Below are 472406 nucleotides of genomic sequence, written 5' to 3' on the forward strand. Positions count from 1 at the left end.
CCAACCTGTTGTTCACTCCTCTGCGGTGAAAATGACAAAAGGCTCAATCTGTGCTGCATTCAAGTACTGCTGCGCAGCTCAGGTATTTTGGGATTCCATGACGACTGGTAGTGAGAAAATACCAATTTTGCTGTTGTTGTTGTTGTTACGATGAAACTGCATAAGGAATATTTGGTTATTGATTCAAGTATAGGCTAAAAAAGGAGAAATCTCTTTATGTGGTTCATTTGGTAAATTACATCTTTTGATGGAATTAAACGTTTCTAGAGGTCAGAGAGTAAAAAAATGATTGAACTCTCAAGGTGTCTTGCTTTGCTCAAGGGTAACCGAATTAGTTTTGTGGGTCTATGCAGGATTTCTGTTTACACTTTAAGTTCAGGATTTATCATAAATGCTAAAGGGGGTATCCCCTTTTTTGACAAGACCATGTGCAGGGCTTATTAAAGGGCTTGTTATTTTGCTGATTGTGGTAGGAGTGCTGTTGGGGTTACCTAAGGAATTCTAAGTTATCAAGGGTTTTTGATTTTCTAAGATATCTGAGGACAACCATCCACTCGGTAACCTTGCAGTTTAACAAGACTAGTGGGTCATTTTATATCACAGTAGATCTATGGATGTGAACGATGGAAAATGCTCAGCAACCTCATTTCTGACAAATATACCTTTCTTATTCACCAGCTACAGTAAACGTTTGCCATTCAGTAACTGGCTTCCTCAAACTACCCTGAGCAATGTCAATGTTGCTGGTTCTGAGTCCATTTCACTTTGGTAACACTGCCATCTAGTGGACTTTACAGTGAACAGATTTCCCTTGAACAGCTGGCCGCCACCGATCAACCTTTATGGGTCGTTATGGACTTCTGTCCATTCTGTTCTCGGGTAGGTTATAGGTCAGCAACTATATTAGATATTATTAGATTATTAGATGTCTTTACTGTCGCTGAACAAGTTCAGTGAAATTGACATTGCAGCTCTCATTTTCAAAGAAAACGAGAAAAAAGAAAAAAAACAGCAACAATACAATACAATAAATACAATAAAATACCTTAAAATACAATAATACATATATGTATTTATATATTTATATATTCATATTTATATAACAGGTTTGTCAGTGCAAGGTGACACCTGAAGGGAATTCCCGTCGTCAGCTGATTCGTGGGTTTCTCCCCACGCCGTCATACCTGCGCTGATCTATAAATCATCCAAACGGACCAGAAGACGGAAGTCGCTGTTCACGCGCAGCTGCGGGCTGTTGTCAGATCTGCGTTACTGACAATGACGTCACTGCAAGGAAACGGAAACCTCATTGAAGTCCTACCAAGTCACTAATGCATCAAGTTTATTATAATTAGTATAGTTAAGACAGGAAGTGATACACATGGGCTTCCAAATTACAAAGTGTACGTTATAAAAAAAAATACATAAAAAAAACTTGAAAACGTTTTCAGCAAAAAATGAAACATAAGAAAAATGTATGCAAGTATTTATCATCTATTTTGAATTTGAAAGCAAGCATGGAGTTTAATTAGATGTACTGAGTAAGTCCCGATGTCTTTGGATGGTTTAGTTCAAATTATCAACAACAGAAGTGTTGCCAAATGGCGAGTAAATTAAAAATAAACCTTATTTTAAAAGTATGTTGTTTTTTTAAGTTTTGTTGCTTTGTTGCATCGCGCATTACTTTGTGTCGTTACGAGATTAAATTTTTTAAATAAAACAAAATATGAATGAATGAATGAATGAATGAATGAATGAATGAATGAATGAATGAATGAATGAATGAATGAATGAATGAATGAATGAATGACTGAATTTATTTCGAACATGTATATAAAAATAAAAATAAAAAATAAACAGCAACATCTTCATATGCACATAGGTTCGAAAAAGGAGTCGGAAGAAGTATACACTTTTTCCTAGTTCCTACCCCTTTATAACTCTATGAATTTACATTATTGCTATTATTATATCTACACAATATCTAGATAAATATAGTCTATATACAGTAAATACTACATAAATATGCCTATTATTACATAATTATCCATATACGTATATAGAAAATATAAATATTACATACATATTATATCAATATATAGAAAATACAAATATTAATTAATATTAATATTATACATCTATATAAATATACACTATATATACTACATACATATCCCTATAAATATGCTACATACATATATTACATACCCTCTCAACATATAATATATACTACATAAATATCCACATAAATATCTAAACTTATCTTAAGCAAGTATAATATACAATTTTTCCCTATTTTATTTGTTTATCACACACCTCGTTAACCCATTTCCTCTTCCATCCAAATAAAGTTACAGTAGTGTGCTTTTATTTTGAAAATACCGCCCGGAAGTCTCCCTTCCGTCCTCCTGCGTGAGTTTTATTTATTATTCTCCTGAAACTAAACCCTGAACATTCAGGCTGGTCGACACATCTACCTGTCTCCTCCGCTCTTTCTGCGTGTTTTCAGAGTCGTGTTTCCTTCCTCCGCTGACAGGTGAGTAGAAAACATCTGAACTTGTTCATTACTTTACTGTGACGCAGTTTGGCGTTTGCCCAAGTTATGATAAGTTAGTGTTTGGAGCCGCTCAGGTCAGCTGAGCGCAGAGAGAACACACCAAACAGTCCCAATGTCGCAGATAAACTAGTGTAAAGGTTAGCCGGGTTATCCCCGGGTGAACGTCTGAAAGTGATATTAAGGTGCTGTCATTTATGTCAAGTCATCCACGGAGTGCGGAAGCAGTCGGTACTTCACTTTCTGTTTTCTCTCATTACAGTGTAATTATGATTATTGATGAGGTCATGTGTTTCCTCTCAGATGCGTCACAAGTCCAAGTTACGTCCGGTATTTGTTTACATGTTTTACTGACCAAAGACCAATTAGAACGAGATTATATGCTATTAACAGTATATATCTGTATATTTGTACTCATTGTTGACGTCCACTTTGCTTCAGAATGTCAAATTCTACTTTAAACTGCGATGAAACCATCAAACTGGGATTTTTTTTCATTCTCTAGTTTTTGCTTATTCTCACAACAAGAAAAGGTGTTATGTTTTGTTCAAATTTGAATTAAACGTAATATTTATCTCTCAGCCCCTTAATGTGGGTAATCATTATAAACTGTCAGAGTTTATGTAGAGTTTATGTAGAGTACGGTTGTAAGAAAAACTGAACCACAGAAACCGAAAGTCTGAACTAAATGTAATTAAAGTGGAGAAGTTTAAATTGGAGCTTCAGCGCCCCCTAGCGGCAGCGCGGGGAATCACAGTCACTACTGTATATACTGTACATGCTTAACACTGACAAGTTCCCAGTTAATATATATATATATATTTATATATACATACATACGTACATACGTACATACGTACATACATACATACATACATACAGAGTATGACATCTTTGCATACATACATATATTTATTCAACATTTAATTGGTTATATCAGATGTACCCAATATAGTGGCCAGTGAGCATATATTGCCTTAGTAGAGCAACGTTTTTATTGGCACAAGTAAATTACTGGATTGTCTTTGTGCATCATTGTGAGTGCTTTTGAAAATTTTAAGGGCAAATCAGCAATATACATAAAATTTGTATAGTCTTAGAAGTTTCTTTAGATTAAAGTGTATTATTAAATTAAGAAGTAGGGCTGCATGATATAAAAAAGACCAAATACATTATTGACATTTAGTGTTAACGCACAGTTCTTGGAAAATAATTGTTTTATTTATTTATATATATATATATATATATATATAAATTATTATAATTTTTTTAAATACTGTGCAGCCCTAATGTCTTACTCTTAATACAAAAATAGTTTGTAATGTTGATAATAGATACTGTGTACAGATGTTAAATAAAATGTGTTGCTGTCACTTTAAAGCCCACCGTCTGAAAGGCCCATTGTCCTCTGATTGGTCAAACATGCCCAAGGACTGTGACAGGTACTCACCCTTTGTCCAGCATGTCCAACGAGCTTACTGGGATGGAGACTAGTGAAAGTAGACAAGCGGTTCAAGAGCAGTGTCTTTGTGGGGGTAGAATTACTCCTTTTAGGCTTAGTGAATTTGCGGACTTTTCCAGGCTGAAATAGCTACGTTACACACGAAAGAAAACTTTAAAATCACAACAAGGTATACAGTACTTCAATAAAAAATAGTTTCAGAACATCGTTCTAAGGCCGATCTGTTTCTTCTCAGCATCATGGCGTCCGGTGGCCCCATGATGAACGGAGACATCTCCCGCACTGCCAATCAGTCGGGCACGCTGGAGGAAACCCTGCAGCAGATGAACATCCTCATCCAGGAGAACAGAGAGCTGAAAGGTGAGAGGACTGTATGGAAGTTTCTTAACCCTGCAAGGCATCTCGTTTGGTTTTAGCCTGAAGACGATTTCATTTACGTTTATTATACTGTGTCCCAGAGGCCCTGCGTCAGACCAACATGACGATGAAGGACCGTTTCGAGGGTCTGTCTGCATGGAGGGAGAAGCAGCAGCAAGAGCGGAACTTCCTGCAGAGCCGGCTTGAAGAAGCTCGGGACGGCATGGAGACGCTGACCCTCCAAAACCAGGATCTCAGTAAGAGGCTGGAGGAGTCTGAGAAGACCGGAGGAACTCCTGGAGGAGGCCAGGTGAGGCGGGCTACCCGTTAGTCATGTCCACCTGCTGTACTAGATGATGCTTCTATCAAACTGTTCTGCAGCTAAATCAACTCTGTATTTCTCCAATCAGAATGAGTTGGATATCCTGCGAGCCCAGATACTCCGTCTCCAGGCAGAGAAGAACGACCTGGTGGCTCTGAACTCTGAGCTGCAGCTGAAGGCGGAGCAGGATTCCCAAGACGACTCGTTCATCGAGATCATCAAGGTGTCGGTGAGGAGAGAGACGACCAGAGCAGCAGATTCCTAGTAAAGGCTTCATCCTCAGATGAGACCCGTTTGATATTTTTCCTTTCAGGATGGAGGCGTCAACGGTGTGAACGAGGCATGCGCTGCTGAACGCAGCAGACGTCAAGATCTGAGCATGACGGCGTCCCGGCTGGAGTGCGAGGAGGCAACGGTCAGCCAGCTGCTGCAGTCCCTGAGGAACGAGACGCAGCGCTGCGAACAGATGCAGGCCGAGCTGCAAGAGCGCGCTGCCAGGTAGAGAGCAGCCTCGTCAGGGAAAACCTCCCTCTTTTAACGAGCTAATTACGATCTAGTTATAAGTTGCTGCTTCCAGGACTCCCCTTAATGTCATTGCTGAATAATGTTTTAGATTATAGCCATGACAAAAGTTATATGTTGTATAAAAGTTACTTTTTGTGAACATATTGGTTGAGATTTGTCATTTTACCAAACAGAATCACAGAGTTGGAGAGAAGGAACTCCGTTGAGGATGAATCAACGCAGACGGCTCAGATGGAGACTAAAGACGATTCTGCAAAGGAAGACAAGGTTCTAACCGAGGAGAAAAAATGTTTTGTTTTGTTTTGTTTTTCTTCCGTTTCTCTCGTTCCTCCTGTGACGTTTGTGTGGGGTTGTGGAACCATTTCAGGCAGCGTCTGAGGTGGAGAATCTGAAATCTCAGATGAGGGCGCTCTTCAAAGAGTTGCAGCAGGCCCAGAGCAAACTGGATGAAGCAGAAGGCATGAAGAAGAACCTGCAGGACAGGTCGGCTCCACAGATGCTGTCAGACTTTTACTAGCAAATCACCCCTCAAAGAAGGTTATGAAAATGATTCCCATGTAATATAATAAACATATATCAACTGACGACTTTTCCGTGCAGATGTCGGGAGATGGAGCAGGATGTGGCGACCCTGAACGCCCAGCTGGTGGAGAAACAAGCCGTCCAGGCAGAGAACGACCGGCTGAAGCTGCAGCTGAGCAGCGCGGAGAACCAGAACCAGATGGAGCAGAAGAAGGCCGACGAGGAAAGGTCAGATAATACAGAGAAATGAAAATGCCAACAGAACCAGGTTGTACCTGTAAAGAGCACTTGGCATTAGCATTGACACAGTCGCTTATCTTTCACAGGAAAACCCTGTCGCAGCTGAAGGACGCCTACACCAAACTATTTGAAGACTACAACGAGCTGAAGGAGGAGAAGAAGAAGAAAGAGGTGTGTTTTTGCAGCAGTAAGAGAACATGTATCGTTGGGTTAGAAGCGTTTAACAGACGTCAGAAACATTTGACCCTGCAGTCTCAGCTGGTACAGAGAGAGCTGGTGGACGAGATGCAGCAGCGCCTGACGGCTGCTGAGGAGGCGCTGGCGGCAAAGCAGAACAAGATCGACGACATGAAGCAGGACATCTTCCAGAAAGAGAAGGAGCTGGAGACCATCTCTGTCTTCCAGGCTCAGGTGAGGAGCGATGCACACCAGGGGCCTCATGTACTAAGAGTGCGTGGATTTCAACTTGAATCCGTGCGTGGAATTAACAAGAACGCAAAAATTCATATGTACAAAACTGTGCGTACGCCCAAATCCACGCAGGTTTCTCTGTACATCCCAATCAGCGTGGATTTTAGCGCGCATGCGCGGGAGCACAACACTCCGCCCCGTCTCCTCCCTCAAATATATGTTTGAATATGATAATGAAGATAATTGTCCATTAAAAAACGCTCATCCTAACAAGAAATGTGCAAAAACAGGTAAAACTATATAAAAAAAAAAAATCGGCTCTGAGCTGGAATAAATAATTCATTTTGGAGCATTTCTTCCGATTTCAGCTGGTGTCGGACTCCAGTCCTCGAGGGCCGGTGTCCCTGCAGGTTTTAGATGTTTCCCTGCTTCATTGCACCATGATACAAGTGACTGTGTCATCAACAGAACTATCCAGACTTTGATGACAAGTTGGTGACGATGATTAATTAGAATCAGGTGTGTTAAAGCAGGGAAACAACTAAAACATGCAGGACACCGGTCCTTCTGGGATTCAGTTTGACACCTACATTATGGTGTTCTTTGCGTTGCGTTGCGTTCCGTGAAGAGTTGTGGTTTTTTTCATGATCGTACGGGGTTGTTAATGTTTATGGGCAGCGTTAGTGCATCATTACACTCTGCTTTTCTTGTTTGTAATTTAAGAACCGACACCAGAATTTTTGGTGGATGAAAAACGGCTCCTCGTTCCGCTTTATTGTCATGCTGACGCATTAAGACCAATGTACACGTTTATTGTCCGCGATCACCTCTCTCATAAGTATAATGTGAACAACATGGATTTATATTTGAAACATGAAGCTTCACGATCTGATTCCTCCGCTGCAGAAATAAAGACAATTTGTGCCGACAGGATTATCGAGGTGCAAACGTGAGAAATAAAGAGACCGGTCTGGGTCCCGGTCCATCCGCAGGAGGAGAGACCGGTCTAGATCCGTGTCGTGCCAAAAAGTGATTGCCTGCCAGAAACTGATTTCTCCCCTGAAAATGGGTCTTTTTACCTGCCAAATATTGATTGAAGGCCAAATACAGTTAATGAAAGGTTGAACCGGTTTTTGCTGCAAAATTAATTTTAATGTATTTCTGTCCAGACACAGTTATGGGATGTTTAAGATCTGGCTTTTATCTCGATGTATTCGTCCCATACGGTCGTCATGGTGACAGGGGTCCGACCTGTCAGGAGCTCCAGCTGAAAGATCATGTTGGTCTGAACCGGAGCAGCTGGTCCAGTTCAGGGCAGAGATCCAGAAGATCCTCTTGGTACCTGAACCAGCTGATGGTCCAGTTTTAGTCCTGGACCAGCAGATCGGTGTGGGGCCTGAGGACTCGCTCCTGATCCTGCCATCAGCAGGTTCCTCTAACGGAGCCAAAGCTCCATCGGGATTTGCAGGTTCCATCGTTGAGCTCCTTTAGTTGTTTGTTCAGATCATGTGGTTGATTGTGAGATTGTTGCAGCTCCACTCATGTGTAACTTATCTGGTGATGTCGGGACTGTCATGTCCTTCACGTGGTCGTGAATTTATTGTTGACGTTACGTTTCCTCATATTCTGCACTTCACTGCATCACCAGTGAGTGTCGCCAACGGACAAAACCTCAGAAAAGTGCGTACAACAGCCTTGATGTGTGAGTGAAGGACCGCAGCTTTCTAGGTTCACGTCATTCTTTGTACATCCGACCGTGAGCGTTGAAAGTGGCGTACGCACGTTTTTTGTGCGCCGCACTCTTAGTACATAAGGCCCCAGGTCCCATTGATCTGAGAGAGAGTTCATACAAGCAGGTTTAAAATTATGTTTCAGGAATGTATATTTATGTCCTGATGGCAGTTACAGAGGAAATGACAAAAACACGAGTTAGAAAGACAATTCCAGTCTGGTTGTAAAGTTTTACAACAGTTAAGTTGTTTCACACACTCACATCTCATGTCCTTGTAGTTTGCTTTCAATGAAAGAAACAGAATCAGTGAAAGCTTTGCTAAAAGTCTCTCAAGCATTTCAGGTATGCAGTTATACTGTTGTACTCGAGCGCGGTGGTTATGGCGGTGCTCTGGTTCTCTGCAGGCGGAGGTTTATTCCTCAGACTTCTACGCGGAGCGAGCTGCGAGGGAGAAGCTGCACGAGGAGAGGGAGCGTCTGGCTGCTCAGCTGGAGTACGTGAAGAAGATGAACACCCAGCTGCAGGACGACATGGACTCGCTGGGCCGGTATGACGTCACACAGGACACGGCGAGCAGTCATGGAGCTGCATACGAGGCACCGCTTAAACAACGTAGTATAAACCGTTGACTGGTCCAGCAGCTGTGGTTGGAGCGTAATACGCCTCCGTGACACGGCTACACTACGGCACAAATGGGAGTTGGTCATGTGACCTCCTGCTACAATATTACATCATGGTGCTTAAGACTGTTGTCCACTTACTGCACACATGTATACTACTTTTTACCAAAATCAGTTTGTATTTTTTAGTTTTGTATCCATTTAGAGAAAAAGACCAGGTTTGCTTTTCCCATGCTTTTATTTGTGTTCATGTTGCCATTGAGACCACATAAAAATTGCTCCGGTCTCACTAATAAAAGCAGATTATTAGTGGATTTTGTAAAGCATTCACAAATTATTTTTTTTTTCCCCCTAAAGAATCTTTGGTTGGTATCTTTATATTTTAAAAACCTGTTAGTTCTGTCAGGGTGTGTGGACTTCTTATGTCTTTACCTTCAGAGGGTTTTGAAGATCAATGTTCTGCTCTTCTTCTCCAGGAAGGAGACACCACTTGATTGTGAATTGAAACATTCATAAAATTTACGACATTAACTTCCCAATGATGTTTCTGAAACAATCTGGCAAATATTATGGGAATCCTTTGCGAATGCCTTGTTATATTCAATAAGAAACATGCTGGGAAATTTTAAAAAGTCATAATTCACCTGAAGTGAGGCATAAATGGTCCTGATTTTGCTGATCAGACACCTTTTATCCGTCTCTCTCCTCAGGCGCTCACTGAATGAAATGCAGAAGAGACACCTGGCACCTGGAGGAAACCCACACGGAGCAGGAGCATCTCTAGTTGGCCGAGGTAAAAACGAATACATAAACAGCAGTGCGGAGATCTGTCTATAAGCAGGTTCAAGTGGTGACCAACGTCTCCCCCGCAGGTGCCGACTGGCAGCGTCAGGGCAGCATTCCCGAGCACGCCTGCCCCAAGTGCAACGAGATCATGCCCGACCTGGACTCCCTGCAGATCCACATCATGGACTGCATCAACTAGACCTCCGTCACTACACTGCAAAAACTTAACAAGAATATTTGTCTTATTTCTAGTTAAAATGTCTAATTTTTAGTCAAGAAAATCTCAAGACTCATTACTGGAAAAAACAACAATTTTCACCTGTTTCAAGTAGATTTTCACTTAAAATAAGTTGAAAAATCTGCCAGTGGAACAAGATTTTTTTGCTTGTAATGAGAAAATAAATCTTGTCCCACTGGCAGATTTTTCTACTTATTTCAAGTGAAAATTTACTTGAAACAGGTGAAAATTGTCAAATAACAAGATATGTATCTGGTGATGACTCTTGTTTTAAGTGTAATGAGATTTTTTGACTAAAAATTTGACATTTTAACTAGAAATAAGGCAAATATTCCTGGTAAGATTTTGAGTTTTTGCAGTGTAAGCTTTCACAACTACTGCTGCATTAGCACCTTAACACCAGTCTTCCTCTGCTTTGACCTGACACCTCTCCTCACATCCCAGACGAGCTCGGTAACGTTAATGGTAGGATGGGAATGTTTTGCTTGGGGGAGGATTTACACCGAGGGACATGGAAGTCTGGCTATCCATATGTCAGTTCTAGTTTGATGAATGTTTGAATTTAGCTGTAAACCAAGAGGAGCCACTAACATAAAGAAGGATTATCATAGATAAGCTTCCTCCTATGGGGTTTTCCTCCGTGCCGTCTGGAGTATCATCTATCTATTGCTGTGATGTGAAGGATTGAAACATCCCAGGGTGGATTGAGGAGAATAAAAAAAAGAATACATTAAAGGGGACCTATTATGGCATCTAATACCTATTTTAAACAGGCCTTGAATGTCTTAAAAACAAGCTTTTGATTGAATGGGTCCCCTTTAAATGGAGAAGTCAGAAAACAAATTACTATTTCTTTTAAAATTTTACATAATTTATATGATTTTATCTCCCTGTATTATCCTCCTCTGTGTTATTTCTCTTCTGGGTGTATTTTTATTGAAAACCAAAGTGTAGTTTTTTGCTCTTGATACTGTCATTTCCGAGTCTGTCAGTCTAGCGATTAGACGGTGCCAAACATTCTGACCTGGGATCTCATGGATCAGTTACACAGAAGCACTCAAAACAATCATGATATTTTAACAGCCGTCTGCCTGTCATACACATTTATTAACTAACCAAAGTTGAGCCTTTTCAAGTTAAATGTATTTACAAAGTATTTAGTTGTTGATTTTCTCAGTGGCTTCCTTTTTCAAATGAAAATTGAATTCCTCTTAGACAGATTTTTCTCTGTATGTTTTATCTGAAGTCAGTGCGAAGAGGAGCCTGTACCATGTCGACTCTTTATTATAAAGATATACAATATATTCTATTTTCCTTCTGCTGATAATATGTGGTGATTCAGATATATTTAACTTGTTGACTAACCTGAAAGAGGCCTGTTGCCGATGCTGTGATTTATGGATTTTAAAGAAATTATGTTGTTGTTACTCTGTAGAGCAAATAAAATTTGTGAATTTCAGTCTGCTGTTTCTCCAGCGCGATGCGACGCACCACCTCCGACGGTGTTTAACAAATATTTCAATCAGTAACAAAAATCAAGGACTTTGATGCAGAAAGTGGTTCAAACCTATTTGAGCATTTTTTTTTCCTCGTTTCATTCTTGACACAAACCACCTTCATGGAAAAAAACACTAAAAATGTTATGTTCTGATGCATTCACATCATTTTAAGACATAAGACAATTTTAAGACTGATATAGACCAAATCATCAATAAATCAATCTTTATTTGTATGGCTCTTTTAAAACAAGCCGGCTTGAACAAAGTGCTTCACAATTTAAAAAAAAAAAAAAAGAAAAGTGGACTACAAAAAATGATAATTAAAAAAAAAACCCTGAGGGGTAATACTAAGTACTTCTTCATTCTTCCATGGGATTTATGAGGTTACGTTGCAGCCAAGAGAAATCTATAAGACCTCTATAAAAAATAATTTGGGAGTATGCAGGTCTGGAGCCATGATGTGTATGTCAACACAATGCCATAAGGGAAAGACACAGGCAATGACTTAAGAGTAGCAATTGCTGCTGCGTATCAGATAATGGTTAGAAAACATTTTCTGAATAATTTGGAGGTCCTGAGCATTTCAGGCATCTTTCCCCCAAAGTGAGAGCCTGGCCTGCATTGCTCAGAAATACAAATGAACTCAAAAGCCACATCTTTTTTTAAATTCAAGGAGAAAACGACCCCCAATCAATTATTACATAAACAATGAAATGTTAACACACACCTAGGTGTGGAGAAACCCATACCTGGCCACACATAACAAATTCAGTCTGGCATCCAAATACCTTTCATAGCTTTTCACGAAGGATGTTCTGCCGAGATGTCCTACCTCGGCGAGATGTCCTACCTTGCCGAGGTGTCCTACCTCGGCAGAAAATACTACCATACGATCCCCGATTCTTTTATCTCAGTTTCCTATTTTTCAAAACCTTTTTCATGCAAATAGACGATTTAACAACAGGAAGTCAGAATGTGCGTCCACATAGATCTATGTGTAAGACGCTTAGGCGGAAGAAAAAAACCCGACAAATCACGCTTCCGCATAGATATTGGCAGGTAGGATGATTTGACAGATGAAAATACCCCGTCAGATCACGCTTCTACATAGACATCAACATTTATCTATGTGGAAGCGTGATCTCACAGGGTATTTTTATCTGTCAAATCATCCTACCTGCATGTATCTATGTGGAAGCGTGATCTCACAGGTTATTTTCATCTGTCAAATCATCCTACCTGCATTTATCTATGTGGAAGCGTGATCTCACAGGTTATTTTCATCTGTCAAATCATCCTACCTGCATTTATCTATGTGGAAGCGTGATCTCACAGGGTATTTTTATCTGTCAAATCATCCTACCTGCATTTATCTATGTGGAAGCGTGATCTCACAGGTTATTTTCATCTGTCAAATCATCCTACCTGCATTTATCTATGTGGAAGCGTGATCTCACAGGTTATTTTCATCTGTCAAATCATCCTACCTGCATTTATTTATGTGGAAGCGTGATCTCACAGGGTATTTTTATCTGTCAAATCATCCTACCTGCATGTATCTATGTGGAAGCGTGATCTCACAGGGTATTTTCATCTGTCAAATAGTCCTACATGCATTTATCTATGTAGAAGCACATAGATATCATGTAGCACGATTTGGCAGATGAAAATACCCCGTCAAATCATGCTGTCACATACACGCATGCGGATAGAACTGCCTGTATCTCACCTTGTTGTGTTTCAATACATTTTCAAACTACATATATCTATTTTTTATCACTAATTTCTTTTTGAAAAGAAGTAAATGCACATTCCCAGGAATTATCATAAAGAAAAGGTTTATACAAAGTTTCATATTCATCAGATTTTCAGATCCATCTGAATGCAGCAGTAGTCTCGATGTGAGAAATCAACCTGTGCAAAAAAAGTGAATATCAGTGGATATGAGGGGTGGGGTAGTAGTTGGGGGTAAAATGAAGATGCAGTAGAAAATCAGCAACCTTGGTAAAGGAAGCTGGAATTGTGATTGGGGCAGCCACAGACCCACAAAGACACTGCTGGCCATTAAACATTCCTTTTTTATTCTGCATTTATTCAATGCCAAGCATTTTGGACAGGTGTAATTTTCTTCGTCGGTGTACTTGGCCCATTCCAAATGGGCCCACCGATGACAAGTCCCACACTGCACCTAGTGAGAAAACATAACACAAACAATACAATTTAAAAAACTTTACATTCATAAAGTCATTTCACATAAAACAATTATAATTCTTTTATAAAAATGTTTACCATTCCAATCATTCAGCAGTCAATCAGCAGTGTAGGCATCTCTGTTGTTCTTACATTTCTACATTTTGTAGCATGCGCACCTACCAAGCACCTACCAAGCCACCTATCAAGCATCCATTATGAAATGTGTATTTAAAAGTACACTTTATTATGTGTACAGAAAAAAACAGTAGTTGTAGTAGTCATTGTAATTACCACATTGTGGCAACAGATTATCCAAGCATTTTTACACAGACCCGGATTTTGTAGTAGCTACAGGCAATCTGCTTCCTGTATTCATGCAAAGCCTCCGCTGTGGTGACGACCTCTGTGGATTCCTCAGTGATGAAGTTTTCTGCAAACTGAAACGCAGTGTTTTTATCCACATTCACATAGTCACCAAGTTGGAAGAAGAGGACATTCATTTGGTAATAATCTATCTAGTCATATATATAGTCAGATATTCAGGTAACGTAACTAATCATTTGTAAAGCACTCTTCTCAGCACTGGTAAATAGAGCGCTTCATAGAATATATAAACCAAAATAAAAAATCATCCCAAAAAATAACAGTAAACCTATAATATTTAGGATATGCAAAAATAGGATTAATAAATAATAATAGGTCGAGGAACTACCTGGTTGACGATGGTTCAGGAGCTAGAAGAGAATAGGTTTCTGACAAAGACTGACAGACAGACTTATTATATTATTTATTATATTATAGCATATTATATATCATGCACATATTATATATAACATATGACAGCAATACATGCATTATTATTATCATTATTATTATTAGTAGTAGTAGTAGTAGTAGTATTATTATTACCATTGTTATTACTATTATTATTTTTGCACTACCCTACTATTTACTCATATTTACATCTCTTATAGGGCGTTGCAACACGGTAGTTTATATTCAATTAACAAAAGTCATGCAAAGGCTGGCCGACACGCACGCAAACATGAAAAACTACAAGAAAGTTGGAATTTGGTTGTAGGAAACACTAAATTCGCACGCAAACATGAAAAACTACAATTTGGTTGCAGGAAACAATAAATTCTTACCGTTTTCACAGTTTTCTTCTTAAACAGCTGATCGGTAGGACGATTCCGTGTTGTTTTAGTCAAGTTGACGCTGTTGACTCGTGCGCATGCGCGCGCATGCGCAGTGACGCAAAGTAGGACATCTCGCCGGGTAGGATAATTTGACAGAACAAGGACATATTTAGTCAGAAATGGCTGTAAGACGTCTCAAACTGAAGCTGTGAGTTTGAGAATGGTGTAACGCGCGATAGGCCTTGTGCCATTCAAACGTACATTTGTAAATAAATTACACTCAAAAACCCTTCGATGACATTACCATAGAAGTGGGCATGCAATATCTAGACTGAGAGCTCAAAGTTGAATGCACATCATAACGAGCAGTGTTATTCTAAAATACTTATATGTTAGGACTCAGAACCTATGGGCCCTATGGTGTGTTCCCGGGTCTCCTGGTACTGGTCCCGGGTTTCCTGGTCCGCTCCTGGGTCCGTGGGTCCGGGTCCCGGTCCCTCCTGAGCTCCCCGAGACCCTTCTTCTCTGTTTCATTGTTCCAAGTTTTGTTCCAATTCTGTTCCAATTTCCACCAGCCAATCACAGGCCCGTGTTGTTCCAAGTTTGAGAATCAAGCTTGAGCCGACCAATCAGAGCCCGAATTTGTTTCAAGTTTGTCGACCAATCAGAGCCGAATTTCCGGGTTCACTTTTTGTAGGGGTTTCCCATGGATCTATTATAAATCGGGGTTTCCCCGTCTCGACATTCTCAGTCTAGCCTTCGGTAAGTAAGGACATATACAATATTTTCCCATGTGTTACACTTTAAACTAGTTGGTGAAACATGACCTCAGTAACCGTGGTGTTTTTGCAACTTTATATTGTAAAATGACCGAGTTTGGGCCGGCTAAATCGACGCAGAGCCTACGGCGTAGCTTAAAGGCTGATTTATGGTCCTGCGTTAAATGGACGCAGACCCTACGGTCAGCACCTGCACAGGTGTTGTACTGTAGGTTGGTGATTGTCAGCAGTCGGGGCAGAGTGGTGGAGGGAGCACACGCTTTGACCGTCGCGTATGCCAACCGTTGTGTTCAACATTTTATGGTAATATAACCGTTTTCTAAATTATTATTTTTTTGCAATAAATGGGAACGTCACCCAAAGGAGAACTGCTCTGGAAAGTGGATTTGTTGGACTAAAGAAGGCTATGAGTTAAGACCATTCCTAACCACCGCAAGTGTGACTAATTAAGTTATTCTTTTGTTTGTGAGATAGTCACCACATATAGTTGACATAACATTTTATATCATACTTGTAAAAACAAAATATACAAATGAGCAGTTAGAAATCTATGAATGATAGAAATTAAAGGGAAATTACAAAGAATGTACACAAAAGAAAAATGATCGGATATATGAAAAACGAGAGTACAATTTAATAATTAAGAAACAAACAAAAAATAAACGACTAAATAACAAACCAAATGAACAAAAACAAAAAAATAATTTCAAGGAGATGACACAAAACGATAACATTTTTCAGCACATCCATTACTTATGCCGGAGCAGTTCCATTTACAAAACAAAAATGAAGTGGTGTTTCAGACATCCTTTAAAACCTTGTACAGAGAAGCGTTTTTTTGCTAAATGGGAATATGTATTCCACAGTTTGACACCCCTGTACCGTAGTGCATTTTATTAGCTTTGAGTGTTAATATTATTATTAAATGCATGCCTTGTCACAAGTTTTTAATTGCTCAATACAACTTTGTGTTACTGCTGTAGATGACAATCTTGAACATGTTTGTAAACTGCATCCTGAATAACTAACCTTTTCTTAAATCCCCTCTTCCTTGTCACAGCTGAGGAAAAACATCCAAACTAGATCTTAGTGTACCCATTCATTTTGATTAAAACCTATGAACTGGATTCCTCTCCCTTTCAGGCGCCGGGCTCCGCCGGCAGGCTGCAGGAGAGCGGTCAGGTGGCGCCATCAAGTGGCAGGCAAGTGACATTACATCAACAACAAAAAACGTCTTCCTTTTTATTTCAGTTTAAAACAAAAGATTATCAAAGCAGAAAAACATTTCTTCAGCAACGCTATCACTCACGTGCACTTAATTTAAATACAGAGGCTCAGGGCAGAACTAGAGAACCCCATGTTCAATCCAGATCCAGATGTGTTCTGCAGTGCAACAAACAGCCAGGTTTGTGATCCGAGCAGGACACGAGTATCTCCAGGCCCGGGGGAATCCAGATTAGCCTTCTGGTTTATGTTGCAGTGGAGTTCTCAGTCCCTGAGCAGGTTTTATTCATGGTTTACTGGTACCCGCCGTCCTCGGGTCACTGTGGAGGGGGAGGGACGCCATATCAGCCCGCCTTTGTCTCTGCAGCCCCCCACTCACGACTGAGGGCCTGCTCTCTCTCCCGTCAGCCCACTGCATGCTTTAAAGAGAAAACTGAGGCTAAATGTGATGGCTCAGAACCAGATCTTGTCACATTGGGAAATGGATGAGTTGTTTAATGTGTATATATCTGTGCAATGAAGTTGCAATACTTGTTTTTGAGTTGTTTTTGAGTTGTTTTTCTCCCATTAGAGCCCATTTCTGCCCCTCCGGTGAGGCAGCCATGTGACTCCAAGGTGGGACCCCCGGGGTAGCTAAATACGGCTCACAGAGACCTCTCTGTTGTGTTACTACGGTATCACATATACTAAAATTGGAACGATACAGAGAAGATTAGCATGGCCCCTGCGCAAGGATGACACGCAAATTCGTGGAGCGTTCCTCATTTTTACCTTTTGATGTGTCCACCAACTCAAATTAAAGTTGGTGGACCGTGTGAGACTATCTGACCTGAGTTTAATGGCAGATTTTAGCTAGAATGTTCCCTCAGTTGCAAGAATCCATAATCTTTCTCCAAAGAAAAGAAAATCTTCATCACAGAGCCTTTTTCAGAATAATTTAATATAAACCATGTTATTACAATTTAATATAAACCATGTCATGGTTTTATCTATCTTTATCCTGTCCTGCATGTTTTAGTTAGAATCACACCCGATTCTAATGAATGGTCCTAATTAGCTTGCCATCAAGGTTTGCACAATTCTGTTGATGACAAAGCCTGTACATGTATTGGGAATTTTTATTGGGATTTTATCCATTTGTCCTTTTTTTGTTGTTGTTGTGCATTTTTTCGTCCAGCAGATGGCGACATTTCCCCGAATCGGGCGCGTCTCCCCGCTGGCCCTCGCCGGTGACTGTGACATCACTGTCGTCTGCTCCTTTCCAGTCTAAACTGTATCATGGCAGCAAGAATGATCATAAGTTGTGTTTTATTGCAGTCATCATTCTCTCTCTCCTTCATTCTTATGTGATTTAAAGGCACCCAGGTCTGAGCACTCGGGTCCAGCTGCCCCTGACTCTCCCAGAGCCTCTGGAAACCTCTCTCCTGCTCCGCAGCATCCTCACATTCTGAGGTAACCACCACACTCGCAGCTGACTTTAACAGACAAAAACATTGTACTGTATTGCAGAAGATCTACACGATTGAGGCAAGGCAAGTTTATTTGTATAGCACAACACAATGTAATTCAAAGTGCTTTACATCAACATTAAAAGCGGCAAGACACAATTAAACAGTAAATAATAAAATGAAATAACATAAGAAAAGAGGTAAAATAATAGAAAGCACAAGTTGTTAAAAAGTAAGGGCAGTAGAATACAGAAGGTACATCTCATTCTCACAATGGCAAGAATTACCTTTCTATATGGTCAAAAGGTACAAAGACCAGGTCAAATAAAGTATTACGAGAAGCAAACGGCATTCTTAATATCGTGTGGTTTGTGGCTGCTTCCGGTTTTATTTTTTCACAACCGTCTTTTTCTTGTTCATTTCCTCCTCAGGAGGAGGTCCATCGTCCTGATGTCCAGCCGGGATTTCAGCATGTCCTGGTGGAGGCCGTTTGCAGCAGCTCTGCCGTCTCGCTGGTCCCTCATCCACGGCGACTACGTGTCCGTCAGGGAGACGGTGCTGGCAGCCCGAGGTTGATGGCTCAGACAGAGGACTCTGTGGTGAGAGCTGCCGTTGGTGGCGAGTCTGGCAGACTGGAAGGACATGAAAAGACAAAAATAACATGAATTTTTGTATATAAATGTATAGTTTTTTATAATTTGTATATAATTTGTTTTTATTTGGTATATAAATGTATATATTTGTTTATCATGTGTGTATTGGTTTTCTTTTTGTAATATATATATATATATATATATATATATATATATATATATATATATATATATATATATATATATATATATACAATTGTTTAAACACATTTATTGGAACATCAGACACAATGTGCACAACCTGAAACTCATGTTTCAGGTGGCTGAACCAATCTTGCTGAACTCCAAGCACATTTACTGCTCTAGACTCAAATTCCCATTCCATACCACACATTTCTCACAATACTACACACAATTCCCAATATCCTGCACACTCTTCCTGAATTACCTCTCTTGCTGTTCACACAGAACACACAGTCAATCACATTTCTAAACTCCAGAGGCTGTTGTGCAATATGCAATCAGTAATTTGCCATAAAAGGCTCACAGGTAAAGCTCCTGGTTTGTTTGGAGAACAATGGATGGTGGCAATATTGAGAGAGGTTAGCAGCTTGCTGTGATGTCCAGTGGACTGCACATTTTGAGTCCAAATACTGTAAAATATTACTGTATTTGTTGTTACAGTAAATAATTGTGTCTTGTTTTCTATTCGAGTAGCCTATACATAAGAATACTATATGGTGATATATTACATCCAACAGCTGAAGGTGAAACACTGAACATACAAAAGCATGATTCTACTGAGACATTCATATAATGTTTTCCATTCATACTATAGTGTCTTCCATTCTGCACATCAGTGTTCAGTGGGTGCTTAGAAATGTCTACTCAAATGATGTATGTGTTTGGCATTTGAGAAGGAAATACCATTTACTGTAGTGAAGAGTTAACACTGTTTTGAGGGTAGAGTGTGCTTTTGCAAGAGAAGTGTAGGATTTAGCATTTTGTCTGTGAGTTTTGTAATCTGTGTTTAGAGTTTTGAGAAAGTGAGGTAGTTTATCAGGAAATGTGTTTAAACAATTGTGAAAAACTGTAATAAATGTGCCTTGTTTCACTTTCAACCTTGAATCTTTGTCTCATTCCTTGTTAAATTATACATAAATATAGTTTGATTATCCACTTGAAATGATTGTTAATTACATGACTGGAACAGGTGAGATCCCATTGAGAAAAAAAAAAAAAAAACCTCAGGGAAAACCTTTAATTGTTCTTGTTATAAATAACATAAATAACAAGAAGAACTGTAAGTAGCCAAAACAGGATCTGGTTTTATATATATTTATTTTTGCAGCTTTACTATCCAGAGGGGACAGATTCTCGGCAGGTATGTCGTCTGGTTGTTCTCCGGGCCCACGTATCTGAAAGAGAAACACATTTAAACCATGTTATGGTTTTATCTTTATCGGGGCATGCAGGGCACACTGTACTGCATGTTTTAGTTATTCCCCTTCATCATCACACCTGATTCTAATTAATGGTCCTAATTAAATGCTCCTAATCTGTTTCATCTATTATCGTTTTATCCATCCATTTCTTGTTGTGGTGCATTTTTTCATCCAGAGAAGAGAAGATTGGGCAGGGTCCCCCTGAGCTCCCCGAGACCCTTCTTCTCTGTTTCATTGTTCCAAGTTTTGTTCCAATTCTGTTCCAATTTCCACCAGCCAATCACAGGCCCGTGTTGTTCCAAGTTTGAGAATCAAGCTTGAGCCGACCAATCAGAGCCCGAATTTGTTTCAAGTTTGTCGACCAATCAGAGCCGAATTTCCGGGTTCACTTTTTGTAGGGGTTTCCCATGGATCTATTATAAATCGGGGTTTCCCCGTCTCGACATTCTCAGTCTAGCCTTCGGTAAGTAAGGACATATACAATATTTTCCCATGTGTTACACTTTAAACTAGTTGGTGAAACATGACCTCAGTAACCGTGGTGTTTTTGCAACTTTATATTGTAAAATGACCGAGTTTGGGCCGGCTAAATCGACGCAGAGCCTACGGCGTAGCTTAAAGGCTGATTTATGGTCCTGCGTTAAATGGACGCAGACCCTACGGTCAGCACCTGCACAGGTGTTGTACTGTAGGTTGGTGATTGTCAGCAGTCGGGGCAGAGTGGTGGAGGGAGCACACGCTTTGACCGTCGCGTATGCCAACCGTTGTGTTCAACATTTTATGGTAATATAACCGTTTTCTAAATTATTATTTTTTTGCAATAAATGGGAACGTCACCCAAAGGAGAACTGCTCTGGAAAGTGGATTTGTTGGACTAAAGAAGGCTATGAGTTAAAGACATTCCTAACCACCGCAAGTGTGACTAATTAAGTTATTCTTTTGTTTGTGAGATAGTCACCACATATAGTTGACATAACATTTTATATCATACTTGTAAAAACAAAATATACAAATGAGCAGTTAGAAATCTATGAATGATAGAAATTAAAGGGAAATTACAAAGAATGTACACAAAAGAAAAATGATCGGATATATGAAAAACGAGAGTACAATTTAATAATTAAGAAACAAACAAAAAATAAACGACTAAATAACAAACCAAATGAACAAAAACAAAAAAATAATTTCAAGGAGATGACACAAAACGATAACATTTTTCAGCACATCCATTACTTATGCCGGAGCAGTTCCATTTACAAAACAAAAATGAAGTGGTGTTTCAGACATCCTTTAAAACCTTGTACAGAGAAGCGTTTTTTTGCTAAATGGGAATATGTATTCCACAGTTTGACACCCCTGTACCGTAGTGCATTTTATTAGCTTTGAGTGTTAATATTATTATTAAATGCATGCCTTGTCACAAGTTTTTAATTGCTCAATACAACTTTGTGTTACTGCTGTAGATGACAATCTTGAACATGTTTGTAAACTGCATCCTGAATAACTAACCTTTTCTTAAATCCCCTCTTCCTTGTCACAGCTGAGGAAAAACATCCAAACTAGATCTTAGTGTACCCATTCATTTTGATTAAAACCTATGAACTGGATTCCTCTCCCTTTCAGGCGCCGGGCTCCGCCGGCAGGCTGCAGGAGAGCGGTCAGGTGGCGCCATCAAGTGGCAGGCAAGTGACATTACATCAACAACAAAAAACGTCTTCCTTTTTATTTCAGTTTAAAACAAAAGATTATCAAAGCAGAAAAACATTTCTTCAGCAACGCTATCACTCACGTGCACTTAATTTAAATACAGAGGCTCAGGGCAGAACTAGAGAACCCCATGTTCAATCCAGATCCAGATGTGTTCTGCAGTGCAACAAACAGCCAGGTTTGTGATCCGAGCAGGACACGAGTATCTCCAGGCCCGGGGGAATCCAGATTAGCCTTCTGGTTTATGTTGCAGTGGAGTTCTCAGTCCCTGAGCAGGTTTTATTCATGGTTTACTGGTACCCGCCGTCCTCGGGTCACTGTGGAGGGGGAGGGACGCCATATCAGCCCGCCTTTGTCTCTGCAGCCCCCCACTCACGACTGAGGGCCTGCTCTCTCTCCCGTCAGCCCACTGCATGCTTTAAAGAGAAAACTGAGGCTAAATGTGATGGCTCAGAACCAGATCTTGTCACATTGGGAAATGGATGAGTTGTTTAATGTGTATATATCTGTGCAATGAAGTTGCAATACTTGTTTTTGAGTTGTTTTTGAGTTGTTTTTCTCCCATTAGAGCCCATTTCTGCCCCTCCGGTGAGGCAGCCATGTGACTCCAAGGTGGGACCCCCGGGGTAGCTAAATACGGCTCACAGAGACCTCTCTGTTGTGTTACTACGGTATCACATATACTAAAATTGGAACGATACAGAGAAGATTAGCATGGCCCCTGCGCAAGGATGACACGCAAATTCGTGGAGCGTTCCTCATTTTTACCTTTTGATGTGTCCACCAACTCAAATTAAAGTTGGTGGACCGTGTGAGACTATCTGACCTGAGTTTAATGGCAGATTTTAGCTAGAATGTTCCCTCAGTTGCAAGAATCCATAATCTTTCTCCAAAGAAAAGAAAATCTTCATCACAGAGCCTTTTTCAGAATAATTTAATATAAACCATGTTATTACAATTTAATATAAACCATGTCATGGTTTTATCTATCTTTATCCTGTCCTGCATGTTTTAGTTAGAATCACACCCGATTCTAATGAATGGTCCTAATTAGCTTGCCATCAAGGTTTGCACAATTCTGTTGATGACAAAGCCTGTACATGTATTGGGAATTTTTATTGGGATTTTATCCATTTGTCCTTTTTTTGTTGTTGTTGTGCATTTTTTCGTCCAGCAGATGGCGACATTTCCCCGAATCGGGCGCGTCTCCCCGCTGGCCCTCGCCGGTGACTGTGACATCACTGTCGTCTGCTCCTTTCCAGTCTAAACTGTATCATGGCAGCAAGAATGATCATAAGTTGTGTTTTATTGCAGTCATCATTCTCTCTCTCCTTCATTCTTATGTGATTTAAAGGCACCCAGGTCTGAGCACTCGGGTCCAGCTGCCCCTGACTCTCCCAGAGCCTCTGGAAACCTCTCTCCTGCTCCGCAGCATCCTCACATTCTGAGGTAACCACCACACTCGCAGCTGACTTTAACAGACAAAAACATTGTACTGTATTGCAGAAGATCTACACGATTGAGGCAAGGCAAGTTTATTTGTATAGCACAACACAATGTAATTCAAAGTGCTTTACATCAACATTAAAAGCGGCAAGACACAATTAAACAGTAAATAATAAAATGAAATAACATAAGAAAAGAGGTAAAATAATAGAAAGCACAAGTTGTTAAAAAGTAAGGGCAGTAGAATACAGAAGGTACATCTCATTCTCACAATGGCAAGAATTACCTTTCTATATGGTCAAAAGGTACAAAGACCAGGTCAAATAAAGTATTACGAGAAGCAAACGGCATTCTTAATATCGTGTGGTTTGTGGCTGCTTCCGGTTTTATTTTTTCACAACCGTCTTTTTCTTGTTCATTTCCTCCTCAGGAGGAGGTCCATCGTCCTGATGTCCAGCCGGGATTTCAGCATGTCCTGGTGGAGGCCGTTTGCAGCAGCTCTGCCGTCTCGCTGGTCCCTCATCCACGGCGACTACGTGTCCGTCAGGGAGACGGTGCTGGCAGCCCGAGGTTGATGGCTCAGACAGAGGACTCTGTGGTGAGAGCTGCCGTTGGTGGCGAGTCTGGCAGACTGGAAGGACATGAAAAGACAAAAATAACATGAATTTTTGTATATAAATGTATAGTTTTTTATAATTTGTATATAATTTGTTTTTATTTGGTATATAAATGTATATATTTGTTTATCATGTGTGTATTGGTTTTCTTTTTGTAATATATATATATATATATATATATATATATATATATATATATATATATATATATATATATATATATATATACAATTGTTTAAACACATTTATTGGAACATCAGACACAATGTGCACAACCTGAAACTCATGTTTCAGGTGGCTGAACCAATCTTGCTGAACTCCAAGCACATTTACTGCTCTAGACTCAAATTCCCATTCCATACCACACATTTCTCACAATACTACACACAATTCCCAATATCCTGCACACTCTTCCTGAATTACCTCTCTTGCTGTTCACACAGAACACACAGTCAATCACATTTCTAAACTCCAGAGGCTGTTGTGCAATATGCAATCAGTAATTTGCCATAAAAGGCTCACAGGTAAAGCTCCTGGTTTGTTTGGAGAACAATGGATGGTGGCAATATTGAGAGAGGTTAGCAGCTTGCTGTGATGTCCAGTGGACTGCACATTTTGAGTCCAAATACTGTAAAATATTACTGTATTTGTTGTTACAGTAAATAATTGTGTCTTGTTTTCTATTCGAGTAGCCTATACATAAGAATACTATATGGTGATATATTACATCCAACAGCTGAAGGTGAAACACTGAACATACAAAAGCATGATTCTACTGAGACATTCATATAATGTTTTCCATTCATACTATAGTGTCTTCCATTCTGCACATCAGTGTTCAGTGGGTGCTTAGAAATGTCTACTCAAATGATGTATGTGTTTGGCATTTGAGAAGGAAATACCATTTACTGTAGTGAAGAGTTAACACTGTTTTGAGGGTAGAGTGTGCTTTTGCAAGAGAAGTGTAGGATTTAGCATTTTGTCTGTGAGTTTTGTAATCTGTGTTTAGAGTTTTGAGAAAGTGAGGTAGTTTATCAGGAAATGTGTTTAAACAATTGTGAAAAACTGTAATAAATGTGCCTTGTTTCACTTTCAACCTTGAATCTTTGTCTCATTCCTTGTTAAATTATACATAAATATAGTTTGATTATCCACTTGAAATGATTGTTAATTACATGACTGGAACAGGTGAGATCCCATTGAGAAAAAAAAAAAAAAAACCTCAGGGAAAACCTTTAATTGTTCTTGTTATAAATAACATAAATAACAAGAAGAACTGTAAGTAGCCAAAACAGGATCTGGTTTTATATATATTTATTTTTGCAGCTTTACTATCCAGAGGGGACAGATTCTCGGCAGGTATGTCGTCTGGTTGTTCTCCGGGCCCACGTATCTGAAAGAGAAACACATTTAAACCATGTTATGGTTTTATCTTTATCGGGGCATGCAGGGCACACTGTACTGCATGTTTTAGTTATTCCCCTTCATCATCACACCTGATTCTAATTAATGGTCCTAATTAAATGCTCCTAATCTGTTTCATCTATTATCGTTTTATCCATCCATTTCTTGTTGTGGTGCATTTTTTCATCCAGAGAAGAGAAGATTGGGCAGGGTCCCCCTGAGCTCCCCGAGACCCTTCTTCTCTGTTTCATTGTTCCAAGTTTTGTTCCAATTCTGTTCCAATTTCCACCAGCCAATCACAGGCCCGTGTTGTTCCAAGTTTGAGAATCAAGCTTGAGCCGACCAATCAGAGCCCGAATTTGTTTCAAGTTTGTCGACCAATCAGAGCCGAATTTCCGGGTTCACTTTTTGTAGGGGTTTCCCATGGATCTATTATAAATCGGGGTTTCCCCGTCTCGACATTCTCAGTCTAGCCTTCGGTAAGTAAGGACATATACAATATTTTCCCATGTGTTACACTTTAAACTAGTTGGTGAAACATGACCTCAGTAACCGTGGTGTTTTTGCAACTTTATATTGTAAAATGACCGAGTTTGGGCCGGCTAAATCGACGCAGAGCCTACGGCGTAGCTTAAAGGCTGATTTATGGTCCTGCGTTAAATGGACGCAGACCCTACGGTCAGCACCTGCACAGGTGTTGTACTGTAGGTTGGTGATTGTCAGCAGTCGGGGCAGAGTGGTGGAGGGAGCACACGCTTTGACCGTCGCGTATGCCAACCGTTGTGTTCAACATTTTATGGTAATATAACCGTTTTCTAAATTATTATTTTTTTGCAATAAATGGGAACGTCACCCAAAGGAGAACTGCTCTGGAAAGTGGATTTGTTGGACTAAAGAAGGCTATGAGTTAAAGACATTCCTAACCACCGCAAGTGTGACTAATTAAGTTATTCTTTTGTTTGTGAGATAGTCACCACATATAGTTGACATAACATTTTATATCATACTTGTAAAAACAAAATATACAAATGAGCAGTTAGAAATCTATGAATGATAGAAATTAAAGGGAAATTACAAAGAATGTACACAAAAGAAAAATGATCGGATATATGAAAAACGAGAGTACAATTTAATAATTAAGAAACAAACAAAAAATAAACGACTAAATAACAAACCAAATGAACAAAAACAAAAAAATAATTTCAAGGAGATGACACAAAACGATAACATTTTTCAGCACATCCATTACTTATGCCGGAGCAGTTCCATTTACAAAACAAAAATGAAGTGGTGTTTCAGACATCCTTTAAAACCTTGTACAGAGAAGCGTTTTTTTGCTAAATGGGAATATGTATTCCACAGTTTGACACCCCTGTACCGTAGTGCATTTTATTAGCTTTGAGTGTTAATATTATTATTAAATGCATGCCTTGTCACAAGTTTTTAATTGCTCAATACAACTTTGTGTTACTGCTGTAGATGACAATCTTGAACATGTTTGTAAACTGCATCCTGAATAACTAACCTTTTCTTAAATCCCCTCTTCCTTGTCACAGCTGAGGAAAAACATCCAAACTAGATCTTAGTGTACCCATTCATTTTGATTAAAACCTATGAACTGGATTCCTCTCCCTTTCAGGCGCCGGGCTCCGCCGGCAGGCTGCAGGAGAGCGGTCAGGTGGCGCCATCAAGTGGCAGGCAAGTGACATTACATCAACAACAAAAAACGTCTTCCTTTTTATTTCAGTTTAAAACAAAAGATTATCAAAGCAGAAAAACATTTCTTCAGCAACGCTATCACTCACGTGCACTTAATTTAAATACAGAGGCTCAGGGCAGAACTAGAGAACCCCATGTTCAATCCAGATCCAGATGTGTTCTGCAGTGCAACAAACAGCCAGGTTTGTGATCCGAGCAGGACACGAGTATCTCCAGGCCCGGGGGAATCCAGATTAGCCTTCTGGTTTATGTTGCAGTGGAGTTCTCAGTCCCTGAGCAGGTTTTATTCATGGTTTACTGGTACCCGCCGTCCTCGGGTCACTGTGGAGGGGGAGGGACGCCATATCAGCCCGCCTTTGTCTCTGCAGCCCCCCACTCACGACTGAGGGCCTGCTCTCTCTCCCGTCAGCCCACTGCATGCTTTAAAGAGAAAACTGAGGCTAAATGTGATGGCTCAGAACCAGATCTTGTCACATTGGGAAATGGATGAGTTGTTTAATGTGTATATATCTGTGCAATGAAGTTGCAATACTTGTTTTTGAGTTGTTTTTGAGTTGTTTTTCTCCCATTAGAGCCCATTTCTGCCCCTCCGGTGAGGCAGCCATGTGACTCCAAGGTGGGACCCCCGGGGTAGCTAAATACGGCTCACAGAGACCTCTCTGTTGTGTTACTACGGTATCACATATACTAAAATTGGAACGATACAGAGAAGATTAGCATGGCCCCTGCGCAAGGATGACACGCAAATTCGTGGAGCGTTCCTCATTTTTACCTTTTGATGTGTCCACCAACTCAAATTAAAGTTGGTGGACCGTGTGAGACTATCTGACCTGAGTTTAATGGCAGATTTTAGCTAGAATGTTCCCTCAGTTGCAAGAATCCATAATCTTTCTCCAAAGAAAAGAAAATCTTCATCACAGAGCCTTTTTCAGAATAATTTAATATAAACCATGTTATTACAATTTAATATAAACCATGTCATGGTTTTATCTATCTTTATCCTGTCCTGCATGTTTTAGTTAGAATCACACCCGATTCTAATGAATGGTCCTAATTAGCTTGCCATCAAGGTTTGCACAATTCTGTTGATGACAAAGCCTGTACATGTATTGGGAATTTTTATTGGGATTTTATCCATTTGTCCTTTTTTTGTTGTTGTTGTGCATTTTTTCGTCCAGCAGATGGCGACATTTCCCCGAATCGGGCGCGTCTCCCCGCTGGCCCTCGCCGGTGACTGTGACATCACTGTCGTCTGCTCCTTTCCAGTCTAAACTGTATCATGGCAGCAAGAATGATCATAAGTTGTGTTTTATTGCAGTCATCATTCTCTCTCTCCTTCATTCTTATGTGATTTAAAGGCACCCAGGTCTGAGCACTCGGGTCCAGCTGCCCCTGACTCTCCCAGAGCCTCTGGAAACCTCTCTCCTGCTCCGCAGCATCCTCACATTCTGAGGTAACCACCACACTCGCAGCTGACTTTAACAGACAAAAACATTGTACTGTATTGCAGAAGATCTACACGATTGAGGCAAGGCAAGTTTATTTGTATAGCACAACACAATGTAATTCAAAGTGCTTTACATCAACATTAAAAGCGGCAAGACACAATTAAACAGTAAATAATAAAATGAAATAACATAAGAAAAGAGGTAAAATAATAGAAAGCACAAGTTGTTAAAAAGTAAGGGCAGTAGAATACAGAAGGTACATCTCATTCTCACAATGGCAAGAATTACCTTTCTATATGGTCAAAAGGTACAAAGACCAGGTCAAATAAAGTATTACGAGAAGCAAACGGCATTCTTAATATCGTGTGGTTTGTGGCTGCTTCCGGTTTTATTTTTTCACAACCGTCTTTTTCTTGTTCATTTCCTCCTCAGGAGGAGGTCCATCGTCCTGATGTCCAGCCGGGATTTCAGCATGTCCTGGTGGAGGCCGTTTGCAGCAGCTCTGCCGTCTCGCTGGTCCCTCATCCACGGCGACTACGTGTCCGTCAGGGAGACGGTGCTGGCAGCCCGAGGTTGATGGCTCAGACAGAGGACTCTGTGGTGAGAGCTGCCGTTGGTGGCGAGTCTGGCAGACTGGAAGGACATGAAAAGACAAAAATAACATGAATTTTTGTATATAAATGTATAGTTTTTTATAATTTGTATATAATTTGTTTTTATTTGGTATATAAATGTATATATTTGTTTATCATGTGTGTATTGGTTTTCTTTTTGTAATATATATATATATATATATATATATATATATATATATATATATATATATATATATATATATATATATATACAATTGTTTAAACACATTTATTGGAACATCAGACACAATGTGCACAACCTGAAACTCATGTTTCAGGTGGCTGAACCAATCTTGCTGAACTCCAAGCACATTTACTGCTCTAGACTCAAATTCCCATTCCATACCACACATTTCTCACAATACTACACACAATTCCCAATATCCTGCACACTCTTCCTGAATTACCTCTCTTGCTGTTCACACAGAACACACAGTCAATCACATTTCTAAACTCCAGAGGCTGTTGTGCAATATGCAATCAGTAATTTGCCATAAAAGGCTCACAGGTAAAGCTCCTGGTTTGTTTGGAGAACAATGGATGGTGGCAATATTGAGAGAGGTTAGCAGCTTGCTGTGATGTCCAGTGGACTGCACATTTTGAGTCCAAATACTGTAAAATATTACTGTATTTGTTGTTACAGTAAATAATTGTGTCTTGTTTTCTATTCGAGTAGCCTATACATAAGAATACTATATGGTGATATATTACATCCAACAGCTGAAGGTGAAACACTGAACATACAAAAGCATGATTCTACTGAGACATTCATATAATGTTTTCCATTCATACTATAGTGTCTTCCATTCTGCACATCAGTGTTCAGTGGGTGCTTAGAAATGTCTACTCAAATGATGTATGTGTTTGGCATTTGAGAAGGAAATACCATTTACTGTAGTGAAGAGTTAACACTGTTTTGAGGGTAGAGTGTGCTTTTGCAAGAGAAGTGTAGGATTTAGCATTTTGTCTGTGAGTTTTGTAATCTGTGTTTAGAGTTTTGAGAAAGTGAGGTAGTTTATCAGGAAATGTGTTTAAACAATTGTGAAAAACTGTAATAAATGTGCCTTGTTTCACTTTCAACCTTGAATCTTTGTCTCATTCCTTGTTAAATTATACATAAATATAGTTTGATTATCCACTTGAAATGATTGTTAATTACATGACTGGAACAGGTGAGATCCCATTGAGAAAAAAAAAAAAAAAACCTCAGGGAAAACCTTTAATTGTTCTTGTTATAAATAACATAAATAACAAGAAGAACTGTAAGTAGCCAAAACAGGATCTGGTTTTATATATATTTATTTTTGCAGCTTTACTATCCAGAGGGGACAGATTCTCGGCAGGTATGTCGTCTGGTTGTTCTCCGGGCCCACGTATCTGAAAGAGAAACACATTTAAACCATGTTATGGTTTTATCTTTATCGGGGCATGCAGGGCACACTGTACTGCATGTTTTAGTTATTCCCCTTCATCATCACACCTGATTCTAATTAATGGTCCTAATTAAATGCTCCTAATCTGTTTCATCTATTATCGTTTTATCCATCCATTTCTTGTTGTGGTGCATTTTTTCATCCAGAGAAGAGAAGATTGGGCAGGGTCCCCCTGAGCTCCCCGAGACCCTTCTTCTCTGTTTCATTGTTCCAAGTTTTGTTCCAATTCTGTTCCAATTTCCACCAGCCAATCACAGGCCCGTGTTGTTCCAAGTTTGAGAATCAAGCTTGAGCCGACCAATCAGAGCCCGAATTTGTTTCAAGTTTGTCGACCAATCAGAGCCGAATTTCCGGGTTCACTTTTTGTAGGGGTTTCCCATGGATCTATTATAAATCGGGGTTTCCCCGTCTCGACATTCTCAGTCTAGCCTTCGGTAAGTAAGGACATATACAATATTTTCCCATGTGTTACACTTTAAACTAGTTGGTGAAACATGACCTCAGTAACCGTGGTGTTTTTGCAACTTTATATTGTAAAATGACCGAGTTTGGGCCGGCTAAATCGACGCAGAGCCTACGGCGTAGCTTAAAGGCTGATTTATGGTCCTGCGTTAAATGGACGCAGACCCTACGGTCAGCACCTGCACAGGTGTTGTACTGTAGGTTGGTGATTGTCAGCAGTCGGGGCAGAGTGGTGGAGGGAGCACACGCTTTGACCGTCGCGTATGCCAACCGTTGTGTTCAACATTTTATGGTAATATAACCGTTTTCTAAATTATTATTTTTTTGCAATAAATGGGAACGTCACCCAAAGGAGAACTGCTCTGGAAAGTGGATTTGTTGGACTAAAGAAGGCTATGAGTTAAAGACATTCCTAACCACCGCAAGTGTGACTAATTAAGTTATTCTTTTGTTTGTGAGATAGTCACCACATATAGTTGACATAACATTTTATATCATACTTGTAAAAACAAAATATACAAATGAGCAGTTAGAAATCTATGAATGATAGAAATTAAAGGGAAATTACAAAGAATGTACACAAAAGAAAAATGATCGGATATATGAAAAACGAGAGTACAATTTAATAATTAAGAAACAAACAAAAAATAAACGACTAAATAACAAACCAAATGAACAAAAACAAAAAAATAATTTCAAGGAGATGACACAAAACGATAACATTTTTCAGCACATCCATTACTTATGCCGGAGCAGTTCCATTTACAAAACAAAAATGAAGTGGTGTTTCAGACATCCTTTAAAACCTTGTACAGAGAAGCGTTTTTTTGCTAAATGGGAATATGTATTCCACAGTTTGACACCCCTGTACCGTAGTGCATTTTATTAGCTTTGAGTGTTAATATTATTATTAAATGCATGCCTTGTCACAAGTTTTTAATTGCTCAATACAACTTTGTGTTACTGCTGTAGATGACAATCTTGAACATGTTTGTAAACTGCATCCTGAATAACTAACCTTTTCTTAAATCCCCTCTTCCTTGTCACAGCTGAGGAAAAACATCCAAACTAGATCTTAGTGTACCCATTCATTTTGATTAAAACCTATGAACTGGATTCCTCTCCCTTTCAGGCGCCGGGCTCCGCCGGCAGGCTGCAGGAGAGCGGTCAGGTGGCGCCATCAAGTGGCAGGCAAGTGACATTACATCAACAACAAAAAACGTCTTCCTTTTTATTTCAGTTTAAAACAAAAGATTATCAAAGCAGAAAAACATTTCTTCAGCAACGCTATCACTCACGTGCACTTAATTTAAATACAGAGGCTCAGGGCAGAACTAGAGAACCCCATGTTCAATCCAGATCCAGATGTGTTCTGCAGTGCAACAAACAGCCAGGTTTGTGATCCGAGCAGGACACGAGTATCTCCAGGCCCGGGGGAATCCAGATTAGCCTTCTGGTTTATGTTGCAGTGGAGTTCTCAGTCCCTGAGCAGGTTTTATTCATGGTTTACTGGTACCCGCCGTCCTCGGGTCACTGTGGAGGGGGAGGGACGCCATATCAGCCCGCCTTTGTCTCTGCAGCCCCCCACTCACGACTGAGGGCCTGCTCTCTCTCCCGTCAGCCCACTGCATGCTTTAAAGAGAAAACTGAGGCTAAATGTGATGGCTCAGAACCAGATCTTGTCACATTGGGAAATGGATGAGTTGTTTAATGTGTATATATCTGTGCAATGAAGTTGCAATACTTGTTTTTGAGTTGTTTTTGAGTTGTTTTTCTCCCATTAGAGCCCATTTCTGCCCCTCCGGTGAGGCAGCCATGTGACTCCAAGGTGGGACCCCCGGGGTAGCTAAATACGGCTCACAGAGACCTCTCTGTTGTGTTACTACGGTATCACATATACTAAAATTGGAACGATACAGAGAAGATTAGCATGGCCCCTGCGCAAGGATGACACGCAAATTCGTGGAGCGTTCCTCATTTTTACCTTTTGATGTGTCCACCAACTCAAATTAAAGTTGGTGGACCGTGTGAGACTATCTGACCTGAGTTTAATGGCAGATTTTAGCTAGAATGTTCCCTCAGTTGCAAGAATCCATAATCTTTCTCCAAAGAAAAGAAAATCTTCATCACAGAGCCTTTTTCAGAATAATTTAATATAAACCATGTTATTACAATTTAATATAAACCATGTCATGGTTTTATCTATCTTTATCCTGTCCTGCATGTTTTAGTTAGAATCACACCCGATTCTAATGAATGGTCCTAATTAGCTTGCCATCAAGGTTTGCACAATTCTGTTGATGACAAAGCCTGTACATGTATTGGGAATTTTTATTGGGATTTTATCCATTTGTCCTTTTTTTGTTGTTGTTGTGCATTTTTTCGTCCAGCAGATGGCGACATTTCCCCGAATCGGGCGCGTCTCCCCGCTGGCCCTCGCCGGTGACTGTGACATCACTGTCGTCTGCTCCTTTCCAGTCTAAACTGTATCATGGCAGCAAGAATGATCATAAGTTGTGTTTTATTGCAGTCATCATTCTCTCTCTCCTTCATTCTTATGTGATTTAAAGGCACCCAGGTCTGAGCACTCGGGTCCAGCTGCCCCTGACTCTCCCAGAGCCTCTGGAAACCTCTCTCCTGCTCCGCAGCATCCTCACATTCTGAGGTAACCACCACACTCGCAGCTGACTTTAACAGACAAAAACATTGTACTGTATTGCAGAAGATCTACACGATTGAGGCAAGGCAAGTTTATTTGTATAGCACAACACAATGTAATTCAAAGTGCTTTACATCAACATTAAAAGCGGCAAGACACAATTAAACAGTAAATAATAAAATGAAATAACATAAGAAAAGAGGTAAAATAATAGAAAGCACAAGTTGTTAAAAAGTAAGGGCAGTAGAATACAGAAGGTACATCTCATTCTCACAATGGCAAGAATTACCTTTCTATATGGTCAAAAGGTACAAAGACCAGGTCAAATAAAGTATTACGAGAAGCAAACGGCATTCTTAATATCGTGTGGTTTGTGGCTGCTTCCGGTTTTATTTTTTCACAACCGTCTTTTTCTTGTTCATTTCCTCCTCAGGAGGAGGTCCATCGTCCTGATGTCCAGCCGGGATTTCAGCATGTCCTGGTGGAGGCCGTTTGCAGCAGCTCTGCCGTCTCGCTGGTCCCTCATCCACGGCGACTACGTGTCCGTCAGGGAGACGGTGCTGGCAGCCCGAGGTTGATGGCTCAGACAGAGGACTCTGTGGTGAGAGCTGCCGTTGGTGGCGAGTCTGGCAGACTGGAAGGACATGAAAAGACAAAAATAACATGAATTTTTGTATATAAATGTATAGTTTTTTATAATTTGTATATAATTTGTTTTTATTTGGTATATAAATGTATATATTTGTTTATCATGTGTGTATTGGTTTTCTTTTTGTAATATATATATATATATATATATATATATATATATATATATATATATATATATATATATATATATATATATACAATTGTTTAAACACATTTATTGGAACATCAGACACAATGTGCACAACCTGAAACTCATGTTTCAGGTGGCTGAACCAATCTTGCTGAACTCCAAGCACATTTACTGCTCTAGACTCAAATTCCCATTCCATACCACACATTTCTCACAATACTACACACAATTCCCAATATCCTGCACACTCTTCCTGAATTACCTCTCTTGCTGTTCACACAGAACACACAGTCAATCACATTTCTAAACTCCAGAGGCTGTTGTGCAATATGCAATCAGTAATTTGCCATAAAAGGCTCACAGGTAAAGCTCCTGGTTTGTTTGGAGAACAATGGATGGTGGCAATATTGAGAGAGGTTAGCAGCTTGCTGTGATGTCCAGTGGACTGCACATTTTGAGTCCAAATACTGTAAAATATTACTGTATTTGTTGTTACAGTAAATAATTGTGTCTTGTTTTCTATTCGAGTAGCCTATACATAAGAATACTATATGGTGATATATTACATCCAACAGCTGAAGGTGAAACACTGAACATACAAAAGCATGATTCTACTGAGACATTCATATAATGTTTTCCATTCATACTATAGTGTCTTCCATTCTGCACATCAGTGTTCAGTGGGTGCTTAGAAATGTCTACTCAAATGATGTATGTGTTTGGCATTTGAGAAGGAAATACCATTTACTGTAGTGAAGAGTTAACACTGTTTTGAGGGTAGAGTGTGCTTTTGCAAGAGAAGTGTAGGATTTAGCATTTTGTCTGTGAGTTTTGTAATCTGTGTTTAGAGTTTTGAGAAAGTGAGGTAGTTTATCAGGAAATGTGTTTAAACAATTGTGAAAAACTGTAATAAATGTGCCTTGTTTCACTTTCAACCTTGAATCTTTGTCTCATTCCTTGTTAAATTATACATAAATATAGTTTGATTATCCACTTGAAATGATTGTTAATTACATGACTGGAACAGGTGAGATCCCATTGAGAAAAAAAAAAAAAAAACCTCAGGGAAAACCTTTAATTGTTCTTGTTATAAATAACATAAATAACAAGAAGAACTGTAAGTAGCCAAAACAGGATCTGGTTTTATATATATTTATTTTTGCAGCTTTACTATCCAGAGGGGACAGATTCTCGGCAGGTATGTCGTCTGGTTGTTCTCCGGGCCCACGTATCTGAAAGAGAAACACATTTAAACCATGTTATGGTTTTATCTTTATCGGGGCATGCAGGGCACACTGTACTGCATGTTTTAGTTATTCCCCTTCATCATCACACCTGATTCTAATTAATGGTCCTAATTAAATGCTCCTAATCTGTTTCATCTATTATCGTTTTATCCATCCATTTCTTGTTGTGGTGCATTTTTTCATCCAGAGAAGAGAAGATTGGGCAGGGTCCCCCTGAGCTCCCCGAGACCCTTCTTCTCTGTTTCATTGTTCCAAGTTTTGTTCCAATTCTGTTCCAATTTCCACCAGCCAATCACAGGCCCGTGTTGTTCCAAGTTTGAGAATCAAGCTTGAGCCGACCAATCAGAGCCCGAATTTGTTTCAAGTTTGTCGACCAATCAGAGCCGAATTTCCGGGTTCACTTTTTGTAGGGGTTTCCCATGGATCTATTATAAATCGGGGTTTCCCCGTCTCGACATTCTCAGTCTAGCCTTCGGTAAGTAAGGACATATACAATATTTTCCCATGTGTTACACTTTAAACTAGTTGGTGAAACATGACCTCAGTAACCGTGGTGTTTTTGCAACTTTATATTGTAAAATGACCGAGTTTGGGCCGGCTAAATCGACGCAGAGCCTACGGCGTAGCTTAAAGGCTGATTTATGGTCCTGCGTTAAATGGACGCAGACCCTACGGTCAGCACCTGCACAGGTGTTGTACTGTAGGTTGGTGATTGTCAGCAGTCGGGGCAGAGTGGTGGAGGGAGCACACGCTTTGACCGTCGCGTATGCCAACCGTTGTGTTCAACATTTTATGGTAATATAACCGTTTTCTAAATTATTATTTTTTTGCAATAAATGGGAACGTCACCCAAAGGAGAACTGCTCTGGAAAGTGGATTTGTTGGACTAAAGAAGGCTATGAGTTAAAGACATTCCTAACCACCGCAAGTGTGACTAATTAAGTTATTCTTTTGTTTGTGAGATAGTCACCACATATAGTTGACATAACATTTTATATCATACTTGTAAAAACAAAATATACAAATGAGCAGTTAGAAATCTATGAATGATAGAAATTAAAGGGAAATTACAAAGAATGTACACAAAAGAAAAATGATCGGATATATGAAAAACGAGAGTACAATTTAATAATTAAGAAACAAACAAAAAATAAACGACTAAATAACAAACCAAATGAACAAAAACAAAAAAATAATTTCAAGGAGATGACACAAAACGATAACATTTTTCAGCACATCCATTACTTATGCCGGAGCAGTTCCATTTACAAAACAAAAATGAAGTGGTGTTTCAGACATCCTTTAAAACCTTGTACAGAGAAGCGTTTTTTTGCTAAATGGGAATATGTATTCCACAGTTTGACACCCCTGTACCGTAGTGCATTTTATTAGCTTTGAGTGTTAATATTATTATTAAATGCATGCCTTGTCACAAGTTTTTAATTGCTCAATACAACTTTGTGTTACTGCTGTAGATGACAATCTTGAACATGTTTGTAAACTGCATCCTGAATAACTAACCTTTTCTTAAATCCCCTCTTCCTTGTCACAGCTGAGGAAAAACATCCAAACTAGATCTTAGTGTACCCATTCATTTTGATTAAAACCTATGAACTGGATTCCTCTCCCTTTCAGGCGCCGGGCTCCGCCGGCAGGCTGCAGGAGAGCGGTCAGGTGGCGCCATCAAGTGGCAGGCAAGTGACATTACATCAACAACAAAAAACGTCTTCCTTTTTATTTCAGTTTAAAACAAAAGATTATCAAAGCAGAAAAACATTTCTTCAGCAACGCTATCACTCACGTGCACTTAATTTAAATACAGAGGCTCAGGGCAGAACTAGAGAACCCCATGTTCAATCCAGATCCAGATGTGTTCTGCAGTGCAACAAACAGCCAGGTTTGTGATCCGAGCAGGACACGAGTATCTCCAGGCCCGGGGGAATCCAGATTAGCCTTCTGGTTTATGTTGCAGTGGAGTTCTCAGTCCCTGAGCAGGTTTTATTCATGGTTTACTGGTACCCGCCGTCCTCGGGTCACTGTGGAGGGGGAGGGACGCCATATCAGCCCGCCTTTGTCTCTGCAGCCCCCCACTCACGACTGAGGGCCTGCTCTCTCTCCCGTCAGCCCACTGCATGCTTTAAAGAGAAAACTGAGGCTAAATGTGATGGCTCAGAACCAGATCTTGTCACATTGGGAAATGGATGAGTTGTTTAATGTGTATATATCTGTGCAATGAAGTTGCAATACTTGTTTTTGAGTTGTTTTTGAGTTGTTTTTCTCCCATTAGAGCCCATTTCTGCCCCTCCGGTGAGGCAGCCATGTGACTCCAAGGTGGGACCCCCGGGGTAGCTAAATACGGCTCACAGAGACCTCTCTGTTGTGTTACTACGGTATCACATATACTAAAATTGGAACGATACAGAGAAGATTAGCATGGCCCCTGCGCAAGGATGACACGCAAATTCGTGGAGCGTTCCTCATTTTTACCTTTTGATGTGTCCACCAACTCAAATTAAAGTTGGTGGACCGTGTGAGACTATCTGACCTGAGTTTAATGGCAGATTTTAGCTAGAATGTTCCCTCAGTTGCAAGAATCCATAATCTTTCTCCAAAGAAAAGAAAATCTTCATCACAGAGCCTTTTTCAGAATAATTTAATATAAACCATGTTATTACAATTTAATATAAACCATGTCATGGTTTTATCTATCTTTATCCTGTCCTGCATGTTTTAGTTAGAATCACACCCGATTCTAATGAATGGTCCTAATTAGCTTGCCATCAAGGTTTGCACAATTCTGTTGATGACAAAGCCTGTACATGTATTGGGAATTTTTATTGGGATTTTATCCATTTGTCCTTTTTTTGTTGTTGTTGTGCATTTTTTCGTCCAGCAGATGGCGACATTTCCCCGAATCGGGCGCGTCTCCCCGCTGGCCCTCGCCGGTGACTGTGACATCACTGTCGTCTGCTCCTTTCCAGTCTAAACTGTATCATGGCAGCAAGAATGATCATAAGTTGTGTTTTATTGCAGTCATCATTCTCTCTCTCCTTCATTCTTATGTGATTTAAAGGCACCCAGGTCTGAGCACTCGGGTCCAGCTGCCCCTGACTCTCCCAGAGCCTCTGGAAACCTCTCTCCTGCTCCGCAGCATCCTCACATTCTGAGGTAACCACCACACTCGCAGCTGACTTTAACAGACAAAAACATTGTACTGTATTGCAGAAGATCTACACGATTGAGGCAAGGCAAGTTTATTTGTATAGCACAACACAATGTAATTCAAAGTGCTTTACATCAACATTAAAAGCGGCAAGACACAATTAAACAGTAAATAATAAAATGAAATAACATAAGAAAAGAGGTAAAATAATAGAAAGCACAAGTTGTTAAAAAGTAAGGGCAGTAGAATACAGAAGGTACATCTCATTCTCACAATGGCAAGAATTACCTTTCTATATGGTCAAAAGGTACAAAGACCAGGTCAAATAAAGTATTACGAGAAGCAAACGGCATTCTTAATATCGTGTGGTTTGTGGCTGCTTCCGGTTTTATTTTTTCACAACCGTCTTTTTCTTGTTCATTTCCTCCTCAGGAGGAGGTCCATCGTCCTGATGTCCAGCCGGGATTTCAGCATGTCCTGGTGGAGGCCGTTTGCAGCAGCTCTGCCGTCTCGCTGGTCCCTCATCCACGGCGACTACGTGTCCGTCAGGGAGACGGTGCTGGCAGCCCGAGGTTGATGGCTCAGACAGAGGACTCTGTGGTGAGAGCTGCCGTTGGTGGCGAGTCTGGCAGACTGGAAGGACATGAAAAGACAAAAATAACATGAATTTTTGTATATAAATGTATAGTTTTTTATAATTTGTATATAATTTGTTTTTATTTGGTATATAAATGTATATATTTGTTTATCATGTGTGTATTGGTTTTCTTTTTGTAATATATATATATATATATATATATATATATATATATATATATATATATATATATATATATATATATATATACAATTGTTTAAACACATTTATTGGAACATCAGACACAATGTGCACAACCTGAAACTCATGTTTCAGGTGGCTGAACCAATCTTGCTGAACTCCAAGCACATTTACTGCTCTAGACTCAAATTCCCATTCCATACCACACATTTCTCACAATACTACACACAATTCCCAATATCCTGCACACTCTTCCTGAATTACCTCTCTTGCTGTTCACACAGAACACACAGTCAATCACATTTCTAAACTCCAGAGGCTGTTGTGCAATATGCAATCAGTAATTTGCCATAAAAGGCTCACAGGTAAAGCTCCTGGTTTGTTTGGAGAACAATGGATGGTGGCAATATTGAGAGAGGTTAGCAGCTTGCTGTGATGTCCAGTGGACTGCACATTTTGAGTCCAAATACTGTAAAATATTACTGTATTTGTTGTTACAGTAAATAATTGTGTCTTGTTTTCTATTCGAGTAGCCTATACATAAGAATACTATATGGTGATATATTACATCCAACAGCTGAAGGTGAAACACTGAACATACAAAAGCATGATTCTACTGAGACATTCATATAATGTTTTCCATTCATACTATAGTGTCTTCCATTCTGCACATCAGTGTTCAGTGGGTGCTTAGAAATGTCTACTCAAATGATGTATGTGTTTGGCATTTGAGAAGGAAATACCATTTACTGTAGTGAAGAGTTAACACTGTTTTGAGGGTAGAGTGTGCTTTTGCAAGAGAAGTGTAGGATTTAGCATTTTGTCTGTGAGTTTTGTAATCTGTGTTTAGAGTTTTGAGAAAGTGAGGTAGTTTATCAGGAAATGTGTTTAAACAATTGTGAAAAACTGTAATAAATGTGCCTTGTTTCACTTTCAACCTTGAATCTTTGTCTCATTCCTTGTTAAATTATACATAAATATAGTTTGATTATCCACTTGAAATGATTGTTAATTACATGACTGGAACAGGTGAGATCCCATTGAGAAAAAAAAAAAAAAAACCTCAGGGAAAACCTTTAATTGTTCTTGTTATAAATAACATAAATAACAAGAAGAACTGTAAGTAGCCAAAACAGGATCTGGTTTTATATATATTTATTTTTGCAGCTTTACTATCCAGAGGGGACAGATTCTCGGCAGGTATGTCGTCTGGTTGTTCTCCGGGCCCACGTATCTGAAAGAGAAACACATTTAAACCATGTTATGGTTTTATCTTTATCGGGGCATGCAGGGCACACTGTACTGCATGTTTTAGTTATTCCCCTTCATCATCACACCTGATTCTAATTAATGGTCCTAATTAAATGCTCCTAATCTGTTTCATCTATTATCGTTTTATCCATCCATTTCTTGTTGTGGTGCATTTTTTCATCCAGAGAAGAGAAGATTGGGCAGGGTCCCTGGCGCAGGGGCCATGCTAATCTTCTGATTAATTATTTAAGGTTCTGCGTCACACCAACGCAGAGCACACGCCGTCACCGTGACGCCGTCGTGAACCCTTCGGACTTCTCCGTCACTCCATTTCGTCGCGGTGCAGTACCCCCCGCGGCCGCTAGTTAGCGATTTTTTTCTGAATGGTTTACTCGACTTTTTACGGTCACAGTAAATCAAAGAGATAAGGACAATTATTGTGCAAAAAACCAAAACAAAAAAAAATCACATATAAACGAAGAAAAGAGCCCTGAAAGTTCACGACTGCTTCAAACCGGAAACCGGAAATGCGTTGCTTCCAAGCGAACCAATCACAGTCCTCTCCGTCTGCGTGTGGTCTGCGTCGCCTCGACGCATAGTCACAATTTTCGGGAGGTGCACGTCAGTTACGGCGCAGGTGATGGCGTGTGGTCTGCGTCGACCCAAACCACACGCTGTAGGCACGGCGTCGTTTTGACGCAGAACCATATTTCAACCTTGAACTTGAACTTGAGCTTCAGCGGGCACGCCGATTTTTCCCAGTGGCCAGCCGCGGTACTGCAACAAAAAATCCCATATAATTATATTATATTAATACATTAACAATATATGTAATACTATATATGTAATAATATACATTAATTACAGGAGCCGTCTGTAAGAAATGGCCAAAACTGGTACTGCAGTCACTTTCAAAATATTGTTGAGCGGCGTGTACCCTCCCCCTCCTCCCCCCGACCAGAGGTTGCCAGGTAGGCTGCAGAATGCAGCAGGAACGTAGGCTGCCATGGCTGCGATAATTAGAGCCGAGCTGGCAACCCGGATGCCGAAACAATACTGACTTGGTGATTGGGAGATGGGTGGAGGGTGGAGCTTCAGAAACAATACTGACTTGGTGATTGGGAGATGGGTGGAGGGTGGAGCTTCAGAAACAATACTGACTTGGTGATTGGGAGATGGGTGGAGGGTGGAGCTTCAGAAACAATACTGACTTGGTGATTGGGAGATAGGTGGAGGGTGGAGCTTCAGAAACAATACTGACTTGGTGATTGGGAGATAGGTGGAGGGTGGAGCTTCAGAAACAATACTGACTTGGTGATTGGGAGATAGGTGGAGGGTGGAGCTTCAGGCCAAAACAAAAAATGACAACATAAACATCAGTTGAGGGCTGCAACTCCTCTTTTTAAACTGGAAAATCCTGGCTTGAGTGCTGTTGTCAGTGACATAAGTATTTGAAATGAACATGATTTTTAAATGTCTGTTGACATATCGGGGTCATTTTATGATTCGTTTTATTATTGCTCTTACATACAGCTCCTTTAATATATTATATTAATACATATTATATTAATACTCGTGTCATTGCCCCGGGGCATGATGTGAGGCCCCAGAGCATCATGGGAGGTGACTCAACTGCACATGCTCTATGGGCCGCATAACACAGAAGTAAACCCGGAAGTCAGGAACTCATTTCGGCGTATGCGCCAGGCAAGCAACTTACATTGAAATGAATGGCGGCCATTTTCCTATCTCCTATCCAGTAATATAATAGATCCATGGCGCGCACTCGTCACGTGTCAAGGCTGATTTATGGTTCTGCGTTACACCTCCGCAGAGCCTACGGCGTAGGGTACGTGGTGATACGCACCGTACGGCGCGTGTCGCCGCGTAGGCTACGCCGTACCCTACGGTGTAGGTTCTGTGTCGATTTAACGCAGAACCATAATTCAGGCTTCACCCGTTGCCGCAAATCTTCACACACTCCTCAGCAGAACTTTTTCTACAAAACGGCAAGATATAAATCTACACTTTTTACACAGAATGGAGAAAACACAATAGGTTTCGAAATATCTAGCTCCCATTGGTCTTTTATATCGTTGAAAGAAAATAGAGGTTATAGTAGGCTACGTGAAAAGGAGTTCTTTGTATCTGCACTCGATTGGTCTTCCTCCGGAAGACCCGGATTGAACTGAATTTGAATTGTGAGAACTGAATGTAGATTCAGTTTTTCAATGCAATGATTCAAATTAAACAATACAAATTCAAATGATGTGATTCAGATTCAGTTTTTTAATGCAATTATTCAAGTTGAGCAATTCAAATTCAAATATAAATTATTCAAATTCAGTTTCTAGTGGCACATATTTCTGCCCATATCATTCACTCATTTTCATAGTGTATATATATTTATGTTTCCTGTTCTCATTTTGTTGTTTACACAGTCTTTGTTTACATAGTCTTTGCATGTGTGCACTTTTACGGAGCTGCTGCCTAATCTCATTGTACCAGTATAATGATAATAAAGACTTTCTATTCTATTCTATTCTATTCTATTCTATTCTATTCTATTCTATTCTATTCTATTCTATTAATTGCTTGATAAAAATTCACCTAACATGGCAGGCAAAACTTCCCAATGTTCAGAGTTGCCATATACATGAAATAAATGACTGAGACCAAAATTAAGTTTCAGTTTCATGATCTATATCCAATGTAATCTCTCTCTCTCTCTCTCTCTCTCTCTCTCTCTCTCTCTCTCGCTCTCTCTCTCTCTCTCTCTCTCTCTCTCTCTCTCTCTCTCTCTCTCTCTCTCTCTCTCTCTCTCTCTCTCTCTCTCTCTCTCTCTCTCTCTCTCTCTCTCTCTCTCTCTCTCTCTCTATATATATATATATATATATATAAATATATATATATGGGGATGAGGGGGATGGCATCCCCCCTGAAATAAAAACGGTCAAAATCATCCCCCCTGTAAAACTGCCATCCCCCCCTTTCCATCCCTTATGTCATTTCATCAATGAATGTGGTTTTACTGCTATTTCAACATTTAGAGTCATCACCAGAAAAATAACCCCAGAAAAATACACTTATTTGACAATTTTCACCTGTTTCAAGTACGTTTTCACTTGAAATAAGTAAGAAAATCAGCCAGTGGGACAAGATTTATCTTCTCATTACAGGCAAAAAAATCTTGTTCCACTGGCAGATTTTTCTACTTATTTCAAGTGAAAATCTACTTGAAACAGGTGAAAATTGTTGTTTTTTCCAGTGATGAGTCTTGTTTTAAGTGTAATGAGATTTTTTTTTACTAAAATGAGACATTTTAACTAGAAATAAGACAAATATTCTTGTTAAGTTATTGAGTTTTTGCAGTGATACATTTTACTTATCCTGTGAAGGACAGAGTCATATTGATAAGTTCAGAAAACTGTTTTTTATTGTTGTGTTTTGATGTATTTGATGTAAGCCCAGTGGATATTTAAAGCTTACAGAAGGCTGCATTTAACTGCTGCTATGTCATTCCTGCAGTATTTCTGCAGCTGTTTTGGTCACTGCTATTATTTGTAATATATTATATTATTTGTAATCAGCACAAATTATCTGTCCCCATATGATAAAATCCACCATCCCCCCTGATTTTTTTTTTTTTTACAACTCGAGTACTGATATAATAATATAAACCAAATTAACGACACGGAATCACAGTCAGGCAGCTGTTCGGACACCTAGTAGCCCAATGACAACACGCCGGGGTCCTTCATTCCGCGCCAAATGTAAAACTACACCCACTAAAGTGAGCTGAAGTGAGCAGCTCGTCAAACTAAGTGATTATCGGAAAATAAAAAAAGTGCTTATGGTTTGAAGTTATACATGTAGTTAAAACAGCGTCAGTGCTTACGAAGGACCAACAATCGAGCTGTTTCAACACGACGTAAGTAGCTGTCTATTTAAAAAAGACAAACTGTCTGCGTTTTGTCTCGACGAAGGACATTTGTTTATGTTTTTATTTCTGATTTACCCTTTAAATGGAGCTGCGTTGTATCAGCATTTTACTCATGTCTCAGGTTGACATTGTTTCATGTCAGTTTTATTTCTTAGGTTAAAGGGACCTGCTCTCAGAGCACATTTTTCGTGAAAATCAATTAAACCATTACATTTAAAGTAAGAGATCCTTAAATTTAGAGATCCTGATTCATATCAACATTGAATGGTAAAGCTATATACAAGTTAATTAATGCACAATCTTAAAAACAACCTCAAAAACACCATGAAGGATAACAAAACAGTTTGATGGCACTTAGACATGTGACAAAGGTACATTATCAACCGTCATTGTCTTGTGCCATCTATTCATTTTTCTATACCTTTGTTCATTTCCTATAAAGCCCACGCAGGCTCTGGGAGAACATGCAAACTCCACACAGAAAGACCCTGCTGGTCCAGGAGTCAAACCAGGAACCTTCCTGCTGTGAAGCACAAGGCATGTGGATGTATATTTGAATTAAAACCTGCTCCACATTATTTTGAAACCCTGAAACTACTCCATATACATCAGGACAACTGACTTTAATGCTACAAAGCTGCTCATATTTAATTGATTATTTTCATATTTGGTTATAGAAATAGTCAGCGTCAGACAAACAGCAACATGTAACTTTTTCACTTTCAAAAAACATGTAGCCTTAAAGAAGAGACAAAAAACTCACATGGGCAGTAGTACCCCCAAAAGTACCCCCTTACTTCTTCAGTAGGATTTAAGCAGCCAGGTGATGCTGATTATGATGTTCATTCACATATAAACTATACTTGTGTACATTTTTACTGTTTGTTTATTTTTAATATTACATTGAGTCATTTCCTGCATATTTTTGTGGGTTATGTCCCTTTTATTCACCAACAGCATATGATTACATTCAACTCAATAATCTCCTGAGCCACATTTGATCACTTATCATTTGAATAACTGTATAAATATGATATATAATTAATTATACACTATTAATGTGTCCTTTCTTTGAATGTTCTTAGTCAAGATCACAAGCTGTCTTCACCCCCCCCCCCAAAACTTTTTTCAGTGGGGGCGATATCAACTTTCCTTTGTATGATGGGGGCCGAGGTTAGTCTATAACAGGAAATGATATGGACCAGGGTGACCACCAGTGTTATTGTGGAGATTATGATAATTTGTTGCAGCTGCCCTTCGTTTGAGTTTGCACCACCTGTTGATATGCAAAAAAGGTAATAAAATGTCTTCACATGTGTTTATTTGAAGTACCACAGATACTCCATTTATTTTATAGAACATAACATCAGAAACTGATGGTAATATTCAGGTAAGAATCAGGTGATGTGATTTTGTAACAGATACAGATACAGAATAATAGTATAACAAACAAAAAAACAACCAAAAAAGAACAGGTAAAGTAGTCTAATCTAGGTGAGCTGGCTTTTATATGCACAGATTAGAAATGAGTTATCAAGAGGTAACTAAATAATAATAATAATAATAATACAGAATAGTTTGCTCACAGATATATGTGCTCTCAAAAACTGTGGACATCTTCGTTGCGTGCTTTCTTATGTTGGGGTAGGTGTCGCTTGGGAGGGCAGCGTAGTAACTCCATGAGACTGTTGGGCCTGAATTCGTCTCAGTACATCACATGTCTGCAACTCCGCCAGTTCAAGCTGAAGAGAACGCAGGGTGTCGCTAACGTCGGCAGCAAAAGGGTTCCGGAATATGCAGATTTCTTTAGCGTGGACATGAAGCTCATGGAACCGAACTCCGCCCTCAGTGTTTCCAGTGCGTCCTTGCACTTCTCGGACTGCACTTCCCTGCAGGAACGGGACCGCTGGTTTCTCAGCTGAGAGGCTTTGAGTGGCAGGGAGATGGAGGGTAAAGTCGTGTTTTTGCACCTGTCCAATAAGCACCGCCAGTTTAAGCTCATGAGCCTTTCGACTCAGCTCCCTCTTCACCACGACGGTCCGGTACATTGACCGCATAACTGCGGACGCTGCACCGATCCGTCTGTCAATCTCACGCTCCATCGTTCCCTCACTCGTGAACAAGATCCCGAGATACTTGAACTCCTCCACCTGAGGCAGGACTTCTCCACCCACCAGGAGAAGGCATGCCACCCTTTCCCGATGGAGAACCATGGCCTCGGATTTGGAGGTGCTGATTCTCATCCCTGCCGCGTCGCACTCGGCTGCAAACCGCCCCAGCACATGCTGAAGGTCCCGGTCTGATGAAGCCAACAGGACAATATCATCTGCAAAAAGCAGAGATGAAATCCTGAGGTCCCCAAACCGGATCCCCTCCGGTCCCTGGCTGCGCCTAGAAATCCTGTCCATAAAAATTATGAACAGGACCGGTGACAAAGGGCAGCCCTGCCGGAGTCCAACATGCACCGGGAACAAGTCTGACTTACTGCCGGCAATGCGAACCAGACTCCTGCTCCGATCATACAGAGACCGGACAGCCCTTAGTAGAGGGCCCCGGACTCCATACTCACTCAGCACCCCCCACAGAATGGCACGAGCGACACGGTCAAATGCCTTCTCCAGATCCACAAAGCACATGTAGACTGGTTGGGCAAATTCCCATGAACCCTCGAGCACCCTGCGGAGGGTGTAGAGCTGGTCCAGTGTTCCACGACCGGGACGAAAACCGCATTGTTCCTCCTGAATCCGAGGTTCGACTATCGGCCGTAATCTCCTCTCCAGTACCCTGGCATAGACTTTCCCCGGGAGGCTGAGAAGTGTGATCCCCCTGTAGTTGGAACACACTCTCCGGTCCCCCTTTTTAAACAGAGGGACCACCACCCCGGTCTGCCACCCCAGCGGTACTGTCCCCTTCCTCCATGCAATGTCGCACAGGCGTGTCAGCCAAGACAGCCCTACGACATCCAGAGACTTGAGGTACTCAGGGCGAATCTCATCCACCCCCGGTGCCCGGCCACTGAGGAGCTTACGAACCACCTCGGTGACCTCGGCTTGGGTGATGGATGAGCACGTCCCCGAGCCCCAACCCTCTGCTTCCTCAGTGGAAGGCATGTCAGTCGGGTTAAGGAGATCCTCAAAGTATTCCTTCCACCGTCCGACAATGTCCCCAGTCGAGGTCAACAGCTCCCCACCAGCACCATAAATGGTGCCGGCAGAGTACTGCTTCCCCCTTCTGAGGCGCCGAACGGTCCTCCAGAATTTCCTCGAGGCCGACCGAAAGTCCTCCTCCATGGCCTCCCCGAACTCCTCCCAGACCCGAATTTTTGCCTCCAAGACTGCCCGAGCCGCGGCCCGCTTGGCCTGCCGGTACCTGTCTACTGCGTCAGGAGTCCCACCAGCCAACATAGCCCGGTAGGACTCCTTCTTGAGTCTGACGGCATCCTGTACTTCCGGTGTCCACCACCGGGTTCTAGGATTGCCGCCACGACAGGCACCGGAGACCTTGCGTCCGCAGCTTCGAGCCGCCGCGTTGACAATGGAGGCAGAGAACATGGTCCACTCAGACTCGATGTCCCCCGCCTCCCCCGGGATCCGAGAGAAGCTCTCCCGGAGGTGGGAGTTGAAGATGTCCCTGACAGAGGGCTCGGCCAGACGTTCCCAACAGACCCTCACAATCCGTTTGGGTCTGCCCGGTCTGTCCAACCTCCTCCTCCGCCAGCGCACCCAACTCACCACCAGGTGGTGATCAGTTGACAGCTCAGCCCCTCTCTGTAATAAATGTATCATTTTATATTTCTATATATATGGGTTTATGGATGAAGTCATGGAGTTTTAGTATTTGACGCTTGATTGTAGAATATGTTTGTAAATTTACATTAATGCTCAATTCATTCATTTTTTCTGTGTTTTCCCGTCAGTTTTTCACGGTGCCACCGGCAAGAAATAAAAATTGAGCACCTGTATGAATCTCTCCGCCTGGGTCCGCTACACTCACACTTTTAACAATTTGATAAATTCATAGCAAAATCTATCATCTGCTGCAGCAAATTTGTCTTCTCTGTCTCAATTTCTTGAAGACCTTCCGCCAATTTAATCTTTGTCTCACTGATTTCAGTTTTCTGCAGCTGCAGTTCCTCCCTGTCTTCTTTCAATTGTTTCCTGTCATCCTCCAAATTTCTAATCAGCTGCTGCAGATGATCATCTTTTAATTTTAATTCACGCTTGGTGTAGTACATTTCTACCTTGGATTGATCTGTTATGGATTTATTCTTCTCAAAGGTTTTTTTCTCTTCTTCCAATTGTTTCCTGTCATCCTCCAATTTTTTCTCCTTTTGTTGCAGACCTTTGTTTTTTAATTTTAATTTTTTATCAAATTTCTTCATTTTAACCTTGGATTTATCTGTTTCCAAGGTTTTCTTCTGTTCTTCAAATTGTTTATTTTCCTTTTCAAAATGTAACATCTGCTGAAGCATCTTTGTCTTCTCTGTCTGGATTTTTTGAAGACCTTCCTCCAATTTAATCTTTGTTTCACTGATTTCAGTTTTCTGCAGCTGCAGTTCCTCCCTCTCTTCTTCCAACTGTTTCCTGCCATTCTCCAATTTTCTTACCTGCTGCTGCAGATGAGCCTTTTCTAATTTTAATTCATGCCTGGTTTCCTCCACTTTTAACTTGGATTGATCTGTTATGGATTTATCCATCTCCAAGGTTTTTATACGTTCTTCAAATTGTTTAATTTCCTTCTCAAAATCTAGCGTCTGCTGCAGCATCTTTGTCTTCTGTTTCTCCAGCTCTTGAAGGTTTTTCTCTATTTTAATCTTTGTTTCACTGATTTCAGTTTTCTGCAGCTGCATTTCCTCCCTCTCTTCTTTCAATTGTTTCATGTCATCCTCCAATTTTTTCTCCTTTTGTTGCAGACCTTTCTTTTTTAATTGTAATTCTTTACCAATTTTCATTTTAACCTTGGATTGATCTGTTACAGATTTCTCTTTTTCGAAGGTTTTCTTCTGTTCTTCAAATTGTTTTCTTTTCTTTTCTAAATCTAACATCTGCTGCAGCATCTTTGTCTTGTCTGTCTGGATTTCTTGAAGACCATCCTCCAATTTAATCTTTGTCTCACTGATTTCAGTTTTCTGCAGCTGCAGTTCCTTCCTCTCTTCTTCCAACTGTTTCCTGTCATCCTCCAATTTTCTTACCTGCTGCTGCAGATGATCCTTTTCTAATTTTAATTCATGCCTGGTTTCCTCCACTTCTAACTTGGATTGATCTGTTATGGATTTATCCATCTCCAAGGTTTTCTTTTGTTCTTCAAATTGTTTAATTTCCTTTTCTAAATTTAACATCTGCTGCAGCATCTTTGTCTTCTCTGTCTGGATTTCTTGAAGACCTTCCTCCAATTTAATATTTATCTCAATGAGTTTCTGTTCTGTTTGCATTTCTATTTCTCTCTGATTTTTCTTTGCTTTGACAAGTTCTTCTTTCTCAATGACCAATCTTTTTTTCTGTTCTACCAAATCAGTTTTCTCCTGCTCATTCTCCCATTTAATTTGTTCAATATTTCTTTTTGTTTCATCAAGTAACTTGTTCTTTTCTTCCAAATCAATGGACTGCTGCTGCAGCTTCTTTATCTTTCCTTCAAGCTCTTCACGCTCTTCTTCCGGTTTGATTTTAATGTCACAGGCATTTCTTTGTTCAATTTCCAAGCCCTCTTTTATTTTATTTTCTTCCTCTATGTTCTTTACCTCCTGCTGAAACCTCTTTTTCTTTGTCTTCTTTTTATCATGCTTTCCCTCCATTTCCATCTTATTTTGTGCCATCTCAGTCTTTTCTAGTTCCATATTTTGCCGATTGGATTGCAAGTATTTTCTTTTGTCGTCCATGTCCATTTTTTCTGCTTTCAGCAAATCAGTTTTCTTTCTCTCACTTTGAGAGAGATCATCGGTGTTGAGAGTGCTCTTAAGTCCCTGTTTTGATCTTAGTCTTCTGTGAGGCATTTCTGTAATGATTAATGAATTAATTAATGAATAATGATTAATGAATATTTGTTAGTGCAATCTAATATTCAGACTAGTTTTCTCAGTCGCAGATCGTCGTTTTCACCCGAAATAATTGCGTTTAACACTGTTTCTCGCAGAGATAATCCTGTGTCAAGGTGTTTCTCAAGAGAATGAGATTCTAATCAGACAACCACAGTATTTAAAGCCTGCGATGACGTCATCCTGCGTCATCATTCTTTGACGTTAATGATCGCAATGGGAGCGGTGGTTAAGCCACGCCCATAAAAAATTTAAACAAACTGTGCGTCCAAAATGCCATACTAAAAAGTATATACTAAAAACTATACTGAAGTTCGGCACACTTTTGAGTAAATATCAGAAGTGTGCATTAATTCGGACGCACTATTCAGAGCGCACACGTCACTTCCTGCCGTTGGGAGGAAGTGACGTGTCACAGCAGCAGTAGCAGCACCGCTCCCCTATTTCCCGTTTATCCTGGCCCAAACAGGATGACATTATATCATATTATTATATACGAATATTATAATATTAATATATAATAATATTATTATATTTATGACATATACGTATCCATAAACATATATACGTAGACGCCCCATGGAGCTGCTGCGACACGTCAACGTCGCCGCCATATTGGATGTGGCAAGACTGCGCTGTAAAATAATACAAGTGAATGGACTTATTTTCATAAAGCGCCTTTCTACAAAGAAATGTACGTTTTACGTCTCATTTATTCATTCACACACGCACTAATATACTTGGGAAACAGTTAGGCACCAAATATAATATATTTAAATTTCTCAGATGGCAAAAATAAGAACTTTATTGATCCCACATTGGAGTAATTCATGTTATATCAGCTATAGAGAACAAGGTAGTGCCGAAAAACAATATATATCCCCCCCTCACAAAAATAAGAAAAATAGAGAAACATATTTTCTCATCAACAAAACATATTTAACATTTTTCAAGTAAAAAATAACATATTTGAACCATTTTTCAGACAATAAAATAACATTTGAACCCTTTTTCAGACAATAAAATAACATTTGAACCCTTTTTCAGACAATATACAGGACTGTCAGAAAATTAGAATATTGTGATAAAGTTCTTTATTTTCTGTAATGCAATTTAAAAAAAAAAAAAAAAGTCATACATTCTGGATTTATTACAAATCAACTGAAATATTGCAAGCCTTTTATTATTTTAAAATTGCTGATTATGGCTTACAGTTTAAGATTAAGATTCCCAGAATATTCTAATTTTTTGAGATAGGATATTTGAGTTTTCTTAAGCTGTAAGCCATGATCAGCAATATTCAAATAATAAAAGGCTTGCAATATTTCAGTTGATTTGTAATGAATCCAGAATGTATGACATTTTTGTTTTTGTAATTGCATTACAGAAAATCACAATATTCTAATTTTCTGAGACAGTCCTGTAAGTTGTTACTGCTGCTCTGTAGACACGTCATCGTTTACTCCATCCCGCAAAAGGGACCATGTGATACGGTCGCGTTTTCTTCGCTAACAGTATCAAATCAAGTCAAATGGTTCAAATGTTATTCTGTTGTTTTTTGTTGTTATTTGCCCTCAGTCCCTGTATTCATCCATTGGTAAAAGCAGACATTTTACGCATAAAATGTCTGCTTTTACCACTTTGGTTGTAAACCAGAGTGGTACAGATTAGTCTCACGACTTCACAAAATACTTCAGAATAACAAAGTATCTCCTTTATGCAGGTCATCTGCAGAGGACACGGCTGCTATTTCTAAAATGGACAGTAAGTTACATGAAACCCAAACACGTGTATTTTTCTGGTAAGTCAAGACACAGTTAGCTGTATATATCTTTGTCACTCAGGTGACGATGACCTGGATGTCTTGACGGCGCTGCTGGCCGAGAGTGAAAGTGTGGGTAAAGACGTGGGCGGCGAGGAGCAGGAGGACGACTTAGACGGCCTGTTTGATGAAGACGATGCCGAGGGGGTCGAGTACAACGAGGGCAGCGACGGGGAGGAAGGACACGCTGCCCCAGAGGCTGCAGCGTCAGACCTTTTTGGAGATGTTGACGATATTGAAAGTGAGGAGAGGGACACGGAAGTAAAAGGGGAAGAGGGAGGAGCCTGCGAGAACCTGAACAAGTCCAAGGAGGAGTTACAAGGTGTGTCCTCGAGCTCCTTGAACTTTGAATCACGGTGGGATTTATTTCAGTTTAACTCTTGATTGTTGAGTTTACTTCTGGGTCTCCACATCTTCTCAGAGGAGCTGAGGCGGATGCAGGAGCAGATGGAGAGGCTGCATCAGCAGTTGGAGGCCAGTCAGAAGGTTTCATCGCCGCCAGGGGGGAAAATCAAAAGTGCAGCAAGCTCAGCAAGACCCAAACCGGCTCCGGAGGCCAGTCAGAAGATTTCATCACCGCCAGGAGGCAAAATCAAAGGTGCAGCAAACTCAGCAAGACCCAAACTGGCTCCGGAGGCCAGCCAGAAGGTTTCATTGCCGCCAGGGGGGAAAATCAACGGTGCAGCAAGCTCAGCGAGACCCAAACCGGCTCCGGTCCGACAGCTGACGTCCAAACCTGCTGCTGCGCAGAAGACCAGCGTACCGGCAGGTAGCAGTGTCGTTTTTCTTCAACTGAAACTATCACAATTTCTGTTCACACTTTTATTTTTTGAAAACATTTTACAAGATGCTTAGGTTCACTTTGCTGCTGTTTTTCATGTTTTCCACCAGGACCGACATCTTCATCCACTCCAGCCAGAGGAGGAACCGCGACGGCCCAGGAGTCCTCAGACTTTTGCTCTCAGCTCACCAGCGCAGACTCTTTCAAGCGTAAACCTCGAACGGCCCACCAAGCCAAAGCTGGCACGTCACCAGGTAGAACCTATCCCTCCGTCTGCCCACATTTATCCAAGTCTTCTTATTATTACGCCACTGAAACAGCATTTAGAAAGACGTGAACATTTTGTGTTCTTGTGTACGTGTTCTTCACTGGTCCTCAGAGGACAGAGGACCTCTGGTGGAGATAAAGATCGGCAGCTCCTTCCAGCCGGTGGAGAGCACCAGCAAGGCTTTGGATCCTCTGCAGTCGCCTCGGGCCTCCCAGAGCAGACCTGCACCAGCCGGACCGTCCAGACCTGCTACTCATCCTCCTCCTCCTACTCCTACAGACGTGGCCACAGAGAAATACTCAGGACTGCGGCTCAGGTCAGAACTCTAAATTAGTTTAAAGGGGACCTATTATGGCATCTAATACCTATTTTAAACAGGCCTTGAATGTCTTAAAAACAAGCTTTTGATTGTTTTTGCTAAATAGATTAGAAATTCAGCCTCTGAGCCATGTCTTTATCTTCCCAGTATCTAACCTCATTATCTATGCAGGATTCTGAGTGGGCGGGGCTATGATAATGATGCTCTGTGCTGATTGGCTGCCTGAATGATGTGATACACCGCTACGGAAAAATGGAGGAAGCTCCGGCTGGCGAAATTAGTTGTGGGCGTGGTTTCACGCATCGGAGGCCAACCTATGTAAATCACTCCCGTCGTTACATTACGACGGGAGCAGAATCTGAACGGCTCGTAGATCCACATCACACTGGACGGCTCATCCGGGCGGCTGTACAGACACTGCAGAATTTGGTTGCTTTCCTCCTCCTCTGAGATGGCAGGCTGAGGGGAGACCACTTTATACATGTTAAAGCAAGAGAAAATGTGTTTTTCATAATAGGTCCCCTTTAAGGTCCTCCTAACTGACGTCCACGTTTTCTTTTGTTTTTAAAAGTGTCCGTCTGAATCTTTGCTCCTTTCTGTTTCAGAAGGCCGCGGGTTTCCTCCAGCGAGATGGACCGCAAGATGGCCGACCGGCGCCTGATCCGCCTGTCCCAGGTCCCGGAGCGTCTGACGCGGGAGAAGCTGGAGGACAGTGACTGGGTGACGTTTGCCGTGCTGGTTAACAAGGCCACGCCACAGAGCAACAGCAGTGTAAGTCGGGGCTCAGCGCTGTCACGCATCATTTTTACAGCTGGTGTTGAGGTGTTCACACGCTTGAAGAGCTTTTTAATCTTATTTCCAGGAAAACTGTACCTCATTGGCATCAATTGCTTTTATATAGAGCTGTTTTATGAAGGGTTGTTGCTACAATGTTCACACATTCCTGCCTTTTTGGTATTTGTGTTGATACTGACATGATCAACCAGATGATGTCAGTATCAACATGTATTGGAGTAAAAAATGGATTGTTGTGAGTCGGTGGAAGAAATACTCTGAAGACGTCCTCAATCCCACAGAGGAACATTCCTTAAAAACATTCTGCTCTGCAAGGCCTCAAAGTGAGTGCCGACCTGTTTTTAACACATTTTTGTTCTGCTGCCACACCGGAACCTGGAATTACCAATGTTTTTGGAGTAGGTGAACATTTCTTCCTGGGAACTGATCAGATGTTTTCAGCAGTCTGCGGGAGAGTTATTTTCGGATTTACAAATCCTCCAGCACGTTTCCTCTGCACTGAGGATGCTGCTGCATCCCTATGGACTGAAGTTCTGCAAACTACTTTCAGCATCCTGATAACTGGATAAATAAAACCTCTTGAAGACCCAAAACAACAAAAATGTTCACCTGTCCAACGTTTGGAGGGCATCTAATGTCTTTATGGGCTCCGTACAGGTTGTTACTGGCTGCTGCAGGATGCTTGTCACATTTCTGTACCGTTTTTCTCTTTTTGCAGGGTAAAACCTTCAGCATCTGGAAACTCAACGACCTCCACAACCTGGAAGTGTATGTATCGCTGCTCCTGTTCGGTGAGGTCCACAAAGAGCACTGGAAGACGGCGCCGGGGACCGTCATTGGACTGCTCAACCCCAACCCCATGAAGCAGAAAGACGGATATGACGGGGTGAGTGACGTCTGAGATGGTTATGATGCACAATCTTGCAGTCTTTTTCCTTTTCTGTCTTTATTGTCATCAAACTCTGGAACAGTTTATGTAAAAACACCTTATTTATATCAATAATGACTGAACAACCTCTGCTTTTTGTTTGACATAATGTAAAAGTCAGTAAATGATAGAAAATAAAAGCTGTGGACAAACATAACATTTTTAGGCTCTGATTGTGGTTTCTGCCAACTATGCAGCTAAAGTGACTTTGATAAAAGTTTGTTAAATGATCTGCTGAGAAATGATTTTGGTGTTGCTGATATTCATCAAAGTGTCCACGACTCCTGTAAACGTGGGCTTTCAGAGTCGGCGCGTATCCTTTAACTCTTCTCAAAATGAATCCACGGCGTGTTCCTCTCTAGCGGTTGGTGTTGTTATGACTGACATCTTGTGTTGAACCAATTACCTACGTAAATTAGACTTAATAGACATAACAGTGTTCCTCTACATGCAAATAAAAACCTGTAATCGACACGTTTGAACCCGCTGGGCATCAGTCTGAGCTGGTGTGTCCCCCTCTTCCACCCTCCTACAAATCCTGAAAAGAAAAAGCATTGATTCAAGCAACAAAAGACCTTTGGATGTTGCAACTGAGTTAAAACGACAGAAGTTCCTCTTTTAACAGTCTCAGTCTTGTAACATGTTTTAATAAACTGCTGTGCAACTCGTGTATCACATCCATAAAAACGACTTTCTTGTTCAAGTATCTTCAAAACAAATTTAATTAAATAAGGTTGTAGCTAAGGATTTATACCTTTTTATTTTTTCTGTTTTCTTCATTAATCATTTCATTTATAAAAACTAATCTAAAAAACAGTGACATTGTTTTTTTTAGTTTTTAACACATACTCAGAGACCGTTCAAGAGCCTCGAAACTCAATATAGTTGACATAGTTTATATAGTACTGAGGAAAAACTAAAACATTACTTTTAAGGTTCAGTTTTAACGTTTTTTTTTTTTTTATTATTAATTGACAAAACATTGAGGACGAACAAAGACGAGGAAAAAGAGACTATTTGTTTTTTGTTTTTTTGTCATATCTAAGATTTGTCTCCTGCTTGTTCTCTCAGTGAATTTATTGTCCTTTTCATAGTAAATCAACCCGTATGTTGCAGGTGAGCCTGACCGTGGACCACCCACAGAAAGTGCTGGTGCTGGGAGAAGCTCAGGACTACGGCACCTGCCAGGGCATGAAGAGGAACGGAGACCCGTGTTCGCAGATCGTTAACATGGTTGGTTTCACCTCTCGCATGCAGCTCTTTGAGATCTTAGATCGTAGTCAGACTTCTGAAGTCACTTTCCTCCTCTCATGGGATGAAACTTGTCTCCAGCATGAATGCCAGTACTGCCAGTATCACGTCAAGGCCCAGTATAAGAAGATGAGCTCCAAGAGGGCCGAGCTGCAGTCGGCTTTTTCTGGAAAAGCCCCCAACAGGCTGAAGGGGAAGGGGGGCGGCCTGAGGGAGCGTCTGTGCCAGGACGGCTTCTACTACGGGGGCGTTTCCTCGCCCGCCTGCGCCGCCTCGCTGTGAGTGGAGAGACCCATCATCTGTTTGTTTCTTCTTCTTTTTTTCTGCAAACTGAGCCTAAAAATCTTTAAAAACAAACTGATTTAAAAAGAAATGCAAATTAAGTTGAATTGTTGCCTGAATATTCCTCCATCACATGCACAGATCATTTCACCTGAACTACTGAAGCCACACATTTATGAGCTCTAATACGACATCTAGTTGGGTTAAGTTTGGTGATATTGTTTGTCATTTATATAACTATAAATCATTGATGGTTTTCAGTCAGGTTAAACAGTTCTTACCCCCTACATTTTTAGAAATAGTCTTGTTTCAGTACCTTGCATGTACAAAAACAGTATAATGTAGTTTTTTAATTTAATTTAGCCTCATTTATTGATTTATCTGTTTCTACTTGTTGGAAATTATTTGAATTATTTCAGAATATTTCAGTTATTGAGCTAAAGATGTATCTGCATTTAACTGCTTTTTTCCTACCCTAATGTTGCTCTACGCTACAAACAGTAAGGAATGATGAAAATGCACCATTCGGTTCCTAACTTGAATATTTCCTAACTTCTCCAACTCAACGTTTTATTGAAAGTTTCAAAAGAACACACAAAAGAACTTAATTTTCTGCTTCTTGGAAGCAGACAGACCTCTGAAAACACATAATTTCAGTCAGTTGCAGCACTGATGTGTGATTTTTAGATTCTGGCTGCTCTTGGACGAGCAGCTTCTCAGTAAACAAGTCTGTGTATTTCAGTGTTGCGTCCAAACCAAACAAACCCACCCAGAAAACTCTGGATACGCTGTTCGTGAGAGGCTCGGCTCAGCTCATCGACCAGGCCAAGAGGATCGGTGAGAACCGTTCAGCTTCCTTTTACTCACGTCTTTGTTGGCCACGTCTTCGTTTTATTACGTTCTCAACTTTTTTCATGTTTGCAATAAATCTGTAAGAGGAGACGGTGTAATGTTTCTCTTCTTCGTCCTCAAAGCCTTGCAGTCGGGTGAGGTTTCAGGTTGCACTGATGAATTCAAGAGTCTGCTGTCGGCTCCAACACCAGGAGCTCTGCAGCTGAAGAAGCACCTGACACAGAACAGCCAAAAAGGTACACCAGCTGAAAATCACAAGCTTGAAACTGAGAAATGCTCTGCATTAGGGGTGTAACAATATATCGTGCCACGACATTTCGCGATACAAAAACGGCACGATACGTGTCGTGGAGGTGACAAACTGTATTGCGATATTGGATTATTAATATTAATCTATTGTGTTGACTAGAAACGCACAGTGTATTGGTGCCGACCGCGCCTCGACCCGCGGACGAAAATCTGACTCCGCTCAGAAGAAACTAGTACCGTTTTGGTCCCGATCACGGGACTCTTGCAGGGTTTTGAGCTCTTAACTTTTACTTATGTAAGGTGTAGAGTTAAGCCATACCTTATTAAATTAAACCTTTTTGGGGTCGTGAGTAGGATAAACACGGGGACAACTTCTGCGTGAGTTCGAGAGTACTTTAATGTCCGCTCAACAGTGTAGGATTTTAGAACATCAACACAGCACCTAGTGCTGTATCACTCCGCCCAATCTAAAACAGACTAATCACTACAGATAAACTGACTAGTGTCATTATAGTCCCTGATTTACATCAGAATATAAAGAATATATTTATAAAATAATGAACCCTGAATTACCAAAATAACCTTCTTAACAAAAATAAATCTCCTCTTACACTTATAAGGTGAGCATGAATCAATCTTTTTTATGATGTAAAATTCTATGTATTTATTTACTTTTATTTATTTATTTAATTTTAGTTGTTAAATTTCTGGAAAAGAAAAAAGTCAAATCATACATGAGAGAAACTATTCAGTTTGTGGCAAAATATTTGTACTTGTATCAAACTGAAGATGCATAATGCAAACCTGACATTTACTTTTAGTTCAGTTTCTTTAAAACTTAAACAGTTATAAAGCATTACAAACTGTAACAATAGGGCAAATGCACAGCATTGTTTTGTATTTTGTGTCTTTCAAATAAAAGACAATTTTTTCCAGTCATATGTTCCCCATACAAGTTTGTTAAAAAAATACTGCTGTAATATCGTATCGTTATCGTGACCTCAATATCGTGTATCGTACGGTATCGTGAGATTAGTGTATCGTTACACCCCTACTCTGCATTAACCTGCTGCTCTCCTCCAGTCCCCAAAACCACAGCGGGAGCTCCACTTCAGTCCATCACGGCGTCTGATCTCCTGAAGCAGCAGAAGCAGATGCAGCGCGACTTCCTCCAGTCCCGTCGTCAGAGGTCGCAGAGCTCCAGCGGGGCCGGACCGGCACCGGTACCGGGTCGGGGTGGTCTGATGTCCCCGAAGGCTGCGTCGGAGGTTCCCAAGGCCACCCAGAGTCCCGCGGTTCCCCGCACCCCGACGCTGGGCCGAGGTTTCTCGGAGGGCGATGACATCCTCTTCTTCGATAACAGCCCTCCTCCGGCGGCGTGTTCCAACCTGTCGGCCGCTAAGGCGGCTGCGCTGAAGAAGCTGAGGGCCAAGGGGGCCGGGCTCCAGAAGGAGGACCCAAACGGTGTGAAGAGGAAGAGGAGCGACGGCAGTGGCATCAGCGCCCGCGTGGAGAAGAATCTGGCGTCACCAAATGGTACATTAACACTTCAAACATCATCGTCAGAGTACTCGAGCATGTAACTCCTCGTTCTGCGTATAACACTTGAACGCAATGAAAAAAAAAAAAAAACTTTTCTTATGATTGAGAACATGCTAGTCTGAAGTGATTTCAAATTCAAAACCTTTTAGAAAACTCTACTGTCATTACGTTTACATCCAGTCAATATTCGGGTTATTGCTAATATTCCGGCTACTGAAACATTCAGAATAATCTGTTTCTATGCGTGAGCAAACAAGGTTATCCCTGTATACATGGAAATTAATCATTCGGGTTATCTGGATCAAACCAGCGACGCACGGAGAACGTGATGACGCAATTCCCGTCATTTCCGCTTCTTCTTCCTGTATCCAAATTAAAAACAAATGCTGCTTCGCACAACTTTTCACTCACCTTCTTTTAAATCTCGCTATCCCGGTACTTTCTACCGTCTACAAATGCAGACATTTTCATATCCTTCATTACATTTATGAAGTGATTAGTCTCCTCCTCACTCCAAAAATGTGGCGTGGTCTTGTGTTTCTCCGTGTTTATAAGAACTTCCTGGACTCAAAAGACCAGGATTCCTTGTGAACAGAGCATGCGCAGAAAACAAATTCCTGTTCCGTTTGATGGGGATATTCTGTTTGGCGTTTACATGACCAGAAAAGGAGTAACCCAGGGCTCATATTCGGGTTTTTAAAAACCGGAATATGAGCAAATTCGGGTTATTCAAAGGGGTTATTGGTGTTTACATGGCCGTGCAAAACCAGGTTATTGCTAATATTGGAGGCAGAGTGGAGCCGCTGACTCCACCCCTGAAACCATCTGCTATGAACAAAGCTGTTAAGATGCAGTTAAAAAATAGTTTTTCTTTTTTTATCACTCTGGTATTTTGACTACAACATGTCACAGTCATTTCATTTAGAACTTTAAGAGATGTGTCAACTCTTGGGAAGGAAAGAAAAATATCAAAATACTCAATGATGTAAACGACGCCAACACTGGATTGTGGAGCAGTGAGAATGTTTTCTTTGGAGAGACAAATCACGCTTCTCAGTTTGGCTGGTCGGATGGACGAGTCTGGGTTTGGAGGATGCTGGGCGAAACATTACCTGCCAACTGTGACATCTGGGGGAGGAGGGATAATGTTTGGGGTCAGAGTTTGTTCCTCCTGATGGACAACATAAACATAATTGAGCTGACAAATTCTTCATGGGTCAGAAAAATCTTGAGAGAAAAATCATTCAATTAAAAGAAGGTTTACTAACAATGAACTTGGAGAAGTTTAGGTCTTCCAGAAGAAGGTTTTCCTCCATTATAATTATGTTGGTGACAAGTGGAAGACATAAAGTCATTATTAGATTCCCAAAAGATAAAAGCTTCATTCAGCCATGTCAGGTCATCTCGGCACATATCCTGCATGACTTCATCTCTTTGTTGCTTGTTTTAACCTGTTGTTTTGACCTACCTGTTCAGGTGAATCCCCCAGCAACGAGGATGAAGAGCCGGCTCAGAAAAAAAAGAAAGAACAGCTGCGCTACATTCAGTCCGAGGAGTTTCAGAAGATCCTCAATGCCAAATCCCGTCACGGGGTTGTCCTTCAAGCGGTACATCTGCTGTTTTTCATTCACACCTGTCACCGTAGATACGAATCTCTTTAATACTCCTTTTACTACTGATTTTGATGAAATGTCTGTGGATCTGCTCTCAGGCTGAATACCAGCTGCAGGAACGCTACTTTGACGTTCTGGTGAAGAAGGAGCAGATGGAGGAGAAGATGAAGGGCGTCAGGGAGATGAAGTGTCGAGCTGTCACCTGCAGAAAGGTACGGAGAGTCGGGATCATGATGGTCACTCGTGTTCCTGTTGCGGCAGTTAGGGATGTGCTGATCCGGTACCGGTACCAGATTTAAGGCTCCATGTTGTCTAAACGGCTGATAGGGCCTGGATGATGGGGGAGCTTAAAGAGACACAAAACAATGTTTCTGATATGGTCAAAAGTTCTTACCATCAGCTTCTAAAAACTTAAAGGTGACAGAGTAGAGAATAACGGCTTTCCTCTTTTTCCGGTTCCTCCAGTGCAGCTACACCTACTTCAAGCCGGCAGATCGGTGCGTGAATGAGAACCACGAGCTGCGGTGGCACGAGGCTATGAAACGTTTCTTCAAATGTCAGTGCGGACAGAGAGCCATCGCTCTGGACCGGCTGCCCCACCAGCACTGCAGGTGAGCCTGGGACTCCTGGTGAGGGTTGAACCCCGTCATCTTCACCGCGTTAACGCTGCTGCTGTTTTCATCCTTTTCAGCAACTGTGGTCTGTTTAAATGGGAACGTGACGGCATGCTGAGGGTAAGTCACAGATTACTAATCAGGATTTGATAATAAAACCTTGTGCCACGTGTCGGCGGTAGACCTGATGTTGAGCTTCATGTTTCTGCAGGAGAAAGCGGGGCCAAAGATCGGAGGAGAGCTGCTGCTGCCTCGAGGAGAGGAGCACGGCAAGTTCCTCAACAGCATGAAGTGACCGCTGGTGGCTCAAGTCCTCTCCCAGCATGCTTTATGTTTTAGTGTCTGTAACTTTATTGGTTTGTAATATTTTTAAAAGTTGAATTATGTCTTTAAAATGTGATTTATTTTGTTTTTTAATTGTCTTTTTTTTCAATTGATCTGTGATTTTAGATGATGTTTTAAAGTTTTGGAAACATGATGATTAAAGCCATCATTTTCAAAGAATGGACTCCAATACAAATGTTTTACGGTTAAACGTGTTAGAAGAAAAGCCCTCTGGTCCTACCAGATCTTAATTGTAGGTGAACACAACGTCACGAAAACAACTGACCAACAGAGATGATTTACTTTAATTAAATTAAACATCAAACCCAAATATGAAAAACCGGAGTTCATCGCCCCTGCTTCCACACAAATTAAGAGGATTTGTTAGGTGCTGATAATCAAATACGCTTGATGGATCGTCATCAAATATTTCAACTCTGAATCATCCATGTCTCTTGTAATGCAGTGCCAGTGAGGAAAGACACCAGCAATGATCTTGAAGAAGCCACTGCTGCCACACACCCATCTGGAGATGGTTATAAACCCACTTTCAAACTTCCTTTTTTCATTTTATGTCTTTCTTTTTTTTTTTTAAACAGTGGAAGATATTTAAGACAGTCTCAGACGTTAACATTCCAAACAAGATCACACAAGCTGCAGCAAATGGCATAAAACCAAAAAAACTCTCAGGCCCCAGTTAATGTGTTCCCATTGCAAGTATGGCTCACTTGGAGGAAGTGTCTGGTCTCTAAAGCGAACATGGCAGCATGGGTTTGGTTTATAAAGTTGCAAGATTGAGGGTATGCTTACGTCATACAGAAGATGATCGCTTCAAGTTATTGCTTCTAAACGTGGTTCCACAAGGCGTTAATAAATTAGGAGTTATGTTTTCTTATATTTCTTTTTTGTGCATTTAAGACTTGATTACAAAAACAGTAATTAGTCTTAAAAAGTGCTGCAGATAAAGTTCCTCAAATTGTTCATTGGCAGTTCGTTCTTTTCATAAGGCCTAGTTTGATCAAATATATAAATAAATATGAATATAACAAAAATAAATAAGGGTTGAAAAAAATACTTCTTATAGGGTTAGAATGAAATGGAACAATGGAGATCCAAAGAAACGGATGCTAAAATTTAACATTTCATTGAGCTGAATTGCAAATGTTTTTATATTGTGGATAATTACACTTTTTTTTAAACTAAAGTACAAATTTGATGCAGCTACTTTCTCTTGATAGCTTTAGTTTTTCCCACATAAATGTAACGATTTGTAAGTTATAAATATCCCACATTTTAAGTTTGTAAATCAATTTGTCAATTGGCAGAAAATTGGATGTAATATGGACATAGTGGCACAATTTCCTGTTGATTCCAGGATTTTAGCAAACTAAACTAACTTAATCAATTAATTTGTGGAAGGAAAGCTCAGTAGATTAATGTATTTTGAAAAAAATAGTTGCAGGTGCCAGGTGGATACAAAGCAGCCCAAAGGGAGCTGCGCTTCAACCAGCTATTAAATCACGTGCATTCTAGCCTAATGTCACACTATTCAAGGTGCACTCACCATCCATTTTTCCCAGCATTCCATACATTTTTCCACCTGAAGTTTTAAAACAAAAGTCAGTCACTCCATACAGTAAATTTCTTGAATGATCCCACACCACTGGACCAATGTTGGAGGGTCTAGTTGCTCTATCTATAGAGATCAAATCAGCCACTTGCTGCTTTGAGAACCTTTCTAGTATGTGTGTGTGTATGTATATGTGTATATATATATATATATATATATATATATATAATATATATATATATATATATATGTATATGTATATGTATATATATATATATATATATATATATATATATATATGGATATATATATGGTCACCTCACATACCTTTACAAAAAATGTTCTTACTGTTTCACTTTAACAGCGTTACTATAGTAAAGGACGAGGACTCCCACCACTGCAAGTTCTTTTAGAAACTGAGCAGATAGCCAGATTTTTGGTCTTTTTTTTTTGTCCCCTCTTTTTCCATGTGTGTGTGCGGTGGCTGCAGGAGCCAGATCGCACAGATCTCAGAGACCCGGTCCATGTGATATCTGAAGCAAAAGGCCAGCAGCAGCATCACATAAAATAAAGCTGCTGGTGTGAAGCTGTATGTTTAACAAGTGCAAAGTTCCCAACAGCCTTCTGAAGCTTTTTTGCTCATTTTCCTGTTTCTGTTATTCTTTTCCAGTCCTTTTTTCCCTCTTCCCTCCATCTCTCTGCCCAGTTTGGGTCTAAAATTTCCACTCTGGAATGCAAGATGCATCGCAACTTGATGACTTCTGCAGCTCACTTCATCTTCCACATCACCCTCCTCCGCTTAAACATCCCAAATACCAGACATGACGAGGGAGTTAAAATATTGAAAACTTGCCTTTATTTTTCATTCCACTTAAAAATGCCATATTTTTAATTAAAAACAAAGATGAAAGCTACAACCTTCTGCTGGAAAAACCAGTTAATAGTTATATAAAAGGTTGCTTTATTTTCTGATAATACACATCAGGAAAACATCAGTTGGACTTAATACTTTCTATGTACATATGAAAAGAAGTAAAAACATGCATGCAAAACTTAAAATACAGAAACTGCACATTGAATGCACTTTAACAGTTTGAACCAGACACATATTGCACAGTTAATGTATGAAAAACAGTTTTAAAAGAAACACTTGTTGTAGTTTAAAGTGGATCAAATGCACAGATACTTCAAGCACGTGCTCTCATGCAAACATGGTTGTTGCAGGATAAAGGTTTACGGGAGCATCTGTGCTGCGATGAAAAGTGCTGTAACCTGGCTCTCCACGCGTCCGAGCACGCTCAGTGAAACCAGTGGTAACGAGGGTAGAGACCGTCGTAGTGATACTCGCGCATCTGCTCAGATGTCTCCCTTGATCTCTCGTTGAGCTCTGCAGATTAGGAGAAACACATATTATTAATCCTAATCGGCTACTTTAGATTAGTTTTTGCTTTTAAGGCTAAGTAAACTACATAGAGTACCGGTTATGGGTTATTGGAAAATCACAATTGTACTGTAGACTATAAATTAATGAAAGAATGAAATGACTTTATTTGTTGAACAGGGACCGTACATATTAATGAACACGTGTAAATATGCATGGTTGTAGCCAGAGGCTAATTTCCACCAGTCGTCCCCGCTGCAAATTAATGCCAGACACAACTGGACACCAGCAGACATACGAGACATCAAGACCGTCCATATCAACAAAACACAACATTAAAAAACACAACTGAGCTAGATAAAAAACATTAAGCAATAAAACATGTTACCATTGATAAACCAGCAATTAATTACCATATAAGTTAAAGTGCTAGGTGCTTTAGTGCTCAAAGTTGTAAAGTGATGCATATTGCACATTGCCCTATTGCACTTTTCTGGCACACACTGACATGTGTGTGCTGATGTTATTGCACAAGTTGGCATTATAGCGTACATAGTTGTAAACTAAACAATTGATTTTACAAAATAAATCATGGAATCTGGAATTTCAAAACCAAAATGTATTATAAACGTTTGACTCATCAAAGTAGTGGCAGAGACAAGAGCTGAACACACTCTGTCTTTGGCCTTTGTTCTACGATGGAAATCAAATATTCTTCAGAAAGTTCTTCCCAACTTTGCTGCAGACACTTATATGTTGCTTTTATTTCACTCTTCTCTCCAGTTCATCCCAAAACTGAGTTGGCCAGTTCATGTTTTGATGGTTAGACCCTTTACGCCCCGCCTGGTCTCAGGCTTATGTTCTTGTATGGCATTTGGCACGGCTATGGCACGGCTCCAGGGACCTGCCATAGCATAGTAGTGGTAGTATACATATGTTCATGACAGACCATAATAATGAGTGGTAGATAGTTGTAATGTAGTTCTGAGCTATATATTGATCACTTACATGCGTCGCTCAGTAAAATAGCAGTTAAAACTATATAAACAGGCTACATTTAGGTCCGAAGTTGTCATAATCGTCATTGTTGTTTAAATAAAATAAGTTTTATGTCACAAACAAGTTTTTGTTTTGGTTGGAAAGTATGTGGGGAAATACTGTAGGTAAGGTGATTTTTAAGAGAATTTTACCTTTTATTTGAAAAGTCCAACATTTTTACATGACCGTTTCCTCTAGTTTATATTTACCACAAAGCTAACTGCTAATAAACCTTTTTGCATGCCTCCATTGGGATTCTGGACTTCCTGATCTTCGGGTCTGAGGTGAGAGGACTCCTGGGTGGGATTCTGGTCTCTTAACCTTTTCTAGATGACCTTATATGTTTTGGATCATTTCTTGTTGTTGCCTGTCGTGTTTTTGCAGACAGCATGATGTCTTGAAGTGATCCTCGTGGGATCTTGTCGGGGTTGGTTGCTCTGTCTGACCTTCACCAAACTAAAGGCTCTTATTTGCGTCCAAACTGCATCATTTCCCGATGATATCACCACAGAGTCGATGACTGACGCTCAGTGCTTCTTGGATGGCATTCATTGAGACCAGCCTCAAGTTCACATGAGGGTCCACTTTCATGTGTGGGCATTGATCTTTGACGTTTGATCTTTGGTAACTTCTTTGCTTCTCACGTTGCTATTGCCAGCGTGAGGGTTCGTTTTGGTCGTCTACCACACCATTTAGTTCAAACTCTTTGTATTTGGTGATTATGCATTGCATTGTGGGCATGTGTACTTTTCCTTTCTTTGTGAGCTCTCTGGTTCTCACCAGAACTTGACAAGTGACTGAGTAATTGCTCTGTTTACGACTGATTACAGAGTTCTTGGCAGTAGATATTACTAAGATCATCTGAAATGGCATCAAAGTGAAGAAATGAGAAAAATAATGCAACAAAGGGTTCCAAAATTGTGAACCTGACATGTTTGTGTAAGAAATGATATACATATTTAAAAAACCTCCGGAGTTGTTCTGCTCTAAAAACCCGTCTGGACCATAAATCTTGGTCATGTCTTTATGGTTAGTAGATCGTAGGGTAGAACTGCAGCCATATCACGGCTTTGCGGACACCGCAGGGAAGATTGTCACCTCATGGTGGACCACAAATGGACACTTTGAAGTGGAGTGGAGTCTTCGGCTCCCTGCTGTGGTCCGGTGTCTCGTCCACTTTAGATCCAAACCAGAACTCTGTCCCCTACTGTGTTCTCTGTTAAGCCCTGTCATCATGACTGATGATCCAGCTGTCATGGTGATTGATGCTCCAGTAAATGTCAGGTTTTCACTCAAAATCTGCGCTCCAACAGAACGACTATTGAATTCCGTGTCTGCAAGCAGTGAAATGTTTCAACATTTTTGCAGTTTCGTGTTTTTAAGGTGAAATGCTTTCCCCTCCCTTCCCTTTTGATTTTAAAGATGGCACCCTAAAGAGGGGGGTGGTAGTCTAGTGGCTACAGAGGAGGTTCAAGCTCTGGAATGGCAACCAAGATGAACCACCTTGGGCCCCTGAGCAAGGCCTTAACCCTAATGGCTCCATGGTGTGTGTCTCAGATGTAAGTCGCTTTGGATAAAAGCGTCTGCTAAATGACAGTAGTAGTAGTAGTAGTAGTAGTAGTAGTAGTAAAGAAGATCAATAATCAATATCTCACCATCACGGTCCTCCTCAACATAGTTCTCGTACTCCGTTCTTTGCTCCTCATTGTACTCCCTCCTTTGCTCGGTGGCCGTCAGCTTCACTTTCGTCTCAGCTATTGATAAATGAGACACACAGGAGAAATTAAAGCCAAAATGAAACTCCCGCATCATAAACCACGCGCTGACAGAAGCAGCCACAGCCTGAGCTGCGTACGTGATGACTTCTTTACAAATGCACCTTTTTTGCAGCAACTAGAAAAGGACAAAAGCAAAAACAGAGCAGATGCCAACTTGGCATGTGTTTTCTTACACCATCAACACACAAATTAAATAACATTATCATTGTTTAAACCTGGTTATTATCTGGTTGCTTCCGTTTTTCGAAATTATTTTTGCTCTTAAAGCATTTAACAAAAATCCCCATTATGATCACATATCCAAAACAAACTTGGGATAAACAACATTTGGAAGCACAACAACAATTTCTCCATTGGTCAAATAACCCTACAAAGAACCATGTGATTACCTACAAACATTGCTCTTCGTAGGGTTGTTTACCTGCACATCTGGTCAAGCATGTTAAGTGAATTGGGTTTGGCTTCGTTTATTCAACACTTCTCTCTTATTCCCTCTGTATGAGGCCAAACTGTACTTCCAGCGCAGATACAGGGCAACGTCAGTACAGCCCCTCATCATTTATCATAACATTTCGTGCAAACACACAGGCCTACATTAACTCTCCAAGCTTATTTTCTCCTCCAATGAGGCAAATAAATTAAAGCTTGGCTGATGGAAACATCTCAGACCCAGCCTCATGCAAGGTTTATATGTGAAAGTGTTGACCGGTTGTGCTTCTTTTCTGTTTCTGACACCCAAATATAGTGGCTTGAGACGTAACTACTCAACCAGCCACTTACCGGTATTTCTTTTTTATTATTTTTATTTAACCTTCATTTTACCAGGAAGTCCCTAGAAATAAAGTGTCTTCTTCGAGTCCCACCGATACATTTAAAAAAGAAATAAAAAGCTTGCTAACGATTAAGAGGTCATGAAATGCACTAGTAAACAAAGCAAAACCAGATAAAACCGTACAAAAACAGAGCATGCAATTAAGACATCATAAAATAATTTAAGGCCGGTTGAGAATAGCAGTCCCACTCTTCAGTTATAGCGTTTCTAAGTAAAGCGTTAAATCTGTTCATGGACATAAAGTGTCAGGAAGGGAATTCTATATAAAACTATTCTTAATCAGTATGCAGAAATAAATGTGGTTTAAAGTGAAGGAAAAGATAGAAGTAGTCGGTTGCTGCGTATGTTAGAAGCACAGAAGCAGTCACTGGTCCGCCGCTGTGACAAGTTCTTGTTGGTTTTACTACGTTTTCCAAATGTTTAGGTTTTCTCCACCACAAAAATATTATCTATAGTGACTAAAGGGGGGTCTAGATTACATTTTTGATATTATAGTTATCTTCCTGGCTCTTAAAGCTACAAATACACCTGCTTTTTAATCATGTGCTCAGGTGATGGCAGCAAATATATATTTTTTTTTTTTTAGACCTTTTAGAAGAAGCAAGAGCACCGGTTTCATACTGAGTATGTGAAGGTACCGTTTCATCAAGTTGACACAGCTGGTCATATTTCCCAAAACGGGTCCTTTAAACCACATCTTCAAAATGTGTTAATTTCTGAGGACGTGCAACACCAAACTCTTCATAGTCCAATGATGTGAAGCACAAACATGCTGTAATTCCTTGTTTCCACACATCTTCACTGCAGCTGGCTAATTTTAGTGGTTTATCACTATCAGAAATAAATTAAATAACCAACTAAGCAAATAAATAACACTGATTAAATATCAAAGGCCACATTTTAATAGTTTTAGGTCTAGGAAGTAGAAAAGTGCATGCTAGACAAGCATTTATTTACACTTTTCACTAATAAATATGTTAATTGGCTTTGCTGTTTATAACTAAGCAACCTATTAGCCTTTAAGTTTCAAACTTCACTGCAAATAAAAAATGTGAAGGAAAATGAGAGGTGTTTTTTAATTGCTTTGCCAATAATGGGAATACTGTACTCCTCAAGGAAGCATACAGTTTCTTTATAAAAAAGAAACCCAGAAACGTTCTGGTAATTATTACTAGCTTTACATTTGATATTACGTAGAATATCTTAGCATGCTAAAACACAGTGGGCTTGACATGATCACAAAAGCATCACTACTTTCAGATCAGAGGACTGCTGCACATGAGAGCGTGCAAATGCAGAGGAAGATATTGCAGTTCCTCGACTGACCACTGGGGACTCAGAGCCAGTCTCCACTGACCATGTTAAAATCATCCTGCAGAAATAAACTTTTTTACAGCCTAGTTAAAAAACACGGTGTGGATTTCCATAAATGGATTTCACATGGATGACAAGAGCATGGGGGGGTGAGTTTGTATCTGATACGTCAGGTTTTTTCCAACAGGCGTATTTTAAAAACTGATCAGCGGTATGTAAAGTTCTTGTCACAAAGTCTAAGAAATAAATCCGTGCTATCATGAGCTGGAAGGAAAATGAATAAATGTCTGAAAAGACAGCAGCGCTGCATTTAAATCAGGTTATGCAATCATCTAACATCTGTTGGAAATATTGCACCTGATTCGTCTGCCTTTCATGGACTGGTGGGCACAAAGACTCTTTTCAGTTTCCTGTAGTACTTTTAAAAAGTCTTTTACAGCTAATCCATTACTCCACCGTAGCCTGACATACTTATACCCTCATTTATGAGATACAATGTGTGGAGTGATGTTTTGGGTTACACATAGTGGTTAACCAGAAGAGAATAAATAAATGAACAGATGGGCTTCAGTGAAAAAATTGAGATGATTTTCCCAGGCCTTTTTGGGAAGCTTCATCATTTTCTATCAGTTTTTGTTATTTTTTTTTACTTTTCAAGTAAGTTTAATTTTATTTTTTTTAAGCATTGCTTAGGTTTTATACTATCCCTTCCCTACTGCACCTTTGCTGGACTCCTGACGCTGTCACATACCAACAATGGAGACAGCTGACTTCCTGCCGGGCACGACTGAAGGCTCCTTATATGATTCTACAGTCGTATAGGATTATTAATGTCACGAGGTAGAAATAGTACCTCATTAATTTGGACATGATGTTGAGAATAGTACTTGTAGACTATGAGATAATGCAACCTCCTGAATAACAGGCTGGGATGGATGGATGAGAACATCAACAGCAAATGCTGTCAGTAAATATCATTCAATACAAGAATTTTGACTATATACTTTAGCAGTAAATTTTATGGGTACTGAAAAAGGATCTTGAGCATGGAAAGGGAAAAGAGTCGTAGGATTTGAGGCAAGGCAAGTTAATGTGTGAAGCACATTTCAGCAACAAAACAATTAAAGGTTTCACATACGGTAATAAAAATATGGAAAGTGAAGAAAAAAAAGCTACAGTGCAGTGGCAGAATAAAGAGAAGTTGGACTTAAATTGGAGTTATAGATTAGTACTAAAACTAAAATTGTTTAAAGTTAAATTCAGAATGGTTTAAATAATTCAGTCAAAGCTGTAAACAAATGAGTTTCAACCTTGATTTAAAGGAACAGGGTTTCAGCTTCCTGCAGTTTTCTGGAATTTTATCCAGATCTGCGGAGCATAGAAGCTGAATGCTGCTTCTCCATGTTTGGTTCTGATTCTGGGGACACAGAGCAGACCTGAACCAGAAGACCTGAAAGGTCTGGATGGTTGCTATAGCAACACGTCTCTGATGTGTTTTGGTCCTAAAACATTCAGTTATTTATAAACTAACAGAAGTATTTTAAAGTCTGTCCTCTGAGGTACAGGGAGCCAGAACTGGAGTGATGTGGTCCACTTTCTTAGTTCTGGTGAGAACCCGGCAGCAGCGTTCTGGATCAGCTGTAGCTGTCCGGGTGACTTTTAGGCAGAACCGTGAAGACACTGTAGGAGTAATCAAATCCACTGAAGATAAACGCATGGATGAGTTTTTCAAGGTCCTGCTGAGACATCAGTCCTTTGATCCTGGAGATGTTCTTCAGGTGAGAGAAGCTCGACTTTGTAATTGTTTTAATGTCTCTGAGGGTTCAGGTCTGAGTCCATGACTACAGCCAGATTTCGGGCCTTATCAGTGGTTCGTAGCTGTCCCACCTGAAGCTGTTTGCCGACTCCGTCTTCTTGTTGTTCCAAAAACAACTACTTCATTATGTTCATCTGAAGAAAATGATGGCACATCCAATCATTGATTTATTCTGTGCATCTACTCAACGCTTGTATGGGCTCATTGTCTCCTGGTGACATTGTAATGTAATGCTGTGTGTCATCTGTGTAGTTATGGTAACTTATCTTGTCTATTATTATCTGAGCTGGCAGAAGCATGTATATGTTAAATAGGAGGGGTCCTAAGATAGAACCTTGGGGAACCCCACTCTTCATTTTTGTTGATTCTGATGTAAAGTTGCCTATTGTCACAACGTAGTCTCTGTCCTTTTAAGTAAGACTCAAACCAGTCAAGTATCTTGCCAGAGAGTCCGACCCAATTCTCCAATCGCTCTTGTTACATTCTATGATCAACGGTATCAAATGCTGCGTTGAGGTCCAATAGTACTGGCACTGTGGTTCTTCCACAGTCTGTATTTATGTGGATGTCACTGAACACCTTGACAAGGGCAAGTCTTAGTGCATGGAAACCTGAGAGGAAGACATCAGAGGTATTTAACTGTTGAAACAGCTTTTTCAATAATCTTTTCATTAGGAACTTGTCCAGATTGTTCTTTTTCAACAGATGTTTGATGACTATTGTCTCTAATGTCTGGGGGAAAACACCTGACAAAAGGGATGAATTATTGAGACAACAGGAGGATGAGTTTAGCTGATCCATAATATCCTCCAGATTTTTGTAGTTGATTTGCAAATGTCCTGTAACATTTCGGTTGTTTCTAAGGTGTGTTGTGTTTGGCGTTGGCCGTGGAAGAATGAGCTTTTTGTACTGAAGGAGGGAAAGTCGGCTCCAGAGTACCCTGTGACTCCTTCTGCAGCCTCCAGCTCATCTGTGTGCGTGCGTGCGTGAGTGTGTGCGTGAGTGCGTGTGTGTGCATGCGTGCATGCTTGCGTGCGTATAAAACTACACACCTGCTTGTGCTTCTGCCGCTCGCCTTATTTTCACAGCTCGCAGTCAAAACAAACTATGACATTGTCCGAGTAAAACCACAAACCAGTAAGTCAACAACTCCACAGACACGCACACATGCACAGACACACATGCACACACACATGCACAGACATTACTACAAGCTCTTTCAGGAAGTCAAACATGTCATATCTAAGCCACATTAACCACTTCTGTAACGGATGTCAATGGTACTTAGCACAAAAAATAAATCATGACCCCTTTGACTTTCCGCCAGCTCGCTAGAGAAGTGAAGCTTCAGCATGAACTCCGTTTAAATCAAACCGGTTCTGATGAACAGATGTCCCTGTACTGGAGACAGGGCTGAGCAGACAGCTTACCTTGGAACTCATCGTAGGAACTGACTGACCGGCGACTGCGTCGCTTGAAGAAGTTGGAGGCGTCCGACTCGGGCATAAACACCTGCCTGGCAGCCCCTGGAGGTCAAAAGGTCACGAGGTTAACGCCTCACTAGGACGGGAAGAGGATCAGAGCTGAGCTGACACTACTGTACCTCTGGGCTGAGCTGGTTTGGGGTCGTCCCGTACCGCCGCGCTCTTCACCACACTGGACACTGCAGGTGACAGGAGAAGAATTCTTTAACTCCTCCTGGCTTGTTGTTACCGTTATTCACTTTGAAAGAGAAGCTGTGTCCCACAGAACACCCTTCACACCCCTCCCGTCCACCATATGATGGAAATTCAATCAATCATCTGCTGTCGTTATAGTCGTAAATATGTTTCCATTACACTTTCAAGCAAAAGAAAATTGAATCTCTGAATTTGCAACAAAAGTAGTGCTGTAGGGGGTCAGTGTTTCCTTTGAACTGTGTTTCTTGACCGGCTACGCCATAACGCTGCCAGAGACGTGGAAATACGCAAATAGCGTTGGCATTACACTTTTTTTTCCGAGTTTTTTTCCCGAATTAGAGCCGTTCCCATTTCAGAAATTCTTTTTTGATATTCAAGTTTTGCGTAAATCTGCGGGTAACGGAAACACGATTCATAGTTGCTTTCCTCTTTCCTTTCCTCTCAACCCCAAAACCCGTCAAGGCAGATGGCCGCCCTTCCTGCGTCCGGTTCTCCTAGAGGTTTCTTCCTGTTAAAGGGGGGATTTTCCTTTTTGATGCAATCTGCTGGTTTCCTTAGCAAAGCAATAATTATTGTTATTTTATTGGCTTTGTATTAATTGGGCTAATTTGGAACCATCTGAATTGTATTCTTAAAGTACTTTCAGATGATATTTGCCATGATTTGGCACTAAATAAATAAAGCTGAATTTAATTGAATTATGAAAAGAATTGCACCTTATGTACTGAATTTGCTCTCCGATAGTGAACCATCTGTGTCTTTCAGCAGAAACAAAGAAAGGAATTCAAATCCTCTCCAATATTTAATAACCTTTCCTTTTTCCTTTTTTCCTTTTTTCCTTTTTTCCTTTTTTCCTTTTTTCCTTTTTTCCTTTTTTCCTTTTTTCCATGGCCTGCCTCTTCTCCAGCTGTCAGGAAATTTCTGAGTACTTCTGGACGGACAGACCTGCCAAACAGCAATAATCACACACTTCCTGCTTTTGGCCGAGGCTTCGGTAAAGTGTCGGAAAAAGCCAGATTAAATTAGTCACATCAATTGTAAATCTTTCATAGAAAATCAAAGCAAGCATCAAATTCAGGTCCTCGAAGAAATAAATATCTATTCTTAATCACTGTCATATTCATTATTACATGAGACAAATAGGAACCGTTGCATAAGAGTGATTCTGTGTGAACAAAAAACTTGGATCTGGAAGTGGATCTCATTCCAGCTCTGTTCTGGTTATTTTCCTAATTTTCTGTTCAGCAGTTGTTCTGAATATCTCAAAGTGAAATTTCCACTTTCACATCTCATATGCTTTTGAAATTAAGACTTACTTGATTTCTTCAGTTGAAATTAAAGTTTGTGTCTTTAAATCCAGAAAACATGCTTTTCCCTGGCTGGTGTGGACCAACAAATATTTTCTTCTCCCTGAGCTGACTCACCTTTAGTAAAACTAAACTTATACTCATGAAGTATAATCACACACTGAACCAAACTGAAATTTGGAAACATCCCTAATTCATATTTATGTACAGGCTGATGAAGGTTTCCTGTGATTGTGGGGTCCACCACACATACCAGCGATTTATACCCCCAAAGGTATTCTCTAAATCTGAAAACCGCCCGTCTAAAACCATCTTCTCTTTTCCACCTGCCTTGGTGAGAAGACTTACCGGTGAGGATGAGGAGGATGGCAGGCAAACACAGCACCAACACACGGGTCCAAGACATTTTAAGGAAGAATAGAAAACTCTCTTCAGGACTGAGCGGCACACCTATCAGAGTGTGACTGAGCGAGACGATGGGGAGATGGAAGGGAAGAAGATGGAAGAGGCAGGGAGGGGGGAAGAAAGAGGGAGGAGAAAGAGGATCATTGGACGGGAGGGAAGCTGATGGAATTTCAATTGTCCTGGGGGAGGAGGTGAAGAAGGAGGAGGGAGGCGAGGACGGATTTACTTTGGGAACCTGTGTTTTAGGTGTTATGTCACGATAGAAAAACCAGGCCCGTGGTGGAAAAAGCTCTAAAAAGCTCTAAAAATAAGGTCGTAATTGGTGTTTTAATCATCAAACTTTGTGCAACATAAAGGAAAAAAACACAAGCATCTGGTTTTTCAAAGTTCAGTTAGACCTGTGGGAGCATCTCGGCGCTGTGGCCTTCTCTCAGCAGATTTAAAAAAGTTCCACTTTTATCGCCATGTTGTCCCAGACTGAGACGTCCTGTTCCACCAATGTTCTTTTTTCCAGCGATGGCAGCTCTCTGTGACCCCTGACGGTGGTTCTGGTCCTGCTGCCCAATAGATCTGAGACTAGTCTCAAAATGCTCTAACTTGAGTGTTTACGCAGTACAATGTATATAATTAACATCAATTTTCTACACCCTCTTTATTGGTAAGAGTTCAGGGTTTAGGGCGTGGTTAGAGCCCACCTGAGGTAAAAAGCAGCACACACCTTTGGCATACGACCAATCCGTGACGAGTCTGATTTTTTTATTATCTTTTTAATGATGGCACTATAAGTATTGTGAGAAAACAATGTGCCCTTAACTGTAACACCACAGTGTTCAAAAAGTAGTCCCGCTCCTGCTGTTTGGTGCCAGTATCTTTGGTGATAGGTGGTTCATTTTTAGGAGTTTTAATATTGACTAACAGCTGCCAGTTGTTGCTAGTTGTTGCTAGTTGGGATATAGACAAAGCTTCTCTATCGGAATTAAAAAAAACTCCTTAGACCTGCATTCTTTGCAAAGAAAACCTGAATCGTATAAAAGTCTACAAGCAAAGCAGTGTTGTGGGGTCTTGTTCGTGAGTGGGAGTTTGACAGGAAGAGTGGTGTAAAATCCACAGTAATCAGTTGTGCTAAAGAGAGAACCGAGCCAAAAGCCAAAACTTACTTTTTGGAAGGATGGATGGATGGATGGATGGATGGATGGATGGATGGATGGATGGATGGATGGATGGATGGATGGATGGATGGATGGATGGATGGATAGATGGATGGATGGATGGATGGATGGATGGATGGACTAATTACATCAGTAAACTTTTTCCAAATAGGTGTATACATGTATATGGTCCCATCAAGTGTAAAACAGGCAGGAATTAGTTGTACTCCCAGGTGGCTCTATCTTTAGACTATCAAGTGGTTGGAAAATATCGTCATATTTTTGCCCTTGAATGTCAAACTTGGTTATACAGGAAACAAATACGAAACACAAGATGTATGCCAAAGAGATTAATAGCTTTCAAACAGTCTTTGTGGTTTTCGTCATCTTTTGTGCTCTACTGCACCTTTCCATGTGTCAGACCAGGGGTCTGCAACCCAAAATATTGAAAGAGCCATATTGGACCAAAAACACAAAAAACTAATATGTCTGGAGCCGCAAAAAATTAAAAATCTTGTATAAGCCTTAGAATGAAGACAACACATGCTGCATGTATCTATATTAGTTATAGCTGGGGGAAGATTTTTTTTTCATTATGCACTTCGAGAAAAAAGTCTAAATGTCGAGAAAAAATTCAAAATGTCAAGATTAATGTTGAAGTACAATCTTGAGACAAAAGTCGAAATGTCGAGAAAAAAGTCAAAATGTTGAGAAAAAAGTCGAAATGTTAAGAAAAAAATCGAAATGTTCAACTAACCAGGTATCTGGTTAGTTGGATCAAATCATGTTTCCTTTCAAGTTGTCAAATTTATTTCATGTTAAAATATGAGTTTCAATTTAATTTCAATGAGTATTTGATTCAAATAAACAAAGAAACACACAAAAAAATGAAAGAAGATTCCTGTATTCTGACCAGAAGCTGCTTTTTTGTGAAATGAAGAATAATCTTAATTATTTGTGAGAGTTGAGAGTTGTGAAATCTTATTCAGTTACAAAGAACAACGTTAATTTTCTTGTGGAAACTTTTACAGTTAGAGATCGGAAAGTCAGAATTTTCACTTGCTGCCAAACACAGGATATAATTGCTGTTCAGCTGCCGGCCTGATATTCAACACTATAGGTTTGTCCTTGAAGCAATTACAGCTGAGCACAACTGTAAGTTAATATAAAATCAAGATTAAAGCAGAAGTTTGAGTGACTTACACCCACCTTGTAGCTAGTGATTGGTATTAAAAGAAGATTCCCTCAGAGCTCCTTTGGCTCTGATTCTGACAGTAAGAAGGAAGTGAGATGAAATGTAACCTGAGGAAACATCGTCTGGTTTGCTGCTTTTCAGGCTGCTGCAAGACTAAGTAATCCCACCAGGAGACAGAACCACAGACCATGTTTTATTGCACGTGAACACAAACCCAGTTTTCATTATCCAGATTTATGCTTTGAGCCGTAACTGTAACCATACTGAGGCAAGATGAAAGTTTTATTGCAGCTACTGATCATTTAGTCTTAAAATTGAAGGATCAGCTCACATTAATGATAGTTTTTATCTCAGAAACAGCATGTCATATCAGCTATACGTTTTTTCCAATTTAACTTTTCTTTGGTTTACCTTTAAATCTTCGTGTAATGTTACCTTTATATGCACAAAGAAAGATATGGAGTCCGTATGTTTGCCTTCAGGCAGAGTTTGTACAGGTGGTGACATCTCGTCGCTGAGCTGAACCCGTTCATTATCATTCCAGCTATGAATGATAAAGGTTTGCCTCATCGTATTCCCCTAAGCTTATTTAATGTTGTAACACGCTACAAACTGAACTTTATGAGAAGATACTTCGAGGCAAGTTTATTTGTGCAGCACATTTCATGTACAAGACAATTCAAAGTACTTCACATAAAAACATTTTTAAAAAGATGCTGTAAAAAGTTAGAGTTTAAAAGTAGAAATGAAAGACAGACAGACATAAATTCAAAAGGATAAAACGAATGAGATGCAAGAAATAAAGGTTGCAGCGCATTGTGGGACATTACTGAAATGCAGCAGTAAATAATCTTACTGAGGACTCGTGTCTCTTGGTACTAGTGAGGACTCGGCAGCAGCGTTCTGGACTAACTGCAGCTGGTTGATGGAGGTTTTAGTGAGACCAGTGAGAACAGCATTACAGTGGTTCAGTCTACTGAAGATAGAAGCTGGACAAGTCTTTCTAAGTGCTGCTGAGACATCAGTGCTTTAGTCCTCGATATGTTCTTTAGGTGATAATAGACTGACTTCCCTACTGTTTTAATGTGGCTGTTAAAGTTCAGGTCTGAGTCCAGAACCTCTCCCAGATTTCTGGCTTGGCTATTGGTTTTTAGTTTCGCTGCTTGAATTTAATCTTTCATCCTCGGCTCCAAACACTATTTCTGTTTTGTCTTCATTTAACTGAAGAAAATCCATCAACTCTTTATTTTTATCAATGCATTTGATGAATGTTTGAATTACATTTTAGTATCCTGGTGAGATGGTTTATAGATTTGTATGTAGGCCCAAAACAGGACCTTGAGGAACTCCACATGTTATTTTTGTTAGCTCTGATTTGTAGTTACTTAAAGACACAAAATAGTCCCTGTCTTTTAGATAGGACTGCAAACGTGTCAAATGCAGCACTGAGGTCCAGTAAGACCAAGACTGAATTGTTGCCAATAACCGTAGTCGAGCGAATGTCATTAAAGACTTTCACTGGAGTTGTCTCAGTGCTGTGAAAGTTGCTGGAAACCAGACTGAAAGACATAAAAACAGTCATGTGGTGTCAGGTTATACAGCTGTTGAAAAACAACTTTTTCTTTGATTTTACTAAGAAAGGGGAGGTTTGATACGGACCTACAGCTGTTCATGAGTGACCTGAAGACTTCTTCTTCGCCCTAGATCAGGGGTCGGCAACCCGCGGCTCTAGAGCCGCATGCGGTTCTTTAGCGCCGCCCTAGTGGCTCCTTGAGCTTTTTCAAAAATGTTTCACCTTTTTTTTCCCTTTTTTTCTTATTTTTTTTCCTTTTTTCTTCTTTTTTTTCTTTTTTTCTTCTTTTTTCTTTTTTTTCTCTTTTTTTCTTCCTTTTTCCTTTCCATTTCAACTTTTTTTGCAAAATTTTGACTTTTTTCTTGACATTTCAACTTTTTTCTCAACATTTCGACTTTTTTCTCGAAGTGCATAATGAAAAAAAAATCTTCCCCCAGTTATAACTAATATAGATACATGCAACATGTGTTGCCTTCATTCTAAGGCTTATACAAGACTTTTCATTTTTTGTGGCTCCAGACATATTTGTTTTTTGTGTTTTTGGTACAATATGACTCTTTCAACATTTTGGATTGCCGACCCCTGCCCTAGAGGATCTGAGGCCATACAGTGTGCAACAATTTTAAAAAACCCTGTTGGCAGAGTATCAAAGCAACAAGTGGTGAACTTCAGGTGGTGTATGATGTCATCCAGGTTGTTATGAGCGACTGGACCAAATGTTATTCTGGTTTCTCTTAGTGGACACAAAGGTGGCACATATCCTGCATCCAGCATAGGAGCACTGACCGACAGTGATAGAAGTTCAGGGGAGTTGTTAGCCTGTCACCAGTAGTGAACAAAGTGCATTATTGTTGTTTTTGGCAATGATATCAGAAAATGTGATTGGCTTGTATTCCTCAGCTCCGTATTATATATGCTCAGTCTCTCTTCATAAATGTCATGACAAACCTGTAATCTAGTAGTTTGGGGCTTTTTCTTGTCTTTAGATACATTCGTATGATTATTATTCATCCCCTATTTTTTATTTTTTATTAAATAGCCGCTGTATCCTGTTCAGGGTCATGCGGAGGCCGGAGCTTATCCCAGCTGTTATCAGGCGAGAGGCGGGGTGAATCCTCGACTGGTCCATCACAGCTGCAGAACTATTATTCTGGAAAATTCCTCCTCTCAAAAGCCTCAACTGGTATTCATCTTGTCAGAAGAGGAATTTTAGTAATATTTACTGCCATTTATAGGCACTTTTATACAAAGAAAAGTTACATTTAGGGGAGACGATAAAAATCATCTGCTGCCTACAGTGTTTAAAAATCTCCACACATTCTTCCTTTGTTCCACAAGAATTTTGAGCATAAGTTACAGCCAGTAATCAAATACACTTGATTAATTGATCACCAGCCGGTGTGAGCATTTTAATAAAAGTATGACTTGTTTGTTCGTCTGAAGCATGGTTTCAGTTCATCCTGGTTTAATCTTTGAAGTCTCTGTTTTGTTTCTGTTACTCTGATTTTTTTCTGCAGTGTTTGATCTGACTTTTCCTTTCTGCATCCATTCATTGATCTCTCCTGATTGTGGCCACTTGTGTCCTGTTAGGCCTTGATTATGAGCACGGCGGATGTTCAGTCCCTCTGCGGTGATGTCTTGGTTGCTTCTCTGTTTTTTTTTTTTTTTTTAGATTTATTTATTTGCACAGTTAAACATTACACAAATAAAATGACCAACTTTACAAATTAAAGTGCAGGAAGAGGCGAAAACTCAAAAGAGCTTATCAGGTGCCTCCACCTATAGTTAACATAAAATTTAATATCATACTTATAAAAACAAAATATACAAATGAGCAGTTAGAAATCTATAGATGATAGAAATGAAAGGAAAGTTACAAAGAATTTACACAAAAGAAAAATGATCAGATATATGTTATGTTGCTCATGGTCCAGGTTTGGTTGGCTGTTCTATGTTCTCAGATATTTAGGTCTTGTTGGGAGTTTTCAGATGTTCCTGCCCAAGCGTGACTTGTTTGGACAGATTACCAGAACTCTCTTCTTAAAACAGCTCAGCTTTGGAAAGTTGCATCCGAGCAAACCACAAGACACCAGAAACAATGTCCTTTGCAGAGACAAAACCAAAGTGGAGTTGTTTGACCATAAAGGACCAGACCATGTTTTGTAAAATCCAAACACCTTGTCCGTCTATCAAGCACGGTGGTGGAAGAGTGATGATCGGGGCTCGTTTTTCAGCCACAGGAAGTGAGCACCTTGCAGTCAGCTCTTCTGCAGCTACATGTGAGGTCATGCTGCAGGAAGCTTGTCGTTATACTATTTGGAAAGGTTTGATTTTCCTTTAATGACCAGGTTTTTTTTTTTACAGAATGTATCGAGATGACAAATAAAAACACTTCTGTTGCTCTGAGTTTATACTTCAAGGACTTTCCATTTCCTACACTTTTAAGAGGTGATGTTTTGATTCACGTGACATTTAATTGTAAAAATAGGTGTGAGATCAGTTCTGGTCTTTAAGCACGATGAGGGAAGTAAAGAAGTAAAGACTGAGCATGTGATGCAGTGTTATTCTAAAGACACATTTAGAGCAGCATCTTTTTTCTAACGTGAAGAATGGAGTTGATATTGTAACTAAATGTTTTAAGCAGCATTATAAAAACTGAACCAAAACACTTTCAACTCCTACACGTTTGGTTAAAATGTGACTCTCATGAAGCTCTGCCATGATTTTGTTTTTGGCTTCCTAAGCTTGATGAGACCTCGACCCATAATCCCTCTTTTTGATGCTTTTAACATAGTTTTACACGTTCACAACTAATATAAAAAGAAAATCCAGTGTTTCAGGATCTACTGAGCATAATCAACACCTAAAACTTTTGGGATCCATCAAATAACGTGACAGTTGAGTTCCTGGAATGACAGAGCTGTGGTAAATAATGACGCTTCTTGGTTTATCTTTGTTGTCTCGTAGCATCCTCTAGCCTCTTAAGGTCATGGACCGCTGTTCTGACCTTCTCCTGTAAATAACATTTCACCCCTATATCATTTCTTATAGCGAGCAAGTCTCGTACTATAATACTCTCTCTGCCATGCTTTGCAGTTTTGGAAGATCCAAGCGGTTTTACATAAAACTAAAGCTCATTGTGTTGTTTTATCATTTTATCTTGGATAAAGACTATATTTTCTTGTTAAATATCACTGAACTAACAGTTATTGTCAACATTTATTAGTGCTGTTAATATACCTAATTTATATATTTTTTATGACATAACTAACGCTTCCTTAGCATTGACAGGAAAGTTGAAACAGGAAGGTTTGTGTTTGAAGAAAAAGGCCAAAAAGTCATCGTTTTCTGAGTTTATTAGTCCATATAAATTGTTACATTTCTTTTAAAAAGGATTAGAAAAAAATAAGCAAAATTAATTCACTAGTGTTAAATTACATAAAAATTTAAAGTTAATAAATACAACTTTACGAGGTACAATGCTGCAAAATCAAGGCATCTGTTGGTATGAACTTTAAGTGCTTTATTTAAACCAGAACATTTTTTTCTTAAATCACAGCTTTCATTAATCTTCACTCTAAACCTCCTCTGCTCCCTTGCACACATCCACACTCATTTTTCTTCACATAATACAAAACATTTCATGTTTATTTCTGCATTATTATCCCTTGATTTCCCCTTTTCATTGGAAAACTTGATAGCATGCATTTATTTTACTTTCAAATTAGATTTTTACTTCAGTTTTTTGCTGAAGTTTTGGTTCATCTGAGTATCTTCACAGTGAAGTCCTCTCTCCTTGCACCAGGCGACCTCGGAAAGCCCAGGTGTCCTGCGCAGTTAGCACAAGTAAACCGTAAGCTCCACAGAAACAACATTTACAGATTTAATTGTATGCAAATCAATACGTCTGCTGTTTATTTCCAGAGAAATGGTTAAGATCGGGTTGCATGGCGAAGGTTCCTGGTGGGGTCTTTCTGTGGGGAGGTTTAAGTTTGTTACATGAACTTCTTTAAGACAGTTATAATCTTGCACATAAGGAATGATGATTTTTTTTTTGGTCTCTTGTGCCACCAAACACTGAAAGCGCTTGATGAGGCAGCTGATGAGCAGCGTTAGTGCGCAGCAACAGCAGTGAGGGTTCTTTCAGGGTTCATACACACTTTAACCAACAAATTTCCATGACTTTTTCATGACTTGGCAGCAAGTTTCCATGACTATACATGACCCTCTAAAACATCAATATATGAATGAAAAATAGGAATAAAACTATGTAAAAAGTCACTACAGTGGAGAATTAATGACAATTATGGTTTTATACAAACTAAACATTTGTTTAAACTAATACTGATTTACCAGCACTATGTTTATGTTTATGAATGTATATGTTGTATAGTAATCTAATATAATTGTAATAACTGTAATAACTGTTGGAGAATGTGGTCACTCGATCCGATCTGCATGATGCGCAAGATCCTAGGCGTGAAAACGCGTGAAATTTTTCGATACGAAATATTTATTGATCAATTGTAAATCTACCTTATAGGCTGTTATTACTAAATGTTATCATTAAGTGAGAAAAATAAATTCCATGACTTTTCCAAAACTTTTGGGGTGAACTTATTTTTCCAAAACTTTTCCAGGCCTTGAAAATGACATTTTCAAATTCCATGACTTTTCCAGATTTTTTCAAAACGTACGAAGCCTGCTCTTTAACTCCGACACCGGCTGGTTGGATGAGAGCGGCCAACAATGACAACCAGCTGCACAAAACTCTGAATTTCCAAGTGTGAAACTGTTATCTAGAGCATCATTGGTTAGTAATCAATTACAATGATTAAATATTGCGTAGACACCTCATATAAAAACCACAAAGAAGTGCCAGACAGTCTCAGGTCTCCACGGCTCAGTGTTGATATTGCTGAGCTGAATTCAGCCCACGGTCCTCTGTTTTAAATGTCAATAATCGCCTGATACTAAAAGCCTGGTTCCCACTCCCATATTCAATGAGCGGATGCAAACAGTTCGCTATTTACTCATTTGAAATATGTAAACATCGCCTGCATCACAACTGAATTAAAGGAAATAAATTCAGAGACCAAAAACACACATGATGTGCACAAAAGGACCACGGTGAGATGACTGTTAACTCCTATTCAAAGCACACTGAGGTCAAATCTCTGCGTTTGTGGACTCTTACCTGACTCAGGGAGACCTTTTCCCCGGGGTACCGATGCTAACACGTCATAAGTATTGTTTGTAAATGGGAATAAACTCATTTCACCAGGACATTTCTAATGTTAGCGCGGGGCTTCTATTTTCCTGTTTGCTGTAATTACAGCGACACTTAACTGCATCTTCAAGATGCATCATTAGAGTTCTTGCTGAGCTCAGATTAGGTTTTATGTATACTGTAATAACATGTAATGAGAAAGCATTTTGCTTTATTTGGTTACGAGCTTCCAAACACAGAAGCTTGTGACCTCAAGGTAAATGTAGCTCATGACATGTTGGACTGTGTTGCCCTCTTCCTGCTTGTAAACACTAAGACGACACACGTTAATCACGCCATCATCGCTGCCACATTTGAAATCTAACCATTACCTAATCATAAATAGGTAATGATAAGGATTATTTTAAGATATCACAGATTAGATGTTTAAACACATCTCAGGTGATCGTCACCTGCACACTGGAAGAACTAGAAGCCTCAAAATGCCCCCCCTGCCCCGTATTAAATGCAAGATTTCCAGTCTTGCAAAAAGTTTGTAATCACCTCGGCCCTCTCATTGTGCTAAGCTTTTAAGTGTACGCCCGCGCAAATAAGACAAATTTAGAAGCTACAAACTACATATCAATAATATACAAGTGTTCTATTATAAATTAGCTCAGATATTTTGTCACAGTAATATAAGAGTCATGTGCAAAAGTTAATCTTATGTTTATGTTTAATCATGTGTTGTCATCTGATCATAGCTGGTCTGAGAATTATGCAAACATAAGCTCAAACAACATCTGGCTTTTTTCACTGCCATTTTTTATCTAATAATAGTAAGAAAAATAAAGCATTACTAAGTACCCCCTTAGTGCTTCTGTAGGATTTAAGAAGGTCAGCTGCTGATGATCATCCACACATGATGAACTGATCATCAGCAGATGTGCAGACCTTGTATAAAAAAGACATAAGCAATGGTACTAGAGGAGCAACTGTTGCTGCACATAGATCTGGAGAGGATTCGAGACACCTGTCAATCTTGCAGGAATGTGGTTTTCATGACTTCATTGGGCTTTAAAGCCCAATGCGGCCTTTGACTGACAACAAAATTAACGAAAAATAAATGAAGTCAAACTGAACTGAATGCTCCACATAGATAAATGCTTAAATAATTGCAATGAACCAAAGAAACATAAAGAAGGAGTGGCCACACTTATTTTACAACCTCGTGATAGACTAACGTGAGAGTAAGCGTCTGCATGAAAAGCTGCATTATTGCTGCTAAAGGTGGATCTAAAATCACGGGGGTACTTAGTGTTGCCCTTTTCCTTTTTAGCTTCATCTTTGTTAAATAAATAGCAGCGCAGTGGCAGGAAGTTACATGTTGAGGTTGCATAAACCTTAGACCCACTATGGTCATACAATTTTTATTATGTACTTACACACACACTTAAAAATAAACTAACACATGTAGAGTTAAAGGATGTAATATTAACTTTTGAACAAGACTGTAAAGGAAGCTTTAATCAAATTGTGTCAAACTTGTCAATGTGGGGTAATAAAGTGTTCCGTGAGCGGGAATGCCTCACCGTGAAGGAAACTTCCCCCAGGTTGTACTTGTGCTCCGCGATCTTCTGCACCTCCTTCTCAATGTTCTCCTGGGTGGTTCCCTTCACGTCAATGTAGTAACAGTCACTGCTGGCATAGTGGCAGGAGATGGCCTGAACACACACACACACACACACACACACACACACACACACACACACACACACACACACACACACACACACACACACACACACACACACACACACACACACACACACACACACACACACACACACACACACACACACACACACACACACACACACACACACACACACACACACACACACACACACACACACACACACACACACAGGAAATGATAAGACAGAAAAAATAATGACACAAGTTATTAACTAACATAACATATAATCATAATCACAAATGCTTTATTGTCAATGTCCCATTAACAATAACTTTATTTGTTTTGGAAACACCAGCGCCTGCACCGCCACCTCTATTTATGTAAAGAGCTTCAGTCCCACTGGATCAAGTATCGCCCCGGCGGTTTGTCCCAGACAGTATTCAGAGCTCAGTTCCTCCACGACTGTACATGTTAACTGTCATGTTGTTTTTCTTTCACAAATACGGTAACAAAAGTAAAAAAATATCATTAAAATGTATAATTGTATGTAAAATAGGATCAAAAAATGTTGCTGCCGTGTTGGAGGCCCTGTAAAGATTCTTTTAATGGGGCCCAAAATCCCTAGCGGCGCCCCTGGATTAGTGTTGGGATCCAGCGAGGTGAGGGTGGTGGACAGGGACATGTTTTACTGCTTCACAATAAAATGAAGATCACTTCTCTTCACAGTTCTGATTCAGCTCAGACACGTCTGTAGGATGTCTGGTCTAACGACCTTCTGGAGATCAGTCCACAACATTTCCACAGCATTTAAGGTCTGGGCTCTGACTGCAACGCCCCAAAAGCTGATCTTTCTATTTCTGAAGCCCTTATGTGGCGGTTTACTTCACAATTTAGAGGTTATTGCCCTGCTGCGTCGCCCAGCTTCTGATAAAAGCTGCAGACGGTCAACAACCAACCTGACATCATCCTGTAGGACGTTTTGGCAATGACGAAAATAATCAAGGTTCCTCAGTTCAATTATCTGGTGATGATTTTGAGTTACTGAGAGTTATGAGGAGAACGTTAACCAGCTCTTATTGGAGAAGAAGACATTAATTAATAAATAAACTAAACGGTTTGTTCCCCCCCAATAAAGGTTGTAAATAGTCTAAAATCTATGGTTCATCATTTAAAAAGGGGCAAATTGGCAAAATATTATTGAATAAGGAAAAACAGAGCAGACTTGATGATATTGGGCGTCTTGTAGTTTTGGTGTCTTTAGGAACAGACACGTGTCTAGGAGAGCGTTCCAGTCTTGATCGAGGCGACTGTTTCCCATTTTAAACGTTGTTTAATGTTTGTATAATTACGTCTCTGACCATTACAGTTTTTGCCCATTGCTTGAACACTATAGACCCATGCTTAAACTAAAGTAACACAACTTGAAACATTTGTTACCATACCTCAAACACATGTACCCATACCTTAAACCAAAGCGCTGCTTTGCACTCTAGTTGCAATTCTGCAACACACTTAGTCCTTTATGCAACACACTTGGTCCTGCATACTAGACTCTATTTCATACATAAGACACTTCGTTCAAAAATGAAATCTCAGGGTGCCATTTGGAAAACACATGTTTCCAAAATACAAAACACATCGGTTAATTGCAACCATTCAAATACACACCTGAAGACACTTGCTTGCTAAACGTAACACCAATCAGCCAGCTACAAAAAGGCCTCAGTTTAGCCATTTCAAGAACTTTGCAAGCATGGATGGAGGGAGAGCAAGAGGACGAGGAAGAGGACGACAAGGAGGGCAAAGACAAGGTCGAAGAGGCAATGCACGGACCTCCATATCTGACGATATAAGGGCAACTTTGGTGGATCAATTCAATTCAATTCAATTTCATTTTATTATCCCGCGGAGGGGAAATTTGCTTCACTAATGTTATAGATCATGGCCTGACAATGAGGGAAGCTGGGCAGAGAGTCCACCCGCACCTCAGCCGCTTCACAGTGGCATCTATAATACAGTAAGAACATTCAGACTGGAAAACAGGTATGTTTTCCCCTCTCTACCTTCTACTTAGATGGTATTTACAGCACTCTACAGTATATCACATTACCACATCACATGTACAGGGTATTGCAGGGTTCAGTACAGTGGATGATACAATATATACAGTGAAGTACTGTAAGAAAAAGAATCAAACTGATGACAATTTGTGGTTGTATTTCTCTAGAATGACTAGAAAACCTTCTGGGGGAGGACGCCAACGCCTGTTCACACAACCATGAGCCCACGTGCAGTATGCACAATTATGTGTTTACAATATAGTGTTTTTTCTATTATTTTTTTTTTAGTTCACGTTACTATGTACAACATTGAGTAGGCCTATTTGGTTTGGTTTTTTTGGTTGCTTGAAAATGTGCCTGCTGAATAAACAAAAATAAAAACAAAATCAAAGACTGCAGTGTTTTATATAAAGTAGACTAGTGTGTTCTCCCTGATCTGAAAGTGTATGCATATGATACAAGTGTGTGTCATTTTGTCATCAGAGTTACATTTTGACCAAGTATTTTTAGGTTTTGATAGCAGAGTTTAGGCAGTGATAGTAAAGTTTCAATTTGACACAGATGTGAATGGTATATTTCCCCGTGTTGTGTCATGCTTACTTGTGTGTAGAGTTTTGGCACAATGAGCGAAATTTTGCAAAATGTGTTCAAGCAACGGGCAAAAACTGTAATACTTTTTCGGTCGTGGGTCCGAGTGCTGATTTAGGGGCCGAGACGAGCTTAGAACTTAGCTTGAGTTCATAAAAACAGATGGATGCTGGGGAACGCAGTACCTTGCGGAAGCCCTGCGTCTGGTTGGTGCCGGAGCCGTGGACGAGCAGCGGGTGGAAGAAAACCGTGTCCCCCTTCTCCATCTCCACGTAGAGCTTGGGATGGTCGGGGTTGTAGTCTCGCACCCCGTGGTACATCTTATTGACTCCGCCCTGAGGAAACACAGAGGCCTCTGTCACTGCTACTGGACCCGCCCGGCGTGGGTGCTGACCTGGGGGCTACCTACCTCCCAGGCCGGGTAGTCGTGCTCCATCAGCGTGCCCTTGTGCGTCCCTGGCAGCACCACCAGGCAGCCGTTCTGCCGGTGAACTTTCTCCATCGCCGTCCAAGCACAGACGATCCTGTCGGTGGGTCTGAAGGGGAAGTAATGCAGGTCCTGGTGCATCGGGTGGCGGGACGTCTTCTTACCTGGAACGAAAAAGGACCGGGTAGACATCCCATAATACTCAAATATGCTACATACAACCACTTAGGATGAAGTTCATGTTTGTACATCAATACAGTAGTAAATGATAAATACTGCCGTGAAGAGATAAAACGTGTCACTTGTTGTTAATGATTGGATGATAAGCCCCTTTCACACAGAGATTCCGCAATATTGGTGTAAAGAAGTCCTGCCAATACGCCGCCTTTGTTGGTTCACACAGAACCATACAACGCCGGCATAACGCCGCTCCCGTCTGTAAATTCACACAGCATGCCGGCGTTCCGCAATCAGAGGCGTGACGACAGCGTCAGCGTCTAGTGGCATGCCGGCAGTGTCATTCACACAGACCCCGTTTCGGCTCTGTGACTACCTCCGCTGCCGGCTTATTGGTGGGGCCACTTGGCCCCCCCATTCCGCCTCCGTGACTTTCACACAGAACAGCGAGGCGGCTTAAAGGCGCAACGTTCCCGCCTCGAACTGGCTGTGTGAAAGGGGCTATTGATTCACAATAACCCCTTTTTGTGTGAGCTGAATTTGAAGGGTAGTTTGCTCCTATTAATGTGTTAAATAAAAATACTGTGCTGCTTTGGAGGTATTTTGGTGCCCAATTCATTTCTTTTGAGAACTGAAAGTTGTGATTTAATGGTCAAGTGATGCCATCATGTGCTCAGGATTCCCACGTCCACATCTCTGACTCCTGTCCTCTCAATGAAGCAACACATCTGACTTTTAACATCAGAAATCCTCATTTGCACATTAAATTGCACCTCAATAACAAAAGCTACTTCTGTACAGTATATTTCCTTTGCATTTTATCTCTAGTATTCATATTTTACACGTTTTCATTTTTAATTTGTGAACTTTTTTATGTTTTTAGTCAGGTATAAAACACATTTCAAGGTACGTTGTTCTATGCATAACGGTGCACGTGTCAAATGAATCATATCTACTTTATTTACTTCCCTGTGATGAAGAGATTCATAAACGTATAGAAATGCTAGAAACAGCAGGCCCTGCCCCTTAGTTTCCTAATTACAGCCCTGCGTTTTGGTAACCATGACAACTTGTTTCTTCCGCTCCGACTCCGCTGGCTCACCTGCATCAGGAGGCTTGTTGATCAGCATGGTGTGCATGGCCATGATGTTGGGCCCAGTGAAAACCTTCACATAATTCAGGATCTGACGCAGAGAGACACAAGATTTATTGATGAGGGTTCAAGTTGACATGATTTAAAACTCAAGATAAAACAAATAAAAGAGTGGATATACTGCAGAGCCGAGGAAGAACTGGGACAGTTCAACCCAACATCAGTAGGTTAGTGACCTCCGGCGGCCAGTAAAGTGTATTTAACCAGGGGTCAACACTGCTTCTTTCATTATTAAGGACACAAGCGATAATGTAAATGCGGTATGAACGTGTCTGTTGTACCTGAGGTAAAGCGCAATAGCGGAACAGCTCCGGACTTTCCTGGAAGTCCTGGAGTTTGGAGACCGCTTTCTGATCCTGAACGAACTCTGACTTGGCGATGGCCACGTCCCTCATCACCACCAGGCCGGGAACGTCCACCTCCCGCCGGCAGATCCGTTCAAACTCCCCCCTGAAGGAGACACCAGCAGCTCACACTCATTCCCTCTGAATTTACACCAGACCGGGAAGCAAAACGCGCCCCAGAAACGTCATTAAGACATTAAAAACACGTCTCCTTTATTGCGTCTCTGGTTCTCAATGAGTTACGGATCTGTAAAAACATAATTTTCTTTTTCTGAGTTTGTGGTGGTTACCTGAACCTGTCGATGTCCTCCTCAGACACCAGGTTCTTGACAACAATGAAACCATTTTCCTCGTAGAAGAGCCGCTGCTCTGGGGTCAGCACACCTGTATCAAAAGAGTATCTAAACACAGAGGAAAAAGATCAAACTAAACAATAGTAACAAGTTAGATGCTGGAACATCAGCTGGAATAAAAAGCTACTTTGAGCAGGTATCATCTGGCACATTGTGCATGTAAATATTACATTCGTAAATGTCCTTGAGTTCAGATCTGATAACAAGCGATACTTTTCTAGAAATAGGGCATGAACTGCACCGAGCTCCAGGCTTACAATGTCAACTCAGTACTTTATATTGAACTGTTTCACCTGCTGTTGCATAAGGACAGCAGGAAAGTGGGACACTAGTAGGTCAAAGGCAGCAATACACTGACTAATTCAGAGCTGAAATAACAGATTTTCTCATAAAAAGTGGAGGGAATAAAAAAAAACCCAGCCAAACTATAAGTATTTACCTCAGTCTCTGTGGGTGACTGTAGGTCGCGACTGCAACAGAAGTTGGCACAGCTTTCTTTCAGAAGGTGATTAAAGACAAACCCAAGAAGAGGAAGAGTGAGTGAAATGTACAATCTCTACATCTTTGAGACAGTTTCAATCCCATATTTTTCTCTGAAGCCCAGTAAGTGTGCCGAGATGGGTTCTCAAGTAGTTTAAACACACACAGATGACCTCTCTGTGGTATTTACACTGTTGTCTTGGAGTTGCAAAATACATTGAACTTGGGTTTGGTTTCAAAGCAAGGAATTTGGGGGCCAAAAACATATAAGTTTAGAATAGAAACATAAAATAACATGATTATTTCTCTATTCCCAAGAATGCAAGTGCGCACATGGACGCATGTTGAAAAATAGCCTAAGAGAATGGGTCATGCAAAGAAAACACAACAAACAAAAACTCCCAAAATTTGAGTAACTGTTCATATTCATTCTTCTTAAATGACCAGACTTTATATTCGTACTATAGTACGGCAATTTAATTTCCTCCGTACACTGAAAAAAAAAAAATCTAAGGGCATGTAAATATAACATATTTAAATCTGTGATATTAACAATTAAAAATGAAGTTTGTTGCTTTACATGAATACATCTAGTTTTGAACTTACTCTGCATTTGTTCAAAAAACAAGACATTGTGCATTTTTTCCATTTATCTTTTCATTCACACACAAACAAGCAATGATCTTGTTGTATTTACCTTTCCTAATTCCTAATCTATTGGGCAGATTGACCAACGTTTAGATGAAACATGCTTTATTTGTTTAAGTAGAACACCACAGTAAAATATATCTTGCTTGATCTACTTACAACTTAATTTTTCCAAGTAAAGTCAACTTAATTTTGATAAATAAAGTAAACTTAACACAATTAAGTTGACTGTACTTGCAAAATGTATTATTTACATACATAAAATTAAGTAGTTTATACAAAGACTAGTCTTTCTTGATCTGCATAATAATCTCATGCTAAAAGTTAGAGCACAATATTTGTATCAGTAGCGCTAAATGCTGCCGTTAACCACATGCAGGCAATAACAGCGACCGCTTTTCCTAAAAAATAAACCCGGTAAAATAGTAACTAAATCTGCGTTTACGACACGAAAACGTGCAGCAGACACATGCATTAAGACGTTTTAACGGAGAGCCGAGCAGGCCGGGTGTTTCTGCCCGTCCACCGGAGCCCCACCGGAGCTCCAGCGGAGCCCCGGCTCGGCCGCCGCAGCCTCCCCGCCGCAGAGCCGCCGCCGGCGGCCAAGAGTCCCGCGGAGCTCCGCCCGCAGGCGCCGCAACAACCGGGGGAAGGATACGATGGCCGGCGGGGGTCGATGCAGGTGACCGACGGTCAGCCGGAGTCTCTCCGCAGCCCGGGACATCCTGCAGGATCACGGAGCAGCTGATCCGTCTGCTCTGTTTTTATTGGGACAAAGGTCAAAATGATGACTGCAGACGCACGACCTGACGTAACGGCGTCAGATACAGTTAGATACAGATACAGGAATAAAAACACTGATCCACTGAAGAGATATATATCTGAGATGAATATAAGTAAAGGCGACAAAACTGAAAGTTCTGAATTTGTTCCTTATTTTTATGCAAATTAGGTTCTCTTGCTGTAAACACTATCGCAATGTAAATTTGATAAAAGTCCGTCCAAAAAGGATTAATATATTTCCGTCTGTTTCTGCGAGGTGTTAGGAATGGGATTTTTAAACATCCTTCTCTATTGTTTCTTTTTTCCAATATAAAAAAAAAGAAAAAAAAGTATATAGGCCTAGATATATGAATCTGTGTCAAAATGTATCTCAGTCAGACAGTACGATTTTTATTTCATATATATACATCAAACAACCTTTAAGGATGTGAACTACAACAACCCTGTAAAAGTTTTGTCTTCTTTCAACGTAATAATCAAATAAGGAGGCAAAATAGTTCAAACTTCAGAGCTGTGAAGATCCAGCGTGCTGCTGTTTTTATCCAGCAGGGGGCGACACACAACCACAAATTCAACACTGCACTGTTTAAATGCATTTTTTCAGAGGTCTGATATTTAATCACCGTTTCAGAATAAGTGACATTTTGAGAATGAGAAACAACATTTTTAAATCTTGCAGGTGACATAGATAACTTTTTTCAGCAATAAGTCAGCAAACAGACAGACTTATACTGTAAGTGTAGACATAAAATGATCTAAAGTATAGCAAATGGTCTTAAAAACAATATGGATCACTTTGGATTCATTTAAAAAAGATATAGACATATTATGAAAATGTTTGATGTCTGATGACCATCCATATTTATTTATTGTTGGTCTCTTTATTAAGATACAAAATAATAATTAGAGATAAACAGATTATTCAATTGGATGATTGTTTGGTGTCTTTGACCACTGACGAAGCCAGATTGGTTATATAATAAATAAACCACACAATCTTTAGAACAAAGTGACTCTACAATCAAACGGCAGTAATTAGTTTGACCTCCCTCTAAACCGATCACAGATTGAACCCTTTTACAGGAAACTGCCCCATAATAGCAATGATATTGATTTAGGTTTCCATTCTGTTGAGGTTTCAGAGCACTTAGTACCTGTACTTTCTGTTTGTATCCTAAAGAGGCTAGAAAATCAATATAGATCTCATTAAAACTGGGATAAAACAACAATACTTTACATTTCAGTTAAACTAAGGTACCATGTTTTCTATCGTTCTGTGTGTTTTCTAATGTGTACCCTGGTTTGATTATTTCTATTCAGTCATTCCTTTTTTTCATACAGTCATCCTTTTATCATTAACAATCCAACCTGGCCGTCTGACCCGGTGGCTACAACAGAGCAGTGACCTGGCCATTATTTTATTATTATTAAATATACTGTATGTGTTTAAGGACTGGCAGGAACCAAAGAGAAAGGCATAGATTTTTAAATTAATGTAATTTATGAGTACATAGAACTCTTAGCTCTCCAGCTGAAGGCTAATGCCCACTAATGTACTTTGTCTTGTGTAATATTCACAATGTATTTGTGCCTCTCCTCTCCTCTCTCTGTTCTTCATTCTCTCTGTCCTATCTCCTTCCTCTTTTCTTCCTTACATCCTTACCAGTCTGGTCTCTGACAGGAGGGTCACCCCTGCTCAAGGTTTATTCCCTCCTAAAGGGGAGTTATTTCTTGCCACTGTTTGGATTAAAGGTTTTTACTTACCATTGTTTCTTTATTATTAGCCCCAGAGTCATGTTCTGGGTCTCTGGAAAGCTCTGAGAGACCATTTGTATTGTAATATACACTATATAGATCAAATGAATTTGAATTAAATGTGTGAATCACAAGACACACAGAAAGGAAAGCTAATAAGATGAAGATACCTCCCAACACCTCCCAAGTTTTTCCACACAATGATCTGCTGGGAAACGATGGCAGAGAACTTTTATACATCGGTACATATAGAATATGTGCATAACCTGAGTTTTCTATGAGAATATTAAATAGGACACGTTATGGTTTATCTATTTTATTCATTTTAAGTCAGATACTGTCTCAAAAACTTAACACAACAGAACCTGGTCACTCTGTTTTAGGGCGTCCCAGTCTGAAATTTTTCATCCATTTTTCAAGCCATTACCAAAATGAATGAAGTTATTTGATTAAAAAAAGGTCATTTTTCGAAAGAAATATAGGGTTTAGGAATGCCTTTTGCATCATGGGGCGTGACAGCCATGTTGGTAGCTACAGAAATGGATAGCAGTCGAGAGGATATGAAACCAGTTTACTGTAATGAGTAATCAGCTAAAGCAGAATCACGTTATTTGGAGAATATTAAGCTTTTGAATTGTTTATTTTCATATGAGATCCAGAAAAAAAGAGCAGACTCCTGAACCTGATTGAGACACTCAAAAAGCATTTTTTTTATCTAGTTTGTGGTGCAAATGCATACACAGATGAGCAGTTAAGGAGTTACAAATATCTTCAATCACATGCCAAATTTATAAATGAATGGTCGCTTTTGCTTGAGACCAAAAGCAAACAAGGTAAGCAGCCCTGGTGGAAGAACTGTTTGTTACTTTGCATGTTCATGTGTACATGTCTTTGGCAGGAAAGTATGGTTAGTTATGGCCACATCCAGCACTGCCACACAACAGTGTCTAACCATAATCTGACCGCCCCTTAGATGTTGTTAAGAGAGTACGGTATTTGGGTCACATCATAAATGAGGATCTATGTGATGATGATGACGTCAGTGTCAGTGCAGTTAGCTCTATGCTCAGGCCAATATGCTTGCCCGTAGATTCCATATGTGCACAGCTGATGTTAAAGTAAATCTATTCAGAGCCTATTGTACACCTCTTTACACAGCTCACCTTTGGTGTAATTATACCACCGCTAAGCTAAAGAAGTTGCAGGCAGCATAATGATGCGTTCAGGATCCTCCTTAACTGCAAGCACTTTATTTGTTAATTGTTATGCCCCCACCTTCCATGCTCTGCTGAGGAATCTTATGTTTAAATTTATGTGTCGACTCCATGAGTCAGAAAATTGTCTATAACTGCACTCACTAACATCAAACGGAGTGATACAAGGTACACATCTGGACTATGGAAACATTGGAACAGATGTTTGCATGTATTTTAATGTGTGACCTGTAATTTTTAGGTATTTTTTATGTATTTTATATGGAACCTTTTGAGTCTGTAATAAAGTATTCATTCAATAATCTCTCTATAGCTACATCAAACACACGTAGGTGGTGATGTACAACACCAGAAGCATAGCTGACAATATGGTGAATTTTCCAAAGAGAGACATAACCTGTGGAATAAAGGGGGTGGTGCTCAGCTGAATTACTGTCTACACCCCCTAAAACCAGCAGCTATGTAAAGAACTGTAAAGACAGGGTTGGTTGAAACAAGAGCTGGTACTTTGTGGTACTTTGGCAAAAGTATCTTACACTCATGTTATTACAACCTGTTTAAACTTCTGTTTAAACTCTAAAGGGATGACATTTTATTTTGAACAATTTTACCAAAAAAAGTTAACTTTATTGCGACGCTTATTTTGAAACTTTCGGAGTGAATTATTTTGAAAGGCTGGCGGAAGTGGTCCTCCCACCATACAGCGCAGGGCCGCGCGGCTCTTATTTTGAAGCTTTGCCGGAAGTGGTGCTCCCATCATAAACGCAGGGCCGCGCGGCTCTTATTTTGAAGCTCTGCCGGAAGTGGTCCTCCCATCATAAGCGCAGGGCCGCGCGGCTGCAGCTGAACCTTCCCCAGTGTGTCGACGTCCAGCTCCTCCTGCCTCTTTAAACTGCCTTCGCCGCCCAACTAACGACATTTTCGGGGTGCAGTCTCCAGCAGCCCGCCCGTACGCCCCCTCCACCCCCCTGTCTTTTCTTTCCTTCTCTTTCTCCGGAGGATATTTGAGTCTCACTCGGGTCTTTCAGGACCGAAAGCGGAGCCAGACGGAGCGACTTGTGGGGCGGATAAAGCGGAGCAGGGCAGCAGGGCAGCCGGGCCCCGCGGCTCCACCAAACCAGCCTGAAACTACGGAATTCAACATTTTCAGGTAAATTAGTTCAAGTGTCTGTCCTGGGTGCGCCGAGCCTGTCCGATAATGGACGCCGAGGCTTTGCGTGTGTTTCTGTGGGGACGGACGAGGTCCGGGCAGCGGAGCGGGGATGACAACGGAGGAGGAAATCAGCGGAGAAATACATCTTAGTTCACAGTTTTGCAGTAACCCTCCTTTTAGATTAATGCAATTATGGGCTTTGTGTTCGCAGTTTGCTCAGGCTTTTATTTTTAATGATAATTCACTTAGTTTATCTGTGGTGCAGTTGGTTTGTTTACATAACAAAGGCATCAGCAGCCCATCTCCCACCTGGGAGAGCTGCCATAATAACGTTGAGAATAATGTCATGCAGGAATGTAAAAGAAATGCATTTTAATGGTATGCAGAATTTATGCAAAGTCGAAATTGAGCGTTACAAAAAAACCTTTAAATGTTTTTCTCTGCGTCACATTCACCTGCGACCACAATACATCCTGTTCACAAAACACTGAGATCATTCTTCTACATTCAATGCAAAAGGCGTGTCTCTGTTGAAAAGTTTTAGTCTTCACATGACAAATAACAAGTGTATATAAAGCAGCATGTTGGCGAATTGAGGAACCTTTAGTTTAAGTAAAAAAAAAAGAAAAAAAAAAGGCTTGCTTTTTATTTTTATTTTTAAATCAGCAGCAGCAGATGATGCTGTGGAGACATGGCACCAACTGTGTAGAAATAACAAGTGTGTCCTTCATGAGCCTGACCAGCCGACTACTGTTTCCTTGAAACATTCGTGCATGTGTTTTTGCTCGGATGCTTACAAATCTTACAGATCAGGATGGTCTGTTGTCATCGTGGTGACACTGATATCCCTGAAAATCCCCCACGCTTCATACCGTCAATCAAAAACCTGACACTGAAATTATGATTAAAGGCACATTATGTAACCGTATTATTCCAGACCAAATGGGGGCTGAATATCATGACTTCATGTGTCAACCCTGGTGTGAGACAACAAAGTGCACAGTAACACCCCCCCTAGTTATATATGAGGATTTTAATTGTAGAAATATAGTACGGCGATGCTGCTGGGCAACAATTAGCATAATAACTAAAGTTTAGATGTTTGTTTATGTTAGCAGCAGCAGTAGTTTAGCCTACTTACCTGTCTACAATAAATCTTGGCAGTTCAGTATCATATTTCATACTTCTGACTGCTGAGAGTTATCGCCTTCAGTGAAAGTTTGCCAGTGTTGACTCTTCGTCAGCCTATTTGTTTGTTTTTTGTATCTATTTGATTAGACATGGTTGATGGTTGCTTCTGTTTGCAGTCAGCGCTGGTCACTTATCCATCTTGCAGCCTGACTCAGGCTTAATGTTTACACACAATTTAGTCGAGCTATAGCTGTAGCTTGACTACGCTGTTTGATTAGATTCTTTTCTTGGTCACAGCGTACGTGCAAGTGAGGGGAATCGATTTATTGATGAAAGTATGTCGGGCTACAACATGATAAGTGACAGTATATCTGCTTTTGGGTTTCGACTTCACACACAAAAACACCTAAATCTTTGGTTTAGCTGGTGGCAGCAAATCTGAACAACAGTAAAGAGACAGACTTACAATTAATTTAAAAATGTGTTTGATTTTATCCTTAATTTAGTTTTCTTGTATCACTCTTTTTATGCTTCATCCAGTAGAAGATTGTCCGTGCTTCAGAGATTGGGGGGTGAGTTAAAAACCATCTGTAATAAAAATATAGTTACCTGCATGAATTGTGGTTTGGCATGCTGTATTTGTGTTGAAAGGTTACAGTGTTTCCTCTTTGCTTTGCGGGTTTTCCTTTCACGCGGGGATGTCGACCCATTCCTTACTTTTTCATTGACTGTAGCCAGAGATTCTCCAGATGGCTGCAGATATTTGGCACGTTAAGGCATCTTTTGGTTGCCTGGGATCATTTTTCAATCTTTGATGTGTGTTGTTCACACATAAAGACTGAGTGCCGACGGGCGACCGCTGACTATTCACCGGTTTAGTCTGCGAGCTCAGCTTAAATGATGTTTTTCGGGCAGTGCCCTCATGGGAGTAGAAGACACTCTCAGCCGACGTAAATATACAAAGGTGGATCGAACGTTACAAGGATTTTTATGACCATTAGAGGTTTTACAGGGTTGCTGGTCCATCACTCATCAGCACAGTGTTTTCATGGGCTCTTTTTAGCATGACATCAAAACTATTTTCTTTTTTGTTAATTTTTTTGAATATTGTTGCATTGAATTGGCTGATTAAAAAAAAATATATATATATATATTTTGATGTGTTCATCTTGCATATAGCACCATGATATTGTCATATAATCACAGCCTAAATAAACGAATAACAATGCATGTGCATCATTGAACATTTACCATCAATCTATGGAAAGATCCATCCGCCATGCATTTAAGCCTGCTTTTATATCCCGTTTGACCTGGATTTACTCCTCATCTGGAACAACTGGCCACTCGATTTTGTGTCTGTGTATCTGCATGTGTGTGTATTGACCCACATTTAGATCTAGGCTGTTTGCTGAGGGACTAATACACCCCCAGAGGACAAAATAATTGCCCCGACAGCCCCCTCCCCTTGCCTATGGGCTATATAGCAGCTCCTATATTGATCTGTCTCTGCATTATGTCGCATTCAGCAGGATCATAAGAGCTGAGAGTGTGCGCTGTGCGGTATATAAGCACACTTACACTCTGCCCCCCGGGACTGAGAGATCAGTATATGATGAACATTATAATGAGTTATCTCTTGTGATATCCGGAGATGGGTGAAGTATTTTATCTATCTACAGGAGTAAAGATTTGAACTGTGGCGAGATTTCAGCTCAACGTATAAAAATTGTGTCTGATGGAGCCGATGTTGGTGATTAGCTGGAAAAATCCTGCTAGAACAAAAAGAAGAGACCAGGAATAATAATAATTAGGATAATGATTTTTATATGTGCTCCCTTTTACAAAGGATGTTTGATTTTTCAACTCGGGGCCAAACAGTGCTGCTTTTTGAGTTGGAAGAAAGCTTTGTCTTTAAGTGATGTGCTCAGATTTTACATGTTGGAATCATAAGATGAGACTGAATTAGTAAACCTGGTGAATTCTTTGGCTGGGAAAAAAAAAGTGCTTGAAATGTCCTGGAAACTGCTGTTTCAAAGCCATCTAATAAATGGATGGACTAGTATAGTCAACATTGACGCTTCATTAGAAAGACATGTCAAGTATTACCTCGTCATGTAAGGGATGTTTTGTAAATTGGTCTTTTTGTCGTCAACGCTACAGTTTGATAAGAGGATAAATATTAGGGCTGTCAAAGTTAATGCAAATTGTGTTTAATGCCATGATTTTATTTTTTATGTGGGATTATTGTACGCACGTTTCAGGAAATATGACCCTCAGTCAAACCTGGAGTTTGGAGAAGCGATAGACTGTAAAATACAGGGCACAAAGCGTCGGTCATGTGACGCATGGATGTTCTGAAGAGCTGTTGTTTTGAAGCCTCTTTTTTTTCATAGACTGTAAAATACAAAACGATACAAGATGTAATATTTACCTTTTCCTCCTACGGCACGGCGACATGTTGGTCTGGAAGCCGATGGGAAACACACCCACTGTATGTCAATCAAAGGTTGCTGTAGCTACAAGCTCCAGCTGATCCGCAGCAGAGAATCAGAACATCCTGCTCCGGATGTGTCAGTGGAAAAATCAGACGGGGTTACTAACTTACTACGAACTGCTGATTATTTCCTTAACTTTGCATAATGACGATGACTAATGAGGACATGGTAATGACTCAAAATGCATGGATGGATGCAAAATCAAACAATACAAATCAAAGCGTTTTTGGTTTTTAACCAGGCTGAAAATATATTGATTAAAAACTGGCTAAAAACAGGAGATCTTTACTTGGACATTATTTTGTGTTGGAAATACTCGGATCAACATCAGTTGTTGCTTGTTGTGCAAAAGTTTTCCCTAGGTTATGTTTTTGATAATACAAAAAACATTTCTTTACTGCCATAAGGAGTTTAAAACATTTTTTAAAATGTAAACAGAACATAAAAATTGTATTTGTGCAGTCAATCTCAAGTTTATGAAAATATTTCGATTAATTGCGATTAAGATGAACATGATTATTTCGGGATTAACGATCCAGATCCGTTTCCTTGGAGCCGGGATGCACCGAGGAGGATGTGGAGGCTTGGGAAGTTGATGGTGAACTCTGCGTCGGCTCGCTGACAGACTCCGCTTGCTTCTCAGTCTGTTTCCCCAGCAACAGTGCTGCTGCATTCACAGCACCCACGTAGCCCTGCTTCAACAAAATATAGTTTCTTATATTATCTGCTCATGAGACTGTTGCATCTTATTTTCATTTCAACAGAGAACTAGTGCTTTGTTTTTTTTTTAAACATAAAAAGCAAGTGTCAGAAATTCATTACCTGGTGTCTGGATTCGACACCTCTGGTCACCTCCTGGGATTGTTCGTTCACTTTGAGCGAGACATAGTGAAAGATTTTCTCTATAGTGCTGGTGATACTGTTGTCTTGGTTGAGCCACAGCTTTTTTTACCAGCAGCCTAATTGAATGGGGAGATTTCAGCCCAACAGAGGGGGGGGGGGGGGGGTGACATCCCACTGAGGAAAACTACCCAGAGGTGTTGTTCTCATCTGGAGTAATAATTAATAAAATCTTCGGTAGTCTGTTTGTGAAGCTGGCTCCAGTTACTGCCAGTCAGCCTCCAAAACATTGTTGCCACGGACAACCAGCCCAGCAGCTTGATGTCTCTTTGTATTTTCTATGACTCTTGTATGTTTTATTGATCAGAGAAGTATGTTTGTGTGTGTCTGTAAGTGTGCACGTCCTTTTTAGACAGTGTGCTGTTTTTGAGCCCACTGGTCTCGTCGTCTGTCTGTGTGTGTGCGTGTGCGTGTGCGTGTGTGTGTGTGTGTGTGTGTGTGTGTGTGTGTCTGTGTGTCTGTGTGTCTGTGTGTGTGTGTGTAGGGCTGTAGACTGATATGGATTCTTTGGCGGATGCTGGTTTTTATAAACCAGGGCAGGGTAGCTCATGGTGGATTTTATCATTTTGATTTTTGGGTGATGTGTTGTGCAGATTTTTTTTTTTTAATATATAACATATTTAATATTAAGAGAGCTTGAAAGTTAAGACATTCTTCCTTTTTTTCCCAAAAGTTATAGCAGACAGACCTGTGTCTGATGTTTTGCAATACAGGGATGCCCTCAGTTGTTACTGCTTGTTATGGTCAATAAACTCCCACACCCCTTTACTTCCAGTGTATAACATATTTTCTACTGCAGTTTTACAAAAACCCATACAGTATTTCAGTTATCTTAGATATAGATATATATATATATATATATATATATATATATATATATATATATATATATATATATATATATATGCCAAATGCAAGGGTAGGATGATTTAAACCTACTTTGTGTTCTTCAAGAGGTTTTAATGAAAAGGCAGATTGTGCAGAGGTGGAGCTTTTTGTGTTTCAGCAAAGGCAGCAATTAAAGCATGAATCTGTGTATTTTTAAGGGTGTGTTTTTGTGCATCTATTTGTGATTGCGTGTTCTTGTGCTGTTGTGTCAGAAGCAACAGTGAGCATCTGTTTTGACTGCAGTGCAAGTAAAGGAAATGCATTGCATTCCCCGTTGCATTGTTTCACCTGTGTCGGTGCAGAAAACGCAACATTTAAAACGAACAAACAGGGAGTGAAGCTAAGTCTAAAGCTAGTTTCTACCCCCAAGGGTTGATGGGAAGTGTTTTCTGCTGTTGCTCTGCTACAAGGTGGCCATTATGTTAGATGACGTCATAATTACTAGGTTTTTTGGTGGATCTGGCTAATTCTAGGGCTTTTAAAGCGAGTACAGTTAGTGTGTATTTACGCTGCATTCAGCACATACTGACAGCCAGGAGCAGCCGTGTGCAGACACACACACACACACAAACACACACACACACACACACACACACACACACACACACACAGATAGACAGACACTCTCACTCACATACCAATACCAAAGAGAGAGTTATGCGAGTCATTTGAAGAATGTGAATTGTTGGAACTTCATTGTCTCTTTTGCTGCTTCTATCTCACAGATAAAAACACACAGGAGCTTCTTTCTAGCTTTAAACAGTAAAAAATGTAGGAAATTTCGTGATCAGAAGTCTTTTGATCTATCATTTCAAGTCAGTTTTGTGACACTTGAATATTTTTTCTAGATCAAACATGTCTTTGATACTTGGTTATATTACAAAAGTGGGATGAACATATCAGAGGTAGAACATTCAGATCGTTGACTAACCTGTCGAGTATTTTTTACTGATTAGTTGATTATTTAACAAATATTTCTGTCATGCCCTGCACGTGCCTCGCTGTAGTACTGCTGAGAAATGATAGTTGCGTATCGTAGCTCACGAGACACGGACAGAAGATAGCTATTCGGGACCCGTAAGTCCTCTGTGGGTTAACGAGAGCCGTGGAAAAGCTACAAAACATCTTCTGCCTGGTGAACCTGCTTGTTGGCTCCCTAAAGCTTGAGTTATGGTTCTGCGTCAAAACGACGCTGTGCCTACGGTGTGTGCTACGCGTCGACGCGTACCACACACCGTCACTGACGCCGTCACTGACGCGCACCTCCCGAAAATTGTAACTACGCGTCGAGGCGACGCAGACCACACGCAGACGAGAGGGCTGTGATTGGTTCGCTTGGTAGCAACGCATTTCCAGTTTCCGGTTTGAAGCAGTCGTGAACTTTCAGCACTCTTTTCTTCGTGTATGTGTGATTTTTTTTTTTTTTTTTTGTCTTTTGGTTTGGTTTTTTGCACAATAGTTGTCCTTATCTCTTTGATTTACTGTGACCGGAAAAAGTCGGATAAACCATTCAGGAAAAGATCGTGAATTAGCGGTCACGGGGGGTACTGCACCGCGACGAAATGGAGTGATGGAGAAGTCCGAAGGATTCACGACGGCGTCACGGTGACGGCGTGTGCTCTGCGTTGGTTTGACGCAGAACCATAATCCAGGCTTTAGTCGTCACCATTTAAATGCTCCTTTTCTTTATTAAGCAGACAGAACATACAAGCTGTACTGCCCCCTGCACTTCCTGAAGTGCTTTGCAATAATGAAGGATCAGTTCTGAGCAGTAACAAACTGCTTCCCTGATTTTAATGAGGTTTTAAACAAGGCGTCAATACTTAAAGTTCTGCCTCAGCAAAAGTTTAGCTTTAATTGATTATATCGGCTAATTCATGCAGCCGTCATCAGAATCCATGTGTTTTGTGTTTTTTTTGTTTTTTTTGCCTGTACGCATTCGCTGAGTGTTGCCATTATCAAGCTTCACTCACGGTGCACCAGAAATCAATATTCTCCTCCTTAATCTGTTCACTTCTACACGGATAAGTCTTAGCAGTCCTGTTAGGGCTGAATACCATCAATAATAACGCAGCTGCGATCATTTCCATCCCCAACTGTTCTTGCCTCAGTCAAATCTCCTGCCTGTCTGCTGCACATGCGTACCGTTCACATGGCTGTTGCAGTCACAGGAAGTTTTATGCAATACGCTTGCAGATATGAATGTGAACTATTATAAAAAGTTGTTTACCACATCAGAGGTGTGTGAGAAATGTGGTTTTTTTTTTTATGTCTATGTATGTGTTTCATTCAGCAAGGCACAAGCGGTGACTGTTTTAGTCACTTTTACCAGGCACGCAGCTTCTGATTAGCTTATCAGAGGAATACAGCGGATCATGTTGGGAATTGAATAAATAGATAAATGTTCTTGCTGTCCAAACATTCCTCCTCCGTGTTATTTGCAGTGATTAGCTGTAGCACCCAGTTGTTTTCCTTCCGTGTCTGACTCAAGTGAAGAGAAATGAGTGTTGCAAAGCCTGAGCTGTAGCTTCTGCTTTCTATCAGCCTGTATATTGTTGATGACAGCTATGTTTTTTTATTATTGTTCATTTTTTAAATGTATTTGGACTTGATATAAATTGACTGATTTAAACTTAAGTGATATTTTTGGTTGCTTCGATCCCCCGCTGCCGTTTGAGAAGGAGCGAACATGCTGCATTTCTTTGTTCTGTCATACTCTTAATATAATATTCATTTCTTGTCTCTACATATCGTCTATACACATGTTTTTCTTCCATATGCTCTCATGCTTTGGTCACCTGCCTGTGTGTATAATGTTGGCGCGCTTTACTGTGTGTGTATTTGGGTGTCGAGGATTGAGTTGGGGGAGATTGGCCCATAATCTGGAGATTAGGCAGTGGCATTGTTAGAGCAGCAGACACACACACACGTTACACATGAATATAAAACGGTATCTGCTCATTCATGAAGTCACTTTCCCTCAAGCGGCTCTCTCTCTCTGAAAACTCGAGTGTTGTCATTTAACGGTGAAAATGCTGAAATATGAATCACTCAGAGACACAAAGACTGCAAGCACTATAGATTCTCTTGGTTGTGTTTTTGTTGAATGGGAGGAAAGATATTTTTGCACTTGGTTTTGAAAGTGTACTCAGGAATAGAGGTGCAACAACTGACCGTTAGACCAGCAGGTCAGCCTCACTTGTACACCAATCCCACCCTGGTCTGTTTTTGTGCACGTGCCGTATGTACGGCGGCACATTGAACTCGTAGCCGCTGCACGCACACTCAGCAGGAGTAACATGGTAAATATTATTGGACTGATGATTCCCAACATCACAGGTTTGTTTGAGGAGCAGTTTTCAAGCCTCTCATTTTTCTCGTAATGCGGTGGGGCGCCATGTTGTAAATAAGCAGGTTGGGAGGCCGACAACACGCCCGCCTTATCTCAATCAATGTCAGCCGTGGCTACCAGCTGCTTCTGCACGCAGGAGACGCTGGTGGCGAACGTTTACGGTGGAGTATCGGGTTTTGGTGGTGACTGCTGAGTTAAAGCAGTGCTGGGTTAGCACCAGTGAGTACAAACTGATTATTGCTTCACTAAGCTCCGTAGCATGACGATGACTGATGAGGAAGTGACGATGGCCAGCCACTGGCTAAGCTGGCTGCCAATCAAAAAGCTACTCCCCTATATTAGGAATACTTGTATTGCCGTTTTTTGAACCAGTATGTAATTATGATTTTTTTTTTTTTTTCTTTTCTGATGTAAGGACCAAAATCCACATGGATTTTTATGATCCACAAACTGACACTGGCTCATTCTTGGCTGCGTTTCCGGGGAGTCGGTGCATTGATTGGATTGCAAGTCCGGCTTTAGACCTCGCCAACTCGCCAGAGTCATGTGACCGAGTGAAACAACAGAGTCTCAACCACCTTTAACCTTATGCAACTTAGCCTATTCCTTTCTCAGGTTGATTGAACTACTTAGCTGTTGATGGATTTGCTGGTTATATCGAGGTTGAAACAAGACCAAGGGGGTTTTGACTCCCCAGCTTAGTGATGCACTGAATGCCGCGTGGTTTGAAGTCTCTGATGGAGATGTAGATATGCAGGCCTGATAATTTCCTCTGACATTTCCAGACCAAGGAGGCCCCAAACGAGGTTAACGTGTTGTTCTTTCATAGATTTTCAGTTGGTGATCACATCCAAAACCCAAACATGTGTTCTTCTCAGGCACACAAAACATTGTAATTTTTTCTTCATTTGTTCCCTTTATTTAACTTCACAGTCAAATTTAGCTACCGTAATTTATATTTAAGTGTTTTTTATTTTTATTTTTTGAAGCACAAGGACACGTTATGTAACAACACTGTCATTGTCTTCTCTTCCTCTGCCGTCGAGTTTCTTTTTTTAATCACGAAAAAGAGATCTGTAATTACCCTGCTCTCCTCCCGACGGCTTAATCATCCCCTCCCAGACAGGCGGTATCTACAATCAGTGCCAATAAGGTACATTGAAAGTTCACAGGAAACAGCCTTGAAAATTGGACTGCTGACACTTGTGACGCCCAGAGAGAAAATAGTTGGTCTTTGTTACCGTTTTTAATACGGCCGCGTCTAATTAATTCTCTCTGAAATGCGACTGTGCACGACTGGAGTTTCCTGGCACTCCTGTTGTTGTTTCTCAGGATCTGCTCTGTCTCAGCGTTAGTTGAGCCTCATTCATCATTATCTGAAAGGTCAGATCGATTCCAATGCCAGCATTGCCAGGAACGCTCACAAACACGCTGATAGTTGCTGTGTCGTAATTAAAACAACAACGTAACATGAGTAGCGGTAGCCGAACTGTACATCCAACCACAGGAATTCTGAATTCCAGATATTTTGAGTGACAGCAGCTCTTAGGAAGGCACCAGAGGTATCAGATAAAACATTTGTACAATCCTCCTGCATGAATAATGTGGAGTAGCAGTGAGGCAAGAAATATAATATGTGTCCCATCATGTTTCTTGATTACTTGCAGACAGGGAAAAGGACAGCGGTTGGTCCCTCGTGTTCAAGATAATGTGCAGTGAAGCCATGTTGCGTCAACAGACCAGTGGCACCTGAACTTTGGGTTAAATACGCTGCATCTGAACTCGCTGAACCGTAGAGTCACCTTTTTAAGGATGAGCCAGTGGCACGATAAAAACATCAACACACTTACTCCTTGGATGAGTTCTGCAGGTTTAGTTGAACATTACAAAGTGGTTGCCAGGATAGAGTCTGCACAATGTCCAGTCCGACTGATTTGGCCTTTGGTGCCAACACAACTCCTCCAGGAAATGCCTACGGAGTTACATAAAATGCATGAAAACGGCTGTAATGTTCACAAACAGGTGCATTTCTCAGTCGAATCAGATGTGGACTTTTATTTTAAACAGTCTTGCTAACTTGTGGCTTGTTGGTTTTAATTCAGTCTGCAGGGATGAGAGACAAACAGAAGCGGAGACAGACATCTAAACGACTGGTCTGTCTTAATGTACACACGGATTATCGTTGTACTGAACTAGAGAAAGCTTTGTGAGTCACAGCTGAAGAGGCAGGTACAGAGACATCATGTGCTCTGACAGCATCTGATGTAATGATTTCATGGGAAATGTCACGTCTCCGTTTCAGGCTGGGACATCCCACCTGGCCTGGCACAAAGATAGGAAAGAGTGCGTTGGTAGATTATGTGAGCAACACAAAAACCGACGTAACCGCAGCCCTCGGGCCAACAACACCTGCTCCCCAAGGCCTCGGGGTGAAAGGGGCTGGATCCAGAGGAACTGTCTCTGGGAAGTTTAGGGTGTGAGAAAGAAGGTGGTACTCCTGTTGCTCGGTTGTGTAAATTACCTGTCATCTCTTTGTATCATGGCATGGGTTTGGTGGGCGTGTTGCTGGGCGTGGACAATTCTCGCTGTGGTTTTCCTCTAGTTGGCCGTACCTGTCTTGTTTCCGTGTAGCTTTCCAAATTAAAAGCACAAAGTATCAATATTTGTGTGGATATGCAGGTCTGCATGCCTTTAACTAAGAGGTTGATGGATTATTTTGTTGGAATTACTCAGATCAACGTCAGTCGTTGCTTGATGAGCCAAACTTGACCGTCTCTGTACTTTCAGGTTATGTTTTTAACAGAAAATTTAAAGAAATTTTATACAAATATGGCTGTTTCGCATCACAAAGCAACTTTGAGATTAAAATCATTCAGAGCTCAAACCAATTGTAGCTAAAATATAAGCACTTATGACATATATGTTGCAATGTGTGGTTCTAATATCATGCATTCAGGACATTCAGTACTTCAGGGGAACTTTCAGGGCATTTAGGACACGACTCACCACTGATGTCTGCTACATGTGTGACTGCTTTGATTGGTGCTCACGGCACGATCCGGAACTAAACGCAATGATTTGGAAATTTGATAATAATTAATTAATAATAATAATTGTATAAAAACGCACACAGTGAATTGAGTTGCCATCATTTTTTATGTTTTATGTTCTCCATTATGTTGGGTCACTGAGATTGTGCATGTGGCGTCCTAAGCAGCTATCTTGCTCAAGGATGATTGAAGTGAACATCCATCCATCCATCCATCCATCCATCCATCCATCCATCCATCCATCCATCCATCCATCCATCCATCCATCCATCCATCCATCCATCCATCCATCCATCCATCCATCCATCCATCCATCCATCCATCCATCCATCCATCCATCCATCCATCCATCCATCCATCCATCCATCCATCCATCCATCCATCCATCCCCACAGGGGTTCATCCTGGACAGGTCACCTGACAATCACAGGGAAACCTTTTTTTGGATATTTTCTTTTGAAACTTGACAATGTTACAATCAAATTAGTTTGTTTTTTATTATGGACTCACATTTATTTAACTGCTTTTCTGTTTCAACGCAACATAATTTGCTTAAAACACTGCGATCAGATCTTGGCCGTGCGTGTGCTTCATTTTCGGTTGCAGTTTTCCAACTCTCCACACTGGAATGTGCCATCTCCAGCTGTGTGATTGAATTACCCAGCAAACATCTAGACAGGAAGACACACATTCTTGGATGTTGAGTTGGTCCAGCTGTGTGTACGTGTGTGACAAAACGGGCCGGAAGCTTCTCGTTAACCCCCCGTTAATCTGATGTGCGTTGGGACAGACGTTATGTAACAGACGGGCCAGTGAAGATGGAGGCTGTGTACGTGAGAGCGTCTGACAGCCGCTGGTCACCACCAAGACGAGTTCACAACAGGTGTAGAGTCCAGTCACGGGCAGCACAAGCCCATCTGAAAGCTGGATTTCCCTCTCATTGTGCAACTGAGAGCGAAGTACAGAATAGCCTGGCACTTGTTTACACACAGACAGGGATGTAAACAGCAAAACGCAGACGTCTGTCACGAGAAACAAAACTGCCTGTCATCTGTGGTGAACCGTCGTCGGTAACAGCTGCTCTCACCACGCAAACAAGACAAAATCTCAGAAAAGAGAACAGCAAATAAAGCAGTAGATGAACTGATAAATATTACGTCAAGAAAAAGTTCCGTTTTGGATTTTCCTGGTTTCCTGCATTAATTTACCACGAAATATGATCAGATCCTAATCTCATCACAATAACAGACAAACACAAGGCGCTCAAGATGAAAACACACAAACAGTCGAACACACCCATTAAACAGTAACGATCCTTGGAGTCCCTAATGAAATGCATTTGGAGCTGTGGTTTAGAGCTATTTTGATAAGACATTTGAACATTTTATAACCGTCATCTGTTCAAGAATAATTTATGTTCTGTAGACGGGAGAGGGATAAACATGACGGTTTTAGACAAAGTGTCTGCAAACGACAATTTGCTCCCTTTAATTTTCCTTGACGTGGGCTCTCAGCCAAGATGACTCCACAGATAGAGAAGAACCCACGAAACACAGCTGAAGGGTTGGAGACGTCGGTGGAACTGACAAACCAACAGGCAGACTCCTGGACAAAAACAAAAACAAGAGAATGCTTTGCATCTACATTTTGCCAAAGAACACCTCGGTGATACACGACTCTGCTGGGAAAATAGGTCGTGAACTGATGAAACAAAACAAAACATGAATTGTTCAAGACGTGTACTCAGCGGTGCGAGAGAAAAAGAGGAGCGCTCACTAAGATCAAGACATCGTCTTAGGGGGATGGTAGCGGCGTCATGATTCAGGCCTGCTTCATCGCCGTAGTTGAGGGAAGAAGAAAATCAGTCTGTTGGAGCGGTTAGTGATGGAGATGCTGTGGAGTGACCTCAGGAGACCTTTTCACTCCAGGCATCCTACAATTGGGTCTGAGCCAAAGCTGCTCTGGAGAAGAAAGAGGTCAGGACTTTCTCTGATCATTGAGCAGGTTTGATCCACCTGAGAACAGAACGATACCTGGGCTCTGTTCTTTTAATATTATTGATGATTAAAATCCAGGAGTTTAATTTGGTCTGCAAGTCCCTGAACCTCTTCTAGAGGGAAATTAACATGATTTATCTTGGAGATACTTTCTCATTTGGTGTTTTGTGGAAGTTTTTTCTTTAACTTATCACTTAAACATAATGTTGTTATTTCTTCTTTTTTTTAAATTCATTTATTTTTTACATATTTCCCTACATTGGCTACCGTTTAGTTGTTAACAGTCTCCGTCTGTTGTATAAGGCTGTTCGTTAGGGGCTTTTCTGTGCTGGAAAACAGCTGCAGAGTGACGAGACGGATGAGAGTCGACCGCAGTAAAACCGTGGGCCATAAAATCAGAGCAGCGAGCTGAACGATGCTAACTTCCTGTGCAGCGCTGCCATGAACCTGCAGAGCTGATCGGCAAGTCCCTTCAGGTGGTTGATGGCGACGTGACGCATTTTCGCTTCTAGCCGTGATTTGAACATGTTGATTGATGCAACTGTGAAAAGAAACCGATCGAGATAGAAATGGTGTCAATCTCGACCGTCTTTTGTTCCTCCTGATTGTTTGCTCCCAGTCGGTGACACACAAACACGTACCGTTAACCTGGATTGCACCAGAACAGCCTACTGGCCTCGGAGAGCTCTTCCACCCACCAGGTGTGTGTGACATGTGTGTGTGACGCACGTGTTTGTTCACTGATTATAGCCGGTGTGAAGAGCTGATAAGAGGATCAACTGCATGCGATCTGTGCTTTGTAAATGAAGGATGAATAAAGTGTGCTGCCATTGGCGTGACCTCAAGCTTCCTCTTCTCTCCCACACACACACACAGACACACACAGACACACGCACACACAAACATAAACATATGTCCAATGTGATTTTCTTTCCTTCTCCTCCGAGCATCACCTCACATTACTCTTGGAACGACCGGATGACACGGGAGCGTCTGGCCTGCAGTCTAATCATGTGTGTGTGCACATGTGTCATCTGCGCTTCCTTTGTTTCGTGGCTTTTAGGTTTTGTGTTTTGTCATGAGACAGCGGAGTGACAGCTGCATGTGCAGTGTTTACTGTTATTGTTTTGCCTGTATGAAACTGGAAATATGCTGCAGCCTTTTCACCTATAAATAAGGCTTTTCCTCCGGCTGTCTTCTCCATCTTTATCTTCATTCTTCCCATCAGCTTCATTTAACCCAAGGCTCTGTTTTCTTCCTCCTGTCCTTTTCTTTTTGTATCATGCTTTTAATTGCCTTTGGTTGGTAGAATATTTGTTTGTAATGCTCCATGGTAACAGTTCAGCATGTGTTGTTTTCATGCTTGGACTTAAGCGCCGGCAGCGTTCACCAAACTGGGATATCACTTGTCAGGAAAACAGTTGTTTCCATGCACTTTATGCGTAATGTTTTAAAAATATCATTTGACCTAAGTGTGTATTAATTGGACCCAGAACCTCAGAAAGGGTTTTTGTTTTTCCTACTTCTGTGTCATAACTTCTTTCTGTTTATCGGGATCTTGGTCAAGGTTGCAGTTGACCGTTGGGTGAGCAAGGTAAACACTCCTCTGACCGGGGCTGAGGTGCCAGCCAATCACATCGACCCCACGAACTTGCATCCATGCAAAGCACATGAAATGAAATGAAACAAGAAGGCGAAGATCAGCAAGGGCGATTGTTATGAGTTGACTTTCCAAAAGATTGCATGATATTCACACATCCACACACTATACAGGTGACGATTACTGGGAATCTTTAGCACAAATGACCCAAAAGGTTCTATGAACTGAACCACACACCCTCGACAGAGACCCAGTGGGTTAATGCACACTTGCAAATAAGATATGTTTGAGATTAAGGTTTTGAACACTTGCAAACACGTCTTGGTGTGTTGCAAAGTCATGTGAACATGGTCTGGTGTTCGTGCGACTCGTTTGTCCTTCTGCTTGTGTTGGTGTTGTGATGTCGGCCCTTTGGCTTTGCTCTGCTGACGGACCTCATAGTGGACGGGATCTGTGTAGTCATCAGGTGTATGGAAACGAGAGGCCAGTTTTTCTGCATCTAGAGGTTATTACTTTATCAAATATGTTTAATATATTGCAGATGTTTACTCCGGTTGGAGTGTTACTGCGTAAATAGTTACCCTGCAGGATCCCCAACCTTCAGTCTGCAACTTAAGTCTCTCTAGTCATTTAGATGTGAGTGAGGGTCATATTTTTCTTTAAGTCTTTCTAGAGTTTTGCAGTGTATGGTTGTGATAAGTGTTAAAAAATTAATGTTGTCTAGTCTAGCTACAGTCATTTTGGCGTTGAAAGCTTTTTAGCCAGCTTTCACTTTCAGCATTCGGCTTGCTCCTTGCATCATCTCTAAGGGCCAAGCAGTGTTGGCTCTTTGCAGGTCTGCACACAGTCCTGACTGCATTAGGTGGAAACCTAAAATCCTTCACTCTTCGTGGGATGGGAGCAAAGTGGTTTTGCAGACACATTGAGCTGGAGGTTGTTTTTTTTCTGCTTTCTATCAATACAGTTACTCAGCATGCAGGAAGTTGCAGGGTGGACCATCATGTCAGCCATGGAAACCAATACGTGTGGGATTCTGGTGTTTCGTTATTGAGTAAAACTTTTGAACACTAGTTTCCACTTCTTCCCAAATCACTCTGAAGACTCCTCTGGCCTCTCGTCTGTTACTCTTCCCCTCCTGCATCTCTTTATCACCCAAAGACAGGCTAAACTGTTGGTATCAGTGGTCCTTGCAGACTTTTGTAAGCTTCCAAATGTACATATCCAGGGTTATTTCAGATCGCCCCTCTGGGTCAGTCATGCTGAAGCTCCTTGTTTGGTTTTCTCTCAAACAAAACAAAGGGTCTTTCAGTGGAAAGCGCCCACTGCGCTGGGCAGCAGCACTCAATGTCTGTTTGTGCATGTTCTTACCAGCGCACAAACACATACTTGTGACTGTACTCAGCAGAGTTCAGCTGAGATGAGTGCTGATGACAGTGCTAATAGGTTTGCAGTGATGCTAGACGTACTGATCAAAATTCCTGAGTTTCAACTTTTGCATCTCAAAAGTAAAGACTCTGAAAGTACAGTACATGCCTTGGACACTTGCATAATCTGAGAAAAGTCAATTTAGGACTTTGCGGTTTCTTTTTTACCAGTATTTCAGGAAGGTTTTGTTCATTTAGCGAAGTCAGGGCACCAGAAGAAACTTAATTTTGGTCTTAAACTGTCAAGAAATGATTTATTTAAGAGGGTTTCACAGGGAATCAGAGATATCAGATGATCTGAGTTCATCCACCCGCAAGGGCAGAGTAAGATGACACCCTTTCTAGTGTTCTTTGAAGCCTTTATGTTGGTGTGCATCATGCAGGACAGACAGTGTCGTTTTGATTGTAATGAATACCATCCATATCGGCGAAGCTCCAGGGTGTGATCCGTAGATGATGGAGTGATGTCAGTGAACCTGAGGCAGTGGCGAAGCCCTTCCCGAAGCCAGACAGTTCGTAAACGAGGAAAGACTTTAATTGAGCACCTGTGTGAGGTCAGATTTCACTTTAAAGCTTTTTCACTGAGCTCTGTTTTTAAGGATAAACTCCTTTTGATTACAGCGTTAGTCACAAAGATTACCATTCATTCAGCTTAAGCATGAGCAGGCTGTAATAGTGGGCGGAATCGGTCACTGAGCCAGTAGTTTCAGATGGGGATTACATGGCTATTTAGTTAATACTCAATTTTCAGATGAACCGAGTGTTGTGAAACCAGATTTGGCTCAATTGTTTTTGAACGGTCAAATTCCCAGAAGCTTATGGATGGGCAGAACAAATAGTTTACGAATGTGCACAACTCCAGTTGCAAGTCAGTGTTCAGCGTAACATTTTGCCACCGCTAAGTCCCACCGGGCACAGAAGTGCAGTGAAACAGCTGCCAGCTGCTGAGAGTTTCAACCACTGTAGTCAATGAGTGGCCCGACCAGAGGCATCCTGGAGGCAATCATCCTTCTGCTCCACAAAATATAAGCATCCAATCTATTCTGGCGCTTGACCGCATTTAAACCGGGTCAATTTATACAGTGCAGAGCCGACTGGCAGGAAATCTGACCCGGACATCTACATTACAGTAACCTGCAGGGATTGTGGTAAACAATTCAGGGGGATTTAAAAGAGATTTGAACCACATGTAAGGAGAGGTTCAGTTTGATATAATACTCATCCTTAAATGTATAATTTTAGAAAGAACAAGATATGGCAAATTCTAATCTAGTGAGCTCTATTGAGCAGATTACTGCACTTTCAAAGATCTATAGAGGGAATGGGCATGACGTTGCAGATGCAACTTCGCAGCGGGTTACGCCCACTGAGTGGCAGCGTAAACTTTCAGTTTGAGAACTCGAAAACATCTAAAATGGGAAAGAGCTGTTGTGCCATCGACTGTACTCATATATTTAGCAAGAAATCAGAGTTATCGTTTTACAGACTGCCGAAAAATAAGCATAAGAGAGACAAATGGATCGCTGCAATTCGCAGAAACAACTGGATTCCAGGCACCGAAACGTGGATTTGCGGTTCCCATTTTGTTTCAAGTGTCAAGACTTTTGTATGCCTTCAAGCTTTGCTTCGTGTATTTCCCCGGTGTAGAAATTAAGTACATATAAATATCAGGAAACTGGATTCGTGGCCAAATATTAATGTCCATGGACCACTGGTTCTTGGTAACTGTACGGGTCACTGTCAAGTCCAACAGCCTTTAATTTAAGCCCATAATCGGCTGTTACCCGTCTTCTCCACAGTTTCCCCTACTAGCTGCAGCCGTTTTTGCCACTCAGTGTGAGTAAGGGGGCTGGTCCAGTGGGAAAGTGATGTCAATGCAGACCCTCTATACCTAGCCATATCTTTGGAGATGTCTAGGAAAAAATGGTTTGCACAAATGTCAACAGATTCACTGCGATGGAAAACACACTTGACCTTCCCTGCAGATTTATAAACTTCCAGAGTCCAAAAAAAGCTTTGATGAACATGGTCACGTAGATATGCTGTATCTGGAGGATATGACACTTCAAGACATTCTGCCCTCGATCACATCATAGAGGGAAGGACCTTTCTCAGGGTCCTTAAGACTACAACAAAACCACAACATACGTTTCCCCGAAGTTTTGAACCTCCAGTCACATCAGAGACGAGTATTTTGTCCCCTGAAAGAAATGGGAACGGTACTCCTGACATTTCATGTTCATCTCAGATCAGTCTTAAGGCCGGGACACACCCTTCAACATGAAGCCTCTATGATCAACCTGATTGATGGAGAGCTAGCCCGTGACTAGCGAATCAGAGTTAACCGGACATGACGATGGTAAACATACTAGATACCAAGTATGTTTACCATACGTACACAGACGCTACGATACACTCTTTCATGGCATCGGTTTGGATTTGGATTGTGTTTGATTGTTTATTGTGGATTATTTTCATTATTAGCATTGTATTTTCAATCCTTCTTGACTTCTATCAGGAGTGACAACACTAGGCCCTTTAACACAGCCAGTTCGAGGCGGGAACGTTGCGCCTTTAAGCCGCCTCGCTGTTCTGTGTGAAAGTCACGGAGGCGGAATGGGGGGGCCAAGTGGCCCCACCAATAAGCCGGCAGCGGAGGTAGTCACAGAGCCGTCACAGAGACGAAACGGGGTCTGTGTGAATGACACAGCCGGCATGCCGCTGACATGACGGTCGGACTGACGCTGTCGTCACGCCTCTGATTGCGGAACGCCGGCATGCTGTGTGAATTTACAGACGGGAGCGGCGTTATGCCGGCGTTGTATGGTTCTGTGTGAACCAACAAAGGCGGCGTATTGGCAGGACTTCTTTACACCAATATTGCGGAATCTCTGTGTGAAAGGGGCTACTGACTGATGATAGCGGCTCCGTTCAGAACTCTAGACAAGAGCGATCCATCATTTCCGGTTGTTCCTGTTTTCTTTTTGGGCGACATCACTGATCAGTGCTGCCTGCGTACGCATTACGCCTTGCACACGTGCAGAACGTGGGCTCTAGTCGGCATTGGGTTGGTGTATTCGGGTGTAGTTGTTTTTTACCAACTCGGACAGACGGGAGCCGACTTTCAATCCGGCTTTTCTGCCATTGGGTTGGTGTGTCCCGGCCCTTATCAATAGTACCAATCAGTAGCACGAGGTGACGATGGGTGCCATTGCTCACATTCAGTCCAAACCAGGATAGAAAACACTCGGCACAGTAACTCAGCTGCACCTCCTTTGCATAATCATTGAACTGTATGTTTTTGGTTAAATTAACATTTTGCAGATGCAGCAATGCAGCTCGCTGATGTGCTTTTAAATGTTTTAAATGTGTAAGGATGCACCGATTCACAATTATGTTGTCAAAAAGATGAAAAACTGGATCCACGTTAAAATGGATGACATTACTGTAATTACTTGAAAGTACTAAATGACTCAAAACCTGGAAAGGAAGCGTCCCAAAATAGATCAAATTAATCTCTCTGATTTGCAATCCTTTTTTGCCATATACAGGTTTTTTTGTGTTCTGGCGGCCTCCTATCTGCTCTTCAGAAAGATGGAGATGATTCCATCTATTTTAAACTGGTTGTGATTCTCATATGAGTGTCTATTTTCAGCAGCTGTTGAAACAGTGGTAACTGTTGTTCCTTGAGACGCTGGTGTTGCTCATGGTGGGTCGACCTTCCCTTCAGGTCTTGTTTTGTTCATTGTTCCTGACCTGTTTCTGCCAGCTCTACGTTTTTATACAGAGGTTTTTTACACTCCAACAGTCATTGTGTAGTTTCTGACAGGATGGTAACTGTTTTGAAAGGGGTTTTTTGTTTCTGCTTCAGCTCTGGCTTTGGAGCAAATTTTCAGATATTCCAAAAGTATTACTCCGTCTATTAATATCTTATTAGTAGTACATTAATCTTAAAATGATTTAAATACCTTTCAGTAGGCCTGTAGCGATGCATCGACTTCAAAATATCGTCAACGTCATATTTCGTTGTTGATGCATCGCCACGCACACGTGGGTCATTCAAAACAAACAGTTCACACTTTGCAGAATGGAGGCCGAAACTGTGACGAGGTCACAGCAGCCCAACAAAGTCCTGCAAAAAGCCCCCAAAAGCATCCCTAAGTCATCAAAAGTATGGGAATACTTTAGATTTAGTCCCAAATGCATTTTGGAATTTGCACAGCAGACCAGCAGAACAGCGATGTTGGAGCATCTAAATAGGAGGCAACTCCCTGTCTCTTGTGGACGGGGGAGTAATAACTGCAAAATATAATAAGAAACATAATTGCAAAAACAAATGTCACATGATCAAATTATGGTATAAATCAGCTCCTACATTTGATGTTTTCTTGTTATAACTCTGTTTACAGGCATAAAAAAAATCAATTTTTTAATCTGTTAGCAGAAACTAAAGTGCCACTGGAAAATGATTCCTACAGAAAACAACTCTTTCATTTTTTAAATCTTTTCTAATTTTGTACAGGAGAGACTTTTGTTGGACTGTAACAGGTTGGCCTTTTTATCTTGTATAATTTTATTCTATATTTTTCATTTTGCTGTGCAAAACTGTGTTGTTTAATAAACTATATTAATGATTTTTTATATTTATTTGATACTTTATGGTTTTTATTAGTCAAAAAACAGAAAAATAATCAATAATCGCCCGATTGATCGTTTTAAAAATAATCGTTTACGCCCAGCACTACCTTTCAGCTGTGACATTAAAGTCAGTTGAAAAACTGGAATACGAACTCTTTGGCCAAAATTGTTTTCATCTGTAAGTAATGCAGACGATAAGGATGTTTTCCAGCCTGCTGTGGGTCTTTCTGTCTACTTGTAATGGTGTGTGACCCAAAACAACCACTTCAAGATGCCCAAATAGAGGAAGTCTCGATGAATACTCTGGAGAACGTTGGGATGGTCTTTCGGGTATGAAAGCTCACATTTTCTCTCGCCTGTTGTGTTGAAAACTTGGTAAATAAATGGGTTTTCTGTCTGTCAGTCATGTAAGTCTGTTAGACCAACCTGTCCTAGGGTTTACTAGGGGAAACCAAGCTTCCTACAGGATTGCAGGCTGGCAGGACATCTTAGCTCCTTTGTTGGGAACATGGGATGGATGTGACAATAGGTGACGGTCGGATGACTCAAAGAAACGTTATAAAAAGGCTCATAAATCTCTTGTTTCCCTGTTGGTCCATTGCTCTATGTTTTCTGGCCTTCTTTTTTTCCTCATTGTGGTTCCCCGTGTGCTTGAAGAGGAGAGATTCTGATGTGAGAACTAAGAACTACCCTACAAAACTCTTTGGTGAGACACAAGATAAGACCAAGGTGTTCTTGCTGCCTCCGGACTCTGATGCACTTCAGCCACCTTCACAGAGCGCTGGTGCCTAAAGATGTGCTGGAGATCCCCTCTTCAGCCCACCTCCTCTCTTTCCATGTGCATTCACGTTGATTGTGGAAAGTTCAATACTCCCACTGCTGCGAGTGGTTTCTCAAAGCAATATGGCCTTCAGCAATCTAAAAATCCCCTTCCTTCTCTCTTCAGTCCACCGTCAGCAACAAGTCCCTAATGTCTCTGATTAAAAGATTCTACTGAAAAGAAAGGACAATATAAAGTCAAGTTTCTACCTCGTGGTTCCTGTCACTGATGGATTTTGTGATGTTAATACAGCTGCAGGAAGGAGCTTCAGCAAGAAGGAGATGCTGGCCAGGAGAATGAGAAAGAAGCTCCCTAACCAGATTGGAGCCAGCAGACCTTTAATCTCTCGGCATCCCAGACACCCCAGTTGGAGAAACATATGTGCAGTAAAACAACCCGGTCTTTGTTAAACACTGTCATTGTGTGGGCTAAATTAAATTTGGGGACCACAGCAGGATGAGGTTGGATTTCTGGATCACTTCAGGGTAAATTAAATTTCAGCAATTACTTGGAGAATACCACCTTAATGACGGTCAGGGTTTTGGAAACAGTCACACTTCGTCGGTCACCTCCAAACTTTAAATTCCCGGAGCTGTAATAACCAACATGTTAGCTACTGAAAGCTGCAGGAGTTGGCGCTCCGCATGCTCGCTGAGGCTCAGCAGCACTGTACATGCTTGCAGTCACTCTGGTGATTTCATGGCGCTCAACCAAACACAAAGACACCATTATACTTCCCCTCCTCTGAAATAAACTCACATTTTCTCGCGTATTCCTTCCTTTTCTCGATGCTCTTCTTCTTCTCTCTCCTCCCACTCTTCCTCCTCCTCCTCACATTCACACTTTCACCCACATCCAGATCAGATGCAAAGCCTCATTTTCTGTGCCACTGCCTTTTGTCAGGTTTTTTGTAGTCGGGGAAAGCACCAAGGTGGACGCCACAGAGGTTGGGAGAGTGCAGAGTGTGCGTAATAATTAGCCCAGTAATTAGGTCTCGTCCCCAGCCCCCCACCCCTCTCGGCTCCGATTCCCACCTTCTTGTCCTTTGAAGTCCCATCCTCCAGACTACCCTGGATGCAGTTGGGAGGCATCCAGAGGAAGGGGGGGTGGGGGGGTGGGGAATGTGGGTCAGAATGTGTGTGTGTTGGTGAATATCTGGAGATGCTGATGATGAAGAGGAGAGAGTGTGAGCTGGGGGAGCTCAGCGCTCCCTCAACGTCTCTGTCGCTGGCAGATTGCTTATGGTGCTTTTTATGTGGGACCCCAACACACACACACACACACACACACACACACACACACACACACACACACACACACACACACACACACACACACACACACACACACACTATTCATATGTGTCAAGATGCTGTACTTTCAGTACACACACACACACACACGTCACACGGGTTTCTTTGTTTTGGCTTGCCGTGGAGATAAAACCCAGCTCTGTTACATTTCTCTGTTTGGGAGACAAAGAGCGCTTATCTCATGGACCGAGTGTGTGTCTGTGTGGACGATGGAGCGAATGCGTCTGCGCGAGACTTTTTAGTTATGCGTCTTTATTTTTACCAACTAGTTTTTGGCCTTGTGAGGTGGAGTTTTGTTGTGTTGTATTTATTTTTCCTGCATCAATTAGACTAGTTTTTCGTGAGTGTGGCGTTATCAGATCTGCATAGTGACCGGGCCACCAACGCATGCACGACATGCCTCCTCTTGTGAAGTGTGCTAATCACGCACGGGTTAAAAGATGTCCCAACACACTCTGAGTTGAGTTGCTTTTTTTTCACTGATTGTAAATTCAAACATCACCTTTTGTAAAATAAGCTTGTTGGTTGTTTCTACCTTTTACGCCTTCAACATAACAGCAAACCCCGGCCACATGACCTTTCCTAAAGGGAAATGTGAGCTCTGTCCCGTATCAGATTAAACTGCAGCTCAGTGCTACTTTTCAAACATGGATTTGAAAGAGAAAAAAAGAAGCCTAATAACCCCTGAAGCAACAGTCCCATTTCTCTCATTAACAGATCAGCAGCAGACTGTTGGTGCTGATCCCTCATTTAAGGCATTATTGTCCTCAGGTCATCTCAGGAGTTAGCCAAGGATGCTAATACCGTCCTGACAAAAGAGCCTGGCACACGCCACCGGTTTCAGTCTGTCCGCCGAGTCTTATATCCAAATGAGGATAATAGTTGGTGCTGCTCGGTACAAAGCTTTCTTTATGTGTTTAGTCTATTGGTCTTGCTTTAATAACAAATGGGAACTTCCAACTGGGAAAAAAAATGAAGTGGAGCAGCTGAAGAGTCCAGTTTTCTGATCTGCAGCCCATGTAAGACGTATCAGTGCCGTTATCTGCGTGTTACGTAGCTGCTCAGAAAGGCAACTTATCAGGCAGAAGTGAACTCTTTACTTGGTTATTCTTCAGTTCTGTATCAAGAATACATCAAAAACTTTGAGGTCAAAAATGATATGATTCAGAGTTTCTGCTTCCCATTTCCAAGATACAACAAATGCAGGAATGATTTCAAGCTGTTGGAAGAGATAACGATGGGGAGGCTGGACGGTTAGACCCGCCGCTCAAACACAGATGAGCCAATGGCTGTTGAACATCAGTTTCACAGGGAGTGGAGCTCAATCTCTGCCTTTTTGTAGTTAAAGTTATTTAATTTGCAGTCATTGATGTAGCAACGCAGCCTTTAAAACGGACAAGTTGGCTACCTTGCGCTCAAAAACACTAACATTAATAGCTGCTAGCGTTACAGATAACAGAGCTAATGAGTTGGGCTATAACTTCAGATCTACTACTGGCTGTGTAGCACAGATGTGAAGCTCTGTAGTGGAGTAAACCTGAAGTTATGTCTTCATCCACCCATTCATCATCTTCACCCACTTATTCAGGGTGACGGTAATCTGCAGGAGGTTATGCAGGCTCTCTGCAGGTTCAGGGGAGGAGAGGACCCTGGGCAGGTCTCGGGTGCATAGCAATAAAGTTGTGCCTTTCCAAGTTAGACCAGCGTTGCATAAGCAGCACTGACTCTGGTTGTTGTCCTCTGCAATCATGAAGACTGTAAAATGAGGCTTCACCTACCTGCACTGACCTGCAAGCCCTCACCTCCAATTTACCCTTATTGCCAGCTGGATCTACTTTTAGATTTTGTACATACCTCTCACGGCACATTTGAAGTCACATTTGAATGCTCTTCGACAAAAAGTGGTCCTTTCTGTGTCCAAAGTTTTTCCAAAACATCTTGAGATGAGGGTTTCAGTTGTCTTTCTTAAAACCAGAGGTGTATAATCCAGGTGCCATAAAGTAAAAATCCAGTCCAGCAGTTGTTCCAACCAATCACTAAAACAGCTCCTCTGCAGGTAGATGGTTGTTAGTGAAAACCCCTGTTCTAAATGTACAGGCTGATCCAGAAACATGGCAGCGTTTTTACTTTATGGCACCTGGATTATACTCCTCTGCTTAAAACTGGAAACAAGACCGAGAGATTGTCCAAGTTAGCAACAGTAACTAAGGGGGCGGGACTTAACGATGGGTCAATTTGATCCACGCAAAACGTGAAAGAACAAATGGCGGGTTTTCCTGCCTAGTGCAATTTCAAATTCAAGCTTAATGTAATTATACATTTGTATATGGCACCTCCATCTTTTCCATGAGTTCAGAAGGATCTTACTCATCAAGACATTAAAATTATCTCTATGCTGTGTGGCAGGATTTACCATTTATTATCCCTCATCACCTGTCTGGAAGCCTGAATTTCACTTTCTGCAACTTGACATTCACCAGTATTTCATTGCATTGTGCCGGTTCTTTTCTCCCAGTAACTGGTTCGGCTTTATTTTAATCAACGAAGAAGAGATACGAGTCACACACACATAAATAACCCTATAAATGTTTGTACTTTCCTTTAAAATGTTTGTTACGGTATTCAGCACCTGACAGAAAGGTTGTGTCCTTGTGTTGCTGTGAGCTTGTGACACTGATTGATGAAATGATTCACAAATGGTCACAAATGACAAATTGTTGAGGGTGTATGTGTGTGTGTGTGTGTGTACACCGGCAGATGGTGTCTCAGGAGTAGGGGAGCAGCTCACAACCTTGTGGTGGGCTGGAAGAGAGAGGGATGGTGACAGCAGAGGTCGACTTGTTTTGCGTGGAGGGTCAGGCTAGATGGGCGGGGCATTTCTTCTTCTGCTTCCTCACTGCATTTCCTTTCTCATACCCTTGCACACAAACTGTTTACACCCAGAAACACAGCCACACGCGCGTGTAGCAACACAATGAGAAAGGACGGGGTTGAGGTGGACAGGGCAAGGTGTTTCCTGTGACCTGGACGACGGCTACATCAACACAACTCCACTCTTCTGGAGCAGCACGGCCATGCACTTGTGGACGTGTTTGTACGCGCGTGTGTGTAAAAACTGATTTGACTCTCCCCCTTCAATTAGAGGTCGTTAATTTCCCCATGCTTTAATGTGCGAATGTTTGCCCAAGTGAAAAACAGCTGTGTTCAAGTGTGTGATACTCATCCTTTATTCATGCTCCCTTCATGCTTTATTCATGTACTGTTCAGGCATTTGGAGAGCAAATGAATATTGGATTAAAAGGAGCATTGCGTTATTTATGAGCTAAGATATTTTAGGATGCTTATAGGCTGCAACGCTGCATCACGGCACACGCCGCCGCAGCGGCTGAACTGTCCTTGAACGTTACATATGTATATATATGTGCAGCATCACTCAGTGGAAGGTGATTGTGTGTCCCTCAGGCCGTTCACTGCCCTGCTATGGAGAAGATGAAGAGGATAAAGAAGCGACTGTCGCTAACGCTCCGCCCCAGTCAGACCATCGACGAGTCCCTGTCTGAACTGGCTGAACAGATGACCATCGAGGATGGTGGCACCAAGGACAACGGTGAGAGATTGACACACTTACTTACTATTGCAGTCACAGTTTTAATCAAACTTAACTTTTTATATCTCCAATGGCAGTGGATAGGAAATAATATTGTCAGCTAATTAAAAAACTGATACGAAAATGAAGAGTAACAGTAAATAGAAATCTAGGTGTGAGTATCACAATACAGTATGTGTCCAGATACAGTATGATTCAGGGAAGGTGTTAGACTCGTCCAAACCCCCCTTTTTTACTATTCTTTTTCTTGGAAGACCAGTAGCTCACTACAAAGACACAAGAAAGTGATGCCACTTGCGAAGTGCACCCAGTGGGAGAGCAAGTCGTGGCTCAAAGTCACTGTGGCCCGTTTACACCTGGTGTTAAGATCTGATCACAGCTGGACAATTGTGAGCATGTCTGTTCACACTTGGCACTAACATGCGTCTCCCAATGCGTCTCAAGTGGCGGCGTGTGATCGAATCTTACCCTGCCCTAAGTGCAAATAAACAGGTGCAAGATTTCCACCTGTAATGACTAAATACGTTGTTTTTTTTTTCTTTTTATTTCCGGTATCTGCATAAAGCCACACCTGCTCACCAGGACAAAAAACAACATCTCTACTATATCTCAGATTATTTTCCAGCTTTGTTAATAAATGAAATGTTCAAATACAACAATAATGGTGATGAGAAAACATCCAGCAATAAGGGAAGGTGTCAAAATACTTAGTTGTAGTTGAGTTTTGTTGTTGGTTGTATGTCCTTCACTCATTTATGTAGGCAGCCCTTCATCGTGGCCCAGGATGCATTGCATTTACACGGCTAAAACAAATTGGTGGCATGTGGCTCAGACCACATCCAAATGTGATTTGAGTGGTCAGATCTCAATCCACCCTGGGAAATGCCTTTACATCTGTACTTAGGTTTGTCCGTATTTTAATACCAGGTGTATGTCGGGTCTCTGAGGAGCCGAACTTTTATCATTTCCCATCTCATTTCTGGCAAATGTTTTTGCTGTGGAAAGGTAATTTGGAGTCCAAGTTGTCACATGCTGTAGTATTTGAGCCCCTTATTAAAAGAAATTGATTTAAAAAAACAAAACAGAACTGATAAATCTTTGAAAACTGAAAGAAAAGCTTTATAAATATTTTATAAAGAAAAAAAAGATGTTATGTAATAGCAGTTATTCTCTGTTTTGTGGTTCTGGAAAGTTACTTTCCAGAATTTATGTGTGGGTAGTTTTGAAGATGCGTTTAAGGCAGTTTATTGAAAGTTACAGTAAACTAAATGATTTTCTGGCTTCAGCAAAACAGGAAGGTTCTTTATTACATCTGGTCTTTCATTCAGCTGCTGCAAAACACGCAAGAAGAATCAGTGACACTAAGCAGATTTATGGTTATACTAATGTTAGAGATGATGCAGAGAATACAAATAATAAAATAGTGTTTTGAAATTTGTTCATGTGGAACGATTCAAATTTTATTAACTTCCAATCCAGGTAAGATTCACGTGGTGTGTAAAATCTGTCTTGTAAAAATGACATAAATGTTTTTTTCTTAAAAAGCAGCGAGGAAAAAGAAATGGGATATTCCACTAATCTGGGGCAGTTTTTTCCTGAAGTATCAATTATTTAGTGATCTGGGTTTCTCCAGCTGTTTAAGACTCGAGGCAGCTGTACAGGTTTCCAGCAAAGCTTCGCTTTTCAGAACCGGCTAAATCCAAACTGAAACCCAGATATGTGCCGTTAGTTTGTGATTTCATTTTACTAGACAATGACATTCATTTTTAGATGCACCCGATAATAAATAGGTAAATAATGGAAACACTTTGTAAGGCCTGTAAATGTAAACAACTTAAACTTGTATGTTTTTTATGTTTAGAGCAAATTGTACTCAAGTAGAGACATAAATATTCCGTTCATTATGTGAAGGACCTGAAACATTTGTCCTGCAATAAGTTAATTGACTTTTAACTGTGAAATAAGGGCGTCAACCAGTAAATCAATAAGGGACTTGACTTGATTAATATTACCATAAACTTTACACCCCTTACAGAAATAGTTTTGTTTACGTTTTGTCAGACTGGTTAAAATGTCTCAAAATAACTTGTCACATGGTGTAGTAAGTACAGTCAGTTAAAGCGGCACTATGTAACTTTTCCACCTTAATATCATATTTCCAGAGTCATTGTGATGGAACATCAACTTCCAACAGGTTTAATGAACCTCTGTCATGGTCTGAGGGGTCTGTATCGCCTTCACTGGCACTATGTAACTTTGAGGAGCATGGTAGGAACCCTGCCACACTAAAAACTACACATTTTTACGGCTTTCACTGCTTTACGGCATACGTCACTTCCCCCTCCTTCCCGATTCGTAGTCGAGACGAAAATGGGCGGGGCTTGGAGCGCAGAGCTCAGCAGATGCTGGTGACCCGTTGCTGTGTTGTGGCTGCAGCAGCTCCACACAACAGACGTGAGGAAAAGATCGCTAATGGTTTAACTTTTCACCGCTTTCCTGCTCGGAGGCAGAACCACGGAGGCCGACCAATTATCTGAGATAACAGAGTAAAAGAGTCGTCGGCTCGGTTGGATCGCGGCTGTAACGAGTCCGACCAAACAAACAAACACGCACACAGACGGGCGTCGGATCAAAACACGGGTTTATTAAACCACAAACAAACACTCACAGACCGGGGTCGGATCATTCAAACGGGTTTTATTCCCCACTTCTCCAGCTAAACGCAGTTGTTGGCCAGCTCTCTGCGCTGCGATTAATTTTGTTGAGGAAAAAATATTAACTATTTGATTTTTAGCTGCAGAAGAAAAAAATAATCTCACGAGGAAAACAAAAATATTGCTCACGCCTCGGAGTCTCTTCAGCATAATATAACAGTCAAAAAAAAGAAAAGAAAAGTAAGAGTAATACAAAACATGTACTGTATGTTGTACTATTATACTAATTTATTGAAACACATGGCGAGTCAAACATTTACCAAAGCAGCTGCCAAACACTCCTAAACAAGGTAGCCGGAGACGTGGGTTGTGCAGAACTGCGGCAGTAAATCCTTCTAAAGAGTGGAGCTCCGACGAGGAAGCGTCCCGTCTTCTCTCAAAACAAATGCACGCGACGGGACAGGAGTTTTCCGGCAGTACGCGCTGGTGCTCATGGGAAACGTAGCGTTCTTTCTGGTAAAACACTACCGCTTTTGTCCAAAAGATGCCGCCAAACTCAGAAAAGCTGAAAGTTACGTTGTGCTGCTTTAAAATACCAAAAGAAATAAGCAAATTTAAAGCTGAATGAGCAATAAAACGCTGAAGGAAATTCCATGACTGATATTTTTTATTTTCAAGTTCATGTGTTTAACCAGGCATTTAAAAACTCACTGAGTTTTCCATGTCTGGATAACCCTCGTGGGTATTCAAATGATGAAGCACTAGAGTTGATGCAGAGAGAAGGATAGATGTGTGTGTGTGTGTGTGTGTGTGTGTGTGTGCGTGTGTGTGTGTGCGTGTGTGTGTGTCTCAGCAGCAGCTGCAGACGGCCACTGAGTCAGTTTGCATCAAGTTATCTAATACGTTGTTAAAGCAGAAGATGTGTTTGAATGAACACACGCCGTCCTATAACGATGAGTCGAGGCAACATCACACTGATTCATGTTCTGCAGATGTACTCTAATCCTAACAGGGGCATATTATATAAGAAGAAGAAAAAGTTGAAAACAACTGAGCCTGAGAGCCTTTATTTGGCTGTTTTGTTAGTGATTAAATCAAAAACTGTCAGTGAGCATTTAATACTGTCATGGTAATGTGACATCACAGACCCAGGTCGGCGTAGAATCAGCATTATCCCCAGCCAGGTTCACATCATTCTGCTTGCTTTCGTGGGCAGCACACTCACACATGCAGAGAGAAAACCTCTCTGCAGCAACGATATATTGCTTTAACGCATTACGTAACGCATCAACGATGGTAAAACTAGCCCACAGTCGACATTACCTGGGTGTGAAATGGTTTTGTTGGGCCAGCTGGAAGAGGTCTCACCACCGGCACCATGGCGCAGTCCAGAGCTTTCCTGGAGGTCTCAGTGGCTCAGTGGCTTTGAGCTTCAAGACAAGACAAGACATGGCAACATCGACACCTTTAAACAAGGTTCAGCTGAGCAGGCGATGCTTGCAAGTTCTCTGCTTCTGAAATAATCCCGGTAGGGATGTGAGGTCACGCTGAGGACGGAGCAAAACCGCTGCAAAACCAGAGCATGATACTTCTCAGTGGGACCCTGAGGTTAGAAACTCAAGACTAAACAAACAAAGAAGTAAACTGAAAGTGGGTGAACCTCCAGGCCTGTAGGAGGATCGTTGAGCTAAAAATGGCAAATGTTCCCTGGTGCTGCCTTGAGCTGTTGGGTCCATAAACACTGGAAAAGCAGCTGACTACCGTCTGTGATTGACGGCTCTCAGAGCAAAAGGACACACATCAATCTTTTAAAGAAATGTGCTTGGACATTTTGCCGTCAATCCTCTATGGAGAATGACTCAGCATAAAAGCAGCCGTAGGATGAACTCCTGTGGATCTGGGAACGCTTGAATGGACTACAGTGAAGCTTTAATGAGTTGGTTTGAGTAAAAACTAAAATTACTCATTACTGGCATTCTTTGGACCATTTCAATGAAACGGAGTATCCACAGCAGTGTTCATGGTTTGTGTGTACGTGGGTCCTGCCTCACTCACACTGAATATTTACATCCTCACCTGACTTCTGAGATTAAAAAGCTCTCTATAATTAGATTATTATAATTTATTCATCACATTCATTTCTTGCTGAGATCTTTTTTAATTTGTCTGACAAACGTTGGTCAAAATACTGCAGAAATTCAGTAGCGGAGGTCCTTCTTCTTCCTGGTCTTAACTTTTTCCTTCATAGCGATTGGGTTTAGGGGCGGAGTCAGCCCTCTCCTCCACTCCATCCCCATTTTTGAAATGGTGTGCCTCATTTTTGGTTTTATACTAGGGCTGAACGATTTTTGAAAATAATCTAATTGCGATTTTTTTCCTCAATATTGCAATTGCGATTTAATATGTGACTACTTTTTCAAGGTCCTGTTCTCATGTATTTTTCAACTAGACAAGCAATAAATCAATCTGTTTTATAATAAACAATGTCAGATTTATTTATAGCACAGATTACAACAATAAAGAAAACAAATCTGTGGCTTTACCTCTTTAACACGTCTACACACGTCTGTGTCAGCTTCTGTAGAGCCTGAGTGTTATGGGTCGTTCTCTCTGAACCCAATCGCAGGACAACCAAATTCGGGTTAAACTTTAGCCAAAACGAGGCGTAGTTTAACAGAAAAACACAAATAAACTCCCACAGGGAACAAAAAACCTTCCTCACAGGGAACTCGGAACTTCTTCACAAGTAACTCACAGGGAGAAAAAAAACCACCAGCAAACTAACAAACAAAGCTCACAAGTTCGCAAGTTCGTTAACAAAACGAACTTGCAATAAACAACTCGCAGCCCCGCTCTTTAACCTCTCCTCCTGATGAGCTGACGAGCTGCAGGTTTGGCTCACAGCGCGACTCCACTGTCTGCCAGCGCGCGCCGGCTCATGCTCGTCGCCACGCCGACTCCGCTGGACAGACCTACTCCAGTCTGGGTCTGTGATGTCACAGTATGCTGCAAATCTGAACCATGAAGAATTATCTGTCCTAAACTGTCCCAAAGTGACAAGATTGCGTTATGTTTGAGTTGGTAGTTACATCAAACATCCAAATGATTACTCTTAAACACATTGTCTCCCCCTCTGTAAGATGCCTTTAACATATCCCATCCATCCTTGTTGTAACTTTGTGTCTCTAATACCTGCAGGTCTGTTTCACATCTGAAGAGCTGACTGTTTTTTTGTTCTTTAGTTTTTTTTACAAGAAACAACACATTTTGACATTTTCTCTGCTTTGTTTCAGAGCCCTTCATGAGGAATGGCCGCCCCCCCACCTCCCACAGCATGCATTCCTTCCTGCACCAGTACACTGGCTCCTTTAAGAAGCCGCCGCTGCGCCGGCCCCACAGTGTCATCGGCGGCACCCTCGGGTCCTTCATGGCCATGCCACGCAACGGCAGCCGCCTGGGTGAGACGCACGCGCTTTCACGAGCAAAACACATGCACGGGTGGAAGGAAGCGAGTCGTAGGAGAGCAGATGGCGTCCGGGAACAGAGAGGAAGCGTGTCATGATCCTGAGATTCCCCCTCCTCCTTCCTCACATATGCACAGAGTGACGCGGCGTCATGCCCGTGGGCCAGCCTGGGCTTGTGCTGTGGGAATCACACAAACGTGACGCAGTTTCATGCATAAGCTGACCAGCACAATCGAACCGTAGAGAGAGTCTCATCCTGGAGGATGAAGGAGAGACCAGGCAGTGATTCAGAGTAGAAGCAACAGATTTGGGGGTCGGGACAACCCAGGGGGGGACGAGATGATTCACAGGATACACAAGCTCAGTGTTATGGGTGTTAAAACTGATTAGTCATGTTTAGCCACGCAATAATTGAGTAACCGAAAAAGTAGCAGGAAATATGAACCCAGAGAGCTGTTCTAAATGCAAATTGCGTTTTATTGAATTGAAGTAATACTTTAATAAACAATTTTCTTTGCGAAGAACAGAGCTTCATTCTCACTAGTCCCCTGTTGATGTGAAGTCTACACACACTTTTGAAACTGCAGTTCTTTAAAAGTATAAATGTCAGCAGACACGTCGCATGTTCAAGGGCATGAAAAACAAGGAATGAAATATTATAAATATGAAAACTAGTGTTGTCCATTTTCAAAACATCAGTATCGGCCAAAAAAGTATCGGGACATACCTAGTTATTAATGTTTTTAATATATATATTAAATCGTTTTATATATCGTTGCATTTAATGTGGTGGCCGGAAGTGACGAAGTAAGCGAAACTAACATGGTTTACATGTTTGAATTGTGAAATGTTATATATGTTCATGTTGCATTAAGCTGCTGCTATTCATTTCATTCATTCATTCATTCATTCATTATCTTACCCGCTTTATCCCTTGCGGGGTCACGGGGGTCTGCTGGAGCCTATCCCAGCTCATTTCAGGTGAGAGGCAGGGGTTACACCCTGGACAGGTCACCAGTCCATCGCAGGGCCACAAATAGACACACAAACCATGCTCTTACACCTTACACCTACGGGCAATTTTTAGAATCATCAATTAACCTAATATGCATGTTTTTGGACTGTGGGAGGAAGCCGGAGTACCCGGAGAAAACCCACGCAAGCACGGGGAGAACATGCAAACTCCACACAGAAAGGCCCCTGCCGGGCCTGGGAGTCGAACCGGGGACCTTCTTGCTGTGAGGCTACAGTGCTAACCACTAAGCCACCGTGCTGCCCTATATATTCATATATATATTCATTTCATGCCATTCAGAATGTTGCACTAAGGTTAAGCCAAAAAGTATTTTAATTTTTTTGTGTTTGTGAGTTTGACTGGATGTCATTCAACTACCTCTTTTGAAGTTAAATTAATTAATTTTTGTTATTGCACTATAAAAAGTATCGGAAATGTATCTGGAGCCAAAAAAAGGGATTGCATCGGGAAAAATCGGGATCAGCAGATACTCAAACTCAATTGATCGGGATCGGGAGCTAAAAAATCCTGATCGGGACGACCCTAATTTTCATAAGGGTGTGTGCTAACTGCGTTTGTATCAGTCAGCACTACACTTATTTTTTACGTGCCAGTGATTTCACCTGGTTTTTAACATCCTTTCTTGCTCTCCTCTTCACTCCTGCTAAAAACCTCCTCCTCAGCTCTTCTGGGCTTCACCTGGCCTCGGTGGGCCTTTTTAAAAGCTCAATAAGCTGCTCCCATATGTAAACAACTTTCACGATTACTCAGATGTCGTAAAGTGACAGAATTACCAGGAGAAAGTCCCTTGAGCTCTTTGTAATCCAAAATGGCAAAGATGATGTCTCAAAAATCAGCTTCTTTAATAGGAAAACCCGCTCTCAAGGTGTTTCAAATTAAGACCCAACCTACATAGAGCTACTGCATGTTGTCACCGTACCGGGGCAGCTGGGGTGAATAAAGCGGAAGTAAACCCTGGACGGGGTTCAGACTTGTAATTTTGAGGCAGACACCCCCAGTCCACACCTCTACCTGAGAAACTAGGGGGAATGAAGCCTCTGCACTCAAAATGTCTCTGCTGCAGTGGACGTGCCGCCTCAGGCTCAGATGATGCCAGTGTTTGCTGGCGTGTTGATTCAAAGCTTTCCTTAAGACCCCAGTATCTCAAAACCAGCTGCAGGGATTGCCACAAAACACTGTTGATCCGTTAAGGATGAGGCCCGGTGGCGGAATATCTCAGCATCTATGTGGGGGATTGTTTCAGAATATGTTGCAGGCGTTCACACTGTGTGAGGACTTTGGTCATCAACCGGCTCTTATCTTACAGGGGACCTATTATGAAAAACAGGTTTTCTCTTGCTTTAACATATATAAAGTGGTCTCCCCTCAGCCTGCCAACTCAGAGAAGGAGGAAAGCAACCAAATTCTGCAGTATCTGTTCAGCCGCCTGGATGATCTATCATTCTATCCAGTGTGATGTGGATCTACAAGCCGTTCAGATTCTGTTCCCTTTCGTTACGTAACGAAAATGCAAACCACGCTCACAACTAACACCGTGTCCTAACTGCATGAGCGTCCGACTATCGCGTAGCACTGCGTGACATCGGACGCTATCTGTCCATCTCCCTCCAGCCAGCTGCCACTTTGAGGTTTTTGTAGTGAAATGAGGAGGAATCATAGAGATAACTTCTCATTTCAACTAACTGGATCAGCCGTTCCTCATCCGTGACCGTTTCCTACAGCGCTTTCAACCGGCTTTCAACACGAGCAACAGGAAGAGAATAGAAGCAGGGCGACAAATGTTCAGCTCAAAACGGCACGCTGTGCAGCGCTGCGTCGCTCGCTCGCTCGCATCGCATGCAGTTAGGACACGGGAACTCCGCCGGCCGGAGCTTCCGCCATATTTTCGTAGCGATGTATCACGTCATTCAGGCAGCCAATCAGCACAGAGGCTCATTATCATAGCCCCGCCCACTCAGAATCCTGCATAGATAATGAGGTTAGAGAATGGGAAGATAAAGACATGGATCAGAGGCTGAATTTCTAGACATTCAAGGCCTGTTTAAAATAGGTATTAGATGCCATAATAGGTCCACTTTAAATCTACTTGAGGTTTGTTTAAGCTACCAGACATTGATGTCTTTTAGGATGAACAGGAATAACTGATAACTTTCTGGTAGCAGCATCATCAGGTTCAGTTCTTTCATTTATGAGCATTAGTAACATTAGTAATAACCTGTTTTTGTCAGTGATGATCCTTACAAAATAAGGGCAGTGATTGTGTGGAAATACTTTTGTATATCAGGCTATTTGCGTTGTCATGCCCACACCAGACTGATGTTGCCATAAAGCTCAAACAAACAAGCTTAACAGATTTTATTTCACAGGCCAGGCTGTATCAACCAGCATCCCCGCAAACGACGGCGGTTCAACATTGCTTTTGGTGCTTCTCAAGTGTATATTTTTTGTAGACATGAGCATTCAGGGACCCATCGACCCTCAATCTGCACCCTGTCCCAGATAGAGAGAGCCGGATCTAAAACAGGACAGTTAAGTAGGGCGTTTATGTACCATGTGAAGGGAACGGAAAGATGAATCATTACAACTGTTTAGAAAACTGTAGTTGTAGAGGACTGAAAGTATAATTTAGACACATTTCGTAAAGTAATGACATGGGGATTTAGTCGTCTAGGGTTTTTGGAAATAAGGAATATATGAGGTAAGTAAAGAGAAGTCTAAAAGCTAAGAGGAAAACGATTCGGGTGGAAAATCTGAGAACAGCTTCTGAGATTTGAAGAGGGAATTGGGCCTGGGTGCTGGAAGGAGGGAAAGGAATGATGAAAGTGTAAATATTATTCAGTCAGGAAGGATTTTGGCAAGTTGAGGGAAGATGTAAGATATCTGGAGATTTTGGAAAGGTATGTAGAAGTAGGAGTTTGTTTTTAAAAAAAATAAAAGAAAGTAGGACAGATTAGATCATCCGGAGAAGCATCATATGATCTGGAGAAGTGGGTTGCAGCAGTCGAGGTGTTAAATGTGGCAGAAGAGGGAAGGAGGGGTCGTTTGGACATTTTCAAACAGAAGAGCTCTTAAAGAGGAAAAGTGGGGCGAGAAAGTTGCATACAAGGAGCCTTTCAAGGCATGAAGTAGGTTAGGAAGTGGATAGGGAGGCTGTTGTGGAAGAGAAATCCTTCTAATAATAATTATTAAATAATGAAAAACAATTGTATCTTTAAGGCTTCTACTATCTCTGTAGGTGTCTTTCTTGCAATCAGAAATGCTTTCAGCGATTCATCCTAACCCTCAGTGATAAACTGTCCGCCAGTGAGAAGATGAATCAGACAGAAATCATTCACAAACACTTATTCAGCTCCTCACTTGATTCTGACGCGTCATCTGGACATTTAACTTCCTAAGGAGCGCATACCACCAGGAAATAAATGACTCTGTTTGTGCTTGAGAGCACTTCGGGGTGTTTAAAGACGCTACCAACACAAGAACTCTGACGTTACTAATACTTTCACTTGTGTCTGTTGCTGCCCAGGTCTGAAAATACTCAGTGAGCCATTTCAACCTGCAGGGGACTGTGACATCACAGACTAGAGTAGAGTAGAAGCAGGACCCAATTTCACAAAATTTAGCATTTTTCTGGAGCTCAGGCGTGGGTAGCACAAAGCTGCAACTCTGATTTCAAAAGAGGCTTGAACGGGGAGGGACTGCACAGGACAAAATCCTGAAACTGCAGGGATTTACAAACACAGGTGCAACCTGACACACACACCGGACCAATAACACAAGCTTGATTTTTGTTATTGTAACACAAATCACAAAAACAGGAACCATATTACCTGTTCAACTAAAATGTTTAATGGCTTGTTTGCATGAGACTAGTTTTATTTGCAATAATTCAGAAATGACACCCCGTTTGTGTTTGAAACAGAACGTGTCCTCTGGATCTGTCTGTGTTTCACTATAATTTGCTGACATTTACCCTTCCCCTTCCAGGCTTCTGTTTGCACAACTGGGGAGAAACACATCACATTTTGACAAGTAACAAAACCTGAAAAGTTACCATAGAAACATTAAACAGAATTGCCATGAACCTTAACATTTAGCCAGATGACAATCAAAAGACAAATCTTTAATACTCACTGGACAGCCATGTCTTATTGCAGTTTAGTTTAAACAGCTTTTATACCAGAAGATGAGGAACTGCTGGTGCATCACTGCCTTCTTGTCATTTGGTAACATCCAATGGTCTGTTAAAACCTTAAAAAAAGAACAAAACATGATGTTCTGAAGCAATGAAAGTTGCACGACTCCAGTGACTTCTTGGTTGTGTTAGATTTCGTCCACTCACTTATGGATAACGTGAACCGGAGGTTGTAATGAGGGTCTTCCCTTTTGTTATTCAGTATAAATTTAAATGAGGAGTGTCTCTTCCTTCACACATGCTCTGCCAGTGTTACACAACACCAGCGCAACCTCCACATCGTAACAATGTCAACTGTGAAATTACTGATTCATTAAGATACTCCGCCTTTGCATTTTGTGAGGAGGAAACCCCAATAAAAGATAAATAAGTGGGCCAGACGCAAACATCACTGTGTCCACGCTTAATTGGAGCTAAATTACTAGTGTGTCTTGTTAGTAAATATCAACGCCAACGTTTTCATGCCAAAACAGACTGTGTCTGATGTAGAGCAACAATTAAACTGGCCTCAAGTCTGCCCAACTTTCACTTAAATATCTTAACATCTATTAGTCTTATTCTTTACATTTATCAAAGAGCAGCGTCTGTAGACGCAAAGAAGACGGAAGAAAGAAAAGGCTACACAGTAGGAAGAACAGAAGAACAGTCATCCATCTCCTCCTCCAGATGGAAACCTTGTGGCAGATTCCCATTTTTGGTTCTTTTGCTCGTCGTGTCTTCCTTCTCAACAAATGTTGTTCTCTCTGCTTTCCTTCTGCCGGTACCGTCTGTGTTCTGGGCGACGTCTTCTCGATCAGCACAGTCCGTCAAGGATAAACGGAAGAGTTACACGTCTTTAATGTTGTGTCTTCAAAACCGTAGATGGAGAGGCGGCCATGAAGAAAAGGTCCAACGTGGAACATCTTTAAATAACCGATCAAAACACGATCCGGTTCGTCACGAAGAAAATATGTACAAGCAGTTAATCTTATTCAAATGAAACCCTTGAGAAGCGTCTGTGTCGCTCTGCTCAGTGTCATCGCAGTTGATGACAGACTGCAGTTAACCACGGTTCCTCATCAAGAGTGTCTGAGTGGTTGTGGGTGGTGTGGGTGGTAGTTTTACAGTCTGTGAGGAAATGGCACAGGCTTGGGCCGGGGGTGGGGTCCGACACCCCCACAATGTAATATAAACCACAACAACAATAAAATAACAAACCATGCGAAGTAAAAGAACTTGAACTCCAACTTGGTTGAAGTTGGTGGTTTCTTTGTTCGGTGCACCGTCCTCGCAATAAAAAGCATGAGTGCACGCCTTCAGGTTTTTTTCTCCTCTATCAAAGTCACAATACTAGACACACAATCACAATGCATAAGGTGATAAGACAGACCGTTACAATTTCTCCTGTTTTTTATTTGCACACCTGTGAGTCATCCACACTTGGAGGTAAAAACAAACTGACGTAGTTAAAAATGGTTGAAGGACGCTCAATATTAGAAAAAAAACACTATTATTGTTGAAAATTGAAATGAAAATATGACTTGCAATATAAAAACAAATTGAGTTTATGGTGTTAAAGTCTTAATGTTCTGCTGGTTGATAAACCCCAGACAGTAAAGAACCGTTTTAGACACTGAAGAAGAAAACAAGATGTGTACTTTGTAGTGCAGCAACATGTTTTTATTGATATAAAAGAAAAGTCTCATAAAAATACAGTTTCTTTATCATTTTAGTTGAACATCTTCACCCTCTGACATTTTCAGAAAAGGTCATCAAATAGGGAGAAAATTTTTTTTAAATAAATAAAATTAAATATAAAGTAAATTATCGGCAATCAGAAGATTGCTAATTGAGGATATTTTTGTGTGATATTGATATTCTGATGATGCATTTTTGATATATTGGACAATAATCTGAATCTCATCAGCAAATCTATAACATGGCTGGAAAATAAAAGAATCAAGGTTTTAGAAGGAGGAGCTTCAAGATCCAGACCTCCACCCGTCTGCAGGCGGACCTGTTTAAAGGAACCCAGAACAACCCTTGGTCCATTATTAGATTGTGACGAATATAAACCTGTGTTGCAGATCAAAGCTGTGAATGGAGGGAACACAGGTTTGCATCAACATGGGGATTGATGGTGACGCTTGGAGCAGCTCACCTGCGTCACAATAAATCAATATTTCAAGCCTCTGACGAAACTCAAAAAGATTAGTCTCATTTGCTTCCGTTTAAACTAAAACCTCCTTCGATTCATGTTGTTTTAAACCCTAGCAGAACTTTACACACCCTGCCATCTAAAAATAGGCCTGGGGTTGTTTTAAGTCGATGGCGTTCTTTAGAGCCGCGCAAAAGCGGATGCTCCAAATAACTGTTGAAAAGAAAAATGGGCCAAATTCCTCTGTTACCATGTGATAAAGTTTTACAGGAAACATTTACTTGTTATTGCTACTTAAAGTGGATTTCTAAGCTCTTTAGGGGTACTTAGTATTGCTCTATTTGGCTTCATTTAGTTAAATAAATAGTTATTCTGTGTATTTTCCTAATGGTAAGACCCACTACGATCAGATTCATTTATGATTTTTAGATATAAAACATGGAATTTAGAAGAGGGGGAGTTGACTTTTGCACATGTTCTTCCACAAATTTCTGCATGTCCTTTAAAGAAAGAGATAAAGTCAGTCTGATTTATTTGGTTCTTCTTTGCCAGTGTTCCAGTAAAATGCATTTGTACATTTTAAGAGACATTTCTCTTGTTTCTCTTTTGCAGACATTGTTCATGAGAACCTGAAGATGGGCTCTGACGGCGAGAGCGACCAGGCATCGGGAACGTCTTCAGACGAGGTTCAGTCTCCGACCGGCGTCTGCCTGAGGAACAGAATCCACCGGCGGATCTCCATGGAGGTGAGAGCCCGGCGCACGCTGATGCAACGCTTGCAGCTCCTCTGCCTCATCCGACGGAGGAGGAAGAGGAGGAGGAGGAGGGGGGTGTTGGAGTGGATCATTGGCCCGCTAATGGTCTCTCCGTGTGCTGGTGTAATGACAGTGATAACAGCACCGCTCCCAGAGGACGACGGAAGAGGCCGGTCGAGAGAGGCGATGATTTTATTCGCATCTGCCTTCTCGGTTCTGCTGGGAAACAGCCGTCCTCAAAATCAAGTGGGCACTTGAACGAATGCTTAACACCGATCAGCGCCACTTATGAAATATTAGATTAACGCATCGGTGGTCTGAGTTTCCTGAGATATTTTATTCTGATCAAATTAAACCAAAGTATCTTTGTTATAAAAACATATCAAAAGGTTTTTTTCCCCCCATTTAACCTTAAAAATACGAGTGGAAGATGAATAGCTGGCTACTGTGACCTACGTGCTGCGCTGCATTCACTCCCTTTCACAATCTCAGCAGTTTAAAAGGAAAAGAAGGAAAGAAAGAGATGAAGAAACGCCTCATGATAGTCTGGGGAAGTTTTTCTGCTGATTTGTAATTTCACAGTGAACGCCGCTGCTCCGAGCAACAGTTAATCACTCGGCGCGCCGTGCACGCCAGTGGCGGCAAACCTCTGCCCTGCAAATGAAATGATGCTCAACTTCCTGCGAGTCCACCCTCACACACAGAGACGTGGGGGGGGTGGGGGGCCGAGGAGGACCGGGCCCAGCCTGGAGCCCTTCTGCCCCCTGCTGGCAGGAGAGCGTGCAGCAGAAAACACCCAGCCTGACACCGTTGAGAGAGCTGTCACCGCTCACACACCAACACCATGACCTAGTTTTCTCTCGCTCTGAACATGCAGCTCATTTAGATGCAGAAGAAAAGGTGATCATCCCTTGAACTGGTATAAACACCGCATGAACATGTCGGCGCTGCTCAGTTTCTCTCTCAAGGCACCTCCAAAAGTGTCAAAAGTGTGGTAGTTCTTCAAAGAATAACAGCAAAATAAAAACAAGACCCTGTTATGTGACTGAAAATGTAAAAATTGCTGTCAAAGATATAATATAAAACAGGGAACATTAACTGCAAAAACTCAAAATCTTACCAGGAATATTTGTTTTATTTCTAGTTAAAATGTCTCATTTTTAGTCAAAAGATCTCATTACATTTAAAACAAGTCATTACCAAAAGTACAAAAATCTGCCAGTGGGACAAGATTTATCATTACTCATTACAAGCAAATAAATCTTGTTCCACTGGCAGATTTTTCTACTTATTTTAAGTGAAAATCTACTTGAAACAGGTGAAAATTGTTGTTTTTTTCCAGTGAGTCTTGTTTTAAGTGTAATTAGATTTAATTGACTAAAAATGAGACATTTTAACTAGAAATAAGACAAATATTCTTGTTAAGATTTTGAGTTTTTGCAGTAAGGACTGTATTGTCTGTGTTACGCAGGTCACTTCATATACAAGTTAAAAATACACATTCCTTCCCTTCTCCTCTTATTTACAAGCTGTCACTTTATATTGATGCACAAAGTATTTCATGATTTTATGGTTGATATAGAGATAAAACTAGTTAATGGTCTGGAACGGACTGAGAGGAAGGACTGGGCTTAGTTTCTCTTGTAATGCTTTCAGGCACAAATCTCATTTATTTTCCAGCTGGCAGGAGACTCGTAGAGGGAACGTTTGTTCTGACAAACCTTTAAAGACCATAAAAATAACACAAGTGAACACTCAGACTCGTTTGTACTAAACTTGGCGCTTCACAGCCTCCACGCTCCTTCTCAGTTGCTGCTGCTGCCGCTCGTCTGTCTTTCCTGATCCAGTGTCTTCAAGTCTTGCAGGTCTCCATCACCCCGATGGGAATAAACAAGTGTAGATGACAGACGGACAGGTGTCTTGCAGGTCTGAAAGTCGGCCAGGGTTGTCAGATTGGGTGGACGCACATCCAGTTGGGCGACTTCTAGCTTTATTGTGGGCAAAATCTGGGCTGGTTTTGGATCAGTCGAGATCTAAGTCCAAAAACCGAAATGATTTGCCTGGGAATATAAAAATTCAGTTGAAGCAAGTCGATCAGGACAATAAGGATTCATTATTAAGATTTAAAGTTGTGATTTCTTGGTTTTGTTGCAAACTTATTTGTCTGAATGATAAACGACCCACGCAAAGACGGTGTAAAAAACCTGTAAAAGATGGGAGAAACATGTCAAGAAGCATCTACCGGTATACAGTTCTGAAAGCTTGTGGTCGTGTTGGTGTCGTACACTTCAACCTTGAGCACACTAGTCCTGCACAGACACGTTTTATGTGGGTACGTTAGTGTTTGAGTTGTGGGTTTGTGCTTGGAGGTGTTGTAGTTTGTACCCCAGCAACACTGCTGTAACAGGATAGGAGCAGCGTCGGGTCTGCAGCATCTGCCAGCTTTCAACCTTGTTTTGAAAATCAATTATCAAGACATATTTGAACACGGTCACGAACCGTCGCAACCACGTTACAACTTCTAAGTTGTGTTGTTCTGAGACTGACACCAGACCCAATGAGATCGGCAACTAGATGTCTAACTTTTCAACGTGGATGTGATTCTCCATTTATTTAGTCAATTTTGGCAGTTTTTGGACTGGAAAGCGTCAGCTGGATCTGACAACACTGAAGTTGGCCTGCTGGCCGCTTTAGTCCCATATGGACATCTCCCTAAAGTTTTTTTTTACAAAGTGATTGAAATTAAATAATCCGCTTCTGTAGACGTCACTTTTCACGGAGCGTTCCAACATTTTTATCATGGATAATTGCATCACGTACAGCGTTACTAATCAACTCAGAAATTCCCTCCTCGGTGGGAGCAGCTGGCAGTTCCTTGATTTTGTTGTCATTTCAATTTGCTGCCATGTCTTTCCCCAAATTTAACACGTTCCTGACTCTCTGATGGATTGCCGCGGTCTTATCTGTCAATGGTGGGTTGTTTAGCAGCTATGCCTGTTCGTGTTGCTGCACCAGATGCAGCATATTTTAAAGGCTTAGCATTGAGGGGTTCCAGGGTTGTTTGTCGTCCTCACTTTAATGTTTTGGTTGCCTTCAGGTAAACCGTAACAATTCCCCCATTAAACCTGCCCTCAGTCGTCCAAAAGTTGGTTTGAATCCAGGCTGCAGCCTCCTCACCACAACGATAATACACTGCAAAAACTCAAAATCTTAACAAGAATATTTGTCTTATTTCTAGTTAAAATGTCTAATTTTTTGTCAAAAAAATCTCATCACACTTAAGACACATCACTGGAAAAAACAACAATTTTCACCTGTTTCAAGTAGATTTTGCTGATCAAAAGAAAAAAGGGTAGGCACTATAAGCTACGGCTTCAGCCTACACCTTTTCGGCAAAAGAAGTGTTGATTTTTTTTTTTTCTCTTCCTTTTCATCTTGTTCTGTACAAGCCGAAATAAAGATTAAAATTCAAATTTCAAAATTCAAATTTTCACTTAAAATAAGAAGAAAAATCTGCCAGTGGAACAAGATTTTTTTGCTTGTAATGAGAAGATAAATCTTGTCCCACTGGCAGATTTTTCTACTTATTTCAAGTGAAAATTTACTTGAAACAGGTGAAAATTGTCAAATAAGTTATTTTTCTGGTAATGACTCTTGTTTTAAGTGTAATGAGATTTTTTTTTACTAAAAATTAGACATTCTAACTAGAAATAAGACAAATATTCCTGGTAAGATTTTGAGTTTTTGCAGTGTATTAAAATGAGGGTCTAGCAGTCAAGTCTTGATGCAGTTATGGTTAAATATCTTATGCGGGAAGTCACACTGCAATCATATAGCCATTCCCATCTTCTGCACGCAACTATGCGGAACATAATCAAGTTCTTTCATTAGAGCCCTCGCTTGTCGTAATGCTGGCATCTCTGAGCAACACGGCTGCAGACAAAGAGCTTCACTCATCACAGAATCTGTCACAGATTGTGTGGAGAGGCCCAACTTTAACAGAAACAGAAATAAAACAACTCCCTGTATTTTTAATCCACTCAAACATTTATTTTCTTCTGCATCCGTCCAGATTATGTAAATCCATCGCTGTCAGATTTGCTGTTATTTGATCCCAGAATAGATATTATCAGACAGTTAGAGCTGAGAACCTCTGATGTCGCGTGTGCGTCGTGAACGCGTACCGAGAGCGTGAACGTGTCTGTTTTTCTGGCCACGCACTGATTTGTGCTCAGAAATGTTGTGCTGTTCAGCCACAGTCACCGTTCAGCGAGCCAGGCTCGGCCCGATCCCCTCACCTCTCTGGGAGTAGGAGGAGATGAGAGGCAGTTATTCTAGACGGGGCACGTGTGTGTATGTGGGTTGTTTTGTTCTTCTTGCTGCTTAAACGCGTCCCGAATTAAATATAGACACACACAACGCTTCCTCTCACCGTGCTGTGATGCAGCAGATTGCAGATCAGCACCGGTGGCTCGCAGCCACGAGCTCGTATGCTAAAGTAAAGGTGTATTTCAAACTTTAATGACTGTAATAAACATGTCTTTTTTACTCAAAGATTGTCTTGTGCCACTATAATTATATTGAGCCTCATGTTTTCCTGACATGTGTGTTTCAGGACCTCAACAAGCGCCTGTCGCTGCCTGCTGACATCCGAATTCCCGACGGCTACCTGGAGAAGATGCAGCTCAGCAGCCCGCCCTTCGACCAGCCGCTCAGCCGGCGCTCCCGCCGGGCCTCGCTGGTCAGTGTGTGTGTGTGTGTGAATATGTGTGTCTGTGTGTGTGTGTGTTCAGGTGTTTTGCGTCCCTGTCTTCTTTGTTCTCCTTTATTGGCTCTTTGGCACTCACGGTTTTATTACCAGACTCCCTCTGTGCTGGTTTCCATGGCAACTGGCCCAGCGAGAGCCAGAGATGGATTCATGGGGAGACGCGAGCGCTCTCCTCCCACTTTAAGCCCATCAGATTAGATCATGAAGCTCTGCCGTGGCGCGACCGTGGAGCGACGTCGAGTGTCGCCGACGAGGAGATTTATGTGGAGCAGAAACTGACCGGACTCCTGACCTTCTATCATAAAATCAAGAATAAACCTAATTAACATAAGTACACGTGTGGTATCACACATCCTTTTTGATGTAGTTTTTGTGTTTTCTTACTGGCCAGTCATTTCCCCCCATCAGAGTTGGCCCTGAGGGTTTTCAGGGTCTTCATCCAGCCGTGGCTGCTGAGGGTCATATCAGATGTTTCATGGCGTGAGAAGGGATTTCACAGTGTCTCATGCTGGAAAAGCCCCTCGGAAAGTGATCACAAAGTGTATTTATTCTTTGTATCACTTCCACGGGGGAGGAAAATGTTCCCATGGAGTCGGTGGACAAGTTGGATTACAATCTTTCTCTTTTATTTGTTTTTTGGACGTTGTCATTGTGAAAAGTTCATACTCACCGATTATTTACAATTAACAAATCTCCAAGATTTAAAAGAACATTTAAAAATACATTGTTCTTTGGTGAGAACAGAAGTGATTAAATGATCTCCCTCAGTTTCAAAGCCAATTCTTAAAAAAAAATACAAATTTTATAACATATTAAATTGTACTTTTTTAAGATAAAAAGTTACATAATCTTGGTAAAATCAAAAGAAACAAACATGACAGAAACTGAGCAGTGGCTCGAAATCATTTTATGGGCACGAATCTTCCATGATTGCTGTTTAAGAAGCTCAGTTGAAAAATGTTTAATCTAAAAGTCTGACTTGTTCACTTGTTCACTCCCTAAAAATTAAGGAACTTTGAAGATAAAGTGACCAGACCACAATAAAGTGTTTTTTTTCATGTTTGAAACACATGAACTTGGTAAATATAAAGTAAAATATCAGTCAATGATGAGACTCGTTTATTGTTATTCACATAGTCTGAACCACAATCTCTTTATTTTATGTATATTAAAATTACAATAAAGTTTCCGTTTGTCTGCTCTAGGAACCTTAAACTACTTTAATCTTTGCAAGACTTAAAATATAGTGTTCCCAGGATGTATTTTTATCAAAAGTAAAAACAAAAGTATTTCATCTAAATAAGTTTTCACAACCATAGCTCAGTGACAACAGTTTCAGGTCTTTTAGGGAATGATGTTAGGAATTTGGACGGTTTCTCCCATCATTCCTCACAGATCTGCTCAGACTATCACGTTAGTTGGGGAACTGCAAAGCCCCTTCAGGTCTCCACTGATGTTTGATTGGATTCAGGTCTGAACAAACCCGTTTTCAAATAACTTTTTATTTTATCTGGATCTCTGTCCTGTTGGAAGGTGAGACTTCGCTCCAGTCTGAGGTCCAGAATGGATCTCTTAGTATTAATCTTTCTCTTCAATCCTGACAAATCCTCCAGTCCCTGCTGTTGAAAGATTCCCTCAGCATGACACTGCCACCACCATGCTTCCATGCACCATGCTTCGCTGATATTGTCCAGATGAGATCTCGTACTCGGAACCTCCAACAAAAGGCCCAGATTTTGATTTAGTAACGGCTTTTAAAACTGGCTACTTAGTGGAGATATAACTTAACAAGCGTAATCCTGACCTCTTGTGTAATTGTCTCCTCAGTCTGAGATCGGTTTCGGGAAGTTGGAGACGTACATCAAGCTGGACAAGCTGGGAGAGGTGAGGAAGAGCTTGCGCACCATCCGACTCTCCAATAACACCAAGAAGTTTTATTTCCCTGCAATTAAAACAATGTCTGGTTTAGGGGACGTACGCCACAGTGTTCAAAGGCCGCAGTAAGCTGACGGACAACCTGGTGGCGCTCAAAGAGATCCGGCTGGAGCACGAGGAAGGAGCTCCGTGCACGGCCATCAGAGAAGGTGATGCTTCATCTCACACCAGCCTTCACTCCTGCTTGATCTGGTTACAATCATCATAGAGAGGAGTTTACCTTGTATTCATCACATCTGCTTGAACTACCAGATAAAATTCCTTTTAACGGTTTGTCAAGTTTAGCTGATGGTTATTTTATTTGAAACATTGAGCTTTAAGTCTAAAGGTCTCCCTTCATCTAGTATATTTAGTGTTTCCTTCAGGCAGGGAGCATTAAAACTGTTAAACGTGTTCCTCTTTGTGTAAATGTGTTTGTCTCTGTAGTGTCGTTACTGAAGGACCTGAAACACGCCAACATAGTGACGCTACACGACATCGTCCACACGGAGAAGAGCCTCACGCTCGTCTTCGAGTACCTGGTAATTACTCGCAGTGCACGTCGACTTGAATGCCAACTAAAGATTTGTTTCCAAAAATTCTCACTTTGCTTTTAACAAACAAAGAAACAGCTATTCACATTATGTGTGTTAGAAGCTAGAGCAGAGCTAGGCTTCAGTGTTTTCTAACAGAATGGTGACGGTCTGGTATTGTCCCCTTTTTAAAGCACTACTTGCATGCGTTTACAACAAAAACAATCTGATCGTAGCAGGTCTTGGAAAAAGGCAAATACAACAGATTAGTGTGCAATAACAACTATTGGCTCTCTGGGACAATAGCTTATGTCTTTTAACACAAACTTGAATGCTTTCGAGCTGCAAACCTCTGGAACATCTGTTTTTATAGAAGAGGAAGAGAGAGACGGGAGCTGTGTGTTTCCGGTGGCGCTACACATCAGTACTCATGATGTGTCACACTTATTTGTGGAGAAAAACTCTCACTAAGTGGATAGAAGTTGTCACCTTATTGATGAAAAATACAGAAAGACGGGAAGGAAAGAAACTTCACTATTATGTGGACAAATAACACTCAGACAAATTAAAAATGTACGTTTCTGATCAAATAAAACTAGGGTTGTCCCGATCAGGATTTTTTAGCTCCCGATCCGATCCCGATCACTTGAGTTTGAGTATCTGCCGATCCCGATTTTTCCCGATCCAATCACTTTTTTTGGCTCCCGATACATTTCTGATACTTTTTCCCGATCAGATACATTTTGGCAATGAATTTAAAAAAGAAAAAGGACTAAAACTAAATGATCCCAAGTTTTTTTTATTGTCCATTGGAGAACAACATGGACATATATTTCAACAAAGCTTATCAGCTCTGGTGGCACAAAATGTAAAAACATGAAATTGTAAACTAAAACAAAAAGTGCAGAATAGTGCAATAACAAAAATAAATAAATGTAATTTCAAAAGAGGTAGTTGAATGACATCCAGTCGAACTCACAAACACAAGAAAATGAAAATACTTTTTGGCTTAACCTTAGTGCAACATTCTGAATGGCATGAAATGAATAGCAGCAGCTTAATGCAACATTAACAGATATAACATTTCACAATTCAAACATGTAAACCATGTTAGTTTCGCTTACTACTTCTCTTCCGGCCGCGGACCGGAAGTGACGCCGCCCGCCAGCCGGAAGTGACGTTAAATGCAACGATATATAAAACGATTTAATATATATTAAAAACATTAATAACTAGGTATGTCCCGATACTTTTTTGGCCGATACCGATGTTTTGAAAATGCCGTGATCAGGCCCGATCGATCGGGACAACACTGAATAAAAATCATAGTGCCCGTGATGAATAAGCCAGAATAGCAGTGATGCTAAACGGGTTCTTCACATATTGGCAGCGCTGGTAGACGAAGAAGAGCAAAGTGTGTGTGACAATAAAAAGTTTCTAGATATTGCTTCCTGTCTGACGGAGCCACCTCTTCTTGCAGGATAAAGATCTGAAGCAGTACATGGACGACTGTGGGAACATAATGAGCATGCACAATGTGAAGGTGAGTTCCTGAGATGCTGCTCGTTTCACTGCGGCGTGCTCTGGTCTCTTGCTGTGGGCTTTGTGCTGTCGAGATGAAAGTGCACTGAGCCGTAACAGAATGAAATGTTCAATCTGAATTTGCATAAGTTAATAGCTCTCCCACCAAATGGTCTCTCAGCGTTTATCTGCAGGCCTGGAGGTTTCCCTCCGTACAGTTGTGATTGCAGTTTATCAAAGCTTTTCAAGTTAACTGAGAGTTACATTAAAATGCGGACGCTTGCACTTGAGACGTTAATGGCACGAACATGCATTTCTCTCCAGGTCTTCTTGTTCCAGATTTTACGAGGGTTGTCCTACTGTCATAAGAGAAAAGTTCTCCACCGAGACCTGAAGCCACAGAACCTCCTCATCAATGACAAAGGGGAGCTCAAACTCGCCGATTTTGGTAAGAGAAACTCCAGAGAGACGGGTGTTTACGGAGCGGTGAAGCAGAAAAACCCGTGCACAGGTTTGATGCTGCTGTTACCGTCAGAATCCTCGAGTGTTTGTCTGTTCATGGCGTCTGCAGGTCTGGCGAGGGCCAAGTCTGTCCCCACAAAAACCTACTCCAACGAGGTGGTGACGCTCTGGTACCGGCCTCCCGACGTTCTCCTGGGCTCCTCAGAGTACTCAACGCAGATCGACATGTGGTAAGAAGCTGAGGAAAAACCTTTTCTTCCTCCTAAGGAGGAATTTACGTTTTTGGTCGCAACTGAAAGCCTTTTAAATCAAGGCTTAAAACCTATTTATTTAGAATGGCTTTTAATACCCAGTAGTGAGGTGACAATGACTACGTTTACATGCAGAAAAAATTTGGGTTATTGCTAATATTCCGGTTAATGAAATATTCGGAATATTCCGTTTCCATGCGTGAGCAAACAGGGTTATCCCTGTTTACATTGTGATTAATCATTTGGGATATCTGGATCAAACCAGCGACGCACGGAGAACATCATGACGCAATTCCCGTCATTTCTGCTTCTTCTTCCTGTATCCAAATTCAAAACAAATGCTGCTTTGCGCAACTTTTCGCTCACCTTCTTGTAAATCTGGCTATCCCGGTACTTTCTACCGTCTACAAATGCAGAAATGTTCATATCCTTCACTAAATTTATAAAATGATTATTCTCCTCCTCACTCCAAAAGTGTGGCGTGGTCTTGCGTTTCTCCGTGTTTATAAGAACGTCCTGGACTCAAAAGACCAGGATTCCTTGTGAACAGAGCATGCACAGAAAACAAATTAATGTTCCGTTTGATGGGGATATTCCGTTAGACGTTTACATGACCGAATATTCGGGTTTTAAAAGGAGTAACCCAGAATATGAGCAAATTCGTGTTATTCCAAGGGGTTATTGGTGTTTACATGGACGTGCAAAACCGGGTTATTGCTAATATTCGGGTTTTAAAAGGGTTATTGAGTGCATGTAAACGCAGTCATTTTTTACTCTTTATCTTTTATTCTATTTATTTCTTGCTCTGTCTTATGATTGTATGTTGTATTTCTGTATGTTTTATTCTGTAAAGCACTTTGGCTCACCTAGAGGTGGCCGTAAAGGGCTATATAAATAAAGTACATTTACATTTACAACACGACTCAAGCCGTCATCTGCATGTTTGACGTGTTGTGGTTTCCGTCTCCAGGGGCGTCGGCTGCATATTCTACGAGATGGCCGCAGGCCGGCCGTTGTTCCCGGGCTCCACCGTGGAGGACGAGCTGCACCTTATTTTCAGGCTACTGGGTGAGCGGCTCCTGCCAAACCGGTCCCCCCCCCCACTAAAGCCCGGTGAGCACACGGCGAGTCTGATCCGGCTGTTTGTGTAACTGCAGGCACTCCCACGGAGCAGAGCTGGCCGGGGATCTCCTCCATCGAGGAGTTTAAATCCTACAACTTCCCCAAATACAAGCAGCAGTTGATAATCAACCACGCCCCCAGGTACGGAGCCGTGTGGACGTGCTCGTGCTCGTGCTCGCCCCCTCTTGTTTGTTTTTACGGCTTTGTCTCTTTTTCTTTTTTTTCTTCCCCCTCTGTCGTTTCCTCTTTGCATGCGTACAGTAACGTTGTGTGTTTCGGAGTGTGTGTTTGTGTGCAGCAGGCAGGAAATCCTGCAGAACATTAGAGACGGCCGTCCGCTTCCTTCCTCCCATGAGCCCCCACATTCCCATCAGCCAGCGCTGCCTGCAGACACTGAAATGTTGCTCTTCTCGTTGTCTTTTCTGCAGGCTGGACGGCGACGGCATCGAGCTGCTGCTGTCTTTCCTCAGAGTGAGTGTTTATGTCCCGCCATGCACTTAAACCCACAAATAAAAGATTCATAGCCACGAAACAGCTCTTATAATCTACAGGACATTTATTTTTATTATCTCTTCAACCGTATCATGAAATCACAAAGCATCTCCCAGAGCTTTTGTACTGCAGAATATATGTGGGGAAACAAGTCAAACATGAATATTGTTTATGAGGAGGAGGAACATATGATTAATAGATAAACTTTATATGTTGGGTTTCTTTTATTTCTGATGTAACATCAGTAAAATGGCCTCTAATCTGTCTTTAAATGTAAATATTTAAAAGGAAAGTTTCTAAAATAGAAATCAAAAGGGATTTCTATATTGTTTCATAAATAGTGCATAATATTATCAGATAAGAGATTTGTGGAGGAACTTCAGGTAGTAAAGGAAAAGGACACAAGCTTTAACTAGAAACCCAGGACTTCTTGTTGCTCAGATGGCGAGACATCAAGATCGATCGATCATCAATAACTGTCATAACCACGTGGTCACAGGACGACTCTGGGAAACCTTAGTCAATAACTACAATATTTAGATATCTGAATAAATGTCACTTTTAAAACTGTTTTGTGTTAGAAAGAAGCAATTTCTTAGTCAACATCTGGAGGGGACCGTCCCACCGTGGAAATGTGGATGTCTAGTAATGTCTAGTCAGATGAATAGATAGCTGGGATTTTTGGGGGGATTTTTTTTTTTTTTTAAAGAAATCAACACCATGTCCTCCAGACAAAAGATGTAACGGACCGTTCAGATGAGTTAAAAAGTAAAATCCACAAGTCGGGCTCTGTGATGGTACATTGTTGCATCGGTGCCCTTGACTTAGGTCCTTCACACTTCTCTGATGGCAGCATTAATGGAGAAAAGCACACGAGGACTTTAGAGCAGCGTGTTTTTCATCATCCCAGGGATGTCCAGGGATGTCTTTTTAATAATGCAAATCCACATTCTGCTCGTATTACACACCTGAGGCGGAAGAGATGCTGACCTGTCCTCAGCACAGAGTGTGTGGAGGGGTCAGGCTAGGAACAATGACCCTGCAATGTTTTACACGCTGAGACGAAGAGTGGAACCAAATAACTGAAATGATTAATCGCTTGGTATCCTCACTGATGAGCATCTTTTAATCACAAAGTGATGAAAGCTTTACTGTTGCACCATTTTTTCATTGATTGTGTTGCCTGAAATGCACAAAAATGGATGTCTATGAACAAATGAAATGAGGAAGGAGATAAAAAATAATAAATTATCTTGGGTTTGTGCTGTGTCCAAAGAATTACAACTTAATTTAATGTAATATTCCCTTCCCATACTGTCTGTTTTCCTAGTTTCAGGTTGTATAACGAGTTCCTTCAGTGCCGCATGTCAACAGCAGGAGGCACAATTTTTTTAAGCGTTTCCCTTCCGCAGGAGTTTCAGTAAATGTATACAAGCTTCCTGTTTTCATCCCTGACACAACAAGCCACCGCTGCATTTTCTGTTTTTAAGTGACAGGATGGTTCATATTTCCTGTTTTCTCTTTTGGTTTCCACAGTACGAGTCCAAGTCGAGGATTTCAGCTGACGAGGCGATGAAACATTCCTACTTCAGGCAGCTGGGGATGAGAGTCCACACCCTGCCCGAGAGTGAGAGCAACACCAGAAAAGCTGCCGTCTGACCCGCTCAGACCTTTTATCTGTGGTCGTGTGGACTGAAGCTCGCTTGCTTGTGTTTCAGGTGTATCGATATTCACGTTAAAAGAGGTGCAGCTGCAGAGAGACCCCGGCTACAGGAACTCCTCGTACCCGGAGTCAGGTGGGTGGGGACCAAAGGAATGAGGCCTAAATGAAAACATAAGCTGTTTCCGTGACAACCCCCAACTCCCAGAAAGCCGGGACGCTGTATGAATGTAGAAGCAGATTGCAATTATTTACATATCTCATCAAATTGAATTCACAATAGAATATAGAGAACATATTTAATAATTAAAAATAGAAAGCTTTTACCATTTCGTGAAAAATATTCAGTATTTCTTTATGTGATGACAGCAACACATCTCAACCAAAACATTAAAGTGAGGACGAGTTCCTTACCCCTGCTCTGCTAGGTCTTTATTAGTCAATACAGCGCTAAGTAGTTTAACTGATGACGGATAACCTTTAATCATAGCGAGCCCTCCTTAGACCACGTCGTCAATTATGATCACATTTGATTGATTCACTGTTGGAGCCCACAGTGGTCAGGAAACTTTTCTTTACCTCATGATTGAATCGGTTTCCTGAACCTCAAAATCCACAATTAATGGAGAAAAAGAAGCGCTGTTTTCATCTGTGGTCACGTAAGTAAAAACATTCAAGAACTCAATCACTATTGGATGTCTGTGATCTTCAGCGTTAACAACAGGAATTATTCTGTGGAAGAAAAAAGTCGAGAACGCTTCTGGAGAGCACAGCTGCACCGTCTGCTAGTGCAGGTATCTCAATAATAAATAAGCTGTCTATAAACAGGAACCAGAAACGCTGCCGTCTTCTCTGAGGCAAAGTGAAATACTGTCCTTTGGTAATAAAAATGTTAATTTCTGTTTGGGTACCAATGATTCTGTGTCCTCCAGACTAAACAGGACTGTTTGGTTTGTTGTCGGCCTTCACTTAGAAAGTCTGCGTCTCTGATGATGGCGAGATGTGTGAATGTCTGTGGAAAGGAAAGACATCAACTGAACGGTGTATCTTGATTTAAAGAGCAACAAATGCACCCATTCATCCAGACATCTTTTTCATAGAAGGCCTTGCCTCTTTCAGCAAGACGATGCTTAACTGCTTCGGCTTCCGTTAGACAAAATGCCTTTGTAGTAACAGTGTGTTGGAACAAAGGGTAAAATAGGTCGCGCACATCCAATAGCTCAACAGGTGCTGGTCTCAAAGCATAGATCCAGGAAAAAACAAGAGAGGAGACCACACACTTTTGCTCCCCAGTGCAGATTTATTTAGCACATCATATGTGACGTTTCGAGCGCATTTTGCTCTTCTTCAGACTAAATGTGGATACAATAGACCCCCCATTTTAAGCCCTCCCCGGGGGGGCCAGCTGGCCAGATGTTGCCTTATCTAGTTATAAGATGTTTGGATATCTGGATACATGTACTTTGTATGTTATATTTTATTTTACACCAGGTGTTTTGAATACATTTTTTCTTTTTCTATACCATGTGACCCCCTGGGGAGGGCTTAAAATGGGGCGTCTATTGTATCCACATTTATTCTGAAGAAGAGCAAAATGCGCTTGAAAACGTCACGTATGATGAGCTAAATAAATCTGCACTGGGGAGCAAAAGTGTGCGGTCTCCTCTCTTGTTTTTTCCTAGTAACAGTATGTTGAAATGCTTTGCTTCGCGGCCCAGACATCTAACCGGCAAAAAAATATTTAATGCAATATGAAATGAAAAATATTACAAAGTGGACAAAACATTTCTCTCCCAAAAGTCCTGAGACTGGTTTCAATTCTCAGCTGTCGTTGGAAGAGGAGGAAATGCCACACAGTTGTTGACATCAGTCTGTCCCTGCTTCGTTGAGGATGTTGCTGCCATCAAATTCAGAATTACCTTATTTCTAAGTTGCATTGAAGCCTAGTTCATATTCGCTACATTTCCCATAATGCAAATGGAGCCAGATTTCAAGTGAAAGCCTTTCTGCCTCCTAAATCACCACCTTTAGTAACCTCACACCTCCATTTTTAAACGCAGATTCCTTTAAAAGCATTTTAGGACTCAAAACAGATCCCCAGATGACATCATCGATGATGTCATCACATGCTTTTATACTTTAGAGCTCCCTTCAGTATCATAGAGGATATTACAAGAAGCAGATGTACGAGCACATCAATGATCTGCAGTTAAAATGCCTCATAAGTTGAACATTTATAAGTGGATGCAGACTAATATTGTCAGTGAGGCATTATGGGTATTGAGTAACGTTTTGTCCTGTTCTTCCAGGTAACAACAAGATCAACAGAAGGCAAAGCATGCTTTTCTAATGTTCCCTGGTGAAGACGGTCCGCTTCATCACCTCCCAGCTCCCTCTCGCATGAGCCCCCCTCTCCTTCCCCTCCACACACACACGCATATATAAACACACACACACACACATGCATCTCCGAGTGAGTGACTCTAAGTCAAAACTATGTGGAGTCTGTTTATTTATTGAGGAGTGAGGTTGAATTTTTTTGCTGCTAAACTACTACTGTCTGTAACACACAGTGTGTGTGTGTGTGTGTGCGTGTGTGTGTGTGTGTGTGTGCATGTGTGTGTGTCTATATAAGTGTGTGTGTGTTCATGCACATGATGTGAACCTGAGATGCCATGCACAGTTGAGCAGTCAGTACGGTTACTGTTGTTCTTTTTCTGGCTCTGATTCTCTGGCTCCTTTTTGAATTTAATTCAACTGATGTTGATGTTGACGCTGTGATCCAAGTTGTTGTTCTCATTGTTGTACTTGGAGACGGAAAAGTTTCAGTTTTTTTTTTTTTCCAGAGTTTTTAAAAAGTATGTATACTGATATGTATATATTTGGAGATTATGTTTTGTTTTCCTTCGAGCTTCCGTGACTGAACTCCACATTTCCAGGTTTAGAAAGACTGTTTTTGCCGGGGGTTCCTCTGGATTTCCCGTCGTCACTTCGGTTCAGGCGGACTTTGTTTTCACATTTTTCCTCCGGGGGGGTTGCAACAGAAGCCAGAGCAGGTTCTGAATGGACCGACATCCTCTGGATTAAAGGAGCCAACATTGTCAACACCAGAACATCCAACTTTGGGTTTTTGTGTTGTTTTTTTGGACATTCGGGACCAGCAACGGGACCAAGCGGAGACGTGTTAGGGGAGGCGGGCGAGAGAGGAGGAATACCGGAGCCCAAAAGGAAGTCATGCAATGTCCCACAGGAAGCTAAAAAACAGCCCTCCCTAATACCCCTCCAAACTGCCAGGACTTCAGTGCTATTTAAAAAAAGAAAAGGAAAAAAAAAAAGAGCGAATTTACACTTTCTTGCTTTGTTTCTCTGCAGTAACACTTTTGTTTTCACTTGCACTCCAGTGTGTTACTTTTTTTATTTTTTTTTAATCAGGGACACGGACTTTGATACGGCCGAGTTTACCCAACAGTATTAAGATGTGATCTCTGTCTGTGACCTTTGACGTCTCCTGGTGAAACAACGATGCTGTGCGGCATGTGTTTCTGAGGGGGGACAGGAGAGAGCTGGGGGTGGGGGGTATTTAAAGAGCAACAAGGAATATTTTCCACCTGGTGTCCGACCACTGACCATTCCAGTGTTTGTACCAAAAGAAAAGAAAAGATTTCAGTTTGAAGCTGTAGATTTAACTGCCCGCCGTGCTGATTGAAACTGACAGTGACGCCTGTTGAGAAGTCGCCTCTGAAAATGTGTTTATCTCCCTCGACCGCTGCTGGGGTCCGTTTGCTTTCCTGCTTCAATTTAGCTGCGTCTTATTAACTTGGACCAATGTCTTTGCAGTCACTTCCTGCTTCCAGCAGGTATCTGACAGCAAAAACAAAAAAAAATGTGATGTTTAATATGAAACTAAAGCTAGATTACAGAACAATTTGGAAAACTCGCCTTCATTTCTGTGACTGTGGCACAGTTGAAGCTGGTTCAAGTGAATTTTTTTTTTTTTTGTATTTGGGGATGGATGAAAACAACCTTTTTGCACATCTCTATAATTGAAACAAGTGTTTTCAGTCATCTCGTACCTCTTGACACAAAAGCTATCAAGCATATGTCTCTAAATGTCAAGCCATTCCTTTTAACGCTTTAACGGTAAACACATTTCAGTGGCTGTCTCTCAGCATCAAAGAGCACAACTTTACACACACATTTGGATGCAAAATTCAACAGCCACGCAGGGAGAAATCCATTTTTCTTTTTTTAAAAAGGCAGAACTCCAGTCTCTGCATTAACGGTAGCAGAATGTGGCGCACCAGCCAGGGCCCACTGAGCATCACGGGTGAAAATGTAACTTTTAAACGGTTGTGAGGAAGGTTTTCTTGTTGCTGCAGCTCTTCTGCTCAGGAGAGCAGCATGAACATTTCAAACGTGTTGTCTGTTGGGATTTGACAGATTTGAGTTTAAACACAGCGATAATGAGCACACGCTAGAAAGTGCTGGGAGCACTACTAAAGCTTGATGAAACTAATATGAGACCATTAATGGAATAATGTTAACATTAAACACAGTTTGCAGCTAATGGTTAAATAATCCTGTGAAAAGTCCCCGTCTTTTCTGAACCTGATAGGAATATTTTCTAATTTAAGCTAACATCGATTGTGATAAACAGGTGTAAACAGGAAAATTCATTATATTAATGGTAGATGTCCTGTATTATATTGGCCCGTTGGTGCACACGTTTTCCCATTATCACCTTTTTAAAATACCAAACCCTCTTGTTAAATTTCACATTTACTCTATTTATACATTCACAAGCTCCACTGAAAATAAAAATGGGATTATTTCGCTGTAAACTTCAAGCTGTGTTTCTGCTTATAGGATTTTTTTGTACATGAACAGCAGTAACATGCACGAAAGGAGATTTCTAAAACAGCTTACTATTTATCATTGTAAAACTGTACTTTTTCAAGTGTATGAATGATGTCTAATGTTTGTGAACATGCGTGAGCGTGTGTGCAGGTATGCGTGTGTGCCTGAAGCATGGAAGGCCTGCTGTGTTGTTGTGAACTCGACCTCTGAAACACTGAGCTGCCGGTAAACAGTTAGTGTGTGACTCTTTTTACTGGAACTATTTATTTCTCATAACCATCAGAAGTAAATTTAAACTGTTTCATAAACCGTCTTGTGTTGCTGTCGTTCTTTGAATGGTTTCGAAAAAAAAAGTGTCCCAACAGAGAAGTGTTTTTTTTTTCGTTTTGTTATTCCTTCAAAAAAACAAAGAAAATCACTGAGAATATGCTTCCATAATTTTTTTTTCTAGAAAAATAACCAGAAAACATTATACTTTTTTTTTAAGAAAAAAAAAACAACCTCATTTGTGCAGTTTTGACCCAAATTGCAATTACAGCTCATAAAAAATGTACAGAAATCTTACATTATAAAAGGCACGGCTGGTAGATGGCTTAAAGGTACAGTGCATTAACAAAGAATAAGTGGAAGAAATCATGCAGGGAGTTCCATGCATGTTCTCTCTGGCTAGCAGATGCCTTGCTAGGAGTCAAAGGTCAAAGGTCACGTCCCACGTAGTCGAGAGTCCAGGAGTCCGGATTTCTTAATACAAGAAGGAACATCTATGATCCTGAGGGGAAACTTTACAGAGAACAGAATCGCCAGCATGAGCGCCTGTATTGCTATCTATCATCTCACAGATTTGACTGTAAATTCTAATTATACAGTTAAATTCCCACTGTGAATAAATGTAAGTGCACTTTAAAGATCTTAGGAAATATGTTCGTTTGCTGTGTTGCTGACAAGAAAATAACCTCTGTGCTGCATTTGATAATCATGATGGAACAGACAATGTATGTTTACTTAATAAAGATGTTCTGCTGTTATCGCTTCTCAAACGTTGATGTGCCCTCAAGACTTGAGAGCGGGCATGTTCATATCTTGAATCGAGATGGTTAAAAGCTGGTTAGAAAGAAAACCCTAGATTACATTTACAAAGAGTTCTAGCGAAGTGCGGTCTTTGTAATCTCAATTGTTCTGACAAAGGACTTCCTCAGATCTTCATCTGAGTCAGAGCCGTAGATGCTGGGAGTATAGATGGCAACGAGAGCGACACGTAAAAAAGCATTCATCAAATTTCAAGCAGTCTTTAAGATAAAACTGACCCCCAACGTGGGATGAGATGGATGATAAATGAGATGAGGTGTCGATGAAGTCTGACCTCCAGTCAGTTTGTTTGCATATAAGGAAACATTAACGCTGACGTAAGAAAACCCTGAAGTAAACATACAGAGAAGTATCTAAAGCTTTTCTTGGAGGGCGAAACTCCAGTTTCTTCTAGAAGTCTTGGATCAACGTGTGACTGGAGTCCCAGTCCTCTGTGGTTCAGCGTCAGAGTTTGGTTTGATCCTTTGGTTATCGCTGATCTGGTCTTGGCCCTCTCTGGCTCTCTTCGGCCCCGTTTGCTCCTGGAGCTCAGTCTGGCATCAGGACTTGTGGGTGGAGGAGGAGGAGAGCATCAGTGGAGAAGGAGCATCCACGGTGGGGAGAGGCACAGGGAAGGCTCCATTCAGCAACGAGGGGAACTGCAGGAGGACAAATGAGGGTTAAGGAAGAAGAACAAGCACCCACACCGAAACAGAACCGTAACGTGATGGAGCTGAGTTGAAACTAGCTTTACATCGTTCAAACCTATAGACCTCACTTGTGTAGATGTTTTCAGCTTAAAATTAAGCAAAATGTCTAAGTCCTTGGTACACTGCAAAAACTTACAATCTTACCAGTAATATTTGTCTTATTTCTAGTTAAAATGTCTCATTTTTAGTCAAAAAATCTCATTACACTTAAAACAAGAGTCATTACCAGAAAAATTACTTATTTGACAATTTTCACCTGTTTCAAGACAAGATTTATCTTCTCATTACAAGCAAAAAAATCTTGTTCCACTGGCAGATTTTTCTACTTATTTTAAGTGAAAATCTACTTGAAACAGGTGAAAATTGACTAATTGAATAAAAATGAGACATTTTAACAAAAATTAAACAAATATTCTTGTTAAGATTTTGAGTTTTTGCAGTGTATCAAGCTGACTACATTATAATAAATATGGATTAAAGGCCAGGATCCACGGAATTGCAGGTAGTCTTTAAAAAAAAGCTTTCGGATTGAGGTTGCTTTTTTAATTTTACCACCTAGATGCCAAATATATTATATTTCAGGTGAGCCTGGACAGGAATGAAGTTTAACATCCATCACTGTGTATTTTTACATATACAGACAATGTGGGTCCATAGACTGAAGTTATTTTTATTTACTGGACCAACTATCTGTGACTTCATCCAGAGGTTTTCTGGAGCTGTTCAGAAGCCTCTTCTTCCTCGTACTGGATGGAACGGACAGGCCGGGGAATCCATTCGAAACACGCCCCCCTTATGTCAATCAAATTGAGCTGCGGTTGCCGTGGTTACCGAGGTCAGTGGAGCTCCACTCCCTCGCAGTCTCCAGCACGGAGACCAACGAGGAAGAGGAGATGGCTAGCCACCGACTGCCAATCAAAAGTTAACTCTAAGAAAAAAAAAGCTAACCCTAATTATACAAAAATAGATGTGATCACCTGCAGTTTTTCTTAGTTTTGCATCAGACTCAAGACTTTAAACACTGCCTTGTTGCTAAATGCATGTTTTACTTTGGCTTTGGTTCATTAGATATTAATGCATTAGGAGGAGCAGTAAAATCAAACTGCCCCACTCGACTGAAACCACCAGTGTCAAATCAGTGAAGTGCACTGAGTTACGAGCTCATCAACGTTGAAATGATTGGATTAGATCTTTTTAATGTAGTTATAGGAGGAGTTGTGTGAAACCTGCAGGATGCTGCAGTCGCTCAGTTCGGAGAATCAGAGGGGAACTAACAGCCAATGAGAATAAGCACCACTTCACCCATCTCTAACCTCATAAATGTTACAACAAGTCTTAAATAAAACACCACCCAAGTGTTGCATCAGTTATAACTCTGTCAACTTTCTACAGAATATAAATGTAATGAGGTAAATAACTGTCTGGTGCAGAAGTGAAGCAGCGTAAATACATCTAATGCAGCTTTTGCTCAAACTGCGTGAGTTTTTTGAGATGGTGATCATTCGATCTGCTGTAGCTGTTAGTTATTAGGTAAAACTTCTCTACAAACCCACTGGAAAAAAGAGAAAAATGACCATTTAAGGCTTGTTATTGATTTCAAAGGATCACATTAGGTAAAAATGAGTGATTCACATGATTTGTTTGACGTGTGTGCAGTTGTTGTTACACTTCCACACCCGTCCAGTCTGCTGGAGACTTTACCTCAGACTTTATTACATCGGGAGGTCTTTAAATCTGGGAACGGGTCCAGTTCTCGGGGTAACAAAGCTGCACATTAGCTGTTTTTTTACAGTTTATTTGATGGTTTGTGAGTGCGTGCGTGTGTGTTTACGAGCTAGAGAACTGACACTGGTGGGAGTCGCTCCTGACCAACCAACCCTCTCTCTTCATCCCCAGCTCGCAGGAAGTTGCCCCCTTTTTCTCGTCCACAGCAGACCGGAAACATCTGCAGCTTATTTTGAAACCCTGGCACACGCAGACTCACACAAACATCTCACAGGGAGACGAGCGCGCACAACAACTGCAATGTTAAATGACCGAGGGGAGGCCGGGGTTTATCAACACTGGCTCTCTTAATTTGGTGGGGGACTTTTTAAAGGTTCTTGAGGCATATGAGTGTGATCGTTTAGTTATATCTCTGAGGTTTAGAGGTAAAACTGAGTTGAAATAGATGTTTGGCTCAATTTTAGGGCCATGCATTCGGTTGTTATAGTTAAGATCTATAATTATGCAAAGTGTTCAATTGTGTGTCAATACCGGGTCCTGATGACGGGAAATCCTTGGAGGTTGATTTTAGAGCTGATTCATACTATGAATGGGAATATTTAAGTTCTGATGCTGGTTTTAGATCAAACTGTTTCAGCAAAAAGGGACAAAAACACTTTAATCTAATCAGAATCAGAATCAGAATCAGAAAGGGGGTTAATTGCCAAGTTTGTCAGCACACACAAGGAATTTGTTGTGGTGATTGGTGCAATACAGTAAGAATAAAAATAAAGATAAAAAATAAAAATATAAAAGCAAACAAATATATATGGAGATAAACTGAGAGATAGAATAAAGTAAAATGTATAACAGGGATAAACAGAAATGTACAATATGAGGATTTAAATAGTGCCGGATATGAATCTTTACAAAAAGTGACGTAGGATGACAGATGACAGATAAAATGTATAAGCAGAAATGAACAGTATAGGCAGAGATGTACAATATGGGGTTTTTAAAGTGTCGGATGTGAGTCTCTACAAATGTTACTGGGTTGGAATATTTACGTTAATGTAACGTAGAGTGGGATGGGGGGGCATCTATCAAAAGAAATCAAAAGATGACAATATTATCTGTAAACGTGCACTTTAAATTGATTTTTCCAATCACGGTGCAATCGTTAGGGTTGAAAAAATGCTCGCCGTATGAATTGTGAAATAAAAACTATCCGAACCCTTTGCTATAATTTCTGATCCAATCTCCTTTGAAGTCACAGTAACACATGATGTATGTGAGTTTTTCAACAGAACTGATTCGTACAGGACCAGAACTCATTAACAGTTCGGGTTGGACAGCCGACTTCTGGCCCTTTCAGACTAAAGTATGTTTGGAAAAACAACTTTTGCCCTCAGCTCAGTCCGATCATTCATTAGTCTCTTTCCAGCATGTCTGGCTCGCTTGCTGTTGTGGACATGAGCTAGATTTGGGTCGAGACAGTGCTGAATTTTCTAAACCTTGTTTATAAAATGACATCTGCTGCTGGATCTCCAAACATGTGAATAAAATAAAGTGTTACCTGGAAGAGTTGGGCGTGGCTCTGCAGCTGGGCGGGGCTCAGAGGACCCACCGGGCTCAGGCTGGACCAGAAGTGAATGTTGGACAGCAGAGGGCTGGGCGTGAGCAGCAGGCCAGATGGAGTCTAGACAGACGACAGAGCAGATGAAAGGTCAGAGGATACAGTCCGTGTAACGATGCCGGTGATTTGTCCGGAGAGCTGTTCATCATCGCCGGGGAAGCTGTCAAAGCCGCTCCGTTTCTGCTCCACTTCAAAGCCAAGTGTCTCTAAGCAAATCAGCAACCTCATAGAAAATTCATGACCTCTAATTTTGGCTTTCGTCCTCCCACCCGACTCACATTTAACTGAACCCAGACTGGTTTGCATATCTGCAACAGGGAGGTAAAAAAACACCGGCGCAACAACATCAGTTCTGTATCAGCAAGACTAGATTTCAGCTTTCTTTAGGACGAATTCAGCTCGAAGGAATGGAAGTCTTTCAGATGCTCTCTGACCGTGAAACACATCCAGCCGGGGTCCAGTCGGCTCTCTGATACGGTCTGACAGAAGCAAAGATCCCCTACATCTGGCAAGGGGTTGTTCCAACTCTAGGCCTGTGTTGAAAGATTGATTCTCCGATTTTAAATCGATTCTCATATTAATTCCTAAAAATCGATTCATATGTCTAAAGATCGATTTAAAAAAAAAAAAAAAAAAAAAAAAAATGTTTTTTTTCATCATTACATTACAACCTTTGGTACTTTTTTGTTTATCCCCAAAAAAGGAATATTTTGTTGGACACGAGAATAACTGGTGCCATGTTTTTGCCTTTAAATATGTTTAAAGGTATGAAAACATTAAAGTTTTCAGTTATAATTGCATAAATTGTCTATATTTCTTTGCTTTATATACTGTCTTGGGGTTACATTTGCATAAATGTTAAAAACCAAATTCTCATAAATGGGGAAAAAATAAAAGCGATTTCATACGTCCTCTTTTTGCTGCCCTGGATCTGTTTGGTAATTCTGACCCAGATGATGTTTCTGAAAGCAGTTCTATCAGCATTCTGGGAGCTGATTGGTCCTTACAGCATCATTAGCTGCAATACTTGCTGTTTAATCTCAATATAATACTAGTATTAATATGTTGCATAACTACACAGTCATATAATTCATGCAACAGCTCAAAAAACAGTTTTATTAACACTAACCCAAATCAATATTGGATCGAATCGAATTGGATCGCATCAAAGTGTGATAATCGATTCTGAATCTTAAGAATCGGAATCGAATCGATTCTTGATATTTAAATCGATCCCCAGCCCTATCCAACTCATCCTCGTAAAAGATGCTGCTAGATTTGATCATTAATCAGATCATTCCTGTGATTTAATCGGTTTGGCCAGAGTAAGAAGAGAGGGGGGGGGGGGGGGTGAAACCCTGGAAAATACTACGTTCCTCTGATAGAAAAAGGGTCTATGGATGACTAAAACCAAGACTAAGACTAAACCCAAGTGTTAACGTGAGCACATTGGGACACGAGGGGATGGTCTAGTCCAGTTCTCTCCTGATTTACACACAGCAGCGTGTGATTACCGAGTTCTGGGTCGGAGCGTCAGCCGAATGCCTGAATGTAGTCAGACTATCCTGTTTTGGTCAGAGCGCGGCTGCCAGCGGATCAGGAGCGTCAAAAACATATGGCTTCACTTAGAAATCTCCTTCCCCTCCTCCTTTCTTTCCGCTCACCTCTCTCCATCCCCTCCCTGTCTGGCTCTCTGCATCAAAAACCTCTCCTTCCCTCCCTCCACCAATAACCCCCCCCCTCATCTCTGACCCAGGACAGTTACGGAGGGATTTGTGAGTAGTGGTGTTAACGTCTGGTACCTGTGCTGTCAGGAAGGCCGGGGTCATGGACCCGGAGGGCAGCGCCGGGCTGTTGAGGGCGATGGAGACGAGGTCACTTCCTGTCAGGAGCAGAGAGGAGGCGGAGATTTCCAAGCCTTTGGGTTTTCTACCTTTGGAAAGCGAGCCGTTGGCCAGCCCCCTCCTCAGCGGCGGGGCCGTGCTCCGTGACCTCTCCCTCTCCCTGTGACCGGACGACAGATTCAGGGGCTGAGCCTCGGGCTCCGACTCGTCAGTATCTGCGCTCTGGCTCCGCCCCCTAATGTGGGCGGGGCTCTGCGGCGAGGGGGAGGAGCAGGCCAGCCGGGGGGACGGCCGGGAGGAACCGGAGCTCTCGCTGGAGGAGAGGGGCGGCGTGGAGGGGAGGGAGGAGTGGCCGGAGTTGGTGACGAACCGGATGACGGTGGAGCTGTCGTCGCGGCGATCGGACCTGGGCTCCGTTTTGATTGGCCGGTGAGGATCGGGGGGCTGCTGCAGGGAGCCGATGGTGAAGGAGGAGTACAGGCCGGAGTGGAGGTACTGGTTGCGGTCGCGGGCCTCCTCTTCCTCGCCCTCCGGCTCCGACGCGGCCCCCCCGCTCTCCTCGCCGCTGCGGCCCGACTCCACCACCGCCGGGTCCATCTTCAGGATCTCCGGGAACGACACGAACTTGTAGACGAACTTCTGGCCAATCACCTTCTTGATGATGTTCTGCAGAAGAAACAAGACATGTCATTCCTCTCAGCACAGCGGTGGCGCGTGGCCGTGCATGCCAACTAGTGTTGTCCCAATCGATCGGCCCGATCACAGCGTTTTCAAAACATCGGTATTGGCCAAAAAAGTATCGGGACATACCTAGTTATTAATGTTTTTAATATATATTAAATCGTTTTATATATCGTTGCATTTAACATCACTTCTGGCTGGCTAACATGGTTTACATGTTTGAATTGTGAAATGTTCTATCTGTTCATGTTGCATTAAGCTGCTGCTATTCATTCATCCATTCAGAATGTTGCACTAAGGTTAAGCCAAAATGTATTTTAATTTTCTTGTGTTTGTGAGTTTGACTGGATGTCATTCAATAACCTCTTTTGAAATTACCGTAAATGTATTTATTTTTGTTATTGCACTATTCTGCACTTTTTGTTTTAGTTTACAATTTCATGTTTTTACATTTTGTGGCACCAGTGCTGATAAGCTTTGTTGAAATGTCCATGTTATTCTACAATGGACAATAAAAGAAACTTGGGATCATTTAGCTTTAGTCCTCTTTTTCTTTTTTTTAATTAATTGCCAAAATGTATCTGATCGGGAAAAAGTATCGGAAATGTATCGGGAGCCAAAAAAAGTGATCAGATCGGGAGAAATCGGGATCAGCAGATACTCAAACTCAAGTCATTTAAAATATTGGACTATTTTTTGTTGTATTATGTTTTATCCAAATGGGCCGAAATAAAACTCAAAATCAAAATCAAATCAAGTGATCGGGATTGGCTCGGGAGCTAAAATATCCTGATGGGGACAACCCTAATGCCAGCACCCACCTTGTCGTAGTAGTAGCGCAGCGCTCTGCTCAGCTTGTCGTAGTTCATGTTGGTCTTGTTCTTGCGCAGCCCCCACAGCTTGGCCACCTCCTCCGACTTGAGCAGCTTGAACTCGCCATCGTTGGACGTCCAGCAGATGAGGTGCTTGTGGCTCTGGTCCACCAGCAGCTGCAGCAGGAACTGCCAGAGGGTGATGGAGCTCTCCATGGCGCTGTCGATACAGGCGATCTGCAGCGAGAAGAAAATCTGTTTACTCAAAACAGAAAGCTTGGGGGGGGGGGTGTTGGTTTATACTTGATCTGTCAAATGATCCACTGATATTAAAAAAACGATCCTCTACTGAAGCTTTAAAGCAACAAAGAATAAGTTTGCCAAATAATTTTTTGCTCTGTCTTCTGATTGTATGTTGTATTTCTGTATGTTTTATTCTGTAAAGCACTTTGGCTCACCTAGAGGTGGCTGTAAAGGGCTATATAAATAAAGTACATTTACATTTTACAGCTGTGGAGGTCATGTCACTGTCATGACACGATGAGGTGGAATCTCGTTTGGCCTCTCACTCTCGTTTCCCTCTTCCTCAGTTCTTCCGTTGTTAGTTTCATCTGTCTCTTAGTCATCCCAGCCATAAAGTGCTTTGTGAGACCGAGAGCCAAATTCATGGATGTTTATCTGTGATACGCTTCTCTCGACTCCTACGAGGAAAAACTCCTTTGTGTCACTTTAAAAGAGATATTTTCTGACCTCCTCAACAGCTGGCACAAGTTTCTGGGCTCTCAATGAAACATCTGACTTGTTTTGGTCAAAATGACAGAGAGATGCAGTACAACAGGCCCATTTTCAATCACATCTGTACAGCCGTGTTCATGGCAGGTGGATTTAGGGGGCGGAGTCAGACACTTGATTCGAGGCCTGTGCTACAACGTTGCTCTGCCAACTTCCGAGGTTCATTAAATGCAACACATAAGATCTTGATACTTGGATAATTTTAGTCTGATCTGGGTCTGTGATGTCACAGAACCCTGCTAATCTGAAAATGTCTCTCCAAAAAATGTGAGAGGGTTGTGTTATGGAGATGTTTGAGTTGTGAGTCACTTTAAACACCTTCAAAATAGAAAAAAGTTAATATTTTACAATATGTCTTCGTTAAAATCCATTGCAGTGGTAGCTGTGATGCACCTGAACGCACCATGAAGCCTTTTTAATCGCTCCAATAAAAGAAATCTGTGCTCTGCTCATCTTTACAAACATTTTCCTCCTATTATTTGTGTTTATCTGAACTGCTATCAGTTGTAGGTGGCTTGTCTGTTCATGCAGGCCGAGTGTGTGAGTTGACTGGCATGTGGTTTGATTACTTCCTCACACGAGTACGATCAGTTCCTGAAAGTGATGCGGTGCTTTACCCCCCATCACTGCTGTCTGAAGATGTTCAAAGTGCTCGCTGTTTTCAGGGTTTTTTCTGTAAAAAATATGTGTGTCTTGAGTCTGAACATGCTCACGTGTGTGTGTGACTAAGAAACCGAGACATCTGATGGTTTTCAGATGTTTCCACGGCGATAAAGCCGAGTGACCCCGCTTGCCAAGACAAGCACGGCTCTTAACCGACGACGCGTTTATCAGCAAACCGCCGACTGTCTGTTCCTTCATCACCTGCCAACGTTAACCTCAGCGTTGCTTCAGTATCACGTTGTTGCTCAAGACGACGGTCGCAAATAGTAAACACCGTTCCCCGCTGCCATGGCAACGGTGCCCTCACGGTTTCAGAGAGGGCTCGGCCGTCCCAGAAATACAGCAGCCAGACGAGTGTGTGTGTGTGTGTGTCTTTCTGGACGGAAACCGATGAGCAGAAGCGGGGGAAAGTGTGAACAATGACCCGTGGCGATGAGCGAGTACACAACCCACCGTGTTCTCACTTCCTGTTTCCGGCATTTGTGTGTGTGTGTCTGGTGTGTGTGTGTCTGGTGTGTGTGAGACGGAGAGAGAGGTGATGGAGGAACTGTGGTGATGTCTGCCTGTCTGAAAGAGGACTTCCTGTCATTCAGAATCAGGGGCGTCATTCCCAGTGAGAGGCTCTCCAGGACTTCCTGCCCTGTGGGAAGCCCCGGGAACACACACACACACACACACACACACACACACACACACACACACACACACACACACACACACACACACACACACACACACACACACACACACACACACACACACACACTGATTATGTGTCTTTATTTATACAAAATCTGCTCTTGTGAACACCCAACAGATGTTGTTCCTCATGAGACCCACACGGCTGATGTTTGAGCTTTGACTCCAAACCAGTCTAGGACAAATAAAAGCACCAGGAAATGTTAGTTCAGAGAATTTCAGAATAAAAGCCTCCTGAATCCTGTAAGAGTTGAGGGTTTACTGTCTCTTGCAAGTCAAAACAAGCCGACATCCACTTCCCGTACAAAGAAAGCTGCGTCTGGGGACCCAAACCCCCCCAAAGTCCGCACCTCTCCGTCCATTTCCTCCTTCTACCTCTTATACCAGGGGTTCTGCTGGAACTCAAACGGCTCTTTGTTTTGCCCCAGTGACTCATTTTCAAGATGTTGTCTGCTGCCAGCTTCAATCCGGAAGCGCATGGCAATTAGTCTGCGCCGTCCAGACGAACCTGAAAGTCTACTGCAACATTTTAAAGGGGCCACGGCTCCTTCACCCCCCAATCCTCATCTTTAGTGGTAACACTAACCTGGTTTTAAGCGTTTAAGCCCCTTCATACGTGAACCCCCCAAAGCGCAGCGCCGTTTGTTCCAGAGCTGGTCCTTTTACGCAGAGCTGTGCTCCCTTTACGCGCAGCTCCAGCCCTTCTGTGGGGGTTCAGGCTGGTTTAGGCTGGGGAGAATCGCTGCTGGTTTATTTCCAGTCCTAATTACGCACGAGTTTACGCCTAGCTGGAGAGAGGTGGAGGAGCGCACCTACCCGGACGGACCGCTGCTCCGCTCCTCTCCTCGGTCCCGCTGCCGCTGCCCTTGAGCCTCACACCGGTGTTGGAGAGCCGGGTCGGGGCTCCATGCCCTGCTGCTGCTGAAGGTCCGAGGCTGAGAGGCTGAGAGGATCAGTGAGGCTCCTGGAGGCTCCAGGTCCGAGCAGGAAACCGGGACGCAGACGGAGAGAGCGCACTTCCTCTGGCGCAGGATTCCCGTCTGTGTAAACATGCGCACGCACTCACGCTGGCGCGCGCGCGCGCGCGCGCACACACACACACACACACACACACACACACACACACACACACACACACACACACACACACTGAATCTCTATTTCCCATAAACACACCCCTCACACCACACACGGAGGCCGGGGGACCAGGACACACACACACTAACACACACTCTCTAACACACTCACACACACAATAACACACACACACACTAACACACTCACACACACAATAACACACACACTCACTCACACACACACACACACACACACACACACACACACACACACACACACACACACACACACACACACACACACACACACACACACACACACACTGAATCTCTATTTCCCATAAACACACCCCTCACACCACACACGGAGGCCGGGGGACCAGGACACACACTCACACTAACACATACACAATAACACACACAATAACACACACATACACACTCACACACAAAATAACACTCACACTAACACACTCACACTAACACTCACACAATAACACACACTCACCTTAATTCAACAGAAAACAGCCAGATTGTGACCCCCCCCCCCTCCTGTTCCGTGCGCACACATCTAAAATATTGTTATTCTTACCCCACACACACACACACACACACACACACACACACACATATATATACACACACATACACACACACTCACCTTAATTCAACAGAAGTGTGTTCCATCCACACACACATGTAAAATATTGTAATTCTTACTACACACATATACACACACATTCAAACACACACATACACACACATAGAGAACCAACTGACAGCTGACGTCATCTTCTTCCTGCTCACCGGGAGGAGTTCCTGTTTCCACACACACACACACACACACACACACACACACACACACACACACACACACACACACACACACACACACACACACACACACTAGGTCAAGTTTAGGCCTTCCGGTAACTTCAAACTGTTGCCCAACATTTTCATTTTGATCAAATGCAGCTTGTTTAAAAGATCACGCATTTAACATGGACATGGAACTGTATGTTGTGAATAAAATAAACATTTTCATTCATTTTTAAAAAGTAAATACATTGTAAGCGTGTTTCAGGCTGGACACAGTAAAATATCTCTATTTATTCTGTTGACCGTCCTTTTTTTTTCTTTCGTTTGTTCCCTCCCATTGACTTTGTTGAAGATATAATCTTTGTTAAATATGTTGAAAATCTGAGATCCAACAGCAAACAATGTGAGTTTGTCTTCCAAAGATTGTATATTATTGAGAAGATGGACCAATGGCGGAGATTTAGTGTGTTCCATCTGAGCTGGGCCAGTCGGAATATCCGAGTTTCAAGTTCATGTGCACGGCAATTCTTGGGAAAATAAGACACATTCTGGATCATAAATCATAAATCATTACATACTCTATACTGTTCACTGTTCTTACCATATCTATGTTACTGCGTAGAGGTCTGGGGAAACACCTACAGAAGCTTCTACAGCCGCGCACTTCAGAAAAGAGCCATAGGGACAATAAATGCAGGATACAGAGAACACACAAACCCACTGTTTATAAAATCACAAACACTGAAATTTATGGATCTGGTAAAACAGCGCAAATAATGTTCAAAGCAAGGAATAATCTACTACCAAAAAATATCAGAGGAATGTTCATAGAGAGAGAAAGGGGTTATAATCTAAGGGGAGAACTAAATTTTAGAAAACATAAAGTACGAACAACAATGTGCAGCATGTGCATATGGAACTGTGGAGACTCTGTGGAACAGTTTGGAGCAGGAAATGAAACAAAGTACTAACATAAATCTGTTTAAAAAGAGATACATAAATAATTTATAAACAGGTATATGGAAGAGGAAATGGGTTAACGAGGATTGTGATAGACAGGTAAAATAGGGAAATATGGTATATTATACTTGCTTAAGATATATTTAGATATTCATGTGGATATTTATGTAGTATATATTATATGTTGAGAGGGATAGTTATAATTATGTAATATATGTTATAGATTTATTATGTATGTAGCATATATATATTTATAGGGATATTTATGTAGTTTATATAGTATATATTTATATATATTTATATAATATTTGTATTTTCTATATATTGATATAATATTTATGTAATATGTATATTTTCTATATACTTTTATGGATAATTATGTAGTAATAGGCATGTTTACGTAATATTTATATAGACTATATTTATATGGATAATGTGTAGATATAATAATAGCAATAATGTAAATTCATAGAGTTATAAAGGGGTAGGAACTAGGAAAAAGTGTAAACTTCTTCCTACTCCTTTTTCGAACCTATGCATATGAAGATGTTACTGTTTATTTTTATTTTAATTTTTTATATACGGTACATGTTCGAAATAAGGTGAGGCAGTGTTCAGTTATTCTGCTCCTCACCGGTGGAACAAACTTCCTGTCGACCTGAGGTCTGCTGCAACTGTAGATCCTTTAAATCAGGCCTAAAAACATTACTGTTTACTGAAGCGTAGTCTTAAATTAAATACTTACCTGCTGTACTCTACTGCCCTTATTTTTAACAACTTGTGCTTTTTATTATTTTACTTCTTTTCTTATCATCTTATTCATAATTGTATTCAATCTTATTTGTAATTTACTGTCTAATTGTGTCTTGCCGCTTTTAATGTCAATGTAAAGCACTTTGAATTACCTTGTGTTGAATTGTGCTATATAAATAAACTTGCCTTGCCTTGTGTTCAGTTTTGTCCATCTTAATACAATAAATTACAATTCTAGTGATTCAGTCCGGTAACAAATGCAACATTTACCACGTTGTGTAAAATGTAAATGAAACAGAAGGCAATGATTTGTCAGTCTCACAACCAAACTTTATTCACAAAAGAACATAAGCAATAAAACATCCATCCATCCATCCATTATCTATACCCGCTTTATCCCTTGCGGGGTCACGGGGGTCTGCTGGAGCCTATCCCAGCTCATTTCAGGTGAGAGGCAGGGGTTACACCCTGGACAGGTCGCCAGTCCATCACAGGGCCACATATAAACACACAAACCATGCTCACAACCACACTCATGCTCACACCTACGGGCAATTTAGAATCATCAATTAACCTAATATGCATGTTTTTGGACTGTGGGAGGAAGCCGGAGCCGGAGCAATAAAACAATAAACAAGAAAAAGAAAAATTCACAACAACATAAAAAAACATATCAAAAGTGAGATATTTGATATTTTCATGAAACATATTAGCTGTACTTGAATAGAATTTGGTTTTAAGAAATTTTCCAATTTCCATTTTACAAAGTCTCTTCCAACTCTTTTGGATTGGGGTTATAGTTCCGTTGCCCAGTTTGGGTTGAATAAAAAAATACTGTAATTTAGCACAGTTTTAACAGTGTAATAAACTACTTCCTCAAAACGTATACGGTTAAACTGGCTATTAAGTGTGTTTACATGAATTGATTTCACATTTAACTTGACTTTTCACTTTGAATTACCTTGTGTTGAATTGTGCTATATAAATAAACTTACCTTGCCTTGCCTAAATTCATTCATTCATTCATTCATTCATTCATTCATTCATTCATTCATTCATTCATTCATTCATTCATTCATTCATTCATTCATTCATTCATTCTTATGATATAGTACTATATATTAATATATTATACTAAATTATGTTTTAAAGCTGAAGAAAAGTCTTTTTTTATCAATATCAAATGGATCATAAACAGGGCAAGTAAAGTTATCAAATAATTCAGTTTTACCAATGATCAAACTAACTCTGTCCCTGCTGGTTCAATGTCACCACCAGCAGAGCTGCGGAGTGAGACCTCTTCACGGCCCTCTCTGGTCGTTTGAAGCTCCGCAGCGCCAAACCCCCGCCCCGCTTCACCATGATGGTTCCCGCTCCGCCATCATGATCCCCGCACCGCGCTGGACCAAAGTCCCGCACGTCAGCGGGGTCGTCCCCCGCTCCCGGCACGGGCACCGCGCCGCGGCCATCCGGGAACTGGTGGTGGTTTTCGGCGGAGGGAACGAGGGCATCGCGGAGGAGCTGCACGTTTACAACACCGGTGAGCTGATAGGCGCTCACAGCTGCTAATGTTTTTAGCTCCCAGGGAAAGTGATCACAGAGACTTCTGAGGGCATGCGTGGTTTATTTGGAAGAAAATACAAATGCATATTAGTTTACAGTCTTGTTTATGTTCAATGGGAAGCTATTTCCTCCCTTTAGCAGGATAGTGTTGCTGAACCGCTCAGTCTAAACAGACCTGCAGAAGTGGGTCAGGTGGTGCGTTCAGGGACCCTTGTTTACTTTTTATTCTCCTACTGTATCTACATTTCTTTACACAAACAAGAAAATAATAGTAAGGAAAGGGGGTGTTAGCATGTCCATTCCTATATCATACACATAAAATATAATATATATATAACAAATATAAAAGTTAGTGGAAAAAGAGAACATTAAACTTGTATTGAACACCCTGTACTAGAGAACTGCATAGGGCTCCATATGAATCATCACCTGGTGTCTCCATGATCAGGGATGAGCCTTTGTGTGCTAGAGAATCTCTAAATCTTTTACTTTTAAGTATTTTTGGAAAATATAACTAGGTGCAAAAAAAAGACACCAACCCACTAGCAGTTTCATGTAAATATTTGAATGCGTAGAATAGTTTTGTAAAATAGCAGAAGGTATCACACTTTGTAGACATTGGAAACTATTAAGGACTGATATGTTGACATGTATTAGTTGTATCCAGGTATTTATAAGCAGATGCAATGTTTTAGTAGGTTTCAAATCTCACAAGATGAGGTAAACTCCAATTTCTGCCACAGGAAAGTTAAAATCATGTTGGTATTAACTCAGAGGGGGCTGTTATTTCGACTGTGTTCAGTTTTGTCAAATTTAATACAATAAATTACAAATCTAGTGATTCAGTCCTGTAACAAATGCAAAATGTACCCCATTGTGTAAAATGTAAATGAAACAGAAGGCAATGATTTATAAGTCTCACAACCAAACTTTATTCACAAAAGAACATAAGCAATAAAACAACATAAACATGAAAAAAACATTCACAACAACATAAAAGGACATCAAAAGTGAGATATTTTAGAATTTCATGAAAAATATTTGCTGTACTTGAACTTGAATAGAATATGATTTTAAGAGATTTTCAAATTTTCCATTTTACAAAGTCTCTTCCAACTCTTTTGGATTGGGGTTGTAGTTCCGTTGCCCAGTTTGGGTTGAATAAAAAAATACTGTAATTTAGCACAGTTTAACAGCGTAATAAACTACTTCCTCCAAACGTATACAGTTAAACTGGCTATTAAGTGTGTTTACATATATTGATTTCACATTTAATGAGCAACCACTTTAAAAATAACCAGTTAATATTTAATTCAGGCTTTCAGTCAGCTGTCTTTCCTCCACTCTGCCGTATTTGTTGTGTGTGTACGTCTTAGATCCAGTTGTCTGACATCTGTCTGTGCTTCAGTCTCTAAACAGTGGTTCCTGCCGGCGGTGAGGGGTGATATCCCGCCCGGCTGCGCGGCTCATGGCTTCGTCTGCGAAGGCTCCCGAATCCTGGTCTTTGGCGGCATGATTGAGTACGGAAAATACACCAACAGCCTCTACGAGCTGCAGGTACAGCGGGTCGGTGTGTGGGAGTGTAACACCTGTGTGCTCGGCACTGTTCAAGCGTGGTGTTTGTTCTCAGGCCAGTCGCTGGCTGTGGAAGAAGCTGAAGCCGAGAGCTCCCAGGAACGGCTCGCCCCCCTGCCCTCGGATCGGACACAGCTTCTCCCTCGTGGGTAACAAGTGTTACCTGTTTGGAGGGCTGGCCAACGACAGCGAGGACCCCAACGGCAATGTGCCAAGGTACGGTGCCAGGACTGTTGGAGTTTTCAGAAATGTACTTGAAAAGAGCCTTTTCTTTTCTTTTTTTTTTACTCTTTTTTTATTCAGACAACTAAGAACCTGAGGGCATCATGGGTGTTACAAAGTCAAGGCAATACAATTTCTTCCATACATCTTTTTACGGTGTCATATCTTTATTAGTGTGCATACATAATCCATTTTTCCCAGTACCTGTCATATTTCTGCAGTTCAAGTTTCAATACAAAAGTGAGTCTCTCCATACAATAAACACCTTCTACAATCTTCAGCCACTGATCTTTTGTTGGAGGGTCAGCCTTGTAGCACCCTATAATGTAATAATAAATAAAATAATAATAAAATAAAATGTAATAAAATTTGCACTTAACTCATTCGAAAATGTAATAAAATCCAATGATGTAGTAACAATGATGTAATAAAATATCCTGACTGATATTGTAATATAATTTTTTACCGATAATGTAATACCTTATTACATTATTGGGAATTTATTACATTTTTAGGTGGGTCTTTTTTTTCAAAACTGATAGTGTAATACTTGACAGATAATGTAATATGTTTATTTTCAGTCCAGAATTCAACATTTTGTGTTTTAAGAATCTAAGAATGTTATATACATTGGATTTGAAACACCAGAATGACTATTGGGTTAAATTGCAGACTTTGAGTACCATGTAATAAATTCCCAATAATGTAATAAGGTATTATATATTATTGGTAAAAAATGTTATTACAATATCCGTCAGGATATTTTATTACATTATTGGTGAAGTTATTACATTATTGGGCTTTATTACATTTTCGAATGAGTTAAGTGCAAATTTTATTACATTTTCAGGCGTTATAACATTTTCAGGAAATTATTACATTATAGGGTGCTACAAGCCTGCAACCAACTACGAGTTATCGCTTTCTTTTCCCAGCCAAACTCTCTCAGGGCTATTGAGTTTGCAGTGGTTGCCTGTGTCTCACATATCTCCGTCCAGTCTTCCTCTGATATTTGTGCACCTAACTCTTTCTCCCATTTTTGTTTGATATATATATATATATTGTAAAGTGTTTTTTTGCCATTTGTATACCTCCATATAATCTCAACACCAATTTTTTATTTTCTCCCATTATGTATGCATTAGAGAATAGAGTAGTCAAGTTATGTTCATTTGTCGTTTTGGTTTGTATTTCCTTATTGAAATAATCCCTAGCTTGCAGGTATCTATAGAAATCCTGCTTTTCAAGTCCAAATGTTTCTGAAATTTCTTGATAGCTCTTGAGTTGACCATTCGAGGTGACAGAACAGAAAGACGTGATACCTCTTCTAGCCCATTCTTTAAATCTCCCATCCAACCTAGCAGGCTCAAATCCTGGATCATATGCTACACAACTCAAAACCCCTGCCTGTTTCTCCAATCGTAATTTTCGTAAGAAAAGAGCCTTTTCGACACCTTCTCCTTATCGTTCTTGTGATTTCTGCTTTAGTGGATTTGATTTTTCACAATTTCAGGTACCTGGATGACTTCTATGAGCTGGAGCTGCAGGCGTTGTCGGGGGCGAGAGGCTGGAACATCCCCGAGACCAAGGGAGGAGGTCCTTCCGCCCGCGAGTCCCACACCTCGGTCGGATGCACCAGCCTCGGTTCTCCAAAACTCTACATCTTTGGAGGGATGCAAGGGTGCCGCTTAAACGACTTGTGGCAGCTCGACCTTGGTGCGACTATTTTTTTTTCTTTTTCCTTCAAGAGTTTCTAAACTAAAGGCTTTGCTGCGTGCAAATCTCCTCACCTTTTTACCTCCTTTTCTCCCCGTCAGACTCGATGGTTTGGTCGAAGCCTCAGACGAGAGGTCCCACTCCTCTTCCCAGAAGTCTCCACTCCGCCAATGTCATTGGAAATAAGTAAGTGATTGTCACCTTTCAAGGCTGTGTGTCAGCATGAAGGTGTGATTTAGTCTGTAAAAGCTGTGGCTCGTCCGTGTGTCTGCAGGATGTATGTGTTCGGTGGCTGGATTCCTGTCCCGGAGTCACAGAGACAGACTGGTCTCGACTGGATCTGCACAAACTCCTTAAGTGTTCTCAGTTTAGGTTTGTACTTCTGTTGCAGGAATTAAAATGCATCATTCATAAATATACTTGCAAAGTGATGATATATATGGCTGGGGTACTTTGGATATGTTCCAGTTGGGAAACTTCACACTGGAATTGATGGAATATATTTAATGATTTATGGGAAGTAACAACATTTACAGGACTGTCTCAGAAAATTTGAATATTGTGATAAAGTTCTTTATTTTCTGTAATGCAATTTAAAAAAAACAAAAATGTCATACATTCTGGATTCATTACAAATCAACTGAAATATTGCAAGCCTTTTATTATTTTAATATTGCTGATTATGGCTTACAGTTTAAGATTAAGATTCCCAGAATATTCAAATGTTTTGAGATAGGATATTTGAGTTTTCTTAAGCTGTAAGCCATGATCAGCAATATTAAAATAATAAAAGCCTTGCTATATTTCAGTTGATTTGTAATGAATCCAGAATGTATGACATTTTTGTTTTTGTAATTGCATTACAGAAAATCACAGTATTCTAATTTTCTGAGACAGTCCTGTATTAGAAGTTCTTGATTTATCATATACAGACATGAATATAAAAAGTTTTGGGGTTGCCTCTTCTGAGCTTTGGATAAATATTTTGGGTATTTGTTTCTGCAGCTTGGTGTCATTCTTGACATCGATGTTTACACCGTCTTTGTTTTTGCATTAGTTGGAATGAAGTGAATCAGCACGTCAGATGATTTAAATGGCATTAATTTGCAGAATAGAATAAGGAAAAAAGCTTAGAAAAATCACTACTATTATTTCAGGCATATATACTTCAATGTCAGGAATATTCAAGTTTAAGTAATTCCCATTTGGTTTTGGACGGATGAATAAAAACGATAAACAGACAGTGAGACGCTGCGTTCTGCTCCCCCCCCCACAGACTCCATGAGCTGGCAGAACCTGGCTGCAGACGAGCAGGACGACCTGGAGTCCCAGCTGCAGAGCCAGGGCCCGCAGGTGGACGACCAGTACGCCTGCTGGCCCCGGCCCCGGGCCGGCCACTGCAGCGTCGCCGTCGGCTCCAGGCTGTACGTCTGGAGCGGCCGGGACGGATACCGCAAGAGCTGGAACTACCAGGTCTGCTGCAAGGACCTGTGGTACCTGGAGACGGGTGAGGATCTCGGAGCGCCGCGGAAATACCAACATTACAGTGTATTTGTACTTCTTTTTTTTTATATCTTTTTATTTAAGAAAGACAATCAGATACATTCTTAATGACGGTAGGTCCTACAATTTTCTTTTGTGCACGTGTGCCTACCCCCGCCTACCCCCCCCCCCCCCAAAAAAAAGCACAAAAACATACACAAAAAATAAATAAATAAAATAAATAAACTGGGGAAAAAAAAAAAGTAAGCGAAAGTCAGTAAATAACAATAGGGGCATCAAAACTCAAATACCTACAGATACATAAGATACAAAAAAAAATGGCCACGATTATATTTTTCCAAGGTTAGTTTTTCTAAGGGTAGAAATGCTGTGAGTTGATCTAGAGGGGAATCGTTCTTCCAAAATAAAAGTATACATTTCTTTGCAAAGTAAGTGATCAAAATTAATATCCTGCATTTTTTTGTTATCTAGTTGTAAATTACGTGTCATTTCATAAATATAAACTACTGCTTAAATCAAATGTTTTGTCCAGGACTAATTGTGTAAGGGAATGAATTGAATTCCAATAACTTTGTAAACGGTCGCATTCCCAGAACATATGCATGAATGTCCCCTCCATCTTTTTACAATCTAGGACACTTTGATGAAATATCCTTTTGATATTTTATGCATTTTTATTGGAGTATTTGTATTTGTACTTTTAACCCCCTCCCCTCCACCATCAGAGCTACCCCCGGCCCCAGAGGCCGTGCTGCTCATCAGGTCCACCATCAACATGCTCCACGTGGCGTGGCGCCCCCTGGCGGCAGCAGACTGCTACATCCTGCAGCTCCAGCCGGCCTGTCCCGCCAGAGCTGGAGTCGGAAACCCGTCTGTGAAACCAGCTGAGCTCTCTGCTGCACGAGGACCTCACGGGAGAGGTGAACAAGAGAGAAAAATACTGTTGTTTCGGTCAGCCTGTTTTAGTTTTAGTCTAGTCTTTGGGTCAAGCTATCATTTTAGTTTTTATAAGTTTTAGTCACGTTCATTCTCCTTTTAGTCGTGTCAAGTTTCAGTCGACTAAAAGTCTGAGCATTTTAGTCTTATTTTAGTCAAAGATTGTATTTAGCCAAACCCATTTTACAATTCAAACAAAGTTATCTTATTATATTATCGTTACCTCATAGGCTCAAGAATACATTCATTCCAGATACAGAAGACTCTAATTTGAGTTTACAACATTTTTATTTTTCTGCATTTCTCCCCATCTTTTTCTTTTTCCACGACACATTGGGTTTTGTTTTCCACGTCTATGTAGGGAAGTGTATCCAAAGATGGTTCTTCTTCTCCAGCCCCAGAGCAGATCCCTGTGTTTCTCTATGTAACTTTGTTTTTAATTGACGTGAACCTAGAACTCTGCGTTAACGGCATCAATGTTAAAGTTTTTATTTTGTAATCTACATTTTAGTCTCGTTTTTATTAGTCTACGATATTGCATTATATATTTAATTATCTTTATCGTCACATGACCAGCATTTTTGTAGCGTCTCGTCTCGTTTTCCTCGGGGTGATAAAGGTTCGTTGACGATATTTAGTCATAATTTTCGTTGACAAAAGCAACTTTAGTACAAACGTTCAGTTATGGAATCAATATTCAAAGGTTAAATGAAGTAAGACTTTTGATGTGATTTATATTTGTGTAAAGGAGCATAAAAGCAACAGACCAAGTGTTTTTCCTCAAAGTCAGCTGCAGCGTTCTTTCTCGCAGGCATCCATTCGCTCCAACCTCAGAATGAGAGGACTGCAAGTGGAGGAGCTCAGGTCGGTCCCCCTCAATCTGCAAATAAAACTCATCAATGATGATGATAAGCTTTCAGGACTATGAAGAAATACTCAGAATCAGGATTGTCTTTATTCTTTTTGTAACTAGTACAATGAAATTGGCAGTAGACACTCTTAAAGTGCAGAATAATTTAACTATAAAGTATACTGGGTCTACTGTATAAACCTACTGGGATCCTGCTGGTTGGATTGATTGAAAATATAATTATGGCAGAAACCAGGACTGAGCATGAGGTTTAAAAGGCTCCTTCAATTGTTCCCTTTTTAAATGTTATTTTTTTTATTTCAGGGTTCTTCACAGCAGCAGAATGTTTCCGTAAAGTCCTCTAATGTTCCAGGGGAGACCCGAGCAGAGGGAGGGAACCAGCCAAAAGACTCTGGCCGCGGTGAGTTTTGTCATCGAGCGCTCAGAGGCTGATTCACTTGGATTCACTGTGTAGCACAAAGTTGTAGAAATGTTTAAACAGATGCCCCTGAAGGGCTTGCAGTTTCTCTGACATTTCCCCATCTCTGTCTGTGTGTTTTATCATATCTGCTGGACGGGACACATCATCTTCATCATCGTCAGCAGCAGAGGATGGCTCAGCTCAGCAGCAGCCAGGTAACGACGGCTCCAATCTCCAACGTCAGAGATAAATCAGCGTCAGAAAAGCACATTTCACATGGATTGATTCCGCTCTTTACAGACAGACAAGCTGCTCCCGCTAACGTACGAGGAGATCCACAGTCCCACACGGATCAGGTCAGAACACGTCCTGGAGGGGGTTTGATCTCTTGGCTTGGTTGAATCTGAGACTCTGATCCGTTCCCCGCAGGTTCAGAAGAGTCCTGACGGCTCTCTGTGGTTCGACGTCGGCGTGTTCAAAACGCTCTTCTGCGAGGTCAGCCACTTCTTTTCCCCCGGCGAGCAGGTGACGTCGGCCGCCAGCAACAGAACCCCTATGAACAAAGAGGTAATTAAAAACACTCGCTCATCTGCTGAGTGTCACTAGTGTCTGATCAGCCAATCACATTTGAGCAGTGTTTAGGGACTTTAACAACCTGCTGAAGCTCAAACTGGAGAAGAAAGAGGATTTAAGTGACTTTTAGAAACCGCTGGTCCACTGAGACGTCCAGGGTTTGCAGAGAATAATCTGAAAGAGAAAATACCCAGAATACCTCCAGCAGAATACCACGCCGTGCTGCAGATCTCTGATTATCTCAGTCTGGTTTTTTTGTAATATGATGATGAGGTTTCTGTACTAAAGTGGCCTCGGCAGTCACCAGATCTGGCTCTGTTGGAGCAGTTTTGGTATGTGGTGGAACGAGAGATCTGCATCAACTGTGTGATGTCATCACGTAACTATGGACCGAGACCTCTGAGGAATGTTTCCAGGACCTTGTTGAATCTGTGTTGAGGCTGTTGTAAGTTTAAGAAATAAGTTTAAATCCGAGGTGTAGTTAATAAAGCAGGTTGTGCTGATGTTAAGTTACACCTTCTGAATACTGTATTTGGTGATACTATCATAACTTTATTTCCTCATAGCTTCATCTTTGCATCCTCTCCTTGCGTCCAGCTGTTCCCTCACAGGAAGCTGCCGGGGCCTCAGGACTACCAGGGCCGGGAGAAGCAGGAGCTGGTCCCGGGTCAGACCTACAGGTTCAGAGTTGCAGGGATCAACTGCTTCACTCAGGGAGACTTCAGTCCAGTCAGCGAGTTCAAGACCTGCCAGCCCGGCTTCCCCGGGGCGCCCTCTGCTGTCAAAATCACAAAGGTGACGCTCAACATTTAAACTTTTAAACACAGAGTTTGGGGGATGTTTGTATGTTTGTTTGATTTACACCGTGTCCTAACTGCATGCAAGCGTCCGACTAACACATTAGTCAGACATTAAGGTAAATGAAAAAGACACAAGCTTTCGATAATAAGTTGTGAAACTTCCATCTCCCTCCAGCAGCTGCCACTTTATTAAGGTTTTTGTAGTGAAATGAGGAGGAATCATAGAGATAACTTCTCATTTCAACTAACTGGATCAGCCGTTCCTCATCCATGACTGTTTCCTACAGCGCTTTCAACCGGCTTTCAACGCGAGCGGCAGGAAGAAAATAGAAGCAGGTCCGTCAAATGTTCAGCTCAAAACGGCGTGCCGTGTCGCGCTGCGTCACGCTGCGGCCAGTTAGGACAGTCCAATAAAAAATAAAGCAATGGAATTGATTTTGTCGCTGACGCTCGCATCACATGCAGTTATGACACGGTGTTTAGTTGTGGGCGTGGTTTGCACGATGTAACTCCGCAGGCTGGAGTTTCCACCATTTTTTCGTAGCGGTGTATCGCGTCATTCAGGCAGCCAATCAGCACAGAGCCTCATTATCATAGCCCCGCCCACTCAGAATCCTGCATAGATAATGAGGTTGGAGAATGGGAAGATAAAGACATGGCTCAGAGGCTGAATTTCTAATTTATTTAGCAAAAACAATCAAAAGATTGTTTTTAAAGGTATTGTGACATCATTTTTAACATGCTTTTAACACTATTAAAAGTCTTGGCCAACATCCCTCAAATGTGTCTAAAAGAGTGTAACAAGAAAAACTTCACTCTAGTAATCTTTTCCTGGCTTTTTATTACAGTGTTTTTTTGCGCCGTGAAAAATGCTTCCTTTCCCCCCCTTCCTGTCAATCATTGCTCCGCTCCTCCTCCCAACCTCCTCCTCCTCCAGCCATACGCGAGAGGGACAGGCGAAGCATGCACGGAAAAGCAGGAGGGCGAACCACAGCAAACAATCATAAAAATAAAGGCATGCAAGCAGCACTGTCCCCTTATCTTAAGTCCAGTCAGTGGCCGCGGGTCTTCTTAGCAGTTTTCCTCCGGTGATTAGAACAAAAGAGGCTCTAAACTGCTCCGTGTTAAGCCTCATTTATGGTTCCGCGTTAAATCGACGCAGAGCCTACGCCGTAGGGTTCAGCGTATGGTGCGCGTCGCCGCGTAACCCTACGCCGTAGGCTCTGCGTCGGTGTAACGCGGAACCATAAATCAGCCTTTATGGTGCGCTGGAGAGGAGAGGAGGCAGGGAGCTGGGTGGAGGGGGCGGTGATTTAGCGGGCCCTGACGTAACGATCTGCCACCAAACCAGGTGCGCCGTTTTTGCACAGTTATGTGGAAAATCCCAGAAAGCACACAATACACTGAATGTTAAAAGTTCGTTGTTTTTTGGGTGTAATTGATGTCAAGACACCCAACAAAACACAAAAAATCAAGAAAAATGTGTTTTTCATGTCACAATCCCTTTAAGACATTCAAGGCCTGTTTAAAATAGGTATTAGATGCCATAATAGGTCCCCTTTAAACTTTCAAACACTGAGAGGGTTTGGGGGATGTTTGTTTGATTAATGTGTTAGATGGCTTTACCAAATGTTCCTAAGTGTCTTGATTGTGCTGTTCCTGCCTAGGCCAGTGATTCGGTGCAGATCAACTGGGAGGCTCCCTCGTCTCCGTCAGGCCGGATTCTGGAGTATTCCATGTACATGGCGGTGAAGAAGAGCCGCGCGGCCAGCTCGGAGCGGCCGGGCCAGATGTCCTTCATCCGGATATACCGCGGCACCAAGACGTCCTGCTCGGTCAGCTCCTCCCACCTGGACAACGCCCACATCGACAGCTCCGCGTCCAACCGGCCCGCCATCGTCTTCCGCATCGCTGCCAAGAACGAGCAGGGCTACGGCCCCGCCACGCAGATCCGCTGGATTCAAGGTACGGGGACTCTTTTTCTTCCTTTCCTTTTCTTATTCCGAACTCTAAAATGTTTTCATGGTGGATACTGACCACATCTGTCTTTGTAGATCTGATTAAATTACGAACATCGACGTCCACAGCAGACAGCGGCGCCGAGGCCGACCCGGACGCCGCTGACAGGTAACCACACGCACGTCCCGTGTTTAACGCTCATTTAACCTTCAGACTGAGACCCATCTGACCTTGTTTCTGTCTTGCAGCTCCGGCTGAAGCGGTTTGGACCAGCGATGACCTGTCGGGGCGGAAGACGTCGTTGACTCAGGAAGTTGGCAACTCAGATGTTGTACATGTCCTAAACGGCTCTTTTAACTTATTTTTTAATCTATTTAAGTATTGACCTGTAAATAGTTTTGTGTGTTCACAGGAAGTTTTTTACCACTTAGATATTTTATTTTGGTAAATTATATGTGACATAATGGAGATTAATAACATATTTTTTAATTCTAATGCTTTAGTGCTAAAAATCACTAACCACTACTGATTTAAATGAGTAAAATGGACGAAAAGAAGAAATGTAAGAAATGTCCCATAGCCCAAGTACATTTTTAATATTCAATACATTTATGAAAAGTGTATCTACAGTATGGTAAAGTAAAAGACTTTTATGCGGATCTTTTACCAAAGTTTGTTTTAAAGGAGGTACAGTATATAAAGAAAAGGAAAAAACATCGACTGAGCTAAAGTGCATATTTTAGTGCTGTTTTAAGGGACCAGAAACCAAAACAGAGACAAAACAACCTTGTAAACTTTGTTTGGGGGCCATTTGCGTCCAAACCCACATTAGAGTAGAATTATTCATCTTTTTAAGCAAGTTTCACATGTCGGTTGGCCACGCTACCCCGGCAGGTGTAACGAGATTCAGGAGTCATGTGCTTCCTCTAACCAGCTGCTCTGAGCAGGGGGTGAAAACATGACTAAAAAGGGAGACTTTTGTTTTATATTTCATAAAGAACTCAGAAAATGTTCGACTTTTGTGTAAAAAAATTGTTTTCTTTTAGACTGTGCTGCTTTTTTATAGTTATTGACATTAATTGCATGTCTTTATTATTTCTGCTTTGATTCTCTCTTGATTTTAACTGTTTGTAAATTGAAGGAAAAAGCCATGCTTTGTTTTGTTTTTTTACTTAAATTTTTTTCCTCAGTCGGCTGTAAAATATTGACTGAGAAATGGAATGAGAACACTGACATCAGTTATGTGGCCTTTCGAGGGTATTTGTCATCTGGGACATAACATTTTGCAACTGACAGACTGAGGATGGATGAGAGGAAAGATAAATACATTTCTGCTTCACATCTTCTAGTCGCAGTGTCGTTGATTTCAGCGGTTGAGTTTCTTCTACAGGTTGGCATGTGGTTATTACAAAAATAGAATTGCTGTGATTCTAATCAGGCATGACTGATTGTTTTAGTGGTTATCAGCGGATATAGAGCAGCTCTGGGGGTTGATGTATTTCCACATGCCATACCTGGATGTTTAGCAGACTTTCCTGTAATGGGATTGATTTGATTTAGAGGAAGAGTTCTTAAAACGTACGCAGAGGATCGCTGATAAACAATCATTTCTCAGGAAAAACTTCTTTGCTCTTTGATTTTCTTCTTTGGTTTGACTGGCGATGATCATCACAGTCAATGTTCACTGTAAATAAGTCTCTTTGGTGCAGCATGATGGCTCACGAGTGACCGCAACTGGATAGTGTCAGGCAGAAAAAATAGAAATGGTCTGGCTCATATTATCTTGTAAAGGCCAAAACCAGAACCCCAACTCGCTGCGGCATCACTGTCGCAGCAGATTTGCTGTTAAATATTTTACACCCCTAAACAAAGACAAATAAAATAAAAGAAGTGTAGCTGTGTTTTAAACTAATGTATCCCTTTTACCCATCACGTGAATTCAGTAGTAAAGTTTAATGAGTGGAAGATGTTTGGCTTTTTCATAACATTTTATTCCCATAAATATATCATGCCAGTCAACTTCTTTATTAGATGATTTTGTCCCTCATATTTAATAATCTGAACTCAAAGTGCAAACTCTTAGTGATGTTGCCACCGATTCAAATCAAAGAGATGCAGCGCCTCATGTTTTAAAAACCTGCTTTCTTTTTGTGAAAGGATTCTTTAATTGTTTACTAGATTTTACCAACATAAGATGCTTTTGTTCGTCAGCTGTTTCAGTTTGTACACAATGTATATTTTATCTTTAGTATGTGTTTGCAGACTTGTCTTTTTTTTTTTTTTTTTTTTAATGGTTAAAGCACCTGCCAAACTATAAAAGTCAGTGGTACAGAGTGTAAACCTAAAAAGTGAAGAATCCTTCAGTCTTCCACATTCTCAACACTGCAAGTACAACAAGCCACAGATAAAATACCTAGATACTGGGTGTGTAAAGGGAGACATTTGTGCTTAAATTATACTGCGGTTAGTTGAAGCTCGTAAAAAAAACATAATCTGAATTCTGTTTTTTTTTTAAGCTGCAACCAAAGCAACATACATCCTTCAATAATATATTATGTTTACAAGCAGTGTTACTATATTAGAGGATATGGTGAGGCTGAATCTGTTGTCACCGTTCAACTACTACTACTGTCATTTAGCAGACGCTTTTATCCAAAGCGTCTTACATCTGATTCTAAGAAACAATAGTTTTGAGCAATGATCAAAGCTGCCTTCTGCAAACTTGGTTTCCATTCTTGGCAAATAATGTTCATCCAGGTGTGGGGAGGACTTGAGTATGAAGGACTTCCAGGTTCCTCAGAGATTGTTTGAGATTGTTTACACCAGAGCTTTAAACAAGGATGTCATATCCTCAATTAGTCTGATTTGCATTTTTCCCAGATTTTCTGATGTGTTAAAGTTGTGTTTAGTTTTATTCTGATATGATCCAACAATATATGTGAATACGCACTAATGTACACACACGAAAACATGCAATACAATACAAGTATAAAAGATTATTTTTAATACTTGCTTGGTGACGTCAGGACCTGCAGCAATGGTTGTCGGGAAATATTTCCCATGATGCATCGGTTTGTAGTTCACAGGCCGGCTAGCTAGCGTTAGCTGGCGAACAGAGCAGGAAGGACTAAAGACCCGGGATTAAAAACAGGTCAGTTCTTCGACGTGCTTGTAAATAAAGCCCTCGTGTATTTTAATACTTTCTGGGCTTGATTTTTGCTCCAAAACCCCCAAACTACGGCTCGGGTCGCACACGGAGGGTTACGAGATTGCTAATGAGCTAAAGTCAAAGTTGTAGATAAACGTTTGATTCTCTAGATTTAATCAAATAAAATGATAGTAGTTTCTCAATACTAAGATAAATAACTGTATGAGCTGTTAAAACGAATGACATTTAACGTTGTAATCTATAATTAAAGCTTATGAGAGCTTGTGTCCGATAATGGACGCAGCGCAGCTGCTAGTTAGCATGGACGGCGCGACATTCAAAACAACAATAACAACAACAAATACTCTTTTATGATCCTGTCTAGGTTTAAACGTCTCCTGACACGACCACAGTCATGCTGTTAATACATATACACTGGCGTCTCAGCTGTTGGTCTTTAAGATCCAGCAGAAACTATAAAATCCTACTCATTTAAGCTGATCAGAAACACTGGATTGTTAATTGCCATTAAACACCAGCTAGTCTTCCTGGGGTCCATGAAGATTAAAAGTACATTCATATAAAAGTACATTTACATATATACGTCATATAATACTTAATAATATAATACTTAAATATATGAATACATAAGTAAATACAATTACATCACTCCACTAACCCCACCCACATCAATACATTGATTTGATTTGATTAATTTTATTTTTGTACATGTAAAAAAACAACACTTCAAGAGAAGTTTAACAAAACAAAGAATTTCATCCTTTAACACTTGATATTTTAATTTACATGTGCACTATAGGTGGTAATTATCACAATTTGTAACTACATTGAGCTGTATATTCCATACTCTATACAGTACAACACAATGTATATGAAACATATATATTAAACATTGTTTATATCTGTACCCAAAAGGAACCTTTTTAGTTGCTTTTAAAACTGTCTCTGCTTGTTGCATTGTGATCACCTGTCCAGAATAGGGTTGGTTTCTGAGACTTAATAGCTGCATAATAATAAAGCTAAAATGCCAAGACGTGCGTTTCCACAACAGAGGCAGCTGCAGGGAGAGAGTTAACCAGTCCCTGGGGCTGATTGGGGCTGAGAGGCTGCTGTGATTGTAATGAGTGGTTTCTCTGAGACACCATGGTGACTAACTACAACAAAGCCAGGACGCAGATCTGCCCTTCAAAAAGTACTTAACTCATCTTTGAGAGCAGTTCTTTCCTTTTAGGATTAAAGATAATCACAAGTCTTTCTCTGGATACAGAGGCAGCTTGGCGTGGTTCTCTGTTCTGACCTGCTCCCGTCTCCCTCCTGTCAGGTGAGATGTCGTCCTCCGCTCTCGGCCACTCGGTCCCGCTCATCCCAAACCTGGAGCCCGGGATGGGGAAGTCTGCCGCGATGCTGGGCTTGACTGCTGGGTTGGGCGGAGCAGAGCTGGAGCTGCAGAAGATGCTTATTGATGAGAGGATCAAGTGTGAAAACCACAGGACCAACTACCAGGCGTTGAAGGCTGAACACACCAGGTACCGTCAAATCTAACCGACCACAGAGGGATTTGAGGGGTAGATTTATTGATTTGTTTCAGCTATTAATATATCATATATAATGTATTTGAGAACCATGATAGTATTTAGGAAACTGCAAGTATTGTTTTGCAGCCTGCATGATGAGTTCCTGTGCGCACAAACCGAACTGAAGCGTCTGCTGAGCGACAGACAGGCTCAGCAGGAGAAGCTGCAGCTGCTGCTGGCCGAGCTGCGAGGACAGTTACTGGACAAAACCAGGGAGCTGGAGGAGATCAGGCTGCAGGTACACCTCACTCAGAAGATGAGTTATTTTAGTTAAAAGCTTTACATTCACATTTAACTGGGCAGAGGTTGGTGTCGGCTTTTAAAAACTTCAAACATGGAGTCAGTTTGATTCTTGGTTTATGTTGTGAATTATCTTTTTCCGTGTGTCTGTGATTGGACCAGGTGATGACGCCTCAGCGGTTGGAGCTGCTCAGAGCTCAGGTGCAGCAGGAGATGGAGGCTCCCGTGAGAGAGAGGTTCAACAAGCTGGAAGAGGTACAGCAAGGAAAATAACCTGAAACTATATTTTATAATGTTGATTAGTATTGTTGTTTTACGCTGGCTATAATTCATACCTTAATAGTTAAAGCTGAAATTCTGTACGATAAAATTGTCCTTAAATATCTGGAAAAAAGAGCAATACACCACATTTAGACTTGTTCACTTCATGTTTACTAATTCAGAAAAATAATCCAAGTGCAGTCCAAGTGCAAACATTAATTATCATATTCTTGCAAACATTTATTCCTTTTTTGCTCAAAACTGCTTCGATTAAAGTGGTTTTGGTTTTTAAGGAAAGCTGAAATTCCTCACCAACTAGTAATCAACCCAAGAGTTGTTTTAACCCCAGAATGTTACTTTGAAACAGTATATGAGAGGGAGGACAAAACCCTCCAACAAAAAATAATTTTTAATTAATTGTGGACAAAAACTATTTGGCCCAATAAATACATGGATTGCTTCCTTCCTTTGAAAAATAAAGCCTGAAACAAACAAAAAAATCTCACCGTGTCACATAATAGGTTTTCAATTTACAAATTATTTTAACAAAAATGTTCCTTTACAAAAATCAACTTCAGCCTGAAATAATAAACAGCTTTGTTCTTTCACCTTTGTACCCAACCGCATCAGCAGCTTCTTTCATTAAGTCCAGAATAACAGTCGTGAGATTTGCATCAAGGGCCTTTTTAAAATCATCTGCGTCTGTGCTCCGTCTCCTTGATTGCTCCTTCTGCTCTCTTCCTCTCTGATTGGCTGTTAATGGGATCCTCACGTAGGAGGCAGAGAGGTACCGGTCTGAGTACAACAAGCTGCGCTACGACTTCACCTTCATCAGGTCCCAGTTCGAGCACCAGAGAGATGAGCATGCTCGTGTGCTGGAGGAGAGGAACATGCGCTATGAGGCAGAGGTGGGTTTGTTTGTGTGCTGCTCAAAACTAACCAGTACCGCTGGTTAATAGTTCTGACAGCTCATTAAATTTAAATTATGAGAAAACCCATCTCTGTGTCGTCAGGTGTCTCGCCTGGAGAAGGACAGAGAGGAGATGGTGGCTCAGTATCAGGGATCAGACGCCCTGCGCGATGGGAAGCGGGTGGAGTCTCTGCTGAGGGAGAAGGCCCAGCTGCACCTGCGGCTGAAGGGCCTGGAGGCCGAGGTGGCCGAGCTCCGCGCCCAGAAAGAGAACTCGGGCCAGCAGGCCGAGAACGTGCAGCGCATCCAGGTCAGACAGCTGACGGAGTCTCAGGCGGCGGTGAAGTCCCTGGAGGTGAGACGTTAGCAGACCTCACGGCACATCATCCTCATACGGTGTCAAAGGTCGGCGTGGTAACGACTGTGTATCTGTCGTGACAGGCGGAGCGCCAGTCGCTGCGTATGCAGCTGGAGCGGATGGAGAGCGAGCTCCATCTGAGCAACGAGCAGAACAGTCACCTCACCGGGCGACTGCACAAAGCTGAGAGGGAGATCAACGCCCTCACCTGTCAGGTACGCAAGCCGCGCTGCAGAGGGGTCAAAGCCCTGAGTGGTGACGCTTGAATGCCGTCCTCCACTTGGTTACGAGTGTAAATCAGAAGAGGTTTAGTTAGTTGTACAGACGCTCATCATTACTTCCTCTCAAAAGTGTGATTAAAAAGTGATCTTACTGGCAGCACTACAGCCTCATATTCACGACTGGGTGCAGAGCAGTGGACGGTTTCCAGAAACCTTCCACAAAACTGTCAAAATCTTCTTCTGTCTCCAGTTTTTCTACACCATGTTAGTTCCTGCCTAAAGCCAGAGAGCGTTGACTTTCTCGTGACATACTGTCCAGGTTCTGACCGTCCAGGTTTGTCTCCTCTGGTTCCAGATGGAGAGCCTGAAGCATTCACATAAGCTGGAGGTTGCTGGTGTCAAACTGGAGTGTACTCGCTCTAAAGGGGAGGTGGAGAGAGAGCGGGACACGCTGCAGGGACAGATTGACGGTACGGATCCCTGTCCTCATCAGAGTTCAGCTTCTGTTAGTCTTATTTCAGTTTTCTCTTGCACATTAAGAGGTTTTGTCCGTAAGTCAAAGGTGAGAATCTCCTCCAACCCCGACTCCCTCTTTCTAACAAGTCTGCAGAGACGGACCCGCTTGTGTTTTTAACTTGACTGTGACAAAGGTTTACAGATGTCTCACAGTAACTTGTGGATCTCAGGTCTGCAGACTGATGTGGAGGTACTAAAAGCAGCTGTGGAACGACAGAAGGAGGTTCTGGTGGAAAAAGAGAGGGAGACGGTCAGGAAGCTGCAGGCTGCTCAGGAGGAGGAGTACCGCAAGACGGCGGCCCTGCAGGAGGAGAAGTGAGTTCCTGAGACCAGACATCAGCTGGTGTTCTCTTAGAAAGGAGGCTGGAACCACAGAGATGATGGGAAGATGAGTTTTTAGTCACTGATGTTCATCAGTCCAGTAAAGTGTTTGAATGCTCTGTTGGTAAAACAGGAATAAGAACTACAACACGTTTCCTGTACGTCATTTTAAGGTGTCTTGTGCTCTGTTGTGTCAGGTTGGAGTTGGAGAACCGCCTGGCAGTGCTGGAGCAGCAGCGGGCGCTGCAGGACGCTTCAGATCAGGCTCTGAAGGACGAGTGGGAGGAGCGCGTCCACAGCGCTCAGCAGGGCGAGGAGGCGGCACGCCGAGAACTGCAGAGCCTCAGGTCAGCTTCCTGCCGAGCCGCTCACATCCAGCCGATGGGGTCGAGGCGTCGCTGGGGGTCACCTGAAGCCTGAGGCTCAGTCTAGGTCAGGGGTCGGCAACCCGCGGCTCTAGAGCCGCATGCGGCTCTTTAGCGCCTAGTGGCTCCTGGAGCTTTTTTAAAAATGTTTGACCTTTTTTTTTTCCTTTTTTCTTCTCGTTTTCTTTTTTCTTTTTTTTTCTATTTTTTTCTCTATTTTTCCTCTTTTTTTCTCTTTTATTTCTTCTTTTTTATCCTTTTTTTTCTCTTTTTCTCTTCTTTTTTCCTTTCCTTTTTAATCTCGATATTTTGACCTTTTTCTCAAGATTGTACTTCAACATTAATCTTGACATTTTGACTTTTTTCTCGAAATTTTGACTTTTTTCTCGACATTTCGACTTTTTTCTCGAAGTGCATAATGAAAACAAAAATCTTCCCCCAGTTATAACTAATATAGATACATGCAGCATGTATTGTCTTCATTCTAAGGCTTATACAAGACTAATACTACATTTTTTGCGGCTCCAGACATATTTGTTTTTTGTATTTTTGGTCCAATATGGCTCTTTCAACATTTTGGGTTGCTGATCCCTGGTGTGGGTGGAGACGACACCACATTTGTTTTTGACTCCATTTGAGATGGAGGCGGCGTGATCATTTTCACCCGAGCCACAGTCTATGATTTCTTCCATTTTGGTTTTCTTAGTTTGTCTTTTTTTGAATATATTTCAGAAATAAACTACAGCAGCAGAGCACACAGCTGGAGCAGCTGGACAGACAGAAGTCAGAGATGGCTGAGCTACAGCGGGTAGGTCGAAATAGATTTGATCCATTTAGTTTTCCAAGAAAAAAAGATGACAGACTGAGGGACAATCAGTATATTTACATATATATTTAAACAACAGCAGAACCAGGAGCTGGGCATCCAGCTGGGGACGCTGTCGCACTCTGAAAGTGACCTGATGGAGACAAACCAGCGGCTGAGAGAGATGCTGGACAGAGTCAGGGAGGACCTGAGGGCGACCCGGGCCCAGGCAGAGAGGAGCCAGCAGGAGGCAGAGAGGTGCAGCTGCTCACGTCTTCACAGGAGGGAAGGGTTTGTCCTAATCTGTCCTAAAACCTTCTCTCTGTGTACTCCTGCTGCAGGCTGGTGGAGGACCGGCGGGTGGAGTGGCTGGAGGACAAACACAAGCTGCAGGAGCGAGAGGCTGAGCTGCAGCAGAAATACTCTCAGGTCAAAGACAAGCTGCAGAGAGCAGCGGCTGCTCAGAAGAAGGTACGGCCCCCGTCTCGTACCTCCCACTGCACTGACACTGAGAAGGTAGTGGAGGCCTGACCTGATGTCTGTGTCATTTAGAGAAAGAATCAGACGGAGAACAAAGAGAAGAAGCTGCAGGACAAGATCCAGCTGCTGGAGGCCAAGACCGAGGAGCTGGAGCTGGAGGCTGCAGCTGCCAAAAAGTAAACACAAACTCTGTCATCGTGAAACTAAAACGCATGAAACTTAAACCTGCTATGGTACAGCTGTGTTACTGCTTTATTTCCACAGAATTAGTTTGGAAAAGTACAGGAATCCCTTGGAAATAACTGTCTTCATTAATTTAGCATCAAATGTGATCTGATTTTCTTCCAAGCAGCAAATATAGAGAAGATGTTTTAGTTTCTTCTGTCTCCATATAACACCCTCTCTGGACATGATCAGCGCTTGTGGAAAAAGTGAGTGAACCCACAGACTGATTAACCCTTGGTATGATGGAGAAAAGTCACAGCGTGGCAACGTTGAAATATCATCCCCAGGGAGAAGCAGGGTGGAGGGAGCATCATGAAACTGATCTGTTTCTTTGGCTCAAAGCCTGGAATATTTGTGATTTTTCCAGAAGTTCCTACAGTTCAACATTGGGGACTGATCATAAACTGAAACTTGGTAGAAGTTGGGTGATGCAGCAGAAGAATAACCCAAGAATCCAGGAAAATCCACGTGAGAATGGAATCAGAAAAAGTGCTCAGTCGGAGCCGAGGCCGTAACTGGAGCTGTCGTGTAGAGAGGAAGCATCACATTGCTTTTGATTGTTGTGACTTGGATAACGTTCAGATCACATTTTATAGTAAATTAAAGCAAAAGGGTTTTACACCGTTTCTTGCTGAGGTGACTTGCTTGTTAACGTTTATTGTCATGAGCGTATGAAGTCCTGGACGAGTCGGCTTCATGAAACATCTCGTTCCGTTCATCCAGGCGTCCGGCGTTCTCCGAGGAGCAAGCTCAGGTCCGCAGGCGGTTGAAGGAGATGCAGCGACGCCACAGCGAGTTTCGACGGCTCCTGCTTGGCGTCCACGGCCCTGGCCTCCTGACCCCCTCGCCCAACCCCTTCCCCCTCTTCGGGTCGGAGGGGCCGCTGTCTACCGAGCCGGTAAGCATGACCGTCCTCCGGGTGAATCTGGAGGAACTTGACCAGAATGCAGAATAAACCCACAGTTGTGAGAGGTAGTAGCATGCGTCTCTGTGGGCGGGTGCAACTACTGTTGTTTTTAGCAGCCTGTTTAAGTTTTAGTTTTAGTCTAGTCTTTGGGTCCAGCTATCATTTTAGTTTTTATTAGTTTTAGTCACGTTCATTCTCCTTTTAGTTGTGTCAAGTTTTAGTCGACTAAAAGTCTGAGCATTTTAGTATTTATCCAAACCCATTTTACAATTCAAACAGGGTTATCTTATTATTATATTATTGTTACCTTATAGACTCAAGAAAACATTAATTCCAGATACAGAAGACTCAAATTTGAGTTTACAATATTTATTTTTCCGCATTTCTCCCCGTCTTTTTCTTTTTCCACGACACATTGGGTTTTCTTTTCCACGTCTATGTAGGAAAGTGTATCCAAAGATGGTTCTTCTTCTTCTCCAGCCCCAGAGCAGATCCCCGCGTTTCTCTATGTAACTTTGTTTTTAATGGACGTGAACCTAGAGCTCTGCGTTAACGGCATCAGCCTCTAACTCTGCAGCTGCATCTTCTGGATCTGATTCCCCGCTGCAGCGACTGGGATTGAGGACTAACGTCACCCAGCAGAACTAAACCAGAGAAACTACTGAAAACATGGACATTAAGGACCTTTGTTAGAACATTTCGTCTCGTTTTGGTCAACGGAAATGAAGACACATTTTAGCAGAGTTTTTATTTTGTAATCTACATTTTAGTCTTGTTTTTATTCCTCTACGATATTGCATTATATATTTAATTAATGTTATCGTCACATGACCAGCATTTTTGTTGCGTCTCGTTTTCCACAGGTGATAAAGGTTCGTTGACGACAATATTTAGTCATAATTTTCGTTGACAAAAGTAACTTTAGGTACAAGCTACGAAGCAGCAGCTTCACAAGTTCAACTTCAACTATGATTAAATGGTTCACACCTTCAGTTCACTAACTGAAATAACGAGAAATAACACACTGACACTTCTGCACAAGAAAGGTGTTTTGTGTGAGCTGCAGGAGAGCTGGCCTGCTGCAGCTCTGGGACCTGATGCATCTGTTCTTCCCCCGGCAGGAGGGCGAGTTCTCGCTGCTGCGCCGGAGGCTGGAGAACCTGGAGAGCGCTCAGCAGCAGCAGCTGGAGGAGCTGGGATCTCTGGTGCAGAAGGACAGAGATGACTCTCCCCTGGCCGATCTCTGACCCGCGCTGCTCCCCCCGGAGAAGATCAGCACAATCACCAGACACGCTTCCACAATCAATTGCACCAGAAGTGTTTTTATGGAAATAGAAACATTATTTAAAAAAAAACAGTTTTTTCCCCGTCCAGTTTACATGTGCAAAAGATTTACAAAATATGAAATTTGACATTCTCAGGGTTTAATTTTGTATTGATTGTTTACATTTGCTCTTGAGCCATTGTAGAAAAATGATTAGGTGTTAAAGGACATGCAGGGCGGTAAATTACAGGTTCATTGTACAGACTGTAAATATATTACCACTAAAAGATTTTAATGCTCAACTTTTGTTGTGACTCATTTGGAATCCGGTCATTAACTTCATCAGTGCTGCTGCTTTTTATTGAGCAGATCCAGAACTGAAAATGGTTTCATTGGAAGTTTATGTCAAAGCTTTTAACCCAAGTCAAACACGTCCCAGGTCTCAGCTTCCAGCACAGTCGTGTGGCTTCAGGGCAGAAAGTCTTTTCTTTCCTCATCTGACATAAGAGAAATTTCGGTTGTTTCCCAACACGGTCGTCAGTTCCTCTGAGCGTGTTGAAACTCTGCTCCGTGTCCGTGGCTGCAGATGATAAATGCGACCTCATCAGTCCTGCTCCCGACAGTCGTCTCTTCTCTTACTGAGTCATAGTTCATGGAGTCGTGACTCAGCTCCAGGAGCAGCTCTTAAGGTTGTCAAATGACTCTTTGACGTGCTGTAGTTGCTCCGTCAGCTCAGCGGGGGCTCCGTTGTAGTCCAGCTTCTCTTTGATCTGTGGAACAGGCACAAGTTCTGTCAAGTTTTGAAGAGTGTTCAAGAGTGCTTTTAACGCATATCACATGATAAAACACAGCATCGCCATTTTTAAACTGCTCCAAATCACACTACGTTAAAGCTGATGTGTTATCACTTAGATTGTCTCTCCCACAAGCTGATTTCCATCGGCCATCGGTGAACCACCCTAAACAGCCTTGGTTAAAAAGAAAAATAGGGTTCCACAGAACAAAAGAACAGGAAACGATGAGCTGACAAACAAAGCCGAGGGAGCTGAGGTTGTTTCAGTCAGTCAATTTCCCATGTGACTCAATGTCACAAGTGAAGTCACTTCTGGTTGTTGCTACTAACGCCTGTTGTGACTTTAACCTGTTCACCCCTCGGTATTTTGGAGGTGAATTTAGCCAAAACAGGCCTATCCAAATTAAATCAACAATATCTCCACAATTATGAGGACAATATGCATAATCTTGGTCTCATTGGATAACTAAGACCCCACAGCATACTTTTCTAGTGTCAGAAAAGTTGTGAATGTTCACATGCCTGAGCAATTTGTGATAAACCAAAGGAAAAAAAAATATTTTTTTAGTTTACTCAATGGAAACACCATGATAGCATCTATGCATAAAGAAACCACTGCCTGGATTCAGCAACTCCTTGACTACAACTGTACCAAGTTACATGAGAATAACTTAATGTTGGAATATACTTGAGCTAGTTTGGAACCAAAATCTGTTAATCTTTGTATTTGGAAGTTTTAATATTACTTTGGTAACTTTTACACCCTCCCATTTATTTAAGTGGTTAAAAACACACCGGGGGGCGTGATGGAGCTTCTTATGTTTCTCTAATGTCCGGTGTGATGACGGGAGGTTTTTGTACAATTATTTTTGACCACTTCTTACTGGAAAGATCAGATTAAGTTAACTTTCGTTTACATTTAAGTTGTAGGATAGTTTTGGTTATTGTTTTATCCAATTTGGATAGAAATAAAGTACATATAATACATATTTTCCAACAATCAAGTCGAGGAAGTGCCTGCTACCACCGACGGCCTTTATTGGAATAATTTTGAATTATGCTGGTTTTGGAGCATAGGAAGGCCGTGACAAAACCACATGCCTTTCAGTACAAGGGCATGAGCTGTAGCCATAGTAACGAAGCAAAAATGCCCCCCCCATTCCAATCTGATGGATTCTTGTGATAACTTTTCATCCCAGAAACAGGATGCTGTTCTGAGGTTTGTCTTACTGCCTGAACATCAACAAAAAGATGAAAGAAGAAAATGAAGCACTGACCTGTGTGAAGTAGCGCAGGATGAACTTGTAGAGTTCTCTGAGGGCTGCAGCTTCATTGAACTCATTTTCGTGTTTCTGAAAATGAAAACGGATCCTTTTACTGCTGGGATTCCTGGAGCTACAGACTGATAGTCATCACGGTCGTGAATGTAACAGGAATGCTGGGCTCTCAGTGATTTCTGTCGCCGCTCTTTTACTTTCACAACATTAAAAATCAGCAGGGACGAGGGTGGGAGAAGGGTTTAGTTTGTTCTGGAGCTCCCAGAAATACAGTAAATACAAGGTCAAAACTAAACCAAACTATCTCATAACCATCATTGTTGTCCATTGTTCTTGTAGTTTGTTGTGCTGGTCCCGAACATATTAACTACTGGTAGTCAGATCTTTCTCCTCTGGCTGTATCGTGATCCGAGTGCTTTGTAAATATGTACAAATGAATAATTAAGAAGGAAGTATATTAAGTTCTTCAAGCATAAATCAAACCAGCAGCTGGAACTGGGACAAAGTGTGGTGCTGAAACAGGAGCTGAACTAGATGATCAAAGATTTAATATGAAAAAGTTGAAATTCCTATTTTAGGGTTTTGATAAAAATGGCAGATAAAAAAACTAAAATTGCAAACTAACAACTGTGTCACTTCCTGGCCACATTGGTCCGAAAACGTGTCTCCAGTGAGCTGCTCAGATTTGTGACATCACAGAACCAGATCAGAGCAAAATGATGCACCTTTACGGTCTTAACCGCCAGCCAACTTAATGTCATCAGCACCGTCTACGGTGAGGTTGAAGCGCTGGAAACCTCGACTGGGGACGTCATCAGGCAGTGGAAGGACTACTTCCAGGATCTTAGTCTCCCTAAAACATCTCCCCCAGAAGAGGAGTCTAGACTCTGGGATGGGTTCGTCCATAACAGACTGGTCGGTAAAAGGTTCTGCAGTTGCATAATTCGAGGTACTGAGTCTGTTGCTCAGGCCTTTCAGTCCAGATACAAACAGAGTGAGTTTGGTCCACATTGCTGGCAGTAAGTCCCATTCATTTAAGGGTTGTCCTTCACCATCGATTCTGTTCAAAACTTTTATGAACAGAATATCCAGGTCCAGCTTAAGGGTGGAGGAGGGTCTTCGCTTCGTTTGTATAATAGTTCTCCATGAATTAAACCTTGGTATACGTTTGTATATGTTTCCATGAAGGATGCATGTTTTAAACTCATTCTGCCTCTGAAAAAGAAGCATTAAAATAGCTCACTGACGAGCCCAGCATTGCGTATGTCCCTGATTGGTGCGTATGCAAACTTCCTACTGGAACTGGAACTTGTTTCAATTTGCGCAAGAACGGCCTTTACCTTTGACTCTCCTTGCAGGAAGTCTCTGAATTCAGCGTCTGTGATGGGCGACAGGTCTCTGATCTGTTTGTAGTAAGTCTTCACTTCCTGTTGGAATTTGGGAATGTCTCTGGCGTAGAGCAGCTTGTTGGTCGGTGTGTGCTGGAACATAGTTAGATATAATCAAGGTTTGCAGGGACAGAAAAGAAAAACGTCTCTTTCTGTGCTTGATCTTGTGACATTTGCACCGTATTTTACCTTCCCCAGCTGGATGTCACTCAGAGAGAAGGAGTCCATGAAGGCCTGAGCGATGACGGACAGGCAGCCATCCATGTGAGGACTCTTCTCCAGGTCAAAAACAAACTGGGGGTTTTTCAGGATGTTGATCCAGAAGCGCAGCGGCAAACTGGGAACAAGAGGACAGATTTTGAGAGAGCCGTTTCATTTAAAAGTCTTTCACAGAAAGATGACTCCAGTGTACCTATTGGTCTTCCAGATGTGCCGCACATCTGGGTCGGTGATCTTCATGTTGTCTGCCTGAGCATCTAAGAAGTCAAAGAAGTATTTGACAGCAGCTGGAGCTTTGCTCTGCGACAGCCCCCAGATGGACCTGAACAGCTTCTCCACAAACGAATGCACCGCCACCTTTGAGATATGAAAGAGAGATGTTGAAGTTTCAGACTTCCTCTGAGCTTTCTTCACTCAGATAAGAGTAATCTACGACCCTGCTCTCAGCAGACGTATCTGTGCTGCCACTTGTTCATTTCCTGTTTGAAAAAAAAAAGGGAAGATCAAAGTTCCAGCTGCTTTTGCAATAGTCTCTGAACTGCAAAAACTCAAAATCTTAACAAGAATATTTGTCTTATTTCTAGTTATTTTTTTTAATTACACTTAAAACAAGACTCATCACTGGAAAAAACAACAATTTTCACATGTTTCAAGTAGATTTTCACTTAAAATAAGTAGAAAAATCTGCCAGTGGAACAAGATTTTTTGCTTGTAATGAGAAGATAAATCTTGTCCCACTGGCAGATTTTCTACTTATTTCAAGTGAAAATTTACTTGAAACAGGTGAAAATTGTCAAATAACAAGTTATTTTTCTGGTAAGTGTAATGAGATTTTTTGACTTAAAACAAGACATTTTAACTAGAAATAAGACAAATATTCCTGGTAAGATTTTGAGTTTTTGCAGTGTGAAAAGGAAGAGGAACTTCCAGCAGGGTGCAGCATGCTGCCCATCCTTCTTCCTCATTAACACTGCTGCTGGTTTTAAAGATGAACATGAATGAGACAGGTTCTGGTATCAGTTCTGCTTGTTGGGGTTTAAGTTTGTCTCAACAAATAAAACTCCTGTCAGTTCCTGTTACCTTGGTGGAGAGTAACTTAGTGAGGTGCACTTCTTTCAGCTTCAACTTCTTCCCCTCAGGGTTCTTCATTTGGTCCCCGTCTTCATCCGGATCAATCTACACCAGAACACCAAGTCAAGAAATTAGTTTCCTGAAATGTAAAGTGATTAGAATGGTACTGTTCTTTGGATTTTTCCCGCTTCTACACTGCAAAAACTCAAAATCTTACCAGCAATATTTTTCTTATTTCTAGTTAATATGTCAAATTTTTAGTCAAAAAAATCTCATTACACTTAAAACAAGAGTCATTACCAGAAAGATAACTTGTTATTTGACACTTTTCACCTGTTTCAAGTAAATTTTCACTTGAAATAAGTAAATCTGCCAGTGGGACAAGATTTATCTTCTCATTACAAGCACAAAAAATCTTGTTCCACTGGCAGATCTTTCTACTTATTTTAAGTGAAAATGTACTTGAAACAGGTGAAAATTGTTGTTCTTTCCAGTGATGAGTCTTGTTTTAAGTGTAATGAGATTTTTTTGAGGAAAGAATTAGACATTTTAACTAGAAATAAGACAAATATTCATGTTAAGATTTTGAGTTTTTGCAGGGTATTTCTTAACATATGATTAGGTGTCTGAGTGACAATAAACTCCAAAACACCAACCAAGCAGGTCTTGGACTTTTTCTTGTAGGTGCTCTCACAGTAAAAATACAATACATCATTCAAGGAGCTGCTCAGATTTGCAGTTTACTACACAGTCGAACTCTCCAGCTCAGATCCTAACTCTACTCCCAAAGCAAAACTCAATGAACAGAAGAGGGAAGCTTATCAACTGTATCCCTGTGGTATTTCTACTGAAGCACATCTCAAACATTTCGTCAATAGCTTTGAAATCCGTGTTTACTTTTGAAATAGGAGGTTTAGTGCATCTGCCTCTAAAGCTCAGTTGATTATCCACTTTTAAAAACAAAAAAGACGAATGGTGACTCACCAGATGGAAGTATTTTCCGGAGAAGTCCTCGTCATCTGCAGGAATATATAATAAAACAACGTTAAACAGGAATTGTTATGACATCTTTCAGCTTATTAATATAAGGAAGGCAACAACACAGTATGGAGTCTATGAAGGGGAAGAGAAATCTTCGGGGCGCAGATGAAGCAGATCAATGATTTCTCAACAATTTTAACCTCTTGATCATTAACTAGTCAGATCATAGGAAAAGAGGGAGCTCTGATGGCTTTTATGAGGCTGTCAGGTGTGAGAGTCCTCTCCAGCAGAGCTGTACAGGTGCATGCTGGGAGGATGGAGGTCATCACCTGATCAGTGGATCATAGGGCACTAAGGTCATATTCTCAACATTGTAACTGAAAACTGAAATATGTTTTAAACCTAAAGAAAAGATGCCAAGAGGGCCTCAATTTGACCTTATTCTAGTAAAATGTGCTCCAAAGATCAAGAATCAATAACTTTGCTAAACATATCTCAGGTTTTCCGATTTATTTTGAAATTTAACTGATGTTAAAAATTGAATGAACATTTTAAGAAACTGTATATGTCATGCATTCAGTCACCTTTTACGCTCGGCTGAGGGCTCAGAGGAGGATGAGTCTTAGTTGAAAGCACTTTGATCGTCCCTCCATCATTAACCTACAGGAGAACAAGCTTCACATAAGTTTAAGTTGTCTCTTGTTTCACAATCTACGTGTACCTGCTACGATAAAAAACAGGCTCTAAACATTTAAAAATGCACTGACAAACATCACAAACTGTAATCTAGCATTTAAACTTGACGGAACTTTATGTTTCAGAGAATTATATTTGAGGCTTTATCACATATCTGTGCAGCACTTGAAACATAAAAGCTGATGTTTTGTGTGATGAAAGGACATCACTAGTCATCAGAGACGTGGTGGGCTGCTATGGATTTAACTGGAATATGACTAGACTATAATTACACATATTAGAATTACACAGAACTTGTTTACTATTTATGTAAAGTGTCTTAAAATGACTTATTTCAAAGACATTTGTGTTTCAGAGCACAGCATTGAAACAGTCAGAAAATGGTGTGTTATTCTCCCGATTCCCTACTTGGTGTTATGTTAAAAGTCCCCCACTCCATTCACTATTTAGCACACTTAACCACAGCAGCAGATTTGAAAACGGGTGCATTAATCAGTTTAATCCGAGATGATCAGAGCCAGAAATATTTATTGATTTCGTAGCTGAGGGAAAAGAATGTCTAACTTTATTTTCAGATTTTTTTCTTTCCTGAAAATTGGCATTGTTAGTGCAGGACTGGAGGAATATAAAGACAATTTACACTTACTGTGAGGAAATGCTGTTAGAAGTTTAATTTCTATCGCACGTCAAAACAGAATCAAACGTTTGAAGAAGACAGCGAGAACCTCTTAGCATATTTTGAGAAAAACCAGTTGAGTCTAAAACTGAAGTAAAGTTGACATTAATGCCATCATTTTCAGCATCTACATGCTGGATTATAATAACTTCATCTTTGTCAGCATTGACTTTAAAAAAATCATGGAATTTAGAGGGAAGGACTGTGCTGGCATTGGTAAATCTAGTACTACAAAGGTGTGTAATTCTGCACAGCAGTGATACTTGGACACTATAACAACTGTCCCAGACAACAACAACTGCATGAATAACCATACGTTATCCAGTTATGTTATTTAACTGGTGCAGTCGAGTTCACCAGGCTGTGATACAGCACAGATTAAAGAGTCTCTTTCTCTCACAGTGATGCACGATGAGCTTTGATCCCATTATAAAGCCATTAAAAACCACTCTCTCCACTAGTTTGTTTTTCCGTCATGTAAAAACGTTCTCCTACTAACAGACAGAGAGGAGCTTTCATTTCCTCTCCCTGCTGTATTTCTCACCGACTCAGTTAGCTCAAATTTAATTTGTTCATCCCAACAGCAAAGTCTGAGCTCTGCAACAGATTTCAAAGTCATGAAACGAGAAGTAAAATGTATTAATACAGAAAACCGCTTCTGCTGTTTGCTAGTCAGTCTGGCTGCATGTGAAACTAAGCAGCTTTTTACTGTAAGATCAATTTAGTCCTAATCTGAAATACTAAGGGAAGTTCATTTTTAGAGTGTGAAAAAAAATATCTGTAATTTTAAGAACGCGTTTCCTTTTTCTGCAGACAGAATCAGTCACAATCAGTGAACTGAACTCTGCAGTTACTGCGGTTTACGGTTGCAGTCCAGGTTTCTCACCTTGTAGTGTTTTAGGGTGTTGAGCATCGTCACCTGCTCAATAACCTCAGAGGTGGCATCCACTTCCTGAAGAGGAATGAACAACCCTTCCTTCTCGTACTCTGGTGGACAAAACCACAAGCTAATGGTTAAACACATGAAAAACCTTTGTTTTCTGTGCACGTGGTTCCTAAAATAAACCATAAAGACTGCTTCAGTGGCAGAAGAGCAAAAGACATGTCAGCGTACGATCATCATTTTGTATTTTTAGAGGAGCGGGGATTATTACAGCCAGTATTTTGAGCGATGAAACTGAACCCACCGACCACCGGTGTGACACTCACCAATACAAATATCTCTGAGGGAAGAATTGTAGGGGAAACCGAACTTGGACTTGAAGGCAGAAAGGATCTTCTCCTTGAGCTGCTCGACCGTGTCGCAGGTGAGGGCGTCCACCTCCAGAGGCTCGCTGACCTCCCCGTCACTGCCCACCGCAAACAGCACCTTCAGCTTCTGGAAACAGACACACAAACACCACTGACATCTCCTTCCAATTCCTGCTTAGCAGTAATAGTGATGCCATCCGTCAGAGCTTTAACTTTATTCCCCATATGTCACAGTTCATCCCAACATTTACTGTCATGTACAAAGCTGAGTGTCACCAGTCTCAATCCTATGTTTCTGATTGTAGTGGGTCTTAGTACTGGGGACATACCAAAAAAATATAATCTGTTTCCCCATGCCATTATTTATGTCAGTGTCTCCCAACCTGGGGTCCGGCCCCCCCTGGGGGGGCGCCAGAGATCTCTGGGGGGGCGCGAAACTTTATCTGCTTTCAGGATATGCAGTTGTAAAAATTATATTTACACATGTTAAATAAATAAAAAATCATAATAAAACACCTAATGGAATACAGTAATCCAAGTCTGTATAAACCCACGTAGAAATATATTTTGGTCATTTTAAAATAATAAGTCATTTATCAGGATAAAAACTTAAAAATGTATTATTATATCATTATTCAACATTTAATCATACTACTACTCCGACAGGTTGTTAAAGGAAAAATGTAAAAAAAATTTCTCTCATATTAAAAGAGACATTTTTCAGAAATATTTTTATGTCCTTGCAATAATTTTTTGTGCGTATTTTATACATTGGTGACACAAAAGGAAGGTGAGAAAAACAAAGTACAGGGTAAACCAAAGAGAAATGTATCAAAAAAACATAATTAATGTTCATTTTTTTAATTAAAAAGGTTTGTAACGAATAATTTTACTCTTTTGCTGCTAGTACGTACGGGTCGGGGGGCCCGGCTGGTCTTATACACAAGTTGGGGGGGCTCCATTGAAAAAAGGTTGGGAACCACTGGTTTATGTCATAAAATGAAACCAAAAAGGAAAAAAAAAAAAAGATGTTACCCTGCTTCAGCACACCCTGATACAAGTACGTGTGTCATCAACAGAGTTGTGCAGACCTTGATGACAAGCTAATGAGGACCTTTAATTAGAATCAGGTGTGTTGGTGCAGGGAAACATCTAAAACATGCAGGACAGGGGCCCACGAGGACCAGGGTTGAGAAACACTGCTTTAGTGGAAGATTTACAAGGGTTTGTTGCAGCCAGGTGCGGCTAATCATGATCCTGGATGAATGTATCTGCAGCAGGTGTGCCAGCCTATTTAAAAGAATACGTTTTGGTAGTTTAGTGGATGTGAGCTTTCACGTATGTGTTAACACAATGCCAAGAGGTAGAGACATAAGCAATAGTTTAAGAGAAGTGACTGTTCCATCAATCTGGGAAGAGTTAGAAAGCCATTTCCAAACAATTTGGAATTCAGTGTTTTACAGTGAGAAAGATTATCCACCTCAGACCTCAGACAAACTTCAGACAAACAAAAAAATATAGTCTGTTTCCCCATACAAACCCGAAAAATGAACAATATTTTTGCACATGTATTTATTATTCGTTTTTCAGGTTTAGTATTTCTGTTTAGTATTTCTTTTGTACATTGCTCATTTTTTATATTGCTCTTTTTTTAATTATTTAGCTATTTATTGGTTATTTTTCTTTTTTCTTTTTAGGATATACTTTTTTATATACATTTTAAATGTTGTGATGGAACCTTAAGAGAGCAAAACAACAACTTCAGTTTAATGCAGTTAAAGGTGGATTTACACGCTACATACTTAATATATCAAGTATGTTTTTTTTCTGTTTGTTTTCATTTGTACTAAATTAATAGCGAGACAATGAAAACACATTTGTTGTCATTTGTCTGAGGTTGTATTTGCCTAGTACTAAGATCCACCAAGATGATTTTATTGTATTTTTCAACAAAAAAGATGGTTCACAGTTTGTTGAGTCTGGATCAGTGTGCGACTTCACTGCAGCTGCTTGTACAGCATAGCAGGCATTCAAACAAATCTAAAACCAACAAAAACCAACATTACTAATATGGCTTCACATTTTGCAAACAGTAACTTCGTAAAAGCCTGAGGGTAACCAGTACAGTATATTCATACATTAGGAGATTGACTGCACTATCTGTCGTACATCGTTAGAAAGTTTAATGCAGCGGTAGGGACTTCTGCTGAGAAGTGTGGTAAATAAAAGCTTGTATTGATCGCTATATTATTATCTATCTCGGCACTTCTGAGGCTAATGCACACAGTATCTAATGAATGGGAACGAGTAGACATGTGAGAGAGCGGTTTGTTAGATTAGATGGAAATGATGTGCTGTGCGTTGGGTCTGTGCAGCAGTAGAGGGAAGGAAATGTATGAGAAGAGGAAGATAACTAAGTAGATAAATCACTATTGAAAGACTATTTGTATTTACGATTTAAATGAGAATCCTGAAATGTTTTTCTTTCTATGCTAAAATCTCCATAACTGCAAACTGAATCTTGTATTAAATTGTTTAAATTTTTATCTGTTAGTACTAATACCCAAAATTATCATAATATTATAACCCTTGAAAACTTGTTTTGAAACTCTAAAAGAGATGTATTACATCCTTTTTTTTCAACATTTGACTCATATTCCTGTGCTAGTGTACTTACCAGTTCGCACTGGTCAAAGTAGAACAGGGACAAAGTCCTACAGCACTGTTTTAACCTTGTCTTTAGAGATCTATTCATAGCAGCCACAAGGGGGTGGGGTCCTTTACAAATTTAGTCTTTTTATGTTGGGGTTTTGTTTTCTCCTTCTGTTTTTTTATTGATTTCCTGGTTTTGTAATCTAGTTCCTGTTTTTTCTAGTGTTTAGTAAACCTCTAGCTGGTGTAGGTAGTGTAAACTCTGGCGTCAGCAGCACTATAAAAACTAGTGTGTTAGAGTCAGTAGTCATAGTTGCAGCTATAGAACAAGACTATAATAGTTAGTCTCAAATACAGCTTCGCGGTAGATATGCTGCTATAGGCCTATGCGTGCTGGCTTGCGGTCCCCCCGCCCCCTCTGGTCATCCCGCTGCTGCTTCCACATGCCTGCTGTGTGCTGCTGAGGTCCCCGCCCCCCCCAGTCTGGCCTCCGGCAGGAAGGTCCCCCTTATGATCCAGGTCCTGCTCAAGGTTTCTTCCCTCCTAAAGGGGAGTTTTCCTTGCCACTTGTAATAGACGCTATACGAATAAAATTGAATTGAATTTTATTCAATTTTATTTTGAAAATGTTCCAGTTTAACTTCCCATTTGCACCTGTGTCTTGTCTGCTTCTTCTTTTCCTTCCTTCTGCAAGTCCATCTCCTTCATGGTCCGTTGTCATCGGTCTATGATCATCCTGATTTTCTACCAGGGAGTGCTGTCTTGGGTCTCCTTTGTATTCTATCTCAGTGATCCTCAACCTTTTTTCAGTGATGTACCCCCTGTGAAATATTTTTTCAGCCAAGTATCCCCTAACCAGCGCAAAGCACTTTTGGTTGTAAAAAAAAAGACCTAAAACAGAGCACTGTGCCATCAGTAAGTGATTTATTAAACATAAAAATATTGCTGCTATGCTTCAACCACGACTCCATCGTTGGTCCAAGTGATTGACAGGTGAAGCCAGGTGGCATTTGACAGGTTAGGTGGATTAGGTGGAGGCGGTTTTAGGATAATAAGTTGAATAGCCTACTCCTGAAGATAAAATTCATTTTATGAATTTAGACTTATATTTTCCTCAATTATTTATGAAATAATTATTTTTAAAGGATTTTTGCATGGATGCTACTTTTTAAATATATGTATATTTTAAAATCTCACGTACCCCCTGGAGTGTCTTCACGTACCCCCAGGGGTACGCGTACCCCCATTTGAGAACCACTGTTCTAGTGGATATTTTTCTCATCTTTGGATTCCTGCCCTGGCAGTACCTTCTGTTAAAAAGGACTCTTTGTTTGCAACTCCTTTTGCCCCCAGATCTGCATTTGGGTCCTCTCCACACCTCAACCACAACACTTTTCACTACCGAGTTCACCCCAGGACCTTTTTACCTGCCATTGTTTATGTAATAATTGCCCAGGGGCCATCCTCTGGGTCTCTGGAAAGGGCCTATAGACAAGTTAGATTTGAATAGTTGCTACTGGGGGAAAAAAGGAGTAAAAAAAGAAAGAGGTAGAGCAGATGTACGGATGTGAGGTTGGGTGGATATATAAACATGTATAAGCTGATTATTGAGTGAAATCTGAGTGGTATCAGTGTACCCTCAAGTCTCTGCTGACCGACTCATCTTTAGATCTAGTTGGTCTCAAATAAAGTTATTTTGGAGTTTTTGATTTGGTTGTCACATCAGACTCTAAAGTCAAGGTTTTATTCTTTCCGTAACATGTCCCCTTTATATTTTTAGTCTTTATCATTTAACCTCCCAACAGTCAAAAATTAAATCAGGGAGCTTCATCAGGGCTATGCAGGTGAGATTTCAGGAGATTTCTTTTTTTCCCCCTCTGTTTAAAATCATGTGTGACACTTTTTTTTTCTTAATCAAGACCCACCTCAGATGAAACATCACAGTTTCTGATGCACTGTCATATTTCTGTGCAAGACAGCTCAGCCAAGACCATTCACTCTTTGTTTTGCTCTCTTCCTAGTATATGAACTGATCTGCTACTAGTGTGCAGAAATACTGTGTCTTAATTCTAATAGTTAATGATAAGCATTTCTTTATTGATACAGTAGTACTATTATATTTTCTTTCACAAAACTGTTTTGTGATTTAACCATACTCTGCTAGTGACTATGGGACACAAATAGAGAACTAACTTTAAACCCTTGCTGCTGCAGAGACAGGGCGTGTCCGAAGGAAGCAGCTCGAACAGTAGTGAATCTGTGTGATCTGACATATAGTACTTCCTCGATTTAGGCTTTTAACAGCTTTTTTTTACCTGGCGTATTCAACAGAGGCTGCAGCTCTGAGTGTTTGCTAAGACTCACAGCTAATAACATAGCACATCTATGTGCCCTCTGCTTGACATCTAAATAGACCACTAACAGGAAACTGTTGATCAGGCTCAGTATTTGATCTTTCTTAGTACTTGGTAATGCGTTTCCAGGTACCAGGGTTAAAACGCCCCTAATTCGTGTCAACAAACCGCTTTAATTTGGTTCTTAATGTCTGGCTGAATGCAGATATTTCCTGTCTGGGAAGGTGATACATTGTGGCCTTTTTTCTACTGTATCTTTAAACTTCTGCGGTTAACAGCTGATTTTAGCGGTTGGAGTCAGCCAAGCCCTTCCACTCTGACCCTTAACAGGCTGCGTCTCTTGAGATTTTTCATCTTCCTCTCTGACCATAACCTATTATGGTAATTATTTTCCGTCCCCTCCTGACTGACTCACCATAGTTACCTATGTAACTTCTGTTATTTCCACAAAACCCGAGTTCTTCCCTCTCCTTCACTGCAAAAACTCAAAATCTTACCAGGAATATTTGTCTTATTTCTAGTTAAAATGTCTCATTTTTAGTCAAAAAATCTCATTACACTTAAAACAAGAGTCGTCACCAGAAAAATAACTTATTTGACAATTTTCACCTGTTTCAAGTAAATTTTCACTTGAAATAAGTAGAAAAATCTGCCAGTGGGACAAGATTTATCTTCTCATTACAAGCAAAAAAATCCTGTTCCACTGGCAGATTTTTCTACTTATTTTAAGTGAAAATCTACTTGAAACAGGTGAAAATTGTTTTTTTTCCAGTGATGAGTCTTGTTTTAAGTGTAATGAGATTTTTTTTTTACTAAAAATTAGACATTTTAACTAGAAATAAGACAAATATTCTTGTTAATATTTTGAGTTTTTGCAGTCTTCTCTTCATAAAGATGAAGCGAGTTCAGTTTCATTAAGCAATCAATCTTATAATACACATTTTGACATCTGAACATGTCCTTCTCTTGAGTGAAGACGATGCACTTGTGACAAATGTAACTGTGGAAGTGTGTTGAAAGTGTGTCAGATATCAAAATACTGCCTGGCAGAGCCTACACCCATGAATTTTGTTAGAGCGTTGCTGTTATTCTGCACAGTTGCATAACCAATATAGCTACATGCTAAATAAGAGGGCAATGGTATGCTGAGGTGTGAAAAAACTGGCCTGACTCGAAAGAAGTTTCTTCCTTTTTTTCTTTTCTCTTTATGTTATGTTGTGTATTACTCTGCAATTTTTCCCGTAGCCGCTGCAGCCATCTTACTTTTCTACAGAAATATTAAAGGATTTCTTATCTTATCTTATATGAGGTCAAATTTACCATGAGACTGCAAAAAAACTCTTATTCAATACAGAAAAGCAGGAGGATCTTTTCTGTTTACTTGCCGTTGCCATAGTGCATCACGGTAACGGAGCTGCACTGATGATTTCTTTACATGGTAATGGTGCACACTGTTACCAGAAACCCAGTTTCTTCAACTCTGACTTGGTTTTTTTTAGCTCAGAGTTTGCTGATCGTAATTCTGCAACAATCCCCGGCTCATTTCTGACCAGACCGACAGACCAAAAACGGAATCGTGATTGCAGAACTAGTGACGGCTGGTTTCACATGTGTGAGGACTGAGCCAGAGTTACAGCCTCTGCAGAGCTGATGCTCCTCTGCAGGTGAAAGAGCCTCTTGTTTGGCCTCGGTGTGTGTTGGTGTGAGTTGGTGTGTGTTGGTGTGTGTTGGTGTGTGTTGGTGTGTGTTGGTGTGTGTTGGTGTGTGTTGGTGTGTGTTGGTGTGTGTTGGTGTGTGTTGGTGTGTGTAGGTGTGTGTACCAGGGAGCTGAAGTCCTGAGCCTGCCACAGTAGCCAGTCCTCGCTGAGTGTGTACAGAGCTTTCTCCGTCACCGAGTCCACCGGGCCCTTAGCGATCTGCTGCGTGAGAGCGCTCACCAAGAGGAACAGGTGCTGGCCAACGGTTTCCTGCACACAGTCAGAAATAGGAACTTCGGTTTCTCAAAAAAAGAAACACAACAAGTAAACTCGGTGGGGAAACTTTAAGCAATAAACCTGAGGTAGCGTTAAGTTTATATTTTGTTTATGTGGTTTTGCACTTGCTTCTTCTGGGTTAAACCAGTAACAAAACAGCAGGATGGAGACAAACCCAACCCCAAGCAGTGAATTAACACAAAAGGTTGAAGTGACAGCTTAAGTTTCTGAAAAGGAGAAGCAAATGACCTGCTAGAAAATCAGAAAAAGAACCGTCACCTTGATGACTGTTTCTATCACGCCATGGTCTCTATGATGGAGACCTGTGATCCTTTTATAGCTGCACAGTTAAAGCAGCCGTTCACAAAGCAGTTCCTTCATATTTCATAAAGCACAAATGTTCACATACAGTGAAAAACAAGGCTAAGACTTCAGAGCAACACTTTAAGGTGTCATTGTCAGTAAGAGGCTGTAGTCCTCGTGCAGGCAGCGCAGGTTCAACTCCCCAGCCTGCTGCTCTTTACTGCATGTCTTCCCCCCTCTCTCCACCTGTTTCCTGATTCCTACTTTTCTTGTAAAGGCCACTAGTGCAACAAAAATCTTTAAATTAATTTTAATTTAATCATTATTTATATTTTGCTTTTCTTTAGACTTGCAGAAGTTTATAAAACAACATAAAACAATGCCTTCAAATAAATACCAGAAATACTTTGCAAAGGATGAGGAGAATCTCAAAACACATGACTGTAAACTTTGTGAAACTCGTCATGCTTTGTTTTGTGGCTTTTCTCATGATACTGTGGCTTCTGTGGCTGAAATTTCTCTGTGAACACTGTCACATGTCACTGATCTCGATGTCAGCAAAAGGAAAAAAGCCTTATGCTCACGACCATGTGTATTTATATAGTCGTATCTGTAGTACACCAACTAACCATGCACCAGTCATATGTACACAGAACTCATGTACACAGTTCTCCTGCTCACGGATAATACTGATATATCTTGTCTTTTGTACCTTTAACAATATGTCTGTGCCTTTCCTTTCTCTTTCCCCTCATTCTCTCTTCCCTATCTCCCTGTTCCTGCTCTGCCCAGCTGGCCTTTACCAGGATGTTCCCCCTTAGGATCCAGGTCCTGCTCGAGGTTTCTTCCCTCTTTAAAGGGGAGCTTCATTGCCAATGTTTTTCTCCAACTTGGGGAGTTTTTCCCTGCCATTGTTTATCTAATAATTGCTCTGGGTCATGTTCTGGGTTTCTGGAAAAGGTCTAGAGACATCTTGAATTGTAATAGACAAAATAGAACTGAATTGAACTGAATTGAACTGAATTGAACTGAAGTGAACTGGATGACCACAAAACTCCTCAAAAGGTCAACCAACAATTTCAGGAAATGTCTCCAGAAAACGTGGTCAGAATGAAACATGACAGTAACGTCACTGATGGATTTAAACTGCATGTAAGACAGTTCATTAGATTAATAGGCCATTGGATGAACGGGTCAAGTCTGAGGCAGTTGCCTTGAGTGCAAACACACACGTTCATTACAGAAGTCCAACACATTAATTCATTTTATGACATTTCTAACCAGGTGATGGCCAGTGTTAACAATAATGAATCAGTCGTTGTAGAGGCGCTTAAAATGTTCCCATGTCATGAGGAAGAATACGCTGCAGAGGCTGTTGATAAGCATTTTAGACATGATTATGACCACAAGTTTCGCCCCAACTAACACCACAGATGTGCTTCATGTTGTAACTGTTTGGATTCATGGCTGTAAGAAAAAACTTGACGGTTACAATCGTTAAGGTCTGTTCGTTTGGGGCGAATACGACCATAGGAAAATCCCCTCATCAGAACTGTAACTGTTAAGGGGTGTTTTTACGATAATAATAATTATTATTACAAATTACCTGTATTGCAAAGGTTTCTAATGTTTACTGGGCTATAATGGTGCGTTCATGGGTGGACATCCAGGTTCAGGACATGCAGTTATCCATTTTATGTGATGCAATGGAAAATAAAAAGTACTATTAAAAGTAATGAAACAAATTTCTTTTGGCAAGTGAAGTAAAAATATAACTTTCGAGGATCTAAGTTATACAAAAGGCCAACAGACCCGCAGGAAGCCGTAAAGGCAGATGGATATCCAGTTGGTCAGCAGCTTCTCCACTATGGATTCAGTGCGTCGTAGCAGCAGTTTGGGCTGTGCGTTGCTTTTCTGCTGCATCAGATCTTTGAGCAGAACTTCCATCACCTCCGTCAGGTACGGCAAGTTGCTGTGAAGCGCTACGGTGAGCAGAGATGCCACCGCACACCTGGAAGAGAGAGGAGTCAGAGGAGATGATAGGTGGTAGTTGGACATGTTGGAATACACATATCCAAGCAGAAGAAGAGAAGGAGAAGCTGATATGAGAAGGTATTTAGATAGAAAATAGGAGTCACCCTCAAAGAAAAAGCGAAACGTACTTGTCTTTGATAGTGAAACTCTTCTGCTCCTCCAGAGTGTGCACCATGGAGGTGAGGAAGAGCTGGTCCTGGATCAGCTTGGACAGACTCTGGGAACACTCATCAAGCTGAGTCTTCACCACATCCTGGAGAAAAAAGAGCAATACAAATATACAGTCTCAGAAAATTAGAATATTGTGATAAAGTCCTTTATTTTCTGTAATGCAAAAATGTCATACATTCTGGATTCATTACAAATCAACTGAAATATTGCAAGCCTTTTATTATTTTAATATTACTGATCATGGCTTACAGCTTAAGAAAACTCAAATATCCTATCTCAAAAAATTTGAATATTCTAGGAATCTTAATCTTAAACTGTAAACCATAATCAGCAATATTAAAATAATAAAATGCTTGCAATATTTCAGCTGATTTGTAATGAATCCAGAATGTATGACATTTTTTTTTTTAAATTGCATTACAGAAAATAAAGAACTTTATCACAATATTCTAATTTTCTGAGACAGTCCTGTATATATGTATGTATATACACATATAAGCTAAAATGTTGAACCACAGCAGTCGTTGCCATTCCTTACCTGACCAATGTCTTTGATACACAATGCCATCAAAGTTTCACTCTGAAAAACAAAAAGTGGATGTGTTAATCTGCCGGTGTACAAAGTCTTTTCTAAAACAATTGGGAAATTTACTTAAGTTCAACCAAAGTTTAAATATGTTGTTTGTTTGTTCATGCAAAGACACAAACAAGTACAGTCACAACTTCTGCTGTATCTTAGGAAGTAAAACATCTTTTATTGGATGACAGAAACACACATTTGAGTTGGGGTTGAAACAAAGGAAGAAATGTATAGATGATATAAGTAAGATCATTCTGGAGGATTCTACGATCAGCAGCTTCACTGATGACAGAGGTCAAGAGTATTTGAACGTTTTTCAGAGTAAAACTGCAAAATTGCAAAGAACGTAAGTCAGGCAAGACTTTCAGTGTTTGATACCGTAGGGAAATGAGTGGGGTGGTGAAATGCAGTGTGGCTCAAAGACCTGTTTCAGTTCTGATCATTTACTTTGTCATGGTTTGAATAGTAAGGCAGATGTTCTACGTTATAAAGGGGTTGTTGTGTATTTTGTTAGTTTTAGTGTCAGTACGGCTGATGAACGTTTTTATATTGTTTCAATAGTGGCAACCATGACAGAGCAATAACTCTGGCCAGGGTTGAAATGTTCCACGAAGAAAGCACTACTGCTAATAAAGGCGGCTTCCTGTTATTTTGGACTTCCTGTAGTACTGTGTTGAGTACATGAAGTGTTTCAAATGATCTGAGTTTAAATTCACGCTTCTGCACACCAAATTCTTTGGTGTCAGAAATGAAACAGATGCTCCGATCCTCAGAGATGGAGAGCAACACTGAAGGACTGGGAGTCAATGTGAACAGAACAGCTGATACTTGGAGTGCTGAACCAGCAGACAGGGAACTGGAACTTTCCAGCTTGAACTGATTAGTTCAGCTCATCGTGTCCTAAAACGAGCAGGCGAACCCGTGCTTTCGGCTGCCGGAACTTTAGTAGCGTTATGCTGGACCTAACAACAGACCTAAAAACAAAGGAACTGTTGACACAAGCTTCATCAGCAGCATCTATAACACCGTTTCCAGCCGTACTGAGGATATCACATCTACTTTACTGGTCAAAACATGGCAAAATCTGTAACCACAACATTCATCGTCCTATAATGGCAATAGCAACCAAAAAGAGCCCCCTTGGGCCCCGAGCAAGGCCTTTAACCCTAATTGCTCCCCGGGCGAAATGCCGTGTTTGTTCTCTCAGATGTAAGTTGCTTTGGACTTTGGACACTTTGGACAAAAGTGTCAACTAAATGACAGTAGTAGTATGAGTCTTTATCACCATGACTCAGTTCATGTGAGTGTCCAATGTCGTTTTCTACAATATTATAGGTTATGTTGTTGTAAAATGTGAAGCCCACCGAAGCCTAGCAGCAAACAATTGTTTTATATTTTGTGTCCTGCCTCTGTGCTGGCATGCCAGACTGTAATATGGGCAAAATGAGTTCTGGGGGAATATGTGATCCTGAACGAAGTGAACCATTAGCTGAAAACTTCAAGAGTATCTCTACAAAAAGCACGAAGCCAAAGTAACAAGCAAGCTAAAGACAAAACCCCACTAGGTTTGTGGTAATGGTTCAAATTCCAAACTTTGTCACACAATTTGGGATGCTAGCTACAGTACTTGGTGAACCTTGCTGTCATTCTTAGCAACCTGGAGGGGCCACCCTGTGCTGAGGGCAACCCAGAGTCTTGTCCCGGCATGAGCAGGAAACACCACAGACTGCTGTTTGCGTCCTGCTGGACCAGCTGGAAGGAAACTTGCCAACTGAAGAAATCACAGCGACTGACTGAGGACATTAGTGACCCGGCGCTGGCCGTGGACAACAGTGTCAAGGGAAGGGACTTGAGATCTTCAGATTGTGGAACATCATAGTGCTTTGTGAAAGTACACACAAGGGAAGAAATATCCTACCCTCGTGGGATCAGTGTGGCTTATAGAGGCTTTATAATGTGGAGACCTGGGAGAGGCCAGTATGAAGGCCAAGCATGGAAACCATTGTTGGACGTGTGACTTCCAATATTGTCACATGAGATCATTGGTACCTTGGAAAGCTATTTCAATTCATCACAGTCCACCGCAGCATAAAAAAATGGAACCTGAAGCAGTATTGCACGGTGAGGGAATCATAAATCAGCTCAGGAGGGAAAGGCCAACACAGTTCATTGACCTTTTGGTAATCTTAGACTGTGGTTAGTTCAGCAGGATGACTCCAGAACTCATTCTGCACTACTTAACAATGTGGACTCATAAATACATGTGAACATAAGTGAATCTGCTTGAGGATCCCGTCTGCTATCCAGATCTGTCTCCTGTTTAGTTTTTTAAAAATGTTTGATACAAGAGGAAAATAAAGCAATGACAACAACAGACTGATGAGCAGCTAAAAATCTCGTTTTTTTGCAAGACTGGACACAAACTGTTCTTGCAAAACCGCAACAATCAGCATCTTCAGTTCCTCAGTGATTAGGAAATGTAATCAAAAAGAAAGGTGATGTAACATAATGACAAAACGCCTCTGTAAACTTCCAGGCTACTTAATTCTACATTTGTATATATTTCCTAAAAATAATTGCTGTTTGAAATTGCTGGTTTTGTATTTGTAAGGGTTCCAATTATTTGATAAATAACACTTTCAAGTTTCCATTGTACTTGATAAAGGCCCTAACTTTCAACATATACAGCAAGATTCGTTTGCTTTTTGTTTACACTTCACCTCTGGGAAGAAGGTCCTGGAAGCAAAGTGCTTGTAGTCCAGGAAAGGAATCGCTCCGACATTTTCCATCAGATCTGCCTTTTCTATCTGCAGGTCCACGAAACCTGTGGAGGAGGGACACCCCAGTGAAGCCGCTTTACAACACAGAATACATTTGCAAAAAAGGAACCAGTTCAGGATGTTACATATCACAAAAACGGAACTGTGTCCGCAACACCCACTGAAGTGAAAACGGTTCAAAGCCAGCCTGTGAGCATGACTACGCTTTGCAAAGTTGAACTCTTTAAACACCTATTTTCAATGCCCATCCGCTTCTCTGCAGGAGTGGAACGGGTTAAAAGAGTGATTCTGTCCGTGACTGCGGAGTGGCGGCTTTTGCAAAGAAACTAGAGGCACTTTTTATGTTCAACAGATGACACATAATGTAATAAAAGGAAGAAAAGCTTTGAAATCAAGAAATGTAAAATATAAAGTTAAATACAGACAACACACAGAAGTGACGGTTGACACAGATGAAGAGTGGTGTGGTGTTGTGCAACAGTAAGGATCTGTGAATAAATTATCACATTACTTTCTTCCTTCCTGCTATTTGCACAGGTTTCCTGTGATACTGGCTACCATGACAACCGACATCAGAATATTTCTACCGCTCTTGAGTGACCAAAGACCTTTTTTGGATTTTCACACCTGTAATTAACATGTTTTTCAAACCTATGAAAGCAATAGTAGAGATGGAGATAAGATCACAGTTTCCCTTTGATGATTGCGCTCATATGTTGTAAAGCACGGCAACAGTATAATCTGTCTGCAATGCATTGCGCCATGAATTTCCTGAGTGTTTGCGAATGGGACTTTACTATAACATTAGAAACTATACAAATATGTAAATTCTCCAGCCAGGTGTTTGCAATCTCTTTACAGAACAAAAACCACCTGGTTGATGTAATCATTTGCAGGTTTGCAGAGAGCCTCTATAAAATATGACAATTTTGTCAGTTTGCTGGTCTGGACTGTTCACATTTGTGTTGCAAGGAGGGAAAGACATAAGCAGTGGTTTCAGCAACTGGTGTTGCACATAGATGTGCAAAGGGCTGGCATGGAGTTGAACGTTCTACACTGTGAAATATTATTCACAAGTGGAAAACTTGTGAATAATAAAGAAAGAAACCCCAAGAAAAAGTGGAAGACAGTTTTCTGTCTTCCAAGAGGGGAATGTCCCTGAAACGTTTCCCTGAGGTCAGAGCAGGCAATGCTCAGAGAAATACAAATAAAAAACCCAATAGCTAAATCTCAGATCGTACTGGCCAGACTAGGCATGTGAAATGTTAAAGTGTATATCAGCTCAACTAGCAGAAGACAAAAAGGAAACAAAGTATAGTTTGTTTGAAAAAACACCAGGAGAAAGTCTCTTCTATTTAAAAAAAATATTTATGAAAACACAACTAAGCAACACGATTGACTTTAAAGGAGCATGAGGCTCCTTTAAGAAATGAGACTCTCTAGCGCCACCCTTCGCCACGACGGCCGTCGGGGGTACTGCAGCCAACAGTGAAGCCGGCACGGGAGAACGGGGAGAACGTGCATGCAGCGTCATGTGACGTCACATCCGCAGGACAGCGCGGGAAATTCTGGCCCAGAATTGCAGCACATTTTGCAGCACACAGCCTGTTCAAGGGAACGGAGAGATACACTAGAGGGCTCACTGTTTTTGGTTTGGAACGCTTCATCTGACATTATTACAAGAAAACTTAAAATGTATACGAATTTTTTTCATAAATCCTGCCTCAATCCTGCCTCATGCTCCTTTAATCAAACCACCAGACATTTGGAGCAATGACCTTTGAGCAGAACAGACCTCAGTGAGGTTGTTTAGTCTTAATGCCCAGCACCATTTTTGGTGAAACCCACACACAGGACACCTTCTAGCGTGGCGGTGGAGGGGTGAAATACTGGGGTTAATTCTGCAGCCACAGGGAAGTGACACCCGTTTTTATGTGACCATGAACATTTCTGTATACCAGACTATCTAAAACTCAGCTGAAGTTGGTTGATCCAACATTACAATGATCTCAAGAACACCAGCAAATGTACCTCAAATTGTCTGAAAAATAAAAGGATCGAGGCTTCGGAAAGGCCTAGTCCAAACCCAGACCTCAACCGGACTGAAATGCTGCGAGTGCAAACACTCAAAAACCTCAATGAGGTGAAGCGACATCGTACCTAAAAGGAGGATTGGTATCTAGTTTTTTTTTGTTTTTATTCCTTCCCTACTGTTGTTCTTTGTTATGAAGCATCATTAAATGTGACACCAACCTTGTCTGATGTCATTCCTAACGTTGAGCTCCACATCTTCCATGAACCTGTTCATCCTACTAGTGAAGTTCTTCGTTTGTCTTCGGTAGAACATAATCCCCACCACTGAAGGGGGGTAGGAAAAACATATTGCACATTTACTGGGTTCATAATAGACCTCAGAACAAAATCATCTCAAATCATCAAACATTACTAAGTGCACTTACCAACAATAATGAACAGAATTGGAAGAAGAGCCAACAGCATGAAAAGGAATAATGGCTGATAATGATTGTTCAGGATTATTGTCTTATCTCCATATCGTATCTGTCAAAAACAAACATACTGAATATGAATTTTTGGGGGATTTATTATTCATTTGTTATATATTATGACATTATGATCCAGTACCATTAATCTCAAACTGTTGCAACACAAGAACCCATAACATACATCCAGGTGTATAACAGGGGCATAAAGAAGCTTTATAAAGAAGTCAGAGCCTTGTCACATTTGTGATGAACCCTAAAGAGCTTTTATCCCCGCATTATTATATCAAGTTCTCCATACTTAACAGTTTACTTCATTTTTTTTTGTGTATTACATCTGACACCATCCTCACTATCCTGCCAAGCACATTAATTCAGAGCGTTTTACACACTTAGGGCCAAATCCACAAAGAATAGATTGCGCCCGCAAATAGCGCTGTGAATTGCGCCGCATTTGCGCCCGCAATTTGCCCCGATTTAAGGTCCTATTCACAAAATATTTTGCTCCAATGATATGCCGGCGCAAACACGGCCATAAAGTTTTGCAGTAACTTCATTAACACCGGATCGGGATCAGATCAGGATCTGAAGGTAATTCATGTTCTGTGTTTTGCTACACACACCTACAGGTCAGCTGTTAAACACACACATTCTAGATTTATATGTTTATATGGTGGAATTGTTTGTAATAAAGCAGCCCCTTACTGTATGGATGAATCCTGAGCTCCGTCCTGTTATTTTTATTTTTAAATCCGAGATAAGTCCACAACCCCACTTGATCTGACTGTCTACAGTCATGTCTGACTGTAGATTTCACCCTTAATATCATTCAGTATCACACAGGCTTGAATGATAATGACGAGAGAGAGAAACAGAGACAGAGGGGGAGTGAAGCCTGAATTATGGTTCTGCGTTAAATCGACGCAGAGCCTACGCCGTAGGGTACGTGTCGCCGCGTACCCTACGCCGTAATCTCTGCGTTGGTGTAATGCGGAACCATAAATCAGCCTTGAGGAGTGAGTTTGCGCGCAGTTAATACACGCTTCGAAAAGACGGTATTTGCTCCACTATTCTTGCGTGTGGCAAATAGCGCTGGCCTTTCTGAATTAGACGGTTTTTGCGATGAGGCTTATTTGCATAGAAAGGGGGCAATTTTGCACCGAATGTATGAATATTACCTAATATACATGCATGAAAATGGCACAGGCGCACCATGACACTATTTGCTTGGCAGCGCAGTTTGTTGGAGCAATTCCCCCTTTGCGGGTGCTTTGTCTCATTTGCACCGGTTTAGCGGCCGCAAAAGCCGCGCAATCCTTTTGTGGATTTGGCCCTTACTGTGCAATGCTGCACATGTTTCCACAAAAACAAAACAAATCACATTTCACCAGAAGCATTTCGTACTCTACTTTTACCTTCAGCTGCTGAAAGTTTACTTGGGGTGTGCTCTGGATGTCACAGATGAACGTATCGGTGTCGTTACTACTTTCCTTGGTTTCCATGATGCAGGGATAATCATGCTCATTCTGCATGCCCCACACTAACAAGTCTGCTGTTGTCATTTCCAGTTTGTCTCCCTTTTTCTGAAAAAATAAAAGCAAATTCTCTAATTTTAAGAGTCTATATCACTTTATGAGGTACACCTAATAAACCGTTGAGTGAATAAATAAACATAAACAGAATAAACAGATAAACAAAAAGTCTTACTTGAATAATAATGCGGATGTCCTCGCCTGTCCTTGCAGATGTGAAGCTGGTAAACTGCGGTTCTGGGTGGTAGGTTAAAGTTATAGAGCAGGCCAAGGTTTGATTGGCAACCTTCAAACGCACAAAGCTGCTGGGAATCGTCTGACCAGCTGCAGGGGTTTCATATGTGAGACTCTGCAGAGAATTGAAACACCATCAGATCATGAATCAGTGTGGAGTAACCCTGAACCACTGCCAGAGCAGTAAACTGGTAAACTAAAGCACACATTGTGACAAGGAAGGGCAGAAGACACTTCTTCTTGAGGAGGCTTTTAAAAGTCTGTGTCAGAATGCAGTTCAATCAGCAGTTATCTGTTGGGGCAGCAGCGTCAGAACCACGAACTGCTGCATAAGTGATAAAAAACCACGGCTCCACTGATCGTCCTCTTCACAACGATAATGTTAAAAATCAACTGGAGATTCAGTGAATAGAAAATGTAGACATTCTTGCATTTACTTTGACTTACAGAATTCCTGCTGAGAGTGAGAATCGAAAACATGTTTTTTCTACTCAGTTTCATTGCATTGGTTACTATTTGCATTACAGCACTGACAAACATACCAAAACATTTTGCACACTAAAGCGTTAAAATTCTTGTTATAATGTGCATTGTCCTGTTAAAAATTGCATGGACACTGCTGAAAAAGAGTCTTGAATATCGTTACAGACGCGTGAATGAGCTTTGCCCATTCGTGACGCAGCATCACACGTTCACACAGCCTTCTGGACTATCTGGAATATCTGCTGAATGATTGTGGTATCTACCTTGGGCTTGTGCAAATGCATCCAGATATCTTGTCTGTCCTTCTTTGCCCATTTAAGATTCCGCCTTTTTTATGAATATTGCAACTATTGAACTTTTGAATTCACGTTGGATAAAATAATATGCAGCTAATTGCACATGTGAGCTGATGGATGACAGCAATATAAGATAGTAGCATTCATCTCAGGGATTTCACATATTTTAATATCTATAATCTCACAGGATGTGATAAAATGTTTCATGTAATGTGACATTTAATACAAGATAAAGCGGAGGATATGTTGTGTGTGTGCGTGGAGGTACCTGAGAGCTAATGTTTGTGGGAAGTACAACTTCATGTGGAGCATGGCTGAGTGTGAGCCCTTCCACAAGATTCAGGCGAGTTCCTATGAGTATAACCTTCCTGTTCCCACTACAAAAGAAATTAAGAAGCAGTCAGTCAGGACAGGACAGGAAAAACACAAATCAGTAGACGATACAGACACTGCAATTAAAAAAAAAGAAAGATAGTGAATGACATTAACTTTGACTTGAAAAACAATAAAAAATTAAAGCTGCAAGCAGCGATGAACGGGCCCTCGCACCCTTGTGCACGTTCAGGCTGCAGTGGAAGCTTGTATGACTTGCATGTAGATTCTTCAGGTCTGGACATTTAGCGGATGACACCACCCACGACTCTCTATATCAAACCATTCAAAAGTTATAGCAGAAAATAGGAACTCAATGTTCAAATATCAAATATCGACCAATCAGAAGAAGAGGTGGGGCTAATTCATGCCAATAAAGGTCAAGTACTCAATACCGAGTCCGTTGACACAACCCACATGTCTTTATCACAACCCATTCAAAAGTTATGGCAGAGAATAGGAACTATCAAATATGGACCAATCAGATGAAGAGGGGGGCGCGCTTTTTGGCGTCTATCGTCGCCACGGTAATGCTTTTGACTGAGAAGCAGAAGTAATGCGCATCGTCGCCGTATGGACATGCACATTTTGATGTATAACACACCTGGGTGCACGTTACGGTTCGGGCGAAGAAACAGCCGAAGAAATGGCATAAATTGCGGCAAAATTACACGATTAATTCAAAATGGCCAACTTCCTGTTGGGTTTTGGCCATGGCGCCAAGAGACTTTTCTTTAAGTTGTGACATGATACAGGTGTGTAGCGATTTCCGTGCATGTACGTCAAACCGTATTGTGGGGCTTGAGGCACAAAGTTTTTTAGGGGGTGTGGCCCATTGGGCCACGCCCATTAATGCAAACCATTAAATGGGGTAGGTGGCTCAGTTGGTAGAGCGTTCGCCCATGAGCCTGAAGGTCAGTGGTTCGAACCCTAGTTCCTCCTGTGTCCACCAAAGTGTCCTTGGGCAAGACACTGAATCTCCCGGTTGCTCCCGGTTGTCAGGCCAGCGCCGTTGTGTATGGCAGCTCCGCCGACAACTGGTGTGAATGTGTGTGCGTGTGGGTGAACGTCTACAGTGTAAAATGCTTTGGGGCTGTAGGAGTACAGCTGGAAAGCGCTATATAAGTGTAGGCCATTTACCATTTAAATATCAAATTTTTCGCCAGGCCTGGCTTGCGTGCAAAATTTGGTGACTTTTGGGGCACGTTTAGGAGGGCAAAAAGGCCCTCATTTCGTCGGAAGAAGGAAAAAAAAAAAATTGCTACAGATACAATAGGGCCTTCGCACTGTCAGTGCTCGGGCCCTAAAAATTCTCTTCAACTTGGTAATGTGCATCTATTTTTGCATACTGGCAGCAGGTCAGGACTCTAGGGAGGCTGTCCAGCACTCATGCCCTCTTCTTCCTCAGCCCTGACTGTGAATCGCGTGGTTGTGATGATAAATACACAAATGTCCCCAGTACATATGTTGTTTTAAGGGTAGCATAGTTTCTGTAAAAAAAAAAAAAAAAAAAAAAAAAAAGTACTTTTCTGCATTATGATGCCAAAACAGGTATACAAGGCTTTTGTCAAGGCCACTGATACAACGTCCTTGTTTCTGATAACAGTGTGGATGCTCATTTTCGTCTTTGCTCTAAAGCACACAAGGACTGTTTCTCCCTAAAAAGATCTGTAATACTAATTCCTGTAACATTAATGAATGACTTGTTTTTAAAGCAGTGCCAAGGGTCGGATTGGACAGCACGGATGCCCAAGTTAGACTTGTTCCCTTCACTGGCAGAGGAGCATAGCACCACCTGAACTGTACGGTTGAAGTGGATTGAGATGACATTTAACATGATTTGACATTGAATTGAATCAGAAAAAATATCACTGGTTCCTCACTCTCTCCCATCCAAGACATTGCAAAAAATGTATTGCCTGACCAGGACTGCATCCTGTATATTACTATTTTGGTATCCTTTTTTTTCTTTTCTCTTGCTGTAATGATGGAAATGTCCCCATTGTGGGACTAATAAAGGAGTCTAATCTAATAACATCAGCACAGCTGACAAATAAAAAACCACAATAATTTGAATGTGGAAATAAATCGATTCATCTTCTGACCACAACAAATACAAGTAAAGATAAAAGTGAATGAAGATAAGAGGAGACCAAAGAGTTTTATAGGCTAGAGAATAACAGATACAAGCATGTTTGGCCCTGAGATGAGCGGTGCTTCGGGTTTGGGCGTCATACATTTGTGGATCTCAGTAGAAAGAAGTGATAACTTTAAATGTCACTGACAAGCCACGAAACTGGTTCTGTAGCTGAAACCTCAAAGCAAATCACTTCTTGATGGATATAAAGGAAAGACTGACGTCAAAACGATAAAAGGTAGGTAAAATGATCAAATCCCCTTTCTTCCCACACTATTTGCAGCTAAATGTAAAGTAGCATACTTTAGAAAAATATAAAATAAGCCAGTTCCCACAATGTAGACATGACTGTAGGTTGTTTAAATAATAGAACAGCCATTTGGTTGGGGAAAACTTGAAGACAAGCTCGCATTTCCAGCAAACTATGTTGCAAACAGAACACACAAAATAGCATTTCTTTGTTTTTCTACTAGAAGTAAGGGAAGTAGTTTCACAGCTTTTGGGAAGTGATTTTTTTCCCCGACAGATGACCTCTCGCCTGCAGAAGTGGCAGTTACTCATTCCAAACTTTGGTGACAAAACAGCAAATAAAAAAGTCTTACTTCTTACCATTTTAGCCTGGAAATACTGAAAGTAAAACTGACATATCCTCATTACTCGTCCTACAAGGTGTACTTTATCTAATAGCAAATAAATCAATCAATCAGGTCATAATGTTGGATGTTTTCTGGAGCATTACATCAGCACTAAACATTACATCAGCACTAAATTCATGAAAGAATTTATTCCTTGATTGATATCTAAATGTGTAGAGCTCTGTAATGCTAAAGTTTAGACAAATACCTGATCCAGGTGCTGCTTGGTGTCATTTTGTTGCAGATTGGCAGTGACTGATAGGTGATATCAGCGTTGCCGTGGCAACTACCGTCCGGGAGGAGCATGCACACTTTGACCACGCCTTTTGTTTCTGTACTGGGAATGTGAAACGTCAGACTGGTACCAGTGTTGTTCCATACAGGAGATCTGAGGGGAGCAGAGAGGAGCAACACAACTGAAACCAGCACTCACCAACATCATAACATGCAAACCTCAAGGTCTAAATATAAAGAGATGAAATGAGGACTGTATTCAGTAAAACAGTTATAAGCGAAATAAGTACATAAAGAAATGTCTGGATAGTATGAAGCACGACTTAAATGTGAGGCCTTTGAAGTTAAATAATTAAGAAAAAGAGAAGCCCTAAACCAGGAAAACAACAAGATATCAAAGGTTAGTGTAAGCAACAATGACGAGATGAAGAAAATGTGCCATATTTATGTAGCAGGAAAACACTTCATCAGTTCCTCTCTGTTAAAAATAGAAGAGCTGACTAAGCTGCAGCTGCTACACTGAAAATAAATCCTATAGATCCACATTTAATGATCATTTCGGAGGTCTTCATGCAATTTTCAGAACAGTTTTGGTCAAAATATAACAAAGATCTATGAAAGTAGTACCGTTTCTCTGGAAACCGCATGTTAAATACTGTTATTCTACAGAAAATATAAAATTGTAAGTAAGGTTTCCTTGAAATAATCTCTATTATTTTATCTTTTCTAGTCTTGAGAACAATCTTCTGTAGAGTGACTCACTCCTGTGGAGCACAACTCAGGTCTTTCTGGATCCTCACACTGCTCACACTATGAAGGTTACGACCTGACAACAAAGCATGGTTTGTGCCGTAGAAAGACACAACACTGGGAGTGATGGAGGTGATCTCCGGCTGCTGTAAAACACATAAACAGTCAGCTTTAGTACCGGCGTAATGCCGTGAACAAGATGATTGTTGGTAACTATCTGTGAAAACGGAGGTTCAGACTCACAGAAAAGTTCATCCCTGTTGTCATATTTTGGCAAACGCTGTCCTGCAGGAGGAAGAAAATATATTAGTCCATCTGGCGTAGCATTTAACAAAGTGAAAGATGGTAATGTTAGAAAGGTTTCTATTTATTTAAAACCCGAAGAGATGCATTATTACATTCTGTATTTCTTGATTGGCCCATGAACAGCGATTGTGGCTCCAGCCACATCCAGCATTGATGCACCGCCGACACCTGAAGAGGAAACAATCGCAAATGCATCTATCACTGTAACATGTTACAATAAGTTATATAATACATCATTAAATTGAATCATTAACAAAAAAAAGAAAAATGAAGAAGAAAGAAGACAATCCAAAGCTAATTATCTCAGCAATTAAATAATAAAAATCTTCAGTCTTTTGTGAAAAAGAGGATTACTGTAACACAATCACATCAAGTTTTATGAAACAATCATATTGCTCACATTCTCAAGAATAAAGTTTTTTATATAGAGCTACAATTAATTTTAATTGATTTTAATTTTAAGACTGACCCTATTTATGCTTATTTTGTAAGAAACTATTGTAACCTTTTCACAGAGTCGGATGCAGCTCATTTCATTCTTATGTGTAATTATCGGTAATAGCTATAGATATTCTATAGATTTAAAAAAAAAATATGATCAACTTACAAACGAGGACTTGGTTGTCCATGGATATTAGAGCAGTTGATTAGTTCCAATTGTTCTGACAGATGTATTGTCCCAAGTCTCATCTTAACTGTGAGATCCAGACCTGTGAATTTAAAATAATCTGGTCATTTAAGCAAAATGCTGCACAGCTGAAAGAAAATGTTCATTGGCTCTTTGGGAATATCCGGATTTCTGTAATAAACAAACAGAATATTGTCCGTTCTTCATTAAAATCACAAGTATAGAAAAAGATCTGATAAAAGAGATCAAAAATAGTATCATTTGAAATGGGTAAACTGCTAAAATCACATTGAGGCCAAAATATGAAATCCTGACAGACATGAATTCTCAACAATGACAAGAAAATATCTGAAAACATCTCAAAGTTTCTAAAACTTCATTTGGTTAAGAGTAATATTGAAAAACATGTAGTTTAAAGCATTTATTTTGCCCCCAAAGGCCCCCCAGCTGTAAAGCATGGTGGAGGGAGCCTCATGATTTGGAGTTTTGTTTTGTTTTATTAGTGTCTCAACACAGTCACTGATTTAAAATGAACGTTACATTTGGAAAAGGTTTTAAAAAACAATGTCAACTGCTGTGCTGTTAGCTGAGGATGAATACCGGATATCAACATCGAAGAGATACCCATGAAGAAAATGGTTCAACATTTCTTCATTCTGTTGCACAAGTCTGACAAGCAGCTATTTTAAAAGTCTGATGGAGTCTGTCCTTCCAAAAAAGCTCCAACAGCTACAAGTTCACAGTGAAAAAGCTGACTGATGCAGAAATACTGGCAGTTCCAAAGGGTTCAAAGACTTTTTCTTGCAACTCTATATTTTAATACATTAAAATGACAATGGAAAACAACCCGTTTGTCACCTGGAAGGTTACATATATCACAGTCTATCTGTGTTATTGCTCTTGGGACAGTTTAACATGATTGATTACAAAGATTTAAGTCCTTGAATCGTTTATCAGAAGTCACTGACCGTCAGCAGGAAGTGTGTCATCAGAGAGAATGCAGGTGCATCGTGGAAATGCTGGTGGAGGGTTATTTTTCGTACAAGGCTCCTTAGAAGTTGTAGAGAACTGACAGGCGAAGTTAGACAGCCCTGTTGTTGCCACAGTCACATGTATCTGGATGATTAAGTTGATCTGGAAAAGGAAAGATTATGAATAAAAAAGACTGATCGTTACAAGTTAATGCAGTCATAAGTGTGTTGTGACTCACCTCTCCAGTCGGGTTCTTTATGAGTTTGTGGGAAACAATCTTCTGTTGAGATTCATCTGGGATGGACAACCAGTTTGAATCTGGACATTCATCTTCAAACATGCAGCTGGTAAATACAAAAAGATGTCACAGCCGAGTTTAACATTGTCTGACCGTATCAGCTACAGATTGAGTGTCCCGGACCTTCGTTTAGAGTCACACCAGACACAGTATGGATCCTGTGCAGACCAGCACTTCTCCCAACTTGTGTACGTGCTGCACTTGGACACAGATACACGCTTGATCTGGAACAAAACACAAACATTTAGCAACAGTTCATAGTCGGTCACAGCTATGTAACATTAAGACGATAGTAACATCACTACCTGGTTTCTAAATGGCACATACACGTGTTTATGATCCACTGGGTCCAGATGTATTTTGGGAAACACTTTGCGGTCATCACTGGCCCTGTACAGCACCTCAGGACAGGCGGGGTGATAGTTCCTGTCCACAACAAGCTGACAACAAGAACACATGTCATTACAGTATGTATCTGGGGTTGGTCAGGGATCATACTCTTATAGATGGGTAGAACTTAAACCCCCTCTTGGATCTCCATAAATGAGAGACAGAAATTGTCGGTGGGCCTACTTGTAACCTTCCCTTTAGGGTGTTCAGGAATTAGAGTTGTATTGTGTTGATAGACTGTAGATGTCGTCACTGATGAGTCCAAAGACAGTTCACAGTATTCAGTCTTTTTGAAACCTATTGGTGGGGTGCTGGAAGGTGAACTGCCTGGGTATTCTACTGCTTTAATGGGGGACTTTACCACTTTTACAGGTGATGGCAGTGAATCCTGGAGGGATGTGATTCAAGGGAAGGCACAATCTGAGGCGAACAAAAGATGTCTTTTATTGTGGTAGTTACAATTTATCAATATCAAGCACCATGAGACAGCACTTTTGGTGTTCAGCTAATACCAGGCACCCGAGGTTGCTGGTCAGTGATTGATTTTGTAATTGTATCGCCAGATCTGCGAGTATATGTGCTGGACAATGAAGTGAAAACAATAAGCTAAGCTCTCATCTGATGTCAGCTGTCTATTACTGAATCTTACAGACACTGATAGCATAAAGAAGAGTTCAAACAAACCAAAGCCCCATCGCTATTGGACATGGCTAAAATCCTGTCACCAAGCTAGCTCAAGCTGAAGTTGTTCTGGGGGGACTTGTGCTCGCTCCTTTCGCTTGACACTAGGGGTGTAACAATATATCGTGCCACGAAATTTCGCGATACAAAAACATCGCGATACGTGTCGTGGATGTGACAAACTGTAGTGTGATATTGGGTTATTAATATTAATATATTGTGTTTACTAGTAACGCGCATCCTATTGGTGCAGTAGGATCATGTGACTACCGCGCCTCGACCACGCAGACCAAAATCTTAGTACGCTCAGAAGAAACTAGTACCGTTTTGCGGTCCTGATCACTGGACTCTTGCGGGGTTTTGAGCTCCGAACTTTTACTTCTTCGGTGAGCATGAATCAATCTTTTTTATGATGTAAAGATTGTATCGTCCCCAAAGGTGTGAGGATGAAACAATAACTGGGTTCACCTTACGGCCTCAGGCTGGAGCATATGGAGCTCTTAGCTCTGGCAGAAGATAAATAACAGTCATGGTGCATTTTGAGTTTTGGACTTTTCATAGTTTATTTATTTACTTTTATTTATTTATTTATTTATTTAATTTTAGTTGTTAAATTTCTGGAAAAGAAAAAAGTCAAGTCATACATGAGAGAAACTATTCAGTTTGTGGCAAAATATCTTTACTTGTATGAAACTGAAGATGCATAATGCAAACCTGACATTTACTTTTAGTTCAGTTTGTGGAAAATGGTTGGCCTGGCTTTCTCTTTAAAACTTAAACAGTTATAAAGCATTACAAACTGTAACAATAGGGCAAACGCACAGCATTATTTTGTATTTTGTATCTTTCAAATAAAAGACAATTTTTTTCCAGTCATATGTTCCTCATTCAAGGTTGTTAAAAAAATACTGCTATAATATCGTATCGTTATAGTTACAATATCGTGTATCGTATCGTGAGATTAGTGTATCGTTACACCCCTACTTGACACACGCTCCCGATCTTGAATCTAGAATCGATTGCTCTTCCTTGGGTTAAATATTTTAACGTTGGAAAACATTCAGATACATAATTTCAATGCATAAATATGAAGTGCTAGAAATTCAAACACTTTTTTCATTCAAAATCCGATGATGATGACAGATTTACTTCCATACATGAAGTCATAAACATTTCTGGTATGTGGTGAACCCATAGTGTGTGGTGAAGGCAGATTGAACCCTTGTCATTTTGCTTATAACCTTTATAGACAACAGTGTTGGGCAAGTTACATCCAAAATATAATACATTATATATTACTAGTTACTGTCATTTGAAAGTAATTAGTTACATTACAATATTACTATATCTGAATTGTAATGCGTTACACTACTTGTGTATTACTTTTGAGTTACTATCAACAAAATAGCAAAAAAAGATAAATCTTGTCCCACTGGCAGATTTTTCTACTTATTTCAAGTGAAAATTTACTTGAAACAGGTGAAAATTGTCAAATAAGTTATTTTTCTGGTGATGACTCTAAATGTTGAAATAGCAGTAAAACCACATTCATTGATGAAATGACATAAGGGATGGAAAGGGGGGATGGCCGTTTTACAGGGGGGATGATTTGGACCGTTTTTATTTCAGGGGGGATGATTTGGACCGTTTTTATTTCAGGGATGATTTGGACCGTTTTTATTTCAGGGGGGATGATTTGGACCGTTTTTATTTCAGGGGGGATGATTTGGACCGTTTTTATTTCAGGGGGGATGATTTGGACCGTTTTTATTTCAGGGGGGGGATGATTTGGACCGTTTTTATGTCAGGGGGGATGATTTGGACTGTTTTTATTTCAGGGGGGGATGATTTGGACCGTTTTTATTTCAGGGGGGATGATTTGGACCGTTTTTATTTCAGGGATGATTTGGACCGTTTTTATTTCAGGGGGGATGATTTGGACCGTTTTTATTTCAGGATGATTTGGACCGTTTTTATTTCAGGGGGGATGATTTGGACTGTTTTTATTTCAGGGGGGATGATTTGGACCGTTTTTATTTCAGGGGGGGGGTGATTTGGACCGTTTTAATTTCAGGGGGGGTGCCATCACATCACCCCTCATCCCCCCTCAACTCGAATACTGCTCACACGGAACTCAGAACTTCTTCATAAATAACTCCCAGAGAGAAAAAAAACACCAGCAAGCTAACAAACAAACCAATAAAGCTCTCAGAGTTAACAAAACGAACCAGCAATCAACAACTCGCAGCTGTTTTAACCTCTCCTCCTGATGGGCTGCAGGTGTGGTTTAAGGCTGATTTATGGTTCCGCGTTACACCAACGCAGGCCATACGCCGTGGGTTACGCGAACTACTGCGTACCCTACGGCGAAAGCTCTGTGTCGATTTAACGCGGAACCATAAATCCGCTCTCACAGCGCGACTGACTGTGAGCCCGGCTCGTGCTCCTCGCCGCGCGCAGCTCCTCGCCGACTCATATATATTTAATAAATGTATAAAGCCCATATATTAATAAAGCCTCACTTGGCCGAGCCCTAACGCTGGGGCCATGGTAGATTTAAGTTACACGTGGACACGCCGCACTGTTGACTTTTCCCTGCCGGCTCTGCTCACTGAACAGTCCCCACACAAACAGCTACGTTCCGCCGCGCCGCGTTCCCAACGCTTTTTTCTGTTGTCGGGATGTCTCGCGGACGCGGTGTTGGTGAATTCTTTAAAAAACAACAGCTAAACGGGTTAAAATGCGTTGTAACGCGCGCTACTTAGATTGTAACGAGTAAAATATTACCGAAAATTTATTAGTAATGCGTTATATTACTGCGTTACAGCAAATAGTAATACATTACTGTAATTGCGTTACTTTTGTAACGCGTTACCCCCAACACTGATAGACAAAACCTTTGACACAGTCAGGGGGTCGAGTGCTTTCTGTTAGCTCCAGGTGAGGTGGTCCTGTTGACCTGAACGGAACCAGCCTTGATCCACAACCTTAATCCTTTAGTGTTGTGTGCTTCTAACAGAGATGCTACTTCACCTTCGACATCGGTCAGGCTTCAAACCACCACAGGAAAAAAGTCAACTTGAAACACAGCTGCCATTTCTATTTTATGACACTTCTTGTTCCTGTGTAGCACACTACATCAGTATCAGGATGTGATGCAGCTAGGTTTGTGTTGCTCATCATGTAAATGGTTTCTTCAGCTTAAAAACTCTTAATAAATGTTATTGTATAATTATTTCCACATTCAACAATTGAACCTCATTTTTTCTTCCACATCTATATCAGCTACTTGGATTGTAGCTATTTTAACAGTTTTGCCAAATTTCTGTTTCAGAGGAACTTGCTGGTCTTAAGGAGAAACACACATGAAGGTTAAATCGATCTGTTGTGTCCAACAGACTGTTTCCAGTCTTCTGTTCCACGTGATTAAATCTTTAAGAATCTGCTAGTTGTTGACCACTTTATTTTCTAAATGGTTTGAACAACATGTAAAGGGATCATGTGGTAGAGAAGTGGCTGATGAAATACTGAAAACAAATTACAATCAACTGGCCATCATCTATCAAGAATAAAGCAAGACATTTTGCTTCATTTATCACTTTCTGAAATAAATTATGTTCTAAACTGAAAAGTACATCTTCGTCTGGATTTACCAGTGGAAAAAAAATACTCTGTAAATTTTGTTTGGTACAAGAAAAAAAACAATTTAAATAGAAACAAAAAAAATCTTTCCTTACCGTGACTATGAACAATAATCTACAGATACAACTTTGTTAAAGTAAAAAAACAGCTTGATTCCTGATGTTGCTTCTTTCTACAAAGCATTAGTCTGAGTATTTTCTATACCTCTTCCGGTAACACTTTATAATAACTATCCATTATAACTAGTTAATAGATCATTAGTAAACAGTTAATTAATAAGCTATTAATGAGTTGTGAAGTATTTGTTAACAGTCTGTTAATGATTCATAATGGTGCTTATAGATAGTTAATAGGTCATTAATAAACTGATAGTTAATGAGTTCTAAATGACTTGCTAAATAACAGTTAACAGTTTGATAAGGATTTATAACTGCCTTATAGATAGTCAATAGATAACTTACAAGCTGTTAGTTAACAAGTTATGAATGACTTGTTAATTGTATGTTAATGATTTATACCTATATCTTATAAATTAGTAATAGATCATGAGTAAATCACTTACTAATGACTTGTTAGGTATCAGTTAATGACTTGTTAGGTATCAGTTAATGACTTGTTAAGAATCAGTTAATAGTTTATATACGTTATTGGGACGTTATTCTAAAGTTGCAACTATTTATTAATTGTTAGTAAATGAGGAATAGTTGCAACTTTAGAATAACGTCCCAATAACACACATAACCTAATAACTAATACTTAACTAATATATTAACTCACACTTTACAGATCAGTTCTTAATAGTTTGTTAACCATCTACCAATATCAGTGAAACTTTGTAGAACAGCAAGTGGATGGAACTATAATTTGATGTGATATTTAAAGTATCACATTTTTGTACCTTAACCTTGTTTAACCCATAGGCTTTTCTGTGTACTGTATTTTACCAAAGAAACACCACGGATGAAATGTTGAACATTGAACATCCTCTGTTATTTCCACACACGTCACTCAGCTTCCCGAGTCTCTGGACTAGCTCCGGCCAATTTACATGTTTGAATTGTATTATAGGTCGGGGGTGACGAGGGGGAAACAAGCCAATCATAATTGTCTCATGGGCTGGGGGAGGAGCCACCCGGCCTCCTCCATCATATTGGCTGGTTGTCACCTTGTCAATCACCCCGCATCACACTGTACTTTGATGAGTGACAACCGGTGACAACCTAGAGAGGACACGCCCAGACACGCCTTCACTCGCTCAGCAAGCTCACTGGATGGGCAACTAGCATTAGGCAGCTGTACCGTGAACAGGATGAATACACGGTCTAGTAAAATGTCCGACAGCAGTGTTCCCAGTAGCGATGCGCAAAATACCGAGATAAATCCAGGTACTGTCGGGAGAAAGGGAAAGAAGTCAACAGCGGGTACTTCGAGTAAAAAGAAAACTACTCTTGTGGACCCTGCTGCGCACGTGGACAGCAGTTCGGTTGTAGCTCGGGTCTGGTTCACTTAGTATAGAGGGTCCAAGTTGTGCTAAGACATGTTCATATTAGTAGATTTATTTTGTTTTTATGTTGTTTTTATGTCTTGCACAAAAAGTGTCCAAACCTTGTATACTGCTGTTCTGCCATGTGATGGCTCAGTATGTGTCAATAAATAAAACACAATGTTCAAAATTTCATCCGTGGTGTTTCTTTGGTAAAATACAGTACACAGAAAAGCCTATGGGTTAAACAAGGTTAAGGTACAAAAATTTGATACTTTAAATATCACATCAAATTATGGTTCCATCCACTTGCTGTTCTACAAAGTTTCACTGGTATTGGTAGATGGTTAACAAACTATTAAGAACTGATCTGTAAAGTGTGAGTTAATATATTAGTTAAGTATTAGTTATTAGGTTATGTGTGTTATTGGGACGTTATTCTAAAGTTGCAACTATTCCTCATTTACTAACAATTAATAAATGAGGAATAGTTGCAACTTTAGAATAACGTCCCAATAACGTATATAAACTATTAACTGATTCTTAACAAGTTATTAACTGATACCTAACAAGTCATTAGTAAGTGATTTACTCATGATCTATTACTAATTTATAAGATATAGGTATAAATCATTAACATACAGTTAACAAGTCATTCATAACTCGTTAACTAACAGCTTGTAAGTTATCTATTGACTATCTATAAGGCAGTTATAAATCCTTATCAAACTGTTAACTGTTATTTAGCAAGTCATTTAGAACTCATTAACTATCAGTTTATTAATAACCTATTAACTATCTATAAGCACCATTATGAATCATTAACAGACTGTTATACTTCACAACTCATTAATAGCTTATTAATTAACTGTTTACTAATTATCTATTAACTAGTTATAACGGATAGTTATTATAAAGTGTTACCCTTCTTCCTACTTAAGACGGTAGTTACTTTTATTTTACAAACCTTGATGAGCTGTCCATCTCCTGTTCCAATGAAGAAAACCATCCAGGCCTTCTGCCTCACTGCCGCCACAGAGGTCATAAAGGTCTGCTTGAAGAGCACCGTCTTCGGTCTCAGGGTCTTAAGTTGTGACTTAGAAATAGAAACACAATGATTATCAGGTGTGAAATATATGGATGTGACAAAGATTAAAATAATCCACCATTAATCAAGGTTACATTAATTACACAGTTGCAGTGACACAGAAGTGGATCAAGTGTATTTCAAGTCTCTAGCCTGCAATGGATAGTTTATATTTCTGGTTTCTATGTGAAGCACAGAGAAGGAAATATGATTGGTAAAGTAAGAAAGTCAAAATAAATAAGTTAAAAACTCAAAGATAAAACAGATATTTTAGTTTATTTAGTAACAAAATTAGTTAAATTCCTGTCGGTTATTCTAAACAGATATTTATTCAAAACTCTTCCTCCATTCACTTCTTAAACTGTGCACATGAAAAACTCATCAGGTTTGAGAGACAATGTGGACACCGGTCTTTGGTCTTTTAAATTAAAATTGTGGAAATATCCAATTAATACCTTACTGAAAAGTATATTTTATATCATCTAAGTAAAATCCATCCATCCATCCATCCATTTTCCGCTGCTTATCCAGAACCGGGTCGCGGGGGCAGCAGCCTCAGCAGGGATGCCCAGACTTCCTTCACCCCAGACACTTCCTCCAGCTCTTCCGAGGGGAGTCCGAGACGTTCCCAGGCCAGCCGAGAGACATAGTCTCTCCAGCGTGTCCTGAGTCTTGCCCGGGGTCTCCTCCCGGTGGGACATGCCTGGAACACCTCCCTAGGGAGGAGGGACATGCCTGGAACACCTCCCTAGGGAGGCGTCCAGGAGGATCCGGTACAGATGCCCAAGCCACCTCAGCTGACTCCTCTCAATGTGAAGGAGCAGCGGCTCGACTCCGAGCTCCTCCCGGGTGACCGAACTCCTCACCCTATCTCTAAGGGAGCGTCCAGCCACCCTGCGGAGGAAAGTCATCTCGGCCGCTTGTATCCGGGATCTTGTCCTTTCGGTCACTACCCAAAGTTCATGACCATAGGTGAGGGTAGGGGCGTAGATTGACCGGTAAATCGAGAGCTTCGCCTTTCGTCTCAGCTCCTTCTTCACCAGGACGGTCTGGTACACCTACCGCATAACCGATCCGTCTGTCAATCTCACGCTCCATCGTTCCCTCACTTGTGAACAAGACCCCGAGACATTTGAACTCCTCCACCTGAGGCAGGACTTCTCCACCCACCCGGAGAAGGCACGCCACCCTTTCCCGGTGGAGAACCATGGCCTCGGTTTTGGAGGTGCTGATTCTCTCCCCTCCGAGTTGCACTCGGCCTCAAACCGCTCCAGCACATGCTGAAGGTCCCGGTCTGATGAAGCCAACAGGACAACATCATCCGCAAAAAGCAGAGATGAAATCCTGTGGTTCCCAAACTGGATTAAATTAAATTAAATTAAATTCAATTCAATTCAATTCAATTCAATTCAATTCAATTTTATTTGTTTAGCGTCTAATACAACAGATGTTGTCTCTAGACGCTTTCCGGACGCTTACCCAGAACATGACCCCCGAGCAATTATTACATAAACAATGGCAGGTAAAAACTCCCCTAGTGGGAGAAAAGCCTTAAGCCAAACAGTGGCAAGGAAAAACTCCCCTTTAGGAGGGAAGAAACCTGGACCAGGACCTGGATCATAAGGGGGGACCCTCCTGCCGAAGGCCAGGCTGGGGGGGTCGGGGACATCAGCAGCACACAGCAGGCATGTGGAAGCAGCAGCGGGATGACCAGGGGGGGGGGCAGCCCTTAATAGAGGGTCCCGGACTGCCCTTAATAGAGGGTCCCGGACTCCATACTCACTGAGCACCCCCCACAGAATGGCACGAGGGACACGGTCAAATGCGCTCTCCAGATCCACAAAGCACATGTAGACTGGTTGGGCAAATTCCCATGAACCCTCGAGCACCCTGCGGAGGATGTACAGCTGGTCCAGTGTTCTGCGACCGGGACGAAAACCGCATTGTTCCTCCTGAATCCGAGGTTCAACTATCGGCCATATTCTCCTCTCCAGTACCCTGGCGTAGACTTTCCCAGGGAGGCTGAGAAGTGTGATCCCCCTATAGTTGCTCTCCGGTACACTCTCCGGTTTTTTAAAAGAGGGACCACCACCCCGGTTTGCCACTCCAGCGGGACTGTCCCTTCCTCCATGCAATGTCGCAGAGGCGTGTCAACCAAGACAGCCCTAAGACATCCAGAGACTTGAGGTACTCAGGACGAATCTCATCCACCCCCGGTGCCCGGCCACTGAGGAGCTTACGAACTACCTCAGTGACCTCGGCTTGGGTGATGGACGAGCACGTCCCCGAGTCCTCACCCTCTGCTTCCTCAGTGGAAGTTATTTCAGTCGGGTTGAGGAGATCCTCAAAGTATTCCTTACACCGTCCGACGATGTCCCCAGTTGAGGTCAACAGCTCCCCACCCACACCATAAACGGTGCCTGCAGAGTACTGTTTCCCCCTTCTGAGGCGCCGAACGAATGTCTTCTTCCATGGCATCACCGAACTCCTCCCAGACCCGAGTTTTTGCCTCCAGGACTGCCCGAGCTGCGGCTCGCTTGGCCTGCCGTTACCTATCTACTGCGTCAGGAGTCCCACAGGCCAACATGGCCCGCTAGGACTCCTTCTTCAGTCTGACGGCATCCTGTACTTCCGGTGTCCACCACCGGGTTCTAGGATTGCCGCCACGACAGGCACCGGAGACCTTGCGACCACAACTTCAAGCCGTCGCATCTAAGTAAAATATGATATAAATTCAACCTATTCTCTCAGTTTATGTGCAATTTAGATTAAGGTGAGGTTTCAAGCTTTTTGCATATTTATTACATTACCGAGGTGATCTATTAATGCAACTGATAATTAAAAGGTATGATTAAATTGTCTCAGGTTTTTACATTATTTTCTTTATATAATTAAAACTGAAAACTCATGAATGCTGTAATTCTAGATTTTTAACTTTATTAATTCTGTAAATTAATAGAGGACAATGTCTCACTTCCAACTTCGACCTGCATCAACAAATAAAGAAGACTCTGTTTTTAAAAACATCCTAACAAGCTTATACATGTCCATTTAGCAAGAGATACCCAGCCTCACCACTTTGTGCTCCTTGGTGGTGAAGTGTGGATTTGTGTTGGTCGCGATGCTTAGATCAGGACTGATGTCAAACACCACCAGCTCCGTGTTGGCTTGTCCTCCGTCCACACTGAACACACCGCTCCAAAGCACCGGCTGTCCATCAGAGATGACCGAGGAGGCCAGCAGTCTGCTGCCTTCACCTCCATCAGAGACACTGAGATAAACGCCCCGCAGAGACTTCAAAGTGTCCACTTTACTTGTTTGACTCACAAACCAACTGAGATGGACCTTGTTGTTCTGATCGCTTGAACGCACGTTGGAGAGCAGATACACTGTTGAGTTGATCTGAAATCCGTCCACAAACTCCACAATTCCTTCACTTTTGATCACAGCATATTCAGAGCCACCCTGTAAAGAAAATATGCCTCCATCCTGTCTGTCAATCACGTTGTGAAGGTTGATGGTCTCGATGTTGGAGCTGCACTTGATCTCCTTAGACTCATCTTTACGTTTCTCAATGGCCGTCAGAATATAAGTTTCTGTCAGACCTGAGTTTTTCTTCACATCCACCAGAAGGCTGATGGACGCGTTGCTGCGCTTCAGGGGTCCCATCTGGATGTTTTCACTGTAAACAAGGTTAGAAATATTCTTCAGGTCCAGAACCTCACAGTAACCGCAACTGTTGTTAGGGGCACCGCAGGTGACCAGCGTGTCATTCTTAACAAATGGTAATAAGAGGTTAATGCTCAAGTTTGCATTCAATGCATTCGTGTCAGAAACCCGGTGAAACTCCTTTTCGCCCTGCTGGTCTCCGTCCTTCAGAGTCCCTCTCTGGATCAGACTGCGGACCAGCCTCAGGTCGTGGCTCAGCTGGTACAGCTTCTCGTCTGTAGAGATGTAAACCGTGTTGGTGGCCACAGCCAAGTGGCGGATTTCTCCTTCAAAAGTGAAACCTTCATCTTCCTCCAGACATTGAGCCGTTTCAACCCAAAGAAAAGCCATCAGACCGAGAAGCAGGATCATCTTGTAGCTTCGAGTCTGGTGTTTCTGCAACCCATTCATCCAACCACGTTCTGCATGACACTCTGCTGCTGGGCAAAGTGTCTGTGTAAAAGTGTCTGCGTAAAAGCGCAGTGATCCGCTGAAAGGAGAAGTGCAGAAAGTGGGAGGAGAGCGGAACTGCTACATTTGTGATAATTCATGGTTGTGAGTGACATGACCAAACAAAGTGTATGAGGTCCAAGGAGAAACCTTGATACAGAAGCAGACTGGCTCATTGTATTGGTACATTAGTGGCTCACTCACAAGAGTGGCAATCCGTGCACTTTCTGTGTGGGCTGCAGAAATACATCTCTTAACTGGAACACACTGGCCACTATCAGCTGATAAATTACAGCTAATTATATAAACACAGGAATACAGTGCAGTAAATACTTCAAAAAAATATTCTATACTACTTACATTGTAAAGATTTGCAACATTTTTACCTGTACATTTGTCGTTTCTATAAAAGTGAGCCAACATTATATTACGACATTTGTCCCACATTAAAAGCCAACAATGGGTTATAGTATAACTGCTTTTAATGTGTTCACGGTGATGATATATCCTCTCGAGGATGATCATAAATCCATTGGCTTTTTCATAAACAATACAGAAGTGTCTGTGACTTAGACCAAAGGTGACATCTAGTGTAAATTGTGGAAAGTTCTTTCTTAAGATTCCACGTATTAAATGTCACTGATCATACTATTCTTGCGCTTCAAAAAAATACTGCATAATAGTATATTTTAAAGTGATTACTAAATATTATCTGGCAGGCGCTGCTGGTTTCAATTTTTATGTTTTATTTCCTTTTTTGATACAAAATAACTATATTTCTTCAATAAACATTATAATGGCACTTAAATATACCTGGGAGGGTTATATACAAAATCTTGAACCAGATAGGGTTCTTTTTTTTTTTTTTTTACTTTTGTAGGTGCACTTACACAGTGACAGGTGGATTCTTCTTTTATTGCGCTTTTACTGCTATTCTATAAAAACTGCATCTGAAAAATGTGGTCTTATTCATTTATTCATATTGAATTTGAATTTGTTCAGGGTTTATGGAGCAATAACAGAATGGACAACTTACTTGATTTTCCATTCTTTATCTTTCTAAACCTTTATAGTTATTGTTTCCGCCTGTCGCCTTTTATCTTTGTTATTACTTCCCACTGAGTAACGCACCTCTATTTCCACACAAAGAGAGAAAAAGTGACAGCTATTTTGTAACTTTATCATTTAAGTTATGGATTAAAGTTGGGTGGTGGCGCGCTGCTGAGTTGCTATGGTAACGATGGTATCATCATCATCATCATCATCATCATCATCATCATCATCATCATCATCATCATCATCATCATCATCATCATCATCATCATCACCACCATCATCATCATCATCATCATCATCATCATTATTATCATTATAATAATCAATATCGTTGTTGTCAATGTCGATGTCGTTATGGTGGTTGGTAATTTCTAAACCTGTGTTTCATTCACGAAAATCTACAATAAAGAAGAACAAATGCGTGCATTGATAGCAGATTCATGCAAAAGTATTTATGTGTAAAATTTACATAAAAACTACGTTACCATGGTTCATTGGCCAATGTCAAAAACATACTGTAATGTATACAGATAAGCCCTTACCCTGCTGAACTATTGAACCTTTTTTTAAATTGTTTGAAATGTTCATATTCATGGGTTTGAAATGACTACCTAATAAATTCAAATAACATAATTAAATATAAATAACAAAATGCTGCCTTGGCCCTTCTGCGGCCACCTAGGTCTGCAATGTTTCAAGTGTTTTAATCTTTTGTTATAGTTTAAGTTTCTCCTCTTTTGTTCTTTTTATAAATGGAGTATGATATGACTTTACCTCATAGTGCTGTCTTACCTGTTTCCCATTGCAGTGTGGATAATGACCCTGGGGAATCATTTATTTCTAGGAAGGACACTCAATCTTTTTCAAAATAATCAGTACACTCAGGATCTTTAAGAAGAGATGTGTTAAAGTGCCATCTAGTGGTATTATTATGTAAGCCTGACTCCAAATGAATGTAACTGGAGCATGGTCACTAACTATGATAGAACAAATGTTTTAATCTGAGATCTCTGACATAATTGAATTCGTCAGAAAAATAATGATTGTGATTTACTTATGGGAAAAATGTACTTTCTGACTGTTGGATGTTGTACACGCGAACAATCGGCAAGAGCAAAATCATTTCATGAGCTGTTTTATTGTATCTGTGGATCGCCAACTATGTTCAATGCTCGTATTCCTGGATCTGTACATTGATGGGTTTGAAACAACCTGATCTCAAAAAAATCTGTGAAATGCCCACGACCTCTTACCACTATTTTCCTTGGTACCAACACGGAAAGTGATATAATTCCGTGTGAACACCACGGATACCATGCAAAGTCAATGGGATCCGTTGTCGTGATATATACACGGAATAGGACATTATTATTATGTATATATTATTCTTTTTTATAGTGGCTAAATTATGAGTTTTTGTCGCGCAAGGTACTGTTTATTACTGTCAGTTTGTAAAAGCATGTTTTTAACGCTGTTTTAGCAGTGTTTTATTGAGGTTTTAATGGGAGCACTACGGATATTGTACAATGCGAATCAATGGGATCCGTGGTCGTGCGATATACACGGATTATGACATTATTATTATTTATATATTATTCTTTATTATAGTGGCTAAATTATGAGTTTTTGTCGCGCAAGGTAGTGTTTGTTACTGTCAGTTTGTAAAAGCATGTTTTTAACGTTGTTTTAACAGTGTTTAAATGGTGTTTTGATGATTTTTAACAGTATTTTGACGGCGAGTTTGACGGCGAGTATTTAACTAGTATTTAACGTAAATTTGAGTATTTAACCATGTTGTTTGCTGCCGCCATGACGACGGAGGTGGCGTAAGTGATGGGAAATTATTATTTTTAGCAAAAACCACAAGCGTTTCCTACTTCTAACCAATCATAAGTTGTGCATTAACCTAACCAAACCTTAGCCAGAGTGTCGTCCAGCCACAAAATATCATTTTTAATTGCTTTTGAACCAGGAAGTGGAGAAGCGATATTTAAATTAATTGTTTTAACCATTCTCCCATTCTGTCAAACACAGGGAATTCCCTGGGCATCCCCTCTACGTCATAGAGTTATCAGACATGCAAAGCTCATTTAGATTACTCTGATGATTACCTGTGTTCTTCTGTAGGACGTGTATTGTGCCTCTGTAAAATAGAGGTTTCCTCTTCCTTCCTTTTTCATCGTACTGCGCAGCCCCATAACACCTAAGAGACATTGCAGAATTAAATTACATATTCTGTCCCACCCATAAAATTTCCAATAATCCTTGCACAAAACACATCCATCCATCCATCCATCCATCCATCCATCCATCCATCCATCCATCCATCCATCCATCCATCCATCCATCCATCCATCCATCCATCCATCCATCCATGGCTGGAAAGCTTTCTTTTTTTTGGTCATATAACTAAGTCTGTCCTTAACAGTAACATAACACTCCAAAGCTCACATGAAAAAAGCAAACATTAGCACTGATTTGATCCATAATTAGAGAAACTCTTCATTTCTCTCAGAAGGGACAATAATGATCTCTAGTGATATCAAATGCATTTGTTTAATTTAGTTAACTTGTTTTAATAGTATTTATACATTATCCAGACTAAACTGACATTTTTTTAATTTTATTTTAACCAGAAAGTATATCAGCGTTGTGATGGCTGGACCATCAACCTGGACTCGATCACCAACATTAACATGAGCTCAGCTGTTTTTAAAGGCTTTCTATGAAATGTTATTAAACAACATTCATTTGGTCCTGAGTATTTGTCACATCTATGCTACGATCTACAATCAAAAGTAAAGTATCCATTCTATGCTGGTTCTTTCATTTCAACGCTGTCACCATTATCACTATTATTTAAATGATGACGAGCAATTTTCTAAACTCATGAGGGTTTGGTCTGTTGTTTTAATGGTTTGATTGATTGAATGCATCCAGATTCTGAGCAAAAATAGTAATAATAAAAAAATACTGATATTGGTAAAAAGAAGAGAAAAAAGTATGAAAAACATGGATCAAAAGTTGAGCACTTTAGATTTCAATCAGTGCTTAAATAAATATATGTAAATATAATATGTCTGAACTTAAGTTTAAATGTAACTTTCTTTACTTAATGGTTTATGTAATTGATAAACTTTAATTGTTGAACACTTTTTCAGGTACCTGAGTAAATGTAATAGTGTTGCACTTAAGAATAGCGCACAACTAATAAAACCTCACAGAATGTGTGTGTGTGTGTGTGTGTGTGTGTGTGTGTGTGTGTGTGTGTGTGTGTGTGTGTGTGTGTGTGTGTGTGTGTGTGTGTGTGTGTGTGTGTGTGCGCGTGTGTGTGTGAGGGAGAGAGTTCCTGTTTCCACCATTGTAGAACCACTGGAATAGAAAGGGTGGACCCCATAAATGAGCAAAAAACTGGTGGGCCCCCTGAGGGGCAAATACAAGAATATGTGTGTGCGCGCGCGCGTGTGTGTGTGTGTGTGTGTGTGTGTGTGTGTGTGTGTGTGTGTGTGTGTGAGAGAGAAAGAGTTCTGTTTCCAGAGAGGATCTTTGCTGGACAGCTCCACTGGCTCAGGCTGCTGCACACCTGGAGCTGACCATCTCGTCAAGGAGGCCGGTGTTATAAGGAGCCGAGGAACATCTACTCCTCACTGGATGATTGCCACTTTCTCCCTGAAGCTCTTGTGCGCCTCTTGATTTCTGAACTGCCAAGCACAGCCTCAGTCCTCAGCTTCGCCAGCCTGCACTGCTCTCCAGTGTCAAGCTTTCGCTGGAGGTGGACCTTTATTCTTCTCTGGACCTTCGCTCTCTCTCTGGGGCCCCAGTATTCACCATGGACCAAGGATCCATCCTGCTTCACACCAGGACCTGTTGCTGCTCCCATCCCGCTCCTGATCCTGATCACTGCAGGTAGATTCCCCAGTGACTTTGATTTTTGTTTACACTGACAATAAAAAACTTACCTTTACCTTGTCTGTGTGATTCCGCATGTGGGCCAGGAAACTGCCACCCATCAAAGGATTTGATCATTTATTGTTTTTTCTCAAATATATGACAGAAAATTATAGAGCATCAATTTTTTTTTTATCCTCAATTTGTCCTTCAATTCTGGAGTGAAATCAATTCAATTCAATACATTTGTAATGCAAAGATGATTTACAAGTTCACCTACACATTTCCTGTTTCTATAAAACTAAGCCTATATACTATATATCATAAAACAGACCCTACATTAGGAGCAAACACTAGGTTATAGTATTATGGGGATATGTTCACAGTGATGTACCGTGTCAAGGCTGATCATAAATCTGTTTACCTTTCCAGAAACGTTATGACACAAAAATGTAAAGTAGAGAAAAGATGACACCCAGTGTCCACTCTGGGAAGTTCTTTCTCAGGATAGTGGGGATCAAATGTCACTGATCAAAGTAATGTTCAAGAGAAGGCAATTATTGATCCACAATATGTTTTAAAGTGACAACCAAACATTATCTGGTAAACACAAACGTGTTTTGTGTCATAGCAGCAGATATCTGACTCTAGATCTGAAGATTTACTGCTACCTACTTCGCACTAGATGTAGTTCTTATAATTCAGCTAACATGGTAAATAATGATTACAATCTAATAATTTAAGCTACAGTTTGCAGGGTTAAAGGCATTGTTGTTGTTGTTGTTGTTGTTGTATTATGTTCATTATGTCTTCAGATAGATATCCTAAGGTTTCTTTTTTCCAGACAAAGTTCCGACTTCTTAGCTTCCGTCTGACAGTTTCGGCGGTTCTCCCGCCTTCCTCAGAGTGTCACGTGATGGGAAGTGACAACGTCCTTATCAGCTGTTTTTACTATGAGGGCGTGGCCGACCTGCCAGGTTTGACAGGTCGGCCACGCCCCCCGCTGTCCTCCCTCCAAGATGCTGGTCCATGTGAGAGAGCATGTACGCTCCCTCATCCCTGTTCATCGTTTGTTGTCCTTGTTTCCTTATTTCTATGGCCTCCAAAATCCAGCGCTGGTGTCTTTTGTCCTCAGTGCGGATGACTCTGGCTTTGTCCCAGTTCATAATATGCTTTTCCCTTTTACAATGGTCTGTTATGGCTGACTTGTGGGTCTCTTGTAATGCCTTCTCTTTTATTGCTCTTGTTTGAATTTTTTCCGTGTCCTTCTCGCATTCCTTTTTATGTTCTTTTCTCCTCGTGTTGAAGCTTCTTCCCGTTTTTCCGATGTAAGTTTTATTACATGATTGACAGGGGATTTCATATATTACGTTGCATTTTTTTGTTGTCATCTATTTTGTCCTTTGGGGGCATTAACAGCTGTCTGAGTTTTGTGTGTGGTTTGACCAGTGTATTGATGTTATATTTTCGCATGGCTCTCTGTATTTCTTCCGTGACTCCTCTGATATACGGTAGTCACCAGAGCCGGATTAACGCAAAGGCAAACTAGGCATGTGCCTAGGGCCCAATTGACAGGGGGGGGCCCAGACAGAGGGACAAAAAAAAAAAAATTTTTTTTTTTTTTTTTTTTTTTTTGTCTGCACAAATATTAATGGTTGATACCATGTCGATAAAAACCTAAGGCATATATATATGTGCATTATTACTATATTTAGTATACATACATATATATATATACGCATACATACGCACAGGGCCGCCGCAAGGGATGTGCGAACCGTGCGACCGCACGGGGCCTCGCGCCCCACGGGACGGGGCCCCAAGGGGCCTCGCGCTATGGGTGTTTTTTTTTTTCCTCAATTTTTATTTTGTTTATTTTTTTTCTTCCTTTTTTCCCTTATAAATATCAACAGTCACGTTCCATTACAGACCTAAATGTGTACTAGTCTGTGCATATCAATAAATATATGTGCAATGATGCGTGTGTCTGTCTGTCCGGACACAAGGTGCTCTGATCCAGACGGGTGGAGGTGGAACAAACTGTCACACAATGTCGAGAAAACGAGACAGATTCAGGAAATTTCCATCAGGGGATGAAAAAAGAAAAAAACGAAAGAAAATGGAAGAGTTTAATGCCTCTCTGAAAGGCTCGTTTGATAAATTTGTTACAAAAGTCACCGATCCGCCCGGGTCTCAAGCAACCGTGGGGCCCCGCGTCGAGGCAAGCCCAGATGATGATAAGGCAGGGGAAGGTATTCAGTATTTTGCTAATTGGAGAGTTAAAATTGCGCATATAGACACCCGATCCGACCCGAAAAAACTAAAAATTTTGCGCGCGTGAGCGTAGCGAGCGCGCGAGGGCCACCCCGGCCATTTCACACAGGGCCTCGGAAATCTCCCAGACGGCTCTGCATACGCATACACATACATACATATACACATACAGACATACATACTACAGCACACTTTGTCTTACTGCAAATTTTGTTGGTCTTTGTAGATTTGACTTCTTATTTAACTATTCAATTTAATCAAAACATTTAATTAAGATTTTCTGCAAAATGCTCACAATCGATAAGATAAGGATAATTTAATAGCATTTAATAGAGCGTTGTAATAACGTATAAATAATAAAAATCTAAAAATAGTCTGATAGACTGTTTAATATACAACACATGACTTATTTTGGAATACAAAGAACCAACTTTACTATGACTATGCTATGTAAATTGTGAATTAAGTTTTATTAGTAACTTTGGTAATTTTAAGATTTCAATTCATAAATAACATCGATGGAGGGGGGCCCAAAAATCACAGTCTTGCTAGTGTAGTCCATTTATTTAATCCGGCTCTGAGAGTCACCGTTCCTCTGTCCTCAGTCTTGTTGGTGGGTTTGTTCCTCTTTTTTGGTTCAGTTTCTTTCCTCCAGGAAGAAAGAAACAGAACCAAAAACGGAACCAAAAAAGGAACCAAAAAAGAAGAACAAACCCACCAACAAGACTGAGAACAGAGGATTAATATTTAAACAGACAAAGTAAAATGTTGCAGCTGATCCCGTAGCAGGGGATGGTTGCAACAGTACACAATGACAACCATGATTAAAATATGATAAAAATCAGTCTTTCACATCATTGTGCTGTTTCCTTTTATTTTTTTAACAGACTGGGTCTACGGGCTGTATAAACAGGGGTGCACACAAGCCAGGACTCGAGGGTTAGTCTACTGCATGTTTTAGATGTTTCTCCATCTTCAACACACCTGATTCTAATCACTGGTCATCATCAACATGTCATCAAGGTTTACACAACTCTGTTGGTGACACAGCCTTGTCTATCAGGGTTGTGTTGAGGCAGGGAAACATCTAAAACCTGCAGTAGACTGGCCCTCGAGTACCGGCTTGTGTGCACCCCTGTGTATAAACATGAAAAATCATAAAAAGAAGAAAACGCTGTTCAAGTAACACATGAACAAGTAGCCTAAAAACCACAAACAGCCATCAGCAATGAAATGTACATTTTAATCAAACAATGAACTGTTCTTTGAAGGCTGACTGCAAAGTGTGCCGGTAGGTTACACCAGTGTCTCCCAACCTGGGGTCCGGGGGCGCAAAACTTTGTCTGCTTTGAAATTATGCAGTTGTAAAAATTATATTTGCGAATGAGTCATTCATAAGACATTGTTAGGACTAATTTATGAATGTCTTGAATATTTTTTGTGTTTTTTATACACTGGTGACAAACCCAGGAAATTATTTCATTCCTTATTATTATATCATTACTCAACATTTAATCTACTCCGACAGGTTGTTAAAGGAAAAATGTAAAAGAATGTTTGTCTCATATTAAAAGAGACATTTTTCAGAAATATTTTTATGTCCTTTTGTGCGTATTTTATACATTGTCATATGTATACAGAGTAAACCAAAGAGAAATGTATAAAAAAAAACATAATTAATGTAAATTTTTTCAATTAAAGACTATTTTGGTGCTAGTACGTATCGGGGGGGCCTAGCTGGTCTTAGACACAAGTAGGGGGGCTCAAAGGAAAAAAGGTTGGGAACCACTGGGTTACACCAATGAGTCAGTATTTGTGTGTGTGTATACAACCATACTGTAACACTGTAACATCACCAAACATGGTTGATGTAAACAAAACTGTACAAAAATATGTAACTGTCAAATTTAAAGTATTTAAGTACAAAAATGAAATTAGCTTGACATCAGAAGATATGCAGGTTAAAAAATATCCAATAATAATTACAGGTAATCAAGCTGGAGAAGATAAACATTCAAACTCTTAACAGTGCAGGAAGTGTTTGCAAGAGGCTGTAAAAGCCTAATTTCATAGGGGGAAAAAGAGGAAACTTATTTTCAGAAAGTATCATATGTAGATGGAGACTCCGGTGATGACGTCATCTGACTGCGGCGTTTCATTTTCCTCCAACAGAGGAACAGAACTGTAACACAAACACAACAGTTTCTGACTTGAAAGACCAAATATGTCGATTTTCTTTCCAAGAAAAGGTTTTCATTCTTTCACTACTTAAATAAATTCATTCACAAACTCTGAAGTAAATACAACCATAAATGGGAAAAAGGTTTAGACAATAGAAGATAAAAACAAGATATATTTAAAAAATGTTCCCATTAACTTCACTTCATTTTTCAATAAACATTAATAGTTTTTTGAATTTCATGCCTGCAACACATTAAAAAAGAGAAGTTTTCATTTAGTGCAGTCCAGTCAAATATAACTCAGCTACAAACAGCTCAGGTCAGTGGAACTGGATTCCAATTCCAATTCAATGTATCTATATATCTTATTTTCAAGATACATTGACAAATATTTAGAAGTTCCTGAGTTTTTAGGGAAACGGGTTACAAAAATGATCAGAGAAGATGGAAATATGAGGGAAAACTGTTAGTTGTGTACTTTATACCATATGTAAGGACATGACCAAGGGTATGAAGAAAATAAGGAGTAAGCTCACGCAACTTTTGAGAGAAGCCAAAAGTCTAACATTAAAACAAAAAAACAAAAAATTAGGTAACCATTTTAGCATCTTCATGAATGTTAAACACTCCTAGTACAATGGCTATTTAAAAGTAAGAAAAAATCTGAAGGGGAACTCAAAGTCAGGACTTGGTGGATGATTCGCATCAGCAAAGAGTCCCTGTGGTTCGGGACTGTGATGAGTCTACTTGGTTGGTGCTGTTGTTTCATAGCAGGAAGGTTCCTGGTTTGATTCTCAGCAAGACTCTTTCCTGAGGTTTGCATGTTGTCCCCATGTTGGCAGGGTCGTGTCAGAGAAGGCTTCCTCCATAAAGCCAAATTCAAATTGATGCGCGAACTCTGATGCTTAGCTGTGACAACCCGTCTAAAACGATGTTAGAAAGGCCACCGGGTCTGGATCAGCACCCGGTGGGACCTGAAGTTCACTCTGAAACTTTTTTCTTTTTGATCTGTTACAGGCTTGAGATGGAAATGTGGATGTATATTCAATGAAAAGAAATTGATGAGAAGAAAAACAACATGAAATATTTTTAGAAAAAAAACAAAACTCAAAAACGTAAGTCACTGTTTGTTTGTCCTTTTTTTTCTTCTTTTTTTCTTTACATTAACTATATTATCCAAACTTTTCCTGAACTTGGATTGCATGTAATTACATTAAAGTTTAGACTTCAGCTTTGACAGCAGCTGAACCAATGCCACTTACCAAAGATGAAAAATATCGCCACGGGAATCCCGATCCGCAGGTACTTAGACAGCGGAGCTGGAGAACTTAGCCTGACTGTCTTGTCACCATAACTTATCTGGAAAACAGAAACATTACGATAAGAAAATAAATATTTATGGTGCAGAAGAGGAAAAAGTGATGAGTCAATATTTATTTACTGTGTATCTGAATGTTATTTTGAGATAGAGGTCACAGTTCGAAAGCAGGTAAAACACTCAAGATTATTTTATAGATGGAAATGTTAAGCTTGTATTTCATGGTTGCAGTGAAAGATTTACCATCAAGTGTTGAAATTGGTCAACAGTTGTGTTTTGAATCTCACAGATGAAAAAGTCAGGTGTGTATGTGGATTCTGTGTCCTTAATGATGCAGGGATATTGCTTCTCATCCTGAACGCCCCACACTGACAATTCTGCTGCCGTCACCTCCAGCTTATCTGCTCGTTTCTGGAATAACAGAAACACACTCTCAACCTTTTATAATATTGAATTTAAACTTCATATCACACGTGTGCATAGTGAGTTATCACCTGTGTGGTGATGCGGACAATGTCTCCTTTCCTCACGGACGTGAAGCTGGTAAACTCCGGGTCTGGATAGTAGGTCAGTTTTCCGGAGCAGACCAAGGTTTGATTGGCCACTCTCAAAAACACGGAGATGTCAGAAACCTCGGTTCCAGCTGCAGGACTTTCATAGGTGAGTGTCTGCAGAGAATTTAATCCGTCTGTGTTATGTATGTACATGTGTGATGTATGATGTCAGAGAATTATATTATACAATATAAAGCAGCATACTAATAGAAAGTAACATGATACAACATTTACAAGACATATTGTATCTATGAAAAACTATATTGTAGCATATTTAAGTTGCATTTCAATATACAAGTTTGTTTTGTGCTGAAGTCCCTTTACACTTTAGTACTGTACAGGGCATCTATACTGTAATTTGAAATAATATTACCACATATTAATGTGAGTTGACACGTGGTTAGACATTGTGTGTGTCTGCAGTGCCCAGAACCTGAGAGCTGCTGTTGATGGGAGGTCTGACTTGCTGAGGGGCGTGGCTGTGCGTGACGCCTTCAACAAACTCCAGGTGAGACCCCATCACTGTCATCTTCCTCTTCCCACTACAAAAAAATGAAAAACCTGTCAGGGCAGGAAAGTACCAACACAAACAACGAAAAAGTTGGGACAATATCAATACTGCAAGTTAAAAAAAAATGCGAGGGGATGTGACCCACGCACACACACACACACACACACACACACACACACACACACACACACACACACACACACACACACACACACACACACACACACACACACACACACACACACACACACACACACACACACACACACACACATCAGAGGGAAAGTGCATGTGAGATGTTTAGGCAAAAGAGCCAGGGAGCCCAACTGAGATGGTTTGGACATTTACTGAGGAGGGATAGTGAATATATCAGCAGAAGGGTGAAGAGGTTATAACTGTCAAGAGGGAGGTTAGATGAAGAACAAAGATTATGGATGTACAGTAGTGAGGACATGAAGTTAGTTGGTGTGAGAGAAGAGGATCCAGAGGATGAAGTTAGGTGGAGGCAGGCGATGGTGAAGGGAACAAGTGAGAGGAAAAGAAAAACATTACAGACAAGGCAAGGCGAGGCAAGTTTATTTCTATAGCACAATTCAACAACAAGGTGATTCAAAGCGCTTTACACGGACATTAAAACATAAATACAAAGCATGATTTAAAATTTAAACAAAAAATAAATAAATAATAGATAAATAATAGATAAATAAATAAATATCAATAGATAAAATAAGATAAACTCAGTAGTTTTGAAAAGTATCAGTGTATCAGAGTTTAGGCTGATCTGAGGCTTTCTGGTAGAGTGTTCCAGACAATGTGGGGCATGTCTGGTTCTGACTCTGGGAACTCATGAAAAACTGGATCCAGCCTCGGTTTTGTTTGTGTTTAGCTGGGGAAAGTTGTGGCACATCAAGTCATTAATCTCCTCAATGCATTTACCAAGAACCTGTACAGGGCCTTGGTCTCCTGTGCATTGTAATATATATCTGCGTGTCATCTGCATAGCTATGGTAGTTTATTTCGTTGTTCTTTATAGTATGTGGCAGTGGGAGCATGTAGATATTAAAGAGAAGAGGTCCCAGGAAGGAACCTTGGGGAACTCCACATGTGATTCTTGTCTGCTCAGATGGAAAGTTACTTATTGACACAAAACACATCCTGTTCTCTAAGTATTTTTTGAACCAGTTTAGTACAGTTCTGGAAAGACCCGCCCAGGGTTAGGGTTTTAGTGGCCCTGAAACACACCTGACATTAAGGACATGAGGATAAGGATTAGTAGCAGGTCTGACTGGGGGGCACGGTGGCACAGCTGGTAGCCGCCTCACAGCTAGAAGGATGTGGGTTCTTGCCGGGGACGCTGTGGGTGCTGAAGTGCGTGTTAAGTTTGTCCATGACATCAGCGCCCACACCCTGGGTGGGGTTGGTGAAAGGGCCTGCCTTCTGTGTGGAGTTTGCATGTTCTCCCCGTGTTCCCTTGGTAGCTAATGTGAGCTACCCTCACAAAAACATGCAGTCACTTTATACTGCAATGTCACTCCCCTCTCCCTCGCTGTTTCTTGTCTACTTACTTTCTCAATAAAGGTCACTAGTCCCACAAAAAGCGTGTTGTGTCATACCCAATGTAAAAATGGATTCACCGGTAGTTAAAAAAAAAGATGCTAAGATGAAGAATTTAAAAAAACTCTCATTGTATATTTTAAGAGTTACTTACATATGGAAATAAACTGAATCATCTTCTGACCATGAAAATACAAGTTATGATAAAGGTGATTTAAGATACAAGGAGAACAAAGAGTTTGATAGACTAGAGAATAACAGATATAAGTATGTTTGGCCCTGAGACAAACAGTACTTCTGGCATCATAATTTGGTGGATTTCAGTGGAAATATGTGTTTGCCGTGAATTTGAAAAACTGGTTCTCAATCTGATATGACATGAACACGAAATTCATGAAAGCATTTCTCCCTTGATTGATATCTAAGTGTGTGGTTCTCTGTAAAGTTAAAGTTTTACATACCTGATCCAGGTGCTGCTTGGTGTCATTTTGTTGCAGATTGGCAGCGACTGATAGGTGATGTTAGCGTTCCCATGGCAGCTACCGTCTGGGAGGAGAACGCACACTTTGACCACGCCTTTCATTTCCGTACTGGGAATGTTAAACATCAGACTGGTGCCGGTGTTGTTCGATACAGGACATCTGAGGGGAGCAGAGAGGAGCAACACAACTGAAACCTACACTCACCAACATCATAACATGCAGACTTCAGGTCTTTTGATTGATACAGACACCACCAATGGGTAACTGTCATCACTTTCCTTACGAATTAGCATGGTCATGACTTCAGAGCTGTGTATTAAAACAGAGCAGTCATTCATTTTTTAAAGATCATACTTTTGTTGTGCTGCTAGTTTTACTAATACTTCTCTGGGATAGGCTGGGGGTTGGCAGGAACAAGCTCAGCTAAGTAGTGGGATGTTTGTGTTAACTGTGCGTCAGTGAAACCTAACTTCTGATGTTGCCACTGAAATTACATTTGACACAGAAGGTCCTGCTGTGGAAAGTCACTAGCGGCTCCTCTGTCGTTGATTCGCTGAAGGAGATTATTTTAGGACCATTCCATGCAGAAGTCTGCTAGACCTGCAACTCGCAGATCCATGGGGTATGATGATGCAGCTGGTAGTGCAGCCGTCTCACAGCTAGAAGGTCCTGGGTTAAATTCTCGCCGGCTACGCTGTGGGTTCTGAGAGCCTGTTAAGTTCCCCCATGAATTCAGCACCCACACCCTGGGTGGGGTTGATGAAAGGGCCTTTCTGTGTGGAGTTTGCATGTTCTCCCCGTGTTCCCTTGGGTAGCTAATGTGAGCTACCCTCACAAAAACATGCAACAGTCCTGGGCTATACTGCCCCCTCTGGCCAGTCGGGGCGCCAGATGGGGAGGGGAGGATCTGGCCGGAATAACGTGATCCTTCCACGCGCTATGTCCGGCCGGAGAAGCCCCACACTGTCTGGTGAAAGGAAGCGGCCTGCTCACTCCTCAAGTAAGGAGGAGACCTGAGCTCAGTGTAGGGCCCTCCCAGGGCTGGTAGAGGGTGAGCAATGCCCAGGACTGACTAAGGTAGGAGCACTGGGGGATAAAATAAAAAATGGGGTAGAGATAAAGCTGAGAAGACTGGATTCTGTGATGTCACAATATCATGAAAAATCCCCAAAAAAACAAAAAAAAACAGCCCCAAACAATGGCCAACCCCAATTGCTCATGATTCTAAACTCTATAATAATGGAATAATGACTATGCTTTCATTTTTCTTTTCTGGTCTTAAGTGCAATATTCTTGTAGTGTGACTCACTGCTTTGGAGCACAACTCAGGTCTTGTTGGATCCTCACACTGGTCACATTGTGAAGGTTACGACCTGACAACATAGCATGGTCTCTGCCGTAGAAAGACACAACACTGGGAGTGATGGAGGAGATCTCCGGCTGCAGTAAAACACATAAAAAACTCTGCTTTGGTACGGATGTTACACTAAATGTGAACAAGGTATATGTGAAAACTGAGGTTCAGACTCACCAGACTCCCTGAAAGCATATTTTGGCAAATAGTGTCCTGCAGAAGGGAGAAGAGACATTACTCCATCTGGCGTAGCATTTAAAGGGGACCTATTATGGCATCTGATACCTATTTTAAACAGGCCTTGAATGTCTTAAAAACAAGCTTTTGATTGTTTTTGCTAAAGAAATGAGAAATTCAGCCTCTGAGCCATGTCTGCAGCTTCCCAGTGTCTAAGCTCATTATCTATGCGGGATTCTGAGTGGGCGGGGCTATGATAATGAGGCTCTGTGCTGATTGGCTGCCTGAATGAAGCGATACACCGCTACGAAAAAATGGTGGAAGCTCCGGCCGGCGGAGTTAGTTGTGGGCGTGGTTTCACGCATCGGAGGCCAACCTATGTAAATCGCATTTTCGTTACGTCACGACAGGAGCAGAATCTGAACAGCTCGTAGAAGCCACATCACACTGGATGGCTCATCCGGGCGGCTGTACAGACACTGCAGAATTTGGTTGCTTTCCTTCTGAGTTGGCAGGCGAGGGGAGACCACTTTATGTTAAAGCAAGAGAAAACGTGTTGTTCATGATAGGTCCCCTTTAACAAGTCCATTTAACAAAGTCCATTAATCTATTAACCTCCACTTATCCAAAGTGTGTTGCATGGGCAGTAGCCTAAGCTGAGAGGCCAAGACGCCCCTCTTGCTGACCACCTCCTCCAGCTCTTCTGGGGAAACACCAAGACATTCCCAGGCCAGTCAAGGGATATTATCTCTACAGCATGTCCTGGGTGTGCTCAGCGACTTCCATTTGGGTGGAGATGCTGGAAACAGCACAACATGTCCAGCGGGCATGCTCAACAAATGCCCAAACCACCTCAACCAGCCCCTCGCAATGAAGAGGAGCAGTGACTTTACTCCAAGCCCCTCGATGACTGAACTTTTCACGCTCTCTAATGGAAAGTCCACCCACCTGATGGAGGAAACTTGTTTCATCTACTTGTTTTTTGCAATTTTATTATTTTGGTCACTACCCACAGTTGTGACCATAGGTGAAGGTAGGAATGTAGATTGATTGGTAAACATGAAGCCGATTATTTTGGCTCAGCTCTCTCTTCACTTCAGCTTTATCTCTTCAGACCGATACAGAGTTGGCACCACTGCAGATGCCGCCCCTATTTACCCGTCAATTCATCGCCCCACTCGTCCCTCACTCATGAACAAGACTCCAAGATACTTAAACTACTCAACGAAACAGCACCTTAACCTCCACCCGGAGAGGGGATTCCACCCTTTAACAAATGGGAAGTATGGTTTCAGATTTGGAGCTGCTGATTCTTATATCCACCCCTTCACACTTGTGGCCAATAAGACTACATCATCTGAAAAAAGTATAGATCAAATTCTTTGGCCACTTAACCAGAACAGAATTGGTCACAGCCCTGATAGGGTCCAACTCCCACATGGACAAAGCTGACTCATTATCATTAATCTGGATCCAGATTCTCTCTCCATTTGTAAATAATAAATAAATAAAAGGGACTGAGAGGCACATAGCTATGGACTCAGTGCCCCATACTGTTGGAGCACTCCCCACAAAGTACCCCAAGGAAGACTGGCATATGTCCTCTCCAAAACACATGTGAACTGGAACACTGGTGGAGATCTGCCACTGTGGACTTCCTTACTATTTTGGTGGCCTCAGCTCCAGTAATGGGCGGGACCATCCTAGAGTACACAGACTTAGCTTCTTCTAGGGAGGACATGTTGGTGGTATTGAGAAGTTCCTCAAAATATTCCTTTCACTGCCCAATGACATCCCCAGTGAGGTGAACACCACCGTACCCCAACAATACACAGTGTTGTTAAGACACAGCTTTCCCCACCGGATGGTTTGCTAAAATCTTCAAGCAGCCAATCGAACATTTAACAAAGTAAAAGATGCAAATGTTAGAAATGTTCCTATTTACTAAACAAACATGAAAAGATGCATTATTACATTTTGAATTTTATGATCGGCCCAGGAACAGTGATTATGTCTCCATCCACATCCAGCGCTAATGCACCGTTGACACCTGAAGGGAAAATAATCGCATATGAGTCCATCACTGTAACACTAATATGGTAAAACAAATGTGAATCACAACAAATGCAAAAGGAAGGAAATTAAAAGACAATTCAATGCAAATTTAATCTTCCTTGTGATAACACAAACCCTCAGTCAGCCAAAATTAACATCACATCACATTTAGCAGACACTTTTGTCTAAAACATCTTACAACAGAGGAACAAAGGTGATGAAGTAGTTCAGTCAAAGAATAAAGTTACTCAGGCTTTAACATGCTTAAAATATGAATGCACTTACAAAAGAAAACTTGGTTGTCCATTGATATCGGAGCAGTTGATTAGTTCCAATTGTTCTGACAGATGTATCGTCCCTAGTCTCATTTTAACTGTGAGATCCACACCTGTGAATTTAAAATAATCTGGTAATTTAAGCAAAATGCTGCACAGCTGACCAAAAATGTTCATGGATTCTTTGGGAATATCAGAACTTCTGTATTAGTCTAACAGAATATTGTCCAATTTCGATTAAAATCACAAGTATAGACAATTTAATGACAAACATTCCAATACACACACAGATTTGTATTTCTACACTGAATAATTATCCACAGTCAGAGCTGGAAAAACGAATGTGAACCCATTTTTTTGTAATTTTTTCAATTTAAAGTGCTTATTCTATATAGAAATTAAAAACCCTCCCAATTTTGTATTTAAAAGTTTTATGATTCATATTGTTTTGAATAGTTGTAAACAAATTGCGTAATTTTATCATCATTATAATTATATAATCTTTTTTATCATTTTCATTCAACTTTTTTGTTTAAAACTTTTTTGTTGTGGGGGTGGTGCAGGGGGTCTCAGAAAGGGGTCTCAGAAATGTATGTATCAAATATTAATCTGGTATTAAGATACAGAAGTCTGATGGAGGCTGTCCTTCCAAAAAAGCGACAACTACAAGTTCACAGTGAAACAGGTGACTGATGCAGAAATCTTGGCAGTTCCAAAGGGTTCAAAGACTTTTTCTTGCAACTTTATATTTTATTAGATTAAAATAACAATAGAAAACAACCTGTTTGTCACCTGGTAAAGAAGATTACATATATCACAGTCTATCTGTGTTATTGCTCTTGGGACAGTTTAAGATTCTTGATTACAAAGATTTAAGTCCTTGAATCGTTTATCAGAAGTCACTGACCGTCAGCAGGAAGTGTGTCATTGGAGAGAATGCAGGTGCATCGTGGAAATGCTGGTGGAGGGTTATTTTTCCTACAAAGCTCCTTAGAAGTTGTAGAGAACTGACAGGCGAAGTTAGACAGCCCTGTTGTTGCCACAGTCACATGTGTCTGGATGATTAAGTTGATCTGGAAAAGGAAAGATTATAAATAAAAAAGACTGATCGTTACAAGTTAATGCAGTCATAAGTGTGTTGTGACTCACCTCTCCAGTCTGGTCCTTCACAAGTTTATGGGAAACAATCTTCTGTTGAAATTCATCTGGGATGGACAACCAGTTTGAATCTGGACATTCATCTTCAAACATGCAGCTGGTAAATACAAAAAGATGTTACAGCCAAAACCGTAACAAATCCCTATGTGTTTACACAAATGGCTAATAAAGTAATCTGAATCTGAATCTGAATCTGAATTAACATTGCTGAACGTATCAGCTACAGATTAAGTGTCCCGGACCTTCGTTTAGAGTCACACCAGACACAGTATGGATCCTGTGCAGACCAACACTTCTGCCAACTTGTGTACGTGCTGCACTTGGACACAGATAAACGCTTCATCTGGAACAAAACACAGACATTTAGAAACGGTTCATAGTCGGTCACAGCTATGTAACATTAAGACGATAGTAACATCACTACCTGGTTTCTAAATGGCACATACACGTGTTTATGATCCACTGGGTCCAGATGTATTTTGGGAAACACTTTGCGGTCATCACTGGCCCTGTACAGCACCTCAGGACAGGCGGGGTGATAGTTCCTGTCCACAACAAGCTGACAACAAGAACACATGTCATTACAGTATGTATCTGGGGTTGGTCTGGGATCAATCTCTTATAGATGGTTAGAACTTGAACCCCCTCTTGGATTTCCATGAATGAGAGACAGAAATTGTGGCAGGGCCTTCCTTTTGGGTATTAAAGAGTAAAAATGTTATCCTGTTGATATGAAGTTTTCACTCATGAGTCCAAAGGTAGGTCAGGGAATCCAGTCTTTTTTTTTTAAAGATTTATTGTTTTTATTTCAAAGGTGGCTAGACAGGCAACGGATAGTGAGAGGGGGAAGATGCAGTCAAGGGGAACAGGCCAGAATTCGAACCTGCCCTGCCTGCATGAGGCAATAACCTCTACATATGGTGCGTCTGCTCAACCCGCTGAGCTATCTGGGGCCCCCTGTGTGTCTGGACGGTGTGTCAGAAGGTGAGCTGCCTGGGCACTCTACTGCTCTAATGGGGGACTTTACCACTTTTATGGGTTATGACAGGGAATTGTGGTCAGTAGGTAGTGCCTACCTGAGGTCAACCAAAGCCGTCTTTTGTTGTAAACCTCTGTGGTAGCCAGAATTTGTCCATATCAAGCACCATGATTGAGCACTTTGGTGTTCATGGGTGTCAGCTGATACCAGTCAGAAACCTGCCTAGAGAGTAATTATACAGTAGTGGTGCATATCTTCAGTTAGTCTTGGATAACCAGCTCAGGCATGGGTCTTAGGTTGTGGACCGTAATAGGCCATCTTCCAGGCTTGCATTGCTGATGTAGCTACATGGTGGTGGGTGCTTGTTTGTGATGGAAAGCTGAGATGAAGTTCAAAAGAGCTTGATTAAACTTCTGGGAGCTCACAGAGAGCTGACAGAACGAAGTAGAAGACTACTTGAGAAGTTGTGGGAGCAAACACTTGCAAGATATTTCTTCAAATTTTGTTCAGTTTATACATGCAGCCTTTGGGAAGTATTATGCAGAATCACGCCATTCATTTTCATTGATATGCTGATGATGTTCAGCTGTGTTTGTCTATGCAGCCAAATGAAACATAATTGTTAGCCAAACTTCAGGCATGTCTTAAGGACATCAAGGACTGGATGGTCCACTATTTGTTAGAGGGAGCTAAAATCTACACTAACAATAGGCTTTACTAAACAGAAATGCTTTAAGTCTGGTTCAAAAGGTGGAGGTGGTGTCAGCCTCCTTAACCCAGATTGGAAGTTGGTTCCATAGTAATGGTGCCTGATAGCAGAAGGCCATCCTCCAAAGCTACATTTGGATACTCTAGGAAATAGAGAGCTTTGCCTTTCGACTCAGCTCCTTCTTCACCAAGACAGTCCGTGAACAAGTGAACAAGGTGCAGTGATACTTAAACTTCTTGACTTGAGGCAGGACCTTACCACCTACTGGGCAAGGGTACGTCACCCTTTTCCGGTGGAGAACCATGGCCTCAGATTTGGAGGTGCTGATTTTCATCCCAGTCGCTTCGCACTCAGCTGCAAACCGCCCCCAAATGCTGAAGGTCCTGGCCTGATGAAACCAACAGCACAACATCATCTGCAAAAAGTAAAGATGAAGATCCTATGGTTCCCAAACTGGATCCCCTCCGGCCCCTGGCCATGCCCAGAAATCCTGTTCATAAAAAATATGAACAGAACCGGTGACAAAGGGCAGCCCTGCTGAAGTCAAACATGCACCGGGAACTTACTCCCGGCAATGTGAACCAAACTCCTGCTAAGGTTATACAGAAACCGAACAGCCCTTAGCAGAGGGCCCCGGACCTCACACTCACGGAGCACGCTCCACAGAATGCCACGAGGGACACAGTTGAATGCCTTCTGCAGATCCACAAAGCACATGTGGACAGGTTGGGCAAATTTCCATGAACCATCAAGTACCCTGCGGAGGGTATACTATCGAGCTGGTCCAGTGTTCCACGACCAGGATGATAACTGCATTGTTCCTCTTGAATCCAAGGTTCGACCATCGGCCGAATTTTCCTCATCAGTACCCTGGTGTAGACTTTTCAGGGGAAGATGAGAAGTGTGATTCCCTATTGCTGGATCACATTCCCTGGCCCCAATTTTTAAAAACAGGGACCACCACCCTGGCTTTGCCACTCCAGTGGCACTGTCCCCAACCTCAATGTTGCAGAGGCGTGTCAACCAAGACAACCTTACAACATTCAGAGACTTGAGGTACTCAGGGCAGATCTAACCCCCCCCCCCCCCGGCCGGGTCACATAGGCAAAGACCTGGCCACCAGGTGCTCACCTTTGAGCCCCAACCCCAGGCCTGGCTCCAGGGAGGGGCCCCGGTGACACCAATCCGGGTGACATAACAGTAATATTTATATGATTTAATAAAGTTCTTTTTCTCCACGGCTTTATAATTTAATTCGCTGGACAAGAATATTTAGGTTTTCAAAATACCGACATGTTTCTGCGATTCCTTCCGCCTTCATCAGTCACAAGATGGTGTGTGTGACCCGCCTTTTATCAGCTGATGTTAAAAGGAGGCGTGACTCACCTGTCGGATTTGACAGGTGAGTCATGCCCTCTGCTGTTCGTTCACCCCCTCCAGGATGCTGCTCCAGAGAGAGCATTAAGGCTCCCTCGTCCCTGTTGATGGTCCTCGGGCCCCGCTTCCTGATTTCTATGTCCTCCCTGATCCAACGCTCACTAATCAGGTTTTTCCTAATTAGTGAGGGCATGGGGAGGGGTTAACTATGGGAGGAGAGTTATTGTGTTTTGTTATTGAAATTGTTTAATTTTTTTCTATTGTTTAGTTGTATATTATATTAAAACCCAATTAGCGATTTATTTAGTACTTATGTACTGGGGGAAAGTGACTCAGATACAAGATTGAATCATGGTTTAGACAATGTGCTTATCTAAAAGTGGGAGATACCAAGGGTAGCCATTTTTGCAGGGGGTTATTAAAGGCTGGCCTTTAGTCTGTGTGGGGAGATTGATGCAGCAGGATGCATGTGAGATTGCTTTAGTTTGTTTGATTTCAGTTATTTCAATTGACAAAAGTTGACTGAGTTAAATGTCATTTCTCTCCGGTTATTCTTTATCTTTATATATTTGTTATATCATACACCTTGTGAAAATAAATATCATACATTTTAAAAGACGTCTGCCAACTGCCATCTTTCCGCCGTTCTGGCCACACAACCAACAACAATGTGGTAGAGGAGTGGCTGATGAAATACCGAAAACAAATTACAATGAACTGGCCATCATCTATCAAGAATAAAGCTTCATTTATCACTTTCTGAAATAAAATTATGTTCTAAACTGAAAAGTAAATCTCCTGGTTTCATCTGCATTTAACAGGGAAAAAAAGTACTCTGTTTGAAAATTTTGTTCGGTACAAGAAAAAAAACAACCTTAATAAAAACAAAAAAAATCTTTCCTTACTGTGACTATGAACAATAATGTATAGATACAACTTTGTTAATGTAAAAAAAAAACAGCTTGATTCCTGATATAACTTCTTTTTGCATTAGTCTGAGTATTTTTTATACTTCTTCCTACTTAAGACGATAGTTACTTTTATTTTACGAACCTTGATGAGCTGTCCATCTCCTGTTCCAATGAAGAAAACCATCCAGGCCTTCTGCCTCACTGCCGCCACAGAGGTCATAAAGGTCTGCTTGGAGATCACCGTCTTAGGTCTCAGGGTCTTAAGTTGTGACTTAGAAATAGAAACACAATGATTATCCGGTGTGAAATATATGGATGTGACAGAGATTAAAATAAACCACCGTTAATCAAGGTTTCATTAACTACACAGTTACAGAGAAACAGAAATGGATCAAGTGTATTTCAAGTCTGTAGCCTTGAATGGATAGTTTATATTTCTGGTTTCTATGTGAAGCACAGAGAAGGAAGTAAAGATGGAGTGGTAGAGTAAAGTAAGAAAGTCAAATAGAACAAGTTAAAAACTCAAAGATAAAATTAATCTTTTAGTTTATGTAGTAACAAAATTAGTTTAATTCCTGTTGGTTATTCTATTCTAAACAGGTATTTATTCACAACTCCTCCTCCATTCACTTGTTGAACTGTGTACGTAAAAAAACTCATTAGGTTTGAGAGACAAGGTGGACACCGGTCTTTGGTCTTTTAAAGCGACACTACGTAACTTTTCCACCTTAATATCATATTTCCAGAGTCATTGTGATGGTACATGAACTTCCAACAGGTTTAATGACACCTCTGTCATGGTCTGAGGGGTCTGTATCGCCTTCACTGGCACTATGTAACTTTGAGGAGCATGGTAGGAACCCTTCCACACTAAAAAACGACACATTTTTACGGCTTTGACTGCTTTACGGCATACGTCACTTCCCCCTCCTTCCCGATTCGTAGTCGAGACGAAAATGGGCGGGGCTTGGAGCGCAGCTCCGCAGAAGCTGGTAACCCGTTGCTGCGTTGTGGCTGCAGCAGCTCCACACAACAGACGTGGGGAAAAGATCGCTAATGGTTTAACTTTTCACCGCTTTCCTGCTCGGAGGCAGAACCACGGAGGCCGGGCCAATTATCTGAGATAACAAATTAAAAGAGTAAAAGAGTCGTCGGCTTGGTTGGATCGCGGCTGTAACGACGGGCGTCGGATCAAAACACGGGTTTATTAAACCACAAACAAACACTCACAGACCGGGGTCGGATCATTCAAACGGGTTTTATTCCCCACTTCTCCAGCTAAACGCAGTTGTTGGCCAGCTCTCTGCGGTGCGATTAATTTTGTTGAGGAAAAAATATTAACTATTTGATTTGTAGCTGCAGAGGAAAAAAATAATCTCACGAGGAAAAAAAAATATTGCTCACGCCTCAGAGCCTCTTCAAAGCAGTCAAAAAAAAGAAAAGAAAAGTAAGAGTAGGCTAATACAAAACATGTACTGTATGTTGTACTATTATACTAATTTATTGAAACACATGGTGAGTCAAACATTTACCAAAGCAGCTGCCAAACACTCCTAAACAAGGTAGCCGGAGACGTGGGTTGTGCAGAACTGCGGCAGTAAATCCTTCTAAAGAGTGGCGCTCCGACGAGGAGCTCCATTCTTTAGTAGGGATTTCATATGGATCCAGACCGTTAATAATCATTATTTTCTCCATATACCGCTCCCTGGCTTCCTTGTTTAAGGTATCCCGGTAAATTCCAGTTCCTTTCCAGCAGTTTAACATCTTTTTTTTTGCGTTCCGTCTGTTCACTTGGTGAAACAGAAAAGCGTCCCGTCTTCTCTCAAAACAAATGCACGCGACGGGACAGGAGTTTTCCGGCAGTACGCGCTGGTGCTCATGGGAAACGTGTTCTTTCTGGTAAAACACTACCGCTTTTGTCCAAAAGATGCCGCCAAACTTAGAAAAGCTGAAAGTTACATTGTGCTGCTTTAAATTGACATTGTGGAAATATCCATTTAAAACCTACAGTACACATAAAAAGTACATTTTATATCATAAAAGTATAATATGATATACATTCAACCTATTCTCTCTGTTTATGTACAATTTAGATTAATGTGAGTTTTCAAGCTTTTTGCATATTTATTACATTATTGAGGTGATCTCTTAATGCAACTGATGAATAAAAGGTATGATTAAATTGTCTCAGGATTTTAGATTATTTCCTTTTAAGATACTTTCTTTATATTTAACTGCTTTAATGTTACTAGATTTTTAACATGGTCACTTCTGTAAATTAATAGAGGACAATGTCTCACTTTGAACTTCAACTTGCATCAACAAATAAAGAAGACTCTGTGTTTAAAAACATCCTAACAAGCTTAAACGTGTCCATTTAGCAAGAGAGACTCAGCCTCACCACTTTGTGCTCCTTGGTGTTATAGATGAAGTGTGGATTGGTGTCGACCGTGATGCTTAGATCAGGACTGATGTCAAACACCACCAGCTCCGTGTTGGCTTGTCCTCCGTCCACACTAAACACACCGCTCCAAAACACCGGCTGTCCATCAGAGATGACCGAGGAGGCCAGCAGTCTGCTGCCTTCACCTCCGTCAGAGACACCTAGATAAACCCCCCGCAGAGACCTCAGAGTGTCCAGTTTACTTGTTTGACTCACAAGCCAACTGAGATGGACCTTGTTGTTCTGATCACTTGAACGCACGTTGGAGAGCAGATACACTGTTGAGTCGATCTGAAATCCGTCCACAAACTCCACATTTCCTTCACTTTTGATCACAGCATTTTCAGAGCCACCCACTATAGAAAATATGCCTCCATTCTGTCTGTCATTCACGCTGTGAAGGTTGATGGTCTCGATGTTGGATTTGCACTTGATCTCCTTAGACTCATCTTTACGTTTCTCGATGGCCGTCAGAATATAAGTTTCTGTCCGACCTGAGTTCTTCACATCCACCAGAAAGCTGATGGACGCGTTGCTGCGCTTCAGGGGTCCCATCTGGATGTTTTCACTGTAAACAAGGTTAGAAATGTTCTTCAGGTCCAGAACCTCACAGTAACCGCAATTGTTGTTGGTGGCACCGCAGGTGACCAGCGTGTCATTCTTAACAAATGGTAATAAGAGGTTAATGCTCAAGTTTGCATTCAACGCATTCGTGTCAGAAACCCGGTGAAACTCCTTTTCACCCGGCTGGTATCCGTCCTTCAGGGTCCCTCTCTGGATCAGACTGCGGACCAGCCTCAGGTCGTGGCTCAGCTGGTACAGCTTCTCGTCTGTAGAGATGTAAACCGTGTTGGTGGCCACAGCCAAGTGGCGGATTTCTCCTTCAAAAGTGAAACCTTCATCTTCCTCCAGACATTGAGCCGTTCCAACACAAAGAAAAACCATCAGACCGAGAATCAGGATCATCTTGTAACAAAGTTGTCATCAGGCATGAAACTGCTCTCTGACAAAGTGTGGTCACCACAGATCACTTCTTTTGCAGAGATGCAGAGGAGTGATGAAACAGATAGTTCCTGTGGGCGTTTTTTCAACTAGATGGTCTCTCTGTGGTGATGTATGTGACAGGTGACAGTTTATATACAGATCAGATCTGTCAAGCAAGAAGGCATATAAATACATTAGCAAAAATTGGCATTAACAGTGTTATTCAGTTGCTCATATGCCATACACTTGTGTGCAGTCAGGTAATCTGTAGCACTATGATCACTGAACCATGTTGTATGTTTTAAACACATTAATAAAATTTGATCACAGTGTCATTTTCGCTAGAAATCATAAATATGTACAATATAATAATGGAGTGTAAACCCACAGGTTTAAATGTGTGTATTCTTTTTGCACAATTTTGCACCGGCTTTGTGGGTGAAAATAACGCTACCAGCTATCTCGTCTATACATCTGTGATGTGCAGTGAGAGTTACATCCTGTTGTTCTGAAACAGATTCTCACACTCGGCATGTCTTTTTTGTAAGAGGGACTTTGTTCTTCTACAGTTAACGGATGTAAATGTGGCCTGCGGTTTATACCTCCCTCATACATTGCTGGGCTGCATTTTTATACAACAAATCCACCATTGTAGGCCAGCTCTTGAATCGCAATAACTTCCCATCTCTGAATATGTCACACTTACAGATTCTAAATGCTTTGATATTTATCTTTACAATGTATTCGTCATTTAAGCAAACAAATCAATAGTTTTTGCTTGTTTGGGAAAGAAAAAGTCTAGTAACACTTGCTGAGTCAATTCAATAATATGAAAACAGAAAACTGTAAAGTGCCAAAAAATGACAAAGTGTAAGGTAAGATTATCTTGACCTGTAGAGAAAGTGAATGTAGAAAAGTGCAGCGAGATGTGCGTTGAGCCAGGATTTTAGAGGGGTTGGGTAATGAGGTGTTCCTGGTAAAGAAGTGTGTGCAAAAGTTTCTTGAAAGCAAAGCTGGACGTCCCTGCTCTGGTAGTAACTGTTAGCTCATTGCACCAACGTGGAACCACAAATGAGGACAGTCAGGATTGTTGGGCGTGTCGAGGGGTCAGCGCCAGATGGCGTTTCATGGAATAACATAATGGCTGGGCATGAGTATAAGCCTACAGCTAAAAGCCCCAAGTACAATTAATAGCACAACAAACATTATACTCTTTGAAATAAGAATGATGATGCAAAATTATTTTTCAGGACAGTACATGACTATGTAGAATGACAAGCAAACAGGCTGTAAATATGTTTGTTTATAAAACATAAGTTTTATGTTTATTTGTTTTATGTAAAGCACTTTGTGTTGCATTTTATGTATGAAAGGTGCTTTATAAATAAAGTTGATTTGATTTGATTTGATTTGATTTGTTTCTTCACAAAGTCAATGAGACCTGAGTCCCCTTTAGTGGCACCCTTGTGGTCAAAGTTTGTTATACGGATGTGTCTGTGGAGTAAAGTAATGGCGACATCTAGTGGCCGCTTTGGGAACTTCTTCATCAACAAAGCTTTCTTTTTACTGTTGGTTTGTAGGACCACACAATAACACACTCTCTCTCTCCACTTTTCCTTTCAGTTTGTGGTTTTACCGTATAAAAGATGTTACCAACTGTAACGTGAGGATTCGTTGTGTGGTGGTTGGATAACTCTTTAACAGAATAAACAGCAGCACGGAGAGGGATAACGTTTTCAATTAGCACTTTATTTGATTCCACACTTTTTTTTTTAACTTTATTTAACAAGAACAACGACATTTTTTACTTATTTGATTCCACATTTACTGACATTCTTTTACATCCCGGTGTTCTGTCGATCCACGCTGCCCGTGCTGTGATGTCACCGCTGTGCAATAACAAATAATGCCCATGTGTCCGTTTTGTTGAGAGAGGAACCCAAAGTTGAGGAAGCTTTGGGTGAGGCATCCTCTTTCAACAAACAACAAACTGACAAAGTAGCGAGATCTGCTACTTTGTGGTTCTGCGCATGCGCACAGTCGATTTTCAAAGTTTGATTGCCACACCCATACTTTTTTGCATCCCTTCAGTCCACGCTGCGGTTAACGGTGAGTAACATCCTCAAAATCCCTAAGAAGATATATATTTATATATATACAAGCCAGCAGAGATCATCTTAGATGCTTCCCGTGCCCGGATTTCTCCTTTTCTCTCAAAAAATCTGTTAAGCTAATAAACACGTGGAGGTGGACATGGCATATTTTCACATGATATAACTTTAAGTCATCACCCACCATTCCTGGTCATTAATCCACCTCATGCAACAATATTTTTTCTTTTCCAGATTATCATCTCTGAGAACAAGACTGCACTAGTGTTCAGACAGGCTTATTCTCCTCCCCTCCTACACGTCATTCAAGCAGTCAATCAGCACAGAGCCTCATTATCATAGCCCCCCCCCGCCCTGAAAATGAAGCACAGAAAAAGGCTTTAGAAGCGGAAAAAATAAAAACATGGCCCAGAGACTGAATTTCTGATTTATGTAGAAAAAACAAGCTTTAGATTGTTTTTAAGACATTCAAGGCCTGTTTAAAATATACATTAAATGCCATAATATGTCCCCTTTAAAAGTAGCAGAAAACATAGCCAAAAGTCAGGAAAGTCAGAGGGAGGCCTATGCAAAAAGAGTGCAGAAGAAGTACAGGAACACCTCGTTCAAAGTCGACGATGAGGTCCTGCTTTTTAATGAGGAAACGGCGTAGGAGGCAGAATGGAGCCCGATTTCACTGGACCTTACACCATAAGTCGTGTAAGTGGAAAACTAGTTTCGCTGACTGACGGGAAAGGAAAACGCTTAAAGAGTTAGTACAGTGTGAAACATCTTAAGCCCGACCGAAGGAGCCCTACGAGCCCCACAGCCCCCACGGCACCCACTGCACCCACGGGAGAATGCCAATGTGTCCATAACACAGACGGCGACACAAGCTGTTGCACAAGCACGGTTAAACGTAGCTTGTGCTTCAGTTGAAAGGTCAGTGGTATCAAATAGTAATTTAATTTGCTTTATTTGCTCTGACAAAATGTAGTTTGTACGTTCTATTTTATATCTTATGAAATCTATGATTAACAGGTAATGCAGATGATTACTGCGTGGTGTGCTCCTATCTGGAAAGCGATGGGGATACGAGCATGATAGAAATGGTAAAGTATGATTAAAATGTGTGCTTTGTAGGGCCCATTATTCCATTATATCCATTATTTTTATATTAATTGCCCAGCCATAGTGCTTTGTATTGTATTATTAATTTATATTGATGTATATAATTTATTTGTTTGTAGGTGCAGTGCGAGTCCTGCAGTAGGTGGGGACATTTTGAATGTGTCCACTATGACAAAGGGACACAATATAAGTGCATGAAATGTGGCCGAACTGTTCTGTTTGGTATTTTGTTGTTGTTCTCAAATAATTATTTGTTATTGTTATTATTATTATTGTTATGGTTATTATGTTATTAAATGTCATTTTCTGAATTTGACAGACTCTTCTTTTGAAACCAGAAATTGAGACAATTTGTTTGTTTGTGTGCCTTTACTTTTATTTCTTATTATTTTATACTTATCAATCCAAAAATAGTGATTACAAAATGGATAAATTGGGGGGTGTAAGTATGCTGACATTCATCCTGCAGTGGCAGTGAGGTTATTAGTATCTGATCTGAATGCATTAAGTGACGGGAGCATTATTTGATAGGATGTTACTGGACTATTAAATTATTATATATTTTTGGCACATGTAAATCAAGATAGTACGTTTTAAAGGATGAAATTCTTTGTTTTGTTGTTTTGTTTTCTTAAACTTCTCATGAAGTGTTGTTTTTTTTTTTACATACAAAAATGAAATAAATCAAATCAAAATGCTACCCCTGAAATATTGATTTAAAATGGATAAGATGGGATGTTGAGTATTTGATCCTTCAAAATACACTACCCATGACATGAAATGCATTACACTTTGTGAACATTATACGATAAAGAGAAAAAAAAAACACTTCTATCGCTTTACACCGGTTCACACTGAACGTGACTGAACTAACCAATCAGAAGCTAGCACTTCAATTAAAGGGGACCTATTATGGCATTTAATGTCTATTTTAAACAGGCCTTGAATGTCTTAAAAACAAGCTTTTGATTTTTTTTCTATATAAATTAGAAATTCAGCCTCTAAACCATGTCTTTATCTTCCCATTCTCTAACCTCATTATCTATGAGGGATTCTGAGTGGGCGGGGCTATGATAATGAGGCTCTGTGCTGATTGGCTGCCTGAATGACGCGATACACCGCTACGAAAAAATGGCGGAAGCTCCGGCCGGCGGAGTTAAGCCTGAAAATATGGTTCTGCGTTAAATCGACGCAGACCCTACGGCGTAGCCTACGGTGTACCCTTTACACCGTGTCATGTCATGTGATGCGAGCGAGCGTTAGCGACAATATCAATTCCATTGCTTTATTTTCTATTGGACTGTCCTAACTGGCAGCACGACGCGGCGCGCCATTTTAAGCTGAACATTTGTCGGACGTCCTGCTTCTATTTTCTTCCTGCCGCTCGTGTTGAAAGCCGGTTGAAAGCACTGTAGGAAACGGTCACTGATGAGGAACGGCTGATCCAGTTCGTTGAAATGAGAAGTTATCTCTATGATTCCTCCTCATTTCACTACAAAAACCTCCATAAAGTGGCAGCTGCTGGAGGGAGATGGACAGAGAGCGTCTGATGTCACGCAGTGCGACGCGATAGTCGGACGCTCGCATGCGGTTACACGGTTTTATAGTTGTGGCCGTGGTTTCGCGCATCGGAGGCCAAACCTCTGCTCTGCTCCCGTTGTTACGTAACGACGGGAGCAGAATCTGAACAGCTCGTAGATCCACATCACACTGGACGGCTCATCCGGGCGGCTGTACAGACACTGCAGAATTTGATTGCTTTCCTCCTTCTCTGAGTTGGCAGGCTTAGGGGAGACCACTTTATATATGTTAAAGCAAGAAAGAAATAGGTCCCCTTTAACCCTAATTGCTCCATGGTGTGTGTCAAAGATGTAAGTTGCTTTGGATAAAAGCGTCTGCTAAATGACAGTAGTAGTAGATGAAGAAATATATTCAAATACGTTTTTCCAGAGATAAATGTGCAATGTGCCTTGTTTTCAAGCTCATGAAGTTAGTTTTCTTGGCAGTAATTAGTAATTGCTGTATTTGTTTTCATTGGAAATTTTGAGTTTTGTTTAAAAACCACAAGGGCAGTTACCTTCATTTTCTGTAAGTGGTGCATCCAGTTTGCCAACTTGTTCTTTGTTAAGTTGAGGGAGCTCAATGCTCTCGGAAAATGAGTTGATGCCTTCCTGTTCCTGCGTTGATATAAAATTAATATAATTTTGCAAAGAATAATCTGAATATTTTATTGATTGCTTGAGAAGAGTTGGTCAGCTTTCCAGCTGAGTCCTTGATAGTGGGAATCGTTTGTTCTTTGTTTCATTTGATTTGATAAGCCAAATACTGTATCTACCTTATTTATTGTCATGGTGAAAATGTTCTTGTGGGAGTCTCTGGATGAGAAATGTGAGATTTTTTATTGTTTATGATCTCATTTAATTCAACTTGATGTTTCCTTAATTCCTTCTGAGTTTCTTCTGTTGTCTTGTTTGCGTCCAATGTTTCAAGTGTTTTAATCTTTTGTTCTAGTTTAAGTTTCTCCTCTTTTGTTATTTTTATAAATGGAGTATGATATGATTTTACCTCATAGTGCTGTCTTACCTGTTTCCCATTGCAGTGTGGATAATGACCCTGGGGAATCATTTATTTCTAGGAAGGACGCTCACTCTTTCAAAATTATCAGTAAACTCAGGATCTTTAAGAAGAGATGTGTTAAAGTGCCATCTAGTGGTATTATTATGTAAGCCTGACTCCAAATGAAGATAACTGGAGCATGGTCACCAACTATGATAGAACAAATGTTTTCATCTGAGATCTCTGAAATAATTGAATTCGTCAGAAAAATAATGATTGCGATGGACTTATGGGAAAAATTGACTCTCTGACTGTTGGATGTTGTGCACGCCAACAATCGGCAAGAGCAAAATCATTTAATCTATGTTGGGACCGTAAATACTGCCAACTGTCACTGTGTTGTTGTTATATGTTTAAGATAATAAAGTGTCTTTCAGGGTGAGTGATAGTTGTATTAAGAATGAAACAGATTATTTTGTTTATCAAGGCAAGGCAAATTTATTTATAAAGCACATTTCACATGATGAGCATGGACTCAATGTGCTCAAAATACATAAACAAACAAATAAACAAACAAAATTACAAGTTTACAATAACAGAAGTAGAAAACAATTATGACAAGAGAAAAACAACAATAACAACCATAATTCCATTTTAACAAGTGCGATCACCCAGCCAATCATTTAGAGTTTAGTCAAACGCCTGTGCAAAAAGTTAAGTTTTTAGTCTGCTTTTGAAAGAGGCCTGTTGGAGCAGACCTTAGTTCCTGTGAAGAGGAATTCCAGAGAGTGTAGTGACTGAAAGCACCATGAGCAGATCTAGTGTGGATTCTAGGTATGATGAGAAGACTCTTATTTGATGATCTAAGGGATCTGTCCGGTATGTATTCAGTGAGCATGTCAGCCATGTAGGAGGGAGTTAAGCCATTCATAGATATAAAGACAATAAGAAGTACTTTAAAATCTACTCTTTGTTTCACAGGGAGCCAGTGAAGAGAGGATAAAGCAGGAGTGATGTGTTCATATCTCTTGGTTTTGGTTAGAATTCTGGCTGCAGCATTTTGAATAAGCTGGAGTTTATGTAACACTTGCTTTGTCAGTCCTGCAAAAAGTGAATTGCAATAATTTAATCTACTGGAGATAAAAGCATGAAGCAGTTTTTGTGACAGAAAGCATCTTACTTTAGATATATATCTGAGATGATAGAAGGCAGTCCTGGAAACATTAGCTATGTGTCTGGAAGTTAAGATCAGCATCTACAATAACACCCAAGTTTTTGACAAGTTCACAAGGTTTTACTGACAGAGGAGTTAATAAAGGGAGAATGTGTTGCCTCAGAGCACTTGGACCAATTAAAAATCTCTGTTTTTTCTTCATTTAGCTGTAAAAAGTTTGTTGCCATCCAATACTTGATATCTGTAATGTGTTGAATGAGGTCATGGACTGGGCTCAAATGATCGGTAGTAACAGATATATATAATTGTGTGTCATCAGCATAAGAAGGATATTGAATATTATGATGCAGAAGGACCCAAGTGGTAAGATATACAAACTGAAAAGTAGGAGAGCTAGAATTGACCCTTGTGGGACTCCATATCGAATGCTGACATTATCAGATTCATAGCTGCCGACCGAAACAGAGAAAGATCTACCACTTAGATATGATGAAAACCAGTTAAGAACTGTTTCCTCTGAGGCCCAAACACTGTTTAAGGCGCTGAAGTAGAATGACATGGTCCACAGTATCAAAAGCTGCACTAAGGTGGAGAAGTAACAGAATAGAGACTTTGTGGTTGTCTGTGTTAATCTTCAGATCCTTGATAACTCTGACGAGGGCAGTTTCTGTACTGTGGATTTTTCTAAAACCAGACTGGTAGGCATCAAACAGGCTATTATATGACAGATACCTGTGTAATCAAGAGACTAACCCTTCCCTGTTTTTAGTTATAATAAACTGAGTATGAATTAATTAATTTCGATAACACTAATTTACTATGGGCTGAATCTGACTGGTGTGTTCGCTGTAGTAGACAAATATCTGCTTCTAAACTGTCCAGGTGGCTGAGAACTTTATTTTTCTTTGTCTGTGAGCCAAATCCATATATGTCCCAGGTTACAACTTTCACCCTTTTTTTATCTTCTTTTCTTTCTTCAGCTCAATCAACAGTCATTAATTAGAAGTATCTCATGAGCATAATTGTGACCATTGTTGTTGTAGTTTGTTATGCTGGTCTGCCCCCTCCATTTGTTTATCTTGTTTTCAGGCCAGAGCTGTAATCCGGTTGCCATTTTTTGGCTTAAAGTTTTTCTCCCGTGAGGGGAGTTGCTCCGGGGTCATGTTCTGGGTCTCTGGAAATTGCCTACAGATAGTGCCACTTGTATAGTAATAGGCGCTATATAAATAAAATAAAATTAGACTGAATTGAATTGATCTCTTGAATGCACGTTGGAGAGCAGATGCACTGTTGAGTTGATCTGAACTCCGTCCACAAACTCCACGTTTCCTTCACTTCTGATCACAACTGTTTCAGAGCCACCCTGTAAAGACAATACGCCTCCATCCTGTCCCTCATTCACGTTGTGAAGGTTGATCTGAAAAGTCAGTAATAAGCAAGAAGCACCATCTAGATTCTCTGCTCAGATGAGAGTAAAATAAACTTCTTTTGGCCATCGAAAAAAAAAAAACAGCACACACCCAATAACTCATCATCCCAAAAGAGATGCATGAAGGTGGAACCGTTATGGGGAGACTGGAGACGGTTGCAACCTTTTTTGCATTTCATTCAGTTTCTGAGAGACTGTTTATCCCAGAAACCCCAAAACTGAATTGATTTAACACATCTCTCAGCTGCCCACACACACTACTAAAATAGTTGTAGATCTCACAGTATAAGTATAATTAATATTTACAGTTTTTCACAATTGTTTAAACACATTTCCTGATAGACTACCTCACTTTCTCAAAACTCTAAACACAAATTACAAAATTCACACACAAAATGCAAAATCCTACACTTCTCTTGCAAAAGCACACTCTACCCTCAAAACAGTGTTAACTCTTCACTAAATGGTATTTCCTTCTCAAATGCCAAACACATACATCATTTGAGTAGACATTTCCAAGCACTCACTGAACACTGATGTGCAGAATGGAAGACTCTATAGTATGAATGGAAAACACTATATGAATGTCTCAGTAGAATCATGCACTTGTATGTTCAGTGTTTCACCTTCAGCTGTTGGATGTAATATATCACCATATAGTGTTCTTATGTATAGGCTACTCAAATAGAAAACAACACACAATTCTTTACTGTAACAACAAATACGTAATATTTTACAGTATGAGTAGGAATGCTAGAAGAAGTGCAGTGTTGTAGGGGCCAAGGGCGGCATGGTGATGGAGGACGCCGTGGTGATTGAGTCCAGTTTGCCAGTTTGAGCAACATTTATTTATTTTTCTTATTTATTTACTTTGTTTCTTTATTTCTCTCATATATATGTATGTTTTTGTCATGTAGTTATTTTGTTTTGTTTTTTCAAATCTTGCACTATAGTGGTTACATTGTGTTACTGTAAAAGGGTAGACAAAATAAGCTTTGGCTTCAGTCTACACCTTTTGGTCCTTGTCTGATGTACATGCAAAAAAAACAACTTTGTATTGACTACTGACTTCTATAACGTGACGTTGGCCAGGGACCTCCGTGATGGCATGCTGGCCAATGATATTCCTCCCTTGGCACTTTCTTTTTACAAGGTTGAACCCCGCTTCATCAATGAATATGAATTCAATGGCAAATTGCTGATTGCATGTTGCACAACAGCCTTTGGAGTTTAGAAATGTGATTGAATGTGTGTTCTGTGTGAACAGCAAGAGAGGGAATTCAGGAAGAGTGTGCAGGATATTGGGAATTGTGTGTAGTGTTGTGAGAAATGTGTGGTATGGAATGGGAATTTGAGTCTAGAGCAGTAAATGTGCTTGGAGTTCAGCAGGATTGGTTCAGCCACCGGAAAAATGAGTTTCAGGTTGTGCACATTGTGTCTGATGTTCCAATAATGTGTTTAAACAATTGTGAAAAACTGTAAACAGACAGTGTGTGTATTTTGACTTAGCTATGATTTTAAAAGTGTATTACTATTGAAAAACTTGCTATTGTGGGTTTGAAACACGCTAAAAGTTACTGAGAGAAGTTTAAAACATAATGATTAAACTTGTATGACCTTAAAATTACACAAACTGATATTAATAGTTTTCAGAGCGTCCTGTATGAAAGGTCCTGCAGATGTTTTAAAATCAGTAGTACTTATCAAATGACTGTCACTACCAGATACAACAGTCACATGTTGATAATAGTTTTTTTCACCCAATAACATTGTATACAACCATACTGTAACACTGTAACATCTCCAAACAAAGTTGACGTAAACAAAACTGTAGGAAAAATATGTAACTGTCGAATTTAAAGTATTTAAGTAAAAAATGAAATAAGCTTAAAGGAGCCGTCTGTAATAAATGTCCAAAACTGGTACTGCAGTCACTTTCAAAATATTGTTGAGCGGCGTGTACCCTCCCCCTCCTCCCCATACATATGGGGGTCATTTTATGATTCGTTTTATTATTGCTCTTACATACAGCTCCTTTAAGATCAGAAGATATGCAGTTTAAAAAATATCCATAATAATTACAGGTGATCAAGCTGGAGAAGATAAACATTCAAACTTAACAGTGCAAGAAGTGTTTGCAAGAGGCTGTAAAGTCCTAATTTCGGAAGAGAAAAAGAGGAAACGTATTTTCAGAAAGTATCTTATATAGCCGGAGACTCCTGTGATGGCGTCATGTAACCGTGGCATGGTGGTATCCCTTCCCACCAACAGAAGAACGCCACCACAACTGTAACACAAACACATTTTTTTCTTTTTTTCTTTCTTAAAAAATTCTGTAACATGGTGCAGTTTGGAAAAAAAATATGAAAGTCTTTTCGGACAGTTTGTTTAAAATAATAATAATAATTTTCAGAAAGTGTGAGGAAAATTTGCAATCGGTATATCTACTGAAAATACAAATCATCTGAATAACCTATATCATGGTAAATTAAGAGTGAAATCCATAAAGCTTAAAACATAGATGAAATAACAGTATATGTACACACTTAAAAGAAAAACATTAGTTAAGGCATCATCCATACAATCAATCAACTGGTTTCATGGATACAAATATATCCACATGAGAATTATCATCTTTCACAACCCATAGGGAGTTTGAAATCACAGCAATGTCTGAAATCAGTCTCAGCTGAAAACACATTTACTTTGAACTAAGTTGGAGTCCCCAGGCTGGAGTCTCTGAACAAGTCAAACGCTAAAATACAACATGACCTGATTTTTAATAGGCATCACTTCAAAGATTAAACATTTCTCAAATGCCTTTAACAACATTGCTGTTTCCTTTTTTTTCTTCCACATCTTGGAGTTTAAAAACTACATAAAAAGCAAAATGGCCCAATGCCTCGATTTGGCAGCTGTTGAGAGCGTTTGGCAGCCAGTTAACAGCCTTGGTCTTTACTGTATTTTCACACTGTGTTCCTTCAAATTTTTTTTTAAATTTCTTTAAGATTTCTGGACTGTCTTGCATGCACTGCTGTGCACTCCCAGAGACTGTCAAGAACTCCTGGCATCAACAGTTACTCCAAAAGTGGGCAAAATTTAGCTACAATACCCAGCTTCAACATCATACATTTACATGCTAACTTTTGAGATGTCACAACTGAAATAACACCTGAAATTAGGACTGTCAAAGCCGAAATGAAACAGGTTTCTTCACCCATGGGTGACAGTGGCTTGGCCCGGGGCACCAGGCTGATGTGTTAAAGGGTGACAAGCTATTTATCATGCTACAGGAACGATGGACAAAAATGATGGCTATGAGATACTTGAGATACTAAATAAAAATGGAAATGGAGAAGAGAGGAAGGGAATAGGAGAGGAGAAGAAGGGTGAGAGGCACCGCCCAGTGGATCATGTTGATGCCCCCCTGCAGCGTAGGCCTATAGCAGCATATCTACCACCAAGCTATATTTGAGACTAACTGTTATAGTCTTGTTCTATAGCTGCAACTATGACTACAGACTAACACACTAGAGTTTACACTACCTAGAGATTTACCAACACCAACTAGAGGTTTACTAAACACTAACTATAGGCTTTACTAAACAGAAAGGTTTTAAGTTTGGTTGTAAAGGTTGAGGTGGTGTCAGCCTCCTTAACCCAGATTGGAAGTTGGTTCCATAGTAACGGTGCCTGATAGCACAAACGCCCACCCTCCAAATCTACATTTGGATACTCCAAATAAGAACTACGAGTAAACCTGCAAACAGAGAGCTCTGTTAGGAACATAATACCTGATAGTATTATCAAGACCTGATAATACTATCAGGTCTTGCAAATATTGTGGAGCTAAGCCATTTTGGGCTTTATACGCAAGTAATAAAATTTTAAATTGGATTCTGAATGACGGGTAACCAATGGAGCGACGCTAACACTGGAGAGACGTGGTCTCTCCTGCTAATTCCTGTCAGCACTTGCGCTGCTGCATTTTGGATCAGCTGGAGCCTATTCAGCAAATTACTTGGACATCCTGCTAACAACACATTACAGTAATCCAGTCTAGAAGATACAAACGCATGAACTAGTTTTTCTGCATCACTCTGTGAGAGGATTTTCCTAATCTTTGCAATATTACGGAGATGGAAAAAGGCTATTTTACAAACCTGATTAACATATGGTTTAAACTACAAATCCTGATCGAAAACAACACCAAGGTTTCTCACAGTTGCACTGGAAGCCATCGCAACACCATCTAATCCCTTCCTAAGATGCTCTGGACCAAGAATGATAAACTCTGTTTTATCTGAATTTAGAAGCAAGAAATTTCTGGACATCCAGTCCTTGATGTCCCTAAGACATGCCTGAAGTTTAACTAACGGTTCTGTTTCATCCGGCTTCATAGACAAATAGAGCTGTGTATCATCAGCATAGCAATGAAAGTGTATGCCATTATCCTGGATTATACTTCCCAATGGCTGCATGTATAAACTGAGAAGATTGGTCCTAGCACTGAACCCTGTGGAACACCATAGCAGACCCTTGACTGTTCTGAAGAAACCTCATGTACAGGAACAAACTGGAACCTGTCAGATAGGTATGATTTAAACCAATTTAGAGCTGTCCCTTTAATCCCAACAACATGCTCTAACCTGTGCAGTAAAATGCCATGATCTATAGTGTCAAAAGCAGCACTGAGGTCCAGTAGAACCATATTGGCCACTAAACCCTTATCTGAGGTCCAGTAGAACCAGTATGGACACTAGTCCCTTATCTGAGGTCCAGTAGAACCAGTATGGACACTAAACCCTTATCTGAGGCTTATTCTAATCCCTTATCTCTTCCCAAACTCCCCTCTGCCAAGGAGACTTCTCCGCTGGTCCTGCTCCACATCTTCCGTCTCCATGGTCTTCCCGTAGATGTGGTCTCCGACCAGGGTCCGCAGTTCACCTCTATCTTCTGGCGGGAGTTCTGCGTTCAGCTTGTGGCCTCCGTTAGCCTGTCCTCTGGGTTTCACCCCCAGTCCAATGGAGCGCATGAACCAGGAAATGGAGACGGCACTACGCTGTATGGTGTCACAGAACCACTCATCTTGGTCCCAGCAACTCCTGTGGGTCGAGTACGCCCACAACTCCTTCACCAGCTCAGCCACCGGTCTCTCCCCCTTTCAATGCTGCTACGGGTACCAACCCCCACTCTTCCCTGCACTTGAGGGAGAGATCACCTGCCCCTCTGTCCAGGCCTTCATCCGTCGCTTTCGCCGCACCTGGACCCAAGCTCGAACAGCCCTTCTCCGAGCCTCGGACCGCTACTCCTTGTCGGCCAACCGGCGTCTCACTCAAGCGCCGACCTACCAGGTTGGCCAGAAGGTCTGGCTCTCCACCCGGGAGAGGAAGTTGGCTCCCAGGTTCATCAGCCCTTTCCCCATCCTGAAGGTCATTAACCCCGCCGCAGTGAGACTTCAACTCCCCCGGACCACGTGCATCCACCCCACCTTCAGTGTTGTGCAAGTTCATACCTCTCGTGAACTAGTTCAAAGTTCAGTTCACATAGTTTAAAAATGAACAGTTCAAGTTCAAAGTTCACCATTTTCATTTTGAACTAGTTCAAGTTCAGTTCATTTCAATATTTTTAGCTGAGAAGAACAAATGAAACGCCACCCTATCCTAAACTGTTCATTGTATACAATCATGTATTGTCCTAGTGGAATATCATGCTATTTAGCGTATGCATGTTCATACTCTGCAAAAGCCACAATTATAGTGTCATGTCTTGCAATCAATTATACGAGACCTTACATTCTATCACACAAAATTGATTAAGTTATTGCTTATAGCACAAAGGATGTGGACAAATGATCATTTTTGTTTTGCTTTATTCAACTGTTGCAACAATATTGTTCCTCTAGAAAAAGAATGAATTTAAGACATTCCAACAACATAAAAAAAGTTTGACTCACCAGAATGTTGTTTAGCAACTAAAACAACCCCTGTAGAACTAGAGTAGGTGTTCATCTGTAATGGGAATGTGAACACAAAACAAACATCAAATACATGTGCTCTTATTTTTCTATGTTCACCAGCAAGGAAAAAAAATGCTCTAAAGTCCTGAAATATTGTTTAGACACTTTAACAAAAACTAGTATCATACTGCATTTGAACAACAGAAAATATATTTATGGTCTCCAGGACGCTTCTTTTTAAAACTCTTAATTACCGTATTTTCGCGACCATAAGGCGCACATTTTTTTTTTTTTTTTTTTTTTAAATGTGCCGGGCGCCTTAAGAAACGGTGCGCCGTGTCTATTACCTGAATTACGGTAATGTGAGGCCGGCCACCATGAGAACGGTAAAGGGAGAAGGGGGCGGGTGAAGCCCCCGTGAGTTGCGACGTGAATGAGACTCCACTGAGCTGTTTAATGCGTAAACAGATGATAAAGACTTTTAAGGATTTGCTTGATGTGTAAAGTGAAATAAAATACAATCAAACTAAGTTTTGCTCCGCTCTATTTAAATAAGCACACGTTAAAGGTTAAAGCCTCGTGATGCGCGCTGCTGCAGCCGACTTCCTGGTTCCCAAAGCGGTCCGATCGACCTGGTTCCCGGCAGCTTTGCGAGCAGAGATTTCTGGGGTCTGTCTCAGGTCAGATCAGCTTCACACTCCGAGATTTGCAGCCAAATCTGTCGGTTACAAACCCGGTACCGGATCCCGACATGCGCGGGTGTGTATTCGCGGTGCAACACACACAGATTCTCATGTATGTGGTGCTGGACTGGCGCAGCTGATGGACAGAAACCTATGGGGATTTTTAAAAGAAAAACTTTGCATAAGACGTTTCCAGCCGGAGTCATTATAAGGACGAATGAAAAGGGGGGGCTGGATGAAGGGATGATGATCACGAAGCTGATTCCAGGTCTGGAAATTCGGACTGGCGCAGCTGAATCAGCGGAGCTCGTGTCGGATACAAACCCCGGTACCGGCTCCCCGACAGCGCGTGTGTGAGCGGGTCCAGCGCGGCGGAGCGGAGGAGGACCAGCGCGGCGGTCCCGGGACGCGGGACCCGGGACCGCCGCGGGACCAGCGCGGGGTGGGGGGGGCGGACCGGGACCGGGACCCGGTCCAGCGCGAGGAAGCAGACGGGGAGCGGACCCGGTCCAGCGCGGGGGGGGACGGAGCGGAGCGGGACCGGGGACCCGGGACCGCCGCGGTCGGGATCCGCAGCACAACGGGGTATGAAAAGTTTATTTACTCTCGTGCTTGGCTGCCACGCTGATGGACAGAAACTGCCGGCTATGGTGATTTTTAAAAGAAAAGCGTTCCCTAAAGAGACTTTTCCAGCCAGAGTGAAATGAAAAGGGCTGGATGGATGAGGAGTTGATCGGGTGGCTGAGACAGGTTTATGTGCAGAGCCCCGGTGTTTTTTTTTAATTCTTTAATGCAGAAACAGAATATGAACCTTTGAAGGGTTTGATTGATGTGAAACGTGAAATAAAATATCAAACTAAGTTTTGCTTCCGCTCTGTTTTTAGCGCGTGTGTGTTCTGCAGCGCGCGTGCGTGTGCAGCTCCGTCTACAGAGACGGCGCCTTTTGGGTCGGTGCGCCGTATGTGTGTTTTAAAACCAAAAATGACACACAAAACTGAGGGTGCGCCTTTCCACACAGTGCGCCATATGGTCGCGAAAATACGGTAAATGAATCACCCTTGTAGAACTAGGTGGTGCTCTGTGTCACTCACTCTTAACATTAGTTTCCAAAAAAAACAAATATGAAGAAAAAGGCTCCTATTTTTCTAAAATGAATGAATGCAATTAAACGTCCTGACAAAAGACACAATGTTGGATAAGCAGTCCACTCTTAAGTCCACAGACTAGGCCTACTGTTTGCAGTAAAGTCCAGTCAGACTACTTTTTTTTGTTTGCATTTAAAAGCAGTTGCTTCTCAAAGTTGGCATCTCCCAATCTGTTTCGCCTGGGCCTAAATATCTGGCCTCCAGAACTGAAGAGCCTCTCTACTGGAGCGCTTGAAGGGAGTGCTGTGTTGTATTTGATGAACAGCTGTTTCAGTTTGGGCAGGAGCATGTACTCAGTAAAATCATCAGAGGTCTGTGAATCCAGGTAGATGTCCACCTCAGATTTGTTGATGCTTGATGGGATGCGGTTGAACTTGGAAAAGGATGAAGCACTGCTTTTCCTCTGAAGATCATTAGAGGTCTGGGCTTGATCAGAGTCGTTAGGCACATCAACAGATTGCAACTCTTGTTTCAGCATCGCTCGGTATTGCAAGCGCTTAATCTCGTCCTCCACCCAGTCCATCTTGAACACTGGAAGTAGTATAGCTGCTAGTATGTGTTCTTTCTTGTCAAGCATGCCCTCCAGTCTTTTTGAGAGTGACTGCATCATGTTCTGGATGAGGGGACGACATGCAGTCAGACCTTGTGTGGCAGTAGGCTTTAAACTCTCATCCAAAAGGCCATTCAAATCACTTTTCAACTGAACAATGGTGGGAGCCAGGTACCCAAGGAAGGTGTTTTTCTCCCCCTGAAGGATGTTTAGTGCAGATGTTAAAGGCTGCATTACACTCACAAACCTGTGTATGAAGTCAATTTCTTCTGCAGTGAATCGACGAAGGCCAAATTCATCACAGACTGTGTGCAGAAGGAGTGTGCCATATGCAGGAGTAGGATCCAAGGACAGACTGCTGGCCTGGGGAGTTAAGGTGGCTATGTGAGACAGTCGCTGCATGGAGAAGAACATAGAGTTCCAACGGGTGTCGTTTGGAGTGACAAAACTAATCCCAAGTTTTTCATCAACAAAATCTGAGGCTTTCGGACTTCGTTTAACTCTGTTCCACAGTGCTGATGCTTTTGAAAACACAGGATTCACCTGCATGCTGGCTCTCTAGTTTTTGGGTTTAGGTAGCGGTAGCGATAGCTTAGCTCAGACTGCGATCAGATCTCAAGATTTAGGTCGATTGCTGTTCGTGTTTTGGATGGCTCCGTGCCGGTTTCGTGCTTTGTTTGTGGTTTTTTGTTGCAGATTTCCAGTGCTTGACGTGTGTCTCCGTGTGTTCCTGCTTCCTGGATTGGCAGTGGATGTCACCCCCCCCCACCCCTCCCCCCCCCCCCAAAAAATACCGTCATGGTATCAATCAATAATATGTGTGCAGACAAGGAGAAAGAAGAAGAAAAAGAAAACACAGGCCTCGCTAGTGCTTTGTACTGTTTATCAGTTACCTTTTCTGTGTCTTTGGCAACTAGATTTAAGGTGTGAGCCATGCATCTTCTGTGAGGGGGAAGATAAGGATCCTCTAAATCTGATAGAGGTGCAGGCTCAATCCCATCATCATCATCATCATCTTCACCCGAGCTATCACTAACAGGGGCAGGTTCTGATTAATTATCTTCAGTTGCTTCAGCAGCTGCTGCATTAGCAACAGTGATACTCTCTCCAAAACAGTTAAATGCCTTAACAAAATTTGAGGCATTGTCAGTCACTGTGCATACAATCTTGTTTTGAATTTTAAATTCCTTATACACATCTGCCAACACCTTTGCCAGCACATCATGTGTGTGTGCTCCTCTGACACGACGGCATGCAAGGGCTGCTGATCTCCTGTGTGATACATCATTTTTGTCAAGCCAATGTATGGTGATGCCCATAAATCCTTTGTTGACAGCTGACCAGCAGTCTGCTGTCGTACATACACAGTCAATATCAGCAAGTTCAGCTTTTAGGTTAGTGATAACCTCATTATATTCTTTGTTTAACAGTCCCTGCACCTGCCTTCTTGACGGCGCACGTCTGCTTGGTTGCAAACCAGTCACTAGTTTGATGAAGGAGGGCTTTTCAACCTTACTAAGAGGCTGTAAATCTCCAATAATGTAGTCCAGTATTAGTTTGTCTACCTGTTGCTGGGAAATCATCCCCCTGAAGGCTGCAGGCAGTGTGAGTTGGTTCATTTGGGGCTGTGGGCAGGGGCTCTTCTTGGCCTTTCCTGAAGACTTTTTTTGATGTTCAAGGACTTGGAGATACTTTCTAACACTGGATGGATGCTTTAACTCCACATGACGTCTCAAATTTGAACTGGATGAGGTCGACGTGCGCACTTGTTTTTTCAGCGCAGGTGGACATAATTGGCATAGAAAGCTGAGGTTTTTATCGTCGGACTCTGTGGGAGACAATTTGTAAAATTCCCGCAGATAATCATAAGTGGACGCATCATCTGACGCGCTCGCTGACGCTGCATCCGCAACGTCTGTCTCTTCGCTTTTCATTGTAAAGACTGCGCCGGGCTCGGACCACCGTTGTCATGCGAGCTGGTGCCCGCTGTATTGCTGGTGTGTGCGCTGGTGTGTGCGCTGGTGTGTGCGCACATCATGCGCTGTAATACAGCGCACACACCAGCAATACAGCGGCTGTATTGTGGGTAATGTAGTGTGAAGTCGCCGTCTCGTCGAGTATTTTAAATGTGCGCGCCGCCCACTGGTGAAACGAGAAGGATTATTCCGTAATAATTGGACCTAAACAGTGAAGCTGCAACTCACATAATCTTGCCAGTTTAAATTCCAGTTCATGATCTACAGAATGAACAAGTTCACGTTCGAGTTCTTTATTTGAAAATGTGTTGCATTCAGTTCAACGTTCTCACAGAAATGAACGTGTTCAATGAACGCGTTCATTTGAACGCGTTCATGCACAACACTGCCCACCTTCCATGTCTCTCGGGTCAAACCAGTTTTGGGGAGCCCACTGGTGCCCCCCACTCCTCCTCCACCACCTCCTCCTCGCCTCATCGATGGAGGACCAGCATACACTGTTCATCGCCTGCTGCGCTCCCGCTGTTGTGGCCGGGGGCTCCAATACCTCGTTGACTGGGAAAGCTATGGTCCGGAGGAGAGGTCATGGGTCCCTACTGGTTGCATCCTCTGCCCTCGTCTCATTGCAGATTTCCATCGGAAACACCCTGACCAACCCTCCCGGTCGACCTCCTCTGCTAGGGCTACTCGTCCTGGGCCATTGGGCCCTTCCATGCCAGTCGTCTCGGAGGTGGAGGGGGTCTCTTCCTCCTCCGAGGACTCATCCTCCGACAACGAGAGACTTGGTTGGTGCTGTTGTGTCATAGCAGGAAGGTTCCTGGTTTGATTCTCAGCAAGACTCTTTCCTGAGGTTTGCATGTTGTCCCCATGTTAGCAGAAGTCAAATTGATGCGCGAACTGCGATGCTCAGCTGTGACAACCCGTCTAAAATGTGTTAGAAAGGCCACCGGGTCTGGATCAGCACCCAGTGGGACCTGAAGTTCACTATGAAACTTTTTTTCTTTTTAATCTGTAATAGGCTTGAGATGCAAACGTGGATGTATATTCAGTGAAAAGAAGTTGATGAGAAAAAAAAATAAATCTTTTTAGGAAAAAAAAACAACTCAAAAAACACAAGTCACTGTGTTTGTTTGTCCTTTTTTCTCTTCTTTTTTCTTTACATTTTCTATATTATCCAAACTTTTCCTGAACTTGGATAGCATGTAATTACATTAAAGTTTAGACTTCAGCTTTGACAGCAGGTGAACCACCACTTACCAATAATGCAGAGTATCGGCACGAAAACCGCGATCAGCGGGACTATAAGCGGCGGAGCTGGAGAACTTAGCCTGACTGTCTTGTCACCATAACTTATCTGGAAAACAAAAACGTTACGATAAGAAAATAAATATTTATGGTGCAGAAGTGGAAAAAGTGATGAGTCAAAATATATTTACTGTGTATCTGAATGTTATTTTGAGATAGAGGTCACAGTTCGAAAGCAGGTGAAACACTCAAGATTATTTTATTGACGGAAACGTTAAGCTTGTATTTCATGGTTGTGGTGAAAGATTTACCATCAAGTGTTGAAACTGGTCAACAGTTGTGTTTTGAATCTCACAGATGAAAAAGTTAGGTGTGTATGTGGATTCTGTGTCCTTAATGATGCAGGGATATTGCTTCTCATCCTGAACGCCCCACACTGACAACTCTGCTGCCGTCACCTCCAGCTTATCTGCTCGTTTCTGGAATAACAGAAACACATTCTCAACCTTTTATCATTTTGAATTTAAACGTCATGCCACACGTTTGTGCATAGTGAGTTATCACCTGTGTGGTGATGTGGACAACTTCTCCTATCCTCACGGACGTGAAGGTGGTAAACTCCGGGTCTGGAAAGTAGGTCAGGTTTGTGGAGCAGACCAAGGTTTGATTGGCGACTCTCAAAAACACGGAGATGTCAGAAACCTCGGTTCCAGCTGCAGGACTTTCATAGGTGAGAGTCTGCAGATAATTTAATCCGTCTGTGTTATGTAAGTACATGTGTGATGTATGATGTCAGAAAATTATATTATACAATATAAAGCAGCATACTAATAGAAAGTAACATGATACAACATTTACAAGACATATTGTATCTATGAAAAACTATATTGTAGCATATTTAAGTTGCATTACAATATACAGGTTTGTTTTGTGTTGAAGTCCCTTTACAATTTAGTACTGTACAGGGCATCTATACGGTAATTTGAAATAATAGTACAACATATTAATGTAAGTTAACACATGGTTAGACATTGTGTGCGTCTGCAGAGCCTTAGAACCTGAGAGCTGCTGTTGATGGGAGGTCTGACTTGTTGAGGGGCGTGGCTGTACGTGACCCCTTCAACAGAGTCCAGGTGAGACCCCATCAGTGTCATCTTCCTCTTTCCACTACAAAAAAATGAAAAGCGCATGTGAGATGTTTAGGATGTTTAGATGTTTAGAAAACTTAAAGGAGCTTGAGGCCGGATTGTGGCAGGATTTATGAAAAAAATCCGTATACATTTTAAGTTTTCTAGTAATAATGTCAGATGAAGCGTTCCAAACCCAAAAGAATGAGCCCTCTAGTGTATCTCTCCGTTGCCTTGAACAGGCTGTGTGCTGCAAAATGTGCTGCAATTCGGTCCCGAATTTCCCGCGCTGTCCTGCGGATGTGACGTCACATGACGCTGCATGCACGTTCTCCCCGTTCTCCCGTGCCGGCTTCACTGTTGGCTGCAGTACCCCTGACGGCCGTCGTGGTGAAGGGTGGCGCTAGAGAGTCTCATTTCTTAAAAGGAGCCTCAAGCTCCTTTAAAGCGTATACGAATTTTTTTCATAAATCCTGCCTCAATCCTGCCTCATGCTCCTTTAAAAAAAGATGCTAAGATGAAGAATTAAAAAAACTCTCCTTGTATATTTTAAGAATTACCTACAAATGGAAATAAACTGGATCATCTTCTGACCATGAAAAATACAAGTTACGATAAAGGTGATTGAAGATAAAAGGAGAACAAAGAGTTTGATAGACTAGAGAATAACAGATATAAGTATGTTTGGCCCTGAGACCAACAGTACTTCAGGTTTTGGCATCATAATTTGGTGGATTTCAGTGGAAATATGTCTTTACCGTGAATTTGAAAAACTGGTTCTTGAGCTGAAACTTTCTCAATCTGATATGACATGAACACGAAATTCATGAAAGCATTTCTTCCTGATATTATATCTAATTTATATCTAAGTGGGTGGTGCTCTGTAAAGTTAAAGTTTTACATACCTGATCCAGGTGCTGTTTGGTGTCATTTTGTTGCAGAATGGCAGCTCCCGTCTGGGAGGAGAACGCACACTTTGACCACGCCTTTCATTTTCGTACTGGGAATGTTAAACATCAGACTGGTGCCGGTGTTGTTCCATACAGGAGATCTGACGGGAGCAGAGAGGAGCAACAAAACTGAAACCTACACTCACCAACATCATAACATGCAGACTTCAGGTCTTTTGATTGATACAGACACCGCCAATGGGTAACTGTCATCACTTTCCTTTCGACTTAAGCCTGGATTATGGTTCTGCGCTACACCAACGCAGAGCACACGCCGTTGCCATGACGCCGTCGTGAACCCTCCGGACTTCTCTGTCACTCCATTTCGCCGCGGTGTAGTACCCCCAGGCGAGCGCTAGGGGGGTGCGTTCTTTTCCTGAATGGTTTATCCGACTTTTCCGGTCACAGTGAATCAAAGACATAAGGACAACTATAAAATCAGACACACGAAGAAAAGAGCGCTGAAAGTTCATGACTACTTCACGAACGAACAATTTGTGGGAGGTGCGCGTCAGGCACGGCGCGGCGTGCGCCGTGGGGTGCTCATTGCGGCGCAACCTGCGGGTTAAATTCTCGCCGGGGACGCTGTGGGTGCTGAGTGCGTGCACCCACACCCTGGTTGGTGAAAGGGCCTTTCTGTGTGGAGTTTGCATGTTCTCCCTGTGTTCCCTTGGGTAGCAATGTGAGCTACCCTCACAAAAACATGCAACAGTCCTGGGCTATACATGCCCCCTCTGGCCAGTCGGGGTGCCAGATGGGGTGGGGAGGATCTGGCCGGAATAACGGGATCCTTCCACGCGCTATGTCCGGCCGGAGAAGCCCCACACTGTCTGGTGAAAGGAAGCGGCCTGCTCACTCCTCATGTAAGGAGGAGACTTGAGCTCAGTGTAGGGCCCTCCCAGGGTTGGTAGAGGGTGAGCAATGCCCAGGACTGACTTAGGTAGGAGCACTTGGGGATAAAAAAATAATTGGGTAGAGATAAAGCTGGCCAACCCCAATTGCTCATGATTCTAAACTATATAATAATGGAATAATGACTATGCCTTCTTTAACCCACACACTAAAAGTGTATGGTCACTAAAGGGTTAACGCTGCGCGAGTAATTTTTTTGATCTTCGGTAGCACCCGTTGGAACGGCAGATCCGACCCTCTGCTGGTGTGTACTGTAATTAACGGGCACGCGGGAGAAAGAAAAAAAGGAGAGTGAATCACTTAAATTGACGGAACTCCGGTGAGCGATTTAATTACTAAGTGAACACCTTGCGGCTGTTACTTAGCAAGTTGCTCATATTAGCATCATATAACATGGTAGAATGTCAACCAGTTGGAGTATTTTGGAACTTGTTAATTTCGTGATGTTAGTTAAAATACTGTAGCCTATGTTCATATAATTTCATATTGGATGTGCTTAAAGATTGAGTACATGTTAAAAGATGAATGTTCTATTCATGTCTAAAAAAAATGTTAAAAAATGATTTCATACTGTGATTATCTGTATAAGTTAAAAATGTAAACTTAAAGGAGACCTATTATGGCATTTCATGTATATTTTAAACAGGCCTTGAATGTCTTAAAAACAATCAAAAGCTTGTTTTTTCTACATAAATTAGAAATTCAGCCTCTGGGCCATGTCTCTAGTTTTACCGCTTCTAACCTCATTTTCTGTGCTGGATCCTGAGGGGAGGGGAGGCTATGATAATGAGGATCTGTGCTGATTGGCTGCCTGAATGACATGTAGCAGGGGAGGGAACAAAGCCTCGCTCTGGCAGAAGAGCAGCCGGCTCCGTACACAAAGTGTGTCCCATGCGAGCGAGTTCCGGCGAAAAAAATAAATTCCATTGCTTTATTTTTTTGTATTGAACTGTCCTAACTGGCCGTGAGTTTAACGGTTTCAGTGTGGACAGAGAGCGTCCGATGTCACGCAGCTCGACGCGATAGTCGGACGCTCGCATGCAGTTATGACACGGTGTAAACGGATCTTAAAGCCGGAATTACGGTTCTGCATTAAATCGAGGCGTACCCTACGCCCTAGGCTCTGTGTCGGTGAAACGCGGAACGATAAATCGGCCTTTAGTTACCTGAAGGGGGGACCGGTCACCTCGTCTTCACACTAATTCACACAGGAAGATTTAAGTGAATTCTAAACACCACAGTTATTTACTCCGATTCCTCATCATTTCATTTCTTATGTTACAAGACAAATGAATCATGTTAACTGTAAATAAATCACAACACTGAATATTCAAAAATGACAACTTTATTGTTAAAAAAAAATAAAATAACATAAGTTGTATATAAATAACATTTATGCACTATTGCTGGCTCAAGGAAGGACTGTGCATTTCTTCTGAAGGTGTCGTTGAACAGCTTCAGTTGCTTGGAAGATCTGAAACCATAAACAGAAGAAAAATGTATTACTAATAGAGCTCCGATGGTACCTAACACTCCGTTAGGGAACACCGGAGCACCGGAGCTACTCACTGGTCCGGTCCGGTGAGGAGCTCCGGTGCTCCGAAGCTAAATACTTAGCCCATGCAAAGATCATACTTGTAAACAAATATAAATAACGTAAAAAAATAACGTCACTTACCGCTGCCTCGTGTGCAGTTGCCGGGTCCGTTCTGTTGGTACTGATCCTTTTATGAGGGTAAATGTCGATGCAAAACCTAATTTTAACTGTCCCTCGTTGTTCAAACAGCCCCCGCTTCGGAACAATGGCGGACGCTCCGGCCGGCGGAGAGAGTTGTGGGCGTGGTTTCAGCAGCGGAGGCCAAACCTCTGCGCCTGTCGTGACGTCACGACAGGCGCATATTCTGAACGGCTTGTAAAAGTCACATGACACTGGAAGGATCCTCCGGGTGGGGTGAACAGACCCTGCAGAATTTGGTTGCTTTCTTCCTTCTCTGTGTTGGCAGGGTGAGGGGAGACCACTTTATACAGTATATGTTAAAACAAGAAAAAACCTGTTTTTCCTAATAGGTCCCCTTTAATGTAATAGTTGAACCTGACATTTAATTTTTTATGATTTGAAATGCACTTAAGTGATTTAAGTAATTTTTATGCGTTTTTTCTGCACAATATGTGCAGTCTGGTTTTTTGAGACCCCCTTCAATTGTATGAGAGAAGTCTTCGGAAGTGATGGCGAGCCAGACCCACGGACGATGCTTTGGAAGTTCCTGCCAGTAGACTGGCAAGCTGCTGCAGGGATTGACAAGATCATCTTGAACTCAGGATTTCCCAGCTAAGGAAATAACACCTACCTACCCGGGTAGTGTACATAAGAGACACGGAAAAGCACAAGAAACCCCAAAAGAACATTTACCAGTACAATAAGAACTGGAAAAGTCCTAGGAGGGAATTCTTTATTTTATTTTATTTTTTATTTTTTTAAGAAAAGAGCTCTATTTTATTTTGGGTTATTCATTTTTTGCCAATCACTGTAATTGTGATTATATTTTGTTTTGTGTTACTACAATAAAATTGTCAGTTGTTAACTATACATCATATTCTTTCTTGCTCCTCAGAACCTTTTCTTTTCTGGTCTTAAGCACAATCTTCTTGTTGTGTGACTCACTGCTTTGGAGCACAACTCAGGTCTTGTTGGATCCTCACACTGCTCACATTATGAAGGTTACGACCTGACAACAAAGCATGGTCTCTGCCGTAGAAAGACACAACACTGGGAGTGATGGAGGAGATCTCCGGCTGCAGTAAAACACATAAAAAACTCTGCTTTGGTACGGATGTTACACTAATTGTGAACAAGATATATGTGAAAACTGAGGTTCAGACTCACCAGACTCACTGAAAGCATATTTTGGCAAATGGTGTCCTGCAGAAGGGAGAAGAGACATTACTCCATCTGGCGTAGCATTTAAAGGGGACCTATTATGGCATCTAATACTGTACCTATTAAAAACAGGCCTTGAATGTCTTAAAAACAAGCTTTTGATTGCCACTTTATATATGTTAAAGCAAGAGAAAACGTGTTTTTCATAATAGGTCCCATTTGACAAGTCCATTGTGTTGAAGAATATTACAAAGTCCAGTTCAAGAGTCCGCTGTGTGATGAGAGATTTTATTCTAGCCGGCGTTCAGCAGACAGATACAGACAGTGTCTTGTTCGGTGGGCTGACCACGAAATGGTTTGTAACAAGCTTTTTTATACAAGAACAAACAACAGAATTAAACAAGTCAGTGTGACAGTCAGAGGCGTGGCCTTGCGGGGGGCTGGAAGTCCGATACTCTCCTGGTGCCTGTCCCAGCAGGGAAACAAGACGCAGGGACTGGGATGACGATGCCTAGGGACATTGAATGAGACAATGCGTTGCCGGCAAGGTGTCGTACCGGCAGGGGTCCTTAGCAACTGGAATTGCATGTCAATGAGCTGAGGGGGATATGAGTTCAGGAGCCGTCCGCAGGGCGGCGTCGTGTCCCCGCAGGGGGTCTGCAGGGGCAGGGGTCTTTAGCAACTGGAATTGCATGTCAATGAGCTGAGGGGGATATGAGTTCAGGAGCCGTCCGCAGGGCGGCGTCGTGTCCCCGCAGGGGGTCTGCAGGGGCAGGGGTCTTTAGCAACTGGAATTGCATGTCAATGAGCTGAGGGGGATATGAGTTCAGGAGCCGTCCGCAGGGCGGCGTCGTGTCCCCGCAGGGGGTCTGCAGGGGGCCTCATCAATTCACAATTTTTTTTTTTTTTTTTTTTTTTTTTTTTTTTACAGTCAAGTACAGTCAATCTCAATTTTGAACAGAAAGTCTGAATTTTCCTCCTCCACTGACGGTAGAGGTGGAATTACAGTGGAGAACATGATTTTAGTAGTAGTTTGAGCCAAACATATTTTGCAAGTGAACCTTAGACATGTAATCAGAAGCCAAATAACAATTAGGAGTACAAGCCCCAATAAAGCAAATTCAAATATCAAGTAACCAACGTGTCCTAACTGTTCTCTAAACCAACCAAACAAACTAGTCGTGACAGGTGTATGTAATGTGTTAGCAATGTTTTTCAAGTGATCTGTTATTTCTTGGATGGTGGCATTGTGGTTAGGTATAAAGGTACAGCATTCAGTTTTAATCACAGCACAAGTTCCCCTTGAGAAGCTAGTAAGTAGTCCAATGTAGCACGATTCCGCAAGGCCATCATCCCTAGAGCAGCCATCTCCCGTGAGAGCATCGGCATGCCCCCTGTTGCGGTCCTTGCCGAATCCTCAATGGAATCGGGCAGTGGTTTTTGGCTTGTTTTAGGCTTAACAAGCGGTTCTTCAGAAGGAGAGTATGTGGAGTCACATCTCGATGCTACACCATAATTGTCTCGCTTGTGGGGGTCTGCGGGGCCTGTGCTGCTCCTCTGCTCCTCCGCTCCTCCGCTCCTCCGCTCCTCCACCAGTCGTGGAGGTCCTGGGTGTTGGAGCTGGGCTTTCCCTTTACCACAGAAAGAAGAAGGAATCGGCCGGTCTCGGGTGCATGGTCGAGGAGCTATGCTCCCGCAGTGGGACGCGTGGAACCAGGCCAGCGCCCCCCACCCTTGAGTGTCGGTGGTGCAGGACGTGCTGAGCCCTGGACCACCGAGGCCCTCTCCGACACAAACCCAGTCTCCGGGTTGTGGCATGGTTAGCCACTAAGAAGAGACTGGACAGCTTTTACTTTTCTGTGGATTGACTGAACAGCAGAAGTTTAGAGTACAACAGAATGATATCATGGATTCATCCATGGCATGGAAGTCCATCTTCTTCATATATGCAGAACTGAATTGCTTTGTATGGTCATAGGTCTACCCATAATCCTTTCATGAGGCGTGAGTTTTGTGCTTCCTAATGGGTGTTAACAGGTGTCAACATTGTCCATTTAAGTCCAGTTTAAAATTCTCTGCACATACAAAAACATTTTCATACATGAACATTTTCATACAAGAATAATTTCATATCCCTCACATAATGTCTATTTGCAGAGCTTCAAAAAAAAGTCACGGTGGGAGGAAGTGTTGATAATGTTTGCAATATTTTTATAGGATGCAAATCTTGGAGCTTATCAGTCTTTCAACACTATCTGACACATTCCCCCTTTTGCTCATCTGTGATTGCTAACTGTGATCAGCTATGCGACATGCATGCTATTTACGCGTACAAGGATGTGGGTTTCACAACGCGGCCGTCGTTGCTGACCCACAAATTATTTACATTTTTACAACCATGGGAATGCTACAATCCGTTTTTTCTTCACCTCAGTAGTCTTCTTGTAGGAGAGCTACATCATTAGGAGAAACCAGGTCGTTAGCGGGTATAGAAGGGCAAAGTTTTACATAGACAGGTAAGCCAAATTTGGCAGTTTCTTTTGCTGCATGGTCAGCTGAAGCATTGCCTAGTGAAAACAGGGTTGGACTGGGTGTGGGCTTCACATTTAACAAAGCAATAGATGAAGGTAGTTGACAGGCTTGTAACAGTTCACCAATCAATTAACCACATTTATCTCCGAGGATGAAATAAATCCTTGGTTCGCCCACAATATATAAAATCTATAAAATACAATATACACAACCAAAAGCATATCTGGAATCTGTATAGATTGTAACAGTTTTACCTTTTGATCAGTATATAGTTTCATCTACTTGGGTGGAGCTGGAGGAGGAGGGCGCTTTCAACAATTAAGAATTATCACAAATTGTATAACCTGCGTATGGTATTCCATTTTTATAAACAGAGCCGTCAGTGAGGAAAACAGGAAAGGTCAGGACGAGTGTTAAAGACAGAGGTGTCAAAAGTATTCTCATTCATTACTCAGGTAGAAGTATAGATATTAGAGTTCAAAAATACTCCTGTAGAAGTTGAAGTATCAACTCAAAATTTATTTATTTTTATTTTTATTTATTTATTTATTTTTTTTCTCAAGTAAAAGTATAAAGTACTGGTTTCAAAAGTACTTAAAGTATAAAAGTAAAAGTAATATAAGCGGGGAAAAACCATTAAGGCTAAAAGCCATTGAAAATGAATGCATCTTAGTATAATGCAAATATATTAAAGAACCATATATGTGCATTATTGAGCATTAACATGTGTTTCAGAGACCAGACACGTACAAACCAAATATGTTTATACTTCTCATCCAACCACAACCAAATTCACTCTATCCGGATGGCACAATTTAACTGGATAGTTTTTTTTTAAAGGCCGAAATGAAATAGAGTAAGGCTGTTTTTAAAACGTAAGGAGTAAAAAGTAAAGATAATTGCGTGAAAATGTAAGGAGTAAAAGTAAAAACCGTCTGAAAAATAATTACTCCAGTGAAGCATACACAACCAAAAGTTCTACTTAAGTAAGGTAATGAGGTATTTGTACTTTGTTACTTGACACCTCTAGTTAGAGATTAGTTATACATGCATTCAGAGACGTTATAGTAGGCCACAGACAGATTTCCATGCACTTACATGATGAAGTTACCATAGGCAGGATAAGATTATGTAAATTGGGATGCTCTGATTTGGCTCACCCCAATGGGAGCCGATCATTGGCTGTTTCCTCTGCGCCTCCTCTCAGCGCTCAACCTGTGTAGGAAACACTTTTGAAAAAGACATTAGTATTTTCATACATTTCAGATTCTTTTTTTTTTGCGTTATCCAGGCCTACCCTTTGTGGAGGGCAATTAGCAAATATATTTTGCATGTACCCTGGAGGGAATCCATCAATCTGATCTCGTGACAGACCACAATTCTCTTTTGCTGTCAAAATTGTTTTAGCATAAAGTTCCCTGGGATTATCAATTTTCCCTTTGAACTGTTAAGGCAATAAATACTGTGAAAAAAAAGGTCTGAGCTTGCTCTGGTGTGATTTTGGCAACAGCTGTGGGATTAAAAGGGAATTCTACAAGCATCAAGTACTTTGCGCATCAAGTACTTTACTTTTCAAATCATGTGGCAAAGTTAGTTTAACCGCTGTTTCCTCTAGCCATTTTGTTTATTAATTTAAAATCTCTTACCATTATTTGGCTCCAAATTTTGTAGGCAACAGATCTTGGATTTTTGTAAAATCCAGTCGTCATCAGAAGTGTCATCGTCATTTGATTCTTTAATCAGTTTCACCGGATAAAGGTTTTGATTTTATCATTTAACTGGTTCTCTAATTTCATTTTCGTCTGCGTTGTGTTTTTAAATCCTTGTAGTAGAGCCATCAGCTTTTTATTTAGATCAGTAAGCGAAGCTATTTGGGATTCTGCATTACGGCGTCTACTTTCATCCCTCCAAAAATCTGAGGGAGTTTGAAGTGCTTTTTAGTTATTTTAACAATTTAATACTAACTAAGTAACAAACAAAACTAACAAATAAAACTATCGGTACCGTGATTACCATACATGTATTTAAAGAACTGAAAAACTTCCCAAAAACTTTCCAACTATCAGTCTACCTGAGCATATAAATCATTCCTGTTGATGCAAAGAAGAGCGAGTCGATTCTTGCAGAAATGAAATATACTCCATTTTGGGGAGAGCGTGTCATCCCCACTTATAAAATAAAAGGGCAGTTTCTCTACATACAGTATGTCTATTTCTCACAAATATATCAGTGTTCCAACACTTACGGACCCCACGTCCTGCATATGCATAAGAATAGTCCCCCTGGACTATCTTTTTATTGGTACCAGACCAACCATGGCGCCATTTCTCTCTTTAATGTTACCCGAGATATTAAACCTTTTTTTTAGAAGAGCGAGTCAGATTCTTAAGGCAGGAGAAGCAGAACATTCTCACAAGACAATCAAATTCAAGTGTTATGAAATTGCCAGCATTCCTAAAAAACATCTCTACAATAACCTTCCCAATAACACAAAATAATAAAATTAACCCTCACAACCACACAGCGGACTTACCTAAATTTCAGGATAACGTCAACTTTCTCTGGCACTCCAGTTCACAGACTTTCGACAACAGCCCAGAAACAATAATTTGGGATTTTTTAAATGGATCCCTTACCTGATTTAATTTAGATAGAAGTCGCTGGTTGTGTCGTTGGTCTGGAAAAAGGAGTTCCCATCGAAAGTCTATTGTTATCCGGGTCACGGCACCAAATTGTTGAAGAATATTACAAAGTCCAGTTCAAGAGTCCGCTGTGTGATGAGAGATTTTATTCTAGCCGGCGTTCAGCAGACAGATACAGACAGTGTCTTGTTCGGTGGGCTGACCACGAAATGGTTTGTAACAAGCTTTTTTATACAAGAACAAACAACAGAATTAAACAAGTCAGTGTGACAGTCAGAGGCGTGGCCTTGCGGGGGGCTGGAAGTCCGATACTCTCCTGGTGCCTGTCCCAGCAGGGAAACAAGACGCAGGGACTGGGATGACGATGCCTAGGGACATTGAATGAGACAATGCGTTGCCGGCAAGGTGTCGTACCGGCAGGGGTCCTTAGCAACTGGAATTGCATGTCAATGAGCTGAGGGGGATATGAGTTCAGGAGCCGTCCGCAGGGCGGCGTCGTGTCCCCGCAGGGGGTCTGCAGGGGCAGGGGTCTTTAGCAACTGGAATTGCATGTCAATGAGCTGAGGGGGATATGAGTTCAGGAGCCGTCCGCAGGGCGGCGTCGTGTCCCCGCAGGGGGTCTGCAGGGGCAGGGGTCTTTAGCAACTGGAATTGCATGTCAATGAGCTGAGGGGGATATGAGTTCAGGAGCCGTCCGCAGGGCGGCGTCGTGTCCCCGCAGGGGGTCTGCAGGGGGCCTCATCAATTGTCAAATGGACTTGTCAAAGGTGGAGATCTGGTGGAGATCTGCCACTGTGGACTTCCTTACTATTTTGGTGACCTCAGCTCCAGTAATGGGCGGGACCATACTAGAGCACACAGACTTAGGTCGTTTCCGAATTCGCATACTGTACTACAAGTATACACTGATTTGGCCAATGCTGTATGTGAACAGAAGGAAATCTGCAGTGTGCGAAAAATACCCGGATGTTGTACTGATTTGGAAAAAAATCCGCAGCATGCATCAGACCAGTCTACCTCGCTTACTATATCCCAGAATGCAATGCGGCCTTGGCCGGGCAGCGCTTTTTTCTTTTTTTTCTCAAAGCTTTATTGAGAAAACAGCTGCAATCGGACAGTGATGTGATGTGAAGGCAGAAAGGACTAGTTACACCGTGGAGAGGGAGAAGGAGGAATATAAATGTAAGTAACTTTAATATATAACCTTTTTAATTCAATTTAGTGTAAGGACAACGATTAAAAATTGTGGGTTTTTAATAGTATGTTAGGTTTTTGTTAGTTATCTTAGCGTGCTTGCTAAGTAAATAAAAGTGAACTAAGTGTTATGACAACGTTATATATCGGTAGTTCGTTGTATTTTCATGAAATAACTACTTTTCATTGCTGTGTTTTGACAGAGAATTTGTCCGGGAGCTGAAATAAATAGATGCAGAGAGAGGGTTTGGACAAGGAGGAGAAGATGGAGAGAGAGAGACTCGACAGAGAGAAGAACTTTGTTAATAATAAAATAAAATGAAATTCAATAGACTGATATGTTCATTTCAATACATTTATTAAAATCCCTTTCCATCCCTTATGTCATTTCATCAATGAATGTGTTTTTACTGCTATTTCAACATTTAAAATAAGATAATCCTTTATTAGTCCCACATCGGGGAAATTTGCAAAATATGGCCCGACTGGAATCGAACCCGCATCCGCTGTACGTTAGTCGCCTACTCAACCCGTTGAGCTATAAGCAATATAGCTTTGTTTTGTCTGTAGTTTGTAGTTTTGTCTGAATATAAAGTGAAGCTTCATGTTCATCTATCTAGTAAGAACATGAAGCTTCACTTTATATTCAGACAAACTAACATGACAGCTACGACTGTTAGATTTAATCTATTAAACCAACATTTATTTTCCTAAATGATTTATTTCAGCCGGCGAGAATTCTCCACAGAGCTGCAGGTTTCTCTCCGGGACGGCGCCGTAGTTTGACCCGGCGATCGCGTCTGTTCTCCGGCCGTGAGCTGCTGATGCGGCCGGACCGGCGGCTCTTTTGATCCCCGGAACATCGGATCAAATTTCTTAACAGGCGTTATTTGGAGAAACTTGCTACTAAACCAAACGGTTACTTTTACGCCTGAAAAGATGTTAAAACGTAATAAAGTGGCATATTAACAGCGCTACAGCTGGAATTACAACAGCTTCTAGTCTGCTTATAAATCTCATCTTTCGCTGACGTTTTGGTGCGAGATGCATTCTGGGATACACTGTAGCACACTGCTGTCTGAAGCAGCGTACTTGAATCGTTCATTTAGTAGGCAGTATACGGTGCATACTTTGCAGTATGTAGCATATAGTGCGGTAGTGTCCGAATTCGGAAACGACCTTAGCCTCCTCTAGGGAGGACATGTTGGTGGGATTGAGAAGTATGAGAAGAAAAATATTCCTTTCAATACCCAATGACATCCCCAGTGAGGTGAACACCACTGTACTCCAACAATACACAGTGTTGGTAAGATCTGCTTTCCCCACCTGATGGTTTGCTAAAATTTTCAAGCAGCCAATTGAACGTTTAACAAAGTAAAAGATGCAAATTTTAGAAATGTTCCTATTTACGAAACAAACATTAAAAGATGCATTATTACATTTTGCATTTTATGATCGGCCCAGGAACAGTGATTATGTCTCCATCCACATCCAGCGCTGATGCACCGTTGACACCTGAAGGGAAAATAATCACATACGCGTCCATCACTGTAACACTAATATGGTAAAACAAATGTGAATCACAACAAATGCAAAAGGAAGAAAATTAACAGACAATTCAATGCAAATTTAATCTTCCTTGTGATAAAAGAAACCCTCAGCCAGCCAAAATTAACTTTTAGCAGACACTTTTGTCTAAAGCATCTTACAACAGAGGAACAAAGGTGATGAAGTAGATCAGTTAAAGAATAAAGTTACTTAGGCTTTAACATGTTTAAAATATGAATACACTTACAAAAGAGAACTTGCTTGTCCTTTGATATCGGAGCAGTTGATTAGTTCCAATTGTTCTGACAGACGTATTGTCCTTAGTCTAATTTTAACTGTGAGATCCAGACCTGTGAATTTAAAATAATCTGGTAATTTAAGCAAAATGCTGCACAGTTGACCAAAAATGTTCATGGATTCTTTGGTAATATCAGAATTTCTGTATTAGTCTAACAGAATATTGTCCAATCTCAATTAAAATCACAAGTATAGACAATTTAATGACAAACATTCCAATACACACACAGATTTGTATTTCTACACTGAATAATTATTCACAGTCAGAGCTGGAAAAAACAAATGTGAACCCATGTTTTGACAAAAAAAAAATTAACAACCCAAAAACTTCAGTCAGGTGTTTCAGTTAACCCCCTTAAAGCAGCACTATGTAACTTTTCCACCTTAATATCATATTTCCAGAGTCATTGTGATGGTACATCAACTTCCAACAGGTTTAATGAACCTCTGTCATGGTCTGAGGGGTCTGTATCACCTTCACTGGCACTATGTAACTTTGAGGAGCATGGTAGGAACCCTGCCACACTAAAAAACTACACATTTTTACGGCTTTGACTGCTTTACGGCATACGTCACTTCCCCCTCCTTCCCGATTCGTAGTGGAGACGAAAGCTGGGCGGGGCGTGGAGCGCAGAGCTCAGCAGGAGCTGGTGTCATGGCCGAAGCAGCAAAAAAAAAAAAACGAAGAAAATAAAAGTTTTATCGGAGGAGGCGAAAAAAAGGAAGCGGGAGAGTAACAAGCTAAATGCCTGGACAAAAAAAGAAAAAAAATTTAAAAAAATGCCCGGACAAGAATAAACATTGGCCCGGCGTTCACTCGCTGGCGTGAGATGAAAGACAAATGTAGAGTTCTATGTTCAATAAAAATCAAAATTAGAATGTTTTCACATATAGGGGATTCGTCGTGGGTTCTAGTATTTTTCCTGAGAACTGTAAAATTGTGCAGGGCTGATCTGCAAAATATAAGGAATGGGCATTCACTTATTCACAGGTTATAGAGTATTTTTTTTATTTTGTCAGTAAGTATGTTGGACTACTAATTTATGACGAAGTCCCTCTAAAAAACGTGATGGGAAAAAGGTGCAGTAGAACAAAACCAGAGCGTGTACAGACTCCCTCCCAGTGCTCCCTCTTCATTTCGTCTTAGCCTACAGGTACTTGTAATCGTTACTTTCCGTTATTCTGTAACCATGGTAACCTGTTGCTGTGTTGTAGCTGCAGCAGCTCCACATATAACAGACGTGGGGACAAGATCGCTAATGGTTTAACTTTTCACCGCTTTCCTGCTTGGAGGCAGAACCACGGAGGCCGAGTATCTGAGATAACAGAGTAAAAGAGTGAAAGAGTCGTAGGCTCACTTGGATCGGGCATGTAAGACGACCAAACATAACCTTCCACATTAAACCACAAACAAACACTCACACAGACCGGGGTTGGATCATTCATACGGGTTTTATTCCTCACTTCTCTAGCTAAACGCAGTTGGTGGCCAGCTCTCTGCGCTGCGATTAACCCCAATATTCAGATAAAACTAGTTTGTTGAGGAAAAAATATTAACTCTATTTGTAGCTGCAGCGGAAAAAAATAATCTCACGAGGAAAACAAAAATATTGCTCACGCCTCGGAGCCTCTTCCGCATAATATAGCAGTCAAAAAAGAAAAAAGTAAGAGTAATACAAAACACGTACTGTATGTTGTACTATTATACAAATTTATTGAAACACATGGCGAGTCAAACATCTACCAAAGCAGCTGCCAAACACTCCTAAACAAGGTAGCCGGAGACGTGGGTTCTGCAAAATTGCGGCAGTAAGTCCCTACTAAAGACTGGAGCTCCGACGAGGAGCTCCACTCTTTAATAGGGATTTCATATTAATCCAGACCGTTAATAATCATTATTTTCTCCATATACCGCTCCCTGGCTTCCTTGTTTAAGGTATCCCAGTAAATTCCAGTTCCTTTCCAGCAGTTTAACATCTTTTTTTTTGCGTTCCGTCTGTTCACTTGGTGAAACAGAAAAGTAGTTTTGAAAGTCCGTCCCGTCTTCTCTCAAAACAAATGCACGCGACGGGGACAGGAGTTCTCCGGCAGTACGCGCTGGTGCTCATGGGAAATGTAATGTTCTTTCTGGTAAAGCATTACCGCTTTTGTCCAAAGGAGCCGCCAAACTCAACAAAAGCTGAAAGTTACATTGTGCTGCTTCAATGCCCAAATTATGAAAGAATACACAGAAAATCCTATATATATATATCCTATATATTTTTTGTCCTTTATCAATTTAAAGTGTTTATTCTATATAGAAATTAAAAACACTAAATTTTGTCTTTAAAAGATTTCTGATTCATATTTTTTTGAATAGTTGTAAACAAATTGGGTAATTTTATCATCATTATAATGATATGATTTTTTTTAAATCATTTTCATTTATTTTTTTGTTTAAAACGTTTTTTGTTATGGGTTTCAGAAATGTTTGGGTCTCAGAAATGTATGTATCAAATATTCATCTGGTAATAAGGGGTTAAATACGTCAAAACTGAAATGCTAAAAATGGTAAACTGCTAAAATTTGAGAAAATACCTGAAAACATCTTAAAGCTTTTAAAACTTTGTTAAGGTACAACTAGCTCTTAAAAACATCTTGTTCAGTACATTTGTTTTGGTACCAAAGCTTCCACGTTGCAAAGCACGGTGGAGGAAACATCATGATTTTTACTTTCAACACAGTTATTGATGGAAAAATAACTTACTAACTAAAGTTTTTAAAATAACAATGCCGGGGCAGCAGTGTATGACCTGAAATTTCAGAGATGATAGTTGATGCAAGAAGATACAACAATGGTTTTAATAAGTCAGAGTTCTGACCTTAACCCACTGCTGTGGTGTTACCTGAGGAGGAACATCCCAGAGATACCGATGAAGCAAATGGTTCAACATTTCTTCATTCTGTTGCACAAGTCTCATAAGCAGCTACTTTAAAAGTCTGATGGAGGCTGTTCTTCCAAAAAAGCGACAACTACAAGTTAACAGTGAAACAGGTGACTGATGCAGAAGTCCTGGCAGTTCCAAAGGGTTCAAAGACCTTTTTCTTGCAACTTTATATTTTATTAGATTAAAATAACAATGGAAAACAACCCGTTTGTCACCTGGTAAAGAAGATTACATATATCACAGTCTATCTGTGTTATTGCTTTTGGGGCAGTTTAACATTATTGATTACAAAGATTTAAGTCCTTGAATCATTTATCAGAAGTCACTGACCGTCAGCAGGAAGTGTGTCATTGGAGAGAATGCAGGTGCATCGTGGAAATGCTGGTGGAGGGTTATTTTTCCTACAAGGCTCCTTAGAAGTTGTAGAGAACTGACAGGCAAAGTAAGACGGCCCTGTTGTTGCCACAGTCACATGTATCTGGATGATTAAGTTGATCTGGAAAGGAAAAGATTATGAATAAAAAAGACTGATCGTTACAAGTTAATGCTGTCATAAGTGTGTTGTGACTCACCTGTCCAGTTGGGTCCTTTATGAGTTTGTGGGAAACAATCTTCTGTTGAATTTCCTCTGGGATGGACAACCAGTTTGAATCTGGACATTCATCTTCAAACATGCAGCTGGTAAATACAAAAAGATGTTACAGCCATGTTTTACAATTTCCTGAACGTATCAGCTGCAGATTGAGTGTCCCGGACCTTCGTTTAGAGTCACACCAGACACAGTATGGATCCATTGCAGACCAACACTTCTGGAAAGTTGTGTACGTGCTGCACTTGGACACAGATACACGCTTCATCTGGAACAAAACACCAACATTTAGCAACAGTTCATAGTCGGTCACAGCTATGTAACATTAAGACGATAGTAACACCAATACCTGGTTTCTAAATGGCAAATACACGTGTTTATGATCCACTGGGTCCAGATGTATTTTGGGAAACACTTTGCGGTCATCACTGGCCCTGTACAGCACCTCAGGACAGGCGTGGTTATAGATCTTGTCCACAACAAGCTGACAACAAGAACACATGTCATTACAGTATGTATCTGGGGTTGGTCTGAGATCAATCTCTTATAGATGGGTAGAACTTTAACTCCATCTTGGATTTCAAAAAATGAGAGACAGAAATTGTGGCAGGGCCTTTCTTTTGGGTATTAAAGAGTTACAATTTTACCCTGTTGATATGAAGTTTTCACTCATGTGTCCAAAGATAGGTCAGGGAATCCAGTAATTTTTTTAAAGATTTTTTGTGGCTCTTGCAGCCTTTATTTCAAAGGTGGCTAGACAGGCAACGGATAGTGAGAGGGGGAAGATGCGGTCAAGGGAAACGGGCCAGGATTCGAACCTGCCCTGCCTGCATGAGGCGATAACCTCTACATATGGTGCGTCTGCTCAACCCGCTGAGCTATCTGGGGCCCCCTGTGTGTCAGAAGGTGAACTGCCTGGGCACTCTACTACTCTAATGGGAGACTTTACCACTTTTATGGGTTATGGCAGGGAATTGTGGTGATTAGATGGTAGTGCCTACCTAAGGTCAACCAAAGGAGGCTTGGACATTAAAATAACTGAACAGTGGACACAGTAGTAAATCACAGGAACGGTGATCAGGATGAGTGGACTGGACACGTGTACAAACATACATGCTATCTGGACTGTGAAGGATGAAATTAGACAAATTGCTATGTGGTAAACTATGTATCTTACTGAATTCTGTTGTTGATGTGATCATGAATCTTACATAGAACGGGGCGGGACTTTGATAAGCGTCAGCTTCTCCCGTACCCTTTTCGTCATGTGCTGAGTATGCAGTGTATAATGTTCTGGAGATGAAATGTGTCTATATAAACATGCCGAAATAAACGAAAAAAAAAAAAAATTAAAAAAAAAAAATAAAAAAAAGCCGTCTTTTGTTGTAAACTTCTGTGGTAGCCAGAATTTGTCCATATCAAGCACCATGATTGAGCACTTTGGTGTTCATGGGTGTCAGCTGATACCAGTCAGAAACCTGACTAGAGAGGTAATGATACAGAAGTAGTGCAGATCTTCAGTTAGTCTTGGATAACCAGCCCAGGCATGGGTCTTATGTCATGGACCTTAATAGGCCATCTTCCAGGCTTGCATTGATGATGTAGCTACATGGTGAAGGGTGCTTGTTTGTGATGGAAAGCTGAGATTAAGTTCAACAGAGCTTGATTAAACTTCTGGGAGCTCACAGAGAGCTGACAGAACGAAGTAGAAGACTAGTTGAGAAGTTGTGGGAGCAAACACTTGCACAGCTTGATCAAGATATTTCTTCAAATTTGTTCAACATGCAGCCTTAGGGAAGTAATATGCAGAAACACTGCATTCATTTTCATTGATATGCTGATGATGTTCAGCTGTGTTTGTCTATGCAGCCAAATGAAACAGAATTGTTAGTCAAACTTCAGACATGTCTTAAGGACATTAAGACCTGGATGTCCACTAATTTTTTGCTTCTAAATTTTGATAAAACTGAGGTTAATATTTTTGGTCCCAAACACCTTAGGACAGGATTAGATAGTGTTGCAATGGCCTCCTGTACTACTGTGTGAAACCTTGGTGTTATTTCAAGTTATCAAGGTTCAATTTATTGTCATTCCAAAAGTCCAAATACAAGTGGAACGAAATGTTGTTGCCACTGGCTCAAAGCAAGCAATAAAAACAATTAAAACACTAAAACTCACTAAAAGATAAGGATACTAGGCTAAAAACTTAAACGCTGCATACTCAAAAGTGCATAAGTATGTAAAGAGATTAAAGAGCTTGGTGCAGTACTGTAGACAGTCATTGTCGAGGGCAGACAGGGAACGGGTTCTGTTTATTAAAAAGTCTTATGGAGTGGGGGAAAAAACTGTCATGGAGCCTGGCTGTTCTGCACCTGTCGCTCAAAAACCTTCTGCCTGAGGGCAGGAGGGTGAACTTTTCACGGTCAGAATAGGTGGGATCCGCCAGGATTTTGTTTGCCCTTGATAGGCAACAACTGTGTGCGATGTCCTCGATGGATGTGAGGGAAGTGCCCGTGACTTGGGCTGCAGCATCCACCACTCTCTGCAGGGCTGTTCGAGCGGCTGCCGTACAGATTTCATGCCAGATGGAGATGCAATTGGTCAGTATGCTCTTGATCGTGCCCCTATAGAAGGTGGTGAGGATGGGCGCAGCCCTGGGGGGAGCCCGTGCTCAGGCATGTGGTGTCGGAGGTGTTGTTGGGGCCTGTTGGTGAGAAAGTCCAAAATTCAATTGCACATGGAAGGGTCCATGACCCAATAAGGCTAGTCTGTTGACCAGGTGCTGTGGAATTATTGTGTTAAAAGCACTGCTTTTAAATCCACAAACAACATGCGTACACATGTATTGGGTTTTTCCAGATGTTTCAGGATCAGGTGAAGTGCATGGGAGACAACATCTTCAGTGGAGCGGTTGGAGCGGTTGTAGTGGGTCAAAGGACGGTGGCAGTGCTGCAATGATGTGGTCCTTTATCAGCCGCTCAAAACACTTCATTATAATTGGTGTAAGTGCCACAGGGCGATAGTCATTGAGGCAAGTTACAGTGGGCTTCTTTGGTACCCGTGTAATGATGGCTTTCTTATAACAGGAGGGCACAACAGCCTGGCTCAGAGACACATTGAATATGTCAGTAAACACATCTGTCAGTTGGACTGCACACTCCTTCAGTACCCGACCATGTATGTTATCTGGCCCAGCGGCTTTCCTTGAGTTGATTCTCCTCAGGGCGCGGTTTACGTCAGTGAAGTCCAGACGGAGAACCTGGTCGTCCTGATGCTGTGGGGCTCTTATGGCAGGTGTGTTGTTCAATGCGTCAAACCGTCCAAAATGGCTGTTAAGGCTGTTGAGGAAGTCTGTGTTGTAGTCACACTGAAATGGGGGGGGGGGGGGGGGGGGGGGGGCTGATTCTCCCTGCCAGATTCAGCCGGTGTCCTTAGAATCATGGAAGTGACTCTGGGTATTTGCAGTTTAAATGGCATATTAATCAGGTTTGTAAGACAGCGTTTTTCTCTGTTATATCGCAAAGATTAGGCACATCTTCTCCGAGACTGATGCGTTTGTATCTTCTAGACTAGATTACTATAATGTGTTATTAACAGGACATCCAAGTAATTCGCTGAATAGGCTCCAGCTGATCCAAAATGCAGCAGCAGGACTCAACAAGAGAGACCACATCTCTCCTGTGTTAGCCTTCCTCCAATGCCCCCCCCCCCCCAACACTCAGATCACTCAATCCAATTCAAAATTGTTTTACTTTTGTATGAAGCCCAAAACAGCTATGCTCCGTGAAATTTGCAAATCCTAATAGTACATTATTTTCCTAATAGAGCTCTCCGTTCTCAGAGTGCTCATAGTTCTCATAGTTCATAGAGTATCCAAATGTAGATCTGGAAGATGGATCTTCTGTTATCAGTCTACTATGGAACCAACTTCCAATCTGGGTTAAGGAGGCTGACACCACCTCCACCTTTAGAACCAAACTTAAAACATTTCTGTTTAGTAAAGTCTATTGTTAGTGTAAATTTTAGTGTGTTAGGGCCAGTAGTCATAGCTGCAGCTACAGGAAAAGACTAGAGCAGGCTTGTCTTAAACATAGCCTTGCTGGTAGATATGCTGGTCTCGACCTACACTGCAGGGGAACACCAACATGATCAACTGAGTGTTGCCTTTTTATCCTTTTTCTCTTCCTCTTCTCTTTCTTCATCTCAATCCACAGATATTAATGAGAAGTATCTCATTGCCATAATTGTTCTCCACTGTTCTTGTAGTTTGTTGTGCTGCCCCCTCTTTTTCTCGTCTGTAGTGTTTACAGGCCAGAGCCTCAGGGCAGAGACTGCAGGGCAGAGACTGCCCTGCAGTCCCACCCTCTGGCCATCCCACTGCTTGATTCCATGTCTGTATAGATGTCTGGTGGGTACCTACTGACATCCTGACCCTGATCCCTTTTCCTAATCTGCCCGGCTGGTCTTCGGCGGGAGGGCCCCCTTTTATGAGCCAAGTCCTGCTCAAGGTTTCTTCCCTCCTAAAGGGTAGTTTTTCCTTCTTTTTTTTGTAACTTTATTGATACCCGAAGGTAGATTCTCTACCTTTAACCCATCTCTAATTAGACTACAGCAGTGGGCTGCCATTTGGACGGCGCCCGGGGAGTGCTTGGGGTTGAGGGCCTTGCTCACGGTCCCAGGGTGGTTCACCTTAGTTGCAATCTGGGGGCGTGAACCTGGGGCCTCCAGACTCCAGCCCACTTCTGCAACCAACCTTGCCCCTGTTTGGCCTATGTTTTTTCTTCTACTAGGGGAGTTTTTACCATTTTTGCCATTGCTTATGTAATAATTGCTAGGGGGTCATGTTCTGGGTCTCTGGAAAGCACTTAAAGATAACTTGTGTTATAATAGACACTATATAAATAAAATTGAATTTGATCGATATGGAACAGGATTTTCAGTGAGCAGTGAAGAAATTCTGTGATCATATGGCTTAGCCAGGGAGAGCAGTTGTTCATCAACATTAATTGCAGTTATGATGGAGTTCTATTATCTTCAACTGAGGATATATTCTGGTAGTTTGGCAGGTTGTGATGATCTTCTTAGTCCAGCTGAATGTCTTCTGTAATGGTGACAGTTACTGAAGGTAACTGCATAAACCACTTGATCCTGATCTACAACCTTAATCCTTTAGTGTTGTTTGCTTCTAATAGAGATGCTACATCATCTTTGAAAGCAGTCAGAGTTCAAATCAACGCAGGAAAGAAGTAATCTGAAACCACTGCTGCTGTTGCTATGACACTTCTTTAGATTAGATTAGATTAGATTCAATTTTATTGTCATTGTGCAAGTACAGAGACAACGAAATGCAGTTTGTGTCTAACCAGCCTAGAGACATAGCCTCTCTAGCGTGTCCTGGGTCTTCCCCAGGGTCTCATCACAGTGGGACATGCCTGGTACACCTCTCTAGGGAGGTGTTCAGGAGGCATCAGATACAGTATCCCAAGCCACCTCAATTAACTCCTCTCAATGTGAAGGAGCAGCGACTCGACTCCCAGCTCCTCTCGCATGACTGAGCTTCTCACACTATCTCAAAGAGAGCGTCCACCCTGTGGAGGAAACTCATCTTGGCCGCTTGTATCATCTTGTCGTTTTGGTCATTACCTAAAGTTCACGACCATAGGTGAGGGTGAGAGCGTATATTGACCAGTAAATCAATTCAATTAAATTTTAATTATATAGCATCTATTACAACAGAAGTGTGCAAGCAAAGGGATGGGACTGAAGCTCTGGCCTGCAAACATGCACAAAAGAGAAAAGAAGGGGGCAGACCAGCACAACAAACTACAAGAACAATGATGATGGTTATATGAAATACTTAAAATTAATAACTGAGAAAGGAAAGAGAAGGGAGGAGTGGTGGGCACTGCTCAGTGGATCATGTTGGTGTCCCTCTGCAGCGTAGACCTATAGCAGCATATCTACAACGAAGTTTGATGTTTGAGACAAACTATTTTAGTCTTGTTCTAAAGCTGTAGCAATGACTAGTTGTCAGGGTTTGACACTTCCCCCCCAGTGTTTGTAACTTTCAGTTCTGTCTTGCCCCGCCTGTGTCCCATCGGCCCTGATTGTGTCCGCACCTGTGTCTCGTCTTGTCTCGCTATCCCTTCAGTATATCTTGTCTTGTCATTCCTTGGTTCCCTGTCGGTCCGTACTGTGTCTTCCTCCATGTCTCCTCGTACCTTTTTCTTGATCCTGGTTTTTTGTTCATCCTGCTTTGCAGCGCCTTGTTTTGCCTTTTTGGAATAAACCCCTTGTTTTTGAGAACTACTGCCTCCAGCCTCCCTCTGTCTCCTGCACTTGGGTCCTAAAACAACCTAACCTTGACAGAACGGACCGACCAGGTGGACCCAGCGGGAGAGTACCTCACCATGTTGGACTTCCTCTGCCGTGAAGCGGCTAAAGACGTGCGTGAGTGTTGGGACCCCTTTTGGGGAACACGCCTGGCTCTGGGTGGGCCCAGGAGCCTGCAGAGGCAACGGCGTCAGCGCCAGCCCCAACCTGTCCCTGTTCCTGTGGTGGTCCCGGACGCACCTCTCCACGTTCCTGTGGTGGTCCCGGACGCACCTCTCCATGTTCCTGTGGTGGTCCCGGACGCACCTCTCCACGTTCCTGTGGTGGTCCCGGACGCACCTCTCCACGTTCCTGTGGTGGTCCCGGACGCATCAGCCCCTCCTCCGGTGATGGTTCCGGACCCCCCTCAGCCAGCTCCGAGGGTTCGTGTCCCCCCCCAGCCGGCTCCGAGGACTCGTGTCCCCCCCCAGCCGGCTCCGAGGACTCGTGTCCCCCCCCAGCCGGCTCCGAGGACTCGTGTCCCCCCCCAGCCGGCTCCGAGGACTCGTGTCCCCCCACAGCCAGCTCCGAGGACCCGTGCCGCCCCCCCAGCCGGCTCCGAGGACCCGTGCCGCCCCCCAGCCGGCTCCGAGGACCCGTGCCCCCCCTCAGCCAGCTCCGAGGACCCGTGTCCCCCCTCAGCCAGCTCCGAGGACCCGTGTTCCCCCCCAGCCCGCCCTGGATGTGGACTGTGGGGACATCTGGGATCTGTCCCTTGAGGGGGGGCCAGCGCCCCGAACCCGGGTACCCCCGCAGCCGGCACCTCGGACCCGGGTACCCCCGCAGCCGGCACCTCGGACCCGGGTACCCCCGCAGCCAGCGCCACGGACCCGGGTCCCCACTCGGGCAGCTCCGGGGATCCTCTGCCCCCCGACGCCGGCCCCCCGCATCCTGTCTGCTCCTGTTCCGGCTCCCCGCATCCTGTCTGCTCCTGTTCCGGCCCCCCGCATCCTGTCTGCCCCGGTTCCGGCCCCCCGCATCCTGTCTGCCCCGGTTCCGGCCCCCCGCATCCTGTCTGCCCCGGTTCCGGCCCCCCGCATCCTGTCTGCCCCGACTCCGGCTCCTGAGGCGGTCCCGCAGCCCTCTGTTCCTGAGGCGGTCCCGCAGCCCTCTGTTCCTGAGGCGGTCCCGCAGCCCTCTGTTCCTGAGGCGGTCCCGCAGCCCTCTGTTCCTGAGGCGGTCCCGTAGCCCTCTGTTCCTGAGGCGGTTCCGCAGCCCTCTGTTCCTGAGGCGGTTCCGCAGCCCTCTGTTCCTGAGCCCCGTCAGGTTCCCGAGCCCCGTCAGGAATCCCCGTCACGCCCCCCGCCAAGACCCAGGCCTAGGCCTCGGGGACGCCCCCCGAGCTCTCTCGCTGGTCTGCTCGGTCCCGAGGGCGGCCCCCGGAGCTTTGGCCGTGTGTGGCCTGGGCCCTCCTCCAGGCCCCCTCCGCCCACCCTGGGTTAGGACTCTGGGGACATCTGGGATCTGTCCCTTGAGGGGGGGGTACTGTCAGGGTTTGACACTTCCCCCCCAGTGTTTGTAACTTTCAGTTCTGTCTTGCCCCGCCTGTGTCCCATCGGCCCTGATTGTGTCCGCACCTGTGTCTCGTCTTGTCTCGTTATCCCTTCAGTATATCTTGTCTTGTCATTCCTTGGTTCCCTGTCGGTCCGTACTGTGTCTTCCTCCATGTCTCCTCGTACCTTTTTCTTGATCCTGGTTTTTTGTTCATCCTGCTTTGCAGCGCCTTGTTTTGCCTTTTTGGAATAAACCCCTTGTTTTTGAGAACTACTGCCTCCAGCCTCCCTCTGTCTCCTGCACTTGGGTCCTAAAACAACCTAACCTTGACACTAGTGGCCCTAACACACTAAAATCTACCCTAACAATAGGATTTACTAAACAAAAAATGCTTTAAGTCTGGTTCTAAAGGTGGAGGTGGTGTCAGCCTCCTTAACCCAGATTGGAAGTTAGTTCCATAGTAATTGTGCCTGATAGCAGAAGGCCCACCCTCCAAATCTACATTTGGATACTCTAGGACAGGGGTCACCAACCCTGGTCCTCGAGGGCCGGTGTCCTGCATGTTTTAGATGTTTCCCTGCTTTAACACACCTGATTCTAATTAATCATCGTCATCAGCTTGTCATCCAGGGCTGCACAGTTCTGTTAATGACACAGTCACTTGTATCATGGTGCAATGAAGCAGGGAAACATCTAAAACCTGCAGGGACACCGGCCCTCGAGGACCAGGGTTGGTGACCCCTGCTCTAGGAAATAGCGAGCTTTGCCTTTCGACTCGGCTCAGATGAAGATCCTATGGTTCCCAAACTGGATCCTCTCCAGCCCCTGGCCATGCCCAGAAATCCTGTTCATAAAAATGATGAACAGAACTGGTGACAAAGGGCAGCCCTGCTGAAGTCCAAGATGTACTGGGAACTTACTGCCGGCAATGTGAACCAAGCTCCTGCTCCGGTTATACAGAAACCGAACAGCCCTTAGCAGAGGGCCCCAGACCTCACACTCCCGGAGCGCCCCCCACAGAATGCCACAAGAGACACGGATGAATGCCTTCTGCAGATCCACAAAACACATGTGGACAGGTTGGGCAAATTCCCATGAACCATCAAGTACCCTGCAGAGGGTATAGAGCTGGTCCAGTGTTCCATGACCAGGACAATAACTGCATTGTTCGTCTTGAATCCAAGGTTTGACTAGGCCAAAAGGTGGAAGGCCAAATTCACCTCGTCAGTACCCTGGCGTAGACTTTTCAGGGGAAGATGAGAAGTGTGATTCCCTATAGCTGGATCACATTCCCTGGCCCCAATTTTTAAAAAGAGGGACCACCACCCCGGTTTTGCCATTCCAGCGGCGCTGTCCCCAACCTCAATGTTGCAGAGGCGTGTCAACCAAGACAGCCTTACAACATTAGGAGACTTGAGGGACTCAGGGCAGATCTCACCCCCCGGCGCCTTGTCACTGAGGAGCTTACAAACTACTTCAGTGACTTCGGCTTGGGTGATGGATGACTACACCTCAGAGTCCCCAGTCTCTGTTTCTTCAAAGGAAGACATATAAGTGGGATGGAGGAGATCCTCAAAGTATTCCTTCCACCGTCCGACAATGTCCCTAGTTGAGGTCAACAGCTCCCCACCCGCACTGTAAACAATGTTGGCAGAGTGCTGTTTACCTTTTCTGAGGCGCCCAATGGTTTGCCAGAATTTCTTCAACACCAATCGATATTCTTCCTCCATGGTCTCACCGAATTCCTCTCAGACCCAAGTTTTTTCCTCAAGGGCTGCCCGAGCTGCGGGTTGTTTGGCCTGCCAGTGCCCCTCGACTGTGTCAGGAGTCCCACAAGTCAACATGGCCCGACAAGGACTTCTTCTTTAGCTTGAAAGCATTCCTTACTTTTGGTGTCCACCACTTTGCGTCCATATCTTTAAGCTGCTGGGTCGACAATAGAGGCAGAGAACATGGTCCACTCAGACTCAATGTCCCCAGCCTCCCTTGAAATCTATGAGAAGTTCTCTCTGAGATGAGAGTTGAAGATCAGCCAGACTTTCCCAAAAGACACTCACAATACGTTCCGGTCCGCCTGGTCCGTCCAACTTCCTACTCCGGCAGCGTATCCATCTCACCACCAGGTGGTGATCAACTGACAGCTCAGCCCCTCTCTTTACCCGAATGTCCAAGACATACGGTCGAAGATCAGATTAAACGACAATAATGTCCATTAACCTCCGGCCTAGGATGTCCTGGTGCCACGTGCACTGATGGACACCCTTATGCTCGAACATGGTGTTTATTATGGACAAACTGTGACTGGCACAGAGATCCAATAACAGAGCACCGCTCGTGTTCAGATAGGGGAGGCCGTCCTCCCAATCCCACCCCTCCAGGTATCACTGTTATTGCCTACGTGAGCGTTGATGTCCCTCAGTAGAACAATGAACTCCCCAGTCGGCACACTATCAAGTAATCCTCCCAGTGACTCCAAAAAGGCCGGGTACTCTGTACTGCTGTTCGGCCCGAAGGCACAAACAACAGTAAGAGTCCTTTCCCCGACCCCAGGGATTGGGTCATCAAGGCACCCTGCCATGACTGCTACCCAAATCACATTGCACCAGCTTCTCATGATCCTTCCTGCTGGTGGCAAGCCTACTTGAATGCGGGCCCACGGTGCCTTTTCGGGCTGAGCCCGGCCGGGTCACATAGGCAAAGACCTGGGCCACCAGGCGCTCGCCTTCGAGCCCCAACTCCAGGCCTGGCTCCAGGGAGGGTCCCTGCCGACACCAATCCGGGTGACATAACGGTAATATATGATTTAATAAAGTTCATGTTCTCCATGGCTTTAGAATTTAATTAGGTGATTATTTTCGTCGGACAAGAATATTTAGGTTTTAAAAATACCGACATGTTTTTGCAACTCCTTCCGCCTTCATCAGTCACAAGATTGTGTGTGTGACCCGCCATTTATCACCTGTCGGATTTGACAGGTGAGTCACGCCCTCTGCTGTTTGTTCGCCCCACCCAGTCTGCTGCTCCAAGTTGGAGAGGGCATGAAGGCTCCCTCGTCCCTGTTGATGGTCCCCGGGCCCCGCTTCCTGATTTCTATGGCGTCCATGATCCAGCGCTCACTTATTAGGTTTTTTCTAATTAGTGAGGGCATGGTGAGGGATTAACTATGGGGGGAGAGTTATTGTGTTTTGTTATAGAATGTTTAATTTTTTTCTATTGTTTAGTATATATTATATTAAAACTCAATTAGTGATTTATTTAGTACTTATTTACCGGGTGAAAGTGACTCAGTTACAAGATTGAATCATGGTGTAGACCAGGGGTCTTCAACCTTTTTTAGCCCAGGGACCCCTTGGATGAGAGAAAAACAGAGCAGGGACCCCGCTTGCATTTCTTATTTTTCCCCCTTTTTTTTTTTTAAATGTGTCAAGTTTTAAGCCTGGCTTATAATAACTTTTAAATGTGTTTTATTCTGCTTATACCACCTTATTAACCATTTGCTGACTGGGTTATTAGCCTACATGTGTTTATGGTTAATGAAACTTTAGCCTCGTCAGAGGTGGAAGGAGTAACGTTGGGCCGAGCTGTAACGTTACAATCTCGTTATTGTCACAAATTTATCCATCAGGTCTAACTAGCGTTAAATAGGAAATAGCCAAGTGAATTTCGCAACGAATTTTCTTTTCTTAAACAGTTAGCTAGCTCGTTTTTCTGCTCTAAAGTTGACATTAGTCACATGACTCACGTCATGGGAATCATTTATGTAGAGTTGTAGACTAAATAGTTATTGTCAAAAGTAGATTATTATCTCCTGTTAATGGAGTTTTCTCAATCATATAAATATATAAATATATATATATATATATATATATATATATATATATATATATATATATATATATACTGTATATATATATATATATATATATATATATATTTATTTTTAACTCAAATTATTTTGGTTAAAATAGCCTTATATCTTTTGAAGGAGGACCCCCTGCAGTACCTCCGCGGCCCCCCTAGGGGTCGCGGACCCCCGCTTGAAGACCCCTGGTGTAGACAATGTGCTTACCTAAAAGTGGGAGCTACCAAGGGTAGACATTTTTGCAGCGGGTTATTTAAGCCTGGCCTTTAGTCTGTGTGGGGAGATTGATGCAGCAAGGTGCATGTGAGATTGCTTTGGTTTGTTTGATTTCAGTTATTTCAATTGATAAAAGTTGACTGAGTTAAATGTCATTTCTTTCCGGTTATTTTTTATTCAGTAGTAAATATTTGTTATATCATGCACCTTGTGAAAATAAATATCATACATTTTAAAAGATGTCTGCCAACCAATCTTTCTGCCGTTCTGGCCACACAACCAACAACAATGTGGTAGTAGAGGAGTGGCTGATGAAATACTGAAAATAAATTACAATGAACTGGCCATCATCTATCAAGAATAAAGCTTCATTTATCACTTTCTGAAATCAAATTATGTTCTAAACTGAAAAGTAAATCTTCTGGTTTCGTCTCAAGAAAACAACCTTAATAAAAACCAAAAAAATCTTTCCTTACTGTGACTATGAACAATAATGTACAGATACACCTTTGTTAATGTAAAAAAACAGCTTGATTCCTGATGTTACTTCTTTCTACACAGCATTAGTCTGAGTATTTTCTATACTTCTTCCTACTTAAGACAATAGTTACTTTTATTTTACAAACCTTGATGAGCTGTCCATCTCCTGTTCCAATGAAGAAAACCATCCAGGCCTTCTGCCTCACTGTCGCCACAGAGGTCATGAAGGTCTGCTGGAAAAGCACCGTCTTCGGTCTCAGGGTCTTAAGTTGTGACTTAGAAATAGAAACACAATGATTATCAGGTGTGAAATATATGGGTGTAAAAAAAGGTTAAAGAAATCCACCATTAATCAAGGTTTCATTAACTAAACAGTTACAGTGACACAGAAGTGGATCAAGTGTATTTCAAGTCTCTAGCCTTGAGTGGATAGTTTATATTTCTGGTTTCTATGTGAAGCACAGAGAAGGAAGTATGATGGAGTGGTAGAGTTAAGCAAGAAAGTCAAAATGAACAAGTTAAAAACTCAAGGATAAAACGGATATTTTAGTTTATGTAGTTACAAAATGAGTTTAATTCCTGTCGGTTATTCTAAACCGTTATTTATTCACAACACCTCCTCCATTCACTTCTTAAACTATGCACATAAAAACTCATCAGGTTTGAGAGACAAGGTGGACACCGGCCTTTGGTCTTTTAAATTTAAATTGCGGAAATATCCAATTAAAACCTTAAGTACACATAAAAAGTACATTTTATATCATAAAAGTATTATATGATATAAATTAGACCTATTCTCTCTGTTTATGTGCAATTTAGATTACGGTGAGTTTTCAAGCTTTTTGCATATTTATTACATTATTGAGGTGATTTATTAATGCAACTGATAAATAAAAGGCATGATTAAATTGTCTCAGGTTTTTAGATGACTTCCTTTTAAGATACTTTCTTTATATTTAACTGCTTTAATGTTACTAGATTTTTAACTTTGTTAATTCTGTAAATGAATAGAGGACAATGTCTCACTTTGAACTTCAACTTGCATCAACAAATAAAGAAGACTCTGTGTCTAAAAACATCCTAACAAGCTTAAACGTGTCCATTTAGCAAGAGAGACTCAGCCTCACCACTTTGTGGTCCGTAGTGTTGTAGATGAAGTGTGGATTTGTATTGTTCGCGATGCTTAGATCAGGACTGATGTCAAACACCACCAGCTCCGTGTTGGCTTGTCCTCCGTCCACACTGAACACACCGCTCCAAAGCACTGGCTGTCCATCAGAGATGACCGAGGAGGCCAGCAGTCTGCTGCCTTCACCTCCATCAGAGACATTGAGATAAACCCCCCGCAGAGACCTCAGAGTGTCCCCTTTACTTGTTTGACTCACAAACCAACTGAGATGGACCTTGTTGTTCTGATCACTTGAACGCACGTTGGAGAGCAGATACACTGTTGAGTTGATCTGAAATCCGTCCACAAACTCCACAATTCCTTCACTTCTGATCACAGCATTTTCAGAGCCACCCAGTAAAGAAAATATGCCTCCATCCTGTCTGTCATTCACGTTGTGAAGGTTGATGGTCTCGATGTTGGAGGTGCACTTGATCTCCTTAGACTCATCTTCACGTTTCTCGATGGCCGTCAGAATATACGTTTCTGTAAGACCTGAGTTCTTCTTCACATCCACCAGAAAGCTGATGGACGCGTTGCTGCGTTTCAGGGGTCCCATCTGGATGTTTTCACTGTAAACAAGGTTAGAAATGTTCTTCAGGTCCAGAACCTCACAGTAACCGCAACTGTTGTTGGGGGCACCGCAGGTGACCAGCGTGTCATTCTTAACAAATGGTAATAAGAGGTTAATGCTCAGGTTTGCATTCAACGCATTCGTGTCAGAAACCCGGTGAAACCTGGAACGTAAACGGAGCCGGGAACACGGCAAAGAGATTAAAACTTCTTAACCATATACAAACTCTGCAGGCAGACATTGTCCTACTGCAAGAAACTCATTTAGTTAAAGCTTCGGTAGATGCATTGGCCACGGCACAATTTCCGCATGTTTTCTGCGCCTGTTACAACTCCAGACAAAGAGGGGTAGCAATTCTCATTAATAAAAGAGTAAATTTCACCGTAAAGGACACTCACATTGACTCAGAGGGTAGATATTTAATTTTAGTCTTGCAAATTCAAAGCTTGAATTTATGTATTTCTAATGTATATGGTCCAAATGTTGATGACTCCTCGTTTTTTCACTCTTTTTTCACCTCACTTTCTGCTCACCTAGACAACACAGTCATCATCGGAGGAGACTTCAACATGGTTCTGGACCCTGGAGTGGACAGGCTCAGTAATGCAGGCGGACACAGGAGTTGGCAGTCAGCAAGTATTGTTAAGCAATACATGAATGATCTGGGTCTTTGCAATACATGGCGCTCTCTACACCCAACCCTTAGGAACTACACTTTTTTCTCAGCCGTTCATCACTCATATTCTAGGTTAGATTATTTTTTAGTCAGTAGCTCTCTGATGAGAGATATCTCAGAATCACAAATTCACCCAATCATTATTAGCGATCACGCACCTGTTTCTTTCACTCTGGGGAAGAGGGGGAGCGTATCATCCTCCAAAGTTTGGAGATTTAATACATCATTGCTCAAAGACCCCGACTTTATTAATTTTTTTAAGAAAGAATGGGATATATTTTTACAAAATAACGACCAGCCGGAAATATCAGCGAGCGTTCTATGGGAAGCAGGAAAAGCAGTAATGCGAGGCAAAATAATTTCCTTTTCTTCAAATAAGAAAAAAAAAGACAACTTAAAAACAAAAGAATTAGAGTGTGAAATAAAGACGCTAGAGGAGGCCTTCCAGACCTCTGCAGACGAACGTATCCTTAACAGAATAAGGAAAACTAAAATAGAATTAAAGCGACACTACGTAACTTTTCCACCTTAATATCATATTTCCAGAGTCATTGTGATGGTACATCAACTTCCAACAGGTTTAATGAACCTCTGTCATCATCTGAGGGGGTCTGTATCGCTTTCACTGGCACTATGTAACTTTGAGGAGCATGGTAGGAACCCTGCCACACTAAAAAACTACAAATTTTACGGCTTTGACTGCTTTACGGCACATACGTCACTTCCCCCTCCTTCCCGATTCGTAGTCGAGACAAAAATGGGCGGGGCTTGGAGCGCAGAGGCTGAGCTCAGCAGAAGCTGGTGTTGAGCTAAACGAGGAGCTGGTATCATGGCCGAAGCAGCGAAAAAAACAAAGAAAATAAAAGTTTTAACGGAGCGGAGGAGGCGAAAAAAAGAAAGCGGGAGAGTAACAAGCTAAATGCCCGAACAAAAATAAACATTGGCCCGGCGTTCACTCACTACAAGCCCTTGTAGCCGTCGTCTTGGACAAGAGATGGTTGAAGGATGTAAAGACGTTCATCACCTCCAGGTATGCACTTTTGTCAACACCTATGTCAGTGTGTTTTACAAAAACAATTATCCTAAATGTTGGTGGTGGTCGGAGGGGCCGTTAGGCGCGATATGGCAGCCACGCTTCTGTCAGTCTGCCCCAGGGCAGCTGTGGCTACAGATGTAGTTTACCACCACCTGTGAGGATGTGTATGAATGAATGATTTCTGTAAAAAGCGCTCTGGGTGCCTAGAAGGGCGCTATATAAATCCAAGTCATCATTATTATTATTATTATTTATCCTGAAACTACTACAGCTGCTGTAAGTGTTGCTACTGTATCAAATGTCAATATCTATGTAAACCTTTTGACTCTTCAAGTCTGTATACAGATACCTATACACTGATGGTAAAAGCAACACATTTGTAGATATAGTAAAATATAGCCAGAAAAATGAAATATATAGGCAAAGTATACACTTCCAGATAAAAGGAATACAATATAAAAACCATATAAGCATATAAAATAAATCTATTTTGTTGGAATTATATTAAAATAATAACAACGGTAGTAAAAGAAACCTTATATGGTGTTTATAATGTGTCGTTTTATCTTGTGAGTGTATAAATATATACATTTCTCTAATTTTTCTATAGCTATACATTAATTGCTTTTACTGTCTGCGTAATTACAGTGACTTCAACAAAGAAAAAAATTCAAACTTGTGATCAACAAAATATGTTGAATGATTTATAGGTCAGTAATTATCAGAAAGACATAATGTTTTTGTATCTTTATTCTCACACTCTGCAGGACTACATCAGATCTGGAAAACTTCAGAATCACATCCTCATGCAGGGAAGGGTTCTCCTACACTCCAGCAGTGAATCAGGGAAGGTTCTCCTACTCCAGCAGTGAATCAGGGAAGGTTCTCCTACTCCAGCAGTGAATCAGGGAAGGTTCTCCTACTCCAGCAGTGAATCAGGGAAGGTTCTCCTACACTCCAGCAGTGAATCGCACGCGGACTCTCCCAGCACGAAACATGGATGGACACAAGATGCTACTGCTACTATAGTCATTATATTTATTCACAGTAACTTCTTACACTGTTTCATAGTTCAGTTTTTATTATCAGTTCATTATTTTTAGTTTATTTTTCTACTACTCTATTTACACTTGTTTACTTTATTCACAGTAATGTATCCTGTCATACAGTTGTTCATTACTGCTACTGTGATACAGATTACTTATTGTTTATAATAAGTATGTATGGGATAACTGCTGTCACTATGCAAATGACAAAGTTCAAGAATTTTTCTATTTTCTGAAAGGTGTGTAAATAAAAGTCTGTCTTGTTTTGCACAAATGTCTTTATTTTAAACACACACAAAAACAACTGTACAGGAAAAAATGGAACAAAAAAAAACAATATCAAAATATTTGCAGTAATCCTCATAAAGGTTCCATTCTACAGAAGACGGCGAGCCCTGAAACCAGTCAGTGTACTGTCTCATTGGGTCTGGAAAGGTGTCTCTTATTTTCCAAACATCATGCTGCCAGAGCACAAACTGGCGATATGTATATATATGCATATATATATGATATATATGCTGCGTGTTGGTTCTGTCTTTGTGGGGGTTCAAACTCTGATGAGGTAGAGGTAAAGGTGTTCTCACGAACAGCAGATTCCTGATAAAACAAGAGACATAATTGTTATGATACAAATGTAAATGTAGAGTTCTATGTTCAATAAGAATCAAAATTAGAATGTTTTCACATATTCGTCTTGGGTTTTGGTAATTCTAAAATTACTGACAATATCAACAACAGACAGAAAAATAATAGTGATCATAAAAATGTGTAATTCGCAATGAGGAAGCTTTATAAAATAATAATACAATTGAATAGAATAACAGCACTAGAGGAAATAATGCAATGCAAAGAAAATGTATAGAACATTTCTAGTATTTTTCCTGAGAACTGTAAAATTGTGCAGGGCTGATCTGCAAAATATAAGGAATGGGCATTCAGTTATTCACAGGTTATAAAGTATTTTTTCATTTTGTCAGTAAGTATGTTGGACTACTAATTTATGACGAAATCCTTCTAAAAAACGTGACAGGAAAAAGGTGCAGAGCGTATGAGTTTGTAGGGCGCATTATCTCGCTGAAAACCAAGTTGAACTTAGTGTTTTTCAACATCGTCATATTATATTGTTTAACCAAAAATAGATACATTACCTCTTCGCTATCCATCCTGCAAACGACCGCTGAAAACAAAAGTAGTTTTGAAAGTCTGTCCCGCCTTCTCTCATCAAAACAAATGCAGCGACCAGATCCATGGCAGCGACGGGGAAGGGGGTTTTCCGGCAGTACGCGCTGGTGCTCATGGGAAATGGAGTGTTCTTTCTGGTAAAGCACTACCGATTTTTGTCCAAAGGAGGCGCCAAACTCAACAAAGCTGAAAGTTCCGTTGTGCTGCTTTAAATAAAATAATTGACGCAAAAACGCAGTTTCTAGTACAAAGGCTTCGCCTGGAAAACTTTGCACATGCTAACAGATCGGGAAAATACTTAGCCAATCAATTAAAAATAAACAAAGAAAAAACAACCATAACATCCATTAAGGACCAGTCAGGGGGAGTTACACATGACCCCTGTTTAATAAATTCAGTCTTTAGAGACTTTTACTATAAATTATACTCGTCACAAATTGAACCATCTGATCAATCCATTAATGAGTTTCTTGGAGACATTAATCTGCCGAAGTTACATCAGGAACAGGTTATGAATTTAGACTCACCGCTCTCAATAGGAGAACTCCATGAAGCTCTTCAACATATGCCCAATAATAAAGCTCCGGGCCCAGATGGTTTCCCAGCTGAATTTTACAAGGAATTCTGGAGTATATTAGCACCAACATTTTATAAAATGATTCTAAATGCTAGGGAAAATAAAAGCTTACCCTTAAATATGAACTCTGCTAATATTAGTCTTTTATTAAAACCGGACAAGGATCCCTTGCTCCCATCGAGCTACCGCCCAATTTCATTGATAAATGTAGACCTTAAAATAATTAGCAAGGCCATTACTGAACGTCTGAAAAGAGTCACCCCTTCTATTATACATCCGGATCAAACAGGCTTCATTAAAGGTAGACATTCGTCTACTAATATTCGCAGATTATTAAATATTATAGACTATTCGAGTATCAATAAACAGGAGACTACTATTATATCCTTAGACGCGGAAAAAGCATTTGATAAGGTAAATTGGAAGTTTCTATTGGCAACTTTGCATAAATTTGGATTTGGCGAATCTTTCATTGACTGGATAAAAATATTATACAGCTCTCCCAAGGCACGTGTAAGGACAAATGATCAAATCTCTACAAGTTTTACCTTGCAAAGAGGCACTAGACAGGGTTGCCCTCTCTCTCCCTCATTATTTGCAATATTTATTGAACCTTTAGCAGCAGCTATTAGACAAAATCAAAATATTAAAGGTATACAATGTAAAATATTAGAGCACAAAATTAGTCTTTATGCGGATGACGTACTCCTCTTCCTCCAGAACTCACGATCTTCACTATCACAGACAATTGCACTTATAGAGGGATTTTCATCTCTGTCTGATTATTCTATTAATTGGTCTAAATCCACTGTTCTGTGTGTTAACTGCAATTTTAGGAATATAACCAATACTCAATTACAATCAGGGAACATTAGATATTTAGGCATAAACATCTCCCCTAGGCTGTCAGAGTTAATAAAATTAAATCATGTTCAGCTTATAAAGAAAATAGAAGATGATCTTTCCAGATGGAGCTCTCTCCCCATTTCGCTCATGGGTAGAATAGCCACCATTAAAATGATGGTTTTACCAAAAGTAAATTATTTTTTCTCAATGATACCATGCAAACCCCCTCTTTCCTGGTTTAAATCGTTGGACTCATATGTATCAAAATTTCTGTGGAAAAATAAAACTCCACGTATTAGTTTAAAGACATTGCAAAAATCCAAAGAATATGGAGGTTTAGAATTACCTAATTTTCAGTATTACTTCATAGCCAGTAAGTTACAGTATATTGTAAAATGGTCAAAAGATCATCCTTTAGATAGTCAATGGCTGGACTCAGAGCAAGTGTTTTGTAATGAACTAGAAATCTCAGAGTTACCATTTATTAGTCAAAGTATCAAACGTCATCAATGTTTCAAAAGCATTAATATTAGCACAACTTTATCAGCTTGGTGGGAATTTCTTAAAATAGCTAAAATTTCACTTTTTCCATGTGACCGTACACCCATATGGAACAACCCAGACATCGTGAAAAATGATAAAAAGATGGTTAACTTCGTTCAATGGAGAGATCAAGGAATACGGTACTTACAGCACGTAATTGTAGGAGGACAGTTTGTACCTTTCAATACACTTATTGTTCAATACGGAGTTAGCAGGAATACATTTTTAGAGTATCAACAACTTAAGGCAATAATAAATAAAACATACAAAATTAGCCAATTAGATTTACAACTTCCCGCTAAGATAATAGATTTATTGAATCTAAGCACTTTAAAGTTGTTATCAAAACTCTACAGGTTAGTGTCTAAACTGGACGATTCAGTCTCTCTCCCGATCTCTAAGTGGGAGGCGGATCTCTCTCTTAATACCGACCAGTTTTCTTGGTCACAAATATGCTTAAATACGTTTACTATGACTAAAAACCCAAACCTACAACTTATACAGTACAAAGTTCTTCATAGAATACATTATACTGGACAAAGGATGTTCCAGATGGGCTTTGTCACCTCTAATATCTGTTCACAGTGCACAGAGAACACCCCAGATAATTATATGCATGCTTTATGGTTCTGTACACCGGTACAGAGGTTCTGGAAGGAGATTTGTGAGGATTTATCCACATGGATCAACCACAGAATCCCAGTATGCCCCACGGTATGTATATTAGGTCACCTGGGAGACACTCAAATAGATCCTAATTGGACACACCGGGTTCTCACTGCCTTATGTATCGCAAAGAAAACCATTTTAGTAAATTGGAAACAAAAATCCAGTTTATGTATCAACCATTTTAGGAATCTTTTATCAGATCATATTAGTAGTGAGATAATGTCTGCCTCCACTGAACAACATTCGGCTGAATTGCACTCTCTGTGGTCCCCGTTTATTGGCTTCGTTACCTAGTGGGGGCGGGGGGGTGGTGATCTCGTAGCCCTTGGGGTTGGGGGTCGGCTTGGGGGGTCTGGGGCGCGGGCCTCTGGTGGCCCCTGGGGGGCGGTGGGGGGGGCCGCGGGGCCCTGTCCCTAGCCGGTGGGGGCCTTGGGGGCCTGTGGGGGGGGTTACCTCATGGCGGTGGGGGGGGGTGGCTGGGGAGGGCTCGGGCGGGGGGCTGTGGCTGGGGCGTCTCCGGGCCTCCCGGGGGGGGCGGGGCCGTGGACGTGGGGGTCCCACCCGGAGGGCCCGGCCCTGCCTGGGTGGGGGGTGGCTGTCTGCGCTGGGGGGGCATTGCTGCCTTGGTCCTCCGTCGCTGGGCGGGGGCCAAGTGCCCCTGCGGATGTGGGGACTCCGGGACCCTTGGGGTGTCCGCCGGGGTGGCCTCGGGGGGGGGGTGGGGCCGGGTCCGGGGAGCGGGCTTCCCCTGACCGGGGGGTGCACGGGCGGGCGCGACGGCGGGGTGGCACCATTCCCAGGTATCTATGTCTTATGTTGTCAGTATGAATGGGAGGATGTTGGACCGTTTCCTCCTCCGTCTGGGGGCTCCGGCGGCGCCGGGGGCGCCCTTGGAGGTACGGTGGGGCCCTTGCCCGGCTCGGGGGGCCGGCCCCCGTCTACTGGACGGCCGGTGGGGGGACGCGGGTGTCTTATCAGGGCCGGCTTTGCTGGTCCTGCTTCCTGGCTTCGGCCTCCGCTCCCCCTCTTGCCCCCCCTACACGATTCATACGCACATAGGCGAAAGGCGGGGGGTCCGGGTCGTGGGGGGCACTGTCCCGCGGGGCCTGGCACTCCCCGCCTCACGGTTTTAACAGCAAAATAGACACTGCACATTCAACACTTAATAAATACATTTGACAAGGACACGTAGTTCGGGAGGGGGGGGGGGTCTGTGTCAATCGATACTTGGCCCTCCCTCCTCCCTGTTTTTATGGCATTAATCACATGCACTCAACACAAGGGGCGGGAGGGGGTCCCACATCACCCGCGTTCCCTCACCGGCCTGGGCCTGGGACGGGTGGGTCGGGTTACCCGGGCCTGGCGGGGCCCGCCGTGCAGCCTGGGGTGCCTTCTGGCGGTGCTGGATCCCCCCGGGGAGGGGGAAACGGTGCGTGATTGTATGTCTGTGTCGGTGAGAATGCGGTATGGAAGGGTCCTGCCATGGAGGATTTGAGCCTCCATTGGCAGGACATCAAAAACTTAATAATTTATCAATATTATATTATACAAAGATGGTTATTATTATTATTATTATTATTATTAGTATTATTATTAGTATTATTATTATTATTATGTATAGTATATTATATTATTATTAGTATAGGTATCGGATAGGTGAATGGATGAATGAATGGGATGCCTGGGTCTGGGGCCCTCCGTTGTCGGGCCTGCGCGGGTGTCGCCTTGTTGGGGGGTTCCCTCTCTCCGGGCCCGTCTCCGGTCCCCCCCGCTGCCTCTACGGCGGGGCGCCCCTCTGGTCTTGGAGGGCCACTTTCTTAGGGGACGGGTGCGCCTGCCCGCGTCGGCGGCCGGGGCGGCTCTGTCTCTCCGGGCGGGCTGGCCCCCTGCCGGGTGGGGGTCGCTGGCCTGAAGGGTGAGGGCCTCCTGGCCGCGTGTCCGGCCCGGACCGGGTGGCCGGGGATTGCCTGGGTCGCGGTCCGCCGCCGCGGGATCCCTGGCTGCTTCTTTCCGCGCCGTGGGGGCCCCGCCCGCGGGCCCCCTCGGCCGCCACCGGGTGGGGGGGGGGGCCTCGCAGGCGGTGGGTTGCCTCCCTCCTACTTCTCCCCTCTGTGGGGTTGCCGGTGGCCTGGGTTCCGGGCTCTTCCTTGTCGGCCTCTGGTCTCACGGGTGGCGGGGTTGCTCCCCCCCCTCCCCCACTATAGATACACTTCAGGTGGAGCTTTGTTTGGTTTATTACACACACACACACACACACACACACACACACACACACACACACACACACACACACATATAGTAATTTAGTCACACGCATACACACACACACACACACACACACACACACACACACACACATGCATGATCATATACATACACACACACACACATAGACATACACACTGGCTTGTTCACCTGCATGCTGGCTCTCTAGTTTTTGGGTTTAGGTAGCGGTAGCGATAGCTTAGCTCAGACTGCGATCAGATCTCAAGATTTAGGTCGATTGCTGTTCGTGTTTTGGATGGCTCCGTGCCGGTTTCGTGCTTTGATTGTGGTTTTTTTTGTTGCAGATTTCCAGTGCTTGACGTGTGTCTCCGTGTGTTCCTGCTTCCTGGATTGGCAGTGGATGTCGTCACCACCCCCCCCCACCCCCTCCCCCCCCCAAAAAAAAAAAAAAAAAAAAAAAAAAAAAAAAAACTGGGTTTGTATGTGTATATTTATGTATGTGTACGCATATGTGTGCGTATATATATGTATATATTACATATAGTAATAATGCACATATATACACTTTTGGTTTCTACCGTCATGGTATCAATCAATAATATGTGTGCAGACAAGGTAAAAAAAAAAAAAAAAAAAAAAAAAAAAAAAAAAAAAAAGAAACCCGGTGAAACTCCTTTTCGCCCTGCTCCTCTCCATCCTTCAGGGTCCCTCTCTGGATCAGACTGCGGACCAGCCTCAGGTCGTGGCTCAGCTGGTACAGCTTCTCGTCTGTAGAGATGTAAACCGTGTTAGTGGCCACAGCCAAGTGGCGGATTTCTCCTTCAAAAGTGAAACCTTCATCTTCCTCCAGACATTGAGCCGTTTCCACCCAAAGAAAAACCATCAGACCGAGAAGCAGGATCATCTTGTAACAAAGTTGTCATCAGGCATGAAACTGTTCCTGTGGGACTTTTTTCAACCAACTCTCTGTGGTGATGTAGTAACAGGTGACAGTTTATATACAGGTCAGATCTGTCAAGCAAGGAGGCATATAAATGCATTAGCAAAAATCGGAAATTGGCATTAATAGTGTTATTCAGTTGCTCATATGCCATACACTTGTGTGCAGTCAGGTAATCTGTAGCACTGAACCATGTTGTATATGTTGTAAGCACATTAATAAAATGTGATCACACTGTAATCTGTAATTTTCGCTAGAAATCATACATGCATACAATAAAATGGAGTGTAAACCCACAGGTGTAAATGTGTGTATTCTTTTTGCACAATTTTGCACCGGCTTTGTGGGTGAAAATAACGCTACCAGCTCACTCGTCTATACATCTGTGATGTGTAGTCAGAGTTACATCCTGCTGTTCTGAAACAGATTCTCAAACTTGCCATGTCTTTTTTGTAAGAGGGACTTTGTTCTTCTACAGCAGTGGTTTCCGAAATGGGGGGCGTGCCCCCTAGGGGGATTGCGGCGCTATTGCAGGGGGGCGCGGCGAGGTTGGAAGGTAGATTAATTTTTTTTTTTTTTTTTTCTTTTAAGATTTTGCCTTCAATACATATGTGCAATGAGAGAGAGACAGGAAATAGGGGGAAGAGAGAAGGGGAATGACATGAAGTAATGGTCTGGCCAGCGGGAATCTAACCGGGGACCTGCTGCTTCAGTTCCCACAACTACCCGGCGCTACTGAGGAAGATGCATGTGGTAATCTCTCACCTCCAACCCCGGTTTGAGAGGATCTGTAACATGAACAAACCCACCCCACTCACTGAAAAGGTGTGGGGGTTAAAGCTGACATTTTTGCAGAGCAATTGTTGAAATTTTGAGGGGGGGCGGGGGCGGTGGCTCGAAAATTCTGTTACGTACAAAAGGGAGGCCTGGCAAAAAAAGTTTGGGAACCAACCACTGTTCTACAGTAAACGGATGTAAATGTGGCCTGTGGTATATACCTCACTCATACATTGCTGGGCTGCATTTTTATACAACAAATCCACCATTGTAGGCCAGCTCTTGAATCGCAATAACTTCCGATCACTGAATATGTCACACTTACAGATTCTAAATGCTTTAATATTTAACTTTACAATGTATTCTTTATTTAAGCAAACAAATCAATAGTTTTTGCTTGTGTGGGAAAGAAAAAGTTTAATAACACCTGCTGAGTCAATTAAATAATATGAAAACAGAAAACTGTAAATTGTCAAGAAATGACAAAGTGTAAGGTAAGATTATCTTGACCTGTAGAGAAAGTGAATGTAGAAAAGTGCAGCGAGATGTGCGTTGAGCCAGGATTTTAGAGGGGTTGGATAATGAGGTTTTCCTGGTAAAGAAGTGTGTGCAAGAGTTTCTTGAAAGCAAAGCTGGACGTCCCTGCTCTGGTAGTAACTGGTAGCTCATTGCACCAACGTGGAACCACAAATGAGGACAGTCAGGATTGTTGGGCGTGTTGAGGGCTCAGCGCCAGATGGCGTTTCATGGAATAACATAATGGCTGGGCATGAGTATAAGCCTACAGGTAAAAGCCCCAAGTATAATTAATAGCACAACAAACATTATACTCTTTTAAACAAGAATGATGATGCATAATGACTTTTCAGGACAGTACATGACTATGTAGAATGACAAGCAAACAGGCTGTAAATGTTTGTTTCTTCACAAAGTCAGTGAGACCTAGTTAATCTCACGATACGGTACGATACACGATATTGAGGTCACGACAACGATATGATATTATAGCAGTATTTTTTTAACAACCTTGAATGAGGAACATATGACTGGAAAAAATGGTCTTTTATTTGAAAGACACAAAATACAAAACAATACTGTACGTTTGCCCTATTGTTACAGTTTGTAATGCTTTATAACTGTTTTAAAGAAGTTTTAAAGAGCAAGCCAGGTCAACCATTTTCCACAAACTGAACTAAAAGTAAATGTCAGGTATGCATTATTCATCTTCAGTTTCATAAAAGTAAAAAAAAAATTGCCACAAACTGAATAGTTTCTCTCATGTATGATTTGACTTTTTTCTTTTCCAGAAATTTAACAACTAAAATTAAATAAATAAATACAAGTAAATAAATAAACTATGAAAAGTCTCAAACACAATATGCAACATGACTGATATTTAGCTTATGACAGAGCTTAGAGCTTCAGCCACATCAAAAATCAGTTTGAACATGCCCACTGTAGGCCTACCCAGATTTAAAAATAGCAACAGTAAATAAACAAATGTGGCTCTTAATAACATACAATTTTTAAAAAGTGAACGGTGCAGCAGAATGAGGTAAATATGATTATTGGAAGGTGCATTGTTACAGCATGATAGTGTTATGATAAATTTCTGTTATTATTGTTATTTTTATTGCACGGTGATTGATTTCTCTGAGAGGTTCTCTGAGAACTTAGACTGTAAGGTGAACCCCGTTATCGTTTCATCCCGTTCCCACCTTTGGGGACGACACAACCTTTACATCATAAAAAAGATTGATTCATGCTCACCTTAGAAGTACTAAAAACCCTGCAAGAGTCCCGTGATCAGGACCGCAAAACTGTACTAGTTTCTTCTGAGCGTAGTCAGATTTTGGTCCACGGGTCGAGGCGCGGTCGTCACCCCCACGACACGTATTGTGACGTTTATATCCGAAATTTCGTGGCACGATATATTGTTACAGCCCTGAGACCTGAGTCCCTTTAGTATCATCCTTGTGGTCAAAGTTGTAATACGGAAGTGTCTGTGGAGTAGAGTAATGGCGACATCTAGTGGCCGCTTTGGGAACTTCATCAACGAAGCTTTCTTTTTACTGTTGTTTTGTAGCACCAGACCACACAATAACACACACGGCGACACACGCTACTTTTACCGGTGTCATATAAGAAATTAGTTGTTTTTTTTCTTTTAAAAATTTTCCAAAAGTCTCTGGGTACCTATAATAGTGCTATAGAGCACATTTGTAATATTATTATTATTTATTTATTACCATCATATTCGATGTACAGGAACAACGAAGATAACTTACGTGCACTGAAATTCATAATCCGTAAATCACAGGTTTTTTTGGTGATTGTCTGTGCAGTATCTATCTAAGCAGTATCATCTCCACCTGCGCAGTAATAATAGCAGCTATATACTGTCCACTCACTTTTCTATGACCCTCTCTCTCTCTCTCTCTCTCTCTCTCTCTCTCTCTCTCTCTCTCTCTCTCTCTCTCTCTCTCTCTCTCTCTCTCTCTCTCTCTCTCTACTTTTCCTTTCAGTTTGTGGTTTTACCGTTGGTATAAAACATGTTACGAACTGTTACGTGAGCGTTGTGTGGTGGTTGGATAACTCTTTAACGGAATAAACAGCAGCAGGGAGAGGGATAACGTTTTCAATCAGCACTTTACTTGATTCCACACTTTTTTTTAACTTATTTAACAAGAACGACAAACTCAGATGTAAACAATTTGATTCCACACTTTTTTTATTATTATTATTTGATTCCACACTACTGACACACTACTGACAACAATGGTCATTTGTTTATACTGTTCTCTTGTAATGTTTCTGTGATTCCAGTTCTGTTCATTTGGATTGATTGATTCATGTCAGCTGTATTGCTCAGCAGGGCATTATAATGCAAGTTCACCCTTTCAAGTTCACCCTTTTCAATTAACTTTTATTTCTGTTTGTCATATCATTTTTGACATTAGATATTAATGTATTTATGTTTGTAGTCAAGTATTTTTTTTTATATTTGTCATTTCAGCTGTCCACCATTATTCTGTATGATAATGCTCATAGCCAATTTGCAGAGGCAGTTGAGAAAAAACAAAAGGCAATGGAGGTTTAAAAGTAGCGGAAAACATAGCCAAAAGTCAGGAAAGTCAGAGGGAGGCCTACGCAAAAAGAGTGCAGAAGAAGTACAGGAACACCTCGTTCAAAGTCGACGATGAGGTCCTGCTTTTTAATATGAGGAAACGGGGTAGGAAAGGAGGAATGGAGCCCGATTTCACTGGACCGTACACCATAAGGGAGCCCTACGAGCCCTACGAGCCCTACAGCCCCCACGGCACCCACGGGAGAATGGCAATGTGTCCATGAAACAGACGTCGCCACAAGCTGTTTCACAAGCACGGTTAAACGTAGCTTGTGCTTCAGTTGAAAGGTCAGTGGTATCAAACAGTAATTTAATTTGCTTTATTTGCTCTGACAAAATGTAGTTTGTACGTTCTATTTTATGTCTTATGAAATCTATGATTAACAGGTAATACAGATGATTACTGCGTGGTGTGCTCCTATCTGGAAAGCGATGGGGATACGAGCATGATAGAAATGGTAAAGTATGATTAAAATGTGTGCTTTGTATGGCCCATTATTCCATTATATCCATTATTTTTATATCAATTGCCCAGCCATAGTGCTTTGTATTGTATCATTAATTTATATTGATGTATATCTTTTATTTGTTTGTAGGTGCAGTGCGAGTCCTACAGTAGGTGGGCACATTTTGAATGTGTCCACTATGACAAAGTGTGCCTTTACTTTTATTTCTTATTATTTTATACTTATCAATCCAAAAATAGTGATTACAAAATTGATAAATTGGGGGGTATAAGTATGCTGACATTCATCCCGCAGAGGCAGTGAGGTGATTAGTATCTTATCTGAATGCATTAAGTGACGGGAGCATTATTTGATAGGATGTTACTGGACTATCAAATAATGCCACCCCTGAAATACTGATTTAAAATGGATAATGTGGGATGTTCAGTATTTGATCCTTCAAAATACACTACCCATGACATGAATCGTATTACACATTGTGAACATTATACGATAAACAGAAAAAAAACCCCAATTCTATCGCTTTACACCGGTTCGCACTTCTCACGTGACTGAACTAACCAATTAGAAGCTAGAAATTCAATTAAGGCACTTGAGGGAATCAAGAAGGTAGATTCAACAGACTATCTGAACTATCTTAAGATGCACTTGCAAATATTTAAACATAAATATATAAATACATAAATATGTAAATGATAAATGTGTAACATAAATATGTAAGTGTAACATTAATATGTGATGCAAATTATAACATTACATAATATTTTAGATCAGAATCAGAATCATGTTTATTTAGCCAAGTCAGGTCAAACAAGACGGGGAATTTGACTTGGTTATTTACGCTCACTGTACAGAAAATAGGCAAATAGGCAAATGACTGCTCTGATTAACATATATATACAATTTTTTTTTAAAGTGAAAGGTGCAGCAGTATGAGGTAGACATGATTATTGAAAGGTGCATTGGTACAGCACAGTTAAACACTTAAAAAAATGAATTTATTTCCAAAAATCCTCAGATGGAGACTGGGACATGACTGATGAGAGCTTCATCTCACAGGTCTCACAGGTTTCCTCTTCCACAAACAGATAAAGACCAAAGCTGAAAGACAGACAGTTGCTGGCTTGAAACACGGAATCTGTAGATTAGGTTTACATTCTTTGTACAGTCCACTGACATAAATTACGAAACATACTAAATGATCATGAATGCACTCAGTAAGACAAAATCTACAGTAGTGAATAAAACCGGAAATAAGAAATGGTTAGACAAATAATAGACAATGTTGTGTATAGACATGTGAACCCAAGATATTTAATGTATTTTCTCATCACCTTCATTTCATTTTTCAATTTCTATTAAGTTTTCTCTTTTTAGATTTCACATCATTTCAATTCAGCTCTGTTTCATATAGAGCTCTGATCCAGAACTAGTCATCACAAGTCACTTTACACTGAAAGAAAATGAGTTATGTGCAGTCCGTGTAAATACTTTTAAATTCAGTCTAATTGAGTACAAATTCAAAATTCACATTCAGAAGACACAGGAAGAAAGCTCCAGGTTGGAGGTCTGACAGGACTGAGACCACAGAAAGGTTAATGCAAGGATATCTGCCCATGAGACAAAAAGGAGAACAATTGTTCATTATAACGTACTATATGCACGAAGGCTAAAGATGAAAGAGCTCAGTGAATCATTGGAGGTCCCCAGCAGTCTAGGCCTTCACACAAGCCAGCTCTTACTACCAGTGTTTTAAGCCTCATCTTAAATGGTAGAGAGGGTGTTTGTGTCCTAAACACTGAGCTGGTTCCACAAGAGAGGAGCCTGATAACTGAAGGCTCTTCCCCCCACTATACTTTTACAAAAGACCTACAGTAAGTCTGGAGTCTGATAACAGAGTACTCTGGTGGCACGATATCAAACTAAAAGTTCCTTAAAATAATAGGTATATAGGCCCTTGAGGTCTTTATATGTGAAGAAACAAATGGTAAATTACTTCCTGAATTCGAGAGGAAGCCAACAAAGAGAAGCTCGGAGATCAGAGAAATATGACTTCTGGTCCTACTCCTCATCACAACACACGCTGCACCGTTTTGGATCAGCTGGAAGTTGTTTATAGTCATTTTAGGACATCCTACCATGATGAGATCACAGGTAACTTTAACCATTGCTGGTTTTGTACTATGGCGTGATCTAAAGGCTGGCAATAAAAACTTTGAACAAATCATTTCTGTGCAAATGGTCAATATCCAAAAAGTAAATATTAATTAAGTTTGAAAAAACTTCATAAACCAATCTGGTTGCTATGGGTTCTAAGATAAATGTTGATGGTTTTGATGAAGCTATTGCTACTGCTAGCTAAGAGGGTTCAACTGCACAGAAACAGTGCAAATGCAAATCAGCTTCAACACTCTCCTCCAAAACTGTTTATGTAAGATGTCTAGAAACAACAGCCTTTTCCAATGCAGGAAGGATGCCACCACTCCTAATCAGACTAGGGTTGCCACCCGTCCCGTAAAACACGGAATTGTCCTTTATTTGAGAAAAAAATGTTGCGTCCCGTATTGAACTAATACGGGACGCGATTTGTCCCGTATTTTCATTAATTTTTACACCATATTCTAGTTGAATTATTGAAATAAATTAACTTTTACACCATATTCTAGTTGAATTATTGAAATAAATTAACTTTTACACCATATTCTAGTTGAATTATTGAAATAAATTAACTTTTACTACATATTCTAGTTGAATTATTGAAATAAATTAACTTTTACTACATATTCTAGTTGAATTATTGAAATAAATTAACTTTTACACCATATTCTAGTTGAATTATTGAAATAAATTAACTTTTACACCATATTCTAGTTGAATTATTGAAATAAATTAACTTTTACACCATATTCTTCACCTGTATTATACATCTGGGCTGATGTGGACATACACATACGTAGCATAGGAGGCTATTTCAGTTGCTATATGGTTGTCTGTCTCTACAAAGAAAGTTCAATGCTATTAAAGCATTTTAAACTTTAAATCAAAGCATTTTGTTTTTCATATAAAATAAACACATTTTTATTCAGTTTAGAAGTTTTGGGGCTTTTTTTTTGGCTCCTGCGCTGCTGAAATCAGGGCGTCCCTTATTTCTATTTCTGAAAGGTGGCAACCCTAAATCAGACCCATCACCCCCCTCCACAGTTTTCCAGCCAACTATGATGGTAATACTGCTTTTTCTTTCTAGGCCGTCTCAATGGCGTCAACGAGGGACAGTGATGTTTGGGGTTGTGTCAGGACACTTGGCAAAGACCAGTCACACTTCTGTGTTGGCAGCATCAGTACAGAAAAGTACAATGAGACTTTAGAGAAATGTCTGAAATTAAGAAATTCATTAACTGAAAAGAAATTGATGAGACCCAAATATATTTGGGTAAATAAAAAAAAAACGAAAATAAAAGCTAAAGACATTCACTGTGTTCCCTTATTTTGTCTTTACTTGTTCTATATTGTCCAAACGTTTTATAAATAGGGGTTTCATTTAATTACATTAAGGTTTACTTTAGCTTTGATGTCACTCACCAGCGGTGACGAAGGGTACCAGCAGGAGACGCACGATCATAAGGACCTGATGCAGCAGAGCTGGAGGACCTAGCATGACGGTCTTGTCACCATACTTTTTCTGGAAAACAGAAACATTGCTATGACAACAGAAGAGTGATGGGTCAATATGTACTTATTGTGTATCTGAATGTTGTTTAAGTGGAAAGGAAACACTTTCAAAGGAGCTGCTGAAACACTTTGACCAATCCAGGACTGTTTTAGAGGTAGTTCCTTGTATTTCATGGTTGTGGTGAAAGATTTACCATCAAGTGTTCAAATTGGTCAACAGTTGTGTTTTGAATCTCACAGATGAAAAAGTTAGGTGTGTATGTGGATTCTGTGTCCTTAATGATGCAGGGATATTGCTTCTCATCCTGAACGCCCCACACTGACAACTCTGCTGCCGTCACCTCCAGCTTATCTGCTCGTTTCTGGAATAACAGAAACACATTCTCAACCTTTTATAATTTTGAATTTTAACTTCATATCACACATTTGTTTATAGTGAGTTATCACCTGTGTGGTGATGTAGACGACATCTCCTTCCCTCACGGACTTGAAGCTGGTAAACTCCGGGTCTGGATAGTAGGTCAGTTTTGTGGAACAGACCAAGGTTTGATTGGCGACTCTCAAAAACACGGAGATGTCAGAAACCCCGGTTCCAGCTGCAGGACTTTCATAGGTGAGAGTCTGCAGACAATTTAATCCGTCTGTGTTATGTTTTGTACATGTGTGATGTACAGTATGATGTCAGAGAATTATATTATACAATATAAAGCAGCATACTAATAGAACATAACATGATACAAAATTTACAAGACATATTGTATCTATGAAAAACATGTTACACTTTAGTTACACTTTAGTACTGTACATCTATAGTGCATCTATACTGCAATTTGAAATAATATTACCACATATTAGATCCTTGTTAATGTGACTTAACACCCGGATTAGACATTGTGTGTGTCTGCAGAGCCACCTGTGAGCTGCTGTTGATGGGAGGTCTGACTTGCTGAGGGGCGTGGCTGTGTATGACGCCTTCAACAGACTCCAGGTGAGACCCCATCAGTGTCATCTTTCTCCTCCCACTGCAGGACGCAAAACGCCAGTCAGTTAGAGAGAAAACCTCATGTACACTAAACCTTTAGTGTGTTAAGAGTATTGACTGGGATATTGACATAAACTTGGGACCACAGTAGATCAGAAGAAGACGCCAATGTTGGGCCACAGTCCTGTGTTGAACATGGAAAGACTTTCAATTTCCATTCTAAGGCCTAGTTCTGAGGCCCAACTCTGAGGCCAGCCTCCATTTCTTACAGCTGACCGCATGGTTCGAAACAAAAGAACCTCTGAAATGACTAAAGGCCTCAGCAGGCTTTGCATCTATGGCCCTTGGTGATAAGGAATAGCCTACTCATTGGGCATGAACCCCAAATCGCAGGAGGGGCCGCTGCCAATTTATGGCAGCCCAGGTCTATAAAGAGCAGGATCCCCCCTCTCTCTCCCTCTTTCTCCCAAGCTCTCTTCTATCTCAGCCCTGTCCACTGTCCCATGGAGTTCTCTGTGAGCTATGAAGAAGGCCATAGCTCCTATTTTAGCATGAAGAGCTACTAGCTATGGGCCGGCCTTCTCCATTATCGTGACTGAAGAAGCGTCTGGTTGCCTTGAAATGGCAACTATAGTCTGCAGCGCTGCAATGAGTGACCCACAAACGATCTGACCCCCAGATGAGCCGAACGACCGACCTGGAGCTTAAGGGGGCCCAGCTGCTGTGCCCACACTGCATCGTGTGATGCGCTAAATAAATCTGCACTGGGGAGCATAAGTGTGTGGTCTCCCCTCTTGTTTTTTCCCATACTGCATCCCCTCATCCACACAGAGATGAGGAAAGCGGGACAGAGAGAGCCGCTCTTAACCAGGGTCACCTGCAGAGCTTAACAAACCAGCTGTTCACCAAGGAACGCTGACCGGCCAGACCAAACGACCTTTTTCTTTAATTACAAAGATCCAAGGGGGGCTGTTTTGTGTCTGGGCAGAGAAATTGGTTAACATATTTAACTACCGTATTTTCGCGACCATTCAGCGCGCCGTGTGGAAAGGCGCACCCTCAGTTTTTTGTGTCATTTTTGGATTTAAAACACACATACGGCGCACCGACCGAAAGTCAACATGCACCGTACGTCGTACGGAGCGCGTCGCCACGTACCCTACGCCGTAGGCTCTGCGTCGGTGTAATGCGGACCATAAATCAGCCTTTACGATAATACAATGGGCACATTGCGTCATTGGGCGCGCGGCACATTTAAAAAAAAAAATAAGACGTTTATATAATAATAATAATAATAATAATAATAATTCATTTTATTTGGAGGCGCCTTTCACGACACCCAAGGTCACCTTACAGAATAAAAACACAAGAAATACAATTAAAAATACAATAAACATCCATACAAGCAACAAGACAAATAATATAACAGTAGACAAACAAACTGGTGGGAAGTAGTGCGTGATGTCTGGTTATAGTGAATGGGCAAGTTTGAACAGGTGGCCTAATGGTCGCTAAAATACGGTAGTTTAGTTTTACATTGTGAGCCGTTGTGATGCCTTCATAACTGTGTTTATTAGCTCAAGTGTGTTTGTTTATTTTATTGTTTTGTTTACTGCTGCATCCACTTTGCTGGATCTTGATGACATGTTGTAACACTTGTCTGTGTCTCTCCTTTGTTCTTCATTCTCTCTATCTGTTTTCTCTTTTCCTGCTCTGTCCAGCTGGCCTTCAGCAGGAGGTTCCCCCTTATGATCCAGGTCCTGGTCCAGGTTTCTTCCCTCCAAAAGGGGAATTTTTCTTGCCACTGTTTGGCTTAAAGCTTTTCTCCCACTAGGAGAGTTTTTTACCTGCCATTGTTTATGTAATAATTGCTCGGGGTCATGTTCTGGTCTCTGGAAAGATCCTAGAGACAACTTCTGTTGTATTAGACGCTACATAAATAAAATTGAATTGAATTGAATTTAATTGAATGTTCTTTCACAACAGAAAACAAAGCCCTTCCTCATTTCCCAGTGGAATGACCAGAGCGCACATATGAAGTTAGTTTCACGTTGCTGCATCTCTGTGTGGGAAACATCAGAAGAACTTGGTTTTCTGGTGGTGAGAAGTTATTCTAGTTTCTTGGGCTTTACTTTTTTCTGTATTTTCTCATCCTCTCCTACTAACCCCCCCACACACATTCATTTGAATGAGAGAAGTTGTCTGTGTTTATTTTATACATATTTGTCACAGCTGCTGGTTGCAAAGGTCTGTGCTTGGACTCCTTCCTTCACTATTATTATGTAACGCAGAATAACCTGGCAACAGGCTGGTACGTATGGAATAACAGTTACCTTGAGACTGATTTTGCTGTTTATTATTTTCTCAATAAAGTCAGGTGGTGCCCTGTTTTGACTGATTCCTTTTGATAATTCATTTTGATAAGTCATCTTCTTTATTAATTATTAATAACTATAGTAAAAAAAGGATTAGTAACTCTCTAATAACTGAACCAGCACCCCCTTTGTGGCACAACACAAATATATGAGAGAGAAACAACTAAATGGCACCTATAAAGCTGCTCATGTTGTTATTTATCATTTACCTAGTCTTTTTAGCTATTTATTGTGTCTACTTCTTTAGCTTTTTTATTATCTTTAAAACTTTAATCCATTTTAGTGACTTTTTATTTTATGTTATTTATTATTCATCTTAAGTTTTGTATAGATTTCTCTAAAATTTTACACTTTTTTTACTTTCTTTTAATCTTTTAGTTTTTAGCTCCAGTGTTTCCTCAGGGGGGTCATCCACACTGGGAGGTGTGCCCGCTCTGCCCATGGGGGTGTCGTCATGGGGGTCCCTCAGGCCTGGGTAGCTGGGGGGGGGCTCCACCTTCTGTGTGGGGTCTGCCCTGGTCTGTCCGGGTTGGGGGGGTCTCTGTGGCGATGCTCCTTGTGGTCATGGTCGGTGGAGCCTCTCGGTGTGGACGGCCACCCATAGATAGTGTTTTCCTCACCTGGATCGTTAGTGCTAAGCCATGTCACCAGTCCACTTATTGTGTGTGTGTGTGTGTGTGTGTGTGTGTGGGCGTGTGAGTGTGTGCACATGTGTATGAGTGTGAGTGAGTGTGTGTGTACGCGTGGGGGGTGGGGGGTGGGGTCGTATGGGATGTTTTAAATTGTGTTTTTTTATTGTTATTTTATTCTGTATGTAAAGCACCACGTGTTGCATTTATATTGTATGATTTGGTGCTATATAAATAAATAAAGTTTAAGTTTTTAAGTTATTTTGTCAAACAGTCTCTCTTTTTCCTTTTAAATTTGTAGAAAATTGAATGGGAAAAGAATAAAGTTTGTTGTTAATGTTTTTGGTAAGTATTACCAACTCTATTCAGACCTGATCCAGGTGCTCTTTGGTACCGTCTTGGTACACAATGGTGATGACCAGTAGGTGATTTCTGAGTTGCCGTGGCAGTTACCATCCGGGAGGAGGAGACACACCTTCACCACGGCTTCCAGGTCCGTACTGGGAATGTGGAAAGTCAAGTTCACACCAGTGTTGTTCCAAATGGGAGATCTGATAGGAGGCCACGGGATGACACCGGGAGGGAGAAACAGCGTCAGCAAGGTCAAGACTTCAAATCAGACTTGATGTCTGAATGCAACTTTAATAATAAATATCTAAGGTTTTATCAAAGTTGTTTATTTCATGGTGCTTCTTTTGCCAGTGAGACCAGTTTCAGTGTGTTGACTCTCTTCATCATTATTGTAGAATTATGTAAAAATAGTCATGATTCTCGTTATCTGCCAAGTGACTTACTCCTGTAGGACACAACTGGAGCTCATCTGGATCCTCACTCTGGTCACATCGTGGAGGTGACAGCCTGACAACAAGGCGTGGTTCCTGCCGTGGTAGGACACAACACTGGGAGTGATGGAGAAGATCTCTGGGCTCTGACAGGAGAAGAATGAATCAACTTTAATACAAAACTCTAACCAACTTTAATGATTGTGTACAAGGTGGGTGTCAGATGTGTGAGAACTCACAGAGACGTTCATAACATACTCTGTGTTGCTGCAAACTCTGTCCTGCAGAGATACGAGGGTCACATTCAACTAGTTTACATTTACTTACAGGTAGAATTTAAGATCATCAAAGACTTCTGGTAGATGGTAGATGACTCAATCTAGCTAAAAAAAAAAAGTAATCTCAGGTATTTAACAAAACTATAAAACTCTTATTTATCCAAGGTTATGACAAATATTTGTTACTAAATGGCAGTGTGGTTCTGACCATATTGGACAGAAGGCCATGTTTTCATGCTGGATTTGAAAGGCACTTTGTGTTTTCAGCAAAAACCTATGTTTATATAGCCCATAGAGTGTGAGATGTAGTTCTTGGTTTTATTTTACAATTTCTTTGAACATTGATTTTGGAGTAAACCTACTGGGACGGCCACTCCTGAGAAAACTGGCGATGCAATGAATGTTTTCAAGTCTAAGATTACTTGGAAACAATATTATAACCATTTCCAGACATGAGGACAGAAACAATTGTTCTAAAATCATTACTGATGCCATTCCTCTGTAGAAAGCCTTGTGGTAACACACACCTAAACGCTCCAGTCAAGCCAACTACCTAAACTTCTACCTTTTATAGATGTTGTAACACTTATTAAAACTCACAGTCGAAGGTGCTCTGCATGATGACTCGTTACAGTTAAGGTTTGAGAAAATAAAAAACAAAACGAAACAAAAACTACATATGCCGGGAACAGCCCAGGAAACCGGGGCTTGGTGTGAACATACCAAGATTTGCTGTAGCACCACCAGGGACATCAGCATTCACAGCCGTTCGCTTGTGGAGCTTGTGTGTGAGTATTTTCTGTCTCAGAACACAAGTTCAGAGACAGAGTGGTAATGAGATAACTGCATCACCTCTTTGGGTTTGGGTGTTTGTACCACAAAGACCAGGTTCAATGGCCAAGGTTCTGCAGTGACTGCAAGCTGTAAAGACTTGGGTTGAGGTGGATGTTGCGGCAACATGGCATGATGTGTGTCATAGACCTACCCAGAGAGGCAGGATGAGGCGAACTGCGTCAGTCTTTGTCAAGCACATCACTGACACAAGTGCCAGCTATCTGTCAGTCAAAGCTCCACCACCCTCAACACCTCCTATGTCTTTGCCAGTGTTTGCTGCTGTCAGAGCTACCAGGGCCTCTACACCAAGGTCCTCGTCACTTCCCCCATAGCCCATGCCAGGTCCTCACGTCTGTGCCACAATTCTCATCAATTCCTTCACTACTGCCAGTTGCCAAGCGATCCTGGTCTAGTCCTAGACCCGACTCCTTCTTGACTGTTTAGACCTTTGTCTTGTTTGGCCCTCTTCCTGTGGTTTCTCCTGCACCTTCAATCTGTCATGCTGTTCCCCCTGGCGCCCCAGTAGAGGGTGCTAGTTACGTGTAAACATTACAAATTTGGGTGAACAAAGAAATATGTTGTATTGTTTTTAAGAGAGAAACAGGTCTGTGATGGACTGGAAACATCTCCAGGGTATCCCTGGCCTGGAGCCCAGTGACGGTTGGACAGCCTCCAGCTCCCACCACACAGATCCGGACGTAGAAAATGGATGAATGGATAGTGAGAGGAATAACTTCTTTGTAAGTTCATCATTGTGTAACATTTGCTAATATCTACGCCACCTTTTTAACTTATATCTTTTTGCTTTTCCAACAGCTGTTTTGACATGTAATGAATATTTCATTTTGGAGTATCTTAAACAATCTTCAGCTGTTTCACAAGTGGATTGATGAAGTGTTTTTTTATGCAATAAAATAAAAAAAACATGAACAAAAAATGCAGGGCAGAAAAGTACGGAGCCCCTAAAGGGACATGGATTTTTATTTTTTTATATAATGAGTTTTACGTGCGCACGTGAAACCTTTAAGTGAGCACGTAAAGTTGTTTACGTGAGCACGTAAAACGTTTATGCACTCACTAAAAAGTTTCACGCGCTCTCGCAAAACTTATAAGTGAGCGCCTAAAAGTTGTTCTACGTGAGTGTGTAAAAACGTACGGTACATTGGGAGTATTGCTGGAACAGGAGACCATCCAGTTGCGCGCTGCTCTGTTTATGAATGGAAATGACATTACAGGATTTAGCTGAGCTATATTTTAACCTGGGACACCATTATAAGGACATTGCCACTTTGCTTGCAAGTAAACAACTTTACGTGCTCACTAAAGGTTTTACGTGCGCGCGTAAAACTCATTATAAAAATTCAAAAAAAATCTGTGTCCCTTTAGGGGCTCCGTACAAAAGCTAGTATCAGACGAATAATTTAAAATATGCATTATTACTGTCTGCATCCCCTGCCGGGCCCAAGAACAGGTATTATTGATCCATCCACAGCCATAACTGATGCACTGTTGACACCTGAAGAGAAAATAACCAGGAGCTCATCAATGCAACACTCATAAGACCTGACTGTTTCATCAGTGGATGATGTTATCAAGGGTTTTACTTTCTAATCTTTCCCCTTTGATTTTGTTGAACATGTTAATGAACTTACAGGCCAGAAGTGAGTGATCCAGTGATGTTAGAGCAGTCGGGTATCTTAAGCTGTTCAGACAGCTGCATTAATCCAAGTAAAATCTTTACTGTGACATTCAAACCTGTTAAAGAAAGACAAAGGAAATACAGTGAACATCAAATTGGAGGGGTTAAGTTGTTGTGCACCACATCTTATATATATATATATATCTATCTCTATATATCTATATATATATAGATATATACATAATATTTACTATCTGTAGTTAGTGATGCAGTTGAAGCCTGGAGAACAAAACATAAGCAATGTGAGGATAATGAGATTGTCTGACAGAAACAGATTTGTTAAACATCTGTAGTTTCCGTATTGCGGCACATATCGTAGCATTAAGTTGCTTTGTCCTAGTTGCCTCTGCATTTCTCCGACCATCATTCCCTAACCCCATTATGATTTTCAACAAAGCCAAGCGAACAAGTTTAGGAAAGCTAATAGAAGCGAAGTAGTTTTTAACCGTTCCATTGTCCCCGTAACTTAAAGATGCAGCTTCAGGAAGGATACGGAGCGTTATGAGGCAGCTACAAGGAGGGGATTGCTTTACAGCTGGTTGTAGTGTCCCTTTGAAACCCAAACCAGCTGCTGACCTCGATGGCTCGTTCAGACGCTAAAAAACATGGATTTAGCTGATTATCACTGGTGCAAATGGTTTCCACAATCATTTCATGCTCTTCATAGTGAGGGATTCAAAGCAACAAACTGAATTAGGAATATTTGATTATTTTTATGAAGCTTTGTCAAGGTTTCTTTGTCCTCCTCCTTACTCTTGTTAAAAAAAACAAACAGACAAAGTAACCCTTCCCAGCAGTCTCTTGCAAAATCTCTGTAATATCACAATATCATGTCATACCCCAAGAATAAGGAAGCCAGCTCACAAAGCTACGGTGGATATCATGACCGAGGTATGAATACAAGAATTAAGGAAAAGAAAACAAATGAGTGGCCTATAAAAGGGAATCTCAGACAGCGACGTCAGTACGACTTAACCTCCACATCTGTACTGAACTCCTCAAGAGCTAAAAATGGCAAAAGTTCCTCTGTGTTGCCTTAATTCTTGAAATTATCTACCAGAAGTCACTGACCGTCAGCAGGAAGTGTGTCATCAGAGAGAATGCAGGTGCATTGTGGAAATGCTGGTGGAGGGTTATTTTCCCTACAAGGCTCCTCAGAAGTTGTAGAGAACTGACAGGCGAAGTTAGACAGCCCTGTTGTTGCCACAGTCACATGTATCTGGATGATTAAGTTGATCTGGAAAAGGAAAGATTATAAATAAAAAAGACTGATCGTTACAAGTTAATGCAGTCATAAGTGTGTTGTGACTCACCTGTCCAGTCTGGTCCTTCACAAGTTTGTGGGAAACAATCTTCTGTTGAGATTCATCTGGGATGGACAACCAGTTTGAATCTGGACATTCATCTTCAAACATGCAGCTGGTAAATACAAAAAGATGTTACAGCCAAGTTTAACATTGCTGACAGTATCAGCTGCGGATTGAGTGTCCCGGACCTTCGTTTAGAGCCACACCAGACACAGTATGGATCCTGTGCAGACCAGCACTTCTGCAAAGTTGTGTACATGCTGCACTTGGACACAGATACACGCTTCATCTGGAACAAAACACAAACATTTAGCAACAGTTTACAGTCGGTTACAGCTATGTAACATTAAGACGATGGTAACATCACTACCTGGTTTCTAAATGGCACATATACGTGTTTATGATCCACTGGGTCCAGATGTATTTTGGGAAACACTTTGCGGTCATCACTGGCCCTGTACAGCACTTCAGGACAGGCGTGGTTATAGTTCCTGTCCACAACAAACTGACAACAAGAGGACACTTTCTCAAAATTACTTGAATTAAAACTATAAAATCAACATGTTTCTTGTCAAATTCGTTAACTACAAAATCCACAACCAAGAATAGTAGCTGAAATTGCTGGGATGCACATCCTGTGCTTACAAGTGAACAGGAGCTACTGTGGTGGAAAGAGGCCTAGTGAGGCCCATTGAGGTCCAGCACGGCCTCTGCTTTGGCAACATTCAGCCTGCCAGCTGTATTATAACTGGACTCCTGCATTCACCGGAACATCTCACAGGCTAAAGCTGTGAGAACCTTCAGCCTGCCAGCTGGATTATATCCGGACTCCTGCATTCGCCAGAACATCTCATATGCAGAAGTTAACTGTGGAGAAGCTCTGAAGCTACACAGAGGCCCTGTCGCCAGCTACATAGAAGATCTGAAGCCACTGCACACTACATTCTCCAAACAATCATGATGACTTGGTGGGTTCATTTATTAATTATCATCACTCTTCTTGGACCTTCTGGACTAGTTTTGTTGCATACATGCCCACTTCCTGACTTTCCAGGCTCACACTCTCCTGTTGACAGAGACAATCTTAATCTTCACAATGAAATTCACCCTAGGTTGCAACAAAAACTGTTTAATACGCAAAGGAAGCAAGGAAGCATGTTGTTATATTTGGAGTCGCTAAAAGCACTAAATGACATTTTTAATCCGTATATACACTGGTTGAACAGTATGAACAATGTCAATGTTTCCTCATCTGTCAAAATTTCATGTGCAAAGAAACTCAAGAATGTTATTTTATTGTTGCTGTTGGTTTCAGGTAATATACAGCCAAATCCTGGTCCTGCACAAAGTATTCTTACACCAGAAGATTTCAAAAGTAGATCAGGTCTAGGCTTCATGCACCTCAATGTTAGAAGTCTTTTACCTAAATTAGACATGATAAAGCTATGGACTCTTACAACTGATGTTGATATCTTGGTTCTTTCAGAAACTTGGTTAAAAAGGTCAATATCCGATGATCTAATTGCTATTGATGGCTACAATATTTATAGATCCGACCGAGTAGGTAAAGGAGGCGGGGTTGCAATCTATGTAAAATCAAAATTCTCTGGCTCTGTGTCACTTTCAATCTCCAAAGCTAGACAATTTGAGCTGCTTGCAATTAAAGTCAATTTGAATAAAAATCATCACTTGACTGTAGTTGGATGTTACAGACCCCCATCAGCCACTAAAGAAGCAGTATCCTCACTGTTTGAGGCCCTACAAAATCTCTGTGACACTGAGGTTCTTCTCATGGGCGATCTTAACTGGGACTGGCTTTCCTCTGCATCTGATGATATCAAAGATTTATGCAATTCATTGAACCTCACACAAATGATAAGTGCTCCTACTAGGCTAAACCCAAAAGATCAGAATAAAGCCACCCTACTAGATCTAATACTTACAAACATGCCCTATAAATATCCATCAACTGCAGTATTCTGCAACGATGTAAGCGATCACTGTACAATTTCCACAATAAGAGATTCCAAACTAAGTAAATCCAAACCTCGCTATATTTTTAAAAGATACTTCAAACATTTTCAAAAACAAACCTTCCTTGGTGATTTGTATGAAAGTGATATGGGCAGAGTCAGTCTAATAAATGATGTGGAGTGTGCTTGGGAACATTTTTACAAGTCATTTAAAATGATTTGTGACAAACATGCCCCTATAAAGAAATTTAGAATATCTGGAAAAGATAACCCTTGGTTTACAGAAGAACTTGCCAATCTAATCAGGGAAAGAAATTTATCCTGGACTAAAGCGCGCTCCACTAATGCACCTGCTGATTGGACAACCTTTAAGGCCTTAAGAAACAAATGCACAGCCTTGACTAAGAAAACAAAATCAGAATACTATTTAAATTCTATTTCAGAAAACCTAAACAACCCAACAAAGTTTTGGAAACAAATAAAATCCTTATCCAATACCAAAATCAAATCAAGCTTACCAGAAAAAATTAAGGTTAATGCAGTTGAAACTACTTCCAAAGAAGGCATTATAAAATGTTTTAATGAGCACTTTAAGTCAGCTGGTTCTGTCTCCAACATATGTGCAGCTGAAAAAACCCCAAGCTCAGCTGGTGAGACGCATTCATATAACACTGACAAAAGTCAAAACTGCTTCTCTTTTCAACCTATTCCATGTGTGGAAATAAGGAAAGCTCTTAAAGCTATTAATCCAAGAAAATCTCCTGGACCAGATAATTTGGACCCTTATCTCCTGAAAACTGCAGCTGATTTTATTGCTGAACCCATTTCTCATATTTTTAATCTGAGCCTCCAAATGAATATCATCCCCACAATATGGAAATCAGCTTTTGTTGTGCCACTTTTTAAAGGTGGGGACCCAACTGATCTCAACAACTATCGCCCTATCTCAAAATTGCCAATTCTAGCTAAAATATTAGAATCTCAAGTAAATTTTCAGATAAAACAGTACTTGGTAAACAATAATATTCTGTGTGAAACGCAGTCTGGTTTTAGGGCAGGACATAGCACCATAACTGCAACGATGTCTGTGCTTAATGACATCTGTAATGCTTTAGACCAGAAGAAACACTGTGCTGCACTGTTTATTGATTTAACCAAGGCTTTTGATTCTGTTAACCATGGATTACTGCTTAAAAAACTCAAAGATATTGGCTTTTCTGACCCAGCGGTTCACTGGTTCAGGAATTATCTTACAGACAGGACCCAATGTGTAGCTACAGATGGGCACCAGTCAGACTTTATCACAATTTCCAATGGGGTCCCTCAAGGTTCTGTTTTGGCTCCTGTCCTATTTACAGTTTTTATTAATGACATCGGGAGGAATCTGAACAGTGCAAAAATCCATCTTTACGCAGATGACACAGTTATTCATTCGATCGCCCCCTCTCTTTCCCAAGCCATCAATGATCTCCAGTCTGCTTTTGAACAGCTCCAGACATCACTGACTGAACTAAAGTTGGTCCTCAACGCCAAAAAGACCAAATTTATGACTTTTACCAGAACCCGTTCAACCAACACCATCCATCCTGGTATACAAACTACAGGAGGAGAAACTATTGAAAGAGTACCATCATATAAATACCTGGGTATCTGGTTGGATGACAAACTGTCATTTTCAGAACATGTGTCTCATCTGGTAAAGAAACTGAGGGTTTTGCTGGGGTTTTATTATAGAAACAAAACCTGTTTTAACATTGTTGCCAAGAAAAAGCTGGTACAGGCAACTTTTTTAAGCACTCTGGACTACGGGGACATTATTTATATGCATGCTGCCTCCTCAAAACTTCATTACCTTGATACAGTTTATCACAGTGCTTTGCGTTTCATTACCAACTCAGCGTTTAGGACACATCACTGTGTTCTCTATTCTCTGGTCTCCTGGCCCTCACTGACCCTAAGGAGACAACAACATTGGATTATTTTTATTTACAAAGCCATTTTGAATAAACTCCCCACATATCTGTCCAACTTGTTGTCTCCAGTTCACAGTGTGTACAACTCCCGCTCTTCCACACGGAAGCTGTATAAAGTCCCCAGGATTCATACAGAACTTGGCAAAGCAGCTTTCTCCTACGCTGCTCCCTGGTCCTGGAACAACATTCAGAACTGTCTTAAACTTTCTGGACTCATCTCTTTGGGTGAATTCAAGGTTCTTCTCAAACAGAAAGTAACAGAAATGTGCACCTGCTATTTTTAATGTAAGGTATTGTAATGTTGTTTGCACTGTTTGTTGTTGTTGTTGTTGTTGTTGTTGTTAAATTGATTTTATTGTTGTTGCACCAGTTAAGCCTCTTGGCCAGGTCTCCCTCGTAAAAGAGATTCAGTCTCAAGGGATTTTCCTGGTAAAATAAAGGTTAAATAAAAATAAAAAAAATTCGATGTAGTTGGAGTAACTTTGATGTAAATAAACAAAGTGTTGAAGAGCAAATGATAATAGCGCAAATGCACACATGTCAGGCTTTAAAGGTTGCAAGTATTTTCTCATCAATAAGAACTCCAATAAACGGAAAAAGGCACCAAGAATTAAGAAATATTAGACTTTGGACAAAAAATGTATACTAGCAGGAAAAACTCAATGTTTTATTTGTTTTGTTGTGAGTTCAAAGAGCTGAACTCAACGCTGTTAAAGGTGATTATGCCATTAGCGCCTGTAGTTCAACTTGCAACTGAAGGTTTGCTTGATCTCACTTTCTGTGTCCTCCAGAACAAACTCACAGCTTTAACCACTGAAAGTTTCTGTTCTCCTGCGTGTTTGTTGAACTTGCTACAGGTAATTGTGATGGGTCTAAGTGATTTCAGCATGCAGCCCCTGAAGCTCTGGCCTGCAAACATGTACAGAAGAGAAAAAGAGACGGGGGGCAGACCAGCACAACAAACTACAAAAACAATGGAGAACAATTATGGTGACCAGATAGTTCTAATTCATTGGGTTGATCTGAAGAAAGCAAAGGAAAGGAAAGAGAAAAACAGGAGAGAAGGAGGGGTGATGGGCATCGCTCAGTTGATCATGTTGGAGTGCCCCTGCAGCGTAGCTCTATAGCAGCATATCTAGGATGAAGCTGATTAAGACCAGCTGCTCTAGTCTTGTTCTATAGCTGCATCTACTACTGGCACTAACACACTAGAGTTTACACTAACTAGAGGTTTACTAAACACTAAATAGAGGTTTACTGAACACTAAGTAGAGGTTTACTGAACATTGACTAGAGGCTTTACTAAACAGAAAGGTTTTAAGTTTGGTTTTAAAGGTGGAGGTGGTGTCAACCTCCTTAACCCAGATTGGAAGTTGGTTCCATAGTAATGGTTCCTGATAGCAGAAGACCCGTCCTCCAAATCTACATTTGGATACTCTAGGAGCTACGAGTAAACCTGCACTCCAAGAACGGAGAGCTCTGCCAGGAACATAAGGCACTATCAGGTCTTGCAAATATTTTGGAGCTAGGCCGTTTTGGGCTTTATACACAAATAATACAATTTTGAATTGGATTCTGAGTTTTACGGGGAGCCAATGGAGGGAGGCGAACACTAGCTCCAATAATACATTACAGTAATCTGGCCTAGATGATACAAATACGTAATCAGACATTGTTGAACTTTCATGTGGTGCCATTGTAGTTTATAATTTACAATATTTGTTCAATTAAGTATCTGTCGGGTCAACAGCATAAGCTACTGTGTTGCTTGGAGGGAACTGTTGTACTGTCATTGTATGATACATTTATACACACCTTAATCAGCCGTCCATCTTGTGTTCCAATAAAGAAAACCGCCCAGGCCCTCTGCCTCACGGCCAGCACAGACGTCATGTGTCTCAGTCTGAGGAGCACTGATTTAGGTCCCAGAGTCTTGGGCTGAACAACAGATGCACTTTCATCACTAATTATGACATTTCAAGAAATATTGAAGTTGTGTCTGTCTACTAAAAGCCTTATTGAGTGCTGCTGATACGTCTTGGAGAATACTTGAAAAATCAGATTAACTGTTTTTGTTCATTTGAACATACATACATAGTGACTTTTTTAATGTCTAAACTCCATTTTGAGAAGTAAAATGACAAATACGTGAATCAAATAATAAATGTTTGATCTGTTCCAACGTTTGTGAGACATGTTACTGCCATCAAATTCAAGTCAGCTAGTATTTTCCATGAAATAGCAAAATGTCTCTTTCTGATATCGTCACTCTCAGTCTACCTGCATAATCTGCTTCCATTCACACTCAATTATATTATCTAATGGTATGCGATCATGCCCCTGTATTTTTAAAGGGGACCTATTATAGCATCTAATACCTATTTTAAACAGGCTTTGAATGTCTTAAAAACAAGCTTTTGATTGTTTTTGCTAAATAAATTAGAAATTCAGCCTCTGAGCCATGTGTTTATCTTCCCATTCTCTAACCTCATTATCTATGAGGGATTCTGAGTGGGCGGGGCTATGATAATGAGGCACTGTGCTGATTGGCTGCCTGAATGACGCGATACACCGCTACTAAAAAATGGCGGAAGCTCCGGCCGGCGGAGTTAGTTGTGGGCGTGGTTTCACGCATCGGAGCCCAACCTATGTAAATCGTGCCCGTCGTTACGTAACGACGGGTGCAGAATCTGAATGGCTCGTAGAAGCCACATCACACTGGATGGCTCATCCGGGCGGCTGTACAGACACTGCAGAATTTGGTTGCTTTCCTCCTTCTCTAAATTGGCAGGCTGAGGGGAGACCACTTTATATATGTTATAGCAAGAGAAAACCTGTTATAATAGGTCCCCTTTAATAAAAAACTGAGCTAGGAGAGGCCAGTTGAAGAGAGTTAGAGAGAGAGACTGGGATCTCGAAGACTGCTCTTCCCCTTTGCAAACTCACTAAAGTCCATGTCTGTCTCATTATTTATTGTATAAAACTATTTTTGTCTTAATTGTTTTGATTACGGCGTGGTGCGGAGGTGTCAAAAATGCATGTATCAAATATGTTTCATATCATATATCTGACATTATAGCATGAGTCACAAATTTAAAACAAGAGAATTGTATTGCGGCAATAAATGTATTTTTAAGCTCAAAACTTTTTCAGGTGACAGGGATTAGAGATTTTGAACACATGGCACAGCAGAGAAATATTACTGACTGTGAAGTGTGCCAACCCCCGGTCACAACGAGGGTCATCTGTAGCTCAGCCTCACCTGTGTATAACGGTCAGGATTGTAGAAATCTGGGTACATGGTGGCTGAGATGCTTGGATCCGGACTGATGTCAAACACCACCTGCTCCGTGTTGGCTTGTCCTCCGTCCACACTGAACACACCGCTCCAAAGCACCGGCTGTCCATCAGAGATGACCGAGGAGGCCAGCAGTCTGCTGCCTTCACCTCCGTCAGAGACGCTGAGATAAACGCCCCGCAGAGACTTCAGAGTGTCCACTTTACTTGTTTGACTCACAAGCCAACTGAGATGGACCTTGTTGTTCTGATCTCTTGAACGCACGTTGGAGAGCAGATACACTGTTGAGTTGATCTGAAATCCGTCAACAAACTCCACATTTCCTTCCCTTTTGATCACAACTGTTTCAGAGCCACCCACTATAGAAAATATGCCTCCATCCTGTCTGTCATTCACGTTGTGAAGGTTGATGGTCTCGATGCTGGAGGCGCACTTGATCTCCTTAGACTCATCTTTACGTTTCTCGATGGCCGTCAGAATATAAGTTTCTGTCCGACCTGAGTTCTCCTTCACATCCACCAGAAAGCTGATGGACGCGTTGCTGCGCTTCAGGGGTCCCATCTGGATGTTTTCACTGTAAACAAGGTTAGAAATGTTCCTCAGGTCCAGAACTTCACAGTAACCGCAACTGTTGTTGGTGGCACCGCAGGTGACCAGCGTGTCATTCTTAACAAATGGTAATAAGAGGTTAATGCTCAAGTTTGCATTCAATGCATTCGTGTCAGAAACCCTGTGAAACTCCTTTTCACCCGGCTGGTATCCGTCCTTCAGGGTCCCTCTCTGGATCAGACTGCGGACCAGCCTCAGGTCGTGGCTCAGCTGGTACAGCTTCTCATCTGTAGAGATGTAAACCGTGTTGGTGGCCACAGCCAAGTGGCGGATTTCTCCTTCAAAAGTGAAACCTTCATCTTCCTCTAGACATTGAGCCGTTCCAACCCAAAGAAAAACCATCAGACCGAGAAGCAGGATCATCTTGTAACAAAGTTGTCATCAGGCATGAAACTGCTATCTGACAAAGTGTTGTCACCACAGACCACTTCTTTTGCACAGATACAGAGGAGTGATGAACAGATAGTTCCTGTGGGCGTTTTTTCAACTAGATGATATCTCTGTGGTGATGTATGTGACAGGTCAAACTCATAACTATAAATCCTGCTGTTCTGAAATAGATTCTTACACTTGGCATGTCTTTTTTGTCAATACGACTATGTTCTTGTACAGTAAACGGATATACATGTGGCCTGTGGCATATACCTCACTCATACATTGCTGGGCTGCATTTCTATATAACAACTTCCCCCACTGTCTTCAGACTTCAAACCACAGGCAGTTTCGTCGGTCCGTTAGGACATATAGCTGCACAACAAAGTGCATTCTCTTTACAACAAGGACGATTATGCTCTGTTAGCTCTGCATTCACACCGCCAGAAGACATAGCGCTAAGTAACTAACGTGAAGAGAACGTGCCACCGTCTCGTCCAACCAACAGTGAACAGACTACACATCTAAGTATACCTTGATTTGTTGCTTCATATAATTTTCCCTGTTGTCTTTACCCCCTTATACAACTGTCATGGATGAGAAATCAGTTTATTTCTGCTGCAACATTGGACATTTTAACACAGTCAGGTAATTGACTCACCTTTGGCGCCCTTGTTAAACCCTCTGCATTGACATTCACGAAGATTTTGGTTGCAGATTTTGACACCTACCTTCTCCAGAGTTTTCTTAGCATCTGTTGATGTCGGGAAGACATTTTTTTTTCACCAAGGACTCCACGATCATCCACTTTAAGTACCTTCTAGGGTTTACAGGAGCTTTATTTAAATTTACAGATGAACCGAGAAGCTGTTGTTCTTGACATAGCTACGGTTTTTTATATTTTTTATTTCTCTCTTGTAGATTTATGCTATTGTTTGTGTGTTTGTCTTGTAGCCCAGTGATGTTCTTCTTCACTTGCCCTGAGATCTCTTTGGACTTCAGCAGCTTCAGTTGCCGGATGACAACTCAAGACCTGATATCAGCTCCAGAACTTTTATCTTCTTAATTTGTCTTTAAGCGACAAAAGAATAAACGCCACCTGCCTAATAAGCATCTCTTTAGTCAAATGCCCAGATACTTTTGAACCTCTGAACAATGGAGGGACATTGCTTAAAATGGCTGTAATTCCTAAATGCCATATTTTTTGTGAAACCTCCCAATTTAAAGCTGAATATCTTCAGCTTTTATCACATATATATATATATATATATATATATATATATATATATATATATATATATATATATATATATATATATATATATATATATATATATAAACTGTTTACTATATTTTAAATAATATTACAAACACAGTTAAAATTCAGAAGTAGGGTGGGAGGAAATTAGTGCATGAGGAGTTAAAAGGGTGTGTAGCACCTACAGTAACTGCTGTCAATTAAAGGCTTTTGATTATTTAAGGCTCTAAAATTTCTATTATTTCTATCAAATATTCAGGGGTGTGTTAACACAATGTCAAGCAGGAAAGAAATCAGTATTGACCTCAAAGCAATCATTCCTTTACATTAGTGTGGGAAGAGTTGTTTGAGAAGTCCTTAATTCCAATGTGTCGGTCAATGATTTGACTGCAACGTTCTCTTCTCGAGACAAACGTAGAGACGTCTGTGTGACGGCTCCAACAAAACGGAAACAGTGTGGTCGGACTTTTTTTAGAGCTACGTTTAGAGAATAGCTTCAAACTTCTTTGAAATGAAACCACGTATGTCAATCTTTTACGTACAAAGTTTCCAATTCTTTATAAATATCTGCATTACACACAAAAGGCGTGACGTGTTTCACTTTGTGGACTGTAGATGAGCCTTGCATTTCCTGAATTGTTTGTGGTCTGAAACCTGTTAGATTTCTAGTCAAACTTCTGTTTTAGCTTCAAACAGTGTAAATCTTTAGATATCTATGACTGATCTATGCTGCAAAACTTTTCTTACAACATAGAACCAGTGTTCAATCAGCAATATGCAAATGCATCTACCGGTACTATAAGTCAATACATTCAAGGGCTCTATGTATGTGTATCTGAAAGTTAATATTTCATCATGTGAAAAAGCTGAAAGCCCCAAAATGTCTTTTCTGCATTCTGCTTTCTTTTTACAACGCTAAACAGGATGCCACTTCTGCAGCCAGGCTACGCTTACATATAAAGAGAAGTGACAATGACATGGCAGAGTGGAAAAACCAGCAAGTTCTTTTTTTTCTTTTCTTTTTTTTTAATCATGCACAAACAAATCATGCATAAACTTAAAAAAAAAAGTTTGCAATCCAAATCTAACTTGTTCTAACCAAACAATAGGTGAAACTTAATAAAAACCCCTTTTAATAATGACAGAACCTTACTTAACCTCCCGTGAAACCATATCATATATATCTAAAATAACATCCCTGACCAGATCTGTCACTGTTTTTGGTAGAAATAATGATTCTCACATGGCCAATAATTCATTTGTAGTCGAGACATAAAGCAACAGACCAACCAGTCATGACGTGTTGCTGATTCAGGCCATGTTCAAATGAATAGCTTTGTGGAGTTTTATTAGAGACATATTAAACAGGCCCTTATTAAAGGAGGACAGCAGTAAGTGTAGTATATGTTGATAATAGGGTATTTTTTATGTATGAAAATCTTAGGGAAATGGGTCCTTCTGGATAGTGTTCAGAAGAACACTACTACTACTTTGATTAAAAGTTTTATTGGAAAGGGGGAAACATGTGAATAAGTGCAGAAATAACAGGCTGCTCTGCCGAAATGGTCTCAAAAGCTTTAAAATGGCAACTCGAACCAGAAAGATGTGGAAGAAAACAAAAAACTACCCGCCTTTACGGAAGTTACAGTCTGCCAAAGAACAAATTGACTGGTCTAATGAGAAATTGCAAAACATTTTTATGTACTGAGGAACGTGAGATGGGGTTTCTTAGGTCTTGGGCTGCAGACAGGTGGAGATGTTTCCTGTACTGTGGTGTCAGGCCTCATTAATGCTAACCAGGGCTCATGGATCAGATGCCGAGGAGGGAACGCCCTTGAAATGGGTGTTTCAACAAGACTTACGACCCGGAACATGCCAGTCAGTGAGCAGCATCTTGGTTCCAGACCAGCAGGGAGTGGCCAGGCCAAACCCTGGACCGTAATCCAAGAGAAAGTTTGAAGGGTGACGTCAAACATATAATTTGTGGGGAAAAACCAAGAAATGCAGAGGAATCTTCCTAGGTTGGACTACCTGTTCACACGGGGCAGATGTTGGTCGACTCCATGCAGCACTGATGTGAAACAGCTCTCAGAAAACAGCGATTACTAAATGTTATTTCACTGAATCACTGGGAATATAATTCAATTCTGTTTATGCTGTAAATGTTTGTGTTTATAAATGATTTCTGGACAAACCTCCTGTGACATTGCCCAAAGGTTTCATTCTTCGTGCATCATTTGTGTAAATGTAATTGTTCAGTTGGGGGTTGGAGTGCAGTGACGAGTGGATGGGTGTTGTCAATAGAAAACAAAAACACCTGACCACTGAACAATAGGCAATATACAAAGAGTTATTTTATTTTCCTTGTGTATGACATTGATTGTGACGGTCATTTTTAATATTACGGTACATCATGCTGGAGCCCTCTAGTGGTCATTTAATGAACTGCTGCTTTTATGTACTATACGTTCAGATTTAACAGATTTAACATTTATATTTAAATTTGGATTCAACATTTAGATTTAACATTTGACATTTAAGTGTAACATAAATATTCACATTTAACTATTTTGTATATTTCTAAGGTAACAAATATTGTTGTAAATGTGCTAAAAAAGTGACCAACAAATATTCACAGCACTTTTTTAAACATGATTTGGAGCTAAATGTGACAAAATGTTGCTGTTATTTTTAGAGTGAGTTGCTTTATAAAGGGCCCTCCATCGTTGGCGCTTGGCTTCACCAACACATCGAGGATCAAGAAGGAGGCTGGATCAAAAGGCTTATGCTGGAGAAACCAGTAATCCACCACGGAGCAAGCTTTATTGACATAAACTAAGACTGGATAACAACCAAATGACGTGGATCTCAAAACTAATTTCTCGTGTTGAGGGTTAAGTTAGAGACACTGAAGTTTCACTGTTCCTGTTTGACTTAAACGCCATAAAAAGTTTCTTCCCGACTGTAGCTGGCCTCATCAACAAGGCCCTGCCTGGACCCCCTCTCCCCCGTCTACCACAGACTGTCCCCCCACCCCACTCTACGTTACATTAACGCAAAGAATCCACTCCTGACCTTATGCGTCACATTAACGCACATCCCAGGTCACTTCATGTACATTTGTTTTTTTTTCCTACAAACTCATTATTCTGGCACTATAGAACCAACTTGTTGTACATTTTTTCCTTTAATATTATTTGCTCTTTTGTATTGCACCAATCACCACAACAAATTCTATGTGTGTGTTAAACTACTTGGCAATAAACTTATTTCTGATTAGGATTCTGATTCTGAAGAATAAAATGACAGGAGCACACCATTATTACAAATGTAGTTTTAATCTTTGTTATCAGTTATTCATGACACCCAGTTGCAGATTCCCCTGGAGCCTCCTACTCTGACCAACAACAGTGCATTTAACTACATGTCAAACAACCTTTAAGCTTTGACCGTAAAGGAATGTTGAGCCGCATAACGGTGCATTTTGTAATAAACGTCCAAAATGTAATAACTTTTTCATTTAAATTTGTAATAAAGCCGCATTTTGTAATAAACTGCCCCATTTTGTAATAAATTGTGTTATTGCATTTTGAGAAGATTATCATAAAATGCACTTGCAACTTTTTTATTTTCTAGGAAATGTAATAACATGGTGCATTATGTAATAATACCTATTATTGTTGTTTGTTTAAATGAATTTAGACAAGAGTGACTTCTGTTGTTTTTTATGCAATTTCCCTTAGAGCTATGTTGCCCAATAAATTGATGTATAATACTCCAAATATAACTTTAGTTGCCTATTTGAAGTTTGGAATTATATAGGCCAATAACAAACACATAAACTATGCTTTAGAATTGTTATTACATAATGCACCAAGTTATTACATTTTCTAGAGAATAAAAAAGTTGCAAGTGCATTTTGTAATAATCTTCTCAAAATGTAATAAATAGCGGCAAAATTTATTACAAAAATGCCTTGGGGTAGTTTATTACAAAATGCGGCAGTTTATTACAAAATGCGGCTTTATTAGTTTAGTTTAGTTTAGTTTAGTTTAAATTTATTTCAGTCATATTACCTTTCAAGGCAACAAGGGAAGAGACAGTTTTTTTTAACAATTTGACTGAAAAAGGCTCAGGCAGAAGCAGAGCTTATTAATGCCCACTTACTCACAACACAATACATGGTGTCAAGTGTGAAGAAAAAAAGAGCAAAAAACAAACAAAAAACAAACATATAATATATACATATACTGTACACTTGCATACATACATGTACACACAAAGATGCATACAAACACATACATATCCCTTTTCCCCTTTTTTCAATTACAGCCATAACTCCCAAATATAAATACACATAATGATATTTTGAACATAAAGGAAGTACATTGCCTAAGTTTGAGATCAACACTATTCCACAGCTGGACCCCTTTAAAAGAAATACATCTTTGTAGCTACACCGGTTCAACAAAGGGCCACGATTCATACTGATGTCTTGATTTTCTCTCTTTATTTCTCCTTCTCCTCCGTCGTCAAAATCATATAACACCGTGAAAACTACAAACAGAAGCAGAAAGTCCATGAGTCCATTGTAATTAAATGCTGACCCAACTTATACAAATAAATACTTGAAGTGTCCAGTCTTTTCCAAGCATTTTGTACACAATCACAAACTAAATAAAATACATTTGATGTTAGACACAATTACCGTTTGCGCCTCTTGAACACAGTGCAATTCTTTATCCCGTGTCATGCCATCCTGCCTCCATTGTCTGTGGTCCCGCGCTTTACTTTTGACCCACAATCCCTCAGTTGACCCTCCCGACAGACCAGGGGAAGTGACCACACCCTTTCAAAATAAAATATCCTTAAACCTTAAAACGCTTCTGAACTTAAGACATATTTGAGTTTTTATAACATGTAAAATGTTATAAAAATTAACTCTAAACAATTAACTCTGTCTCACAGACAGTTACACTCCCACCAATTACTATGATTTAAGATCACCTTTGACCTTGAATAAATCTAGTAATTTCTTAGCAACACACAAAAGAAGTATGGGAGAAAAACCCTGAGATTAAGAATGGTTATGCATCTCTTAACACAAGAACATGTTACACATTTTGGTAACGAAAATACATTCAGTTACTTTCCACTAACACAACAAGCTTGTGAATAGGGCGATCAATAATAGATGGATTAGTTAACCTTTGACCTTTCTTTCCTAGTTTCTTGTTACCTATTTGTATGGTGGCTTTACGCACCAAACCATCATCATCTGTACAAACACTTAGTACTCTTCCCAGTCTCCATTCGTTGCGAGAAGATCCCTCATCTTTAAGGATGACAACATCTCCAATTTTAACATTGCGTCGTGGAGAATGCCACTTTTGCCTCAGAGTTATGTTTGTCAAATATTCTTTCTTCCACCTACACCAGAATTGTTCAGACAAATATTGTACTCTGCGCCACCTTTTCTTGGCATACAGATCTTCTGCCTCAAATTTTCCTGGAGGAGGCAGAGGGACAGAGGTTTTCATGGTAAGTAAATGGTTTGGTGTAAGTGGCTCTTCACCTTTAGGATCACTGATGCTGTCAATAGTGAGTGGGCGGCTGTTTATTACTGACATGGCTTCATAGAAAAATGTTCTTAAGGATGCATCATCTAACCTCCCAACACTCTTTGAGAGGGCCCAAGTCATAACACTCCTCACTGTCCTGATCTGCCGCTCCCATACACCTCCCATGTGACTAGCATCAGGTACATTCATTACAAAGTCACACTGTCTCTCTGCTAAATAAGCAGCCACTCTGTCTTTGTCCATTTCATTTAGAGCTTTTGAGAGTTCATTCTTAGCCCCTGCAAAATTTGTTCCCTGATCTGATCTGATTTCTCTTACGGGCCCTCGGATAGCTATAAAGCATCTCAAAGCATTAATGAATGCATCTGTTGTTAGATCCTCAAGCATCTCAAGGTGAATGGCTCTTGATGCTAAACAAGTGAATATCAGACCATATCTCTTAGTTTCTTTCCGACCCTGTTTAGTTGGAAAGGGTCCAAAGCAGTCCATCCCACAGAATGTGAACGGTGGTGAGGGGTTGATGCGGTTCGCAGGTAGATCAGCCATTTTTTGTGTTTCTGTAGGCCTGCGCTCTTTTCTGCATGGGACACATTGTTTGATTTGATTTGCCACAACTTTACTGCCACCAAGAATCCAGTAGCCATTTGCTCTCAGTTCATTGAGTGTTTGACCTCTGCCCTGATGCTGAGTTTTTTCATGACAGTAGTCCAGGATCAGGCGTGTGACAACTCCAGCTTTTGGCAAAATGGCAGGATGTTTCCGGTCAAGAGGTAAGGAAGCTGCTTTTAATCTCCCTCCCACCCTGAGGACACCCTCCTGCAGTACTGGATCAAACTGAAACAACGGATTATTATGTGACAATTTTCCCTGCTTGAGCTTGAGTATCTCCTCTTTGAAGGCATCTCTCTGTGCTAGTCTCAGAAGCACTAAACTAGCCTTTCTCCTTTCATCAACTGTTATGAGCTCTGGTGATTTGTCTCTTTTTGCTAGCCGTAGGATTCGAGCTACAACGTTCAATACAGTATGCCACTTAGAGAATCTTTCAAATCTCTGCAGGAAATTCTCTTCCTTGACTACACTGATTTGCAGTGCTTGCGTTGTTTTTATCTCAGGATCTCCTACCATGAGCTCTGGATTTGCTTTTGGTGTGCCAATTTCTCTTTCCCAGAGGAATTTTGGTCCAGTAAACCAATTGGAATTGATCAAGTCTGCCACCTTGAGGCCTCTAGAGGCATGATCAGCCGGATTTTGATCCGTATCAATGTGGTACCACTGGGTTGGATCTGTTGTATCTCTGATTCTTTGTACTCTATTCGCGACAAAAACATGAAACCTACGGGCTTCATTAGCAATGTAGCCTAGAACTACTTTCGAGTCAGTCCAAAAGTATTCCTGGTCAATTTTGAGTTCTAGCTCCTCTTTTATCATGCTACTGACTGCTGCTGAGACCACGGCAGCTGTCAACTCAAGTCTTGGTATGGTTACAACTTTTGTGGGAGCGACTCTGGCTTTGCCTATGATTAAAGAGCAATGAACTTTATCTTCACTCACCACTCGGATGTATGAACATTGACCGTAACCATAGCTACTCGCATCCGAAAAGTGATGCAACTCGACTCTTTGAACCTCTCCTAAGGCTTCAGGAGCAAAGCATCGTGGGATGTGGAGCTTTTGCAGGTTCTCCAGATCATTCAGCCAATTTTTCCACTGTGGCTTCAAGTCCAAGGGCAACTGTTCATCCCATGCTATGCCCTTTTGACACATTTCTTGTAACACTTTCTTTCCTAATAGGAGAAAAGGAGCAAGGAAGCCGAGGGGGTCAAACACAGAGGCTACAGTTGAAAGAATTCCTCTCCGTGTTGCTGGTTTTTCCTCCAGAGACGTACTGAAAGAGAAAGTGTCACTGGTTACATTCCACTTAACTCCCAACACAGTCTGAACAGGAAGGTCTCCCTGGCTGAGATTTACATCGTGAACTCCACTGGCTCGTTCACAGTCTGGAATTGACTCCAAAACTTTCCTGTTGTTGGAAATAAACTTGTGGAGATGCAGTTTCCCCTTTGCACACACAGTTTGTGTCTCTTTCACCAATTTGATGGCTTTGTCTGCTGATTTTACACTGATGAGGCCATCATCAACATAAAAATGTTTCTTTATGAAGTTGGCTGCAGATGGATACTCTTTTTCATTTTCACTTGCTAAGAACTTCATACCATAATTGGCGCACCCAGGGGAGGATGCTGCCCCGAAGAGGTGGACCTTCATGCGATATTCTTTTGGCTCTGAATTGGTATCCCCCTGTTCCCACCAAAGAAACCGCAAGTAATTTCTGTCCTCTTTGCTTACATGGAATCCATGAAACATTTTCTCTACATCACAGATGATTGCAACTGGATGTTTGCGGAATCTACAGAGAACCCCTGTCAGACCATTGATGAGATCAGGTCCTGTCAGTAAGTGATCATTTAGAGCTGTACCCTCATATTTAGCAGAACAATCAAATACAACTCTAATTTTCTCTGGTTTTCTAGGGTGATAAACTCCCTGATGTGGAATGTACCACACATTGCCGTCTTGGGGCGAGTCTTCCGCCTTCTCTGCTTCCCCACCTTCGATGACGCCTGCCATGAATTTAACATAGTCCTCCTTGAATTTGGGATTTCTTTCAAGTTTTCCTTTCAGGTGCTTCAGTCGCACCAGAGCAAGGCGCTTGTTTTCTGGTAGGTGTGGACGTGTTTTGAAAGGAAGCGGCATTTCCAGGTGGCCATCTAAGTTCTGGTGTATTGACTGGTTCAAGATCTGCATGAACTGAATATCATCTTGTGATATGGTCTTTTCCCCATAGCTTGTGTCTCTAAAATCAGATTCAAGGACTCTGAGAACAGCAGCTGGTGTCAATGATGGAAGCTCTTTAACGGACACACGATGGCACAGACCTGTCACTTCTGTTGACTTGTAAATCTTTGGTGAGCTGCCAACAATGCTCCACCCTAAGTCAGTCCTAATGGCATATGGCTCTTCGTCACCACCTGTAATAACACGTCGTGGTGCTAATGCTCTGCAACAGTCATAGCCGATTAAGAGTCCAACTTCACAATCTAACAACTCTGGTATTTCCTGTGCTATAGCATTCAGGTGTTTCCATCTCTTAGCTGTTGCAGGAGTAGGAATGTGTGTGCGTTCAAGTGGGATAAAATCTCTGGTGTATGCAGGTGGCAAGTTAACAAAGCTATGTGAGGAAAACCCTCTGACTCTAAGACCACTAACTCTGTCACTTGAAACAATGGAATCTTTTCCCATCATAGTGGTAAGCTTTAACTTGACTGGCTGTAAACCTGCGCCCATTTTCTCACACACCTCTTTGTCTACAAAAGTAGTGCTACTCTGCGTGTCTAACAAGGCGTATACCAATGTCTCTGTTTCAGGGGTTGCGATTGATGAGAGCCACACCGGCACTGTCATGGATGTGCTCCCACCATCAGCTTTGTCTATGGAGCAAGAGAGTGAAGATGACTTTTCTTCTGCCTGCCACGTCGCATGGGGAGACGTGTCTGGAGCAATGCTGCGGTGCTCATGCAACGGTGTAGGATGGTATTTTTTGCATATGCTACATGTTGCTTTGTTTCTGCAGTCCTTTGAGTTGTGTCCTTTCCTAAGACAGCCAAAACACAGGTTTTTGTCCAGTATGAATCTTTTCTTTTCTTCTTGTGACTTATTAGCAAATATCTGACATTTGTGAATGGAATGATTTTCACTGCAGTACATGCATTTAACTGGACTTAAAGGACTGAATGGCATATTTACCCTCTTTGTTTCATTTTTGTCTCTTGTGCTGTTCTCCACAGCACCTTGGGTTTTCATCACTGTGTTGGATTTTTCTGACTCTTTTGTATTTGTGATGAAAACATTGGCTTTTGGCCGCTTCATGTCTCTGGAAGGTCTTTCTTCATATGATTTCAATGCATAGAAGGATGTTACAGGGTTGCATGCTACATCTGCCTCGTTAACCAAAAACTTGGCAAACTCTTTGAAACTGGGATATTCATGTGTTTCTTTCAGCTGTTTTGTTACATGACGATTCCAGCTAGATGTCACCCAATCAGGGAGTTTTTGTAGCATCCTCTGATTTTCTTCACAATCGTTTAACACTTGAAGACCTTTAATGTGTGGCATGGCATTGCTACAAGCAGTCAGAAAATCACTGTATTGTCTGAGTTTAACAGAGTCTCTTGAGCTAATCTTTGGCCAATTATTCAGTTTTTCTCTGTAAGCACGTTGGATTACAAAGGGATGACCGTAGCGAGCATTCAGTGCCTCCCAAGCTTGGTTGTAAGCGTCTTCATCCTTCCTGTAGAAGCTTCCTTCCAACACTGACCGTGCTTCACCGCTGATGTACTTCTGAAGGTAAAATAGTCTGTCAGCTGGATTTGTACATCTTCGTTCTATCAGTGCTTTGAAACTAGTGGTCCATTCAATGAACTTGAGTGGGTCTCCTGAGAAGACTGATGGCTCTGGTGCTGGGAGTCTGGTGAGTGCCATTGTATCATGTAATGCTTGCACTAAAGAAATGTCTTTGCTTACACTGTTTTGTTCAGTGTCATTGTTTTGATTTAATTGTTCTTTTTTTTATATCTTTGTCTCTGATAGACACAGGAGGACAGTGAATCATCTCACCTGCTCTAAGGGCCTCACCTGAGTCTGCTTCAGAATAAGCTTTCATCTTAGCGGCGATCACTTGAAGATCCCGCTGATTTTCCAGTCTTTTAAGTTCATGCCTTTGTGCAGCAATTACCTCCTCCATTTCAATTTCTGCTTTTTTGGCAGCAAGTTGTGCGACACAGTCTACTCTTTTTACAGTGATACTTTGCTGCTCTGATGGACATCTTGACTGGTTGCTACAAACAGATTTGGGGACTGAAGCACTAAATATTGACTGAGCATACTCTTTGTCAAGTATCATGTGTAATCTTGCATTTTCTGCCTTAGCATCAAAGTCCTCTTGCCCCACTTCACTCAAGCGCACCTTCATCATCGCCATCACATCTGCAGTTACTGCTGTGCATGAATCCATTTTACGTCTGATGTCAGTGGAAGGTGCAGACTGTGCTCGGATATTCTCATATGCATCTTTCACTTCAGCCTCTATCCCTTCAACATCGTCCATCATGCAACACAAGTCATTGTCAGAGCACTCATTTTTGAGTTCGGAGCGTGCAGCTTTAATTAGCTCCTTCCATTTGTCATAAAGGGAGATAAACTTATTCTCCTTTTGAGAGCTCTCTTGTTGCTTTAGTTCCAGCATTTTGGGAGTTAACTTTCTCTCCCGTGAGGATTTACGGGGTGCAACCTTGGAGGTAGACTCTGTTACTGATACCTTTTGAATTTTTATTTTAGCATTGATATCATCAATACGTGTCTCTAGTTTTTCTATTTCAGCCTCATCAATTTGAAATTTTAACCGTTCATTTAATCTTACCAACTCTGCTTGAAGGGACTCAACATGCTCACTAGGGGCCTCACATTCTGCTTTTTCACTGAGAATTGACATGGCAATGAGATAGAAATGTTACCGTTTTTATGACTAAATTATTGCCAAGCATACGTATGTGGCAGAACTGATAGGTAGCAACATTTACTCTTATAAACCTCTTAAGCACTCATTTGGTAATGCATTTTAAACTCTTCAGTCAAAACCCACAGAACATTCATATAAGATAAAGCAGGGATATTTAGCATTTCACTTAAAACCTCTGTTGCTTAATAGTTAAGCTCTTTTAACCATACAAATGTTCACACAGTTGAAGGTTGGCACTCAAATTAAATGCTCCCTGCAGAGCTGCTCTGCAGAAGGCTGGAGACCACGCAAGCTGAAGCAGGTAAGGATATGAAGAGCTGTAGCACTCGCTGGTAAACGCTGCCCCCTGGTGGTCAAGTCGCGGTACTTCGCGATCTGCGGCCCCGTCGTCTCTCAGCAGCAAGCCCGCTCCGGTGGTTGACGATGCCGTCCTCTCTGTCTCCAGCAAGCCGTGATGAAGTCTCGGTAGACGCTCTCTCTCTCTCTGGTCGGCTCCTGGACGTTCCGGCCACACGTCGCTCCAGCAGTCTTGCTTCGAAACCTCGGACATGCGTAGCATTAGCTCTCGGTTAGCTGTTAGCTCTCGGTTAGCTCTCGGTTAGCTCTCGGCCTCGTTAGCGGTACGTTTTCACTGTAGCTACACCGGTTCAACAAAGGGCCACGATTCATACTGATGTCTTGATTTTCTCTCTTTATTTCTCCTTCTCCTCCGTCGTCAAAATCATATAACACCGTGAAAACTACAAACAGAAGCAGAAAGTCCATGAGTCCATTGTAATTAAATGCTGACCCAACTTATACAAATAAATACTTGAAGTGTCCAGTCTTTTCCAAGCATTTTGTACACAATCACAAACTAAATAAAATACATTTGATGTTAGACACAATTACCGTTTGCGCCTCTTGAACACAGTGCAATTCTTTATCCCGTGTCATGCCATCCTGCCTCCATTGTCTGTGGTCCCGCGCTTTACTTTTGACCCACAATCCCTCAGTTGACCCTCCCGACAGACCAGGGGAAGTGACCACACCCTTTCAAAATAAAATATCCTTAAACCTTAAAACGCTTCTGAACTTAAGACATATTTGAGTTTTTATAACATGTAAAATGTTATAAAAATTAACTCTAAACAATTAACTCTGTCTCACAGACAGTTACAATCTTCTTTTAACTTCTTTTATCGCTTTTGGTAACAAAAATCTGCATCCATCTCTTAACTCATATTTACTCTCAGATGCTATGAAAAACTTCTGCACACTGTCTGGTAGTGTTTTATTTTTTGCTTTAAACATGATTTGCATTGTTTTATAATAAATCAAGTCTCTAAACTTCAGAATATGAGAATTTAAAAATAATGGATTAGTATGATTATAATATTATAATTAATAATTCATATTACAATTAATTAATTAATAATATTACAAAATGAAATGACAAAGTTATTACATTTTGGACGTTTATTACAAAATGCAGCTGAACAAGGAAGCAGAGCACCAGTTTTCCCACCAGCCCTGACGGTGTGTTACCACGTCCGGCCACTAGATGTCACTGTTCACCCTTCTGAGCGCATATGCGGCGGCATGCAGCAGCTCCAGCGGCTCTGCTGTATTTCCCCGGACTCCCCGAGCTTAAAGCTTCCATTCATCTCAGTCAGAGCAGCAGCACGGTCCAACCTGCCCGGTATCCGTCCAGACGCCCAGCGTCCAGCTGGGTAAACCTCTCCCTCCATCTCCCTCCATCCATCTATCCATCCAGCGCGTCCGCATCCTCTTCCAGGAAGGTCAGACGCATCATTTTTTTTGATCAACGGACCTGTCAACTTTTTTTATTTTGATTTTCATTCATCTCCACCTCCTCCACGGTGCATCACTGTGGATTCTGGCAGCACCGAGTCGTAGCTGGTGAGTCTCTCCGGTTCTTCCCTGCACCACAGCATTAAGGTGTGGAAGTGATCAGACTTGGTCGAAGTCCAGCAGGTTTGAGATTTGACCAAGTGAAACATTACGGAAGGTCATGCCACTCTGTGATCTGACATTAGACTTTGAAGCAACAGTGTTTCTGCCAGAAAGCTTGTTAAATCTGGACTTTATGTAGTCTCAGGACCTAAATACTGCAAGTTGGACAGTTTGCGATTGCTTATTTGATCATCTCGCTTAATGAGTAAAGATAACGGTTCTGGAGGAGTATATCCTATCTATCTTTGCTCCATTCTCTGAGGAGATGCAGATTCCTCTCACTTTGCTGCTTGATTTTCCTCCACCATCCCCTCTTGGGATCCAGGATGTAATTAGCATTCAGGAGCAGGCCTGGAGTGTTACTAACAGCCCAAATCTCAACAGGATTAAGGGTCAGTCACCCCACTTGGGTATCTGCTAGGCCAGGGACCAAATACCTCAAAAGAAGGGATCCCACAGTAAAAAAAATACAAACTTGTCCTTATGTCACTACATTGACTCTTGAAAACAGCCCCAACAGAGATTGAAGCCATGATAAGATAACAAAAGCAAGTATGCTTGTAAGATTTTGTCTGCGTCTTAAAACTTAACAACCTTCAGACTGTATATACTTTTACTGAGAAGTCATTTAACTGATCTCTAAGATTCTGTGGAAATCTTTTTCCTCCCTGGTTTTCCTCCAGCCGTGTGCACCGTCTTCCTGTGTGTATTTTGATGACAGGCCTGCGGTTTGTTGTCTTTCTATAGTTGGTCGGGGCAGTAGGTCTCCTCCCATGGTTTCGAGCTCTAAGGTCTGTAATCTCTTTTGACCGCAGCACCACCACCCAAATTCATTTCTCAGAGGGTAAAAATGACAGGAAACCCAGCTGGGCACACGGTGGAAAGAAAAAAAAGGGGAAGGAAAAGAAAAACATACACATGCTCAACTTGACAGATGGTTGGTGTCCCCGCGCAGCAGAGTGCCGCGGGTTACCAAAATTAGCAAATGCAGGCAACTTAGACGGGTCTTGTATATGTCAGGATGAAAGTAAGAGAGTTATTTTAGTCAACAAAACACTGGTGATGAAATAAAAGAACAAAAAAACAGCCTTATACAAGGGTTGTGTTTTCTTGAAGCATGATTCTTGTTTTCAGTCTGTTGTCATGGAGTAGTCAGCATGTCCTACCTTGTACACTTGCTGGAGATGCACCTGTTGATCGGCTGATTGGAGTCGGGAGATCTCTGGATGATCAGCAGATATCGCACCGATGAATCTTTTTTTTTTCTCTTCTTTTTCCAGTCAGTAAATGCATCACACGTACAGTCCTTGCTCTTATATAAGAACATCGTGATGGAACAGTCAGCAGGAAGCGTGCATTTGATGTGTAACCCCCCCCCCCCCCCCCAATGCAGAGTTCCCTGCAGACTTTGTCTTGTGGAGGAACTTGGCTGTTTGTCCGAGTCGCAGGTTTCCAACTCCAGCAACAAAGATCCTGTATGTTTTAGATGTCTCCTCGTATCAACAAACCCCATTCAAAGTGATGCTCGTCATCAGCTTGTCGTCAAGGTCTGCAAAAGTCTGTTAATGACATGGTCGTTCATATCAGGATGGGCTGAAAATCAGGGAAACGTCTAAAACGTGCGGGACGGCGGCCCTCGGGGACTGGAGTTCGACGCCTGTGCTCTAAATATTGGGGGTAACAAAAGTCTTAAAACTCACACATCTGAGAGTTTCTATGCTTATAAAGCTAATGAAGTGTAAAAGTAAAGGTAGTAGAGCAACAAGGGCGTTGAGCCTCTGTTGACCCCACTGGTTGATTATTATGCGTAGTATACCCTGTACTAATATATAGTATAGTATATAGTAGTATACGATTTTTAGCTCTTGAAAATTGGAATCAGCCAAAATGATGACATTCATTTCTCGCTGGTTCTGCGCGTTCGACAGAATTGTTGGTGAGAATACGCAGATGATTTCAAAATAGCAAGCACAAGGACACACGTGGACAATTTAAACACAGCTTTTTAACAGCTGGTTTGGGTCTTTCCTAACCAAACTCCAACTGAGACTGGATGTTGAGTTCTGTTGTTTTTTTTGGGAATATTTTTACATTTTTTGATACAATTGCAGGACATCTCATCTTAAAATCTAGCCAAAAACAAACCCCAAAACAACAAAAAACAAAAATGAAACATCTCCAGTATAAAGAATTCTTTTAATTTGCTAAAAGTGACAGATCCAGACTGGAAACCTTCATTTACGACAGTACACAAAAATGCATTTAAATATCCCGTTTTTGACATACCAAACGAGAGCAGAAATATGCCATTTTCTGCATAGTTTTACACCAGCTGTTGTCCGTGAAAACAAGCAGATGGATTCACACGCAGCGTCCTGTTTGCCTTGAACCAACATGAAACTAACGGTGTCCTCCCGATGCCAGGCGCAGCCTCCCGCTCGGCCGTCACGGCGTGTCCATCCCCGGGCTGGATGAGGCTGAGACAAAACGGATAATGATCGTCCTGCCTGACAAAAAGCAGTATACAACAAGCACGCCAAAGTATCCAAAAATGTTAGATTGAGCCGACTGGAAGTAGTTTTTCCACTTGAAACCGCGCATACGTGTTTTTGTCTCGGCCGTGTGTTGTAAATTAGAGAAGTCTTTACATAAATAGAAACCATGTGCTGCCTTTAGTAGCTGCTTGAGTTTCTCTGATGCAGCCTGTCTCTGACGTCCACGTGACTGAGGTGTGTGTTGACGGCTGAGTGTGTGTGAGGGAGAGGGTCTGAATGATGGGCAGAGGCCATAAATGGCAAAATGTCAAGACGAGAGATCTTGTCAGCGGGGAGACGCCGCTCTGCGTTCCCGTTCCTCAGCTCGGCGGTGATTCCCTGCTGCAGCGTGGGAGAGCGAGGGATCACTGTAGTGCTGCACGTGTGTGTCTGAGTAGGGATATATGTAGCAGACAGAGACTCTAATCACAACGAAGACAAAGAAATCACCGTAAAATTGCTATTGAATGTGTGTCTCTGTTATTATTGTACTTTTCTACTGACAGCAGTTAAGTGCAGATTTGCTCTGAGATTTGCTCTGTGTTTTTTGTCACTGGTGTTAAAGTAAATACTTACTCCACCGTTATAGAGTTAGATACAAATATAAAGTTTGATTTGCCAAACTATGGCCTAAGTCTTCGGAAACGGTGCTTGGAGTATCAGCTTTCACAAGGGACCGAAACGAGGCGAAAGCAGTTTAAGTTAGAACAGACGCAGCTACTTCATCATTAATTGTTATTTCAAACCTCTGATGAGGCTCCAAAACGTCCTCTGATAGTGTAGAGAGGCTCCCCACGGACATTTTCAACTGTCTACTCTGTCTTTTCCCTGCCACATCTTCATAAGTCTGTAAAGGTCAATGACTGGTGAACATCTCCAATAGAGCTAAACAGAAGAAATCATTTCCATTTTTCTGGCAAAGGTTGCAGTAGTGACTTGATTTGTGCTCATCAAGCTCAAATTCTTCAATCTGCACTAGATTTCCAGTACGCAGTGGAGCAAAACAGGAAAATATGGAGCTTGAAACTGAAACGGCTCAGTTGTCCTACTTAACCACAAACCGGTTCTTTTGGCAAACATCGTTGAAGGGTGACTTGACTGAAGTATATACACGGAGAGATGACATGTCTTCAGTTGGGACTTCTGGTGAGATTTTCAGACTCATGTTTAGTCTCCGTGTTGATGGACTGCAGCTCTTTATTTACCGAGTCGATAATAGATTAATTCAAAGTCCCTCCGTGAAGCTTTTTCCAGATGGTATTACCGTCACAAGAAACTCGGCAGTCACGGTCTGTTTCCCTGGCTTCATGATATGACTCGGCACTAATTTCACATGACGTTTTACATTTGCTGCGCAGTGGCCAGTGGTGCTTTTATAACTGTTATGGTTCTGGCTTTTGTCGTGCCGGCTTGATTGTCCAAAGGCCTGGCTTTCTTAAAGAGTGATTTTTACTTATTTCCGTCCGTATTCTTAGATTGAATGGCGACCATTTCTCTGAGGATTATAATAAAATGTTACACGCGCTCTACTTTCACGTGTCTTACATCCATGTGATTGGTTGGCGTGACACGTACGCGAGGACTGTCTTTAAAGCTTTCATCACAAGTGATGTGATATGTAATACAGCTGCAGCCTTTACGATTTCCTGATTGTATTATCCTAAACAGTGGTTCCAATTGGATCTTGATTAATTGTTAGGTACTGACTTCCAATCAACGTCCCTCTTCACAGAACAGGGAATGGGACTATTTCGTTCAAGGATTCATTGCGCAGGTGTCAGCAAGCAAACCAACAGACAAATCTGCAGGATCTTCACGTCGCCTTGAGGAGGCAAAATATTCTGTTCTTTTTACTCATGATTTGACACCTTTATCTAATAGAGGTGGGCAAAGATATCGATATCGCAATATATCGCAATACTTTGCCGGTCAATTCGATATTGATTTTCAAAATTTGAATTTCTATTTTCTTCTTTTTTTTCCTAATTTTTAATTTTCTTTCCCAAACAGACAGGTTGTAAATCCATTAAGACTTTATTCTATACATGGGCTTCAATAATATTGTTAATGTTAATTTCATATTATGTCAATAATATGAAAAACACATGAAAATATGTTGTAACTTTAGCTTTCATAGTTACAATAAAACGGCATGGATAATTTCAATTACATTGTTTTGATTCAGTTTGTCCCAATAATTATCACTATAGTCTGATGTACGTGCAACTCAGATTTTAAGATGCATAATGTGTTTTACAGTTTTCAGTGAACTATGTACGTATAACGTCACAAAATTTGGATATCACAGTATCGCATCGTATCGTGACTCAAGTATCGTGATGTGTATCGTATTGTAAGGTCCTTGAGAACACCCACCCCTATTGTCTAAGGTACTGATGAGTGTCTGTGACGTGTTTTGGTCACAGAACCACGGGTATACAATACAACACCCCCCTTTTTCAAACATGTCTTTACCGCATTCTTCATGGTAGCTGGTTTTGGGGTCGGAGTTAGCATCTGAACTCCACGCCCTTCATCCACAGGTTGGGCCTCTTTATAAATCTGCGGTACAACTTTGCGCTACTCACTTCAGAGGTTCAACAAATGCAGAAGAATGGAAAATGTGTGAAGTGAAAACATGGAGTTTAGATAATTCATTGTGATCTGGATCTGTGATGTCACAGTACCGGCAGAAGTCAGTGTGGCTCACTGAGACCCCAAAAAAAAATTAAAGGTTTGTTCTATGTCTGACTTTATATTAATTTCAGACACCTAAATAACAGCTCTGAACCACAGAAGTGTATATTGTCATCACATGTCCTCTTGAATGTTGAAATGGCATAAGGTAGTAGAAGAAAGTACCAGTGGACTGAGCTGCATTGTGTAGTGGGTAAAGCACTAAATAAAACAATGGAGAAACTAGCGCACACTTATACCTGTGGAGACTTTAGCGTCACCAACACTTGAGACTGTGGTACAAAACCATAGAAAACCCACTCAAGCTTTAACTCCACATAGAACGTCTCCAGCTGAGATTTGGACCAGGAACCTTTTTAGCTCTAAGGCAACAACGCTAACCGCAGAGCCGCCACGCTGACCTGTCTTGTAAATGTTTTCGGGCCGTGCTGTCAGATTTATCACTCTTTTGGCCGTGCTGTCTCATGCCCACATCAATAATGACAAAAACAAATATTTACTGAGGCTGCCAGCTGCGATTATGACCCCTGATGAGTGAGAGACGTACTGTAGACGAATGACGGACCTCCACTTGAGCCACACCAAGCTGCACACAGCCACTCCATATATGGGCGTGTGTTGGTACAAAAGAGAAAAAAAGTTAGATTAAACTATGGTGTGTGTGTGTGTGTGTTTGTGTGTGTGTCTGAGACGAAAGAACAGAAAACTGGAAGGTTGCCACCTTGTAACTGAAACCAGTGTGAAGCCGGCTAACATGTTTCTGGCCTCCACACTCTCCCAAACACACGTCTCAGCTTTTATTTAGCTGGGCAGAGAGGAGCGAAATTGTAATCTGATTGAAGTTTTCTTTCATTTATTTCAGAGTATCAATTCAACTGAGGATTAAATGAGTGGAGAGATTTTCTTCCATGATTTAATGTTCACAGCGGTGACTGGAGATGGATTTTTTAACAAACGCGAGTGGGATAATAAAGCCGACGATAGAATAGTTGTCTTAATTACTGTATGTGTATCGGTGTTAGCACCCGCTCCACTGTGATCCTCGGTTCATTCATTTCTGTAGTTCATAAAGTGTAACATTAAAGACTCTTGCCTGTTGCTGACTGGGCTGCACATGACACAGTACTGAATGAGGGGGGTCATTGTCAGTATGAAAGGTTCTAGATCAGGTCATTTTCAGGTGTTAGTATTGGATAAAGGGTGAAATTTCAGATGGACAATCTATGTACCTATGCCAAAGTGCAAATACATCAGCAATAATTTTAGAGGAGCAATTGTTCACTGCAAAAACTCAAAATCTTAACAAGAATATTTGTCTTATTTCCAGTTAAAATGTCTAATTTTTAGTCAAAAAAATCTCATTACACTTAAAACAAGACTCATCACTGGAAAAAGCAACAATTTTCACCTGTTTCAAGTAGATTTTCACTTAAAATAAGTAGAAAAATCTGCCAGTGGAACAAGAATTTTTTGCTAGTAATGAGAAGATAAATCTTGTCCCACTGGCAGATTTTTCTACTTATTTCAAGTGAAAATGTACTTGAAACAGGTGAGAATTGTCAAATAACAAGTTATTTTTCTGGTAATGACTCTTGTTTTAAGTGTAATGAGATTTTTTGACTAAAAATGAGACATTTTAACTAGAAATAAGACAAATATTCCTGGTAAGATTTTGAGTTTTTGCAGTGTTGCTGCCCATCGTTCTGGGAGGTTATCAGCTCCATTTTCAAACAGTTCTTTCGTTCCTCAGTGAGAAAGATTATTCTCAAGCAGAAAACATTTAAGGCGGTTGGCAGTCTTTGCAGGATTAGACGTGTCACAGGTTCACCTGAAGTTCTGACTGTGAAGTGCTCAGAGAAATTGCAAAATGTCAAAGTTCACAACAGTGACAAGTATGACAAAGGCCCAATCCCAATACTCCCCCTACTTTTCTTCGCTAGCCCTACTTTTCTTCACTACCCCTAAAAAAGAAGGGACAGATTTTAGGGCACTTGAAATCTTCCCAGGGGCCAGTCCCAATACTCCCACTACCCCTCGTTTTCATCCCTACTCCTAATCAGGAAGCTGAGAGCCAAAAGCTGTTTTAATTTCAGATGTAGCGCTGTTAATATGGCACTTTAAGTTTTAATATTTTTTCAGGCGTAAAAGTAACCGTTAAGATCCCCAACCTGGGCTCAGTTTATCCAAATAACGCCTGTTAAGAAATTTGCTCCGAAAATTTCGGGATTTCTGCCTGACTGCCGGCTCCGGAGCTGATTTATGGTTCCGCGTTAAATCGACGCAGAGCCTACGGCGTAGGGTACAGCGTACGGCGCGCGTATGGCGCGCGTCGCCGCGTAACCTATGCCGTAGGCTCTGCGTTGGTGTAACGCGGTATAGGTTTAGGTTGCAAAAAACGGGCAAAAAAGTGATTATATACATTCACTGAGTGAATATTATGAAAGTAAAATACATATTTCTCGCTAGAAATGTAATCAAAACTAATTTTTATGCAGAAACTAAATCAAAATATTGATTTTATTTACTAAAAAATAAGAAATGTCCGCCATGTTGTTTTTTTTTTATTTAGTCTGCAAATGACGACGAAAAGCATTCTGGGAAATCTTTTTGTCCCTAGAAAACTAGTGAGGATCGCAAAACCCTAGCCACTACCCCTCGTTTTCTCCACTCCCCCTAGGTAAAAAGAGGAATTGGGACACCACTACCCTCACGGGAATGCGCAAAATTTAGGGGTAGGGATGAAAACGAGGGGTAGGGGGAGTATTGGGACAGGGCCTTACTTGGAAGAGTTGCCAGAATCCTTTTCTCTGAAATGAGTGTGGAAGCAGAGCTTAGGTTTGCAAAGCTGCGTCTGACAGGCGACAAGCCTTCTGGATCACTATGCTTTTGATGAACAAAGACAAAGTTGAGATGTTAGGCAGTGATAAACAGCACTGTGATTGATGATAACCAAATACAGCACAGGCGTACAACATCTTAATTTCTACCGTGACACAGAGTTGGAGAGGTAAAGATTTGAGCTTGTTTTGCAGGCATAGGACCTGCATACTTTGTAATCACTGTGTCAGCTGTGAACTCCCCTGTGTATTGTTTAGTCAGGCTCGTTGAACCTTGGCCAAACTTGAATCATGATATGAGACAGTAACTCATTGCATAATGACTAATCTACAAGAGATTAGTTGAAAAGGGAAATAATTACGGTGATGCAATAACCCAGTCCAGATCTCAACTTAATCAAAATGCTCTGGGGGGTTGTTAGAGAGCTGGGCGTGCACCAATGCCCCAAAACCTGCAATGATTAGTTCAGGGTCAATGCTGATTCTGATTATTAGTAAGGAAGGAGACTGAACTAAACCAAACAAAAATGCATTTACAGTCAAAATCAAGACCTTGGTGATAAAATGTAAAATAACACAACCTCCCACTTACAACAACTGAAATGCCTCAAAATGTGACTTTTACTAAAAGATTTGTCTTTCTTTTATCTTAAAAAGTGAAGGAAACAACCAATAAAGCTAGAAACCTTTTTATATTTTTTTTTAAATATATAAAAAAAAGAATAAATAAACAAAACTACATTCATTTTGTATTTTTGTAACATTTTGCTGACAATGTTCTATTGATAACAAGGCTAATATTTAGTTTTCTTTGTATTTCTTTAACAAAAATGATTTTTTTCAGTTTTCTCTTAGTTTTATTAAAGAAATTCTGTTGCATTGAGTTGTTAACTTCCTCAAGGCAGTGACATAGTGAGTTGACAGGATAAGAAACCCAGCAGTGTTGGAGACTATGGAAGAGAGGGACATATAGGCTGAAGGGGAGGGGTCCAAGAATCGATCCTTGTTGGACTCCGGTGGTACTTTCAGATGCATAATTACCAATTGTCATTATGTCAGCTACATTATTACCATTCCTGGAGGCCCAATGGACATTTTTAGTCTAGAAGTAAATCATGATCCACACTAACAAGTGCTGCACTGAGATCTAATAACAGCATTCTGTGTCTATTGATTCAAATAACATTAAGAGATTGTTGTTGCATAATGACACAGGGAAGTAAAAATGTAAGTAGCTTAATGATAACTTGAAATCTTGTGTGCAATCATTTCATTCAGTCAGCAGTCAGATTTCTTTTGCTATTTTCCTAAACTCTGGCCTTCGATTAGCTAGTTGCATCTCTGTAATTTAAAGATTTCTTGAGCATGTGTATGTAGGAACTCCACATCATGGTACCGATTTCAATTAAACGGTCATCTGTGTCAAGTTATTTTGTTGTTGAAAGTTGGAGGAGAGGCCAGGGGAAAAACAGAGGTTTCAAGTTAATTATCTATCAAGACAACTTCACAGCGGGTTGTTTTCTTATTAAACATGCTTGTACTTGGCTGTTTACTCAGGTTGCAGTTGTGTTTTCTTTGTGAAAAGACAATTTAAACTCTGACTCTTCATCTTCCTTCCACATTTTCCATGCACTTTCATTAAAAATTCCAGGAACTATAGGACAATATTTGCCAACACAGACTGCACACAGTCAAATTTCTGTTCTGAATAAAGTATAATTTAGTGTTTGACATTGAATTCTTATTGATCAGTCATTTCTGTACCAGTTCTTTGCTGTGGAGATACAGCTAAAGGTGCACGAGGGCCTTCAACCTCATGTAACCCTCTGTATTCAAACAGCAGCAGGAAATAAACACTGTGTTTTTATCTGAAATTAACTTAATATTAAAGACCAATTCAGTATGTGTTCCTTTATTTTAATGAAATGTATTTACATTGTTATTAGACACACCAGAGTGTATGAAGATGACAACAGAAGATGCAAAAACCTTGTTACGTTTGGATCCAAGTGCTGTTTACCTGCATTTGTGCGTCATGGCTCCACATAGAAAATGAAAAAAAGCAAAGGAATGAAACAAAAAAACTCTGATTGTTAGCTCTCAAGGATGTAGCAACATCCCAACCAAAAATAACTCAAGTTAAAAGAAACAGTCGGACAGGTACTTCAGGCTGTGTACAGACGTTGTAAATGAAAAGGGGAATTAATGTGATAACTTAGACATTACTAAGGACACTGAACAATGTTAACTTTTGGGTAGTGTTGAAGATAAACGACCCCCATGCTCACACTTCAACATGAAACTTCAAAGACTAAACATTGGTAAAGAGCATGAAAAAAAGCTTGCTGACTATCAGGATCACATTCTTGGTCAGATAAAACCAGCTCAGATGGGCTCAAGCATTTTTGGCATGAACTGTGTCATAACTACCACAGTGAGAAGTGCTATCAGGTTATAGACTGAACAAGTCGGAGATGTACTGAGAGACCAAGCCCAATAATACTTAGTAGCCTAGTTGAATGACTTTGAAAGTGAACCGAGAACCAAAGAAGTGACTTCAATATTGACATCTGTTCAAATGTCAGTGTTTAAAGAACTCTGGCTGCTGTATTTTGAATGATCAGTAGTTGTTTCCTGATTTTTATTTCGTTGTGATGGAAATTAAGGGGTGTTAAATTAGAAAGGTCATCTCAAGTTTGCTGGAGCTTATTTAAAGGGGACCTATTATGAAAAGCACGTTTTTTCTTGCTTTAACATACATAAAGTGGTCTCCCCTCACCCTGCCAACTCAGAGAAGGAGGAAAGCAACCAAATTCTGCAGTGTCTGTACAGCCGCCCGGATGAGCCGTCCAGTGTGATGTGGCTTCTACGAGCCGTTCAGATTCTGCGCATTTTTGTTACGTAACCAAAATGCAAACCACGCCCACAACTATAAAACCGTGTAACTGCATGAGAGCGTCCGACTATCGTAGCACTGCGTGACATTGGACGCTCTCTGTCCATCTCCCTCCAGCAGCTGCCACTTTATTGAGGTTTTTGTAGTGAAATGAGGAGGAATCATAGAGATAACTTCTCATTTCCACTAACTGGATCAGCCGTTCCTCATCCGTGACCGTTTCCTACAGCGCTTTCAACCGGCTTTCAAAGCGAGCGACAGGAAGAAAATAGAAGCAGGGCGTCTGACAAATGTTCAGCTCAAAACGGCGCGCTGCACAGCGCTGCGTCGCTGCGACCAGTTAGGACAGTCCAATAGAAAATAAAGCAATGGAATTGATTTTGTCGCTGACGCTCGCTCGCATCGCATGCAGTTATGACATGGTGTAACTCCACCAGCCGGAGCTTACGCCATTTTTTCGTAGCGGTGTATGGCGTCATTCAGCCAGCCAATCAGCACAGAGCCTCATTATCATAGCCCCGCCCACTCAGAATCCTGCATAGATACCGAGGTTACAGAATGGGAAGATAAAGACATGATTTAGAGGCTGAATTTCTCATTTATTTAGCAAAAACAACCAAAAGCTTGTTTTTAAGACATTCAAGGCCTGTTTAAAATAGGGATTAGATGCCATAATAGGTCCCCTTTAACTAGAGAGGTATAAAGCTGTTGAACCACTGAGTGATCTGGGAAAGATGTTAGGTTAAAAAAAGTGTGAGCTGCAGACTGGCTTCATGCAAAGAAATAGCACTACGGATGCTGTGTTTGCTTTGAGAATACAAATGGAGAAGTATTGAGAACTGTGGATTGTGTCTTTGCAGTGTCAAAAAAATATTTTAGAGTGGTACAGTATATTTATGAGATCAGCATAACAGCAGTGAGATGTGGAGTAGGCTTAACAGAGGGATCTCAGGTGAAGGTTGGACTGCATCAAGGATCAGCCCTGAGCCTCTACTTGTTGCCATGGTGATGGATAGGTTGACAGAGGAGGTCAAACAGGAGTTTCCATAGATTGTGATGTTTCAGCTGACATTGTGATCTGTAGTGACAGACAGGAGCAGGTGGAAGGCAAACTGGATTGGTGGAGATATGTCCTACAGAGAAAAGAGGTCAGCTGCAGCAGGACGCAATAACCGTGTCTAAATGAAAGGGTAGCAGGTGGAACAATGTGGATACAATGATTAGAGGCCAAGAAGGTGCTGGAGTTTAAATAGTATGCCACAATTGTGCAGAGAAATGGGGAATGTGGAAGAAAAAGGTAATGAAAACTGGACTGTGATAGAAGTGTAGCATAGAGTAAAGAGAAAAGTTTGCAAGATGGTAGACCCGCCCTTCTATGTGCCTTGGCGGCACCACTGACCAAGAGACAGCCAGACAAACAGCCAGAGGAGATAAAGTAAGAGAGACTAGATTAAGATAGTTTGGATTCCTAAAGAGGAGGGATGGTGGTATTGGTAGACGGTAGACGCTGGACGCTGGAGATGGCGCTGCAAGGCAAGTAAAAAAAAAGGAAAAACCAAAGAGATTCCTGGGTGTGGTGAAACAGGATATGAAGTTGGTTGGTTTAATGGAGGAAGATGGAGAAGGCAGGACAAGATGAAAACAGATGAGCTGTTGAGGCAACCCTGAAGGAGAAACGTTGAAAGAAGAACGCAGATTGTAGAGTTGCTCTGGTTACTGTCAGTCAGCGCAGACATAAAGGACCATCTGGCTTATGTGATTTCATTATCGTAACAATAAAATGCTTTTTTATAGGTTTCAAAATCCCCCTGTAGTATTTTACTTTTCTTTTCTTGCTCTCCTTTTCATGTCAACCAAATATTTGCAGTCTCTCACCGTTTCATCAAAAGCCCATTGGCAGAACAGTGAAAGACTGCAAACGTTGACAGTTTTGACAGACGCAGATACTGGAGTTGCTGCGCTGTAATAAATAATGAAACACTGCATGAGAAAAAGGAATTGGTTTAAATATCTGTCATTAAAGTTTGTCTTTGTCCTCTGGTGTTCACCTTTGAACGGTCTTTTCATTGTTTTTCATGGCGTTTTTTCAGACAAAATCACACTGTACCTGAATTGCCTTCATTTCATTGACGACCACATTTCAAAGACAGTTTGTTATAAATTTGCATCCAGCCTCATAAAATACAAATAATCATATCTTGGCGTGGCGCGTAGACATGTTATAAATTCAAGTATTTTTCCCAGATACGATTTATGAAGTATTATATTCATGGTTATGTTTAGTAACGTTGCTTGAAAGCTCATGGTTGGATAAGGAAAGTTGGATAAAATGTTGAAAAAAACCTGAGAACGACTTCATTATTGGCGCACTGTTAATTTGGTCTCTAAAAACCATATCTATTTATATATTTCGAGGTTTGACGTGGTACACTGAGTCATAACTGGATACAGAGAGATTTCTCTATGACTCAGAGAGACAGAACTCCTTTGTTGAGCTAAAACATGAATTGCAGAAAACTGTACTTGAGAATGTCCAGGTATCAAACAAATGCACAGCCACGTCTGAGAGCTGAAAATACACTTCTGTTTGCCCACTTGTCTCCCCAGACGCTGCTTCCTCCCGTGTGGACGAGAGGATGGCTGGCTGACCTCTGAGTTCACCGACTGATCACAGCCGCCGCCATGGCCAAAAGCCCCGAGGTGAAGCTGGCCGTCTTCGGCCGAGCGGGGGTGGGGAAGTCAGGTAAGACTCTCTGTTTTTGTTTTTCTGTTCATTAAAAAAGGTGAGAAACTTGAGGAATACTCACCATTAGGGCTGTTCGATTTTGCCCAAAAATAAAATCTCGATTTTTTTGTCTCAAAATCCGATTTTCGATTACGATTACGATTATTTTGTGAATTGACAAAAGGCAAAGAAATTATTTCAAATATGCTTTTTTTTTATTGAACATTTGCCCCATTGGGCTTTAAGTGCAAACTTTGCTCTTATTAAACCAAAAATGAATAAATAAAGTGTAAAACTCTGTAAAATAAGTTGAAAAAAATTTTTAAAAAATATAATGAAATATAAAGTTTTATCTCTGAAAAAAAAAATCTGCAAATCAGCACTTGCAAACATACAGTAAGTTATATTTCCAATTAAATAAAACAAGACATTTTCTAATTAAACTAAACTGGGTCTTTGTATGCTAAATAATAATGCAACCCATGAAGGAGGTAGAGGTGTGTAATGTCAGTCATTACATTTGCTATTCACATTTGCAAGTTTTTTGCAAGGAACACGAGCCGGTCTACCGCATCTGGCTTGAGGGATGCCCGGTGGCCGTTACAACGCCCCCTCCTACACTAAAGAGCCTCTCCAATGGGGCACTTGTCGCAGGTATTGAGAGGTATTTCCATCAATCATTAATATGGTATCAATCATTAATATGTGTGCAGACAAGGTAAAAAAAAAAGAAAAGTGAAAAATCGATTTTACGATTTTCACGTTTTAACATCGTTCTAATTACATAATCGCGATTACGATTTAAAATCGATTAATCGAACAGCCCTACTCACCATCAGTACTATGCTGGCCACTGGAAAGCCTCCACTACGGTAGGTGCTTGTTTCTGGTCTGGCCAGAATGCCTTCACTCCCACAGATAAGCCAGTTGAGTCATTTTCACTCGGTTTCGGCATTCCTTCTTAAGCTGCGGCAGTCGGGCCTCAGTTGGCAGCCTTTGCATTTTCACCGCAGTAACACGGGCCGTATGTTTCCTGTCAGCTGCAAAGATGGATTGGGTCTACGTAGCAATCAGATCAAAAAACGTGCTTTGGGATCACATCCATGTCGAAGGAGGCCCTTAAAATGTCAGAGGAGGTCAGATCTAACTGCTATACTGAAAAGCGTAATGACTGAGGAGCTCATAACCTTGGAATGACCGAGGCCGTAAAATCTGACAGCGAGGCTCACGGCTTTAGACATAAAAGTCTGGAGTCTTGTTCAAGAATTTGAGAGTTTGAAGCCCCAAATGGAAACATTTCTTCATGATCTAACGAGTGTGTTGTTAGCGCTGCCTTTCGCCTACTCGTTTGGTCAAGCTCACCCCCCTGCAAGCCGTCAGTCATCGTGATGAGCTGCCATCTGCCCCGACCCTTCACCAGTGCTATTGCTTCTTTTTTTCCCTCCCAGTTTTCACTGCGACTTCATGGCCTGTGGCCTCCCTGGCTCGATATTGCAGATCTGGATTTATGCGTCTGAGTTAAACGGCTCCTTTTGCAGCACTAAAGTGAATATTGAGGAATTTCAATTTTATTTTAACCCTGAAATATATGACAACCCATTAGACGGCAGGCAACACAAATGCACCGCAGTCTGCAGTTGAAAGAACTCCATCCTTTCCGTATCTCCCATCATCCCAAGGCCGTTATGTGATTCACAGTTGTTTATCAAATCCAACACGGCTGCATGTTGGCAGCAAATCTTCTGGGATTTTATTCAGTGACTCACTGTGGAGCTCAGTTTGATTCATCCTCTGATGACCACGAATGTCTGTGCTAAACCCGCATCTGAATTTGGTGTATTTCATCAAAACAGACAAAGTGAGATTGACATTTTATGACATACCACTTATTGGTGAGTTATAGATTTCCCTCTTTGTGGGGTTCAGCCTCTTATAACCATGAGCATATCAGCTAAATGTCTGTGCTTAACTCTTTTGCTCATACATCTATACTGATATATACTCATGTTCTGGGTCTCTGGAAAGCACTTAGAGACAACTTCTGTTGTAATAAAATTGAACCCAACCAACCAATTATTTATAGAGACAAATGAGCTTAAATTCAATGAACTGGTGGATTTCAAAACTGCACAGATTATGTTCAAAATCAACAAGAACATGCTGCCAGACTGTATTCAAAATATGTTCAATTTAAGACAAAGCCATTACAACCTCAGAGGGGAGAGCAGATACAGGAAATCAACAATCAGAACCAACACCAAACTGAGATGCTACAGTGGCAGCGGTGGATGTTTGGAATAAATTAGATAGGGATTTGAAATGATGTAGAACCTTAACCTTATTTAAAAAAACATTGAAAAGAAGGATGATTTCTTTATATCAAATTAATGAATGGTGATGCTTGCTATGTTGAGTTTGGTATTTAATTGGTGATTTGATTTGATTTTTTAAGGATGAAGGAAACATGTAGACTGCACCTTTATTTTAATTTTTTTTTTATTTCTTGAGGAATTTTTGTTATCCCCATGGAGGCAATTTGTTTTACTGGCAGTCTTTTTTCTTACTTCTTGCTTTTATTTCATTACTTTAATTAATCTTTTTGAGGGTAGGCAATGAATAAGCTTTGCTTCAGCCTACACCTTTTTCGGTCTAGATGTTATTTGTATATTGGAAACTTTTTTGTAATGTTTTCTTTGAACAGTGTATTCGTTTTCTTGTTGTAATTTTTATTCTGTTTTTTTTGTGATGTCATGACCGAAATAAACTAAACTAAAAAAAAAAAAAATTGAATTGAGAACTGATATAGCAGGCTAGATGATATGGTCGTTTTATGGTGTTTCATTGAATGGTCAATTAAAGATTTTGCTTTTCTGGTTTCCATCAGCGGAGATTCTCCTCGTCGGTCTATCTATGTGTCTTGTACTCTCCAACTATTCACAGCGAAATTTTTCTGGTCCAGCAGTTTCCTCACCCAATTAATATTCATGTGAAAACGCTGTCCGTAATGTAGAAATCACCCTGCTACAGGGATGTTTTTTGCTCCGTAGGAGAGGGCCACTTTAGCAGGGTCGTACCTGCTAGTGGAGCGCATCGACGATCCGGCCCCAAAAAAGTATCTGGAACCCAAGCTCATGGAAACATACCAGACTGACTGACAACACCACCCTCACACCTTGTTAGGTCACCCTCTTATAATGGCACTTTTCCACTAGAACCTACTCGGCTCTACTCATCTCATCTCGGCCTGGTTTCTTTTCCATAACAATTCAGCACCTGAGCAGAAGTAGGAGGTTGGAGCGAAGCTGCTGTGACGTATTTGATTGTGTGATCTAAAGGAAGTCCGTTGGTAGCCTTGAGCAGCTATGAAGTGACAGAGCTCCTGGTGGATCTGGTCGTTCCTTATCGCCCGTCTAGATCCTTTTTAATTCTCTCCTCAGACACCAGGTTTATGAACATCTGCACCTCAGAGTTGCATCATGAAACAGACTTTTGCTGCCATTGCCTGTCGAATAAAATGAACAAGAAGCCGCGAGTCGCTCTTTAGCTGATGTCACATCCTGACTCAGACGTCTGACTCCAACCCCCCGACCAATCGGTGGCCTGTAGTGTGATGATGTCAGATACAGCCGACTCAGCCGATTAGAACCTCGGCAGAGTAGAAACAGAAAAAGTATCTACTCGGCACGTTAGACCCCTAGTGGGAAAGAACCAAACCGAGGCGAGTCGGGCTGAGTAGGTACTAGTGCAGGGGTCTGCAACCCGCGGCTCCTTAGCGCCGCCCTAGTGGCTCCCTGGAGCTTTTTCAAAAATGTTTTACTTTTTTTTTCTTTTTTTCTTCCTTTCTTTTTTTTCTTTTCCTTTTTTTCTTTTTTTCTTCTTTACTCTTTTTTTTTCTTTTTTTCTTCTTTTCCTTTTTTTCCCTTTTTTCTTTTTTCTCTATTTCTTCTTTTCTTCTTTTTTTTCTTCTTTTCCTTCTCTTTTTCCTTTTTTTTCTCTTTTTTTCTTCCTTTTTCCTTTTTTAATCTCGACATTTCTCGAAATTTTGACTTTTCTCGACATTTCGACTTTTTTCTCAACATTTCGACTTCTTTCTCAAGATTGTACTTCAACATTAATCTTGACATATTGACTTTTTTCTCGACATTTCGACTTCTTTCTCGAGATTGTACTTCAACATTAATCTAGACATTTCGACTTTTTTCATGAAATTTTAACTATTTCCTCGACATTTCGACTTTTTTCTCAACATTTCGACTTTTCTCGAAGTGCATAATGAAAAAAAAAAGTTCCCCCAGTTCTAACTAATATAGAAACATGCAGCATGTGTTGCCTTCATTCTAAGGCTGATACAAGACTTTTCATTTTTTGCGGCTCCAGACATATTTGTTTTTTGTGTTTTTGGTCCAATATGGCTCTTTCTACATTTTGGGTTGCCGACCCCTGTACTAGTGCAAAAGCCCCATAAGACTGTCATTGGTATTTCTTTTCATTACTGATACCAAAACTAATACCTCATCAATTCCTGAATGATGCTTCCTTTATGACGTTGATTAATTCAAACGTAGCCCTGCCGCAGACAGAAGGTCAATAAGGGAATCAATACTTTACCTTTCAGTTTAAGGGCATCGTAGTTGTGTTGAAACCTCTTTATCGGCTCACTGGAGAGCAGTGATAAATACCAGCTGCTTCCTCTCCCACGTGCACAAATGTTTTTCACGTGGACTCGTCATCCACGTGGCAACGCAGTTGCCTGATGCTCATCCATCACCCACACACCCCTTTGTTCTGTGGTATGAACAAAAGCGTACGCAGCAGGATGGTCGGCACTGTCACATCTGACGTAACGGTGATCCCGTTAGCAGCGACCTGCTCTTATCTAAAAGTAGCCCCTTAATGGAAACCAACAGATGCTAATGAATCAGTCTCCTCTGCAGTCGGCAAACATGTGGGTGCAGCAGTAAATTACACTCCCACTTCACAAACAATACAGGAAGAAAAACAAAACACTGATTTTGACCATATTTGCCTCAGGCTGCGTTGGAGGGAACGTTGTTTAGTTGTTTTACAAATATGCAAATGTTACACTGAGTGTAAGAGGGAAAGTGGTTTCTCAGGTGTGTGTTTTTGTGCCTTCATCTATCATCAAGATGATGTTTCTGATGATGATTCACCCTCACATAACTCAAAAACCCCACATACAGTAACTCAAACCTGGAAGACAGATATTATTTTAAACCAAATGCTAACATGTAATTAGACTAGAATCAGAATCAGCTTTATTGGCCAAGTTTGAACCTGACAGACAGGGAATTTGACAACGGTTAACACCGGTGGCGACCATCCACGGCGCCATCATAGAGAAAGGATGACACTGGGATGGAGGAGGGACAGAAGGCACACTGCGTATAAATACACAGTGTCAATGTGCAAAAAACAGCTCAGCACTAGAAAAGCAACATACTCATAACAACTTTAACATCATAAAGAAGACTTGCATGTGTAGGGGGGTGGGTGAGTGGGGGATATCAAAGTACATCCAGCCTTCGTGGCGCAGCCCTCCGACCTGGTGACTGTGTTAGGAGGGGGGATACGAGGGGAGCCGGGGAAGGCGTTGAAGAATGAGGGAGGTGTATTTATCATCGTAGATCGTACATGTAGTATATCATCATAGATTAGATTGGATTAGATTAGACATTCCTTTATTCATCCCTCAGTGGGGATGAATACACAACACACACATCCATACACATACAGAAAAAAAGGATAACAAAGTAAAAAATATGTAATTAAAATATATAAACAGAGAAGAAGTCAGACAAGTTGCAGTTCGTGGGCTGACCACTGGGGACTGTCGTTCTCCACTGACCTACATGTTTAAAGGGGACCTATTATTTGATTTGATTTGATTTGATCTTTATTCATCTTGAACAAAACAATAAAATTAAAAAAAAACACCATGCATCAACAACAATAATAAAACACAACCAGTTTTGTTCAAGAAGGGACAGGAAGAAGCAAATGCTTATCTAGTCCGGCCCCTTCTTGCAATATAAGAATATCCAATATATAAAAGAATAAAAAATAGCAATAACAATAATAATACTAATAACAACAATAATACGTATATACAGTATATACCCTTCTTGACATATAAAAATATATCAATATAAAAGTAATTAAAAGACAAGTGAGTCAATAATAAAAGTAGCTAAAAAGAAAGAAAAGCATCATGCACAGAAGAAAAAAAGACAATGAAAAAAATAAAATAAAAAATCCTGGTCATTATAACATCAACTTTTGGTAGTTCAGTATGAGAATCTGCTTATAGCAGCGTTTGAATAGCCTGATGTTCTTGCAGACCTTCACACTTTCATCAAGGTTGTTCCAGAGTGTTATACCATACACTGAAATGCACATCTTTTTCAATGTAGTATGAGCCATTGTCTGTTTAAAAGTGCGTTTATTCCGTAAATCATGAATACCATCGGTTTTCCTAAATAACGTTTGGATGTTTCCAGGTAAACTATTATTCCAGGCTTTAAATATGGTCTGTGCCGTTTTGAATTTCACCAAATCTGGAAACTTGAGCAAATAAGAATTTAAAAACAAATTATTTGTATGATCTAGGTATCCCGCTCCGTTTATTAACCTCACTGCTCGTTTTTGTAAAGTGCAAATCTTTTTTAAAGTGCTTTTATAATTATTACCCCACACTTCTACACAATATGATAAATAAGGTTCAATAAGTGCATAGTACAGAGTGTGCAATGGCTTCTTATCCAGTATATGTCTGGCTTTACCCAGTATCCCTATTGTCCTTGCTAGTTTGGAACACACATGTTTAGTATGGGATTTCCAGCAAAGTCTGTAATCAATTAATACACCCAGAAACTTAACTTCATATACTCTTTCAATCATTACCTGATCTATTTCTACTTTAATTTCTATATCTATTTTGCGATTTCCAAATATGATAAACTTTGTTTTACTCAGATTTAGTGACAGTTTGTTTTTGTCAAACCAATCTTTTAATTTGGATAATTCAATGTTAACCATGTTTATGAGTTGATTTAAATCATCCCCCGAACAAAAAATATTTGTATCATCAGCGAAAACAACCAGTTTTAAAATATTTGATACCTTAAAAATATCATTAATATATGGCATCTAATACCTATTTTTAACAGGCCTTGAATGTCTTAAAAACAAGCTTTTGATTGTTTTTGCTAAATAAATTAGAAATTCAGCCTCTGAGCCATGTCTTTATCATCCCAGTCTCTAACCTCATTATCTATGCAGGATTCTGAGTGGGCGGGGCTATGATAATGAGGCTCTGTGCTGATTGGCTGCCTGAATGACGCGATACACCGCTACGGAAAAATGGTGGAAGCTCCGGCCGGAGGAGTTGGTTGTGGGCGTGGTTTCACACATCGGAGGCCAACCGATGTAAATTGCATTTTGATTACATAACGACGGGAGCAGAATCTGAACGGCTCGTAGATCCAAAGTCCATGAGCCACTGGTAGCAGCAGGCCGAGCGATCGTGGCTCCCAGTGGAGCGTCTGCCAGTCCTAGATTTGGTTGTGGCTGCACTCGTTTGGGATGTCGCTTCTATAGCGATGCTAGGAATGAGGGTGTTTATTAATTAGCATCATAGGGTAACATAAGGTAAGGTCTATCTATACCAGCTGGCTCCACAGAACTGCTCATTCTGCCCATGTGCAACATATTGCTGCACAGTAGCAGGAAAATGAAGTTTCAAACCCCCTTTTCAGACAACCTGTCAGTGATGTCACAGGGAGTTTTGTTCAGTTCTTCTTATACAATCTATGTTTCTAACAACAAATGTGACGACTTTAGTCTGACAAGGCTGAATCTCATCTGTACAAAATACATATTCACTTATGTTTGCTTGGCTTTGGACAACTGTAGCAGTGTGTCTTCTATCATTCCTGTTTCAGTTGGACTTCAGGGTGTTTAGACGTGGCAGTGATTCCTCCTAATGATCGGCAGCAGACCTGCAGGGTGTCTCAGCGTTGCTGGGGGTTTTTCCACGCTCAGCGTGATGGCCTGACCTGGACTCCCGCAGAGCTCTAATAAAGAGCAAACTGTATTAACACAAGTGTGGCTGCTCTGGCACTTTCCAGCGTTGTGGTTTATTGACTCAGTGGGGGAAACCTGGGGTTTGGAAATGAGATCCATTTATCCAGCCAGTGTGCTTCCAGCTTCAGCTCTGCTGCATCCACGTATGTGTAACACGCACCCTATAAAACACTTCCCAGCAACGGTTTTCCGAAGCTTCGTCAGCGAGGGGGGAGTTATCTGCGTTTTAGTCATTTTAAGATGCTGCCCTGAGAGCTGCATTAATATTTGAGGCGAGGAATGCTTTTCTCCCTCCGCTGCTTTAAAAAAGTCTGGGTATGTGAAGGTTGTCGATGCCGAGGTTGGTTGTCTGCAAGAAGGGACGGAGCAGGCACGGCATCTTGAGGAAGGTTAGATATTTTAGTGTCTGCAGCAAGATGGTGCAAATCTGCTGTAAGTCTGAGGTGGAGCGTTCAGATTAGTCTGCAGGAACATCAAAGTACACCTTGAAAAACTGAGCTGGCAGATGAAGGAGACGCTTATTTCCGCGGGCTGTTCTGGAGAAGGGGCTCCATCGTGCAATGTAAAATGTTGTTGAAAGCTGTGATGATATTGCTTGTGATATATAATAGAAGACTTAAAGGTAGGGTAAGCAATTCTGGGCTATGTCTAAACCAGCCCTTTGTTTGTTGTAATGTCAACGCACTGTACTGTACACAGGGCCGCCGCAAGGGGTGTGCGAACCGTGCGACCGCACGAGGCCTCGTGCCCCAAGGGCCTCGCGCTATGGGCCATTTTTTTTTTTTTTTTTTTTTTCCTTCTTTCCCCTATAAATATCAACAGTCTCGTTACATTACAGACCTAAATGTGTACTAGTCTGTGCATATCAATAAATATATGTGCAATGATGCGCGTGTCTGTTGTTCAATACATCTGCGTCAGACCAAGCGCAGACACAAGCTGCTCTGATCCAGACGGTGGAGTTGGAACAAACTGTCACACAATGTCGAGAGAACGTGACAAATTCAGGAAATTTCCATCAGGGAATGAAAAAAGAAAAAAACTAAAGAAAATGGAAGAATTTAATACCTCTCTGAAAGGCTCGTTTGATAAATTTGTTACAAAAATCCACGATCCGACCGGGTCTCAAGCAGCCGCGTCGAGGCAAGCCCAGATGATGATGAGGCAGGGGAAGGTATGCAATGCTTCAAAATGAAATGTGTGTATGTATTTGTAACCAGTATTTTGCTAATTGGAGAGTTAAAATTGCGCATATAGACACCCGATCCGACCCGAAAAACCAAAAAATGTTGGCCCCCCCCCAGCCATATCGCACAGGGCCTCGCAAATCTCCCAGACAGCTCTGACTGTACACTGTTCAGAAACCTGGTTTACAAACACAGCCTTGGTTTCATGAAACAGAAACGGGGGGAACGGGGGCCGTAGCCTTCCCCCAAACTGTAAGGAATGTTGCTCCACCCTGTCGCCAACAGGGGGCGAGATTGTGCTCATTAGGTGGGTGAGTTTTTGATTTTTTGTTTCAAATATCCCGTACCCTACTTTTAAATACATGATGTTAATGTCTCTCTGCTTCACTGATTAAATAGACCCTAAAAAGTGCAAAGCCTATGTAGAAAATTGAGAAGAAAAATGTAATTACTACGACACGAATATGGTTTCAGTAAAAAATATCTCATTCATATGGCAACAGATGCTGACTGCACTTGCTGTACAACAAACATTTTTGCAGCATCGATTGGAAAAGTTGTTGCATCGTGGAAGATGTGAGCAAGAGTTTCAAGACCCACTTAACCTTCAGGCCGACAGAGCAACTTTAAACCAGCAAACATTCCTGTGTTCTCCTACATCTGATAATAAAGAGAATATATCAAGCAAAAATGTGTCTGTCCTGTAAAGCATTTGGTGTTTGATCTAAACATGTCACAGATATTTTATTAATTCCTCAGAATATTACATCAACTAAATTGAATCACAACACCGAATGCTTTTCGACTGACAAAAAACATGTTTGATTTCATTGCCTGTTATTCGTTTTGTTGTTGTTTTTTCCAGCCATTTTCACAAATCTCTTACTGTTCGTTGGATTATATTAGAAACGATCTATCTCGTTTTCAGAGTGACATTGTGCTGCTCTGTCATTGTTTTAGCAGAACGGCTGGAAGTGATTTAGAGGAAACGAACTTTATGATGTGCAAAGTGCCTGCTCGTAAAAAGCCTTGTTTGGTAGCTTCTCAGGCCTAATCTCCGCTCCTCGTTTGGACCCGTGCGACAGCCAGAATTGAAAACGACAGCAGGGGAAGGAGGCAGCGCTGTGTGCTGCAGAAGTAGCCGTGTTTGCCCCCTTGAGCGGCAGGAGGGAACGATGAATCAGCCTGATGGATCGTCTGCGGTGTCACGTAAACAGTCGCTCAGGGGGCAGACAAGCAGACACAGCCACAAAAACATGCACAGGACGGGACGCACAGCTGGTGCTATATCTGTGTTTCTATTTATTAAAATAATACAGGCTCCATTATATTGACTGAATACATTGTATTGTCTGATTAATGTGCGTTGCAATATCGTAATAAGTCTGAAACAGGCCTCCTGCTGCAAGCTGGTTCCTCCTACCACCAAAATCAACCGCCTGTGATGCCAACGGAGGGAAATTAAAGTCCTAGAAAGCAGTTGCTGATTTGACACCTGCACGGTCTGTGAGGGACCAAGCTGATTAAGCACGAGGTCACAAAGATTTTAAAGAAAAAGACGGTTTTATTACCAAAATAACAAGATGGGCCCTTAAAAGAAGCAACTAAACAATAACAGCCACCACACTGAAACAAAACCAAACTGACCTAACCTGAACAAACACACAAGGAACTTAAATACTGGCTGACAGACCAACGACACACAGGGGTAAAACACTAAACATTGTTAAATAATAACCTACATAAATAATCTAAAGAAACAGTAAGGATGGCCGTTGCTCGGTAACACATTATAATTACTATCCGTTATAACTGGTTAATAGATCATTAGTAAACAGTTAATTAATAAGCTATTCATGAATTGTGAAGTATTTGTTAACAGTCTGTTAAGGATTCATAATGATGCTTATAGATAGTTAATAGATCATTAATAAACGGATAGTTAATGAGTTATAAATGACTTGCTAAATAACAGTTAACAGTTTGTTAAGGATTTATAACTGTGCCTTATAGATAGCCAATACATAACTTACAGCCGTTAGTTAACGAGTTATGAATGACTTGTTAACTGTATGTTAATGATTTATAAGATATATTATAAATTAGTAATAAATCATGAGTAAATCACTTACTAATGATTTGTTAAGTATCAGTTAATGACTTGTTAATAATCGGTTAATAGTTTATATACGTTATTGGGACGTTATTCTAAAGTTGCAACTATTCCTCATTTATTAATTGTTAGTAAATGAGGAATAGTTGCAACTTTAGAATAACGTCCCATAACAGACTGTTAACAAATACTTCACAAACCATTAATAGCTTATTAATTAACTGTTTACTAATGATCTATTAACTAGTTATAACGGCTAATTATTATAAATTGTTACCAGTTGCTCTAACTTAATTCCTAAATACAAAACTAGACGAATTAACTTAAATTATAGTGAATATTTACAGAAAACCCCCCATGATTTCCCCCCCTGATGTATCTGCCCTTAAAACAGTCCCTATCGCCTTCATTTCTGGCAGCTGTATGCATCATACGTATGCATCATACACAACTTAATATAAATAAAGGTGTGTACAAAATAAACCAAAGTGTCGGTGCGTGATGTTGATGTTGCTCTGTTTCTAGCTGTGGGGCTGCAGGTGCAGCCATCACACGGTCCTGCACGGCTCTCCCTGCTCGGCCCTGTCAGGTAATTTACAGGATGCTGAGGCGCTCTGAGACTTGCTCATCCCGCTGCTGGGTTTCTGGGCAGATCTCAACCTTTTCTCTACGGCGGAGTGAGCACACAGCTGTGGGGTTGGCCGGCCCTCTGCCTCCCATCATGCATTCTGCATGACAGGCCCAGAAGGCGGCCACGAGTCTGAATCCTCGAGTGCTTTAAGCAGCAGGACCAGTTCTCTAATCAGCCTGTCAGTGGTAGATTTCACTCTTTCGGGTGAGAGATCTGAGAAGTTTCCCATGTGTCATGCTGAGGGGTTGACGTGCTGAGAGAATTCATTCACTTTTAAGTTCGGCCACATGAAATAAAGAGTGCAGCATTTCTGAGGTTATGGAGATATGAAGATAGCAAGTAAGAAAAAAGAATCATCTGGTCATATTTGAATCTTACGATGGAGTATTAGGGCCAAACTAAGACAAAAAAAAAGAAGGAAATTACGAAAATAAAATCATAATAATATGACAATAATGTCGTAAAATTACCAGAATAAAGTCATAATGTGTATAATAAAAGTCGTAATATTAAATATATTATAAATATATAAATATAACTTCACAAGATGCTCAATATTCCTCATTTTAACACAGGGAGAAGATGCTCTTCCTGTTAGAGTTCTCATAAATTAACACTTGATTCTCATAAATTACGACTTTATTCTCATAAATTACCACTTTATTCTCATAAATTACCACTTTATTCTTGTAATATTACGACTTTATTCTCGTAATATTATGACTTTATTCTCGTAATGTTACGACTTTATTCTCATAATATTACGACTTTATTCTCATAATATTACGACTTTATTCTATTACGACTTTATTCTCGCAACATTATGACTTTATTCTCGTAATTTTACAACTTTATTCTCATTATATTATGACTTTATTCTCGTAATTTTTTTTTTGTCTTAGTAATCCTAATACTCTTCCGTAGAATCTGACACCTCACGTACAGTATTTCTGTCATTATTTGTTAAAAAAAATAGAAAAATAAGCTGTAGGTGTGAAATACTACATACAGCTTAAATTCCTCTTTAGTAGTTAAATGTAACCAGCTGCCAGATAACCTTTATGATTTTATCATCAGCAAATCTCGAGAAGCTCAGCACTTTGACAGTTTTCAGCAATCCAGTGGTGGTTGACATAATGCCAGTGAGTAAAGGCATAAGCAATCACTTTAGAGAAGCAATCGCTGCTGCCCATAAAATGTGGTAAGGTGCACATTTAAATGAAAGTAAACCATAAATACAAATTGAATTGTCAAGATTCATGTTGTTTGAAAGAATTATACCCTCTTCTTAAAGTAAAAAAAAAAGCTAGTTGGCTGTACACTGATATCTCAGTTGCTCTCAAGCTGATGTTTGGGAAGGATGGCATGTAAGACATTCACCTCTAAACGCTGTGCTGCAGACAAGACATGCTCATGTGAGCGATATGAATATCCGCGCTCTTCTGAAACACGATATCCTCGGATTTCTTGTTGTTTTGGTGTTTTTTTAAGTGAATACAGACTGAATTTCTACATGATTTCCTTTAGAAAATTAATTAAACTGGCTAGATAAACAGTTAATTTGGAAAGAAAAAGGTGTGTTCAAGTTATATTCTCTCTCACTCGCTCATTTGAGTGAGCACAGACTGAAAGGGGATACAATAATCTGAACGTCCTTGAAATGAGCACGAACATGAGGACTCGCAGTCAGGTGATGTTTTCTTATCCCAGAAAAATCAGATGCTGTAGCACATTTAGTGCAGACACCTATCCAATTAAGTTTTACGGGTAATTAAGTCAGCAAATTGAGTGTTTGCTGCATCAAATAAAAGCAGGGACACTGCAGGCACTCAGGCGTCTGACTGATGAAGAAAGTCACGCTGACATGACTGGACTGGATGTCTAAAAGTGGCTTTCTTTTTTTGATATTGTCAAAATATAATTAGTGGAATAAAATCTCATATCAACTCCAGTTATGTTCGGAGATCTTCTTTTGTACAAAAACGTATCAGATGTGTAGTGTAAATCTGCCGGGTTTAAGTGAGGAGACTTGGTTAATTTGAGCAGGAATGGTGACGTCATGCTCCAAGTTTGGTGGACTTGGATTTGGTGGACAGTTTTCTGAAAACTACCTGTATTGCAATAATGCTTGCGTAAAAAGCATCGGTAGATGGTTTTCTATGGCAACGTTATGCTCTGCCTGGTCTCAGATTTATGGTCTTAAATGGCATTTGCCCCCAGTACCGGGGGCTCCAGCGTATAACGAGTTAAAAAATATATTTCTTACTCAACGCTGTTGTTAATGACCTGCGACACTTCCATCAGCAATCACGCACGCGATTCTTATCTAAGTCTTTTGTGCAGCTTTGCAAACATGCTGATATAATGCTAACAAAATGTGTTATTTAGCTAAAACCAAACACAACCAGTACGGGTTAATGCCCAAGCGTAAAGATCATCAACTGAAGAATGAGTTAGATTCCTATCATCTGCTGTTACAATATTATTTGAGTTATGTTTCTAATAGATAAGTGGAATTAAAACCTTTATCTGATACAATTTGCAAAGTCTTTTAATAGTCTCTGAAGTGTAAGAACCTTTGCTGTTTTTATGAACAATTTAATATGTGCATAAAAATTTGCTAAATAGAAATCAAATTACTGGGTTAAAAGCACGTCTGTGATCAGAAAATGTAGCTAATTTTAGTTAAACTGTTATAGGCAGAGGCGTTTGCTAGCAACCAACTATCTGAATTAACTCAGACTTCCCGCAAACAGTGTCGATTTCTTCCATCATTCCCACTTTTTCGATTTTTGTTCTCCTCTTAAAACGTCTTAAGCTGATGCGCTCCCATTTAAATCCCGTTTAAAAGCCAGGTATGAATCTTAATGGATGTCTAAACTGTAGAATGGGTTTCACCTCCAATAACACACGGGGTGATGAAATAGCAGGATTATCAGAACAGCAGATAGTCGCAGTCGGACTGTTTGAAAAGTCGGCATAGCAGCTGTGAGGCTTCATTAAAATGTCAAAGGAACTGAATTCCCTCATTTTGTCCAAACTCAGCCCGTCTTGCTCAATCCTCCTCCACTTATCCTGCTTCTGAATGCACATCTGTTGCCTGCAGCTCACGTTCATCCCCGGGAGGAACAAAGTTAACCCATGAAGACATACGACTGTGTCATGGGAGGGTGGGCGTCGCGGGTGGTGGAACTTATTTTGTCTGATTTATTTTTAGAGCACACCTCTGGTTAGTCAGCCTTCATATATTGTCCAGTTGTCACTCAAATCCTCCAACGACCACCGCTGTCCTTGACAGCGTGTGAGTCACCCGTTGTAATTTCTTTCCCTGCTCTCCAGTCTTACTCTCTGGAGATCAGCAGAATGTTTAACCCTTTATGACTTACCATAGAACAAGTCCGCCTAAGCATATTTTTACATTTTTGCATGCTATACTGCCATTGTATGGAGTATTTTTATTTTCTATGCATCAAAACAACCCATATAAGCCAATCTTTAATAATCTGTGTGTTATAAGTCCATACTTACTAAATAAATTGCTTAAAAGTGCAAATTGTTTTTAAATTTTACACATATTTTTCTAAATTCAGAAATCCCATAACTAGATACATGTACCTCAAAATTGTCAATGGAAAAAAGTAACATAGAAGCCTTTCAAACCACGGGAAATTTATTTGGAATGAATTCTTACTTTAGTTTTTCAGATATATCATTTTATATATCGCATTTAGATATCGTGTCTTCATCCGGCACTGAAATCAGGTCCAAAACTTCACTCACGATAAACCGTTTCGCGCGCACGGACTTTGGTGGATCCATAATATCTGTGTGTGTAGCATTTCAACTTTGGTTCTTACATTTTCCAGTGAAGCTTCTTTGGTTTTTGTCACATGTTAGTTGTTACTGCACACAACCACTGCATGCTGAGAAGCTTTATACGTTGACTATTTGGCTACGGAGACAATAGACCTGTTGCACAAGACCAAAACTTCAATCAGAGGACCAAAGACGCATATTTATTTATGTGGCTGCTTTTGAAACCATGTACTGTACTAATCAGTTGCACAATCCAGCAATATGTTAAAAATTAAATACCCAGTCTTAAAGACTACTTTAAGAAAGATTTCCAGTAAATGTGAAGTCCAGGAAGGGGAGGAATCACATGATGTGCCATTGAGCAATATTACACTATTACAGTAATGATGTGTAATCAAGTGACTGAAACTGGTCATTATTTCCAAATGGCATGACCCCAAAATATACCAGAGTTAAAAAAAACCTCCAGGCTAAGATAATGTGAATAATAACAGATCAACCTCTTTAAATTATATTGTAGGGGTGCTTGAGCACCCTGCCTTTACAGCCGGCCTAATCTCAGGCTTATGCTTTTAGATGACATGTACCCCTGTGCCAGGGGCTCCTGGGTATAACGAGTTAAAAAGGGCTAAAAACATTAAATGCACTATATAATGCGATATAACTAATTCAGGCAATGATATATGTCATATATGAGTTTTAGTTTAATCTCCTCAGGGCTTTAAGTGTCTGTACTAGAGACAGGGCCGCACAATAAAAGCTATAGCCAGCTGAATGAAAAATTTAAATAGGTACTTTCCTTATTATGAACTACTCTTTGTACACTGTGCTCCATCTGTATATGTGTAATCAGAGTAAAGCGTGCTCTCTAAGGTGTGGTAGCAGTAGCATCTCAGTCCTCATCTGGCCTTGCATTGATGAATAGTACTGTGGTGCTATTGTTAGGGACTAAATTAAAGGGATCAACAGGGTTTTGGATCCTTACGCCCTTCCTGTTATATCCCCAAGAGCACCAGTGTCTGTCATCTGGCCCCCACAGAGATGTGATATGAAAACTTCTCTGGTGTCCCATTTCACAAAGCCACAGGACCCAGAGGAGAACGACCGCCTCTCGTTCTCTGTAAATATCAGTTCATGAAGTTCATGCAAATCTGAGTCGAGGGAGGTTTTCTGTTCTATAAAGTCATTCAAAGTAATCTGATATGTACAGTTCCGTCTAAACAAGGACATGTCCATCTCCTTTGCAGGTATTTTGGGGATTAAACCGGTGTTTGTGAAGGAAAAAACAAAACAAAAAGCTTACTGGATGATCAGGTCGATAAGAACTTTGAAGAGGATCTTCTTTCAAACTACAGTTTTACTCCATGAACCAATGCATCTCTAGTTAGTTGGATACTGGCAAAGTACCACTGAGATACAATTACTTGATGCCTTCATGAAATGTTGATGAGATGCACCATTCCTCAACCTTGAATGACAGCTCTGTTTGTAGACGTTGGGTTTGGATGGTCTTTTTCATAGGTGGGGCTTTATTCAAGATATGTCCTACAACTTCAAGCTGCCATGCAAATATAAATGTACATAAAAATGAAACTCAATAAAGTTATGACCTTGTCAGAGATGTGCCATATGTAGTATGAACACTAACTGAGTCCACACAATCATACATCACAAAAAGGAGTTAAATGACAACTTTATACTCTTGCATAAACACTACCATGTCTGCAGTTCAGCCATGAACACTAATCCCTCTTTTAAGTACAAACTCTTCTTGAGTCATGTATTAAGATGATATGAGCTTATTAAAAGAGGAGAGGAATGCTGGGTCACAATCCCTACACCACATGTACAGTAGGCCGGATAAACCTTCACTTTGCTTTGTTACAGCTTTAACATTAAAACCTTTCCTCATACGATGGGGACTACTTTCTATCACTAAATTGTTTTGTTAGTAGAACAACCCCGGGACCTTTGTTAGGTGTTTTGTCTGCCCTGCCCTGAATTAGAGGGAACACCTGTGTGTTACTTGGAAGCTGTTCCGCTTACTGGTTTGTATGCGTATGTGTCGGAAAACCATTAGTAAAAGAGCAAATATGGTACCAGACGTTCTGCGTGTCTTATATATACAACTTCACCACTCGGGTTACTACACTGCCAACGAGGATTGTAAAGCGAATGTCATGCAGAGGATTTTGATCAAGTAGGTACCGTTGTGAATCGCAGAAGACATTGGCGCGCAATTTAGAATAATGGCTACCGTCAGTTCACTCACCAAGTTCGTCGAGGAGGACGGAGACTGGGTGGAGTATAAAGAGCGACTTGAGCACTGTTTTCTGGCTAATGAAATTACAGACAAGGGAAAACAGCGGTCGATTCTCTTCAGTGTGTGTGGGGCCAAGACATACAAGCTTCCGCAACATCCGCAATCTTGCCACGCCGCGGAGACCGGGAGAGATTGATTTCAAAGAGCTGGTAACGATGGTGTAGAATCACCACAACCCCAAGCCATCTGTAATTGTTCAACGGTTCAAGTTCCACACTCATTCACGCAAGCCGGGAGTGACGGTGGCTGCATTCGTCGTGGAGCTAAGACAATTATCTGAGCACTGTGAGTTTGGGGCGGGGCATGCAAAAGACCTAACAAAGGTTCAGGGGCACAGCCCTCTCACCAAGCAGTGATCTAACATTCATTCTACAACAATTATTATAAGAGTTAAAACAACCCTAGGTCTAGTATTAGATGGTAAGAAGGGTATATATTAATTAAAGACTCAAACAAAGTGAATCGAAGCAGTTGTAGGTCTGACTGGAAGATGTATTTGAAGCAAAAACAGTAATTGGTGTTAGCATTCAGAGCAATAGACTTACGCCATAATGAACTGCTACTTTAAACCTCTGACAAATATCACAAAATTCATTCCAAAAATGTGATAATGCGAATAAGCACCCTACAGACAAACCAATGTTAATGACTCTGCTATGCCTCTGCGTCTAGCAGAATCCCAAATATCAAAGTGTGGATCGAGGTCTGTGTTAGCAGAGACTCTCCTTGTACGGACCTAAAAGGTGCCAGCGATCGATGCAACGTTAAACTTATCTACCATGCTGCCGTCAGCAGAGGCCATAGACTCTCCTCTTATGGACTTACGCGGTAGCAGCGACCGATGCAACGTTAAACTTTACCAACACAGCATGTCAGGAGCAACACCAAGAACACTTCAAAATACTTGTTTCAAGCATTAGTCAGAGTGTGATGTTGCACATTCGTAATTTTTCGACACAAAGAGAAAAGTCAACTTACAGTACAAAAAAAGTAACCATGACAACAACACATGCTAGCTAGCTACCAGTAATAAGACATTACTTCAGCAAGAAGATGACAATTTCAGTTTTGGTCTTGTGTCCTGAAGTCGTAGCTCTCGTAAAAGAGTAAGACCTTAAGATTTACTCGTGTCAGGTCCCCTGCTCTCTTCTTCTCTTCTGTGCGTCTTTACCTAGCATGGGGCGGTAGCACAGTTTGACCTGAGACATGTGTCCTGCTGAGAGTGTGGATGCTTTCAGATGAAAATAACAGTATTCCTGTCATACAACTCTCACAGGTGGTTCAAAGCCAACCATAGCAATATTTATTTCATCCGTTTGTTAGCAGCAACACTGGAAAATAACGGGATTTACATGACAAAGATGACAGACTGATATTTTTTTGATACTGAGAACTGGATCTCGATCCAGAAATATTGAATTCATCATCGAGAGATACTGTTATTGGGGTATCAAATCCTACTTTATCCTGTATTTCAAAATCAACATAGAAAATAAAAACGAAATTTAATTCATTTATAAATTATACTCACAATCGGGAAAATAATAGACAGTTTCTCCTGATCTACACAAAAAGTGGGACTTTATTTTGCAGCTGTCCTTTTGAAATGAGACTGACTGAATGATATGGTAATTACAACAAAAAAAAATCCCTCTGCATTAGAGAGTTGTCGATAAATGATTTAACAACTCAGGAGAGTGCAGTGTCTCATTTTTTTAAATGCACTTAGATTTTTTTTAAATGGAGCTCAGACTGGAGACAGATTTAGCTGCTAAGAAGCCTTTTTGTGATGCCAGTAATGTGTTTTTCCCGTTTTTAAACGGGCCAGAATCAGACAGGAGGCTTGTCACATTGATGTTAAAAGAGATGTTTTCATCTTCACTGACAGAGTCGGCATAAAAAAGGCTGTGATTTATCGATTGTTTCCAGTTTCAGACACCACACGACAGTTGAAGCGGTAGCTCATTTGGTGTGATCTGGATGGACTGCGATGAGACGGAGAACATTTCACACAAACCCACACAGCAGATTTTTTTAAGGGTCTTAATCATTAATTATTTTAGTTTTATAAAGACGTCATACTCTGTATAACATAACATACAATAAAAAGCAAAGACTGGTTTATGATTATCAGAGGAGCAGTAGGACTGATTAAAACCCACATCTCATTAGATTATATTGCATATAATAAGCCAGAATCTAAAAACCACATTTACTAATGAGATTCAAGTCAGAGAGGGAGAGAGAGAGAGACAGAGACAGAGGAAAAGACAGAATGATGAATCATGCACTGACAACCAGCCAGCTTTAATTAAATCGGGAGCATGTGAAATATTGAAATTTCTTGGAGTATCTCTTGGTTTTATAGCGTGTGACTCATCAGTTTTGTTTTGATCAGTATAAATTGAAAAATGTCGCACCAAATGGCATTTTTTTAAACTGGTATGAAGTGACAACCCAAATGTGATCGTCGCTTCACAGAGGAATCCTTGTGTGACACGACTAACTGTTTCCTTAGCCCTCCTTTTAAAGGGACTTTTTCTTCTTGTCAGAATTTCCTCAGACATTACTGACATGGTTTTATGACTTGCTTTGGTCAAAATGGATACAGTTCAAAAGCATTCCTTTCAACCACATCAACTGTGTTCAAATGTATCAGGGAGGATGTGAGGAGTAGAGGTGAAGAAGAGAGTTCAGGGAGGATGGAGTGAGTGGAAACAGTGACTGGAGTCATCTAGAAGAGTAGCACAAGAGCGAAGAGAAAGGTTTACAAGAAAATAGTGACGCAAGCTTTTCTAAATGGATTGGAGTCAGCGGCTCTGACCAAGATACAGGTGGCACAGTCGAGGATGATGAGTTTTTTCTTTGGGAGTGATGAAGATGGACAGTATTAAGAATAAACATATCAGAGGAACAGCTGGAGTTAGACAGAGTTGAAAGAAGAGAGGCTGGATTGAGATGATTTTGACGTATAAACAAGAGGGATAGTGAATACATTGGTAGAAGGATGCTGGAGTTGGAGCTGCCAATCAGGAGACAAGGGGCAAAACCAAAGACATATGTGGATGTTGTGAAAGAGGATATGTGGTTGGCTTATGTGACACAGGAAGACAGGAGAAGATGGACATTGAGCATCCACTGAGGCAACTCTAAATGACAACAAAAGGAACCAGAATGTGCTTGGTTTTGATGTAATGGTTTGATGTTAAACATAGTTGAAGAAAAACAGGTGTAACTAGATAGCTAATTACTTGTGCTTTAGAGTCTTTCTACGGTATGAAAAAGAAGTGAAACCAAATTTTGTCAACAAAGTGTGGCGGCACGAAGAGGTAGTTTTGGTCAGAGTTATAGGTTAAAAGGGAGTTTCACCCAGGGAATTAAAGTAAACTCGTTCAGGAGAAAAAGGCACTCAGGTTCGTCACAAAGTGAGGCAGATACAGTGATTCAATTTATACAAAAATAGGTTTGTTTTTATTATTCAAATGTTTCTTTGTTAAAAATGATCAATTAAAGGAAATCATTCACTAGGGAGATTTAAAAAGGGGACCAATCAGGGCTGAGACTTTCTGGTGTGGATGGGTCAACTAAGAGGGGATACTTAAAAACACCACACGTGCAATAAAATAAATAAGGTGAAGAACTTAAACACAGCACACAACAAAAGGAAGGGGCACCACCACCGGACACCAATCCACCACCGTCGGCTCAGCACCTGAGAGGGGGGAAACCAGAGGACAGTTAGGGAACAAATTAACACAAAAAGAAATGAATAAACTTAAATTAAATGCAATTAGGCTCAACAATGACTTATTGGCCACCCAAAATATACAAAATCACAAATACCTCAAAAGGAATATAAATGACTGAAACTAAACAAAATATAAATTCCTGAATGAAAGAAAATACAAATAACAGAACCAACAAACACACAAAACAACAACCAATAAACCAATTCCCACACTGTTCTCTCTCACACATACACACACACACACACACACACACACACACACACACACACACACACACACACACACACACACACACACACACACACACACACACACTAAAACGTGGCTGAACAGCAAACAGCGTGCGGAGCAGCAATACGCCCAGCCAGCCAACAATCAAGCCAGGCAGAGCGAACACGGGCCGGGTCGGCCTTGGCAGCGGTGGTTAGCTCGAGCAAGCAGCAGAAGCAAGCAGTCATTCAGCAGCAAAACGGCATCTGACGTCACGGAGCTCCGAAGCGACACGGTAGCTCCAGCAAGGCAAAGCAGCTCCACAAGCAGCAGACGCAAGCTGTCACGCAGCAGCAAAACGGCGTCTGAACGTCACGGTAGCTCCAACAAGGCAAAGCAGCTCCACAAAGCAAAGCAGCAGGGGTTTAGCGGTGGCTACATGGACATCTTTAACCTACAATAATAAAAACATAACATAAGAAACTGTGGCTGGCAGAGAAAGCCATTGTCACTGAACACCTACCAATCAGGCATTCCTGGCCATTACGGCATGGAAATAGAGGTCAGCGCAGCATGTGCACAACCTGTAAACAAACACACAGGTTGCTGCGTGTACAATGCCGAGGAGGATGACGCGGGGGGGAGAAAGCTCACTTACCGGCAGTAAGCAGTGAACGGCATACAAAACGATACAAGCGGTGAGCAGCATCAGCATTCAACACAGGGTGACATGTGCTTGGACACTTCCATGTCACCGGCGGCGTGAAGAAGCAGCATGCAGCAATCACCCAAGCGAACCTCTGCGCCCAGGGGCGGAAGTGACGGACGTCAAGTGGCAACGAAGCCCGGCCCCCGGGAGCAAGAGAAAGACAGGTATTGAAACCCCCCTTTTATACCGTCACTGCCCACTAGGAGTGATGTCACAGGACCGAGGACTGTCCTGCTACAAAAGCACAATCAAGAAGTGACAAAAGAAATGACATACTGATGTCAGCAGAATAAGAGTTGTTTGTTTGAAAATGGACCGAAGGAAGAAAAGAGTGGTGCGAGCTGTCTTCATGGTTTGTACTTCCTCATTGTTATGTCCTCCCATCCCATACTCTCTTATTGGCTGTAGCTCTAATATAAATTCAGCAGCAGGTTCCAGATATTCAGTATGCTGGACATCTGTGTGGCACATCAGATGTCTTAGCAAGGTAGTGAGCAACTTTGATGCATCTTTGAGTTGTTGATGCATAACGATGGAGTTCTGGCAGGTGACTAACGGACATTAATTGATTTGCCGGTCACTGACCTCACCGACTGGTCAAAGACAAACCAGGCTGAAAATCGTGCCGTTAGGAAATGTCATAGCCTGTTTTTAGCTACGTTCACGAGCACAGGGACGGACCTTTCATTTCATGTCATGTCATTTCTGTTACCAGACCGACATCTGTTGGCAAAGCACAACGTAATGGTCTTGGATATCTGAGAATGATAATACTAATATGACCAACAAATATAGAATACCAGATAACACATCTGGCCGACCAGACACCCCTTGTATGTAGCCCAGGTTGGAGTCCCGGCAAGTCGCTGTACTGCATCCCCAATCTCTTTCCCCTCATCGTGTCCCCTCCCTACCCCGGGGCAAATGTTAAAATAATGTTTTCGTAAGTCCTTTAATATTGCTCAACTCTAATATTTTAATAATCCCTAACAAGGTTGGCCAAAAGATCGTGCTCTTGTCTATCTTGAATCTGATTTCACCACTCTCTGGCTCTAAATACTCCCAAACATCAGCTCACCCTAAGTGAAATATCTGTTCCCAACCAATCCAGACAGTAACACCATCAATCGTGGGAGATGACATGTTTATTGTTCCCTTGTGTGTTATTGTTACTCTGCTCACTTCAGGCTTCCCACATCCGTTCTTGTGGAGTTTGGGTCGAAGGGTGGGGGCACGACTGTAGACTGATTGGCGAGCTGTGATCGGATGTGGAGGGAACTGAGATGATATGATGTCTGAACCGATCTCTATCTATATTGGGCAGTAAAGACAGACTGGATGTTTCCCCTGGCACCACAGAGACTCCCAACAAACCGTGTAACACCCATATACATGTCTGTTCTTGTAGTTAGGGATGGTTTATGTCTATTAAGCAGATCCAACGAGGCTTGTCGTCTGTGATTTGGGATTGAAACATGCCCCAGGGGGACTGTGGTGGTGACAGGAACTCTGGGAAAGCTCGGAGACTGGGAATAATGGCCTGACCTACTGTCCAGGAAGTGGTTTGGATCACTTTTATAGCTTTTTGATTTGTTTCTACCATCTGAAGTTGGTATTTGCAAAGAAACCCCAGGCACCTTAGAATCCATTCATTTCCACAGATGAAATAATTGTTATAAACATTTCAGATAAACTCCATGTTGCTTGATGCGGCCAGTTATTTAGAAGCAAGTGTAAAGTATGTTTCCATCTGCCATTTCCTGTACTTTAAAGCCCAAAAATGCATTGCTTTAAAAGAAGTTGAATTCATTTGAAATCTGGAAGCAGCGACCCGGTTTTGACTCCTCTCATTGTTGCCTGCTGCAGTATTTTCCTTTGAATCACACATATCTGACTCACTCTTTCTGCAGCTTGAACTCTCTTTTTCTTATGGAAGCTCTTTAGATGCTAAAACTTCTACCTCTCAAAGCTGCATGACTAAAATGTTGTCCTTCTAAGAGGAAACAGAAACCATAAATCAATGATTAGAGCGGAAGGCGCTGCAATCTATAATCCTGCTGTCAACATCTCTGGTCAGAAAGGGAGGGGATATTGATTGGAGTCGAAGGTTTGCTGCATAAATCGTCATTTTGTGGCCGTCTGAACCCGTAACGAGTCTCACGATCTTAAAATCCTTGACAGAATTGGAACAGAAATGTCAGTTTTTGGTTTAGCACATTCCTGTTCATAGTGTGTTTTCATGTGATAAACCTTTTCCGAGCAACCGAAGGCACACTGGGCGTGAATTGTTTTTGTCTGCAAACAGAGCAGCAGGGCAATAAAAGAAACATAAAAAATCAACAAACCAGAGAAATATTCTCGTTAAAGTTGTTAAGCTCTTAGGAGTAATTGGTTTTCTGGATTAATTTGGGATCTTATTGTCCTTAAGATATCAAAGTTTTAATAGTTTTGATAGATTGTGTCTTTATTAAACACACACCCATCAAACTGTCCCCTTGCTGGAGGGAAAGATGAGCCCATAGACTTTTTATTGGTAAAAAAGCTAATTTGAGTCAGTAGTTTGCACACAAGGAGTTCAGGTAATGAAATGAGTTTGGGGAGGCACTTTGATAAACATGGATACACTCAAACATTTTAAGATTTCATAAAAGAAATTAACCATGCCCCACAAAAATGAGGCATGTGTTCAAGAGTGGATGAGCAAGGCTGAAAAGAGATACAACGTGATCCCAGTGTTTAGACATCCATCAGTCCACAATTAAACAAACTGTTTATAAATGGAGACAGTTTAGTACTGTGGTTACTCTTCCTAGAAGTGGATGTCCAGCTTAGATCATTCAAAAGGAACAACACTGCATTCTCAGTGAGGTGAAGGCTGAAGTCATCACTGGAGCTTGGAGACATCTCTGTACGCAAGTCCTGACAGAGACATGGTATCTGTTAGAGAACATCACAGAAGAAACCTATTTTTATTTACTTATTTGCATGAAGAAGCACCTTTGTAATGCTCAATTCTACTGGGAAAACATTGTATTGAATGATGATGGAAGAATAGTAAGAACTAAACATAATCCCAATAGTGTTCAGTGGTGGTGAGAGTATCATGATTTGGGTTTGCTTGGCTACTTCAGACCTTGACCATTTCCCATCATTAAGGGGAAAATTAATTCCCAAGTATTATCAAAATATTCTGATAATGTCATGATGGTTGTCAACCAACCTCAAAGTTGGGTGATGCAGTAGACCAATAAGCTTCAAGGTAAATCCATCCATCCATCCATCCATCCATCCATCCATCCATCCATCCATCCATCCATCCATCCATCCATCCATCCATCCATCGTCCGCCGCTTATCCGTTCCCGGGTCGCGGGGGCAGCAGCCTCAGCAGGGATGCCCAGACTTCCTTCACCCCAGACACTTCCTCCAGCTCTTCCGGGGGGAGTCCGAGGCGTTCCCAGGCCAGCCGAGAGACATAGTCTCTCCAGCGTGTCCTGGGTCTTCCCCGGGTTCTCCTCCCGGTGGGGCATGCCTGGAACACCTGCCTAGGGAGGAGGGACATGCCTGGAACACCTCCCTAGGGAGGAGGGACATGCCTGGAACACCTCCCTCGGGAGGAGGGACATGCCTGGAACACCTCCCTAGGGAGGAGGGACATGCCTGGAACACCTCCCTAGGGAGGCGTCCAGGAGGCATCCGGTACAGATGCCCAAGCCACCTCAGCTGACTCCTCTCAATGTGAAGTAGCAGCGGCTCGACTCCGAGCTCCTCCCGGGTGACCGAACTCCTCACCCTATCTCTAAGGGAGCGTCCAGCCGCCCTGCGGAGGAAACTCATCTCTAAGGGAGCGTCCAGCCACCCTGCGGAGGAAACTCATCTCGGCCGCTTGTATCCGCGATCTCGTCCTTTCGGTCACTACCCAAAGTTCATGACCATAGGTGAGGGTAGGTGCGTAGATTGACCGGTAAATCGAGAGCTTCGCCTTTCGACTCAGCTCCCTCTTCACCACGACGGTCCGGTACACCGACCGCATAACTGCGGACGCTGCACTGATCCGTCTGTCAATCTCCCGCTCCATCATTCCCTCACTCGTGAACAAGACCCCGAGATACTTGAACTCCTCCACCTGAGGCAGGACTTCTCCACCCACCCGGAGAAGGCACGCCACCCTTTCCCGGTGGAGAACCATGGCCTCGGTTTTGGAGGTGCTGATTCTCATCCGTGCTGCGTCGCACTCGGCCTCAAACCGCCCCAGCACATGCTGAAGGTCCCGGTCTGATGAAGCCAACAGGACAACATCATCTGCAAAAAGCAGAGATGAAATCCTGAGGTTCCCAAACCGGATCCCCTCCGGCCCCTGGCTGCGCCTAGAAATCCTGTCCATAAATTCAAGGTGAATCCACCACAGAAAATGAAAATACACCGTTTGGAGTGGCCTACTCAGAGCGAAAGCAGTCCTGTAAGGAGGAAGGTCAACAACGTCTTCTGAACATCTTACAGATCCGGTTCAGATCTGCTGAAAGTGCTCGCTTGAAGTCACAGCTCCCACAGGAGAGCCAACCAGATATCAACTTCAAGGGTTCACTTACTTTTCCCCCCAGCACTGTTTAATGGGTGTGTTCAGTAAATAGAAATGGTACTAATTTGCGTGTTATCATCATAAGTGACTCAGATGAAGATAAGATCACATTTTATGCCAAAGTCGTACAGAAAACAAGTCTGTTCCTAAAGGGTTCACATACTTCCTCTTGTCACTGTTGCTTTAGAAACCTCAAAATAAGGGCCAAGACTGAGCTCTACAGAAACTTGAACTGAGGTGGAGCTGGCTTAAAACGAAGTCTCCAGCCATTCCGAGAAGCACAAGGTTCATTATTTCCCCTAAAGGCAATATGACAAGTGGAGAGAACAAGAAATTAATCATACTGTGATGAACCAATAATCTTCTTGGTCAGCTGACCCGTTGACGCTCCAAATAAAACGAAATAACCACAAAAAAGTTGCAGAATTAAGCCAATCATAAAGTCACTGAGAATATCCAAATATGAGGCCGTATAAATACAGTAAAGCTTCAGTGTAGTTAGATCATTGTTTTCGTCCAAAGCCAGCACTTTTTACTTTCCTGCAAGCAGAGTATAAAATAAAAGGCAGTTCCAGCTTATTGATTTATTTTTCTATTTAGAAAAACAACAAAATGTCAAAGCCTGGAGCACATCTGTCAGATCTGTGAGCCCCTTCACTGTTGACTCCCTGACACACGGGATGCCTCGTCCACCCGTACGGCGTTTCTGAAGGCAGAGCTGTCCACGGTGACACACACTCAGACACATCAGGGACAATGTGGGGTCATCGCGTTGCTGAATATTACTTTTACCTTTGGGCACTTATTGAAGTTACAGTATCTTTAGCAGCAGTCAAACTCAAGTTAAGTCTATGACTAAATTGAATCTTCAATCTGATTTGACTGTTGGTAATAACAATAAAGCAGTTCCTCCAGCTGATTCCCACCCTCTATGTCAGGCTGTGGATCTCAGCAGCTGATCTTTCTAAGTAGGATATTGCTCTTTAACAGCAGAAGGTTCTGCCCCAGAACATCTGCGTCATAAATGATCTGTTTTCCCATGTATTCATGTTTTTAATCAAATCCAATTCCCTTGAATTCACTTTTACTTGTACAGCGTCGGCTCGGAACAAAAGTCAGGGAAAAGAACTATCAAAGGCAATCCCTTCGGGTCAAGAAAGAGCAGTGTTCTGGCTAACGAGCATAATTCTCGTGACATTTCATCTCTCGAGCGTAACTGACCTGGAATCTCGTCCTGCGAGACTTCTCTGCAACACAAAGAAGAAATCTTGACTCTCAAGAAGATGGATGAAAACGTCTTTAGTTTCGGACAAATTATTGCAAATGACGCCACGGCTGTAATAGTCAACAGAAGGCAAAGGCAGCAGATCATCATATGGTCTGACTACATCCAATTCAGTGATCCCGAGGACCTGCAAATGAGAAAAAGGTGTTGCCATTACACATCTGCACTAAACTTGACTATCAACACATCTGAAAACCCCCCTCATGAAAGAGGTTTTGCGACATTTGAGAGTCTTTCCATTACAGGTTTTTCTTTGCTATAGCTAGTTGTGATGATGGAGACTCGCTAACACCCTACTGTGTCCTACAGTAAACTTACAGTGTATTAAACTGGTCCGGCGGCTGATGTTAGTACATGATATGTCACTGTAAGCTGCGTAATGGGATTTAGTATGAGGGGTATCAGTTGTGTAGCACGAGGGGTGGACTGGGAAGTTGCACCATCTAAGCTTTCCCAGAAGTAGTAAACCATGTAGATGAGCTCAGATATGATCCTTATTTGCATTTCTGAAAGCTGTGTGGGCTCTTTATTGGATTACTTTAGAGATTTATTTTGTTTTGATTTGTCTAGATGTCCTTTGAATTGAGACCAGCAATAGTTCAGGCAGCACCTGTTTAGAGCTGGACTACAAAAGTTCAGGGTGTCACGGCAGAACTAAGATCTGGACCCAAATGCACGACCGGAGACCAGTTCAAAATAAAACAATCTTTTTAATGCAAATGTATCAACAAAAAATCACTCCACAGAAGAAAATTCTCAAATTGCAAAAACACAAAGTATCAACAAAAATTCACTCCACAGAGGAAAATTCTCAAGCTGCAAAAAACAAAGAAATACAAGACCTGGCTTTAACAAATGGCTTGACATGGAAGCTAGGACACTTGACGTAGCAGACAAGACGAACTGGCAACAAGACAAGGGGAGACACAGACTATTTATACATGATGAAGGGGAACACAGGTGGAGCCAATCAGGGGCGGGGTTGACAATCACAGTGGAGGGAAAATCACACAAAGGGAGGAAATCAGGATCTGAAACGAGAGGGAGAAGGTGAGTATCAAAATAAAACAGGAAGCCACGAGACAACATAGACACAAGACAAAACTAAACACAACTTAACGTTTCTTGGACATGAAACAGGATTAGGGTTTATAAAAGAACATGTCAGAGGTTAGTTTCAACTCCTTTCTGACTTTTGTCACATTAGAAAGGTTCATTTTCTCAATTGTAGATGTAGATTTTAGAAGTATGTCAGACAAAAAAACCCATAGTAGCAACAATAATTTAGTTAGTTTGGATGTGTGTGTGTGTGTGTGTGTGTGGGGGGGGGGGGGGGGTTGGTATTTAATAGAAAATGCATTGAATTATACATTTTTATCCTATTTTGATTTCATAAAAAAAGGTTTTTGAGGCACTTTCAGTCTACCCATCGCCCCCTGGTCTTATTAGCACAACGTGCTGCCTGACGTGACCCAACGTGACATTAAGACAAGAGGAACAGAACTTGACTGCTGCGACACCGGTCTCACAGAGCCAGTAAAGAGGTATTTTTGGGAGTGAAAGGAATCAAAGAGCTGTGGGAGTTCGTCTGATGGCCTTGGGGAGTCAATAGAGACTGTTCAACGAGCAGCACAGCGCCGGATCAGAACAGGCCTCTAGGCGCCACTAATGACTCTTGCTTTGATTGCAATTAGTCCAACATTCTGTCTAATGTGATTAGGTCACTTTGGATAAAAACAGCTTTTGGCAAACATCTTCGACGGACGTGTTTCCGCAAATGATCCCTCACTTCCATTCGCTAGAAAGCAGTGAGGTCTGAGCTGTAGGAATTGATCAAAACTGATAGGTGCTCAGACTTGAACTGAGGTCATCTCTATCTGTTGGGAAATGCTTGTGAAAACAAACTTGTTGCTTGAAAATGTGAGAAACACAGTTTGTTGGCTTCAGAAGATGACATCGTATTGATTTTCCCAGCATGCCAGAGGCTAAACATTATCTGGCAACAGTTTTAGTTAAAGCCGCATGCTGTTAATGCTGGAGAAATGACATCAGCACAGTATGATTGTGGGCGAAAAGAGAGACAAACAAGTACCCAGTTGTATTATTCATTCTGTTGTCTGAATTCTCAAAAATGTCTCCATTTTCTTGGACCTTTTAACTTCCTTTGTTATGATGTCAGGCTTTGACACACTGAAGGTCCCCTTTTTATTCTGCCTCCACTCTGCATTCACTCTGATTCACTGAAGGTGTAATATTCCCTCCCCGGTGTGTGTGTTCACAGAGAATAATGGTGCTCCATAGTATAAAGACGCTCTTTGTGATTGACGCTGTGGTCCATGGTCAATAACAAGTGTCTGATCACTAACTTTATTCGGCCCGTGCCGAATGAATATTAACAAAATATTATTGTTTCTCCCTGGTTGTTCACGTGGGACAGACACGGTGGTGCCGGTCTCCGTGCCGCTGTCGTAGTACTTCTGCAACTGTAGGAGGGAAATGTCGGGTCGGCCTAGGCAGGCGTTAGCAACCTTAGCAACCTGGAGCTGTTGCTAAGCACTGGAAGGTTCTGCTGAGTGGCAACTAGGGCTGCAACGATTCGTCGACATTGTCGACAAAAATTGATAATCAAAATTGTTGACAATGAATTCCACTGTCGACAATTGTCGCCAGACGTGTTTTTCCAATGGAGTGCGGCATCGTACTTCAATACAATCTCTGCGTCTCAGCCGAGCGGTTAAACAAAAATGCAAGTAAATGCATGTAACAAAACTTCAAAAGTTTTGAAGCATTTTAGCCTGGATACAGCGAATAAAAAGATTACTTGCAAGATTTGCAAAGCAGACCTTGCTTATCACGGGACCACGTTGGTAATGCACGAGCATTTGAAGACAAAGCACGTCGGACAGTTGAACGAAACGGACTCGCCTTGGTAAGATATTAAGCTAATTTTGGCTTTAAAAGAGAGCTTTAACGTTATGCCTGACTGTGCCTGACAAAAGTATTTTAAATTAAATGCATGCAGTCCAAAGAAGAGCCACCATGGACCCTTTTCTGCAAAAGAAGCAGACGTGTAGCCCGCAACAGGCGACTGCCCTCACTGAGTCAATAGATCTCTCCATGGTTGATGCTGACGGGTTTCAACAAATGATACACCAGTTCAACCCAGAGATCGTCCTGCCATCCAGAACCCATTTCACCCACTTGATGGAGAAAAAATACGAAACGTTTTATTTTATAATTTATTTTTTATATAACACAATTGCCTGTCCTTAAAAAATGAAAAATAATGGACAGAGGTTTATTTATTCATGGATTTATGTCTATACTGACTGATCACTGTGCCTGTCCTTGGTTTTAGATAGGACATTTTATTTACTTTTTGTATGAACAGCAACAAAGTTGAATAAAATATCTATTTTTCATTGAAGTACCCATCTTTCTCGTGTTTATTATCAGTTACCACATAATTAAAGCAACCTCATACTAAATTTAAGAAAAAATTACTAATTATCCAATTAGTCGACTAATCGTTTCAATATTCGGTGACTAGTCGACTATTAAAATAGTCGTTAGTTGATGCCTTAGTGGCAACTACCTCAAGTTCAGCACTCAAAGTTTGTAAACTGGAAAGTCCAACTGGTCTCTTATGGCATCCACTTGACACCAAATGGTTTGTGAGCCAAAACCAAGAACGTCTAACCAAAGTCTCTTAAACTGCAAACGTCTTTCTCGGTTACACTTTTCCCGCCATCAGCGTTAAAACCAGTTGTGCTCTCTTTTTGGTTGCAGTTCTACTGTCAGTCTACTGCGGGGGGTGGGACATAGCCAAGATCTCTTAGCTCATTGGCTACTGAATGACTTAGCGCCTTAACTCGATGTTGACGGAGGGATGTCGGTAATGTTATCAACGACATTACCAACTCAGTTCATGCAGTCCTCATTTCCCCGTGATACACGTCTCTCAGTACCTCTTTTTTTTCTACCCTTTATTTAATCAGGTTAGTCCCATTGAGATCTCTCTCTTTTACAAGGGAGACCTGGCCAAGATAGCAGTAACATAGTTACAGAATTAAAAAATAAAAACCAAACAAACAAATTAATTAATTACATAAAGACATAATTAATTAAGTAATCGGCAGACTTGGCATGCTCACTCAAAAAGAGCAAAAGTGTGTCACCGGGTGCCAGTCCAAAAAACATATCAAAAAATAAAAATCCGACAGCACTCACTTGAAGTACAAAACTTTAATATATGGTTAAATCACTGCACAGCAGCAGAAAATCGGACGCGTTTCAACTTACAGCCGTCCTCAGCGATGAATGATTAAGTGGGTGTCTCCCATTTAACAGAAGCCAGCTGACTCTGATCAACACTAAACCAATCAGAATAAAACCATACATCAAAAACCATACATCAATCATGGAAGAGCCATGAAATACATAATTAAAAACATAATTAAAACACTTGCAAACAGACAGTCTGAACTCCACTGTTTTCAGCAGAGATTTAAGTTCAGTGACAGGTATGAGTTTTTCGTAAATGCAGTTAGGATTGAAGTTTATTCCAAGCATCTGGTGCTGAAAACCTAAAAGCTTTCTTCCCAAGTTCCGTTCTCATTTTTGGAACAACCAAATGCAATGGTGGAACAAAGACGGAAGCAAATGTAAATGATTCAGTGAGATGGACCAAAGGGGCCACCGAGGTGGACAACATGGACACAGAAAAACCATTTGCAGAAAAGTTTAATGTGAGATGAAACAAAGAATCAGATGTTTGAACACATGTAATGCATGTTTGGAAAAGTAAAGGTGAAACATTTAACCCCAAGACCACTGTGTAAGCCTTCAACCGTGGAGGTGGTAGCATCATAGTCTGGGCTCTTTTGCTGTCAGGAGAACCTGTACTTGTAGAGACTAGCTGAAGTACACAAGTTAAACGCATTGACTAGAACAGGGGTCGGCAACCCGCGGCTCTAGAGCCGCGTGCGGCTCTTTAGCGCTGCCCTAGTGGCTCCTGGAGCTTTTTCTTTTTCTTTTTTTTTCTTTTTTTTCCTTTTTTCCTCCTTCTTTCCTTTTTTCCTCTTTTTTTTCTTCTTTCTTTTTTTCTTTTTTCCTTTTTTCCTTTTTTTTCTCTTTTTCTTCCTTTTTCCTTTCCTTTTTAATCTCGACATTTCGACTTTTTTCTCAAAATTGTACTTCAACATTAATCTCGACATTTCAACTTTTTTCTCAAAATTTTGACTTTTTTCTCGACATTTCGACTTTTTTCTCGACATTTCGACTTTTTTCTCAACATTTCGACTTTTTTCTCAACATTTCGCCTTTCGCCATTTGCCTTCATTCTAAAGCTTATACAAACTTTTCATATTTTGCGGCTCCAGACACATTTGTTTTTTGTGTTTTTGGTCCAATATGGCTCTTTCAACATTTTGGGTTGCAGACCCCTGGACTAGAACATTGACATCAAATACACAACAAACCTGACAGTGATATGGAAAATAACTAAAATGACAGAAAAAGATGAGTGCAATAACTTATAAGTTTCCCTATTTATTCATCCGTTCATTCCTATAATCAGCCGTCGCAGTAAATGGATGGCCGACCTGATTCTGGGCGACATCGTCTACAGGTGCACGTTCACAATGGCTCCTCTCTGCTTTGTGTACATTTCTTTTTAAGTGGCTGTGAAAAGCAAGGGATACAGTTACCTCTAATGAGGAGAGCACTTCACACCCCATTGGTTGTTTGGCCTACTTGGAATCCAGGCCACTGTGGCAGAAACGCAGCAAAATAACCTCAGTGGGACGTTCGGGGCCAAAGTAAATGTGCCCAGAGAAGTAACGTGTGTCAGCGGGACTTCTCCACAGGATGACACATGATCTTCCACTGCTCTGCCTTCAGTCCATCCAGGGAATGGCCGTCTTTGCTTGAAAACACAGAAAGTCAGGTAATGGAGGCTGATGTCATTTACAGAGGAACAAAATCAACAAGGCAGGTATGAAATTCACCGCTAAGTGCAACAATTGTTTGGATAATGAAAAAAAGACTATGGTGAATCTGTCCACACTATTCCATATACATGCACGCTACGCATCAGTCATCAATCACTGTCCTGAGCTCAAAGGCTGGACTTGACTTCTTAGGAGGGTAATGAAACATGCCACGGACGCTCTCACTTACACAATACCATCTTTCTTTTCCTTCGCCGTGTAGCGGTTAATTAGAAAACAGGTCTGGCTAACATGGATCATATTCACTGCTAAATGGGAGCTTTCAGAAGAAAAGCTGCATACTCATTGTCTCTTTCCTAAAAGGGCCAAGTAAGTGGGTTGACATGAGGACGCAGACCTGCCTGGACTCAACAGGCCACCCAGGCCATTAGAGAAATCACCGCGACACTTGACAGCTCTTACAATAAAGAAAAGAAAAGTAAAACAACGTGTGAACACCAGGCTTGAGTGGTTATAATTTATATTAATTAAAGGAGACATTTTAAACTAATTTGTCACAAACTCACACTGTTTTGTGACATATTGATATGTCAAACTCTAGAGAGGCAAGAGTGGGAGTTTATGTCATTAATTTTAAAATAAAACTGAAGAATAAAAAGTTCTGCAACAGCAGGATTTCCAACAATGAGGAGGGACGGGGCAGAAGAGCTCAGCCGGGGAGCACAACAAACAGACTAGCAGGGGAGAGGGATAGACAAGGCTATTGCTAGCAATGTTAATTATACATCTGTATATTTAGCTTATTTTTACAAGTTGTCACTCAAACTTTCACTGTTACATGATGTGGAATCGTTGTTTTCAGGTTTTGGAGTTGAGGGGTTTGTTTCCATGTATATGTTACGGTTAATGTAGAAAAACGGCTATTTTGCAAAATAGCCAGCTAATGTGCAAAATAACCGTCGCGGCTAATGTAGAAAAACGGCAGTAGCCAGATGTGTCCAACACTTTTTCGGGGAGTGTAACGTTAGGATTCTTCAACAGCCATAAACAGCCTTGTCAACAACAAGCATGTGCAGCATTAGGCTTCTTATCTTCTTATCTTCCATTGGCTGCGTTACGCACCAACTGCCCTGATTGGCGACTGTAAGTGACTGGTTTGAAGCGCGAATTTCATCCATTCAACTGAACTGTAGGCTATTCTGTAGTGTAGTAACTGGACTCTATCTACCAAATCAATTACGTTTGCTTAGTTTGTTTTAGTTTAATCAATTTGTGCAAATGGAGGAGGAGGAGAGACCTCATCTCATCATGCGCACGATTCGGGTTTTGCGCGATTCGGGTTTAGGAGCTTCACCTTCCATGAGAGAGACGCAACAACTGTTTGTCTGTTTTGGAGGTGCAAAGAGAAGGTGGGAATAGATCTTTCCTCACAAAGACTGTCACGCTGGATATTTGCCAGAACATTTCCCAGACCTATGGTGTGCCCAAATTCGGCAATGTAGTCAGGGGTGCCAATGACGTGATCTGTAGTTTGCATTATTCGTTTTGGAATACTCAATTGAGGAATATACTGCATGGGATTTGGACTCAGAATAATTGCTATAATTGCCACGGCATGCTCCGGTCAGCTCGAGACAATTGTCTCGACAGAATTGTCTCGAGCTGACCGAGCATCGAGACTGGTGAGATGATTAAAAATGTGATGTCCGCGCACCATGAGCTTAAAAATGTATGTAGCCGTTTTTCTACATTAGCCACCCTGACGGTTATTTTGCACATTAGCCGGCTAATTTACACATTCACCGTTTGGCCGGCTATTTTACATATTTACCACCCTGCCGGTTATTTTGTAGATTAGCCGGCTATTTTGCAAAATAGCTGTTTTTCTACATTAACCATAACATATATATCTCAAGTTCAGCTTTCTGTGGGAGACGTAAGAAGGACCTGTCTTGGGTGTCTGTCGTGTATGCCAGTTCTGTTTCCTGCAGCTAATCTTTGATGTAAAAACTTGTGTTTTTACCTGTCCAGGGTGTATCCCTGCCTTTCACCTCAAGAGAGCCGAGACGGCTCCAGCAGACACCCTGGACCCTGAATAGGCGGGTTTCGATGGATGGATATGATAATTATAATACCAGAATAAATTAAGATTATTAATTCCCATGAATGCCTGAGTTTACCATCATTAACAAACAATGTGAGCAGGACAAAATAACACAAGATGTAAAGCAAACTAGTTCCACACGAAGCAGGGTATAGAGACAAAGGAGTACAAGCAAACTGGACTAAGACTTAACCAAACAAGAGAACTGAACAAGACTCACAAAACACAAGACACAACACACAACACAACTCTGAAACCATAAAAGAACAAGAAATCTGACATTTTTATTGCTTTTTCGATCCATAAGGTACCAATATGCTGGATTTGCCTTTGGGAACTTACATCAAATGAAGCCAGAAGTCTATAAAAGGATTTATTTACCAAGACAACTTTTGCTTTTTGTATTAAACCAAGACATCGCCTGAGTTTAGTTCCATATTTCACATCAACGCATAAGATTTAAAAGACTATTAGTCTTTTTATTCCACCTTTGACTGAAAAGTTGAGAAGCAAAACAACAGAAATGACAGGATTTTCCTTTAATATTTGAATTTGATTTATATTTGATCAGAAGCCCATATATAAATGACTGCATGCATGACAGTGATTTATTTGGTCATTTCCGGCTTCTTGTTGGGAGTAAATTAGCTTTTTCCTGGAGGACCGATATTGAAAGTGGCGTGAAACCCACCAGTTTGAGCAGTGTTGAGATAAACATCCAGTTTGACGCTCTCAGAGAGCAGGAGGTTGTTCGGTGCATGTGATGAAAAGGTAATGACAGTCTAATTCCATCTGAATTAAGAGGCTCAACATTTCCGTACAGCAAATTACTTGTTGGTAGACGATAACCCATTAAGACAGTGAGTCACAGGTTTATTGAGGACTTTTTTTCCTTCTCCTTCTTCTTCAGTAGCCCAGATGCCATAAAGAGCGGGCTAATGACCACACAAGCTTGGGAAGCTGCCGAAGGCTGTTTGAACTCTACCTTAATCACTTGGGACTGTTCAGACAGGGATTAGCATTTAGATGAAAGGTGGATGAAAGTGGTTTTAATCGTATGGTCTCTTGACGGGTTACCTAAAGCTGATGAGCAAGATAAGTAGACATTAGGGTGCGTATTAGAGCGCCAGTCTGATTTTATTAAAATCCAATGGTGACACTTTGTGAGTTTACTTTTAAACTGCTAGTCAAATCTGCAATCAGCTAACAATAAGCTGCAAAAATGGAGCTACCACTCTGCTCATGTAAGAAGAAATCCCACTTCCCCCGACCTCAGAACCTGACATGACGGCTGCACGGATCAGTAGAGTTAACGTGGAGCTGATTTTATTGTTTGTAACAGTTTTGTCTTATTTTATTCACATTACTTGATTCTGTTAGCATTGCTTTGAGACAGCATTGCATTGATCCCAGATCCGACTTCCAAGATAAATGGAACCCTGTCTTCATATCTTAAATCTTTTTTTTTGTTGTCTTTTCTTACAGCACTGGTGGTGAGATTCCTGACAAGACGCTTCATTTGGGAATACGATCCGACACTCGGTAAGTCAGTTATTTACAATAACTTGGATGGAGGAAAATAAAATAAAATAGAAATCCTTGCTGCTACAACTGAAAGAGTGTTTTCCACGGACTATGAACAGGTAGCTACAGCTGGGTGGAACACGCCCACTTAATTTCATTCACAATAAATTAGGTGGCCCCCGGGGGCCTTCAGGGCCCGGTGGCCCCTGGTCCTGACTGTAGTCTTATGAGTGGAGAATACTGTCATAATCTGAAACTGAAAGAAAAGGTTTTGAAAGCTTGAAAACCAGTGTTTGAAAATATAAAACCTGAAATAAAGTTTTGATCGTATGAAAAAAGAAAAAAAGTACAAAAACTGTTGTACAGTGCAACATGCATATTACAGAGTTTCAGATATTCTAACCTCTTGTTGCACCCTTGCTGTTTTTCAAGTTTACATTTTCAAACTCTGTAATATGAGATCTGAAACCTTTGCAACTCTGCAACATTCACCTGTTAGAGTTTCGTCCACACAGCTGCGAGGTTGCGATCATGTGATTTTTTGTGTTCTCGCTGCTTTTTGATTTGAAACTGTGAAACTCACACTCACAGCTCCGGGGGAGGGACACCCCCCACCTCACACCAGCATGACGCCCCACTGACTGGCAGGTTCTTGTCAGTCTCACCTGGTGCCAAAGGAGCCTCTGATGGAAGTTCGGTGAAGGAGACATAGATGTACATAATAAAGCCTTTATTATGTACATCTCTGGGAGAGACGGGCGCTGCAAGTGCGCCATGCTGTCAGTCTTACCTGACCTTAGGGCTGGGCGATATATTGAGTATACTAGTGGTATTGTGGCTTTTACTCTGTGCGGTGTACAAAATGACTATATTTTGAATATTAGAGTATACATTGTCACGCATTTGCTTTTAGCCGCGGGCATTAAATTACAGGCTTTTCTCACCAAACTTGACCGTGTGCGCTGTGAGTTCATCCGCGCGGTTGCTACGCGCGACGGACTCTTTTCGAAAGTAAACTGGGACGGTTTAGTAAAGACCGGAGGGGATGTCGAACTCCTCGCACAACGCGCTGATGTAGCTCCAACTATACGCAGCGCGCCGCCGAGCCTTTCTTTTCCAGAGATGAGAAACATCACCTAGTGTTGCTTAAATGTGGTCACATGAAATCAATCACTATTATCGGGCGGCAGTAGCTCAGGTGGTAGAGTGGGTCGTCCAATGATCGGAAGGTCGGCGGTTCGAATCCCGCTCTATCCCAGTTTGCTGTCGTAGTGTCCTTGGGCAAGACATCTTACCCACCTTGCCCCGTGTGAATGTGTATGAATGTGTATGAATGTGTATGAATGTTGGTGCTGGTCGGAGGGGCCGTTAGGCGCGATATGGCAGCCACGCTTCCGTCAGTCTGCCCCAGGGCAGCTGTGGCTACAAATGTAGCTTACCATCACTGGAGAGAATGTGTATGAATGAATAATGATTTCTGTAAAGCGCTCTGGGTGCCTTGAAGGGCGCTATATAAATCCAAGTCATTATTATTATTATCGAAACAAAGTCAAACAAGACTATATGACGTCATATTTCTAAAAGTAAGTGAAAGTGATGCAAAGTAAAGGAGGAGAGGATGAAACATTGCAGTCCCTGCACCTACAATAGTCTGAATATAAAGGTGCTGTAAAGGCCCCTCCTGCTCAGAGCAGCTCATCCTGGTAAAACCAGGTAAAACCGGGACCAGAACATGTTCTTAGCAGATGTTCTTCAGACGGGGAGTCAGAGAGATGCAACGTGCACTTTCTGTTTTGAAATGACACTTTTTATGTTTGTGCCACTCACTGTTTAGTAACTGATTAATAAATACAGTTTTAGTAAATTTGACTTAGTTGTGATTTCCCCCTTTTTGCATGAAAGTTTAAAATGAGCATATATTAATACAGTATGAACAAGAATGTTTTAATGTAGACATATAGAATCATCATACTGGTGTGATTGTAGGCATCAAAGTGTTAATTCAAGGCTAAGGCAAAATATCGAGATTTATATCGTGTATCCCGACATGGCCTAAAAATATCGAGACATTAATAAAAGGCCATATCGCCCAGCCTTACCTGACCTTACATGTGATTGGACTAAACTTCACCAGAGACATGATAGGTTAGAAGGGGGAGGTGTCCCTGACTGGTTTCTGAGCCTCTAGGGGTCAGTCCAGGAACTGCACAGGCCTTGAATAGAAACAAAAGTGGAGGTTGCCCCTTGTGCAAAACAGACAATGTGGATACATTCCCTTTGACTGTCTGATCTAAAGGTGACACAGTGTTAAAATCCAGCACATAGCATGTTTTACACCTGGATAAAATGTAAAAGGTTGTTTTATGATGTGAACGTTGTCTCAGTCTGAGTAGCTGTTGACTTCGTTCCTCATCCTTCCTTCAATGTTACTGTCATGGATTACGGCTAAGAAACCATCTTCTTAATGTTTACATTTTTAAAGATTAAAAAGATAAACTAAAGCAAAAAAAGTCATTATAAAAAGGACTATTTCAGATACCAGCTCAGAGCGATTCCGTCTGGCTTAATGGAGGGAGACAAAATAGATAAATGCTCTTTTCATGCACTGAAGGTTTAACCGATTCGCAACACTATAAATTCAGGGCTGAAAAACAAAAGGATTCATCTGCGAGGCGCTTTTCATTTCCTGGCTGTGCGAGGCAGGGCACAACCTCCCAGCTGTGCTCCCTTCAATAGCGCGTCTGGTTCTCGGTGATATGACGGCGCATCGGAGAGCAATCAGCAGCACAAACAGACTGATTCCAGGAAATGATTCCGTTTTCAGGCGACCGTGTGATTATCCAACGCTAATGGCCGTTATACTTTCCGTCTAATCTGGAAATATGGCTTTGATGTTGTTGACATTTATTTGGATTTTTAAATTCAGCATTAATCACGTTTTTTGGACTGAACCTGCTGCACATCAGAATAAATGGAGCCTTTTATTTACCTGTTGACACAGTCCTTGGTTGTAAGGTCTTCCCCCAGTGAGTAGCAGCTTCATACATCCTGTGTACTGTATAAGTACACAGGATCTGAGCTCAAGGACGGGGAGAAGTGGCTCCTTGGTTACAGCATCACTCAGCTTGAAGTTCATACTGTGAATAACATCACTGTAGGTGGATTTCTGTAACCAATCACACTGCTGCATGGCTGAAATGACCCATGAAGCGAATGAAACATTATTAAAAGACTATTAGGGCACACGGCGCTGGTAGGGGGTGTGTGAGTGGACCCTGCGTCTAAGGAAGTCATGATTGATTCCAGAAAACGGCTCCACTTAATCGATCTCACCATGCCTGCCAGCGGCTGCAGCTCCTCATTCATCTCCATTTATCATTTACTGCTTCGTTTGTATCAGGTTAATAGAGAAAAAATGTCCTTTTTTACAATGAATAACCTCTGATCTTCAGATGAATCTGGGAAATTGGGTCCTTTCAGCCCAGGGCGAAGCTATTTACTCAAGAACGGAAGATTGAGGCGACTCGGGGAGTTTTACTTTGAAAGAGCACAGAGGAGTCTGTTTTTTTTAAATGTATTTAAATATCTGTTTAAATTTCATTTGAAGGAATATTTTATTGTCCAGCTCCTGCGGTCTTCTGTCCAAACAGTAACTTTGGCCTTCTGTCCTCCATCATCAGCAGCGATGTATCCAGCTCACACAGCTGCGTCGTGGCAGAGAGGAATAACAAACTCAAGAAAGGGACGACGAAGAATAGGAACATCATCTGAGATAGAAAAAACTCGTGAAAGGTCTTTTGTGCTGTTTTAAGATGAGAAATCGTCTGTTTGGTTAAACATGCTGGAACAAAATCTTTCTTTGCTAAAAAGCTATATATTTATTTAATATCTATATTTCAATTTCTGCCTTCTTTAAAGCTCTAAAATGAAAGAAAATATCAATAAACTGACAAAGACAGGTAAATTAAAACTTTAAAGTTGAAATGTGGGGACAAATCAAACGGGGATGCATGATATAAATTATAGGCTGATTTTGAGGAAAGTGATTTGATTTGATTTGATTTGATTTGATTTGATTTGATTTGATTTGGTTTGATTTGGATCCCCATTAGCTTATGTAGTTTACATCAACTACTCTTCCTGGGGTCCGATCAATAAAACAATAAAATAATATGATTAAAAAATAAGAATACAGTTCAGAAATACACTAACAAACATCACAAAAAAAATTGCATAGACAACATACAGTCTATAAAAGTAACAACATTTAACAAATCAGCAAATTTAACGAACATCACAAAAAGATTTACATAGACAATGTACAGTCTATAAAAGTACCAGCCATTAGCAAATCAGCAAATTTAGCAAATCATTTAGCAAGCAAATAGCAGCAAAGCATAGTCTTAACATCCAATCAGATATAGTGACATGTGATTTTGTGGGGGATCATCACACATATACAGTGTCAAAAAACACACTCAGATACAGCAAGACACACCGTAAATAAATAATTTATGGTTACACTACCTTTTGTGAGCTATGTATTTCTTCACTTGTTTTTTGAAACTGACCTTGCTCTGGGTTTTAGAAATGTAACCCGGAAGAGAATTCCATTCAGCAATAGCTCTGTAGAGCACTGTTTGTTGTTTGAAATTTGTTTTTGCTTTTGGAAAAAAAAGTGATGTAATTTTTTGGGTCAGTTCCACCATAATAGCATCTGAATTGTTTGCTGGAGGCTAGAGCTATCTTGTTATTCTTCTCAGCTGCTTCTGTTTGCAGAAGCAGTTAATTATCGGTTATTTGTATTGACGTTTTTTAATCAGGTGCAGCCCTGATGGGGCTGTTGATATTAAAGTATGTACTGGTTTGTTACAAGCCTGTGAAGTTTTAGGGAAGTGAAAACCCCCATCTCTTGATCATGCATTAAAAAGTCCTATATTTTGAACATTAATGTAGCAGGAAAGAAGATATGTTATGTGTTGATTTAAAGAATTATCATCTACTCCATAGAGTAGACAAAACCTAAAGGCTAGATGATGCTTCCTAAAAATGATCAAATAGTCTTTCAAATGAAATTGAAACTAATATTTTGTTGATTCAATTTATTGATGTATTTAAATAATTTAGTTGACTACAGTGGTCTATTGAAACAAATATACGGCAACAGGTTTAGCAGTTAAACAGCAGCTAAGACAAATTATCATTTTGTTCACTTTTCCAATGTTATATTTGTTAACCACCCTTTCACTAAATTATACAAAAAGACTAAATGATATTTGTAAAAAAAATTGCAAGTCTTCTACATGTATGTTGTTAGTATGTTCTTGACTCTTGGCTGATACTAGATGTGTACATTTCCATTTGGGTCGCATTTTCTTTTTTTTTAAAGTGTTTATCCCCGATTTTTTACCCATTTCATCACCCAGTGCTCATACCTAAGTAACAGTCCTGGGCATGGGGGTGGGGGCGTGGGGCGTCACATTTTCAGCAGCATTATGGGAAACGGAGGCTGTATTCATGGCATCGTAGTTGTTTTTTTCCCGCTGTTCATAATCCTACAAAGTCTGGCCTCCTCTGGTTCACAGAAATGACCTCTGTGCTGCGGCCGCTGTAGTTTGACATCACAAAAGCAGCTGTGCTCAATGTGATATGGCAAAGTTCAGTGGAATTACTGAGTGAGCATTCAAAAATTAATTATTATACAGCATGTGCAAGGCAAGGCAAGTATTTCTAGAGCACAATTCAACAACAAAGTGCTTCACAAAATCATATCATAGCAGAAAATAAAAAGCAGGATTTAACATTTAAACAAAAAGAAAGAAAGATAATAAAAAACAATAGATTAACGCTGTAGTTATAACATATTTTCAAAACTGAAGCTTAAAAGTATCAGTGCAGATTTGACACTTTATTCAAAGGCAGCTGAGAACAGGTGAGTTCTCAACCTGGTTTTAAATGCACTGAACGTTTCAGCTGATCTGAGGCTTTTTGGGAGTTTGTTCTAGACATGTGGAGCATAGCAGGATGCAGCTCGTCCATATCTGGTTCTGACTCTGGGAACTGATAGAAAAACCGGATCCAGATAACCCGAGGGGTCTGAAGGTTCATACTGGGTCAGGAGGTCCCTGGTGTGTTCTGGTCCTGGACCATTCAGATCTTTATAGACCAGAATCAGAACTTTAAAGTCTGTCCTCTAATGGACAGACAGCCAGTGTTAAGACCTCAGAGTTGGACTGATCTGGTCCACTTTGTTGGTGTTAGTGAGGACTGGATGAGCTGCAGTTATCTAACTGACTTTTTAGGTAAACTGTTAAAGATGCTGTTACAATAATCAATTAAATTCAATTTTATTTATATAGCGTCTAATACAACAAAAGTTGTCTCTAGGATCTTTCCAGAGACCCAGAACATGAACCCCCGAGACATTATTACATAAACAATGGCAGGTAAAAACTCCCCTAGTGGGAGAAAAACCTTAAGCCAAACAGTAGCAAGGAAAAACTCCCCTTTAGGAGGGAAGAAACCTTGAGCAGGACCAGGCTCATAAGGGGGGACCCTCCTGCCGAAGGCCAGACTGGTGGGTCAGGGACGGCAACAGCAAAGCAGGCCGGTGGTGATCAAACTACATATAAAGATGCATGGACAAATTTTCCAGGTCCTGCTGAGAAATCAGATCTTTAAATCTTGATGAATTCTTAAGGTGATACTAGGCTGACTTTGTTATTGCCTTAATGTGTTTCTCCAGATTTAAGTCTGAGTCCATCACTACACCCAGATTTATGACCTGGTTGGTGGTTTTTAGGTGTATAGATTGAAGCTCTATGGTGACCTGTGAGCGTTTCTCTTTGGCTCCAAAGACAATAACCTCAATTTTGTTTTTGTTTAGCTGGAGAAAGTTGTGGCACATCCAGTCATTAATCTCCTCAATGCATTTACCAAGAGCTTGTACAGGGCCTTGGTCTCCTGGTTATATTGTAATATATATCTGTGTGTCATCTGCATAGCTATGGTAGTTTATTTTTTGCTTCTTTATGATCTGTGCCAGTCGGAGCATGTAGATGTTAAACAAAAGAGGTCCCAGGATGGAACCTTGGGGAACTCCACATGTGATTATTGTCTCCTCAGATGGAAAGTTACTTATTGGCACAAAATACTTCCTGTTCTCTTAAGTATTTTTTGAACCAGTTTAGTACAGTTCTGGAAAGACCCACCCAGTTCTCCAGTCATTTGAGTAAGATATGATGTCATTAAACGCTTTGGCCAGTGCAGTCTCAGTGCTGTGGTGCTGTCTAAAACCTGACTGGAAGGCATCATAGCTGTTATTTTGGGTTAAAAAGTAATGGAACTGTTGAAAAACCACTTTTTCTTAAACATGGGAGATTTGAGATGGGCCTGTAGTTGTTCATTTGTGTCTTGTCAAGATTTGTCCAATAATTGTCAAAATCAACACAGATCGTCACTGAGATCATCCAAAAAGTCTGCACAGTAGTTTGGGGGGCTGTAAATATTCAGAAACAGGATTCTGGATGAGGCCTCCAGCTGTATAGCCACATATTCAAAAGACTGAAAACTTCCAGGAGATAACTGCTTACGTTTTAAACAATTAATTAAATAAGACTGCGACCCCTGCTCCTCTCCTGCTCACTCTGGCCTCACTGATACAAAGTCCTGTTTCAGAACCTCACATTGCGGCTTGGACACATAACCATACCTTGCTTGTCAGAAAGACGTGGTTGGTGTAGACACTGGTCACTCAAACATGTCTGACTCTGGTCTGACCAATGAGGAAGCATCCGCCCACTGCGGGATGTTTGTGTCAAAATGATTCAATCAAAAACAAAGAGAAAAAAAATAAATGAAATAAATCTCTTCAAATCGAAAAAAATATTTTAAATAAAAACAAAAAGTGTTCAAATGCAATTCTTTGGGTCTCAAATATTTTTTTGCATTCAAACACTTTTTTTCTTTGATTGAAAACGTTTTTTTTATTGAAGTGATTTTCTTTTATTGAAAATATTTTTTTCTTTTTGAAGCAACTTCTTTTTTTATTAAATGATAGACACAAATGCTCTACCCATAATATGGCCCAAACACAAAACAACACTACTTCAATCAAAAAAGTTGCTTCAAACAAAAGAAACTTCACTTCTATCAAAGAAAACATTTCCAATCAAAGAAAAACAGTGTTCAAATGCATTTTTTTGAGTCCCAAATATTTGTTTGCATTCAAACACTTTTTTCTTTAGTTGAAAATTGCTTTTTTGATTGAAGTGAATTTTTTTTAATATATATATATTTTTTGATTGAAGCAATCTTTTTTTTGATTGAATAATTAAGACACAAATCTACCTCCATAGGTTTGACCCTGTTTGAAGAACGATGTTTGTCACAGTTGCATATTCAGCCACAATTTGAAGGATTCCTTTCCTTCAGAGGACTGACCGTATCCGTAGGACAGCAGATGACGTTGGTGTTCTTTCCACACATCCTTTGTTCATCATTTACAGCAGAGTCACCCACAATCAGAGATGCAGGACCAGCCCTAGCTTTCCCTGTGGCCTTTACTTTTTAACAGGTTTTCAGTCCTTCTTAGTAGGAATGGGTGATATTTTACCGTTCACGATGTACCGTCAAAACAATTCCCCACGGTAAGAATTTGTCATCTCGCGATAAAAACGATAAGTTTCCGTTGATGACGTTTTTTTGTAAAGCTGATTTATGATTCTGCGTTAAATCCACGCACAACGTACGTGAAGGAAGGAAGGAAGGAAGGAAGGAAGGAAGGAAGGAAGGAAGGAAGGAAGGAAGGAAGGAAGGAAGGAAGGAAGGAAGGAAGGAAGGAAGGAAGGAAGGAAGGAAGGAAGGAAGGAAGGAAGGAAGGAAGGAAGGAAGGAAGGAAGGAAGGAAGGAAGGGAGGGAGAAAATAAGGAAGGGAGGAAGGAAGGAAGGAAGGAAGGAAGGAAGGAAGGAAGGAAGGAAGGAAGTAAGGAAGGAAGGAAGGAAGGAAGGAAGGAAGGAAGGAAGGAAGGAAGGAAGGAAGGAAGGAAGGAAGGGAGGGAGAAAATAAGGAAGGGAGGAAGGAAGGAAGGAAGGAAGGAAGGAAGGAAGGAAGGAAGGAAGGAAGGAAGGAAGGAAGGAAGGGAGGGAGAAAATAAGGAAGGGAGGAAGGAAGGAAGGAAGGAAGGAAGGAAGGAAGGAAGGAAGGAAGGAAGGAAGGAAGGAAGGAAGGAAGGAAGAAATGAGCCAGAAAGAAAGAAAGAAAGAAAGAAAGAAAGAAAGAAAGAAAGAAAGAAAGAAAGAAAGAAATGAGCCAGAAAGAAAGAAAAAAAGAAAGAAATGAGCCAGAAAGAAAGAAAGAAAGAAAGAAAGAAAGAAAGAAAGAAAGAAAGAAAGAAAGAAAGAAAGAAAGAAAGAAAGAAAGAAAGAAAGGATAAAGGTAAGGTTTTTGTGTAACAAACATGGAGGATCTGAGTCATTCCAGTTTTGCAGTACAGGTGTAACTCATTTAATTGGTTTTTATTAATTCAATTTAATTGGTGTAGTTTAGTAGTATTTAGTATCTTTTAGAGCAATGTTTTGGGGGCTCCAAAGACTGAATGTGGTGATAGATTTATAGTTACAAAGGTGGAGTTGAATTGGTATTTTTTTAATCGTCATTTTTATCGTTATCTGGATAAATGCCAGAAATTATCGTGATACATGTATTAGTCCATACCCCCCATCCTTTCTAGGGATGGATGGTGCTCAGATAGATGTCCAGGGTCCTTCTCTGGTGGAGAAAATGTATAATGCAGTTTCACACTCGGTTGTTTTCTAGGTTTGTCATTCACGGCTGTCCAGTCCTGTGTTCTCCCACGTACTGGGGTAGAAAAGCTCCTCTATCTCACAGGAAGAGAAGGACAGTGGTTTTCAGAGTTTACAGCTCGAGACATGATTTACTTTTGGTTTTTGCACTGAGACAGCTCTGGGGAGGATTATCACCGGATGATTTATCACAAAGCCTCTTGGTTGTGTCAGCTTTCTCATCACCACTGTTCTGAATCAATGGAAAAGGTTGTTTCATTTCCACACATTTCCCTCCACATTCACTTCTGAGCTGTGAATGTTGGTCTCCAGCACCGCTATGGTCTGCAGGAGGCCGTGGTATCATCTGTGGAGATTTATGTGCATCCTGCTTACATGGCGAACTGTCCAGTTTCCAGTTTTTCACATGGACTGAAAGCTTTCTTTTCCCGTCTCGTCCCCACCGCAGTCGGTGTGACGGGGTTTGTTTTTATTTGGAAGCTCCAGCTGGTTAAATCATCCCAACGCTGCCTTGTCTCAGTGAATCTAGTGTCAGATACACGAGGGAGCGGACAGTTGGGATAATGTTGCCATGGCTCCTGAAATAGGCCGTCCCACGAGTGTCAGTGTGAGACTGGGAGATGCAGCTCATGCCTGCAGCCAAACAGCTGCGGCGGCTCCTCCCGCTGGCTCGCTGTGACATTTCACTTACGTCACAGGTACGCAATATTTCCCCAGGAGAGGTGAGTGCACCTGCGGCGCAGCAGGGGGAGCGTGCAGGACCTGCCGTTCACTCTCTGACTGAAATTCATCGTTAACACTTGACGATGGCATTCAAATTATATTTACTTAAGATAAAATAAGTTTTCTCTTGAATGAAATCCTTTTAAATTCTTGGATTTCTTTTTGTTTTTTAATTATTTTTCATAGCAAAGCAGCAAAACCAACACAACAAAAATAATACAGAGCATTTGAGTAGGGCTGGGGATCGATTCAAATGTCAAAACTGTTTTTTGAGCTGTTGCATGAATGATATGACTGTAGTTATGCAAAATATTACTACTAGTATTATATTGATATTCAACAGCAAGTATTGTCAGCTAATGATGCTGTAAGGACCAATCAGCTCCCAGAATGCTGATAGAACTGCTTTCAGAAACATCATGTGGGTCAGAATTACCAAACAGATCCAGGGAGGAAACAGAGACGGATGAAATCGCTTTTATTTTTTCCCACATTCAGTTTTTATTTGTTCCATTTTTGGTCTATTTTGGTTTTTAATTTTTGAGCATTTGGTTTTTAGCATTTTTTGCAAATGTAACCCCAAGACAGTATATAAAGTAATGAAATATAGACAATTTATGCAATTATAACCTAACACTTTAATGTTTTCATACCTTTAAACATATTTAAAGGCAAAAACATGGCACCAGTTATTCTCGTGTCCAACAAAACATTCCTTTTTTGGGGATAAATAAAAAAATAACCAAAAGTTGTAATGTAATGATGAAAAAAAAAAAACATAAATAAATAAAAGAACCCCCCCCCCCAAAAAAAAATATTTAAAAATCGATCTTTAGACATATGAATCGATTTTTAGGAATTAATATGAGAATCGATTTAGAATTGGGAAATCGATTTTTTCAACACAGGCCTACATTTGGGTACAAGTAGACAAACAGTAGACTATTATCATCCCAATCTATACATTTAGATTCTTATTCCAAGCCAGTTCTATAAGTCCAGACTTAATCCTTTGAGATGTGGCGGCATCCAGATAGTCAAAGAAAGGGTCCCAAATCAGTTTGGGATTCGTCACAGTTAGCAGCCATTGAGATAAAGTGGGATCTTTGTCAGAGATCCACATAACCAGAATGCATTTTTGAGCCCAGTGCAACAGAATATGTACAAGATCTTTGTTACTGAATTCAGCTGGAAGCTCATCCTCTCATCCCAACAGGCAAGTTCTTGCGCCAACGTGTAAAGGGCGCTTAAAAATTTTATGAAACTGAAATTCTTGGATTTTCATGTTGTCAAAATGAGTGACGTTGACACGAGTGAGACGGTTGCACTCAGGCTTCATGAAGAGTTCTGCTGACCAGCCTGAAACCGAGAGAAACCGTGAGAGCAAAAACAAGTCATTTGGACTCAGCAGTCTGACCAGCACTGATCCAGCTGGACCCTCATGTGTGATTTATTGCTTGAGTTGTTCACTCAGATGTAAGTCGCTTTGGATAAAAGCGTCTGCTAAATGACAGTAGTACTGTAGTTATTTAAAAAAGAAAAATGATGACCAAATTAAAAACCAGATGTTCGTCTGTAAGGATGAGCGGCCGTCACGCCATTGAGCAAATGAACACACAAATCCTTTTACTTATTTGTTTATTGATTCATTGGTTGAGGTTTGGTGGTCGTGTCCTGTCAGGTATAAAGAGCTGGAGTCGGTTTGGGGTGGTGTTGGTGTTAACTTTCATTTTTCTGAGGTATTATGAAAGTTATGAGGAAACCACAAAGTCTTTCTTTTTCTCTGTTTCTGTTGTGATTTCTATTCCCCCCTGGCTGATTGACCAGGTGACATAATCTGTCCAAAGAATATCCTCATATTCAGGTCCTGCCTTAATGAAAATCTTTGAATTTTTTTTTTTTTATTCTTTATTTAGGTATGGCAGTACATATCACAAAGTAAAAGCAGTAATATTCTTATCCGTCATGCAGTTTTTTCATTTTAAGTAAACATATTAAGAGATAAAAAAAGGAAAAAAGAACAAAGAACTCTATACAATCTGGGAGAGAGAGACTATAAACATAAAACCTCCATACATAAGAAAAATAACATGATTCTCAGTTGGGTGGAGAATGAGATAATAAAAGGATAATGATATGATAGTATTAGTGTCTGTCTTCAGATCCTTTAAGAATGTGAGGGGGAAGGAGGAGAAAAACAAAACAAGTTTTATCTATTCAATACCTCCACAAATTCTGGGCGCAAAGGCTTCACATATTCAACCCATTTCGTCCACAATTTTACAAACAAATCTTTCTGGAGACAGAGGCAAAATGTAATCTTTTCCATCATATATATATCATTAACTAAGTTTATCCACTCCTGTATTGTGGCCTCAGGGAGCAACCAATGTCTCGTGAGCTTTTTTAGCAGCAGTTATCAAAATGTCAAATAGATATTTATCTGACCGTCCTATCAGGAAATCACTCACTCACTCACTCATCTTCTCCCGCTTATCCGTTACCGGGTCGCGGGGGCAGCAGCCTCAGCAGGGATGCCCAGACTTCCCTCACCCCAGACACCTCCTCCAGCTCTTCCGGGGGGAGTCCGAGGCGTTCCCAGGCCAGCCGAGAGACATAGTCTCTCCAGCGTGTCCTGGGTCTTCCCCGGGGTCTCCTCCCGGTGGGACATGCCTGGAACACCTCCCTAGGGAGGCGTCCAGGAGGCATCCGGTACAGATGCCCAAGCCACCTCAGCTGACTCCTCTCAATGTGGAGGAGCAGCGGCTCGACTCCGAGCTCCTCCCGGGTGACCGAACTCCTCACCCTATCTCTAAGGGAGCGTCCAGCCACCCTGCGGAGGAAACTCATCTCGGCCGCTTGTATCCGCGATCTTGTCCTTTCGGTCACTACCCAAAGTTCATGACCATAGGTGAGGGTAGGGGCGTAGATTGACCGGTAAATCGAGAGCTTCGCCTCTCGACTCAGCTCCCTCTTTACCACGACGGTCCAGTACATCGACCGCATTACTGCGGACGCTGCACCGATCCGCCTGTCAATCTCACGCTCCATTGTTCCCTCACTCGTGAACAAGATCCCGAGATACTTGAACTCCTCCACCTGAGGCAGGACTTCTCCACCCACCCGGAGAAGGCATGCCACCCTTTTCCGGTCGAGAACCATGGCCTCGGTCTTGGAGGTGCTGATTCTCATCCCTGCCGCGTCGCACTCGGCCGCAAACCGCCCCAGCACATGCTGGAGGTCCCGGTCTGATGAAGCCAACAGGACAACATCATCTGCAAAAAGCAGAGATGAAATCCTGAGGTTCCCAAACCGGATCCCCTCCGGCCCCTGGCTGCGCCTAGAAATCCTGTCCATAAAAATTATGAACAGGACCGGTGACAAAGGGCAGCCCTGCCGGAGTCCAACATGCACCGGGAACAAGTCTGACTTACTGCCGGCAATGCGAACCAGACTCCTGCTTCGATCATACAGAGACCGGGCAGCCCTTAGTAGAGGGCCCCGGACTCCATACTCACTCAGCACCCCCCACAGAATGGCACGAGGGACACGGTCAAATGCCTTCTCCAGATCCACAAAACACATGTAGACTGGTTGGGCAAATTCCCATGAACCCTCGAGCACCCTGCGGAGGGTATAGAGCTGGTCCAGTGTTCCACGACCGGGACGAAAACCGCATTGTTCCTCCTGAATCCGAGGTTCGACTATCGGCCGTAATCTCCTCTCCAGTACCCTGGCGTAGACTTTCCCCGGGAGGCTGAGAAGTGTGATCCCCCTGTAGTTGGAACACACTCTCCGGTCCCCCTTTTTAAACAGAGGGACCACCACCCCGGTTTGCCACCCCAGCGGTACTGTCCCCTTCCTCCATGCAATGTCGCAGAGGCGTGTCAGCCAAGACAGCCCTACGACATCCAGAGACTTGAGGTACTCAGGGCGAATCTCATCCACCCCCGGTGCCACCGAGGAGCTTACGAACCACCTCGGTGACCTCAGGAAATCAGTCCTTCCCAAATAAAGTATATCTTTGAATTATTTAATGACTTCATTCGCAGCAGATAGTTGTCTACAGTAAATGACAGTTGGGACAATGTTGCTATATGACAGGAAAACAATGATATACCAAGATTGTAAAAAATATTCACATAGATTTAATAATGATACTTGTTGGATGGACAAATAATTTTGAGAGCCCAAAGTAAAACTTGTGCTGGCCAGGATCTACTAGTGTGTTGTGTAACACCAAAGTTCTAGAGTTAATGAGAAATACGAAACATGGATTAGACGAGGACAAAAGTCTTAAGAAGGAGCGGCAGCTTCTGACGGCGCCGGAGGGCACGTTTCATCAGATAAATGGTAAATGGTGGCAGAAAGTTTTTAATGCAGTAGGAGATAGTCGATTCAGCACCAGCTTCCTGGCTACGTTGCCTCATATTTATCATTAAGCAAATATGTAGAGAACATAATCAACTTTACCGCCAGTTACCGCAGTAATTCACTAGAAACTTAAGCAAACATTAGCTCAGTGCATCGAGCCAAAGAAAAAGTACAATCATTAGTTTCTATTTTCATCGGTTTTTACATATTTTAGCATTATTTCTTTAGTAAAACATGCAGATTTGACTGATACAGACTTCGTACCAATAGTTTCCTGACAGGAATCGTGTCTCCAGACTAACTGAATCAGAAGAGGCAGGTTAAGAGAACCTGATTTCACCCAAGGAAACAGCACAAAAACAGCAAAGTGCACAGCTTTGACTCGTTTTCTGACCTTATCAGTGAGATTTGGCAAAGCTACATGCGGATCATGTGGGAAAATCAGGATGATCTGAATGCATTTCATTTTAAAAAGTTCCCAGACTGGTCAGAAAGTTTGTCTTGTAACTGTTTGTACTGGATGTGATGTGACAAGGTTTTCATTCCCTCTATAAGTCCAACTGTTATAAGATTTAGTTTTACTCAGATCAAATGTAATTGTTCAAGTGAACTTGCATCATGAACAACAGAAGAGCACGAGTTCTGGCAAGCTGTTTTTCTGTTTTAAAGTTCAGCTGATGGAAGTAAAGTCCAATTACTAACAAATTAGACATTTAAACCATAAAAGATTTTATTTTCTTGTTCTTCTGATTCAATTAAGCCTCCATTAGAAATCAAAATGTTGTTTTTTACATCCTAATCCAATCTTTTTTTAATGTAATAAAAAGTGACTTGATCTCTCCGAGTATATTTATTCATCTAATTATGTAATTTACTGCAGCTCTGGCACAGTGCTTGAAACATTTTAGATTGGACCTTGAAAGTGCTTGAAAGGGGTTTGAATTTGACCTGGAATAAAAAATCTGATTAAAGATAAATTGAGATCTGTTTTATGCTATATATTTACAGGAAGCTGGTTTATTGTTAAAGCTAACAACTAAGAGTCTGTTTAGTTTGGCGACGCAGATGTTTGTTGAGCCAAACTAATTTTATTCAGTAGATTTGATTTTGAAAATATGCACAAGCACGACTGTTGTTCTTCAACATCTTGTTCATTACATAATCTTAACTGAGGCCTGTGACGTGAGTTTCAGTGTTAAATCTGGATAACTCAGCCTGGAATTGTAGCTCAGACGTGTCAGCGAGACAGACAAACCCAACCAAGGAAATGATCCAACTGCGAGTGGATCATTTCCTTACGAACGATTCCCAGAACCAGCCCAAATCCACCGGATATCCAGATGGTTTCCAGCACTAAGCAAGTTATACAAAAAAAACCCATCCACAGTCAGTTATAATGTGGTTAAATTAGCCAACTATCAGTTCAGACTAATCTGTAATCATACAGTTTAGATTGTGTTTTATTGATGAGTGGAGACAACATCTAGCCTGAATTAGTGGGATTAAGCTGGATAATATCACAATATAATGCCTAAGTACTATTTACCAATGTCGGAACGAGTGCCGTGACGTCTAAAACTGGAGTTAGCTCACTTGAGTAAAGAAAACAGAATAAAAAAAGGGTTATTTATTTACTGTTTAGTAACTAAAAATGTCCCTTCTTGCTCCATAAACACCTAATAAAATCGGTACCCTAAATTCTGAAAATATTACGAATGGTTCTGAAAGCAAAAAGAGATTCTTGAACATAATAACTTGTGAAATGTGCAGATTTTATGCTTATACAGTAAATGTAACAACATTTTTTATTTTTTTTTACCTTGTCTGCACACATATTAATGGTTGATACCATGCTGGTAAAAACCTAAGGCATATATATGTGCATTGTTACTATATTTAAAGGAGCCGTCTGTAAGAAATGTCCAAAACTGGTACTGCAGTCACTTTCAAAATATTGTTGAGCGGCGTGTACCCTCCCCCTCCTCCCCCCGACCAGAGGTTGCCAGGTAGGCTGCAGAATGCAGCAGGAACGTAGGCTGCCATGGCTGCGATAATTAGAAACGAGCTGGCAACCCGGATGCCGAAACAATACTGACTTGGTGATTGGGAGATAGGTGGAGGGTGGAGCTTCAGAAACAATACTGACTTGGTGATTGGGAGATAGGTGGAGGGTGGAGCTTCAGAAACAATACTGACTTGGTGATTGGGAGATAGGTGGAGGGTGGAGCTTCAGAAACAATACTGACTTGGTGATTGGGAGATAGGTGGAGGGTGGAGCTTCAGAAACAATACTGACTTGGTGATTGGGAGATAGGTGGAGGGTGGAGCTTCAGAAACAATACTGACTTGGTGATTGGGAGATAGGTGGAGGGTGGAGCTTCAGAAACAATACTGACTTGGTGATTGGGAGATAGGTGGAGGGTGGAGCTTCAGAAACAATACTGACTTGGTGATTGGGAGATAGGTGGAGGGTGGAGCTTCAGGCCAAAACAAAAAATGACAACATAATCATCAGTTGAGGGCTGCAACTCCTCTTTTTAAACTGGAATATCCTGGCTTGAGTGCTGTTGTCAGTGACATAAGTATTTGAAATGAACATGATTTTTAAATGTCTGTCGACATATCGGGGTCATTTTATGATTCGTTTTATTATTGCTCTTACATACAGCTCCTTTAATATATATACATACAGTATATATATACGCATACATACGCATACACATACATTTATATACACATACAAACCCAGTGTTTTTTTTGTTTTTTTTTCTTTTTTAAGTAACAAAATCTTTAAATATCCGTTCTTCACCAAAGCAGGCAGATTACTCATCAGTTTTGGATTCGAAGAGACAAAAAGCTTTTAGAAATCCGTGTCCGGTGAAAATGACGACAAACTCCAGCAGCATTTGTCTCAACAAGGAGAGCTTGAGGGGAATTCAGTAAAACCTGAGAGCTGCTGACTCGGAGGGGATTTTCACACGCGGAATCGAGGAAGATGATATCAGTGTTTTGTCGGGGATGAAAGGTGGTGGTCACAGCTCACGCCTGCGTTCCAGTTAGAGCCTGAGAAAAAACGGCTCTTTTCCTGTTGGTAGAGGTGAGTCACAGGTGGAAACCTGGTCGCTCTGTACCGTCAACGTAGCCATCACCCTCTGACAATACGCCAGAAAAAGAGAGCTGGGGATTTTAAAGGTAATATGACTCAATGTGAGAGAAACCAGGGGAAATGGGAATATTATGTGCTGTCACGAACAGGCCAGTATTCCTATGAGCAAGGCAGATATCAGCGTGCCTCCTTGTTTTGAGCGGCTTCAGAAAGTCAATCACTCTGGACAGGAAAGCCCTTAATGAGCGACTCCAGAAAGTCGATGCATATCTCAGACCTCCTGTGTCTGAGGGGAAAGTCCTTACACAGTAATGGTGTGTTGTATGTTTCATAATCCAAACACAAAAAAAACAGTGGGTGGAATCGTTCCCCGCTACTTCAGTGGAGGCCAATTATGAACATTTTAGAGCCTCATGAATATGTTGTAATGAGTTTTACTCCCACGGTGGGATTTGTCATCAAATAGTGATTCACAACTGATCTGAATTGAATGTATCTGGAAACCTTGTGTTTTCTTTCTATTTTCTTGCCAGAATCAACATACCGTCATCAAGCCAATATTGATGATGAAGTCGTTACCATGGAGATTCTGGACACTGCGGGGCAGGTGAGACTTAGCCGTTATTTCCCACTGTATGTATGTATCTATAGCAGCATTAGGATGAAGCTCTGTTTAAGATGAGCTGCTATAGTCTTGTTCTATAGCTGCAGCCATGACTACTGGCCCCCACGTTAACATTTACACTAACTAGAGGTTTACTAAACACTAACTATAGGCTTTACTAAACAGAAAGGTTTTAAGTTTGGTTTTAAAGGTGGAGGTTGTGTCGGGGTCGGACCGCGGCTCTTCAGCGCCGCCCTAGTGGCTCCCTGGAGCTTTTTCAAAAATGTTTGACCTTTTTTTCCTTTTTTTCTTCTTTTTTTTCTGTTTTTTCCTTTTTTTCCTCTTTTTTTTCTTCTTTTTCTTCTTTTTTCCTTTTTCTTCTTTTTTTCGACTTTTCGACATTTCGACTTTTTTCCCGACATTTTGATTTTGTTTCTCAACATTTCGACTTTTTTCATGAAATTTTGACTATTTCCTCGACATTTCGACTTTTTTATTGACATTTAGACTTTTTTCTCAACATTTCGACTTTTTTCTCGAGATTGTACTTCAACATTAAACTCGACATTTCTGCTTTTTTCTCGACATTTTGACTTTTTTCTCAAGATTGTACTTCAACATTAATCTTCACATTTCGACTTTTTTCTCGACATTTCGACTTTTTTCTCGAAGTGCATAATGAAAAAAAAAAAATCTTCCCCCAGTTATAACTAATATAGATACATGCAGCATGTGTTGCCTTCATTCTAAGGCTTATACAAGACTTTTCATTTTTTGCGGCTCCAGACATATTTGTTTTTTGAGTTTTTGGTCCAATATGGCTCTTTCAACATTTTGGGTTGCCGACCCCTGATCTAGGAACTACGAGTAAACCTGCACTCTGAGAACAGAGAACTCTGTTAGGAACATAAGGCATATCAGGTCTTGCAAATATCGCGGTTCTCGGCCATTTTCGGCTTCATACATAAGTAATACAATTTTAAATTGGATTCAGAATTTTACCGGTAGCCAATGGAGCGACGCTAACACTGGAGAGACGTGGTCTCTCCTGCTGATTCCTGTCAGCACTCGTGCTGCTGCATTCTGGATCAGCTGGAGCCTATTCAGCAAATTACTTGGACATCCTGCTAACAACACATTACAGTAATCCAGTCTAGAAGATACAAGCGCATTAATTAGTTTTTCTGCATCACTCTGCAAGAGGATTTTCCTTATCTTTGCGATATTACGGAGATGGAAAAATGCTATTTTACAAACCTGATTAATAGAACCAGTATGGACACTAATCCCTTATCTGAGGTCCAGTAGAACCAGTATGGACACTAATCCCTTATCTGAGGCCATAAGGAGGTCATTCGTGACTGGAACCAGTGCTGTCTCCGTGCTATGATGCATTCTGAACCCTGACTGAAAGACTTCAAACAGATCATTTCTATACAAATGGTCACATAACTGGCATGCAACTACTTTTTCCAGAATTTTAGATACAAATGGAAGGTTGGAAATTGGTCTAAAATTAGCTCAAATGTCTGGGTCAAGAGAAGGTTTTTTTAAGTAAAGGTTTAATTACTGCAACTTTGAAAACCTGTGGTACACATCCTAAATTTAGGGATTAGTTGATCTGGTCCAGAATTGTCGTACCAATTAGAGAGAAAACATTTTTGAGTAGTAGGGTAATGGTTAAAGGGTAAAAGCTATTTTACCACAATTTGCTGATTTGCTAATGACTATACACTTTTTTCCAGAAGAGCTTGTTTTAGTTCTTATTTAGTTTGTGGGAGTTCAGGAGATCCTCTTATACAGGGTATGACGGGAGTGAGAGGGTCTTTTTTCTTCCCTCCTCAAAAGTTATAGTGTTAATTCAGAAAATATTTTCTAATTAAGAAAATCTGAATTTTTTATTCTTATATTTCCAGTTTACCTCCATGTGTTGAAATCACAGCATCATAGCTGCTGTTGTACACTTTAATGTCAATATTATTTAATTGACATAATTAAAATGATTTCATCTTATATTGAGATTCTTGAAATACACTTCCAGCAACTTGTACAGACTTAAAAGACTTATTTACATGTTAAATATCAAATAGATTGTACTGCCTCACAGCTAACTTGGTGTTGTATTTACTTTAAAAACATCCACCTGTCTAGTTTTAGCTTCATCAGCTGCATCTGTGTCACTGAAATAGCACCAGTCAGTTAAAATGAACATAAATGCACTGCAAAAACTCTAAATCTTAACAAGAATATTTGTCTTATTTCTAGTTAAAATGTCTAATTTTTAGTAAAAAAAAATCTCATTACACTTAAAACAAGACTCATCAGTGGAAAAAACAACAATTTTCACCTGTTTCAAGTAGATTCTCAGTTAAAAAAAGTAGAAAAAAATCTGCCAGTGGAACAAGATGTTTTTGCTTGTAATGAGAAGATAAATCTTGTTCCACTGGCAGATTTTTCTACTTATTTCAAGTGAAAATTTACTTAAAACAGGTGAAAAGTTATTTTTCTGGTGATGATGTTTTAAGTGTAATGAGATTTTTTGAATAGAAATTAGACATTTTAACTAGAAATAAGACAAATATTCCTGGTAAGATTTTGAGTTTTTGCAGTGTGAGACTAAATCAAATATTTAGTCAACAGAGTATTCACTGGGGAGTTAAAGCTGATTGTTCATACCATACGCTTCTCGTTTCTTGATGCAGATACGCATATAAACCGCTCCTGTTGCCTTTCTTGGATATGTGCAACAGTTGTTTGAAGAATTGCGGGTGAATGACACTTGAACATGGTAATTTCCTGCAGCTCTGACCGCGAAGGAGCGCTTGCGTAAGTCCTCAGGCTGGAGATAAATCTGCTGCAGTGCAGCGTAGGTGTTCTGCTGGAGGCTGATTTCCCCTGCGACACTTCAGTCCAGTCATCTCTCTCTCGTTAAACGGGGGGCTATTTTCAGCCGGTATTGGGATGAGGCCTGAGTGTTTGCAGACACGGTAAGGCGTCTCCCTGCTCTGATGACATTAAAACGAGGCACTAATTCACACGAACCCCGGAGGTGGAAGCTTCTGGATGGTTGATAAATCCTACCTTCAGAGTTCTGTCTGTCAGGTACACGAACGTCAAACTCTCACATGTCTTCTGGTGCAATGTGCTGCCTTTTTTTGAAGTTTTTTTACTTTTTAACTTAAAGAGAAAACGTGTGGGAGTCTGTGAAAAAGACATCTGGAATACAGCAGCAGGTATGAGTCGAAACTTTGTTTTGATTTGGTTGAGAAGTGAGAACTGAAAAGACATTTTTAGGGCTAAAAAGTTTAAAAAGACTTTTTCTTTTTTTTTAGGCTACACTGAGACAATAAGGATTTAGCCCTGTGAAATTCACTAGTTAATTTACCATAAAATGTGACCTGATCTTAATTTAAATCACTATACTAGAAAATAATATGCTTACGATAATGATGCGATAATAATATTCAGTTTGTGTGTCTTTGATAAACATTTCCAATAAACATGGAAGCGTTTCATCAAGGTTTAAAATAGGGATCCAGTACCGATACTGGTATCAGGGCCGATACTGATCTCATATACTCGTACTCGCAAAAATCTCCGATACCACGCACCGATACTTCACTGTTGTTGTAGTTACTGATTAGTGACTCTAGGGGGAGATGTTGAGCTGCAGTCAGCGTGGTGATGAGAAGAGAGTGATACATGAGTGAGACTGGCAGCGCCGTTTCAGGCAAGATAGCGATAATTAATGCAGCGGGACGTCAGCAGTGTGGACATATTTCAAAATAAGGGACGACGACAGAAGCAAGGCAGACTGCAAGCTACGTGCTAATGCTAAGAATGTCAAGAGGAGGGAAGGAGAATATGTTGTTTAATACCAGCAACTTGATAAAACATCTCAAGACGCATCATAAAGCTGAGGATACAGAGTTTACTAATGCTACTGCAAGACCACAACAGCAACATGAGCTCAGGTTCTGCAAAAGTGGCAGACAATGGCAAGATAAAACCCACGGGCTGTTAAAATAACGGAGGCTCTGACCCGTTATGTAGCGCTGGTTGACCAGCTACTGTCAGCTGGAGAAGACGAAGGATTTCACCGTCTTCTCGACGCACTCGGGCCGCGATATGATGTTTCATTGATATGTTATATGTTTGATATTTTCTTAAATGTGAAGACAGTGCCAGTGTGGAGACTTTTTATTTACACAGAAATATTCTTTTTTGTTTAAAATAGTTATCTCTTGTTTAAAATAGTTATACTCATTTTATTTATTTTTATTGAATTTATCTGTTGCAAATAAAACCTGTCTTCCAATGAATTGCATTTTTCATTGCATTTTTAGCCTAGTTATTTTTGTGCTAGAAGTATCGTATCGGTACTTGGTATCGGCAAGTACACAAATTAAAATACTCGTACTCGGTGTGAAAAAAATGGTATCGGGGCATCCCTAGTTTAAAATAAGTTTTACTTATAAAAAGGATTGGTTGTGTCTGATAAAATAAACCCCTCCTCCTACTTACCGTAGTTGAACCTTCTCCTGACCCTCTGACTTGTTCAGTCACCGAAGGTGAAAGTAATGTTGATGGTGTTTTATTTTGAAAATCAACCGCATTGATTCCTTGAGTCAGTCTTGTGCTTTCTTTGCACCGCGCTCAATCCGCCAACTCTAAATTGATGCGGTTCAGCCGCAGTTGAACACTAGAATAGACGTGGTGCATATCTTTAGCAGAGCTGAGTGGACGGATGCTTGCAGGATGATCCCAGGATGCTCCCGGAACACGCCACGTTGCTTCTGGTGGGACCACTTTTCCTTGACTACGATCCACAACCGCTGGTGCAGCATCTGGTGGGATCCAGGGGCGACGGGGGCCTTTAAAAGTGATGGATTTTCCTTTCCTGAAGCCGTTGTTAGGTGGCCTCAATCACAGTGATTCTGTCAGGCCGAGACTCAAAGCAGGACTCGCAGAGATATTAGATAACAAAAGGCTTTTATTGAATTCACTGGAGACCTCGAACCGAGTGACAAACAAATGGCTATAAACAAAACTAGACACTATACTCTGACTATAGAGAGAACAATAAACACAATAGGAGGGAAAAATAACTCTAATAAAAAGAAACAAATAAACACACAACGCTCCGTATGGAGGAAAAACCTGCCTATATAAAATAATTTGGCTACAAACACAAATCACTCTTAAAGAGAATAAAACCAAGAACTATGAATCTAAGCTAGGATATAAGGCATATTGGACCAAAAACACAAAAAACAAATGTGTCTGCAGCTGCAAAAAATGAAAAGTATTGTATAATAAGCCTTAGAATGAAGGCAACACATGCTGCATGTAGCTATATTAGTTGTAACTGGGGGAAGATTTTGGTTTTCATTATGCACTTCGAGAAAAAAGTCGAAATGTCGAGAAAAAAGTAAAAATTTCGAGAAAAAGTCGAAATGTCGAGAAAAAAGTTAAAATGCAGAGGAAATAGTCAAAATTTTGTGAAAAAAGTCGGAATGTTGAGAAAAAAGTCGAAATGTTGAGATTAAAAAGGAAAGTAAAAAGGAAGAAAAAAGAGAAAAAAGGAAAAAGAGAAGAAAAAAGAAGAAATAAAAAGAGAGGTCAAACATTTTTGAAAAAGCTCCAGGAGCCACTAGGGCGGCGCTAAAGAGCCGCATGCGGCTCTAGAGCTGCGGGTTGCCGACGCCTGACTTAGGCCAATCAGACTGAGCCACATGAGGAAGGGCAAGGGACCTGAAACGAAAGGAGAATTACTTTTCAAAATAAAACAGGAAATGACAGGACAAAACAAACACAAGACAAGACAACCTCCCCCGGTGTGATAGATTCTGTGTTCATGTGTTGCAGGAGGACAACCAGCAGAAGGAGGGCCACATGCGCTGGGGCGACGGCTTCATCATCGTGTACGACATCACGGACCGCGGCAGCTTCGAGGACGTGGCTCCGCTCCGGGGTCTCCTGGAGGAGCTGAAGAAGCCCAAGAACGTCCCGCTGGTCCTGGTGGGGAACAAGTCGGACCTGGACCACGTCCGGCAGGTCCCCACCGAGGAGGGAGAGCGGCTGGCGTCTGAGATGGCCTGCGCGTTCTACGAGTGCTCGGCCTGCGCCGACGAGGCCGGCGTCGTGGCCGAGGCCTTCCACGAGCTGTGCAGGGAGGTGCGGCGCCGCAAGGCCGTCCAGGGCAAGGCCCGGCGCCGCAGCTCCACCACCCACGTCAAGCAGGCCATCAACAAGATGCTGACCAAGATCAGCAGCTAGGAACGAGCCGCGCCGCCGTCTCACGACAAGATCAACAAAAAGATGCACTTTTTTTCCCACTGAAAGATTTCGGACAGTTATTGTCTCCAATATGGACATGACATACCTTTATTGTTCTCTCATCATCTGTGATTGAAAAAGAGTCTTTTCCCCTTTGGAAGAGATAGATGATTAAAACCTGAACTTTCATTAGACTCAGAGACATGTTAACTCGCAAAAATTGTTTATATGTTAAAGTATACATATCATGAGTTTTTCAAAGTTGATATAATTTTCTGGGGTGTTAATAAAATGTCAAAAACTTTTTTTTCCACAAAGATAAGCCCCGTGTTCAACCATGTCTCTACAGTTCTGTTCATAGCAGTTGGTTTTTTAGGGGGCGGAGTCCGACTCTTAACTCCACCCCCTCGACTGCAGAGATGTCAAAAGGTTTAAAGTACCCGCTTGCATAAAGTTAAAGATAAAGTAGGTGGATACTCCTGCTCTGATCTGGGTCTGTGATGTCACGGTACCTGGAAAACTTAAAGACGGAAAGAGTTATTTCCTGATCTGTCCCCTTTAAAGCCTTTAAAGCGCTCGACTTGTATCTCATTCCTTCATCTGAATATCTTTAACTTATTCAGTAGACCAGAGTGCATTTTGACAGCGATGCATGCGGACCGTCACATGTAGCATGCAGGGAGTCCTAGGGGTTATTGATATCCTATACCAAAATTATAAGTCGTTTCTCTGTAACCCGCCTGTGCCGGGATGTTGTGATGTGTTTCAGTCCAAATGTGTCAACTGTTCTGTCGGCAGAGGTCAGAGAGTATTCATGTCAGAGGACCGTCACTGGGTAAAGTAGATCCAGTGTCTCCCCGGAGTTATCAACGTCTCAAATATGTTATTGGACTGTATCTGTCCTACGATGGACCACCCCGTGTTTGTCGGGGACAAATGTACTCAAGACTTTTTTTTCGTCCAGAAGGAACCAAAGAAGAGGTTCAAAACACACATGCTCGTTTTTTGCTTCGTTTTCTGACCCACGAAGGGAGGAAATGTCATATTCTGCAGATGTTCTTCATGGCTGTGGCGTGAACTGTGTGAAGGACAGCATGTCCAACGTAGCGTAGCCTCAAGCGCCGCCGGGTCTTACAGCGGAGGCAGACGGAGCCCAAAGGTGGAAGATGCTGTCATCGTTGATGTGATGTTGGTGTGAGCCGTCTCTGATCAAATCAATCAGCTGTGCACTTGTGATTAAAGATTATCGTAACAGCTTTTCTCTTCAAGCGTCAGTGACTTTGATGTACATTGGTGTTACGGTAAGATCAACACCAGGTACACGATTGTCATTAGAGTTCACCGAACCGTGTCTGTGATGGGTGGATGTGATGTCTTCAGACACACTTTTAAAAGGAACCCTGGTTATTAAGACTTGTAGTCGCTAATTAGCCACAATTGTTCTCTTATACTAAAATATGTTGTTAGAAACACATAAAACAATCTAATTGCTTTAAAAATCTACAATGTTTATTGCATATTTTGACCTGCGGGAGGCGCCATGTTCTACCTGCGCAATGCATTCTGGGGACGATGACGTAGAGCGGTGGCTCTGGGAAGATAAGCCGCGTTAGTTTAACTGCGACAGGTATCTAAAACATAGATGAGCAGCACTCTCCCGGCCGTGGAGGCTGACGAGGGAGCCCATAAGACAGGGGTCGGCAAGTAAGTTTGGCCTCGGGCCAATTTTTTTCGGAGCAACTGAATGGTGGGCCAGAACATCACATGCATCAGGCGAAGCATGTTTTTTTTTCTACTAAACAAAACTTTTTTCCCCTTATCTATAGGCTACTAGTATTATTATACTATTATATCTTGTACAAAAAAGTAATTTAAGAAAGTCATTAGTTTAAATAAAGTAACTTGAATTTACTACAGACTGTTATTAGTGTGTTATTACTGCTTTAGCACTACTCTGTGGCTGCGTCATGAAACCGCTTATAAGTAACTTGGTGATAATAATATTATTTTCTGCCAAGCTACTAACAAATGCAGTCCTTCTTTAAAATACACAGAACGACATTAAACACACGAAAACCCATGATATGAACAGTAGCACAGGGGACAGTCAGTACGTGCACACGGAGCAGCAGCTCTCTCTGTCTCCTGAAGCGATTGAGAGGATATGCAAATGAGGCGGATTTTCCGACGTATTTTTAGACATATAATGGACGTTTTACCATTTAAAAGACCAACAGCAAAACTCAAGGTAAGTTATCAGTTGTATTTTTCACAGTTTAAACCACAACAAATCACTTGACACATACGTCTTACCATTGTAACAGCTTCAGGAGTTTTGTCGGGAGTCTGTGCCTACGTCACTCCTGAATATTTGTGTGCACCTCTAATTAAGGCCCCCCTATGCTACAGGTGACAGGGAACTATACAGAATTGTGTGCATCCGGAATCATGAAGATTCTACTTTTATTTTATTTTATCTTTTCTAAATAAAGGCTTTGAATTCTCTATGAATTTGTCGTTTTTGTGATAGTAAATAATTAAAAAAAAAAAAAAAAAAAAAAATTTGAGTACAAACAATAGCCTACGGCGTAGACGGCGTAGCCGTGGATCTAGAGCCTGCAGCACACCGCTACCCGCTCTCCGCCCTCCGATCTCCGCTCTCCGCCCTCCACTCTCGCCGGGATGGAGACGCCGGTGGGCAGGACGCACGTTTGGGTGGGCCATAGCCCACCCTAAAACTGGCTTCGGTGCTGGGTCCACCGTTTGATGACAGACCAGAGGCTGAGGGGACTGGCCCGGGACTTTGATGAAACGGGAGGCGCAGACTTCGCGTCAAATAGGCAAGAACATCTTTATTTAATTTAATGACGCCAGATCTGGCTGGGGTTTTTATTGTAGCATCGGCTATATCTGCTAGTTGAAACGTGTGGTCGGTTAGTCTATCTGAGTTTTATGGTGTTTTTATAGTTCATGCTTTATGGTGCGGTACTTTTTTTTATTTTATTTTTTTAACTTTTTTGTAGGTGCGCCGTCACCTTAATGTTCAGCTGTGTTTTGATCTGTGTTTCTGGTGCGCCGTCACCTGTTTAGCTGTGTTTTCATCTGTTTCTGGGTGTCAAAACAGTGGACGGGGGCTAGTAGGTGCCACCGTCTGACGTCACTACCCAGAATCACTACAACAATGGCGACCTACATGTTAAATTATATTTTCAAATTTTATAAAAACGAAGACATCAAAAAGGTTTTTTATATCACATTGTTATAATTGATACCAACATTTATCTTTTAAGACCTACATGTCTTAATAGCCAGGGTTCCCTTTAACTCCAACAATGAACATCTGCACAAGCCCTTATCGAAGACGAGGCAGCCATCGATCCACATTATATCCAGTTATGGTCACGGGAGTCTGCTAGACTCTCTTTGGACAGGTCACCGGTCCATCGCAGAGCCACATTTCTTTAAATATTTTTAATTTTATTCTTTATTTCATTCATTACAAGAAAAACAAAACAGTTCAATATAATTACAACAAATCTCTTTCCTTGAATGAAAGGGAACAGAAAGAAGACTAAGCTTATTTTATCTGTCCCTTTTTCCTAAGAAATCCAATTTCAATTAATGTAATAATTAAAAAAAAAACAAATTACCAATTACGCAATTTTAAAAAAACAACACTTTCCAATAAACGTAATAAAAAAAACAAAAAAAAACTACAACAGAGTTATAAAATAACACAAAATAGCTGTCGTCAAACACAGATAGAAAAAACATGACGATGCTAAAAATAGAGAAAAAAAAAGAAAACCCAACTAACTTAACAATTATCATGATATTTCTTCATCAAACTGACTTTTATTATTCTTTTAAATGTAATGTTTGATTTGCATTCTTTGGCTTCTGTATCCAGATTGTTTCATAAACTGATACCTTTTACAGAAACACAACGTTCCATTAATTTTGTCCGGAATTTTGGTTTTTGGCAACATTTTCTTATGAGCTAATTTCCACATAATTTACAGAATTCTGTGGTCCTCTAATTCACACATGTAAACAAACAACCTCAAACAATCACTATTACAGTAGCCCCTATGAGCGATTTAGGCTCCTGCAGTAAAACCTGCTGGGATCTTCTTCGTGCTGCGTCAGCCAATAAAAGCGAGGCTGAGGGTCACCCACTTCTGACAGTGGGCTGCACCTCAAAGGGAAACCTCCCAAACTACGCCCTGTTGCTTCAGTTAGACTGCCACCTCAGGACGGAAAAAAACCTGGCCTTCTCTAGTTCGGTTGAGGCAGAAAGGAGTGGCCCTGCTATCTGGCAGATAATTACTAGCGTGGATCTCAGAATAAGCAGAGGAAGAAGCCACACCGCTCCTCCTCATCCCAACCGAACAGCTGGAGAAAAAAGGACGATGCCAGGTTTTCTGAAAAATCCATCTGCATGAAAATCTGTTTTGTTTTACTCTGGAAAAATCCGAGACCCTGGCTGTTGTAGATATTGACTCTGGAGCTGCAGTGTGCGCGGAGACGGCCCTCCTGTGTCACCGTGACACAGAAGAGAGCAGATGAGCAGCTGCTGCCACTTTGCAGATGTTGTGAATGCTGCTGGATCTCTGACCGGTGGAAGGGTCATCCTCCGGCCCTGGTGACTCACACGCTCCATAATGTCTCTAACAGATCAGCGGAGAGCGCAGCGGGAACATGGGTAAAAGCACGCGCTCTGCAACTGCCGTTAAAAATAAACTAATGATTACATTCCTTCTGGGATGCTGCACACATGCTGCATGAACCATCTCTGACCTCAGCGGTCACGGACGGGTTGCAGCCTCGGTGCTCCCTCTGGGGCGTCAGCAGAAATGTGGCTCTGAAGCCACACGTGTTTTATAACCTGTGGGTCCCAGCGGGTGCAGGAGCAGCGCGGTGCGGCCGCGCCGCGCCCAGCGGGGCTGCACCTGCTGCACCACGTTTGATTCAACAAGGAAGTGAGTTTAATCGCAGTTCCTTGGATGACCACCAGGGGATGATTTCAAGGATGGATCAATCACATCAGATCTCAGAATATCACATCCATGACACCTGCACATTCATCCATCCATTTTCTATACCGGCTATATCCTTTGCAGGGTCTTTCCAGCAGGGGTTTGCTGGATCCCATCCCAGCTCATTCTCAGGCGAGAGGCAGGGGTTCTATGGAGCCAAATCAAGGCCAAAGGTTTTGCTAATTTGAAAATAAAATTTGAACCTGAAAATTCTTTTTTACAGTTTCAATTTTATTTTTTTCAGTATCAGATCTTTTTTTCAGTTTCAAATCTTTTTATTTCAGTTTCAAATCTTTTTTCCAGTTTCAAATCTTTTTTTTTTTCAGTTTCACGTCTTTTTTTTCAGTTTCACATCTTTTTTCTTCAGTTTCAAATTTTTTTTTCAGTTTCAGACTTTTGGCCCGGATCTGGCGTGGGGGGCGTGGCATCAACTGAGAGGGGCGTGGCATCATGAGTGACAGCATAACGGAGAAGGCGGGGGACGTTCCTCAGTCATGTTGCCTTCAGGAAACGTACAGTAGGTTGCAGAAGTTATCAGTAGAAGTATGATTCAACACTGTATATACACCATATTCACGTGATTGGCAGTGGAAAAAACTGATACTAGTGACACGTTTCTGTTTAAAAAGCTGTTTTAGACCGTACTTGGCACCAATCGCAGTATAAAAGCAATAAACTATGCCAGACTGTACAGTTCAACAGCCACACTTTAAAGTTTGACACATTTCCCACTTCCACATACTACCAAGTACGATCTAAAACAGCTTTTTAAACAGAAATGTGTCACTAATATCAGTTTTTTTCCACTGCCAATCACGTGAATATAGTGTATATACAGTGTTGAATCATACTTCTACTGATAACTTCTGCAACCTACGTTTCCTGAAGGCAGCAGGACTGAGGAACGTCCCCATCCTTCTCTGTTCTGCTGTCACTCATGATGCCACGCCCCTCTCAGTTGATGCCACGCCCCCAACGCCAGATCCGGGCCAAAAGTCTGAACCTGAAAAAAAAATTTGAAACTGAAAAAAAAGAAGTGAAACTGAAAAAAAAGATTTGAAACTGAAAAAAAGACGTGAAACTGAAAAAAAAAGATTTGAAACTGAAAAAAAGATCTGATACTGAAAAAAATAAAATTGAAACTGTAAAAAAGAATTTTCAGGTTCAAATTTTATTTTCAAATTAGCAAAACTTTTGGCCTTGATTTGGCTCCATAGGGTTCACCCTGGACAGGTCGCCAGTCCATCGCAGGGCCACCTGCACATTCAATTCAATTCAATTTTATTTATATAGCGTCTATTACAACAGAAGTTGTCTCTATGATCTTTCCAGAGACCTAAAACATGACCCCCGAGCAATTATTACATAAACATAACATAAACAATGGCAGGTAAAAACTCCCCTTGTGGGAGAAAAACCTGAAAGGGGACCTGTTATGGCATCTAATACCTATTTTAAACAGGCCTTGAATGTCTTAAAAACAAGCTTTTGATTGTTTTCAATCAATCAATTACTTTATTTGTCCCCAAAGGGGCGATTAGTTTCGCGACAGGAGAAGCACACAATGTTAAATATACATAAAATATACATAATAAGTTACAATAGGTTACACATCATAGTATAGACCTAAGCTTAAGAGGGAAGGCTTTTTCACCCACTAACTTTTCCTTCCGGCATTTAAAAGAAAAATAGCGGAGGGTACAAAGGAGTGTTTGAATCTGTTTGTCTTTGCAAAAGGGAGTAACTGATGGTAGAAACTGAAACTGTTTGTGTAAGTTTTTGCTAAATAAATGAGAAATTCAGCCTTTGAGCCATGTCTTTAGCTTCTCATTCTCTAACCTCATTATCTATGACGGATTCGGAGTGGGCGGGGCTATGATAATGAGGCTCTGTGCTGATTGGCTGCCTGAATGACGCGATACACCGCTACGAAAAAAATGGTGGAAGCTCCGGCCGGCGGAGTTAGTTGTGGGCGTGGTTTCACGCATCGGAGGCCAATCTATGTAAATCACATTTTGGTTTCGTAACGACGGGAGCAGAATCTTATTGGCTCGTAGATCCACATCACACTGGACGGCTCACCCGGGCGGCTGTACAGACACTGCAGAATTTGGTTGCTTTCCTTCTCTGAGTTGGCAGGCTGAGGGGAGACCACTTTAAATATGTTAAAGCAAGAGAAAACATGTTTTTCATAATAGGTCTCCTTTAACTGATTCATCTCTGAGACGCTCCCCGGGGGAGCCGGGGGTCAAGCTTCAGTTTCAGCTTCCCCGCCTGGGGGGTCCCAGGGTCAGGGCACGTTGACCCCCCAGGGAAAGACGTCACGTTTGTGGAAACAAACATCTCCCAAACTCCAATATTCATCTCATTTGCTTGATTTCTATTTCTGCAAACACACTCCATCATTATTTTTGCTTGATAAATATGTAGACCATACCTGTCAAGTCTCCCGTTTTGGCCGGGAAACTACCGTATTTTACCCCTCTTTCCCGCCGCACTCCCGTATTAGTATTTTCCCATTTTATTATATAATAATTTTTAAACTGCAAACTGAATTGTCATTAACCTCACGAGAACTGCCCCTGCTGCAGCCTGGGTGGGAGTTCTCATGAGGTTAGTGGCGACAACGGGAACAAACTCGGAAAAACAGATCAGAGATGGATGGATGTAACCTGAGAGAAGATATTTCTGACAAAAAAGAAGAAGATTTGGTGTAAATATCTCTAAAAATGGGAAACCAAATGTACTTTCCTAAAGAGGAGATACATTAATGCCAGAGAGCCACATGAGTGAAAATGACAACTTAAAAGAAAATGTAAATGTTTCACTTGAAGACATTCAATGTGTATATAAACTGAAAATATTTAAAATAAATAAATGTGCTTTAATCCACTTTTGTGTTTTCATTTAGGCTCTAATATAGGAATTACATACATAGGAATGTCCACAGTATTTCAGTGTCAACAAAGATTCTGAGCACATTGTAGATTGACAGGTAATTATTTTGGATTTCTCTTAAACCCGTCTTAAAATGGTGCTGGTGGGACAGCGGCGGAAAATGTTCCGTATTTTTAAATCCAAAACTTGACAGGTATGATGTAGACACCTCACAATAACTGGTCCTAAGGCAAGAAAGTCCCCTCTACTTGTCTGAGGGAGGCGGTCGCCATCACCTGTTCATGAGGAGATGGGGGTTCAAACGTTTAGGAAGACCTGTGCATCTCCTGATGGTTTCACCTCCTGCCGTCCAAAATGTGCGTGAAAATATGACATCATTCGAGTGGATATCTTTGGATTCCTGCAGTGAAAAGATCTAAACCCTTTAGAAATCCTTTGGTCTATCTCAACAGTTTACAGATAGAATACATAAATGGGGAGGGGCACCTGATCTAACATTTCTGCCGAGTCAGAAGTGGATGGATAAGAAAAAAATAAATAAATAAATAAAAAAAAGAGAAAAAAAAGAAGAAAAAAAAAGAAATGGATGGATTCATTTCAGCATCTTCCTGCTTCTGCATCCCACTGACGCCCCTTTTAGCCCCAATTCTGACACCTTCAGCCATTGACTCAGTGAAGAATCCTCCAGAACAGTATTATTGTGTCTGATACAAACTTTGTCTCTTCTTTCGTTACTTCCATCCCTCCTTTTTTGGGTCTGTATTTCTTGCATTAAGTCCAGATTTCAGCGCAGACTTGGAACATCGTCCTTGTTGTTTCCTGCATCTGTTAAAGATTCAAATTTGCTCTGCCTGATTTAAATTTAGGTTTGACTGGATAAATCCGAAATATTCTGTGTTTTTGTACAAAATGTTGTTTTTGTTTTGTTCTATTTAGTTTTATTTTATTGCTTTTTTGTTTAAACTTAAATCATGCTGTTTTATTTCTACTATGTGACATTTTAATGTCTCTGTAAAGCGTTGAATCACCTTGTTGGTGAATCGTGCTCCACATATAAACTTGCTTGAGTTTAGTTTTGTGACGTTTGTTGTAAACTTTTCTGCAGAAGCAGAATTTGCTTCTGTGGAAATTCTGCAGAATCTTTACACAAACACCGCAAATGCTCAAAAATAAACACTTTTTTTCCAGTTAGTTTGTTTTTGTTGCCCCGTGAGATTTCAAAGACACTGAGAAGAGATGAAAATGTTCCCCTCCAAATAAAACAGGCCGTATATCACTTAGGAAATAAACCCCTCGTCCTCGGCTGCAGCGCGCCGGTTTATAGACGCCCCACTCGGGGAGGAAGTGTGTGTTATTTGTAAAAGATTAGACCGAAGAGGAGAGCAGGGCTGTGGAAACACACACACATCCCGCACGGCTTTCATTTCCTCTGCTGTGAAGCTGCTATGAAAGCTGTTTTTTCCTTCCTCTGCCTTGTGGAAGGAAAATTTAATCAAGACGGGCTCGACAACACATCTGCTAGCAAATAAGTTCACGAGAATAAACACGGAGCACATGTAAACATCAAAGCCAATCACTTCCATTTGCTTGTTAAAATAAAAGCGACTAATCCCTTCGGCAGTCTGCACCATCATCCTCTGCTTCTCTCCCTCAGTTATTACTGACAATTACTAACAAGAATCTGGAATAAGAGTCTGGTAAACCCGTGTCAGGGTTCTGGGTCCTTAAATCTGCATGTTTGAACAGGACTTGTGGACACGTCTTCATGTTCTAGAGATGTTTGCCTCCCTTCTTATTATATAAGTGAGAGGAAGCTGAATATTCTCCTCCAGGTGAGTCCAAAGCTGCAAACGGGTCCAATGATGGAAAGATGAATCACAAACATTGACTATGTATACATGCAGTCAAAATTCGGGTTATTGCTAATATTCCAGTTACTGAAACATTCGGAATATTCCGTTTACATGGTAATTAATCATTTGGGATATCTGGATCAAACCAGCGACGCACGGAGAACATCATGATGCAATTAGCATCATTTCCACTTCTTCTTCCTGTATCCAAATTCAAAACAAATGCTGCTTCGCGCAACTTTTCGCTCACCTTCTTGTAAATCTTCTATCCCGGTACTTTCTACCGTCTACAAATGCCAAAATGTTCATATCCTTCATTACATTTATGCAGTAATTAGTCTCCTCTTCACTCCAAAAGTGTGGCGTGGTCTTGTGTTTCTTCGTGTTTATAAGAACTTCCTGGACTCAAAAGACCAGGATTCCTTGTGAACAGAACATCCGCAGAAAACAAAATGATGTTCCGTTTGATCGGGATATTCTGTTTGGCGTTTACATGACCCAATATTCGGGTTAGAAAAGGAGTAACCTAGGGGTCATATTCGGTTTTTTAAAAACCTGAATATGAGCAAATTCGGGGGTTATTGGTGTTTACATGGCCGTGCAAATTCGGGTTATTGCCAAAATTCGGGTTTTAAAAGGGTTATTGATGCATGTAAACGCAGTCAATCACAATAGTGTCCAACAAGACACCAGCGACATGTTGAGGATCCAAACCATCAAAGCAGGACGTAGAGGATCCACGTCATCAACCAGCTGGACGTGAGCATTCTCTCTATATTTCTAAGCTTTTATTGTCAAACGTCAACATGTATCTCTCATTTTGACTTCTCTATTTGGGCCTTGTGAAATGTCATCCGTTGCAGCCGACAGCATCAACGACCAGCAGTAAAGGTGGAGGAGAAAGCTCCCATGGTTCACTGCAGCCTGTAAATATCATGGTTGTGCAACGTCATTCGGTTTTAAGATGTTTTCATGCATGAATCACGATGGGGATGTACAGTAGCCTGAGGAACTGAACTTTCTCAAACAGGAGACAAAACAAAGACCCAACTGTGTCCTTTTATCTTCCAAGTTGCTCCTCAAGTCTGAACCATAAACAACACAAGTCTTTCACATCTGTGTACATGTGGACGGATGAAGCTGTTCCACTTCCTGTCCTGAGAATAATGTGGGGAACCGTTTTTTCTTGGATGACCATGATGAGATCATGACGGGTCATGGTTTCTTGGTGGGACATCTTTATCCAGAAATCTCCTAATCTATTATAAGATGTACATATTCTGGGTCATTTCTAAACATCAACTGGACGTTTTAAAGTTTTGAACTTGAAATTTCAAAGTTGAAAAGCTTCCAAGTTTTGAAATTTCCCAGAATTTCGTGGATGTCTGGTTAGATGAGTTTGAGTCTTCCTTACTTGCTGTTTTCAGGAATTTTGGTCTAGTTTACCACTACTTTTTTGGACTCCTGATTTTTGCTTCATCATGATCAGTTGTTATATTTTGAAGTGTTTTCCCTGCTGTGTGTTTGTTGATCTGCTCCTGACTCTTCAATCATGCGTCCTCGTCACGGCTGTAGCAGTGCTCCCCCCGTGTTGCTCCTCCGGCCACTTGCTCCCTGTGACAGGAGGAGCAGCTCCAGGTTTGTGGTATTTGGGATTTCCTGCCGCAGCAGCTCGTTTTATTATTCAATAAAATACTTTGTTTTTGTACTCCTGCATCCGGTTCTCCTGCATTCAGCTCCTCTGCGCTCCAGTCCCGACACTTGATCCAGTATTATATGATGTGTGTTGGTTGGGCATCAGTCAGACAGTTTTATGGCAAAAAGCGAGTTTCCCCAGTTATTAGGGTGAAGAGTTTGTTTTAAGGGCTAGAATTACATCGGGGTAATAAAACTCTGCAGGAAATGAATTGGAATGAATGTGTCTCTTTGAGGGCATGCATACACACCCCTTAACATGTGTGTGTGTGTGTGTGTGGGGGGGGGGGGGGGGGGGGGGGGGGATTCGGGAAGACTGAACCTTTTGAAAAAATTGTGCCGTGGCCCAACATCCTGCTGAAAAAAGGTAAATCCATCACATTTAAGAGGTAAAAGGGAGCCGAGGCTGCTGCTCAGGTGGAGCGGCGGCAGCGTTTCCACTGCAGTCACCACTCCATCATCATGTTGTGTTACCAAGGCGATGCCTTAAAACCCAAACATTCCCCCCGTGGCTCAGCTTACAGTACAAATAACAATTTAATATGTTAGAAATGAGAAAAGTGTACTCTAAGTCCTAAAACAATGACTGAAATATAATAAAGAGACGAAAGACACAAGAGTGGAGGACTTTCATTTCTTCCTTTTCCATCTGTGCTCAATGAAGCATTGCAGTCACCATGGCAACCAAGGATTTCCCTTCTTTTAAAGATACTCTTTGTGGACGACCAAGGTGTACACACACACACACACACTCACACACACTCACATGTGTGTAAATGCAGGACACTTCCACACAAATACACTTGGATCTGCCCACGTTAAACCCAGAGGTGAAATGATGCGATTAAAAACCTGGGCTGCATGCTGGGACCCACAGGCTCTGACATGTAGACGCAGTCCAGCCTTTCAAGCGAACGCTCCCCTTCCTGCAGGCCGTGCAGGTCCAGTCTTTTAGTCCTCGTGTGGGAGATAAAACACGGTTCACCTGCAACAGGATCAATCGCTGGTTTAAACATCCATACGCTGCGTTAAGAGCAGCATCAACACGTTTAACCTTCCAGCTTATTACTGCCCGTGCAACTGGGAGGATTCAGATTTGAGCTCCTCAACACTCCTGGATCTCGATGATGCTTTAAGATGTCTCAGCTGGTGAAGGTTCTGGCCAGATCAGCACCTGAACCGTCTACGATAAAGCCAGGCTTTTTTTTTTTTTTTTTTGGTATGACAAACATTAACAGTATAAATGCACTTGTGAATTATAATGCATGGGTAAAGGACATTAACAAAGATAGTCCTAAAACAAAGAGGCGAACACAGTACGCCTTGAATAAGTTACATACAGATGGACCAGATAATACAGTGAAATCCTAATAACTAGACTATTCGCCATATAAACGCACCTCATGTTTCTAACTACATTGTGTCTTATCTTCACATCCATCCAGCAGGGTTAAAATAAGTAAAACATACATACATACATACACAAACATATGTATAAAAATACTCACATACAACTAGGAGAAATAACATTTCTCTGGAACCGCCCAGAAATCAAGCCTCTTAATATATGAGAAAAAAGGGGCCCATGTAGTATAAAATTTGTCTGTGCACCCATTCAATGTGCACCTTATTTTTTCCAACTTTATACAGTTTAAAGTTGATTTGATCCAAAAGACATGAGTAGAAGCTGCAGAAGATTTCCATCCAAGTAAAATTTATCTTCTTGCTAATAAAGTAATTACATCTTTACTTGCCTTGGAGAGTTGTGGTGTGGCTGAAAGTTCCACAAACAATACAATGATGGGGTCGGGTTTCATTGTGCATATTACCTATTTCTGAGAGTGTGTTAAAAATGTATTTCCAAAAGCCAGTCAAAGATGGGCAACTCCAAAACATGTGTAGGTGATTTTCAGTGGTGTAAAGTAACGAACTACAAGTACTTCGTTATTTTACTTAAGTAAGATTTTTGAGAATTTGTACTTTTATTGATACTTTCATTTTTCTGTACTTTTACTTTTACTTCGTTACATTTTCAAGGAAATAATCGTACTTTTGATCCGCTACATTTAAAATTGGACACGTCGTTACTCGCTACAAATTAAAGAACAGCACAGCGGGGGCTGATTTATGGTTCCGCGTTACACCGGCGCAGAGCCACAGCGTAGGGTACACGGCGACGCACACTCTACGCCGTAGCCTGCGGCGTAAGGTGTGCGTCGATTTAACGCGGAACCATGAGGCGGACGGGAAGGAAGGGGGGCGCGTGAATATACCGAGAAGGAGCCGCAGCTCCCGGGAGAGTTGCGCCGCAGAGGCGGGCCGGAAGGCCGGAGGAACCGCCGTCGCGTCGAGTACTGAAGCCTGAATTATGGCTCCGCGTTAAATCGACGCAGAGCTTCGCCGTAGGGTACGTTGGTGTAACGCGGAACCATAAATCAGCCTTGAGCGGCAGCCGACGCGTGTCCATGCGCACCATTCTTTGATTCCACCCCTCCTAAGGTGGTTTTGGCATTTAAAAGTTCAAAAGTCTCATCCTTTATCAGCTGGGGTTGCTTAATGTTGTCACTGCATACTACAGGCTGGGTGGACCTGTCAGCGGGGCCAATGGGGGACAGCAGCAGTGATGAGCAAAGGGAGAAATTAAAATGGGGTAATGGAAACAAACCCTAAAGGGGTCAGAATAATATCACCATTATTTAGAGTTGTAAGCAAATTCTTGGATTCTTCATTTCTTTGCAATCCTTTTGAAAATAATTTTGTACTTTGAATTTTGTACTTTGTACTTTGTACTTTTTACTTTTGTACTTAAGTACATTTTAACCCATGTACTTTTTGTACTTTATTATATTTAAGTTGAGGTACTTTTATACTTTTACTTAAGTAATTTTCTTAATGGGTACTTTTTACTTTTACTTAAGTAATTTTCAAGCAGAAAATTTGTACTTTTACTTAAGTACAATATTTTTGTACTTTTTCCACCTCTGGTGATTTTCAGGGGACTGGGCACATCTTAGACAATTATGGCCCTTTTCCACTAGTACCACCTCAGCTCGCTTCTACTCGCCACGCCCCCGTCTTGCGATTTTCCACTACGGGCCAAGGCGGGCCGAGCCGTGCCAAGCCGATACTTTTTCTCTAACCATTCTGCCGAGGTTCTAACCGGGCTGAGCCGGCACTATTTCTGACGTCACCGCCCTCCTTGGTCGGGGGGCGGGGCGGTCAGACGTTTCAATCAGGAAGCGGGAGTCAGCTCGCTGCGATTTCATTATAAAGCGCAAACGTCTGTTTCATGATCCAACTCTGAGGTGCAGATGTTCATAAACCTGGTGGCTGAGGAGAGAATTAAAAAAGGGATGTAGACGGGCCGTTTTCTTCTCAGCCGCTCGCGGCTCCGGCTGATTTCGGATCAGCGCGACGCGAACAAAGGTGTTGTGCAATCGAGTACGTCACAGCAGCTTCACCACAACCCCCCCCACTTCTCACCTTGGGGGGGAAAAACAAACGGGGACAAAGCGGGTAGAGGCGGTATGAGCTGTCCCGAGCCGAGCCGCGCTGAGCAGATACTAGTGGAAAAGCGCCAATAGGGTCCACATCTTTGTAAATTTTAGACAGTCTCATCCTGGTCCAGTGGGCCCTATGAATACGTTTGCATTGGATGAGACCATGCCAAGCACAGATGGAGGAGGTGCGCACCTTTTTAAGCACCTCTTCCCATAGTTTGTAAAGCCAGGCTTGTGTAATGGATGCAAAATGCTGTCTGGCATCGTCTTGCTGAAAGATGCAAAGCCTTCTCTGAGAAGGTCGTTGTAGCACGGCGAGTGCTACGGAGGCCGACCGACAGGACAGAGGACACAGGTTTCAGTGCAGGAACTCCTTTTACTCTCGATTACACAGCCACACGTCCAGCAGCACCTTCACAGGGAGACGAGAACCTCTTTCTGCTGTGCAGCCATGCCTTATGAAGGCAGCTGCAGCTCCTCCACCCTGCCACAGTCATCGAACCTCATTCATTAAATCTTTGTAAATCTGTGAGTAGATTTGCACATAAATCAGCTCTTCACTAAAAAAAAACAAAAAAAAACACTTTGGGTTCACAAATACTGCATAAAACTTACCCTTGTTTATGTTTATAAATGTCTCTCGATCACAAACTGGCTGCACGCTCATGAAGTGGCAGGAATCCCCACCCGGAGACGACTGAATAAGGAGGTGGAAAGGTGCGTCTTCCATCTGCTGCACGTTGAAAATGCTGTGCACATTAAACTGGGGTGATGGATATTTTTGCTCCATTATCAGTCTGCAGGTGTGAACGGAGTCACAGACCTGGACAGAGGTGACTGGTGAAGGTCAACGCTTCATCGGTCCAACATATGATAAGATGTTGGATGTGACAAAAAAAAAACACAAAACATAATGAACTCTACATCAACAAAACAACAGAAATGATTCAATAAAAGTGGTCGTGAATGTAGAACTCTGTAAATGCAGGAAAAAGCAACTGTGTTTGACCTTTTAAACTTCCAGAGTTTAAGCAGCACCCGAGCTGGTCCAATCAACCACAGTATGTATAAAGAGGTTGCTGGATATTTGTAAATAGGTAGCTTAATCTTGGCTTGGTGAGCTGGTTCTGCAGGCTGACGTTCCTGCGTGTCAGGAAGCTCCGGCGCTGCAGGTGAGGTTTCACGCCACAGCCAGGGGATAATAATCCACACCTTGGTGGGTTTCTAGAGCCGGGTGTCCTCAATCCAGTCCAGACACGACCGTCTTCATCTCACCGTTGCTGTGCTTCACGACGGTCTGAGCCAGGCAAGGCACATTTATTTATAAAGCACATTTCACACGACGAGCATGGACTCAATGTGCTCAAATACATAAACAAACAAACAAACAAAATGACAGGTTTACAATAACAGAAACAGACAAAAGGATGTCAAGAGAATAACAACAATATCAATGAGTACGTTTACATGCAGTCAAAATTTGGGTAATTGCTAATATTCCGGTTACTGAAACATTCAAAATATTCTGTTTACACGGTAATTAATCATTCGGGATATCTGGATCAAACCAGCGACGCACGGAGAACATCATGACGCAATTACCATCATTTCCACTTCTTCTTCCTGTATCCAAATTCAAAACAAATGCTGCTTCGCGCAACTTTTCACTCACCTTCTTGTAAATCTCACTATCCCGGTACTTTCTACCGTTTACAAATGCAGAAATGTTCATATCCTTCATTACATTTATGAAGTGATTAGTCTCCTCCTGGTCTTGTGTTTCTCTGTGTTTATAAAAACTTCCTGGACTCAAAAGACCAGGATTCCTTGTGAACAGAGCATGCGCAGAAAACAAATTCATGTTCCTTTTGATGGGGAAATCCCGTTTGGCTTTTACATGACCCAATATTCAGGTTTTAAAAGGAGTAACCCAGGGGTCATATTCGGGATTTTAAAAACCGGAATATGAGCAAATTCGGGTTATTCAAAGGAGTTATTGGTGTTTACATGGCCGTGCAAATTCGGGTTATTGCCAATATTCAGGTTTTAAAAGGGTTATTGATGCATGTAAACGCAGTCAATAATTTCATTATAACAAAATGCTATCTCTCAGCCAACCAGTTTACTCAAACGCCTGTGCAGAAAGGTACGTTTTTAGTCTGCTTTTGAAAGAGGGCTGTTGGAGCAGACCTTAGTTCCTGCAGAGAGGAATTCCAGAGAGTGTAGTAGTGACTGAAAGCACCATGAGCAGATCTAGTGTGGATTCTAGGTCTGATGAGAAGACTCTTATTTGATGTGATCTAAGGGATCTGTCCAGTATGTATTCAGTGAGCATGTCAACCATGTAGGAGGGAGCTAAGCCATTCATAGATTTAAAGACAATAAGAAGTACTTTAAAATCTACTCGTTGTCTAACAGGGAGCCAGTGAAGAGAGGATAAACAGGAGTGATGTGTTCACACCTCTTGGTTTTGGTTAGAATTCTGGCTGCAGCATTTTGAATAAACTGGAGTTTATGTAACACTTGCTTTGCCAGTCCTGCAAAAAGTGCATTGCAATAATCTAATGAAGCAGCTTTTCAGAGTCTGATTGTGACAGAAAGCATCTTACTTTAGATATATTTCTGAGATGATAGAAGGCAGTCCTGGAGACATTAGCTATGTGTCTGGAAGTTAAGATCAGCATCTAAAATAACACCCAAGTTTTTCACAAGTTCACAAGGTTTTACTGACAGAGGAGTTAATAGAGGGAGAATATGTTGCCTCAGAGCACTTGGACCAACTAAAATAATCTCTGTTTTTTCTTCATTTAGCTGTAAAAAGTTTGTTTCCATCCAATACTTGATATCTGTAATGCACTGAATGAGGTCATTGACTGGGCTCAAATGATCGGCAGTAACAGATACATATAATTGTGTGTCATCAGCATAAGAATGGTATTGAATATTATGATGCCGAATGATGGAGCCAAGTGGTAACATACAAATTGAAAAGTAGGGGACCTAGAATTGACCCTTGTGGGACTCCATACTGAATGCTGACATTATCAGATTCATAGCTGCCGACCGAAACAGAGAAAGATCTACCACTTAGATATGAAGAAAACCAGTTAAGAACTGTTTCCTCTGAGGCCCAAACACTGTTCAAGGCGCTGAAGTAGAATGACATGGTCCACAGTATCAAAAGCTGCACTAAGGTCGAGAAGTAACAGAATAGAGACTTTGTAGTTGTCTGTGTTAATCTTCAGATCATTGATAACTCTGACCAGGGCAGTTTCTGTACTGTGTTTTTTTCTAAAACCAGACTGGTAGGCATCAAACAGGCTATTATATGACAGATACTTGTGTAATTGCTGGTAGACAACCTTCTGGAATGGAAGGTTTGAAATGGGCCTGTAGTTCTCAACAGCGAATGGATCAAGGTTACTCTTTTTTATCAATGGTGTTATAATAGCATGTTTGAGACCTGAGGGGAAGATTCCAGACTGTAGGGAGGTATTTACAATTTTGAGTACATCATCACCAATACAGTTAAAAACATCTTTGAACAGTTTAGTGGGCATAAGATCAAGAGAGCAGGGGTCCGTTTCACAAAGCAGGTTTAGTGAAAACTGTGAAAACTGTTTAGTGAAAACAGAGTCTGTTAACCCTGAAATGAGGGAAACTCTGAGTTTTCCGTTTCACAAAGGGAGGTAACTCAAACCAGAGAAAGAGGAGTAACTCTAGCCTGTTTCACAAAGAGAGGTAACTTAAGCTCTCGGTCAGTTACCGTAGTCACAGACGCTCTGAACCTAACCTGCTCGCTAGCAGGTTTTCTTCAATAAACCCTGAGTTTCTCTCTGTCTCCTCCCTCAGTGGCGTCAATTCAGCCAATGGGCCTTTACGCAATACACATCCGTTTTCTGCACCAGGGACAGTAAGTGGCAGAGTTAGAGAGCAGAAAAGGCGTATCTGACAAACGCACATATTTTATTCACTATGTCAGTGCAACAATATCACAGGGACATCCCAGTTTAACTTCAAACAGTTAAAGTCCAAATACAAAAAGGAGAGGGAGGAGCAGAAGAGAGAAAGAGAGAGAGAGTAAAAAAAAAAAACTCAAATATTTCCCTTAAACAGATTTATGAGAGGGTAGGGTGATTTGATATCTTACCTTAAAATTAACTTGCATAATTAATCCATCAGTGGCTACAGCCTCGTTAATATCTTCTGCTGCTGGGGTAACATTGGACCCATCACTTGCCTTCTTTCTTTTTTTTTTTAATTGCGTGGTTGTCTGCTTCCTTTTCATTTTTGTAAGTTAGTAACACTGCAGAGCTAAAAACGAGATTGATAGCGACCGACCACTTCAAGATAGTGAAATCCATCATGTTGTTCTGATATGCATTTGTAGTTATTTTATATGTATTAAGTAATAGGATAAATCAATACAAATAGACAGAGTAATTCCATAAATGTATAAAAAAAATAAAAAAAACATTTACATTTTCCCCTGAAGCCGAGGTGTGGCGGCTGCCCCTGATCTAAATGACAATACAATTTCATTCAATACCATTCCATCTAAGACAGTGTGCTTAAATGTTAAATGAATGCTGCATTCAAACTTACACATTGCCTGCAGCAACTTTCTCCCACGCCAATTGTCTCTCCTTTGCTGCTGCAGCTGTTCTTTTTTTCCGAAATACGCTCTCATACTTGCCATACGCACATATTAACACTTCTAACTCCAGTGGCGTGAAGTATGTGGATCTTTAGATGCAAACTAATGTTTTGTAAATTGAAATGTTAAATAAAGTTTAAAAAAAGAAAAAGAAAAAGTGTGTGGCTCTTTTGTTTTTGCCGGTTGCCATGGTGGATCGTTGTATCAGGGCTCTATAGGTACTGGCTTTTTATAGTTGTGGCGCACGCACTTAACTCCAGGTGAAACTACTTAGAGTTGAGTAAAATTAACTCTAAACCGCTGTTCTGGAACCGAAAACTCAGAGTTTCCGATCTCAGAGTAGATCAACTAGGAATTCAGGATTAGACTCAGAGTTTGTTGAACCTGCTTTGTGAAACGGACCCCTGGTCGCAGAGCTCAGCTGTTGCACTACTTCCTGTATTTCAGTGCACGGCGGCTCGATTTAAATCTAAAGAAGGAAAAATACAATCTGGAGCTTAAATAATTGAAACGCCCATCAATAAATGCACATGCATCGTATTTTTTAATTATTCTCATGTTTAAAAAAAATGCATGTTTTAAAGGGATCTGCATGTTGTGTAAATCACGGTCCATATAACACACTGATGTTGGAAAGTCTGACACTAACAAGTGGTTTTACATCCTCTCCAGGAGCACTACGCATCTTAAGAAGCATGTGCCCATGTTGGAACATTATTCTGAAATTGCTGCAAAATTAGTTGTTTTTTTCCAGATTGTTGAATCCTACAGACTCGTCTAAGACGCAAGTCTTTCTCTGCTCACTCATGTGGCTGACCTGACGCCAATTAACCCGGTGAGTTACAAGGTTTTCCTCCGGGCATTTCTTTTTAGTGCCACTTACTTTTCCAGCTTCTTGTTGCCCTCGTCTCGACTCTTCGGAAGCAAGTTTCTTCCATCAAATTGAAGAAATGAGCTAATATGTTCCATAAAACTGTTAAATGCGTCAGTCTCTACATTTGATGTGGGTCTTTTTATTTATTTAATGGTTGTTTGTCAGTAAAAAAATGAGTTTAAGATACTTGTTAATCATTGCATTCTGTTTTTCCCACCTTTCTTTCTTTCTTTCTTTCTTTCTTTCTTTCTTTCTTTCTTTCTTTCTTTCTTTCTTTCTTTCTTTCTTTCTTTCTTTCTTTCTTTCTTTCTTTCTTTCTTTCTTTCTTTCTTTCTTTCTTTCTTTCTTTCTTTCTTTCTTTCTTTCTTTCTTTCTTTCTTTCTTTCACACGTCTCATTCAAAAAATAAAACATAAGTTTAATGGATCTTTTCATCCACTCACTGGCGTTCTGTTTGTTGCTAAGCAACATCCTCTTGCATCCTTACTGTTCGCACTTACCTGGCAAGTAATTTTAGCTCATTCAGGAGACATCAGGACATTTGAGTGCCTGGATGTTTTTGTGAACTGGGAGCTGGTTTAGTCCTGAGCTGAGGACTCGCCATGAGTTTATCCCGGCGGTTTGTGGGACAGTCTGGACACAGCGGGAGAAAGCGACGAGACGAAAAGCTCAGCACAGCTGACTTGTCCCAGCATTGTAAGGAAAAAGGAAAACTAAATTAAAGCTGCAAGCATCGATGAACGGGCCCTCGCACCCTTGTGCACGTTCAGACTGCAGTGGAAGCTTGTATGACTTGCATGTAGATTCTTCAGGCCTGGACATTTAGCAGATGAAACCAGCCACGACTCTCTATATCAAACCATTCAAAAGTTATGGCAGAAAGTAGGAACTGTCAGATATCGACCAATCAGAAGAAGGGGCCGGGCTAATTTGCACCAATTATGTTCAAGTACTCAAAACCGAGTCCGATGACACCACCCATGACTCTTTATGTCAAACCATTCAAAAGTTATGGCAGAAGTAGGAACTATCAAATATGGACCAATCAGATCAAGTGGGGGGGCGCTTTTTGGCGTCTCTTGCGTTGCCACGGTAACGCTTTTGACTGAGAAAAGCAATGTGCATCGTCGCAGGATGGAGACGCACATTTTGATGTATAACACACCTGGCTGCACGTTACGGTTCGTGCCGTATTAACTGCCGAAGGAATGGCATAAATTGCGCCAAAATTACACGATTAATTCAAAATGGCCGACTTCCTGTTCCTGTTTTCTTTAAGTTGCGACGTGATACAGGTGTGTACCGATTTTCGTTCATGTACGTCAAACCGTATTGTGGGGCTTGAGGCACAAAGTTTTCTAGGGGGCGCTGTTGAGCCATTAGGCCACATCCATTAATGCAAACCATTAAATATCAAATTTATCACCAGGCCTGGCTTGGGTGCAAAATTTGGTGACTTTTGTGGCACGTTTAGGGGGGCAAAAAGGCCCTCCTTTCGTCGGAAAAATAAAAACGAGGAAACAAATTCCTACAGATACAATAGGGCCTTCGCACTGTAAGTGCTCGGGCCCTAATTAAAGGACTTTGAAATGAATGAAGACCAAGCTAGTAGACAGGAGGAGGTGGAGGAGGAGGATGGATATGAGGAGGAGTTTTGGGTTTAGTTTGGGGGGACACTGCCCCCTGCTGGTTAAATGACGGTACTATATGAGCATTTTGTTTTCACAGCATTCAAGAGGTAAAGAGTTGTCTGCTTCCCCTTAAGTGAGGGATGTGAGGATGGCCGATCGGCGGGCAGGCACGGACCTGCGGCAGATCAGAGATCGGACATTCCTGCTGAAGAATGCACAGAAATCAGCCTGGCAGCAGATATCCATCAGGCTGCCAGCGGGCTGGTATGCACGTGTCTGGCTCAGGAAACCAATGTGAACGACGGGTCAAAGTGTGCAACGGCCTCAGGGCCTGCAGAGCTCTGACGGGGGTCGGGGTTCCACCGGCGTCAGCTGGACACACAAGGGACGGGAGTTTGAGGGGGTTTTTTTAGAGGTGGTTCTAAATCAGCACCTATGAGCTGAGAGCTCTGTGAACGTGGCAGTAAACTTCATCAAAGCGATGGCAGCTGAAGATAAAAGCGTTTCCAGGAGGAGTGTTATGTGAGGCGGGGTTACGTAATACTGGATATCATCTAAAAGTAAATCAGCCGCGACTGCCTTTGTGGTTTAAAGTTCAAAGCTTTCCACGTTTTTTATCGTCTGAGAGGTGTTTTTGATCGCTGCAAAACAGCCGGCTTCACTTGTGTTTTTGAAGATTATCTGGAGGAAAACAAATCAAATCTACACTGTGAAGCGGTTGTGAGGAAGGTTTAATTCTGTGAAGTCTGAAGTTATAACAGTTTAGTCCTCGTAAATGAGGTGGATTATAAATGAGCTGTGAACCTGGGGAGAGGTGAGAAACGTTTTTTATGGAAAGGGGTTATTTTTATGATCAAAGTTTCTTTTTCTGTTCATGAGGGGCTATATTAACCCTTAACTCCAAGGTAAATGTCAGATTTATTAAGCACGTTTCAGTGTACTGGTTCTTCAAAACATAAACACTCACAAACAAAGTTGAACATGTTTCTTCTTCTACTCACTGATGGGAATTTGAATTATAACCTTCAAAAACCATGAAAATGTCACAAGGGGAGTTTTGGAGACACAAACAAATGCAAGAGATAATGATTAAAAAGAAGTAGGAAAAAGGATTTCACGACAGGAGAAAAATAAAGAAAACGACAAGGAGGAACAGAGGAACGTGACAGAGTTGTTAATAGCCAGGATACCAGAGAGATGGGATTTAAAACAAGATGTCAGATGGATCTGGAGGAAGGGACAGGTGAGACACGGGTCCAAACAGTCAGGAGCGATGGAGACAAGGAAAGTCCTACAAGAACTTAAGAAACCTAGACAAGAGGCTTTCAAAATAAAGAAGAAAACAAAACTCTAACAGGAATGATGACATCCAGGTTCCTTGATTCAAACCTTGGAGGACGACCATGACCTGGATGACAAAGAGTCGCAACGAAAAAGCGAGTTTTGACTCCAGCTCAACGGTCAACGAACCACAGACCAGTAGCTTACTGTGAAACGCACTTCTGTGGGCGAATTCAAAGTTCAAAGATCATCATCTCTCAGTGGTTTTTCTACAGAACTCTTCAGAAAGAGGACATAATTCAGGTGTGACGAGAGTTGCAGTTGTGACTTGAAGACATGAACTTTTATCTAGCACAAAATTAATATTGAATTTACAGATTTCAGACTGTGTCTCTTACTAACTAGCAGATAACCGGGCCCTTTGCAGCTGCTGAGACCCTATTATCATCGCATCGCTAAAGCCGAGAGACAGAGAAGGAAATAAGCTAGGCGGCCGGGCTACTATATCAACCATATACCACAAACTCACATTTTCTTGCTGACAGTGTGTGTCTGTGATTGTTCAACTGTAGCTACCTGTAAACCTGCTCCCTGACCAGGATGCAGCTTCTGGCCCGGGCCCGGGGATGAATCTCTGCTAACAACGTCAGGTTCATCTCCCACAGGAGGAGGATTAGGGAGAACAGAATATGCCTCTAGCTTGGGCAATTTGGCTTTTTCTTGCTCCCTTTTTTCTTTTTCTTTGCGTTTTATCGCTCCACTTTTGTGTTTCTAACTCCTGCTCATGTTTAGGCTGTAGGATTACTGCTCTCTGTTGTGATCGATGATGACGTTGATAGACGGCTGCTGATGACGAACAATTTTACCCAAAATACATTTGGAGATTCACTTGCAATTTTTGTTTTAATGTTAATTGTGAGTGTGAAAATCTCAGCACAACATATTATACAATGCTTTATACCTAATATGAACCAAGTGGTGCCACAAAAAGTAAAAAATCTCTCGGGGCGGCAGGGCCTGCTGCCTCAGGGGCCCCATTGGGCCCCGGGCCGGGGGAGTACCAACCCTCCCAGCCCCCCCTGAAGCCCCGCCCCTGGTAACGGATAAGAGCAACGTTGTCCAGCATCCTCACCTTTCTCTCCATCCAACGTCACATCATGCTGCATTCACTGCTCCTCTGTATTGCAAAGCTGTAAGGCAGATTTCAAAAGCTGCAAACCCGTCAGAAGACACGGGTGGAAATCATTCCTGCACACCTGCTGAGCAGCTCATCAGGCCTGCCTGGAACTTACCCTCTTAAATCTTTTTTTTTTTTATTCACATTTTTCCCCTTTTGGCTTCATTTTTGTTAAATAATTATTGAACCAGTGGAAACAAATGTATGCATGTACGCATCAGATGATTTGAATTAAGCATTTACACAGAAGTGTGAGGGGCACATGAACAGATGTTATTCCATTGTGACAAGAAACACAACTCCATTTGAAGCTTAAAGTCACTCTACGTCTGTTGTGTGGGTATTAGTTGTCATAAAAGACACAGAAATTGTTTTGGTAAGAGCTTCTTTTCCTACTTAAGAGCTTTTTTGGAAACATTCAGATGTCTAATGGTGTCAGAAATAGCCCAATGCTGTTGACTCAGTCTGAAAAGTTACAGCCCTGAGCGAGCGCGTGCAGTGGCATATTAACGGGTGAATGTGTTTCATATTATCTCTTAATGCTGTTAATTTCCAAAGTTGACGTGCAGCTGGCAGCAGATGAAAGGAGGCGCTGGAGCGCGGCAGGTTTCCCTTTCTGCCGCGCTGCCAGTCAGCTTTTAACACCCCGAGCTCCGTGCCAAGACGAATAAAACAGGCTACTAATCCAGGACGAAGGGATTTTTTAGGATTATCACTGCAAATTCTGAGGGATGTGTTTTTCAAAAATGACGCTTGAGGAGCCAGGATTTTTCTCGCAGTGACCATAAATGGAGAATAAAACCTTCAACAGAGTCGCGGATGACGGACGGATGCAGGAATGCACGACCGCAGGTATAATAAAACTTGTTACCTTTTAATAACAGAAATGTTGTATTTCAGACAAAAGAACAAAAGTACAGGAATAGTAATAATACTAATAAATTACAGAAACACATGAGATGCATCAAGCCAGACATTAAGATCACATGACCACCAAATTTACACACCTGAGGCACACAAGAAGAGTTGGTTTTCATGCCACGTTTACACAAATATACAGAACATTAATACACTTTTAGGACCATACAACACCGCTCACCATTCAGCAGGGAAGGAGGAACACATGGACCGAACAATTGGCAAGGAAACCCGTGCAATAACAATATTTCTCTCATGTACGCAGCACACTGAACATGGTCTTGAGTTTATTTGCAGTATTTGCTTAATTCAACGGCAAGTCTCTGCAGCTGCATATTCGTCGAGTGTGAAGTTATGAATCAGCTCGACTCGCCCAGAGTGGATCCGTGTGATACAAACACGTCATGATCGAAATAAAAAGGAGCAGTATTGCCTTTTTTCTCCAAATGAGCGAAAGATTGAGACGACGTGATGGAGCCAAGTAACAAAAATAAGAAAAAGCAGGGCCGTGACGACATGCAGGAGTGGCCTGCAGGGCCGGAAATGTTGCTGCCTTGAATTGGCCTAAAGACGAATCCAACTTTAAAATAATAACTGCAAACTCTGGAGACTTATACCGTCTACCATCGACGTGGAATACCTAGTAAAGATGGCACGACATTAACGGAAACATAAAGCTGCTGGATTCACATGAGATTGTGAGATTGTTTTACTCTTTAATATCACTTAAAAATGCTCATCACTTCAGTTTATATCCAATCTAAAGTGATCACATGACCCCTCATAGAAGGTCAGTCTCTCTAACATGGCAAGGTACATTTTTAAAATAAATAAAAATCTAGTTCCCTCAAGGACAAAAAAAAGTCTGAGATTTGAAGCTTGTCTATGTAGCAATACCACTCCGGATCACAAGGGGTCAGCATAGCACAAGAAGGTTAATGTCCTTTATTCAGACTAAGTGCCAACCATCTAACTCCTTGTTTGACGTCATGCAGAACTTAAAACTCGTTGCAATTCCTCGACTGGCTCCTGGAGGCTAGCTCGTGTTAAAACGTCCAACTTTAGGGCAGATATAAACATATTTACAGCCTGGTTCAAAAAGACGTTTTGGTATTTTATTTCTCACCCCTGATAACTCCGACGGGGGTGGATTCTTTTGTACCACGGCAGGAGAGTTTATATAAAGCCTTAAATATATTTCTAATATGAATAATTGACAGTCGGCTCAGCCAATACCTAGCTAACTAGCTAACTTCCGTCGTACAACCAATATACAACTACGCTTAGCGAAGCAACCATCCAATTATATTAACCCGCCTCGTTAAACAGGCCTGTCAATTTTGATTTGGCCATTGAGAGAAATATATAAAACAATGAACGAAGATTTAGGTCACGCGAGATAAACTATACTTAAGATACAATAAAAGTGCACCTGGTATTACAGACATGCTACTGTCAACCAAACAGATGTATCTGCCCCCATGTGGTCAGAAGTGATATTACTACATAAAGTGGCTTTAAGGATAAATCCACTTTATGAGGGATGGGACTCAGTCGCAGTTACATCATATTATGATGCATTCGTTTTAAACGCAAGGCACTACGTTTAGACGTTGCAGGAGATCTAGATAGTGATCGTCCTCTGATTTAAATCTGACACTTTATTTTTTATTGTAGTGTCTTTTGTCAGACTTGTGGAGGGACATTTTCTCCTCTTTAAGTAAATGTTTCTCCAGTTCTACCATTCTACAGTCAGCATGAGCACCGCTGAACTTGAGGTACAGTAGCTTCTACTAACATTTTCAATCATTTTAATTTAAGTCCAATCAACTTCTATTAGGCGGATCAAACTAGCACAGCAAGCAGTTTTATCCGTTTCTCATCTTTCAAAAGAGAAAAAGAGACAAATCTACACTGTTGAGGAATAAAATCCTCTGACATCTAGCCATTAAACATCAGCTGACCTCACATTTGAGAAGCGTGCACGGCTTCAATCGGACCTCCAACTGCACTTTAAACTTAGCAGTAAAACTGAGAAGAGTGACATTGAGGTTCATCCTTCCCCTTTAAGAAGCATTTCATATGTTTTCAGCTGAGGATCAGAAACAGCTGCTGAGTGTTTCTGCAGGGCAGGCCACGCCACGGACACAGTGATCAAAGTTCAAATGTTTACCAGCGATGTCACAGCATTATTGCATGGCACATAAGGGCAGGAAATCTTCATTGTTTCATTATGGCTTATCGCGCTGCAGTGTTATATACTAAATAGTAAAAATAATAATACAACAAAGAGAACAATATGATCTCAAACTTTAAGGGTTCTCCCACAGAAATGTTAATTTGGTCCATTTTGACACAGTGCCATGGTTTAGGAAATGATTGCAAAAAATGCTCAATGATACAATAACGCATTAACTCAGGGATAAAGCTGACTGCAGATCCACATTGTCGCACTAATAAGCAATCCTCAGAGGCAGAATTATTACTATTCATGACTGAAAAAAACAATCACAGTTGTGGGAATTTGTAAATGTCACAGCAGAAAACCCACTGGTCTATTTAGCGTCATGGATGTCTGGGCTACAGTCAAGAAATGGAATTAACTGATCTTGTTTGGGCTACAGTTAAGAAATATAATTTACTGATCTTGGTTATTTTATTTATCCATTTTATGTTATCAAACTTTCTCATAAGCCAAGTGCAACCATAAAGTCAGTATTTTTTTTTATTTATTATTTATTTAATTCATTGATTAAACTAAAAGAAGAATTTAATATAAACACAAACATTCCTAAATCCTAAATGAAAGGGAGCAAAAAGAAGAATAATCTTATTTAATCTGCCCCTTTAACCCAAGAAATCAATTTACAAGGAACGTAAATTATATATATATATATATATATATATAATTTACAAGGAACGTAAATTATATATATATATATATATATATATATATATATATATATATATATATATATATATATATATATATATATATGTATAATATAAGGTATATTATTTTAAAAATAGAGGCCAATCACTGTAGAAAAATGAAAAAGTGCCAGCGGCTGTATTAGTTGAAATAATTTGAAAAGAGTTAATTATCAAACAACCAAGTTAATTTCATTACGACTTTAAAACCTCATAGTCTCCCAGTATCTTCAGTAAACCAGCTCCTGGGATCATGAAGCTTCCCCCACTACTGATGACCAAACTAAAAAAATAACTAAAATTCTGCCTCCAGAGTAACTGTTTGGAAGAGCAAAATACATTTCATGTCATTGTTAATTACTCGAGAAGTAAACGTACTACACAAAAATAAATAAGTAACATCTTATCTTGGAGTGCCAAGTAAAAAAAAGAAAGAAAGAAAAAGAAACAGCTTCAGTTTTGAAATAAAAAAATTGTGATGTACTTTTAATCTCTGTTGATAACTTTAGCTTTAGACACAAATAGTAAAAATGACTCAGCTTCATGCATTTAAACAGGTTTGACCTTAAGACAAAGCATAAAACTTTTGACTTTTGTGAAAACTGCTCACAGATACATTCTAGTTTCACACAACAGGATCGGCAGTTTTCCTTCTCATCCAGGTCCCTCCACATTTAATGAAAGAAAACATTTAGTTCTTAGCTAAATAGCATCTTCCTTCAGAGCAGTGTGTTTGCAGAGATCTGTATTCACAATGCCGGTCCAGATCTGATGGTTCCTGACTGACCGTTTACATTTTAAGGCTGAATTATGGTTCTGCGTTAAACCTACGCCGTAGGGTACGCGGCTACGCGGGAGTCTCTCCGTAGCCTATGCCGTAGCCTGACGTGCACCTCCCAAAAAAATGTAACTACGCGTCGAGGCGAGCACTCTTTTCTTCGTGTGTGTGTGATTTTAATTTTTTTTGGGGGGTTGTTTTGGTTTTTTGCACAATAGTTGTCCTTATCTCTTTGATTCACTGTGACCGGAAAAGCCGGAAGCTAAACAAAGTATCAACCAGTGCTCTGGGGGGTACTGCACCGCGGCGAAATGGAGTGACGGAGAAGTCTGAAGGATTCACGACGGCGTCACGGTGACGGCGTAGGCTCTACGTTGGTTTAACGCAGAACCTTAAATCAGGCTTTATACTGAGGCGAGGTGTCCTTGCTGACCTTCTCTCATCCACGTTGTTGCTCGGTTACAGACCAGACATAAACAAACCGCAGTGGAGGACGATGAACTGACTTTCCTGCCCTTTAAAGCGGTAACGTGGAGCTCATCTGGCCAGTCGTACTCGTTAGCTTGAGAAAATTCTC

At 41.2% G+C, this 472406-nt stretch overlaps 13 protein-coding genes, 1 long non-coding RNA gene and 5 other non-coding genes across 23 annotated transcripts; 11 read left to right on the top strand and 8 right to left on the bottom strand.

Moving 5' to 3' along the window:
* The first annotated feature begins 2401 nt into the window (after positions 1 to 2401).
* optn (optineurin) lies at positions 2402 to 9826 on the top strand. Its single transcript, XM_061714299.1, has 13 exons — positions 2402 to 2536; positions 4252 to 4376; positions 4475 to 4683; positions 4784 to 4924; positions 5009 to 5193; positions 5394 to 5487; positions 5588 to 5703; positions 5821 to 5970; positions 6069 to 6153; positions 6235 to 6393; positions 8530 to 8672; positions 9456 to 9538; positions 9618 to 9826. The coding sequence occupies exons 2-13, from the start codon at positions 4256 to 4258 to the stop codon at positions 9728 to 9730; spliced, it is 1599 nt and encodes a 532-aa protein (XP_061570283.1). The 5' UTR covers positions 2402 to 2536; positions 4252 to 4255; the 3' UTR covers positions 9731 to 9826.
* A 3516-nt stretch (positions 9827 to 13342) lies between these two features.
* Positions 13343 to 14711, bottom strand: LOC133424378 (uncharacterized). Its single transcript, XR_009770869.1, has 3 exons — positions 14610 to 14711; positions 13753 to 13898; positions 13343 to 13456 (listed from the first exon to the last, which is right to left on the bottom strand). It is a non-coding gene; the product is annotated as an uncharacterized LOC133424378 (long non-coding RNA).
* Positions 14712 to 17266: 2555 nt separating this feature from the next.
* On the top strand, positions 17267 to 17372 carry LOC133424630 (U6 spliceosomal RNA). The gene has a single exon (XR_009770917.1). It is a non-coding gene; the product is annotated as a U6 spliceosomal RNA (small nuclear RNA).
* Positions 17373 to 22456: 5084 nt separating this feature from the next.
* On the top strand, positions 22457 to 22562 carry LOC133424617 (U6 spliceosomal RNA). Its single transcript, XR_009770904.1, has one exon. It is a non-coding gene; the product is annotated as a U6 spliceosomal RNA (small nuclear RNA).
* A 5084-nt stretch (positions 22563 to 27646) lies between these two features.
* On the top strand, positions 27647 to 27752 carry LOC133424618 (U6 spliceosomal RNA). Its single transcript, XR_009770905.1, has one exon. It is a non-coding gene; the product is annotated as a U6 spliceosomal RNA (small nuclear RNA).
* A 5084-nt stretch (positions 27753 to 32836) lies between these two features.
* Positions 32837 to 32942, top strand: LOC133424619 (U6 spliceosomal RNA). Its single transcript, XR_009770906.1, has one exon. It is a non-coding gene; the product is annotated as a U6 spliceosomal RNA (small nuclear RNA).
* Positions 32943 to 38026: 5084 nt separating this feature from the next.
* On the top strand, positions 38027 to 38132 carry LOC133424620 (U6 spliceosomal RNA). The gene has a single exon (XR_009770907.1). It is a non-coding gene; the product is annotated as a U6 spliceosomal RNA (small nuclear RNA).
* A 6499-nt stretch (positions 38133 to 44631) lies between these two features.
* mcm10 (minichromosome maintenance 10 replication initiation factor) lies at positions 44632 to 62526 on the top strand. Its single transcript, XM_061714391.1, has 18 exons — positions 44632 to 44770; positions 52537 to 52577; positions 52658 to 52957; positions 53057 to 53194; positions 53527 to 53670; positions 53796 to 54000; positions 54609 to 54774; positions 55517 to 55684; positions 56843 to 56959; positions 57059 to 57255; positions 58002 to 58096; positions 58234 to 58347; positions 59444 to 59896; positions 61379 to 61509; positions 61614 to 61727; positions 61981 to 62126; positions 62207 to 62249; positions 62341 to 62526. Exons 2-18 carry the CDS (start codon positions 52571 to 52573, stop codon positions 62422 to 62424), a joined length of 2622 nt encoding a protein of 873 aa, XP_061570375.1. The 5' UTR covers positions 44632 to 44770; positions 52537 to 52570; the 3' UTR covers positions 62425 to 62526.
* Positions 62527 to 64856: 2330 nt separating this feature from the next.
* ucmaa (upper zone of growth plate and cartilage matrix associated a) lies at positions 64857 to 75647 on the bottom strand. The gene is made up of 5 exons (XM_061714586.1): positions 75517 to 75647; positions 73786 to 73845; positions 73613 to 73708; positions 68098 to 68196; positions 64857 to 65410 (listed from the first exon to the last, which is right to left on the bottom strand). Exons 1-5 carry the CDS (start codon positions 75572 to 75574, stop codon positions 65322 to 65324), a joined length of 402 nt encoding a protein of 133 aa, XP_061570570.1. The 5' UTR covers positions 75575 to 75647; the 3' UTR covers positions 64857 to 65321.
* A 7180-nt stretch (positions 75648 to 82827) lies between these two features.
* On the bottom strand, positions 82828 to 92247 carry phyh (phytanoyl-CoA 2-hydroxylase). The gene is made up of 8 exons (XM_061714173.1): positions 91939 to 92247; positions 91437 to 91547; positions 91084 to 91252; positions 90752 to 90833; positions 89455 to 89636; positions 89231 to 89380; positions 86291 to 86422; positions 82828 to 83318 (listed from the first exon to the last, which is right to left on the bottom strand). Exons 3-8 carry the CDS (start codon positions 91195 to 91197, stop codon positions 83265 to 83267), a joined length of 714 nt encoding a protein of 237 aa, XP_061570157.1. The 5' UTR covers positions 91198 to 91252; positions 91437 to 91547; positions 91939 to 92247; the 3' UTR covers positions 82828 to 83264.
* A 4962-nt stretch (positions 92248 to 97209) lies between these two features.
* cdk17 (cyclin dependent kinase 17) lies at positions 97210 to 157051 on the top strand. Of its 3 annotated transcripts, none has more exons than XM_061714924.1 (18): positions 97210 to 97529; positions 99204 to 99235; positions 124606 to 124750; positions 130698 to 130862; positions 138846 to 138979; positions 143604 to 143729; positions 145584 to 145640; positions 145726 to 145840; positions 146118 to 146212; positions 147684 to 147746; positions 148049 to 148172; positions 148296 to 148416; positions 149408 to 149505; positions 149595 to 149700; positions 149988 to 150030; positions 151588 to 151678; positions 151770 to 151847; positions 154021 to 157051. In XM_061714924.1, the coding sequence occupies exons 3-18, from the start codon at positions 124624 to 124626 to the stop codon at positions 154059 to 154061; spliced, it is 1584 nt and encodes a 527-aa protein (XP_061570908.1). In that variant the 5' UTR covers positions 97210 to 97529; positions 99204 to 99235; positions 124606 to 124623; the 3' UTR covers positions 154062 to 157051. The 3 variants fall into 3 exon arrangements, with proteins under 3 accessions (XP_061570908.1, XP_061570910.1, XP_061570909.1); XM_061714926.1 differs by having other exon boundaries at positions 99207 to 99235; XM_061714925.1 differs by lacking the exon at positions 99204 to 99235.
* Positions 156822 to 168235, bottom strand: elk3 (ETS transcription factor ELK3). 3 transcript variants are annotated; one of them, XM_061714929.1, is made up of 5 exons: positions 167987 to 168235; positions 165030 to 165257; positions 163486 to 164193; positions 161624 to 161746; positions 156824 to 158292 (listed from the first exon to the last, which is right to left on the bottom strand). In XM_061714929.1, exons 2-5 carry the CDS (start codon positions 165234 to 165236, stop codon positions 158194 to 158196), a joined length of 1137 nt encoding a protein of 378 aa, XP_061570913.1. In that variant the 5' UTR covers positions 165237 to 165257; positions 167987 to 168235; the 3' UTR covers positions 156824 to 158193. The 3 variants fall into 3 exon arrangements, with proteins under 3 accessions (XP_061570914.1, XP_061570913.1, XP_061570911.1); XM_061714927.1 differs by having other exon boundaries at positions 156825 to 158292; positions 167991 to 168235; XM_061714930.1 differs by lacking the exon at positions 167987 to 168235 and having other exon boundaries at positions 156822 to 158292; positions 165030 to 165253.
* A 3890-nt stretch (positions 168236 to 172125) lies between these two features.
* Positions 172126 to 183158, top strand: hcfc2 (host cell factor C2). Its single transcript, XM_061714615.1, has 15 exons — positions 172126 to 172322; positions 173754 to 173902; positions 173976 to 174136; positions 175656 to 175858; positions 175960 to 176044; positions 176133 to 176230; positions 177135 to 177365; positions 178087 to 178373; positions 179472 to 179568; positions 179869 to 179924; positions 179977 to 180135; positions 180739 to 180936; positions 182609 to 182906; positions 182996 to 183068; positions 183149 to 183158. Exons 1-15 carry the CDS (start codon positions 172166 to 172168, stop codon positions 183156 to 183158), a joined length of 2262 nt encoding a protein of 753 aa, XP_061570599.1. The 5' UTR covers positions 172126 to 172165.
* A 2759-nt stretch (positions 183159 to 185917) lies between these two features.
* Positions 185918 to 194797, top strand: cep83 (centrosomal protein 83). Its single transcript, XM_061714710.1, has 16 exons — positions 185918 to 186051; positions 187391 to 187595; positions 187731 to 187881; positions 188046 to 188138; positions 188921 to 189052; positions 189158 to 189409; positions 189496 to 189627; positions 189989 to 190103; positions 190320 to 190464; positions 190668 to 190817; positions 191568 to 191643; positions 191741 to 191898; positions 191982 to 192111; positions 192193 to 192296; positions 193069 to 193243; positions 194374 to 194797. The coding sequence occupies exons 2-16, from the start codon at positions 187396 to 187398 to the stop codon at positions 194497 to 194499; spliced, it is 2139 nt and encodes a 712-aa protein (XP_061570694.1). The 5' UTR covers positions 185918 to 186051; positions 187391 to 187395; the 3' UTR covers positions 194500 to 194797.
* plxnc1 (plexin C1) lies at positions 194543 to 238570 on the bottom strand. Its single transcript, XM_061714708.1, has 31 exons — positions 237452 to 238570; positions 234257 to 234385; positions 227399 to 227533; positions 227217 to 227317; positions 227034 to 227139; positions 226792 to 226957; positions 225803 to 225905; positions 225288 to 225363; positions 225133 to 225174; positions 224902 to 225035; positions 224114 to 224293; positions 221030 to 221138; positions 219924 to 220097; positions 219632 to 219799; positions 218175 to 218274; positions 217969 to 218073; positions 215656 to 215759; positions 212894 to 212935; positions 212313 to 212437; positions 211963 to 212161; positions 209695 to 209841; positions 202827 to 202995; positions 202504 to 202604; positions 200830 to 200905; positions 200249 to 200283; positions 199274 to 199369; positions 198387 to 198550; positions 198164 to 198311; positions 197927 to 198067; positions 196587 to 196661; positions 194543 to 195286 (listed from the first exon to the last, which is right to left on the bottom strand). Exons 1-31 carry the CDS (start codon positions 238493 to 238495, stop codon positions 195182 to 195184), a joined length of 4599 nt encoding a protein of 1532 aa, XP_061570692.1. The 5' UTR covers positions 238496 to 238570; the 3' UTR covers positions 194543 to 195181.
* An 11406-nt stretch (positions 238571 to 249976) lies between these two features.
* LOC133424028 (plexin-C1-like) lies at positions 249977 to 264755 on the bottom strand. Its single transcript, XM_061714400.1, has 12 exons — positions 263748 to 264755; positions 261489 to 261617; positions 257795 to 257929; positions 257613 to 257713; positions 257362 to 257467; positions 257120 to 257285; positions 256223 to 256325; positions 255857 to 255932; positions 253883 to 253918; positions 253661 to 253791; positions 252331 to 252510; positions 249977 to 250346 (listed from the first exon to the last, which is right to left on the bottom strand). The coding sequence occupies exons 1-12, from the start codon at positions 264753 to 264755 to the stop codon at positions 250205 to 250207; spliced, it is 2313 nt and encodes a 770-aa protein (XP_061570384.1). The 3' UTR covers positions 249977 to 250204.
* Positions 264756 to 277984: 13229 nt separating this feature from the next.
* On the bottom strand, positions 277985 to 326178 carry LOC133424167 (uncharacterized). Its single transcript, XM_061714616.1, has 21 exons — positions 325946 to 326178; positions 315859 to 316636; positions 314878 to 315006; positions 302657 to 302791; positions 302475 to 302575; positions 302291 to 302396; positions 302049 to 302214; positions 298742 to 298844; positions 298386 to 298461; positions 290585 to 290620; positions 290363 to 290493; positions 286778 to 286889; positions 285770 to 285871; positions 285276 to 285449; positions 285023 to 285190; positions 284123 to 284258; positions 283963 to 284030; positions 281797 to 281886; positions 281164 to 281553; positions 278341 to 278579; positions 277985 to 278258 (listed from the first exon to the last, which is right to left on the bottom strand). Exons 1-21 carry the CDS (start codon positions 326176 to 326178, stop codon positions 277985 to 277987), a joined length of 3747 nt encoding a protein of 1248 aa, XP_061570600.1.
* A 5940-nt stretch (positions 326179 to 332118) lies between these two features.
* Positions 332119 to 351399, bottom strand: LOC133424168 (plexin-C1-like). Its single transcript, XM_061714617.1, has 14 exons — positions 350349 to 351399; positions 348902 to 349024; positions 343511 to 343645; positions 343329 to 343429; positions 343147 to 343252; positions 342905 to 343070; positions 339281 to 339303; positions 339035 to 339168; positions 338612 to 338791; positions 335168 to 335276; positions 334702 to 334875; positions 334449 to 334616; positions 334165 to 334264; positions 332119 to 332195 (listed from the first exon to the last, which is right to left on the bottom strand). Exons 1-14 carry the CDS (start codon positions 351354 to 351356, stop codon positions 332119 to 332121), a joined length of 2604 nt encoding a protein of 867 aa, XP_061570601.1. The 5' UTR covers positions 351357 to 351399.
* Positions 351400 to 365408: 14009 nt separating this feature from the next.
* rerg (RAS-like, estrogen-regulated, growth inhibitor) lies at positions 365409 to 443980 on the top strand. The gene is made up of 5 exons (XM_061714336.1): positions 365409 to 365682; positions 379308 to 379443; positions 417670 to 417726; positions 436249 to 436322; positions 442188 to 443980. The coding sequence occupies exons 2-5, from the start codon at positions 379383 to 379385 to the stop codon at positions 442596 to 442598; spliced, it is 603 nt and encodes a 200-aa protein (XP_061570320.1). The 5' UTR covers positions 365409 to 365682; positions 379308 to 379382; the 3' UTR covers positions 442599 to 443980.
* Positions 443981 to 472406: the final 28426 nt, after the last annotated feature.

The sequence above is a fragment of the Cololabis saira genome, chromosome 23 (assembly GCF_033807715.1).
Source record: "Cololabis saira isolate AMF1-May2022 chromosome 23, fColSai1.1, whole genome shotgun sequence".
Taxonomy (NCBI): Eukaryota; Metazoa; Chordata; class Actinopteri; order Beloniformes; family Belonidae; genus Cololabis; species Cololabis saira.

Excerpts from the sequence above, each read along its gene's own strand:
- optn (XM_061714299.1), top strand. The coding sequence starts at position 4,256 with ATGGCGTCCGGTGGCCCCATGATGAACGGAGACATCTCCCGCACTGCC. Across the intron at positions 5,488-5,587 it reads ATTCTGCAAAGGAAGACAAG|GCAGCGTCTGAGGTGGAGAA; the intron begins GTTCTAACCGAG and ends GAACCATTTCAG. Across the intron at positions 6,394-8,529 it reads TCTCTGTCTTCCAGGCTCAG|GCGGAGGTTTATTCCTCAGA; the intron begins GTGAGGAGCGAT and ends GGTTCTCTGCAG.
- mcm10 (XM_061714391.1), top strand. Across the intron at positions 56,960-57,058 it reads GTTCGCAGATCGTTAACATG|CATGAATGCCAGTACTGCCA; the intron begins GTTGGTTTCACC and ends ACTTGTCTCCAG. Across the intron at positions 58,348-59,443 it reads GACACAGAACAGCCAAAAAG|TCCCCAAAACCACAGCGGGA; the intron begins GTACACCAGCTG and ends GCTCTCCTCCAG.
- ucmaa (XM_061714586.1), bottom strand. The coding sequence starts at position 75,574 with ATGTCTTGGACCCGTGTGTTGGTGCTGTGTTTGCCTGCCATCCTCCTC. Across the intron at positions 73,846-75,516 it reads CATCCTCCTCATCCTCACCG|TGTCCAGTGTGGTGAAGAGC; the intron begins GTAAGTCTTCTC and ends TGTCACCTGCAG. Across the intron at positions 65,411-68,097 it reads TGTTGAGGAGGACCGTGATG|AGCTCAACGAGAGATCAAGG; the intron begins GTGAGATATTGA and ends CCTAATCTGCAG.
- phyh (XM_061714173.1), bottom strand. The coding sequence starts at position 91,197 with ATGAGGGACGTGGCCATCGCCAAGTCAGAGTTCGTTCAGGATCAGAAA. Across the intron at positions 90,834-91,083 it reads GCTATTGCGCTTTACCTCAG|ATCCTGAATTATGTGAAGGT; the intron begins GTACAACAGACA and ends TCTCTGCGTCAG. Across the intron at positions 89,637-90,751 it reads CAACAAGCCTCCTGATGCAG|GTAAGAAGACGTCCCGCCAC; the intron begins GTGAGCCAGCGG and ends TTTTCGTTCCAG.
- cdk17 (XM_061714924.1), top strand. The coding sequence starts at position 124,624 with ATGGAGAAGATGAAGAGGATAAAGAAGCGACTGTCGCTAACGCTCCGC. Across the intron at positions 146,213-147,683 it reads CGCTCGTCTTCGAGTACCTG|GATAAAGATCTGAAGCAGTA; the intron begins GTAATTACTCGC and ends CTCTTCTTGCAG. Across the intron at positions 149,506-149,594 it reads CCTTATTTTCAGGCTACTGG|GCACTCCCACGGAGCAGAGC; the intron begins GTGAGCGGCTCC and ends GTGTAACTGCAG.
- elk3 (XM_061714930.1), bottom strand. The coding sequence starts at position 165,236 with ATGGAGAGCTCCATCACCCTCTGGCAGTTCCTGCTGCAGCTGCTGGTG. Across the intron at positions 164,194-165,029 it reads TGCGCTACTACTACGACAAG|AACATCATCAAGAAGGTGAT; the intron begins GTGGGTGCTGGC and ends TTTCTTCTGCAG. Across the intron at positions 161,747-163,485 it reads CGGCCTTCCTGACAGCACAG|ACTCCATCTGGCCTGCTGCT; the intron begins GTACCAGACGTT and ends TCGTCTGTCTAG.
- hcfc2 (XM_061714615.1), top strand. The coding sequence starts at position 172,166 with ATGATCCCCGCACCGCGCTGGACCAAAGTCCCGCACGTCAGCGGGGTC. Across the intron at positions 173,903-173,975 it reads ACAGCCTCTACGAGCTGCAG|GCCAGTCGCTGGCTGTGGAA; the intron begins GTACAGCGGGTC and ends GTTTGTTCTCAG. Across the intron at positions 179,569-179,868 it reads GCCAAAAGACTCTGGCCGCG|ACAGACAAGCTGCTCCCGCT; the intron begins GTGAGTTTTGTC and ends CGCTCTTTACAG.
- cep83 (XM_061714710.1), top strand. The coding sequence starts at position 187,396 with ATGTCGTCCTCCGCTCTCGGCCACTCGGTCCCGCTCATCCCAAACCTG. Across the intron at positions 189,628-189,988 it reads TCAACGCCCTCACCTGTCAG|ATGGAGAGCCTGAAGCATTC; the intron begins GTACGCAAGCCG and ends CTCTGGTTCCAG. Across the intron at positions 193,244-194,373 it reads GGCCGCTGTCTACCGAGCCG|GAGGGCGAGTTCTCGCTGCT; the intron begins GTAAGCATGACC and ends TTCCCCCGGCAG.
- plxnc1 (XM_061714708.1), bottom strand. The coding sequence starts at position 238,495 with ATGAATGGGTTGCAGAAACACCAGACTCGAAGCTACAAGATGATCCTG. Across the intron at positions 212,162-212,312 it reads AGTTTCACTATCAAAGACAA|GTGTGCGGTGGCATCTCTGC; the intron begins GTACGTTTCGCT and ends TCTCTCTTCCAG. Across the intron at positions 200,284-200,829 it reads CCCTCAGCCGAGCGTAAAAG|ATGACGAGGACTTCTCCGGA; the intron begins GTGACTGAATGC and ends ATATTCCTGCAG.
- LOC133424028 (XM_061714400.1), bottom strand. The coding sequence starts at position 264,755 with ATGATCCTGATTCTCGGTCTGATGGTTTTTCTTTGTGTTGGAACGGCT. Across the intron at positions 261,618-263,747 it reads ACACCAAGGAGCACAAAGTG|TCACAACTTAAGACCCTGAG; the intron begins GTGAGGCTGAGT and ends TCTATTTCTAAG. Across the intron at positions 257,714-257,794 it reads ATGTGCCATTTAGAAACCAG|ATGAAGCGTTTATCTGTGTC; the intron begins GTAGTGATGTTA and ends GTTTTGTTCCAG.
- LOC133424167 (XM_061714616.1), bottom strand. The coding sequence starts at position 326,178 with ATGATCCTGCTTCTCGGTCTGATGGTTTTTCTTTGGGTGGAAACGGCT. Across the intron at positions 290,494-290,584 it reads ATATGCTTTCAGTGAGTCTG|CCGGAGATCTCCTCCATCAC; the intron begins GTGAGTCTGAAC and ends GTTTTACTGCAG. Across the intron at positions 278,259-278,340 it reads AAGTGCAGGGAAGAGTGGGG|GAGTTGCTGGGACCAAGATG; the intron begins GTTGGTACCCGT and ends CTCGACCCACAG.
- LOC133424168 (XM_061714617.1), bottom strand. The coding sequence starts at position 351,356 with ATGATCCTGCTTCTCGGTCTGATGGTTTTTCTTTGGGTTGGAACGGCT. Across the intron at positions 343,430-343,510 it reads ATGTGCCATTTAGAAACCAG|ATGAAGCGTGTATCTGTGTC; the intron begins GTAGTGATGTTA and ends GTTTTGTTCCAG. Across the intron at positions 334,617-334,701 it reads TCGTCTACATCACCACACAG|AAACGAGCAGATAAGCTGGA; the intron begins GTGATAACTCAC and ends CTGTTATTCCAG.
- rerg (XM_061714336.1), top strand. The coding sequence starts at position 379,383 with ATGGCCAAAAGCCCCGAGGTGAAGCTGGCCGTCTTCGGCCGAGCGGGG. Across the intron at positions 379,444-417,669 it reads AGCGGGGGTGGGGAAGTCAG|CACTGGTGGTGAGATTCCTG; the intron begins GTAAGACTCTCT and ends CTTTTCTTACAG. Across the intron at positions 436,323-442,187 it reads TTCTGGACACTGCGGGGCAG|GAGGACAACCAGCAGAAGGA; the intron begins GTGAGACTTAGC and ends CATGTGTTGCAG.